The 576,716-nt window shown below is 42.0% G+C and overlaps 12 protein-coding genes, 1 non-coding gene and 4 pseudogenes across 25 annotated transcripts; 5 read left to right on the top strand and 12 right to left on the bottom strand.

The window, feature by feature from the left end:
- Positions 1-39,619: 39,619 nt before the first annotated feature.
- On the bottom strand, positions 39,620-42,749 carry LOC107530874 (keratin, type I cytoskeletal 18 pseudogene; annotated as a pseudogene).
- A 6,188-nt stretch (positions 42,750-48,937) lies between these two features.
- Positions 48,938-70,760, bottom strand: LOC148091292 (uncharacterized; annotated as a pseudogene).
- Positions 70,098-79,991, top strand: RNFT1 (ring finger protein, transmembrane 1). Its single transcript, XM_016203733.2, has 9 exons — positions 70,098-70,228; positions 71,401-71,839; positions 72,040-72,116; positions 73,176-73,276; positions 74,609-74,762; positions 75,313-75,471; positions 76,172-76,237; positions 78,540-78,641; positions 79,302-79,991. Exons 2-9 carry the CDS (start codon positions 71,455-71,457, stop codon positions 79,434-79,436), a joined length of 1,179 nt encoding a protein of 392 aa, XP_016059219.1. The 5' UTR covers positions 70,098-70,228; positions 71,401-71,454; the 3' UTR covers positions 79,437-79,991.
- Positions 79,992-81,843: 1,852 nt separating this feature from the next.
- Positions 81,844-117,284, bottom strand: RPS6KB1 (ribosomal protein S6 kinase B1). Of its 3 annotated transcripts, none has more exons than XM_016203714.2 (15): positions 117,123-117,284; positions 107,504-107,553; positions 106,402-106,522; positions 105,157-105,225; positions 98,067-98,214; positions 95,957-96,014; positions 94,431-94,531; positions 92,373-92,463; positions 92,098-92,188; positions 91,481-91,588; positions 91,130-91,192; positions 90,910-90,987; positions 88,724-88,831; positions 86,905-87,017; positions 81,844-85,690 (listed from the first exon to the last, which is right to left on the bottom strand). In XM_016203714.2, the coding sequence occupies exons 1-15, from the start codon at positions 117,261-117,263 to the stop codon at positions 85,453-85,455; spliced, it is 1,578 nt and encodes a 525-aa protein (XP_016059200.1). In that variant the 5' UTR covers positions 117,264-117,284; the 3' UTR covers positions 81,844-85,452. The 3 variants fall into 3 exon arrangements, with proteins under 3 accessions (XP_016059200.1, XP_087682388.1, XP_016059208.1); XM_087826262.1 differs by lacking the exon at positions 117,123-117,284 and adding an exon at positions 113,386-114,480; XM_016203722.2 differs by having other exon boundaries at positions 85,623-85,708.
- Positions 117,285-117,576: 292 nt separating this feature from the next.
- Positions 117,577-130,674, top strand: TUBD1 (tubulin delta 1). 4 transcript variants are annotated; one of them, XM_016203743.2, is made up of 10 exons: positions 117,580-117,821; positions 118,310-118,494; positions 118,595-118,804; positions 120,309-120,456; positions 121,196-121,412; positions 122,296-122,527; positions 124,394-124,558; positions 126,688-126,828; positions 128,300-128,483; positions 129,957-130,674. In XM_016203743.2, exons 3-10 carry the CDS (start codon positions 118,633-118,635, stop codon positions 130,057-130,059), a joined length of 1,362 nt encoding a protein of 453 aa, XP_016059229.2. In that variant the 5' UTR covers positions 117,580-117,821; positions 118,310-118,494; positions 118,595-118,632; the 3' UTR covers positions 130,060-130,674. The 4 variants fall into 4 exon arrangements, 3 of the variants coding, with proteins under 3 accessions (XP_087682389.1, XP_087682390.1, XP_016059229.2); XR_015715879.1 differs by lacking the exons at positions 128,300-128,483; positions 129,957-130,674 and adding an exon at positions 124,672-126,469 and having other exon boundaries at positions 117,577-117,821; positions 126,688-126,747; XM_087826263.1 differs by lacking the exons at positions 126,688-126,828; positions 128,300-128,483; positions 129,957-130,674 and adding an exon at positions 124,672-126,642 and having other exon boundaries at positions 117,577-117,821.
- A 12,374-nt stretch (positions 130,675-143,048) lies between these two features.
- VMP1 (vacuole membrane protein 1) lies at positions 143,049-221,692 on the bottom strand. Of its 3 annotated transcripts, none has more exons than XM_016203757.2 (12): positions 221,601-221,692; positions 214,553-214,654; positions 212,270-212,405; positions 211,155-211,245; positions 209,881-209,991; positions 195,995-196,162; positions 188,391-188,522; positions 167,487-167,567; positions 165,619-165,735; positions 161,235-161,296; positions 144,878-144,980; positions 143,049-143,878 (listed from the first exon to the last, which is right to left on the bottom strand). In XM_016203757.2, the coding sequence occupies exons 2-12, from the start codon at positions 214,626-214,628 to the stop codon at positions 143,735-143,737; spliced, it is 1,221 nt and encodes a 406-aa protein (XP_016059243.1). In that variant the 5' UTR covers positions 214,629-214,654; positions 221,601-221,692; the 3' UTR covers positions 143,049-143,734. The 3 variants fall into 3 exon arrangements, with proteins under 3 accessions (XP_016059243.1, XP_016059253.1, XP_087682393.1); XM_016203767.2 differs by lacking the exon at positions 221,601-221,692 and adding an exon at positions 221,224-221,357; XM_087826267.1 differs by lacking the exon at positions 221,601-221,692 and adding an exon at positions 218,515-218,581.
- Positions 221,693-221,807: 115 nt separating this feature from the next.
- PTRH2 (peptidyl-tRNA hydrolase 2) lies at positions 221,808-225,588 on the top strand. The gene is made up of 2 exons (XM_016203781.2): positions 221,808-221,971; positions 224,961-225,588. The coding sequence occupies exon 2, from the start codon at positions 224,961-224,963 to the stop codon at positions 225,498-225,500; it is 540 nt and encodes a 179-aa protein (XP_016059267.1). The 5' UTR covers positions 221,808-221,971; the 3' UTR covers positions 225,501-225,588.
- A 4,523-nt stretch (positions 225,589-230,111) lies between these two features.
- CLTC (clathrin heavy chain) lies at positions 230,112-289,105 on the bottom strand. 2 transcript variants are annotated; one of them, XM_016203801.2, is made up of 33 exons: positions 288,997-289,105; positions 271,781-271,988; positions 268,327-268,595; positions 267,596-267,757; positions 265,845-265,958; positions 265,024-265,197; positions 261,109-261,306; positions 258,708-258,908; positions 256,481-256,633; positions 255,859-255,981; positions 255,164-255,301; positions 254,757-254,921; positions 254,436-254,616; positions 252,747-252,910; positions 248,137-248,262; positions 247,388-247,530; positions 246,036-246,270; positions 243,659-243,781; positions 242,525-242,670; positions 242,115-242,298; positions 241,722-241,914; positions 241,103-241,260; positions 240,735-240,899; positions 240,508-240,615; positions 240,257-240,424; positions 239,986-240,135; positions 239,758-239,889; positions 239,530-239,640; positions 238,460-238,630; positions 237,868-238,089; positions 236,618-236,638; positions 232,935-233,010; positions 230,112-231,142 (listed from the first exon to the last, which is right to left on the bottom strand). In XM_016203801.2, exons 1-33 carry the CDS (start codon positions 289,036-289,038, stop codon positions 231,018-231,020), a joined length of 5,049 nt encoding a protein of 1,682 aa, XP_016059287.1. In that variant the 5' UTR covers positions 289,039-289,105; the 3' UTR covers positions 230,112-231,017. The 2 variants fall into 2 exon arrangements, with proteins under 2 accessions (XP_016059287.1, XP_016059292.1); XM_016203806.2 differs by lacking the exon at positions 236,618-236,638.
- Positions 289,106-293,549: 4,444 nt separating this feature from the next.
- On the top strand, positions 293,550-294,190 carry LOC107530978 (ubiquitin-conjugating enzyme E2 L3 pseudogene; annotated as a pseudogene).
- Positions 294,191-298,083: 3,893 nt separating this feature from the next.
- DHX40 (DEAH-box helicase 40) lies at positions 298,084-329,932 on the bottom strand. The gene is made up of 18 exons (XM_016203815.2): positions 329,821-329,932; positions 328,832-328,999; positions 327,225-327,370; positions 325,967-326,086; positions 325,555-325,782; positions 325,087-325,153; positions 324,094-324,225; positions 318,253-318,352; positions 316,872-316,958; positions 316,554-316,736; positions 312,965-313,045; positions 312,169-312,326; positions 305,970-306,084; positions 305,362-305,470; positions 303,590-303,684; positions 300,840-300,909; positions 300,342-300,570; positions 298,084-299,362 (listed from the first exon to the last, which is right to left on the bottom strand). The coding sequence occupies exons 1-18, from the start codon at positions 329,930-329,932 to the stop codon at positions 299,223-299,225; spliced, it is 2,340 nt and encodes a 779-aa protein (XP_016059301.1). The 3' UTR covers positions 298,084-299,222.
- Positions 329,933-335,984: 6,052 nt separating this feature from the next.
- LOC107530160 (E3 ubiquitin-protein ligase NRDP1 pseudogene) lies at positions 335,985-337,494 on the top strand (annotated as a pseudogene).
- Positions 337,495-401,221: 63,727 nt separating this feature from the next.
- On the bottom strand, positions 401,222-438,704 carry YPEL2 (yippee like 2). Its single transcript, XM_016203851.2, has 4 exons — positions 438,405-438,704; positions 410,494-410,537; positions 409,385-409,493; positions 401,222-405,898 (listed from the first exon to the last, which is right to left on the bottom strand). The coding sequence occupies exons 1-4, from the start codon at positions 438,519-438,521 to the stop codon at positions 405,809-405,811; spliced, it is 360 nt and encodes a 119-aa protein (XP_016059337.1). The 5' UTR covers positions 438,522-438,704; the 3' UTR covers positions 401,222-405,808.
- A 40,484-nt stretch (positions 438,705-479,188) lies between these two features.
- Positions 479,189-505,223, bottom strand: GDPD1 (glycerophosphodiester phosphodiesterase domain containing 1). 3 transcript variants are annotated; one of them, XR_015715880.1, is made up of 11 exons: positions 505,006-505,223; positions 496,760-496,802; positions 490,821-490,956; positions 489,964-490,009; positions 485,706-485,824; positions 485,163-485,252; positions 484,921-485,054; positions 484,340-484,399; positions 483,006-483,057; positions 481,407-482,636; positions 479,189-479,298 (listed from the first exon to the last, which is right to left on the bottom strand). XR_015715880.1 is itself a non-coding variant. In XM_016203834.2 (10 exons), exons 1-10 carry the CDS (start codon positions 505,145-505,147, stop codon positions 482,514-482,516), a joined length of 945 nt encoding a protein of 314 aa, XP_016059320.1. In that variant the 5' UTR covers positions 505,148-505,223; the 3' UTR covers positions 481,243-482,513. The 3 variants fall into 3 exon arrangements, 2 of the variants coding, with proteins under 2 accessions (XP_016059320.1, XP_016059326.1); XM_016203834.2 differs by lacking the exon at positions 479,189-479,298 and having other exon boundaries at positions 481,243-482,636; XM_016203840.2 differs by lacking the exons at positions 479,189-479,298; positions 483,006-483,057 and having other exon boundaries at positions 482,532-482,636.
- On the bottom strand, positions 498,007-498,155 carry LOC148091293 (small nucleolar RNA SNORA28). The gene has a single exon (XR_015715940.1). It is a non-coding gene; the product is annotated as a small nucleolar RNA SNORA28 (small nucleolar RNA).
- Positions 505,224-508,364: 3,141 nt separating the features above from the next.
- On the bottom strand, positions 508,365-511,675 carry LOC148091294 (uncharacterized). Its single transcript, XM_087825747.1, has 3 exons — positions 511,654-511,675; positions 509,844-510,517; positions 508,365-509,739 (listed from the first exon to the last, which is right to left on the bottom strand). Exons 1-3 carry the CDS (start codon positions 511,673-511,675, stop codon positions 509,551-509,553), a joined length of 885 nt encoding a protein of 294 aa, XP_087681873.1. The 3' UTR covers positions 508,365-509,550.
- A 3,145-nt stretch (positions 511,676-514,820) lies between these two features.
- Positions 514,821-532,057, bottom strand: GOSR2 (golgi SNAP receptor complex member 2). Of its 3 annotated transcripts, none has more exons than XM_016203875.2 (6): positions 531,973-532,057; positions 524,491-524,551; positions 522,930-523,066; positions 521,964-522,096; positions 519,216-519,356; positions 514,821-516,180 (listed from the first exon to the last, which is right to left on the bottom strand). In XM_016203875.2, the coding sequence occupies exons 1-6, from the start codon at positions 531,999-532,001 to the stop codon at positions 516,019-516,021; spliced, it is 663 nt and encodes a 220-aa protein (XP_016059361.1). In that variant the 5' UTR covers positions 532,002-532,057; the 3' UTR covers positions 514,821-516,018. The 3 variants fall into 3 exon arrangements, with proteins under 3 accessions (XP_016059361.1, XP_016059370.1, XP_016059375.1); XM_016203884.2 differs by having other exon boundaries at positions 522,930-523,038; positions 524,491-524,555; XM_016203889.2 differs by having other exon boundaries at positions 522,930-523,038; positions 531,973-531,990.
- A 24,388-nt stretch (positions 532,058-556,445) lies between these two features.
- Positions 556,446-573,726, bottom strand: WNT9B (Wnt family member 9B). The gene is made up of 4 exons (XM_087825748.1): positions 573,647-573,726; positions 558,763-559,019; positions 557,950-558,215; positions 556,446-557,231 (listed from the first exon to the last, which is right to left on the bottom strand). The coding sequence occupies exons 1-4, from the start codon at positions 573,724-573,726 to the stop codon at positions 556,758-556,760; spliced, it is 1,077 nt and encodes a 358-aa protein (XP_087681874.1). The 3' UTR covers positions 556,446-556,757.
- Positions 573,727-576,716: the final 2,990 nt, after the last annotated feature.

Genomic DNA, 576,716 nt, shown 5'->3' on the forward strand with positions numbered 1-576,716 from the left:
TTTTCCCCCTTTAATCCGAATTCACGGGTTTTCCCTTCGCTTTAATGGCGGCCACAGGGACCAGCTCGCCCTCTCTGCTCGCCCATTGGCCGCCTGGGTCACGTGGGCCCGGGCTCCGTGGGGAGGGGGGAGAGAAGGGAGTGAGGGAGGACCGGGGAGCTTTCGGCGGAGGCGGTGAGCCCTCGGGACTGGGCAGCCGGCCGCTGGCCACCGAGAGGGCGCCACCTGCTGGGCGCCCCTGCCAGCGCGGGGTGACCCGCGGCCCTGGCCCTGGGGTTCCTCCTTGCTGGGGGGCTGGCAGCGCAGGGGGCTTCGCATCACAGATCTGAGAATTACGCGGAGAGCGGTTTGAATTCTTTGGAAGGGAAAGTGTTGCAGAAATTCCAAGGCGTTCTCGGTCATCTCCCGGGCCGCGGGGGTGCAGCGCAAACCGCCGGGCTGGGGAGTCGGACGTTCTGAGGCGGCGCTCGGCCGCTTAAAAGTTGTGACATTAAGAAAGACACATGAAAGAAACAATGTAGCCTTGTGGTTAAGAGCCTGGGAGTTGGATGCTGCGCTGCCTGGGTTCGAGCCTGGAACGAGCCACCTCCCCTCTCTGTGCCTCAATTTCCTCCTCCCTAAAATGGGGAAAACATGCCCCGACCGCCCGCGGTGGCTGCGGTCCCTGGATCAACACGAACAGCGCGTGCGGCCCAGCCCCGCACAGGCCAAGGGCGCGCCGACGGTCACCTAGGATCGCTGTCATGACCTCGTGCGGTTCTCAGGAGGGTAAGTGAGCCGGTGTATTTAAAGCGCCCACTAGAGTGTAATCTCCGTGGGAAATGGGGCCTGGTTTTTGTCAACAGAAGGTTCCTAGCACACAGTAGGTGCCTGATATTTGTAAATTTGCAAATGAATGAATGGCAAGAAGCAGGAACCTAATAAAATGACACTTTCCTTCCCCCAGGAAACTCTGGGTGGATGACACTCCCAGGTGGGAGGCCCCAGGTTCTTCCTGCGAGTCTTGGAGAGAAGGGGGGGCAGGAGGGCGAGGGGGGCAAGTAAAGGTGACTCAAAAGCAAGAAACCCCGGCGAGTTAGGACTTAACCATGGTTTTTCGTCATAATCGCCTCTGTAAAATAAATGGTGGGACCCCCACGTCACTTCTTCGGCCAGGGGATGAAAGACACTTCTCATCCACCCATTCATTCGCCTGGCGGGGAAGAGCCCGGACTGGAGCCAAAAGCCTGTAGAAAAAGTTCTGCTGCTAAGTTGATCTTGGTTCAAATTCGACTGTAGATCAAACAAATTCCTCGTACCCTGTTTTCTCTTGGTAAAATGGGGATGATAAACGTACTTTTCTCCTAAAGTGCCCAGTGCCTGACATGGTGTAGGCAGAGGGCTTGCCGCAGAGCTCACGAAATGTGAGCTGTTAACATACTGTTAAAAATCATTGTTCAGCACTCAGTGCTCCACTGAGTGCGTTGCTGGTCGGTCTGCGCCAGGCCTGGGATACGAATATGAGTAAGACACCTGCCTGTCCCCAAAGGTTGCGGAAGAGAGGCCATAAAGGAACCGTTTCCCACGTGGCCAGGTGACACCACAGCAGCACCTGCTTGAACGAGGCGTGTCGGCCACGGCACGACCGGAGCGCTGGAGGGGGAGCACCGGAGTCGGAGAAGGCGTCTCAAAGTGGATCGCAGTTGAAATCAGATTTCGAGGGTAAAATGAATTCTTATAAAGCCCTCTGGAGCGGTGAAATCTTATTAAACCCAATTCGGATCTAAAGGCCACATATCAACGTCAATTACACAACCAGGGCTAATTCAATCCAGGGCCTCAAATCAACTGAGGTCCGCATCCTTTGGAACCGAGCGCCAGCACCTGGAGACAGCAGTCCCCAGACCCAACAAGGTGAAAGCCTCTGCTCATCACTTTCCCCGAGAGAAGTCCTCAGACTCGGGTTCCCACTGCTTTTGTCGCTCTGAAATGCCCCCCACACCTCTTATTTTAGCCCAAACAGCAATCCTCTCTAGAAGTCTGCTCCCCATGCCCCCCTCCCACTCTCACCCCAACTTGAGCACCTTCTTCAGGGCTCCAGAGGCGGGAAGAATCTGCCAGAAACCTCCCAGGTGCAAAGTAACATTCGATTGACCTTTCATTGGAATGTCCATCTTCTCAGAGAGAAGGGTGGGGAGAGGAGACCGGGAGGGAGATCCGGAGGGAAAATATGAGAGAGGGTCACCAAAAGGAGCAGGACAGAGGGATACCGAGGGAGAGAGAGAAAGAGGTGAAAAGGCAGGAGAGATCGGGGGAGAGGAGAGGCCACAGGAGCAGAGGGACCCCAACCGCGAGGGGAATGGGAACCCCTCGGGGAGGGGAAGAGGGAGCAATGTGGGTTGGTAACCACCTACATTCCCTACAGCGACAGCCCACGACTTAAAGGGTGACGGAAATGAATTGTCAAAAATTTGGAAGATACAGAAAAGTGTAACAATAAGAAATTTTAAATGTATATTACCCCCCCCAAAAAACACCCATAACATCACCACCTTTTAACAATTTTGATGTATTTCTTTCCAGACTTTTCCATATATAGCCTGCATGGTTGAAGCCCTACTATATATACATTTTACTACTCATCTCTACTGACCATCTATTTTTTGTTGTTGTTAAATATATCTTTATTGATTTCAGAAAGAGGAAAGGAGAGGGAGAGAGAGACAGAAACATCAATGATGAGAGAGTCACTGATCGAGCCCACAACCCGGGCATGTGCCCTGACTGGGAATCGAACCCTGGTCGCCTGGATCCTAGGTCGATGCTCAACCGCTGAGCCACACCAGGCCGGGCTACTGACCATCTATTATGTGTCAGGTCAAGGTACGGACAAGGCATAGGGCATACAAGAAGCTCATAATCTTTTTTTTTTTTTTTAATTCTCACCCAAGGATATTTTTTTCCATTGATGTTTTAGAGAGTGGAAGGGAGGGAGGAAGGGGGGAGAGAGGGGAGAGAGAGAGAGAAACATTGATGTGAGACACATCGATTGGTTGCCTTCTGCTCGTGCCCCGACCGGGGCAGGGATCGAACCTGCAATCCAGGTACGTGCCCTTGACCGGAAATCGAACCTGAGACCCTTGGGTCCGAGGGACAACACTAACCACTGGATATAGCACTTGGATGGTTGGACCAACTGGCTTCAAAACACCACACCACACCTGCCAGCTCCCTAACTTCCGCTGACTCATTTGTAAAATGTGTGTGTAATAATAGCACCGTGAATCTTTAGATGCTGACTTGGGTTGATAATCACCTATTGTCCTCAGCTCTTTGAAATAGAGATTTGCTCAGTGATCTCAAACTGTTCCTTAACTCCTTCAGCCTTCCTAGGGCTCCCTTCTGGATGGGATGATGGGAGCACCTGCCTTCCAAGAAGGGTGACAGAGCTATACCACCTGAGACAAAGAAAGTCCAGGAAAGGGCAATGTCTGACCTTAGAACTAACCAACGCCCCCCACCTGATTCTGAAAAATCCTAGGGTGTAGAGCAGCGGTGTCCAGTAGAAATACAATGAAGGCTAAGTAAAGAATTAAAAGGTTTTTTTCGGCTGCCACATTAAAAAAGATTTTTTAAATAGGTGAAATTTTAATTATACATTATATTTATTTCAATATAACAAATATCATTTCATATGTAGACAATATTAAAAAAACTATTGAGATAGCTTGTTGTTGTTTTTTAACTAAACCTTTAAAATCTGTGTGTATCTTTACTTATAGAACATTTCAGTTTGGGCCAACCGCACGTCAAGCACCCAACAGCTACCTGTGGTGAGTGGCGACTGTGTTGGGTAATACAAATCTAGAGCCAAAAGCAGAAAGCCAAGGACCAATTAAGCTTTGGAGTGAGTGGTCTTAAGCCTGGGGACAATATTGATTTTCTTAAGGTCACATTAAAGGTTTGATGTTGTACTTAATTCAATAGAGGGAGGGGAAAAAGGCTGAGGAGTCACAGGCCATTTTATATAGTGATTGTACGGACACTACTTTGGCATTTTTCTTAGTAGTGTAGCATCTACTCTCAATGCCAAGTTTATTTCTCGATAAATATTTTATTTTAATATTAAATTTGAGGTTAATTTCCCCCAACTTCCTCACTTTGAAATTTGGTTCGTAAACCTTAAGTGTATCGGATGTGCCCCTCCCCCTAATTTTCTTCAATTTTGAGTTTGGTCATCTGACCGCTCTGGATCTGTTTTCTCAAACATAATGAAGCTCCTAGGTTAAATAACTGGTAGGATTGAACACCTCATATGTAACATTTAATATATACGAAGCACTGTGCTAGGTATTTTGCATTAATTATCGCCATTGCCACAAGCTTCAGAGGTAAGTACTATACTATCCCAATTTTCCAGATTGGGATGCTGAGGTTCAGAGAGCAACTTGCTCAAGGTCAAAGAGGTCTGTAAAGCAAGCTAGGGGAGCCCGACCTACCATGAGGGGCTCCAGAGAGACTTCCTGGAGGGAGAGTCGAAACTAAATCTTGACGACTGAGTTGGGCTGAAGTAGAAGAAGATTCAGGTGAGAGGGGAGAGGGAGGGACTGAAGAGGGCGAGAGGCCTGCAAAGCTTGGTGTCAGTGAGGAAAGGTTTGGCTGAAGAAGTAACCCCAAGGCCGGATCATGAAGAGCTTGGATTTCATCCAGAAGAGAATGGGCAACCGTTGAAAAACTTTAAACATGAGAGCGCCCAGCTGAGATTTGTTTTTAGAAACAAGATGCCAGGGGACTTGTTGGGGGCACTGTGGTAATCCGGGCAGGAAGTGAGGAAGCCTGAACTAAGTAAGAGGAGCTGATCTCAAACCCTCCCTCCTTTCTGTTTCAAATTTATTCCCTCTATCAAGCATCAGCAGGAAGATAGAGCAGTAGAGGAAATCACTCTTGCAAAATGCTGAGCATTCCTTTCTTACTGAGCAGATGATTTTTTTTTTTTCAGAGTAGCCAAGTGCAGTTCTCTGAACCTACTCCTCCTACTAAGAAGTTCCCGCAGGACTTTGGTCTCACAGGACAATTATCCCTGCACACAAGCCAGTTTGCAATTTTACTGTTCTCTTCCCTCAAGGAAAGGTTCAAAAGAATTCAAAAGATGTGACCAGCCGAGAAAACAGGAAGGTTGCCCGGCTGGCGTGGCTCAGCGGCTGAGCATCGGCCTAGGATCCAGGAGACTGCGGTTCGATTCCCGGTCAGGGCACATGCCCGGGGTTTCGGCCTCAGTCCCCAGCAGGGGGCGTGCAGGAGGCAGCCGAGAAATGAATGACTCTCATCACTGATGTTTCTCTCCCTCTCCCTTCCTCTCTCTGACATCAATAAAGACATAATTAAAATTTTAAAGAAAGAAAATAGGAAGATTATTCTAGACACTCGGTTCTACCATGAGTATATAACAGATTTAATAGTAATACACATGAAGGTAACAGGGTCTTATACCAGTTGTACCACTGGCTTTGACATTCATTCATTCACTTAATGTCTACTGGTATTTAATATGAACAAGATTCCGGGCTAGGTGCTATAATGACGGGACAATACACAACCGTAAGTGAAAAATAGATCCGACCCTCAAGAAGCTATTAGTTCTCAGACAATAAGACATGCGCTAAATTAGTATACGTTATGTTGAAAATGCCTAAAACAGGTGTAGATCAAATGCTGTGGAGCTGAAAGAAGATGGGGCTACCCCGGGTAATGGGAAACAAAAAGTCAGTGGAGAAACACTTTGCATAATAATTGATGTATAAATCTGGACTTGCAGAGATTTGGGAAAAGTAGTTTTAGGCCACCATTTCCCAAAGTGGAGATCAGGACAAGGCTCTGAAGAATGTTACTGGAGATTCCACGTGTAAAATGGGTTCTAGGTTGTGCTGGTAATTTGCCTATTTGTTCTTAGATTAATTCCCTTCTGTCTCTGCCCTGTTCTGTATTGCAAGAGGTTGCTCCTTGCAGGTGACATTTCTCAGGCTCTCTTATGGTTTGGTTTGGCCAATGGAGCAGGTGAAGGGCCATGGAGGTCTTTCCTTCCCCCATGCTTCAGGCAGTGTCTCCAGTAGTGGCTGCACCTTCTTTGTGGCTCCAATGGTAGCCAGACAGCCCCTCTCTGCTGAGCGATCCTGTCTCTTGGGCTGGTGCATTTGTTATCTATTGCTGCATAACAAATTACCTTGAAACTTCACAGCTTAAAACAACAAAAGCTGTATTATCTCACACAGTTCCTGAGGTTTGGTAATCTGAGACTGACTTAGCCAGGTGGTTCTGGCTCAGGGTCTCTCATGAGGTTGCAGTCAAGATATTGGCTGGAGCAGCAGTCATCTCAAGGCCACAGTAGAGCTGAAGAATTCACTTCCAAGTTCACTAACATGGTTGTTGGCAGAACACAGTTCCCAGCTGGCCACTGGTCTGAGGCTTAAGTATTTTGCCAGGTGACCTTCTCCTTAGATGTGCGTTCAACATGGCAGCTTGGCTTCTCCAACAGGTAGAGATGGAGATGAAGCTGGAGATGGAGATGGTGAGAGAGACACCGATTGGTTGCCTCCCGTACTCGCCCCAGCCAGGGCTGGGGATCAAACCTGCAACCGAGGTACAAAATCAAACCCAGGACTCTTCAGTCTGAGGGCCAACGCTCTAACCACTGAGCCAAACTGGCCAGGGCTGATTAGTCATTTTCAAATGTTGAAGCAAAGAAACTACAAAAATAACAATGATCCAAGACCTCACTTTATGGGTGTGTTGCCTTTTATGTTTATGTTCTCTCTGGATGTAAAGCAGTCCATTCAATACCCAACTCAAATAGGAACTAGAAAACTTTTTTAAATCTGCCTTTTCCTGTAATAATGACTTTCAAAAAAATATACGACGCTGCACCACCACACAGTGATCATTAGATGGTCAGTCAGGGCTTCATTTTCCCAAAGACTTTGGAAAATAAAATGCCATAACTCTTGAGACATTCTGAGAAATATTGAAAGAACTTTGGAAGTAGTCACCTTTGTAACACTCTTTCCCCTATTTTCCAGATGGAAGGATGATACTTTCAAAAGCCTTTTGTATATTCAAATGCAGAACAGCCATGATCAAGGAGATGAATTACAAAGAGTAATCAGGAATCTAAATATGGACAAGTTTTGAATCAGTGGTAAGAGGGTTTGACAGTTTTTGATGCAAAACTATTTCATACTTTGTATATATTTAATGTACTTCACAAAACTTAAGAATAACACTTAGAAAACACATAAAATGAGCAGGTCCACTTTTAGAAAAGAAAATATGAGTAAACCAGATTAAGAATATATGACTTTTTATTTATTTTATTTTATTTTTTTAATATGACTTTTTAAACATATTTACAAAGCAGCTGCAGATATCCTTGTTATTTTATTATTAAAAACAGTTAACACAAAGCATTAGTGTTGGCTTGTTTTCTTTCTTTGTGCAACTCAAGATGATGATTCTTCAAGGACCATCGCCTATATGCATATGATAGAATGCCATGTAGCTACGAAAAGTGACAGGAACCTGGCTTAGGTCCATGGAAATGTGGATATAGAGTATTGTAAGCAGGAACGAAAAGATACAAAATAGCATATGCACTCTGATTAAACTATGTAAAAATGTACGAACGTATAGAATGTAGCGCTGTGGAAAGAACAGCGGGAATGAAAAGAGCTGAGTTCTAGTTGTCACAGAGCCTTCACTTGGCTGGGTATCAACATCTGAGAAATTTACCTGCTCGGTCTCAGTTTCCTCATTTGTGAAATGATGGAGTTGATTGAGACTGATTCCAAGGGCATTTTCAGTGCTAAAGTTTACTGATTCCATAGTTCAAAGATTTGGAGTGACATAAATACAATCTACTGTTTATTACCTTCTTTCCCGTAAAGCTGTTTGGGTTAATGATGTTAAGAGGGCACTGCCATGTCTTCAGGAAGACACAGGAGAGAAATTATATTAGTCAATAAGCAAGCTGAGCATACTATTTTCTTTTAAGCATTGCTTAAAAAAGAAAAAGGCAATCGGAAGTCACTGAAGGTTTTGGAGTAGAAAAGTGACATGACGGAAGCAGCATTTTAAACCTGAAAACAAGAGAGAATGAACTCAAGATGACCCATTAGAGGGTGACTGACAACAAACTAGGTGGGCGATAGTGAGGGCTTGAACTTGGGAGGGGCAGTAGATGACCCACTGGGGGATGGGACAGAGGGGAGGGTCAGAGCCAAGGTCCTGAGCTCACAAGGACAATTAGCTTTAAAACTGCTCAACTCAGCCACGGGGCTCTAACAGCCCTCTCTCTGGGCGACACTTGAATCTGCTTTCCTGAAAAATAATAGCATTTCACATTAGTTGAGCACTTAAAAGTTTACAAAATGCTTTTACCCCTATGACCTTCCTTCAATCTAACTTAATCTCTTTAAACAGATTATTGCATTTTCACTTTTTTTATTCTAGGAGAGCATAAGGGAAAACTAGAGTAACTGAGGTGGGAAAAGAAAGTTCCTAGACAGTGGATTATAAGCTGACTAAGTGCTAACACCATCATCGTGAGGAGACCAAAGCCGTCTGGGTGGGCTTGGTTTCTTCGCTCTGGATAGAGTCGATTTATCACCTCCCAAGGGCTGTTTCTCCCCTTGTCCTCTGCCATCGGGACCATCCATAAGGAGCTGTGCTGGAAGGTTCTACTCCACAGGGAATGTGTATGTGTCCCACGCGGGGCTCAGTATAGTTGGTTCCCGCCTCCTTGGCCGCTGGACGCCGGCAGCTCCCCATCGCGTTCCCCAGGTCCTGGGAGCCTCCCCGTCAGCTTGGCCTTGTCACCTGTTACAGGCCTTTTGCTGGCTGCGCAGTTAATGATTTTTCCTCTTGTTCTGGTATTGCTCCTCCAAATTCCCAAAGGCATCTCATTACACCAAGGCCAGCCCGATACTTTAGGGATCCCTGGTAATAATAAAATAACAACAATTGCCACTACTGAGCATTTGCTAACATGCGGTGCCAGGCAATTTACAGAAGTGATTTTATTGAATCCGCCACATAGCCCAGTGAGGTCAGACTGGAGCAGGTGGGTCTACAGGGGCTTAACGTGCATGATTACAGATGAAACCACGTACTAAAGATGGTTACCAGGGATGTCGGGGTAATGACTAGCCCTGCACGCTAAGATCCCCGAGCTCTCAGGAAACACTTTACAGAGATTGTACCATATGCAGGAAAAACCAACCCTGAGTGGGGAGGGAGGTAAATCTAGGGTTCGCAAATAAAACTCATAGTAATATTTCTTACGGAAGCCAGTTACATTGGTGGCCTCCAATCAGCCATCCCTCTTGGCATTTACAAGCATATGCAGTCCCTCCCCTTGAATCATGGCTGGGCCTGTGACTTGTTTTGAGGAACAAAATATGGCAGAAGCAACACTGTGTCTGTTCTGGACCTAAGCCTTAAGAATGTTTGGCAGCTTCCACGTTTATGCTGCTAGGAGACCTGGTCCACCATTTGATAAGTCCGCATGGAAAAGAAAAAGTCCTGGGACTACATGGTGAGAAAGAGGGGTCTTGCCTTGCCAGTATCCCAGCTGAGCCTGACCTTCCAGACATCCCTGGCAAAGCGTCAGACACATGCGTGAAGCCATCCTGCAGATTCCAGCCCCAGCTGCCATCTGACTGCAGCCATGTAGAAAACAGAATGACACCAGCAAAACTGACCAGCAGAGCACCGACCAGTCAACGCCCCCCCCCCCCAATCATGAGAAATTAAAAAACAAGACAAAAGATTGTCTTAAGCCACTCAATTTTGGAGTGGTTTATTAAGCATTAATAGATAACCAAGACACAACTAATATTAATAATGTTAAAGGTTATGGTTGGTTTGGAGTCCATTAGATAACAAACATTAGGCCAAGAGGCTTAAGAATACCAGACTCCTACCTTAAACCATAGCCATGCCCCCGCCTCAAGGTCGAGAGGGAGAAGTACACACAGGAGACAGTGGCAAAGGAAAACAAATAACACTTGAACTTTGCCTAGGCTAGCGCTCTCTGATAAGGTGGTCTGAGGTCACATGCCTAGAGCTGGAGGCTTACAGGGAGGGCCCTTTCCAGGGGTAAAATTAAAAATATTTAACCACCACGGCAGCCAAGGCTCTGCCTACTCAAAATACACACTGGCTGAACCAGGCTGTACAATCATAGTGTAAGCATAGCCTGCCTGAGTTGGAGTGTCACTTAGTCCCACGGGGACAAAGAGAGAAGAGCCCGGAGGGATCCATGTACACGAACGATCCAAGCACATCGCGCGTGATCCTGACTGCTAGGGAAAATGGCCTGGCCAATGCCCTGGAATAACCAACCAGATTAGACATTTCTCTTGTGGACGGTAGGGAAAACACCAAGGGGCATAAGGAAGAAACTGTGGGAGTGTCCCCTTCCCTAGACCCTTTACATATTATCTCATTTAATCCTCACAGAAACTCTGAAAAGCAGATCTTTTTCTTCCTATAGGACTCATGAGAAAATTAAATATTAGAGAGGTTGAGTAACTTGTTTGTGGTCGCACAGTAACTATCAGGAATCACGGAGGTGGGTTGGGGGAGGTCAACAAGGAGGGCTGGATTTCGAGTGTGGCAGACTGTGAAGTCACTCACGCTGTCATCTCAGTTGTTTTTTTTTTTGTTCAAGTGAAAAACAAAGTCAAACGAAAGTGTTGTACCGTTAGAGGCACCCAAAAAAACAGGGCCCAGAGTCACCCTTTTTTGTGGCTTGATTATGGAACAGGTGGGAGGAAGACATCTCTCTCCACTTCGGCAGAGAAGAGGCTGCACCCCAGCTGTGGTTGGTGATATGAGTCAGTGAGTAGCCAGACACTCAGCAATGTATGCGAGACCTCCCTCCCCCGCATCCTCGAGCCATGCGGAAGGGACCCGGGGTGCCAGGGATCTCCCTGTGGAGGCCGCTACTGTCCACAGCACACCGTTCAGCGAGAGCGGCCTGGAGAAGTGTGTGTCACACAAACATTCCATCTCCGACAGAAGGCTCTATATTTGTTTCACCCCCCACAGTCTCCATTCAAGTTCCCAGAAGTTTGCAATTACCCACGAAAGACCTTTCCGGGCAAGGCTTACTCAACTTCGGTTTTCAGTAGGATGAGATTAATTTTTTTCTCTTTCCTTTCTTTGAACTTGGACAACCATTTTCTTTTTTTTCTTTTTAATATAATCTTCATCGATTTCAGAGAGAGGAAGGGAAAGAGAGAGAGAGAGAAACATCAGTGATGAGGGAGAGTCATTGATCGGCTGCCTCCGGCACGTCCCCGACTGGGGATCGAGCCCGCAACCCGGGCATGTGGCCTGACCGGGAATCGAACCCCGATCTCCTGGATCCAAGGTAGATGCTCAACCGCTGAGCCACGCCCGGCCGGGCTGGACAACCGTTTTCCCGGAGGGATCCATGTACACGAACGATCCAAGCACATCGCGCGTGATCCTGACTGCTAGGGAAAACGGCCTGGCCAATGCCCTGGAATAACCAACCAGATTAGACATTTCTCTTGTGGACGGTAGGGAAAACACCAAGGGGCATAAGGAAGAAACTGTGGGAGTGTCCCCTTCCCTAGACCCTTTACATATTATCTCATTTAATCCTCACAGAAACTCTGAAAGGCAGATCTTTTTCTTCCTATAGGACTCATGAGAAAATTAAATATTAGAGAAAATTAAATATTAGAAAATTTTAAATATTAAAATTAAATATTATACTCCATGCCGGGCTGGGGTATAAGGCCAGCTCTGACCCACACCCCCGCTTCCATTCACCCTTCCCCTGCTGCCGCCCCCCTCGCCCTGGGTTCTCGGCCTCCTGCGCCAACGTGGTATCTGCATCTCCGCCTTTTGTGTCAACCCCACTTCTTTCTCCACTGGCCTCCACCTTCTCCTGCAGGCTGCTCGGACTTCTACCTCTCGCCCAGTTTTCAGTTGTACTAATTCCTCTGGTTTGGTATCTTACATACATATATATATATTTTTTAATCCTTACCTGAGGATATGTTTTTATTGACTTTAAGAGAGAGAAAAGGAGAAAGAGAGAGAAACACTGATCGGATGCCTCCCTCATGTACCCTGACTGGGGACTGAACCCACAACCTTCTGGTGGGGGGTAGGAAGCTCCAACCAGCCGAGCCCCGGCCGGCCAGGGCTTGGCATCTGATACTGACCCAGCCGAGGATCTTCATCCTAAAGGCCCAGCACTGCACAACTCTACCAGCCGACTGCACCTGGGTGGCGCATATTCTCCAGGCCCGGTGCCTTGGGAAAGAAAACTACCTGACAAAAACAATGGCACAGGACAGGGAAAAGTTACTTTTAACCTGCACGCACTTGCTGGCACTGCCAGCCAAATTTCTACCTGCCTGCCTCTGCACCCCTTTCTTCTGGCTCCAAGAGATTTAGGAAAGATAAAAAACCCTTGGTTACAATTTCAGAAAGCTGTTTGGCAATGTCTACTAGAACTGAACATATGCGTATATTCTACCAAACAGTTCAACTCCTAGATACATACCCAACAGAAATGCACACATATGTTCACCAAAAGACATGTACAAGAATGTTCATAGCAGGACTATTCATAATCGCTGAAAACTGGAAGCAACCCAAATGTCTAACAGCAGTGGAACAGATAAAAATTAGTATATTCATACGCTACGCTATATAGCAATGCGAAGCAGACTACTGCTATGCCCAACAATGTGGATAAATCTTACAAAGACGGCGTCGGCCCAAAAAAAAGCCACACGTAATATATATTCCATTGATATGAAATTCTAAAACAGGCGAAACTAATCAATGCTGTTAAAAGTCAGCATAGTGGTTACCATATGGGGAGTGGTAACCAGGTGGGGACATGAGAGGATCGGACACTGATAATGTTTTGTTGATAATGTTTTGTTTTCTTAATCTGGATACTGATTAAACTAGTGTGCTCACTTTGCAAAAATGCATCCAGCTGTACACTTGTGATTCATGTATTTTCCTATATAGGGTACATGCGAAGACAGTGAATGACAAAGAAAAATGCCCTTGCTTTCCCCTGAAAACGTAGTTACAAAGGACACTCAAGGTCACTGACTGGGTAGGTAGGTTTTCTTGTGTTCCCACTTGTCATTTCAGAAAACCTAGCAATTCCTATGAAACTAGAAAACGTATATAGATTCCTCTGCTGTAGTGGAGATTATAGCACCCCCCCCTCCACCACGGTACTTGGCAGGAGATGCTCAGCCGGATGGCTCACAGCCAGCACAACATAGGTTCCCTCCTGTTTCCAGGTGGAATGGAAGGGACCTCACTGCGGGCCAGGTCTGAGAAGGAGTCAGGGGCTGTTCTGGGACGAGTTACCCTGATTGGCTGGATGAGACAGCCTGCCGGCTGCAGACCACGGGGCCACAGCAAATCCGGGCACTGTCAAGGGTTAAAGCTCGACTAGAGGACCAAGGAGATATCTTAGCGAATTACCGAGCCAAAGGGACTAGGCAGAGCAGCGGAGGCTGCGTGCCGGCCAATGGGACATAAACGGAGACCATCAGGATGGAGCGAGGAGTTTTGGTAGGAGGTGGAGCATGGGAATGAGCGGCCACAGCCTTTCTCCACGGAGCTCGATGGATTGGGAAAAAACCATGGAAGAGCTGAGCTGTTATAGAAAAAAAATTCTATACTCTTTCCAGTTCTCTACCCAGCCTCGCCCTCTGGGCTCTCCGTCTTGGTGACATCCCCTACTCACATCCCACCTCCACACTCTTCCTTCTAAATTCCAGGATTTCAGTTTCTAGGATTCGGGTATCTCCCACTGTCTTGTGTGAGAAATTCCACACTTTAGCCAACAACCTCCGGCCCCCAACATCTGACTCTCCCAACCCCTCACACGTCAACCACACCCTTATCTTTCAGTTACCATCGCCCCCTAGGATGGGGATCCCAGATAGAAAGGACACGAGCAGCCAGAACCAAACAGGCCTGTCACCTGAGGACCCCCGGTCATTTCTTTGCTGCTGGGGCCACTACACCTTCTCTGATACGCTCTCCCTGTCTCAGTCTGTTCCCTATCAGGCTGTTACTGTCCTTGGCAAACCCATGCAAGTTGGCATGGGAATCTTATAACGAGGTCCACAGACTGTAAGGTTACAGTCTGTCTTCCATGCTGGGAATTCCTCCAGGCTAAAGTCCTTTATGTCCCCTTTGCTTCTATTTACTCATTGGCTCCCCTTGTTTCCCCACCCACACGGGTTCTGTACCTTGGCACCCATCGAGGACAGTGAGTGTAATAGGTCCTCTAGCCTGGGCCCTCTAGGGTGCTACTCAACGTGGCCACCTTTGTCCCGTTTTATCCTATCTATCAGGAACCAGTAATCAAAATTCCCTTTGTTCTAAAGTATTTCTTGCTGTTTACCCGGCTACTTGATATTCTCTTTCCAAAAATGTTGCAAACTGAGATCTGAGCCAACCGCAGCCATAAAGGATAGTGGAAGTCTGCATTTTGGAAACTCATAAAATGGGGTTAATTCCTGGATCTTTCTATCACCTGTTAGCTGGGAAACTTTGGACAAGTTACTTGACCTTTCTATTTTTTTAAAAATATATCTTTATTGATTTCAGAGAGAGGAAGAGAGAGAGACAGAAACATCAATGATGAGAGTCGTCATTGATCGGCTGCCTCCTGCACCCTCCCCCCGCACTGGAGATCAAGCCCGCAACCCGGGCATGTGCCCTGGCCGGGAATCGAACCGTGATCTCCTGGATCCTAGGTCAATGCTCAACTGCTGAGCCACGCCCAGCCGGGCTACTTGACCTTTCTAAACCTCAGTTTTCTCATCTGTAAGATAGTGATCTGATCTCCGAGAGTTGTTAGGAAGATGAAGTAATATTATGTGAGGATAACATCTCGCTTATATGAACTACTTAATAGATGTTGGCTGTTATTGTTTGTTAGAAGATTTGTTATAATAAACAGTCATTATCCATCCACCTTCCTAGCTACTGAATGATGCTAAGGAGTCCAGCTGATCTGACAAAGAAAATGCATTTTCTATGACACACACACACACGAAGAATCCCTTTCTATGAGTCTCCATCAAAAGAAGCGCATTCGGAGGTGCAGAAGAATGCAGTGCAGGAATACAAACCGGCCCCGGCCAGCGTGGCTCAGCTGGTTGAGCACCGTCCTGTGCACCGAAAGGTCGCTGGTTCAATTCCTGGTCAGGGCACACGGCCAGGTTGTAGGTTTGATCCTGTCAGGGTGTGTGCTAGAGGCAACCAATTGATGTTTCTCTCCCTCTCCCTTCCTCTCTCTCTAAAATCAATAAAAACATATTAAGAAAAAAAAAAAAGATTATGAATTAAACACCAAAATCACATTATGCATAAAAACACACAAATATTGAGTCGCAGTTCCAAGATGTTGCTGATCTCCATAAACCGCTGTTGACAGTGGAAGGGCCCAAGGGAAGCTGGCTACAGAGTAATCAATGTTCGGGATACCCACACAGAATTCTAGGAAGAAAGGGCATTCACACTGAACGTGGCAGCAGGCGGAGGGTAAGAGAGAACACGGCCGCACCGAGAATCGCAAGGGTTTGGGCAGCAATAAGACAAAGGCCAATTAATCAACAGAAATCCAGGGTGCGTAAATAAATATCAGAGAGCAGAACAAGATAGGATGACCAAAGTACAGGCAAACAGTCTGCAGGGAGGAGAGCAGCTGTTGATCCAACAGCTGGCCTCAGAGAGTGTCACAGGAAACGTGGAAGAGGCAGAGCTGGAGGGAGAGACGGTACCAAGACCAGCAGCGATGGCCTCTCCGTACAGAAGGAACACGCTCCCTTGGTGTCAGCAGCCGCCACAGTTCTCTCTCCCTGGAGAGGGTGCATCTTAGCGAGCCTGCTGTGTAACCTTGCTGGTAACAGTAACTGAATGCTTAGGAGTGGGGATGAAACTTAACAAGGTTCTCTGGCAAGTGTTTCAGGGCTGGCCTTGCTGGCTTCTTGGATGCAGGTTTATCTGAGTGTCACTGATGGGAAGAGAGGACCTGATTGGAGCATGAATCTGACCAGTAAATCCCCAAGGGCAGTCCTCAGGTCCACAGCGTTCCCAGTTAATAAAATGGGATTATCCATGGTCTCTTTCTGAGAAAAATATTTAGCATGTCCGCAGTCCTCCTTGATTTACACTGGGGGGGGGGGGGGGGGAATACGGGAAGCATTCTATCCTGGGAACAGGTTTTCCTTTTAAATGTGTGATGTCAAGTACATGTTGAAAGGGCCCAAGACAGTCAGCCTGAGACCTCTGAAGGAATCTTTGTCTGGTGGTGCCTCAATTTTTATACAGACGAATGATGTTCCACAGAATATTCGGGAGGCCCTGGGACATAGTGGGAAATGCATGGGTTCAGTGCCTGACAAATTTAGTCTGAATTCCAGCTTTGCCACTCATCAGCTCTGTGACTTTCCACAAATTATTTAGCCTCTCTTGAGTCTCTGCTTCCCCATCTACAAAATGGAGATGATATCTATTGGAAGGAGTTGTTGTAAAACAGACACAAACTCACAGATACAGAGGACAAGCTGATGGTTGCCAGGCGGGAGAGGGGTGGGAAGAATGGATGAAAAAGGTAAAAAGATGAAGAAGTACAGATCGGTGGTTACAAAATAGTCATGGGACGTAAAGTCGAGTATAGGAAATACAGTCACTAACTGTTATAACTGTACCAGGTGGGTACTAGAAATATCAGGGGGAACACCCTGTGAAGTATATGATTGTCTAACCACTATGCTCTACACCGGACACTAATATAATATTGAGCGTCGAATGTAGATTAAAATTTTTTTAATTAAAGAAAAAATTTTTTAAGTTGTTGTGAAGGTTAACGGAGATAAATATATCACTATGCCTGACACACTGAAGCTAATGGCTTCAGTAAATGGTAATTCTCTTTCCTTTCTGCTGATATTTAATGGACAAAGCCATACCTTATTTCTTATTGCAAGGTTCCTTCCATCTAGCAACCTACTTGGACTTTTAGACATACTTGACTACCATCTCGACCCTAGGTGTTCTTATAAGAACATAACAGGATTTGTAACTACAGTGTGTAACTACAGAATAATTGCTCCCCACATCTGTCGTGTCCTAATTCCTGTAACCTGGGAATGTTACCTTACTTGGCAAAAGGGATTTTGCAGATGTGATTAAGGTTAAGAACCTTGAAGTATGGAGATTATTCTGGATTATCCATGAGTCCTTAAAAGCAGTGAACTTTTCCCAGCCGAGGTCAACCAGAAGGAGATGTGATGCAGAGGGGACCAGATTAGCCAATGCCGGCTTTGAAAACGGAAGAAGGGCCCCAAGAGCCAAGGAATGCAGGCATCCTACAGAAGCTGGGAAAGGCTAGGAAGGACTCTCCCCTAGAGCCTCCAGAAGGAAACAGAGCCCTGCCGAACTCTTGATTTTAGCCTACCGAGGCTCTTGCTGAACTTCTAACTTACAGCATTTTAACATAATAAACTTGTGTCATTTAAGCCACTAAAGATGTGGCCATGTGTTACAGTAGCAAATATAAAACCAACATATACATGATATGATAAAATTGATCTTCATGACTTATTAATATTATTAGAAAATAATACTTTTCTTTCTTTCTAATCTTCAATTTTAAAATGCAGATGTGGCCCTAGCCGGTTTGGCTCAGTGGTTACAGAGTCATTAAAAATAAAAAATAAAAGCATATGCGGCCAAGCACATCTGGTTGCGCTTGCTCAAGTGTGCTAACAAAAATGCTTTAAAATATGGGGGGAGGGAAGGGAAGACATGTATGGCAGCTCTAGATTGAGCCTAAGCTGAGTCTCCACTCGGAGAGCCATGAGCAATCAGGGTCAGGAAGAACAGGAACCGGAGGGTGGCTATGGATTCGTGGCGGTTCTAAGGCGTCAGCCGCAGATTCTCTGAATCTTTACTTGTGACTCAGCTCCTCCCTGTGTGTCTGCCACGCTCTCCACGCACTGCCGCCCGGCTCTCTTACCATCTACTCTGTGCGTCGTTTCTGCATCACAGGATCTGCTTACTCATAACTTGGCTTACGCTTAATGTGACTTAGTCAAATCACTGACTCATTCAAATCCTCTCCTGGCTTCCCCAATTTTATTCATGCATTTAATTATCAATTTTAAAAAATACCAATGGAGCACCTACTATGTGCCTCCCTGCAGTGTACTGTCTAGTCAGGGAGAGAAACATTAATCAGATAACCCCAAAAGTGCTTCAGGTGCGTTCTGATCGCCTCAGCTTATTTGTTCCAATCAGGCCTTGGGATCGGTGTCCGGACACTCCACGAACTGGCTGCCTTCAGGAGCAGCAGCAATAGGCTGTCGTGTGTGTTACTAAATGACCCTCCCTCTCCCCCAATGTCCAGGCACAGCTGCTTGGGCTAATGTTTGGCATTTGACCAAGGACAATTAATACACTGGCTGGCCAGCAACCTGCAGTTTAACTCAAATCAATATGCTTCCCTTTAGAAGGAAGAAACAACCGTATAGCAGGCGTTATACGGAACTGACGTGCTTACCACGCGGGGATAAACCCTGCGCCCCAGAGCAGTAATCTAAATGTGGAAGAGCAGGTTGGGGGTAGGCGAAAGTGGGGAGTCAATTGGATGGTGATGGGTAGCAACAAAATTTGGGGGAGCGATCACTTTGTAGTGTATACAGATGTTGAATTACGTTGTACACCTGAAACTTGCATAACAACAAAAATAATAAATGTGGAAGGACGTCATTTACAGGGAACTTTCTCATTCATGAGACGGAAAGGTAGCATAGGGCTGTGTTCATCACTCAAATGATGGCCAGAGTGAGGCTTTAGTGAAACTCTGCCAAGTTCCTTGCAGGAACGTATTATAGCCTTAGAGAGGGTCAACCAGCTGTAGTTTCCATGAGGGCTGTTTTTCAGGGCTGGCTGAAAGTGGCAAGAGCATAAGGATTCTCTCACACAGTCCTCGGCCTGGGCTTAAGTGAGTAGGTTTCAACACAGCATTGGCTCTTATGCCAGGCTCAGGGTCACTGTGTTTTCCTTAGGAAGTTCTCAACGAAGCCTTTTAGACAAGCCATGGTATGCAAAGGTGTCACGGCACAGCCACAGCGTACGGCCTTGAAGTTTTCCGCTGCAACCCACAGACAGGGGTTCATTGGAGAAAGTCACCATGAGAAACAGTCCCCTGCGATGTTGATTCTGGGAGGGGAATAAAGCTGGAACGGCTCGATTGGCTATGGGTGTTCTGCCATGCTCCTGGTGCGGCCAGAAAGGAGGCAAGGCCCCGGGGATGTTGAATAGTAACAGCACTGTCTCAGAGGCAGATGGGCTAAAGGGCTGGTCGTTCCTGGAAGTTTGTGTATTTTGGTTTTTGGAACAGGATGTTGGCACGTTTGTTCTGTTGTCTGATGATAGGCTTTATTTTGAAATGAAAACACACAGAGAACTACGTTTTCTCTGGGGCCATCTGGTAGTGTGTCCAAAATCTGACTTGGAGGGAGGTATCTGGTGTTGGTCCAGAGTTACTTGGGGTTACGGTGATTCGGGCCGGCCCTAGTCATGGCCCTGGACCACACAAGCAGGAATCCAGGGACCGTAGCTCTGCCAGGAGCAGGAAAGCACTGACCAACAAATTGGAGGGGTCAGCATTCACTGTGAAAGCCCAAGGGTTGGGGAGCAACAGGCATGAAAAGGACTTCAGTATCTGGAAGACACCCCACTTCGCACTACCCTGGAAAAGCCATCTGGTTCAGCTTTCTCATGTTACTGGCATAAATACTAAGGCCCAGAAAAGCCAAGTAACCTTGTCCACTCCAATTAGTGGCTGAAGCAAGAAGGGGACTCGTGGGATGACCTCCCTTTCTAGCAAGGTCTGGTGGGGAATGATCATAGTCAGTCGGCGCCGAAAAACAGGCAATACAATGTTTAGATGCACGCCGAGGATACGTGTGTGCAATGGCATCCTAGCATGTAGGGATGATATTGATGAAATTGTCCTACATCCTCTGCACCAGCTGTTGAGCGACATCACTGAATCATCACGAAGGGCAAGCCGGAAACCGCACTGGCCCTTGATTCCCCAACCCGCATCGAGCCCGCACCAAGTCTTGTCCATACCACCTCCTACCCCCTTTCCCTTTCTCCAGAACCTCTCTGCTCTGAGCTACCAGCTTCTCTCGCCTGGGCTTCCGGACACTTCTCTAGTAGTCTGCTCATATTTCCTCTGTCCCTAATCTACTTTGCTCACATCAGCTAGTGGTCTTAGCCCCCCCCCTTTTTATTAATTAGTAGGCTTTATTTTTTAGAGCAGTTTTAGGATTACAGAAAGTTGAGCACGTAGTATAGGGTTCCCTTACGCCCCCTCGCTACTTGCCTCCCAGTTTCCCATTATTAATATCTTGCATTAGTGTGGTACACTTGTTACAGTTGTTGAACCAATGTTAATACATTATTATTAACTAAGCACACAGTTCAGAGTTCAACACTCCCGGTGCTGCTACACAGTTCTATAGGTTTTGACAAAGGCATGTTGTCATGTATCACCACTGCAGGGTCGTGCAGAACAGTTTTACTGCCCCAAAAAAGCCCTGGGCTCCACCGACTCAGGCCTTGCAGGGTCTTTTCCAAAGGCAGCTCTTACCCCGTCCCTGCCCCCACTCGCCTCACCTTGCTCCATTCTTCTTTCTAGTTCTCCGTCTTCACCCATACAGGTCTTTTTGTTTCATGTCCCCAAAAACCACACTCCATTCTGCCTGTTTTGCTCACGCTGCTGCTTCCTGAAATGCCCCTCTGCCGCCCGGCTCCACCCCCAGCTCTTACCACCGTTTGTAATTACGTTCACGTGTGTGATTACTGAATTGACCTTCTCCACCGTGAGCTCCTCACTGGCAAAGCTGTGCCACTGTATCCACAGTACCTGGCACACAGTAGGTGTGCAATAAATATTCGTTGAATAATAATAATGAATAACTTGATAACTGAACAGAGAGTTTCTCCCGATTTCATGGAGCCTGGAGAGGGTAGGGGAGGTTTACGATGACCTCAAAGGGTGCAAGGGAAAGCTGATGGGAAACAAACACAAAGGTCTACCCAATGGGCTGAGAACACCGCTGAAAATGTGTACAGGCCTCAAGCCATCAGACTGTGTCAATGGACAGACCTGGGCGGGTAGTTACAGCGATAGAGAATCTGTGTTCTCTAGGGTGGAACTGTCCTGGTGATGACAAAGGGCAGGGTGTGGCCCTAGGAGGACACTGAAGTGGACTGGAAGTGAGGATGCTGAAGCTGAAAGGTCAAGGAACTAAGAACCTGAGCCATGGAATGGGTGGTCCACAGGGTCAGCAAAATCCCCACAGGGTGGAGAAATGAGACAGGCATTTAGTACGTGGGATGTAACTAGGCTGGTGGATGACGGGAGGAAAGGTGACTAGTTTAATGGTGTGGACCTCGGTGGGGCAGAGGTTTTTCCTGCTAGAAAAAAGAAGAAATTGCTTAGAAGGGAGCTAAAGAATGTTGCTAGTGCCTCTCTGTATGTGGGGCACGGAGGAATAAATAGCTTCTACTTGAAAGGACTGCAGGGGAAGTGGTAACCCCGGGGGAAAGCCAGGTTTCAGTTCAGTGCAAGGTGGTGGGAGATTAGCTAAGTCTCTGGTTGCATGAAACCGAAATCAACTTGAGCTATATGTGGCCAGCAGGGAGTGGGCAGGGGGGTTGGAGGAAGTATCCAAGGGTATCTCGGACACATGAAACAAGATAGTAGCCACAAGCCCACCATTATGGTGAGGAGAGGTGCTATGAAGGTCTTTGTGAGGTGGGAAGAAAACTCTAAAAGGTGTCTACTATAAATAGTTCTATAAAGAAGTTGAGGAGCCCTGGCTGGTTTGGCTTAGTGGTTAGAGCGTCGGCCCTGCGGATTGAATAGTCCCGGGTTCGATTCCAGCCAGGTGCACATGCCTCGGTTGCGAGCTCTACCCTGGGCCCTGCTCGGGGCACATGCGGGAGGCAACCAATCCATGTGTCTCACCCAAATCCATGTTTCTCTCTCTCCCCACCTCCCACTCTCTCTGAAAAGCAACAGAAAAATCCTTAGGTGAGAATTTAAAAAAAGAAAGAAAGAAGTTGAGGAACTAGGGGAATTTGTTCACCAACAGACAGGTTAATTCCATAGGACAGAAAGAGAAATGTCCGGTGGGGAAAGACAGGCAGAAGTTCGAGGCAGTACAGGGGTCAGAGTGGCTTGTGGGCGCTAAATGGTGATGTGAGGAAGGCGGCATCTAGGATGGTATCTTTCGGAAGGCCTAAAAGCACATACTGGCAGCTGTCCCATCCGTCCAGTGCCTGAGCTCCTGTTCGGTTCCAGGTATCTGTCTGCTCCCAGATTCATCTCCATCCACTGAATGGGAATTTCTGACCTCCCCCATCCCATCCCCTTCCTTTGCCTCAGAACGTCTCTCAGATCCTCACTGTGCCAACAAACCCGCTGCTGCCTCCCTTCGAAGCTGCATCCTGGGTTATTAAACTAACATCCAGTGTGTCTCGATGCCAACCTAGCCTGCACCCTGAGCCCGCCAGGCCCCCCCCACCTTCTAACTTACCGCATCATATTGTAAGTCTATTTACATGTCCTCTCCTCTTCTGAGTTTCTTTGGAACAGGGATCATTTTTTGTTCTCGTTTATATCCCTCCCTTCTAATGCTTAACACATTGGGTGTTAAGCATTAATGCCCAAATTTGTTGGGTGAATGAATGAATGAATGAATGAGCAAATGGGCTTCATATTTCCCTGTTCCTGTAGAAATGTTGACTCCGAGGATGGCCCCTCTGACAAGACTTTTCAATTCTTGCCACCCTTTTCTATGCTTATCAATCTCCTGACCTTTATTCCACGCTTGTCAGACACAGACCATCTGCCGGGCTAGACAAATCCCGCTCACGAGACACCCTGTCCTGATTTTCCCTGGTCCGCCTTCCCCACAGCCTTGCAGACCATGGACCTGACACACACCGAGTGCTCTCTCCATTCTCTAAGGCGGCATTCCTTCAGCATGGGTTGAGTCCCCTCCCAAACACTTGGTTTAGGGCCAGGATCACCTGGCCCATATTCCCCCAACTGACTTTTTCCCCACCCCCTACTTCCCTACCCTTCCAGCAGAGGGAAGCCCAGGATAAGTGAACGGAACAGCAGAGCATTGACTTGGCCATGAAGATCACCAAACTCAGGAAAGTGATTATTTCTGGATGGGAGGGGCATGGGAAGAGACGGGGGATGGCTACGGGGGCTTCAGCGTATAGGTGAGACTTTGTGTCTAAAGATGAGTCCATGAACATTCATTGTTCTTTACACCTTTTTGTAATTCTGAAATATTTCTATTTAAAAATTTAGAATTAGAGGTCCTCAGCTTTTACCTTAGCGGGGCTCCTGCAGGTGGATCTGGGAATAGAGGCAGCACCGATGGACGCTTGAGGCTACAGGGAATTCAGTCAAAACGTTCAGCAGGGAGGACAGAAGGGCAGAGGAGGGAGGAGGGTTTCTGGGCTCAGAGCCAAGATCGTAGACCACAAGGTTGTAGGTTCATTTGACTGACTATGAAAGCCTATGAATCTATTGTGTTTACTGGTGAAAAGCTTCAAAATAGGCAATTCCCAGCTTTTAAATTTATTTGCTGGTCTGTTGTCTGGAACTGGGAACAGGTTTTCCTTTAGAAACAATATTACAAATGGTGGCTCTGCGCAAAGGCCAGCCCACAGAAGCTTATAGAACCCCAATGTATCTAAAATATTGTACTGATACTAAAGACCCTGACCACTATTTATAACAGTATTTCTGTGGGAAAGTGCAGTTAGAGTTTTAATGCCAGTAACTCATATTCCTCAGCCCTGTGAATCCATTGGACTCTTGACCTTAATCCCACAGCAGCTGATTCTTATCAGAATGGCTCCATATGGGGAGCGGGGACAGGATAGCTGATTTCTGTTGCTACAGGATTCAAGCTGGAGTTCTAAGCAATTCATCTCCACTGAGATGATCCCAACCCCCACCTGCACTCTGCCACTGCGTTTAAATATATTCATAATAAAAACACTGTGCTCCAAATTTAGAACAGGTAAAAGACAATTCACAACAGATGAAAAACAAATGACTAAAAATATTAAAAAGTCTATAGTTTCATTAGTATTATTTATCAAAGATGTTAACATTAACTTAAGTAGATAGCATTTTATGTTGATGAGAATGAAGACAGAGAGAAATGTAGATCTGACCAAATTTACTGCAAAACAATTTGACCTTATATTTCAAGTCTTACAACACTAAGGCTCTTTGAACCAGTAACTTTATTTTCAGGAACAGTTTCTAAGGAAATAATCAGGAATGTGAACACGGTTTTATACACAAAATATATTTATCATAGTATAATTTATAACAGAAAACAAACTAAATGTTCAATAATAATGAAAGTGTTAAGGCAATTTATGGTACATCCACATGACATTCATGGCTCCCATATGCAGTCATTAAAAATAACTTTGTTACATAGAGATACTTGAGAAATGATGGTAGGTGTAAAAGACAGAATACCAAATGGATTACACTCATAAACTATATGTTTAAAGATTAAAAAGACCAGTTAAAATTGTGGGAGTACAAATAATTTTTTGGTTCATTCTTTTTATATTTTTCATATTTTTGAAGCCCAATAAATGTAGTTTTTTAAATTGACTCTGGACTTCTAACTAGTAGGGCTTTCATTTTTTCCCTACAACTTTACGCCATAATGAATTTTCTGGTGGTGCACAAAGGATTGCAATTTAGATAATAACTGGCAAAAACATTTTACACAGTAGATAATTACATGTTAAATAACTTCGAGCTTTAATATTTATTATCTTAGAGCATGACTGAGTTAACCAGTAGAGTTTACTTTAAGACTGAAATAATCATTTGACAGTTTAGCTGAACTGGTTTGACACCTGCAGCAGGCCCCTCCGAGACGGCAGCCTAGATGCTCTGTCAAAGGCTCCTGCCCTCGCTAACTCTGCCTTCGGTCCTATCTCCAGGCTTCATCTTTGTCTTGCTCACTTGGCCTTGCCGGACCCCTCTAATGCTTCTTCAACTCAAGTCTGACTCTTAACCTTTCCTAATCCTCTTGTCTTGAGTTTCAACAGTTCCCTGCTTCTCCTGCCAGAGCTCTTTGAGACATGGTTGAGACCTCAAACCAGATCAAGTACACAGAGATTTCCTGAGGCTCTCTGCGTTTTCCTGTCCTAAGTTCCCAGGGTCCCCACCTGGCAGGGCACCTCCAATAAGCCTGTAAAGAACACATTACTTTGTGGGCCCTTTCCTTTCCTTCTCTCGCTGGTTCTCCATCAACAGTTTCCTCAGCCAGTTAAGTTACACGGGCCAGCTCCCCATCCTGACCCTCTGGCGCCCTCCGGTGGCCGGTGGGTGTGCCTTGGCCAGCAATGAGTTTCAGAGCCACGTCCTGCTGAGCGTCCCTGGGGCCTGTGGGCACCCTCCAGTGACAGGTAATAGGAGCTGCTGTCAGAACCTATCGGCTCTTGACAAGTCTTACTTAAGCCTGGTTCCTTGCACTTCCATTCTTCAACTTGCTGATGGAGAAATTCACCAAAGGTCCCCGTCTCCCTGGTTTTGGTAAGTGTATTTGTATCAATATATGCTAAGATCTACATTCTCAAAGGAAAAGCCTTTTCTGGTTTTGCTTTTGGCACGGGCGTAATAATAAGTACTAACTTAATTCAGTGCCAGATGCTGAGCTAATTACTTTACATATATTATCACATATAATCTTCACAACACTGGGAGGTAGGCACCTATTTTAAATCTCCATTTTACAGAGGAGGAAACAGGCTTAAACTCAGGTTAAGATTAAAGGTCAAGATTTCCCTGCTAGTTGATGGCTAACTTTAGATTCAAAACCAGCCCACCTGCCATGGGGCGCATGCTTCCTCATCACTAAGCCATACAGTCTCTGTAGAAAGCTGGGATACCCAGAGGCCTGTTTTCCATCATGTAGAAGTTAGTCTTTAGCAAGAAGAAAGAATACAAAATATACAGAGAGAAGCAGAGACAAAGCACAGAGCTAGAGCTCTAACAGGGATTGAGCCCTTGGTTCCAGCTGTTCTTGAGGCCCAGGAGCATGCCTGTCCTTTCCCAACTCAGTTATATCCTTGGGTACTTACATCCTAATAAACTCCCCCGTTCAGGTCAGTCTGATGTGGCTTCCTGCCACTTGCAATGCAGGAGTCCCGCTAAAACACGAAACAAGTGGGGGCACTTTTGAAGACAGTCCAGGCATTAACACCCAGGGCAGCCTTAGATAGAATAGTCACGAACTGTGGGATCCATACTGGGTTATTTTGGTGAAAAGAAACAGACTGAGTCAAGTTACTAGAGACAAGTTACTCATTACTCAGAGACGAGTCAAAGGAGGGCTGCTAGAAAAACATATGCGAGCTAAAACCAGAGTGCACTGAACCACAGGCCTCAGGAAGAGTCGGAAGTGCAGCATGGCACCCGGGAGCAGTCACTCCTCAGCTCCCTAGGCTTTTGGGCCTCTCCATGAATCAGCACCTCTCTCTCTGGGCCGGCCGCCTCAGTTTACTCATCCAGCACCAGGCGGCAACAGTGGCCACTCTAGCCCTGCACCTCTAGGGCCTTCCAGTTGCAGCACGTAGGGAAATTGTAGCTTCCCTTTGTGTTGCTTATTGTGGGTTCCCAAGAGAGAAGATCTGACTTCTGCCTTTCTTTTTAAACCGAAGCACGTGAGACACAGGTCACTGGGTATAGTTTATGGCCACTCCCTTGGACCAGGTGCCCAATTAGCTATGATCATGGTCATGTGGCCTCCTGACAAGTCAGTAAGGTCAGTGGGTAGGGATTTTACTAGAAAGGGGTGTGAGCAGGCCAGTAATAATTGGTATCTCTAATCAAGCCCACTTACATGTAATTTGAACTCTTGCCAATAACGAAAATTAAACACATTGCAAACATGGGCAACCCATTCCCCAAAGACCCTCTCTAATTACCTCAAGTTGGCAAGAGAATTCACCTTCTGGTGCTTGTAGCATTGTGTGCTACCCTCTACCTCAAAGTGCACCTTCTCCAAGCTTCCAGTCCTGCCTGCACCTGCCCTAAACACTCTGCAGTGAGCCAGACCACTCCACTCACTTGGGAGTCTATTAATTTTTTCTCTCCTTAACCACACTAAAGACTTTGCTTAGTAAAGCATTTTGAAGATTTAGAAAGTGACTGCTCAGTCTGCTTAGGATTTATATCCCAAGCAGATGTGCCAAGAAGTCACAGGAATCAAACTGCTGTTCTGTGAGTAGAATAATATATGAGCACGCCTTTTAGTAGTTTCGATTACACAGCTGTACAAATTGCAATGGAGTCTTCATAGCTAAAGTTGCTTTTATCAAAAACACAACACTTCCTCAGGGTAGAGAAAGGTTTTAACATAGCAGGCATCTTGAGGGGCATTAATCCTTATACAATATTTCTCATTACTTGAGAGAAAAACATCCAGGAAATTGCGATATTGTGGTACTTAACTCACCTGAGGAAGCCTCTTGCCCTTTATCATAATAACTGAACGGGGTCATTTCATGATGAAAATAAGGAGCTCCTAAATAACGGTACCATCATCTTAAAACTTAGTCTCTGCGAGTCGCAGTTTCTTCAACTGTTAAATCAAATATTAGTATCCCTCTTATAGTGTCATTGTAAGGAGCCAATGAGAGCTGTATGGAGAACTTAGCAAACCGCCAACCATAGTTAGTGCTCAATAAATGTTAGTTACTAGACTTATCATTAATTTGTTTCTCACCTCACTATTTTTCAACGTGTGTTTTAGCAGAGTTTCTCATTTTATCCTTACAGTTTGTGGGTAGGTACTGTGATAAGTATATCCTGATTTTATAGTACAATAAACAGAAACAGAGAGGTTAAATAACTATCTGAGACAAGCGACTTTTCCAAGGTATCAGAGACAATAGTTCACATCCATGACTTCCACTGAGTGTTCTTTCTGCCCGGGACTTAAGCCCTGTGGCAGGGACTGTAGTGAAAGGAAAATCTTAGTATTAGACTAAAGGAAGAATCCTCAGCTTTCACCCAAGAATTGTTACTCAGCTAGAGATGCTGTGTGGACATCCATTTTTTGGCAGCATGAAAAGCTAGATAACCTGAAGCACTTATTAGTTATGAGACAATTAAATCCTGATTTGAATCAAAACTAACATGCATTTTAAAGTTTTGCTGCAGTTTCATGAGAGGGATGAAAAAGAAAAACAGTGAGTTCAATAAGAGCAGGGAGCAGTAAGAAAACACAAAAGTCAGAGCTGGCATGGGCACATGCCAGTGCCAGTCCAGGACACACCTGGAGGCACGCAACAGGGTGTGGGAATTACACCTGAGATTCCTGCTTTGAGGCCGCTTCTGCAAAAAAAGCTTCAGAGATGCCTGATAAGTTAGCTCATCCCAGATCTCCTCTCAGAGTCAAATGCAAATACTCTCTGGAGAAAAGCAACTCCTAGTCTGGGCCTTTGGGATTTCCATAAATTAAGTTCAATAAAATATCAGCTCACAATTTTTAAAAAATCACCAACACATAAGCCACCATGAGTTAGGACCAGCAGAAACAGCAAATGAAAAATTTATAAGAACTAAAGAACTGGAGTCAGGTTATGAAATAACTGATTATGAACCTTGTAAAGAAATCAAATGTGGAATAAAATAGATTTTAAAAAACAAGAGACTATTAAAATAACCAGAAAGATTAATAAAAGAACCAAAGAAAACTTTTTAGCCCAATAGATATTATAGATTTTGAAATTAACAACTCAGCGAATGTGTTAAAAAAGGAATAAAAACAGCCTAAGACGGGAGTAGTGTCCTGGAAGTTATATCTGAAGAAATCACCCAGCATGCAGTACAGAGTTCACAGCAAGTGGAAAATATGGAAGAGGGGTTAAAAGACACAGAGCGTAGAACAAGGTTTAACACGTTTCCTCAGAGTAAGAGAACAGGAGAAAGGCAATATTGAAAATGATAACGGCTGCCCGGGCGGCACGGCTCAGTGGTTGAGCATCGACCTGGGATCTAGGAGATCGGGGTTCGATTCCCGGTCAGGACACGGGCCCGGGTTGTGGGCTTGATCCCCTGTCGGGGGCGTGCAGGAGGCAGCCGATCAATGACTCTCTCATCACTGATGCTTCTATCTCCCTTCCTCCCTCTGAAATAAAGATATTTAAAGATAAATAAATAAAATTTTAAAAAGATAATGGCTGAGAACTTTCTCGAACTGATTAAAGATAAATCCACAGGTAGAGAAAGCACGGCAGATATTAGCCACGATAAACAAAGAGAAATTCACACCTAGGCATACTGTGATGAAACGCACAACACTAAAAGTGAAGGCCTTAAAAATCCCAGGGAAAAAGAGGGTGCCTAACAAGCTTTTAAAGGACAAACAACAAGCTGCCAGAAGACTTTTTAAAAAAAGAAATATAACAGTTAATGCTCACAACAACCCTACGTAGCAGTTACTATTATTATTTCTGTTTTAAGGTAAGAAAACTCCGGCTGAGAGGGAAAGCCCAAGGTCCTACAGATACACAGCAGCAAGGATGGAGCTCAAAAATACAAGAATGAGTGGGGAAAGCAGGTCATAAAACCCTGCTTCAGCCACATGCAAAACAACATATGAATTTCAGAACATAACCTTAGGATAAAGCTTAGAAACATAACACAGTAAAAAAAAAAAAAGCAGGTAGCTAAAAAACATATACAGAAGATCATTTATATAAAGTGAACAAACAAAACTAAATAATATTTTGCTTAGAAATACATACATACATGATTATGTTATTTTTTAAAAACAAGAGAGTAATTGCTATGGGCTGAATATTTGTGTCCCCCCGAATTCGTATGTTGAAACGTGATGTCTAGCGTGACAGTACTAGAAAGTGGAGCCCTCGGGAGGTGATTAGGTCACAAGGGCAGAGCCGTCACAAATGGGATCAGTACCTGCATAAACCAAGCCCAACAGAGCTCCCCCGAGCCTGCCATCACGCGAGGTCACCGTGCAGGGACAGCTCTAACTGGGAAGCAGGTTCTCGCCAAACACGGAGGCTGACGATGTGGGCACCCTGAATTCAGACTTCGGCTCCGTTATTGTGAGAAAGCAATTTTGTTGTTGATCAGCCATCCGTCTGTAGTATTTTGTTATAGCAGCCTGAACAGACTTGAGACAGAAAATACACAGGGACAGGGAGAAGGGCATGCTGCAGACAAAGGTAACCTTCCAGTTCTTGGATGGGGTGGTAGGTAACTGGTGTCCATTTTACCATTATATTTACACATGTCATTTCTACTCTTTTGTATGCATTAAAAGCTACATAATAAAAATAAAACAGAAAACTGCCAAAGGGTTCATCTTTAACTGGATTTTTTCAATGGATATTTAAAAGCCACTGGTTAATCCTTCTGACTGATGGGTGAGGGATATAATCAGCCTCTAGAGCTTAACTGCCAATTTTTTGTAGTGAATCTCAAAAAGGCTTCCCACATAATTAGTGAAAGACAGTGCTGGAAGTCCTTCTTGTCTTGGGATTTTAAATTCCTGGCCCTTGCTATCCCAAATGAATCTGTCTACTCACACAGCTCTAATAAGAGGTGTGCTAGTCGAATCATTTGTGTGGGTATTTTTAACCTTCTACTCCAGATGGTAAAGAAACATTTCTACATAGAAAAAATGTTTATAGGATAATCATATTAGAAAACAACTAATTTCACTTTGTGTTTGATGTCAGATAATTAAGCTGGTAACAAATGAAAAAAATTGATGTCTTTTTTTTGGGGGGTAGTAGGAATATAAAATAAATTCACTCATATAAAAAATTTTATAAACCAATTAGCTTAATTTTAAAGTAAATAAATACATCTACATCTGAGTTTCTATTACAGCAAAGGTGATTTACTCAGTAAACTCTATATAGATATATTTGGACTAAATTTACATATTAGCTAAGTTCTAATTGCTTTTTTTAGTCAATTTTATGCAAATATATTCACTGTTATTTAAACATTTTTCAGAATGTTTGGAAAGTGCCCAATCCAAAATAACTAATTAACAATTAGAAAACAAAATCAAAATTGTTTGATATTTTCATGTTACAGCTTAAGAGCCAGAACACTTTGAAATGATATTGTCTTATTTTTCAATCCTTATAATAAATTCAAAAGCACTAGACCAATTTAAAATGATTTCTCCTGTTCGCTACACTTCTTGCACACCTTAATAGTTTGTAATTATCATTAAAACATCTTTGAGTTGGATGAGTTACTGGCACCACCGAGCTTTACTTGTTTTGTGTGTGTGTGTGTGTTTAATGTGATAATAGAGGTCTATACTATCTTCCCCTAATCAAAGTCCATAAACTTGATCTTCCCTCAAGAATTTCACCAAAAAAAACTCAACTTCTCATACTCTTTTAGTATGGTAGAGTGTTTACTAGATATAAAACATGCAATTTCCCTTCATGAAAAGTAGAGATTAATTTCTTTTCTTAGAGGTAAACCAGCTTAGTGGTTTATTAGGTTTAATGCATTATGAAATGGAAGACATGATTTAAAAGATTTCTGTATAATTTTTCGCTTCTGATTAGTTATATAATCTGAAATTAATACTATAATTTTCTGGAAAAGAGGATTTTCCCATAGTAATTAAGTTCTCAAAATGCATCCTTACTGAATCTATATTTACTAATATGCCAGGTCTCACACTCTCTTAAGTTATCTTAGTTTTTAAAAGTTATATTCATTCATTTATGTCCTAGCCCATTTTCTCAGTGGTTAGAGCGTCAGCCCGTGGACTGAAGGGTCCCAGGTTCGATTCCGACCAAAGGCACATACCTTGGTTGCAGGCTCGATCTCCGGCCCTGGTTAGGGTGCATGCAAGAGACAACCAATCGATGTTTCTCTCTCACATCGATGTTTCTCTCTCTCTCTCTCTCCCTTCTACTCTCTCTGAAAAGCAATGGAAAAAATATCCTCAGGTGAGGACCAAAAAAAAGTTATATTCATTTATTTAAATATGTTTGTGAAAGTGGAGTAGACTTTGGCATGTGCAAGGCATTTGTCCAGAAGCCTTTATGATTTCCCAAATTTAAAACAAACAAACAAAACAACAGTATCAACAACAAAAATAAAACTCTGTAGAATAAACTTGGTCTACGGAGAGAAAAATCAAGTTGTAAAGAGAGAAGCAGAATACAAGAGAGCCAGAATCTTGACAACTCCCCTGTACTCAGTGCTATCTGCTTCCTGAAACCTGGCTGCCTCCCAGCCTGAGATAACCCTTTACCCATGTAATAAATTCCCCTTCTAGCTTCAAGCTACTAATACCTACAGTATTTATGCTGAACTATCTGGTAATATTTGTAATTCATTCCACTGCATGGACCCATTGATTTTCAGCTAATCTTTCTGAGGTCTTACTGATGTCATGGAGTTAAGAATCTTTTTGTTTAAAGAAAGGTACCTGAACCTATTGGATTCAAACTGACTTTTGCAAACAAGATTTCAGGGTTCAAAGAGCATACCAGGTAGATGCATCCTTTACAGAAGGCTTCCCATTCTTATTTGGGTGATCCACAAACTATACTGTGCACCTAGATGTAAGTGATAAATGGAAAGAGTAAAATGATTTCAATATACCAGTTCTCTGCAATATAGGCAGTATCTCTTTCTTTGAAGCCTAATACTAAAACCAGATGCTTAGCTTTATGACTTCCTTCTCTCAAACAAGATAAGAAAAACATAAGTCAGTTAGCGTTATAAGGAGTATTAGTTTTGCTGAAAACATAATGCCTTTGGGGCTTTGAATGAAAGTACTAATTTAAACCATTCCTAGAATGAATAAATATTCAAAAAGAGTGCTACATAAACTTTGCTTGCCTCAGGCTAACAAATATTTATAACTCTATCATGTGCATTTTCATCTTTGGAATTTTTCTTTCATCTGAGAAGTGATTCTTTCACCTGGGTACCTTTTAGAAATTAAATTTAGATTCAGGGCAGTGACAGCTTAGATCTTGCCCTATGTATAACAAATCAATTCATACAACTCCTTTCCATTAAGAACAGCTCACTAATAGCTAAGTGGGCATGCTTTAAATTAACCTGATATACAAGAGTCCAGTCAAGTTGTAAGTTTATGGATTATAGTCTCACTATCTAATTATATGTTTTGTCAGAGTCCCTTAAAGGGTGTACACTTTGTAATTAACATTTTGTCAACGTCAGGATTGAAATTACATATTGTGTCTCAAAATACTCTATAAGCTCCTTGGAGTTGTTTAGTAGAATGTGGAATTGGATTAATAACAGCCATGGGAGCGCAGGGCCAGAAGAGAAGAGACTAAACAATATGGGAACAACATGGTACCAAACTTGGCAAACGGGCAGAGGGCAAGGGTAAGGAAAAACATGGAAAGGACATGAGAACAAATGTGAACCAAAATTTTGTTCATTCTGAAATAGTTGTACCTAGGATATGGAAAATGGCAAACTGCCCGACCCCCACTGTTTTGGGCACTCGGTGGATGTCAGGATTAGACTGGATCTACTCGATGAATCCGAATGGCAGTGAGGGGAGACAGAGGGGGAGGCGCTGCTGTTAATTAAACAGCAATGATCCAGCTGATTGTGGCTAAGTGAGTATGTGTGCATCTCAACCACAAATTCACACGTGCAGGAAATGTAAGTTTATTTTCTAATAACACTTAGTTCCTACCATAAGCTTCCCTTCCATTGGGTGTACCCATCAGGATGAGTAAGAAAACAGAAACCACTGGAGGTGTGTTTCGGGCAAGAGGGAATTGAATGTGGGGACCGAGATGTTTATAACTCTTTGGAAAAGGCTGTGGAAGCAAAGGTCAGGAAAAACCACCTATAATCTGAGGAAATAAGCACGTTGCAGAAATTTTAAAAGCTGCCACAACTGCCTGCATGGCCAAGGCAGAGGGAATTCAAGAGGACACCCAGAAGCCATTGTGACACTTCATTTTTCTGTCTTGCCGAGTCCCACGTGCCACTGATGTCAGAGAAACAATAACGGCTTCAGCTCCTCTTCTCTCTTCCAGACCCCACTTGAATGCCTCTCTCATTGGCTGAACCTAAATAAGGCTATTAACAGGGGAGCTTGGCAAAAGCAGTTGCTAGGCTTCCTGCTCCTGCAGTATTGGGAAGAGTTTACAAGAACAGGGAAGGGTTTTTTGTTTGTTTTTGTTAATCCACACCTGAGGATATTTTTTCAATTGATTTTTAGAGAGAGTGGAAGGGGAGGGGAGAAAGAGAGAAACATCGATGCGAGAGAGACGCATCCGCTGTTTGCCTCTGGCACGCGTAGGGATTGAACCTGCAACCCAGGTACGTGCCCTTGACCGGGAATCAAACCCGAGACCCTTCGGTGCGCAGGTTGATGCTCTAACCACTGAGCAGCCACACCAGCCGGGGCAGCTGTCATACAGTTTGTTCAGCTGTTTCAAACCTAGAAAAATTCTCTAGGTTCTTTGGTTTGTTTTTGTCTTTCATGACACTGACAGTTGTGGAGTCCAGGTCAGTCACTCTGCAGAGTGACCCTTAATTTTGATTTGTCTGTTTCCTCCTGTTCTCATGCTAGATACAGGGTTTGTGTTCAGGGTAAAGCTTGTCTTGGCCAGCACTGCATTGCTGAAGTGGTATCCTCCTCAGTTTACTATATTAGAGTCATAAAGTATCAGTCTGTCCCATTATTGGCAATGCCAAGCTTCTACCATCACGATAAAGGCGACCTTTAATTGTCATAACTGATAAGTAACCTGCGTGGTGCCAGTTTGAGACTGCGTGAAGTATCCTGTTCTCCACCAAAATATGCCGTATTTTAGCACCCACCTATTTGTGAATTTTCCCATATTCTTCCGGTTACTGATTTCTAGTTTCATACCGTTGCTGTCAGAAAATATACTTGATATGCTTTCAATCTTCTTAAATTTGTTAAGACTTGTTTTGTGGCCCAACATATCGTCTGTCCTGGAGGCTGTCTCACATGCGCTTGGGAAGGATGGGTATTCTGCTGCCCCTTGCAGAAAATTACCCTCTCAGGAAGGGTTTCAAAGGTACAAATCAAGAAAACCTTGTAAATAAACCCACCGGTTTATTATAAAGGGGCAACTGGTGCAATCATTTTCTCTGTCTCTTTGTCTCTCTCTCTTCACCCATGTTTTCTAATTACTCCACCATCTCCAGCTGCATCTGCAGCCACCATATCTAGGCTGAAAGGTTACAGAGCAGCATGTCCCTAAGTCTCCTATGATGACGGCAGCAGGTGGGGATGGCAAAGTCGAGGTATGTCAGAGAAATTAGAAGAAACTCTAGACTGAGGGAGAAAACAGGTGTTTTCCTGGCTCTTCCTTCAGAGGCTACTCCCCAGAGCAGATTCTGCATTACGAGGTCCTGGGTGCTCACCTACACTCTGTAGAGGCATCCTGCCATGCCTCTTAGCTCCATTCTCTTCATGGCCACCCTGTGTTTCTTAAGACCCTCCCACCCACCCCCAATTGCCCAAAACGCTACTCTTCTTACCCTTAGAACCCTTATCCCTCTTGCTCAGCCTTCGCAATCCAACTCGAAGGGTATGTCCTCAAATCTTCTACAGTCCCCTCTCCCTTCGCCATTCTTTCAGCTGGGCTGTCCTCCTCCCCTGAATTTCTGGAACATATCATTTACCCTTCTTTCACAGCACTGATCACCTTGAAAGCTGTGACATACTTTAAGCCCATGCTTTATCTCCCCTGACGGTTTGGTGACCGTCAGCGCTCTTTGGGCAGGGTTCATGTTGATTAAATCTGTGTCCCCCACGGCACCTAGCACAGTGCCCTGGACATAGCAGGTGCTCAGGAATGTTCACTGAATCAATCACTTGGCCCTGTTCCACTGTAACTGCCATTCCCCCGAAGGTCGGGACGCTGTATGTGCTCACTGCAACTCCCTTGACTACTTGGGAACCTCCCTCTGTCCCTTCCTCCCCTTCTCTAGTCTTTCCCTCTACACTGATTCTCATCTCTCATGGTGGCCTCCCTGCCCCAGCTCCTCCTTAAACCCAGACAATGCTCCTTCAGAGACATGCTCTTTGGCAGCTGCTGATCTCTCTTTCTGCATCCTGCTCTTCCTGGAGTTTACATTCTTAGCTCTACTGATATAGACTGCCCTGAAGGCTCACGCTAACTAGACTTCACCTGTTCAAAAATGATAGGCAGGAAGGCCTCAAAGACAACTTGCTCCCAGCTTCACCCAGCCTTAGGGAGGGTTCTTCTTGGAACTGAGCCCAACATTAATAACACAGTGAAAAGGGGAGACAACAGGAGCATCTGCTTTATAATCATGGTGCATTAGCCCTTTTATGTACGTAGTTTTTCTTGTGGGAAGCAAGACCTAACTTGTTCTAGATATGAATCCATACATTTACCCATTTGCTAATTTCAAAATACTAAACTTGAAAGAAGAAAATATACCTGTGAGCACTTAATACTATCAGTTTGAATTTTCCTAGCCAGTTCCTAACACACCACACACACACACATACACAGCTTTTTAGAGAAATTTTCTACCATGACCTGCTGTAATTAGAGGGGAGGTGTAGCTGCTACAATCTACACCAGTGAAATTCCTGGACTTACAGAGGTTTGCTGATTGGTTCCATGGCCTACAGCAAGGAATTGAACCTGCCTAGGTCACTTTGCATAGTAAATGAACTTTCTTTGAACTCTCACGTCTCAGTTCCTTACACATGACACCTAAATTTCCAATTTTCCCCTTCCTAGGAAGAAAAATTTCCCCTTCCTAGGAAGGCAATGTGATATATGGTAAGCAATTATAATGAAAATCAACATAACTACAGCAGACACTACTAGTTGCTTTCTCCAAATATGTTCTTTCTTTCCTTACTAACAGAACTCCTATATAATTGGGAACATCAATGTACTGAGCTAAAGGACCAGCTTCCTTTAAAAGCCATATGGCCTCATGACTAAACTCTGAACAAGTAGATAAAAGCAGAAATGTCATGAGGGACTTGGGGACACACTCCTTAGAAGTAAACTTAACCAGCTGAGAGGTCTTAAAGTCCCTTTGCCCTTCCTTCTTTTTCCTGTCTGGAATGTCAGGTGATCGATGGATTCCCAATAGCCATCTGGGACCATCACTAGCTATGCCTTAGAATGGCTGATCTGTAAAATAGAAAGAAACTGGGTATCTAGTAACTGCGGAGCTGCCAAATCATCCCTAAATATCTCTTTCTAAACTTCTTTCATGTCCGAGAGAAATAAACTGCCTTACTTAAGTCACTGTTATTTTGAATGTTCATTTATGTACAGCTGAACCTAATCATAACTGACAAAATAAACAAGCCTGGTAACACATTTTATTGAGTCCTAAGTGGACAACTTAGGATTTATTTAAATATCTTTCTTCTTCTCTAATACATTATTAAACGACCGCTACCCAACCCATTGTAATTTATAAATAACATCCTTTACCTTTCAGGGGGCAGTGACTGTGAAAGGCACGAGGAAAGCTCTGGGATGCTGGTAAAGTTTGTTTCTTGATCAGGTGTGATCAGTTTGTGGAAATGTATTGAGTTGGACTTGATATATGCATACATCTCTGTTTTTATTTTATTATTTTATTTTATTTTATTATTTTATTATTTTCTTTTCTTTTCTTTTAATCCTCACCCAAGGATATTTTTTCCATTTCTTTTCAGAGAGAGTGGAAGGGAGGTGGGAGGGAGAAACATCGATGTCAGAGAGACACATCAACTGGTTGCCTCCCACATGCACCCCGACTGGGGCCGGGGATCGAGCCTGCAACCAAGGGACATGCCCTTGGCCAGACTCGAATCCCAGACCCTTCAGTCCACAGGCCAATGCTCTAACCACTGAGCCAAACTGGCTAGGGCTCTGTATATATTTTATACATCAATAAAAAGTTTTAAAATATATCCATTGTAAATTTGTCTTTCTTAGTGGAATTACTAACCAGGTTAGTTAAGATTAGAGATTTTAAAAGGTTAAGTCCTCGGAGAAGTGAGAAGATGAAATGAAATAATAAATGTAAATTATTCACTTTTAATCTATTGAGACATGTATCCTATGAATATTTTTGGAGAACCTACTATACGCCAGGCACCCAGGGTCAGCTATTACTATTATTAGCCCTAACGTAACTGATTGCCTGTTTGTGTTCCTCCCATAGACTGTAGCATCATGGGGACAGGGACTGTATCTGTTTTGTTCATGTTGTAAACACAGTCGTTTCACACAGTGCCAGTCAAACAGTGGCTCTTAATGGAATATCTGAGTGAATATATTATAGGTTAAATAACCTCTTGTGCACCACTAGGGGAATACATTTCAGTTTCAAACAACTGACTTAGAAGCGATCTTTTGGAATTCGTTTGTAAATTAAGGGCAACCTAGGGCTCTTCAGTATCACTATTAAATCAAGAGTTACAAGTAAAATTTCAGGCACTTCTCTTAACACTCCAGAAATTATGTAGTCTGAAACATAAAAGGGTGAAAATCATAACGCGATTATCACAAGAAACCATCAAAAGCCCTTAACTACACTAGTTAAAACGAGTGGCACAGATTAACTTCTCGATATCATAATGAAAATGCAAACACTATGACTAACACATACTGTATCAAAATAGAACATTTCATTGCATGGCAAGAAAGAAAAGATGTCTGTGTTTTAAGCAATCAAAGAACAAATTGAAAATGCAAGCAACTGGAAAATGGCAGTCCATAGAAATTCCATTAAAATACAGAAAATGTATGACTACAATTTTTCTCCGTAACTCAGGATATACTCCTTGGTGGTTTTTTAAAAATTGTGTAGATTTCAAAAGGAGAGAAACCTCAGTTTGACATCTGTAGAAGACCTATTTTGGGGGTGCATACCCAGTCCACAGTCCTTTCTGTGAAAGCTGCCTCCTTGACAAAAGAGCAAGCCTACACAGCTATTTTTGTCAAGTAACCCTCCAGCCACAGCTTACTGGACAATTGGAGAACTCTTGACTTAAGCTGAACCAGTCAGAATCTTTCTCCTGAAAACCTGAATTAGTAGGCACTGAGTCTGTAGGTAGTGATGAGCTCCAGAACTGGAAGGTTAACTAGAGTTGGCACCAAGGCTATCCAAAGTTTCACAAAGCCAAAATTATGAGGGAGCAGAGGTTATAAGTAAGCAAAGAAGACTGAAAAAAAAGATGGAATATTTATGCAAAAAAAGTGCAGAAGCAAGATATCATGGGTAGAATGCAGGATAGGGAAATGAGCTCTGTTCCTGAGTTTTGAGTTCCCATGAAGTCTGACTGATTTTGTTTCTTGCTTTTTTAAAAAAAAAAATCAATCATCTCTGAATTTTTTTATTGGCCTCCTACCCCCCATGGGGTGCCCTGGATCCGCTGCCTTAATGCCTCAGAACTTTGGTGTCGCTGACCTGAGACACCACTTTGCAGCCCACAATCCTGCAGGTGGTAGTCTCTTTGATGGATTGCATGGAGTTGCTGTTGTCCAGGGTGGTGCCAAGATAGAGGTCCTCCCCTTCTTCCAGTAGGTGGTGGTAGGTAGTGACCTCAGCCTCCAGCTTGACCTTAACATTCAACAGGTCTGATCATGGGACACTAAATGGGTCCAGGCTGCCTGTCACTACTTGAGCCAAATTAAGTAGAGACAAGGTTGAATCATGTATGAGCATTTATTCCAGTAATGCCAGCAGTATGGAGAGAGCAGCAGGTCGTCTTGTAAACTCTGCTCTAACACCTCCTACTAGCCAGCTGATTATCCATGCATAAGGAAGAAAGGCTGCATGCAAGAAGGAAGTGGGGGAAGGGTAATGGATGCAGGGTCCGTGGTCTGTGTGTCTCCTTCCAGGATCTTGAAGTCTGATAACAGAGTAGTTAATTTTCAGTGGTGTTAAAATCCAGCTCCACCAGTTCCTGGGACCAGAGAATAATCAGCATTCCTAAGGCAGACTCCCGGAGGGGGTCACGATCTAGGCACAGCAACCATATCAAAGCACATCTGTTCTCAAAATGTATTTTCTTTTCTGAGCAATGGATCCATTTAGGCCCCAAGGCATCTCTTATCTTTTTACAGCTGTTTTCTCCTTGTAGCACACCCTCCGGTTTCACGGGGTAAGAAAACCTCTTATCTATAGTTAGTAAGGTGAAAAATCATTAAACTGTGGTCCTATTCATATTACGTGTCTTCCCTCACTTCAGGTCTTCATACTATTGGGCCTGGCGCTTCCGCTCAGCCCAGGTCTGGGTCAGCTCTGACTCCAGGTACAGCAGAGTCCCGTTGAGCTGTTCCATCTACATGGCATAGTGTCTCTCTAACTCCCTCAGGCTGTTCTCCAAACTGGCCTTTAGATTTCTCAATAAACCCAGGTTGATCTCCAAGTACTGAACCATACATCTCAGCTCTGTGAGTGTCATCACAGCAGTTCCTACCTCAGCAATCGTAGAGGTGCTCTCCTCAGTCTGCTGGGACCAGTACTTGTCTAGCTCCTATCAGTTCTTCCAAGCCAGCTGGTCATACTGGGCCTGGATACCCTGAGGTCCTGAGAATGGTGCATCCAACTCCAAGGTCAACCCAGAGTTGGGAATCTGATTTTGTACACCATTTACTCCCTCCTCATGGTTCTTCCTCATAAAGAGCAGCTCCTCCTTGAAAGCCTCCATCTCTGTCTCCAGCTGTGGTCGAGTGATATTAGTATCATCAATGACCTTTAGGAGCCCATTTTTGTCACTCTCCATAGACTGGGGCATGGCCAGCTCCCTCTCATACTTGACTCTGAAGTCATTAGCAGCAAGAACGATGTGGGCATTGTAGACAGAACTGACAAGGATCTGAGCCCTTGGGTCCTTGATGGTCTTAAAATAATGCCCCCAGTCTCTGACCTGGGTCCCTTCTCCAGGTGTTCCCAGACTTTGCTCTCCAGTCTCTAATTATCAGCCTCCAGGCTCCTTATCCTCTCCAGGCAGGAGGCCAGGCAGTCACTCGGGCATTGTATAGTCTCCTTCTAGCTCTGGATGCCCATCATGCCCACCAGACCCCTGTCCATCCCTGCAGCCAGGCCCCTGGACCGCTAATTGCCCTGCATGCTGGTGGAGTGGGACATGGTCTGGGAGCCCAAACCCCCAGCACTTGTATTGATTGATGCTGGCTGCCCTGCTGGCAGGCCAGCCTGGTTGCTGGGTGACTATGTGGAGCCCAGGGTCTAGCAGTTGATGCAAAAGCTGGTGCAGGTGCTGAAGCTCTTGTTCGGGAGGAAGGCAAGAGGACAAGATTCAGGTTCCAGCTGCCCTTGTTTTTTTTAATCATTAAAGTAATCGACTAACACCCCTATCCCTGTCCAATATCCCCAACCCTTCTTTTTACATGAACAAATGTGTCTTCAGCACCTACTTGTTTGTATGTGATTGATGTTTAAGGTCTGAAACTCAGCTTTGCTAAACTAAATTGTGTTAGTACACACGGAGACTAGCTCACACAGTCAGGAAGTTCTGGTGAAGGCACTGGCTCCACTGACTCAACTCTGCTATCAGAGAACCAAGCTGACCACTCTCTTCCATTAACATGTTCTCTTTAGAAACAGAGTAAAAGACTTTTCTCTTAATAATTACCTCAAGTCAGGCCTGCTCCTTGAGGGTACTCACAGGCTGCCTTGATTGGGTTTGGGATGTGCCCAACTCTTCTGCAGTCTTACTTCAAGAGCAGATGTCTTAGAAATGTCTTTCCTGCTTATGGATGGTCTCATTCATCTGTAGAACTTTTGAGACTTTTCTAAATTTATTTCTCAGGGGAAGCCATAACTTCAGCTTCAGGGGTGTGTGTGTTGTAGTCATCCCGATATGAAAGGTCATGTAGACCACTGAAACATAACTTTATTTAAAATTACCATGAGCTATTGGCCATAATAAAATGAGCTAATATTCCTCAAGATGAGTTGAGTCTAAAACTGTCTTTCTCCCATCTTCTTGGAATCCTTGCTATTTAGAAATCTCCAGAGGGGCAACTACTTAAAGGTCTGGCTCGTCTACATGAGAGCAAGAACTTGGCACTTAAGTATGCTTTCATAGCAATAACTCTGTACAACAGATGTTTGTGTGTTTCATGGGCATCATAAATATTAAAAATGATGTTATACTGTTCAGAAAGCACTTCCCATTCATTGTTAATGCTCACTATGTGGGTAAGAGAAGGAAATTCCTTGGGGGGAAATCAAGATACATTTTTATATTACTGTCTTCAATTTCAGGGCTGAAGTTGAGAATCAGTCTCTGATTTCTTGAATATCATATGAAAATTTTAATTAATATCATGCTTGAGTGTCCCTTGTTCCTTATAGCTCCATTGTGAGATATACAATGTGTAACTATAACAGAAGATATGGTGGAAGGATAAGGCAGAAGTGAATTCAAAGACCAGTTCCACCTCTTCCTGGCTCAGTGATCATGGGCTTAGTTAGCTTTATGAATTTAGTTATTTAACCTATAAAATAGCAGCTAATAACACTTACCACATAGGGCCATTATAATTTAATAAGAAATATGTGTAAAGATTCTAAGTCAGTACCTGGATTACAGTTATTTCTGCTTTGTATCAAATTAGAGACTGTGAGTGCTGGGTGTGGACTATACACAAAAAGCAGTCAATGTGTGACTAAATTCTTTGAATTTTTGGCAACTTAAGATTGCTCAGGGTTTCTGACCATCACATAGAAGGCTTTGCCCAGTGAGATTTCAGAGTCTTCACTGATGTTCCACATGTAGGCCTAGTGCCAAATGATCTTCCTAGCTGCCCATGACATTTATTTATCTGCCCTTAATATTTATTCATTCTTTTTTTAAAAAAAATATTTTTCATTGACTTTTAGAGAGAGAAGAAGGGAGAGGGAGAGAGAGATACCGCCTGCACACCCCCTAGCAGGGATTGAGCCCACAACCTAGGAATGTGCCCTGATCCGGAATCAAACCAACAACCTTTTTGGTGCACGGGACAATGCCCAACCAACTGAGCCACACTGGCCAAGGCTATTCATTCATTTATTGAGGGCCCACTAGGCATCATGAAGACAGTATCATCTCTGACCTAACCAAGCTCATAATTTAGTAGAGGGCAAAGACGCAAAAACAATTACAGTATTATCTCTAATAGAGGGCTGTGGGAGGCCAGAGGGAGCACACAGTTCTTTTTATGTGAGTGACACAACTGTATTAAGAAATGAGAAATCCAGGTATGTACCTGTCCCAGAAACCAAACCAGAAATGTGCTAGTTAACTAAGGTCCTGTACAAAACTCCTTACCTTCCTGGTGAAGATAATTTGGTTTTGTTTCTACCAAAGAAGACAACGCTTTCCCATGGAAGTTTTAAAAAACAAAAACCTCCTTTCTAGAGCTGACCTATGTCTGTTGATTAGTTTTGCCATGAGCAGCTGCAGATGAAGTCAACTGAAATTCTGAAATCAAATCATGCATAGAGCCAAGCTGTTTTTTCTGGAATGAATTTCAAACTGTTGAACAAAGTCTAAATTTTAAACTCTTTGGTATGTCTCCCAAGTAGTCTGATTCAGTAAATTGCAAAAGAAAATAGAAATGAGAACAAAGATTCACAGAAAAATGAGATTTCTTTTTCCCCAGAACCTTGACTCTACTTTCAGCCAGTGGGAGTGGTTGAACCCCCTTTTTAATTTTTATCCTTTTAAAAAATATATATGTCTTTATTGATTTCAGAAAGAGGAAGCGAGAGGGAGAGAGGGAGAGATAGAAACATCAGTGATGAGTCATTGATCGGCTGCCTCCTGCATGTCCCCTACTGGGGATCGAGCCCACAACCCGGGCATGTACCCTTACCGGAATCGAACCAACAGCCTTTCAGTGCACAGGATGACGCCCAAACGAGCCACAGTGCCAGGGCTTACGTTTCTTTTTTTGAGCATTTTGGATTATAATTACATGATAGAAGTTTAAAATTTAGAAATATTGGTTTCTATATTTTATATAGTCATTTTTCTTTTTTCTTAAAGTGAAGGTACACCTGTCCTTTGAAATAAACTATCCACAACAGGTAATATACTCCTTATTGATTCTACAATTTACTGTTCAGTTGGTCTTTCTATTAGATAGATCAAGGTAGTAAACACCAGGATTTTTTTAAAAGTAGCCTATATAATTTCTTTTGCATATATGCTTCTTTAAAGAAGATTTTTTCAGTTTAAAACTCTGCTTTTAAAAATACACAGACATGTATGGAATAAAATCCAAATTTATAATTTATTCTATATTATGTGCCATAAGCAATACTAATACAGAAATTCTGACACAATTTCTTCTCAAAGCATTTGAAAGTTCATAGAAATTTATGCGTGGAAAACATATAAAAGGTGCTTATTAATATACTAGCAGTAATTTTCTCTGGGTGATAGTGAAATTATAGGCAATTTTTTAATCTTCTTTTTCCCTGCCCATACTTTTCTGATTTTTCTCAAGTGAACATATTAAAATGTAGAAATAACTTTTGGGAAAAAGAAAGCTCCATTAGCCTGGCCAGCGTGGCTTAGCAGTTGAGCATCAACCTGTGATCCAGGAGATCGTGATTTGATTCTCCGTCAGGGCACATGCCCAGGTTTTGGGCTAGGTCCCCAGCAGGGGGCATACAGGAGGCAGCTGATCAATGATTCTCTCTCATCATTGATGTTTTTCTCTCTCTCTGCCTCTCCTTTCCTCTCTTTGAAATTGATAAAAGATATATTTTTAAAAAGAAAGAAAGAAAGCTCTATTAGATGAGAAATGATCTTTGGGATATTAAACTTGATATTTGGAAGTCTGAGTTTTCACTTAGCATATTTTATCACCAGCAGTAATTTGACCTACAGCTCACCTTGCCATCTGTTAAATGGGAATGAAGGAATACATTTTTCATCCAGTTATCATCAGAGCAGTAGAGAGAATAATTAAAGCATCTCGAATAGTGCCTGGCACATTCTACGTGCTTAATAAACTATAGCTGTTGTTATTATTAGTATAGGCTAAGATTGTACAAATAAACTCCCCAGGCACCCTTTAAGCCTATTTAACAATGTTCTCAAATCAACAGGAGATAAACACTTGGATCCTTTAGAAAAGCAATCAGAGAATTAAGCTGCTTATGTTCTTCTTTGTTTTCAAATTTTCAATTAATGAAATATTTCAAACACACAGAAAATAAGAGAAACCCACCCTCTTTCTTACTCTTTTTAAAAGTAATATATTACAGATACAACTAAAGCCCTACCCCCTCGATTCTCCTTTTCTCTCTCCCCACAGAAAATCACTATCCTAAAGCTGACTTGTATTAATTCCAGGCACGCTTTCGTACTTTTCTACTTAGATCCATGCTATCCACATTCACATCTAGACTTTATGTTCATCAATAATGTATACAATTATTTATATGTGGGGAAAGATGAAGCCTAACCAGAAATTCCTTCTTGGGGTGCTTTTCTTCCCCATTTCTCCATCTTAAATAATAATTCTACATATGTTTTTAATAAAACTTTGCTTTACCAATATGAAATGACTCCAATTATAAGTCTTTCATTCCATATTAATGCATGTTTAACTTTAAACCAAATAAAATTACAGCAAGATAAGACACACCTCCCTAAAGGCTCCAAGTAGAATAGTTTGTAACCCATATTCTAATTATGACTTTTAAAACATAGAACTTAGGAAAGTAATTACATCTTAATAAGTTTGTTCATTTATTAAATTGGGTTTTACTCTAAAATATTTATGTTCTTATGTAAATGGAACAGATCTAATTGAGCAAGTCAGCAAGGAAAAGCAGCGGCGCACAAAAATAATTTTCTTTAAAGTGCTAAAATTATTGTTGGAAAAGAATTACAAATTCTCCAAATTGTTAACACTACTCCTATCCCTTCAAATACTGTTTTCAACCTGAAAATATAATTTGTGGAGAGCTGGTATTGCAAGCTACTAAACGTTATTAGCACACATACAGAGAGAGGATTACTAACAAATCAATGTCAGCTTGAGTGGTGAACTCATGCCACCTCCTACTGCCCACCCCTTCTCTTCCTACACTTTAAAAGCCATTCTAGGATTTTGTCTGCACTGGCTACCAAGCTTTCTTCTAGGATTGACAGAATTAAGTCCCTAATTCATTTAAAAAAAACAGCAAGTCTTCAGTCTTCCAGCACCCTGTTGCCCACATTTCAATTAAAATGATGGCAACAAATGAGTTATCTCATCTATAAGATCTTTCATTCTAAGCTATGATCCCTCTGGGCCAAGAGCTTTAAACTCAATGAGATTTTATTACAGTATTCTCGAAGCATCATCACCCCTATCAAGATATTTGCTTGCCTCTTATCTTGTCACCTTTTCTGGTCATAATACCATTCCTCTTGATAGCAGCAAAATAAGATTTGAGCAGATCCCCTATCCTTTACTTTTGTTTTCTCCTTAACACTATGCCATCCATATCAGGGAGTCCAGTCACAGACACTGGTATTAGAAGCAAGTGGAAAAAAATAAAAGGGATGGTTTACCTCCTAGTTCTTCTTCTTGGCCCTGAGAAACAATTAACATTCAGCTTCCTTCTCTCCACACTTCTCTCCTCAATCATCCCCTTAGAGTTATGTGAGGGTTAAATAAGGTAACAGATGTAAAAGCCTTGGAACAGTGCTTAGCTGATGCATAGTGCTCAACAAATTTTAGATATTATTAATATTTACCCCCAAAAAGATAAATAAGTCTTTCAACAAATGGTGCTGGAACAACTGAATATCAACACGCAAAAGAATGAAGTTGGACCCCTTCCTCACACCACACACAAAAATCTACTCAGATAGACTGTAGACCTAAATGTAAGTGCTAAAACTATAAAATTCTTAGAAGAAAATATAGGAATAAATCTTTGTGGTTTGGGGCTAGGCAAACCCTTCATAGATATAACACCAATAGCACAACTGACGAAAGGAAAAATAGGTAAGTTGGACTTCACAAAAATGAAAAACTTTTATGCTTAAAAGGACATCATCAAGAACGAGAAAAGAAAACCCACAGAATGGGAGAAACTATTTGCAAATCATATATCTGATAATAGAGTGGTATCCAGAACATATTTTAAAACTCATGCAACTCAGTAATAAAAAGACCAATAACCCAATTATAAAAGGACAAAGGATCTGAATAGACATTCAGATATGTAAGCAATATATAAATGACCAAGAGCAAATGAAATTATGCTCTATGTTATGAAGGCATACTCATAATGCAGAGACGTACAATACTGGCCATTAGGGAAATGCAAATCAAAACCACAGTGAGATACCACTTCACAACCTTGAGGATGTGAAGAAACTGAAACCTTTATATGCTATTGGTGGGAATGTGAAATGGTGTATCCACGTTAAAACAGCCTGGCAGTTTGTCAAAAGATTAAACATAGCGTTACTACATGACCCAGCAATTCCACTCAGGACAGGTGAAAACATACGTCTATAAAAGAAACTTGGACATGTCTATTTATAATAACATTATTTATAATAGCCAAAAAGTGGAAAACAACTGAAATGCCCATCAACTGATGAATGGATAAGTAAAATGTGTGTAACCATACAACAAAATATTACTTGGCAATAAAAAAGAATGAAGAATTGATATATGCTACATCATGGGTGAGCCTTAAAGAAATAGTGTTAAGTGAAAAAAGTCAGGCCTAAAAGACCACACAATTCCATTTATATGAGATGTCCAGAGTAGGTAATTCTATAGAGACAGAAAGTAGATTAGCCTGGCCGGGCATGGCTCAATGGTTGAGCATTGACCTATGATCCAGGAGATCACGGCACATGCTTGGGTTGCAGCTCCATCTCCACTCAGGGGGAGTGCAGAAGGCAGCCGATCAATGATGACTCTTACCATTGATGTTTCTCTCTCTCTCTCCCTCTCCCTTCCTCTCTGAAATCAATAAAGATATATATAGATATATAGATATTTTAAATAGATTAGATTAGTGGTTGCCTAGAGCTGCTGGGGGAGTTGGGATAAATGCAGAGTATTTTCTGGGTTAAATGGATATGAAGTTTCTTTTGGGGGTGATAAAATGTTCTAAAACTGATTGTGATAATGGTTGCAAAAATCTGTGACTATACTTAAAAACTAATGAATTATAACTTTGAGTGAATTGTATGGTATGTGAACTTTATATCTCAATAAAGCTGTAGATGACAATGATAGATAGGTGATAAATGACCTAGATAGATAGATGATGATAGATAGATAGATAGATAGATAGATAGATAGATAGATAGATAGATAGATAGATAGATAGATAATTCCAGGAATTTAGAATGTTTAGAAAATTTAGGAAAGTTAGATCTCAGTCCTCTGTTCACAACATAAGAAATAAAATGAGTAATAATGGTCTGTGCATATGAATAGGGAAAACTTACTCTTCCTCCTGTGTGTTTCTCTTTTACTACTCACACAGAACGCTTCACTCCTGGCACTTCTTGTCACCTGATGTGTGGGTGTTTTCCCCCCCAAAAGCAATTATCTACAATATCAGCCCAGTATCCTATAATTCAACTCAATTCTGACACTATCTGCCTGGAGTTAGCATCAGATCTCTTACAGGTAGACTAGTCATCCAACACAACTCTACTATTCCTTCACTCTTGGTTCCACCCTTGCACCATCATCTACCTGGGCCTTACTGACTCATCCAGGTTTGCTTAGATGTAGGCTTTGCTTCACCCAGCACCTGTGCTGTCCACTTCTGATTTGCCAGATCTTGAGGGTCATTATCTACTCCTGACCATGTTCTAGGTCTGGGAAGCTTCCCCTTCAACCAATATTCCAGCCCATCCTCTCCCTCCTTGCTGCCTTGGTCAATTAGCCCTCGACTCTAACAGGCACAAAGGTATTAGTAAATTTCAAAGTGTTTTTTGGCAGGTTTCAGAGCTACGTCTTATTTTGAACACTCTCAGGTGGGGCACCCATCAAGGCTCATTCTGTCCTGGAAACCTCTATTTTTGTGATTTCTACATATACTTGTTGTATACATTGGATTCTTTCTTTTATTTGTCATTTTAAATGATTATCCAAGGTCTCCTCTCTGACAGGGAAACATTGAAACAATCTTTGGAAATTCATTTTAACCATTCATTTATAAAATTTTAAAGATGGTCTTTGAAATGTGGCACTAGGGATCTCCCCTAAGGCTCTCCATACAAGTTTAATAAAAGTGAATTTCTTCTTAGAGTACAGAGATGGGGCAGAATAGAGCCTGAAGAAATAGTTACTGTTATAAACATGTTAATTATGATCTTCTTGCAAGTAACTAATTCATGAATCTGTCTACCTTGGCAACATCGATAGGATTCATGATTTCACACCTGACATTTTTCTTTTGCACTCCAATATGGAGGTAAACCAGACAAATGCATGCCTGTTTTCCTTAAGACGTTTGAACAAAATTTGTACAAACCAGTACCAACAGCTACATTAAAAGTAGATGAGAAAAGAGTTATTTTGGATGAGTTTGGCACCTATAAAATACTCAAGTAAATTGTGACTATTACTTTCAGTCAAACAGATGATCAAAGACATTTTTCCTCCCTTTGTTCCTGGTTGTACTGATGTCTTCCTCATCAGTACAATTGGCTGGGTCTGTAGATAAAATCTGCAGAAACCTCAGCAATCAACAGGCAACTCCACAGCCTTTTAATTATATTGCTCTACCTTATTTTAGCACCTTGTATTTCCCTACCGCTTGACGCCAGACATTCCTACACTGAAATCATTACATAAAACAAAATGTGGTGAAGGAAAGCGGCTGTCAAGCTTAGCAAGATCTCAGCATTTACACACCTGGCCTTTCCAGTGGGCAGTTCAAAGGCAAAACAATCTAGTCACAGAGGGAGGAGAGTTACGCTGAAATTATGACTATTCAGTGTCCTGATTACTTTGAAGACCAAAGTGTGTTGACACGTGTTCTGATACCCGCTTCCTGGCAATACCGTATGGAGCTCATTGGTGCATCCCAGCATCCACTTTAGCGTTTAATCCTTGCTCAGGCCACTCTCCCTAACAGTCATGAGGAGCATAAAGAAAGAAAATATTCTACTTAATAAACACAATACAGTGTGGGAAATAAATTGCTTACTTTTAAAAACAGCTTTTCATTCATTTGGTAAACATAAAATAAATACATCCTCATTATAAAAGATTTTGAAAATGTCAGAAAGAAATAAAAAATCATGTTTATAGCCCCAATCCAGAAGATAGCCATTAATAATATTTCAGTGCATTTCCTTTGGGTCTTTTAGTCAGGCACAGCTTTAAAAAAAACACAACACTGCTGTGATCATCCTATATTTAGAATATATATATACTTTTGTGTCCTATTTTCACTTCCAATTATAACACAAGCAAAAACGCATACTTTGAAAGCTGATGTGAGTACAGGGTTTAGTAAAAATATGTGTTTCATTTGAATTGGAAGTCAAAAGTATATTACTTTGAACATTATAAAACATATTTCTTCATCATTTTACCACTCCCTTTTGCATTATTTAAGCCAAACATCATATTTTTTTCTAGATTTTGGAGAGTTTCATCTTTTTGGACAGTAAATATGACTGCTAGCAGTTATATTTTATGACAAATTTAAAATGTTTTAAATCTGTTACTTTGCATTAGGTCTGCCATTTATATCATGGAATATTTTATTCAATTCATTAACATATTACCAAAGATCTAGCTTTACCTTTGAAATCAAACAACTCTATTTCTTATAATAATCACCTTCTGTGAATCAATGACTTAAAAACCCCAAATTACAAATATTTATGAAACTCTTCAATGCTACATCAGTTCCCCTCCCATTCACCCACACTGCAGTCCTGATATGAGACACCAGGAGCAGTAATCAAGAATTAAGTTTTTTTGTTTTTTTTTAAATTTTATTTTTGTTTAAAATATTACAGATGTCCCTTTTTCTCCCCAATGGCCCGTTCCACCCTGTCCCTTCCCCCTCCCCAGTCCCTCTCCCCACCACTGTCTGTGTCCTTGGGTTGTGCATATATGCATATAAATTCTTTGATTACTCTCTCTCCCTCCACCCACCCGCCAAAGCTTGCTACACCAGCATCCAGCGACAGGAGGAGAAATGTCTCCAGTCTACTACACTCCCCTCCAAGCCAGGTTTTAATTTGTTGAGAATGGGGGTGGGGGGAGTCTATAAAAGTCTTGGCAAAATACAGAGCTGCTAATTTAATCAATTTTAGTAGTTAAGGCAGTGATTTCAAGTGCTAACGCAATCTGTTGAAAGAACTAATTTCCAAGGTAGGGGAGATTCATTTATTTCTACTTTTTCTTCCCAGTTTTCCAATCTAAGGGAATGTGGGTGGCCATCATGCAACCACTGAGAGACACCCCCCAACACACACATACCAGGATTTAAGAGGCTTAGGCTCTAACTCAAACCCTAAAGTAGAAGAGAAATATACTCTCCTTTTCCCTGGAGAGGGTTTTCGAGATGCAGATGAAATAGACCCCAACTGATGTAGAAATATACACCTGCCTGAGAGTGCAGTGAGAACTAAAATTGTGCTGAACCACAAGAAAGACAAGAAAGAGCTGGGTGCCTTTTACACACGAGGAGGGGAAAGGGGAGAGGGAGGGGAGGGGGAGGGGAGGGGAGGGGGGAGCAGGAATGCTCCGCTCCCTCATCTGGGACTGAACGTGCATTATGCATTTGAGAAACTTTAAATTGTCCAGTGTGACTGTAGTTCAGTGAACAAGGGAGAGAAGACAATTAAGTCAGAAGACCGTGTAGGAGCTTCTAGGCCACAACAAAGATTATTTCTACCTTAAGTGATATGGGAAGCTATTGGAGCATTTTGAGCACAGGAGAGAGATTTCTTCTCTTTGACATTACGTTTCTTTGTGAGTTTAGGTGGTGTTCCCTAGATAGAGTTGCCAGATTTAGCAAATACAGATACAGAACACCCAGTTAACTTTGAATTTCAGGTCAACGAGAATAATTTTTAATATAAGCATGTCCCAAATATTGCATTATTCTTTATCTGAAATTCAAAGTTAACTGGGCATCCTGTCTTTTATATGGGAACCCTAGCCCCATAGTACTCCCAAATAAACTTCCTCCAGTAAATCTCTGAGTCTGTTTCCCGGGGAACCCAATTTATGGCAGTTGGTACCGGGAAATATCATGAGGTGGGATAGATGGAATTTTGACAAGAGAAAAGGGCATTTCAAGACTAAAGAAACACAGAGGCCTCAAAATGCTTGGAAAACAGCCATGAGTTTTTAGGAAGCCACTCCTTGCTACCACAGCATCTACCTCCTGCACTTTCAATTCAATGCTAATATTATGCTGCCTTAATCTGTTCATTATATTTATTTTCACATGTATAAGTCTTGTTTCCTCACTCTTGAAAAGCAGGCAGGAACCATATATTACACTTCTTTTTTTATCCCTGTAATTCTGACTAAGTTGGACTTTCCTGTCTACCTTAGAAGGGTCTTGTCTCCCAGTATTAATTTTTCTTTGAGAAATTATCCTTCCTCTCGCTAAGTATATGTAGTTTAAGTGGTTCCTTCCTCCAGGACCAGGAGTGTACACAAGATCCAGCCTTGGCCAATGTCACTTGGGAACATCCAAATGTTCAGCTTTCCTTATGAATATATAGGCTACTCCACATATTTCCAGTAAATTTCTTCTTGCTTAATTTATCTAGAGAACCCTGACTAGTACAGCCTTGTCATTCAGACCAGACCACATAACAAAACACAAGTGTATACATGGTAGTAACTAAATGCATGTAGAGACAAAGTACCCAAGAAGAAATAAGCAGTTTAATCCTAGCTTGTCAACTGAGGCATAGCATACAAAGTTATTCATTCATAGAACATATTATTGGGCTTATATTTTGCAATTGATTGCCACTGTGCTGGGTGCTAGGGAGATACAAATATGAAAAAGGTGCAGTCTTTGCCAGCAAGAGCTTGTACTTATATTAATCATATATAGGGGCAGGCTCTTTGTTTCAAGTAGCAGCAACTAATTCACACTGGCTTAAGCAATAAAGGGGATTTATTGGTTCACACAACTGGCAAGAATAAAGTAGTAGACTGAGGGACTGAAACAAAATTATTGGGGAAACACACATATACACACACACCAAAGCACCTCTTAATACCATGTCAGCTTTTGACCCAGACAAAAGAGAGAATGTCCTTTTTCTCACTTGTATAAATGTAGGTCCCAGGGAGAGTGACTGGTCTGCTTTGGTCACATGTCCTGATCCCCCACTAATCTCTGAGGCCAAAGCAGTAGGATTTTATAATGCTGGGTATATGTTACCCCATGTCCAGTATAATGGGGTACTGTGATCAGTATCTGCACCAGAATTAAATGGCTGGAGTGGAAAGGAAAATAGGTGGAGGTAGGTCCCGTTATTGGACAGTGGAAAGAGATTCTGCGCAGACAAAACAAATGTCCATTACCAAGTGCCAGAAAAGTGACTTAGAGCACTTAGGAGTTCAGAGCACGGAGAGAGAGGTCCTTCTGTGGTGCTCAATAAAGGATTCCCAGAAAAGGAACCTTGGACCTATGCATTAAAAGATAGGATTTGAGCCCAGCTGGATGTGGCTCAGCTGTTGAGCATCGACCTAGGATCCAGGAGATCGTGGTTCGATTCCTGGTCAGGGCACATGCCCAGGTTGCCGGCTCAATTTCCAGTGGGAAGTGTGCAGAAGACAGCTGATCAATGACTCTCTCGTCATTGATGTTTCTATCTCCCTTCCTCCCTCTCCCTTCCTCTCTCTGAAATCAATAAAGATATATTTTTTTTAATTTATAAAAAGATAGGATTTGAGGAGGGAGAGGTGGTAAGGTTTAGGTGAAGAAAGGGTCATGAGATATTGTAAGGAAGCACAGGGCTGGTTTGGGGTATGTTTCCATTTGGTGGATTCAAGGTTCATATAGGAATTGTAGGGGTTAATGTTCAACTCTGTGTCTAAAAAGGGCTCGACTCAGGAGTTGTCTCATGAGTTGGGGCCTGCCAGGAATCTGTTTATATATATATGAGAAACTGAATAACCTCCCAGAAAAAAATTACAGAGACTCTGCCTAATAACCATATTATGAGAAGCTAGGAGAGGGGGGATTTGAACTTTTTGTTTGCTTATTTTTAACCAAATTTTGTCAACTTAAAACAGAAGATATATATTCTAACATTCAAAGAGCTATTCCCCCCCCCCCCCCCAAAAATGCTTCTGCCTCCCATCCCAGTCCACTAGTGAGGGGGGTAGGGATTCTGAGTTCATCCTAGTGGCCACTGTTCACCTTAGATCTTGCAGCCCAGAGACAGAGTGAAGCTTCCATACATCAAAGCTTCCAGCTCACCAGTGACTTGAATGGTGCGGGTCTGGGCCCCAGGCTCTGGTGAGAGCAGCACCAATGACTTTCAGCAGGGAGAGAAGCACTATAAGATAGAAACACAGAAGGCAGCTCAGGGGCATAGCGTCTCTGGGATTCCTCATCCTCAGCAGTGCATGGTGACATTGGAAGGTGTCCTCATAGTGCGTTGGTGGTTGAGAGCTAGGCTTTTGGAGTTGGTCTTCGGGACTTTATCTTGGCATTGCCACTTACTAATTCTTACTGGTGCCTCCTGCACAGGGGATTGTGAGGATTTGCTCAGGTAACATACGTGAACAGTGTGACCCAGTGTCTGGTTCACAGAAATCTTTAGTGTTATTTTTTCCTTTTAAAAAAACTGAGGTATCATTGACATATAATATTAGTTTCAGTGTAGATCATAATAATTTGATATTTGTACACACTGAGAAATGAGCAGTCTTTAGTGTTGCTCTTCTTATTAAGGTGCTCATCAGGATGTGGGTACCTTAGCTGAGAACCCAGGTAGAAAACAACAGAGACGAAGAAAAAGGGAAGGAGCCTCGGAAATAATAGGGGTTTGCAGCAGTGGGGCTGGGGCTGAGCTAGGAGAGTGTTGTTTATTTCTGTGAAGGTGAGTCTGTTGTTTTTATTTCCACGCCTCTGAGTCCTCAGGAGACATGAGGTATTCAGGTCAGACAGGGAGAGAGGCTAGAATTCGCAGTGGATTCTGAATGCTTAGCTGAGAAGCTTGATTTCATTTAAGAGGTTATGAAGAACAATCGAAAGAACTACAGTATTAAGATTAATCCAGAGAAGGGGAAGCTCCAATCAAATGATTATTACCACAGACCGTGGGAGAAGACATAAAGAGCTGAAATAGGTTGGTAGCACCGGGAATGGAAATGAAGGGACAGATGTGAAAGAAACGCTTGGCGACAGAATCATCCCAGGATCTATAAAGCATCTGCCTGCCCAAGTTTCCAATGTGTTCCAGTCCAAATCCTAGAGTTTCAGAAACTACGCAAACCAGCACCTTGCCAGCAATCTGTTGGATTTTTTCCACTGTTTGCATATACTGTTTTAAATAATGAAATGTTTTTTTCCAGACCAAACTTCTAATTATTTTATTGGACACCACCTTAAATGATGATTCTGTAGCATAGATATCTTAAATGATTTTCTTTTCCTACTTCATTTTACACTTGTAAATTTTAAACTATTTTACCATCTGCTGACCCATTATAAATTAAATTGTTAATGAAGTTTAGAGGTAAGCTGCAAATATGATATTTAACAAAACTATTTCTGTGCTATTGCTAACAGACCTCTGTTTCTAACATCAATGGTTTATTTCCTTTCATACTGACTTAAAATATTTATTCTCCATTTTAAGAGACGAAAAATAAACAAAAAGATTAAGAGGGAAATAAACATGTCAAATAAGTTTATTAACAAATTATAACCAGGCCACGAGGATTTAAGACAATATATTGACATTAATGACTTTATTGTCATTACTTGCCACTATCTCCTGGAAGTAGAATTTTGATATTAAATTCAGAACTAAGAGTTAGAAACACTTCAAAATGATAGTAAATCACAGATACAGAGAACAGACTGAAGGTTGCCAGAGGGGAGGGGGTTTGGGGAACTGGGTGAAAAAGGTGAAGGGATTGAGAAGTACAGATTGGTGGTTACAAAAGTCACTGGCTATAAAGTACAGCACAGGGAACACGGTCAATAATACCTTGATAACTATGTACAGTGCCAGGTGGGTACTAGAAATAGCAGGGGCACACTTTGTAAAGTATATGATTGTCTAACCACTATGCTGTACACCTGAAACTAATACAAAATAATATTGAATGTAAACTTTAATTGGAAAAACATCCTCGAAAAAAAAGATAGTAAAACTGTGCAAACCTAATCCTATAATTTGTCCAGTTATCCAGGAATAAAACTCTTTAATATTGTTATGTGATACTGTGGTTAATAATAAAAATACATATACTTGATCTTTGCTCCTGTTCCTGGCACAGGGCTTCTAAAACCCTTGGAATTTCCTAACTGATATGACTGATAAAGATGTTTTTTAATCCTCACTGGAGGATATGTTTTTATTGATTTGAGAGAGAGAGAGAAACACCGATGTGAGAAAGAAACATCGATCAGTTCCCTCCTGTACGTGCGCTGACCGGGAATCAAATCCGCAACCTTTTTTGGTATAAAAAACAACACGCCAACCGAGTCACCCGGCAGGGGCCATCATACGTGTTTTTAAAGAAATATCACACTGAACATTTTCTTCTCTTGTGCTTATTTTGATATAATTTCAGATTTACAGGAAAGTTGCAAAAACAGTACAAAGAACTTCCTTCACCACTTCACCCGGATTGCTTAAATGCTAACGTTGGGCTATGCTTGCTTTACCCGTCCCTCTCTCTCTCTCCCCCTCTGAACCTTTTGAGAGTAACTTATGAAGCCCCTTTACTCATCAATAGTTCATTGTGCATTTTCTAAAAACAAGGCATTCTCTTACAATAACCACAGTACAATGAACAAATCAGGAAATTAATATTGATACAATACTATATCTAATCTTGTTCATGTTTTTCCAATTTTCTCAACAATGTCCTTTATAACAAAAGAAAATCGTGGGTCATGCTTTGCTTTTGGTTATGTCTTTTTAATTTTCAGTCTTTCTTAGTGTTTCATGACATTGACATTTTTAAATAATAAAGACCAGTTATTTTGTAGAATGTCCCTTAGTTTAGAGTTGCCTGATGTTTCCTCATGATTAGATTCAAGTTATGCTTTCGTGGCAAAAACACCATAGAAGTGATGTTATGTCTTAGTGTATCCTGTTAGGAGACACATACTGTCAATTTGTCTGATTACTGGTGTTGACCAGAACAGTTTTGCATCCTATGTTTTCATTTACAATACACAATTTTTCATGTCTTTCAAAATTCATGGAAACATCATTTCAGTGCCTATACAATATTTCATTTATGGACATGTCATAATTTACTAACGGATCATATTTCTGTTTCATGTGTCACTGCACTGGTAAGAATTTCTAGGATTCTATAACAACGAAGATGGTGCTTTGATTTAGTGGGAATATTTTTAGTGTTTTGCCATTAAGTATTTTATTGGCTACTGATTTAAAATGTTTTTCAAATTGTTACAAGATACTGTACTCTTGATAGGTGTGATTATAATTCAACCACCAAGAAATATCTGCTTGTTCATTACTCATTCATGACCAGATACATGTAACTGCCTGCCCCCACCTTGACGCATACGTAGCGTAGTGCACTATGTTTATCCAAGGTATTTCTTTATGCTGCTACTAGGGCTTGCTCTCTGGAAGTCGTCTCGTTTATTTGTTTGGAACTTGCCATTCATAACTGCCCCCTCAGCTCCTTCTCAGAACACATATATTTCATCAGCAGTTTGAAGTTCTGTCCTTTCCACTCTGGGCTCTGTCTGGCTGCTGACCTTGGCAGAGGGGTGAGAGGAGAGGACTCGGTAGCTGTAGCAGGAAACAATGGCCAGAAGCTGATAGGGTGAACTTGCTACCTGAGGTTAAAGGTTGAGCAGTTCCAAACAAGTGCAGGGCAAAAGGACAAAGTTCTTTCCTTTTATCAAGAACAAAGCTCTTTTATCTTCCGGGTAGCTCTAAGAGTTTCGGCTGTAAGAGAGTTTCTGACACCCTTAGACTTATAGAAATGAGGTTCCACTGGAGTGTCTTTGAGAGCAGGGTTCCCCAGAAGACACCAAGCTGTTGCTGCACTCTAGTAACTGTTACTAATCACAAACCACGGAAGCCTACGAAAGATTTACTTATATATGCTTACCCAGTTTACTGAACCAGTTTACTGAAGAGCTTCAACTCAGGGGGTATAAATGTGAAACTTTTTTTCTCTCATGGGCCCAACTACACTATGTTGAATCTCTTCCTTCCCTTTAACATCTTGGGGAAGGAAGTAGGCTGTCATTATTTTTCTGGTAAATGCTAACTGGTCAAGGATGCTGTGTCAGTACGAGTCCTCCAAGAAGTAGATGCAACAGTAAGGAGGACAAGATGTTTATCACGGAATAATACCTGCCAAAGATAAAGGATAGGGTGGGAGAAACAGAATCTGGCAGGGAGACCCTCAGACTGTAACAGAGATCTGACGAAGTCTCGGCTAACCAACCAGGAGCTCTGGAGCAAAGACTGCACATTAGAGGAGTCTTGCATTGGGCAGAAGTGGCCAAGTCTCAGTAACCCTTCTGTGCTGTCAGTGACTAGGGGCTAACCACAAAAAGCACAGGTCCCAGCTCAAACGCTGCAGCTGACCATGAAGGTGTTGCAGCTGGATGCTGTCAGCTAACTGCACTCCCTGCCGCTGAAAAGTTCTTTCTTGAATGGAGATCTGGACAGCTCTCCACCATGACGGCCACAGGCATCTTCTGTGTGGCAGGTGTCCAACTGCCTATGTCCTCCTGAGGCTACTGTGTGGGTTCTCCAGAGATCCTGATGGGGCCAGAGCCTCTTCACAACTCAGCTCCTGGCCTTGAGAGATCTGGTTCCAGATTTACTTCTGCCACCTCTGTTCCCATGTCACTCAGTCCCTTGCTGTTAGGGTACCTTCAGCGAGGGGGTAGCTTCTGCAGCTCCCCAGCTTTGAGAAATATTCACACCCTTACCCTGATACAGGGAAATGCAGGCTGCTCCACTGTTCCATCTCTCCATTTTTCTCCTATTTGCTCTTTCCTTGCTCAGGAGGTACAAGTGATAGATCAGGTGTGCTGTCTAAGCAGATGTGTGGAAATCTGGGATACCCCTTTCTTGCAGGCACTCCCCTCAAAACACAATTTACAACACATGATCCTCTAAGCATCTCCATTTTACTTGTCTTGCTATGGGGAGGGAGGGGCTCACCCTTCACCATGAACACTGCACTCCCCACCAGGCCCACAGCTCTCTTCCCCTATGGTGCTCAAGAGACCACAGACACGCTTTCTTGAATGACAAAGAGCAGAGTTTGAGAACACACTTCAGGATTGTATGTAACCTGCATACAAACTCATATGAAAATCATTCTTTGTGCATATTGTAGCAGGAAAAAAAGAATTGAAAACCACTGTTGCAGAGACAGGATATATAAATAGACCAGCCCAATCAGAGTGGATCTCAGGACTCTCGATGGGAATGTACACTATGGTACCTAATGAAGATAGAAACTATCAATTAAATGTGTCCAAATGAAGGACTTACGTTTTTCCCCCAAGCAACGATAATGATATTTTCATTAACACAGTGACTTCCTTGTTTGGTTTCTCTTGTGCCCAGTAGACGCCACTGAGATTGAGTTGTAAAGAGTCTGGTAGATAGGGTCTTAGAAAAAAGGTTTCCTCTGACCAAAATGAAAACTGAACTACATTGCCACAATCTCTAAGTAACCAGTCAAGGCTAGAACAATAATAGACCATATAATGTATCAGAGGTTCTAAGTTCGATGACGGCTTATCAAGTAAGTAGAGGGGGCTCAAACATCCGCTGGGAATGTGAACTATTATGTTGCCAAGGTGATGCCATCAATAGTCTTTTCAATAGTAAAGATATTCAACCATATGCACGCAAACAGAAACATGATGACCTATAAATTAAATAGACTGTGCTATCGATCTGCTCCAAAATTTTTTGGAAGCACAAGAATGTGAAGATGCTTTCCTTGCAGGGTATCATTCAATTGGATTGTGATGTCAGTATGTCAAAACGATGAACCAGATTCTTGGGTGGTTTTTCTTCACAATTTTGTTGAGATAGCCTACTTCTTTGTGCATTATTTTTACACGTTGCTAATTTTACCTTTTATGAGGCCTCCTCCCATATATTTTCCCCATGTAGCTATCCAAAAAGCACATACACAACAGAGTGACTAGTTTTTTTTGTCATTTATGTCTTTTGCTTCACCAACTTATTTACGGATTTAGGGTTCATTGATTTTCACAGTTTGAAAATTAATGTTAAATTGATACTTTGTATAAATTTATTATGATTTTACTGTAAATTATTTTGCAATAGATGGTTTGACCGATGTGGTATAAAACTCTATTGTATATAAATGAAAACATTAAGCAAGTTCAGGGCATAAAATCAGCTAGCACACTAATAGAGTAAGCAGCTTATGAGTGAGAAACTATATAGCATTTTTATGCAGCATATGCGAAAACTGTGCAGCATGGGGGTTTTGAGTATTAATTCTACAGTTGCACTAAATCTAACATGTCAGTCTCTATCTACGACCCAGCCAGATTTAAAGTGCTAAGTTTTTGCTGCTGTACCAAATACTGAGTTATCTAAGATGGTGGTGTTCCAGGAAGCCCATTTTCATACAGCAAATCTAGACCACTTAGCATCTATACATGAAACATGTATATTTCCTATGTACCAACAATATTTAATAAAATGTCTATGTATAAAATTAACTCGAAATGGATCATAGGCCTAAATGTAAGAGTTAAAACTATAAAATTTGCTGAAGAAAACTGATATACCCTCAATATTTATGTTCCCTCAAAATTCGTATGTTAAATCCCAATACCCAAAGTGATGGTATTTGGAGGTAGAAACTGGGAGGTGATTAGGTCGTGAAGGTGGAACCCTCAAGAATGGGATTATTGCCCTCATGAAAGGGACCCCAAAGAGCTCCCTTGCCCCTTCTGCTATATGAGAATACAGCAAGAAACAGCAGTCTATGAACCAGGAAACAGGTCCTCATCAGACACCGAATCTGCCAGCACCTTGATCTTGGACTTCCTAGTCTCCAAAACTGTGAGAAATAAATTTCTGTTGTTTATTAGCCACTCATAAGTATTTATTGTTGTCTGTGGCATTTTGTTATAGCAGCCCAAACAAATGAAATAAAAATTTAGAAGTAAATATTTGTGCTCTTGGGTTAGTCAAAGTCTTATAACACCAAAATACAAGTGACAAAAGAAATAAATAAATAAATTGGGCTTTATCAAAATTATAAACTTTTGTGCTTCAAAGAATATTATCAAGAAAGTGAAAGAGAACTCAGAAAATGGGAGAAAACATTTACAAATCATATATCTACAATGGACTTATATCTAGAATATAAACCCTTAAAACTCAAATTTAAAAAGAGAAATGACCATCCCTGCCAGTGTGGCTCAGTTGTTAAGAGTGTTGGCCTGCACACCGAAGGGTTACAGATTCGATTCCCAACCAGTGGGGGGGAGTTCGAGAGGCAACCAATCGATGTGTTTCCCTCACATCAATGTTTTTCTCTCTCTCTCTCTCCCCCCCCCCGCCTCCTACTGTCTCTAAAAATCAATGGAAAGAATATCCTCGGGTGAGGGTAAAAAATAATAGTAATAATTTTTTTAAAAAGGCAAAACATATAGTTACCTTACATATAGTTACTAGCTATTCCACTACTAGGCATATATTTCCAAGAAAAATGAAAACATGTCCATGCAAAAACTTGTAAACAAATGTTCATAGCAGCATTATTCGTAATAGCCAAAAAACAGAAACAATTCAAATGCCATTCAACCTCTAACTAACTAAATAAAGTGTGGTATATTCATACATGAAATATGTTCAATCCAAAGTAATGAAGGAGGGAATGTAGATTAGTGTAGCCACTGTGGAAAGCAATATGAAGTTATTACCTCAAAAAATTAAAAATGGAACTGCCTTATGACCCAGCGATTCCACTTCTGGAAATATATCCAAAGAAACCTGAAACACTAATTCAAAAGAATATATGTACCCCCATGTTCATTGAAGTGTTATGTACAACAGCCAAGATTTGGAAGCAGCCCAAGTGTCCATCAGTAGATTAGTGGATAAAAAAGCTGTGGTACATTTACACAATGAAATACTACTCGGCTTAAAAACAAAGGAAATCTTACCTTTTACGACAGCATGGATGGACCTGGAGAGTATATGCTATGTGAAACATGCAGCCAACAAGGAGCCCAGATAGGAGATTAGAGTGGGATCAGGGTATTTATTGTTTTGGTTCCCTCACTGACAGGGTATCTTGGACCTGCTGTGTCTCTCCATTGAAGGTCACCTATCTTCCAAGGCAGCCAACTTCCCATACTGTATCTTTTAGGTTCTACTAACTACTATAACTATTCCTCTAGGCACCCTGGGTCTAAAGATGGTAACATCACAGCTGCTACCAGCCCCCAGATACTTCAGTAGTCTTTGTGGTTTCCCTATACTTGTATCTTTGTAAGTAGCCCCTTAATAAATAACCGTTTTGTTAATAAACCTTTCTAGAATTATTTTCAGTGTGCCATCTGTTTTCTATTGCGATCCATACTTAATCATTGACAGATAAGACCCCTGCTATATCTTAGAGCTTTCATTCCAATAATCAAAGAAAAAAGTTAATAAGAATATTCCAGAGAGAACAGAAAATCTAATGGTCTTGTTTCAGGCTGATGCTTGGCATGTTTGTTGTGCAGAAAGACCAGCGTGACCAGCATGGAATGACTCAATGGGGAGTAATAAGAAATGAAGCAGAGTGGTGGGCAGGGCCAGGTCATAGAGCATCATATGCGTACTATCAAATTTTTACTTGCCTGATATGTTTAACTAAATACTGACAAAACATACACACATAAAACACAACATTTAGTATTTGTAATGTAATCTATTATTTGCATTTTTTATTAAAAAACCCCATGCTTTGTATTATAGAATTTTCAAGTACTTTCAAGGACAGGAAAAGGCTTAACTTCCCATTCATAAAAGACAAATTCAGATAATCAAGTGTATAGCCATGCATTGAACTGAACATGTGTGTGTACACACACAAACAGATAATTAACAAAGACAAATCAGAAAATGAGGTCCATCACATACTTTCTTTCCCACTACCTAGCCTTGTAAAATAAATCTTTGTGGATGTTTCCAGGCTTCTCTCTGGAAAATCTGCAGGTAGCCTGGTAAGTCTATATTTTCATAAAAGCCAAGGAACTAGGAACATATCAGAGATGGGGAAAAGATTAAGGATCATATCCAAAGAAATCAGTTGAGAATCAGCTTTAAGTATAACTAAAGCAAAATTAACATTTCATGGAGCAAAAATTCATAAAAATATACTAATTAATTGTTTCTTCCTACATCTTATAAATTATATCATGCCATGGGTAAAGACTTTAAATAGTTGCCAAGATGAGAGTCAAAATTCTCCAGCATACACTCACTGAAAACGGATTGCTGTACAATCTTTTAAAAATCTTAATACCCAGTTTATTTACTCTAAAGAATAGGACATATAGAGTCAAAATTACTTTAGGCCTTACTTCTTCCACCTATAAAAGTATAATACTGGCCTTGACGTCTTAAAAGTCTAATTCCAAGCAACATATATATACACAATTGCAATTTCTGACTGACTAGAGCGCCCTCGTGTGTATCTTTGTTGTAATGTTTTAGATATCTGAAAAAGTATTCATCTTGGCAGCACTACGATGTCTTTATTTTCCCATTTATAATAGTTTCAAGTATCACTCAGTAAATTCTAAAGAGTGTGATAATCCTACTACATCTCACTAACTTTTTATATCAAGTTTTATTCTAAAGTAATGAAGGTATTATTGTTCTGGTTTAAATTTTAATGAATTAAAGGGTTTTTCCCTTATCTCCTAAGGTAAGTTTTCCATTGTAATATTCTTTTATTTTCATGCCTGAAAGAAAATATATATAGCCAATTAAGTCATTAATTATATGTGATAGCTTGTCAGTACCTTTTTAGGGGTGGATAACAGCTCAAGGGGACAATTGTAACTCAGTTTTCCCAAATAAAAATTTACTTGTCTAAATCATTGCAAAAAGATTTCTTCCTACTCAAAAAAGCAATATTGGAAAGGGCCAAAAGAGAATCTCATTTTTTTGAAACTACATAAAATAAAAAATCTCAAGTCCAATATTTTAAATGGCATTTATCCAACAAATATTTACAGAGGCCCCACACTATGTGCCAGAAATGAGATGTCAAATTGAAGGAAACCAAAGCTACTAAAGTAAAGCAAAAAAGTACTGGTGTTTTTTCCCCTTCTATAAAATGACTTAGTAATAACTGCCTCACTCAAGAGAGTTGCTGCAAAAATCTAGTAACATGACATATGTAACCACATTTTCTAAAGAGAGAAGTATTATTGAAATGTGTACCAGAGAAACCTTAATGATTCCAAGGACATATTTTATGGGTTGCTTTGTATGTGGAAAATCCTTGAAGGTGAAGCTGTGCTCTAATTTTTTTTAAATAAAAATTTTCTTCAAATTTTCATGACAGAAGAGAAAGTGGGAAGAAAGAATTATGTCTCCTAAGAAAAGAAGTCTGAACTACTCTTTTCTTCATTGCCTCTTACCCACTTTTTCTTAGCAAGGCTGGCATTGATTGGTTGGTGATGACACCAGTTAAGAGGTCAGACTGGCTATACTAGACTAACCAGAATGGAGCAATGATGCTACCCTGGCAGAAGCCAGAGTTTTCACCTTCCAAAAATCCCTGAATCCAAACACCATTCTAGGTCCTGTGGAAAACTGAATACACTGTTTTGGTGTCCTCCCGCCAAAGGTTAGAACCCATTTCCTACTTCCAACTTCCCCTTTCTTTTCTCCCGCATATCGAGAGCCTCCCTTCCTGCTGTCCTCTGCCCATCCAGAGTCCTCCACTACACGCCCCACAGGAAGCTTAGAAATACGTGATATAAAAATTAATAGAACAAAAAAGAAAGGCAAATCCACAATTAGAGTCAGAGATTTTAATACCACTCTCTTAGTAATCAATAAAACAAGTAGACAGAAAATCAGGGACTGTAAATACATAACATGCTAGTTTATACTCAGAGCTTAAAGTAAAACTTAGAATATACATATTCCAAACCACTAAAGACCATTTTTAGTAAAAATAATACCATCTTACTATCCCCCCAAATAAAAAAATTAACACTTCAAATTTCTCTTCGGATGGTTAGAGAGTGAACTGAGGATCAGCCACGTCACTTAAGGATGAAAGAAGAAAAAAACTAAAATGTGCTCAAAGAAAGCAAGTTGGGGCCCAGACTTAAAGAGAGAAAGAGATATAACTGGGCACAAAGAGAGGAAAAAACACCCTATGAGTGAAGGAGGACAGATACAAAGGAAAACAGACAGTAAAGTTTTCTTGTCTAGGGTAAAGAGTTTTAGGAAAAAATACCCCAGACTTGAAAATAAGCAAACTCTTTTGCTTACTGGGGTCCTTTCAGTGGAATGCAGGATATAATTTAGCAGACCCTCGGGGAATTATCTGATTATGTAGGGGTGTGCATCTTCACTTGACTTTCTCTTGACTACACTATTTTACAACCTTTACAGAGGGAGTGGTTAACCTGTAGACAACTGATAACATAGCAATTGCTCTTCCTGTCACAGAGCAATGCAAATAATTCCTGTCCTTAGCAATACAAACACAAATCTCCTGGTAGAGATTTGATTGTTTTGCATCTGGTAAAAGACAACCCCAAATATTATGTCTCTTGCCTTGTAGGAATCTGCACTGACAAATTTATTTCGGCATTCCTTTGACTATATAAATTTTCTGTTCCTTGATTTTTTTTCTATGAACCAGTCTTAATATTTTTCATGTTCTCTTATTACTTAACCTGTTAAGTAAAATATTTAAAATATTTTCCTTTTATATTTGAATAAGAGTCATGTTTTTAACTTTCAAAAATTATATTCTAAGAAGCGTTTGTGTAGGAAAGTAAAAATAAGCCAGGTAAGCGGGGTGGGGGAGGGGGGAAGAGCTGTGGAGAACCTAATAACAGGTAACAAGAGGACAGCAAAGGAATGCCACCATGCAGTTAAAAAATATCTACTCTGGGGGAGGGGGGAGGGACGGGGTGGAACGGGTCATTAGGGAGAAAAAGGGACATCTGTAATATTTTAAACAAAAATAAAATTAAAAAAAAAATTTAAAAAAATTAAAATTTAAAAAATATCTACTCTGTTCTAAGATGATGAAACGGTGACTGAGGTTTTTACTAACGTAATTACTAAGGCTGTACTTGTGCCTATGTGGGCTATGTAGGTGTTCCCCTTTGAAAAGCAATTTCTGAAGCTGTAAGATTCATCAAGAGGTCGAAACTTGCCAATAAAGGAAGGCTAAAGAAGTGGGGAAACCAGTAGGGAAACCTGGGGGAAAAGATTCCAGGTTGAGAACAATCCATAGTGTAGAACGCTGCAAAACATCAAGTCAGATGAGGTCTGAAAAGTGTCCATTCATTTATTTATTCAATAAATATATATTAGCTACTTAGTTATATGCCAACAACTGTATTAGGCATGGGGATACAGTAATAAACAAAATGAAAAAAGTCCCTGCTGACACTGAGTATACTGGAAGGGACACACACGAAATAGCTAATTTAAGAAATAAAGTGTTTAGAGATTTCAGTGCCAGCCAAGGAGGAGTATAGTCCATGAAAGCCTGTCTCTAGTGCTGCTTATAACTAAATACTCTGGATAAAATGCAAAAAACAATGACCTCAGCATTCTTAAAAGTAAACAAGGGCAGTATTGGGGCAAAAAGTTAAACTTGGAGAAGGGGTCCATATAGGAGTCAATTTCCCCCCTTATATATCTAATAAGCCAGTTCCTCAGGAGTCGGGTCTACCACTATTTCTAAATTCCATTCTAATTTTCACCTTTAGTAACTGATTGCAGTGTAGCTGCAGTTCCAGCCATGGGTGAGTAGATACTGTTTGTGTCCTAGCAAATTTCAACTTATTCTTCAAGATGCATCCTAAATGCCACAAATTTAATGAAGCATTTCTTGCCTGACAAAGTTATATGCTCCCACTTCTTGCTTCCATTGCATCTCACACAACTTTCAATTATAGTATTTATTCCGATATACTATAATTACTTGTTTGGAGACCTGTCTAACCACTATTTCACTGTGGGATGGGGATTATGTCTCTTTAAATGTCTTTCTCTCCAACTTCTAGTATGATTCTCGACATTTAGTAAGTACTCAGTAAACGCTTTTTAAAATTAATCAATTATCACATCCATTTTGAACATTTTAGATGCCAGTGGAAAGAAAATTTACCAGATAAGTCTGTCACTGTCAAATCTTGTCATCAACTCAGTACTTTTTACTTCTTCAAATGTTACTTTCAGTCCACAGCTATCTGAATGCAATGCAGTTCCAAGTGTACTAATAAACTTTCAATATGCACTAATATGCCTCCAATGTGTTATGAATATGTTATAATGAGAATTTAAACATTACATTAAGGTGTATAAATTGTACATATATAATACATATACTAAAATTATCATTGTACTAAAACATACTGATGCCCCATTGTGGCTGTAGCTGGATTAGGTGAGATGGAGTCTCTTGTTTCTGTTTCCTAAATTCTCACACATTTTAAAGTTTAAAATAAAAATATCCATGTAGTAGTTAACATGGTAGAATATATACAAATAAGTCTCCTTGAAAAATTCACTACAGTCCAGAGCTTGGCCCTCAGCCTTTGCTATAGACCAAATGTCTGTGTACCCCCCACACAACTGGTATGTTGAAATCTCAACCCACAATGCGATGGTATTAGGGGGTGGGGCTAGGTGATTAAACAATGAGGGCAGAGCCTCCACGAATGAGATTAGTGTCTTTGTAAAGATATTACAGAGAGCTGCCTCCACCCTTTCGCCATGTGTGAAGGCAGAGCAAGACGACCACACCGGTCTGTGAACCGGGAAGCAGGTACTCACCAGACACCAAATCTGCGGGCACCTTGGTCTTGGACTTCCCAGGCTCCTGAACTGTGAGAAATAAATGTGTTCTTGAGAAGACACCCCATCTACAACACTGACGCCCAAAAGGACTAAGGCTGCCTCACCCACCCAGACACCTAATTTGTTGGAAAGACAAACATTAGCCATGGAGACTTATGAACACAAAAAGAAAAAGAAAGGAAAGAGAGAAAAGAAAGAAAAAAGAAAAAAAAGAAAAGAAGAAAAGAAAAAAGAAAAGAAAGAAAAAAGAAAAGAGAAAGCCATTATCTTAATCCGCAGCGAGCAGCAGATCTAATACTGGTTGAGGGGGAGAATGTGCCTTTCTCACCAAGGGAAATGGGTTTGGTAACAGAACTAATCTGATTTAAGTAGTCTCAAAGTGGATAATTGAGGTCAAACAGGGGACTCAGGATTACTCTGATATAAGGAGAAAATAAGGTGCAAACAATTTCGTGGTTCAGGGGTCTCAGCAACCACACACCAGCAAACTAATTTGGGCATCGTCGCTGTGCGCGGTTTTAAACCGGGGAGCGGCCAACAAAGGCAACGCACCGCCCGTCCCCCCGTATCCGCGTCAGACGCACCCTCCCTAGTGAGGAAAGGCCGGTCACCCAGTGCACACGGCACCGTGCGTGTAACTTCCAGAACTGTGGGAAGAGTATCAAGTTACTTAACTGACGTGAATGTCTGTGAAAGGAAGGTCCGGAGTTGGAGGCTCCGCGTGAAAAGGCCACCGGTGGTCGAGGAGGGCAGGGGAGACCCGTGAAATACATCGCCCATCCTTGACAGTGCCACCTGGCTGGGGACAAGGGGCAGGGTTTCTGTGTCTTTGGCTTAGGTTTTCTTTTTGCTGTAGAGCCGATTTACGTTAATAGAATGACAGGGAAGAGAGTACACGGTTCCCTGTCCCCGTACAAGACAAGGCTTCAGAGTCTCTCTTCCCCTTCCACCCTCACCCACACTCTCCCCGGCTTCTCTGGCTTCCGCTCCCCTCAGGTTTCCGCAGGGCAGAGCTCACACGGCGCAACCTCGGGGCTGTGCCAAGGGCCCGCGCAGCCGCCGCCCCGCCGCCACAACCCGCGCAGGAGTTACGCTCCGCACGCGCGAGCGCGGCAGCCCCGAGGCGCGCGCCCCGCCCGCAGACGCGCGGAACCCTCGCCGACGTGGCTCACCCAGCTCGCGTCCCAGGCGGCCCGCGCGCGCCGGGCGGGGGGCAGGGCAGCCTCCAGAGCGGAGGTGCTTGGGTCCCGAGGGCCGGGCCGGGGGAGGGGCTAGGGCAGTCCCCGACTTCAGGCCCCTCCTCCGAGGGCGGGTTGTCGGAGCCCAAACAGTTTTTACCTCAAAACGTCCGGATCTCAGAGGCGTGTGGCGGGTTACACACACACACGCACGCACGCACGCACGCACGTTCCGGCGGTTTTGTTTAGTGCACACGCCTGGGGCTTTCCTCAGGCGCAGCGCACCCCCCCCCCCCCCCCCCCCGCACAGCCATTACCCTGAGCCGCCTCGCGCGCGCCCGGCAAGCTCACCGCAGCCCTGCCCTCCGCGTGGCGTGCAGGGGCGCGCGCGCGTGAGGACGTACGGGGGCGCGCGCGCCGCCGCCACCGCCTCCGCGTCCGCCGAGCTGGGCCGGAGTCGGGTCGGGGAACTGGAAGGTGATGGCCCTGACGGAGGGCCGGGCGGCCACGTCTCGCGCTCTTGCTGCAGTTACTGCCGACGCCTCGGGCCGCTCGTCGTCATGAGAGGTCAGGCCTGGGGGAAGCGGGCGGAGGCCCCGGCGAATGGGCTCTGGGGAGAATAACTGAGACACTCGAAGCTCGAATGTGGGTAGAAAATTCTGTCCTGGGGATTCCGGAAAGAGTTGCTTGCGTTTGCTTTTCTTCGGTCCTTTTTTCTCCCCTTTCTTGCTCTGGCGTGGAGGGAAGTGGGTGGGTTCTATGGATTTATGGAAAAGCCACTGAAACAAACTGTCGCATCCAGGGTTGGTCTTCAGAGGTTTGAGTAAATACATCGCACCCGTGGCGTCGGAGCATCGGCGAAAGCTTTTAGCGAAAGGAACTAAAAGCCAGACCTCGGTGCGGTAACTGAAAAAAAAAAAAAATTGAAACCTACTAATGAAATAGAATGACCTGCCGGTTACCCTGGCTTCTTCCTACGGAAAGGGCAGGCTGGGATTCCCACGCTGCCATCCCCGGCGGCTGCCCACGCTGGCCACTTTGGGGTTCTTTCGTACCTGTGCCCTCTTTCTTGACGCTCCCCCCACCCCGATGGTGGCATTTTTAATGAGCAGACTGTGTAACTATCCTTATTCAGACTAGAGTTGTCTACTAATTACACGGTGACTCCTCAAGTCGTTCTATTTTAAAGGTATTTGGGTAATCTTTGGGTATTTATTGGAAGCCTTTTTATTAGCTTTGGGAAAGCTGTTTCAGCATAAGACAAACTTATAGGTCACCTAAGTGAAATGTTTATTAGTTCTCCATGATGTACTTAATAAGGCATTACGATTTAATTTTTTTCTCCCTAGCCTTTCCAAGCATTAACAAGCATGATTCTTATGAGATGAAACTGCTCCAGGTGGGCAGAGTAAGTGTACTGAAGTATTAAAATATGAATACTAGTGCTCACATTAGTCACATTACTGGGTACCTATACTCTATTTTGCTGATTCCTTATTAGAGAACTGGAGGCGACTTAAGTTCAACTTCTTTTGTAGCAGATGTTACCTAAGATATTTTGTGTAGGGCAGCAGAGCCTTGTTATTAATGGAGGAGTCTAGTAACAAGTGATAACCTGAAAATAACTCATCTACTGTGATTATCAGCCTCTCCTTTAGTGAATAAAGGATTGCTAGTGAGCAGTATATTACCTGTACTTAACTGTTCACTTAGAATATTTTCTGCTCTTTGATTTTTAGAAGACCGAGACCTGAAGCAAAGAAATCTGCATTACAAAAAAGTATTCAAGGGTCATGCAAGCCAACTGTAGCCAAAGAGCTGCAGGCAGTGAGGATGCCTCAGCCTCCCAATGTGTCCACACAAGATTGACAGAAGGTTCTTGTCTTCATTCTGGAGACGTGCATATCCAGATTAACTCCATACCTAAAGAATGTGCTGATAATCCAAACTCCAGAAATACAAGGTCAGGTGTCCATAGCTGTAGCCATGGATGTGTACATAGTCGCTTACAGAATCACTCCCATAACCAAGCAAGACAGCCTGATGATACTTTCATGGAGTCTGGAGATCATGGTAGTAGCTCCTATTCAGAATTCCGATCTCTCTTCAAGTGGCTACAAAAGAGTCTTCCATATATTTTGATTCTGGGTGTCAAACTTGTTATGCAGCATATGACAGGTATGGTATAATATTTGTTTCATTGCTAAATTCAGAAAATTTTATTTCTTTATTGGTAATCTACTTTAACCTATGTATTTTTGGTTCCTTATTTTCTGCCAGCTTCTAAAATTGTAAATGTTTCCTTTAAATTCATGTCATTGTGTTGGCTCTTTGATTTTTTTTTTCTTGGCAATTAACTGGAACTTATTATCTAACAGGAATTTCTCTTGGAATTGGACTGCTTACAACTTTTATGTATGCAGACAAAAGCATTGTAAATCAGGTTTTTCTAAGAGTAAGTATAACAAACAACTAAAAAATTACTAAATGTTTCTCTCTATAGGTTATATACTCATTTTTGAGAGAAATAGGAATTAAGATAGTTTGACAAATTTAAAGATATATTATAACATCTATATTAAGTTTTGTTATCTAAATGACCTGGCAAAAATGACCTGTCCTATAGCTGAATTGTTAAGTTGGGTTCTTGATAGAGAAAAACTGGACAAGATTAAAAAGTTTAGAATGTACTATTTTATTTGTCAAGTGCCTTCAAGTTTTATGAGTTAAACCACAAGTAGTAATATGATCATTTAAAAACTTTAGCTGTCACACTGTCAGATTTAAAGTAAAACAAAATGTACATTGAATAAATGGGTATTGAACTATTTAGGTCTCTCTTAAAGAAAATTAAACCCAAGAAGTGTTTTCAAAACATAAATTATAAGAGTCCTATTCATATAAATTATTGGGAAAACTAGGATTAGTTTATAAAATTTCACCTTTAAGTACCTTTAAAGGGAGATATCTATGTAAGGATCATGCATTCGGACCTGGAAATTTGTAGCTAGAACCTATCAAACCACGAAAACTTAATTCAGGGTTTAAAACTAGTAAAACTTTTAATTAAATTAGTAATTAAAACTTAACTTTAAAAAAAAATGCCTTATTAAATTCTTATTGAATGCCTGAGAATTTTAAAATTATGCTTATAAACCCTGATAACTTAAATACATTTTTTAACGTTTGTTGGGGAGGTAAAAATAGGGAGCTCCAGAGGTCAAGTATGCATTTGGGTGGGCCCTTTATGTCAACTTGTAGATGACTTGTCCTCTTTGAAACAGGTAATGTTTTTATACAGTGAAGAAATTTGTATTTTAAAAATTTGTTTAAATATGAGTTGTTTACTAAAGGTATATAGTGTGATGATGTATAATTTAATAGATATTCTGTATTTTTAATAAGTTTGTTAAAACATTCTAAGTTAATAAGTCATTAAAGTAAAACAGTTTTATGATATTTAAAATTCTGGCATAATCCAAAGTAATAAATTATAAAATTGTTTATTTTTCAGGAAAGGTGCTCAAAGATTCAGTGTGCTTGGTTGCTGGTATTATTAGCAGGATCTTCTGTTCTTTTATATTACACCTTTCATTCTCAGTCACTTTATCTCAGGTAATTAAAGGTCCAAGTACACAATCACATTTTTAATGTAATAATATATTCCTTACCATTTTGCATATATTTTACTTGCACATACTTATTATTAGAGTTCAGTTTTACCTGTCTCCTTCCAAGAGTGAAAGCTTTAAGTGACTTTTTCAGATTTGTACCATTTAGTTAATATTGGTGGTGGTGGTCTTTTTTGTTTTTTGATTTCTATTTTTGACAAATAAAATGTATATATTTAAGTTGTACAACATGATGTTTTGATATATGTATACATTATGTGATGAGAACATGATCTTTGTTTCTAGAACCAAGGAGAAGACTTGCTAAAGGACAGTAGTTAAGTTTCCATGTTAGATGGAAGTGTTCTGAATTTTGGGCTCTAATCAGATAATTAGAAGTCCTGGTTTTCAGTAGAGTTGGAGAGGTGTGGACAGTCTTGGATATAGTTTGTAGGTGGATCTAATATCATTCAGATTGGATTGGGTGGGTAGGCAGAGGGGAAAAATCAAGGATGACACTTAGGATTTTAGTCTAAGCAACTGGCTGAATAGTGTGGTACCATTTACTGGGCTCAGGAAGATTGGGAAAGTAACTGGTTTTGAGAGGAAAATCAATAGTTCTGTTTTGAACATATTAAGTTTGAGAGGCCGTGTAGAACTGTTAAGAAAGTGATTATAGATATATGTCATGAGCTCACAGTAAAGGTTAGGGCTGTAAATTTTGGTGTTATTAGCACATGATATTTTAAAAACCAAAACTAACTAGAGAAAGTATAGTCAGAGAAGAGGGCCCAAGACTGGACATGCCCACAATTAGAGGAGCAGCAGCAAAGGAAACTTAAGAAGGAACCACCAGTCACAAATGAAAACCAGGGAGTGTAGTGTTAGAAGTCTAGGAAGAAAATAATTCAGGGAGAGAAATGGAAAAAGGGACATGACCTTTGAATTTAGCAAGATGGAGGTAGTTGGTGATCTTGACAAAAGCAAATCAGTGGAAAGGCAGGAATGGAATCCTGATTGGAGCTGGTTGAGAGAATGGCAGATACCTAATATTAGAGAATTTTTTTAGATTACAAGCTAGAAAGGTATTAACCATAACAAGTTAGGAAGACTATTCTTTTCTTTATACTATGGAGGAAAGATATGAAATTCATACATTTTAAATGTCTCTTTAAAATAAGCAAAACAATCTGTTCTGTTTAAGTGAACTCTAACACTTGCCAAATTCATTTTTTGTACACATCAAAATAAATATTCCGTAGCAAATTAAAAACCCCTATGAATACCTTACCTTTGTATGTTGCTCTGATAAGTTTTGATGTTTTTCTGTTGGTAGCTTAATTTTTTTAAATCCTACTTTGGACCATTCGAGCTTCTGGGAAGTACTTTGGGTTGTTGGAATTACAGACTTCATCTTGAAATTCCTCTGCATGGGCTTAAAATGCCTAATTTTATTGGTGCCTTCTTTCATCACGCCTTTTAAATCCAAGGTAAGAAACTAACGGGTTTTGTTGGTAGGATATTAGCAAACTCATTACTGCTGTTTAGTCTCAACCTAATTTTAATTATATTATCTCAGACTGCCAACCATTTGCTCCAAAATATTAATCTAGTAAAAAAAAGTCAGAATTATATTTGCTTCAGAATCATTTTAAAATCAGTTCCCACATATATGGAAAAATATTTAGATTTGTACTTTTGTTCTCCTCCAGGGCATTATCAGTTGATATTTGATAACCAACTGTATGCTGTTACTGTTTTTCCCATATTCAATAAAAACTTCAAAAACATACATAAGTTTTACTTGTGGTATACATAAAACATTTTCACTATGTCATTCTTTAGTTCTCTGCAGACAAACCACTGACTATAATGTGAGAACCAGGTCGAGTCAGTCATAACCATTATCATTATGAAGATTAATTTTCTAGTTACTTGTGTGATTAATCCATATACTCATAATGTTCTCAGTCCAATATTAAGTATTTGTGCAATGTATAGAAGTAGCAAGGGTAACTTTTCTTTTTCCTTCCTTTTTAGGGTTACTGGTATATGCTTTTGGAAGAATTATGTCAGTATTACCGAACTTTTGTTCCCATACCAGTTTGGTTTCGTTACCTTATAAGCTATGGGGAGTTTGGTAATATAACTAGAAGGAGTCTTGGGATATTGCTGGCTTTACTCTACCTCATACTAAAAGTAGGTAACGTTATTAATCTTGTCATTGTGTGATTCATATAATGATTAAAGATTTTACTTACTATTGATTTTCTCTTGAACTGTTGTACAGTTTATCTTATCACTAGTTTGACATAACAGGTTCTATATCTAGTTAGAAATGGAGAAATGGAAATATAGATCTTTATCTTAATCCAGTAGTTCAGATTTTATTAGGGGAGTGGACTTCCACATAGCATAGGTTATCTAAGACATGGGGAAGTGGTAGGGCAAGTAAGATGAGGCATACCCATCTCCAACAGTAGCATCTGTCATACACATAATTCTGAAACTAGTAGAGTATCTTCAGGTTACTTGTGGAATACCCTCAGCTTAATCACTTTATGAAGTTTTAAAGTCTAAATATGTTAAAAACATGTGAACCAGGTAAAATTGTCTTGTCTTTGACATAGTTAACTTTATATTTGTCTTGACCAAATTGTACCTGATATTCAGATGTACTATTTTTTTTTTTTTTTTGGTTAAGAGTTGGTTGAATATAAATTGAGTAAAATATTTCATAATTGGACTTTAAATATATTTAGGAAATGATTAGTTGTGATATGCGATGAACATTAAGTTATCAGTGTTTGATATTATGGCACTTTAGCTTTGATCTCTGGGTTTAGCAGATACGGCTCTTTGAATTAATGAATAATCTCTTATTTATTTCCTCTTTCAGCTTTTGGACTTTTTTGGACATCTAAGAAATTTCAGACGGGTTTTGCGAGTATTTTTTACACAACCAGTAAGTACTTTTTAATCCTTTAAGAAAAAACTCTTTCAACCTTTCTTCATTACAAAAAAAAAATTTAATTCAGCTATTTTACAAATGTGGATTTCATAATTACGTTTTTTAAAACTTTTCTAGTACTTTGGCACTTAGGGCTGTGAGAATGACTTAGGAGTTTTATCTGTGGTCAGTGTCTGGACTCGCACTCTCTGATGAACCGGGAAGGTGACGCAGTGTTTGTGTATTTGAATGTGCCTTCTCCTCCTAATCACTTAAGGGTTTACACACATTCCCTTAAAAATCGTATCATGAACTCTTGTCCCTCTTTTTAAATCTACAAATGGTAGCTTTGTGCACTCCATTAACGCCTTATTCAGGTTCTATGAAAGCACTTCCAGTGTAACTTACTGTATATGTGAAAAAAGCTCATTAATCAAAAATCATGTCCCTTAGTATTTTCTTACCGGATAAATCCCCTCCCCCCCCATACTCAAGTCTATGCACAAATAAGTTCAAGGCATGGAATTTAACAATGAATTGACACTCCAGTGTCCACTATAAACTTGATTTTTATGGGATTCTACTGATGGTACAAATTTCAGACAAAGGGTACAAATTTCATTTGCTATTTAGTAGCCTTTGTGGTCAACAGATTTCAGAGTTTGATCCTCAGTTTTGCAGTGTATTAGGTACTTACTTTGCCAGGACCCGGGATCTGACTAAAAGAATACCAACCTAATGATGTATGTTGAAAACACACAAAGGATTGTATCTCCAAAGTGGATCATACTAACTGGTTCAAGGCACCCTTTCCCTAAGATACAGTAATACAGTAATAAGTTTTGCTGCATACTATTCAGAATTCATTCTTCAGACAAGATGCAATATAATGGAGTGTTCAGCTTGGTGAAATTATTGAATTCATTATGTATGAGCCATTTTACTTTAATCTAGTAAGGCCTGTGCTGAAATAGCTTGATACTCTTTCTATGTGAAGCATGGAAAGAATATCACAATCATCAGTACTCTTTCATTTATTCTTGAGTTCTTAGGAACATATACATGGACATGTATAGATTATGTTCCTTAACTTTACCAGGGAAATGAGAGTCACCATCAAGATAAACCTTACTTGAAAGGAGCCTGCAAAATGCCAGACAAAAGTGCTAATTTAAAAGCTTGTCAGTCTAAGTATCTATAGTATACTCTGCTGACACTGAAGGGAAATTGGCACCAAGGTAAACCATCAGTAACCTGAAAAATCTTAATTCTTAGTAATTTTACCATGTGTTTTAATTTGATTCTGTTAACCCTCCATATTTAGAACAAGAAGTTTAGCTCATAGCTTCAGATTGTTGAGTCAAGTCATGCTTTGCTCTCATTACCATGACAGATTGAACTTGGGTGGTCTTATTTTTCTGTTTAGCCACCTTTCCCCCATAATTTCTACAGAAAGCTGATTTCATTTGTAACATTTTGTCTAGTTAATAACTAAATTCTGAATTTGGTGAGGAATTAAAGTATTAGAGATCAGAAACTTTTTGGACATTAGAAAAAAAGGAAATTCAAAGAATTCCATTATTGTTCAAGCAGTTTTGACAGTATAACTATTCAAGTGACATTTTGCAATTACAGTTCTTTTATAAAATTTTATCATTCTTTCCTAGTACCAAATGCTCTGACTTTTGTGATAACTAAGGATAATAATTAAAATTATTTTTAGATTTAGTGGTGGGACACTATTTGGTCGTCCCCAAATCTTCTTCACATTCAACTCACTTGGAGAGTGTAATTTACAAAAATTAGATTCCTGTTGTCACATCCCAGTACGTCTGGACCTATTGAGTCGGTCTCCAGTATAGAGCACAGAAATCTGTTTTTAAAGCAGTCTCTCTACATGAGTTACATTCAGTCAGCCAAGCTCTGAATTGACTTTTTTGAACCACTGCCATAGATAATAAGTGGGCTCAGTTTGGCAATATGAGGTCACCTAATACATTAATATATAGATTTTATAATGGTTATATTTCAGATTGCTTAGTCTCTTAAGCCAGTTGAATCATGTTGAATTTGAAGCCCTGTAATTACTCAGGAACCAGTGAGTCTAAAAATCTTTCAAGATCCTATTATGTATTTAATGAGTTCACCTTGATGCAGTCCATCAAGACGTGGTTCTGCATATATAGTTCAGCTTTGACATGTTTGTATCCTTTGGGAGAGTTTTCAAGTGCCTAGTTCCAGGGAAATACAGCATCACCTACATATTGGAAGAACAGGATAGAAATGTCTAGACGAACAGAACTTCTTATCTTTATAGAGTTATGGAGTGGCTGCCAGCAAGAGACAGTGTTCAGATGTGGATGATATTTGTTCGATATGTCAAGCTGAATTTCAAAAGCCAATTCTTCTCATCTGTCAGGTAATTATATTTTTAAGCAACCTAAATACAACACTTCTCTGTGACTTGCAAGGCACATTTATGTTAGTTATAAGGAGGAAAACTGTTTCGCAGAAAGTAGCATTCAAGGCACATACTAGTAATTTCTCATTTGTGCTTAGGGATTTGGTAGATTAGGTAAATTTTGTCCCTTATGTTCTCATGATTTTTATGCAGGGAAGTGTATGAAGGGGAAAAATCATTCAAATGGCAAACTGTTTACCAATGTGATTAAAAAACAGGCTGTTTTTAATAATGGATATTAGTCTTTTAGAATAATACCAGCATTTGTTACTGGATTGTGGAAGGCCCTTTCCTATACTTTATGGCAGTTACTCTCAAAGACTTTATTAAACCATTAAGTCATTATACCTGATCTTAAAGTTATCACCTAGGGATAGCCTGTATTTGATTAAAAGTGATTTAAGTGGATAGTATAGTCAAAAGAACACTAGTGGCTCTTACCAGTAACGCCGTTCTTTTATTCTGGAATGTCATACTTTGTTTTCTCATTTGTAAAATGAAGAGATTAGTGCTCTCCAAAATCCCTTTCAGCTTTAAAGAGTATGATTGTCTACAATGAGATGAATTTAAAATAAAAATGTTATCAAGTTTAAAATGTAGTTCTTAATTCCCTTACAGCATATATATTGTGAAGAGTGCATTACCTTATGGTTTAACAGAGAGAAAACATGTCCGCTGTGCAGAACTGTGATATTAGACCATATAAACAAATGGAAAGATGGAGCCACTTCATCACACCTACAAATATATTAAGTGTATAAACTGTTAAGGCCACAAAACACTTAAGTGTTGTATTCCATCCTATTTGACAGATGATTGCAGTGTTAAATTGTGTGTTTTCTTGTTCATGTTACCAAAAAGCAATTGGATAACTAGAACTAGTTCTTAGAGGAACTCAGGTATTTTTTCCTGACATTGTTTTCAGAATAAAGAATATTTTTCTTAACATTTTAAGATACAGATTATCTGAAAGTAGACTTTTCTTTAGCATTGACTTTTATAATTCCCATTCTAAAAATTCTTAAAATTTTCATAAAAGTTGTATTTTTAAGTGAAAGTTCTAAATGCTATATTTTACCTGTAACAATCAGATTTTTCTAAGATTTACTGAGGGTGATATATTTTAATACTGTATTCTCTATAGTATGGTTAGCAATCAATGAGAATAGATGATTTAAATTTATTGTTTGTGGGCGTCATACATACATACAATCCTGCCATTGGTTTTAATGTTCATGATCTTGCTTTTTGTACGGTGCCATGGACTGTGTGGACATAACTATTAAAATAATTCACATGGATTACAAATAGCCGGCTTTACTGATGATTTGAATAGTGTAACAAACAAGACCAACTCAAATCTTAGAAAAGAATTCCCCTTATAACTCGTCTTCTCCAGAAGAGTTTTTGGAATCTAATGCTTGAATCACCATTACTTGGGAGATTAAAACTTGCACTCAGAGGCAACCAGGTGCTTTGGATTATGTGGTCGGTTTGCCTCTTAAATGCCTGTGTAGTGTGGTGGAAAAAGGAATAAGGTACTCTCTCCCCTTGAAACCTTTAAGGTGGAACCAAGACCTAAAACAGAAGTCTGAAGTGGTGGTTATATTTAAGATTAGAGTACAAGGCCCCTGCCCATTATTTCTATTACCACCTATCAGTTTGAACACAAGAGATAGTGGGAAGAAGTTAGGAGGTAGAGGTAGAAAACAAATCTTCAGTGTTAGTAAGACAAAGGCTAAACCAGCATATAGATTGATAAGGGTAGTGCCCAACCAGCTACAGGTTAAGTCAGTTCTATGCCTGTACCTTTTTTCCTCAGGTAAATATTGCTAGGTTATAAGTACACCTGTTTCTATTCATTCTGTGATGATATGTTTAACTATTATCTCCTTTGAGAACACTGCAAATATTGAAACAAGCTTACTTGGCCTTATATCACCTTCCTGACTGTGGTGAAGCTAATAGTTATTTATATATATAGCAAGGGATGTGTGAGAAAGGCAATTTGGGAAGAGAATTTGAGTGTGAAGAGAGAAAAGCTGACTTCTTGTTAAAAACACAATAGCATTACTACATGGGTTACTTCAACCCTATTACATACCTCCTTACCCTATGGCAATATGAATAGCTTTGTTTCCTACTATGATTTACTAACAAAAGAGGTCCCTGGTGGACAGTGGGGTTTTTTTGGTTTTTTTTTAACAATCAAGAAAGCATTTCACATCTGAATTTAAAAGGGGGGAAATGCAATAGACCTATGCCGTCCACTAACAATACTGATGAACTAGAAACATTTCTATTCCCCTCAGAAATGGGAATATAGAATTCAACTACCCATGTATTCTGTGAATTCAGATCACCCCTTCTGAAAGACTGTTTCTTCAGCATTAAGAGTCACTACTATGTTTTATAAAAAAGTCAAGTCAGTTTGAGAACAACTACAGAGAAATTATCTTGGCAAGTGTGATAGAATTGCCTCATAAATAAAAAGTGACGTATACAAAACTATCCATCTTACGCTAGATATATTAAGATAGTTAAAAACAGATTTGTGCACATTATTTTGTGTATACACATCAAATAATCAAATGTAGTTGACAAGTGTGGCTGAACAAACTATTGACTGTTAGCATACAGAAGTCTTCCCAGTGTTTTTATGTGAAGCTAGCTTTCACATAACTTTTCACATGAACTTTTTAAAAAATAAGCAACCAATTCAACTTGGAAATCACAGATGTGTAACATCTAATATATAAAATTAGTACTAAAACGTGTCATATATTTAAGTAGCTTCAATTTCTCAACAAAGAGTTTTATAACAGTCATTCCTCACACTTATAGTAGTTGATCCTTGAACAATGCAAGGATTAGGCACCAACACCCCCGCTTCCCCCAGCTGAAATCCACATACAACTTTTGACTCTACAGTTAGAGACCTTCATATCATGGATACGGAGGGCCAAATTTATTGAAAAAAATTCTGCATGTAAGTGGACACGTGCAATTCAAACCCATGTTGTTCAAGGGTCAACTGTAGTTTACTAAATATGAGAACCTGAACATATCTGGCATGTTAATGAAAGAATTGTTGAAACCATTTGTGTACCTGATAGTTATTTCTTCCTATCTTAGGATAATAAAAAAAATCACCTCTATATTATGTTCATTCAAATTTGCATTTAATTTCTATTTACATTCATTCAATCTGAAATCAAATACCTAATACAGTAAACTAAATACAAGATAAAAAGCAGAAAAGGTGTTACCCTCATAGCACTCCTAATAAGGCAGCTGAAGAATTTATTTACTCTGATAGATGCAAAGCCAACTTGGGATAGGGAAAAAAATAGTTTAAAGAGCAAACACAGATGAACCCATCTTTCAGGTGTTAACTCAGATAATCCACTGAGATAATACTTGTGCTGTAGTGGTAAATTAAGAATCACACAAGAAAAGTTTTGTATCAATCAGCAACAGACTATATAGGTCATGGTGTGACAAATACCTTTATGATTAGTTTGTCTAGCTTGCCTAGTGTCTACTCCTATGAAAAAAGGTAAATATTTAGACATTGATGTTATTATTTGAGAAATTAACCATTTTCAAAGCCTCAAAATCCATTCTTCATAAATTCAACATTTCTCATGGGAATAATCTTAGATCTAGCCCTTGTAAGCTAGGAACCATATGACTCAGTTACCAAAATAGTTAGGTCCTACATTAAATATAAAATCCAAGGCTCAGTATATTAACACTACTGAAGATACATCTTGTTTATAACCACTTATTACTTAAAGAATGTTGAATTTATGGAGCATCATACATGCATTATCCCCCCACCCAACCTTCATTATCTTCTATCTCAAAAAAATAGCATGGAAAAATCCTTCTTGAAGGATTCAAAATAGTTAAGACCATAAAGGGGAAAAGAATGTAATTTTCTAAAAAATCTGGTTCAAGTTCAATAGTACTTTACACATTGTTAATCACAGCTGGTTTATAAATCCCAGTTTATTCTGTAATGCTACAAACCTTATAAAATCAAAATTAGTAAACTTTAGTTCTCAGTGACTATATTTTAATTAAAAAACAGCATGTATATAAAATTAAAAAATATCCTGTAATAGCTGATTTTAAAGAAAATAATCAAGTGATGAAAGAAAAGCACTTAATCTCTTTTATACACTTACCTGGAAGAATCATAAAGAACCCTCTTAGAAACTCAAGACTAGTAATATTGACATATATTTTAAACTATGCTTGGATTTTTACAAATAAATATAGGGAAAGCCATATTGCATAGGTGTGTGCTTTCTGTCTGTGACACTAAAGTGGCACTTGACATGTTTTCACAGTCATAGCAGGGATATCCATTTATGAAACACAATTTCTCAATAAACCTGCCACAGCATTGGAAATTAATTTCCCTTAATGTTAACTTGGAAAACTGTATTTGTATGCATGGGAGATGTGCAATTAATGCTTTTTATGCAGAAAAGTTGCAGTGTTTGCCACTATTGCTGGCAGTACTGATTATGAAAATGGTTTAACTATGGGGTGTTTATAGCCAGCCAATCACAGTGCAAATGTTAGTAGCAAGTAGGACTGAGGAGGAATATTTTGGTGTAAAAATTCTGCTGGAATTTGGTCAGGCAGTCAACACTACAGTTAGTAAATATATTTGAAAACAAGTATCCGAGTATCACAAGCTATTTACTGTCTGAAACAGAGTCTATACATATCACCACAGCTTTTTAGAGTCTGTTTTTTGACACCATAAACTGACAGAGAACAAAGATCTGCACTTTAAATACAATTTCTGCCCTTATCATTATTGTAGCTTCTAATTTATTAGCTACAGTTATAAAGTTCTCAGTAGGCTGCTGCAATATGGGAAAAGAGGGGTGAGAAGAAGTGATTTTTTTAAAAACGCTTTCTGTTCAAAGATGAACTGTTATCAGTTCTTTCATTTATTGCCACAATTGAAAATACATATTTCCAATCATTTTTCATGAATCTGTTTTTGCTTAATGTCATAGGATTTCATCTCATCTCACTTGAATTGCCATTTAAATAAGCAAAGCTTTGCTCTTTTCTGACTGAATTCAACATGCATAAAGAATTTTATGGCTTGGATCCTATGGCTCAAAAAGGTTTGGAGAACATAGCAAGCAGCATCTATTTAAAAAAAGAATCATAGGGTTGCAAAATATTACAAATTGACTTTGCACACTCAGACTAAAGACATTATAAAAGACAAAAAGAGGTGGTAAGACTCAACTGCAACTGCATGATCATCTATTATACCAGTATGCACTGAAACATATTTTTATAAAGCTCTGCAGATATTAAACCCTTTCACCAGCTAAAGCCATGGAAATGCTCTCTTTAAGGCAGGAAGTATTTAAGAAAGGTAAAGTTACCTTTATTTTTATTCTTTGTACTGGTAAATCACTTATGTAGATTTTGTTACAATTTCAAAAACATAGTGTCTTGTTAACATGATTCCTAAATTAAGCCACTAAGTTTTCTTATTCACTGTGGAAGACATTCATCAAAAGGCCATCAAATATTTTTACAATCAAAAAATGTAGCCCCAGTATAGGAGAAAAGAACCTTTTTTCCTTTTTAAAGTGTTGAGGAAAAAAATGTAAGGAAGGTAGACAGCAAAAACAGTAAAAAGTAAAACTTAAAACCTTACCAATTTGCTGTAAAGAGATTAGACATAGAGAGTGGACTATGGCAACACCCTCTTCCCCTGGATCTCCCTATTCCCTCATTTTGCAGCCCTCAGTATGCATTTTATCCTCTCTTTTGTCCTTCAGCCAGAGGCTGAAAACATTTGGCATCTTGAACCAAATACTGGTATAAGAACAGGTGGTGATGTTTCCAGTGCAATGCAGGCCCAGGACAACGATGAAATGTAGGACATACAACTTATGCCCACTCCAAGGCTTCCAGTTAAGCTTAGCACATAGCAGTACTGCAAATAGAAATGATTAAATAGATATTTTTTCTAGTATTACAGACAGGTATTGCAGCTGGGTTACTGAAAATATATCCCAGGTCCACCCCAGTCCCTCAAACGAGCCACAGCTGTGGTTAACAATGATTCATTTGCATTTTTATTATCTCACCAAGAGAAGAAACAGAAGTTGTCTGGCTTTCTTCACACCAACCAATAATTTCAAATTTTAAAGTTTGGGATGTTTTCCATGATGAGCTGAATCAAAAATCTATTTGAAAAATATATATTTATATAAAAAAAAGATTCAGGTTGTTTGCACGTAAAACATCAATTGGTAAGTTTGTCTTTGATTCCATGTTGCTGAAGAGTTTAACCAAGCTTGCATGCTAATTTGTCCTTGGTTGCAAGTATTACAGGCAATTTCATACTTTGCCTAATGAAAGGAAAACCCTTCCTCGACACAGTGATTCAAAAGCAACATCCTATCCTTAATACTGTCAGTTTTGAGCCATCAACATGAAAATCCTTGATAACGTTGAGAAGATGTCGCTAGGAATCAATTAATTGATGTGCCTAGGAGTTCTGCAATACTATTTCGCTTAAGTATTTTTTTTATTTTTTTTTGCACCATTGATTGATTTTTAAAAATCCAGGTTTATTTTTCCTCTGTCCAAAGCGTTCTATGTAATGCCGCTGACTCTTCGAGACTGTCATTTTCAGTCTTCTGGTTTCACCCTGAAGGATAATCATCCTCTCCCCACCTTTTTTTGCCTTAAATTCATTAAAAGCATTGCTCTGTCATAGATTCATACGCAGGTGCTCTGGTCGTTTGGAGATCATGGGAAAAGCTTGTTTTTTGTATGGCCCAGAGTTCGGCTGTCGTATTGGAAGCGGTGCTGAAGCTTCCCCACTCATCGTCACGTCCATATGCTCTATTCCACTTGTTTCCATTGGGTATTCCACAGGCGTCTGAGGATTTGCTGTGCTGGCTGAAGCACCTCTTCCCCAGAAATCCCCAGGAGAAAATTTGACCGGGCTTTAAGACAAGGAAGAGCTATCATTCATTTGTCTCAAGGATTATCTCAACAAAAAAATATTTCCCTTACATTTAAAGGGAGTGGGATAATAAGACATTTATTTTCATTTAATTTTATTTTTGTGTGGATTAGCACAAAGGCAAAAGTTGAATCATCTCTCTCCTAGACTAACTGCCAGTTTCTCAACTGGTCTCTTTATATTTGCCCTAGTAAAACCCTCAATGATACTTAGTGTTTAAAAAAACAAAAACAGCCCGGCTGGGCATGGCTCAGCAGTTGAGCATCAACCTAGGATCCAGGAGATCACGGTTTGATTCCCGGTCAGGGCACATGCCTGGGGTTGCGAGGAGGAGGCAGCCGATCAATGAGGACTCTCTCAACATTGATGTTTCTATCTCTTCCTCTCCCTCTCCCTTCCTCTCTCTGAAATCAATAAAGATATACCTAAAAAAAATTTTTTTTAATGAAATAAAATTTTAAAAACCCAAAAAACACTTTACTCCCTGACTTAAAACAGCTTCCCACTGCATTTAAAATAAAATACTTCTCCAAAACTTTGCCATTCCTCACTCACACTTCAGGAACACTGACCTCCCTTTCATTTCCAAAAAAAAAAAAAAGGCCAAATGTTTTCCTGCCTTAAGGCTTTTGCGCAGGTTGTTCTTCTAACACCCTTGTACTTTTATTTTTTGTATGGCTGGCTCTTCTCTTCATTTGTAGATGTTACTTCATCAGGGAGGTCTCTCTGACCCCCATGAATACGAACCCCCTTGTTATTCTTCGCTCTCTATCACCACACTGGTTTTTTTTTTATACGGCGCTTGGTACTACTCACAATTACATATTTCTTGTGTTTCTTTATTATGACTCCCTCTCACTAAATTGTAAGCTTCATCAGGACAAGGACAATTCCTGTGTTAATCGTGTGCATCAGCATGCAGCACAGACCTTGGTACACAACAGATGTTGGATGAATGCGTGAAGAGGACATCTGCCACTATAGCAGCTTACTTTTAGGAGGGAAAGTAAACTATATAGCTTATTATTGGAGATTAGTACAGACTAGTCACTTACAATATATGAAGGTATAGATGTTGTACTTAGGTCAACTAAAGAGAATATGGTGCCAGATCTTTCATTTATGTAACTTACTTGGCATAAATCTTAAGCAATGCTCTTGTAGGTTAAAAAAAAAAGGTGAAAGTCTGAATACCTGACAGGTGTTCGTGGGCTGCCAATAAATCTTCGAGGCGATCGGATTTTTGGTTCAAAGGAAAACTTTTCTTTCACACTTTCAAGTACAGATGGAGCCACATATGTAAAACCCTGAAAGATAGTAACAGTGGACTGCAGAAGGTCTTCTGTCATACACATCAAGAAAATGTGGTTGTTCAGTCTCTGACACACCAACACAACAATTATGCACCTCTAAAATCATTAGTCTATATAGTCTCCCATCTCCTCAATCTCATTTCACACCTGTTAACTTCTTTCCAGCCATTTCTTAAGGCACAGACCTCAAGAAAGCAGAATTCTATTAAGCCCCATATGCCAGCAAACAAAATTCCACTCTATTGAACGAAGAACAAAACAGGTAAATGTAGCCTCCACATTAAGATGTTAAATACCAAGAGAAATGCTAAGAAAACTCTGGTGTTTCTAGCAACATGCATATAAGCACCTAAGATTATCACCCCCAAAACAGTTTTTCATTATTAGGCCAAAGTAAAAATAGAATTCTCTAACTTGGCACTTGTGATTTTTCTGGTTTTACCCCAGTGATGGCATAGATTTGGTGTTTTCTTGATGAATAAGGGTCAGCATATATGCTCTCTCTTCATATCACTATATAATGATACAATTATTTATAAAATTATTTCTATTCAATGTTACTCAAAACCATACTGTACTATGGTCATTTAAGATTAATTTTGACCACACACAATTTTTTGCATTCCATGCTAATTTTAGAACTTAACCTCCACCCCAAAATATACAGCATTACTTTGTGTTATACTGTGAGCAGTACTAAAAATGTTGGAGAACTGAGTGACAAATCCAGTGAACTCGGAAACAAATGGGGAAAAACCCCCACTTCCAAATGATTATTTTCCCCATATTCCATTCTCTCAAAAGGTGGCCCAAAAATGAAATGACAAAGGATAATGAAAAAGGAAACAAAGGTTACAAAATAAGGTAGATTTTCATGTGACATTTTAGTAATAAAACAAACATAAGCATATATGATATTTAGGCAACATAATATGAAATGATGGCTATCAGATAATAAATCTATCATTTTTGTTTATCAAAATCTAAAAGCTTTGCTTTTCTATCTGAGGAGACAAAGTATAAATCGATATAGAAAATCCAATAAAGATTAATTTATTAACTATCACATATGAACCTATATATTTTTATGTCAAACAGTCACAATTAATAGGTTAAAAATCCCCTATAGACTTACATGAAGAGTACCAAAAATCTGTTTCAGGAATAAGCTAATTACAGTGAGCTCTTTTCCTACTGCTATGGCTATGTGGCTTTCGGTTGAGATGCTGAGCCAAACATCATCATAAGTTAGTGGCCTATCCAAAAAAGGAATCAGAGACTCTGAAGAACCATATGCTCCTACTGTAACTGCTAAAATAGAATGTTGGATTATGAGAATCAATATATATACATATTTTTTAATATATCTTTATTGATTTCAGAGAGAGGAAAGGAGAGGGAGAAAGAGAGACAGAAACATCAATGATGGGAGAGTCATTGATAAGCCCACAACCCAGGCATGTGCCCTGACCGGGAATCGAACCTTGATCACCTGGATTCTAGTTCGATGCTCAACCACTGAGCCACACTCGGCTGGGCGAGAATCAATAAGTTATTAAGGGGATAACGTAAAAAAAAAAAAAAAGCACCTCAGTTTATCTACATGAAACTGCAAAGCAAGCAAATTGAATTTTCTTATTGAAAAGGGCCCATCCTCATACTTAAATTTCCCGTGTCTACATGGAAATTTTGTCACTTACCAGAAAAACCTGGTTGGCACTTTCACTGAGAGTTGAGTCATCTGGGCTGTCAACAGGTGTCTGACGTGTAAACTTTGAATCAAACTGACTCACATCCTCTTCAGATTGCTTTATAAAAAAATGATTAGAAAATGATAGTCTATATTATACATATCAAATGCATGACATCCTTCTCTCTGGTAAATCAGAGTATGTAGTTGTGTCAAAAGAACTCAGGAACCAACATGATTAAGCACAGTGTCCAAAGATGGGAAAAGCTGAACAATTAAAAAAAACTGCAATGGATTGAAACACAAGTATGTTATGACATCAGTTCATTATTATACTAAATTTAAAAATCACAATTCACTGGTTAATTTTAGAAGATGTTAGAAAACTAATTCATTATTTTGAAAATGGGGGGAAAACAAACATATCCTGCCTTTCTTGTATGAACTGTACCTCAGGTAACCAAACAACTGGTAAAGAGTTTCTTTTTATGGAAGAATTCTAGCTAATAAATAACAGTATTATAATAAGACATTTTTACAAACCCCTAATAAAATCCTGAAAGTAGGCCAGTGTTTCTCAACCTCAGCACTATTGATACTTTGGGCCTGATAATTCTTCTAGGGGGCTGTCCCGTGCATTATAGGATATTTAGAGCATCTCTGGTTTCTACCCCTAGGTAGCAGTAGCACCCTCTTCCCAAGTTAGGACAACTTGTTCCAGATATTGCCATACAGACCCTGGCTGAAAACCACTGATGTAGACAATGACCAATGACCACTAACATCACTAAAAGAAATAAAAATTACCCATTATGCCTCCTGATCAAAATATACAACATCAAAAGTTTAATCTGAATCAGATCAAGCATCTAAATCTAACCACCAGTTTTTAGAAATACAGGGAACAGATGAACATGGTCACTGACACCATTGGGGTTAAAATCAGCAAAATCAAAATGAGAGGAACCCTACAGGATAAATGCTCCAGTTTTTTCAGTAAGTCCTCAAGAGAGGAATTAAGAGGTGATATCTGTAGATGGAAAGAGACCTAAGGGCCACAGACGAAACTGTATACACCTCAAGCCTTGACTGAATCCTTATTGAAGCAAATCAACAGAAAAAAAGAAACAAGGAAACTATCAGCTTTTTTATGATGATGACAGCATGGTGGTTACGTTTATGTTTAAACAAGATGACCTGACAACTTCTGAAGCTGGGCAGTTGGTACATGAGGGTTAATTATCCTCCTTTCAAATATATATGTTGACATTTTAAAACAAGTCACCTTGTGCTCCAAGGACCAAATAACCATCATCATCATCCTCTCCTTCTCCTCCACCTTTATCCCAAGAACAGAAAAAGAAACTATTTTCTCAAATTCTGAAGTGACAGATAAGAACTAACACACTAGCTCATTTACTCACAAACATATTGCTATGGTTTGAACTGTGTTCCCCCAACACTCATATGTGGAAGTTCTAACCCCCATAACTCAGAATGTGACCTAATTTGGAATGAGAGCCACTGCAGATGTAATTAGTTAAGAAGTCACACTGGAGCAGGGAGGATCCTAAAGCAGTATGATTGGTGTCCTTAAAAAGGGGGACACAGACCTGCACACAAGGAGAATGCCATGTGAACATGAAGACAGAGATCGGGGTGATGGGCCTACAAGCCAAGGAATGCCAAACACTGCCAGCAAACCACCAGAAGTTAGGGGAAACGCATGAAATGGAGTCTCTCTCAGTCTTCAGAAGGAACCAACTCTGCCAATACCTCAATCTCAGATCTCTAGCCTCCAGAACTGTGGCACAACATATTTCTGTGGTTTAAGCCACCTAGTTTGTGGTACTTGGTTGCTTCAATCCTTGAAAACATATATTCTATATTTTGAAGAAAAAAATTCCCAGAAAATCAAATTTAAAATAGGGCTGAATTAAGCAAAACAAAACAAAAAAATGAAGTAACAAAAAAGCCCCAAGTACTTAAAATATTAAACTGTCTTTAGGCAACCAACTTAAAAATAGTTAATAGTCATCAACTGCTACTGCCAGTTCTTGAAAAGACTACAGAATAAAGGTTCTGAAAAGGATAAACCAAAGTTTACTGAGCTGTTAATAAGTGTTTCTGATGGCTCTGAGATCTTATTCTAAAAAGTGGCAGGTCTCTCAATCATATGCTTTCGTGTATACATACCAACAGAGGCTTAAAGGGGGGTTCTACCTTCCGAGCCAGCAATTCTTCCCAGTTAATATGTCTGAAAAATGGATGAGCCTAGGAAAAAAAAGCAGAAAAAACAGTCAAGGGGAACAGACTTCACTGGATTGACAACTTATAAGCAATTACATACAACCTTCACAAACACACAAAATTAGTATTATCTTCCCCTGAAACCACCAAGCATGCCAATCCCTACTTGAACTTCTCCAGCATCCCCAGGGCCAGCTCCAAGACGAGAAGCAGCATTTCTTTTCAGCAGCTTTAGAGAGAAGGAAAAAAACATTAAATTCACTTAGTCAAACTGATTATTTTTTCTTTACAGAATCTGTCTATTTTGCCTTGGGAAGACACGATTCAGTTATTAGTACTAAGTAATGTTTGGGAATAAAAAGGAAATAAAGCCTTTACGCAAATCTGTGCTTTCCCTACAAAAGCTGTAGGCTTTTTCACCCGACCTGTGTACTTGATTCTTTATTCAAAATGTGTTTAATTCTATTTAACTCTAGTGGCTGAGGCTTATGGCTTCAGTGCCTATTTAAGAACCTACCTTTTTAAGCAGATCTCTGGCTTCTTGTGTGAGGTAGGGAGGCAAATTCAGTTTACATTTGAGGATTTTGTCAATTGTTTTCTTTCTATTCTCCCCAGTGAATGGTGGCTAAGAGTAGAAGAGAGAAAAATTAGCATATAAAAAAATCACAACTTAGTAAGTGTCATCCATTTCCTGAATTAGCTGGTTATGCATACAGATCAGAAATGTATGCTGTGATATGGGGACTGCTAAAGATGGTAGTTTTTAAACAGCAGGACAGAGGAAACAGCAATGTCCTGGAAGGAACTGAGTTTCCACCATTAATTTTGTGTGATAATGTAATTACCTATGTAATTTTATGCTTCACTTTCTCCATTTATAAAATAAGGGCAGTATCTATTTTACATCTATTTCATAGGACTGCCATGGCACAGATCATTTAAATGAAAATGTTTTAAAAGTACAGGGACCCATATTACTTACTACTAATACAGCATTTTTTGTGCTGAATTTTTAAAAATAACTACATTGGTAATATTTTCAAGAAGCACAGGAAAGGTCTCTTGCTACAGTGATTTAGCAACTACTCAGCACAGACAATACATAATACATGCAGCTTTTAACTGTGCACCTACTGCTCCAGTCAGCATGTCATACATTAATGCTCCCAAACTCCACCAATCCACAGCACGATTATGGCCACTTCTCATCAAGATTTCGGGGGCCCTACAATGAGAAAAACAGTATGCCTAAAAAATTTACCCATTTGCAAAACATTTGAATAAGAATTTTTAAAACAAAATATGAAGCCAAATGATGCTACAGAAAATTTAGCACACTATTACTTAAACCAGGTAAAAGATAGCTATTACCCCCAAACCAGTTATATTTCTTTCAACATGCAGCTCACATGTATTCTATTGTTCCACAAAATGTGTGTGTGACTGTTCCATCATGAATAGATTCTTTGCATAGTCCAAAGTCTGTTAGTTTCACATGACCTGCAATGAAAGATTATAGCGTGATTATTCTGAGAATTCTAAGTTATATGCAGTATTTAAACATACAAGATAATAATCTATCCTTCCATTTAACTTTTTCTGCTTTAATTTTTTTTGAAGATATCAAGAACTAGCAAGGTGCCATCCATAAGATGGGATGTTAACTCTTTAAGGCTAGGGCAGAGTCATCTTTTGCCAATGATATTATCTATCTAGAAAAGGGAAAGTAAAGATAAAAGAGTGAAACGGCTTGTCTAAGGTGCCAGCTTTACCTATACCTAGAATCCTCTATCATCCTGAGAAAGTAATTCCTCAGAAAACTTGATGAAGTCTAGTTCAAATACACAGACCTAATAAAGACATTCTGTACAAAGGTGTGACACCATACTTCAAGTATTAACTTTTATCACAGTGAACTGTGACTTGATAGTTCTTAAAATGATCTCAGAAAGTCACTATAACAAGTTAACTCATTCTGCCATTACCAGTTCAGAAAAAGAAATGAAACTGCAACATTGCATGGGACCACCATTTCAGATTCAGACAAGTGACAAACTCATCACATTACACAAAGAAAGTTTCAGTTCAAGTTCAGCTTTACTGGACTGTCACTAGATTTCCAGTGGTTCAACCACCCCAGGGACCCTACTATTGCAAATTTATTTCAGAAAAAAGAAAAGGCAATGTCCTTATTGATTCAAATGTAAATGTGTACTTTACTCTGACACAGAAGAAATATGACCTTTATTTTCACAGGACTACCTGACACACTCAAGCTTATGAATCAAAGAAGTTAACTAGTCACTTCCCTATTCTATCCTTTGCCTTATAATTCAGAATCGATATCCATGTCTAGGGGATGTGTGCAAAACTGGGAAGGAAATACATATATTTCCATGATGTACTTGGTTAAATATAGTATATCTCCTTTAAAAAAATAAAAGGCTCAGTTGGTTGGAGCATCATCCCATAACCAAAATGTCTCGGGTTTGATTCCCAGTCAGGGCACATGCCCAGGTTGCAGGTTTGATCCCCAGTCAGGGTGTGTGCTGGAGGTGATCAATCAATGTTTCTCTCTGTTGCTCTCTCACTCCCTTCTTCTCGCTAAAAATCAGTTAAAAAAAAGAAGGGGGGGGGAGCACAGTTTGAAACATTTAGATAGGCATCAGTTGTCCATACACCATTTTCTACCTAAGGATTTAAAACTGTTAACTACCTTGTGCATCATTTTGTAGACATCTAAGGATCAGCAGCTTCTACCAGCCCCACATATATCCTGGTTAGCTGGTTGCCCCTTTGAAGTGTGAGGGAACTGCCGAGTCTACCAAGCGCAGATTACCCTCACATAAACTGAACTGTCCGTAGCAGCATGCGGTTATAAATCAAGGCCCACTCTGCTAGACCTATAGTTATACAGAATATTAATGTCTGATTTTTGTGTTTGTTGTCATAAATGAACAGCAAGAATAAACTGATGCCTATTAAATATTTTATTTACAAAGCTACATCAATTTTGGTACGATTCTAAGCCTGTCCTTTTTTATAGCATTAATAAAAATTATCATAGAAGTACTGCTTCTAATAATTATGTACTTTCATCATTAAAGAAAATCCAATATGTAAAGTTAAGATTCACTTTCCAGTTTAAGGAATAAACCAAAATTTGTGTTTGGACTGGCTCTGGCTCACCACATTTTATGTAAGGATTTCTAAAAAATGATAAGCTGTAAGGAGAATTAAATTTTAAAAATGTAGCTGAGTGGCCAGTTATCCTCAACTCCCTTTAATCTCATCAACCATAAATACCTAAATATTTAAATCTCAGCAAGTATCATGATGCCATAAATCCTGAGGAAGGAACGTATATAATAGATATCTGAATATGGGGCTTTGAAAATGACCATGACCTGTGTGGGAGGATTTTAAGATGATTATTTACTATAGAATTGTTTACAGTATATCTCCACCTTGGTGATTAAGCATGATATTCTCCGGCTTCAGGTCTCTGTAGATGATCCCCTTTTGATGTAAATGCCCCAAAGCCATGGAGATTTCTGCCAAGTAAAAGCTGGAAATAAAAGTGATTTAATAAAAATTAAAAAGAGTAATCTACTCAAAGCAGTTTATGTATGGAGCAAATACCTTGGAAGAAACAGACATGCACCAAAGACCAAATCAGTGGCTAGGGGAATACTGGGGGAAGAAATGGCATAGGATGCTGCCAAAAGGCATGGAGACATGTTTCACTCTTTTAGTGAAACTATATAATATTTTATTTCATCATTAGAACATATTGCTAAAATTGCAAAGAAGTCCAGAATATGCCAAACTCTTACTGGTCATGTTTTGTTCTGTCTGTGTAGGAACTAGGCCAATAGTCATTCGGATCAAAGCAAATTTCTCCCACCCACCCCCAATTTTAAAATCCCATAGGAAATAAGAATTTTGCTATTCTCAAAGAGCAAATCTGTTTCAGAAAATACCTTATAACCTGACCCTTAGAATCCCATTCAACCCTTAGTTAATAAAGCTGCATATTTATATACAGTACATGCCCACGGTATCTGCCCTCCCTCTTGCCAGACAGCCCACAACTATAAACTGTGTGACACTCAAATTTATCTACCTCAAAAGAATAAAGGGCTGAGTCAACCCTGTCTGGATTCGAAAAGCACAAGGCACTGCAATACTGGCTGCATAACAATGTTGCAATCCTGCAGATTACTCCAGGATGGAGAGGGTGTGTCCTAGAGGACTGAGGCAGTTTCACAGCCAGCACGACCCCAAACAGCCTCCAACATGGCTCAGAGAGCCTCCTCCAAAAAAGGGCACTTCATCCCTAAGGTTCTTAAATGCAGCTTCTGTGTTAGAAAAGGCCTGAAATTAAACAATGGAATGCAGTTTGGTAATTAAGGTAGGAAAAACATTTAAGTGTTTTCTATTCAATTAATGTGTAGGATAAACTGATTTACTGTTACCCAATACTATCATCTCACAAAATGACGTGTATATTTTTAATTTGAAGCAGATGCCATCTTAAGAAATAGAGGGTAGATCCCATCCTGGCCATAGAATCAATCCACAAATGATATGTGCAGGCTTATCACCTGACTACACCTTGGGAACTGGAAAGTCTAATGAAAAGATGACTGTTGATACTTTCCATTGTTCCACACATACCAAGTTTCACTGGAAAATCACACTCACCCACAACCAAGGCAGGTAGCTTACCAACAAGGAAAGAAAGCCCCAGTGAGAATGGTTCTGTTGGACCTGGCGTGAAGAGTGTCCCACCCAAGGCCTGGAGGCAAAGGAATGATGTGACCTCCAATAGCTGCCCAGTTCCAAAGCTGCTTCTCCCCCTTTAAGTCCTGAGTGACTGGCTCCAGAACAATTTATTGAATCATTTGGCTGCCCACAGTGGAAATAAAGCTTTGCTTTTAATTATATGAATTATTACCTGAATCCATGCAACCACAAAAATTTCACTTACCAGGCTGTGTCTTCCATAAATATTCCCTCTCTTTCTAACTGCATAAATAATTCTCCTCCTGTAAAAAAACGAAAAAGACATTAGAAATAAAACAATCTTTATTTCCAACCCATTTCTATGAGAGGGCCTGTACTTATCTTTTAACCATAATTAAAAGACATCAGAGCCTTAAAAATAAAAAGCAGATCCTAAAAATTATAGGTTTAAAACTAAGTCCTCAGGATTCTATTTTTAGCACTGTTCCCACTCTTATGTGAAATATGTAAGTTTTGGAATTCTAGGTTTTATATCTATGAAGTTAAAAATTTTTATAGATTCCGAACCCGAGTTAAAAAAGAAATTTGGTTAAAACTTCTCTAACATTTTACTCATAAGGAGAAAAATGTTAGTATATAATTAAAACCACCCTTGCAAATTACCGAATGCCCATAGTCTCATAACTCTTAAACTGGAAGAATCTGGCAGCAGCCTTGTAAAAAGCATGGCACGATTTGAGTATCACACTGAATAATCTTAGAATCCATGAGTCCACAGTGATATAAATCAATGAACAGATAAATTATCTTAGATAAATCAATTTTTTAAATGGGGGGGACAGGAAAGCTCTTCATTACAGCTGAATGCAAAATAATAAATGAAGTAGGCATGATGGAATAAGAAAAATCACTTGGCAACCATCATAGTTAATTGTTTTAGGCAAGAATCAATGGATGCTAAAACTGTTTTTGAAAAGCTTGATGAGAGACGAGATATTTAAGTAACCTCTAAATATCTCATGATACTTATTAATTACAAAGGGGAAACCTCACCAGGGTAAAAACTGGCAGACACCACCTTATATATGTGATCAAAATTAACATCAACAGTAATGGGACAAAGATATATATATATCATACACCTACTGATCTGATACACAAAGAAGGAAACAAGGTCACTTGGATGGTCTTCCCAAAAATGCATAACCTGAAACTAATCCTCAGGAAACATCAGATAAGCACAAATTGATGGATTCTACAAAATAACTGGCCTGTACTTGTCAAAAATGTCAAGGTCATGAGAGACAAAGAAAGACTGAGGAACTATTCCAGATTAAAGAAAACTACGGAGATATTATTGTATCAATGTTAATATCCTATTTTTAATAATTTTAGTATAGTTATGTAAGATACTATCATTGATTTTAGAAAATATACACTAAAGTAGGGGCAAAGGAAAATCACGTCTACAACACTCTCTTAAATAATTCAGAAAAAAATTATGTATATATGTTTTCATGTATGTATATACACAATATATACACACACACATATATACATATGCGTAGAGAGAAAGAGAAAGACAAGGATGAAACAAAACAACTGTGGTAAAATGATAACACTTGGGGAATCTAGGTGAAGGGTATATGGGAATTGTGCTATTCTTGCAACATTTTGTGTAAATCTGAAATCAAGTTACAAGAAAAAACTGGCAAATGTCACAAAAAAGTTACTAAATTCTGCAGCTTTCTGTTTCATGTTACATGCTATTCGGAAATCTCTATTTTTCAGAAAACTCAAGTGTGTTTGCTGTGATCTAGAAATGATTATGTGGAGCAACTAGTTCCTAGGAGGTGGTAAACCCTGGAAAATGTGGATGATTTCTAATGTAAACTGCATAATCTAGCAATAAGGTTACATTAAACCAAACTACCTGTGTTTTAGGACGCATTTCCAAAAATACTATCTTACACCATACTGCCAGTAAGTTTTCCACTTCAGTTTAGAAAGAAACAGTTTAATGACTTATTTGCATTATAGTTTCTTACCCAAGTGCAGTCAATTTGATGGGGCTATCAATTAGGTGTTTGTTATTTTGTTAACTAACTGGTTATAAAGGAATTAAGATAAAATTTTACAGATGGGAGAAAAAAAACTTAACCTTTAAAGTTTCCTTCATATTTGTCTGCAAAAAGAAGCATCTGGTCACATCTGAATTCCTTATGTCAATGTACTCGTCAATATTAAGAACTATTTGATCACATTGGGAAAAAGCATTTTTCCATTGGAAAATAATGTTTTGACCCAGATTCTGGAGCAAATGCAAATAATTACACCGAACTGTGTGTACTGACCGCTGAGATACTCAAGGATGAGGTAGAGTTTTCCACCGGTCTGAAAGGCATAAATTAAATCCACAATGAAGGGATGCTTTACTTCCTCCAGAATATTCCGTTCTGCTTTTGTATGAGCTGTATCTTTAGCATTTCTTACTATCATTGCCTAAAGGAAAAGAGATGATCTATAAGAACAAAATAGTAGACATTTGATTCTACAGTAACTGGAAAATCTAATTTGTGGTTTTCTTGCTGATATTAAACTATTAATTGTAGTTACCACTAGAAATTGAGATGGGGTAAATGGAAGACATGTACTTCTTATACAGAGCTGCACTGTTTGGACTTTTTGCAGTGAGCATGTAAATGAAAACCTAAAGATACTGTTTTAAAAATGTAAACAGATTAAGTTTATTTATATATTTATTAACCGTTGAATGTCTACTATGCTCTGGGCTCTGTAACAAGAAAGCAGAACAGGAGGAGTCTCTAACCCATAGGAGCCCAAAGTCTCAGGGAAGAGAGATGTCAATGGAGGTAAGCATAGGTGCTATGGGTCAACAGGGAAATTACATCTGACATGGCAAGAAGTCTTCCTTGAGGTGATGGTACCTAAGCTGTATCATGAAAAGTTCCTAAGACAAAATGTGGAAGACATAAAAAAAACATTCCCAGTGCAAAAGAGGCTTGACAGGACAAGACATGTCTGGCAACTCTATAAGTAGTTCAGTATGGTTAGAAGTGGTTAGAGATTAGGCGGAAGATGTAGGTGGACGCCACGAAATGGAAGGCCCTGGGCATCTACGCAAAGGCATCTGAATCACATCTTAGAGGCAGAGGAGAAATGTCCAGGTAAGGGAAATGAAAAACGCCTTTCAGAAAGACAGTTCTAGTAACATTGTGGAGTTCTAGGAAAGAAATGAAATGAGACCTGTCAGGAGGCCAGTAAAGTAAACTAAGCAAGAAGTCAGACCTGTAACTAAGAAAATGAAGGTTAAAAATAAAAAGAAAGGGTAAAGGTACATCATTAGCATTTGCTGACTAACTAGATGTGAGAAGAAATGATGATGCTGTGGTTTCTGTTTAAGTAAGAGGATAGCCAATGGTGTCATTTAATAATGGAGAATGGAAGTGAAGAAAAAAGTTTTGGGGGGAAATGATGCATTGTTTTGGACATGTTAAGTCCAAGTTCTAGGACTAAGTTCTGGTGCACCTGCAGCAACATGAAAAAGCATATACAGAAAGTTATTCGTTACAATATTATTTGTAAAAGTGAAACATCAGAAACAACCTAAATGCCCATGCATAAAAATTGGCTGAAAACCTATGGACTAGCTACGCATTGTGTAAAAAAAGCTATACAAGGAATGAGAAACATCTCTATAAAAGCAAGGTGCAAAAGAGCATATATGCATCACAGTATACATAGTATGGTACCTTTTTGTGTAAGAAAGGGGAAATAAGGATATATATATGTATCTGCTTATATCTGCAATTATAAAACACAACTAAGATAAACCAAAGCTATTGCCAGTAGAAAGGTAGGAAAGAAAATGAGATACGCCTTCTGAGTAACACTCAATGGTTTTCTCATTCATTTTTTTCCTGACCTAAATCAAATATTACTATGATTATAAAATGGAGATTTTAAATTCTAAACCATGTTAATGTTTTATACAGTCCAAAAATAAAATTAAATCAACAAGGACAGGGGAGGGAAATAAAACTGAATACAACAGAAATACTTATACTTAATTAAATGTTACATTGGGAAGCTTACCACAATAGAAAAAGAGATATCTGAATTTATACTACACACTTAGTGACATATATATAAGCATAACACAACAAAAATTGCAAAGAAATCTTTTTTTTTCTTTTTCAATTACAGTTTCCATTCAATATTATTTTGTATTAGTTTCAGGTGTATAGCATAGTGGTTAGACAATCATATACTTTACAAAGTGTTCCCCATGATTATTTCCAGTACCCACCTGGCATCATATAATTATTACAATATTATTTACTATGTTTCCTATGCTGTACAGAAGAAATTTTAAACCACATTTAGTAGATTTGTAGCTAATAGTATTGGTATTCTCAAATTATTATGCATATTATTGTGCAACTGAGCAAAAGAGTCAATTTATTGATACTATCTGACATCTCACTATGGAAAAAGGGAGATGTAAATATGGACTGGGGGCAGATGAACCCTATGAAATTGGACTGGAATTAGGGATATCAATATGAAGCCATGATTTAAAACAAAAACAATTAACCAATGTCACCCCAATAAATTCAATAAAGAAAGAAAGAAAAAACAGAAGCGGAAACAAAAACTTCCTAGCTCCATCCACTGGAAGAGCCAGAAACAATGACACTTTAGTAGCAAGGAGCATAGCTGGCACCCATATCTTGATTTCTCTTTCAAAAGTAACCAAGGCCCTGGGAGAAACAGTTGGTTCTGGGCCAGGGAAAGTGCAGGGTAAACCTGAAGCACTCTACTGTACCAAAAAATAAGAAAGTACTCAAAAACTGAGAGGGATATGTTAAGGACATAGAAGTAATCTTAAGAGAGATCTCTATGGCAAAATTGGGGACAATTTGAAGATCAAAATGAATAACAAAAGTCTATACTGACTCATTTTTTTAAACATGGTTTTTTAAATTTATTTTTTAGAGAGAGAGGGAGAAGGGGAGACAGACAGAGAAAGAGGGAGAAGGAGTGGGGGAGAGAGAAACATTGACTGGTCGCCTCCCGCATGCACCCCAACCAGGGGATCATGCAGGAGGCAGCCGATGGATGTTTCACTCTCATATTGATGTTTCTCTTTCTCTCTCCCTAAAAAAAAAAAAAAAAAAAAATCAATAAAAAAATATAAAAATAAAATTAAAATATGAAAAGTTATTACCTACAGGAGAATTACATTAATATAGAAAAAAAGAATAAAAATAGAAAAATCTCCATTTTATAAACATAGTAATATTTGACTTGGAGGAGAAACAATGGATGATAAAACCACTGGGTAAATGATTATTAGGACAGCTCTGGCCAGTGTGCCTCAGATGGCTGAGCATCGTCCCGTGCACCAGGAGGATGCCAATTCAATTCTTGGTCAAGGGCACATACAGGCTCAATCACTGGTGGGGAATGTGCAGGAGGCAGCCAATCAATGTTGCACTCTCACATCAATGTTTCTCTCTCTCTCCCCCTCTCCCTTCTTCTCTCTAAATCAATAAACTATTCTAAAAAAAATTATTAGGACAGAATACTCACACAGTCTCTCACTATCATTCCATAGATACTTATTAATAACAAAGGTGAAAAGGTATTTATACAATGGAAAATCTGGTGGACACTACCTCAATCAAGTGATCAAACTCAATCTTGTTGAAGAGTGGGACAGACTGACATAATGTACTTCCTGAGCCTATGCACTAAGGACATAATACATCTGCAAAAAGTATTTTACCTAAATTTAAAAGTTAAGTGTTTTCATGAGGAAATAATGAAGTATATCCAAATTAAGGGATACTCTGCAAAACAACTAACCTGGACTCTTCCAAAAAATGACAATGTCATGAAAGACAAAAACAAAACAAACAAAAAAACCCTGCTAGAAAATGGCTTCAGAATAAAGGAAGCTAAAGAGACAGAACTAAATGCAATGTGTAGTCCTTAATTAAATCCTGAAGAGTAAAAACAAACAAAACAGCTATAAAAGCTATTACTGACACGACTGGGAAAATTTGAGTATGGATAATGTATGTGAAAACAGTATTGTACACCAATGTTAAATTTCCCAAGTGTGATAATTATACTGTGGTATATATGAAAATGACCTTATTCTTACAAGATGCATACAGAAAACATGCATACAGAGATTTAAAAAAACTTAAGGGCAAAGTGCCATTATATCTACAACTACTTTTCAAAAAAAATAAAAGAAAAAGTTTTAATATACATATAGAGAGAGAGAGGATGAAGAAAGGGAAGAGCAAACAAAGAAAATATGGCAAATTCATCAATTGGTGGCCACTGTACTATTCCTACAACTCTTTGGAAGGCTTGAAAATTTTCAAAGATATATTATTTTGTAACTGCTCATGAGGTTTGAATTTTTTAAATAATTATGAGAAGTGAGAGACTAAGAGATAAGATAAAAAATTAGTAGAGCCCGGCCGGCGTGTCTCAGCGGTTGAACATCAACCTATGATCCAGAAGATTGTGGTTTGATTCCCAGTCAGGGCACATGTCTGGGTTGCAGGCTCGATCGCCAGAAGGGGGCCTGCAGGAGGCAGCTGATCAATGACTCTCTCTCATCATTGATGTTTCTATATCTCGCCCCCTTCCTCTCTCTGTGAAATCAATAAAAATATATTTTTTAAAAAAAATTGGTAAAGTAGAATCAAAGAAGTCAAGGAAGAAGTGTTTCAAAATTCTGTGGTCAACAGCTTCAATGGAACAAAGAGGTAAGTTAAGGATGAATTAAGTAAAGACCATTGGATTCTGCAATTAGGATATTGGTGGTGACCTAGGGGATGAGAGTTTCATTGAAATAATAATCATTACGTCAAAATACAGTGAGTTGGCAAAAAAATAAAACATGACTTCTCAAGAAATTCAGCGATGAAAGGCAAAGAGGTAAAAGCTACAGAGACCTCAAGTGAAGGATTTGTTTGGCTAAATATGGCAAAGACATGAATATATTTAAGTAAAAAAGGAAGTCAGGCTAGAAGGTGGAAAAGAAAGAGGAGTGGAAAAAAAAGACCCTGAAGCGGCAGAAAGGGACGGGATCCAAAACATAAAGAGAAGGTTTAGCCCTGGCCGGTTTGCTCAATGGTTAGAGCACCAGCCTGAGCACTGAAGGGTTGAGGGTTTGATCCCAGGCACCAGTCCAGGTGAGTGTTGGAGGCAACCAATCGATGTCTCTCTCTCCTTCTCTCCTCTCCCTCTCTTTCCCTGCCCTTCCTCTCTAAAAAAAAAAAAAAAAAAAAAAAAAATCAATGGAAAAATTACCCTCAGGTGAGGATTAACAAAAACAATCAGAAGGAAGGAATTCAAAGTGAGCACATACAGTCATCTTACCTAGGGATTCAGGAATTAAAACCCTGGGCTTAACCCTAGCAACCTCTGCTTTCATTATTTTTCCTGTGAGCTTTTTCAGGAACGTTGTCAAGAAAAGAACGGGACAGTACCTGGTTCTCTAACCAGGCTTGTGGAAAGGAAAACCCAGGAAGTGGGAAGTGGTAGCTAAGTGAAAGAAGAGGCAAGCAAGTTAGATCCTAGATGCCTGGGCCCAAAAAGGAGGCCTGACATTTAGCAGTAATTAAGTCTATGGATTTCCCAACACACCATACCCACCCACCAACAATGGGGAAAACCACCAACCTCTTCTTTTCATTACAGATACCAGGGCCAGAAACATACCTCACTCGGGATATAATTATGACTAATTATGATCTGTCCTGATTATCAGGCATGACTAAGCGACAGAGCAAAAGGAATAGATTACTCTAAGAATCCTGACCAGTACTTCGTTTAACATTTCTAGAACAAGCATTACTATACTGTTTCCAATTCTACACCTAATATGGGTTACAGATTAAAAAAAAAATCATTAATCTCAAATGATTTCAATGGGAAAACCAGAGAGCAGATTAATCCTGACTTGTTAATGCAGAAAGTGATGTTCAGAATACCTAAGTTGCTTCTTTAAAACAATCACCAATAATGTATGGCCATAGTATGTTCCTCAGCTTTTAAATTAAGAAGTTATTTATACTGCTTAACTGAAAATCAAGAAGATAAAAACCCAAGCATTAAAAACTCTACAATTTTTTCAAAAAGTCATTTTAACTATCTTTTAGCAGTTTTCTACTAATCCTTGTTTTAAGACAGTGTGATCTTTTCAGATATTAATCCCAAACAAAAAGAACAAGAAACCAAACACACATCAACCACCTTCAATGAAACTAGGAAACATACGTCACTCCACAGCTCAGAAAGTGCAGGCGGAAAGGGAACGGCAGTATGCGTGGGGTAGTAGAGTGGGGTGTGAGCAAACCTGAATGCAGCCAAGAGGAGGAACACAAAAGAGGCTGACTCCATCTACGGAACCCCCACAGGGCTCAAAAATAAGAGGCAAAAATAAAAAGAAAGGGAAAAAATTCAGTCATCAGGGGCTGCAGCAGGCAAGAAGGAGGAAACAGGGAGATTACCTGGAAGTCTGCATAAGGGACAGACACAACAGGGATCCCATCCCACACTAACCAGCCAGGGGGCTACCAACCCATGGTGTGATCTCCAGAAACAGAGAAGGGTCAATACAAGTGAAGCGCTAAAGAAAAATGGCTTCAGTGAAAGTCTGCATGTGGAAAGGTAGAGCTCCAGCTCCGCTCCTTCTCTAACTCCAGAAGCTTTTTCTAGGCAAAAGAATAGAGGATCTTTCTCAACACCAACTGACCCATACCAGAAAAAAGACCTACAGACACTGATATCTGGAAGATTTGGGACCCAGGAGACAAAGAATCCAACACTGAAGGAGTCAAGAGAATTCCAAGGATTGTAGTAAAGGGAAACTCCAGTAATGACAGTTATGCCTAGAGAGCTATCAGTAGAGAAGATTCCTATGGGATGTCTCTAGGAAAATAAATGGAACTGACAGATTATCTAATAAGTGTGACCAGAGAACACTGGCCTGAAAGGTGTTTTACAGAAATGTTGGAAGGTATGGGAAAACAATAGTAGATTCAATGAAATTGATGCAAAATGGGAAGGTGGGGTAAAAGAGAGTAAAACAGGAAGTCAATACATAATTCTAAAACAGATGAATTAAGTGATAGAATATGCTAATTACTTAAAATTATGGCAACCAGAACCAAGAGGTAAAAGAGTTACCTCAGAGGAGAATTGAAAGAGTTCTCCTTTCTACCCTCACCAAGCAGAAGGAAAACAGGAATAAAATAATCAAACATATTTCACATTCTCAGAGGATTTACAATTGTGTTAGAAATATTTTTTGACTGAGAATTTTAGACCAAAATGTGGATTTTATAATAATTAAGAATATAGTTTGGGGGGAAAGAGGAGGGAAGGAATCACCTTTTTAAGCACCTTCATGGCAAATATTTTCCCAGTATTTGCTCCTGTTACTTTTCGTACTTGAAAAACCTGTGTAAGAAATAAAAGTGTTTGTGTGTTATTAAAGGCTAAACTATGCTAGTCACACTCCCCTAATTTCTATTTATAAGAAAATAATGATACAGTAGTTTATATTCTTATAAAAACTAGTAACAAAAAGGACTGTGCAAAAATGAGGAGCCAAAAGAGCAGACTATTTTAAAGATTTAGTAGTGAAATCTGTTACACATCATGGGACTTCGCTATTTGGTCTGCTGACATCTGGTGGCAAAGTTGGGCAATGACCATCTAATGATGAGCCCCCTCCACATTTATACATAAAATACAAGTTTATTTAGCAAAAGCTATAATCAGGGTTCCCAGAAGCATAATACAAAACTTAAGAGTTATAAAATATTTCATAAAGTTTCTCCAAGGCTGCCACTGTCCTTACTTCACATAAAACTATTTAATACTAGTTGACAGGTATTACTGTTTATCTATTCCTTAAAATAGCAAGCTATAAAGCATTTCCACGCAACAGCTAAAATATGCGAGACTCAAAATGCATGTGTTACACATTCAAGATGATTAGAACATATCAGAATGTGTCCTTAAGCCTAAGAATATACTACAAAGTTATGCTCTGTAAAAATTAACACTACACAATAGCATAAATAGTTCTCAAACTTTGACAGAGAATGGCTAGGTATAAACTGTCTTGGGCAGAACACGCAAAGGTGAGGTCTCAAATGAGAAAGCCTTGGGTAAAACTATGAAACTTAGTTTTTCGTCTCCCCTCTTACATTCTTCAACTTCCCTAACTCTTGCTCTAGATACTGCAAGTCAAAGAAAACCAATTCAAATTAACAGACAAAGTAACAGATATTAATGTACCAAAGCCTTTTGAAAGTAAGGAGTAATTTGTTTTTTTAAGAGGATACCTATAGAGAATACTATTTAAAGCCAAAGGAAGAAATGAATCCTCTAATAACAGACTTTGCCTGCCACAGTTGTCTATTCAACAAATACTGTCAATTACACACCAGGCTTTTACATGTATGGTGGTAGGAAAACTACTGTACATCCCTCAAATAATACAGGGTAAGTGATTATATCCTTTGCTGATAGCTAGCAAACAAAGACTGAAGAGGACTGCTGAAACCAAGGTATAAAAAAAATCTACCCAAGACAGATAACACCTCTCATTTCAAAAACACTGCCTACCTTTCCATAGCCCCCTTTACCAAGTACCCGAAGTAGCTCAAAACATTCTGGTCTGATTTTTTCTGGCCCTCTGTTCACACTAGTTTCTGAGATTTCAAATTTCTCACAATGTTCCATGCCACTGGGGAGAAAAGCAAAACCAAAAGTAAATTTGCAAAAAGTTAAATTACTTTCAGCATATTGTTAGAAAGAGGAGAAAGAGAAATGTAATCCAATTTAGTAAAAGGAAAAAAGTACATGATAGCAAATTTAATATCTGTATTCTAAGTAAACATAATGATTCAATGACTTGGTAGGTCAAGATTAGGTTGGCTTGATAAATTGCTTACTTATCTGTTTGTTTACATAATGTGCTAGCAAGTATTTATTTTCACAAGCATCAAGTACCCCCAAACTAAGATAAATTAGAACAAGTTTATTAAGTTGACAAAAGAAGAAGTCTTCCAGTTATTCAAATTTAGTTCATTCAAAATGTCTACAAAATCAGGCATTATCCAACCTCATTTGGCAACTTCAGCAGGAAACCTGGGAGCTTTCTAAGAGCACCCAACTAGTTCAAGTCTTTATGCTACATAAGTTCTTGCTAATAAAATATATCCACACATCTTTCCATGTCTGCTATGAACATGATTTAAAGACTCCCCAGTCTCCCTTCAACCCAAGGGTTGGAGTACAGAGCAGATTAATCACCATACTCTTCTAATGGAGCATGCCTAAAATGACTTTAGATTGCACAAATCTAGATTGAACGGTGTATTACAAGCAAAACAAGAACCATTTGACTTTTGGGGGCATTTCTAATAATTTTACTTTTCAGTAAGAAAAGGTGGTTCTCTATATTAAACTAATAAAAACTTCTAACCCACTCAGACTCATATTCAGTATACTCTCATCTGAATGAGTATCTTTTTCTCAAATCCACACATGATCTCAAAACCCTGGAATATGTTACAATACTGATGCCAAACTCAATACACTAAGTCTATTATGAGACTAGATATTTATGAACAATTCACTGGAATCATATGATGGCTATGAACTGGAGGTGATAAACCTACTTATAAGAAAGACAGAACTATGAAATATTTTCACATAAACTTACAGTTCATATGGTCCAACTCCCCCATGGTCCATGCTTTCATTTAACTGACCCTGAAAAATATGTTAAAATTTTAAAGATAAATAATCTTATACACAAAATAAAAATATTTAATGCTTCACCCCATTACTGAAGGAGAATAAATGAAATAAACCGGACTAAAAATTCTCTATACATTACTGGCAAATGTGATGATAAACCAAATACAGTACACAAAGAATACTTGTAATTTAAATGACAACTAAGCTACAGATGCTACTCAATGATCTACAAATGAAACCAGGTGATTTTTTCCTTCGAAAATTACATATATTTTGTGTATAATGAAACTGAAGGTACTACATTTTAAGTCTGAGTTACTAAATCCAATGTTTTATACAAAGTGCTATTCTGATAAGCAAGACTAAGATAATTCTATAAACCTTATGTAATTACAACCTAACTAAACCTAAGGTAACCATAACCAGTCCAAGATGCTGTTGTATACAATGTGGCTGATCAAAGCAAAATAACTAAGCAACACTCTCAAACTGTTAGGAATCGTGCTGACCAAACATTAATTCTGACTATAGTAAAGCAAGTGCAAAATTTAATTAAACTTCTCTACACCAGGGACGAACGACTCAAAAATAAAATTAAGATTCTCCATTCGCAACAGCATCAGTGAGAATCAAACATTTAAAATTTAACACAAGAAGTGTAAGACTTGTACACTTGATCACTACAAAAGATTACTGAAAGAAATTTTAAAAGGCTTAAATAAATCAAACGACATTCCATGTTCATAGACCAGATGGCTTAATACTGTTAAGATGGCAATACTACCCAAATTAGTCTACAGATTCAACTCAAACTTATCTAAATCCCAGGTGCCTTTCCTGCACAAATTGGTCCTAAAATTCATACAAAAAAAAGCAAGGGACCCAAAACAGCCAAAACAATCTTGAAAAAGGAGAACAAAGTTGGGGGACTGACACTTCCTAATTTCAAAATGTACTACAAAGCTGAAGCAATCAAGAGAGTGTGGTACTGGCTTAACACAGACATATCGGTCAATTAAACAGAACTCAGAGCCCAGAAATAAACCCTTACATTTATGGTCAACTAATTTTTGACAGAGATGCCAAGAAAATTCAAAGGGGGAAAAAAAACAGTCTTTCAATAAATGGTGCTGGGACAATTAGATATCCACAAGCAAAAAATTACTTTTGAGCCCGGCCGGGCGTGGCTCAGCGGTTAAGCGTCAACCTAGGATCCAGGCGATGGAGGTTCGATACCCGGTCAGGACACATGCCAGGGTTGTGGGCTAGGTAGCCAATCAATGACTCTCTCACCACTGATGTTTCTCTCTCTCTCTCTCCCTCTCCTCTCCTCTCTCTGAAATCAATAAAGACATATTTAAAAAAAAAAAAAATTACTTTTGAGCTCTAGCTGGTTTTGCTCAGTGGTTAGAGCATCAGCCTGTGGACTGAAGGTTCTCAGCCTGTGGACTGAGGGTTCCATTCCAGTCAAGGGCACGTACCTCAGTTGCAGGCTTGATCCCCATCCCCGGTCAGGGTGCATGCAGGAGGCAACCAATCGGTATTTCTCTCTCTCTCTCTCTCCCTTCCACTCTCTCTGAAAAGCAATGGAAAAAATATCCTCAGGTGAGGATAAAAAAAAAAAAAATTACTTTTGACCCCTACTTCACACAATACACAAAATCACAGACCTAAATTTAAGAGCTAATACTATAAAATTCTTAGAAGAAACCTAGAAGGAAGTAAATTTTCAAGATCTTTGGGTAGACAATGATTTCTTAAGACACATCTCCAAATGCATAACAATTAAAGAAAAAAAATCAATAAACTGGACTTATTAAAAATTTGAAACTCTTGTACTTCAATAGGCATTATCAAGAAAGTAAAGCCCTGGCTGGTGTAGCTCAGTTAGCTGAGTGTCATCCTGTACACCAAGGGGTCACTGGTTAAGACTCCTGGTCAGGGCACATGCCCTCAGTTTCAGGCTTGATCCCCAGCAGGGTGTGTGTAGGAGGCAGCCAAGTTTTTCACATAGATGTTTTACTCTCTCTCTCCTCCTAAAATCAATAAAAACATATTTTAAGAAAAAGTCAAAAGAAAACCCACTGAATAACAATATATAAAGAACTTCTACAACTCAATAATTAAAAACCGGATAATCATTTTTTTTAAATGGGTTAGGATCTGAATATTTCTCCAAAGAAGATACACAAATGGCCAATAAACACATAAAAAGATGTTCAACATCATTAGCCATTACAAAAATGCCAACCAAAACCACACCGAGATACCAATTCATATCCACTAATTTAAAAGACAGAAAAATACCAAGTATGGCAAAAATATAGAGAAACTGGAACTCTCATACACTGGCAGGTATGTAAAATCATATAACCACTTTGGGAAACAGGTAGTTTCTTCAAAAATTAAACATAAAATTACCATATGATCCAGCAAATCTACCCCAAGCTATCTACAAGAGAAATGAAAACATATATTCCACAAAGACTTGGGCACAAGTGTTCACAGCAGCATTATTCACAATCACTAAAAAATGGACACAACCCAAATGAACATCAATTGGTAAACTAATAAATAAAATGTAATTGATCCATACAATGGAATACTATTTGTCCATAAAAAGGAGTGAAGTGCTACTACACAGATGATCCTCAAAAACATGTTAAGTGAAAAAAGCCAGGCACAAAAGACCACATGTTGTATAGTTCCATTTATAGAGAATGTACAGAAAAGGCAAATTTATAGAAATGGATAGTAGTCAGGGTACATGCCTAGGGTTGCAGGCTCCATCCCCAGTAGGGGGGGTGTAGGAGGCAGCCAATCAATGACTCTCATCATTGATGTTTCTCTCCCCCACTCTCTCTCCCTCTTCCTTCCTCTCTCTGAAATCAATATACATTTTTTTTAAAAAAGAAATGGATCATCGATAGTAGACTAGTGGTTGCCTAGCAACTAAGGGTAGCAATGAGGAGTGACTATAAATGGGCCCAAAGTTTCTTTTTAGGGTGACAGAAGTGTTCTAAAACTAATTGTGGTGATGGTTGTATAACTATAAATATACTAAAAGTCACTGAATTGTAATGTAAAAATAAAAAAAAACCTTGGCAGCAGGAATTCAGTTGTATTAATATTAAAAATATAGCTTTAGCCCGGCCGGGCATGGCTCAGCGGTTGAGCATCGACCTAGGATCCAGGCCATCGGGGTCCAATTCCCGCTCAGGGCACATGCCCAGGTGGTGGGCTCAATCAATGACTCATCATTGATGTTTCTGTCTCTCCCTCTCCTTTCCTCTCTCTGAAATCAATAAAGATATATTTTTTTTTAAAAAGCAAAAAAAAAAAAAGAAAATCATTTAAAATATATATATATATTGCTTTAGCCTGGCTGGGAGTGGCTAAGCGGTTGCGTTGGCCTAGGATCTAGGAGATCACAGTTCAGTTCCCAGTCAGGGCACATGCCCGGGTTGCGGGCTCCATCCCCGGTCCAGGAGTGCAGGAGGCAGCCGATCAATGACTCTCTTGTCATTGATGTTTCTGTCTCTTTCCCTCTCCCTTCCTCTCTCTGAAATCAATAAAGACATATTTAAATATATATATACATATATATGTGTGTGTGTGTATATATATATATATATATATATAGCTTTAAAATGAGTATCTGATTATGAATTCTTTCAATTTATACAAAAGGATATTGCTTAACTGAAAATAGGCTCTATAAAATTAGAAGTTTTTATTGAAAATTTTAGGATAATTCAAAAATTGCTTAAATGAACACATCTCTCTTCAAAGGTACCAGTACACAGTCAAGATACACAAAGAAAACTGATAGTATTCTTAAACAATGAATGCTGAAATGCCCAAACAACACAAGTTTTCAGTAATAACTTGCTCATCGTGTGAACAAGTCAAGATGACATCTAACACCTAAGATAATGTTTCATGATTAGACTGAAGCTTATGGATGGGGCAGTACCAAGAAAAAAATATTCTTGCAGTTTCAATTTGATACAGTTTCTTGGAGGGGGGCTAGGGGTGGCTATGGCTGAAAGTTTTTTGTTCTGGTGCTTCATAAAATCACCCATAATGGCATTACTTTAAAGACAAAAGACTAACTTCTCTCAACTATAATAAAAGTGATTATTATATAATTTTTTCCTTTAATGTCAGTTTTACTTAATTCTAAATTAAAGACCACAGAGTAGTTAACACTGAACCATGGCTTTGAAGCCACCTAGAAATATTTGCCCCGTGGCTATGTTTCATTTCCGGAGTTGGCAAGGCCTGTATTACCACTTGCATCTGTGTTTATAACTTCTTACCGTTACCTTCTGGAGCAGAAGCATTTGAGGCACAATTCTTTTCTGCTACTCAAAGCTTCTTTTAGAAAAGTCTCACACTAGAAGCATCATACTAACATTATATAACACATACTGACAACTCTCTTTCACAGGAATCTCTTTATTCAGATATTTTTTTTCTGCTGCCGTAAGCGCTATCACTCAACCAATGCTTTTTTTGTGTGCCACTATGATTGACAGAATCATGCGCATCTAAGGTACCACAAAAGATATACTGTTCCAAACTAGTCCACCAGAATGACTATTTGCAGAGTTTTAAATTAAAATTGCATATAAATTCAAGTTAATACGCTTCAAGTCCCCATGAAAAAGAGTTTATAAAAATTTAAACAAATTGTTACAGAATCGATAAAATATTCTTAATCCACATATTCATTAAATCATTTATCCACTTTCTTGGCTGTTCACACATATTTCCTTATAAAATAATATTCAGTAATTCATGAATTGGGAAAAAGGGGTAAACTTTGCCCAAAATCTTGTGCTATTTAAAAATGTGCCCTGGCTGGATAGCTCAATTGGCTGGAGCACTGTCCCAATAAGTGAGGGCTGCAGGTTTGATCCCTCATTAGGGCACACACAAGAGTCAACCAGTGGATGCATAATAAGTGGAACAATAAATTGATGTTTCTCTCTCTCTCTCTCTCCCTTCCTCTCTCTCTAAAATCAATCAATAAATTTTAAAATGTTTTATGGTAAATCCTAGAAGAAAAATAGGCAGTAAAATCTCAGACATTTCTTGTAGTAGTATTTTTTCTGATATATCTTCTCAGGCAAGGGAAACAAAAGAAAAATAAACAAATGGGACTACACCAAACTATAAAGCTTTTGTACAGCAAAGGAAACCATCAACACAATGAAAAGACAACCCACTGAATGGGAGAACATATTCACCAATGATACATCTGGTAATGGGTTAATTTCCAAAATTTATAAAGAACTTATAAAACTTATTAAAAAATGGGCAAAGGACTTAAATAGACACTTCTCCAAAGAGGATGCACAGATGGCCAATAGACACATGAAAAGCTTTCAACGTCACTAATCATCAGAGAAATGCAAATTAAAACCACACTGAGATATCACCTCACACCTGTCAGAATGGCTGTCATCAATAAATCAACAAACAAGTGTTGGTGAGGATGTGGAAAAAAGGGAATCTCATGTGGAGAAAAGGGAACCCTTGTGCACTGTTGGTGGGAATGCAAACTGGTGCTACCAATGTGGAAAACAGTATGGAGTTTCCTCAAAAAATTAAAAATGGAACTGCATTATGACCCAGGGATTCCACTTCTGGGAATATACCCAAAGAAACCCGAAATACTAATTCAGAAGAATATATGCACCCCTATGTTCATTGCAGTGTTATTTACAATAGCCAAGATTTGGAAGCAGCCCAAGTGCCCATCAGTAGGTGAGTGGATAAAAAAGCTGTGGTACATATATACAATGGAATACTACTGGGCTATAAAGGAAATCTTACCTTTTGCAACAGCATGGATGGACCTGGAGAGTATTATGCTGAGTGAAATAAGCCAGTCAGAGAAAAACAAATATCATATGACTTTTGTGTGGACTCTAATGAACAAAATAAACAAACAAAATAGAAACAGACTCATAGATACAGATAACAGACTGACAGCTGTCAGTGGGGAAGAGGGTTGAGGGGCTGGGTGAAAAAGGTGAAGGGATGAAGGGAAAAAAAACAAAACATAAAAACAAAACAAAAAAAAGACAACATTATGGTGATTCCCAGAGGGAAAGCAGGGTAGGAGAAGGTGGTAGAGGGCAAAGAGGTGATAAATGATGGCAAAAAGAGACTTGACTTTGGGTGGTGACTGCACGATGCAGTACGCAGATGATGTGTTTTAGGGCTGTACACTTGAAACCTGTATGGTTTTGTTGACCAATGTCACTCCAATAAATTCAATTTAAAAAAATTTAATAAAATATGAAACAAAATAAAAATGCTTTATGGTAAGTATCTACTACAATGCAAAATTAAGCATTGATAATGAGCTTTTTTCCCTATAATTTTTCATAATCATGAATACCTGAATGCATTCTATCTATATAGCACCTTGTTTTTCAAAGCACTAAAAAAATGTTAAACTTTTTGCACAATAAAAATCTGATATTCCAATCAGAAATTCATGCAGTAAGCTGTGACTAATACGAATTAGAGTAAAAACTGAAGATTTTAAATACTGCATTACAATTTTCTATTACGCTTTTAACTTTGTGTCTCCACAGATAGCAAGGGTTTCCAACATTTTCATAATCTAATGAAAATCTCTAAAGAAAAAACTTTCCCTTAGATTCAATTCACTGTGCCTAAATTATACCATCACCAGAAAATACACACACACCAAAAAACACCCTCTCCCCCCCAAAACCTCTTATCCATTGGCTTTATAATAGTCCTCTCAGGTATTCAATCAGGGTCCTTTTTAGTTAGGTAGCTGACATTCAACTTCATCTGTAAAAGTTTTAAATTACTTTCCTCATCTTTTACTCACTGAAGAATACATATATTTACTAATACACATTCACTCAATGTAATATACCTAAAAATATATCTCTGAATAGGACCAATGATTTAATTTTAAAAAAAAAAGAAAAGATAATGCAGCCTCTAGTATTAACTGCACTTATTATTAAGTCTCTAGGCATAGATGAGGGTAAACTTGAATGATTGGTTCCTCAGCAATATGTAACACTGATGACCTAATTCTATTTCCATGAATTAGCTAACTGCTTAACATGACAACATACTATAATAGTACTTTAAAATACTTTATCTCACACAATCCTCATTTACAGTGAAAAAATGTACCATAGACCTTAAACAATTTATTCTAGGTCACACAGTCAGTGAGCAGGGCTGGAAGGATTTGAATTCACTTTTGACACACCACAAAGAGGTACATTATGAACAAGACTAGTAAATGCAATGGAGAAGCTGTGCAGTGAAGCTTGCTGAATTGAGTCAGAAAACACTACCACTAGTTATCTACACAGTCTTGGGCAGTCATCTCTCTGGCCTATGCCTCAGTTTCCTTACTATAAAATGAAGAAGTGAAGCTACTTTGATATGCACCAATTTTTAAAAAGTTTGTGTACTAAAGGTTATAAATTCACAGTCAGAATATTAATTATGTTACTATAAATTCACAACAGCCTGATTTTCTAAAAATCTAAACTCTCGTTTTTCAGAAAATTAAATTTTATTTTAGAGGAGCCTAGATATCACTGAATCTCCTTGGGTGGCCAACCCAATCCCACTTGAACTGTTTTTGCTTTTCCCCCTTGAGACACCTCTTAGAATAACACACTCAAAAGAAACATTTTCAACTCCAAAAACATCGTTAAGATACATTTTGCTGAAGCGCTTCCTTAAAATCCTCTTTAATTACTTTGCTCTTTCCCCAAAGTTCCTCTCCCCAGGGTAGTGGCCACATTTCTCTTTTTCCTATTTCTACCAATTTTTCTGGCCACCTCTTCCACACTCTCTCAAAATCCTTTTTGCTTGTACCCAACAAAACAAATGTCCAGGAGCAGACCAAAACCCAACGAGGTTCCAGTTCATAACGGGTATCTTTAATACAGCATTTTACTGCCAACTCCTTTAACTTCTAATAAACCAATGATCTGGAAATTCTATCAGTTCAACTGATGAAGATTTTATAAAGCACCTTTCCTATCAAGTTTTCTCCCCTGCCCTGCTCCAAAGCCACTGCCAATATAATTGACAAGAGTATGCTGTATGTAATGAAAGTAATCCCATTTTGCTTCAAGTTGTAGCGTATCACATGTTCCATTAAGAGGCTAACTGGAATTACCTATGCAAACATATTAAGAAGTACACATCTCAATGATCCACCTTCCAAACGGTGTAATTTCGATTTAGACTCATTTGATTATGAAAAGAACAGTATTATTTTAGCCTACTTAGTTTCTTAAAGTTTTCAAAGTTCTTTATATACAGCATCTCAATCTTCTGTCAACAAGCAGGGCACAACTTGCCAGAAGGGAAAAACTGGATGAGGGAAAGAAAAGGAAACCCCTTATATAGTTAGAGCAAACATCTGACATGTACTCACCTAGACAATGGAATTTGGAATCTAAATTACCATAAGGATTTGCCCAGAATCAGTAATTTTGTTGTCAGCAAAAATGATAACATCATTTTTGAACTTAAGGTATAATTTGTGATTTTTCAATAAACTTATCTTGAAACAAAAACGATATTTCATAAACAATAACAAACTGTTAAGACAGCAAAGGTAAAAAACCAAGCTATGCATTAAGAAAAACAATTCTAAATTTAACACCCTAGATTACAGCAGGGAAAGCCCTCACACCACCGTTCACAAGTCTCAGTTCAAGCAATTTATTTTTGGCAAGCCAAATCACAGCTGTCAACGCTGGGGTTTTTTCCACCCCAAAATTACATGAAGTATTTAAAAAAAAAAAAAAAAAAAGTAGACATCTTCAACTGGGGGAAAAGTAAGTTATAAATGCCGTGTGTTGTTATAAATGCTTTAAAAATAAATTTTAAAAAATCACACGGAAGGGTGTTAAAAAAAAAAAAAAAAAAAAGCAAACAAACAAACCCTGGAAGATGCAGCAGAGCCCCCTTGCTCCCGAAATAAAACTCCTGGTGGCTGTAACAGCAGCGGCAGCGCTACTCCCGACAGAAGTTTTCAGCTGTCACTTCTAACAGCTGAGCGCTTCCTAGGAGAGAAGCGACAGGCCGAGAAGAGAGGTGGTTGTGGGAGGTCTGAAGATTTAACACTGGAAATCTTACACTCGAAGGGAAACCCTTCCGCACTTCACCTGCACTTAAGGGGACGCCCAGCAAGCGCAGTCCCCCTCCCCCAACACACACACGCTACACCACTCGCGCCCCGCCACACTCAAGTCCGACAGCTGGAGGAACCGGCCACGCGCCCTTTCTGGTTCCCTCCAGAGGCTGCTCCCGGCTGCGCTCCTCTGGGGCTGGGGACGCGACCTGCACCTGCGAGCCCCGCAGCGGCCTCACACCTCGGGCCAGGTCCGCCCCGCCCGCTCCCCTGTCTCGGGCCGCGCGGCGCTTTTGCTTCTTCTGGAGACTACGCACCCCCTGGGTCCCCGCGCTCTCGGACGCGCCGGGCTTCCACGGCCCGCGCCGCCGTCACGGCCCTGTCACCTCCGGCCCCCCGGGACCCCGGGCCTCACCCCCTCCTCCAGCTCATCCTCAGAGCCCGCATCCTCTGGCTGGTCCAGGTCTATGTCAAACACTCCTGCCATGTCCTCAGCTTCCCTGTCTCGGAAGTCCGGCGCTGGGTAAAAGCCGTCCCGCCTCCGTCGTCGCCTCATGGGCCCGGACCCGCCGCAGACACCACTGCCGCTGCCGCCATCACCGGCTGCTTGGGCTCAGTGCGTCTGCGCCTAGGCCTTAGACTGGCTCCTCAAGTTCAGCGCTAGAGCATGCGCACACGGTTCGGTGAAGCCGACTGTGGGCAATGAACATGCGTAGAACTATCGCCGGGAGTCAGGTACTGGCAGAAACATGCGCAGAACCGCTGCCGAAGCCGCTGGTGGAAACTAGATCAGGCGCGTCGTCAGCTAACGCGTTTGACGGACAGTGAGCATGCGTACCGTGTCTGAAGTTCATAAATTGAAATTGAACATGCGTAATTAACATTTATGAATAGAAAAGGGGAAAAAAATCCACATACTACAAACCTCGTCGTTTGTGGAACATGCGCATTCGCTCCCCCTAGCTTTTTGGGTGTTGAAACTGAGCATGCGCGTAATGGCTCTCTGCAGTTGGAGCGGGACGGAAACGGCTGGTCCTGGGGCTGAGAGTGGGGTTAATGGGGAACCCCTGGGGTTCGTGGGGGAACGGAGAGGCTTGGCTTTGCTATTTACTAGGTAAGTGGCCTTGCAAAAGTCACATAACCTTTCAGAGCCTCAGTTTCCTTATCTATAAAATGAGAGGAATGATACCCAGTTTGCAGGGTAGTTTGAACATTGTAAGTACAGAGTGTGGCTCACAACCCGCTGCTCTTTGCAGCGCTGCATAGACCTGGTGCGGTATTTACCCCCCCAAACAATGTCTCTTTTTCATTGTTAAAAAATAGTGTGCTGTAGCATTTCATCTGGTCCAATTTTTCCAAGCTTCCTTGCTGTCCTATCTGAGCTAAATACAAAGTATTTCTTATCAATGTTACTGTAGTTACCACGCCAGAAAGGTGATTGGTGGAGAGAGTCAGCCGGTATTTAGAAGAGAAAATTAATGTTAACTAAGTGTACGATTGTTGAGCTAACTTCTGCATTTTATGTGTCCCTGTGGTGGGAAGTGTATACTGTTCATTCCTTCAACCAGCATTCATTTCGTTCTGTTTTAAATGTATGCATAGGGAAATAGCGAATACAAATCGGATTCTGGAAACCGGTGAGCTGTGTATGAGTGGATTTGGGTACAGTGAATCCGAAATCCGAAAAAACCACGAAGAGAAAAAGAACAAGTTCCTTAAACGATTGGCTCCTTAGATGACACGGCTGTTTCATCTATAACACCATATATGTACATGGCATTTTAAAAGTATGTATTTTTATTGCTGTATGTGAACACGTGGCATTTTATTTGTTCTTTATGTATTGGCAATGCAGTGGTTCTCAAAGCCTGTATTTTTCTGTTACAGGTTGCTCACTTTTTTAAGGAAGCCGTTCGCGTCTCAGCATGTCAATAGTAACGGTGCAGCTTGGTCAGTGCGGCAATCAGATTGGCTTTGAAGTGTTTGATGCTTTATTTAGTGATTCATACGGTCCCCAGCAGCTCTGCTCTAAAAGAGAGAATGAGGTATATCAAGCATCTTGCAAAGAAAGGTTCTTCAGGGAGGAGGAAATTGGAGGTATGTGTAGCCCATGTCTGAACCCCATCCCTTCCCATCTTTCGAGGGAGTGATTTAGCTCTTGATCTTTTGTTTCTGTGTTAACAACCTTTGCCTTTATGGTGGCATCTTGTCCCTCCGCACACCTAAAACAACCTAAAAACAAACAAACAAACCAACAAAACTTCTCTTGACGATAGCTTTTTTCTTCTTTATTACCTCTTTGCCTTCTCCCATCTAAGAGTCTCAAAGGATAACCCTCTTTAACCAGCTATGATCTTGCTTCTGCCCTATACCACAGATGCTGCTCTAAGAAGAGTTCCCAGTGATACCTTAATCACCAAATCCAGTGACTGTTGTCTTTTCTTAATTCACTTACCTTCTCTACTGCATTTGATAACAGTAACTGTAAAACTCCCTCTTTGAAACTCCTCCTTAGAGTCTGAACTTTTCTTCTCCAGTGGTTGTATCTCAGGTTCTCCTCTGTCCTCTGTTGTATAGTTCTCTCTGTGCAATTTCAGTTTCTCTTGTAATTTGCTACATTTTTTACACGAGTTGACTCTCACATCTCTAGCCTAGCCTTGCTCCCAGGCTGCAGACTGATTAGTGAACATCTCCACTTGCATTTCCCATGTGTACCTCAAACTCAGCATCTCAATACCCAGGAGTGTTCATGATCTTTCCTTTAAAACTTGGGCTCTTCCTGCCCACATGCCATCAAACATCAAGATCTGCTTAACTTACCTCCTACATATCTCTTGAAACTCTTCTGCCCTTTCCAGCTTCACTATCCTTGCTATAGTTCTGACTCTTGTCCTCTCGCCTGGACTGTTTCAAGACACTCTTTCTGAATTTCCCTCTCTAGGCTCTTGTGTCTATCACATCTGTCGTCCACACTGCTATATTAAAAAAGACATCTGATTGTTCCTCCCCTGCTTGAATATTTTCATTCCTTTCACATTGCCTAAAAGATACATTTCAAGCTTTTTAACATTGTATACAAGGACATCCAAGATCTGAGCCCCGCCTGCTTTCCATCTCCATCCATCACTTCCACCCCCTCCTTCTCCATTGTCTGCTTCAACAACCCTAAACTGCTTGCTGTGCTCACGGTATTTTGCTCCTCTGAATGTACTACTCTGTTAGTGTGGATTTGTCGTGGGTCATCACATGATACAGTGACGAAGTGTTTCACCTCTCCAGCTAGTCCTTCTAGGGCTGGATTGATGTCTTCATCTCTGTGTTCCCAGCACAGTACATGGCACACTGTAAGCACTCAAGGGATGTTTGGAGACCTCACCCAGTGATCATTTTAGCTCACACTGATTCATCCTCAGCAGAATGCTGGGCATTATGAACCACCTGCATATACCTGCTGCTGCACACCTTGATTTCTAAGCAGTATGACAAATCTTTCTATCTTCAAATTTTGGATTTGGGGTGGGGGGACTTAGAAGTTTATACTCTGTGTTAACCCAAATAAGATATATGAAATATTATTCTTTTATTTTTTTCCCCTCTTTAGTTCCAGTTGCCCGGGCTGTACTTGTTGACATGGAACCTAAAGTTATCAATCAAACACTGTCAAAGGCTGCCCAGTCTGGCCGATGGAAATACGGCCAGCGTTCAGGCTTCTGTCAAAAACAAGGTTCAGGAAACAACTGGGCATATGGGTAAGAATAACTCATCATGATTTTTCAGTTTAAATACAGCTACATAGTAGATTTGTAGATAGTGTAGTTACAACTGCACAGTTGATATACCGAGCACATAATCTTGAAATTGCTATTTTAAAATTTAGGGTGTGACGTCATCCAGAAGAAACTGTCATTCTATCTCACGTGTGTCTGTGCTTCTGGCCCAGGGTTCTCCACTTCTCCTCTGTCTTTCTGCCGACTAACTTATCAGTATAATATCTTTGTCTCGCAGGTATGCCAGCTAATGGGGAATACAACGAGGCAATAGTATTCCAGGGCTCAGGGCTCAATTCAGAAATTCTGATTTATTTGATATGGGGTGAAGCCCAGATGTTGGGATTTTCACAGCTTCCCTAGGTGATTGTAATGTGCAGAAAAGTGTGAGAACCACTGCTTTAGGAGTATTGTTATGAGTATTGAATACTATGTTATACCATAAACTTACAGAACTACCTGGTGATTGGAGTCTCCAGCTAAAGAAGTAGCTTTTAACGGAGACTTTTCTGTACCTAGTCGATTCACTCTCCTAGCAGTCCTACTCTACCTGTTAAATATCTTTAACTTGTGTATTTTAAATTTTGTGCCTTTCATGAGAGTTAGTGCACTTTCATAGGTTTTAAAAGCATTCTCTACCCTCTATCTTTCTATCTACATTGCATGTCTCTGGTTAAATTGTGAGGTATGTGTTTGTGTTTGTTCCTTTTGTGTTGCACAGTTACTCTGTTCATGGACCCAGGCATGAAGAATCTATAATGAACCTAATCCAGAAGGAAGTAGAGAAATGTGACTCTCTGGGTGGTTTTTTCATCATCATGAGTATGGCTGGAGGCACAGGGTCTGGGCTAGGAGCCTTCGTTACACAGAATTTACAAGATCGGTATTGCAGCTCTTTGAAAATGAATCACATTATATGGCCTTATGGAACTGGTGAGGTATGAACACATTAATCAAAATGTTTATATTGGCATTCTTTGGTGGTGAAATACATGTAGGCAAAATATTGATCTGACCCTTTCTTTGGAAATGCTGAGTTACTGCATCAGGAATGACTATACAATATGGTACTTGCATGAACAATTCATTTAACTTTGCTTAAACTTCTCCAAACAAATGAGGTGTCCTTGTTTCTAAAAATTCCAAAGATGACAATTGCGCATTTTCTCTCAGGAACCCATTCCTGGGTTAGTCCCTCTGGCTACAGTATATAAAGCAGGGACCTTGAGAAATCATAACATGGAGGTGTGAGATAAGTCACTGTAAGCAAGGGTGTAGGAAGAAGGTGTGATAATAATACAGCTTATTGAACCCTTAGTATATACAGGGCACTCTTCAAGTGATTTACGTGCACCTATCATCAACCTTCAAAATTCCAGGAGGCTGGTATAATTATTATTCCCATTTTACAAGGGGGGAAACTGAGGCATAGAGAGGTTAAATAACTTGTCCAAGGCCTAGCTGGTGTGGCTCAGTGGTTAGAGTGTCGGTTCACGGACTGAAGGGTCCCAGGTTTAATTCTGGCCAAGGGCACAGACCTCAGTTGCAGGGCGCATGGGGGAGGCAACCAATCAATGTGTCTCTCTCACATCGATGTTTCTCTCTCTCTCTCTCCCCCTTCCACTCTCTCTGAAAAGCAATGGAAAAAAATATCCTCGGGTGAGGATTACAAATAAATAAAATAAAAAATAACTTGTCCAAGACCATATAGCCAGAAAGCAACAGAGCCAGGATTTGATCCCAGGCAGGAAGCCCTGGGAACCCACCCTCTTAACCACTCTTCTCTCCCGCCTTTCCTATTTCTGACCTTTCTCTCTCCAGGTTATTGTTCAGAATTACAACTCCATTTTGACTCTTTCTCACTTGTACCGATCTTCGGACGCCCTCCTTGTTCATGAGAACGATGCTGTTCATAAGATCTGTGCAAAACTGATGAATATCAAGCAGATCTCCTTTAGGGATATGAACCAAGTCGTCGCCCATCAGCTGGGAAGTGTGTTCCAGCCCACGTACTCCGAGGAAGGCCCACCCCACTACAGAAGAAACCCGCTAGGTATCTGTCCTCCTGTGTGTGACTGGTAGGAACGTCTTAAGTTCTGAAAGCCTCGAAGTTACTCTTCCTTGGACCCTCTCCTCTGCCTGCAGGTACACTCGGTCTCCCTCATCTCAGAAGCCTTCACAAGGAGCCACTTAGCTCTCTGAACTGTCTTACGGAAATGATTGGGGAAGTTACTAAATGTCTCAAAAGAGGGGTGGATACCCACTGACTCTGTTCTTCAGGATTCTCTATACTTTCACTCTCTCTGTCTCTCGCCTTTTTCAAAAACTTTGAGGTATATTTCACATACCGTACAATTCACCCATTTAAAGTGTGCAAGTCAGTGTCTTTTAGCATATCCACGAAGTTGTACAACCGTCATTTTCATCAGTCCATAAAGAAACCCACCGTTCGGTTCAGTGGAGGGGCGGGGGGAGGGGGGCATCTGTAATATTTTCAACAATAAATTCAAAAATGCTGATTCAAAAGAACTGGGGAAAAAAATAATAATAGAAAATAAAGAAACCCACCATTCTCTTTTCAGCTCATTTGGCACACAGTGCCTCACCAATTCAATACTCTAGGTCCCAACGGCTCCGTACTCTACACCGCACCCCCTTTCCCAAAGAGTTTTCTCTTTCCCTGCCCCAGTTTTCTTGGTTACCTTCTGCTGCTTTAAATTTAGCATGTTCTGAATGTATTCTTCATATTTTCCCCCGTCTGCCCCCTCCTGCCACCCCTTCCTCAGCCCTACCTCCTGGTCTGTCCCTCGGTCCTCCTCCCTGAGCGGTGCTCCAGACCTGTAGGGACCGTCCCTGCCATCTGTCTGGGTTTCCCCCCACTCCCCTGCCTCTCTGACACCGGCTCATAGTGTCAGTGTCTCTCAGCTGATGCACAAAGCAGACTAACGTCTTCCTAGGCTCCTGTTATTTCTTGGCCTAACAACAGCAGCTCGCCTCTCGCGGGCCACTCCTGTCTCGGGCGGTCCTGCAGCCGCCTCCTCCCAGCTGCCCGCCTCGCCTGCGGCGCGTCTCGCACGCGCACCCCGCGGGAGCCTCCCGCGCACAGGCCCAACCCCTGCTCTCTCCTCTCATCCCGCGGCCCAGCTGCCTGCCGCCGTGACGGTTCCTTAGCCTGACCTCCGCCCTGTGCCCTGACCGCTCCCCTTCCGGCTTCATCGCCTGCTGACGCCTCTTTTCGGATCCCCACCTGCTTTTCATCTGCCTCCGCCGTTTTCCTTCAGCCTGGCACTTTCTTGCCCCGGTCCCTTTGCTCTCTGCCCCTCTGCCCCTCACCTCTGCTGACACCTTACCCATCCTTCAGGGTCCAGTTCAAGGGGTAAGTTTTCCTTAAAGCTCTTCCACGGAGGCCTTTAGCTGGCGTAAGCTTCTGTTCTCTCTCTCAGTCCACGCGGGCTGCTGTAGCCCGTAGGCTGCGTGGCCTGCGAACAACATCCGTTTGTTTCTCACAGTTCTGATTATCATTTAACTAGATAAAAATAAATCAGTGAGCCAGGAACATTTCTAAAGGAATATTGAGGGGATACAGAATGACAGTGAAAGCATATTAATTCTCGTGCTTGCTTTGTGTTCCCGGGATTTAGCTAAATATTTCATCCATGCGTCCAGTTACTTGGCTTCTAAACTCTTTTCGGCAAAGTTTTGTTTCTCACTCATGCTAAAGTTGGTGCCAAAATGAAGCAAACACGTAGTCTTTAATAGACCGTCTCTGAGATTTTATTTACATTTTAAAATTTGAGCAACCTGGCCTTGGAGGAGAAAAGACCCAAAGACCATCAAATCGTGGTTGTGTATAGGCCAACGGGAGCAATGCGGAATTAAAAATTTAGTTAAGGTTTTTTTTTTTCTTTTTTCTTTACAGGCGACTTAATGGAGAATTTAGTGCCCCATCCTGAATTCAAGATGCTGGGCATTCGTAACATTCCTCAGATGTCTGAGCATTCCCTGGCATACAGCACGTTTACTTGGGCTGGCCTCCTCAAGCATTTGAGACAGATGCTCATTTCTAATGCAAAAATGGAAGAAGGTAAAGGGTATTTTAAAAATACATAGCCCACAGCCGGGAAGCATGCCTGTGCTGGAGTTCTCAATATAAACTGGCTGGGGCCCGTTGAAATAATGGTCCCTTCTTCTGGCCAGGGAGGCGCCTGCAAAGAACTCACCAGGACATCCCAGGAGGCCTTCTTAATCACCGCACAGTGTCATTCCCCTCCCCCAAAATGTCAGATAAGTGTGACATTTATTTTTACTTACATGTTATTTTTACCAAAGTAACATATGGACAGCATTTTTATAAAACAGGTAGCCAAAACTCAGCTAAGTGTATACTTATGTCCATTTTAATTTTTACAGGTTTGTATTATAAACATGAAATACTTACAGATTTTATGTTCACATACATTGCATTGTATGTATATTATATCTCAGAGTTTTTTTTAAAGCCAAGTAATTGTCCTGCATGAATTTATAATGAGAAAAAGAGCAGTCTCCTGCCTTGCACTTCCCCGCTGCCCAGCTGATGCCCTACTTTCAATGTTTTTAGCTGCGGCTTCCGGAATTTGCCTCCATATCCCTAAATATCTTGCTTATACTGTTATTTGTTACTTTCAAGGTTTAGATATTATCAAAATATATTGCCTTCCTAGTGTGAAAATTGAGGATGGAACCTTCTTACACCCCCTCTCTTGAATCTTTTAGGATTTTCTCTGTCTTTAACATTCTGGAATTCCTTAGTGTGGACCTTTGGTTTATCTCGGCAGAACGTAACTTTTGTTTTTTTGTTTTTAATCTGTCTTGTTTACTGCTTTATCTTCAGAGCCTGAAACAGTGGCCCAGCACGGAGTGTCCCTGAGGCCCGCGCCTCAGTGGCTTAGCCTTTCCCGAGCACACACCTCCGGGATGGAGGGGAGCACTCCCCCTGCTGCAGGGAGTGGGCCCGTCTGCAGCTCTCACTGCTTCTCATTCGGATTTTTAACTAATCCCCCCCGCTTCTTCCCCTTTTAGAAGTGCCCGGCCTGCTTCCAGGACCTCCACTGTGGGCAGGAGCTTCAGCTTTTCCTGGTTGCTAAATTAGCAGCCACTGGTTTATTTGCTTTCCAGCTTCCAAAATTTTGCTGCCATTCTCTCCTCCGCCATTCTCTTTTTCTCTTGCTCATGCCTTTTAAATAGTCCGTGTACTGTCTTGTTAGTGAGATCTGGGGGGAGAGAGGCAGTAAACTGGTCTGTTCGGTCTGTCATGTTTAACTGGAAATTACTACTATTATTTTTGTAGCGTAGTATTATTTTACCACAAATCACAATAACTTACATTTCATTGTAATACCTTATGGGTTTTAGATTATAGTGCCTGAGGTTTGGAGATAAGTGGAGAGTTCACATCTTAAAGTAATGCTTCCTGAATTTTTTGGCCACAGTACATACCTGTTTTTCTAGCAAAACCTGTTAACATCTGAGGGAACAGGGTGTTCCTAAGGGTAGTGTAAGGTGTGCTGCGTTGAGCTTAGGTCAAGAAACCACAATTTGCTTAGTCATTTTCCTATGAGGGACTTTAGGGTGTTAACTTTTTTTTTCACAGTTATAGATAGAGCTTTTTTTAAAAAAATGAATTTATTGGGTGACATTGGTTAATAAAATTATGTAAGTTTCAGGTGCGCAATTCTATAATAGAGCTTTGAACATATAAATGTTTATGTATATAAATATATGACTATATATATATATCACTAACAAGGTTAAAGAATACTGGTTTAAAACTCTTCATATGTTATCAGACTGCTCTATATAAAGATTGACCCCATTAATGTTGCCATCAGCAGTATATATGTTTCCACATGTCCTAGCAACCAAGAGGGAGCCAGGCAGAAGTAACAATGTCTCTCACGACCTAGCTGTGGAAGTCACACACCGTCGTTTCTGCACCATCCTTTTGGTCATTAAGGTCAGCCCTGTCCCCTGTCGGAGGGGACCACACAAGGGCCTGAATTCCAGGAGGCAGAGATCACTGGGGTTCACCTGGGAGGCTGGCTACCACTCCCTTTTAGCAGAAAGAACAACTTTTAGTTATCAAATAAAAACGTATGGAAAATACACGTTCCGTAACCCACTTCTCTCCTTGTTCAGCTTTTATAAAATCCCTTGCCTTTTTTCTCTTGGGAGGTATCGATTGGCAGGTACGGCCGCCTGTATCGGGGCGCCCTCCGCTCGGTAAAACGTCCGTCCGCAGGGAGCTCCCCTTCAACGCGTCCCTTGCCAACCTGCTGGTCCTTCGCGGGAAAGAGGCGCACGGCGCGGACCTGGGTGAGCAGAAGCGACAGTGAAAATTACCATGTACTTTTGCACATGTTCGTGGTACACATGGTTTTTTCAAATAGTCCCTGAACTTATTCTTAGAGAAAGGAAAATGGTAACTGTGTTTTTGTAGCACAGTGTAACTGAGGCCCAAACTCGAGGTGGTTTAAACAAGATACAAGTTCCATTCTTTCTCCTGAATCCGGCTGCTCCTCGGCTCTACCTCCTGGCTTCCTCCCTTTCAGCCCAAGACATCGGGAGAGCCTCAGCCATGAAATCACATAGGAAGGAGCAGAGAAGGGCGTAGACGGGGCCTGGATCACACGCCGCACCTCCCGGCAAGGCCACCCTGAGCACAGTCAGAATTTGGGTGCTCTGCTCCTAAAGAAGGGAGAACAGGTCTGTGGGACAAGTGGTCTCTGTGCCAAGCACTTTGGTACAGAATTTTGGGGAAGTTGAAAGAGCAGCTCTCTGACCGGTTTTGTGTTTCCCGTGGCAAGTCCTCACTTGGCGGTTTCAGCAGTCAGGTGGCTGCTTCTCGCTGTGATATAAAGAACACAACCTAGTCCTTAGACAAAAAGCTGGTAACAGGTAAAAAGAGACCATTTCAAGTCAATCACGGGGTATGCTTTCTTCATAGTCTTATTTTAGGTTTTCAAGTAAGAGAATTAATAGGATAGATACAGCAAATGACACGGGTACATAGCGGTGTCCTTGGGTGTTCTTGCAGAGACATTCATCGCAGAATCTTTCACACTAACAAAACGGTAGCGACAACCTAAATGTCCAAACAGTAGGAACTGTTCATATTATGGTCTGGTCATATAAAGAGCCTTTAAATATGAGTGATATTTATTGAAATGGAAAGGTGGTTCACAACAGATTGGTGAATGAAAAATGCAGACTCTACCCCCTGGCTGGGTGGCTCGGTTGGTTGGAGCATCGTCCCACGTACACTGAAAGGTTGCGGGTTCGATTACCGGTCAAGGCACATACATAGGTTGCAAGCTCGATCACCAGTCGGGGCATGTATGGAAAGCAACCTATCAATGTTTTCTCACGTCAGTGTTTCTCACTCTCCCATCTTTTCTCTCTAAAATCAATAAGCATATCCTCAGGCGAGGATTTTTTTTAAATGCAGACTATAGAAGAACATATGTATAAAATTACACACACAGGGTCAGCAAAATGTCCATAGTCATGTCTGGCTGGTGGCATTTCAGCTGTTCAGTTGACTTAAACGTTTTCTTCATAATACTTTTCTGAATGGTGTGAGTTATTCATTTTTTTTTTATGATGAGTATAAATCCAAAAGCTAGTTTTATTTTTTTAATTAAACTTTTTTTTCAATATAAAGCTAGTTTTAAAAGGCAAAACAAAAGGAGATTTTTGGCGAAATGGATAAGGAAATATTCCTTTATTAATTTTTCAAAATTAATGATTTACAGTGTGAACAATGGCTTGTGTTGTTTTTCTCTAGGGGGATTTAGAGATCCATCTCTCTACACTTCCTGGTTAGACCCGGATAATGCTTTCAGTGTGTGGAAAACCCAGCGAGCCTTTGGCAAATATGAGAAGTCTGCAGCATTGGTCAGCAACAGCCAGTTCTTAGTAAAACCACTTGATATGATTGTGGGCAAAGCATGGAATATGTTTGCTTCAAAGTAAGTAAAAGATAAATGTACAAACCTCCCTAACCTTAGGCAGATGATAAAATGTTAAAACACAAGGCAGGATCTGGAGCGTCTCAGTCTGTTTGGGCTGCTTTGACAAAAATAGCATAGACCGGGTAGCCTATAAAGAATCAGTATTTGTTTCTCACAGTTCTGGAGGCTGGAAAGTCCAAGCAAGGTTAAGGTGCTGGCAGATTGGATGTCTGGTGAAAATGTACTTTCTGGTTCACAGGGGGTATCTTTTCTCTGTGTCCTCAAATGGCAGGACAGAGGCACTTTCAAGGGCCCTAATCCCATTCCTAAGGGCCCCACCCTCCCTCCCTGATACCATCAACGTGGAGGAACACAAACATTCAATCCATAGCATGGAGTAAGCATGGCTACCACTTTGTAGGTGTGAAACTTTAGGCATGTTACTTCAGGCTTCGTTTCCTTACCTGCACAATGGGTCCAAACTGAGAAGATCTTTGGGGACGATTAAATGAGATAATCATGTCCAAACACCGAGTGCAGTGCCCGACTAGTAAATGCTCAGTCATTGCTGGATACTATTATTATTGTTGTTGTTGACTAAATTAGTTTCTAAATGAAATGAAATTAGAGTAGAAATTTCATTATAAGACAGGGACAGTAAGGTAGTTTCTAAAATCAGATCCTTGAAAGAATGGAAGAGATCCTGCTCTTGCTCAGTAAGAAATATTGCACGTTCAACTCCACTTGATACTAAGAAATGTCTACTTTGTCCGTACTAAGAAATGTGTTACTGGGTCTCCTGACCTCTGCCACAATGACTGACTGTCAAAGCAAAATTCCTCAAATGATTGGACAAGCCCTCTGATTTGCTAGGATTCCCAAGCCCCCCCCTTTCTTGTACATGGGCGTGATCATTCCATAACCCCCACTCCTCAGGACCGTGACCTCTGTCGTTTCCGGGCACCCTTCTCTTCCCACTCTCAGTACATGGTAGCAGCCAACTCCTTTGAGCATTTCTCCCCCCTCAACATTTTGGGGAGTAGGGGTATTAAGGGGACCTGGCAGAACTACAAACTAAAAGTTGTCCGAAAAATACTTGGGAGGCTTCACCCCGTTCCTGGAACAAGATTAATGTCTTTCTACAGTTTTAAGCCTTAGATTAAACATCTCAGGCACTTTTTAGAGTTTCTATTGAGCCCGGTCCTCTCTCGCAGGGTGTGGAGTATGTGCTGGGTGGACAACCAAATCCGAACCCGCTGCATTTCCTGTGCACCTCTAATTGTCAGTCTCTCGGACACTAAGAAGGCAGGGAGCCTGCGTGAACTTTGGAAGTTTGCTAATCTTTGGAGCCAGCATTGAATCAAATATAAGACACTTAAGAGATTCTGCCACGTTCAAATACTCATGAACTAGGAAATGCCTATGTTTGATTTTAAGAGGTATTCATTTGTCTGGGATTTTTAATTTTACATTTCCTGTTTCTTTTACCAGAGCCTATATTCATCAGTACACAAAATTTGGAATTGAAGAAGAGGACTTTTTGGACAGTTTCACGTTGTTAGAACAGGTCGTTGCCAGTTACCGCAACCTCTGATCTTGAACAGAGGGCTCAAGGGAAAAAGTACCTTACGTCGTCTTTGGACTAAAATATTTTCAATACTATTTTCACTGTACGTTTTCAAATTCTGATCTTTTAAAAGCAGCTAAATCAAATGCTGATTTCTTCTGCATACTTGCCCACAGGAGGAAAACCTTTTACATGGAGAAGAACATGTTTTCAGTGAAAACATCTACTTGGTATTTTCACTTGTAAGACAAAAAAATTGGTGCTTCTATGAAGAACGTTGGAAACGCTTTGCTGAGATGTTGGAACTCTGGAACTATCCAAAAGAGGGAATATTGTGTTTTGCCCCTATATGGCTAACTTCTCTCTCTATTCCAAGAAAGATTCATTAAATATGAGCTAAACTTTCACAGCACAATTTTAAGTTAAGAAATTGCAATTCTGTATTTAAATGTATTTATCTTTGAAGTGAATGCTTTGAACCACAAGAGGGAGCTGTTGTTAAATGTTACAGGGTGAACGTCTATTGACTATTTCATTCTGTAACAGGTAAGATTTTCCACTTTAAGCAGCTATTTAAAAATAAATGTTAGGATTTTGTTAATAAATATACGTCATGCTTAAATACAAAAGTAAGTGAGTAAATGTTTGCTCTGTTTGCTTTTCTTAAACGTTTTGGGCATCAGAAAATTGGGTCGGTTTTTCTTTTAGATCTTGGAATGCCAGGGCAGAAACTGATTTTATTCGACTAGTGCTTTAAAATTACTTATAGGTATTTAAAAAGATGGTTATATGCTTTTCAGTAAAAGGGGTGAGAGCTTTCACCAAAATTTCACTAAGATAAAAAATTATCACCAAGGAAATACCACACTTGATGAAATTGGCACATCCAGATGTGGGTTTCGCTCAGAAGAACAAACCACAGTTGGAAGTTGGCAACTGAGCTTGTGGGGAGTGGCGTGTTTCAATAAAGCACATCACATGCAATGCATTAACAAATGTAAAATGGGAAACAAATAGGAACATTTGCCCTTTCTGCCAAATCTACCAGTGGTGATTTATTTTTATTTGGAAAAATGACAGTTCACAGCTTCGCTGGTCCTTCCTTTCCTTTCCATATGGAAATGATTACCTTTTTGCTGTTTTTCTTATCAACTGTTGCTATGATTTAAAATACTGAACCCTATCTTATTTCTAAGGAATGTAGAAAGTGGTCTGTCTGTTCAGCAGCTAAAAGGCACACCCCTCTGCTGCATTTTGTTAACCCAAGTATGCTTGAAAAATAATTAGATCATCATTTTTACACAATAAAGTTAAAAGTATTTGTTTACAGTTGAAGAGATCCAACGACCAGAACAATTTCCTAAACTAAACCAGCATTAATAAGGATCTGTAACTGAATGATCTCACCAGGGGTTAAGCTGATTCTGAAGAGAACTTGCTAAAAGTTCAGCTTTAAAGAAAGTTGTAAGTTGAAGTCATTTTATATTTAAGAAAGTTACCATAAGGTACCATGGGGACAAGGATATTTCTCATTTGGCAACTCGTGGAATCAGTGGCAGGTGAATATTAAAAGTAAACCCCAATAGACAGAGCTCTGGGTCCGCTTGCTTATGTGATTGGGCCCTTTTTATGATCCACAGCTGCATTAGTTGATATGTGTGGATACCTAAATATTTGCAAACTTGTTTTAAACACTTACATGGAAAATTTTTTTTTTGTCTATTTGGAATAATATAAAATCTTTGCTATTAGAGTTAGAATTTTAACTTAAAAATGAACACAAAAGGCCTGGCTGGTGTGGCTCAGCAGTTGAGCATCGACCCAGGAACCAAGGGGTCACCAGTTTGATTCCCGGTCAGGGCACATGCTGGGGTTGTGGGCTCGATCCCCAGTCGGGGGCGTGCAGGAGGCAGCTGATCGATGACTCTCTCATCATTGATGTTCCTCCCTCCCTCTCTCCCTCCCTCTCTCCCCTCTCCGAAATCAATAAAAACATTAAAAAAAAATTAACACGAAGCTGACCCCAAACTTCGAGATAAGGGGTGGCACTGCAAATATACTTTATGTGCACAAAATGGCCCATCAGCCAGGACATTAGAACCGTAACCCCCTGGGCATACAGATCAGCAGCTCTGAACATGCAGTTTCTCTGATGGGTCTCTGGAGGACTGTTTTCCCTCAGAGCCGGGAAGCACCCCTATAGGCAGCAAACGGCTCTTTGTTTCCAACCCTTCCCACTCTCCCCCACGTGTGCTTTTCTCGAGAGCTCCTCCCATTATAAAGCCTGTTTCTTCCTGCTCACTTCCTCTTACTCCTGGGGACCTTTGGGTGCTCCCCACCCAACTATCCAGCCAAGCTGCAGCATCTTTCTCCTTTACTTAACCCATCACTCAGGGCTCAGTCCGCGTGCCCACCAGTCACTGTCCTCAGCCAGTCATCTACTGGGCCCATACCCGCCCCGTGCCAGGCGCTGAACGCGATGCTAAGGTTACAGAGGTCAATCCCACAGTCTCAACAAAGACGCTTTCGGTGTAATTTCCTTCCAGTGCCTGGAGCTACCATCCCAACTTCCTTATTATTGCTTATGATCTTGCCCATGCCCGTGTTCAACTTTTTTACAGGAAAGATGGGGCACACGGAGAGGACAACGCACAGGGAGCCCTGGACTCTCCTTTGTCTGGATGTCTCCTGGCTGGCTCTGCAGAATCTCCTCCTCAGTGTACATACCAGCGATTCTTCTGCTGACCACCGTGTTTATCACACTCGAATTCCTGTCCAAAACATTTAAAAATATGCTCCACATGTTCCTATCGCATTGTCGTCTCCCCAGGAGCCCAAGGTCTAGGGGCCCACGCTTTCTTGCTCGGCTACCTACCTACCTTGTCGTTTTGGGGCTTTTGGGGCAACTAAGCCGTTATTTAAGAGATATTTGCTTATCTGTATCAATCACATTGTCTCCTATGAGTTTGGGGAATGTGAACTAAGGAATCTCACTTTACATTTGTAACTAAGTCCGTCCCTGCTCCTGCACCCAGACGCGCCTCCGACGATGCGCCGTCAGCCTGCGAGTGAACAGAGTCCACTCCCACTAGCAGGGACCTTCCACACGAAGTTAAGATAAACTGGAAATGTTTCAAGCTTCTGGCGAACACAGGGTGGGGTCAGTGTGGGAGACGATGCGGCATCCGAGAGAGGAGGGAAAAGACAGACAACCCCAGTCATTTAGACTCTAGGGAGCCAGTGCAGCAGGAGGCGGCGAAAAGGAGGGTCCGGGGGAGCTGATTATAACCCCAAAGAACTGCTAATAGCTCAAAAGTATCCCCAAAAAAGACTTGATAATTCTTGAATTACGGACTTCACCTAATGAACAATCTAATAGCTTACAAGGATAGTTTAAAAAGAAACAGTAAGCTAAACTACATGTCACTTAGCAAATAATTCTCATCTAAATTTATCTCCGTTGCCACTGATGCAGCCAATAAGGTGGATGCTTTTATGACTCCTGTCCTATTTGAATTTAATTACTTACACGGTGAGTACCCAAAAACCTGGGTTCTATGCCCATGCAGTCCAGTAAGGCAGCCGTTAGCCACATGTGGCTAGTGCTGCTTAAGTGTAAAATACACATGGGATTTTGAAGGCAACATGAATAAAAGAATGTAAAATATTAACATTTTGAATTAATTGTTGAAATGATATTACGGACCTATTAGGTTAAATAAATTATTCAAATTGGTATACCTGTTTCTTTTTAGATTTTAAAATACAGCTACTAAAAATTTTTAAATTGGATATATGGCTTGTGTTGTATTTCTATGGACATGGCTGGTTATCTGACATTTCAGAAGCAAAGTTCTGGGAATTACGGAAACAACTTGGACAAAGCTTGTCCTTACTGGTGAGAGAGGTCATAGGTACATGACAGTAAGAATCATGACCTAAGGCAAAAGATGGGTGCTTCCTTTTTGAAAAATAGAGGCTTTTGCTTAAAAGCTGGGCTCCTATGAACAGTATGAAAGAGGCAGGATGTGAGCTTCATTCAATAAACATCCACTGAACACCTGCAAGGAAAACCACTGTGCCAGGATAGGCGGCTTTTACAAATGAGTGCATCCTGGCGCCTGTCCTTGAGTTCACCATTTCATATATTCTTTGATGCAAAGCACATCCCTGGCTCTTGGTAGAGATTCCATATTCACTGGACAGATAAACATAAATGTCTAAAAAACAGTGGAAGAGATGGAAAGCTGCAACACTAAAGGTACACAGTGAAGTTCACTAAAGCTCCCATATTAGCAACAAATCTCACAACTATTAGATGAAATTAAGGGCCCGGAAATAGAAATATAATTAAAAATATTTTGTCTCTGAAGCCATCTTACATAATTAAAAGCCAAACACTCTATTAAGACAGTGAAGAATTGCCTTTGTTTTGAAATCCTTACCTAAAATCTAAACAACTTGTTCTGGAATTGCAAGCCTTCTCAAGTTCGGCCGCTTCCTGTCTCCACTGGTCCGGTGACATGTGCTCTAGTAGCCCAGGCAGACAGAGAGGGCCATTAAATGTTGTTACGAAAAACACATGGATTTGTCTCCATGGTAATGTTTGATTCTGTTCAGTAAGGACAGGGATGGGGCCATCTATCACTGACCTGAAGTCATATAGATGGGACACATGCCCCCAGTGAGCCTGCCTGCCCCTGGTGTGCCCCCTACCACCACCACCACCAGGCCCCTAAGACCAAGAAGAGGCGGCTCCGATCATTTTTGAGCAGGATTGATGGGATACACACCAGATTTCATAGCCATTTCCTTGGGGGAGGGGTCTTAGGGGATTTACTTCTTTATTATGTGTTTCTTTTGTTTGCATTTTTTTTAGAAAAAACAAAGCCTTAAAAGCACAATATAAAGAAAATAACTCATGATTTTTAAAAGGATGTTAACACCTGGAGACAGTCTGAAGAATGGAGGAAGTCAAATGACTCACAAGGGCTGGAAGGAGTAAGTGGCATTGTTCTACAAACTGCCACCTAAGCAGGGTGCAGGAACCACAGGATGCTCCAGAGGAGGGAGAGATTAAAGGCTAACTCTGTGGTCTCTATATCTCAACATGTTCTTCTAATGAACACTGCCCACTATGGGAAAGACCAGTAAATGTACCACAAACACACACGCAGTCTGGGAGCAGCCTAAAAAGAAGTAGGAAAGCTTTTGTGTATGAAAGACCCTTTTGCTTCCTCCTTGCAGAGACCAGGGGTGTGCTTCATGCTCGGACAGATTCTTTACGTTTGAAGACAAGGCAGAACCTTTGAAAATTTCTTTGACCTCTGTATTTTTCTAAAAGCACTATTTTCCAGCCTCCTCGCCCCGCACCCCGACCTTGTACAAAGCACACACGCGTCCACGGGACAGGCGCGAGTCCGCCCGAAGCCAGGACTAGCGGCACCGCCTCTCGCAGGGTGAGGCCGGGCGCCTGCCCGAGCGCGGGACACTCCAGGTCTGTGCCTCCCTTCTCCGCCAAGGGATTACTACACAAGCAAACCTCTTTTCCCCTGAACTCTGGGGCTCCTGGTGAGTGGTATAATTGTGGTCATATGTCATTTACTCTGAACTCCTACCCGGCCAACTTCAGTAAGGGCAACTCATTTACTGAAACATGTAAACAGCCCCAGCTCCGAAGCCGCCGCGTGGAAGGCCGCCTGGACCACACGCTGCAGAAGGTGAAATAACGCTGTGGTTCTGCCCCTTGGCTTGGCAGAGGCAGCTGGGAGGACGCCCTCGTACTTCCTTGGGAATACTCATGGCGCTGGGTTCTAGGTGGCGGCCACCGCTGTCCAGGCTAGCACTACCGGAATCCTGGACTGGAGCAGGGACAGGCAGGAAATCGCGCTGCCCAGCTTTTCTCCTTATAAAGACAGACAATCTGTCCAGGAATCACCCTGCTCCCAGTTCTCGGAGGGAGGAGCCGCCGGTTCAGTAAGCAGGATGCAACAGGCAGGAGGAAATTCAGAGCCGTTTCCTCTGGCCCCGAGGCCCAGTCCCCGTGCCATCTCTCCGAGAACAGTGCTGCATAACAAGTCAGGCTGAGATGGCCGCTTACGGGAAAGCGGACAGGATAGATCGCTCTAGGGGATTCTCTAGAGGAGTCATGTCTTCTCGGACAGGGAGAAGTATCGGAGCGGCCTAGTGGACAGACATCCGCTAGGACCTCAGGGGTTAGGAACCCGCGGCGCAGGCCCACAGTAGGCCCCACCATTCCCCTGCTCAGGATCTTCCCGGCCTCAAACTTGCCTCTCCTCCTACGTTCCTGGCCCAGTGATCCACCGGTATTGCTGTCTTCTCAGGGTTCTCTGGTTCCTCTTTTAAAAAATCCTCACCCAGGATATGTTTTCGTTGACTTTTAGAGTGAGAAGAAGGGAGAGAAACGTCTCCCGTACCCTCCCCAACAGGGGACCGAACCTGTAACCTTTTGCTGTACAAGACAAGGCTCCAACCAACCGAGCCACCCGGCCAGGCGGGGCTCTGTTCCCTCTTCACCTGAACTCCACCTGCTCTACCCCAGCTGGGCCGACCCCCGATCCCGCCTGCCTTTGAACCCCCACTGCCGCTTCGCCTGGCCTACTGCAATATCCGTGGGGCAAACGCTCTGGGCACACCTCCCACGTGCCAGGCCCTGCCCTGGGCTCCGGGCTAACAAAGGACAGCACGGCCGCGTCTGCCCTTATGGGGCTCTTGTGTCCTAGTGGGGGAAACAGAGCAAACAAGAAAACACACACCACAGCTATGAGTTATGCACTTACTTTATAGGAAACAAAACGGGGCGAAGGCCAAGAACCGGAGGCAGCTGACTCGCCGGCCTTGCCGCTTCTGCCCCGGGCCCTACTGTGCGGTCCCAGTCCCTCCCAGGGCTCCCTCTAGTTAGAATGCCTCCCCTCCCACCTGGAACTCAAATGCCACATCATCACGAAAGCTTTCCGGGTCCTTCCTACTCGGCAGTTCTCTCCTCCGCTCCTCTCCGAGGGCATTCACCTCTCTAGGTAGCTGCCGGCACATACGCCAAATCCCCCAGGAGGACCGAAAGCTCCTGGAGGAACATTGTTTTCAACACCTTTGTCTCTTTCCCACAGCGCCTCAGACCAGTAGGTTTAAAAAGCGAACCAAACAAAAATGCTCCCCTCGGTGTGGAACTAATGCCACTACTGGCCCTAACTATTTCACAGGGTTATCACGAAGATCAAATAAAATGCAAGATGGGAAAGCGCTTTGGAAAAAAGGTCTGTACAAACAGAAATTGCTTTGTAATCACAAGTACGCGAGCGCGGCTCTGGGAAGCTGCCCACACAGGAGCCGGCTCTGCCAGCCCCGGGTACAGGGAAGCACAGAGGCTGCTCATCTTTTTAAACAGCAACTTTGTAGGCTGTGGCCTTGGCTTTTTGTCATCTCCCTTTCTCCACGGCCTGTTTGTGATCGAGAGATAAAATGAGTACGCAGAAGCCTGGACTTTTCTGCGGAACCGAGTGGCTAAGAGCCAGAAAGCCGAGGTTCGACTTCTAACGCTACTTCCCCACTTCCTCCAGCTAATTACTGAACCTCCCTGCTTTAATTTCCTCATGGGGGTTGTTTATAAGGATTTAATGATTAAATACAGTAATACGTAAAACAGCACGGAAAACAATGCCGGGTACAACGTAAGCAAACAATCAAGTTATAGAGTCCACTGTGCTTCCTGGAACAGGGCGTCAGAGGAGGTTCCTGGGAGCTAATCTTTTTTTAAAATTGATTTTAGAGAGAGAGAAAGGGAGACAGAGAGAGACATTGATTTGTTTTACTTCATTTTAAAAATTCATTTATTTGTTTTTTAATCCTCACCTGAGGGTATTTTTTCCATTGCTTTTCAGAGAGTGGAAGGGGGAGAGAGAAACATCGATGTGAGAGATGCATCGATTGGCTGCCTCCCGCACACGCCCCGACGTGGGCTGGGGATGGAGCCTGCAACCGGGGTACCTGCCCTCGGCTGGAATCGAACCTGGAACCCTCAGGTCAAGAGCCGACGCTCTAACCACTGAATGACCCAGCCAGGGCCTGAGGAGCTAGTCTTGACTGCTGGTGTTGTGTGGTTGTGAACAAAGAAAATGCCATGGAGGGGGCTTGGGGGCGGGAAGAGGCTGGTGCAGTGGGCAGGGGTGTCTGAAGAGCCTCGAGTAGGGCCAAACACTGGGAGGTTAGGTAGAGAGTTTGGCTGCGTCAAGAGGTTCAGTTAGGATGTCATTCAAGTGAAAGTGACTATCAAGAGGCTGTCAGAGGCTCTAAAAAATGAAACAGAAAAAGGCCTCCTCTCATTATTTTTGGCTTTCATCCTTTTAACTAACAAGAACAGGTTGAGAACACCGTTGTGGGTGACGCGCTGCGCTGGGCTCCGGCACCACCAAGAGGAGTGAACTTGATGCCAACGACAACAGTGATGGGACCAGCCATGTGTCCCCCCCCCCCCCAGGGAAAGACAGCCATCCCTTTCCCAAGCTGCCTCACTCCCCAAAGCCTTTCTCCCCCTAGGAAACAGGCTGTCCCAGTTAGTTAAGCAATCCGGTCAGGCTGGGTCAAAAGCAGCCCGAAGGTAAAAGCTGCTCACGCTGTTTCCCAAAGGGGACAGATGGCAACACAGGGGAAATGCCATATTTGGCATTAGTTGGGGGAGAGCAGAGTGGCCTACAGAAGTCTCTCTGAATGAACAAGGCTCTTCCTGAGTTTTGGGTGGGAGGCCATCAAAGCACGTTGTAGATCCTTCTTCTGGGAAACTCTCCAAAGAAGGTCATGACTGTCAGTTTCGATAGGTGGCTCAGGGGTCCCTCTTAGGCAGCTGCCCAGCATAAGCTAGAGCCTTCCCTTCGAGATTTCAGGAATGCGGTCTGAACGCAAAGACGACATTGTAGAAATAGCGCTGGCACTTGGCCGAGCCCTCCCCCAGGCCCTTTGAGTCACTTGGAACCGGTACCGTGGGGCTGAACACCTGGGCTGATGCCCTGGAGGGGATTTCCACGCTCCGACTGCACAACCTCCCTCCCTTCCCGAAGATGCCAAGCTTTCCAACTTCGATTCTAGGCTTTCTAAGTGAGCGCACTAACTGCTGCTGACACAAAGAAACCAGGAGCCAAGCAACCTTGTGCTTTTTCAAGTTTGTTTTGAATTAAGAGGAACAGATGTCCAATGTTTCAAAAAACCACACATTTGTGGATTTGGCTGACAAACCCTCTACACTGCACTTCGTTTCTGTTCCCAGAGTCAGCCAGCCACTCACAACTGACTCACTCTCTCTGGGCCACAGTTTGGGTCAGTCTCCCAACTACAGAATTAGAACCTCAGATCTCAAGTGAATCCAGGGTGTTTGGGTGGAGAGTGGGGGCCATCTAAAACAATTTTGTTTTGCTTTGTTTAGCTTAGTAGTATCAACACCCACACAGCAAACTGCAAGGCCAGTAGGTCAAAGAGAATGAGCGCACAGTTGGCACCTGCCTGCCCCAGCACCACGCGGTTCGAAAGGCCCTGAGTAAGCAGCTGCCCAGAATGGGTTTTTGTCACAATCCCTCTTATGAGCGCTGATCACATATGCAAATACATGTAGGTTGGTTGCCGCAATCCAACGCCTCACCCCCAAGGCAAACACATTACCTCAGGTGAACTCTTGGCCTTGCTGGGAAGGGAGGGACAGGAACCCGAGCCCCTGACTACAAGACACAAATGACTCAGCTGCTTTGAGAATTTTCAAGTACATTATGTGCTTTCTTGTTGTCTTCGACAATAAAGGAACAAAACACTCTGGATACCAGTTTGGTGCAGCAGTTCATGCACCATGTTTTGTAAAAGCCGGAGCAGCTCTGATCAATGCGAGTTAAGAGATGGAAAGTTACTTGGCTTGCAAAAATGGCGACTCAACTGCTGACTGGGTTAACTATCTGTGAGCGTTAAGAACTAATTATTAATGAATAAAATAAACCAGTTCTTTTGTTTTTCTAACAGGAATGTGACAGGGGCCTATTGAGGAAGATCCTGCATGCCACCAAACACAAAACTGTTTAAAACCTATTTACACTCATCAAATCTCACTAGATAATCTAGATGTTTCTAACAAGGAATTAAAAACTGGTAGTCCCTTCCCCCTCCCTACCCTCTACCTTTCATTTTTCGTATTAACCATCTTTATAATAAAAATAAATGAGCCGTCAACATTTATAAGGTGGGAGGGTTAGAAAAGTTATTTTCAATTATTTCACAGTAAATTTGTGTACTGGTGCTTTGTACCTTAACTAGGCTGGCTGGGGGCTTATTTTCAGATTAAAAAGGTTTTGTCTGATTAATCAAGTCATTAGTTCATTGACCTCTGCTTTTCTTTAATTTGCACTTTGGATTTAATTTCTTTAGACAGAGTATATCTTCTCCAAAACAAGGGTGTATACACCGAGAATTTTAAAAATGTTTTTGGAGTAAATGAAATGATTCTTGCATGTGTATCAAGTACTGTCTTTGATAAATTAAAAATTGGGAACATGTAAGCATTTAAGGCAGCATTTTACATTTTATCCAATTTAATCCTTCAGACAACCTGACGAAACAGCTGATATCTAGTTTTGAAAATGAGATGTTTTTTAATAAACACTGCCTTTATAATTATCCAAAGTGTGTGTATACATTTTTTGGGATACCCTATATATGTAGATTTTTATAGATGAAATCTAGGCTCAAAGTTAAAACTTTCTCAAGGTCACTTATGTTAGAGGCAGAAACCTAAACCATCACTGACCGGCTATTGCACATGGAGGCAAGAGGGTTTCAAAATACATGGAAAGGCATTTTGAGGCTACAAGTTTGCAAACTTCTATGAGCTCTTCACACAGGAATCAGCCAAAACACGATTCATCCTGCAGTACAAGAGGGCCATCGATTATTTAGCCTAACGCGTATTTTACTCAGGGAGTCAGTGCTGAGTGACTGGTGCAAGTAGGTACATCTCACGCTGTCCCACCGAAGCTACAGACACACAGAGCACACTGGGAACATGAGCTGAACTTGTTTGTACAGGAGCACTTGCTCCTACATACAAATTAACAAGTGTTTCAGAAACTTTCCCCAGCACTGCCAGTTCCTGGATTTCTAGAGAACGGGAACAGTGGCCATTATCCAAATGAAAGTAAAAATCCCCCTCTTCCAAGCCCCCCAGTCCAGATGATGCGCACAGAAAACACTGCCCATGGCTGCACGCTGTGCGGTTTGGAGGGAAGGCTCCTCAGTACCTACGTGTGGGAACGGCTGATGCACCGCAGTGCATTGTACTGTGCTGTACTTCTTGACAGTCCCTGGGTTGAGAAGTGATAAAACACTGCAAATATTTAAGGCACAAAATGAGGCTTAAACAAAGTAGAGATGGAATCAGAATTCCCAGGCCCTTTTTTTTTATTGGCAGTAATATCAAACCACCCATTTACAAAGTTTCTCCCATCAGCTGGAATTAACTAGGTAGGTATGTTTCTGGGATCGTGTAGTTGTCTGTGTCCACTTTGGATACAACAAAGGAACAAATCCAGCGCTGGAACACAGGGCAGCGTCTGCTCCAGCTGGAGTCCAACAGGACCACCGGGGACGCCACACCTGAGCACTCGGGGAGGCCAGCAGGAGAGCTGCTCTTGTGTTCAGAGCAAATTCATTTGAAAGAGCGAACAAACTGTCACCATTAAGTCAAATGTATTAATCACGCAGACCTTCAGCCACGACACCAAATTTTTCTTTTTCTAATACCCGCCCCTGAAATAAATTTACCAATAAAGCCCAAAGATTTAGTACAAGTAGTACAATTTGTACTTGCTTTTCTATGTCCTTTCTTTAGACAAACACCAAATAAAATGTAGGTGAAACAGATGAAACACAACCAGAAGCTAGCTTAGAAACTTACACTAACCCTAAAAAATCTAAAAAATTATGTTTTTAAAGTGAATTATTTAAAATAAAGCGCTTGGGCACTGCTCTTTAAGTAAGGTAACCATCATACTGCTAGGAAGTCCCTGGGTGGAAAAAAAAGATTAAGAATAACCTTTTCAAAACCCACAAGGCAGGCTGCTTATGCTTTATTTATTTAGCTGCGGTCATGGAGACCATCTCAATCCTTCACAAAGCCCTCCTGACCATGCTGCAATGTCACAGCATGAAAGACTCAAAGAGCCACTAGACGTAAGGACAGAATTTTTCTGATCATTAACCATGATTTTGGGTAATGTTTGAATGGGAACATTTGATATGGATGGTCAGATGAAAGATACCAGAATGTCAGACAGCCCATCGACTGCTGTTGCCATGAGATTCAACAGTCAACATCAGTCTGATAAGCTACCCGACAAGGTGGTACAGCCATGGAGATGTCACGACGGGAGGCAAAACAAGCAGACATTCAGGCAGTATTTGAGCGAACAAACCAGACACTTCTAGCCAGCTGAGAGTTAAACCCAATTCTACTCTCAATGTAATATCAGTACCAATTTTCCTGAAGGAGAAAAGTGAAACTGTTTATTTCCCTCTCAAGCAAAACAAAAGGACCACGTTCAACTGGAAACATCCCAAAGGAAAAGTCACATAAGAGCAAAACTGAAAAGGGCAAGAAAATTTAGTTACACATAAAAGTAAATTTCTGTTAAAACCAGAGTACATGCTGAGCTAAAATTAACACATGAGAAAAGTGTGGTTTTTAAAAAATGAGTTATTTCTCTCGTGTTGATTTGTATTCTACCATCCCTCCTGTTTCAATAAACCAAGAAATCCCCTCACTACACCAGTCCTTGAGGTGCCACCTCAGCGGTGTGCAGCTAGTTGCCCAATTCCAGCTCAACAAAAAATGCCTTGGTGGCGTCTCTTTTCATGCTAATAGACGAAGGTTTAAGAAATTACGGTTGTAGGTGGATTTGGCAACGGTGCCATTCAGTTGGTAAAAGCTACAAGGAAGTAAAAAATCAAAACGCTCAAGAAGACGAACACAATTTTGGAATGATCAAAGAGGTCTTTATAAAGTTTTTTCATGACTTCATCTAAATATACAGAATAAAAAATGGTGTCAGCTCATTCGTGAGACACCAACCAGATTTTCCTTATACTGTCTCAAAATTTAAAGATCAGTTTCCCAAGAGGGTGTGCAATGCATCATAAAATGGCCTTTTTTTGGTAGGTGGGAGAGGAAGGGCTGGGGAGGATGGCATATTAAATTGTACCATGATAGAGACATGCAAGACTGTTACCCCACCTAATATTTATATACATTTTGATAATTTAGAAAAACAAAGCAGTCATTTGTGACAAGCCTTAAAAGCTTGACATATTTAACGTACTCAGGAACTTTTTTTGTGGTGTCCGGAATTCTTTAATCGTATTACGTGGGCCTTTTGAAAGTAACAAACAGGAGGCCAATTTCTGTTAAGTTTGCTGCTGAACATCCCATTCCACCCGAATAAGATACAACTTGAATTGAACTGAGGGTGGATACCTTACCTTAACACACAAAGGAAAAGTATGTCAGTGCAAAATATGGACTAAAATGCTTTCAGGAGAAAAAAAAAGAAAATTAAATCGAAACAGGATGGAAAAAGGCATTTTCTTTCCTGGCTCGAAGTCCTCCCAATGAAGGCAGAACCCATCCATTCTAATTCCTGCTGTTAAAAACGTTTCCTGCTTATTTAGTTTTCTCCTCTGAGTTCAACCGCTGCTGGATTCTCTTGGCATAACTTTGCGCCATGGAGTTAATGATGGACAGGACGAAGTAACACACCATTGCCACGACCAACTTCTCAAATACCCAGGACAGCCAGTTTTCTCCCTGCGGGAAGAAAAGCAGAATGACCCACGATAGACGCTGCATCATTTCAGAAGTAAAACGAATCATCTACGTCTGAAGGCAAATAACAAGACCATAGGAGCCTATAACCTATAAAGTCTACACAGTTAGGAAGATGAAAAGCCCCGCGTCTCCAGTACCCTGAAATCTACATGTGGCCCTTTTACACCCAGTTACTAAGACTTTACTTTGTTGGCTATAAAGTCAATGCTGGTTCATCTAGTTTAGAATGGGGTGAGTGAGAGGTCATCCCTTGTCTTTTACGACATAAGAATAAAGTCTGTAGACACTTGTACAGGGCAGTGTCAAGATAGTTACATAGTCTTGCTCCACTACTGAGAGCAGCTTTTAAAATATAAATGTTATCTATTTCTGAAATCATGTTTGCTCAACTGAAGGCAGCAAAGGGCCACATAAAGAGTGTAAGGCCATCCAAACCACCCCCCCAAAAAACAAAAAACACCACCCAACTACTCTTCCTTCAAGCTTCCCGTCTCAGGCTATTGCTTACTCACCCTCTCCCAGTCATTTCCCTTTGCCACAGAACTATTTACAGAAAAGGAGGCTTAGTTTAAGTTAAAGCTTCCATGTTCAGCTATATTAAGAGCCTTGGTTATTTTCCCGCCTCCGAAAAGAAAGACAGTGCAAACATGAAGGGAGAGGTTCGAGTGACCTCAGTAAGTCCAATACTTTGTTATGCTATAAGTTTCAGCTTTTTAATCCATTCAGGAAGTACACTTGCCAATAAATCATTTAAGATCAAGGCAGTAACTCATTCAACAGAACAGAGCTCTTATTTTCCACTAGCCCTCCCCGAGACTTTGGGAGATGTACAGAGCAGAAGTTACACTTTCTGATTTAGACAAAGGCAAGTGTCCCAGTAGGGCCAGCAGAGGCTCAGCTGCTGCAGGTGGGTGCCGGGTGTAGCCCCGGCCTGCCGGGTGTGTGTGTGTGGGGGGGGGGGGGGGAGGCGAGTCTCACCTGTGGGGCGCCCATCTCGCTCCGGTGGTGAAGCTTCTGCCGCTGGGCCTCCAGGTATTCCTGGAATGGCTTCTGCAGAGACGGACCTATGCCGGGGACAGCACTGGAAGCAGGGACAACACCCCAAGGAAAAAGGTACATTTGGGAGGAAAAGAAGGAAAAATGTTAAGGACAAATCCACTTACCGCCTGGATTAAAAAAGCAGGGATTGGTAGAAAGAGGGAAAAAGTAAAACTATCAGCAGAGCTGACGCAATCTTGTGAACTCTAGTGGGTGAAACCCATCCTTGAACACCCTAAGGAGAGGAGCCTCTCCCACCACCAGTCTGGGAGAAGCAGCTCAGCTCCGGCTTCTGGCGGGAGCTCATCCTCAGGGCGAGGCGAGCGCAGCCGGGCTGCACCCTGGGGTACGAGGAACAAAATGAATGACTTCGGAGAAGTCCCACATTTATCACCAGCAGTTCCTGTAAGAACTGGTTTGAACCGATTAATAAGGAAATGACTTATGCTTGTGTCATCCCTAGTTGAAAAAGAAACTGCCCGCCCTCTCTCCGACTTGTCCCATCTTCTCCGAGGGGGCGGTACTTGCTCAATCTAAGTCCTTATTAGGACAATCCGTGCGTCATCCCTTCCCAAAAAGAATGCATTAGCAAATTGGGGAGGCACCTCCCACTAGCCAGAAGTCAGTGATTAACAAAGGAACAAAGGAGGAACTATGAACCCGAATCACTTCACGGTCCACGGCAGCGCCCGCGCGGGACCGCAGCGCATTGCTAAACGCCCGCCACGGCCGGGAGAGCGACCTGCGATAAGGGACAGACGGGCTCGGCCGCTCACCCAAGGGGACGCCGTGCTGTGCTGTTAAACCGGTTTGGCAACTGTGGCCACCGGACTCCCGGTTTTTTTTTTTTTTTTAGAAATGCCTGCAGGCGGTTTTTAAAATGGTAACTTGGGGCAACTTAGAAAACCAACATCTCTGTTTTCTGTGCCCTTTATTTTCCCATCTGTCATAACAGGGCTGAAAGGTAAACGCGCCCAATCTCTTTCCTGGGCCAGCGAAAGGTATTGCAACATGTGCCTAATGCTCTCCCTTTAGATGAACTCCACCTCATTTCCAGAGCAGTTCAGCTGCTGCTTTCTGTCATAAAAAGCAGAGCAGTAGAGGAAGAGAAATGTTTTGCTATTGTATTTACCAGAAGCTAACAAACATACAAGTCCTGACTGACATTTTTCTTTAATTGTTTTAACTATCAATCACCAACCACACTGTAATCTGTGCTATGGGGGAAAAAAACTAGTCCATGCCCACAAGCGACTTAAAATCATGGGAATTCAAAACAGACACACGTGCGCACACACGAACTGATTCAGGAACAAAAGAATTTACAAGTCAATACTAAATTTTGGGGTACAGAGATATATTCCAAAGGAACTGGAAGGAGAGCGATCAGTGCCTGCCGAAGCTGTCCTAGAATGAATACTGAAGGATACATAAAAGCCTGAATACACGTACGTAGTAGAGGCTATGGCTGCACTGATTAGACCAGGAGACCCACAAGACAGACTGAGAGGGAGACGGGAGAAGTCTCTTAACCTCGTCTCAGTCTCCCTCTGTCACTGACATTTTTTCACTTGAATTTACTGAGGTGACATTGGTTAATAAAATTATATGGGTTTAAGGGGTACAATTCTATAATACAGCATCTGTATATTGTATCGTGTGCTCACTTTCATTGACTTTTAAGAGGCCTGACATTAGTGGATTAACCAGATCTGTGCCTGAGCTCTGTTCCTGTGTATCAGTACTGATTCTGACTAGAAAGGGGCAACAATACAAACTTTCTCTTTACGAGAGACTTTCCTTGTGTAGTTCTTTATACAATGCATAAGGGAATGCAATACCTCATCCATTTACACTTGAAACAAACCACATGAATATAAAAAAATTCTAGTGAAATACACAAAAAGATTGGCTTTGAAGACTGCAGATTTATAAGAACTTTCCTTCAGAAATCAATTCATTCATTCACACTTAATGCCTGTGCCATTATTACAAATTCCCAACGATAGCCAGTCAAGCCATTATTTTTTTAAAGTGTGAAAAAAATCATTTTATTTAGAAAGGCTGAAATGATTGTATGCTATATTTAAACAGCCGGGCTGTAAAGAAATGACTTGAAAACTCTTTTTGATGGCGCTGGATTCCATCACATGTCTTGGTCTTTTTTCAGACCTTTACCTGCAGAACGGAGGGGAGTGGAATACAGCTTATAGCTTCCCTCACATCATTCTTGGGCTCCAGGGTAAAGTAATTGTTTACAGACAAAATGAAGAACCAAGACCCAAATCCTAGAAATGTTCTAATTTTTTGTTTTTGTTGCTGAGGGAAATGAGGGAGGGACTGGCAACCATGGTTCTAGACTCCCTTCAAAATAATTTGAAAAGATTAATGATTTGCCATTGGCAGTCCACTCTGGCTGATAGAGAATATATGTCTTTATATATTTACATGATAGGCAACTTTCAAAGAATTATCTTGGGCTAATGCTGAGATTAATTTCTCAAGGTGCTATGGTGTTCCACACTTTGGAGAGTTTTTGGTGGTGGGGTGGGAGCTGCAATTTCTCATAAGGGACTAGGAAAATAGTTGAAAATAGAGAAGTAAAAGTTGTTATAGCAAAATATTAATCAACACTATCATGAACAGATGCCACATGATCTTCATAAACCTAAAAAAGTGAACATATTTGAAATTTAGGTATTAAGTGCTAATAAACAATGATAAGATCTTCTTAATCTGTTTAATATATTCATCAAAATTTTAGTTTTATTTTCATTTCTCTATCTCTACAAACAATGCTTTAGGCCAGATGTCTCAGTTATACAAAGCAATCTTACACTAGAGTTTTCTTAACACTATTTTATGGACTCGATAAAAAACTGAACCTACAAGCTGTCACTGTTAACATACATTTAAGGCAAATAATACCAGCCCACAGCCCCATCCTTCCAGTTATTTTCAAATGTGAGAGCCCGTTCTGACATTTAAGGTTAATTTAAGTTATATACATGGGGGCGGGGCACAGGGCTGGAGGAGTAACCTGCATCACAGTTGGGTGGCTTTTGTAGTTGGCTTAGGAAATAGCTTAAATGCCACTCTCTGAAAGCCGTTACAACTCAGAGACCCTGTGCACCTGGCTAGGAACACCCGCCTCAGCCCACGGTGAGGGGGCGAGGTCCTCCTTGTGCCATCAGGTGCTGAGTAAATTCAAAGTCTTACAGTTTTGTGATAGAGAAGAATATAAAGCAGGAAGAACGTGAACACACAGAACTATTTTTCAGGCAACTGCTGGACTTAAATATGCTTCAACAATCCTTTTAAACAGCCACTTTCTCTAGGTGAGAAAGCTGTAAATAAAGAAAAAAATAGAAAAGAAACACAGAAATTGACCTTATCTGCTTTTCCCTGCTGTAGATCTTCAACATGGTGGGAAGAAAAGGCTCTGTGATAATAACATCCTGATATTTACATTCTTGGCACCCACGTTTTTCTGATACTATAACTCATTACAAACCAAATTTCCAACAAATTATTCTGATGGCAACTTCTGAACTTTTGTTACCAATTTTAATTGAGGAAAAAAACAAAACAACACACTCAGAAAATGCAAACAAAAGAGTAGAAAAAATGTGAAAAAAACAACCACCACATAATCCCAAACCTATCCAGAGCTCAAAAGTGCCCTTGTGGGAACAGTATTTTGCTGTGCTCACATACCTAAGTATGGTTAAGACAAAAACAAGACAAACTTCTTTGCAAAATTCTGTCAAGGGCCCTGACCAATTTGCAAACAAAATCTATTATTTTTTCATAGTTTTAAATACATATGCGGCTGCTTCTGGGAATCACTTATTTGATAAGAAATATGTATTTTAAATTCTCCCCATACTGGCTCATTATAAAGGCCTGCACTATTCTCTGTAGCCACAAAAGTCAGAAAACCTTCCAGAGGAAGTAGCACAATCAGCAGAGGCTGCATAGAGAGTGGGTGGTGTGATAACGTGTTTTTCACAATGCTTCAATTTTCACTTGTTGGTTAGTGTGAGCACACACCCATTCCAAAAATCAGTCGATCATTACTGCTCCTGTTTTCTTTTTTATTGATTTCAGAGAGAGGAAGGGAGAGGGAGAGAGGGATTGAAATATCAGTGATGAGAGTGTCACTGATTGGCTGCCTGCTGTACAACCCCTCCTGGGATGCCTGCAACCTGGGCATGTGCCCTGACCGGGAATCGAGCCGTGACCTCCTGGTTCATAGGTCAACGCTCAGCCACTGAGCAACGCTGGCTGGGCATTGCTCCTGTTTTCAAGGGACTCCTTTCAAATTGTGTAACTCTCAAACTGATTCACCAGATATAAGCAACACACCATGTGATTTACTTTGAATCTCTTTTCTATCATAGAGATAGTCATCAAACTAGGACTTAATATTAGAAGACCTGACATTTTCCTATTCATGATTGTTTGGATTTTTCCAACCAGGTGTGTGTTTTTTGTTACTATGTGCCATCATAAAACTGGGACACAGTGCTTAATAACATGGAAATAACATGAACTTAAAAAAAAATTTGATTTGTCTTCTTGTTTAGCCTCATTTACACAGGGCCTATATAAAGGTTAAGCAGTTGAAATGCCTAAGGGAATTATATGGGTATTAATAAATTTTTATTTAATATAGTCCTTGTTCCTTTCTTAACTACTTTTTTGAGGATCTTAGCATTAATGTGACCATGTATGTTACACTGGCTTCCCAGAAAGCGTACTGTCTGAAATGGGTTCCTAGTAAGCTTACAGGGTAATGAGCCTTTATCTTTCTTAGAAGAAAGCGTGGGCACCATGTTTTTTTACCTTTGTTTCACTATTTGTGAAGTACTCTGAGGCTGATTTATGTAACATACCTCTGACGATTAATCATATTGTCTAGGGAAGCGATTTTCAACAGGTGTGCCACAGGATTTTTAAAACATGCAGTGCCTGACTACTTAGTCAGGGCATGGACCTCTTTTAAACCCTTAGATTGTCAAACAAAACAATGACAACAGCCAACACAGTGTGAACAAATCAAAATTATACCTATTTTTCTGTCAGATGGGCAAAAATGTATTTTTCAGTGTGCTGCAGAATTTCAGTAATTAGTTTATGTGCCAGGAGGTGAAAAAGGTTGGAAATTGCTGGTCTAGGGTGTGATTCGTTAAACCACTGAGAACTTACAAGTGTGAGGAAATGTTAAGACTAAGATTCAAGTCAGGGTTCACGGAGAGGAAGGAGGTGTGACCCATTCCACTGCCGCTGTAATCCAGCGTGTAACAGGCCCTCTACAGCAGACTCCGATGACGACTAGTACTTTCCGGTGGTGGCTTTTAAGGGCAGTGGAGCCTAGACCAATGATCTAAAAACATTTTTGATGGATGTTTATAATACTTATGCAAACAGTAAAGTGCAAAAAAACAAATTTAAAAGGATACAATAAAGTTGAAAAGTTTTAAAATTATTACTTTATTTAAAAATCTTTTTTTAGCCCAGCTGGGCGTGGCTCAGCAGTTGAGCATCGACCTAGGATCCAGGCGATCGGGGTTCGATTCCCTGTCAGGGCACATGCCGGGGTTGTGAACTCGATCAATGACTCTCTCATCATTGATGTTTCTCTCTTTCCCTCTCCTTTCCTCTCTCTGAAATCAATAAAGATATATTTAAAAAAAAATTTTTTTTACTGAATTTATTGGGGGTGATATTGGTTAATAAAATTATATAGGTGTCAGGTGTACGATTCTATAATACATCATCTATATATTGTTTTGTGTGTTCACCGCCCCAACTCAAGTTTCCTTCCATAGCCATTTATAACCCCTCTACCCTCTTCTAAAAATTACTTCATTATTTTTTAAAAATTAATTTTATTTTTAAATCCTACTGAGAGCGAGGAAGGGAGAGGGAGAGAAACATCTATGTGAAAGAGAAACATTGATCATACACATGTTGACCAGGGATCGAACCTGAATCCTAGGTATGTGCCCTGACTGGGAATTGAACGGTGACCCTCTGGTACATGGGAGGATGTTCCAACCAAACGAGCCACACTAAAAATTATTACTTTAAATGTATTGCTCATTATGGTGGCTTTCATGCTATTATTAGTGACTATTTCAAGGCATTATATACACTTGTCGGTTATTAAGATTGATAATTTCTAAATATTTTGGCTGATTTCTATAGACATATACTAAGAATAGGTGAAATAGCAATGCTGCAACTTCTTTTACTGTTTATCGTGAGTGCATTATTAGTATTATCTTCCTTCTACTGTTTCTTTATAGGAAACTCCTTAGTCCACTTGTCTGTTTGTGAGGGTTAGTTTAGTTAAAACTAGGAATTATAAGCTATAAATCTGTTTAATGAAGATAGAAAAAAAACAGAATAAATTGCAACACGCTTATTGTAAGCCCCCTTTGTACTGTGAACCTCCCACTCTTCCCCTAGCCCATCTTTGTAATCCATGATACATGACCTTCTGGCATGTGGACTGAAAGAGTGCCAATCAGACAGATGGTAAGCTATATTCTCCACGTCTGTATAGCCAAATGAATTTTATATATGTGTGCTACCATAATACTGTTCTATATGTTACAAAAAATACACAAAAAGAAAATAACAAAGGTTAAAATAAATATAAAGGTACGTTCTATAATTTTAGTTCCACTCCAACAGTGGAAGACCACTGACTTAGACCATGAAGCTAGACTGTAAAGGGTACAAATATTACACCTTGCTCCCAAAAGGTAAAAAATATCTTAAGGCTTAATTAGTAGACCAACTCAATGCAGGGTTAGATAATATATTAGAGGGAAAAAATACATTTCTACAAAGATGTGGACTGCATGTCTCTTTTTCACCCATCCCTCTAATATCCACTCTGAAGAGGGCCTTTAAGAATCTGGAAAGCCAAACTTCAAGGAACTGAAACCCTATGCCCACAGTTAAAATCTATTTTTTCAAATGAATATCAGGATCTTTAGAATTTTCTGGATTGAGTGAAGATTACTTTATGTAAATCAATAATCAAATTTATCATCTGACTCCAAAGAAATCTTCTATAAACTGAGATTTGGCCCAGGAGCAAGGAGTAGAGCCCTGAATAGAAAATGGTCCTCTAGACTGAAGCCAACGAGATTGAAGTCTCTCTCCTAAAGAGACTGAACTGTACAACTACGGTACCACTAGGATATACTCTCAGGGATGAAATAAAAGCCCCTCCCTATCCCACCACCACATCTTTTGTACAAAAGAGGCAATGACAGCATGATAGAACTTCAGTAACAAGGTGGCCTAGAAATTTCCTTTTGTGAAAACCGCCATATAGATAATTCTTTGTTTTCAGAAATGGACACATTTTAGTCAAACATTATAGAGTTAAATTTTCCTCCCCACCCCTCCCAGGCAGTGATCTAAACAGGCTTAACGGTTAGTATTCTAATGAGTTGTCATTTCCTGTCTGATAAAGATTCTCACAGTATTTAACCACCAGTTTCCCTGGGGTTCAACCAATTCTAGAGTTCCATTCATGGTGACTCAGAATGGACCTCAGACTCCTGGCCTGATTCAACCATGATAGATTGCCCTGCAAATGAACCTCTTTCTTCCGAAGGTAGAATGCTCTGGAAGGGGGGAGGGGGAACTTATGATGCAATCTTTCTGAAGAAGCCAAAGGTCAGTGTGCTGATTTCCATTAATATTTGCAGCCTTTTAGTCCTCAGAGATTAGAGAAAGAAAAAAGAAAAAAAGAGAAACGAACTGATATCTAATAAACCCAGGAATAGGACAAAATGAACTGGTGCTAACTGAAAATCAATTTATGTTTAACCAAGTAAAAATGGGATCCAATAATCCTGTGTGACTTGAATGAAAGTGTTATTAAACTTTCCCATTTAACTGAACGAAGAATTTCAATCTCTGAAGCTGATAAGAAAAATTGGTAACTAGTGTATTCTACTTGCATTTGTATCTGAAATGTGGTAGCCCATCCAAACCAAGTTCCTTTACATCTTAGGATCTTGGAAGAGTACCTCAATAAAATAAATTCAGAATAAAAACTATGCAATAAATAAAGAACCTGAGGTTTTCTCATCTATACAGTTTAAAATACATTGTGATTCAACCTCAGGATTTCGAATTAAAACATCTTGAATTTCATTCACATCTGTGCCCCTTTCATATTATTAAAACCTCTTTTGTACTCAAGTCAGTCCATTGTGTGCTAAAGTAGTATTAACACATGACACCTTCCCTTTCTTACCAGCTGTGAGGAAGGAAGGCCACTGCTTTATGTAGAAACATTAGGTGTATTGTTGCTACTGACTCACAACATATTTCTATTATAGGCATCTTTCAAAAAAACGATTTTGCCATTGCCCTTGCTTTTGAACATTTGGAACTGTTTTCTATAAGAGTCAGAATGAAGTTAAGACCTCCTTATAATTGGCAGCTACTCTGAGAAATATGCTATCATTAAAGGCAAGCCTTTGAAAACAAAACCTCATTTCAGAATTTAGACTTGAGCAGTAGGAGACAAGCAGCCATTTATGTTAATGAATGAGGCCAGAGCTAAAGGAGTGGTCTATGAGAACCAAGTAAAAATGATTGGCTGCTCAAACAAAACATGTTAAAATATCAGACACAATAGACTTTAAAACAAAGGATATAGCCCGATTGGCGTGGTTGAGTGGTTGAGCATCGACCTAGGATCCAGGAGATCACAGTTTGATTCCCAGTCAGGGCACATGCCCGGGTTGAGGGCTCGATCCCCAGCCGGGGGCGTGCAGGAGGCAGCCGATCAAGATCAGTGATTCTCTCATCATTGACCTTTGTCTCTCTCTCCCTCCCTCTTCCTCTCTCTGAAATCAATAAAGATATATTTAAACAAACCCAAAAAACCAAAGGCTATAACAAGGGATAAAGAAGCACCCAGCAATTCCATTTCTGGGCACTTATTTGAAGAAAATGAAACACTAATTTAAAAAGATATATGCATATGCACCCTTATGTTCACTGTAGCATTATTTACAATTGCCAAGATATGGAAGCAACGTAGGAGTCCATCAATAGATGATAGACAAATAGTGGATGGACACACACACACACACACACACACACACACACACACACAGAGAAATATTACTAAGCCATGAAAAAGAATGAAGCCTTGCCATCTGTGACACACTGGATAGACCTAGAGGGTATTAATGCTGAGTGAAATAAGCCAAGAGAAAGATAAGTACTGTATCACTTCACTTATGTGTGGAATCTAAAAAAACTAAGCAAACAAATAAACAAACAGATTCACAGATACAGAAAAACTGACGGCTGCCAGAGGGCTGGGCAGTGGGGGTGCAGGCACAAAGTGAAGCGGATCAAGAGGTACAAACTTATAACATAAATAAGCCATGGGAGTGTAAAGTACAGTCAATAATATAATAACTCTGCACAGTGACAGATGGTGGACTTTTTGTGGTGACCACTTTGTAAAGTGTATAAATGTGAAATCTCACTATGTTATACACCTGAAACTAATAATACTGCATGTCAACTATACTTTGTATTCCAAAAAAGAAAAAATCAACTGATTTCAGTTATGGAAAATGAGAGATTGGAGGAAACTTTATATGGTGACAAATCAATCTGTGACTGGCTCAAAGACCCACTGAATTATAAGAATAAAGCCAGCAATAGGGACTCATAGATCTAAAGGTCAAGAACAAAGAATAGTTTGCAGAATTTGAAATTTAAAGTGACATGGCATGGAAATTTATTGGCTTTTTTAAAAAATTTTTTAAAAATTGATTTTAGAGAGAGAGGAAAGGAGAGGAAGAGAAACATCAATTAGAGAGAGAAACATAAATTGGCTGCCTCCTGTACACCCCTTGCTGGGGATGGAGCCTGCAACCCAGGCAAGGTCACCTTCCTTTGGGGGACGGCAGGGGTCCATCAGGCAGATGACCTTACTAGTGCTGACCAGGTAATTACAGATCAACTGGTTTAAGATTCCACTCCTGGGAAAGGTTGAAACTATAATTAAGTTAGGTATTAAGTTGCAGTTTGTATTGTGGACTTAACACAAGTGACTCCATTTTAGGTCTGTTGTCTGTTTTTTAACACTATCTAAATTACAGAAGATTATGATAAAATCAGCGTGTATAACTGAACCTCAGCAGCTGGAGTCTTAAAACCTATGTACCCTTTTTCAGTTAGCACAGATATTTGTGTTCACACTCCCATAACGTTTCCTGATTACTTGACAACAATCAAAGTAAGAGAATCAAATACACGAACCATTTTATATCCTAAAATGAAAGGACAGATTTTCTTTCTGTAGAGGAGAAAGCCCAGGCCAACGTCGCTCACTCTGGCCACTTGTTACAGAGTGAGGAACAAGGAACAGTATTAAGATTCAAGCATTAACTGCTCATTGGTTAAAATGATCTCTCTTGCCACAGGCAAGTCAGACTCTGGGGTCAAACATTAAGTTAACTCAAAGAGGAGACAGCAAAGAAGAGTGTGGAACATTCTGTATCTGTGCTTTGGCCAACTCCATCCCCCACGTTCAATGATTGAGTTATGGAAACTTTCTTGTGTGGGGAAAGTGGGGACTTTGTCTTCTAATAAGACCCTGGCAACCTGACAATGAGCCAATGTTCTGCATATGGTTTGTTACGGGTCATATGCTTAATGTTATTTTCTGGAAATTCTCATCTCTCTTTGGTGAGAATACCGGACATGTCATTTTAATCACGATTTTAAAGCTGCATTTGGTTCTCTTTAAGAAACATGTCCAGGTCTCTCTCATTAGAGAAAGTCTAAATAAAAATCAGTTTAAATCATAATGAAAAATTTTGAAAAAGAAGACAGCAATAAATGTAATGCCTTTGAAGCTCTAAAGTTCCCTGGTTCTATCCCTTGACTTATTTCAACCCAGGATACCAAAGAGTAAAAAACTCAATTACATGCCGGATCTTTTTTCAGAAATCTCTTTCCATCCCCCTGCCCAACATACCATAAACCAAAAAGCTTTTTCCCAAGGCCACCGTTTGTATTCTTGCCTCTCTCAGAATATCTAACTGATTCGTCACATCTGTTCAGATTTCCATACATAACTAGACAAACACTTTGATTTAGGAATAGATAATAAGAATACCTTTCCCTAAACCTAATGACATTGGCAATTACTTTCTAGAACTGTCCAAGAAATACATCTATTAATTAGAATCATTTATTTTTAAAATTACAGTAAAATTTGGAATTTCAAATGTATAAAAGAAGCTGTGAAACTGTTATTCTCAGAGCATTTGAGATCTTGCTTCCAGGCATACGTCGCCAGCTTGGCTCAAACACACTCTTACAAAAATTAAAAAAAAATAAAATAAAATTACAGTAAAGTTTGAAGGTAGGGCTTACATTCTTTCTGGGAACTTAGGACTATTGTACAAAGAGACACTGTACTAAAAATGCCGGAGGCCAAAAGCATACTTAGGGTATCATATTTAGCTGGGCCACTTCATAGCTACATTGAGACTAGAAACCCTGTGGGGAAGGAATATTTCCTTCAATCATCAATGTAGCATTCAAACCTGTATAAAATTAATACTAAACCTCACTACAGAGGTAACTGGCCAACATTAACTCTTTTCCTGACACCTCAGGGGAGGTGAGTAGCCTGACCTGGCAGACCACAGGCACAGCAGTAGTGAGATTTTGCCCAAATTTGGTCCTAGACAAAACTAAGTTATCTTAACTTATCGAAACTAAGGGTTATCTTGATTTACCTTATCCTTCTTCTGTGTTTTCATCATACCCTTAGGCTCCTTACTATGTCCTCACCTATCTTAGACTAAGAAATGCTCATATTTGTTTAAAACAGCAAAAAACATGAAAACATTAGAAATGTCTATCAAGGAAGAGCGGATGAGTAATTACCCAATGGAATATACAGCAGTCAAAACAGATAATTTTCAGCAACACACAATAATATTAGCAATATAGTAAGTGCAAAGTCCCAAAAGGTTACTTATGGTATAAACCCCTTTTTATGAATTTAAAAAAAACCCCAAAAAACGCCAAAATAAGATTTAAGTAAGTTATTTTTAACCACACAGGGCCTATTTCCTTATCAATAAAAGGGGGATAAATACCCATCATACATGGCTGCAATTAGAAGTAAACAGTAATAATAATAATTGTATGTCAAATGCTCAGTACGTTCAAAAAAATAATCTCTTCAAGAATTATTTACATAATCTTTAATAAAAACTTTGTCCTGGTTAAAGGCATTTTAAGGATCAGAGAAGAAAGTAAAGAAATGGGTACTTTCTTTAAGGAAAAGTAGGTCTTCCCTCAATCTTTCCCGAGAGCGCACAAAACCGTCACCTTGTCTACCTCTGCATTCGCAGTCAGCAGAAACTTTTGAAAACGAGACTTTGAGAACACAGGTAACAGAAAACCTAAGAGGAAAAGCACTGTGAAAATCCACATGCCCTGGAATGTTAGATCACTGCTGTGAGTATGACTGGAAGTTGCAAAGGGTATCAGTAGCCTCCTAAACTGGAAAAAGAAACGCTACTCAAGAGAATGCTGCTCAACTCACGCTGCGGAAAGAACGGCGGACATGAAACGCAACAGCTGCGGCACCGTCTGTTTTGGAGCCTGGGTCTGTTCTGTCCAAGCCCGCGCGCTCCTTTCACCATCCACTCCCTGGCGTCCTTACTTTTGAGATTCATCTTCCATTCTTCCTCACCCTCGTACCTCATCATTTTATTTTAAATTTGAACTGTTGCTGACTTTTCTTGTCTTCTGATTTTTTCTCTCTAGCATGGCAATTCATCACTCCCTTAATTGTGGGCACATAGTTTTAAACATCCTTAAAAAGGTGTATTCCAAACTTGACTAGTTTAGTTTGATGATCTGATATACCATTTAGCGTGGAGTTTTTTGTGTGTATTTTTAAATGTATCTTTATTGATTTCAGAGAGAGGAAGGGAGAGGGAGAGAGAGTGTTGAAATATCAATGATGAGAGAGTCACTGATCAGTTGCCTCCTGCATGCCCCCCATTGGGGATGGAGCCCGCAACCCGGCATGTCCCTGACCTGGAATCGAACTGCGGTCTCCTGGATCATACGTCGATGCTCAACCGCTGAGCCACGCCGGCCAGGCTCATTTAGCATTTTAACAGTGTGAAGACGGAGAACTAATAATGAAAGAAGATTGCTTCTACAGCAAGTGACAGGCAGTATTTTAAGTCCAACTCAAAAATGGGTCTAGGGGATCAATATGACTGCCTTCCTTCTCTTTTCTGAAATAAACTGTTAAGCTACTTGGTATGATATAAAATAATTTTAGGTCTACTAAAAATTCTTTCTCCAGTGTTTAACTTAATTATCAGTCTAGGTTTAGTGAGTCTCTTATTAATCATCACTTGAACACTTATTACTTATACTATTTAATATATTGTCTAGAAAATAAGTTGATGAGCTCATCCTTGTTGACAGAACTGGGGAAAAGATGAAGATATCAGAACATTCCAACATCTGTCTCCTGAAAACCACCTAACTATTTCAATAAAAATCAAAATGCAGTAGGTCATGGATATCTTAGAATAAGATATTCTACGGATAAGACATTATGTTGGTTTAAGCTTAAAGACACTTTTATTTTTATTTGTACAGATAAGTAATATAACGTCTTAGAAACTCCAAAGGCTAGGGAAACAGAAAAGTCTGGGCTACACATATAATCTGCTAATTTTTATTGGCCAGATCTTTAAATTTAGACACTGTGTTCATTTATTCACCAGATACTTAGCTAGCACCTGCTATGTGTCAACCAAGATGCCAGGCGTGGTGGCTATAACAGTGAATACAAACAGGCATGGACTCTGACCAAGAAGCTTACAGGGTAATGGCAGAGGGTAACAATCACATACTTTCAGACATAAATGTGGAAATACAACTGTCGGTCCATGTAGTACATGCTGCTGCGAACAGAGGGCCCTAGGAAAGAAGCTAGGGCCCTCGTCAGAGGTGTTTTGTGAATGTATAGCTGAAATCTTAAGGATACTATCTAGACCAGGAGTTCTCAATGGGCTGGTGGTGGTAGTGGGGTTTACCTGCCACGGGCTATTCGGCAGTGTCTGAGGACATTTTTGATTGTCACAGCAGTGAGATACTACCAGCATCTAGTGAGTGGAGAAAAAGGGTGCAGCTAAATATCATAAAATGCACAGGACTGTCCCCAGAATAAAGCATTATCTAGCTTAAAATGTCAATAGTGCCAAGGCTGAGAAATCCCGAACTAGGCAAAGGGGAAAACATGAGTTGGGACCAGTGGTGGGAGACTAAGCAGAGAAAATACGGGACAGAGATTCTTCCAGGCTTTACAGACCATGCTAAAGAGTTTTAGCATTACTTCAGAATAAAGGGGGAAAGTAAAGGGTTTCAAGAGGAGGAGAGCTGAGGGGTGAGGTGAGTGGTGGTGACTTGCTCAGATTAAGATTAGTTACTAACTGCAGCAGGGTGAACAGGCTGGAAGGGAATGAAACTATGTGGGTAGATGAGACAGGGAGCTAACTAATCCAACTTCTAAGAAACTCCAAAGCTGGGGAAACAAAACGTGGTAGCGGTGATGATGCAAAAGCAGCCAAGAAACTTCCTTCCATGAAGGTTCAGTGCGGGAAAAGGGGAAAGGAAGACGGGTGGTGCTGCGAGCAGTCAGGCCTACAGTGTGGACGCGAGCCAGTGAGCCAGGGAGCTAGTGAGCTAGCCTGCCATCCTTCGGGATTCTCTCGAGGTGGGCGGCGCTCTCTAAGAACAGGGGAAATGCCTTCTCTGTATTTAAACTAAGGAACGAGAATATTCCTGCTTTCTTTTTGAATGCGACATATGGTTACTTGTAAACCACTTTATTTGTAAAGATTCAAGTAACAAAAAACTGGAGTTAATTAAATTTTGATGTACAAGCTACAATCCACATTTATAATCAGAAGCTTAGGAAGTGATAAAGCCAATGACTGGCTCCACTGAGTATATTCTCAAGAGTATGTTTTTCCTCAATTATTACATTAAAAACTAAATAGAAAATATTAAAAGCTATTTTGAATAAAACATGTCGTATATATATATAGGACAGAAAATACAATATACAAGGTATGGTTAAAAGACTAATAAAACTAATACTCATGAACTCACCTATAAGTGGCAATTTTTAAATTAAAATAGAAATTTTCATAAATGTCTTGTTTCATAAATGGCTTTTAAGATAAAAATTTATGTTAAAACTACATAAAGGACACTTCAAGGTAATACTCTTCCACCACTGGTAAGTAACATTATTAAATGAAAGAAAACTTCTCTCCCATAAACACTGAATAAAAGTTCATATGTTAAAAATGTTTCATTTAATATCTGGCAGTACTCACATTCCAATCAAGAGTTAATTTGACTAACCAAACAAAATCTCTTTTTTCCTGTTTTATCAAAGTCGGCTCCACAACTTTGTAACATTACCATTTAAAGCACATGTCAAAACTAGTCTTACCTCTATACACACAAAAATAAAAGCTCTGGATAGAAGCCTTTTAAAATGGCCTTACTGTTCTCTAGTGAAGTAATAGGTTCATAACTGACATATTTTGGTAATATTATGCCATCCTATCATGTCTAATATAATGAAACATTATCTGGCTAAAAGGCATCGCACTGCATTAAAGCATTATTATTATTATTTTTAATTATATCTTTATTGATTTCAGAGAGAGAAAAGGAGAGGGAGAGACAGAAACATCAATGATGAGAGAGTCACTGATCGGCCACCTCCTGCACGCCCCCAACCGGGGATCGAGCCTGCAACCCGGGGAAGGGGCCCTGACCGGGAATCGAACCCTGATCGCCTGGATCCCAGGTCGACGCTCAACAGCTGAGCCACACCTGGCCGGGCCATTAAAGCATTATTAAACTGTAATGACACAAGTCTTTACATAAAGAGAAATTCCTATTTCTCTGGAGTGGCAAGAGTCTCAAACTCCGAAGCTTCTTTTAAATCAAGAACTGCATGATTTGCTACGTTTGGTTTAAAATTAAACTAGTATAATATGAGCCTCATCCTTCTCCGGGGCAGTTCAAGAAAGTCTCCAATTTAACTAATAACAAGGCAAGAGATATTTCTTCAAAAAATGAAGAGCTACCCCAATAAAGTCTTTTATACATTTCCTTCCATTCAAATAGTGATATTAATATTAGTCCTTAAAGAATTACTCACCCAATGAATGTCACCATTTGTTCCACTATGTGTTTGCTGAACGTTATTATAACAAAGAGTTTCTGTAAAAAAACAAGTTTTAATATTAAAATAATTACTTGATATTAATAAAATATTAAAATAAATATTTCTCTCATTAAAAAAAATCCAATATAAATTCACAATTCTGGTAACAGCCTAAAATTGGTGAGATGCTGGCCCTAATTGCAATTTTTAAAATTCTTTATTAAAAAAATAAGAAACACCATTTGCTACCTACTTTGTATTTTAAAGATGTTTTCCGTTAAGCACAGTTCTAGTCTTATTAGGATATGTGACCATGTCTGAGGGAAAACTATGAGTCATGAAACCAAAGACTGGGTGGACATTCCACATGTTTTATCTTAGAATGGTGTATTCAACTGAAGACATGGGTTCCCATGCAGCTCTCACCAGGGAAATTAAAGCTGATCAGCCCAATGACAGGGCTAAATCTAATCTAGACCTTGAAAAGACTGTCCATCCTTCATGGAAAGTTTTTACAGAAGGAAGTATCCCAAAAGTTCCACTCTCAGATCCTGAAGGACAGTGGCTGTTCAGGGTTAGGGTACTAACAAAGGCATCAACAGATTACTGAGGATCTGTACCAGACCGAGGTCATTTTCAATTCGGTGTTATGGAGGTAGTCTCCCTTAATTAAAAGATGTTGATACCTTACCTCACTTACAAGTAAAGATGTCTTTAGGGCTGAGAGGTAGCAAATATTCTCAACTCAATGTAATAAATGTTACAGAAAGCACTTACTATGGACAAGATAAGGCATTATCAAGAGTTTTCAGGGAACACAAAGATGAGAAGACTTCTTCAAAGCCCTAAAGGTATTTACAAATGTTTCTATACACAGTAGAAAGATGGTAAGTACTATGTACATTATACGTATATATAAAGATAGAACTGGAAATGCCATTACTGGTAAAAGCAATGTGATATAAAAGGTCAGAGAAAGGAAAGGTCACACAAGTACAATTAATTAGAGATTCAAGAAGATGATATTAAAGTTTAGCTTTAAAGGGTTAATAATTGATTAAAGATGAGTAATTCTAGATTCTCTCTCCTAATTCTCGATAAAGAAACTCTTTGGTGCTTTGTCATTCTTTGTTAAATAATGTAGCCTATGTAGCTTATTTGGGAAGTTAAATAAATAACAATCCATTTTTTTGGTTTTGTTTTTAAAATCTATCCATTATAAATCTCAGAAAAGTGGCTACTTTAGACTAAAGCTTCTTATTTTATGTAAAAGACAATGCGGCAATGACATTTTCTCAGTCACAGTCCTAGTATTAATAGATATTGGCAGCTGCACAGTGTAAGGATATGTGTAAGGAAATGAGACTACAAAAAAAGTTCATAGTCATTTTTGGTGTTTGTTTATGCATCCATTAATTTGAAAGATACCTATCTCATGGAAAAAGCAAGCTAATATAGATGTCAATCAGTTACAAGATGGATGATGATTTTATAAACAATGTTACATAAACAGTGTATGAAGATTATGAAGCTAGTAAGACTATTATAGATCATTTAGGGAGAAAAGCATTAATAATGAGGGTCCTTCTAGTATCCATACTAAAAGCAATAAATCTTTTACTAAGAAACAGAGCTAATGGCTTTGTATCTCAGTGATCTCACCAACATAAGCTTTCCCTACCATCATTTCCTAACATTCACAATAAGCCAATGCCCAGATAATTGCACAATTTCACTGCTTAAAAACAAACCATAACTTTTTTTTTATATGTAACAGCTTGAAAATTCACTGTTCTGGGCAAGACATAAATGTGTCAGACATTTAAGAACGTTAAATCTCAGTGTTATTCAGGCTGGAGATCTGAGTGGGGGATTCTACCAAATAAACAAAGGGCACAGACCACTGAACAGCTCACTTGACCACATGCAAAGAGGAAACAAGGGGAAGAGGAGAAGAGGAAGGAAAAAAAGATACCAGTGTAGGGAACTACTGGTGGCAAAATATCAATAAAAATAACAGTCTTCATCAAGGAAAGTTGTCTAGCTTAAGCAGAGGGAAAGAAGAGAAGCAGAAGAGGAGACAGGTTTACTAACAGGTCACAGAAAAATCGGTGTGTGGTGTCCTCTGTTGTTTCAGAAATAAGTTATGATGTTTGTATTACTCATTAATACTGTTTACCCAAGGAATGAGAAACACTTGTTGCCCTAAGCTACATCTGGATGTACATCAAGTGACATGGCTTTATAAAATACATCTCTTTAATACAATGGAACATAGCGAACATACCCCATGTTGTCAGTTTAGTGAAGGAACTCAGATCCTTTCCTTTCAGAAACACAGATGGATTTTAGCTTTCTTTTTTTACTTCCACCCAGAAACAGGGAATAAGCTTTCACTTTATAAGGTTCGGTTTGAATTCCCGGGCCTTAGGCATGTATTTTACCTTCTCTAATACTCAGTTCCCCCATCTATGAAACAGGGATAACAACCACCTCACAGGACTGTTCTGAGAGAACCAATGCCAACTGTCTGGTATAGGCCCCAGTAAACAACAGGCATCAAACAATTCAGTTCCCTTAATCACATAAATATTTTATAGTTAAGACAACAATGCTGAAAAGTGGGAAAAACATTGAGCTTGAAGCCAAAAGACTAGGGTTCAAATTCCAGCTGTTACTTACTCTCTTAGGCACCTATTACTTATTAACCTCAGGAAGTTTGATAATCACAAAACGGCAGTAATAATGTTTCTAACCCAGGACTACAATGATTGAATCAGATGACATACACTAAGTGCTTTAAAGTGAGAAGTCCTATATAAAAAAATAAGCATTATCATAACTTGGAAAAAAACCTCAATGAGAATGTTCTAAAAATATACTATTTTTGGCTGTTCTGTAATGATAGGTCTGATAAGTTGCATACCCTATCACTATAGGGTACTTTTAGCATAATAACCTTTACTGTAATCTATAGGAGATTACTACATAAAGCAGGATGCATAAGTTATGGATTCCTAGAGAATTTGCTGTTATAAAGGGAATTAAACAAATCTGTTGTTACTTTCAAAGGACTCCCTAAAGCTAAATGATAGCTTCTTTCTTCCCCCAGAAAGAACTGAAAAGGTTACAGAAAATATTATCTTCAGATACACTGCAAAATAATTTATTACTCAGCCCAATATTTTATTATTTGAAAAATCCTGTTATGGTATTTTAAATCTTTACTAAAGAAACTAGCATTCCAATATTAAAGAACCTATATTCATTGAACAATATACTTAATATAAGTGGGGGAAAAATATATTCCTTGAAGGAAGAAAAACATATCCTTGAAATTCTGGGTGATTATCATGGCAGGAGAATAGAGGACAGGTTCAATAAACTTATCTCAAATGCCAAAATCTAACATTAGACACGGGGCAGGTAGAAGCAGCTGAGATTTTTTTGTTTCACTCTCCTAAGAACTAAAGGTAGAGAGGTGTTAAGAAGAAACTTGGGGGATGGGTATGTTTTTAATTATTAAGGAATCAAACCGGGGCACAGACATTACTCACTGTTCTTGCCTTTCCTTTGGTGAATGCCTCTTTATTGCAAACCTCATTGATTAAGAAATTCTTTCCAGGTTTATTTTATTTTATTATGGTGAGATTTGCCCACAGAAGGAAACAGTTCATATCACAGACCTAGAAGCACATATCCATTTCCCCCCATTTAAGTTATTTTAGTCTCTTTTCTCTCCTTTTTCATATAGTGTATACTAAAGATTTTGTTATGAGTGGCTTTGAAGACTGGCAGATTTTCACTTCTCTAACCACAACCCACATCTTTCTGCCTCTTTGGAGACCCCTTTCTTCCCTTCTCCCCAACACTAACATCTGTCTGGTTTTCTGTACAGAATACTGGTATCTCGAGGGGAAGTGTTATATACAGCGTGGGAAAGAAAAGTAGAACTAGTGAAAGGCAGTATTTTCTCAGCCCATGGTCAGTAAAGATAGTTTTTGGACTATGCGTGTGAAAATGATATGCATCTTCCTACATGGGAGCACTGATTTTGTTTGGTAAAAGTTCTGAATAAACAGTTTCACAAGGCAAAAAGTGAAAGAAAGAGATGAAGGAACGAAGGCAGAAAGAAAGAGATGAAGGAACGAGAGGAAACTAATACAGGGGCACAATTTCCAACAGGGACAGGGAAGACCTGCCCACTCCCACCCACCTCAGAATGACACGGCTGAGCACCTCCACAAGCTACCAACCAAAAGCGGCAGGACCAATAGCTCGACCCTGGAATTCACCTTGGAATGAGCAAGGGAAATCGGTTTGGGTGCCTTTTAGTGGGCTCATCATCATTAGGCAGGGGATAAGAGGATATAATTACCTGAATATGCATTTTAATTATTGCTTTTCCAATCAAGGTTGCACCAAAGAAAGTCCAAAAAGGTACAAGAAAGTGTCCACATGTTATTCCAGCCAGATCAAACAGAGGATTTGGAATCTGTAAAAGAATAAATAAATACAAGGGGACTTCTGCATACAACCCAAAGAACGGTGTCATTTTACCACCTATAAGCAAATCCTTACACTGCAGAGAGGTATGGCTCCTTGATCAGCACTACACTGTTCAGAGGGTGAGGCAAGTATTCTAATGTGTCCAGAAACCGGGTCTCACATTCATCTCAGGCTGTTGCTCAACCTCTTCAAAGCAAGCCAGCTGTCCCTCTGCTTTTATTACTTATGGCTAATGTCCCATAAATATACTTTTTTTCCTATCACATTAGAATTGGATAAAGCCAATGGACGCACAGGAATTTAATACCATTCAGTAGACACTTGGCTATTGGTAGCTGTTTTCTAAGGTGAGGTATAAATGAGAAAAAGCCTTAAGATTATTTCAGTAGTTACTAGGGTTTGAAAGTCTTTAGCCTGAAACAAGAACATTATCTAGAAAGTGCTCATGTCTCTGTATGGCAAACACTGTTGTAAATTCACAAATACATTTATAGGTGGATGTGCTCTTATTTCTCAACATAAAAAATTCATTATTTGTGTTTTATTTTATGAGAGCTCAAGGCCATGGGGCTGTGTGATACATTTTAGAAAGAAAGTCAAGCCGTGGAAATACAAGAGCACTGATTCAGATGTTTTGAATGTTCAGTTCCAGACAAAGAAGTGATTCACAACAAATACCTTTTCCAAACATTGCCACATTTCAAGAACGCTAAGAGATAATTTCATGTAAAAATGCAGAGACCACAAGGCTGTTTTTGAGAGCTTCATCCATTTTCCCCCACAGAAGTGCTCTGTCCTAGTGGCTGTTGGCTGAACCATTTATAAGTCAGTTAATTTATATAATTTCATTTTTGAACTTTCAAAGAAAAGCCTAGTTATTTAAAAGATATTTGTCACATGTCCTTTTAAAAACAGTGCCATGACTGAATTAGAATTCAAGTATTTTTTTGTTAGTAACACTTGGATTCAATAACTCAGTTTTGTTTTTCCCACCCAAATTCAAAGACTTTATGCAATTTCATTTGACTTACAACCTTGTAATAACAATATCACTTCACAGCCTTATAATTGTCATTTCTTTGGAATTGAACCATGATCTCCTGGATCCTAGGTCGATGCTCAACCCCTGAGCCATGCCCAGCCAGACAAAAAAAAATTTTTAATTACAGTTTACATTCAATATTATTTTGTATTAGTTTCAGGTACAGCATAGTGGAGACAGTAAGTTTTTGAAATAAAGGGCTTCTTAGTTCACTGTAGCCAAAGATGTCCTTAACTTTGCCACAGATGTTCCAGTGATCTAACTAGGTGTTAAGGTCACTTAAGACAGGTTTTATACAAATTTTTCTTTATAACTAATGCTTGAAACTTTGGGAAAAGATGACTTATCTATAACTCTGGAAAGAATGAAGTCATTGTTATTTGGTTAGATGCACTTCATTATAAATTCTCCATGGGAAGGATGGATTTTGTCTCTTTTGTTCTTACTGAATCAAGACATTTAGGACTGAAGTCATCATGGCATGATGAAATGCTTAAAAGTTAATAAACAAAATATGAATGTATCCACCAGAAAACAGCTCATTCGATGAGTAAGATGAATAATTTATAAAATTACATACCCGTTAAAAATGATAGCATTATTGTTCATTAGGCATGTATTTTTAAAAACAAATTGGATCAAAATATAAATCTACCATTTATTGGAATTTCTCACTTTTAACACAATTGACTTACTGAAGCACAGGCCAAAATGCCAAAAAATCCAACCTTCTGTACTAGGTTTTGAACTGCCAGCTTAGCCCGGGAGGCAAAGTCCTGTATAAAAGAAAGGTATCAAAACATTACTGAAAAGTACAAGGAAGAAGGGAAGATGACTGTTTATCGAGTTTATAATATTAAATATCTCAAGATCTGAAAGCACTGATTCATTTAATATGATGAATTACTTCTAAAAATTACAGGTTGCACTGGAAAACGTGCAAATAAAATCTTGATAGAACATTAATTACATCCTTAATGATAAACTTGTACCAGATTTCAAGAGTAAGCCAAAACACTGTGACTTTAGTTTTTGGATCCTCTCTGGATTATCTAGGGATGAACAAAATGCTATAAACTAACCAGGAACCAACTCATTCTTTCAGAAATCCTGGCCTATCGCATCTACTTATTTCTCTTTCCTTCTACAACTCGCCAGACTCACTCCCTAATTAACATCAGGTTAGAAATCATTGGATTTTTCAAGATAGCCAATGAAGACACCTGTGCTGACCACTAGCCAGAAGACCGAAAAAACAGTTATGAGGCATCGACGAGGCATTCATCACCCCCAAAAGCAAAGTAACATCCTACACCTGCACAGCGTGTGCTAGTTTTAGACTCTGAAATCAGTGCTCTTTCTGCTTCTCTATCGCCACTTCTGCTGCTGAAACATGCATTTGGCTGGCTAGTTTATTTCCACAACTTTCTTCTTCCAACATGTTGATGCTACAATTATATACGGGGTGTCCCCCCAAAATGTATACACACTGTAACAGCTGATAGCTCAATTTTGAAAATAAAATGTATTTTAATAAAGCCTTCCTTTATAATTATTCAGGGTGTGTGTATACATTTTTGGGGGAAGACCCTCTATATGTATATATTTTTTCTTAAAAATACCAATCTGAAATTTGACTATCATTCTTTTCTGACTGTGAAATGGCATATACTCCAATCAAAATTTCAATGGAAATAATTGGCACGATAAGAAATATTAGTTAATGTGTAAGTGTCTTTTTAAAAAGTGTTCACATCATAGAATCTCTTCCTCTCTCTTTAGTTCAATACTCTTAATAGGCAACAATCTTATAGAAAGGTCAGAATATAAAAAAGTAGGAGGTTCCTTCACAGAATCAGAACAGGATTTAAAGCACTTCTCTAATCCACAACAGAAGTTGTGTATTTCTACTTAAAAAAACAAACACCTTTAACAAATAATATGTAGTATACCCTTATCAAATTACCACAATATGAAATGTTAAAATTTAAAAAATAATAATATGTTCCTCCTCCTCACTTGTTGAGGATGGTGAGAAAGTCAAAGGAATTAAGTCAATAAAGTATATGTATTTTAAAAGATATTATCAGTCAATATAACCACTTTCAAGTTCAAGAAGATAGGCTATCAGGGTTAGTCATTAACTAAATTCTACAGTGCAATTCTGTAATTTTACAATTTACTTCCAAAGAGAGAATTTTTCTTTTAGGAGTTAACCTTATTTTTTCAATAAGTTATTATATCAGATTTAATATTTTTAAACAACTGAACTACTGCAGTAAAGGGCATTTGCCATTTCATTCAGATTTCTAACTAAATATTTAATTTTTTTCTTAAATTAACAACTGTGGCATTAAGAGTGAAATATTGATTTTTATTGATTTAAAAACTGTTTAAGAATATATAATAAAATCAGTTTTACAAATAACATATTTAAAGACAAATTACACTTCTATTTATTTTGAATAATTTACAGAGTCCAAAATACTAACTTTGTCATTTATTAGAAGCACTAAATAAAAACCAATAAACCATAATGAAAAGAAATGTTTTGGGTTTTTAAAACACCAAACAATACTATTAGGTTATGAATTAGTTATGAAAATTTCATTAATGTAGCCTAAGAGCTAAAAATATAAATTCAGGAAAATGCCTCCTTTTATAGCCCTTAATATCTTCACAGGAAATCCACTCTAATAAGAGGAAAGATGGTACTCAATTGCTAAGAAAAAGAAAAAAAAGCTATACACATTTTATTTTAAAGACAACATACTTTTTATAAGTGTATTTTCCAAGTCAGATATACATGGGAACATTTTTCTATCACAGGATTTATATACTCTTCAGTATATAAAATTATAAAAAATTAAAGTTTTGCATAAAATTGTATAGACAAGATCAACAGTGTTTAGAAGGTTTGGTGTCTTGTTTCCTTTTTTTAAAAAAATTTTCAATTACAGTTAACATATAATAGGCATCCCTTTTCTTTTTATCTTAATTTCAAGGCTTTAGAATCTTAATTTATTTAAACCTCGTGACTATGGTAGTGCCATCATGTTACACTGATGGTATTTTTCATACACGCACATATTTAAATTGAAAAATAGGTGTGTTTATATAAAAATGATTAAACATTATGCAGATCACCTAATACACAAAATAATAAAAACATTTAAGCCTACAGAAGTTCAAGAAATCATGTTTTAAAAACCATCCTGAAAGTAAGGAGATATTTTATTTTATCCCTTTGAGGCAAAATCTCTTTACTCAAAAGAAATTAGCCAAGAACAAAGGAAAATAGACTCTTTGTTCTTTCAGATGCCTGGGTGCCCATCATCAATTATTCTTAACAGAGCTTCAAGAATTTTTATTTGAGGGGAAAGAACTACCCTATCTAAATAAGTGAAGTAGAAACTTCCCTTAACCTTTTTCTTTTAAAAAATTAATTTTTAGCTGGCATATCTTACAAGGGAAACAAGTTAAGTGCCTTTTTAATGGGGAGTTTATACTTTTTAAAAATCTGAAAATCATGTACTGAAAATGGATTTCATAAATTTCATTATGTGCTTAACACACACGTACACAGTGACCATGCTACTTTCGGTTCCTATAATTTATTTTCCAAGTCTTTCACAATATTCTTAGAATTAAAATTACATTTATACTTTAAACCACCCATAAACATTTATTTAAGTTAAACTAATATGAAGTGTGCACAGTTCTTTTCTTTATAAGAAACCAACAGTAGCAGAATATGCAGCCTGAGGAAGTATTTTCTTGATGTTTTTCCTTGCCAGTGTAATTCAAGCAAACTCAGGGAATCATTGTATTAGTACTTAAACGAAATCTAAAATATTTTACAATGAGTAAAAGAACTCATGTTTAGATTTCATAAACACAACCATATTTTGTTTTTATTTTAAACTTACTTCACTTTAAAGCCATATATTCAAAACTTACAGATATGGGCTTAGAGGCTTATTAATATAATTTATTGAAAACACCATTCTTCTATTGTCTAAAATATTTTACATGTAGTTGTACTTTCCTTGTTTGTTGCTCTGTAGTTTTAAAACTTCTTTATTTTTTTTAAACAACTTGGTACTTTTTCATTATCTGCATAACTTGACAGCTTTCTTAACATGCTGATTTTAAAGTAACACTGTCTAAGCATTAAAATATTTACATTTCCACCTGCTTTAAAATAGAAAATTGTACTGTGAGTATACTGTTTGACAATAAATCCAAATAAACACACACACACACCCAAAACCAGCAAAAAACTCCTCTTTCGTTAAATTTAAAAGAAGCATTTCAAACAAAATTTGCTATTCTTTTTAGGCCATCAAATAAGATAAATAAACCAAGGAAAAGGATGCACCAATAATAAATAACAGTATTTTAAATAAAACATTTAACAAATTAGTATGTTAGGTATTCTATTCAAATTAAATATGAAAGAAAACTAGTATTTCATTTTAATGGTTTTGGTGTGTTTGTGGGAACACTGTAGTAAGTGTAATCTGATTACTTCCTCAATTGTTATTCTTCATTTAAAAAAATCTGTACAACTAAAGCCAAATTCCTTTAAATAGTTTCATTTCTCTGGGTTCACATTTCCTAATGTTTACCTATTTCACAATTTAAGTGCCTAAGGGGAAAGTTTCATTCTCTAGTTCTACCTGAATAAATACCATGCATTTACAATTAGTTATCACGTATCAGTTTCCGCTCTGTAAAAGTTAATAAACAGAATACAAGTAAATAAAATGGCCTTTCCCACCCCCGACAGTGGCTGCATAGGTCCATTCACGCTTCTGAGAGGGGGAATGAGACGCAAGGAGAACTTCCCATTGACTACAAGACAGGTGAAGAAAAGCTAAGTTCTTACCACTGAGATGTCAGGGGTTATTACTGTTATTATTATTAATAATAAAAAAGAATAACCATACAAATCCTTCAAGTATGAATAATCTGCACTACTTTTACTTCACCTTTCCCTTTCCTAAGAAATATATATTCATGATGAAAGGAGAAGAGAAACTGTATTGCTAATCATAATCAGCTTGCAAAATATTAATCTTTGACTCTAAAGACGCCAAATTGGATCTAAATATATAAAATATTTATCTTCAAATGGCAACAGTAATCTATTTCATTTTCATAAGTGACCACATGAAATTTCAAGATCTCTTTAAAAGTAACAGAAAATCCCTATACATGTTAAGTGAATGCAATATTACTGGAGATAAATATGTATTTGGTTAATAGCTTATGTTAGTTTGAGTTGACCTATTACCATCAATGTAATGGTAACTATTCAGTTACCATTATCTGCCTTCTTAACTCATTAAATGTTAAAACTGCTGAAATGTTCTTCTTGGGATTGGTATTGAAAGTGGCTCCACAGTCAACATTAAAAACCACAGAGCAACTGTTGCAATAATAATTACCTTTGTAAAAGGGAAATTTATGTTAAAATATACTGTATTTGTGATGTTCTTTTGCTATCTAAAACAACTTGTTAGTGTGTCCTAGACAATTATGTTGTGGCAAGCAAGTATAACTCTGTTAACCAGAAATGGAGCTAAATAGTAATAATGACTTAATGTTATAAGCTGTTTCAGCATCGCTGACAATCACTCTGAAATATTAACTTGTTATTAAGATCCCAATAACCATGTAATTATTTTCTTCAATGAAATCATATTCCACATAGTAAATAACACAATTAAAGGGTAGAATAATTTTCAACTTCATGGAAAGTGCAATGAAACATAACTCATAATCTTTAAATCTTTCTCCTCTTAAAAACAGGCTAAAATGTGTCTTAATTGCAATTTTTCTACCCATTATCAGGGCTCTTTATGAGTTATTTTCATATAAAAATATAGAGCATTAAGTCACTCAATTCAAAGTAAATAAAACACTTTTGAAGAAAGTTTTCAAAAGAGTTACACATCACCTATTCTGTTTTTGAATTCTAATGGACTCAAACACACTTATGAGATGAAGACTATCAGGAAATAAACTCTAGGATAAAAAGAAAAAATAGGGATATTAACTTGATAAGATAAAGTGATTGTGACAGTAGGAAGTAGTTAATAAATTTTAAAGTTAGTACAGATAGGATGCTGGATTACAAAATGCACACACATTTACCAAAAAATAGTAATCAGAACAGGGTTGTGTAACTTTTTCTGAAAATGAAATGTTTTAATATTTAATTTATGGCTTTTACATTATTAAATCAGAGATGATCATTGGAATTTAAATAAATTAAAAGTTAGGGCAAAATTCTAAAACTGTATAAATAGAATATATCCCATTAACACAATTCCAAAAACCAAAGCAAAGAAATTTTATTCTGAATAGATTATAGAGATTTACAAGTTTTAAGAAGAGATTACAGAGCTCTGAGTCAAGAAGGTGACATAGGAGGATCATGAATTCACTTTTTCCCATGGACAAACAATCTACAGCTGCATATTGAACAATTACCTCTAAAAGAAATCCAGAAACAAGCTGAGTAATTTTAGTCTGATGCTCAGCTTTTTGTGGCTACCACTCAGAGGACAGACATATCCTTTGATAGCCTGACTTTGGTGGCCAGTGAGGCTTGTGTTCATGGGTTCAAGGGATGGTAGCAAATAGAAAAACAGTTCTTCGTTGACTATTCCCCCAGGGCTCAGTGCAGAGAGAGCAAACAGAAATGTCCATATTCCAGTCTTTCCCCAGAAGGGTTATCTTTGCTTCTTTAAAATTTGCTGCCTGAAGGTCCATCTTCCAATCAGACTGTATCTATATGCTGAGTAAGCTACTCCCCTTTGGGAAACTGACAGGTCTCAGCACAGCCTCAACTACTGGGAGACACTAAGAACAAAGACAATAGACAATCACAAAGGATTGAGAGACAACCAAGAGCTAGGGCGGGGTTGAATGACAAGGTTTATCTCCTAAAGGAGGCTACTCCTGAAGAGTGGGAGAAGTGGCTGGTTTATCCAATGCATAGAAACTAACACAGAGAGCAGTCACAGAAAATGAAGAAACAAGGGAATATGTTCTAAAGGAAAAAACAAGATCAAGCCGCAGATAAAGACCTTAATGAAATGAAGCTAAGTGATTTACCTTAGAGTTCAAAATAATGCTCACCAAGGGCAGGAGAACAAAGCACACATGAAGTGAGAATTTCCACAGAAAGAGAAAATATTAAAAAGTCCCATACAGAAGTCATAGAGGTGAAGACTACAATGACTGAACTGGAAAACTCAATAGAGGGTTCAACAGTAGACTAGATAAAGCAGAAGAAAGAACCAGCAAGCATGAAGACAGGGCAGTACAAATCCTCCCATCAGAGGAGCAAAAAGAAAAAAGAATGAAAATGAGTGAAGACAGCTTAAGAGACATTATGGGACAACACCAAGGGAACATATAGTTACATTATAGGAATCCCAGAAACAAAGGGAGAGAATGGGGAAGAAAAATTATTTGAAGAAATAATGGCTGAAAACCTCCCTGTCCTGAGGAAGAAAGTACTGCCGTCTGTGACACACGGAGGGCAGGGAGGGAGCATTTTGGTAAGTGAGGTAAGTCTGATGAAGGACAGAAACTGTGACTCACTCACGTGAGATATAAAAGTAAAATGTAATAACTAAACAAACTGACAAAAGCAAACTCACAGATACAGACAGCAAACTGTGGCTACCAGAGGGGAAAGGGAGGGGAGGCAAAATGGGTAAAGCAGTTTAGATATACGGTGATGGAGGAAAAACGGATTTTTGGTGTGAGCATGCTATAGTGCATACAGAAATCAAATTATAATGCTGTGCACCTAAAACTTATATAAGGTGATTAACCAACGTTACCTCAATAAAAAATAAGTTAGAAAGAACATAAAATAAAGACCATCTTTTCCCCTTCAAAAATATAACATAAAAATCAGATCTTACATCAGTCAAAAGCAATAAGGCATGTTTAAAAATGACCATAAGCAAAGACAATTGTGCATATTCCCTGACACAGTAAGAAACATTTATTTGGCAGCTAGCTAAATTTAATAAGTACTAAAAAAACTAACTATCTAGAAACCTGGAAAGAAAATTCAGATTTTGTTCCTGTTCATATTCATACATTTCAACTATTTAATGCAGTTTTATTAGACTGCATATTGTGAAAACTCAGCTCACAAATAGCACGCTTTTTAATGAATAGGATAAAAATGTGACATCAATATATGTGATAGAAGTAAATACTGTTTCATGAAACATATTTTTCGGTTACACATGCATGGGCTCTGCATTGTGCAGTATAATCAATGTATTCTGCATTATGCGGTACAGTAAAAATAAAGGGCCCAAGGTCACTGACCTCAAGGCAGTTGTGCCTGCAGTAGGTTCTACGGCACTTCTTCCACATTAACCCTTTCAAAAATTATGTAATAATGATCAGTACGATTCTTCACATAAAAATATACATAAGGAATACATAATCTGTGAACAACACATATTTCAGAGAGTTGTGCTCAAAATATGAAGCTATCAGCTGTATCTGGGTCAAAATCAGGATTAAATGGATGTCTGCATGTACTGTTGTATTCGTTATAAAACTTACTCTGGAGGGGGAGGAGGGTGGTAAAAATATTCTTTTAACTGAGGCACAATGGATATACAGTAAGGTATACAAATCTAAATATACAGCTTGATGAAATTTTACAATGAACACACCCATGTAACTACCACCAAGATCCAGATATAGAACATCACCAGAACTCCAGAAACCCCACTGGTGGCACTCCTAGTAATTATCCTTCCCCCAAAATAAACACTATCATTGGCTTGTATCACCACAGTGTAGCTTGCCTATTTTTGAACTTTACATAAATGGAATTAAACAGTAGGTCCTCTTTACGTCTGGCTTCTGTAGCTCCACACTGTGTCCGTGTCATTCACCCATGCTACTGAAGGAGCAATGATGACTTTCTTGCTGTTGCTGTCTAGCATTCTGTCGCATGACTATGCCACAGTTTATCTGCTCTACTACTGGGTGAACATTAGGGTTGTTTCCAGTTTGGGGCTATCATGAATATTGCTGCTATGAACATTCTTGTACAAGTCCTGTGGCATGTCTTTTGGTTGGGCATAACTTTTCATATGGAACTGCTATGTCACAGGGTATGTGTAAATTTGACTTTAGTAGACAGTGCCAAACATTTTCCAACAGTGGTTGTAGCACAGATTACTCTTAATATTGCTTCCACATTGCCAATTAATAATAAATCTCAACTGAAAAAGACCTAAAGGATTTTCCTCTGCTACTGATGGTTCTAACGAGTGTGTTGTGGTAGTTAGCAGCTTTGATACGTCAAACATGTGATGATTAAATAAATTCAAACATACAAACAAGAGGAAAAGAAAAGCTTTTAAGTATTTTAATTGTTAAGTTACGAAAAACCAATTTATTTGTTTTGTTTCCAGAATTTCAGAAGACAAAATTAGATCTTTCCAAAAACTACAATTCTTATTTAAAAGCTATTAAGTTAAACCAAATAAAGCAGGTAACTACTACATGCAAGATGATAAAAATACAAAGATGAGGACCCAGTGGTCCAGTCACTCACTCACTCAGTAAATGTCTGTCAAGTGTTCATACACGCCAAACACTACCGCAGGAGCAGGGGACACAACACTGAGTCAACCTGGCGACAGCCTGGCCCTCACACAGCTCACGTTTCAGTGGAAGGAGAGAAAACTACAGAATGGGACGGCGGGGACGGTGCAATTTTAGATAGGATGGTGAGAGAAGGTCCCACAGAAAAGGCGACATTTGATCAAACCCTACAGGGGGCCAGGGAACAAGACAAGCTAAGAATCTAGTGAAAGCGAGTTCCAATCAGTTTTTTCCCCTGAGAGAGAAATAATCTAGCGTGTGTACGAGAGCGGCGGGTGCAGTTGGGAAAGAAATGATGGACAACTCAGGAAACCTACAATGCAAAGGAGAGCACGAAATACAAAAAGGGCGAAACGTGCTTACAGAAACAATACAAACACCGTTCCACAGAGTTCTTGTCACATCGAAATGACAGAGCTCCGATTACACTGTCTTCAAACTTCTCTAGCCACAGTTTCTCCGTCTTTTCTATAAGATGGTGATAATGCCTACCTTCATGATTAATAAGAGACAAAATTGATTATGGGACAAAACTGTGTAGAGGCTGTATTACTTACTAACTGTCAAAAGATGAAAAGGGCTGAGAGCCAATGAAATAAAAAGCGTCTTGTCCGAATTCTGAGTCAGACATGATGATGAGCTCAGTTCTACTGCAATCTCACAATGCAGGGGGTGAAAGGGTTTTGTTTTGTTTCTAATATCAAAAAGAGAAAAGCAACATTTTAATATCAAGGAATGAAGAGAGCTATAAAGAAGGAAGGAGGGAAGGAAGGAAATGCATTAAGAATGGCAAGTTTATCAAATCTGCCAATTGGTGTACTAAACTCTCCATCACAAGAGGGTAGAAATGGATGAGCTTACTACTCCCAAATGCTAGTTCTCCCCCCGCCAAATTTTTTTCAATTACAGTTTACATTCAATATTATTTTGTATTAGTTTCAGGTATACAGCATAATGGTCAGATAATCATATACTTTACAAAATGTTCCTAAATTCTAGTTCTTAATGAACATATTCTTGTCTCCAGAAAATAAGAGGAAATTTTTTAGTTACTTATACCTGTAATGGTCATCTCACCACTAATCTGAAAACTCACAAATAATCTATTAAACATAAAGTATCTCTTGGGTAGCCTAGAAGGAAAGAAGATATGGAAGGAGTAAGGTTTTAGGAGGCTTTCTCAGGGCTGACCACCAGTATCTGTTGACATTTTTAGATAAAAAAAATAGAGAAGTATTTTTTGGAAGTTCAGATAAGCATACAGAGCTTTCTTCCGCTTTACAGTCCAGGCAAATTAGAATTAAAGTTCAAGTTATCAGCATTAAAATTGGCCAGTATCTGCTCCTTCCTTTCCCTCTGTCTCTCTCTCCCTGTTGAAAAGAAACCTAATGGTAATTCTTGGCAGGCAGGCAGGCAGGCAGGCAGGATCCATGCCTCTCAGTGCCTGCCTAGCCTCTACTTGAAAATGAGATCAGACACCGTAGCCCAAGAACAGCAGTGCTCTAGACACTCAGGGAAAATGTCTGAGTATACAAGATTTATTAGCGATGACATACACAGTAATGAAATCTTTTCTTCTCTTTTTTCCCTGTGTGAAGCCAGTTATCTCATGTGATCTCCTCATGTCTCACCAGAAAGGGCATTTACCAAATCTCAGTTGATGCTGGGGGTGGGGAGGATCCCATCTCATTTTTAACACTTTATAACTGATTGTATTTTGGTTACGAGTAAGTAATAAATAGCATTCATTTCCATATTCAGACTGGAATCTAAAAAGCAAAAAGTATGACAATCTGCTACGTACATAAGATAACAAAAATAGTCCAAAGCTATGAACACTGAGTCAGTATGGGATTTATGAAACTGTCGGGGACAGGAAACTTAAGAGACTGAACACAAAGGCTAAAGATAAATGGGATCTTCTCTACTACGAGAAATGTAAGTAGTGAACTTATTTCCCAGGACAGAACCAACTCTACTTAAAAAATTTACAGATATCCCTAGAAAAAGGAGTGGACGGAGAGTTTAAGTTCTAAATCCACAATTCAAATCAGAAGTGTCAAATGTATGACAATAAATTGAAAAATTATGTAAACTTAAGCAAGTAAGAAGAAAATGGCAGGTAAATTTCAATGTGGACAAGAGTAAAATAACACACTTAGGGAAAACTTACTTAAATATAAAACGATGAGTTTTAGAAGTTTTACGATATGAACAAAGAAAAGGGAAATGGAAGTAGTTTCCCAAGTACACAGTTTATTGAAGTAAACAATTTATTAAAAACATTAGCAAAATAGGACTGTAGTTGTAGAAATGTGAAAAACGTGAATGTAGTACTGTAGCTGCCCCTGGAAAATCACGTGCAGTTTTGTTTTTTATTTTAAAAATATGTCTTTATTGATTTCAGAGAGAGAAATGGGAGAGGGTGAGAGAGAAACAGAAACATCAATAATAAGAGAGTCATTGATCGGCTGCCTCCTGCACGCCCCCTACCGGGATCAAGCCCGCAACCCACGCATGTGCCCTGACCAGGAATCGAACGGTGTTCTCCTGGATCCAAGGTCGATTTTCAACCACTGAGCCACGCCAGCCGGGCTCACGTGCAGCTTTGATAACTTCATGAAAGGAAAATGATAAAAGAGTTAGGAATAGATTTCTGAAAAAATATTAAAGTGCTCAAAGTGTTCAGGGGGCTGTTAGATATAAAAAGTAAACAGTTACCTTCTCTAGAAAGGCTGAAAAGGCCACCAACTGAAATCTACAGAGTGTTAAACAATCTTACAGTACGAAGTGAGAGGCAAATTTAAACAAACGGAAGCACTGCTATGTGCTTAGATAATAGGCTATGAATTTTCTGAAGTTGTTACCCCAAGAAGTAGTAAAAATACATGTTTTTACAGGTTTTGATAAATAAATTGATGCAGATCCGTATCGGGGAAAGGGACAAGGAGCCTAGAGTACACGCCTCCTTTTGAGGGGAGCTCTGGGTTACTGACCATGCCCACTTCCTGAGACCGCAACATACAGCTTTCGTTTAAAAGGGTGACAGCTCAGGCTTTTACCTCGTGAGGACCAAGACAGGAAAATGGGAAGAACACTCTACCAAAAGAAATTTCCTTAAATAATTCAGCAAGAGAACTACAGATCTATTATGACAAACCACACACCCCGGTTAATTAGGAACAAAAACACCTTTTGTAATATGAAATGAGCACAACGGTAATCCTGCCATCTGCATCTTACAGGAAACTCTGATCCTGGGCCAGGACCCCTGGGAGCACTCAGCAGTTACAAGAGAATGTGGGTTTGTATTTAGTGTGTTAACTGATTTGCAAACTCATGAGCAAAATCACAGCATACACAGTCTGTTGGTCTTAGTTTCAATGAAAGGGGCCTTTCTAAAGGCATTTTGCAAAAGATGTTTGAAACATAAACCTGAAAAAAATCTTTAAATTAGTTTAACAAAGGTAACCTGATCCTTACCCCTTGCTTATGTTTCCCCCATATCTGTAAGCAGGTGTGCAAATGAAAAGAAAAAAACAGACATAAACCAAAACTATATTCTATTCCAATGCCAAAGCAAACTAACAAGAAAACCAAACATTTACTAACTACTGTGCTTTGTTAAAGACCAGGCTATATAACCTTTCTTTTTTCATTTTAAAATCATCTTATTTCAATTAGAATCACGTTTTCATCAAAATGATTTTTTTCTATTTTAATTTGATCACTGAGAGTTAGTGCACATTGCCAGAATATAAACAATTTTAAAACTCCATTACTCTATTCTTTCCTGTGAGAAATAACTAGCTCAAAATTTTTACCATGTTCTTTCATCTAAATTTATTTTGTTACAAAAAAAAGCAGAATAAAAATGATTTTTAGAAGGTTGGATTTAAAAGTACTCATTAAATTTATTTATTTATTATTTTAATTTCCCCCCAAATTTATTTTTTAAATAAAAGTCTGCTGGGATGACATGGATAAATATAGACACACACATGTAAAAACAAATGGATTCATCCCTGGCCAGTACAGCTCAGTGGTTTGAGGGCCATCCCGCACACTGAAGGGTTGAGGGTTTGATTCCTGGTTAAGGACACATACCTGGGTGCAGGTTCGATCCCCAGCCCCAGTCGGGGCACATGTGGGAAGCAACCAATTGGTGTTTCTCCCCCCCCCCCCCCCCCCTAAAAATCAGTGGAAAAAATATCCTCGGGTGAGCATTAACAAAAAAACTAAACCAAACCAAACGGATTCAGGAATGCACAATGAATAGACAATTTCCTAGACACCATTCATTCAGTAGCTTGCATCAAGTGATAGCTCACTTTCCTGTTCAGTTAATACTAGTGTAAGAATGGGTTAAAGGAATAGAGAAGAGTCAGAAAACGAAGAAAGATTAAAAGTCTGGGAGTGGGGTGGTGAGAAGAGTTTAAATAAAGTAAAAGTTTCCTGAGAAAGGAAATAAAATGAGGCACTAAGAATTCCACCATAAATCATGCTAAGTGTGTTTAGAGACTACAACTGTGTTGCATGCCACTGAGTAGGTTCTGACTCCCGGCTACCCTACGAATGAGTGATGTCCACAATGTCCTGTCCTCAGCAGCCCTGTTCAGCTCCTGCAGACTCAAGCCTACGGCTTCTTTTATGGAGTACTAGAGAACTACTTTAGGTGCTACCTTTTCTTGGTGAACCAAGTGCAAGTAAGTGATTTTTCATGTAGCAAAGCTAACTCCGCTAGTCAGTCGCAATATCCTGCAACAGAATCCTTCAAAAGAGACCACTGAAAATTGCCTAATCTTGATGGTGCTTTGTGGTAAAATCATGAGCCAGCTCTGAAAGACAAGGTCTGCCTTTTCAAAAACTAAATGTTGTTGGGTGTGGTTGGTTGATTCTGAAAAGAGAAACTACAATAAGCCTTGGCCTTTAAATAATAAAGAAATGTCTTTAACGTGTCTCTAAGGTTCATTACGGCAAAGTTTATCAGTTTAACTCTTTGCAAACAAGCAAGAGATCATGAGAGCAGGAAGCTTTTCTGTGGAACCCCTGACGCAACACAAACCATAGCAAAGCTCAATGCAAACCCTCTAGAGTCCACGCTGACAAATTCTCTACCAAGCCCTGTGGTTACAGGGAAGCTGGTTTCACTCTGACTCACTCCTACTCAAACAGTTTACTGGAAATGAAGGGGAGGGGGAATTTTCAGAGAAGTCATGTGATGGCCAGACAAACCACAGCCCAAGAAGGTTCAACAGAGTCAAAAACAGGTCCCAGCAACAACGGACACCCTGAGTGTTCAAATGGGACTAAATTATATGAGAATGTGTCCCGGTGGGTTTCAGATCATCCACATCGTGTACTCTTTCATAAATCTCTGTATGTAAAGGAACAGATACTTCACAAGGGGAAAAACCAGCAGGCATTGACATGGTGTGGGCAGCTACGAACACTTCATAGGAAAATGTGCTCAACAGAGAATAGCATCAAAGGAACACTGAAGCACTTAAGCAAGTATATAAATAATCATTATTAAATGCTTTCCCATAGTCTCTAAACTCAAATGATCAAACACATATTCTATCATCAAAAGGACGTCAAAAGAACCTTTAATTATCCCCTTGTACTAGGGGGATGTTCACCGGGTAATGCATAAAAAGAAAATGCACCAGCCATAAGAATGAGAGCTACCATTACCAATGGATGAACTTTTTTGGGTGTTAATTTTTTTCACTAATAAAATAATGTAAATAACTTGAAATTTCTACACAGAATAAAAATTCTAATAAGCTAAAAAGTTTTGGAGCTCTAAATATATTTAATACAAACTAGTAAGCTAAAAGATATTAGTATTTAAACTTAATTTGGGGAATTTAGCTTCAAAAAATTAGACAAATGGCATGTTTTAATTATTATTATTATTTAATCCTCAACCAAGAATATGTCTTTACTGATTTTTAGAGAGGGAGGGAGGGAGAGAGAGAGAAATGACTATGTGAGAGAGAAACATCCATTGGTTGCCTCCTGTACTTGCCCAGACCGGGGATTGAACCTGCAACCTTCTGGGGTATAGGACAAAGCTCTAACCAACTAAGCCGCCCAGCCAGGGCACAAGTTTTAATTAATTTAAATATCACAGCCCTAGCCCTGGCCTGTGTGGTTAGAGTGTCAGCCCTCTCACCAAAGGGTCTTGGGTTCAATTCCTGAGCAAGAGCCTGTACCTGGGTTGCAGGTTCAATTCCAGCCCACACTGCGGTGTATGTGGAAGGCAACCAGTCAATGTGTCTCTCACACCGGTGTTTCTCTCTCCTTCTCTCTTTCCTTCTCTCTCTCCCCCCCTCCTCTCTCCCTTCCGCTCTCTCTAAAAACATCAATGGAAAAATAAAATATCCTCGGGTGAGGATTAACAATAAATAAATAAATAAATACTGCAAGTCTAAAGAGAAGCTAAAAAATGTTCCCTTAAAATAAGATGAAACCCAGAAACTATAAAATAGCCTTTGAGGAAATACTTAACCTAGACTCATGAATTATACTCAAGAGAAAGACAAGCTAGTCAATATAAATATGGAGGGAAAACTTGCATTTTTGAAAAGATGAAGTTTAAAAATTTTTTAAATCTCTTTTCTTTATTCTATCCTCACTTGATATGTTTATAGATTTTTAGAAAAAGAGAGAGAGAGAGAGAAACATTGATGTAAGAGAGAAACATCGATTGGTTGACTCCTGTACGTACCCTGACTGGGGATCAAACTCGCAACCTAGGTATGTGCCCTGACCAGGCATTGAACCCTCAACCTTTTGGTGTATGGGATGATGCTCCAACCAACTGAGCCCCTGGTCAGGGCTCAATTTTTTATTTGACTTAATTCTTAAATTTCCTATATTGATAGGAATAATAAGAAACAGTTTCACACAGTCAGCAACCTAACATTTTGTAAAAAAGAATCCAAGCAGCTAGGTCACTTGGACAGATGGCATTTAGGAAAGCACACTTATTCAACCCATATTCTTCCAAGTAAATCTGTACAACATTCCTACTCCATTGTGTGAGCTACAAAACCCGCAGTCACCCCCATGATCTCATTCCCCATTGCGTCAATAATACCAGCTGGCCTATCCTTTTAGGATACATCAAGCAAATAATTTATTTTTCAAACTCTTTTATTCCTAATGCCTTTAATTTTCCTTTTTTGTTTTGTTATGCAGCTTGCAGAATAAACATGCTACCACAAGGACCTTCATTTGTTTCTAAAGTATAGAATTTTATAAATGTTGTTTTATTTAGTGTGAATTAAAAAGTGTAATCATTTAATATGGTGCCTTCTATATTATCTTTAACCCTTGCTCTCAGATGACTATAAAACTCAAAGATGCAAAAACTGTTCAATATTTCTGAATGATCTAAATCTCAATGATTTCTGTGTTCACTGCACTTTAATATTTTATTTTGCAGTAGAGTAATATTAAGTGAACATGTTTCATGTAATGCTACATTTTCTCTCTTACTTGGTATTTCTTAAGTTTATTCAAAGTATCTACCTCATTGAGTAGTGTGTGCAAGACCAGGCAGGCATTGTTAAAAATGCACACATTTTTGCAGCCTCCCCTTAAGGAGCTTCCAGACTCCTAGGAGAGATAAGAAAAGTCCATAAATAGTTTTAAAAGAAGGTAAAAAGTGATAAGTACACAAGAAAGATAAAGCAAGAGACAATTTCCAGGGGTTGGGAAGATTTTTGAGCAGCAAAGTTCTATGACCAGAGGTATTTTTCAGGGGGGGAAAAAACACTAGTAAAGAGGAGCCATATTAGGAAGTCCCTGGAAATGTTCAGGGAACTAGTGATTAAGGTCTGAACCAGCAGTGGGAAGGGAAAGGAGAGGGCATCTCAAATCGATGCTTCTCTCCCCTGCCTTTCCCCTAAAATCAATAAAAACATATCCTGGGTGAGGATTAAAAAGAAAAAAAGAATGACTAGATAAGGGAGGCAAGGAGGGAGTCAGATGACCTAACTTCACAAATGATGCTGGAATTGCTCAAGGTCACAGGAAGCTACATTCACTCATGTCTACCTCCCACAGACATCTAGTGGGAACATGACAGCCAAGAGCAAAAGAAGTCAGCTTGGTGGAAAAGTACTGCCTACTCTCAATACCAGACTCATGAAAATAAACTAGGTACCATAAGGAATCAGAATTCAAATAAATGTGTTACTAACCCCTCCCCCAAATCCACAGTACAAAATCCAACCCTTAGTCAAAACTGGAATTTAAACAAACACTTCGCTTTAGGATTGTTACCTAGTAAAAACTTCCTGGTAAAGCAGACACACCCTTTAATCTAGTTGGAGAGCACATGGTAAAGCATGAGAGCCAAGTATTTTTTTCACTCTTCCTGCTGATAAACTTATTCTACCAAAGGGATAAAAAACACAGTTTTCATGTAAGTCTGAGCAATCTTAAAATTCAAATACCCACTCATAATTGTTCATTTTACTTAATTTGTTGTTTTAGCCACTGTTGACTCAACTTTTCTATATTTTGTTGCTCCTATCAAATTGTGAGTTTTATAGATTAGTATCTATGAGGGAATTCTAACACCAAAGTCAGGTAAACTTTTGGATTGTTGTGAAAACTGATTACTGTAAGAACTTTTAAATCACAATCAATAAGATATAACTAAAAAGGTGTCAGTAAAATTATAGCTTCCAAACAAATAAAAACCTAATATCTTTTAAAATACAATTAATAACTATTTACAAAGATATAATATACAATTTATAATAAAAAATATAAGTCAAAACTATATTAAAATTGCTGGGAAAAGTGTTGGAATATACAAACAGCTAATTACCTGAAAAACAGTTATATTCCTAATTATATGATAGGCAAAATATTGTAATAGATTAAAGATTTAATAGTAAAATAATAAAATCATTAAAATACTAAAAGAAAACACAACTGAATACTTACTACATAATTATAAAGGTTAGGAAGATAATTTTAGGGATTATTCCAAAAGAAAAAGTCTAAGATATTGATATAAAGAAAAGATATAAACTTCTTTATTCAAAAGGTAGAACAAAACACACAATAATATGGAAAAAAATATAGGCAGCATATGACTAAAGGGATAGCCTTAAAAATGTTAATCAATAAGAAAATAAAAAATATACTAAATGTAAAAAATTGGTAAATGAACCAGTTAAGGTTTTTTTTTCTTTTTTCATCTGTATTTAAACAGACTAATAAAAAGCAGAGATGTAGGAAATATCTGATGACACTTAAAAATGTTCACTGTATAACTTTATATTCAAAACAAGTCACAAAACAATAAACAGAATATGACTCACTCTTATAAACATTTATAGAGAAAAAGACGGAAGGATGGAGGGATTATTTTTATATATATATTTATCAGTTGTCTACAATGAGCGTGTCACGTCATGGTAAGAGCACAAACTTAACAATCAGTATCAAATGTCTATTATATGTGGGGGGGGAAACTAGAGCCTAATATGTATGGTATGATCCTAGTTTTTATTTTTAAAAGTTACATATGGAAAAACCCCAATATAGAATTAGAGGATTATTATCCTATCTGGGGAGTAAGTAGGTGTGGGTTTTCACTTTTTACTTATAGTACTTCCAGAATGTTTCAATCTTATTATTATGAATACTTATAATTTAAAATATGCAAACCTGGAAAATATAACAGAAGCAAAGAACCTAAGATAAAAAAGTTTTTAAGGTACCTGATTTAAAAAGAAAATTACAAAAAATCCTCTTAAATTATTATAATTTGCACTGTGAAAACCTTAAAAACAAAACAAAAAATGTATCACAAGAGTGTATCAAAATAGTTGAGGTATAATAGATCTTGTTTGGATATAGTAATAGTCCTCAGTGTTAGCAAGCACAAACAAAACCAAAAAACTTATTTTGTCAAGTTACAGCAAGGGACTCTACTTTGAATACGGAATTAAAACATTAGTATTCTCTGAGATTTTTTTAACGTGAAAAACTAGCAACAGTCCCCTCCCCAACTAGACTTCCTCTTCCCTCTCCAACTGCAAAATAAATAAATTTAACCCCTTTACTAAACTTGAGGAAAACTAGGGATAATCATACACACATACACTGAAATCTGTAATCTGTAATAAGCCATATAATTGAAAGAAACTGGTAAAAATGCACAAAAGGCAATAAAAAAGGGAAAAATCAAATCAAATATGAGAAAGAAAAAATTTTAAATTCATTCTTTATATTTTATTGCATTTACTGGACGAAAATATCGCTATGTTTTGGTACAGTAAGCAGAGCACCAATCCTGAAGTCAGAAAATTGGACTGGGGGCTGAGTGCTGGCTTTAAGATTCACTAGGTGTATGCTCCTGAGTATTTCCTATTCACAGCAGGAAAAATATGTCTATGGAAGGACATGGTTTCAGTAATTTGAATACACCAGTGATGTTGGTATTCTGAGTTCTGGTTCTAACTCTACTTCTAAGCATGTAAAACTAGGAGGATAACAACTTTGGGATCTGCAGTTTTCTATAAAATTCGAAGATGGGCACATTTTCCATACTACCTCAGAGTAAACACAGGGTCAATTTGATACTGGAATTTAAAAAGCATTAAAAATAATTACAAGTTGTTGATATCAGAACTAATGTTTGGCCTTAATATAAGCATTATGACGTGTGAGAGAGGCAGAGTAAGTTGTTGACAGATAAGGCAAAGCAGATACAAGGACACTTGCCATGCAGAGCAAATGTCCATAGCTGTGATACGTTTGCTTTATATTTAGATATTCTACAGCCATACCTGAAAATGTTTTCAATTAAAAACTCTAACTATTCTTGGTTGATCTCCACTTAATAAAGCTGTTTTTAAAAGTCTACCTATCATTAAAATAGGTTTTAATAGGTTTTAATAGGTTTTAATGATACCCCTCCTCTATGGTAATGTTTTTTTGGGTCTCAGATTCCACTGAGAAGAAAATTATGAACTCATTTTTCAAAAAATTGTGTGTGCACTTATGTGGGCATATGTACCTACAAACACATGACGATAAAACAATTTTTCAAACAATTTATAGATTCATGACCAAATCTAGGGAAGGAGATGTATTTTATAGACAGTCTTTCAAATGTCTTTCTTTTATATCCTTTTATCTATGTTTATGTTGATTTCTGCTGTCATCACTAAATGGAGACTCAGTTAATAATATTCTTAGGAATTTTCCTGCAAAGACTAAAACACCTATTTCATAACATTAAAATACAGGCTGATATACAGTTTGTACTCAAATGTAAAAAGCCTTTTCCCCCCTCATTGATAAAGGATGCCGTTCTCTGAATTGTTCTTTCTTAATTGGGAGTTTCTAAATAATTTCATCTAAACATGGTAAACTACATTGATTGTATTTTCAAAATATTAATTCGGAAGTTCTACTATTTTGGACTCAGCCTATTTGTCCCCCTTATTTACTCAGTGGTCTGCTTGGTAAAACAGCAGGTCCTTAAATAACATTGTTTCCCTCAACATTCTTTCATTACTTGTCCTTTTGTTAGAGTAGCAGACCTACTGGCCACATTAAATGAGGACTGACTATACTTATAAACACACAATGGGCAAGGAATGTTTCAGCTCCTTAACCTCACTGGCAACATGAATTTACCCTGGTTTTCTGGCAAGGTGTTTTAGCTGAGTCTGAGTTTTTTGTTGATGCCTTCTATATTTCCCTATTCTAAAACCAAGATTATAATCACTTGTGTATTTCATCTTTTCTGAATATTCCATCCCAGCCATGCATCATTTTGTTTTTACACTGGCAGTTTTCTTCTTCAGAGTAACTATGAACAATTTCACCTTAATCCTAAGCTCTTTAAGGATAATTAAAGTATTCTATTTATTTCCCCCCATTGTTCTTACTTGTGCAGCCTCTGCATGTTCCAGCATCTCTTCGAATTCCTGATACTCTTCATCATCTGGTTCAGCACCTGAGAGTCGAGCGGCTCTGGCCATGAAATACGGGGGCAGCTCTCCGATTGCTGTACCAACACCCTGTGTGCGAAACCAGAACACTCTCATGAGATTGTTCTCAGCACGGTGGCACTGAACACATCAAATCTATATTTTTCTATATCACCAAAAGCATATTAAGATGCACAGATTAGGGAGAAAGCATATACTAGTACACAGTCAGGAGGATGTGAGCTTGAAGCCTGCCCCTAATGCTGACCTAGGCAATGCCAGGTAAGAGGATACACACAGACAATTTCTGGTGTATTGCAGACACTAAATTAATGTTCGTTCTCTAGCATTTCTATTTCTACTTTATTTTTTGCGTTTTTTTTTTATCCTCACCTGAGGATGTTTTTAATTGATTTTTAGAGAAAGGAAGGGAAGGGAGGGGGGGAGAGAGAGAGAGAGAAACATCAATGTGAGAGGGAAACATCACCGGTTGCCTCCCACACTCGCCCTGACTGGGGAACAAAACCTGCACGAGATGATGCTCCAACCAACCGAGCCACCCGGCCAGGCCTCTACTTATACTCTATTATTTTGTCAGTTCCACCTCCCCCCTTTTCAAACATTCAAATGATTTGATAATGAGCATTCACTATTATAACTAATTAAGACAAATAGTTTCTAGGAAATCTGGTATTTTAGGATGTTGCTTTATTCTCAAAGGAATTTTTTGTGCAGAGTTAAAACTTTTAACAAATTGTGGTCAGGAAGCCCCTTCAACTCAACATTAGGATGGATAAATCTTCACCACAGGAAAAATGTATTTCCTCAGGACATCGAATGACTCATGTTTTAGTCTCTTTGTGGATTCTTGTTTTTTCCCAACCAACTCAGGATATAAGGATGAAAACAAAGGTAAAAGAATCAGGAACGTGGTTTGAACTTACGTGGCTCAAATACAGAATAGGTAACAGTGCAAGAGGCACACAGCCTTCAGGAAAATCCTCAACTCTGAGCCATCCTTGTCTGCCCTGAGTCACAGTGAATGAAAAAGGCATCTGCTAGTTCTCAGGAGCAACTTTAGGCCTTTCTGTTTGCTCTGTCCTGAGGCTCTGCCTACAAATGCCTTGAAAAGAATCCCCAAGGTACATTATCTAACTCAAACAATCTTTGTTCACAGTGTTACGTTCCAACGTGTAGGACCCATGATCTGCAAGTGAAACTGCATTGCCCACGTGTGAAACAAGAGTTGTGAAGTAAGGAAAAGGCTACTGTCAGTTAAAACCGGAGAAAGGAGAAGAGCACATGCAGAGGAGGCTACAGGAGCAAAACATAAATCATACTTTGCTCAACAGTAAAAGTTAGAGTTAGTCAACTTTGGAGGATGTTAGAAGACCAACTTACTATTTTAGAAACTGGTAACAAAGAGAAAAATCAATTATTTATCCTGTTTTACCTAAATGAAAGACATCTCAGGGCAATCAAACTGCTAAGGAGAAGTTTCTCTTTATAAAAGTATTTGGTCAATAACTAAAGAAAAAATGATATAACGGGAATACCCCCATTTTATAACCCTAATAAAATAATGAACTTACATAATAATGCTGCTAATATCACACACAAAAAAGACAAGCAGACACTACTGCACCTAATGATAGAGATACACAAGACTGAAGTATATTCTTGCAAAAAGAATTTTTTTTCAAGCCTCTCAATCTAACTATCAACTCACAGAAAATATAGGGGACATAGAAACATACTTAAACTACACCAACTGAAATACAATCAGTAAAAATAGGACTGTGGGAAACTATACTTGACAAACAGTACAGTTTCAATAACAAATAAATTTGAAAAGAAAAACAAAAGAAATAAATTCAACCAAAATAATTTGAACACTAACTGTTTAACTGATTTGGAGAGACTATTCCCAAATTTCTCTTAGGTGTGATAATTTTTTAATGTTCTAAGGTTGATCTATTTACAGATGGAATCTGATGTTATCTAGGATATGCTTCAAGATAATTGAGAGCAGAGTGGGGAGGGGTATACATAAAACAATATTAGCCAGGAGTTAATATCAGCTAAAGTTGGGTAACACTACATTGAATTAATTATGTAATTCTTTGTACTTAATTTTTTCCCCCATAACAAAAAGTAGGAAGAAAAGTTAATTGCAACATTTACAACATGAACTTCTCTTAAAACCTGTTAAGTCAAATGTTCAATAGTTCTGAAAGCAATCATGTGATTGAACCTCATGACAAGTTTCCTTAAAGTTAAAAAGGAAGTAATAATGAATTGAGATGAAATCAAGAGATACATAATATCTTATACTTAACTGACCACATTTACTATATTTTAATTTTGCTCATGTTTTCCCAAACTGGCGAGACAAGAATGGTGATCACAAGTCAGTATTCTATTTTTTATTCAAATAAATAAAAGGGAAATACAGTTATCCAGGCAGGTTCCCCAAAACACATTATATTCCAGACACAGTAGTTTATTTAGCCAGTTATCTCAAAGTAGATACTAAAGTACCAAAATTTCATGATTCTTACAGAACAATTTTATAATTCTCACACAATCAAAACAAAAAAACAAAACAAAACTGTGGAACATTAAAAACTGTCAGCCTGGGTTTAATTAAGGGGAAGAAATGACTGGCTTCCTTACTGCAAAAGAAAGACAAGTGGTATTTATTCAAGCAGTAATTCAGAAAGCTCTTTCAAAAAACCATCTACTACATACCAATTTATTGCCCTGAAGTCCTGAGATTTTAATATGCACAAAATATGCAACACCAAGAGAGAAACACAGTATCTTCCTGGAGTCTTCATTTTATTCAAAGATTTTTGGGAGGAGAACAACTCTGAATTTTTGGCTTTTAAAAATTGTGTCCTAAGGTTGCAGGTTTGATCTCTGGTCAGGGCACATACAAGAATCAACTAATGAATGCATAAATAAGTGGAACAACAAATTGGTGTTTCTCCCCTCCCCTTAAAATCAATAAAATAAAAAGTTTTGTCAAGTGGATTCACAAGCAAATCAGCAGCATTTTGCTTTTCTATGTAAGGAATCATAAGTTCAATGGTAAAATCTGGAGAGTAGAAATTTTTATACATAAATTTTATACTGAGAAATTATGGTAGTTTTGTATTGTCAGCGTGTTAATAATCTTTAAAAACAAAATCATTTTTCCTTTAAATATCCCAACTAAAAACATGAATCAGAGGCGAAAGGCAAAAGTTTGGAGGGTAAGCTTAAAAGCATTGAGAAATTCAGGGCTCTTACAACAACGCTTAAAAAACAATTACACCGCCCAGCCGGGCGTGGCTCAGCGGTTGAGCATCGGCGTAGGATCCAGGAGATTGGGGTTCGACTCCCCGGCAGGGCACATGCCCGGGTTGCGGGCTCGATCAATGACTCTCTCATCATTGATGTTTCTATCTTTCTCTCCCTCTCCTTTCCTCTCTCTGAAATCAATAAAGATATATTTTTAAAAAAATTACACCAATTTGAGTAAAATTATCAGATTGTCCTACAAATAAAAAAGAAAATTTGCTTCCAGTTTTAATTGTAAAACAGCCTTTGAAAGAATGAACTTCTGATACATGCTATAACATGGATGGAACTTGAAAACACTATGCTAAGTGAAATAAGCCAGACACAGAGATGGATATTTATGAGTTCACTTACATGGGGTATCTAGAATAGGAAAATGCACAGATAGAAAGTAGAATAGAGGCTCCCGAGGGCTAGAGAGAGGAGGGAATGGTGAGTTACTATTGAAAGGGTACCGAGTTTCTAACTGGGATGACAAAACAGTTCTGGAAGTCGGGATTGGTGATGGCCAGGCAACATCATGAATGTACGTAATGTCAGAAAGTTGTACACTTACAAATGGTTAAAACGGTAAACTTTATGTTATATATATTCTACTACAAAAAACCTCCCCAAAAGACATGAAGTTAAGAAATATGTAAATGCCCTTAAAAGGTGATGCTCTCCATCTGAAAGTCACCACACAGTGCTTTCTCCCCGCCCTACTGCTATTCCCTCCACCCCACTTTACTTCTGATTTTCCTTAGATCTTAACTGAATCACAGATGAGGGAACATCTTTGTGCTATACAGACTTCTCCTTCATAGGATCTATCACATTTTGTTTAAGTATTTACATGTATAATTTCCCCATGATAATTATGCCCCTCACTAGAACGTAAAGCTCCAGGAGGGTAGAGACTGCTAAGTGTTGCTCACTCTGACTCTCCTGCACATGGATACGTAATAACTATTATTGGAATTCTGAATGAAAAGAAAATTTATGAAGCCTTGCTATGGTGACAGAGCCAAATTGTGGAAGATCAAAAAGATGCAAACTAAAAAAAGGTAACCTACTGATGAACAACATAAAACAACTCATTTTAATGTGCTCCAAAGACTTATATGAACAAGTTGAAACTGAGGTTCACCCTGGTCTTTATCTTATAATTAGAAGTACTACGTATTTTAATGATTTCACTGACTCAATATATTTATAATGATAGTGGAGTCTGTAAAGACATTTTAATTTTACAAAGTACAAATTAAATAAACACTGTAAACAAGTTATTCGTTTTCTATCAAGTAAGACATTCCCCTAAAAAAAGCCATGGGATCAAGTTTATGTAAGGATCAAGTCCAACACACTCAACTCAGGCTTCTCAACCTCATGACTCTTCTAGAGAGTTCACATAAGTGGAATCATACCATATTTGTGTTTCTATGTCTGGCCTATTTCACTCAACAACGTTTTCATAAGGTTTATCGTATTATTGCATGTATCAGAACTTCAATACTTTGATGGCTGAGTAATATCACATTACATATATATATTACATTTTGTTTATCCTTTTATCTGTTTAGGGACACTTGGGTTGTTTCTACCTTTCTGATAATATGAATAATGCTGCTGAACAGTGAAGTACACATATCTGTACTTATATGAGTCTGTTTTCAGTTCTTTTGGATATTTACGTAGGAGTGAAAATTAAAGGAGGGTCATAAGGTAATTCTATGTTTATATTTTTGAGAAACCACCAAACTCTTCCACAGCAGCTGAATCACTACATTCCCACCAGCAATCTGTAAGGGTTCCAATTTCTCCACATCCTCAACAAAACTTATTTTCCTTTAAAAAAAAACTGCCATCCTAATGTGTGTAAAAGGGTATTTCCTTATGGTTTGATTTGCATTTTTTCAGTGATTTAATGATGTTGAGAATCTTTCCATGGGCTTATTGGACATTGGTATATCTTCTTTGGAGAAATGTCTATTCAAGTTCTTTGCCTATTTTTTAATTGATCTGTTTGTGTTTTTGTTGTTGAGTTATAGGAGCTCCTTAAACATCCTGGTTATTAAACTCTTATCAGATATGCGATTTATAAACATTTTCTCCCATTCTGTCGGTTGTCTTTTCACTCTTTTGATAGTGCTGTTGATGTACAAAGTTTGAATGTTAGTGAAGTTCAATTAATCAATTTTTCTTTTGTTACCTAACCTTTTGGTGTTACACTTAAGAAATGACTGTGAAATTCAACATCATGCAGGTTTTTCTCTGTTTTCTTCTAAGAGTTTTATAGTTTTAGCTCTTTAGTTTATGCATATGATGCATTTTGAGTTAATTTTTGTTTATGGCTTAAGGTAACAGTTCACCTTCATTCTTTTGCATGTGGATATTCTAGTTTTCTTAGCACTTTTTATTGAAAGGCCTGTCCTTATAAATGCTGAGAACAAAGGGAACACATTTAACCATAACTTGACATTTGCTACATTTTTTAACATGACAAGAGTTGTCAAAAAAGGAAATATGAAGAGCAAATAAACATTCAGCCAATCAGTCAGTATTTATTTAATTTTTAAAATATATTTCTTTCATTGACGAGAGAGAGAGGAAGGGAGAGGGAGAGAGAAAGAAGTATCAATGTGAGAATGGAACATCAATCAGCTGCCTCCTGTACACCCCCACTGGGGACCAAGCCCGCAACCAGGGCGTGTGCTCCAACCGGGAATGGAACAGCAATCTCTCTGTACACGGGACAACGCCCAACCAACTGAGCCACACTGGCCAGGGAAGTCAGCACTTACTGACATTCTTGTACTATGTGCAAAGTCTAGTGCTGAGTGCTGTAGGGGTAATAAATTGAATGCAGTCTGTATTTTTTAGGAATTTAACATTTATTTGGGGAAGTAAGACACTACACCAACCAAGCTGACTAGTTTAAGGTATGAATGATGCCAGGCCAAGTGAGCACTTCAGATAATGCATACTATGGGCATTTGGAGGAGGCAGTTACCACTGCCAGTTGAGATGGAAATTTTTCTTTATTGGCACTGGTGTTAATCCAGCTGGTAAATCATTTTTGAAAGAACAAAAGAAAATAGAAAACTGAAGTCTATATACATAGTCCCTTTCTAGCATGTTCCAAGTATTTTGTTATTTTAATAAAAATTTTTCATCAAAAGACTAATGTGGCCAAATTTTAAAAACATAGGCAACTAGTACAATGAATCTGTTTCCAGTGTTTATAAAAGAGTAACAGGAAACACGACAATTTTTCCTGTCTTTCATATTCAGCAAGTTCAACGTATGGCATTTCCCTGATAATTCTTTTAAAACACAACATAACTGATACCACTTAAATGTCTTTGAAAACTCTGCCTCTTCTGTGGGCACAATATTCATATTCACCTTCATTTTAGTTGAGATTTTTAGTGATCTGTTCCATATTTTTTATTTTATAAGAAACTATTAGGGGAAAAAGTTACAGGTAATATATAACTTAATAAATGCAAACGATGAATTAGGAACAGTTCAAATGGTAACAGGAAATCTTGAGCAAATGAACTATTTCTCAATGACAGACACCTGAATGAATTTAAGCATGTAGAAAAAAAAGAAGGCTTTGTATGGGTTAAAATACATTTGCCATTGAACAGGTAGTCCAAAAAGTTCCCAAAATATACTTAAGCAAATCACAGAAAAAATAATCGGTACAACTGAAAGGAAGATCACAATATACAACCATACAGTCTGATGCCTCCACTACAGTAAAGCTTGGTTTACGAAGGAACGTCTCATCTTACTTTAGTATTATAACAATTCAGAAAATAAAATGAGTCCTCTAAGAATAAACACTGAGTATTCAAATTTAGGAGAGAGAGACATAACATTTACAATCTGAGACTGATATATAAGCACCTGCTGTGTGTTTATCAAACATAGAAACTTTGGCAAACTCTTACAAAGTAGCACAGCTGCATCATCCGTGCTCCTTTTCCCTGCTGTTGTGACCTGGCATCAAGGGCTTCATGGTCCCTATGGCTTCATACCTTCCTTCTGAATGTCATTAATGAACAGAAAAAGCTCTAAAGGGTTTGTTTTACTTGGAAGTAGGCAGCCAATGACTTCATGACTTAATTATCTACTGACTTGGTATATGTTTGGATTCACCTTCAATGAGGTACAACAAAGTATACAGACAGTTAAATTTTAGACAAATATGAGAACAGACACCTTACCCACATGCAGGCCTCAATCCTAACTTTTGAGATGATGCTCCATAAAGAAACGGATCCTTCAATGCCCTCTTCATCTGGGCAAATAATCTGATCAGGATAGGGTGGTTCAGGGAAATTAACTGAATTGCATTCATAAGCAGCTAAAGTAACTGAAGCTATATGTGGACCCTATAAAACAAATATGAGAAATCTGATTAGAAATATTAATGAAAAAGGAATCATCAATGCACATGCTATTTTAACAGTACGTTAATCGCTATATATTTATAGAAAAAAATCTTAGCTTTTAAAGAACAAGAATCTAACTAAATATTCCAAGATACAGATGGTAATCTGAAAACTCCTTCCCAGAATTTCCTCCTGGTTTGCTTTATAAAAAAAAAAAAATCAGATTTATTGATAATTTACATATGGTAAGGGTCACTTTTTTAGATCTATATTACATGAATTTTGACAAATATGTTCAGCTGTATAATAATGAATCAAGATAGAAATAATTTCCATTACTGCAAAAAGTTCCCTTGTGTTTTTTTGTACTCAATCTCCCTCCCCCAACACTAGCCTCTGGAAACCATATGATTTCTGGCTTGATTCTAATTTTATTTATCTATATTTCTCATTTGTAAGAAGGTTATATTCCCTTTGATAAAAACTTCCTATGCTGCTATTGTTTTAGTCATAATTTGAGAATATCACTTTTTGTCTTTAAAAAGTTGGTGAAATAACTACCTCACTTATATTTTAATCATATAGAGTAAAATGGGTTAATAATGCAATAAAGGCTTAAACAAGGGTTCCCAAACGTATGCCAAGGTAAGGTTTTTGCATAAGAATCAACTAGGGAGTTTGTTAAAAATATAAATTCCTGGGTCTCCTAAGTATAGGCTGATTCAATAGGTAGAAGTGGGAACCTGTATGTTATAAACAAGCTCCTTTAGAGTTTCAAATAGGTTAGGTTCTAACAGGCTAGGTTTAGGAATCACTGGGAAAACAGTAAATTAAGGGTTAGAAAATAAAAAACCTCGGACAAGTCATTTAACTTTCTGGGCGTCAGTTTACTCTCCTGCAAGGCAAGAGAATTAGACTCATTTTATGGTTTTATCCAGTTCTCAAATCCAAAAACTCCAAATATAACCAAATGGGGGGGGGAAAGGATTACTTTATAATCCTCAAAAAACCCCCAAGTTTGAAGTTTGGGAATTCAGAATAACTGAATAATCAGTGAAAAATTTCTCACTGTACACTTACAGCTAAGCATCAGATGCAATTTAAAGAAAAATTGTAACTTTCACATTTAAAGTTTGAAAACTGAAAGAGGAATGCGATACCAGTAAGTAAACAGAAAAAATTCAACAGTTTGTCCACGATATCGCCACACAACTGTCCCCTGTAGACTGCAGGAACAGTCTACCTCTTAGCTCTAGAAATAAACAAAAATTGAACTTTCTTGGAAACTAAAATAATGAGATTTCTGGGATATAGAGGAGGGGAAAAAAATCACATTTCTATTCTAGAAATATAGATAAAATATGCACCCTATCAGATTAAACACATTATCCAAAAAGATAGAAGATTTATTCATAGTTTTAATTTTAAGTGACTTTAAAAAGGGAAATTTTCAGCAATATGATGAGGATTTTTTCCCTAAAGAAAGGACAGTTCATTCACACAACTAAACTGATATATACTTTCCATAACCACACTAATAAGTCATGATTACTCAGCCTTAGAGCAGATGTGGTGGTTCCCAGACAAAATGAACACAAATAACTCAGCTTCTTGTCCTTTGTTCATTCTCAGGAGTACAGTTAGCCTGTACCTTGACATTTTAGTTTAAACTACATTAACTGATAGGAAACCTCACAAATTCTTTTCAACATTACAGGATAAAGGTTCCTAAATATAACTGACTTTACTGAAATAAATATTAATTTACATGAAAAACACCAAACATAGAAACTTAAAATCATTTTGATTAAAAGAATTTTAAAAGTTATATACATATTGGAGCTACCTTTTAAGTGTATTTTCTAAAACCTACAAGTCCTATTATTATGTACCAAATATGAAAGAATCACATTTTAACCATACAAAATGGAGAAACATGGGATAAAGACAAACAGCTAGAGTATAAACAGAAAAGACTACCCGGGCAGAACCACTGTAAAACATAAAAATAACACAATGTTCCAGCTCTCGTGGTAGCCTGCAGGTATTGATACGTATTGGCCTGTGGCTGAGGGTTTTCCATCTCAGATCATGAAGTAACTGGTACAGACTCACTCCTAAGCAAACAACTAGAAAACTGGACAAAATATGTGGAACAATTCTTTTCAGACACTGCACCACAGGCAGTACAGGACCTCTGACTGCTGAGAGAAAGGATACAAATGAAGAAACCCTATGATGATTCGGGCTCTTGATTTGTAGACACACTTTGTGTCTACAGCAAAATCCACGGTCCAAACAGGATGAGCCCAAGCACAGCATGGTGGTCTTGCTGATATGAGAAGATCTTGCCTCTTTGAATAGTTGAAATCTGTGGGGCAGAAACTAGTGAAGAGGGAACCATGTCGAGAAAGAACTCTATAAATGTGCATGGGGTCCCCTTGAGACTTGGTCATACAACACTGCACGACATGCTAGGGTGAGAGTCCATGAGGCCAGGCAAAGTACAGCTAGCGGAACAAGAACAACTCATAGGGATTTGTGATATTAACAATTCCTAGAGTTCGTATAGGGCTGGAAAGCACTTGAGCTTCAACCAGCTGAGAGAAGAAGAGGCTCAGCATTCAGGGGAAGACTTTGAAAAGGGCCTAGAGTAAAAGCTACACCAGATAGGCCATAATTAGATTTTTTTAAAGCCTTAAATAGGTCAAGCTGATCCACAGGTTAATTTAACTGCCCAGCAAAACAAAAAACTAATGCTCTATAAAGGAAGACAGCAAAATTCATTCAATCAACTATTTAACATCACATATCCAGCACCCAACAAGAAATAATTAGATATGTGAAGCAGGAAAATGTCAGCAATAAATAGAAGAAATATTAGTCAAAAGAAACACACTCAGAAATGTTGGAGATAATATAATTAGCAGACAAGAACTTAAAAACAGTGAATATAAATATGTTCAGGGACTTGGCAACTTCAGCCCATGAGCCAAATTTGGCCCACCACCACTTTATAAATAAAGTTTCAAAGAATACAGCCATGTGCATTCATTTACATATTGTTTCTGGGTAACACTGGGCTATGATGGCAAAATTGAATAGCTATGACAGAGACTCTATGGGCTACAAGGTCTAAAGTATTTAATGTATGGCCTTTTACAGAAGATGTCTGCTGATCCCTGATTTAAAAGGAAAACCTAAATACAATGAAGAAACAGAAAATATAAAAAAGAACAAAATGGAACTTCTAGAGCTAAAAATATATCTGAATAGAAAAATTCATTAGATAATCAACAGATTAAATACTGCAGAAGGAAATATTAAAGAACTTGAAGACAGGGCAATAAAAAGTATTTAAACAGAGAGTGAAGGCTATGGAAGGAGTTAACCTCCGTAACTTATCAAATAAGATCAACCAGTCTAACATACATGTGGTTGGAATCCTAGAAAGAGAGGAAAAGATGTGTGGGGCGGGTTATGTGCAAAAAAGATACTTGAATAAAGAGTAGTCAAATATTTTCAAGATTTGACGAAAAACTTCAATCCATTAGCTCATAGATCTAAGAAACTCAACCAACCTTAGTCAGGATCAAGACAAAGAAAATAAAACATAACAAACTTCTGAAAATCATAATCATATCATAATTAAATTGCTAGAACTAAGTAATAACAAGAAAACCTTAAAAAGCAATCAGAGGAGATAAAAATAACACACTATCTATAGGAAAATACAGATAAGAGTTCTTATCAGACATAATACAAAACAAAATACAGTGGGAAATTTCTCTAAAATGTTTAAAGGAAAAAACACACACCTGTCAATCTAGAATCTATGGAAAATATACTTCAAAAATAAAGATGAAATAAAAACATTTTCAGACAAACAAAAGCCAAAAGAATTGGTTCCAGCAGATCCGCACTACTATAAACGTTAAAGGAAATTCTCAGAAGAAAAGTGATACCAGATGGAAACTTTAATGAATACAAAGGAGTAAAGAGCACTGGAAATACACAAGACCCTTCCTCATTTTAAAATCTCTTTAAAAAAATAACTAGTGTTTATAGCAAAGAAGATGACATATGTAAAAATAAAATATATGACAAGAACATAAAGCATGGGAGGAATAAAATGCTCAGTCGAAAATAAGGTAGGAAAAGAAAAAAAAAATAGGTGGAAAAACATTTTGAGAGTAGACTTAACCACTACCGCACTGATAACTACATTAATTGTAAATGTACCAAACATACAAGCAAAAAGCAGAGTGTCACCCTGGCTGGTGCGGCTCAAGGGCTAGAGCATCAGCCTGTGCACCAAAGGGTCCCGGGTTCAACTCCCAGTCAAGGGGAAGTACCTAGATTGAAGGCTGGATCCCCAGTCCCAGTCATGGAGTGTGCGGGAGGCAACCGATCGATGTCTCTCTCTCTCTCTCTCTCTCTCTCTCTTCCCCCCCCCCCCCACAGTCTTTAAAAATCAAGGAAAAAAATATCCTCGGGTGAGGATTCACAACAACAGAAAGCAGACTGTCAGAGAGCGTCAGACTGGATTAAAAAGCAAGACCCAGTACCTGCTGTGTTTAAGTCATTTTAAACATCTAGACCCAAAGTTAACAGTAGAGAAATGAAAACGATAAACTATTTTAAAATAATCACAAAAAAGATGGAGTGGCCACATTATCAGATGAAGCAGACTGCAAGATGGGACTTACTAGGGATGAATAATGACATTTCATGATGATACAGGAAGACATAACAGTTCCCAGGGCGTAGGTACCCCATTAACCGACTGTCAAAATATACTAAGCAAAAACTGAAAGGAGAAATGAACACATCTACAATTATAGTTGGAAATTTCAACAGCCTTCTCTTATTAGTTGACAGAACAAGTAAACTGACAACCAGTATGAAAGACTTGAACAATATAAAACACTCCACCCAGCAATAGCCAAATACATATTCTTTTCAGGTGTCCATGGAACATCCACCAAGACAGACTGTGTGCTGGGGTATAAAACTAGTCTCAGCTCATTTCAAAGAATGCATCATGTGGCAAAGTAAACATCAACACAAGGAGTAATGCTTAAGGAAAAACAGCAAATAGAGGTCCCCAGAGATTAAATTCTCCAGTTAAGGACAGTGTAGTGTCCTTTCTTTGTGGTGGTAAAAAAAGGAAGTCAAACAGCTATACACAGCCCCGCCTGCTATTCCCCAGCACAGGCCATTCTATAATTCCCTGGTTAGCAACCAGGTCACAGGTAACATTCACTAATTGCACACATAACTCCTGAGAGTTCCTAATTACCGTCAATGGAAGTTCCCTTTGGTGATTGGAGGTTGAACTTTATGACTGTGATGAAATGTTATACTCTCACCAGAGTGACAGGTTTTAGGGCCCTTTATTGGGAATGGGGAGTAATTCAGTATAGGCATTCTAAGTGTAGTCAACTCAACAAGATAGCTCAGTTATTTGTGACATATCGAACATCTGGTTTTGCTTCAGTTCAAAGCCTCATGTATTCAGTCTCATGAACTGTATTACATTATATTTTCCAAAGTTTTCATAATGGAATAATTCTGCCTGTCCAGGATAAAAGATGTAGTGCTTGGCGAGGCAAGAATATGTCTGGGTGAGAGCAAATCTGTAGTTAGACCAGGGTAAGATTTCTAATAAGAGCAGATACAGGTATTGGTGGGAAAAGTATTTTAACTTATAAAGTATTCTTTTAAGATACATTTTGAGTCACATTTCTACAGTTTATATCCTTTCATGAGCAATGTAAAATAAGAAGTTTTAGTGATTGATAGAGAAAAATTAGCAGAGATAATTATATGGCATTTTTAGTCTAGCTTCAGGAATGGTAATATACTACTAGTTCTGTCCAATGAAGATAAATTTAGAATTAAAAGATAAAATTATCATTCTTAAAATTATACCATACACAAGTATTCTAATCTGGTAGTTAAGAGAAGTTCTAGGTAGTGCCCTGATAATGTAGTACCTGTGTAAGCCCTGAGAAGGGAGTCCTGGTGCCACAAACACAAATTAGGGTCTTTGTAAGGAAGGTATGGGATAGTCATACCTTAATCTCTGAAAAAAATTATATTTAGTAAAATGACAAACTGCTTCATGGGGAAAAAAATGTTTTCTGGTTTTTGAACTTTACTGTTGGGTATATTTTAGGGCCCTTTCTTCCAGAAACATTTCTTAACAACTAACAACCTAAAATGGTCGTTAGTTAATTGTGAGCCTATTTAGCCAAGCTCTTTCTCAACCAGGATGAAAAGTATGCCGTATTAAGAGTGCAGTATGTGGATGTGTGTTTTTTTAAGGAAGATGAGCAGACAGACAGACAGACATTCTTCCGCCCTAGGCAGCTCTCTCAGAACTGATAAAAAATTCCTAAAGACTGGAGTTGTTTGCATAACATCTGTAATGTCAATTCATAGCCTAATCCATCATCCATACACAGAAGTCAAGTGAGATCCCAAAGGCAACATTTCCAATTAGTTTTGTCTGGAAAGTTTAGGGCAAAGGTAGTAAAATCAAGAATCCTGTGCTGATTCACTGGGAAAACATTTGTTTGCCACACTCCTTCACTAAAGGAACAAAAGGAGTCAGTGGTTAGTCTGGAATGTGATTCATTAGGAATATCTTGGTGATAAATAAATGAAAGATGGCAAATGGCTGTGTGCATGACTTGCAAAACCTTTGTTTTCTTTAAGTCCCCCTTTAGAAATGCTTTTGCAAACAGGAAGTCTACTCCTCAAGTTCTCTTAATCATTGCTTTTCTCATTATAGTCAGAAAACTTGCCTAATGTTATGGTGTTCAGCAAATTCTAGAAGGCTAGAGAATGAACTATTGACTCCAAATGGGCACTGAGAAGTTTAACTAGTGGTTATATTCTTTTTGTGGAAAAGGCCCCATGTTTACAATGAAGCCTCTAGTCCCTCTCTATCAGATGCAGTACAGTATGTCAAAAAGCAATAATCTGGGCATCAGTTAATGTGGGTTTTTGCTTTCTGAAGCTGTTAGTAACTTACTAGATGTAGTAGGACTTCTGTCTCACATTCCTCATCTGATGAAAAGTCTAACAATAATAATTATGATAATAATGCCAGGTAACAGGGCAAGAACATACAAGATTACATAGTAAAGGTATTATAATAAGTAGAACACTGCCAACCTAAACAAAAAATGTATGAACTCTCTCATTCACGCTCCAAGTTATAAGGACCTGGCTTTTAAGTCCTTTTTACTATATTGAATCAATCCATAAATAAAGACACATTTCACTTTCCTTCTACAAACCTAAGCAAATTTGATCATAGAGTTGATTTCAGTGTTCAGGAAAAATGGACCACATACTTACAGAGAGAGCTTTTAAAAAGGTTATCAATTGTTTCAAATATATACCCAACAGAACAGATTTCAGCTAAACTGTGTCTTCTTAGCTTTCATTTAAGCACACATTAATAAACAGTGACTTAAGGACAGGAAGTCATCCAGTCTGTGCATACCCCCTTTGGTGAAAACCCAGCCCCATGTCCTGGAGACCTTGGTTTCTTTGATGTGGTGATGCTCATGAGAGTTAATACATGAATCATTCCTTGGGGAAAGACAGGGCAAAGAGCGGATCATGCACTCATCAAAAAAGGGCAGACAGACCTTTTCTAAGAAGGGCCTGCTGGTCTTCCAGGAAGAGCCCTGAGTCACTGCACGCTTTAGCCAGAGTCATTATACCTATACAGAGCAACATCAAGTCACACCAGAACCATACTTTTGGCAATCTCTCTCCTTTTTTGTCTTACAAAGGCATAGACTGGTGAGCAATGAGGCAAAAATCAGAAGTCAAACAGAAAAAAAGGTAAAGAGGTTGGCTAATAATTAAAAAAAAGAGTTTATTCCACCTCACGGCATTAAAAAATTACAATATTTCTCTTACTGAAACTACCACACTATTTCATTTCAATTCATTTACATTCAGTTTTCCAAATAACAACTACTTTAGGCAACAAACAGCCATAAGTCAAAAAGTATAATACGTGTCTATACCTAAGGAAGAAACAACTTTATAATAGTCTATGAAATACTATATTCATACTGTAAAGTAAGGAAATGGGGTGCTATATACAGAGGTGTTCTATAAATATTCCATAACAATCAAGATGCCAGATTTTTTAAATGTACAATTTTTACCACATATTTTAGCAATGAAAATAATTCTAAATTTTAAAGCAGAAACTGCCCCTGAATCTCACACAAGGGAAAATATCTCACAACTTTCTTTGAATTTGTTTTATAACAAAGAGCCAAATATTTTTTCCTATTAAAATGGTCATATTGAACAAATGACCCTTCATTTGTTCTGATGATAATGCCTTGATGTTACAGCTTTTAATAAAACCTGATCTATTCTACAATGTAGTTAAATAGTTCTAAAACTTTTCTACACCTCAAATGCATGTAGATAGGGTAACTCTAATGCTGTGAAATCCCTATTTGATTCCCAAAGGTGATGAAAACCAATGGTTATAGAAGCCAAAAACAAAAGCTATCTGTAAAATATATTCAGCCTTCTATCTATAGCTTAGTATTTGGTTGCCTTTTAAAATTATAAAATGATTGTTGACAGCTTTTGTTCTCAGAGTTCTTTGTCTAGGATCTGGGCTTACTTGAAAGGAATAAAGGGCTTGTTACAACTTTTTCCAGGAAATTGCTCCACCTAGTGTCAAAAACTGTTCATATAGCACGTTATTTGGGACTTGGAAATTCTTGGGGACTCATTCTTTGTTACTGTTAAATGGAACAAACTTTATAAATCATTAATGGCACAAATAGCTTACAAATGGCCCTTTTTCTGCTTGTCTTGTAAGCTGATGAATAATACTGAGCACACCTGGAAGGAGCATGCCTGAGATACATTCCTCACTATCAAGTACCAAAGTTCCTGTTTTTATTTACCCGGTTGTTTATAGACTTATGAATCATGTTTTTCTAGTACTGGACATAATTCTAAGGTGGCTACTGAAATAATCCCATTACTTCTCCCAACTGTTTACAACAATCTAAACTTAATCCATAAATTATTTCTCAAAAGGATTGCAATGTTGTGAAAACTGTATTTAATAACTGCACATATCTAATGGTTAAAACATAAAATTGGGGGGGGGGGCGTGGAGGTGGGGAAAGGAGGGGGGGAAATGGGGATATCTGTAATAATGTCAACAATAAAAATAAAGACACCCCCCCCCCATAAAATTAGAACTAAATCCTGCTGCCATTAGGCAGCTCGTCTGGAAAAATTCCTCCACTTTACTCTCCATGAAAAGTGTGTCTTTCCCTTGATGGTTTTCTAGACCATTCAAACACTTGCACAACTACAGTCTCTTCTAAAACATCATGCTAAGTCTAATATTATGACCCAGAAAAGAGAAGACATAACCCTTTCTTAGTAAATGAAAGTAACAAATGTACGAAGTGCCACATATAAGTCCTCAGAAAGCAGCTAGCTCCCTAGGGCTCCCGGGTTCAATATGCTTCCAGTGCACTCCTGTCATCGCAGGAGCAGGAGCAGGGATTAGCAAACCACGGCCTGCACACAAAGTCCAAGCTGCCACCCACTTTTGTGAAAAAAGGTTGACCTGAAAATGGTGACACCTCCCTCACACACTGTTCTTGGATGCTTTCTCATTACAATGACAGGTCTGAGGAGCTGCAAGAGATTGTATGGCCTGCAAAGCCTAAGACATTTACTATCTGGCCCTTAACAGAAAATGTGCTGACTCCGGGCTATCTAGTTCTGGGTCAGACCATTATTAAGTCGGACATTTTGATTCATTCAAACACAGAGATGCTTCGAAGAGGAAAATAGTAATCATGTTCCCTTCAATAACTTGTTTTTACTCTGAGCAAAATTTCCTCTAGTAAATAAGCATTCCTAGATCACTTATGTTCTGAATCTTCTGGGATAAAACTAAGACTTAAGCCTGAGTTCCAGTCCCCAAATATCACCATGAGTAATATTTATATATAGTTCTTCCTGATGTTTAAAGTGTGGCCCTTAGGCTCTAGTCTAAAGCCTGCAGGTTTGCCCCTGGCCAATCTCACCTCTCTGGGTTTCCTCTCTCCCTCTCTCTCTCTCTCTTTCTTTAATCCTCACTCGAGGATATCTTTTCCATTGCTTTTCAGAGAGACTGGAAGGGAGAGAGAGAGAAACATCGATGTGAGAGAGACATATCGATTGGTTGCCTCCCACACTCACCCCGACCAGGTTGGGATCGAGCCTGCAACTGAAGTACGTGCCCTTGACCAGAACTGAACTCAAGGCCATTGGGTCCAAGGGCTGACGCTCTAATCACTGAGCCAAACCGCTAGGGCTGGGTTTCCTCTTTAACATTGATGTTAACCTTGCAATTCTTTGCTCTTTTCTTATTTCTATGATGCCTTTTAACAGATGTTTTTAAATGTTATCAACCATTTCATGATACTTTCATGAGAGTTGATCCAAATTGCCTAATCTATCATCACTGGAAATGAAAATAATCAGTGATTTTCAACTTTGCTATGACATACTGCTACATTAAAATCAACTGTGGGAAATGTTGCTTATAATTTCTTTTTGTTAAAAATGTTTTATTGATTCTTTTAGAGAGAGGAAGGGAGTGAAACATTGAGGAGAGAGAAAAATTGATTGGCTGCCTCCTGCAAGCCCCATACTGGGGTTGGAGCCCTCAATGCAGGTGGACATTTGCCCTGACCAGGAGCTGAACCAGTGACCTCTCCGTGCACCGGATGACACTCAACCAGCTAAGCCACATTGGACAGGGTGCTTATAATTTCTTAAGAATAATAGCTAAAGCATGTAAATTAAAAATGGTTGCTTTTTAAAAACAAAATCAGCCCGGCCGGTGTGGCTCAGCAGTTGAGCATCGACCTAGGATCCAGGAGATCGGGGTTCGATTCCCCGTCAGGGCACATGCCTGAGTTGCGGCCTAGGCAGCCGATCAATAACTCTCTTATCATTGATGTTTCTATCTCTCTCTCCCCCTCCTTTCCTCTCTCTGAATCAATAAAGATATATATATATTTTTAAAAACCAAAAAAATCAGAGTGAAAATAATGATAATCATAATAGCAGTTATAATTTATTGACCATCTTATATACACTAGCTACTGAGCTGAAAAAGTGTATACATCTGTTATTTCATTTAATCCTCAAAACAGCCTTATGATAGGTATTATTATTCCCATTTAAAGCTGAATACAATGAGGTTTAAAATTTAATAAATTCACCAAATATCACCATTAGTAATATTTGGCTGGGCATTCAAACCCAGCTGTTTTGACTCTGAATATGCCCTATTACCTTCCCTGATAGAAATGAAAGATTTTACTCCCATAACAAAATAACTCTCAATAACCTGCACATTCTTGAATGTTAAAGAAAAAGGTGGGATTATGCCATTATATCTGAAACTGGGCATGCCACGAGAGTATGTCCTATATGTAAACATGTATGTCAGAATTGAAAGAAAGGTTGACTGCTGTTAAAGTAATGAATGAATATGAAAAACTATTAAGAAAATTACTTTTGCTCACATGCATTAACTGGTAGGCATAAATACAGATAAATAATACAATAGCCCTCTAATTTAAATAGATTTTTTTGAGGGTTCCATCTTTATCCAGAATAGAACCTGCTAATATAGCAGTGTATTGGTTGTGTTAGCAATGCCACCTAGTGGCAGCCAAATATAAACAACTTAGGAAAAAAATTACAGAAGAGTGGTTGGTTCTTAACTTTTTATAGGCTACAGAGTCTTTGGAGAATATAATATTACAGGTCCTTTTTACCAGAAGATACATATTTGCAAAGACACAAGCAACATGTATATGGAAGCAATCCAAGTACCCATCAGCAGATGAGTGGATAAAAAAGCTGTGGTATATATACACAATGGAATACTACTCAGCCTTAAAATACAATTAAATCCTATCTTTTGTGACAGCATGGATAGACCTAGAGGGTATTATGCCAGAGAAAGACAAATACCATGTGATTTCACTTATATGTGGAATCTAAAGAACAAAATAAACAAAATAGAAACAGACTAATAGATACAGAGAACAGACTGATGGTTGCATGTGTATATCCGTGAAAGGTTATACAGGGACTCTGTCCTTTCTGCTCAATTTTTCTCTAAACCTAAAACTGATCTAAAACAATGAGGCCTATTCATTAAAAAAAAAGTGTTTTTAGTCCTTTACAAATTTTTCTTTTCATTCTATCCAACCATTGGCACCAGCAACCCACCTGGATCAGGTGAAGATTTAATCTACTTTGCAATATAATTACAATATCCCTTTAAATTTCACATTTCAGATACTAATAATATGTACTTAATGAACAACTAAACATATAACTATTTCTGTTCAATTGAGAATATCAACATCTGCTCACTCAAGTCAAAAACCAAGCTATCTTTGGCTCCTTCCTCCGATACTAAAATAAACCATGACATTTCTTTTTCTAATCCTCACCCGAGGGTATTTTTCCACTGCTTTTCAGAGAGTGGAAGGGAGGGAGGGAAGGAGAGAGAGGGAGAGAGAAACATCAATGATGAGAGAGTCACTGATCGGCTGCCTCCTGCACGCCCCCGACTGGGGATGGAGCCCACAACCCGGGCATGTGCCCTGACCGGGAATCGACGCAAGATCTCCTGGATCCCAGGTCGACGCTCAACTGCTGAGCCACGCCCAGCTGAGGGAGAAGTTATATATTATAGATTAATTCTCAAATTATTCTTCAGACCATTAATTCAGCAGCCTTCAGAACAATAATTCCTTAATACTTATCAGACCTGCTTCAGAAATGAAGCATCTGCAGTATTTAATACTTTTCAACAATCAGTAGCGCTGTGACAACTTGTTCACCTGTTTTTCCCCAATCAAGCTCAAGCTGTTTTAAAATGTGTAATTGTTGTTGACTGTATCCAAGGACAGGAAGAAAGTGAAACAACAGAGGCACAAAACTTAATGAGGCACTCACTCATCCATCCCACACACAGACACACTGAAAGCGCCTATTTAAATGCTGTGCTCTAGATGTCTTGCCCGTCACCCCCTGGTCCTGGCTCTGCTATTATTCCAGTCTATTTGTCAATGTTCAAAGAAAAACCTATTTTTTAGGAGGGGTACATTTCATAGTTTGGTTTAAAAGGGCTTAAGAAAGCATTTAGTACTACATATGTAATACTTCATCAACTACACTCAGTAAGAACATCAAAATAAATATTCAGGTGTATACACAGTGTCTGAGGATGGGAGCGAAGACAGTTTCTTGAGAAGACAGTTTCTCATTTGCTGATTAACAGAGAAAGTAAATGGTCCAAATTAATTCTGAGCCTTACATGGAATTTTGTGCATTTAAATAACTTCAATAATTAAAACAACAATTGCACAACTAAAAGAACCAATATTCCAAAATCTGGAAAGAAAAAAACATTTCCTGGCTAAATTAATTTAAGGAAACAATCTCATTTGCTTAAGGAGTTTCCCCCTTCTCTTTTTAAATCCTCAAAGAACTGACCTGAGGATTAGAATGCTTATAAAACACAAAGGTAATTAAATAAAAATCTTAAATTTTAACTTCTGAAGTAAAAATAACCAATTAAAATATAATCCCTTTTAATCTTGCGTATTAAAAATTCTTCTTACCAGATAGAGCAGAAAGGTGTGCAGCCCTGTTCCAAGCCCAACAGAAGACAAAACTCCCAATCCTATCCAGTAGGCATACAACAGAAACTGTTTCTCTATACGTTGTACATACTGAAAAACAAAAGCGATGCGGTGAAAATCCAAAACCAGAATTTTTAAACAGAAATGTGGTATTTAGCAACTCCAATCAAAATAAGATAAACCAACTAAATAAGTTTCCAATAGAAAGAATATTAAAAACTCCTTGAAGGGGACTAATTTCTTTAATATATGATAGCAGAGATGGCAAAAAATTCATTTAATTGGAATAAAGCTCTTGTTTCTAGACCCTTAAAATTCTACTATTGCAATGACATTTATAGGAAAAATGCTAGTTACTAATAAGGTAACTATAAGAATAAAATTTTTCAAGATATTTAAAAGTTACAAAAACTTTATTTATATAATATTTGTGAAAAGAATACCATATTCTTGTTTATCCAAGTGAAAAATGAGAATAAAATTATTTTTTTAATATTTAAGACCAAGATGCTTTTCAAACGGGAGCAAACTGAAGCCCCTAGGATATGGACTTGTTGGAAGAATACCAGACTAAAGTCTAGATTCTCACATCGACAAGTAAATTCATCAAGCCAGTTCCCTGCAAATTCTTAATAGCACGTAGTTTTCTGTAAAATATTTCTTAAAAATATATTTAAATTTATAAAAACTTCTCTGAGATTAGAGGTAAACTGCTTTAAAATATGAAATGATACCATTTTAGAACCATATCCTATTAGAATACATTAATATTTTGCTATTTTAACAAGTTATTAACAAAATATCCTATTCCTTTCAGTTATGTTGTACTGACAGACTATAGGCAAATAAACTTCCCCATCTATAGATATAAAACCTAACTTTCAATCTAGGATAAGTATATCTGTTTGAATGGATCACAGGAATGTGTTAAAGAAAATATGAAGACTTTGGTAATGAGTAAAGGATTCATGCTGCTTTGACTAAATACTGTGCAGAAAATTACACTTAAATCCTTGAAGCTAAAAAGGGGTGATATATACCAAATATAAATGCTGAGCAGCCATGAACTACACCACAAGAATATTTTAAATATTTGGCCTTAAAAGTACATTAAGAAACCAGTTATGACATAAATTAAACAAAACCAAGTCTAAAAATTGTTGAGGGTAGAAATCCTATGAAATCTACAAAAGTCCCATCATGAAACTGTTTGGGATTAGGGAAGAACAGAAGCAGTTGCTGAACTAACTTACCTGTTGATGTGCTCCTTCCACATAATACGTAGCTATAAGCACAGCAAGCAGCAATAAACAAGATACCACAAGGTTTTGACGATGCCATAATCTTAAAAACATATTTAAAAAAATAAATGAAATATCTGTTTCATTTTCAAGATTCAGCATTCTCAAAACAATTTCTTTTTGAAGCAGTTAGGTTATTTAGCTGAGCTACACAATCAGGTTTCTGGGATGAGCTCTTTTGTCCTTAAACACTATGGTCTCTTGAGGTACAGAAGGGGGTCAAGGGAAAATACATGGTACAGAACTCAATTTCTTTCCCTTATCCGAAAACTGATCTTGTTTATACCAAACTTCTAATTGGGAGAAACACTATAATATAATGGAAAGAGTATTGGCCTTCAAGTCAGAAGACTTGGGTCAGAGAACCAAGTCCCTTAAATATTGCACTTTGAGTAAGACACTTAACCAGTCTGATTCTGTTTCTTGTTTTAAAAATCATAATAATCATGTACTTGTTTTGCTTTCTTTATGGCATTGCTTTAAGGATCAAATGAACTAAAAAATGTTACAAAATGTTTTATAAACTGTAAGTACAATAAAAATGCAGGATAGTATTACAGATAATAACTTGGAAAGGCAAGCCAAAAAATGATAAGGCATGTTAAAAGTTCAACTTGCTCTTTATATCTGAAATAGGACTTACAAGGACTAAACTTAAAGAGAACACATTTCCTTGACAGAGTCCTTTGACATTGGCTCAAACTATCAGTAACAGTGCCACGTATCCTGAACCTTGTCCTACTAAAGAATCAATGTATCCAATGTACACCAGCCTTTCTCCTGAAGGTAAAGCCAGAAGAAGAAAAAATCTCATTTTCAGGATCCTGCTTTGCATAAAAGATTCAACATGAGACAGTGGTCAACTGTAAATAACCCAGTGAGCAAATAATAGTATGTTACTTTAATCTATTTTTCTTTAAATTATAGAAAGGAAAATAAATATGTCCCCATAACATTCTAAATTTAATTAATTCATTTGATAAAGCAGGTGGCAGGGAGTAGGAGATTGCTGAAGATTTCTAAAATTAGTAAATAGGGTTTATATAAAATGTAATGGAAGACTTTACTTTGAGGTCCATTCCTTCAAGATTACTAGGATTTCCAGAGAAAAATACTGCAAGGTAACAAGTGGCTGTCTCCACAGGACAATATTCTGCCTTTCTTCCCGATCCCTCTTCTTCTTTTCATTCATTGAAGAGGGATCTGAAAAACATTAGTGCAGAAGTTAAAACAAAATGCTCGCCTTTTCCAATCACTTTCAAGATTCATCTACCTTCCCATCCCACATTTGAAAGGACTGCATATAAACCTCAAAAAACAATGTGGTTCACAGTGAAAATGGGCTAGGTGCTTCTGCTCTCCTCCTAACTTTATTCAATTATTTTAGTGTCAGGACACAAGTGTCTCTTTTGTACATACCTGGAATACTAAATTATCCCACCTCTAGGGCAATTTAGCATCATAGTGCAGAGCAAAGTGGTTTAGAGCTCAAAATGTGAAGGCAAAATACCTGGTTCCAAATTCTGGTCTTGCTACTTACTATTCATGTGACCCTGGGCAAGTTGGTTAACCTTTCTAAGCCTCAGTTTTCTCTTCTTTGAAATGAAGATTAAAATAGTATTACAAATGCATATAGAGTAGTTCCCCTTATATGCAGTTTCACTTTCTCCACTTTCAGTACCTGTGGTCAACCTTGGTCTGATTCCAGCAGTAATAAACTATTCCTAAGTTTTAAACTGAGCGCTGTTCTGAGTACTGTGATGAAATCTGGTGCTGACCATGCTGTCTCTGCTACCTGCCCATTAGTCCCTTAGTAGCTGTCCCGGTTATCAGGTGGACGACTGCAGTTACTGCATTGCTTATGTTCAAGTAATTCTTACTTTACTTGATAATGGCCCCAAAGCACAAAAGCAGTGATGCCGATAATTTGGATATGACAAAGAGAAGCCATAAAGTGTATGAAAGCGGAGGGGGGGAACAGTATATATATGGTTTGGTACTACCCACGGTTTCAGGCATCCGCTGGGGGTCTTACAATGTAACCCCCATATGTAAGGGGGACTAGTGAACCCTGTAACCCAATAATTCCATTTCTAAGAATGATTAGGTGTAAGGAAAAATGACTTTTGCACAAGCTGATTCAATGCAGTGTTTGTCCTAGCAAAAGATTATAAACAACTTAAATGTTACCGACAGAGGAGTGATGAAGGCATGGTACACTCATACAATGGAGTACTAAGCAGCCATAATAAAGAATAAGTTCTTCATGTACAGATAAAGCACAATGTCTAAGAAATACTAAATAAATAAATAAATAAATAAAAAACCATGGTCAAGAAGAGTGTGTCATACTAATACTAATTTTAAATTCCGGGGGGTAGGGCAGCAGGGGAAGACTATATAAATGTATGTGCTTGTTGAAAGGAATGACAACAACAAAAGAACAAATAAAAGCTACTAATAGGAGAGACTATGAAACACGCAATGCCCATCTCTGAATCCTGAAACTTGCAGTGAAACAATGCAAAATTTATTGGCAAAGTAACTCAAATCAAACAAGTACTGCAAAATGTGTTCTATAAGACCATGTAGTGATAAAAACATAGGGAAACTATTTCAGATAGCTCACACTTCTTCCAATAGAAGAAAATTTCTGATATGATAGTATTATCCTGGAGTATTATTTGTGATGTGTTTAAGATGCCAAACAATTTAGAAGTTAAAAGGAAAACCATTACAATGAACAGAGAAGGAAAACCTTTCATTTTCCCTTAAATACATAAAGGAAAGTTCCTACTTAAAGCTATAGAAATAAAACCTGTAATTTTCAGGGTAAATGTATAAATAAGAGTCAAATATACTGAAATTTACCACAAATTTCAAATTTGGTTAAAATATACATTTGTCTCAAACTAAAATTTTAAAATAAACTCACAATAACTACATTCTGACTTTTTTGATAGTTGTATCATTTAGTATTAGCATAATAAGTAAATTTATAGTTACTTCTAATGCTATAAAATAGCATTATAAAATTGAGCACCAAATAAATACTTTTTATAGTATAAGATTAACATAATAATCTTGTACCTAGAATATTAAATGTGACTATGGCCAGGCTGCTTCTGTGAAAAACCACCTTATGGGCCCTGACCCATAATTTAATTTACTATGAAGAGTAAACAAAAGGTAATTAATCTTATATAAGATATATCAGAACCTTGTATTATTAGAATATTATTTTATTAACAAGATAATAAATAATAGCTATATTTCTATTTTATTCCAACGGAAAGGATATCATTTAAACCTGTAGATCTTTTCCCTCCAAACTACCATACTTTCTTTACCTGTGAAGTTTCCATTATATTGTTCCTTGTTCATTGCTACACGTCTCTGGTCACAATTTTTTCCATTCTCTGCCATTTCATAGATCAATAACTCTTGAGGAGCTAATAAAGCAAAATAAAAATCCAGTGATTCATTACATAATTCTGCTTTGCACCTATGACTAAATAAAACTGAACACAGAAACATGGCAGTAACTCCACACATGCTACTTGAATAATGTGTTTTCTGTTTTTGTGGGTTTGATCCCTGGTCAGGGCACATACAAGAATCAACCAATAAATGCATAAATAGTGGAAGAACAAATTGATGTTTCTCTCCACCATCTTGAGGACCACACTCCCTCCACATGTCACAGAACTCAGGGCTATGTCTCTGGAACCAGAACCCTTGGTTATCTGTCTCTTAACCAGCTCTGGCGCCAGAGCCTCTTGGCACCTGGTGGTTCCCTCTCCCTTAGATTAAACACATTCCTTTCTCTGCAGGTAGACTCACTGCTTTTAGTTACAAAACATACAGTGTGGGAGGTGGAAGGCACAGAGGATATCCATGTCATCTTGCTGCCACCCAAGACACCACTGTTATGTAAGTTCGCTTAATAAACTCTTATGGTAATGATGGAGGTATCAGCCTCTTTCTCTGGTCTCTCTGGCCGAGAAATTTTATGTAGCAAAGCTTCTGTTTGTGTCACACTTGTTAATGTCCCCTTGGCCAAAGCAAGACACATAGCCAAGTACAGAGTCTGCAATAACAGACTCTAGAAGTAAAATCATATGGCAAAAGGTTATGCATACAGCAAGAAGAATTTGTCACAATTTTGCAATCCAACATTTATTTTACAATCCATCACGTGCATTCCTTTGGCAAAGATTAGGAAGGGTAACAACAGCAAAGTCTGGGAAACAACTTGTGAAGCTGAATATTGGCACACTCATGCTAGGAATTCTATACCTAGGTATATAGCCAACAGAACCTCTTGCAATGTGAAATATCGTACGTACAATGATATTTTAGCAACACTAGTCTTAATAGCAAAAGCTATAAGCAATTCAAATGCCCATCGTCAGGAGAACAGATAAATAAATTAGGGTAGAGTTACATAATGATATATTACATAGCAGTGAAAATGAGTTTTTCATTTACTCATTTAACAGATACTTACTGAGTACATACTGTGTGCCAGGCATAGTTTGAGATACAAGACACAGTAGTAAACAGAAAAAATTCAAACATGTATCAGACAGTGATAAGGGCTACCGTGAAAAATAAAGAAATCTGCCATGTGTGCATATGTATGTGTTTGTGTACAATTTTTAACAAGGTGGATAAAGAAGCATCCTCTGAGAACTTGACATTAGAGAAGAGCCATGAAAAAATATGGTGAAGAGTACTGTAAGGAAAGAGAAAAAGAAGTGCAAAGACTCTGAGGTTGGAGTCTGCCCGCATGTTTCACTTACCAATAGTAAAGAAAGTTACTGATAAATTCCAATATTTTAATTTCTAAAAATTAGAGTTTTACAGATACAGAGATCCTAGTGCTATCTATGATTATGTAGTATAAATTAAAGAAAATTCCCCTTCCCATAGTGCAGCACTAAAATCTCCTATAAATAGATCTTAAAAACTTATAAGGGGCAGGAGAATCTTGTATACTCTCTCGATCACTTGGCTTTTACCATGTGGAGACTTGAAAATTTCTGGAAGGAAACAGACTCAACAATGAGGGAAGCAGTGGCAAGTCAGGTCAACCCAGTCAACCTTCCTGGTCTTCTTCTAGACCAAAGAGCAACACTTGGCAGAGCTGAACGTTTCTTCTTCTTCTTCTTCTTCTTTTTTTTTAGTTTTTAAGAGTTTATTTGAGCCAAACTGATGATAATGTTAGGAAGCAAGATATCACATGCTCCAGAGCTGAACATTTCTTAAACTAATTCTAAGTCACATGTTTTAAAAGATACATGCACAGAAAAAGAAAAAGTGAAAGATCTTAGTTTGTCTAGCACTCTCCATGCTAGATATAAGCACTTTTCGTTAGTGTTGTGTATCTGATCATTCTTCGTTCAAACACTCATCAGTCAGTCTCCTTTGCTCTCTTTTATCTGACCTGGCCCACTGTCAGGTTTCCCCAAGTGACTCATCTGGTCTCATAGTTTAAAATACTAGCCTGGCCCGGCGAGGAGTGGCTCAGCAGGTGAGCATCGACCTAGGATCCAGGAGATCGGGGTTCGATTCCCAGTCAGGGCACATGCCCAGGTTGCGGGCTATGCAGCCGATCAATGACTCTCTCATCATTGACGTTTCTATCTCTCTCTCCCCCCATCCTTTCCTCTCTCTGAAATCAATAAAGACATATTTAAAAAAATAAAATACTAGCCTAAATTTGTGTTTTTGGCCCTGACCTCTAGATTTGTACTCCTAGTAGCACCACTTGCCCCTTGGATGACTCCTAAGCACCTCAAATTTAACATACCCTTTTTACCCAACCTCATCCCTCTTCTTGTAACAAACTTGGTCCTCCCCAGACCCTCCCTCTCCCAATACTCAGCACAGCCCAGAAGCATGGCCATCCTTGACTCTTCTTATTTCCTTGCTCCTCACATATAATCTGGGACTCAGTCCTATTCCACATATATTTAGTATCCACCTTCTCAATGCTCTCCACTTTTTGCCATCGCTCTGGATCAGGCCGTGTTCACCTCACTTGGACTACTGCTATGGACTCCTAACTTCTCTCTCCATTTCTATTCATGCCCCCTTCAAGTCATCCTTCACATGTGAGCAAGAGTGAACTTCATCTAAATCATAGTACTCCCTACTTGAAACTATAGAACGACTTCCTATTGCACTCAAACCCAAACTTATTTTGCATGGCTTGCAAAGCTCTACGCGACCTGAACCCTGCATGTTTCCTACCTCATCTTATATCACCATATTACAGGTGTACTGTGCTAGAGTCTCAAACACACATATCCACATTAACACTCTCAGACCCTTTGAGGTTTCCTTTATATCTCTTATTACACTGCCTTTATTCTTTCACTTCTGTATTTATGTTTTTCTCTGTCAGGCTCCCGACTAAAGTATCTGTTTGTCTGTTTTCCACTGTTTTCCCCAGAACCTGGCACATAAAGTATTTTGTTCACTGACTGGATGAATGAGCAGATATAGCAACAGGTGTCACTGCAACATGATCATCCCAAGCAAAGAAAGTGCTGGGAGGTATCCCTAAACAGCGAATTCCCAAATTTCAATTCTCAAATTCCATGTTATGGTTCACACAGATGTTGTGGGGAAAGAGAGAATTCTCCCTTTCCTCCTCTGGTTCTTTTTGGCTGGTTGAATAATCAAATCTATGAGACAGGCTGACAAGAGAAAATCAAATTTACCTTCATGCCTATGGGAAGCCCTCATACAGCAGAGAGTAGAGTCTCCACATACATAAGAGGTTTGGGGACAAACGGGAAAGTGAGGTAGGTATATGTGACATTTTGAACTTAGGATGAAGTATGGCACCTTGAGGCTTGAGTGTCACTGCAAGATGACTAGAGCAGATATTCGGTAATTAGTAGTTTGCCCTGCCATATAGATAGGTCAAAAGAGGTTATTACTGATAATCTCCTATTACGGGCAAGGCCTCTAATTCAAATTCTTCTAGGTTGTTAAGAGGGACAGGGTGGCACAAGTTTCTCAATCCTGCAGGGTCTCAGTTACCTCTACCTCAAAATAATCTGCATACCACAAAGGCACACTTTGGGGTGACTCATTCTGAACCCCTAAAATGTAAAGTGTTAATGATAATACAAAAAGGTTCAGAAAAATGGCCTACAAGAATGGCTCATTTTGTTAAGAATCCCACGTTGTAAAATATTCACAAAATGAAGTTGTGTATATAAATACATTTATTTACTGACATTTCGTTAAATAATAAGCAAACAATAATCAAGTAAGCAGCAACATAAAGACGTGCTTTCAGAAGAGGGTTGGGAAAGAGTCCTTAGCAACTGCCCAGCAGGCCACATGATGACGACACTGATAATAATTGAGGTTAACTATATGCCAGGCACTATTCTAAATGCTTTCCTTAAATCTATTCATTTAACCCTAACAGGAAAGGCATGACTACACTGTCAAGGAGGAAACTGAGACAGCACAAGGCTAAGTAGCCCAAGGGTTGCACAGTAGTAGAGCTGGAATTTGAACCAAGGCAATTTAGCTTCATAGCCTTGACTCTTATCACTGCCTACCCAGTCCTTTCAGAAAAATGTGTAAAGGTGAAAAGTTATTATTATTAACGAACCTGTAGAACAAGAGGAAACATCACAAAGAACTACTAAAAAAATATGTATTTCTGGAATACTACTGACAAACTCCACAGCAATTATAGTTACACCAGCTGGGATAGGATTACTCAATAGGTTGCTCTTGCTTAATTTAAAAGCGCCTTAAGCTTTTAAGTATCATCTTTTATCTGACACCAAAAAGTGTCACCTGTTCCAATTTCCAAAACCTTCAAGAAGCATATTTTTAAATGAGCCTTAAATAAGGGTTTACAGAATACATATTATTAGTTCAACACACTGTACACAAAGTTGCTTTCCCAGACAAAACAAGGAGTTTCTTGAAGCAATAAACTCCTTAAAAGTTTACCTCCAAAATATTTGCAAGTCTTTGTGAAGAGCAAACAAGTTACCACTTCAATTCATTCAGTTTGTTTCTGTGGATAGTCAGGAGTCTCTAATCTGGAGTTTATTTCCATACCAAAGAGAAAGAAAACTACAAAGAGCATGTGGGCAAAACAGCAGTGATACTAAGTACCTGGCACTACAATCTCCAAGAAAGAGGAGAGATTAAACGGGTTTTGTGAAATCAATGAAAGCAAAAAGAACTCCCAACAAGACAAAGAATTAACTCTTCTACAGGGGCTATTTATCCAGAATGAAATAATTATAGAAATGAATTCATAGATTAAGAGATAATTAATATATAACAGAATGATGAAGTTACAAACAGCTTGGAGAAATTTTTTTAGCAGGAGCAAAGTAATTAGTACAGCTTCCTCATACTTATTAGCAACATTCACTCAGTGAGACATGTGTCACAAAGATCCTCTGTCTTTTCCACTTGCCAGAAAGAAGACACCTTGATACCTGATAGTAACAAAGCAAGAACTCAGAATAACTGTTCTGAATAGAACTAATTTTCTTTCCTTATAACATTCTACTGCAAATCTTGTCAAGCACAGTGTTTTTGGTTTCACTGAATTTACATAACTCAATCAGCTAAAATGGGGGGAAAATGTACACACACATATAGATCTCTTCACTACATAAGAGAAATCATTTTCATGCAAACTAGGAAATATTACCAAACCATTTAAGATGCCTGCAGACAACCTGAGCAGAACAGAAAGAATACTTGGGACCTCATTTCTAGTTCAGGTTCTGGCACTACCTAAGCAGTATGACCTCAGGTGAGCCAATTACAGATTGTTTCTGGGCCTCAATTTTCTCCTGCTAAATGAGAAGAATCTAACTATATGTTCACAGGTTGCTTCTACTTCTAAATACTGCATTCAGTAGGTATTTAACTATATGTAAGTACCAAAAACCTCAGCTTCCTCTGCACTTGTAAATTCTTAAGTGACAATACACGATGACCAAAAAAGATCAGACTTAGACTCTCAAATACAAGCTATCCTCATTTTCCAGTCACCTACTTATTAATTAAGGTGACTAACTCAAAGGATTACAGTACCAAACTATTCCTGGCTAGCTTTTATTGTGTTCAAAAGTAGGGCAAAGGTCATCTAAGAAGAATGTATGATAGTATTTTTAGATAAATAGCACACAACATAAAACATCAAATTTTGAAATGATGCAAAGCAACAGTATTCTGCACTGATACATGTCCAGATTTCAGAGTAAAATGACAATATCACCATGTTTTCATTTATATGGTGATTTCACATTTACTATCTCAATCATTGCGACAATCCTATGAGAAAACGTGAGCAGCCTTTTCATCGATGCAATCCAGACCAGCTCAGAAAGTCAGGAACCTGTCAACCTTCACTCAGTAAAGGTTGGAGCCCAGACTTCAATCCAGGTCTTCTGACTTAAAGTTGGATGATCTTTTACAATCCTAAAAAATGGTTATTCAAGCCAAAGGCAGGAAGAAGGTGGAAAAGTGAGAAAATTTGGGTAATCGGTTTCTGGATAACTGAACTGAACAAAAAGAATGTAACATCATGCCCTGGCCGGTGTGGCTCAGCTGGTTGGAGCATTCTCCCATACACCAAAAGGTGGTGAGTTCTATTCCTGCTCAGGTCACATGCCCAGGTTGCAGGTTCCATCCCGGGTCGGGACACATATGGGAGGCAACCAATGGATGTTTCTCTCTCCCATTGACGTTTCTCACTCTCTCTACCTCCCTCTCTCCAAAATCAATAAAAAAGAAAATTCTTTTAAAAAAAGTATGTAAGATCAGGTTTGGCAGTTATACAGCCAACACGCAAACTTAGTAAGTATTAAAACTAATGATAACCTCTCATTTATGTAATTCCACATCTCGAAAATCTTGTCACCTCGTTTCAGACACACGTGAACATTTTTTCTAAATAAGAACTAAGAACAACATGTAAATTAAGCAACACGTCCGAGTTTTCTTTGGAACCTACGCTTCTAAACAGCTTGGTCATCAGCAGGGACGATCTCCATTTACTCTAAACCTTAAGTCCACGACTCCAGGGAAGGAAGACGAGATGGGTCGTCTACAGAAGCTTAGACCGGCTTCCAAACCAGCGGCGCTCAGAGCAAAAGGTCGGGAGTCCAGCGTGCGGGCTCCACGTATCGGCGGCCAACCGCGGAGAGCTGTCCCAAATAACCTGGCTCCCGCCAGACTGAGCCACCCCGAGTCGGCAGCACCCGAAAACACTGCTTGAAGTCGAAATCACGGTGCCCCACATCTGCACGGCGTAAGCGGGCGAGCCCCGGAAGAAGCCGGGCTCAGAGGAACGTCGCAGGCTCCCGTCCCCAGTGCCCCGCGCTCGTTTACCTGCCCGCTCCGATCCCGGCTCCTCCGGCTCTCAGGATCCTGGAAGCGGCACCTGACCGGCTCTCACACCCGCCGCCGGGTTCCGGCCGACCGGAACTGGGTCGCGTCACTTCCGGTCCGTTCTCCCCCGGGAGACCGCCTCCTGAAGAGAAACGTTCCCACCTCCTTTCGGCAGCCCGGGCCGACGGTCGCGGGATTTCGGTTCGGGACCTGTGGGCGGGGCGAGAGGAAGAATGACTGGTGTCTTCGCACTTCCTGCTCCGGAACTTGTCAGGGAACCACGGAAGGGGTACCTCGTGCCATAGAAGCGTGCCCGCTGCCCAGAAGTGAAGAAGCTGAAGACGCCGGTGAGGCGAGGAGAGGTGCTCTAGGTAGGTCGGCCCCTCGCGGGGCGCAGCAGAGGGACGTCGTTCTCCCATCTCCCTCCGGCTGGGATGTTTCTTCCCACCTCTTTCCCTAACCCCGCCCGGTGCCTGCTGCAGCCACCGTTCCCGTTCTGCCAGTCGTGCTTTGGAAGAAGGGACCAAGATGCTGGGGAGGGGAAGGGCCCAGAATGTTCAGCCCCCAGACAAAGCCTCCGTTCAGGCAGCATCGATGTGCTCGCTCCGAACGGGAGAAAGCACCGAGCAGGCCTCGCACTCGGCAGTTTTTATTGAATACCCCCAGCCTATCAAGTGGTTGAGTTCTACGAGGGAGAAAAAAGTTGCTAAGAATATGATCGAAAATTTGGCTCCCAGACCTAAAGCGTAGAGGAGGACTGGATTCTTTGGCCCTATGCCCCAGGCACAGCACCAGAAGCCCCGACTCTGAGCCGCAGTTGTCTACAAGCGCTCCAGCAGCTCTGAAGATAAATAGTTAAGGCCGGGGGATGGGCAGGATTTCAAAGACAGGCGTTTGGACTGTGCGCCTTCACGGGCGAAGAGGATGCTTTTGCTTGTGTGCGTGTAAGTGCAGGGAAAGGCGGCTGCTTGAAGGGACCTAGTAGTTTGGTGCGGCCGGATAGCACAGTACGTAGCAGGAGAGTAGGTCAGAGGAATAAAGTAGGTTGTAACCAGATTGGGTAGTGCTGTCAAGTCGTGCAGAAGTCGAGGGTTACTCAGAAATCAAGGCTACAGAAAAAGGTTGAGAGGGAAGTTACTGAGTTCGGTTTAGGACAGAGTTTCGAGTACTTCATAGACATCTAAGTGGTGAAATCTAGAAGAAGCTGGAAATGCAAGTTTAGAGCCCAAGAGAGGCTTTAGGAGCCCTCAGCGTATGATTTGGGAATAAGTGAGATTGTTCTCTGACAAACTATTGTCCGTCTCCTACTCGAATGCTGCTTCCATGAAGAGTGGGACTCTGTTTTGTTCAGTGCTCCACCTCGAGTCCAGAACAGTGCCTGGTGCAGCTGCCTCTGTATGCGCTCGCTGAAAAACAGACGCTGAACGCTATTCTCGCTTTCTGCCCTTTTTTTTTTTTTTTTTTTTTGTAAAAGTGAAAATCCCCTTCGGATTTCTTTTGGTCATTGAAAACAGGCACTACTAATGCAGTCTTTCACAAAAGCCAAGAGGCATCTCGGATTTTCAAAAAGCGGGGGGTAGCTGTATCTTTTTCTTTTTTCTGGACATCTCTAACCAGGATGTCTTTTGGTCAAACCAAATGTACTATACTATTTTAAACTGATTTCAGTATCTTTTACTTTCAAACCCAATAAATTTTCATCAGTAAATAGTACCCCCATTCTCCATTTTTTCATATCTAGGCGTCATTCTAAACTTTCTGATGGATAAATTTTGGTATACGCATACAACAGAATATTATTCATCAATAAAAAGAAATGTAGTGATACATGCTACAACATGGATGAGCTTTGAAAACATTATGCTAAATGATAGAAGCCTGAAACAAAAGGCCACATATGGTATGGTCTGACTTATATGGATGTCCAGAATAGGCAAATTAATAAAGATAATGTAGATTAGTGATTGCCAGGACAGGGTGAGGGGGACATGGGAAACGACTGCAATGAGTACAGAGGTTTCTTTGGGGGGTGGGGGCAATGGAAATGTTCTGGAATTAAGATAGCTGTGATGTTGTTGCACAATCTTTTGGCTATATTAAAAACCACTAGCCTAGCCAGGTGGCTCAGTTGGTTGGACCATCATCCCGTACACCAAAAGGTTGCGGGTTCGATTCCCATTCAGGGCACATAACTAGGTTGCAGGTTTGATCCCCGGTTGGGACTCATAAGGAAGGCAACCAATCAATGTTCCTCCCTCCCTTCTTCCCCCCCAAGAAAATCAGTGAAAACTTATCCTTGGGTGAAGATTTAAAAAAAATCCTTCTGGAAAAAAAAACCCTACTGAATTGTACACATTAAAAGTTTGAATTTTATAGTATGTGAATTATATCTCATAAAGCTTAGTATCTCCTTCCCCTGTACTATCCTATTAAAATATTTGATTAATACTGTATATAATCTACCATATAATTTTTTAAAACATCCATGTGTCCTAATTTTAACATAAATGATAAAAAGGAAATTTATGATAAAATATGTATTCCCAGGACTTGTGCCACAGAATCATATGAATCCAACAGCCTCATATGTAGACTGATAGGTTTTATTGGTGACTCAAATACCATGAACAGCTTTGCTGGGGTAACAAGAATTTCTAAAATAATATAGGCAAAAGGATGCTCTTCCTTTGTTTTACATAATACACTTCTGATAAACTCAGTGTGTATTTAAACTATGTGAAAAATACTGTGTTCATATGTAAAATGAAATTGGGTTCGTCTTAATAGTTTTGCACCTACAATAATGTCCAATGGGGACAAATCTTCACTTGTTGGACTTTTAGCATTCCATGCTCAGGTCTAGTAAATGTCAGCAAGGCACCTCACTCCAGGCCCATTATATAGACAACCAGGAACTTCTCTGGGGGGCTGGTATGACCCCCATTGAGAACCATTGCATTATGAAACAAATAAGCACTGTATTCTAGAAAAGGAGGTGGGAGAGTTATTCTTGGTCTTTTAGATCCTTTGGGCATCTTAGTAAAACAGAACATTCCCTTTCTCCACAAGAGTTAACAGACTGAGGAACAGAGCTCCGTGTATCCAAGAATGAGAGAGATACTCTTCACATTGAGATTCAGAATGACCTAACCTGCTTCATCTGTATTCTTGAATTTTTTCTAGTACACAGAGGAGAAAAAGTGGTACACGCATAAGATCCAAAATGTATTTTGCCATTTTCCTGGATGAACTCATATAGTTTTTAAAATATTGTTGCTTATATACTATCAAAGTATTTTATCTGATAAGCCTATAACTTTTCACTGCTACATAGTGATAACCTTTTTCCTTTCCTTTAAGATGCTCTCCAAATCCTTGGTTATGGAGTATTTGGCTCATCCTGGTGCACTCAGCTTGGCTGCCGGAGTAGCTTGTGGCGTGTGCCTGGGCTGGGGCCTCCGTGTACGCTTCGGGACGATCCCCAAAAGCTCAGTGCATGAGACAAACACAGAGACCGGAACTGAAGCAAGCATCTTAGGAGAGAGTGGGGAGTACAAAATGATTCTCGTGGTTCGAAATGACTTAAAGATGGGAAAAGGGAAAGTGGCTGCCCAGTGCTCTCATGCTGCTGTTTCTGCCTACAAGCAAATTCAAAGGAGAAACCCTGAATTGCTCAAACAGTGGGAATACTGTGGCCAGCCCAAAGTGGTGGTCAAAGCCCCTGATGAAGAAACTCTGATTGCATTATTGACCCACGCAAAGATGCTGGGACTGACTGTAAGTTTAATCCAAGATGCTGGACGTACTCAGATTGCCCCAGGTTCTCAAACTGTCCTAGGAATTGGGCCAGGACCAGCAGACCTAATTGACAAAGTCACTGGTCACCTAAAACTTTACTAGGTAGAAATTTTGTACAGTGATTGTCCCACCACCGCAAGTGTTTGAAACGGCCAAATTCTAACAATAAAAGCTGAATTTCTTCCCCCAACTTAAGTATTCTTGAGATGAAAATCTGTTCCCGTGTTCTTCTGTCATGTACTTGGCACAGTTACACAGTTATCTTGGGCTAAAAAGAGAAAGAAAGTTGGTTAAATTGTCCTGGTGGTCCAAGTCCTGAAACAAAAATTATTTGAAAGAGAAACAGGTCACGACAAAATTGGATTACGGGGGGGTGAGGGGATGACAGCATTTCCTGAGCATGGTTAGGTCCCTCTTGGTGTTAATAGCTGCTCTTCCCCAAAACTGTTGCTGTCACCCTTGGAGAGGGTTCAGGGCTTCCAGGGTAGTCCCAGTGGATCCAAACTGCAGTTTTTTTCCTGCCGTAACCTTTTGGATGACTGAGCCTATTTTATTAATAGATGGTAGTGCCACCCACAAAGGGTTTAGACTCTAACCTGCTGGGTTTTTAAACTTATGTCTCCAAGTTGAGGTTTAATAGCACTGATATAACCCACATGTGCAGTGTTTCATGTTCATTTCCCTGACCCACGGTGGCCAAAGGCTCTCAGCAGTGGTTCTGCCTCATAGCCTATAAAAATTGCGTCACTTCCCCACTTTCCTAACAGTGAAGGCACTGAAACTTGTGAAGTGACTTGTATGGACCTTGAAGGTGGAAATGGGCACAGGTGGAATTTATGGTCACTGTGAAGTGAAAGTAGTGTGTCATCCCGACATCCCACTAGAGCTTTAGGAACTGGGTAATTCAGTGACTTATGGGCATCTTTATTTCCCTTTTGATCTTTATACACTTAGCATGACATAATTCCAGTAACTACTGGTATACAGCTTCCCAGAATATAAAGGAGGTCCCAGCTCCCAAAGCTATACAGCTTCCATCCTTTTTGCAATCTATTCTTGCAAAAAGTCCTTTTTTCCTGAAAGCCTTTTCGGGGGGTCCTTGCATTATTTCTAAATTTAGTATATCACTAAGAACTATGATGATGCCAAGGAGGATTTTGGTAGCAGGTGCATGTTAAGCGGCTCCAGCTCTCCATGTTAACTTCAACAATTAGCATTAGTTAGCAGTTAACTTCAACATAAGCAGCATGAGAGCATAACTAAGGTATAAATTCAGTGGAGTCTGCCGGCAGAACTCTACAGACTATCGCAGCCAGTCTTAAACATTCTAGTATTTGGTCAGTTTTATACTATTTACACTGGCATATGATAGCACAGGAGAAACTGCAGCTGTGAATGATGCCACAGTAGCAACTGTTTCTAAAGAGAATGTTTATACTACTAGATACAAGTGATGCAACAGCATGTAACTGAGTTGAAGAGAACTCAACCCTAAATGCACGATTCTGGCTCAGGTCATTTCTGAGGCTTGCCTCAGACTGGTGGTTCCACATTCAAAGCAGTGCATTCCCCACAGACTGGCCTCCCGTGGCTGACTCAAGTAATTGCAGTAAGTCGTGGCATATCTACTAGGATGAACAGTATACAAATTCAGGTGATTCTGGAAATGCATCTTGTTTTTTCACCTGTACTTGGGATTTACTTTATAGGATTTGTAATCTTACAGGTCTCAAAGTATGGGCAGAGCCCATAGGTTCTCTAAGACACTTTCAGGAGGCCAAAACTATTCTTATATTAACACATTATTTTTGTTTTTCACCGTGGGTAAAACTGCTGGTTACCTTTCACAAATTAAGGCAGGGGCACCTACCTGTACAACTAGTTTTCACTGCCCTCCACCCACAATAAAAAGTTTCACTTAATGCCTTTGATGAAGCACTAACAATATTATTAAATTTGACCCTTGACTATTTGTCTTAATATTCTGTGTAGCATTAAACACTTCTGGTGCACACTGAAGCGTGAGAAAAAGACTTGTGAGGCTGACTGGTGAGCTGAACTAGCTGCTTTTGTCATGGAACATTTTTATTGGCAAGACCAGCCAACAAACTCTTGTTATCCAGGTCTGAGTGTTTGGCAGGAATTTCCTCATAAAAAACAATTGACAGGATTTGGGGAAACTTGTATCTGCCTCTCCTCCAAGCTTCCCCAACCTTAAGACTTCTCTGGTAAGATCAGTGTTCCTTACAAATAGGATCTTAAAACATATGTGTCAACATTTACGAGAACTAAATAACTTAGTAAATCAGTCTTTTCCACATACCCAAAGCATGAGGTAAAAGATCATTGCATGGGTAAAAGATCCATTCAAAGTAAAGACAGATCAATGGGTTTTAATATAACAGTGTAAAAAGTTCATTTTTATGGTTTCAGATTCCACATTTCAACTAACCCCAAATATCTAAAAAAGGCTATCAAAATACTTTCCTAATTACACATCTATATGTGGCCATATTTTCTTCATATACTTCAACAAAAACAACATATAAAAGATTGAATATAGAAGCAAGTGAGAATCCAACAGTTTTCTGTTAAGACAAACTTTGAAGAGAGTTATAAATAGTACAATGCCACTTTTATCACTTGTCTTTTGTTTTGGGAAATATGGTTAATTCATAATTCTTTATGTTAACATGGAATGAGTTTATTACTGTTATACTTAAATGGATTAATAATTTTTTAAAAAATTATTAATTTTTTAAAATTTATATATTTTAACTACTAATACATGAAATATTAATGGATACACCCCCACATAAACTAAAGCTCTTTGGGAGCTTCAAAGATTTAAGAATATAAAAGGATCCTAAGAAGAAGTTTGAGAACCACTAGGAGTGAGAATATCTTTGTGACTTAAATCAATTTACAGCCAAGTTAAGCAGCCCTACTTGGAAATCACCAGTTAGTCTCCTGCTATTGTATTAATGTCTAGGTTGAAATAGGTCAACAAGTATCACAGTTTTGTACAAAGGAGGTATTTGGATATTAGGGAAGATCACTGAAAGCATGTTTACCTTATGAAAAGTTTCCCAATAATATCTCCCCTTCCTCTATCTTGTGTCATTTACATTGATAGTGCTAAGGACTCTTAGTACCCTGGTTTACTGTTTTTAATTCCTTCTCCAAGACCATCCTATTCAGAGTAATGTTAGGAAAGATACCTTAAAATACAGTTCAATTACCAATTCATTCCACTACTTATTGTACAACACTTACTATTGTCCAGTCTTGAGACAGGCATTTTGTGATTTAAACATAATCACAAATAATTCTGCAAATAATTCTGAAAATTACTCAGACTGTTATCCACAAGAGAGAACAAGTTCAGAAGTTCATCTTGTTCAGGATTTGAATCCAACTGGAAGCAATTCAACAGTAGTTTCTCTTTCTACTATAGCTCATTATAGATGGCTTAAGTAGCAACTTAGTATTTATAGGACAAGGCTTTTTTGTTGTTCTTACAAAAAAAAACAAAAAAAACAACCACAACTGTTTAAGAATGCTATAAGAAAACCTTTACTGAAGTATTTTAACTTATTTCTATTAGGGAAGGAAGAGTAGCTCCATTGATTAAAAACCAGTTGATTCAAAGTATGGAAAAGGTCTAGAACATGCTGAGTCTGAAAACAAGGGGCTCACTGGACCATTACTATTCTCACTCTTGATTTTGATAACCATGAAGAAAGGGAGCAGAGATCCTGCAGAGAGAAGTACAAGCCAGGGCCTGAACAGCAACTTGTCTTCACTATGACAAACGAAAACAAGAAAGGGGTTTTTCCAGCTAATACTGTAATTTCCTACAGGAAAGGGGAGAAGAAATTAAAGATGAAGAAAGAAAAGAGGCTCTAGAGGCTCTTAAGTTTTTGTTTTTTTTAAAAAGACCCTTCTGTGGTCATACAAGGCTAGATAGGGGGCTAACCCTACTGATGGTTAACAGTGAAATGACCTTAAAGTAACATTCTCAGCCATCAGTAAAGAGTTGGATTCAAACACTGGTTTAAAAAAATCACCTCAGTCCTAGCCAGTCTGGCTCAGTGTGTAGAGCGTTGGCCTGCAGACTGAAGGGTCCAGGTTTGATCCCAACAAAAGGCATATACCTCGGTGGCAGGCTTGGTCCCTGGCCCCAGGTGGGGCACATGTGGAAGGCAACCAATCGATGTCTCTCACATCGATGTTTCTCTCCCCCCTCCCCCCACTCTCTCTGGAAAGCAATGGAAAAAACATTCTCAGGGGAGTATTAAAAAAGAAATCACTCTAAATTACCTGTAATTTGGCGACCCTTACAATTTCATGGCGAGGAACAGCATGAATTACGTGTTTCCATACTTTTATTTCAAGTTAATATAATTTAACATCCAGGACCTGTTCATGTAAGTGAAATGCTTAGATAAAACTTAAAAGTGCCACTTGGTTAAAATGATGGAGGTAGTGGAAATGTAGCCCACTATAGTACTGGCTGGTTTTTGAAACTACTGCATGTACCTTATTAACTAAGTTACGCACATGATGTGGTATGTGTTTTGACGTCCCAATCCTAATTCCACTTCTGCTATCATACCTCCCTACCTTTGGAATCCAATACGAAACTACCAAAACCATGGTTCTTTTGGTTTCAGTTTGAGAGGTATTTAATTAAAACTGCCATTCTACATGTTATTTCCACAGTCCAGTAATTTATTTTAAATTTGAGTATTTTCAAATTCCACAAACAAAACTGAAGAACAGCAATATTTTGTTTGAATTCTCTCTTCTGTACACTCAGTGATCTAAAACACCACAATATCCAACATACACAAACCTCAGGGAAGGGTTAGTAAATACACACAGATTGGAATCATGGTGCTCTTTGTTCTTGAATGGAATGGTCCCACAGAAAAAGCACAGGATACAGCACAACATAAGGGCACCTGTTACATATGGAGTGAGCAAAAACACACTAGCATTTTCTATACGCGTAATGAGGAAACCTGCGTAGGTTAGAGGGCCTCTTATGCTCATTGAAAAGTCAGGCAAGTTGTCTGTAATGCATTTTCCCAATACTTTGGAGAGCACTGTAGTCCAGTGTAGGATGTGCTGATTAGTGTTGTCTTTGTTGCATTGACAGTCTCGCATGGTCACATACCAATATTTTTGCTTTAGCTTTTCTTTGAATAAAAGATTTAAATGCATTTAGACAATACATATTGTAAGCTGTTTACATACACTAAATTTAAGAGCTTCAATATTAGAGTTTTTCTTTAAACACTACAGAGTGCAAATCAGGTTCTTCACAACAGATTGAATATTAGGCAGTTTTTCAAAGAACAAAAGGGAAGGAAAAAAGCCCAAGTGAATAAAACATTGAAACTATTCCCCTTTGAAAATAAATTCTAAAATGATGCGGAATGTGAAATAAGCTTTTAACATAGGTGATCCAAGTTTATAGTTAGAAACAAAAAAGTAGTCCTTCATGAAATAAAGGTTACAACGTGTGCCTGTTTTCCTCTGTTATAAACTGAGAAGCGGGTAGAGACGATGTTTCAGTACGAAAATAGGCGACTACAGGATCAGCTTTCCGTCTCACATGCTGTACCCAAAGCCAGGCTGTGGCTGCCCATAGGGTGGTGCAGTATAACCATAGCCAAAAGGTGCCTGGGGAGGGACTGCAACACTGGGTCCTGCTGTCAGCATCAACTGGGGCTGACCTAAAGATGGAAAACAAAAAGGAGCAGGGGCAGGGCAAGGAGGCAGTAAAAACTGTTAGTATTGTAGGACTATAACACTCCAATCTCCCCTCCTCTAGCAGCATAATCACAACTTTTGAGTTTTGCAGGGGGCACTTTTGACAGCCACAATTTTGGCATGACAGTCACCCTGAGAAGGGTCCTGCCTAAAAAGTCAACAAACAGTGCAGAGCCAAGAGCCAGAACTACAATAGTAATTATGTTACTTCATACCATCTAAAGCAATATGCACATGCATGTTTGACATGGTCAGGCAAGACATCTGCTAATAAGCCTTTTACAACATGGTATTTGCACATTATATTTTGTGACCATATAATTAACACAGAAAAACAGTTTTTTAACAGACATTGTTTTAACATAACTGAACTTTTAAAGTTATATTTAAATTTCTGATTTAAACACATCTAAATGATAATGAAACCTAATGCATTTTGAGCAAAGAATTCAGTACCAATTTAGAAAAAGCAATTAAAAATAGCAAGACATTCAAATATACATTAGGTATGAAATACATTAGAGTATACAACCTCATTCAAATACTTTGTTAGCACTCTTGGGAAGTTTAAATAGTTGTTGACCACATACAGAAAACAACCTATAGAGAACCTGGCTTATTTAGAGGGAGAAAGCATGACTACCTCTTCCCAGCCACCATAAAAGGACTCAATCTCCCACTAGAATGTAATCCCAGAGCAAGATTTCTCCCAACGAAAGCAACCTCATGTCTCTCCTTTTTGTGAATAGCAACCAAAACTGTCTTTATTGAGCGAACTCTTTCGGGAAACCAGCAGTTTATAAAAATCACTTCTAACCTTGATACTGACGTCTTGAAATTTCAACCCCACTGTCAACTGCCTACAAGGCCTATCTATTTAAGCACCCTAAAGGCAAGCCAAATGCAGCAGATGCTCCTGAATTATTACTCACCCTGTCTTTGTTCCTACTGTTTCCTTTCTATCTCAAATTCGTGAAACATCTTGCTCCCATCTCTAACACTCTACTTAAAGTTTATCTTCTCCAACTTTATCCAAACTACCCTGGTCCTCTAAATCCCCAATCCTTTTTATCTGGGATATAAAGGAGATAATGCCACAAAAGGTTTGAATATTATCATTTCCTTTAGCAGGATGATACAATGGTCACAATTTTATGTCCCCCTCCAAAGAACACTTGGTTACAGTGCTACAACCTACACCCTTCAAACTCACTGTTCAAATGAATCTGTTCACCAAGAGTGGAATGAAAAAGGTAGTTCAGATGTAACAGTATAAGAAACTAAACTGCCTTAAATACTCACTGAGAGTTTCCATCTCTGGAAGTTCTCAAATGGAAACTCTACCCAAGTTCTTGTCCCAGTTAGAATTTAAAGAGAGGATGCACTCTCTATGTACAGCGCACTAAAGACAGCCTTGGCCCTTCTGGAAACTGACTGCGCTGGTACTTTTCTTCAGTAACTTACTAATAAGCAGTCAAGCAGCCCAGGCAAGAGAGCCCAAGGCTATCACGACCGTAGGCTGTGAGACTGTCTTTGCACTTAGGACTCCCTTAGTGCGTAATGTCGACGCCTGCTTTAGGACTGTTTTCAGGGGGAAATGGCAGAATTATTTCCTAACTCAGCGAGCCTTCTGCACTGTATGCTTATTACACTCCTATTTTGAGGTAGAGTCCCTGAGGGCTGAAACATTCATCTACCATAGCTCTGCAAGGTTAGAGAGTGAGAGAGAGAGAGGGAGAGGGAGAGAGAGGTTACCATAAACGATGGGCTGCGTCTCTGTAGCTTGTTCTTCTTCTTTCCTCAGTGATTCTGAAGCATCTAATTTATCCACCTGGAGGGAAACAGGCCATGTTAATTAGCACCTCAAAAATATTATAAACCTAGGTGTATGGCAGAAAGTGGAAAAGCCTTATGTTATGTTAAATTTTGTCAAAATAAACAGACTAGAAAGAACATTCTCAGGCCCCCTCAAATTCAATGGCAATGTTCATACTTCAGTCAAGGTGATTTTAGCACTGTCATTATAAACCCTCAGGAAGGAGGGATTTATAAATGCCATAAAAGCGCACGCCAGGCTAAAACTGGGCATGCTAGCTCGCAGCCAGCCCAAGGGAGGGAGGTAATGAGAAGGAACCACTTTTTCCAATGAAGATTAAACCCTATCAAAGATAATAACGAACTCATGACCCGGCAAGACTTCTCCCCCAAAGGAAATGGTATTCGAAAAAGTAAAATGGGTCTAATGACTGGACAAATACTTGCGCAGAATAAGCTATCTTTTGCCCAGTGTGCACAGCTTCTGCTGATGTTGGTCAGAGGTACGGACTGAAGTTTAAGACTCAAGTGGCTCCATATTTAATTATTTTAATATAAAGACAGGCTGCATGTTTTTATGTTCTATTTTCTAAGAAGTAATTCTTTAAGAAATGTTTTGCTTTTAATTTAAGGCAAAGTAAATGGCTATTATATGCTAGCTACTCTAAATAAAAGTGGATACTATCTGATAGAAGTAAGACTGTAGAGGAATCCAAATGTATTAGTGAAGGAAAGGAGCTAGAATACACAGGTCCTTCCACAAACTCGTTGTGTGACCTTGACAAAGCATTGCGCTAACCCTCAAAAAAAACCTCGCCTATATAATAAGACAGTTGAATGAGATAATCTGCAAAGTTCCTTCTAGGAATAACATGAGTTCACTCTGTAATTCTGTGAAGAATTAGCAGGAAGTCATCAGGACATTGGAATTAGAGAATCTCCACAACACACTTCTACTTGCCTTCTGAACTATATTGTATTTGTCTTTTAAACTATATTTAAAAGTTGGTATCTCAACCAAAGTTTAGATACTGTATTATACTTAAAGTAAAACTAAACTTCAAATCTCAAGGTTATTACTACTAGTGGTTTTCAAAGTCGTAAGTGTGCTGAGTGAAATTGGGGGCAGAGTGCAGGAAGGAACTTTTAATAAGATGTTTACTACATGTTCAAAAAAGCCAATAGTGGGGGTGGGGGGAATTGCTCACAAAATAAAAAAAAAAGGGGGCATGCAAACATCAGTGAAAAGCTATAAAGACTGGGTCCTTAAAAGGTTAGAGCAGCCCCATTTCTTTTTGAAACTATTTGAAATAGTGTGTTGGAGTCTTCAGATAGGCCATTAAGGTTAGGACAGTACTTTATATATATTATTTTATCTTAAATATCATAAATATGGGTCTAATCCATTCTACTGTCAAGGAACAATATGAGAAAAGTAAGCTGAGGTAGACACTAGACACCTTCAGATAAAATGTGGTTTTTCCCACCCTATGAAGATGGGCTAATTTGCTTCTGCATACATTTTCCTATTTTATAGCCTAGGTGTTCATTTGTTATAAATTACCCAATGACAAATTAAAGACCACTATAAGTACCATGAAAAGCACCCGCTGTTTGGGATCCAAACTTACAACAAAAACGATTATAGTTATATACTTTAAAGCACGGTATGTGCCATCAAGGGCAAGATGGGGTTCTGCTAACCTAAAACCATATCCAAGAGTGAGCTAGACATTATACCAAAAAAAAAAATACATGGATGAGTGTACATTAAAAACTTCTAAGAAGAAAAATGAGACAACAAAAAAACCCACCACTGCATAATACATTTCCAGACTTTCAAGGAAAAGAATCTAAGTGAACACATTTAAAAAAGTTAATGTCTGAGCCAGATGTTGGAGACAGAAGTCCTATTACAGAAGTACATGTAAGACTTAGAACTAGCAATATCACAATGCCCAGGCACAGACATAAGCAGGCTGGGCATAGGGAAAAAACAAAACATAAGAATTCTGAATAGCACCAAGCTAAGCAAAAAAATTTTGATTTTTCTATATAATGGGACAGCCTCTGGCACAGCAACATCCAATTTTATATTCCATTGACCCAATTTAGATTACTCAAAAAAGAAAAGCAGAGAAGGCTATTATGAACACAAGCTTTTGTTAAGAGCTGTAACAAAAGTTTCTGATCCTTGGATTTAAAAAGAAAAATCACATGTAAGCATGTCACTGAGTTCTGCCTGTACTACTGAAAATTCACTAAATGTAAAAGGCTTTTCCACAGAGACTGCAATATGCTGCAGAGAAAAGTTAACATGCAGTCAGTTATTCTGGTGTATGTGTGCATGAAAAAAAGGCAAAAGTACTGAAGCAGGAAGTGAGATCTGAAGATGACTTGCTATACAGGCTCTCAAGAAACACACACAGCCCACAGCAATGCTTTAAGAGTTTCAAAAGTAGTATGATGTAATTGCAATGACTGCTGTACATGCTTGATTTAAAACAATGCATAACACTGCAGTTCAATTACCTGTTTTTCACACACACGCTTTCTAACTGCCTTGCTTACTAGCTGCTGAAGGGCCTCACACAATGCATTTTACTCAGGTTTGCCCTAAGTTCCAATGGTGACTCCAGTTTGGTTCAACATAATTCCAAGGCATTGTCCCCCACCCAAATTCTTTTAAATTTGTTTCAACTCTCTTTTATCTTCCCACCCATTTCTTACCACAATTTGATACCAGACACAAATTTGTAAATTGGTTTCATTTATTCTGGGATGGAGATAAGCCAATTAAGCAGCAGCAACCAAAAGGTGCCTAAATTTACCTTGGACAAGCCAACAGATGAGTAAGAGAGCAAACTTCAGGTGGCTTCAGAGGTGTGCCTTATTACAAAACATAGAAGTTAACATTGCTTCATTACATGTAGAAATAATCCATGTTGCTCAGCAACAAACAGAGGAAGCTACTCTCATGATTAAAAAAGTTTTGATTCCTCTTGAAAATGGACTAGCACCATAAGAACTGGACACCTGGAGAAACATGAGGAAAGTCTCTTCGGAAGCAGCTAGTATCTCTTGTATCTACTTTCAGCAAAAAATTAGTAAGAATCAAGAGATCAGAAACTGGATCACAGTCCTTCAATACAAAAAAAAAACCCAAAAGGCCTTTTAGGGTATGTATATACATACATAAATTCAACAACTGTCAGGCAAGCTCACAAAATAAAACCAGAGGCTGTTTAAATTTATTTAGAGTATTAAGAAAATCCTATTATGGTCCAGATACCCTGACAGGGAAGAGAAATTTCCTGAAACTTTGGAATTAATATGGAAACTCACCATGCTCAGTTTTTAACAATATATTTAAGAGAGACTGTGAACCAACTACTGATTAGCCTCCTGCCCTTCCTAAAGCCTATTAGCTGATTAGTACCAAACATCTACTAAGGTCCTACAGCTCTATTATAGTTATGTTTCAAGGGACTTGCAGAGGCTTTAGTGAAAATTTATTGGGGGGAAAAAGCAGCAGCAGCAGTGTAGAAAAGGAAGGAAAAAATCATGCAAATTCCTTAGACTTAGTCCTCCAGACTTAAAGATGGAAAAGAATCAACTTTCACCTTTTCCTTTATTGCATCAACCTGCAAAGGAATTCAGAAGGTGCAGCTTAGAAAAAAATCAAATTCCATATTGAGCATAAAAAGGTAGAATCAGCAACAAAGGTTTAGGGGAGAAACATCTAACCACTAAAAAAGGAATGAGAAAAGTGAAAATAAAGGGCATACTGTAAGCAAAATTTAGAATATATATATATTTTTAACTTCAGAGCTTACTGCAGAAGAATTTATGCTAGAGTCAGTGTGAAAGAAAGCAGCTTAATCGCTAGTAAAATTTACAGCACTTCGGTTAACAGCAGCTTAGAGCCAGGTCTCACAAGTTGGCATTATGCATAAGAAAGGAAGTTACTCTCACCTATGGCTAAGATACACTGGACTTTAAGCAGTTTATACACAGGAAGTGTTAATTTTCAAAAAATTATTACTGAACACAATGGTATCTACTTAGATAGTAGCCTAAGAAAATATTCGGAGTACTGGGGGTTGTTAGTAGTGTGCTATTTTTCCCCCTTTAAACAGGCATGCTGAAGAGATCAGATGTGAAACGGACTTTAATAAGCATGTTTTGCTCTAATGAAATGGATCCTTTAGGATCATTTTTAAATGTGCTACAGCAAGAAAGCTAGTAACTGTTGAAGACAGGGTAAGTAAAAAATATTCTAACATTAAAACAGGGCACTAAGATGAATAAGTGACTTTTATAAGATTATATCCCCAGCTTGTTTAATGCACTTTTAGGAAATGTGTCATTACTTGTTAACCTCCTATAATATTTTAAAATCAGGGGTTAAACTATCAAAATATTGAGATTAACAGGATGTTAAGAATACAGATGTAGCTTCCCCAGGGGAAACAGGCATACATATTAAAGTCAAGAACCAACCAAATAAAGGGGATCTATACTACTAAGTTATAGACATCTGAGTTCTAAGAACTGATCTAAGGAAGATATTATTTTGAAAAAAATTTTAATCAGATGTTTTTTAAAAAGTAACATACAATGTAGAAGTAATACTATTCACCCTCAGAAATACACTGAGGATAAACATTTCTGGCAAGTTATGTTTGAGTTTCCTTTTCCATGCAATGTCATTTGTGAAATATTAAACATATATGGAGCACAGGAATATTTTTTGATCAACTAAATGACTTACTTTTACTAGAGAAAAAAACATTTGGAAAAAATAAGTCTGCACATGGAGATTTACATATTCAAGATAATTATCTCTGAATATACCCAGAGGTGCCATTACCTTTGTCAAGTATTCCTTCATGACCTGGATGAAATAGGGCATGGCAAAATCCATGATATTGTGCCTCCAGGCAGTTTCCAGGACAACATCTGGCCTTAGAAGATCATAACAGGTAAAGAGACAAGCTCCAAAGCACTCTCTTTTTTCTTCCTGCAAAAACCACTGTAGCAGTTCTTCGGCCAGCTCAGTGTCTTTAGATTCAGAGGCATACTGCATTGCATCCTATTCAAAGGGAAGGGTGAAGGTCAAATGTAAAACTCAATGTACTAAACCTGGGAAGCCAAGCAATACAATGGGGGAAAACCCTCTTGGTTATATGATTTAAATTAAAGATTTGTTGAAAGAAAAGGGACAGGGTAAATTATTCTTATTTTTTTTTAAAAGAGAGGTTTGAAATAAAAATAAGGTGGCCCCCAGAATCAAGAAATTTACTTAACTATGATCTCCTCAAATGGGGGCTTAAAGGCAATTCTCATATTCACAAAACTAATACTTTTATAGACCAATAATCACTTGTAGTAGACCACTTTAGGGTTAACATAGATCATCCAGTAGTTGAGTTAACGGCCCTGCCCCCACCAACTTCATCCACCTTGTACAGGCTATCTTTCTTGCACAGCTCTACACTCTGTTTCCAGCGATTGTTGCCTTTGAAGAGATAAGCAGCAATTCTTCTGAACTCAATGAGTTCATGTTTTTCCAAACGCTGAGCAAGCGAGATATTGTCAAAGTTGTCATAAGCATCTATTGATGTTCGCAGAGCCTTAAAAAAAAGAAAAGCCAACCAAATTCCAAATCAGTGTTCTGTTCCAGTTTTAAGTTAATATTCCCTCATTCTTTACTAATGAGCTACTATGTACATAATTGATTGTATATGACTTGACCAATATACTGTATATGTATGTATACTATGACCAATGAACCATAATTAAAATATGACAGCCTAGATTCAAGCATCAAACCACAAAGTTGTAACCTAAACAAGTATCAAGGTTCTTCAACCTAATTATATAACAAATAAAGTCCTCAAAGGTATTGTAAAATTTCTAAAGGTGTAATTTTCTCCAACGTTTTCATATCAAGGACTAATATGAATGGTTATGAAATTGGGAAATTTTACAATTTGAATGGTAAGATTTCATGCTTTAAGGAAACTCCTGATACAACTCAACATGATATTCAGTCACACAAATGAGCATGGGATCTGAGCCTAAAGAAAATAATGCTGACATCAAGAGAAAGAAAGAAGACAACCCACTGAATCTTAACTCTAATTCTGTTCTTGCGAAGTTCTTCACAAGGGAAAGTTTATTTAAAGACAGATACTAATACGGGACTGGGCAAGTGGAGCAGTGAATTAGGAGATCAAAGACTTTCCATCCTAAGTACAGTCTAGAAGTTTAGGGAAGAAGTAACAGTAACTTTTTCTAAAGCAAGAGAAAATCTAAGCAAAATTCTCAAAACTTGGTACTTGATTGGGGGAAAGTCAGGTTTATCAATCCTGAACGCCTCATTAAATTTAGATCCTAGGCATACAAATACCTACTGTTTACAATTCCAAGAATAACGGCCTTTTTTTTTTTTTAATGCAAAACACACCAACTTTACAACCTAATTATAACCTGAGTTTTGAGAATATATACAAGAACCAAAAGGCTTTACCTGATAGTCTTCTTCTGTAATAAAGAGGTTGTTCAGTGATTCATTCACAGACTTGTTGTTGTGGTTCTGAACCGAACGCAAATATGGTTTCACCAGGGGTAGCTGTTTAACCTTTAAAATAAAAAGTTTGTTACAAATGTAGCACATGGTTCAAGTTCCATGGACAAAAGTTATTCAAGTATGTCATTGATTCTTTTTATATTATTTTGAAGTTTTAAAAATCATTACCTTGCTGAAATAATTGACTGCACGAGTATGATCCAACCGTGGAGACAGCACCATCAGCAAATCATTTAACAATAGAGGCTTGAATTCTAAGTAGAACTGTATTGCTCTGTAGTATAGTTCCACATTGGCAACCTAAAATGGGAAAAATCCATACGTAAGTCAGAGTTATTTCCTAATGAGCTGACTCATTCTAAAGCCTTTGTTTTGTTGTCTGGAGAAGGTACAAACCTTGGTAATGATATCTTTGAACTGCCCTTCTTTCCATGCGTCAGTGGGATGGTTCATCATGGTAATGATGGCATTATCATATTCTTCATACTTGTCATACAAAAACACCAGTTCTGCCCAAAGATGGGCTTGTTCTGCAGCTCTTAGCACCTATGTAAGAAAGAGTTAATTGCTTTAGATGAGTCTTTAATTCTAGCTAATAGCCTAAAAGAGGATACTTTAAGGTATCAGTTTTAGCTAGAGTTGCCTCACAATGTTAAAGGCTGGGTACCTTAGGTATATTCACTCTGGACCAGAACAGCTCCAGGTGCTCCCTCATTTTTTGTGGTTTAAATTTAGAATATAGAATGGCTAATTCTGTAAACATCCCCATATGAGCTCGCTCAAGTCCCAGTGCTGCTTCCAACATGGTTATCAGTTCTTCAAAATATCCACGATCCTAAATAAGAAAGATCAGAAATTAAAGATAAGAATATCTGTGGCGTAAGATCTCAATTAATATAAAAGAATCTTGTTCATTACCTGATAGTAGTTGATAAGTTCCTCTAGTTCATCTGCATGTACTACAATATGGAGCCCACACATCTGAGCAAGACGGAATTCTTTCCCATCTACACAGGCAAAGCAGACCTACAATAAAAATTTCAAATATGTGAACTCAAATGTAAACATGGCTGGTTAATTCATCAGTTTAAAGAGCATTTCTAAATAGCATCTTAATTCTTCACTCAAACAGGTGTTGAAATTACCTCTTTCCATGTTCGAGTACTGTTAGCTTTCCTAGCTCCATCAACAGCTGCCTGATATTCGCCCAGATGAACCAGGGTAGATGCCAGGCGTCCAAAATTGGAAACATTATTGTACAACAACTTAGCAGCATCATACATTTTTTCATCATAACAACGGTCACCAACCTGAAAAAAGACAATCCATTTTCAGCGAGCCTAAACTCTCTTAAAAGTCGCAACTCAATTTAATACTGAGAAACAGTATTTTTCCTGTAAGATTTTTTTCCCTTGGAAATCTTCAGCTGTGGTGTGTTGATCCTATTAAGCTAATGACATTATTCAACTATTTATTTTAACAATCTTCAAAAAAATCTGAACAAGAAACCTACTTGTTGGATATGAGCATTATTTGGCCCATTGATGAACTCTTCTAACTCTGCGAGGCGGTTTGTTTTAGCCAGTGCGAATATCAATTCTGTCTCCACATAGGACTCACGAGCCTTCTTACGGGCCATCTGCAAGTACTTTACCAGTTCTTCCCAGTTTCCTAGGCAGAGAAAAAGAAAAAATACAAACACTAACATCTTAACATTTATCTTTTTACCCAAGTAAATGAGAACTATTACTCTCTTTCAAGGAAACATTACAGACAATAATATAAACAGTGAAATACATCTAGAATAGCAAAACTTATATTATGCTTCTGTATTATCACTAACAAAATGAACAGTGGACATCCCCTTTCCCCTAAAGTTGTAAGATCAGAGCTTGATCAGAATTTTATGAGACTTCAAAACAGGAAATTAATCTTCCCCATGGACCTTGCAAGTTCACAAAATGCAGCTTCTCTTAACCTGGACTGAAGTGGAGGGCTACATGTTTTCAAAACAAACCCTGCAGTATATAACTCGTACTTAATTCAGAATACACAATTAATTAATGCTTAGCTTAATCATAGCTTAGGTACATATTCTGAGGTCACAAACACGTAATAGTAAGAAGTCGCACCACTAGTATTGGCAGCCTGAACAACTTCCATGTAGGATGAAGGATCATCTGCTTTGATGTAAGAATCAATAGCTTCTTTCACCATTCCTTTCTGCAACTGGGCTTTCGCAAGCTGACTCCAGACGGCAGGTTCATTGCAGCGTTCAGCAAACTCATATGCCCGATCCAAGTTTCCAATATGTTCAATTAAAACCTAGGCATCCAATTTTGGAATTAGTGTTACAGTAAAATGAATCTACTAAATAGCAATTACATTTAAATGGTTAGGATTTTATTGCTCTTCTATGCCATAGCAATCGGTTATGGCCATTCTCAAAGGACAATACATATACTGAATCATGAGAAGTCATTACATTTAGTATATCAACTTGGGTAATCTGAAATTCTATTTACCTGCACTGCTGAAGTATTGACATCAAATTTCCGGAAAATGGCAAATGCTTCTTCAAAGAGCTCGTTGCTGATGGCAATATTGGCAATATCTGGAGCGTCGTAATTGTCCAGGCGGTTAATATACTCCATAACCCGGGTGCGGTCAGCCTTGATTGCAGTGAGGATGAGGAGGTTTTGCAGATTCCTTTAAGGGGAAAAAAAGGTTGAAGCACAGTGTTTTAAAAGCTCACTAGTTCTAAAGAATCAGCACTGAGGCTGCAGAGTCTTTTGTCTCAGGAGGTGGTGTGAGAAGAGGAGGGTATTCGAGAGTGAGAATTCAGACAGCATACTCAAATCTTCGTCTCCATTCTTTCCCCGACTGGCTAGCCAGGACTGACTGGATATGAACAGCCACCGGACCCCAGGCATACCTGTGTTCACTGAATACAGAGTTATCCAGGACAATTTTCTCCAGCAGTTCAATGAGTTCATTAGGAAGGTCTGCAGTCATAAAAGCCTTGACAGTTACTGACACTTCTTCAGGGTCCTGAGTCTCAGACAAGGCTGTCTGTACAACCTACAGAGGAGATCCAAGAAATAAGTACCGAGAATCAAGGTGATTTTTGAAGATATTATCTAATAAGACTAAGTTGGCCTCTCAGTAGAAAAGTTGAAATAGGTAGAAAAAAAGTGGAAGAAAAATACCTTTAAATTTACCACCCAAAGGTATTTGTACACAAATTCATGTATAACCATATCATGTGTACTTCTATTCTCCTGAAAAATTACTGATTGTATAATTTTTATCTTTTCCCTAATTAAAATATTACCTATTAATAACCACTCCTCATTATCACTTTAATGGCTACATATAATTCAACTATATAGATGTGGCATTATTTACTCAGTAATTCCTCTGCTTTTGGATATTTGCATGGTTCCCAGAGGCTGCAATATTTTTTCTGGGAAGCTCTGTATCTACTTAAAAATTTTCCTTAGAAATGCTTCCTAGAAGAGGAATGGAAAAAATAATAGCTTGTACCATATTTATATTTCTACAAGAATTTAAGAACCATTATAACAACCTTTAATTTTTAGGGTTTTAAAAGTGTCTTTAGTTTTATATAGTTATAAGCCCACATCTTTTTTGCAGTCCTTGCCTACTAGGGAGATTTAACATTTACCCCACATGGTCTTTTGCATTTTCTCTATCAATTCTCATCCTTGGCTAACTTACCACTGTCTTCAATGCTTCAAATTAATTTAGTCACTTCTCAGTTATTAATAATAGCAATTCTTACTCATTTTATTAAATGTTTAATTTGCTGTTTTCCTTTTAACTATGATGAATTGAGAGTTTTATATAATTAAATAATCACTTTTGGGATATATTTTCTTTTTGTTAACATTTATGCTACATATGTTTTTTAATAATTAAATGTTTAAAATTTTTCTTTTTACTGCCTTCTCTCATAGTTAAATATGGCCCATTTGGGTATATGATGAGGGAAAAGATTTTTTTTCATAGTTAAAAGATGAGCCTTAAACCCATTTGCCAACTTTACCTGGTCAATTAGGGGTCTCCTGTAAGGATTGCTTTCCAGCAGCACACTGCCCCACAATTCTGGATCCTTCCGGCGCACCAGATAGCGGGAAAGACTTTTGAAGAGGGAATTCTCATTGCAAACCTAAATAAGATATTAAAGATAAATTTCAAGGTAAGAAGTGAAGACTTTTTATAATTGACTTTAACTTTTAAAGGTGATTTCCTATCACTTATACCCACAAGCAAGTTTTTCTTATTAAAATTTAATCAGCAGAAAAACCAAAAACCATAGTTATTAATTTCTAAAGTCTTTTAAAAAACACCCCAATGTTGGATCTATATTTGGACTTCATATTCTACTCTACTGGTCTATTTATGCATCAACACTGCATGTTTTAATTGTGGAGGTTTTACAGTGTGCTGGTAGGGCCAGTCCACCTTCGTAGCTTTCTTTTCAGTGTTTTACTAACTACTCTTGTGTTTGTTTTTCATATGTGTATGCATACATATATTTTTGTGTGTATATGAATGGATTGATGTACACAGATGCATATATTTCCTAGCTCTGATCATTGGAAGATCCTAGAAACAAATACACCTAACAGCCCAGATCTGAGTGTTTAAAAATTTTTTTAATCCTCATTTGAGGACATGCTTAAAAAGAGGAGCGGACGGTAGAAGGGAGGGAGGGAGGGAGGGGGGGAAAGAGAGATATCAATGTGAGAGAGAAACACCGATTGGTTGCCTTCCGTGTTCGCCCCGACTGAAGAGAGGACCACAACCCAGGTATGTGGCCTGACTGGGAATCGAACCTGCAACCTTTCTGGTGCACAGGACAACGTTCAACCAACTGAGCCACACCAGCCAGGGCCAGATCTGAGTTTTCTCACTAAAAGGGATGAGAGTTTCCTGGAAAAATGGCATATTCCAGGGGTGGGAGGATACAAAATGAGCATGATGTAACTTGTGCTAAAAAATAAGTAAGTGCTCAAAGAATGATGAGACCATAACATAAAGCCCTGGGAAGCAGGCTGCAGAGGTTTTTTATCATCTAAGGTGGAGACAATTTGAGCATCAAAACAACAGTGGTGGATTTATAACCTACAGAATCAAACAGGAATTCAAGAGTACACGAATACATGAGTGCTAATAAATTGGAGAAAGTGCTAGACTTGGAAAATTATCACTCCGCAACCAACACATTGAGAATGGTCTAAGAAGAATCAATAGATTCTAAACTGGCGGGGGAAAGGAGAAACACGACATTTGCATGGTTTTAAGTGTTTCCTTGCAGACTTCCTAAGATCTGCAAGAGGAAATATAATATACAGTAAAGAAATTGACATGGATAAAAAGTGCCTCCACAAATGAGGGACAAAAGAATGCCAGGTGCTTCTGCATATAATACGAGAAAGACAAAACATTACTTAAAAGCAATATTCTGGATGGAAAATATACAATCTAAATCTAATCATGAGGAACATCAGAGAAACTCAAAGTGAATAACCTTCTCTTACACTGTGACGTACTAATTGCATTGAATTTTTCACTTTCAAATGATTAATGTTATATATGTGAATTTCACTACAGTAAAAAAGTTACTAGAAAAAAAGACTACTTTTACAGTGATGTACCTAAAAAGACAAAGAAAAGCTGAAAAATTGTTTCATATTAAAAGAGACTAACAAAATATGACAACTATATGCAATATGTAATCCTAGACTGGAGGAAAAAACTTCTATAAGAGACATTATTGGGTCAATTGACAAAACTGGAATAAATCTCAAGAGATACTCTGTCAGTATCAAACTAACTGAAGCTGGTATCTATAATGTGTTTATGAAAGAGAACATCCTTATTCTTAGGGGATACACACTGTAGAGGCACAAGACCATGATGTATACATGTGCGTAAACCACGGACACAGACACAGATAATGCAGTAAAGGCCCGCAGTGGGGTGGGAGCCAGGTGGAAGTGGGTAATGAGGGACATGTCTGATACTCTCAACAATAAAAATAAATTTTAAAAAAATTTTACTAAGGGGAAAAAAATAAAAGATGTACATATGATATGTGTGTTTGAGAGAGTATAAGAACACAAGTGATAAAACTAGTGCAGTTAAAATGTTAATAAGCGAATACACACTTGATCTACTATTTTGGCCACTTTAAATTCACAATTATTGGCAAATAAAATTTTTAAAAAGCATGTCTTCTAAAAATGCTCTGTATTAACTAAAACTACTCTGAAACTCTCAAAATTCACTAACCTAACATTATATAACAGGTTTGTTAAAAATGCAGCCTTTGTAATAAAACCTACCTGGTTAAAGATGATTGATAGAAAGATAGATAAAATGTGGCCTTCTCTACACATTCAGATAGCGGTACTCACATTAATAAGCTCCAAATCACACTGGCCACGCTCATAAGCAACACAGGCCAGATGTGGATCTCTCTTCTCACAATACTTTCCAACAACACGACTGTCATAATAAGGATTTTCACGAAGAAATCTCTCTGGGTTGTTATTACTGTCTATGTAGATTTTGGCTAATGCATTGTGAGTAGCAGGCTCCTCACAGCCCTCATGAATTCTGGCCTCTAGCCAAGGCAGAAGCAGTTTCAACCTAGTAAAAACAAACAAACAAAAACACCCCATGTACACATTTACAGTATTATAAATAACACGCTCTTGACATGCTAACTACTCAAATACCTTAGAGTCTACAATGTGCTTTCACGCACATTATTTTGTATTCTCAACAACCTTATTACAATAGGGAAATTAGGCTCAGGTGCCTAAGTGACTTGCCCAAGATTACATAGAAGGTATGCAAGACCATCTTTATACCCTCCCAGACCTATCTGTTACGTATCTACACAGAACACCGGAAGATTATAAATTCACAAATTCTTCTTTTGTATACTGGACAAAATATCTAGACTTTAGATAAACTTTGTTTAGGGGTGGGCTGGGACATGGTATGAGAAAATAGGCCAGATTGTCTGAGGTTTCTTTCCACTTGAACACAATTAACACAGGAGGCAGCATCCTAAATACACACTGGCAACAAAATGTGGTATCTTTAGAAGTTCTGGGCTTAATAATTCTACCAGTCATATGATCACTCCACCAAGGGTCAATGTTTCACTAAGCTACAGTTTATGTTTCAATGATTTAAATATCAAAAGCACCCAGAGAAAGTGCCACAGGTCATTATTTTGGCTACCAAATTCAAGTAAGCACTTACATTACCATGTTTTCCTCATAATGAACAATGCCATATTAAGGTTGAAAACAAAACAAAACAACCCCGCAAAAAAACAACAACCAATTTAACCCGGAGTTACTTAGGGAATTCTTTTCTCTCATTATACTTGAGAATAATTTACCTAAGAACCAGTTAGTGAGTAGAGGGGTATCACACCTAAGTAAAAGGAGGCTTTTCACATAGTTTACATTAAAAACATACAAAGTCAACCCATGTAGCTGTAACTAAAAATATGCAAAAAAAGTGATTAACCAGGTTAACAGACTTTCTGTATGACAGCTGCAATGTTCTAGAAAACAGATTTTTTGAATCAACGCTACAGTTAGCTTATCACTTCTAAATTAGGTGTTTCTAGGGAATTATGGTCCATTTATTTCTGAGTAGCTTTTAGACAACTGACAGGTTGTATTTTTTATCCATTACCATGCTGAGACTAATTTATCCTAGTTATGAAGGTTAAACAGTACTACACCTGTTTCTTTTTTCAACCTCAGCGACAAGCTCATCAGTAGAAAATTGACCTCTTACAACAAGAATCAAGTTTTTAATGACATCTTCAGAGCAATCAACATCAAGTAATCCTCCAATAACCACAGGAAGTCGACTTGGATTCACCTAAGGGTTAAAAAAAATAGAAGAACGCCACTGCGTTATTAATAAAGCAAAAAGAAGTTTTAAAATATAAAACATTTCCCCCTTTTAAGCTCAGTTTTAAAATCCAATAATAAACTGAGTCTAAATTTGTAACTAGGCCGAGGAATTTAGCAGGAAGTCTGGCTTAGTTAATTAACTACCTCAGCATTGCTGCAAAGGATAAGTAAGTCCAAAGATGCTAAAGTCACAGAATGACTATGAAGTCCAGTAAAAAGAACTCCACTATAGCAAAACTGCTATTCTGTTTCTGGAGTTAGAAGGTACAGTTTCTTATATGTATATTTAAGGTAGTTTTAAAACTATGCTTTGGAGTCTATGACCTCTACACAGGTACCTAAGCAGCTATCAAGTAAGTAGGGCATAGGCCATCTAACTTTTTTAACTACAGCAGTTCTGTTCTGTTTTACATGCTTGGCATGCAAGTAAAATTTTAATCAGAGAGGATTTTGGCGGGAAGAACTGTTGAGAGCCACTGTAGCAGACCAGTTTCAAAAGGGTGAAGACTTCCAGAGTGAGATGTGAAATTGACAATAAGATTTAATTTTAAGTTATCTAAGTATTACTTACCTTTTGTACATATATCTCTATATACTTTTGAAGATTATTTCTATATAAGTAGAGCACCAAATCATGGACAAAGTCAAATCGATCACACACAATGATGAGTGGTAACTGATCTGTTAGCTTCGCTTCCTGGGGGGGAAAAAAAAGGAAACCTTCATTTCTCCTTCTATGAGGTATCAAATCTATGTAAAATCTGAGAATCTGTTTTATACTGATGGGAGAGAGTCATATAAATTTGGCTGTTCTTTTAAAGAAAGAAATGTCCCAATTGCTGGAGACTGCCCATCACAGTTTCAGTCAATTTTTACAAATCAATACTTAGATCCACAGCAAAATACCAGGTCCTTCCCACACATACCCTCTACTAAAAAAAGTAACAAATTAAGATTTGTGAGCCACCGCTGGCATTCAGGATATAAAATCATCACAGCGGGTCTTTCATTAATAGTAATAAAATAGAATTGAGATGATTTAAGACCGATAGTCACATTGTCAAAATGATAGCATAAATGGCTCGGATTTGTTTCAAACTAATAACTTATTTTCACCCCTCTATAATTCCATTCTATACGGCCAGCCTCTAACATTCTGTTACAACAAAGCCTAGAAGGAGCACCATGATGGTGACAGCCATGAATTAAACATACCACATGTTGCTATAAGAAAAAAGTTAAGAAAAAGACATCTTTAAACTGCCTACTGCTTTTACCATTACAGATATCAAGCTATAATCCTATTTTATAGATTGACATAGATGTTACAGACAGGAGGTAAGACCTGTACTGGGCATTTACCTGATACATGTCCTGTTACATTCCACAGACATAAGGTAAAGCACAAAAAACAACAGTTTCCATCAGGAATTCATTTACATACAGTGAAACATTCTTCAATAAATGATTCGTCTATGACAATCTCCTAAGGAAGTAGAACTAAGCAGGATAGGACTTTTCCCAATGACAGCCACTAAGAACATTATTTGCAAGGTTAGAATAAAATAGTAACTAAGTTTAGCACATAACAGTCACCCAATTATAAATAATTTGAAGATTAGTCTATGAAGTGTTCAGAGATCCCAAAACTAAATCTGGGAATCATGAGAAACCTTGAATAAAAAGATCAAACGACATGCATAGGTTTGGATTTATGGCAGGCCATTCCCTGAGTTTCTCATGGTGCCCTCCTGCCAGAGCAAACTGTTCGTGAACTATGGCCTGGCTTCTGCCCATATGTGAGTTCCAACACCTTATACTGCAGTCACTGAAGCAGGTTACACTGTAGGGGGAAAAATGGCTGTAAATCTGAAGTGGAGTCTAGCTGCAGATTTTTCACATTAAGGAAAGTCTAAAAAGCAAATATTTAGCCGCATGGAAACTCTGTACTAAACAGCTACTCCAATCTTTTCTAGAAAGAATATTTGACCTACCTATGCAAAAGATTTCAGTAAGCCAAGTTTTTCTTACTAAATAAACATCAAGAAGTTAGTGGGTCACACTAATCTTCTTTATCTTGTTCAATATAAATATAAAATACTGCATACTTTATTTTACCACTTAGGGAGAAAACACACTTGTGAGCAATCTAAGATTACTTAGGTATTCTATTCTCATGCATGGCTATTTAAGATTTCTGGTGGCAAAGACAAACATACTGTATTCCCCCCCCAAAAAATTTAAGATTGAAAAAGTAGACAAAAACTAGAATGAATAACTTTCCTAACTGCCTAAATTTGCACATGATTTCATATATGTAAGTAATGTTATTAATATTTTAAATTATTTAAAAGGTTACCATCTAGTTATTATGGTTAAAAGATTTTAAGATCAAAATTGAAGTTATATAAACATATTCAGAGGTTGTAATAAACATGAGTTATATTTAAACTAATGCTTACCGAGTACCCGTGTACCAGTCACTGTATTTATGCACTGGGGATATAGCAGGGAACAAAGTAAGCATTCTCTCACAGGACTCACAATATCTCATAGTGTTAAGTATTATTTTTTTTAAAAAACAGGTTACGGGAGAGGTAAGGATGGAATAAGGATAGATTAGGGTAATCTGAGACATCCTTTCTCATGACATTTGATGGGAAATATTAAAGAAGGTTAGCATGTAGGTCATGAAGGTCTGAGAGAAAAGTGGAAAGCGGCAGAAGCAAAGGCCCTGGGCAAGAGAGGGTTTGAGGCGTTCCAGGAATAGCAAGCAGGTCAGTGTGGTTCAAGCAAACCAGGAAAGGAAAAATAATAGACAAGATTAAAGGTAGCAAGAAGCAGATCATGGGTTCAAGAACAGTTCCATGCTTTCTGTGGAGAGCTATATTCCACAGTAAGTTAGGGCATGAGCCAAATGATGCTAATGTCATTTCTCCCTGCTCACAGGTTCCTGCAGGTGGGAAGTCATATTCTATCAATCTCTGAATTCCTGGTGGGCAGCATATCATTGGCACTTGAATATTCAAGATCAAAGTCAGAGAAGTATTTTTCTTACCACCAGAGGGTTTACATACAACACCAGTCAACTGTCATACACCTAGTACTTCCAAAATAAAGTTTAATAATAGTGGTGATGAGATGCAGCACTGCAGTTACACTACGGGTAAGGAAAGGCAATAAATGGTCTAGTATGTCCCTTCTCACTACTGGGGTGAAAGGCTGATACAACAGTAGCGTCTTAATACTGAGCTCCCATCTCAAATTATTTAAAGACAAGACGCCAGGTTTACCTCTAACTCAGATGGAATGAAATCCCTTCAGGGAGTACAGAACACCTCAAAACCAGAGCCAAAACTTGCCTGACAGAGTCACATGCGGGCTGTCTACCTGCCCCCGAGGGACACCCACGCAGCTTACTGACAACTGTTACCTGAACACCTAGGACGCACGAAGGTACGCTTGATAAACACAACTAGTGGTTGGAGAAACCAAGGCTGAGTTAATCTGCTTGAGGTAACAGATACACATATACTGAATGAACAAACACTACCTAATAACCGAAAGAAATGGAATTGGAACCAGGTACAACTGATTTGAAAGCCCATGACCCAATCCATGCCCCATCCATCGGGCTTGCACCTGAAGCACAGGCACGGGGGTCCTCATCTAATTAGCCCTTGTGAGATAAGGAGGTGACTTAAGGCTGCGTCATCCTACTATCCAGGTAAGGTTTTTGAAGCTCGAGAACATCATAATTAAGCAAAAATAATTTAGTCCTGCTTTACAAATATATATATATGCACACACACACATATATAATTCAAATATTAAAACCCAATGCTAAAGAAACTATGACTGAAGCATAAAAGCTGCGAGCTTAATAAAAACAAAAAGAAACCAGTTTAAGAACTTGGTAGTATTTTTTAAAAAAGGAAACAATACTGATACTCAAAGGAGGATGTGAACTGGTGTTAGCGGTATACTACTCAAGCATAAAGCATCAATGTTTCTCAGTGGAAGAGTTTTTTTGACACATGAAAGTCTGCATCATACCAGCCAGGCCGCTCAGAATATTTATAATGGACAAGACATTATAAAGCTATACATTTGGGGAAAGTTTCTCTTTTAATCTATAATATAGGGTTACTTCAGCATTCTGACTACCTCATTACACTGAAACCCTAAGGTTTTTAGTTATTTAATGTAGAGCCCAGGTAGTAAGTTCTTTAAAAGAACAATCAGCTGACACAACTATAGATTATTAACTAAAAATGATGACAGTGTAAGCATAGGAAAAGCCTATTTTTTCCTACTCAATTACACATTAAACATTTTGGTCTTAGTTTCAATCTAAAATTCTTCCAAAAGACAAAAAATGCTTAAGAACTTTATATTGTCACACACGCGCGCGCGCACACACACACACACATTTAGGGGGATAAACTGAATGTTCTATAGTTTTCCTGATTTTGAGAGGCAACTGCAAATTTTAAAGTTTTATTTTCCTTACAAAGTAACTACTAGTAATGAGAATAAAGCTTAAGTTAAACATTAACTTATCTTTCCTTAGGTGTATTTTGAAGAGCTAAGAATCTTTAAACCATTACTTTTCACTCCAACAAAGGCAGTTCTTACTTCTCTATAACTAAATGCACTTGTCACAAATCTGAGGGGATTTTTCGTTTGATCTTATCCTCAATTTATGAATTACATATGATTAATGTTTAGTTTCTAGAGTCAGGCTAATCTGATAAACCTATGTCCTTCAGACAACAGAATCCTTTGCATACAACAGAGGCTCCTTAAAATGACACAGAGGTCAAACTGATCTTAATATTCAAAAGGAGACTAAATGATATTCTAAAATGACAGACTCTAAAACCACTTTCAAAATTTTTCTTCCAAAATTAAAGCAAAAGAATGAAAATTTCTTTGAGAAAGTGCTATTTTTTTCCTTCTTTTAAACAGATGGCCATTCATAAGTATTACTTACCAACTTCCTTCCCTATTTCAAAGGAAACCACAGAGTATTAAATTTAGAAGAAATAATTCAGCACACAATTTCAGAATGTTAAGAATTTCACATTTAGGGGGAACATTTTTTTTTAAACTAACCAACCCTTGTAGAACTGCTGATCTTCAACCCAACCAGAAACTGCATTACTCAAAATCACTTACCTTGAGAAAATTCTTGACTCGCTCAGGATCATAGCAGTTGCTTTCTCTGCAAATCCTTTCTACTTCTTTGATCTGCCCAGTCTTGCAAGCTGCCTGAATATATTTAAAGTGCACATCTGGGTCCTGACTAAAGTTAACAATGGATCCCAGAAAATAAAAGAGACCTTAAAAGAACAAACAGTTGAAATTAAGTATCAGTACACTTTTGACAGTAACAGAACTGTATAATATTTAAGCAATTAAAAAACATCGCTATGTCAACTATAACGCAACTTAACAAAAAACAAAGAACACATACTGAATACTCCCAAATAAAAACTAGTTGCTCAAAAAGCTCCATAAGAGCTGGGCAGTCATGAGATGGTGGTTTGATTCCTGGTCAGGGCACATGCCAGGGTTGCAGGCTCGATCCTCAGCAGGGGGAGCTTGCAGGAGGCAGCCGATCAATGACTCATCAGTGATGTTTCTTTCTCTCTCCCTCTCCCTTCCTCTCTCTGAAATCAATAAAAATATATTACCAAAAAAAGCTCCATAAGAATACTAATTAATCCAGTAATCAGTTCAATAAATGGATTTGCACTTTAATCCCTACAAAACAGAAAATTCAAACCAATGTTTTCTAATAGTTGAGAAATAGTCAGGAGGGAGCTACTTAATACCAAAGCTAATTATCACACCATATTCCACGAGAAATTTTAAATGAAGTCCCTTATAGCAGGTGTTTTTCCACATGCAGTTAATAGGAAACATACAAAAGTAGTTTGAAAAGAATTTAATGCAGTGCAGCCCAATACAGTAGCTACTAATCACATGTGGCTTTCAAGCACTTGAAATGTAGCTAGTGTGACTAAAGAACTAAATTTTTGTTTTCAATTTTAATTACTTTAAATTTACATAGCTACATGTGGCTAGTGGTTAGTGTACTGAATGAACAGTATAAATTTAGTGCATAGTTAACATACAGAAATGAAGAAAACTAGTAGAAATCTGATTCCTTCTGTCTAGAACACTACTACAAAAAGAGGAAGAAAAGGTAATTGGGACCAGAAGTTTAGCTAATGAACCCAAGAGCCACCCAACAGTGATTATATTAGTGTTCAGTATAGCAGTGGTTCTCAACTGGGGATGATTTTCTTTGCAGGAGACATTTGGCAATGTCTGGAGACATTTTTTTGTGGTCACGACTGGTGGCACTGAACCACTGGCATCTAGTGAGAAGCCAGAGATGGTGCTAAAAATCTTGCATGCACTCCACTCCCCAACAAATTATCCAGCCCAAAATGTCTGTAGTGCTGAGGTTCCGAAAACCTGCTCTATAGTGACAAGTCACAAAATGTCCTTGGTCAGAAACATTTGCCATTGTAAGGTCAGACAACATAAGCACGAAATTTTATTATACTCAATCACTAGTCATTATCATTTTAATCTTATACAATTATAACAAAGTCACTACATATATTTGTATCTTAAAATTCTGCTTTTATTTTGCCTATAAAATATCTAAGCTGTCTTCATTGAATATCTCTAGAATCTGACGTAAAAGACGCTTGACAACATCTATTGCATGATAAAACTTAAAATTGTCCCATAAAATTAAGCTTGTAGAGAGAGAATTTCTAATAGCCTGTGATCATAACAATATCCCTCTTGGCTATCTTAATTTAAAAAAACTCAGAAACTCTTAATTACCTTCAAAACTCTTGAAAGATTCAAAAAGTTCAATCAGAGACTGAGTTGACAGCTGTTCGTGATACTTAGAAGCCACTTGAACACAGATCTGCAGATTCTGGCGAATATTGGCAGACAGCATGGCCCTGAGGCATTCTAGGGAGTCTTCTACTGATAAGGATCCAAAGTAATTCACTAACCACTAGAAGATAAAATAAATAAGTGAAATAACAATGAACCTAATGGTGATATGAAATTATTATTATCCAGTACCATAAACACATTTTCAGTACACCAATTAATCGTAACTAAGACCATCTGTTAGGTAAGAAAATGAAATACCTCGGGGTTAAGAAGATGGGTATGAACAACTGCACGCTTAATATCATATAAATCAGTGAAGTGTTCCAAAGCACGTTGCAGTAGGCCAGCCTTTTCACACAGCTGAGCAATATGAGCCCGGTCATAATGAGTGAACATCTGATTCCCCAGAATAGCATCTGCAACCTATAAAACCACAAACAGGGTGAGTTTATTTTACCAGCCCATTTATATCAGTAATTCTATATCCACATCACATATAAAGATTCAATACTGAATTGATAAAGGAGAGAAAATACAAAGGAATGTGAGCTAAATTTTTTTAAAGAATAGTCATCTCAGCAGCTTCTAATAACTTAATCTAAGAAGCTCTGAGTAACTACTAAAACAGTGCTGGAAGCATACCTCAAAAGCATGAAAACACATACCTGAGGTGCATGCATAAGGTTCATCTCAAGCAACCTAGTCTGTAAAGGACCTTCAGATGGGCGATTATTCTTCAGGGCATCAAGCAAGAATGCAGTACACTGCTGAATTAGATTGTATTCCATAAACACATCCACAATCTGCAAAAACATTTAAAGAATATTGTTTTAAGATGCTTAAAAACTGCTTGATGATACTGTTGATAATATGTAAAACTGAAAGGAAATAAAACATTATTTCATTTTCTTACATATTGCCAGACCAAACCCGACTTAAAAAATATTATTTGGACAACATAACTTCATAATTTAAGAATAAATTTCTGTTCCTGGCCAGGTAGCTCAGTTGGTTAGAGCATCATCCTGATGCGCCAAGGTTGTGGGTTTGATCCCTGGTCAGGGTACATATGGGAGGCAACTGATCAGTGTTTCTCTCCCACATCGATATTTCTCTCCCCCAAACCTTCCTCTCTAAAATCAATGAAAGCATATTCTCAGGTGAAGATTAAAAACAAACAAAAACTGTATATAGATGGTATCTTACTGTCCATTCCTCTGCAAATTGCTTTTTCATATATGTAGATAGACAAAGCTCTAATTTCTACAAATTGAAAGGTAAACCCATTCTTCTCCAAGTTCTTTAAACTCAGGTCACCCCCCCTTCTCTATTAAAATCAACTTCTACATTTTGTCTTTACCTGTGTGATATCAGCAAGAGGTTCTTCATCCTGAACTAACATTTGAGCAAACTGCTGTCCCTGATCTGGACTGATACGCATGACATTTCTCAGCAGAAAAATCCAGTCCGGAGTATACCCAACCTACAAATAGAAAAAAATTTAAACCCACTGCAAAGTTTCATATTTATATCATTTAAAGGTTTTTTCTACAACAGAATCTTACTGATATAAAACTACTGGTGAAAATACAAATTCAGTTTTAATTTAAGATGTTCAGTTTGACCTTGGTTTGCATTAGACAAATACACAGACATGTTGGTGATAACATACATTTGGATAGATGTAAATTTTTATAGTTGGCTTCTTTGTTTCCAATGAATGACTATTTCAACAAGCTTGTTCAATGGGTCAACCCCCCCCCCCCCCCCGCCACCTTAAATTCTGATCAGCCATAGAAGAGTCAATGTCTCCATTTATTAATAAGTGTAATTCTACATGTGAGTACTAAAATAGGGTTTTATACTTTTCCCAATAATTCAAAATTTAAGGAAATTCACTAAGTCACTTAGAGTTTATACAGGCTAATTTCTATTTGATGTTTTAATAAATTCTTGTTGAGAATTTGTTTCACTGAACTCACTTTTTTAGCATACAAAACAATCTTCTGAACTTGACCAGTTTCTGCAAAGCACTGAATGACTTTATTTGGGACATTAGCCCTTAGGTACACACTAAGTGCCAGTGTAGGGTCCACAGATTTCACAAGGTCACCCAGTTCTTCAGAACATTCCAGCTGTCCAAAGAAAAAAGAGATTGTTTAGTAATCTGTGAGCTGTTTTATAAATGAGCAGCTGACACTACTTTCACTATAAATAATATGATAAGCACTTACTCAATTGTCCCAGAATATATTACAAATATTCAGGGGTTGTGGTTTTAAAGACTCTTGATCATGTATTCATAGCAATGTCTCAGTAGAATTTTCCACACATCCTACTTAAAGATAAAAAGCCCACCAAGATTTCATGCATATAGACAATACCTTGTTAGGAATGTTAAGTACCTGAAAAGCAGAATCTTGTTTTCTATTAAGAATACTCAGATATCAGACCCACGTGGCCCCAATTTTTTCAAAATAATGTAACTTTAAATGTAATGTCATCAAATGAAAAGCTGATATTAAGGAACCAGATGAGGCTTAGCATAAGGACCATTATTAAAATTAGGGTATAATTTGTATGTCTGAAGAATCTAAGCTCCATTATCTTGTTGACTTTGGAACTTAAGGTTGTAAAGCGGACACTAATTTCACAAGGTCAAACAGATAAAAATTTTTGAATTTTTCGGTGGTATACAAGTAGATTCCCTTCTCTATACATTCAACCTGCCTTAGTCAGCTGCCCAATCTGGAAAGCAGCTTCCCTAGAAGAGTTTTGCTTTACATATTAGAGTTGATTTTTCTATTTTTAATGGTTAAGTCAGAGAATAGCCCTTATCATTGATCTTCAGTACTGAGAAGTAAGAAGTTGTGCTGGAGTATATATCTCTTAACTAAACATGCTAACTAATAAAGAATTGACCAGTGTCCCTTTTACTACAAATGGGTCCCATATAACCATTCACAAAAAAAGGTAATAATATCCAAAAAGCGTTCACATTGTTATACAGGTCAACTCAGTTACCTTGGCTGTTACCATCCTCCCTTATCTTAAACAATTAGGAAGGACCTCAAATACTTGCTACTCTGGCTATTAACTACTCTTCAGCAGAGGCTCCTGTCCAAGCATCCCAACTCTGAAGTACTATTCTCCAGTATCCTTTAAGACTGCCAGAAGCTGGGGCAAGAAACAAGGACTCAGAATTTGTAGTGTAAAAATATTACCAACACACACTAAGGCTGAAAGGTATGACGACAGTAAAGGTTATTCAGTACCCAGAGTGCTTTAAAGAGAACCACCTTGTTCTCAACAATGGCAGAAGAAATAACAATTCAGTATTGCGACTTTCTCAAGAAAGGCCTTTTATGGTGGCATGAAAGGATTAACAGTGATGGGTTGTTCAAACGTATTAGTTGCCTTGCAAATAAGCAACATTTCCCATAATGTGCTCCAGAAAACAAAGTATTATTAGATGCTCTATGTGAAAAGAAATCAGTTAAGTATGAGTGAATATAAAAGGCACAGAGAAATCCTACAGTAAAGAAAGCTGGTTAACATTTTTTAAAGGTTCATATTTAAATAAATTTCAAGAAACTGAGTTAAATATTTTCTCATGTAATGCCAACTTACAAACTGTGAAATCTCTCTGGGAATTTATATCACTGCTAATTAGACAGTCCTGCTGTCTTGTTAACGTTATCTACGGTCCAACATTTTATATAACATGTTTCCCTCTCACACCCAAACATAGTTACCACAATTTTGATGATATTTGGGAAGTTCTCAAAGAAAAGATACATTTGTATGGTTGAAACTACTGTGCATAATGAATGTAAGACACAGGAGATGGGAATATATTCTTATATCCAAGTGAGTATTACATATGTTGACAAATATGAATGCATAATGAAGTAAGCGTCTCACATTAAGCTTTTCCTGAAGCAAAGGGACAGCAATTTGCTTCCAGGTTAGTAGTTCTAACCACCCATCATGAATCCTGGATTCCATTTGAAACACTAAACAAAGATATCCTACCCTCAACGTATTATAAAAATAAGTTTATGCTTCTCATGCAATGTCTGCACTTATTCTATTCCTGCAAGCAGTAACTAAGAGATACAGATGTATTGGGGCAGCCTAGATGTTTAACTTGCTAACATGGCACTTAATGCAATCAAAGCAAAAGTATGTTAACTGAAGTTAACTTACCTTATCTTCTTTTAACCATTTCTCCAAAAGCTGTTTCCGCCCTTGCTGAAGTACAGGCCTACACAGTTCTAAGGATTCATATTTGTTTAGCTGGCCTTGGTCTAAAAGGATTCCAAAATACTGAAGCAGAGGAGAAGTTTGACCTGGCTGGGCTGGGACACTCTGGAACCGACGGATAGTGTCTGGGGTACGGAGGATTCCCTTTATGAAAGAGAAATGATAAAGACTCCTTTTAAAGGTGATCCAACAACACACTGCTAACTCCATGAGTCTCTTAGGTCAATCTTAAGCATGGTTCCAACTACTAACACCAAACTTCAAATCTTCAATATGTTGAATATATTCAGTCAACATCTGTCACACCCCTGGTTCAATGTAATGAGGTTATTCAGGATCAGAAATATACCAACTGAGTTACAATGCCAATGTGTAACAGGATATGTATAAATTAGTTATAGGTAGCTATTATTCCAGGGTTCACCTTAAGTGCAAATTTCATAATACTGGATATAAAGGTGTTAATTCAGTCCAACTTAATACAAAGGTGATGAAAATAAACTCAGCTCAATTTCAGACAACTTTTTACCATAAATTTAACAGGAACAATCTTCACCTTTTGAAAATAAAATCTTTAAAAAAAAAAAAAAAGCCCGGCCGGGCATGGCTCAGCGGTTGAGCGTCGACTTAGGATCCAGGCAATCGGGGTTCGATTCCCGGTCAGGGCACATGCCCGGGTTGCAGGCTCGATCAGTGACTCCCTCATCAGTGATGTTTCTGTCTCTCTCTCCCCCCCTCCTTTCCTCTCTCTGAAATCAATAAAGATATATTTAAAAAGAAAAGAAAAGAGAAAAGAAAAGAGAAGAAAGAAGAAAAGAAAAGAAAAGAAAAGAAAAAAGAAAAGAAAAGAGAAGAAAGAAAAGAAAAGAAAAGAAAAGAAAAGAAAAGAAAAGAAAAGAAAAGAAAAGAAAAGAAAAGAAAAGAAAAGAAAAGAAAAGAAAAAGAAAAAGAAAAGAAAAAGAAAAGAAAATCAGTACTACCAGACAATGTGCCATGAGGACCTGTCTCTTGCTTCAACAGTGTTTGGACAAAACAGACCCATGGATGCCCCTTCTTCCAGCCCTGACCACCCTCCAACCTCTTTTCCAGTCGCAACCTTTGGAACCATCTTCTCAGCCATCCTCTGCCTCCAGAATCAGCCAACACCTTTTTTTGAGCTTAGCTCCTTACTGCTGATAAACCATGAGCTCCAAGATTTGTCAAAATTGTTCCACAGAGATGGAAGCCACTGTCAACCCCCTGGTTAACCTTCATTGGTGAGCCTCCTACACCTACCTCTCTTCTGGGCTTCTATTTCAAATGTGAAGATGTGGCTCTGGAAGGCACAGGCCACTTTTTCCATGAGCTGGCTGAGGAAAAGCAGAGGGCACCGAGTATCTCTTAAAGATGCAAAGCCAGCACAGTGCCCATGCTCTCTTCCAGGACAGCAAAAGATGTCCCAGGCCCAGCCGGGCATGGCTCAGTGGTTGGGCATTGACCTGGGATCCAGGCGATCGGGGATTGATTCCCGGTCAGGGCACATGCCCAGGTTGTGGGCTGCAGTCAATCAATGACTCTCTCATCATTGATGTTTCTATCTCCCTCTCCCTTCCTCTCTCTGAAATCAATAAAGATATATTTAAAAAAGAAAAAAGATGTCCCAGGATGAGTGCAGTAAAACCATGGTCCTGGAGAAGAACCTAAACCAGGCCCTAATGGATCTGCATGCCCTGGATTCAGCCCACACAGATGCCCATATCTCTGAGACTTCCTGGAGAGCCACTTCCTAGATGAGCAGGTGAAACTCATCAAGATGGGTGACCAACTGACCTCCACAGGTTGACTAGCCCCCAAGCTGAGCTGAGTTCACGACTGGGAGCCTCTAGAGCCCAGTGGCCTCTGAAGGATCCTGCTGGCATCCCCTTGGGTGTCAGGGCTTCTGCCTGAGCCTCTCCCTGCAGCTACTAGACAGCTTTTTAACCACCCTGAAGCCTTCTCCCAAGCTGTAGATCAAATGGAAACAAAGCTTTTTACAAGAAAAAGAAAATTGGTAGCCGTATTGATGAGGTCAAACAGTATTACAACTAAGTAATTAAACATCATTACATCTACGTAAATCATACTTTGCTAGATCTATGCATCTTTCTAACATTGAGTTTTAAAAAGCTAACCAAAGCTAGAGCACAGAAAAATAATTAACCAAATCTAAAGGCACTGACAAGTAACTCATATTCTACTACAGAAAAATGGAACCTAAAGGAGGTTAGTTTCTCTTTGGAGAGCTGGTTCCATTTCTAACAGCATTAGAAATAGAGCATATGAACATTAATCCAACCATGGCAACTTCATTTTCATGACTATTTACCTTTGGTGCATTAGCAGCCACCTTTGCTGCCTCTGAGTAATTTCCCTGGGCAAAAAGAGCATTAAATTTCCGAGCAAAGAGTTCTTCGGCACCAGCTAAGTTGTTACGTACAGCCATTCTCAGAGCCAAATCAGGATTTTGCAGAACATTGGTAATATAAGGAATTATGTTTTCTTCTTCCACACAGACTGATAGAACCTGCAATTTAAAGATTAATGAATAGTTGCAATGTGTTCATTGGGATATCAATGATACTAAATCTGTTTAGAGCTGATCACTACTGAGTCACAGAGGTATTCAAATTGTGACAGCTGCTTTTTCGTTACCATAAAAAAAAAAAAAATTAAATTAAAAGGAAAAAAGAGGCCAAAAGAGAGAAACTAGGGGTGCTAACCCATTTGGGGGTGCCTAAAATATGGCCATTCTATAATATAAATAACTCCCTACTTCATACTGTCCAAAATCAAATTGCTTTGCTACCATCCATTTAATTGAATTCTGAAAGACAATTCATTCAATATGGTTTATAGGTTCTTAAGGAACTCAATCTTGACAACCTACAGAAAGTGACTAAAGTAGCTATAAAATCTAAGCAATATCTAAGGCTCACCTGGAAGAAATTTAAGGTATATTCCTTTTAATTCTAGGATCCTTTTATAAGGATTTTTCAGCAATTTTCTTTAATTACATTTACATTCCCACAGGCCAGATTATATATTCAGTGAGGGGAAGGAATCCCTGAATCCTATTGCATAATGCAAAGTATACAGCCGGTGCTTAATAAATGAGGCATTGGTAAAGAGCAACTCTGTTTGCTTGTATTTGGAGAACAGTTACCCACCCTCAGTCCTAAAAAGTCACCGCCACAGAATGCTGCCCTACTCGCCTAAAAGCTGAAGTACTGTCAATTGACATAGAAAAAGGGAGCTCCTCCACTCCACATCCATTCCTCTCTCCAACACCAGAGCTGGTGATACACCCCAGCTTCTAAATTTGTATTACTCCCAACAGCGCTCCTCATACTATTATAATTTCTTGCCTAGATGTTTTTCAGTCACTATTCTACATAAGAAAAGGGACTTATAATTGTTTAATTGTATTGTTAGTATTCGGCAGTGTTTGGCACCAAGTAAATACTTTTTGTTAAATAAATGAAAATGGAGATTATCTGTCCCAAGATCAATAAAAATCTCACACAGTTTGAGAACTCAATAGCCAAACAGATAAAGACAGCCCATCCTGACTGCTCTATATTCCTCTGGAGGAAATTTCAGCCTCCCACATCTTTCATTCCAGACTCCCACCCCAAAGCTTAAGCCATCCTGTATGTGCGATGTATCATTCTACTACGCATTAAGGCATGCCTTTTAAAGGGGGGAACTGATTACTTTCTTTAAAGTCATTTGGATTTCTGACTGCCCCTTTAATTTATGCTTACCTCCTAGGAAAAAATAAGGAAAATGAACTAATTCAGTCCCAACTATAATTTATGAAGCTTCCTACTGCCTGCAACCTGCTGCCATAATCTTCCCCAAACACCAAATCCAGTTTCACCTTCATCCTACGTTTAAGCTACTCTAGCCCTTGTAGGACATTTAGTCCTGTCCAAAATGTCCACACTCAGAAAACGTCCCTAGGTACTAATAGCCCATAATGTTTTTTATAAATTTTGGTTACAGGATTTTTAAACTTTTGGCTTATAAGATTAATACATAAAAAATACTATCATGTTTCATTGGTACAATAATTGTGTTGTGGCTGTAAAGGCAATAGCCCTTCTTGCTTTGGTAGCCTAGCTGGTAACAGCACATTTCAAAGACCAAATATCAAGGACCATTTGGCATGGACCAAATGTCGCCGTGGATGTTTCAGACAGGACCAACTGTCTGATAAGTGTTCTAACAAATTTCTAGCAACCAGTACTTAAGATCTAGTCCGGCTGGGCGTGGCTCAGCGGTTTAGCATCGACCTAGGACCCAGGAGATCACGGTTGGATTCCTGGTCAGGGCACACGCGCAGGTTATGGATTCGATCCCCAGTTGGGGGCGTGCAGGAGGCAGCAGATCAATGATGACTCTCTTATCATAGATGTTTCTATCTCTCGCCCCTTCTCCCCTCCTCTCTCTGAAATCAATATATATATATTTAATTTTTTAAAAAATCTACAGGGGACAGAGAAGGTTCCTGTGTCTTCTCAAGTACTCATTCTACCAATTTCAGAATTTAAGCTAGATATTGGCAATAATGCCATTTTGATTGCTTTTGATTTTTCAACCAATAGAAACCACACACTCATGCCTTTAGGGCAGCGATTTTCAACTGGTGTGCCACAAGAATATTTAAAACATGCAATATCTGACTATTTATTCGGGTGCACTGACTTCTTTTCCCTTAGACTGTTAAATAAAAAAACGACAACAGCCAACACAATACTAGCTATCTGGTGTAAATGAAACAAAATTACACCTTTTTTCGGGGGGGGGGGGTCACATTGGCAAAAATATGTGTTCTTTGGTGTGCCGCAGAATTTTAGTAATTTATGTTTGCCATCAGATGAAAAAGGTTGAAAATCACTGCTTTAGAGCATATGTCCAGCTATAGAAGGTTTTGATCCAAAGAGTAGAAAAAACCCTGAAGCCTAAGGTTAAACAAACACCCATCTCCTTACTCAGAGCAGATGGCACAGAGAATTGTAGGGGAAGGGGAGGAAAACAATTAAGATCCCTGAATCAGAGTTATGAATATCAAATATTTAGGTAAAATTATTCAAGAGACTTTAGTTTAAGCATTATCTTAAAAACATCAGCACAGTAGAGGATATAAAAAGGTCTCTGGCTTATCAACTTCATGATTATTAAATTGTCATTAACCTAGTTCACCAAAAGGAAATTCATTCTTGATTTTTTCCAACAGAGACACATGTAACTGAATAAATGAAAGCTACTGAATTTTTAAAGTTGCTTTTGTGCCAGACAAGGACTAGTGTAGACATACAATTAAACAGAGAAAAGCCCCTTTCCAGATGAAGAACAGTGCCAAAAGCAATTAAGCAAGCAATTGTAATTCATCGTATTAAGTGCTATGAGGAGGGCTAAACTGCAGGGATGCAGAGGAAAAGCACCTAACCAGGTATAGAGTTGAGGTAGGGGACGAACAGGTAGGGAAAGACTTTCTTTCTCTAGAGTATTTGCCTCTTCATACATCCCATTTCCTGGAAATTAACAGAACAAAGGAGGAAAAAAACTACTTATGAACTTCCTCTGCTTACTATCTGGGAAAATACTAATTTGGAGGAAAAATAAGTCAAAACCATTAACAATATTGTTTTCAAAGTTCTAGCCATTTTTTAGAAAATAAAACACTCCCGGAGTAGAATATTTTAATTACATACAAGCACTAAGTAAACACAAAAAACAGATCACTTGTTAATAGTGTGAAGAGGTCTGTCAATCATAACAAATTCAAATCAGCTAGTATCTTCCCTAACTGGGTAACTTGCCCGGTACCCCACAGCAGCTACTGTAACCTATCACCTTCTAACATTAAATATTTAGTATCAAAGAGTTAGGAAAAGATGTAGGAAAAACTCTTTCCCTTGCAGCTGACAATTTTAGAAGTCACAGGAAGAAAACTCCCATAAAAAGTCTAGTCTGTCAAATGTGACCCTAATGGTTTCTTTGAAAAAAGAATCACTTCTTTTGACAATAAAGATACACAAACACAATCCTAGGTGGCTATATACCAGGTTGTCTCTCTGAGACAAGACTGAAAAGAGACTTTATATCATGTGCTACAGTATTTTTAGGTATATATTATTTTTGGACATCCAAAGTTACCATTTACTTAGGAAAAAAAAAAAAAAAGGCTAATGGTAGTAAGTACTATTTTGTTACTTAAGTTTCAAGGTTTCCTTACTTGTCCCTTTCTGTTTACTCCAATTATTCCAGCTGTGGCTTCATGAGGTGCAGTAACAAAGATTGTTTCTCCACTGATTCTGTTCATGTAGATGCAGGTACCAGTCTCAAGGTCATAGAGGTGGATATAACCATACTTAGTAATCAAGAATACTACATCATGCTTTTCACTGATCTGCATAAAGAAAATCAACACTTAAGTAAAATAATGAGCCCACAAACAGAAAATTTAGACCAATTCCATTTATATGGTGAAATTCTAGAATTATGACAAGAAGCATATATGAAAAAGTAAAAGCTAATATTTAAGGTTTCCTCATTTTTATAGCACATTTAAATATGGCATATAAAAGGATCTTATATAAAACATAGCCCGGCCAGGCGTGGCTCAGCAGTTGAGCGTCGACCCAGGATCCAGGTGATCGGGGTTCAATTCCTGGTCAGGGCACATGCCCAGGTTGCGGGCTCGATCCCCAGTCGGGGGCGTGCAGGAGGCAGCCGGTCCATGACTCTCTCATCATTGATGTTTCTGTCTCTTTCTCTCCCTCTCCTTTCCTCTCTCTGAAATCAATAAAGATATATTTAAAAAAAAAAAAAGTAAAACACAAAAATATGAAAATGTATAAAAGAAAAAACAATTTTGAATGACTTAGGATAACCCAGTTTATATATTAGAGTATTACTTTATAAAGTTTCATTAATAAACTTTATTTTAAAATGAAAGGTATTAAGCCCTACTTAAATTATACTGACTAATAATAGTTTTTGAATTAATTTTGTTAAGAGGAGAGATTTCAAGTCCCTTTGTTTTGCTTAAAATACCTGCATTGCAACAGGAAAGTCATTTTGTGCTTCTGGAGGAAAGAAAACATCCACTGCCTTCTTTGGAAAGGGCTGGTTCCCTGTTGGTGGAGTGCCAACTTCAATAATATGTAACTGTGCAAAAGAAAAGAAAACTTATAGAAACCTAAAGCTTTCAGTAGTTATCATGGCACCTTTATTTGTAGCCCCAAACTGGAAACAACTAAAATGCCCTCCAACAGGTTTACTATTCACCATTTATATTTCCACGGTAGGTTAATACTCCTCAGTAATAAAAAGAACTCTCGTGGACATTATGCTGGGGGGGGAAGCCATCTCAAAAGGTCACATACTATATGATTCTATTTATATAGCATTCCTGAAGTGACAAAATTATAGAAATGGAAAGTTATTTAGTGGTTGTCAGGGGTTACAGATGGTAGGGGAGTGGGTGTGACTATAAATAAGCAGCATGAGGGAAGGAAATCCTTGAGGTGACAGGATAGTAAGTATCTTCAATCTACTTGTGACACAGAATTATACAATTGTATTAATGTTAACTTGTTCATTTTTTATATTTTATATATATATATATATATATATAGTCATATATATATATGACTATGTAAGATATAACCATTGAGGGAAACTAGGTAAAGGACACTTGTGCTGTCTTTGCAGCTTCCTATGAATGTGTATTATTTCAAGATAAAAATTTTAAAGTCAGTTGAATAGCTGAAACAATCACACCACAATCTACCTTAAATTAAAGGCATAAAATGTTACTACATTGCCCACAAAGGAGCCTTCTCATGGTTTTACATTGTAACTTAGCATTTAGGTCACCAAAGAGATACAATAAATTCTTTTCTGCCTGTACTTCTACTCTAACACAGATGGAAAGTATGCACTGAAGCTGAGTTGTAGCTCTGTTCACATAGACCTCACAAACTGGATGAGAACATTTTGGTTTTAAATGTCTGATTATCATAATTTAAGCAATTGCTATCTTAATGTTTTTAACTAGTTACCATGGGAAAATATGAAGACTTTAGAGTCCAGACTGGCAGTGAGGGCAGCAGTGCTGTGTCATCCAGCACTGCAGTCAGAGTAGCAAGGGGAGTTCTCAGGGTTCTGGGTGGAGCTTTCGGCTGCAGCCCTGGTGACTGCCTATTTTTCCTGATTCCTCTTCACCTTCCAAGCTTGGTTCTAAACATTCCTAGCTATTGTAAACTATCCATTATCCTTTCAGTATATTTTCTATCCTCTAATCAGCCAGGCTGTTTCTATTGTTTGCAACAACATACAAAGTACTTTAATTTGTTCAGGCGATGCCAATGCAGAGCCAAGGTTAGTAAGTTCTGACTTAGGGCAATGCTACCCAAACTGTAGGGTTACCTTCTACCTAGTCACCTAGGGTATTTAAAATGCAGATTATGAGCTCCAACTACTGAATTAGACTCCAGAGATGTAAGGCACACAAATGTATACTTCAGCAACCCTAATGATTTTTATGCACAGTTAGGTTCACAAACATAGAATTAAGGCCTTGGTAAAGGCAATCAAAATAAAATCTGACTATAAACAGCGGATACAAAAAAGTTGTTAAAGAACATTATTCATTTTAGATAAATATCACTAGAAGCAGAATTCAGTCACCACAAATCTGAATGTTAGAAACAAATAAACAAGGAAAAGATTATATTGAAATTAGATGACTAATTACTAGCAGACAAACTGTCACTAAGATAATTTCTAAAGTCAAAACATACCTTCCCTCCAGCTTGACCCCGTACTGCAAAACAAAACAACGTTGATTCTTCTGCATTTCCCTCCATCTTAAACTGTGCGAAGCTAGCCGCATGTCCTTCAATGGGCTGAGACACTTTCCTATCTACAGAATACAACTGCATAGCTCCCACCACACGATTTTGCTACAAAAGATCAAAGAGAATAAAGTTTGGGGACCCAATGAACCAATAACTCCCAGATTCATCATCAACTAGTGAAATAATCAGAACTGCTTTTATCATCTTTAACAGGATTTATAATTCTTTGTTATTTAGTATTCAGTCTCTCAATGTAGATTTTATACCTCCTCATTAAAATTTAGCTCTGAAGATTATCTTATTTAAAGCTTAACACAAATGTTTAAAATGTCTCATATATAACCATCTCTTTATGTTATCTTTAAAAAATATATGTATAGGTCTACTCATTCTGTAGTAATATCCATAATAAATTCCAAATCATTCATACAGGGACTCAGTATATCCACTTAACCTGCAAGTAAGACCTAAAAACACTTGGTAAGAGTACATACTCTGAAACTATGTCAATATAAAGGCAGTAAGCCAGCTCTCTCTTTTCCTTAAAAAAGGTCTTCCAAAAGAAGTCAGATTCAACATGACTGAGCACAGGAGACCTAATTTTAAAATAAACTGCATTCTGAGCATATTAGTTTTCTAGACCTTTCTTTATTAAAAACTAGAAAATATGTTACCTGTGCAGATATGCCAGTCAGAAGTAACCACTTTTGCTTTGCATCTGTACGATAATTGATAATCTGGCAGCCTGCAAGGCTAGAATGGCGATCAAACATTTTCACTGGCTGAGATTCTCCTTCCATACTCCAATGGTAAACTGCATTATCCGTAACAAGAGCAACCGTATTCAAAGAGATCCACTTCCAGAAGGTGACATCATCAGTCATGGTGTGGGCCTTCATTTTACTTTTCATTTCAATGTTAAATATCTGAAGAGTTTTCCCAGCTGAAAAAAAAATTAAGAATTATGAATCATTAAGAAAGCAAAGTTCAGGATAAATTAATATCTAGCTAGACTAGCTCTGTAACAAGACCTGTGACTTCTGAACAAATGGTTCTATCAGGAAACTATTCAATAACCAACTACAGAAGTAAAATTGATAGAGCAGCAACCACTGAAAAGAGAGCTGAGACTGGGCAAACAATCTACATCTGAAGCAAAAACTAGATTTACCTCTATTAAAGACATTTTAGACAGATAGCATAAAATTCTATAGAATTCTAAATCCCAACCAAAACCGAGTCTAAAGACGGCCTGCTTATGAACAATAAGTTTGAAATCTTATGATTTATAATTAAGAATGTTTACACATTAAGTTGGTTATAGGTACACAGAACAAAGCAAACCTGATACAAACACGTGGGACAAATGACTACTTTCAGAAAGGCAGTCATGCCCCATCCAACTAAGTCTTGTGGAAACCACTTTCCAGAAGAGATCTACTTCAACGGAACTGCCTCACGAGCACATGAGAGCAAAGCACGCTGCACTGAACTGGCTGAAGGTGCAAAGGGAAAGGTAGCAGAGGTGCTAAAGGAAAGGAGACAGAGACACAGGAGTACAGTTTCCGATGCTGTCAACGTACTGGAGAAAGGACCAAAGCTAAAGCTTCACCCGGTGGAGACAGCAAACACTTGGGAAAGGACGCAATCTGCCTTGAGTGCTACGAACCCACTGAGTCACACGCAGAGGCTTGAATTTGTCATCTGAATTCACTCACGGTCCACAAAGTGATTTGGTTTAAACTAACAAAGGTCAAAGCCCATAGATAATACTAGGCTATTTAATCCAGATTAGTCCTTAGAGACTAAGGAAAACTCCACTCCTGAGCCACAGAGAATCTGGATCCTGAAGAACAAAAACTATGAGTATGGGGGGGGGGATGGGACAGAATACAAAACATACGGCTTTGTACCAGGACCTTCTTACCACACGAGTAAGAACTTCTTCCATAAAACAAAGACTATTATTCCCATCCCACACAGTATGTAAACCACAACCAGACTTGAACAATTGTGAGAGTTATAGTCCTGTTTATAAAAAGAAGCCAAGGGGTTTAAAACTGGTTTCACAGGGAAGCAGTAGAGTTAGTCCTCAATAGGTTCTGTGACTTTAAGTGAGACTTTAAGCGAAACGACAGATAACGAAACCAATTTTACCGCAGGGTAACTGACATAAGCGAGTTTAATTCCTATGGCACCTCATCAACCTTATGACCAAATGATGTCAGTCGAGGACGTGCTATATTTGGAAATTACTTTCCTTTGCTGCCTTCCCCAACCCCTAGGTTAGACTTTTTTTTTTTTTTTTTTTACATGAAAGGGGTTGGAGTATACGTTATGTAAGAGGTTTGGGGACAAGGGCAAGGGATGGCAGCTTAACTTCATAGTGTACACATATGGGCACAAATCTGTAACGCTATTTACTGTACAATGCTCTGAAAGTCTTTTCAATTTATTCTTTTTATAAAACAGGACAATAACTAATACAATCTAATTTAAGATAACTCACCATCTGCACACATAAGAAAGCATTAAGAAATGTGATAACAACAACATTAAAAATAGAAAAGAATTTTGAGAAAATTTAAACGATGGCCTTTTTACAGAGGTGAGAGAGTTGCTAAGCAGTTGAATTTAAATTCTTTAACGAGGCTGAAGGGTACTTAATATCTTAAAGTAAAATATGTATTGTTTAATAGAAGCAAAAAGCTTACTGCTGCAAAACATGTGGCCTAGGTGAAAGCTGGATGGATCATCTTTCCTTGAGATGAGATCAGCTCTAATCTTAGATATTGTTTGAATATGCTTGGCCCTCTCCCCACCCGTCATTTATCCTCCAACAAGTATTACTACAAAATACAAAGTTTAAATCGTGTACAGAGAAGTCTGTTTAAAAACTTCAGCACTTCTAACAACTCATCCACAAAATATATCAAGAAATGACTAGGATTTTGAGCTAAAAACACAACAACAACTAGCAAATTACCTAACATAACCCTCTCATTTTACAAATGAATAAAAAGTAGACTTCCTGCATATTTCTATGTCTTATCCAAGGTCACACTGCTGGCGATGGGGCTGAAAACAGTGCTTGCACACCATTTAGGTAATACACTAGCACCGAATGGCTTTATCTATGGACTTAGATCCCAATCATCTGATTTAAAAAAAATTTTTTTTTTAATTTATTGGGGTGACAGCTATGTGATTTTGAGTAAGGTCTCGGTTTCCTTACATAACTGAATTTAGGCCATAAGGTTAAAGTAATCTTCATAAAAGTTACACATATGCTCCAAAGACACTTAAAATATCACTAGGAACCCAAACTCTTCTTATTACACCAAGAAGAAAAACAAGCAAAAAATAGGCAGTTAAATGCCGTTTTTAGTCAGCCAGTTTGTCACCAAGTTTTAAGAGTCAATTCCAGTTTGTCACCAAGTTTTAAGAGTCAATTCCATTGTCACTCTAAAGTTCAAAGGAAAAAAATCATAGGCTCCCAGCCAGTATGAGGTTCTCTGAACTCTGTTTAGACCAATAGGTTGAACAGTTCCCTATTATGACAATTAAAAGGTGAGTCTGAATAAACTCTAACACCCATGATTTCAAAGCTTTAATACCCACCCACATATAGACACACTTTTACCAGTCAGTGTAAATTCAAGCCATTTATAAAACTCAATAACATAAGTGAAGTACAAGACTGATGTATAAGGGCACAGCATGAATAGCAAGTTTATAATCATAACATTCTGCAATGTGTAGGTGCTAATATTAGCCAAGTATATTTTATTACAGAATATGAAACACTAACTTCTTATATCTTCTGTGTGCAGTGCTATTCTTTTTAAAGCACAGTCTTATCACACTGTAGGTATAAAATTTAAATTCATTTAATATAAAACTTAAATTTTCTCCAAGTAGATCTATGCTGAATAGAAAGACGTTTTATAGAAACATGCCAAGTAAAAGTCATGAAAGTAGTTAAAATCAAATTCAGTAAGAGCTTTAACTTTGCAGATCTATTTAACCAAATGTAATCAAAACACTAAAAGAGCTCCTAATTATTGTATTTGAATAAATTATACATGGGAAGAGTTTTAAGAAAAATAAACCCACAATCTTTTATACCTTTCAATGCAATTACTTTGCTAGCTGGATTCATGATGGCGCTGTCTGCTGAAATCGGTCTTCGAATTGGATTACTTGGGTCATTCATATCAATGATTACCACTTGAGCCTGCTCTCCTACTTTCTCTCTAATGCAGATGAATTTGTCTGACTCCATAGTCAGGGTACTAAAGCCAATGTTTGCTGGGTTAATACCCAGGTTCTGGAGCTGGAGAAAAAACAAACAAACAAACAAACATTAATAAACCATGTTACAAAATGAATTAGAAACACTTGATATCCATGTATTATCACTACAAATCCTCATTTAACCATCAATGCTTCAAGGTCAGCAGTGAAAAGTCCATTACATAAACTCAAGTGAGGCAACTGATAGCCAGATAGTGGACCTTCTGTTCTTCCAACAAATATGGCATTCAATTGTTTTGTTATGACCTTGTAGTTTTAACTAGAGATGTATAACCTTGCGGTTATAATTAAAAGGTAACATAACAGATATAAAAGAGTTACATCTGGTTCAAGGGATTTGAGGTCATCAATACTTCGAGTTTAAGATCTTTGAACTGTCCTCTCTTTCCCCCTTTAACATGTAGAAATTACTTGTTCACTTGCATTAGACTTCAGAATCTGAAATGAAGTCACAGCATAAAGACAGAGAAATTTAAATTTTTCCAAAGCTCTTGATCTAAAGTAACTTAGATTATTAGCAAGAGCAGACAGAGAAGTAAACAAAGTTACAATACTTTGCAAAAAGTGCCAAAACAAAGAAATAGATGTAAGCGGGACGTTGTCAAAGAAGACCCACAGCTAAGGGGGTATGTTCAAGGGAGACTAGAGAATGCTCAACAGAAGAACAAATTCTAAAACCCAGAGATGTAAAAGTAGGTCTGCTAAGGGAATTATAAGTACTTTTGTAACACTGGAGTATAGACTATGAACATGGTAATAAGTTGAGGCTATAAAGACAAGCAAGGGTCAGACTGATAAGCTAAATATACCCACTAAGAATACTGATTTTTTTTTTTTTTTAGGCAAAGGAAGCTACTTAATCACCTTGGTCACGAGTACACACGTGTTTCTGTGTGTGAACGCTGCTGACCAGTCACAAGATAACTCGTGTCTGCACTTACATTAATTTAAGTAATTTTAAACACCTTGCTGAGAGGTCACAATGGAAAAGTAGCTGGCCACACGGGTGAGTTCTGGCTCAAAATAGCTGGTCAGCAAGGTGTTAAGGGTTTTAACAAGGGAAATAATGGAATCAGATTTGTTGTGTGTACTCAAAAGATATTCAAGTATTTTCGAAACAAATATAGAGGATCTAAGGATGGTAGATCTTTGAAAACCAATTAAGTATGTAAGAACAAAAGGCACCTGTAGAAGGAGAGATCTACCAGAGTGGGTTATTAACACTCTGGGTGGCTAAATGTAGTGTAACAGATTAAGTCCCACTAAAAGGCTGCCTGAAGGCTTTATTAGCCTTAGCCAAACTAGTTTTTGCCCCCACCCCCTGCAGTAGATAATAAATTCACATGGAATAAAATACAAACAAACAAAAAAATCACAGGGAGAAAGAAAGAAAAAAAAAAAATCAAGCCTTTCTTCTCCCATTGTCCCCCAGATATTCCAACTTCCCTCCCCAGAGACCACCACTGTCACTACTCTCTTTGGATTGGCTGAACCAAGTTAACTATTCTATCTAAATTCTTTTGTCAAACTCTTCTGCTAATAATGCTTAATTGTAACCAGGCTAGGATCTGAATAAGATATAACCTAAGACTAAGAGGCTGTGTTTTACTTTCACTTCCCTCCTATACCTCAGTGGCTGCAGGCACAACCAATTATAAAGCACAGTTACAGGAACTCAGTCATGGAACACCAGGGCAAGGAGTCAAGCAATTGTCCAACTATTAATACAAACGTGGTAAATATGTAGAAGATTAACTAGCTTTACAAGCTCAATTATATGCTGCCATGCAGGGCAAGTATACAAGCTGTGAAATATATAACTTGTAATGAATTTGGTTACAATAAAACTTTATAAATTTTCATTTCTTCCTGACTCTAGTTTTACAGTGACTTTTAGTTTCAAAACTAATGAAGGAAAATAAACCATAAGTGATCTCCTGAAACATATTGTGTGGGTGGACTTCAGGGAGGCCTTATACAAACCAAGTTGTCCGCCTAGTTTCAGGAGAGGTGTATACATCTACTTTTCTAAGTAAAACACCCTCAAACTCTTGTAAATTTAATCAAGTTACCTCTCGATAATTGGAGAAAATATTCCAGTGGCTCATAGAGCTCCAATAAATACATATGTAAAAGCAACATGTTATCTTCTAAACTACTCTGTAAAATAAGAAGTCTGTGTTTTTGTCACTACCTAAGGCAATTTTGAGTTTCAACTGTCACAGCTGAAGTCCCAGTGTTTCAGAAAGAGTAAAATAGTGTCCTGGCTGGATGACTTGGTTGGAGGGTCGCCATCAACACCAAAAGGTTGTGAGTTCAATCCCAGGTCATGGTGTGTACAGGAGGCAACAGATTGATGTTTCTCTCTCTCTCTCTCTCCTCTCTCTCTCTCCCTCTCTCTCTCTCTCTTTCTCCCTCTCTCTCTTTCTCTCTCTCCTTCCCTCCCCCTTCCTCTCTCTCTTAAAAAAAAAATCAATAAAAACATATCCTCAGGTAAGGATTTTAAAGAGAGTAAAATAGTTAGTCAAATACTAAAGTTAAAACAAGGTTGCAAACCATAAACACTAACTGAACCCACAAATGATTCTAATAGATTCCTTTTTACCCCTCGACTTCAAAGGCAGGTGCAAGGCAACTGTAAGAAAACAGAACACTCTTAGTAAAGAGGAGGAAAAGGGAAAGTCGAGAAACCCATGTTTCCTATTCCCAGGTAAATGCACTAAGAAAAGCATGTTGTCAACGGTTAGCACTGACCTTCAACCTCAGAGCTGTTTTACTTGCAGAAAAAGCATATCTGGTTAAAAACGGATGGGGCTGCCCTGACCCATGGCTCAGTGGTTAGAGCATCAACCTGCACACTGAATGCCCAGAATATTCACCAATTCTTCCCAAATTTTTCTATGATATATAATCAAAGGGAAATATCCCAAAACACACAGTAATAGGACAAGTCACCAACATCAACTACAAACATGGCTTAGGTAACACTCTTAAAAAGAGCATCATATAAAAGGCTTATCATACTAGATAACTATGTCTAATAATATTCATATAGATCAAAACTTTCAACATGCAACACTGTTTTAAACAGGTTTTGTTTTCAAAACAGCACATACTAACCATAAAATATTTTTAGTCAATTATAAATTCTGATGGTATATGGAGCTATCTACCACAGAAACTGAATTACAGACTGTGGATTGGACCACTAATAAACTCAGAGGACATATTAAGAGTCTCAGAACCTGCAGCTATTTTCAGGGAATACAATAATATCCAAATATGGTCACATTTTATATCCTCTCAATTGGCAAAATGTTGCTCTTGCTGACGCTGGGGATGCTCTATCTTGAGATATGCTTAGAAGTTTCTATAATAAAATTTGTTTTTAACTTCAAAGAACTGTTATTTAGCTGATATAAAATAAGAAGAATATGAAGTCAATAAATTTGGGTTCAAAACCAGTAATTACTTTTTTTTTAAATAGTTATTACATGTATACAGCAAAGTATTCAAGCTGCTCAAAAGGGCATATACTATGAAAAGTCACCCACTCTATGTTTCCAGCAGTCCCTCTCCCTCCAAGAAATTAGATACGTTTCTATCTGTGATATAACCTCTAAATATTTCCACCCTCCCTTACAAATAAAAAACACTAACGGCACATGCAGAAAAGTGTATAAATTATCAACTGTTAAAGAAAACCACCCAAACACTGAGAACTACCCAAACACTGTAACTCATTTGGTTTCCACACGAGATTCTGATACTGGCGTACAAGTGGCACAACTTTAGGACTGGACACTTATGCCTAGTCTGGATTCCAAAAAGCAAGTAACCGATTTCCTGTTAATCAGCCAACCCAAAACTCTAGAGTGCCCTAGAGTTACAGGTTACAAATGATATGAGTGTTTCCTTTTCCCTCTTCTCCCTTCCTCATCCCAATTTAGATTAACATGCCCGGGGACAAAAGTAAGACACTAACTACAGCCTTAGTTTTTACTCAGAAATATTATTTCAAATTCCCCATAATCTAGGCAACAAAGAAGGTTCTTCAATCAAGTAAGCAATTACTGTATAAATGTATAACTTTGGTTATAAAATACAACTGCCATCCAGAATTAGCTGGTTCTGTGAACTGCATAAGAGCCAAAATGTCTGGGTTTAGTCCTAGAGTTGCCACTTAATATAGATCACAGGCAAGTCAGTTATCTCTGTGTATGTTTTCTCATCTGAAATTATAGTACCTATCCCAGAGTTGTGAGGGTTTAATGTGAAGTGCTTAGAATAGTCCCTGACACACAGTAAAGACTCAATAGATACCCTTAGTACATACAACACAGCTCAAGGTTAGCTTTTTTTGTATTTTCATTTTATTATCTGCTTAATTCAGCTGTCCTAAATGTTGGTTGAAACTCTGGGTGTGAATTTCTTTTGAGTACTGATAATAGATAAGTGGTCTGTGGGTACTTAACTTACTCAGATATTGAAATGCCCCCCCTTTTGACATAAGGAAATTACACTTAAAAACTTCCAATTCTGCTCTTTAATTTGCCTAACTAAAGTTAGATAGAGACCAGAATCTTCAATATCATGTAACATGAAACCGTGTAACATGCTAATCCTAAGTAACTCAACTTTAATTCCTATTTTTAGGGGCATCATGGACACAATGGTATTGCTAAGGCTTTCTAACAAACTTGACAAACATGTCTCCAACAGTTCGCTGAGTGAGCAAGCTGGGGAAACTAATACAAACAGATGGCATATGGTCAGGATCATCAAAAATTCTCTTTACCCTAAAGAGAAACAGAAGGTAAAATGGAAAGCAGGCACAGCATTTCTCTCCTCAACGTGCAAAAGAGTTGAAGCCACCTGGTTCAAAGATACACACACACACACAAATTTTATTATTCTTACTAAATACACAAGAGAGTATGTAGTGGTAAAGAAGAACCACATTTACAAATCACTTTCAAACAATTTAATATTCATGGAGAGACACAAAAGAGGGTAAATCAGATATAGTAAAAAAAAAGTTAAGAACTAAAGAATCTGGGTAAAGGGTGTATATGGGAATTCTCTGCACCATTCTAACTTTTCTCTAAATCTGAAACTCGGTAAAAAATGTATTTAAAAAGAATCTTAAGGGACAGAACTGAAAGCAACATGCAGATCTTACTTGGATCCTGATTTAAATCAACCAGTAACATTTGGAGACAATCAGACAAATCTGAATTTGGATGGATTTTTAGATATTGAGGAATTGTTATATTAGGAGGCTATAATGATAACATAATTATTTTAAAATTTCCATAGTTTCTAAAGATGTATGCTGGAGTATTTAGGGGTGAAATGTCATGATAGCCCAAATTTCTTTAAAATGTTTAAGTAAAACAAAAAAAGCAAATATAGCAAAATATTATTAAAACTCTAGATGATTGGGTATATGACTTCAGTTTTATGAAAGCTTACAAATTTATCTTTTTAAGTTTTAAAAAAGAGTAATTTCTACTCTTCTATAGGTTACAAAACTTGAAAATTAAATTGTAAGGATCGGACTTTTATTAGGCAATTTACCCATAGGGCAGGAAGGAAGACTACAACTTTAAGAGATAAACATGAAAATCAGTCAAAGAGTGAATCAACTCAAGCTCTGTAAAGGGCTGTACACTGAATGTCTGCCCAATCAGAACTGGGAGGTTTGCTACTCGTCCAATATGGCAGCCAGTGGTTACACGCAGATATTTAATTTTGTTAGTAAAATTTAAATTCACTCCCTCACTCACACTGGTCACATTTCAAGTTATCAACAGGCACATGTGACTCAGAATACAGAACATTTCCATCATTGCACAGTTCTATTAGAGAACATTGTTTTCTGAAGTTTTTCTTGGGAGTCCAACAAGGAGGAAAAATGTATTTAACATTAAACTCTGGTAAAATATGAAGAACAGTTGGTAGAGACACACTCATCTTATACAAAGATTTCAGACAAAAGAGGAAGAAACAGAAAAAAATAGAACATTTAGGTTTCATAGTCCAGATATTTGCAGAAGGCTTGGGGGGCGGGGGGGATCTGCAAAGTTCAATGCTAGCAAAAGTAAGAGTCCAAGGAAAAACTCCTCAGTATGGTGCTTCTTTCCTCTCAAGAAATCACTTAATATTCAAATACCAGAGGTCCAGGGACTGAACCAGACTGAGAATGTAGAGATGTATGTAATAAGATACAATTTCATCAAAGAATATGAGAAAAAGAAAGGCCTGATTCTGTGCTTGGTAAACTACAACTGCCTCAATTTCTAAATGTTCATCAATGTTAAAGCTTTTGGGGAAAGAATATACAACTGTGAGATGAATCCCCTAATTCAAAAATGGTGAGTATGAAAGAGACTATATTAAGATCAAAGAAACATGGTAAAAAAAACATTTACCTTCAGCAATATTAGATTCAGAAATCTAAGTTAAATGCTCATTAGTTTTTAAACACTTTAAGCTTTGCTTTTCCTGTCTTGGTTTTGAAACTATACCTGATCTGCCAATATGGCAGATACAACAGAGAAAGCGTCCCTTGCCTGAGGAGGGGCAAGGAATGCCGAGGTGCTGCATGAAAGTGACTCAACACACAGCAAGAACTTAGAACAGTGTGGGGGCACAGAAATACTCTGTGTTAGGGACTTCTGTCCTTTTATAGTTATCTAGCTATCGGACTACAGTATCACGACATACCCTATTCTAAAACAGACTGGTTCTGATGTCATGCTTCTGACAATATAGTCAAACACAGGCAGGCCAATTTGCTTTTGTTCAAAACATATGTCACTAAAGACAGCTAGAAAAACTTTCAGACATCAAAGAATCAGGAAACCTAGTGATGGTGAGTCAGAACATTAAAATACATTAGTGGTCAAACTAGAAAAATATTGTTAAAGGGACCGAATGAACTATGAGTATATTTAATCCAAACAGTATACATTTATTAAAAAGAGCAGAAAATGCTAGCATAAGACATTACAACCAAGTAAAATCACAGTACTTTTCAATGCCCAATTCTTTAACTAACTAAAGACAAGGCTCTCCATTAGCACAAAGTCTCTATCTCAGCAATCAATCACAATTGTATTTATGCCTACAAATATCACATAATTAAAGGAGTAATAGGTTTGCTTTGAGCCTACTAATTTCAACCAGCAGTTCTTACATTTGATCAGATAGAACATCCAGGGGAAACAGGCTTTTTTTTTATAAGCATACCTGGGCAGTTTGCCTCCTAATGAATGATTAGTAAATGCAGAACAGAACTCATTTACCAGCTGTATCAGCTGAAAATCAAAATACATTAAAACTTGTGTTGATGCCAGCATTACTAAGAACTTATGTTTCACAATTAGTGCTTGGCTCTACACTTTACGGATCCTTCCTCCTTGTTTCATCTGAATAGCTAGGATGAAAAGGAAGTATGTATTAGCTACTGTATTTGAAATGAAGCTATTCTGTAAATACTCTGCATGGTCAGTAACTTATGTAAATGAATCTTGTATCTTGATAGGCTTGATAGGTGTGACCACTACAGAGTTAAAAAGTCAACAATTTTAGAGAAACCTGCTGATACTTGGATGTCACTCAATACAGATATTTTAAATGCCTGAAGATTTGGTTAACTTCCTATCCCAAGTATTTCACTCAGCATAATTTCCTTTAAAAGTTCCAAACATCCTCTACCTTCACTAGTATCAATCACAGTGAAAAAATATGCTGACAGAGCTACTTTATTAAGCCCTTCCAGGAAACAAGCAGAATGTCACATAAAAACGGCAATTGCTGTCTTCTACAGGAAATAAAGAAAAATGCTGAAAATGCAGCATTCCTTTAGTTCTTCTATCAATAGGATACCAGCCATTTGTTTTGTGTGCTCCACATTTCAAGCAACAACTAAAAATGCCTTTAATCCTATAGATTTGTTTATACTCCCTGTCAGTCTCTGAGGTAATTACTGTCTCAGGAGAATTCTTGACTCTGGTCACTCACTGCAAATTGTTTTAATTCTCTTATTATTATTACTGATTTTAGAGAAAGAGAGGAAGGGAGAAGGAGGGAGGGAGGGGGGAGAGAAACATCTACTTGCTGTTGCATTTATTTATGCACCCATTGGTTGATTCTTGTATGTGTCCTGACTGAGGATCAAACCCGCAACGTAGGTTTATCGGGACAACACTAGCCAACTGACCTACCTAGCCAGGGCCAAATGGTTAAGTAGTAGATTCAGGAAGGAACCACACAGGTGGGGACTAGGACTGAAGACTATTAGCTTTGGTAAACTATGAGGAGACTCGAAGAGAATTTCTCCTACTTGTAGCTTAACTACCGACTAGAAAATTTTAAATTTAACTTGTTCTTTAAAAATATTAATTTGTAAGTAGATGAAATATTACATATCGATTTTAGCCAAGCTGCAGGGAAATACAGGGAAGTTTTTATGTCCCCAATCTTACAGATGTAGTATGACTCTCCCAGGGAATGCCCTTTCCTGTATACATGCCCCTCAGCCGGCACACAGCACCTGACTGCTACCAAGGCTATGTGATAATAGGTGGTATGTCTGTGTGCTAGCAATAGGAGATGGGGGTCGGGTGCAGAATTTACCCAAACTTTCCTTTCAAAGAACCAGAAATGAGGCTTACTTTGAAGGCTCAAGATCACAATAAATACTTAGTGCTGACTTAACAAAGATCTTTAAAGGACGATCTGAATGGGCAGATCTAAGGGCTTGGTTTCCTGGTATGAATAACTAAAACATCTGGTCAGTTTCCTTACTGTTAAAACTGTAAAGGTCCCAAAGAAACTTCATTCTGTGACACAACTTCCCAATGACTTCACAAAACATTATTTTGAGTGGGAGCCCAGTGATTCAGTTCAACTTCACCACTGATATTCATGTATTTTCTACCCTGTGCTGACAGATCTGCTAGGAAATCAGACATTATGCTGTGTCGCTCATTTTTCTAGTTGGTTCAATCATTTAAAGCATGATCAGAACCCGGGTGCTGCAACTTACAAGACCAGACCATTTTATTTTACATCTGAGTCACTGGAATGTTTCCTCGTGAACCTAAATACCAAAATTTTCAAGTTCAATTGAGTGAATGAAATAACACTCAGCACAAACACTTACAGGTTACCTCAAAATCATTTAATATTAACAAATTCAGGGAGTTCAAAACCATTTTATTTAAACTCTTCATAGACATTTTTTATATCAGTGTCTTCATTAGCACTGGAAAGTCATCACCATTCCATCAAAGCTTTTCCCCCCCATAATGGTGCAATCATTGGAATTTTATAACATGCCTCGAATTTCTATTTGTGTATTATGAGAGTTGTTTTCACTTGCTTGGGTTATGATCTCCAAGAACATACCCCTAAGGGATTGCTTTTTGAGGAATATTCTAAGACAGCTCTTTGCCAAGGTCAGTGTATATGGACAGTCTTTGGCTTTACTCTGTCCACTTTGGTGTGTGTGTTTTTAAATCGATTTTTAGAGAGAAGAAGGGATAGAGAGTGAGAAACACTGATTTGTTGCTCCACTTATCTGTGCACTCATTGGTTGATTCTTGTATGTGCCATGACTGCAGCTTGAACCTGTAACTTTGGCATATCAGGGCAACGCTCTGAGATGCCTGGCCAGGGAGCATCAATCAGTTGATTCTTCTATGTGCCTTGACTGGGGATCTAACCCTCAACCTTGATGCATCGGGATCATGCTCTAATCAACTGACCTACGTGGCCAGGGCCACTTTCATGGTTTTTAAGCCCTCTTTCTTAGGTGAGCAACTGGTCAAAAATAATAGATGAAAGCAACGCTCAACCCAATTCCCATTTTTCATCTACTAAGATTACTACAGTTTCAATAGATGGGGGTCATCAAAAACTGCAATGCCCAGGACCCCCAGTGTGCATCACTATGAAAGTTCTTCCCTACCCTACTCCAGAAATGGACTAGATACAGAAAATGAGGAGGAAAGAGTCTGGTATAACTTTAAGATCTTGACTTCTGTAACTAGGGAGATGGTTTTTTCCTTTAGCATGGCACATATGTTCAACTCAACTGATAAAGGGAGACTCCCCTCTAGCACAGAGAGTATTAACTTAATAAATGAGGTACTTGAGAAAAGCTAAAAAGACAGAGCTTGGATTAAATATCTGAGATATTTTCCACAATAGCACACTGCAGAATTTAATTTTTTTTAATGTGATGAAATAGTTTTAATGGACTCATTTTCTATTCTTTCAGAAATAAGCTTTAAAATCTGCTTTACTTAACTAAAACTTCAAGACATGTCCTTATTTACCCAATGATTCAGAACAGGAAGTACTATTACTTGGAAGTTCTGCTTCCCAAGCACAGCCATACCAGTTTGCAATCATTTTCCCCTCTACATAGGGCTATGCTAGTCAAACTGAGCAAGCATGTCCTACTCCCACTTTCCTCCTCCCCAGCACAATCACCTTCCTACAATTCTACTCAACTTTTACATTAGTATACACACAAAAGAATGCATAATTTAGTAAAATAGAAAGCAGAAGTTTCCTGCTTTTACAAGTGGCTTCAAACTGGAACTCTTGTCATCAAGGAAATGTCTACAGAGAAGTTTAAGAAGTTCAGCCTTATGAGAGGGATTTGATAATCATGGTTACAAGTTAATCTGATCTCAATCATTCTGCACAATTTTCTAGTGGAAACTTGGATAAAGTCCTTTAAAAACTTCATCTAAATAACTGTTTAAGGGATAAAAAAAAAAATCAAATGTTGCTTCACTGGCCCCTATTTTCAAATATAAAAACTACTAACCTAAAAACAAACTACTAGTAGAATGTGTACATCAAAGACCACCACAATCTACATACAAACTGTGGTATATTTTGCAGTTCAAATCATACAGATCACACACCAAATGAGGCAATGTCCCACACTGAAAGAAGAACACATATTAGTCTGATCACCCACTCATGAGCTGTGTGCCTCTACAAGTTAAATGCTATAAACTTGTTTCCCCATCTGCAAAAAAAATCTAAGCCTATCTACATGAGGGGGCTATCTTGCTAATAAAATGAGATCATGAACATAAAATATTTAGTAGAGTTCTTGGCACACAGTAGGTGCTCAAACAGCTGTTTATTTTGATCTTGTAGATTTCAAAGCAATTAAGATTTGATGTATAGTTATTCCCTCTAAACTAAGACAAAATACCTTAAATTATGTCTTTCATAATACAAAGAGAGACACAAAAACCAAGTCTGACAGATGGGTTTTGCATAATACATTCAGATCCAAACCTCCTGCCATCCCATCAAGTTAAGAGCATTAGCCACAGGCACTTGGCTGGGGGCGGGGGAGGGGGGGGACGGACCTACAGCTGTAAACTTTGCTATGATTTACATATATACTATAAATCAACCAGAGAAATAGTCTCCTTCTAATATAAAGGACTAAAATATCTATCAGCAAGGAACTCATTTCCCATTTAAGTGAGATTTACTTCAACACAACCATCTTACAGAAGGTCATATAAAACAACACAAACAAAGGTCTGACAGGCATACCACCTGGATATTTTATCAGATATGATTAGGTCTCAAATATTTCTGACCAAGGAACACTAATTAAAAATGTACCAATGATACACAATGAGTACTCATGGTTTATAATGAAAGATTTTTAAAATTCTTTCTTTTGGACACAGTTTAAGAGCGGGATCAATTTTGTATCATTAATATTTGTATTAAATTCTGCATAGTATCACACATTAGATACTATCCATGGCTGCAGTTATGTGTGGACAGCCTCTGTAAACTCATCAATGCAAGTGCAAATGCAAGCTGCAGTCTGTCTTGTTCACTACTTTGTCCTTAGGCTAACACAGTTGCTGACATGTGATAAATGCTCAAATCTTAGGTGCATACCAAACATTTATGAACCATAAAAATCTAGGTATACAAATTAAACACTGTGTCATCAGTTCAAAGATACCTGAAAAAAGTGTACTAGACACAATTTTTATATCTAACATTTATTGCTCCGAAAGTGCTACACCAAGTCCTTTTCACATACATGACCTCAGACCTTCACAGTAACTTTGTGAGGCAGTTATGCCTATTTTAACCTATTTTACCAGAGGTTAGTCTTAATCTGTGTTCTCCAATACTGTAACCACAGTTCACAAGCCATAGGTAGTACTGAGCATTTGAAATGAGGTTTGCTGTGACCGATTTTAAAATTAAAATTAAACAGTTATTGCCCAGCCGGGCGTGGCTCAGCGGTTGAGCATCGACCTAGGATCCAGGAGGTTGGGGTTCGATTTCCGGTCAGGGCACATGCCCGGGTTGTGGGCTGCAGCCAATCAATGACTTTCTCATCATTGATGTTTCTACCTCTCTCTCTTCCTCTCCCTTCCTCTCTCTGAAATCAATAAAGATATCTTTAAAAAAAAAAAAAATTTAAACAGTTATTAATGATTGGTTATTTATGGAAAACTTAAGTATGCTCAGAATAACCTACGTTGCAAATCTGCTTTTCCAACTGTAAATTTTATAAAAGCTAAATACAGATCAAATATTTCCAATGAAAACAGGCTCTAAATTGAGATGTGCTCTAAATGTAAAATACACATCAGATTTGAAAATTCAGTACCCTCTAAAAAAAGGAATGTGAAATATCTCATTTGAAAATTTTATACTGATTACAGTCTGAAATTGTAACATTCAGGTATTCTGAGTTACATAAATATACTAAAATTAATTTCACCTGTTTTTCCATATGGCCACTGGAAAATGTAAAATTAAATATATAGTTCTTATTATTTTTCTATTTGACAACACTGGTCTTAACCACCCCCAAATCCCTAATCTGTCTACTATACCACATCATTAAACACATTTTAAACAGTAGAGAAAGCATTTCTTGGAGCAAAGTCCAACAACAAAAAAAGCACACTAGGATACTGCATAACTTCTCTTTTTAAAAACAGAAAAAAAAGTACTGATTTTTAGAGAGGAAGGGAGAGAGAGAGAAACACTGATTTGTTGTTCCACTTGTTTATGTATTCATTGTTTGATTTTTTTATGTACCCTGACTGGGGATTGTACCTGCAATCTTGGCATATGGGGGCAACCTTGGTGTATGGGGATGACGCTCTAGTCAACTCTAATTACAACCAGGGCTGTATAACTTCTCTTAAGGCCAACCATTCTACTTCTTCAGAATAGTTGGTGTCAAAAGACCTAGGCTGATACTGTGAGTCTCACTTTCTTCAACTGTTTAAGAAGGATGTCAGGGGATTAAGTGAAGACCTGGAAAGCACGCATCCATTCATAGGATACAAGCCTCCTGCAGCTATTTACATGTAAATCAATTTAAAGAAATAAAAGCAAAAACTCAGTTCCTCAGTCACACTAACCACATTTCAAGTTTTCAACGTCCCTCTGTAGCTAGTACAAATTTTTCATCATGGAAGAAAGTTCTATTGGACAGTACCTCTCCAAAGGCAAAAACCGTATCAGTAACAGTAACAGAAACACACACACACACACACACACACACACACTCTCTCTCTCTCTCTCTCTCTCTCTCTCTCTCTCTCTCTCTCTCTCTCTCTCTTCCGCGTCTTAAATTATTTCCTAGAGAGTGAAAGCACAGTCACTAGAATTAGTCACCCACCTTTCAGCTGAGTAAACTGACCATTAGGAAAATTCTGAAAAACATGATATATTTTAAACCTGGAAGCTATTCCAAGGGTGGACTGCAGCATAACTCCAGGCAGTTGCCTCTTTCAGGCAGTCCAGTTAAGCATATAGCATATCCCAACAACACTTGGCATTGCTTTCTCTTTGCAAACCAAAACAACCATATCAAGAACCCCTACCATTCAACTCACAACACATTCCAGGTCTGCATTTATGGATTAAAAAGAAAAGAACAGGGTTGGAGATTTTTAATTGCAGACCCAAGGAACCTGGAACACAGTGGAATGCATCAGTTGGCACAAACATACTTAATGTGCCAAGAATTGAGAATTGCAGGCAACATTTTGTATGTATAGCCTAGGACTTTCCCTCCCAGAATCTGTAACTCTAACAATGTCTAACTCAACTAGGCATTCATCCACTGACTATCAGCCTAAACATTCTAAAAAAGAAAAAACAAAAACCCTTCATAACTTAAAATATTAACATTCATTTGCTGTATAGTTCCAAGCCCCAGTGACAGATCCTTCAGCTGGCCAAAGTATTTACGTGTTATAAAAATAAATTTACAGTTCACCTTTTGAAGCTTTCACAAGCTAACTCTACATTCAAGTTCCTCAATTCTTGTTCCTAATTTTTATCCTAAGTATTTCAGAGTGTTTTCTGCTACTTAGCAAACTGCAGGGACTCAGATGTCAAAGGCCTAAAATGACAATTAGAGTAATCCTTATTAATTTTTAAAAGGGGAAGAGATAAAAATGAGAAGTCAGAAGATACATATCCTGGAAGAGGTTGGGGACTGGGACTTTACTCAACTAATCATTTTCAGCTGAAGCATACAGTCACAATTGCAAGCCTAATTTTAGGCATGGCATATTACTCCAAAAAAATGGATGACGGAATTCTTCAAGTGTAACTGAAAAGCTACTTTACATTCAAATCTTCAAATTATTTGGGAAGAAAACAGCTTCACTCAAGTATTTGCAGAAATTCTGAATCCCTTAGAAATCAGACCCATATTAAATCTGTGACAAGGTTGGATTCCAATCTTTGGGATTATTTAATAATTATTTCCTCATTAATAGAGATGAACTATTGCCCAAGCCACCCCTAGTCAAGAAATGAGATCTGTCTGGCTCGGTTGGTTGGATGTAGTCTGGCACAAGGAAGGGTTGCTGGTTCTATTCCCAGTGGGGGCACATGCTCAATCCTCGGTGAGGCGCTCGCAGGAGGCAGCCAATGGACGTTGGGCTCTCACATCAATTTCTTTCTCCCCTTTCCTCTCTCTATCAAAATCAATAAACTATTTTTTAAAAATGAGATTAGTGGGCTATACCTCTGCCTTATAAATAGCAATTGTACCTGCTTCTGTGTATGATTTTAGAAACATCTGTCTGCAGAAAGATTATGCATCAGATGCACTGTAGTCTAAGGAGCCTGTTTTCTTCCACACCCAAGAACACTGTTTTCCTAACCCTCCACATTCAGGTACACCCTACTGTAACAGAAATAACCATAGTAATTAAAATCTTAGATCGAGCATAAATAACTTCTGTGTCCATTCTGTCACTTAATGTTTTTAACCTATTGTAAAATAATGTTCCATTTACTTCAGATGAGTGACCTGAAAACCATAGATGACTGAAGAAAGTGCATTACTTAACTCATTTTTTGAATAAAGATTAATGCCCTAGCTGGGCTGCTCAGTTGGTTAGAGCATCCTCCCAATACACGAAGGTTGTGGGTTTAATCCGGTCAGGGCACATGCAAAAATCAACTAATGAATGCATAAATAAGTAGAACAACAATCGGTGTTTCTCTCTCCCCCTTCCTCTCTCTCTAAAATCAATAAATTTTAAAAAGGTTATTCATTATATTTCAAGACTTAAAAGAAAAGGATTTCTTGCTGATGTATGTAAAGGTGATAATGCCTGTAAAGAAATATGAAATTATGTTACTGATAGCCTGAATGTTAAACCTTTTTATTAACAAGAATTCTGTATGTACGGACGTGATACCAATGGGAGAAAGTAAATAAAATTAGCCTTCACTGGTAAACGGTTACTAATATTAGTGTCGTGTCAAACCATGGCATCTTTTATCATGCAATTAGCCCCTCAGATTGAGCTGAGGCAGGCCTCTTTAAGGAATATTTAGGAAGAAAATTAATATGAATAAATTATTTCAGCCAAAGTGAAACCTGGATTGGTGCACCAGGAAGCTCAGAAAAGGCCTAATTCAGTCAAGCCCTCCAATGATCACCTGCCTGGGGCCTCCACGGGCATGCTGCCAGATAAGACAGTGTGTTGCCTACAGGATAATGCACCATGGGGGAGAATTCTAGAACTTACGAAAAGGAAAGCGATTACAGACCAAATAACCTTGCATATCTCAGAGCAGGTGAGCTCTATCCCCAGGGCTCAGTTCAATTCCACGCAATCCTGAGGGAGGGAGGTACTCACGCCCACAACTACCTGCTAAACTCCAGCAGACTCCAAGAAAACCTCTGAATAACTCTTCCCTACCTTCTAGAACCAAAGAGGGGATAAGAACCTCAATACCCCAGAGAAGTGAAGAAAAGGAAAAAAAGGCGAGTTCCCCTAGGGACCTTGACCCCACGCACTCTGGGCTTGACGCCGCCCTGAGAAACGCGTTCCCCCACTCTACTCTCCTACGGTTCCTTCGGTGACCTTCTGTTCCTACTGCCTTGGGGGAAAGCAAGGAGCACACCACCGCCATTGCCCCCATCCCCCGGGGAAGGTGTCTTTCTCAGCTGAAAGCCGCAAAGGGAGGAAGAAAAAAGGTTGCTCCTCCCCAACCCACCCGCCTCACAGCTCCTGGGTGCAGACACGACGGGGGAAAGGGAAGAGGAAAGCAATGGGAGGTGACAGCCCTACACAGGCCTAGGCGAGGAGATTCTAGCTCCGGAAGAAACGCGGGAGAATTCTCCCCCCTCACCCCAACCTACCCAAATGAATGAACTGAATAAAACGGGGGGGAGGGGGGTGTTACTATGCGCAGTTCTTGCCACCCAGGAAGCGAAGACAGAAAAGCCCTCCATCCCAGGACTGGCCTCGCTGCCCTTCGCACCCTGACTCTCGCCCTTTCCATCCAAACCTCACACCATTTAACCCTTTCCTCCCAAGACAGCGCCCCCATTCTCCATCTACCACAGACACCAATACCCCCCCCCACCTCCGATAGTGCTTTCTGCTTGGGCCCAGACCCCAGCTTTTTCCTCCTTACCACCCCTTCCACAGCCCTCACCAGCCCCGGCCGAGCCGCACCTGGAGATGCTCCTGAAAACGAATTGGCAGAATCTGGGCCATGGCGCTGTCGGGGGTATGGTCTCCTCCTGTCACTGGGGCTGCGGGGCAGTGGCTGCCCGGACTCTCCAAGGGAGAGGAGGAGAAAGGGGAGGGGGTGGGCTGGGCTCGGCAAGATACTCTCCGGGGACGCAGGAAACTGGCAGGCAGACGAAAGAGCTCGGGTCGGGGGCGGAGGCTCCAGGGTCCGCGAGAGCCGCAATGGCGGAACCGGGCGCAGCGCAGACTCCGGAAACGGCTGAGCCCTGCGGAGGGATCCGGCGACAGCACTCTGCCCAAGCCTCCTCACTCCCTCCGCCTTATGTACCCCTCCACGGAGCGTCGCGGTGCAACGAGCGCAGGAATTCGGGACGCAGTGCGCTCAAGGCTTCGCTTATTGCGGCGGCCCGAGGGGAACTAGAGGGAGCGGAGGGACTACTTTTTCGGACTCATCACTTTGCTTAGTCTCCTGCTTTTCTTTCCCTCCTCTCCCCCCCCTTTTTTTTGCATTTTGCCACATCATGCGACTAGGGGCGGGCGACGTCACTTCCGTTGGCGCTTTAGGTCCCACCCACGTACTTCCGGGTGCACGTGACGCTGGTCGGGAAGGTCGGCTGATAGCTCTCAGAGTGCAGGACGGGTTCTGGGGGAATGTGGCGTCTCCTGGGAACGCGGGGTCTGTTGGGCCGCCGTGAGGAATGGTGGCGCTGCGTGTTTCCCCTGGGGCCCTGCCTACTTACACCGACTGCCCTTAGGAAGAGCGCGGAGCGTGGGCAGAAGGGCCCAGCCTCCCGCCCTCCCGTGACTCAGGGAAACGGCCTCCCCGCAGAGCGCTCTCCCGGCGCTGGCTGCGGCACTCCTTCCCCGCCTAGTTTCGTAGGGTGGGTGTTCGCTTACATCCCAGGGAGGGGGCAAGGAATTGGGGCTTAAAATCCTCCCTGCCCTTACGAACGCCCTTCCGACGGTTGGAAAGCTGACGCTTGGATTCCAACTAGAACTAGCAGTCTCTCCGGGTGTTCCTTAAGTAATTGGCTCACCGGACAGGGAGGTATCTCAAGCTGGCCTTGTAGCTTTTCTATGCGTTTCTGCGGACATTTTGGCGGACATGCATGTCGGTCTAGCTTAGTAATATATTTGTCTGGTGTTAAAGGGTTTGAGTCTCATAAATACGCGAAAGAACTGGACCAGAATTGTGGTCACATCAAGTAATTAATGAGTCAGATCTGGACAACTGGGTTAAGGGTGGTTTGTAAGACCTTCGGTGTGACTAATGCACACTCGGAGAAAGGGATTAATTTACTGGCCCGGCCACCTCTCCTTTCCTTGCAAATTAGCAGTGTTTGGGAATGTAAGCGTTTAAAAGCCGGAGCGTGTCGTGACTTTTAACAGCATTAATGTATCTAAGATATTCATTATGGATTAATAACCTTCCCAGCACTTTCTTGCTAAATTATAAGCTGCAATATTTCATAATAGCACAAATACAATAAAAGACAAAAGAATTTAGTTCTGCGCCTTCCATCTTTCTAAGAGGTGATTCTTTTTCAAAAAAAAAAGTCTTGAAAAACTCAGGTATACAATGATTATTTTTAGTGCCCTTTCCAGTTAAACATAAACTCCTGTTAGGTATACAGTAATTTTGTTTGTTAGGCAGTTTTGCCTGGAGAAGTTTGCTTAATCATTTAAATTGCTTTTAATGTATTCCCCAAAATATGTATCACATACTAAGGATGAGAGAAGAATCTTTGGCAGATGAGAGAGAGAAGGTTCTGCAGAGAAGAGTGAATATTTATGTTTGGAAAAATCTCATTTTGTTTGATTAAACTAAATACTTGAAGATGTTCTGTATTCTGCAACATTTGAAATGACCTTTCTAATACCAACTTTAATAGCTGCTTTCAGTCCTTTCTGGAAGTAGACAAAATCTAAATTAAAAATTGAAAGGAGTTTTTATTACAGTAAAAGCACTAGTTTAATTAAGTAACATTTCCAATCTTAGAATCTGGGATACAAGAGTTATATCATGAAAGAGCCATGGAAACTTTATTTATAACCGTCTTGCGTTTTCATACAGACCTGTAATTTTAAGTATATTTAGAATCCCCAAAGCAATTGATTTTGGCTTGGATATTTGGTGTGGAATAGCTAACCAAAAGTGTGCCGAGGTTCTGTTAAAGTGACTTGCTGTGTCATCACACACAGAAATCTAATACATACATTATCTTCAGAAATCAGTTGGAGAAAAGAAAAATAGATTACAATATACCAGCTCATTTTGAACAGTATATCCTTCAGATCAATAAATCCAAAATTTTTAAGATTAAAAAAAAAAAAAGAAAAAGGTCCAGGTGATAAGAATTAGACCAAACCTGTGGCTTTTAAAGATCAGTAATTTTGGCTGAGGTACTAAGAGAGAAGTATGCTGTTCTTGCTAATGATGCAGAAGCAGAGGGAAAAAGACTGTCAGTCACTGGTTTAGTAGCCCCAAAGGCTGAGTCACTGTTAACAGTTACCTGAGCAGTAACTGAATGACTTGAAGGTACTACCTTAAGTTAGAAGATAACCTAGTAAATCAGGGAAAAATTGCTGGCTTTTTCCCCCCTTTGATAAAGTCTTTTAATAAGACCACTGCTATAAATGTATCATCATCCTGGCTTCTGGTTTCAGAAAATATTTTAGTAAGATAGCCATGTTTATAAAATAAATGGTTAAGTTCTTTTAATTTGAAGCTATTTTTTAGCAGAATGTTCAATAGTAGGGTCACAGCAAGTGCCATTAGCAAAAACTGTGTTGGTCATGTGCTATTTTGAGGAGTGCCAAGTTTCTTAAAACCTACACAGGGAACCTTTATTGTGCCCCTATTTTATATTTTATGCCAGTAACTATGATATATACATAAATACCTCCAATGATAATGACACCTCAGAAAAACTTTTCATTGTCCGTGATTCAGATTCCTCTGTAGTTCATCTTCAAGCAGCCCCAGAATTAAGGCCCCTGCCTTTAACTTGACCTCTTCAACACAGCATGAGCTAGTTGCATTGCAAAAGTCACAAAGTAAAGGCAGTTCTCAAACATTAAGAAATTAATTTTCAAGCAGACTTTAAACCTAACCTGCTGTACCTAACAAATATTTAAAATTCAGATTTTAATGAAACAAAACAGGATATACTTGAGCCTTACCCAAGTAAGATAAGTGGTTTTGACATTTAAACAGCAGCTTTGAAACATCTCACCCCCCTAGGGCCCCTGATAAGAATCCCAGCAGGATTAGGTAAAGAGCAGCACATATCAAACGCCCCAGTAAGTGGCTCAGGTATTACTCAACCTACAGTGCCCACTTTATTCTGGGCCTGTGCAAGGCACTGAGTATAGGCAAAGCTCACCCCAAAAGAAACACAAGGCAAGGAAAAAATTTTTCATAGCCTTTTTCAGAATGAAATGGGCCTGAAATTATACTTAATCATTCACTCAGGCTTGTCCTAAACCTGTAATTTATATAGACAAGTTTTATAATGTATCATGGATGGCAATAAGATCTAGTGAATCTTTATTGTGTGTCAGGATTGAACATGTGCCAAGTGAATAGCCCTGTGGAAATACAATCTGGAGTCTGGTCATATTATATAATCCCCTCCCGTGTTTTCTAAGGTTAAATCAGATCCCCGCAGAGGAATGAAGTGGCTTAAAAGTCATTTCAGGAAAGTTGATTCAATATAGTGATACACGGGGCACTGTGGACAGAAAAACACAGAGTATTAACCCTGCTAATCAATGACGACTCAGATGCCACATCATAACATCCCTTTCATATCCAAAAACAAAATCAAAAGAAGCTTGAAAGTGGAGGGGCAGGGTGTGGAAATGATTATTATAGGCTAATTGTTTTCTCCTTTTTAAATATGTAGAACTGTCTCTCTCCACTTCCTACAGTTTTTACTGTCCTCAATCCAAAGCAAGGCATGACCCACAAACATGTTCTCTTAGCAATCTTAAAACTCTGTCACACTTCACGGATAGTTCTACCAGTAGCAATGTACACATGCAGACTTGTTAACCATAGTCAACTCTTCCTCAGAATAGTTAAGGGCTTAGATTTGGTAAACAAAGTTTTCATTAATTCAGTAACAGTTTCAAGGAAGTATAATTTAATCAACAAACACTTTTCAATACAATGAAAATTTAATACTCAAAATCTTTTGAAAAGGCTTTCTAAAAAAATGTGTTCTATGGGGAAAGCAAATCTAAATCTTAAAAAAAACCCAGGCCCTGGCCGAGTGGCTCAGTTGTTTGTAGCATCGTCCCAAACACATCAATTCCTGGTCAAGGCACATTGGGGAGGCAACCAATTGATGTTTCTCACATCCATGTTTCTCTCTTAAAAAAGGGGGGGGGAGGTGCAGCTCAGGTTCATCACTGTGTAGTTTTTGTGTAGTTCTGCAAATGTAGCCTGATCTGAATATGCACCAAATTTAGGACACACTAGAAATTACTTTTTTAAAAATGCCTTACTTCAGAGCAGCACCAGACCCAGGATGGCGGCCAGCAGGCGGCTGATGAAGGAGCTGGAAGAAATCCGCAAATGTGGAATGAAAAACTTCCGTAACATCCAGGTTGATGAAGCTAATGTATTGACTTGGCAGGGGCTTATTGTTCCTGACAACCCTCCATATGATAAGGGGGCCTTCAGAATCGAAATCAACTTTCCAGCAGAATACCCATTCAAACCACCGAAGATCACGTTTAAAACAAAGATCTATCACCCCAACATTGACGAAAAGGGACAGGTCTGTCTGCCAGTAATTAGTGCTGAAAACTGGAAGCCAGCGACGAAAACTGACCAAGTAATCCAGTCCCTCATAGCACTGGTGAACGACCCCCAGCCTGAGCACCCCCTTAGGGCAGACCTAGCTGAAGAATACTCTAAAGACCGTAAAAAATTCTGTAAGAATGCTGAAGAGTTTACAAAGAAATATGGGGAAAAGCGACCTATGGACTAAAATCTGCCATGACTGATTCCAGCAAGTGTGAGCAGACACCCAGCAAAGCAGGACTCTCTGGAAAACTGACACAGGCCACCACCTGGCGCTTGCTTGTGGCAGTTGCAGCTACTAACTTTCTACAGTTTTCTTAATCAAAAGTGGTCTTAGGTAACCTGTAAAGGAGTATTAAAAATTTAAGATGTTCTAAAAAATAAAAATAAAATAAAAATGCCTTACTTCAGTGTGTCATGACTGATAAAAATGGGTTATGTAAAACAAACCAACAACCTGACTTTAATGTTGGACAGTATACAACCATGCTACTACTCCATCCATAACACTTCAGTAATTAAAAATATGTAGCATTCCTATGAGCCCACCTCATTTATTTAAATTTTCTTTTTCTTTCCTGAGCCAACCCTGTTAGCACCAAAAGATATGAGGTTAGATCTACCAGCCACTCAAATATAAACCTAATAAAGACTATCTAGCTAACCATCAGATCAGATATAGAGGAGAGATTACACTCCTCATTATTGAGGAGGGCTTAAAAATTCCATTTCTTGAAAGGGAACTAAATGGACTGGGAGACGGGCACACAATGGCAGGCAGTCTCTAAGTGCTGCACGCTATAAAAGGATAACCCCAGTCCAAGCCGACTTTCACATTTTTTCTATCTGCAAGTATGAGTGGCACTCAAATTATTTTTCATTTGATCTACTTAGTGTTAATTCAAGTTACAGACTAGAAACTGCAAAACCCTTCAAAAAAAGCCCTTCTCAAAGTGACACACAATCTTTCATGGCTTAACTCTGATTCTTTTCCCCAACCACACAAATTGTCTTCTTTTTGTTGCAGTCTAAGTCCTACTTTTCCTTAAAAACTCAGTTTAAAATCTATTTACCCTACTTCTTAAGCTAGTAACATTTACTGACTGTACCACCTATTCATTTTGCAGCCTAGGCTAACTTACGTTGTTAATAATCACACCTGGAGTTAGCACAACAAACTGGGTGCCAGGTTATATTTTGGGTTAGTCCATCACATTTCCTATGTTTTAGATGAGAACCAAGTAAAATCAGATTAAGAAACATACAGAGATTTCATCTGAACAAGTAATACGATTCTTTTCTTTGAAAAATTTCCAATAGCTTCACAAGAGAGTCTTACATTATTCATATTGTAAGGTTAAAGGAACAGCTAACAAGCAATACATATTACTTTGAAAATCTTTGGGAGAATAAAGATTAAAATTTTAATTTACTGATTTACATTATGCTCAATCCCATCAGCTCTGCTATGAAGAAAAAGTAAAAACCAGGAGTCCTAGTCCTAGATATTTCATGAAATTAAAATCTTTTCTTGTAAATTTTAATTGAAATATTTTAAAAGATCTTTTCTTTCAAATGAAATCATTTTAATTAGAATAGGTATGTGAAAAGTTGCTCCTCTGGATTAGAGTGCAAGTTGTAAAAATAAGAAATCTAAAGTATTTCCTAACGTGAAAATTATATGAAAAATTTCACTGTCCATAAAGTTTTGTTAGAACACAGACATACCCACTTGTTTATGTATTATCCATGACTGCTTTTATAGTACAACAGCAGAGTAGCTACAACAGACTGTATGGCCCAAAAGCTTAAAATATTTACTATCTGGTCTTAAATTCAAGTGAGCTGCCCAGCCAGCATGGCTCAGTGGTTAAGCATCAACCTATGATCCAGGAGATCACCGTTGGATTCCTGGTCAGGGCACATGCCACGGCGTTGTGGGCTCGATCCCAAGCAGTGGGTGTGCAGGACGCAGACGATCAGTGCCTCTCATCACTGATGTTTCTCTCTCTCTCTCCTTTCCTCTCCCCTCTCTGAAATCAATAAAAATATATTTCAAAAAATAATTCAAATGAGCTGATTTTATTTCCTGTACACAATTTCAATATAAGAGTTGAATATATAAGTATGTAAATTAACATAATAATGAGGCACCTGTTTTGGTCTATCATTAAAAGAATATTTTTGAGGAACTACAAGGCTGCAATAAGACAGGTACTTTTTAACATTGCTGTTAGGAATGTAAACAGGTTCGTCTGTTCTGCAAAGCAGTTTAGGAAGATCACTTTCACTGCTGTAAAGAATTCAACCATAAGAACATATCACAAGTTATTCAACCATTTTCCTATTGATAGCTATATGCATTGTTTTCAATATTTTACTATTAGAAACAATGGCACATATAACGTTTTCATGAATGCTGTGTTTAAGATTTTTATGTATTTAACACAAATCATCAACTGATACTTTATGGGAGTCACATTTTATGAGGAATAGAGTATTTTATATAATCTCTGAGCTCTCAGGATATAAATCTAAAGGTGGGCTTGCTGGGTCACAGGTTATGCACATCTTCAACTTTATTAGATATTGCCGAAAACATTCTTTAAAATAAAAGCAATTTATTCTATGTCAAACACTTTCCAGACACATTACTGTTGCCAATCTGATGGAAAAGAATGGCATCTCACTGTTATTTTCAACTGCATTTCCCTAATTACTGGTAAGATTCAGTATCTTATTTATTGACCATTCATATTTCTTCTTTTATGAAATGAATGAACAGATCCTTTGCCCAATTTTCTATAACATTTGTTTTCATTTGTTTCTTTTTGTTTTATTTAGTAATTTAAAGGAGAATCCTCATTTTTTTAAGAACTGTTTCATAACCACCACCTTTCCTCCAAGGCTCCTTCCACCTTCTTAACTAGATCCAGTACTATTCCTTATACGTACTACTACTCTTACAGCCCTTTCAATGGAAATAAATTCCTCTTATCAACACCACTGCCACAATACACCTTAAAGCTGTAGTGATGTCATTCCCCTCCAATAAATTCACATATAGTACAAAAATGTCCAAATTCCATAATATGGCTTTCAAAGCCTGCCATAACCTGTTCTCTACTAACATTTTCAGCCTTTTACTCTCCTATATATACTCTATGCACCAAATAAACTGGACTATTTGCCATCTCTCTCGAATATCCCCTGGGCTTTCTAATTCTCTGTCTTGATCTATGCTCTTCCTAGCACCCATCTGTTTATCAGAAATAATTCTTCAAGGAAAGCTCTTCCTTATAATATAACAACAAATAAATATAGGAATTAGGGGGGAAAAATCACTGTTTTGTAACCATAAAAATAAAACTGATTCAGGCAAGAATCATAAGTTGATGATAAATCCAGAGGGTGATAATTTATGAGGAATAGGCTATTTCACATCTCAAAGTATCCCTCCCCCAAGGTACTTATTAATTATAAGAGTAACTAAACTGAAGAAATAAAAAAACACCCTAACCAAGTAAAGTTAGTATCAATAAGGGGCAAATACCATGTGCTTCCAAATGTGATGTCTTAAGAGAAATGCAAATTGAGAACATTCTATAAAATAACCTGTACTATTTTAAAATGTCAAAAATTTTATTCAAAAATGTTAGGTATAACAAAAGAAAAAGAGGAAAGAAAATGTTAAATGTAAAAGGCAAAGAAAGACTAAGGACTTGTTTCAGATTAAAAGAAATTAAATATAATACATGATTCTTGACTAAGTCCTGAACTGGGGAAATCATTATAAAGGACATTATTAAGAGAATTAATGAAATTTGCAGATGGACAATATATTTAGAGCGTGTGCTTAACCTCCTGAATATGTGCTTAATTTACAGAAATGAAAGACCTTTCATTCTAAGAATCCACATACACCCCTACCACATCGAAGGAGTGCACTGAAACATACACCTGAGAAGAGGAACGGAGAGGCCTAATGTGCTTAAACACTGGAGTACTGAAGATTAAAATGAACAAGTTAATGCTGGGCATGTTCAGAGAAACCATCACCACTCACCTTACTTCAAGAACAAACACATGGATTTAGGTCCTCATGTGATTTTTCAATAAAGACTTCAAGTTTCTAATATTGAACAGAAAACTATTTAGATGCCAAAGGAAATAAGGGCAATAGTGTTAGTTATCTCTAAAAAAAAATCAGATTCTTAGTTTCTAGCAAAAATTCTAAAAACACACATTATACTGCCTTTTGAATTTTAAATACATTAATAGCTTTATTTAACAAACAATGAGTGACTACTATGTGCAAAGCACTGTGTTAGGTGCCATGAAAGATACAAAGATGAAAAGGACATAGTCCCTGCCCACAAGGAGCGTATAATCTAGTGGAAGAGAGACACACACAAATAACTAGAACAAGGCAGTAAACAGCGAGGTGGGCAAGTGTGGGATGTGGCCTGAGTGTGACATTAATTAGCCTCACAATTCCAATTGGAAACACTGGTGATGTAAGGTTGGCTGCTTTGAAAATCCCATCTCAAGATCGGCATACTAGATATTGAACTGGTCCTACCCAAGCAGCTGGAAGCAAGGGAGTAGGCCAGGTAGAAGGGCTGTTTGAAACACTGTCACACCTGCATACATGGTGCTGATACAAGCATGTAGGGACAGCTACAAAAAGACCATATATACATAAATATGTGTGTGTGTGTGTGTGTGTATATCTCATCTGTCCTTTGGTTAATGGCTATAGCTACTGTTTTAAACAATATACTTTTATATAAAAAGGAATTTGCATAATCCCAGAAAAATCAATTTAAAGATTAATATTAATTCAACAAAGAATCTTGCCGTAGGCAATTTTCTTATTTACTAATTAAGTTTTTTCTCTCTCTATAAAGCTCTTTAGCAAATAAACAGACATCTAAGTATTGCTGAGTAAAAACCTCTTATGAAGGCTATGGTCACAAACCTGATATACTATTCTAATAGCAACAAGAAGGCCTTAAAGAGATTTAAGGAAAATAATTTTTAATGCTTCAATGCAAATGGAATACACGGTGATTACATAAAATTCAATGTCCTTTGAAAATATCTCATCAACAGCATTTGATACCAGTTAAGGACAGCAAAATTGCAGTGAGAAAAATATCACATGTATTGTCTTTCATTGGTTTCATATATCATTGCCTATGACTACGGCAACCCAATCTTTTCTTTGAAAATTCCATTCATTGGTATTAATGAGCTCTGATTTGCTTTTAGCTCATATGCTAATAACAGCTGCTGACCACTTCCTCTTGGTAGTGCTGTCTTACATAAATGGCAAAGTAGAAGCACATTTCTTGGCTGCTTTTCCTACTTCCTGAGTTGGAGGGTTCACTGCTTAGCCTGTTTCCTTCAGTGTGTCACCGTGATCCTGGGACCTCTGTTGCTTTCTCTCAAGGAAACGAGCACGTGCATCTGATATGGATTTATCGTCATTTCTCCTTTGCATTTTCTTTAGGACTTCTTTTGATACCCCATCTGAAAACATTATATAAATTAATCCAGTAAAACTTTTAGTTTTCAGTGCTAGAAATGTTAAGAGAAAGAGATGGCCTGATTTTTCAATGTTTAAGGGGGACATTAAATGAAATTCAGCCTTTCAAAAGAAACTACGTAGTCTATGGTTAAAAAATAAGAGCACGGAGGCCTAAGTAATCAGAAAAATTGACTCTATTCAAGCATTTATACACTAGTTATACATTGCAACAAAACACCTACTGTATAATGTTACTAAAAAGACTCTTCTATCATCTTGGGCAAAATCCCTCCCCATTCCATTTCTCAGTGATGTTAAATGAGGATAATATAACTGGCTCCATCCATCAGCTTCAGAAAGCGTTACTGAAATGAAAAGCTTTTTGTATGTGTGAGCTAAGAATTAAGCTTTCTGTCCTAGTTCAGTACCACACTGTTTTGTGCCTCCCAACTAGGGACCTAACATTTCACGGGGGGAAAAAGATGTTATAATTCACAAAATTTTATAAACCAAATAAAAATAGTAAAGTGCTCCTGGGAAGCAGTATGGCCTAACAGTTAAGAGTACAGGCCAGAGTCAGGTTTTTGGATTCAGAATCCAGATTCACCAATTATGAGCTTTGGGATTTTCAGCAAATTGTTGTACCCTGCTAGATACTTCTTCATGTATAAAGTGAGGATGTGTACTTACCTTACAGTTATTATGAAAATTCAATGGGGTAATGCAAGTTTTTAGCATATGGTAAAAGCTCAATATATGTTCCTGTTAATAATGTTGTTGGACAGAGGGGTTAAGAAAAACAAGATTAACTGGAAGGAAAGAATGAAGTCACAATAACTAAGTCTGAGACTCATGATAATTCTTTGCTTTCTAAGGAGACAAAGCCAGAATCCAAGTCCTATAACAATATTTCTGTAATTATGTAAGAATTTGGGCATTTGTTTCTTGGACTTGCATCATTAGAACAAGTGATACACTCACCCTTTAGATGTTTTACATTTTCCTTATTTGTCCACCTCCTTCTTGCATCTTCTCTTGCTTCATGCCGGGCAACACTGCTCAAATCATGTGCGTTAAATTCATGCAACTTGGGTAACAAGTCTCTCACCCATTCATAACGAATTGGACACACAATTCTTGCGTAGACTTTGGTGGTAACTAATACCTCATGAAAAATGATCCATTCAAGTTTGGTTTCCTGTTCGTGAAGCTACACAAAAGAGTTCATTTAAAGGTGATAACTCAATAAACTACCTTATTCCACATTAGTCCAGCCAAATATTAGCTGCCCAAACTCTTCTGAATGAAACCCTATACGCTTCAAACAGGAAGCATAGACCAACCCAACACATTTACAGCTCTATGTAATATAGATATATTATAAATTTAACCTCAAAGCGAAAAGTAGAAGACATTTGTATATCACGTAATCCTACACCTTTACAAGTTTCTTCTCTTTATTAAAAATAAGGTACTTACTGCTGAGGAAGGATGAATGTGAACTGGGCTTCCACGCCCATCCATTGTGCAAAATGTTCTCCCAACAGATCTAAAAACCAAAAAGCCAACAGATAACACAGTAAAACAAAGACATAAGTAGAGCATTAAGTCAAACAATGAATTATATTATGTTCTGCTGCAAAGAGCACTACAAACAGGTTTAAGTTTATTCAACTGTCACTATTACTTCTCTAACAATTCATCTTAAACTAATGATACAATTAAACAGTCATTTAAGTATAAACACTGTGGGTTAATAAGTAGTAATATTAACAATAATACTGTATTTGTGCTTTAGAGTTTCCAAAATACTTTCACAATAAAGGCTCAAAACAACCTATGAGTTTTGAGCGCCAAGCACTTTAAAGTCAAAAGTGAGATTTCAAAAAATTAATTAGCCTTTTAAAGGTCACAGAGCTAATGTACGGTAAGAGCAAGTCCCAATCATAGGTCTTCTGACTTAAACACAGTGTTATTTATATCTCTTTCTAAAAGTATAAATGATTTTCACTATTCTAAAATCTGACAATTAGAACATTTCCTGAATTTTTCTAATTCATGGTCTTAATTTCAAATCATTATCCTCTTCTATACTTCTCTACATAAATGTCATTCCAAAAACTTGTCAAGCCCAGCCAGCATGGCTCAGCTGTTGAGCATCCAACTATGATCCAATGATCCAGATCGAGGTTTGATTCCAGGTCAGGGCACAAGCCCAGGTTACAGGATCGATCCCCCAGGGGGAAGGGTGCAGAAGGCAGCTGATCAATGGCTCTCTCATCATTTGTTTATATATCTGTATAGTACAGTATATATCTGTACAGTACAAAAATATTTACTTGAACCACAGGAGGGTTAGTTGCCAACCTTATGCCCCCATCATTTCCAAATACCTGAGTGTGCATTTCCTAAAACCAAGGACATTCTTCTACATAATCATAATACATCCGACAAAACCAGGGAATTAGCACTGATACATTGCTGACATTTAATCCTCAGCCCTCACTAAAGTTTTATCAAATGTTCTAATAATATCTTTTAGAGCAAAAGGATCCAGTGAAAAAATCATGTACTGCTTTTACTTTTCAGGTTCCCTTGGTCTCCTTTATTCTGGAGTACTTGCCTAGTCTTTCTTTGACCTTCACAAGCCTAACTCCTTTAAAGATTATAGGCTAGTTATATTGCAGTCTGTTCCTCGGTGTGAGTTTGTCTGTTTCAGAATGATTAGATTCAGGTTATGCATTTTGGGCAGGAATATCACAGAAATGATGCTGTGTTTTCATTATATTCTATCAGGAAAAACATGACTTTGATTTGTTTCATAAATGACAATGTTCACTTTGATTATTGTTTGACTTATGTAGCATCTGCCAGCACTTTCCACTGAAAAGTTACTTCTCCCTTTGTAATTAACAAGAATTTTGTAGAGATGCTCAACTCTGTCAATACTTCCATTTGCCACTAAACTTTTTTTTTTTTTTTTAAATACATCTTTATTGATTTCAGAGAGAAGAAAGGAGAGAGAGAAACACCAATGATGAGAGTGTCATTGATCGGCTCCAGCCTGCAACTTGGGCATGTGCTCTGACCAGGAGTTGAACCCCAATCGCCTGGATCCTAGGTCGATGCTCAACCGCTGAGCCACGCCCAGCTGGGTGCCACTAAACTTTTAATTTATTCACTTACCAATTTATATGATTATAGAACCATGACTTCACATCTTATTTGGTGGGTTATATAATCCATTACTATAATTTATTTTGATGCTCAAAATGTCGCATATTTGATCAGCTGGAACCTATTCAAGCTGGTTCCTGTGTACTTCTGACATGGCCTCAACCTTCATTGATCCTTTCTTTGCCTATTGGCAAAATAAGACGTTCTGGGCTCAGCTTGTATTTTCCAGCCCTATTTCTTGAAAGAGGTGTGAGTCCTTCACTGGCAGATGATTTTTCCAAGTCAAGATCTGGGCATTATGGTGTCATTGCTCCCAGTCCATCTCAGAGGTAGGGTATATATGTATATAAATGTTTACATACATACCAATACATGCTTTATATGTATTCACAGTAACATCTATTTTTATTCCCATATCGATCTATCCATCCAATTCTATTAAAAAACATAAGTTCACAATACCCTGAAGCTCCAATCCAACACCACAGAGCTCATTCTCATTTTCTCCCTTTCAGTATTTCCAACTCTCTTCACTATTACCCTTAATATATTTAATTATGTGATTAATTCCTCTGTATATAATGAATCTCCCGTCACCAACAGTGTTCCCCTTTCCTTACAAAGATGCCCTCCTCACTCTGACACTCAATACTGAACAATTCCCATCTGAGTGCTTTCTCCATCCTGCTCAAGCCCTAACACCACACCAACCTACCCTTCAGAGATGCCATCCTCAAACTTTTGGCTTTCACACCCCACACAGAGCCACCCCTCTGCAACAAAAGCCTTGTCACTAAACTTAGGCACTGATAACCATGCTGGACAGCTGTCCTTCAGACTCCCCTCCAGCCCCACTTGAGCTCCAATATTTCACTCTGAGCCATTGCAGTTCTCCCTATATAAGTCACAATTATGAAAAGGGTTACTTTAATAGCTGTCATCATAATCACAGAGCTTAAATCAAATCATCAACCTTTAATATTAAATAGTTCACTATTGTACTCAAATATAGTAGCATGTCTTTATCCATCTTTCAAGCTCATATTGCTTACCTTCGAGCTACATTTTTAAAATAGCCTGCACAAAGACATCTTCGCAGTACTTCATGTTTAGGGCCTTCAAAGGTCTCTCTTGGGAAATCACTTTGCTATAGAAAGAATATATACACAGTGGTGAATCTCACAGAACAATTTAAAATATTATTTTGAGAAATCCATATTTCTAAAGATTCTGTTTCTGGCCAATATGGAGTAAGAGGGACCATATTTACCCTTCTGCTGAAAACAACCAAAATATGCACAAAACTTACGAAATAATGATTTCCAAAATAATGTATTTTTATCAAGCAATAAGGAATAATGATCTCCGAGAAATAAAGGGAGAGTCCCAAACAATATGAACCCAAATAGGCCCACACCAAGACACATCATAATTAAAATGGTAAAGGTTAAAGACAAAGAATCTTAAAAGCAGCAAGAGAAACAGTTACCTACAAGGGAGCTCCCATAAGACTGTCAGCTGATTTCTCAACAGAAACATTTCAAGACAGAAGGGACTGGCATAAAATAATCAAAGTGATGAAAAGCAAGGGCCTACAACTAAGACTATTTTACCCAGCAAGGCTATCATTTAAAATTGATAGAGAAATAGAGAGCTTCACAGATTAAAAAAAAAAAAAAAAAGCTGTATCAATTTGTTACTACCAATGGGTGGCTCAGTTGGTTGGAGCATTGCCCCATACACCAAAAGGTTGTAGGTTCAATTCCTGGTCAGGGCACATACCTAGGTTTCCAATTTAATCCCCTGTTGGGGTGCACAGGGGAGGCAACTGATCTATGTTTCTCTCTTACATCAATGTATGTCTCTCTCTCTCTCTCTCTCTCTCTCTCAAATCAGTTTTAAAAAAAACCCACATATCCTTGGGTGAAGATTTAGAAAAAAAAAATGTTAAAGGGTCTTCTTTAAGAAGAAGAAAAAGAATAAAAGAGGAACATAGTTAAAAGAATAAAATGACAAAAAATACATATCTATTAATAATCACTTTAAATGCAAATGACTTAAATGCTCCAATCAAAAGATATAGGATAGCTGAATGGATAAGAAAACACACCCATATATATGCTGTCTACAAGAAACCCACCTCAGAATGAAAAATACACAGTAAAAGTAAAGGGATGCTAAAAGATACTTCTTGCAAATGGAAATTAAAAAATGCTGGGGTAGCAATACTTAATATCTGACAAAACAGACTTTATAACAAAGGCTATATAAGAGACAAAGAAGGACACTTTATAATGATAAAGGGAGCAACCCAACAAGATATGATTTTACTAACCAATGTCACCCCAATAAATTCATTAAAAGTAAATAAATAAAGGGAAATAAATGAAGTAAACCAACAACTGCCCCAGCTTAGTCAACCTTGAAAGAGATTCTGGATCAAGGTACAGAGAAGGAAAAGCCCAAGAGGAATCCGGAGAACTCCCTGAGTTAAAGAGACAGAGCTGAAAGTCCAGGAAGACCAAAATGATGAGAGCACAGGCAGAGTTCAGGAGAGAAGAGGCCTGCAAAGAGAATTCCAGAGATCTGCGTTCAGCTGAGTACTGATTAGCACATGAATGTGAGGAAACTACCTAAGGCAAGGTAAAGGACCTCCTAGAAGGATGAGAGATTACAAAGGATGGTGCTCACACAGGGTTAGGAAGGTGCCTGTTACTACAAGCCAGGCTAGAACATCTCATAATTTATATGGTTTTGGGTACTCAGAGGGTCTTGCCCAAATGCTACTCAAAAAAAAAAAAAAAAAGACCAAAATAGCAATCACCTGTTTAAGCTTCCTGATTAATTCTCGAAGCTGAGCTTCAACACGAAATGCAGAAAATAAGCACCTCCAATGAATCCAATGTTTTTGGCACCAGGAAGCTGGAGCTCCACTGTAAAACAAAAATACTAGTATCTTGAAAATATCTTCTATAAGTGAAAGACAGTCTAGCATCCTCATTTCTATAAAAAACTAAATCCCAAAAGCGACTGTCAGCTCTTTTATGAGACCTGTCCAATTACTGAAAAAGCACTTTAAGGAATTTGAAAAAACAAATTAATGCAGGTGCCTCTGAGTGAATTAAAAATTATTTATAAATGGATCTTTATACACATATGCCTTAACAAATATCCAATCGTTTTCTCATCCAAGCTACTTACACAGAACCAATATTCTATAAGGTCCTTTTCAGGAAAGGTTTAGGAAGAGGAGAAAAAACTAATATAATATAAATGTCTACTAAGTAACAGTCACTTGACATAAATAAGTCTCACTAATGTTCACACAAATCCCTGAAGGCCACCCTGACCAAACCTGTCAAAGTCACACGGTAAGCACATATTGGAGCTATATTTCAAACGGGCAGTTTCCAGTACATACGACTCACATACCTGGATCTGCATTGCTCGAAAATGACAGCTAGCGTTGCAAAGTCATTAAACCCTCCAGCTTTAGCTGCCAGTTCTCGATGTCTCTGCTCTGCCTCCTTCTGGTACTCTGGATCAACTAAAATGACAGTGGCACAGGCAATTCAGTTATACTTTGCATCAAGTGCCTACATTCGCTTTGTTTATTCAAGCTCATTAAAGCCTGTCTCACCCTCTGGGGTGGAATAAGGTGGAGCTATTTTAACTTTTGGGGGGGGTTCCTAATTACTCCCACAACTCCTTTTCTTCTCTTAACCACACTTTGGAGATTTCATCAGATACAGCAACATTACTTCTCCCAAACTTTAAAACAGTATTTAATATTTATTTTTTTAATTCATTTTTATAAGAGTAACTCATGCTCACAGTAAAAAAAATTACATAAGCCCTGGCCGGTTTGGCTCGGTGGTTAGAGCGCCAGCAGGTAGACTGAAGGGTCGAGGGTTCCATTCCAGCCAAGGGCACGTATCTCGGTCGCAGGTTTGATTCCCGGCCCTGGTCAGGGCATGTACAGGAGGCAACCAATCGATGTGACCCTCTCACATCGCTGTTTCCCTCTCTCTCTCCATCTCTCTCTGAAAAGCAATGGAAAAAATATCCTCAGGTGAGGATTAAAAAAAAATTACGTAAAAGTTTAATGTTCTCCACTTTGTCATCTTACCCATAAACCAATCCTCAAGGCTAACCACTGTTAACTGGTGTGTGCCCTTTGAGATATTTTCTATGTATATACAAGAATATGTACATAGTGATTTATTTTAACATAAATAGGATGTATGTTCTGACTTCCTTTATTTAATGACAGCTTCATGTCAGTACACACAGTATTCATTCTCAAAAACAGCTACCTTGTATTCTCCAGGGATATAAGAAACAACACAATTTAAGTAGTCCCTATTTATTCAACTCCTGGTTATGGCAATTAGACAGGATGACCAAATATACAAAACTAAACTACAAACTTTTTACTTTTCTTTTTTAACTTTATATCAAAGTATGCATGACATGCGTTCAGAAAACTACACAGGTCATAAGTACACAGCTCAATGAAAGTTCACAAACATACCATACTAACGTACCCAACACCCCAATCAACAAACAGAATCACCAACATCCCAGAAGCCCTCTTTTTGCTCTTTTCCTAATAATGACCTGTACCCCTCCACAAGGGCAACATATCCTGCCTTTTAATCCTCAAAAAGGGTCTGGCCCGTTTTTAAACTTCGTATAAATATACTTTATGTGTCTTGTTTCTTTTGCTCAATGTTTTGTCCTTGAGATGCATCTGTTACCCACTCAGGACTGATGTGCTCTCTGACTGCCCAAGTTCCCTACATAACACTTTACCCAGGTGACGTTTCTTTCAGAGTCCCATCTTTCAAAATTTCCTAGGGCTCCTTCCTTCAGTGTTCCACATAAGACCACAATTCCTACTCCTTCGGTACACCCATCACAGTTAGATTTACCAGAGGCACCAAGATGCCCGGTTCCAGGAAGCAGCACTTACATAGACTACACTGTGAATCTCCACAGCAGCAGTTCCTGGTTATTAGGAGGAAGGCAATCTGATTAAAGAAAACGCTCAGGAAGATATAAAGCCTTCCATCCTGTTACCTAGGTAACAACTGAAGGAAGCAGCTAGAGACAACAGGAGAGAGGGTAACAGTCAAGTTGGAGACCGTATCACAGAGTTTGTGCAGTCCCAGCAAGTTTATCCTCTGACTAAGCAATAGTTTGACTGTCCATCTTCAAGGACTTAACCAGTAGATTTGTCATTTTCTTTAATTTATCTTTCCCCAGATGAAATTCTATTATCCGTTTTACCTCATGCAACTAGGTAGATGCTATTGAGGCAAAAACTATAAATAAAACGCTAAAGCAGCAAAACAAGGTTACATCAGCTAAACTCCCTTTGGGAAGATAATTCAATATTTTTCTATACAGCAATAAATCAGAAAACAAAACCATTACACAGAAAGGATTTCACCCACGGTCCTCAGACCTGAAGTGGGAAAATAAGGCTGTAAGTATCACATACAAATCAAGTACAGTACTCTTCATTTGCAAAAATATCACAATTAAAATAAAAAATGCTCTATGGGGACGATCCAGGCAGGGTAGCCAGTGAAGAGCAGGTTCACCCTCACCAAAAAACTAACAAGCCTTTAAGTAAATATTGAACTCCAGTTATATATATAGGGTTGCCTTTCACATGGTATAGCTTAGCAATTCTGAAACTACTTTTGAATATTCTAGGGAAAATTAACAATTTCAGTATGGACTCTGGATTAGATAATATTCTATCAATGTTAAATTTCCTAATTTTGGTAACTTTACTTCGGTTAAATAAGAGATTACCCTTGTTCTAGGTAAATACACATGTAAATATTTTGTGGTAAGGGAGCACAATATTTCCAATTTACTCTCAAATGATTCAGAAAAAGAAAATGTATATTTATAAATACATATGTATACATATACATAGAATAATTAAGCAAATGCGGCAAAAATGTAATAACTGCTGAAACTAGATAGAAGGTACAAAGGAATTCCTTTCATATGCTTTTTTTTTTTCATTGATTTTTTGAGAGAGAAACATAAACTTGTTCCACTTATTTATGCATTCATTGGCTGATTCTTATATGTGCTCTGACCAGGGATCGAACCTGCAACCTTGGTCTATCAGGATGATGCTCTAACCAAGTAAGCTACCCAGCCAGGGCCTGTCATATTCTTTCAACAGTTCTGTAAGTTTAAAATTGTATTACAAGCCCTGGTCAGTGTAACTCAGTTGGTTGGGCGACATCCCATGCAACCAGGGGACTGTTGGTTAGATTCCTGGTGAGGGCACATGCCTAGGTTGCAGGCTCAATCCCCAGTCAGGGGTGTGCAGGAGGCAGCCAATTAATGTCTCCCTCTCACATTGATAGTTCTCTCTCCCTCTCCCTTTCTCTCTCTAAAAAAAATCAATAAAATTTTTTTAAAAGTATTACAAAATGTTACCAACAAAAAACTGCAGCTAACACCAGGCTGGCTTCATCTATTTAAATATTCAAACAAGAAAAAACATTTCCTTTTTCTGGCCTTACAAGACTATTAGAATTAGATCACCTTAATCCAACTCCCTGGTTTTACAAATGAAAAATCGTGACCCCCACCAGAAGAAAGCAAAGCTGACATGTGACAAATTAAGTTGTGTCCCATACTGACACACCAAGAAAAAAAGGAGAAGTTTAAAGACATGAAAACAAAACAATTCTCTAAGGATACAAGGGCCAAACTACTATTTCTCTGGATTCTTGGGGGGAAAAAGGTTAATATATTACTAACGTACTATAACAGGGCAAAGGTTCACCATACTATCTTCCTTTACCAATGAAAGGAAATTAACCTCAGCCAGGAACATTAGATACTCCCTACTTCAAACAACTAAGTTAAAGGGTAACAAAATGTAAAAACAGTCTGTTCTCAGTCTCATGTCCCACAGGGCTAGGTATATGGTAATCAAAAAACGCTCACTGATGGTGCACACACAATACAATATACAGATGATGTGTTATAGAATTGTATGCTTGAAACCTGTATCATTTTATTAATCAAAGTCACCAAAAAATTCAATAAAAATTTTTTTAAAATAATATAAATAAATAAAATGCTCAGTGAAATACTGGAGATCTAAATAAATGGAGAGATATTCCATGCACATGGATAGGAAGACAATACTGTCAAGGTGTCAGTTCTTTCCAACTTGATCTATAGATTCAATGAATCCCAATTAAAGTCCTAGCGTTATTTTGTGACTATCAACAAGCTGATTCTAAAGTTTATACAGAAACAGGAAAGACCCAGATTAGCCAAACAGGGAAAAAGCAAAGTCAGAAATTGACCCTATCCAACTTCAAAAGTAACTATAAAGATCCAGTAATTAAGACGGTGCAGTAATGCCCGGCTTGCATGGTTCAGTGGTTGAGCGTTGACCTATGAACCAGGAGGTTACAGTTCAATTCCTAGTCAGGGTACATGGCCGGGGTGCAGGCTTGATCCCCAGTAGTGGGTGTGCAGGAGGCAGCTGATCAATGATTTTCTCCCTCTCCCTTCCTCTCTCTGAAATCCATAAAAACATATTTAGAGGATAAAAAAGACAGTGCAGTATTGACAGAATAGAAAAATAGACCAATGGAAGAGAATACAAGACACTGAAACAGACCCTCACAGATACAGTCAAATGACCTTTAACAAAGGAGCAGAAGCATTTCAATGGAGAAAGGATAGTCTTTTGAACAAATGGGGCTGGAACAAATGGACATCCAACTCCCAGAAGATAACATAGGAGAAAATCTAGATGACCTTGGGTACGGTGATGAATTTTTAGATAAAACACCATGACCCATGCAAGAAATAATTTATAAGCTGAATGTCATCAAAATTAAAAACTTCTGCTCTGCAAAAGATGTCAAAAAAACAGGAAGATAATCCACAGAATGGGAGAAATATTTGCAAAAAGTATATTTGATAAAGGACAGTTATCCAAAATATACAAAGAATTCTTAAAACTCAACAATAAGAGGCACCCTGGCCAGGTAGCTGACTTGGTTAGAGCATCAGCCTGATACACCTAGGTTGCAAGTTCAATCACTGTTCAAGACACATACAAGAATCAACCAATGAATGCATAAATGGAACAATAAATCAGTGTTTCTCTCTATCCCCTCTTCCCCTCTCTTTAAAATCAATAAATATTTTTTAAAAACCTCAACAGCAAGAAAACAAACAACCCAATTTAAAAAGACCTGAACAGACTCCAAAGATTACAAATGGCAAAAAGCATATGAAAAGATGGTGAACGTCGTATGTCACCAGAGAAGACAAATTAAAACAATGAGATACCACTTCACACCTTAGGATGATCAAAATCCAAAACACTGGTAATACCAAATGTTGGTGAAGTTGTGGAGCAACAGGAATTCTAGACTCATTGCTGGCAGGAATGCAAAATGGTACAGACCTTTGGTCTGGAAGATAGTTTGGCAATTTCTTGTAAATCTAAACATATTCTTATTATACTATTCAGCAATGAGTTGAAAACCTATGCCTACACAAAAAGCTGCACATAGATGTTTATAGCAGTTTTATTCATAATTGCCAAAACCTGAAAGCAACCAAGATGCCCTTCAATAGGTGAATGGATAAACGAATTCCATACAATGGAATATTATTCAGCAATAAAAAGAAATGAGCTATCCTGCCAAAAAAACGACACGGAGAAACCTTAAATGTACATTGCTAAGTTAAAGAAGCCAATCTGAAAAGGCTACCTACTACATGATTCCAACTATATGGCATTTGGAAAAGGCAAAACTATGGAGACAGTAAAAGATTAATGGTTGCTAGGGGTTTGGGGTAAGGGATGTAGGGATGAATAGGTGGAGCACAGGAAATGTTTAAGGCAGTGACACTATTCTGTATAATATTGTAATGGTGGATAGGTGTCATTATAGATTTGTTAAAACCCACAGAACATAAAACACAAACAGTGATCCCTTTAATTAATAATAATGTATCAATATTGGCTCATCAATTGTAACAAATGCACTAGAGTAACAAAAGATGTTAATGATAGAGGAAATTGTATGTATCTGTACTTTCCTTCAATATTTCTATAAACCTAAAACCTATAAACCTATAAACCTAAAACCTATAAACCTAAAGAATTAAGTCTATTAATTATTTTTTATTGATTTTTAGAGAGAGGGAGGGAGGGAGGAAGGAGGAGAGAGAGAAACATCGACTTATTGTTTCACTTATACATTAATTGGTTGATTATTTTTTTCTTAAAGATTTTTTATTGATTTTGAAAGAGGAAAGCTAGAAGGAGAGAGAGAAACATTGATGTGAGAGTGAAACATGGATTGGCTGCTTCCTGCACACCTCCTATCCTAGGGATCAAGCTGGGAATCGAACCAGCAACCTTTCAGTGCCTGGAATGACACCCAACTAACTAAACCACACTGGCCAGGGCTTTTGGTTGATTCTCGTATGTGCCCTGATTGGGGATCAAACTCAAAACCTTGGCATATCAGGATGATGCTCTAACCAACTAAACTACTTGGCCAGGGTTAGAGTCTACTAATTAAAAAGTAAACCTCTTCAATAAACTTCTTACCAGGTCTAATGAAGACATTTTCCACAGACAACATTGCTGCTATTGGAAGTAGTAGATCTTCACAGTCCAGAGAAGCAGCCTTTATTACTGCACATGTCAGATGAGGAGGGAGAGGAAATTCCACCATAGACAAACCCAATCTGGTCACATGGCCACTCCTTAATTGAAAGAAAAGTTCTTAAGTCTTTCTACCTTGGGAGAGTACAAATGAAATGTTCATCACTGAGAATAAATCAGATACAGATTACCTTAAATCACCCCCAGAAATTCAATTCAATGTAAGAAACATGATATGCTGTGGTCATTGATAAGAGAAACATAAAAATAATAAGTTCCTTGCTGTCAAGGGCCAATGCATCCAAAAAATGAAACAATGATGCAGAATAAAGTAGTATAAAAAAAAGACACAAAGTTCTATAGAAACAGAGAGGATGTCCTTGAAGTAATGAGCGAATGATAATTACCAAATCTTTCCCCTTCATGCCATCATGAGAACAAGGACTCTGGCTCTTATTATTTTGATGTACCCAGTATAATGTCTGGCACTGAAATAGTACTCAGAAATTACTTGTTAAATAGTTCCAATATTAAACAAAATTAGTTTTATGGTATAATTTGTAAATTCAAAATTGTTGCGAAGAAAGACTGAGGACAATTTCTAATTTCAGGTAAAATAATTCCTTCAATTAAAACAAATCATTTTCTACTTATAAAGTATTAAGAATCCTATTTTAAAAAGAGATTAACATCTGTTGGGGTAAGGTTTTTTGGGATGGGTTGTGTTTGTTTTTTTTACCTGTCAATAGCATCACACTGGTAAAGTTGTTTAAGGGCTTCCAAAATAAGTCTCTCATTAGGTGGATCCAAATAGGGAAACCTGTTTACATGATATAAAATGAAATTCCATTTCTTGAACATGGTAAATTTTATACAGACTTCAACTTTAAAAGGTTATAGCTCTATTTTTCAAATTCCCTTTTTTTTTTTTTTTAATAAAAGCATTCTAAGATCATGGTCAGCACTGCAGCAAAGAAAGAAATAGTTTTTCTGGACTATAGTCTTCTTCTGTTAATTCAAGAAACACCTCTTTTTGATCTTCTTAGCTGGAACACTCTCACCATTCCTCTTTACTTACCTTAATCCTGTCCCATTCTTTATAGCGCAATGTCAACTAGATTCTGTTTGTTAGTCTACAACTTTATTACAATTTTATAAAACAATGGAGAAAAATTCATTGAAAGTGGCCCAAAACTACAAAATGTTTAGTACTTCAAAATGGCTTTTGATAAAAAGGCAAATATATTCAATTACTTTTATTACATTTGCTTTATGTATCTGTTCGTAATTAATTCCTGAACTCTGAAGGCAAGTTGCAACTACAATGCTAATTCACCCCCAAAATACTCAGCATGCATCCCCTGAAAATAAAGACATTCTCTTACATAACCACAATGCCATTGATGAACATGGGACAATCAATAATATTCACAAAGAATAACAGTGGCATATAACCAAGCATCAATATGTGTGTGTGTATAAAACTTTTAAACAGGAAAAATAGTTACTGAATATTTCCCACACTGGGTTTTTTTTTTACCATAAGTCTTGAGATGATAAATCATCTACTCCAATTTCTCACCTAGAAAAAAGTCCAACAAAGGACACAAGGTTTAATATCTTTCACAAACGTCCATTCCAGGATTGACAGCTCTACTTAACAACAAATAAAAATCTCATAGACTGTTCTACAGTCAACCTTCTGAATGCGCAACACTTTCTGTAAAAGGGCAAGTAGTAAATGTTTTGGTTTTGCAGGCCATATGGTCTCTGTCACAATTATTCAACTCTGCTTCAGCAGAGAAAGCAGCCATACATGAATAGTCATGGCTATGTTCCAATAAAATTTTATTTACAATAACAGTCAGTGAGCCTCGATCACAGTTCGTGACCCGTACCCTAGGGCAATACAAAACTAATCAGCTTCCTCTTCTATATAAGACCCCTTTCAGATCTGTAAGAAAACATAATTATTTTTCTCCCTTGATTATACCAATTACTAATCTGCAAAGCACTCCTTGTATTATTTGGTTTCTAAGAGACTTGCCAGACCTAATCACCAACTTCTGGAAACACTCTATAGTTTGTCAAACTTCTCATAAAACAAAAATATCCAAAACTGAACTCCAAATGTAGAGTGATCAGCACAGAACAGGGATGCTATAATTCCCAGTCATCTGGACATTGCTGTCTATTAATATAACCAAAGTCTATGCCAGTGGGATTTTAAAAAGCTTTTTAACAGCAAAATATTGTAAACTCATATTAAGTTTGTGGTAATCTGATCATTTCAGATATTTTCCACATGAATTTTCTTAATGTGCAACCAAAACATATGATATAAGATGTCGCCTTTTCAGACTTTTACCTTGTGACTTTTGTCAAAGGTTCTGACATGTTGAGATCATTCTAAATCTTGGTTTTAAAAATCTACTGATCAGATATCAAGACATTTTATAGGAATCTGATAATCAAGACTTCAATATCTTTATTTAATATTTTCATTAAAAATGCTTATTAGATCTGGCCAGCACGGCTCAGTGGTTGAGCATCACCGTTGGATTCCCCGCCAGGGTACATGCCCAGGTTTTGGGCTCGATCCCCAGTAGGGGGCGTGCAGGAGGCAGCCGATTAATGTTTCGCTCTCACATGGATATCTCTCCCCCCCTTCCTTCCTCTCTCTCTAAAAATCAACATAAAAAATTTTTTTTTAACACTTATCAGTAAAGAGAAAAGTTCAGCATACTACCAGTATACACTACACAATTAGTATTTTCTGGATTTGGCTATTTGGCAACTAAACTCTATTCAACAGTACTGTCACCTCCTTATTCACAAATGTAATCTTGTTAAATGCTTAAAAAGGGGGAGAGAAGTCTTTTTTTTTTTCTTTCCTCTAGTTTGGGGACTTTTAGTACAGTCTAAGTCTTAAAACTTAAGATGGAAAAATAGCTCAGTACAGATATTAAGTAATTATTGTTTCTGTTTTTCTAATATTTATTTATTCTTGGTTATATGCTGCTCTCTTTTGTAAATATTATATTCAAATCCGGGTTCATCTGAAAGCTTTCTGTTTGGCCACTTAGACTTCTTTTAATCGCCCTTCACTGACATAATTTATGATTACAGTTAAAATTTCATATATTACATTATTTCCCTCTTTCTAGGATCTATATTCTTTTAGGAAATCTCTCATCTTGTAACTCCAACATTTTTTTCAATTGACTTTCTAAGAATATACAATATATGTTTATTTTAACTTTTTAAAAATATATCTTTATTGATTTCAGAGAGAGGAAGGGAGAGGGAGAGAGAGAGGTAGAAACATCAATGATGAGAGAGTTATTGATCAGCTGCTTCCTACACACCCCCCACTGGGGATCAAGCCCGAAAGCAGGGCATGTGCCCTGACTGGGAATTGAACCGAGATCTCCTGGATCCTAGGCCAACGCTCAACTGCCAAGCCATGCCTGGCCAGGCTACAATATATGTTTAGATGAATCTAGTAATTACCTCCCCTCTTATTATGAACTTAAAGAATGCATGGCCACCTTCTCCCAAGTTCCTGACATTTTTACATTCCCAGACAAGACCAAAATTAAGAATAAGACAGCACTTCCCTTCATTACTTCCTCTACCATGTCTGTGTAATGTGACATTTCAAGCCTCTATAATAACACTGTCCTATACCAGTTAATTATAGTTTAACAGCTGTTCTATTTGTAGCTTCGTATGTCTGAATCTTGTTTCTCCAATATAACTTAAGCTTCGTAAAGGCAAAAAACTACTTGAGTATTACCATTTCTCTCAGTGTGTGGTACAAAGCTGCTCACACAAAAGATGCTACCAACCAGGAGATCAAGGTTCGGTTCCCAGTCGGGGCACATGCCTGGGTTGCGGGCTGGATCCCTGGTCTGGGGTGTGCAGGAGGCAGCCAGTCAATGACTCTCCCCCATCATTGATGTTTCTCTCTCTCTCTCCCCCTTTCTCTCTCTGAAGTCATTAAAGATATATTTTAAGAAAAAAAAAAGCTACCAAAACAAACTTTTTGTCTGGAATTAGGGTCGTCATATACCTTTCATAACGGATAAACAGTGGTCACTAAATGACTCGAATAATATCAGCATAAGGAACACCATTAAACCAAGGTTAAAATATGAACAAGGGATCCAATTCAAGTAAAGCAACAGAAAGAAGTCTTCTGTATTGGTCTAGTTGAACCTTGAGATGTAGGGATGTCTGGGCCAAACACTTCAAAAGAATGTCTGAGAAATAACCTGGCACCACCCTAACACATTTTCTCCCTTTTTAAAAGGCTGTCTACATACCTTATAACGTCGTGTATGGCAAGGCACTTTAAGGTCAGAACTACGGATGTCAAACTAGTTCTCTTAATCTCAGGGATCACATGGTCGGGCATACACTGGTTCCAAAAATCTTTACTATAGATCCGAAAGCATTTTCCTGAGGAAGTTCGACCAGCTCGGCCACTTCGCTGTAATGCCTCACTCCTTTAGAAGAAAAGAAACAAAAGTTCCCAAAATGTTCTATGGGTTGCCTAAGCAATTCGATTCCCACCCCTGAGCCAACTAGAAATTATCTAATCAACTGTTCTTTGTACAAAAAGGCTTGACCCAGAGACTTACTTTGAAATTGGAACCACCTCCAGGATGTCCAGCCCTAACCTGGGATTGTGATTTAACTGCTTCACAAAGCCGCCATCTACCACGTACCTAAAGAAAAGGAAAACAAGCTCAGTTTCTAGAAAATAAGGGAAGACTTGTTCATTTTCAATTGCTTTGGATTCTCCTTTTCCACCAAACTAACAGCTACGTGACAACTTTTGTGTTAACTGTAAAACTTGAAAGTTAAGACACTGGAGCCCTCATACATTGCTGCTGGAAATGTAAACTGGATCAGCCAATGTGGGAAATGGTTTGAAGGTTCCTCAAAACGTTAAACACAGGGTCACCATATGACCCAGAAATCCACTCCTAAGTATGCAATTGAAACAGTACTCAACACGTACTTGTAGGTGTATGTTCATAGTAGCACTAGTTGTAAGAACCAAAAGGTAGAAACCACCTAAATGTCCATGGCCTGTTAAAGAGACGAATTGATGCACAAATTATGGTATATACATAGAATGGAATATACACCAGATTCTGAGTTACTGTTTAAAGGGCATAGGGTTTTATTCTGGGGCAATAAAAATGTTTAAAAACTAGATAGAAGTGGTGGTTATACAATGATATAAATGCACTAACTACTGATTGTTCACTTTTAAATGTTAATTTTATGTTATATGAATTTCTCCTCTACAAACAAACTTGAAAGTCAGCTCTAGACTATTATAACAGGTTCAGAATCTAATTCCAGCTAGACTTTAACAATACCATTGTAAGTCAATTAAACGGAGAACACATCAGGTAAAAAACTAAATGAGAAATAGCAGTAGGTCTATCATTTACTACAGGAACATTCTGAAACACATTCATATTACCTATCAGTCTAGACTTACTTTTCAAGGTTTCTCTACTATACCTACTCAAACATTGCATGCATCACTGATTACATTAAAATCAGAGACTTGCACCATAGTTCATTTCACACAAAAAGGTGTGTAAAGTTAGAAACAGTACAGTCAGATAAACACTTGGATATACAAAGCTTACTCTAAGTGGAGCTGCCAGGTGAGAAAGGAATAGATCATTGCAGGTAATGGTAATGGGTGTACAGAAAAACAGATTGGCTTCCTATTTACTGAAACCCAGGAAGTATTATGCATAATCTTAAATTTTGGAAGAGAAAACTACAAGTTGCCATGTACAAGTAGTTAAATGAAAGATTATGTGCACTTTCTACTCCACTTCCTATTCAGTGCGATCCATAATTACAGTAACAACAGGTGATTACAAGTTAAGCAAATGAGAAGGGAATTAGTGGAGGGCACAGAGAAGCAAACTCAATGCTTTATGATTAACTAAGTAGCTTTCCTGGCTTTAAACAAAATTTTTAAGGTTGTACCTGATTCCATCTATTGTTAAAGATGTTGCAGAAATATTAGTGGATATGACACATTTTCTAATTCCAGGTGGAGGTGGCAAAAATATTCTCCTCTGTTGATCTGAAATACATGTAAAGGGAAAATACTAATTTATAACATGCGTTTGTCAAACTCAAGTTTTGAAAAACTAAATTCTTTCCATTAAAAGTTATATTTTCTTCACCTCTTTAATTATCTTGAATTCAAATATAATTGCAAAACTATTTTTTCCTCACCTTTCACTGTTAAGATTTCTAGATCCATGGAATCACAGGTTATTATTGCTAAAATAAACCCTACAGCAGACGCCTCTATGTAGGTCATAGCTTCCTTTGAGATTATTTTAAAACCATGGATCTCTTCTCTATTAAAAGACATGTACACACACACAAAATTTCAAACAATTCCCAACCATGGACTACAGATTAAGGACCTCTCTCTGCCTTAAAGATTGATTAATCAGTTTTTACTTTTTAGTGTCTGCCCAACTCATGACTACCTCTCTAAACAAGTAATACCATGCTCATTTCCACTACCCACACATTCTGAAGGGTGGGCCGCAGCAGCAATGCTGAGTACGGCACCTTGCTCCAGCCATAGTTTATAGCACCAAGGATAAACATCCCCTCCCAAGTTGGGTCAATCTGATTCTCCTGTGAATTTGGAAGAAGGTCAAGAGATGGCCAATTTGATTAGGCTAGTCTCTTGCAAAGAGGAAAAATAAACTTGTGAACCATAGGAAAGGGACAAATGTCAATGAAGGAGAGAAAGCTAGTCTAAAGAGAGAAAAAAATGAATAAGCCTTAAGAGTTGAAAAGAGTATTTCTGGGTTCCTGGAACTTTCTAGGCCTTAAGAGACCTGGGTGTAAATTAAGTAGAAAGATGGATTTGGCCAGATCTCCTTTCTTGCCAGGTTATGCAGAGAACTGGACAAGAAAGTTAAGAATTTCTGCAAGGAAATGATTATAGTACAGGCAAAGGAGATAGGTGAAGGCTGGTAAAGGACAAGTCTGAATGCATTTTGAAAACTGTTGACTTAGGAACTGTAGAGTGGGTTGGCAAAACAGAAAGTAATCACCAGAAAGATGTTGAAGACTGAGATCAGAAATGATGGTAATGACAAAGTCCAGGACGTAAGCTTTTGAATGGGTGGCTGAAGTGGGATAAAGGTTAAAGATCACTTAAGCTAACAAAGTCAAGGAACTCCCAAGCAATGGATTTGGGTAAATCACCTATTTCAATGATCTCTGAAAACTAGGAATAATCATTCCTGGGAATACATGAGTCAATCCATTGGTGTATGAAAAGTAATTATTAGCATTTCTATTTATATTTTTTATAACATTCTTTAAAATGTTTTATTTTTTGGGTGAGTCAAAAATGTCTTGAGAATACTCACTAACACAGCTGAAAATAAAATTCCTGACACAGAAAAGATCTGAGATAATCGCTAAATGCAGTTGAAAAAGATAAAGTAACTTAAAAGAAGCTAAAAAATATGGAAGATAAGCAATCCAATCTAAGAATAATTGATGTAGAAAAACCAATAAATAGACAAAAGTTATACTCAAGATATAAAAGAATGTCCCTGAAATAATGAATTGAACTTGCAGATCAAAAGAGCACATCAAAAAAGTTGATTTCATTTGTGGCTGTGGTTACACAGGTATGTACACTTATCAAAATCCATTAACTATTTGATACCTAAAACAGGTATAGTTTATTGTATATAAATGATACCTCAATAAAGCTGATTTTTTTTTAAAAAAGGACTTCAATTCCAGGAAATTTTAATATAGAACACTCAACACAAAAAAAAAAAAAAGAGGGGGAAAAAAATCCCAGAACTATTGAACTTTAAGGATAAAAATATAAATTTTCAGGCAATCAGACAGAAAAATCAAATCACTTACAAGAAGGGGGAAAAAATCAGGCTGGCCTCAGACTCCTCCGCAGCAACATTCAATGCCAGAAGACAACTGGACAACGTCTACCAAGTTCTAAGGAAAAGAAAGTGTGACCCAAGAACATAAAACCCAGCCCATGTGGTTCAAGTTATAAAGGCAAAAGCCAGACATTCTCAAACATAAAAAACAACAAAAAATAACACTCAAGAGCCCTTCTATTTAAAAAAAGTTAATAAAATTCAGCCAAACCAAAATTAACCGAAAGTATTGTAGGAATGAAAAAACCATGGTTTAAAAAAATTTGATGGTAAACATTAAATACATCTGAATAATGTAAAAATAACTAATAAAAATTAGAAGGGGGGGGAATATAGAAAAGTAAAAGTACTTTAGTCAACAGATAAGATCTCCAATCAAATATGGTCTAAAAAGAAGACATTAATTTCAGCTCCTTAATATTTTTCATCTTTTTGAACTTTAAAGCCGTCTTTTATAAAATATTATGTCATGTGGTAAAGAGTTACTTTCAGTTTAATAAATCCTTCAAGTAAATTCAAGTAAAATTAAATACCTTTTTAAAAAGCTGTAGTGCCCTAGCCAGGTAGCTCACTTGGTTCGAGCATCATCTTGATAAACCAAGGTTGAGGGTTTGATACCCAGTCAGGGCACATGTAAGAATCAACCAATGATGCATCAATAAGTGGACCAACAAATCGATGTTTCTCTCACTCTCAAAAAACCCCAACAAATTATAAATTAAAAAACAATAGTATAATCTCACTTTTAAAAAGCATGTCTAGCTCTGGCTGGTGTGGCTCAGTTGGTTGAAGCATTATCCATACACTGAAAGGTGATGGGTTCGATTCCCATCAGGGCACATAACCAGGTTGTGGGTTCAATCCCAGGTCAGGGCATGTTCAATAGGCAACCAACCAATCAATGTTTCTCTCTCTTAATCTCTCTAGAATCAATAAATAAAATAAAAAGCATTTCTATTAACCTACCTACCTATTTAGTTATTCCCTATATGTGTACACACACACACACCCCTGGTTAATGGTTTTCCTAACATTGAAGATGGTTTCTGGATGGCAGAATTTGTGATTTCTTTACTTTTACCTTTGTAACTTTGTATACTGCTTGAATTCTTTACAATGAAACTGTGTAATTTTTCCTCAATTGAGTAATTTTTCTTTAAAGAAAACTGATGGAAATATGCTGAGACACTATCAGTGTGCTAATTCTGCACAGTGGAAAATTTTGTACTTTTCTGTAGTTTTGAAATTTCTACAAAGGGCAAAAAAGAAAAACATAAAAGAGCACATATAATTCCAGTTTTTGTTTTAAAAAACTAAACAATAAAAATGTACTTAAATGTATAAAGAAAAGTCCAGAACAATATACCTCAGAAGATTAATAGTGATTATCACTTAACCATGCTGGTGAGAATCTAATTAATTTTCTTATTTTGATTTTATTTTTCTTAAAAGTGTGTATTTCTTTATAAGACAAAGAATATCTCCCATTTGAGGCGGCTCCACATACAATAAAAGTTTTATGTGAAGCTCACTAGCTTTATTCCCCAATACTTTAATCTTAACATTTAAAGAACTATTGTAAACAAAGCAAATTCTAGGTACCCACCATATTGAGGTAATGTCTTTGTTTTGCAGGAAGAAAACTATCTTGGGATTTATGCAATAATCTAAGTGAGTTTTCCTCTTTAAGAATGTTGTACAATAATTCAAGGTAAAACGCCTTTCCTTTTCCTCATGTATTCTGGAGACACGTACTGCTTTATCACCTACTACTGAATAAATAACCAGTTATCAAATACAGACGTACCATGTGACCTCAGGGACATCACTTAGCCTCTATAAAATAAAGAAGTCTGATTATGCAAGAACACACACACACACGTGTGTGTGTGCATTTTTCTAGAGAAACAAGCCATGACTTTCATTACCTTTTTAAAAGAATCTGAGACCCTATCCTCCAAAAGAAGCTAAGCAGCACTAAATGAGATTATTACTTTTAGTGCTAAAATTGTCTAATTCCATGCAAATATTTGTCATTTATGTAGGATGGTAAATGAAATCATGGAAAACAGATTAGCAGGCTATACTAACAACTCAGGAAAGCAAACTAAGGATCCCAATTCTAACAACGATAATGAGAAAACGAAAAGAATGATCTGGATAAGACAAGGGTAAAAAAAAAACATGCAGGGGTTGCCCCTTGTTTGGACTGAATGATCTAGATGATATGGTCCACAGACCAGAATGCCCAGGGAGCAGACTCAGGATGTCTACACTGCAGGAGTAAGTCTAAACTAGAGAGTTTTCAGGAATTATCCAAAGTGACAGGTGAGTCCTAGGAGCCAACTTCATCAAAACAGAGAAAATTTTAAGAAAAGAGCAAGTTAAGAATGAAACCTTAGAAAATAGTCACATTTACAAGGGAACAAAGGCTGGGAAGAGTGGGAAGGTAGAAGCCTTAGAGAAAGATTGGTCAGGAAAATCAGATAATTAAATAGTATCCCAAAAGACAGCATTTCAAAGACACTTGTTATGACAAAATCAAAATACATCACTGCCATGAGATTTGAGTAATAAGTTACTAGCAACTTTAACAGTATAAAAACTGGATTTCAGGATGTTAAACAAGAAGAAACAGCAGATATAGAACATTATTTTCAATGTGGTAATAAGAAGGAAAGAATAAATTTACTTCATATGGAAAAAACATAGCTAGCTAATGGTTAATAATAAAGCAACCATAACTGTTTTTAATTACCTTATCAGTTAAAAAGTAAATTTTAAGAGTAATTAGATCAAATCCCCATGAAACAATAAGAACCTTAAATATCTAATAATGACCTTAAGAATTCCCTTTAAGATGTAAAAATCTAAAAATAGATTTCAATATTAAGAACAAGGTCCTAATAATCACAAAAGAAATTTCCATAATAGCATGTGATCTATGGTTATTTACCACCACATATATCCCTAAACTTTTTTTTGTTAATGAGAACCATCTACTCAATAAAAACAAAAATACACATCAAATATAAAAACATATAAATGCTTTTTACATTATAGTAAATGCTAATCTCAACTGAACCCTAGGGAGCTACAGTTATTTCCCTTTAGTTTTACAAATCAAATTCCTAATAAAATAGTTTTACACAAATACTCTAAACCCCATTTAACATTTATCATGAACACGTATCAGAATAGGAGTTTGCTCTTTCAATTTACATCATTCTTGAAAAGTAGGCTAATGTGTGGTTACTTAAAAAAAAATCCACTGTGTTGCCCTGGCCAGGTGGCTTAGTTGGTTAGAGTATCATCCCACTACGCCAAGGTTGTGGGTTTGATCCCCAGTCAGGGCACATACAAGAATCAACCAATGATGCATCAATAAGTAGAACAACAAACTGATGCTTCTCTCTCCCCCTCTCTCTCAAAATAAAAAATAAAAATCCACTGTGTTTAGTCTCAGATATATCTAGATATGTAAGATTTCTAGAAATCTGTGGTTGTGGCAAATAGTTTGACTTATAGTACTACTACCAAGACATTATAGTCCTTATTTCAAAAAATTACCAACAATATTTTTGTTCTGGTGGGAGAAGACAAAGGTTGCTCTTAATACTACTAAGGGGCATGTTGAAGGCTCTTGAAAAAATACGAAAAGACTTCAAGAAAAAAATCACTTCTCTCAAGGGATGCTGGTTCTCTTAATGTTCTGTTTCATGGTCTGAGTGTCAGTTACAAAGGTGAGTTTAGTTCATGAAATTCGCTGACATAAAAATAAACATATAGGATCTGTGTACTTTTCTGTACATATGTATTTGTTCAATAAAACACTGTATTAAAAGCAGTCAAATTTTCTATGCCTGAGAGGAATTACCTGTTGTCATAGATCCATAACACGGCAATATTAATAAGCCATCTAGAGTGGTATCTTGAACATCATAATCATAATCAACAGACTCTGCCATCTGAAAAAGCAGCTCACAACTTTTTTCTATTTCAAACTGACCTGAATCGAGAGGGGGAAACACCGTTAGCAACTGAATAGCAAAATTAATTTAAGAGTGAAAAAAGGCCTTCTAAATTAAAATCAGTTTTGCATAATAGTTACTTTAAATCTTTCATTTGATCTAAAGGAGATGAACTCATAAGCTGTACCAAATCTCAACAGAAAAGTAATAGAAGAAACACCAGTTTCCAAGGAATTTAAATCTCTAAAGTTATTCAGTAATGTTAACCATTAACATAGGGGACTCAAGTCCAGGAGATACTGCATTTAGGTGTGTTTCAAAATACTTAAGTAACCTCAAAAAAGCGAAGAGAATGTCATAATGACATCAGTACAAGGCAGAGTAGGAGGTGAGTGATGAAATGACTCATTTCTGTTAATAGATGCTGCTACTTGAAGAATCACATTAATCTAGGATTTAACTATTCTATTTTTGACCTCCAAAAAAGGCTCCTCTGAGACATGGATTCCACCCTTATGAACTGCTACCATACAGAAATGCCCCACCACTCAAAAAAGGGAGCTGGTAGGATGTCTTTTAAACAATGGAATCAAACATCCAGATTCAGGACTGTTTAGTGTGGTAACACCTCTATATAAGATAAACTAATAAAAATATACTTCACCATTTAATATTTTCCTACCAAAAGGTGTGTGTTTTACACATTTACTAATGAGAGTGGCATTTTAATGGCAGTGTAGAATTATCTTATATGAGATATAAAATCTGTAACTATTTAAATTATCATAAAAAGCTACGGCAACAGTAATACCCAGATTGCCCAACAAAGATAACATTTTATCATCGTGCCACATACCTCCTTATCAATACTAATTTTAAACCTGATACTGAATGCTCACCAGTCAGAAAAACCAAGATGTCTCCAGCCATTTCATTCAAGTGGATATCCATGGTCACTTTCACAATCTAAAGCAAGATACACAAACATAATATGCTAGCTAGTGGAATTACAGCCCCCCTTACTCCCACCTCCCCTTGTTCCACAGAAAAATAAAATTTGGTTCTCAAAAGTCCTAAGACTTATAAGGACTGCCATTAAAATAACAGGGACCTGTTCAGGCCAGGTGGCTCGGTTGGTTGGAGCATCAACCCATACACCAAAGGGTTGTGGGTTTGATTCCCGGTCAGGGCACATACCTAGGCTGTGGGTTTAATCCCCGGTCGGGGCGCGTAAGGGAGGCAGCCGACTGGAGTTTCTCTTTCTCTCCCATATCCTTCGGTGAGGATTAATAATAATAATAGGGAACAAATAAATTATCAGACTATTCAATTAGAATCACAGATATAAAAAAGATGCCAAGTAATACCGCTTGAATATATGCAGTATTTTCTCTGTCTCGTGGGCCAATCAAATTGCAGAATTTTTCTCTGACTGGATAAAGCCTTCCAGGTATATCAAATATTGGACAATTTCCAAAGAATGCAGAAAGCTTGGCTAATTCCATAGTTGCTGACATCACCACGACCTTTAAATGCTCCTTCCTATTAGGAGACTTTTCCTGAAATAGCTTCTTCAATAAACCAAATAAGATGTCCTGAAAGAAAAGTAAATTTCTAATAAGTCACAAGTATACAAAACAACCAACTCTTCTTAAATATTTTGCTTTCCAAAGAATGCCTATTTCAACAGGTTAAAATGAAAGAGGCAATCCTCTATACAGTAAAAAGCTACCCCAAAGTAAACTGTCTAATAGATAACCAATATATTAAAATACTCACTGTAGTTAGAGTTCTCTCATGAGCTTCATCCAAAATAATGACACTGAACTTGGTAAGATTTGGATCTCCCAGAATATGTTTCAATAAACATCCATCAGTCATATATTTAATTGCTGTTTCCTAATGGTCAAAACATAAAGTTATAACTTATAATATAGTATCACAGAAATTCACCCCCAATTTGCAAACTAAAATTTTCCCCAAAATGTAGACAGTAAGTGGTCAAACTAATCTAACTAAATAAAAGAGTACATAAAATAGCATTAAAACAAGATGAGAATAAGGTGTGAAGGCTAGGAGTTAACAGGAGTGATATCCATAAAACAGTGGAAGGAAAAAAGAAAGAAAAATCCACGCCAGTGATCATTAGGAAGGCAGAGAGAGTATTCTGGAGTCATTCTGTGCCACAGTTGATGGCCATTCCCATTAGGGACCATATATAAATCAGGGATTATTGTATACCTGGTATAGGATTAAGAAATCCTGAAAGAATGTAAATCCTTACTACTAAAAAGAAAACAATGTGAAACATGTAAACATGTGTTAGTGACGTGAATATAGAAGATGCTCAATACAAAATACTTTCTTACTTTGTTAATTAAGTTGCCAGTTTTCCACTGACTTCAAAAATACGAACATACAACATGGAGGAATCTTAAAAACATTATGCTAAGTGAAATAAGCCAGACACAAAGAACAAAATATTGTATGATTCCACTTATATGAGACAGGCAAATGCATAGAGACAGAAAGTAAAATGGAAGTTACCAGGGGCTGTGGGGAGGAGAGAATGGGAAATTACTAATTAACAGATATAGAGTTTCTATTCGAAATGAAAAAGTTTTGAAAATAGATAGTGGTGATGGTGACACACATTGTGAATGTACTTAATGCCAGTGAACTGTACACCTAAAAACTGTTAAAATGGTAAATTTTATGTTATGAATATTTTACAATAAAAAGTTTTTTAAAAGAATACAAATATAAGTTACATGTAGAATCCTTGAAGCTAAAAAAAATAAGAGTCCTACGAAAAATAAACTGTCACTCATAACCAACTGAGATGGGAGAAAATGAGTTAAACATTAGATGTCATAGAGCTAAAGCATTAACAACGGGCAACAAAAATTAATTCTAATCTGAAGCTTTATTTCGTTAAAAATAAAAATAGAATTTTAAAGTTAAAATCTTTCATACTTTTCTTCACTCTTTCCATAAGTTTACAGTACTTTAACAAATACCAACAAAACTTTTGTACCTTGGAGCTGCAATCATCAAAACGAACTTGGTATCCTACTCTGGATCCCAAAGTGCATTTCATTTCTTCAGCAACCCTCTGAGCAACCGATATGGCAGCTACTTTTCGTGGTTGAGTCACACCGATCATACCATGTTGTGAAAACCCTATCAAAACCAGAGGTAAAAAACACAAACATGTTAACAGTTGCTTCCTATTAGAACTAAATTGTCTCTGGTCAATCAATACAAACTATTCAAGTATTTTCAAAACTGCAAATTAACATATGGAAATTTAAGTTAAAAATAAGAATACATATTAATCATCATTAAAAATGTATGTATTTTAATTAGGCTTAATTTTTTTTTAAATGTTCTCATTGATTTTAGAGAGAGAGAGAGGAAAGGAGAGGGAGAGAGAAACATAAATCAATGAGAGAAAACCATTCATCAGCCTCCTCCTGCATGCCCCCCACTGGGGGACTGAGCCTACAGCCCAGGTATGTACCCTGACTGGGAAACAAACCAGCGACCTCTCGGTGCCTTGGGACAATGCTCAACCAACTGAGCCACACCAGCTAGGGCAGGCTTAATTTTTAAAATCCAATCTAAATATTTACTCTAAAGAGTAAGCCAAAAATTTTTAATCTCTAGGAAACCATAAAATTCCACACACTTCCTAGAACAGATTTACCTTTGTCACAGAAGTTTAAATATGTAACTTACATAGATTCTACAGGCATTTTTTTAACCATTTTAAATATCTTTGAAAGGGAGATGAATATTACAATTGATGACAGTTTTCCTTTATTAATAATATGTAAAATAGTTGTATGTCTTAATCAATGGCATTTCAGGTTTGATACATAAGAGTAAGTTAATATATAAGAAGTTTTTGTTATTTTTTAATAGGAATAATATCCAATATAACTTTGTTCTATATTAACCTTATACTAGAAAGTTTTACTATAATAAAGTGAGACACACTTTAAGGGTAATTTGTTAGCTGGTTTGGTGTTAGCAGAGTCAGGGGATAAATACTTACCTGATAATGCTCTGGAGAAAGAACCAAGAAATACCAATGTCAGCAATGGATATCAATATATCCCTTCCTCCCAAAATTACTTCAATACCCAATGGTTAATAATCTGCTACAATACCTTATTCTATAGCAGAGAATTAGTATCTACCTATAATTCTATTTGGGATTATGGTAATTAAAAATGGAAAAGTTGCCACCTTGCCCCGCCGGGTGTGGCTCAGCGGTTGAGCATTGACCTAGGATCCAGGTGATCAGGGTTCGATTCCCGGTCAGGGCACATGCATGGGTTGCAGGCTCGATCAATGACTCTCTCATCATGGATGTTTCTATCTCTCTCCCTCTCCTTTCCTCTCTCTGAAATCAATAAAGATACATTTAAAAAAAAAAAAAAGAAAAGTTGTCACCTCAACTAATCTCTGAATCTGAAATAAAACCACAAAGAAGCAGGCAAGGTGTGAGGAGGGTGTGTCAAGAGAAGAATTAGGACTGTAAAACAAATGGGTGGCATCTGTGCAATACAGAAGTCCTATTAGCCTTTAAGAAGACACTTTTTAAATACTCCCAATATTATCCCAGAATACAATTACCTGCTTCATATAGATATTTTGGAAGTTGAGTTGTTTTACCACTTCCTGTATTTCCAGTAACAATAAGAAATGAATTGTCCCTCACAGCTTGAATAAGCTTTTTTCTTTGTTTTTGAATAGGAAAAGTTGGAGTAGTTCCTCCCTCCTGTGATGTGCATCCTTTCTCTTCTGTAACGAGGAAAAACAATTGTGCAATTAAAAGGTCTGTAAAGATATCTCCGACTCAATTTCCCAGAACTGAAAAAAGACAGTAAAATTTTAAGAGTTGGAAAACATCAACCAATGACTTATCAATTAAATCACCTACGTCTAATTGGTGAGGGTTTATAAGCCCCAAACAACTTTTTAGTGAACTCTTTTAACAACTTGAGCATTTGCTAATGCATGACTGAAAGTACCCAACAAAGTAAGCCTAGCCTAGCACAAGGCAACGTATATGCAAGCGTACCTATATAGAAGCACAAAAGCCAAATTTTATTAAATAGACCAAAAACTGGAACAGAGCAGAAGTCAGCGGAATTAAAAGCCACCGCTGTTCGCTTCTGATTCTTGGTTCAAGTTAGGACCCTGCTCAGAGCGACGTATCCCAGAAGGCCAAGTGGTGGGTAACCATGGAAACTGGCTCCGGGAAACTGGCTCCCTCTATACCCTACCCAAAGGGAGGCTGGCCGCCCGACGAAGGCGGGGGAGGGGGGGAGATGGGGAGAGAACAAAGGCTTTAGGAGCCTGTTTAACAGCAGAGCGCGTCTCGGCGTTGGGGTTCACTTTTTTTGTCCCCCAGAAGGGTTCTCACTCAACTTGGGTGAGGGACCGCCCCCCTCTAGACCTAAGTGCTCACTGGACGCAAAGTTCGCTTCTGGCTTGGAGGGCGAGGAGAGCGCCGCGGCCTCCTTCCCACTCTGCTCTGCCGGCCCCAGGCGGACTTTTATGCCCCCCGAGCCCCCGAGCCGCAACTCTCGCCGGCCTGGGCAGCGTCCCGCGGACCGCACCTCTATCAGCGATGCAAAGAGCCGGAGGCCGCTCTTCCTGGGGGTCTCTGGGCCTCTCGCCCTCCTCCTGCCGCCTTGGCGCCCTGCCCGCGACCGCGGGAAACCGGGACATAGACCTGGCCCCGCGTGCAGGTGAGCACGACCACCGGCGCGGGGAGAGGGAGGGGAAAGGCGGAGACGCGCCCTGATGACGTGGCGCTGTTTACTTCCGCGTGTGCGACTGGGAGCTACGCGCGGGGCGGCTGCTCGATGACGTAGCGCGGCGGCGGGAAAGCTCCCACCCCTGGGCCCGCGGGCCCTGCGTCCAGAGATTCCCGCCCGCTGCCCGCGTGCGCCGCTCCTGCGGTGGCGAAGCCGTCCCCGCGGCCCGCACGGGCCTCCTCGCGAGCGCGGAGGAGCCAGGCGACACTCCCTTTCTCAGGCACGTGGACCCTGCGCGCCCTGTCTGCCTTCAGGCCCCTCACGTGAGGTGACTGTGGGCTGCGAGCGGGCTCCCCCCTGGAGCGCGGGGCTCCCCGCGCGTTCCCCCCGCGTTCCCCCCGCGTTCCCCGGGCTCGTCCTGCGGGAGCCTGTGCAAGGCACCGACTCGCGAAGCTGCTTCTTTTGTTGTGTCCAAAACAGGTCCCCTTCGCTGTTCGTTTCCTTCACAGGGCCCTGCGTTTTAATTTATGGGCACGTTCATTTCCCTCCCCTTCCCCCCAGGTGGACACGAGGGAGGGAACTTATTTACTTATCCTCACCCGAGGGTATTTTTTCCATTGTTTTTTTCAGAGAGAGAGAGAAACATCGGTGAGAGAGACACACCGAGTGGTTGGAGGGAGGGAACTTTAGAAAACCTTAGTCCACTCAGAGCCCAGCAGTCATTCGAGGGGAGCCGTCAGTATTTGTTGGATTTGCTGGATGGATCCATGTCTGTCTGTCTCTCTCCCTCTCTCATCAATAAAACATATCCTCGGGGAGCATTTTTTTAAAAAAGGCATTAATTAACATTTAAAAAAGCAAGTTCATCAAATTTTGAATGACACCAAATGAAGTACAGCTTTCTAACAACTGTATCTTCATAACCCGTGTGCTACAGGAACAAACCTGGTAACAGGAGAACATCCCAGATGTTTCTCATCCATTAAGGGAATCTCCCGACCTTCTGGAGTCTGTTAGAAATTTAAAATATTACAAATCAGAAAAACAAACCAAAAAAAGCAAAAATACATTTGTAGTACAGGCAAGGTATTTCAGTACAGGGCAGCTGTATCAGTGACATAATAAAGTCACTTTCTAAGAAAAGGAGCAGAATCATTTCAGACCAATGATAGTTACCACTTACTGAGCACTTAGTAGTCAAACATTTAATATAAATTTTTCATTTATTCCTCACAAAAACACAGAGAGGTAGGTTGTTAATGTGAAAATCAAGGCTCAGATACTTGCCCAAAACAAAGAGATAATAGGACCAGGATTCAAACCACACTAATAACCACTTTACTGTAACAGGAGATGGAATTATGTAAATCTTGGTGCCTCATATAGTATTTTCTTCCAATGTTTGTTAATCAACTATTATAGAATAGTTATTCTTGTTTGAGAGCCACCTAATGAGAGTATCCAGAATAAAACCCGCAAACCAAGAATGAAAAACAGTAAACATGAAAAACTTAAATGTTATTTAACATTGTTGATTTTAAAACCAAGGGCATTCAAAACATGTAACCATTAATAACCATGTGCTCCCGGGGCTATTCCAAACAGAAAGATCAATTATTTCCTGCTCAGTGAGCTTACAAATTACAAAGGCAAACAAGAAACAAATATAAAGTGAAAATAGAAAATATAATGGGTTGAATCTGAGAAGAAAGGTCAGTGTTCCTAACAACATTGAATCTATTTCCTGTTTTCTTTGGGTAACAAGAAAAAAACAAAGAAATTATATTTAAAGAAGTGTGGCCCTGGCCAGTGTGGCTCAGTTGGTTGGAACTTCATCCCATGCACCAAAAAGTCGACAGTTCTATTCCTGGTCAGGGCACATACCCAGGTTGCCGGTTTGGTTCCAGGTCGGGGTGCCTGCGGAAGGCAACCAATTGATGTGTCTGTCTCACATCAATGCCCCCCCTTCCTCTCCCTTCCTTCCTCCCTCCCTTCTGTTCTCTCTAAACATCAGTAGAAAAAATATCCTCAGGTAAGGATTAACAAAAAACAAAAAATCTATGACCCATTTGTTGTTTAGCAGTCCTGGATACACATAGGCTTGGAAAGAGAGGAAGGGGAGCTTGAAGAAGAACCTCAGTCCCCAAACCAGGTAGAATTAGACAGAAACAACTGGGAATTTTTTCTGAATGAAGTGGTGGTGGACCCCATGCCACCATTATAGATTCTATTAACATGCCTATGGGATGTTAGCAATTTGGAAATTGGGAGGAAAATAATTAGATGGTCATATAATAGAGCTTAGAGAAGTATCGACCTCTCAGTCCAAAAGCAAAAGACATCATCACCACCATACTTTCTTCTCTTTCTAATCTTATGTTTCCAGTGTCCAGATGTCAAAATTTGAGTTAGCATCACAGGGACAGTCACCAAGCAATTATTTCATTCATCAATGATATAATTTGAGAAGTTAGTAAAGACTGAGGCACTTCTCTAGCCATTGTCAATGGACATTAGTGCTTTACACATACGCATATGATCTTGAATAAATGTGTGGGATTCCCATTATTCTGTTAGTAAAATAGGGCCTCTTTCAAATGAAAGCTCAATGATTACTCTAACTTCTTATTCATTCAATCAGTCATTCATTCATTCATTCATGTATTCCTTCAGTATTAGAATGCATAAGCTTATATGCACCCTTTTAAAAGGCCATACAAAGGCATAAAAATATGTGCAAGATATGATCACTACCTTCTATGGCATTTCATGTATTTGAGGAGATAAAATATTTAGAGGAGGAAAATCTAGCTAGAGTGATCAGGGAAGGCTTCTTGGAGTTAGTGGGATTTGAACTGAGCTTTGAAAGTTGGGAAGATTCCAAGAAATGCCAGGGAAAGATTCTGGATAGAGGAAACCTCACAAAGGCACTAGTGGAGTGATCAAGATGTTGTTAATTATGGATTATTGAGAAATTTGCGAAATTAATGTTCTGTCTGTGGTGATGGTCTCTGTAGATCTTTCACTTGCCTGAAGGTGGCAAGCTGGGTTTGAGAAACTTCAGCATCCACATTATTTGAAAGAAAAATAAAACAGTACTACTCAGAAAAAAACAAAAAACTTTCATTGATGTTTAACTCATAAAACCAAAAAGTGAAAAAGATTAAAAATTACTAATACAATCATTTAAATACTGTACGTATTTAGTATTACTTATTTTAAGGCACATAGATTTTATATTACAAATATTTTTCACTTTAATATTTTTTATTGTCCTTATTGATTTCTCAGTTATGATACAATGTTTTCATTAGAGAAAAAGGAGCTTATGCTTTTAAATATTAACATCTGTGATGAGCATGGTTTATAAATCCATGGGGGAGGGGAGTTAGGTTTATTGAGGCATAATTTCCAAATGGTAAACTCATCCTTTTTGGTGTATAGTTGTGAGTTTTATGAATTTTGACAAATGCATATGGTTTGTAATCACCACTATAATAAAGATGTAAAACGGTTTCATCACTCTAACAAATGCCCTTGTGCTGCTTTATGGACAACCCCTTCCTTCACCTCTGGACCCCGACAACCACTGAGTTGTCTGTATAGCTTGACCTCCTCCAAAATGTCATACAGTATGTACACGTTTTTGGTCTGGCTTCCTTCATTCAGCATAGCTACTTTGAGATTCATCTATATTTGAATATAGTTGTAGTATGTAGCAATAATTGAATCCTTCTTATTAGTGAATAGTATTCCTCTGTGTGAAGGTACCACAACTTGTTTAGCAATTCCTTAGCTGAAGGACATTTATGTTGTTTCTAGTTTTTGGTGATTATGCATAAAGTCACTATAAACATTCACATACAGGTGCTTAGGTGATCATCCACATGCATTTCTCTAGAAGTGGAAATGCAATGTTGAGTGATCTGCAATGTATGTTTATAAGAGACTCGACCATTTTGCACTTCCACCAGTCATGCATGAGAATTCCAGTGGCTCCACATCCTTGCTAAAACTTGGTGGTGTCAGTTTGTTTGTTTGACCCTTTCTATTAGGTAGTGGTGGCATGTCATTAAGGTTTTGATATGCATATCCCTATGACAGTGATGTTAAACATATGCAATAATTTTTTACTTTGAATTAGCTGTGTCTCTTTTCATTTAATTGTAAATTAAGCAAAAAATTCCTCTTTTTACCTCATGGGACTTTTAGAAACCTGGTAGATTAAATCTGAATTAATTAAATCTAGTCTTGCCTTATACAACAAAAATATACACGGTCTTGATAAAATATAAGAAATGGAAATATCTAGATGCTAGAAACAAATTGGGAATGCAAATTTACAGGAAAATAAAAAACTTTTCTGTGGGGACAGTCTCCTGTGAGGACACTTTCAGGGTGCAAGGAATTTCCATAAAATAAGCATCCCCTACTGAAGATGAGCTCACTACAAAAAAGGATTACACATCACATGAGGAAATAGGCCATCCTGAGAAAGATCAGGAACCCCAACAAACAGGAAAACTGTCCCCCAAGAACTAGAAATAATAGAGAAATCTAAGAGAGACTATAAGGGTGTTTTAAATTATTAAAAAGATAATAGAAACCATAATGAAACAAGAAAACATTATGAAAACAGATTTTTTTAAATAATAAAATTAAACATTTTAAAATAAATATATATATTCATTGAGATTAAAAACTCTGAACAGTTTAAACAAATCGAGAGAAAATAATTCCAATATTTCCTTTCTGTATTGGAATTATTTAGTGTGAGGAATTTTTGACCTCACTGCACAAATGTTTATAGGACTATTTTTCCAGGTTGCTTTTTCTGCTGATGTTAATACCTTTCTAAAGTCACATGTTTTACCCCTTTTGACCAGGGAGGTTCCAAATGCAAATACCAGTTTTGTTTATTCCGGAATTGGCAGGTGTAAAGCATGAAGCAAGGGCCAGTTAGATGAAGAATATACTCAGTTCTTTGTAGTCACAAGAAAAAGCACCCCCGGCCATCCTGCCCTTCTTTTTAACTTGTTCCTTTTCTCTGGTCTAAATGCACATACAGTTAGAACCATAGAAAGCCACGTGCACCGCAGCCACCATTCCTCACCACTGTGACCATTCCCCTGGTAACACAAAACATTTAATAGGCCTGTCCCACTATCTAATAACAAAGGAAAAACACGTGGCAGATCATGATAATGACTTTGTCTTTCTATAATGATGAAAAAACAACCACCCCCTGATCCTGCATAATAATCACTTTGTTATTGGCATTTCCTCATGAATTTTAATATGCCATCCAATTTCTCACGACTTATCCCCACAATCCCGTGTGAGCCTTTGCAGAGCATTATTCTCTTATCTCTTTCTTTCAGTGATGAAGGTCTTCTATATCAACCAAAAGGCTTTAGGGTGTTGCCTTTTTTACTGTATTGGTCAAAGAGCTGCTCTAGGCTGACATTAAATAACCTAGAAAGATGGAGCTGTGCACTTGAGATTTCTGCACTTTTTCCTGTATGTATATTGCTTCATTTTAAAAAGCTTACCTTTTTAAAATGGAACATCAAGCAAACATAAATTTGTGCCTTTTTAAAGAAATCACAGTTAGTTGCATTCATGGAGGTCCATGAAGGAGAGGAGTGGCGGAAGATAAAGCTAGAGTAGTAAGACATGAGGACCTTAAAAATTATGCTGAGAAGTTTGCATTCTAAGGCAATACCATGTGAAATTAAAATGAGCAATTAAAATAAATAAATATATAAAATGAGGAACAGCGCTGTGGCCTCAGCTCCAGACTGCTTCCAAGGCCAGTGCTCCTGATTGTGACGTCACATCCATCCCCTTGGCAATGGAGCTAAACACTGGGAAGGAAGACTTCAGATGGAGAATAGCCAGCGAGATGGGTTACTGGGAGCATCTGCTGAGTGGCACTGAGCTGGGGCATCGGCAGATTGGAGCTTTATGAACAGGGAGCCTGCCCCCAGCACTGGGAAGGGCCCGGGTGTCGGTGATGAGACATGGGGTATGATGTAACCCGTTTCCAGGGGGGCGTGGACGAAGATCTTATCTGTCCTATTTGCAGTGGAGTCTTAGAGGAACCAGTCCAGGTGCCTCTCTGCGAGCACGCTTTCTGCAATGCCTGCATCACCCAGTGGTTCTCTCAGCAGCAGACGTGTCCAGTGGACCGGAGTGTAGTGACAGTTGCCCACCTGGGCCCGGTGCCTCGGATCATGCAGAACATGCTGTCCAAGCTGCAGATTACCTGCGACAACGCTGTATTTGGCTGCAGTGCTGTTGTCCGGCTTGACAACCTCACATCTCACCTCAGCGACTGTGAGCACAACCCAAGACGGCCTGTGACCTGTGAACAGGGCGACGGCCTGGAGATGCCCAAAGATGAGCTGCCAAACCACCCCTGCGTTACGCACCTGCGTTCAGTGGTGCAGCAGCAGCAGACACGCATCGCAGAGCTGGAGAAGACCTCAGCCGAATACGAGCACCAGCTGGCAGAGCAGAAGCGAGCCATCCAGCAGCTGAAGGCTTACCTGGCAGCGATCCACAGTGTCAACCCCGAGCTTCAACACCTGGAGGAGACAACTGAAGACGATGAGATCCTAGAGTGGGTGAACTCCCTGCAGCCAGCAAGAGTGACCCGCTGGGGAGGGATGATCTCCACCCCAGATGCCGTCCTCCAGGCTGTGATCGAGCGCTCCCTGGTGGAGAGTGGCTGTCCTGCCTCTATTGTCAACGAGCTGATAGAAAATGCCCATGAGAGGAGCTGGCCCCAGGGTCTGGCCACGCTAGAGACAAGACAGATGAACCGGAGGTACTATAAGAACTATGTGGCCAAACACATCCCTGGCAAGCAGGCCGTTGTTGTGATGGCCTGTGAGAACCAGCACATGGGCGATGACATGGTGCAGGAGCCGGGGCTCGTCATGATCTTTTCCCATGGCGTGGAAGAGATCTAGATCTTGGCAGGGTCAGCCTTGCAGGTGGGAAACCCAGATTCCCTTCTTTTGCCTAATTTCTTCCCCTAAGATGTCTGTAAATTTTCAGTCTGGTTAGGAAAGTCCCCACCTCTTATCTATTTTCCTGCCTAGGGTCCCTGGTTCCAGATGTTTTCAGAAAGCACATACTCATTTTCTCTAGAGGATCAGGGTGGAGTGAGAAACTTTAATCATTCTACTCCTTCAAAACCAGGGAACCTGAGCAGATAGGCCTGTTGACTTAAAATACTCAGAGGGCAGCTCTGGGGAGCAGACATCCTAAAGAAAATTGGTAAGGCTGGGACCAAAAGCCTAGAAATAATGAGCCAGTAACTGATGGCTGTTGGTGAAGCGTGGACCCCTATGCTGAGCAATACCTTGTTTAGCTCACCTTAAAGGTGCCAGCTCCCACTGGGTCTGCAGGTTGGGATGCCGAACATTTCCAGATGAGCTCTTCTCTCCTACACTTCCTCTTAACCAGGGAATGACAGGAGTGGGAGCAGGGGTTACTCGGGGTAAATATGGCTCAGCAGGAAGCAGTTGAAATCAGGCAGGCAACTGCCTCTGTGGCACAGAGTCGTCCCTCTCCAGCCTCATGATTTTAACTAGTTATTTGGATAATTTCCTTTGACCATGTTGTTTACATTTCACTCCCTCCCACTCCCCCCCCCATAGCTTTTTTGGGGGGGAGCGGGGAGAAACAGAGAAACATCCTTGTGAGACAGACACCGACTGGTTGCCTCCTGCATGCACCCCAACTGGGGCGGGGATCAAGCCCACAACCAAGGTACATGCCATTGGCCGGAATCAAACCCAGGGCCCTTCAGTCCGTGGGCTGACACACTATCCACTGAGCCAACCCAGCTAGGCCTTCCCCACTTCCTTGGGGATGTATAGCCAGGTTCTGAGCTTCGCCAGGCAAGGTGGGATAGGAATTCTGTCTTTGTCTCCGAGTACAAGCTGTACTCTGTCTCACCCATGCCCCTTAAGGACTTTCACTCCATTTTAGGGTACCCAGGGGCATTCCTTGGCCCCTACGTGACTGGCAGAGTAAGAGAAGGGGAGGGATAGAGGGTGTGATTATTTTAATATGCAGTGGGAGTGGGGTTGAAGAGAGATGGCCATGGAACAGCTTCTTCTCTTCCTGGAGTTTTATTCCAGGCCCGCTTGCTGTAGGTCTGGGACTGGAGGGAAGGGAGGGATACAGCCTGAAGGGAGAAGGGATCTGTCACATGTTCCAGCTCCGGGACATTGTGCTAAGGAATTTGGAAACGCTGCCATACTTTGTCTGGTTACTATATTTCTTCCACCTCCTGCTGCCCTGCCTGCCTTACCAAGGCCTGTACCCCGCTGTTGTCACCCTCAGATGGAGCCAGGACGCTCAGTTCAACCTTCCCCGCCCTTCGCACTAGTGGCTCTGCAGGTTGCTGGTTGTGTTATACGTGCTATTCATTGGTGCTGACTGCACTAATAATAAACATTTCACTCAACTCTCTAAATTCTTAATTCACTCCCCTTCTTGTGCAGGTTTCTCCCCTGCTCTGACCTTTGTCTTACCTTAATTCCCCTTACTTTGTCCCTTGTCCTTGTCTTAGAACTAGCCTCTGTTTTAGGAGGATATCTGCAATTAGTGGGCACCTCACATCTTCCTGGCCTGTGTGCCCTCCTACATGCTTCCCTCCTGTCTCCTGTTCTGTAGCAGCCAACACTCTCCAATGATCTGAATTTTGTTTTTTCCAGGGTCTGCCTCTGCCCCAAGTTCCAAGTCCTGTGCTCCTGGGGTTTGGCAACATCTTCCACAGAAGATACGCACCTTTCTCCCTTGTTCCATCTTTGCTTTTGAATCTGGGATTCCACTGTAGGCAGGGAAGGCTCTACACCCCGCCTCAAAAGCCTCCAGACCAAGAAAGCAAATGTGAAGGGCACCCACAAGGACTGACTACCTGCTGTGGTAGGCACTTGCTGCCACCTTCCCCGTCATGAGAAAAAGAAAATATTCTTTTCCCCAAACAATAAATATATATTTTAAAACATTTTATTAGCAGTTAAAGAAATGGAAATTAAAGTAATTGAATAATATTTTAACTTTTTTTATTGATTGATTTTAGAGAGAGAGAGGGAGGGAGGGAGAGAGAGAGAAACATGGATTTGTCATTCCACTTATTTATGCATCATTGGTTAATTCTTATATGTACCCTGACTGGGAATTGAACCCACAACCTTGGCGTATCAGGACAACACTGACCAACTGAGCTACCCAGCCAGGGCATATTTTAACTTACATAATTACCAAATATTTTTCAGTTATATTTTTTGCTGCTGAGGGTGTGAAGAGGGAGTTTCTTGCCCTCTGCGGGTAACAGCAATCTTTCTGGAAAGCTATTTGACAATTTAAATACAAAGGTCTAAAAAAGTTTCTATCCCTCAATCCCTTCAGCTTTACTTGTGGGATGTTATTTAAGGAAATAACTGGAAATACATTTTTTAAATAATACAAAAAGATGTTTCTCATCATTGTTTATAACAATACATGCTTTTAAACAATCTAGGGTGCAAAAATAGAACATAAATAAGTGATTATGTTTCCATATGGTGAACTATTATACCAGTACTAAAAATAACATTTACAAAGAAGTTGAGGATTTTAATAGCACAAGTTATAAATATTATAGATGTATATAATGTATGTATATAACATACATATGTGTATACTGTGTATAATCAGTATGTGTGCATAAACATCTGTCAACAGAACCAGCTACACAATTTGCAGGGCCCAGAGCAAAATGAAAATGCAGTACCCCTTGTTCAAAAATTATTAATAATTCCAAAGAGCAATAGGAGAGCCTTATACCAAGTGTAGGGCCCTTCTGAACACGAGTCCTGTGTGAATGTATAGGTCCCGTATCCTTGAAATTGTCCCTGACTATAGAAAAAGTACTGAAAGAATATATCCCAAAATGTCAATAGTGATTACCTTGGGGTTTTGCAATTAATGATCATTTTTATTTCATGCATTTTATCAATTTTCACAATAGACATATATTATTTAGTTTTATAATCAGTGAAAAAATAGTCTTTTAAAAATAAACACACCCAAATTATACTGAAAGCAGCACTACAGTGAATAGCATTATATTTTGGTTTTAAAGCCTTTTAAATATCCCTTTGGGGCATAACAGATACTCTTTGTAAAGATTCTATACTATGTTTTTAAGTCACTGTAAAGAATATATAGCAAAATATGAAAATGAAATCAGTTCTTTGCTAAGCCAAAAAAGCAAGCCAAGCTGAACCACAAATAACACATTTCCATCTATTTTTGTCCCATATAGAATTAGCTTTCGTTGGACACTGAACATTTGCTTGAATGGCGCAATGCTAAAAATTTCTCGTCCAGTGTCCTTAGGCTCACATTCATATAACTGACAGCCCGCACCCGCAAAGGGAAGGAAGACCTGCAGGAGGCCTGTTGCATCCTGAGCAGTTACTAGATCAATGAAAGATTCAGCAATACAATTTTTTTAAATTGGAGAAAGGTTGCATCTGGAAAACAATAAAAGACACTAAATGAGAGCGCATAAAGTGAGTAAAAATTATACAGGGTATTTGCAATGCATTCTTTTAGAAGTTACAGAGAAGCCTTAAGTAGAGCCATTAATGACTTATAACTAGTCATTCTGTCACTAATGGAGTACAAGGGCCAAGGCGAATCACTTAATCCTTTTAGTGCACTCCCAGACAATCTGTCTAGTACAAAGGATGTCCCCTGCAGAAGCCAAAAGAGGGCCACTTGCTCAACTTTAAAAGGGAAAGACAGCCCTGGCTGGTTTGCTCAGTGGTCAGAGCGTCAGCCCGCAGCCTGGAGGGTCGATTCCAGCCAAGGGCACGTACCTTGATTGCACGCTCCATCCCCAGCCCCAGTCGGGGCCATGCGGGAGGAAAACAATCGATGTCTCTCTCCCACATCGATGTTTCTCTCACTCACTCTCTCCTTTCCACCCTCTCAAAAAAGCAATGGAAAAAATATCCTTGGGTGAGGGTTTTAAAAAAAAAAAGACCCGGAGAAACAGTTGGACCTGAGTATATTTATTCCAGGTTTGAGGAAGAGTGGGCAGTGGTGCAGAAATAGGGCAAGTTAAGGAGTATGACGTAAGTGCAGTAAACGGGGGAACTTGGCAAGGCCTGCTTGTTCGGCTTCCTCCTGGCATCCCTTCAGAGACAACCTCTGAGATAAACCTCTCACCGGAGGGTTTTATGACCTGTTTCAGGGCAGAAGGGCGAGGTGAAGGTCAGAATTATCTTACTGCTTCTGCTTTTTATTTTAAAACTGATTTTAGAGAAAGGGGAAGAGAAAGAGAAAAACATCGATTTGTTGTTCCACTTATTTACGCATTCATTTGTTGATTCTTGCATGTGTCCTGACTGGGGGATCGAACCCACAACCTTGGTGCATCAGGAGGACTTTTTTAACCAACTGAGCTACCCACCCAGGGCCTGCTTCTGCTTTTTTCTCACATTCCTTCAGCTTAAAATAGTCAGTATGCCAAGGTGGCACACTTTGGGGTAGCATGTTCTGAAGTCCATCGCACGCAAAGAGGAGATTCACATTAGTTTTTGTATCTAGTCTGTAAATGTGCACACAATTAAATTTTTCTTGTTCGGTGATTACTCATTAATTTAACAAATATCATGGCAGCTCCGACTATTTGCCAGATCCTGTACTAATTGTTCCTGGGGACAGGCAATGCAGACCTGGTCCCTGTCCTACTAGGGGCTCACAGTTTAATACCTTGCAGTTACTTTTAAGGAAAAGTTATGAACAATCAAGTTATGAACAAATATAGCAAGTAAAGGAACTATAGCTGTTATTTTTCTGTTAAAAGCAAAGCAAAAATTTTTAGACAATTTAGTTATAAGCACATTGTAGTTTTATTACAATTGACTGCCAGGGGAAGGCTTGTAGCAGACCAATTCAAAGATTGCCTCTTGGTAGAAATATTTTATAAGAAAATTGAGAAGTTAATCTTTTTTGATTGCATATAAAAGAATGTTTAAGGTTACTGGAGTCAGTTAAATGGGTGATCCATTTTCCCAAAATAAGCCAGTTAAATTTCAGAACACTCCTCAAGCATTTCATTAGGAATGCTCATTTCTCCCCAGTCCAGGTTTGGGACAATTTTTCTCTTATAGTATATTTTGAAAAGACATTTCAATGTACTTCATCGTTTCAGTTTTTAGCTGTAAACACATTCTATTGTCTTGTATCAGTCCTCATTTAAAACACAGCGATTCTTCCTGTTGGTTGTGAAACCAGTGCCTGAGGTGGAGGTCACAGTGGGAGTCCTAGTTTCATAGAACTGGCAGGAACCACGTCGCTGGAGCTAATACTTAAGTTGAAGTCATATTTGAGGCCAAAGGAAGACGAAAAGCTAGTCAAGAAAGATAACAGGGAAAAGCATTCCATTTGGGGGAGCAGCCGGTGTGAAGGCTCTGAGAAAGGAGAGTGACCTAGAAGATGGCATTACCTGAGGAAGGGGACAGGAGGTTTGAATTCAGTTCAGAAAGTTGAGGTGGACTCTGCAGCCAGAGCCGTGTGCCAACCCCTTGGGTAAGGTGCCGTGAATGGTCTGGGAGGAACTGGGGTGAGGTGCTAAGGCCAGAGGAAAGGAGGTAAGAACCCAAGAAGGGGGGCGACTCTTATATTCCCAAAGAAGAGCGAATTCTGTGATTAGTGACATCAGGACAAGCCTTGGGAAGCAGGAGCACTGCACTGAAGAAGGGAGTCAGGGGCTTATACCACCAACTCTAGTTTCTGTGCTCTGTGCTGCTGGTGACAGGGTTTATTAGACGGGTCCTGACCCTAGGTACCTCTGGCTGAGGGAGTGTCATCTTACAGACCCAATTCTCTGAAGATGGGTTGGAAGAACTAGATAAGAGAGGAATGAGGGAAGCCCTAACTTAGCCTCAGGCTAAAACCACAGTACTCCAAACAGTTTTCTAGGAAGCCGTCCCTAGATCTGCTTTCCAAATGGCTTAGAATTTGAAGGGGGAGGTAGGGGAGAGATTAGCCCCCAGACCTCCAGCAGGTGGCCTACGCAACCAATGAACGCATAAATAAGTGGAACGAATCTCTCTCTCTCCATCTCTCTCTGCCTCTCTCTCTCAAAGCAGTAAATAATTTTATTTTTAAAAAAAGAAGAGTCCACATCTGATCTGAAGCACCCAGGGCTGTGAGAGTATCATGACTAGTAAATGTCAGGAACAATGTTGGGCACGTTTGGTTCTTCTCCAACATGGGCCTCTCTGTGTGACACTACCTATGGGTAAAGATGTGGCTTCAGTTTCAAACTAGAAACCTGGCACCATCTCCTTGCAAATTAAAAATACAAGTGAATCATTTCCGTGTCTCCTAGAAACCAAGAATATGGTACCTCCAGCAACTTGGATAATGCTGTGGGTTGAGGTGGGTTGTTTTTTTAATTCTAATTAAGCCATCCATCACTTGAAGGTGACAATTTTCTCAAGTGTGCTCTTAAAACCATCGAATTTTATTTGGTCTCCTATAGCAGGAAAAAATTAGATTCCTAGGGGAAAGTCTCATGTAAGCGGCCATCTGTTACTTCTGGAGGAGGAGAGGTAGAGAGGAGTCTTCTCCCATCCTTTACTTTGGAAAGCTACCCCTCTCCCACTCCACAGGATTTGGGGGGCATGTCAGTTGCATGGATTTATGAACCAGACACACCCTATGGTCAGCTATTAACTGCCAGCTCTCAGCTCTCAGGCCTTTTTCTCTCTTTCTTTCTTTTTTACTTTTTCAATCAGTTACTAATCTTGGATTCAACTTGTGTTTGAGTTTCCACATGGGACTCTACGAAACCCAGGTGACAAAGCGTGGCCAAGAGTTTGGAAGAGGGATAGTCCCGTTTCTGTCTGGGTGGCACGCAGCCCTTGGAGAGCTGGCGACTCCAGAAGGGCTCTTCCCCACGTGGCAGCACCCGCCCCAGGGCTGGGTGAGGGGTGAAGGAGAGCTGCTGCCCTCCAGCGGTTCCCCCAATAACTGCAGCAGCGGCTGTGCCCCAGCTCCTGCGGGCCTCCTGAAGACCCAGGAACTAACAGCTCAGGCCGGCTGGAGGGAGGCAGATTTGCCTGGCAGCAAGGGGCAGAAAAATTTCAGATATTACTGTTAATGTGACTGCATCAGCACCCCCAGATTGGTGAAACCTGGAGAGACACGGATTGTAAGTTTTCCATGAGAACATACTGCTTTTATAATCAGAGGTGTATGGTTAAGATAGAATAAGAATTTAAACATTTATGTTGAACTGAGAAAGGGCCGTGCAGCCTAGAAATGCAGAAAAATTAAAGACGACGGGGTTAGAAGACATGTTAAGATCAAGGGATATATAAATAAAGGTTAAAATGTTACTTAAGTTGGAGAAAATGTTGAAAAACTGGGACCCTTGCGCATTGCTGATGGGTATGTAAAACGGTACAGCTGCTGTGGAAAACCATTCCTCAAAAAATTTCACATAGAATTACCAAATGACCCAGTAATTTCACATCTAGGTAAATACCCCGAAGAGTTGAAAGGGGGGTTTACACCCACATTCAAAGCAGCATTACAACAGCCAAAAAATAGAAACAACCCAAATGTCCATCAACAAATGAATGAGTAAACAGAATGTGGTATATACATACAATATTATTCAGGCCCTGCCGGTGTGGCTCAGTGGTTGAGCATCGACCTAGGATCCAGGCGATCGGGGTTCGATTCCCCGTCAGGGCACATGCCCCGGTTGTGGGCTCAATCAGTGACTCTCTCATCGTTGATGTTTCTCTCTCTCCCTCCCTCTTCCTTCCTCTCTGAAATCAATAAAAAAATATTTTAAAAAATAAAATAAAATGGTAAATTTTACATCATGTATGTTTTACCAAAATAAAAAAATACATGAAATAAAAAATTTTACCACAAAAAATATCCAGTAAAATGGACTCATTATTTTATCTTTAAAGAGATATGAAATGTTTCTTTGGTTTGCTTTTTAAAAAATATTTTTAGACTTTATTGGCTGTTTTTTGTTACACAATGTATACAGGGGCATTGCTATTATATACTTTAAAATAAGGTTATAATTTTATGGCCTCAGCATAATTTCTTTTTATTTGTCCCATGGCCAGATGAAATTAAATTGAAGGCTGAAGTTTTTCCACCCATCTTTTAGAGAAATAGCATTTTAAGGATTTTCTGCTTTTTTTCTAAATTCATTTATGGGTAGTTTTTGGTATAGAGGGTAAACTTAATCACTGTAAGTCAGCTATTCCCAACTAAATTAATAGTTTGGCTTGATTCATGGTTATTATTTAACTTAGATTTAACTAGAGAATAGAAAATGATTCTAAATAAAAGCATCTTAAAAATTGGTTCCCCAAATCGCCCCAGAGTGTAAAATACTATTTTACTGCTGTTGAAGCTTGAAGTTTTTCAAACACAAGGTGAAGGGTAATATTATAACAGGGAATCTGTGAAGTTTCCCAGAGATTCAAATAGGAGACCTGAGTTGCCATGTGTGGGCCCTGAGCCAGCCTCACCGTGCCCAGCACAGTGCCTGGAACTCGGTAGGGGCAGTAAACACGCTCCGTGAGGGGATGACGCATGACTGTCACTCTCTCTCTCAGCCTCAATATTCTCGTCCGGGGTAAAGGGGGAGGTGCACTCAGCTCGGCTGCACATTGGAAGCGCTGGAGAGCGTTTAAAACCACTGATGCTGCAACATGGATGAAGCCTGGCAGCATTATGCTAAGTGAACTGAGCCGGACACAAAAGGACACATATGGTGTGACTCCACTTACATTTAGTCTTATACAGAAAAGTTGAAAATAAATCCTCTTTGGGTCTGAACAGAGGAGTTTTAAAGAAGTTAAAAGAGATGGCTGCCCCAGTCTTTGCCGGCCCATTCTCTGTGGCGCCCGCCCCTCCGGCAGGGCTCCCTCACCTTCCTTCCCTTCATCGGCGCGACCGCGTCTACTCCCGGCAGCCTGGCAGCACCCTTTAGAAGACGACCAAGCAAGGCTCTTGTTCCTCTGTAATATACCCCCAAACCTCGTCTAAAACCTTCACTGAATTCATTTCAGTGAAGAGAAATGGTAGAAATATAAAAACGTGTCATCGTATAATAATACATAAGTGATATTTAACACTAAAAATACATATGTAAATACCACGCAGTTATTATATAAATACAATAAGTGGAATATAAGTACTGTACACAAAAATATAAATCATACAGAGGCCTAGGCAGTCTAAACAGCATCTCCTAAAAGATAAATTTCTTCGCATTCCAGGATCTTCATAATCTGGCCCTCAGCTTCCTCTGCAGGCCGATCCTTTCTGTTTCCCTTTGTATCCTTTGTGCTCCCCAACAGCCGAATTGCTCTGAGCTTCCCAAATGGCTCAGTGCTCGCTCACCCGTCCACACCTTGGAACACGAGGGTCCCCTTGCCGGGGGGATGGCATACCTCCTGTCCCCATCCCTCGCCTTCAGCCGCCACCCCTCCGTGAGGCCAACATGAACTCCCCAGGCTGCGTAGACACCCCCCTTCGATCTCTCAAAGCCCTTGGGCACGCACCCAAACTTTCCTGAGCATAAGACTCACTATGTTGTTTGTCAACAAGCATCTGCCAAGACCTCAGAATTTCCATGGGCAAAGCTCAATAATCTGTATATTTAACAAAGTCACCCAGGAGATCCCCGTCGGCAGAAAAGTCTAGGAAACAGCTCTGTAGGATAGCACTCCTCATACTACCAGGATTTGAATTCTCTGTCTTCCAGTAGCCTGCAAGCTGCACGGGCTCATTGCATTCCCTGTCCCAATATGTGCCCAGTGCATGGAAGGAAGCAGAGCAGGAACGAATGAAAAGCTGGATGTATGTGTTTCTTATCATAAGAGCCCTGGAAGCACTGGGGAAGCACTTTTCTGAGCTCCTCCTCTTATTCTGCACTTTGGCCTTTGTTAGGTTGCTCTTAACCGTGTTTCCTCTCCCTTCTTAGCGCCTCACCTAGCTACTTATTTCCCACCATCCGGATGCTGCGCATCACCCAGGTCTTCCTGATGCTGCAATTAAGCCTCAGTTTTCTTTGTATGAGGTGAGAATATCAATAGTGCCTGTCTCAGAGGTTTTTGTGTGAGAAGTAAATGGAATAATATATGCAAAGCACTTAGCACAGTGTCTAAGATTAGGAAGTGCTAATAAATGAGGTAGCCAGACTTAGTAATTTGGGAGATGTTATTGCCCTTGTGAACCCAAAGTACAAAAAAACGAATCCGCAGTGTGATGCTCTGAGTCATTTCCTTAAAGGACACATGCCCAGGTTGCAGGCTCTGTCTCCGCAGTAGGGGGCGTGGTGCAGGAGGCAGCTGACCCATGTTTCTCACAGATGTTTCTCTCTCTTTCCCCTCTCCCCCTCCCCCTTCCTTTCTAAAATCAGTAAAAACATATTTTAAAAAAAGAAGTGGATCTGCATGGTGCAACGGGGTGAGGTATGGCAGTCAGCAAGATGCACCAGTTGGATCCCCCTACAAGAAAGAACTTCCACCCAGCTGCAGGGAGAGCAATTAGCCGACAGCCTCCAGCTGCAGCACCTTCAGAATATACCTCAGTGTCTGAGCCGAGGCCACGCTCTTCCTGAATAGCCCCCAGACAATTTCCGAACATGGTTTTTTAACCAGGGCCAGACCGTTTCTGCCCAACCCGGGGGTCTAATTGGCAAGCTTTGCTCCAGAGCTTTTCACCGAGTTGCTAAAACTTGGTCAGATCTGCACTGTGTTCTGAGTCACTTCTTGTTCAGTGCTGTTTCCTCCCCGCTTTTCTTGCACAAGTGTCAGAACCTCGTCTCGGTCTCCGTCCAACCCCACTTCCTCCCCCTTTCTCTTTTCACAGGCATTTCACTCAAATCAACTCCTTGCACTCTTAACTCCATCTCAGTGTCTGCTTCCTGGAAGACACAGCTGACACAGATGGTTAGGAACGATGACTTCCTCCCCGTGTGACTTTGGGCAAGTAACTTAAGCTCCCTTAGCTTCAGTTTTCTCAGTCTAAAATGAGGATATTACCTCTCACTGGGTTGTTAAATATATAGAATATTTTTTAAAACTATGTTGGTGTTTTTTTTATTATTTCAGAGAGAGAAAGGGAGAGGGAGAGACAGAGAAACATTAATAATGGGAGTCATTGATCGGCTGGCTCCTACACGCCCCCTGCTGGGGATCAGGCCCACAACCTGGGCACGTGCCCTGCCCTGGAGTCAAACAGATCTCCTGGATCAAAGGTTGATGCTCAGCCCCTGAGCCACACCAGCCAGGTTTAAATATATAGAATATATAGAGAATATTTAAGATTTTTATGAGAATTACATGAGAAACTGCATGTGAAATGTTTAGCAGGCAACCTTGCCCATTTGGTAAATGTTCGCTGTGGTGCTAATGAGCATAAGGTAGGCAATGAATGGAGATTCTCTAGCTTTTTTCCATCCTGGTGAATTGCCTAGCAGTGGAGAATTGTTATTATTTTCTCTCCATTTTCATTAGCATCTTCATTTGCAATGAGAAACCATTGATTAATGTCAAACCAAGAAGGCAGAAATAGACCCCAAGGACAAGTAATAGAGATGGTTTCTAGAAGGGTGATTTTTTACTGATATAATAATTACAATCAAAACTTGAAATGGAAATTCAATTGTGATTCTGTAACCGAATGTCAATCTACATGTTAAAATATGAAAAACAGTAAACATTTGTCATATCTAAAAACTCTATTACAAGGGTGGGTAATTTATCCCCCTGCAGTGAATTTCGAGGTAGCATTCACAGGTCCATTACCGTGATACAGTTCAGTTTTCTTTTATATTTTCCATTGATTTTTTTTTTTTTTTAAGAGAGTGGAAGGGAGGGAGGGAGAAGGAAAGAGGGAGGGGGAGAGAAACATCGATGTGAGAGAGACACATTGATTGGTTGCCTCCCACACGCCCCCCAACCGGGCCGGAGACTGAACCTGTAACCCAGGTATGTGCCCTTGACGGGTAGTCAAACCCGAGACCCATCGGTGCTCAGGCAGACGCTCTGACCACTGAGCCACACCAGCCAGGGCCATTTCAGTTTTCAATAATTTGTGGTTTCGTTTTTAAATCAAAATTTTCATTTGATCTCACCCTCATGCATAAACATGGGCACATCTGTCGGGCTAAAGTCTTTGCAAAGGCAGAAAGAGGAATGCCCCCCTCCCTTCATGTAAGGACACAGCAAGAAAACAGCCTTCCATGAACCAGCAAACAGGCTCTCCCCAGACACTGAACTGGCCTGTACCTTCCTCTTGGACATCCCAGCCTCCAGAACAGCCTCTGCTGTGTTGCAGCTCCAGGCCCAGAAAAGCAGCAAAACCAGACCAGCGACGCCAGGGCTGACCTCAGGCCCAGCTGCACTGACTAATGACCCCCACCCGCCCTGGCGCTGACCAGTCGGCAGGGACACACCTGAAAGGACACACCTGGAAAGCTCATGAATGTTCTATCGAAATCCTCCCCTGAACCTCCAGATAAATACCCTCAAAAAGGGCACATGCCTGGGTTTCAGGCTCAGTCCCCAGCAGGGGGCGTGCAGGAGGCAGCTGATCAATGTTTCCTCATACTGATGTTTCTCTTTCCCTCTCCCTTCCTCTCTAAAATCAATTTTTAAAAAACATATTAAAAAAAGAAAAGGAAAGAAAGAGGAATACCATTAGGAACTTTATTCAAAAGATTAGAAGAGTCCAACTCAGCATAAGTAAATAAATATAAAAAAATTAGCAGTCCAGTGGCTATCAACTGTCAATGGTGAGGTTTGCGCTGAACTCAATTTATGGTAGAAGACATTTATTAAAGTACTTATCACTTCCTCTGGTGAGTCCTTCAGCTCGTGGAATTTTAAAAGACATGTAACTCGGAGGATTGACTTAATTATATTCTGCATTTGATTTTAATGGAGAAACCCATCATTACAGTGCACTAAACCATGAGATTGAAATAACCACCCTTTAAGAGAGGAGCTGACACCCTTTTATGTTTAATTTGGTAATTTTCTGACAGCTATGCCATTTCCTGCATCTATTGCTTTTTAAATTAATTTTGAAGAAATTTCCTTACTGTAAGTGGACAGTTTGAAGATGAAAAATTCTCACCCCTTGAAAGCATCCAAAGCACTTTATTTAACCTTTGCACCAAGAACTCACCCCCCAAGTCAGATGAATGAATTCACTAATTTGAATGCACATGCTCTTTCTGGGGCGGGGTCAGAATCTCTGCTGGTCTGTCAATTAGAACAAAAATGTTTGCCTTTTCTGTTTCTTAGAATATCCTAAATTTCTGTTTCAACCTCTGTCTTAACAATCTCCTTGATGATTAGTGGAATATAAAAATCATAAGACACACCTGGTCCAAAATAATAATTAAACCCATCGCCCCGGCCTTGCTACTTTAAAAAGACATTAAAGCTTAACCTTATGTAGCCTACATATTCCATACCCAATCATTAGTTGCTATTTCACAAAAGTAAAGCCACTGGCATGTCCTGCAACATTTCTGCCCGTCCCATTGCTCCTCTCTGCAACCGTTTAGAAGCTCTTCCTATCCCTTTATTTGCTTCCAACATTGCACACATTTTCTTCTCATGCTTAAAAATAAATGTCAAGTCCCTGATCTTTTGTTAAAGAATCATTGCCAAAGATGGTTTCACGGCAGGAACCTTCCTAGGGAGAGCGCTGGCTCGCATTCCTGCCAAGAACGTAAGCTGGGAATGATGAAAAAATAATTATAATCAGTGTCAGAGAGCATATGGGTTTTTGAGAAGCCTGCCAAACAGGACCCGCACTAACCCTTCCCATCCACGGTCAGACCAATGCCTCATATTTGGATAAACAAAAGCTCAAAGCTCACACATATTTCTCCCACATATGAATGGTTTCTGAGAAACCAGTAAATGCCTTGCATTTCTTAATCTCAGTTTCCATAAAACTACGGTTACTGTATTTTTGTGTCTCTAAATGGGGAACTGCCTTATTTCTAGTTCATCCTTTATCCTGGGTGACCCGTTAAAGTCGGTGCATGGGTAGTGAAAGAAACGAGGCCATTTTAATATATACATTGGGGAAAAAGCCCCCCACATTTAAAAAGCATTGCACTTTATGTTGATTCACATTTCAGCTGGATATACCCCAACCACATGTGTCATTTCTAGAAGGGAAATAATGCTAAGCTGATTAAATGGAAGCAGAAACACCTGGTGCATACCATTATGGAATAAAGTCCTGGGTGATTTAATTAAGATCTTTCTTGTTACAAAGGGGTTTTCCAAGTGTTTTTCCACTGACCTTATATTTCACTTCACCATCCACCTGCTTTGCTTCTCTTGGAATATGGGCCAGGTGGCATCTAGTTCTTTTAGGAGAGAATGTTTTGTCTGAGGAATCTCAAAACACAAGGAAATCAGAAGCAGATTCGAATGTTCCTTATAAGCCTCTGTGTTTCAAACATTTGAGGCTTTCGGGCAATTTGCCTCTTTTTCTGCACAGTGGAAGGGTAAAAATTCAGCTTCTCTTTTATGTCTTCTTAAAATGTGTTTTTATTGATTTTTAGAGAGCGAGAGAGAGGGAGAGAGAGGAACAGCACACCCCCTACTGGGGACCAAGCCCATAACCCGGGCATGTGCCTTGGCCTGGAATGGAACCAGCGACCCCTTGGCGCGTGGGACGACACTCAGCCAACTGGGCACACCAGCCAGGGCCCAGCTTCTCTTTTAAATGAGCCTTCTATAATTTTCTAAGCATAAATAAATCAATAAACACACAAAATATATCTTCTGCTTTCTCATTACACGGTTCGGAGAGTAGACAAAGGGGGGACATTCTAATGAAATATTGGTAGTTCTTGTTCCCAATGTTTAGGAGATTTTAAGCAAAGAGAAAAATGAATTGGAAACGAGGTTGCCGTTTGCTACAATGGAGCGCCATTCACAGGTCTAGCACTTAATTCACAAACATACAATACTTTGGGCAGCTGCCTCTCTGTCTAAGGCCCCTCTGCCCCTTTTGAGATATAGCTGTCCAAGCACTCAAGTCAGGCTCTAAAATGCAGATTTGTAGAGAGCAGTTGGATGCGGATATTGAGATTTCCCCAGCCATGCAGCCCAGCCCCACCTCCTACTGCTACGGTTACGAAGATGACATGACTTTTTCCCTCCAAACTTTGTCATCAGCTTTCAGGGAGATTTGTATCTCACTTCTTTTTTTTTCCCCCTCGGCATGTGTCTGCAAAACCTTACAAAAACCCCAAGATGACCAATGTCCCTGAAATCACCTGGTGTGATGCTGTATTTGTAGAGGGAAATGAGTCAGAAATGGACATTCTCACACAACAACTGCTCAGAGCAGGCTGAAAACTGGAACTTGATCAAGGACCTGACGCACTTTTGACTCAGAAAAAAAAAAATAAAAAAATTCTAGCTCTATTTTCTCTGTAACTGGTCTGACCGACCAAACCTAGAAATCTAATTTGCCAAATGCTTGTCTCATATATTTTATGAGGCTACTATGTATATCATCCAAATGCTCCGTAATTCAATTTATGAGGTGGCCAAATAAGATGACAGGAGCTTCTCTTTTCTTGAGTGGGCCGTGTTGTGCTGCTTAATAAGACCACCTCGCCCACTCGTTTACTCCAACGCCTGAGTGAGTCGTGTTCCCAAGTTTATTAATTAGTAAGCTGGTTCTTTAGAAATCCAAATGGTTTTTCTTTAGACATAATGGTATAAACGGTAGCTAAATTCCAAGCACAAACTCCAAATCGGATTGCCCTCTAAGTCACTGGAGCAAGTTGCACAGGAGCCTGAGCTCCAGCTGTGAGGAGCCAACATCTGTCCTGAGTATATGCCACTTACTGCCCCCCCGTGCTCCGGGGGGCTGGCCCCTTACGCACAGATCCGTTCACTTGGGTTCCATTGCTGCTGGTGTTCAGCTGACTTAGCCGAGGAGGGGCGTGGATCAGAGATGGGAGAGTAAGAGGAGAGAAGGGAGGGGAATTTCTTCACCTGGCAGTGGCCTGTCCTTCCAAGGCTACCTCTGTGTCTGGGTGGTCTCTCCCCAAGAGCTCCAGCTCTCACTGGGCTCTGCGAACACCCATTCGCCCCTCATGTCCCTGGGTCCTGCTCACTGCTCTCGCTGGTCTTTAGTATCTCAGCCTGAGCTTCAGTTAATAATCCCTTCATTAAAATGTCCTCATTTGTACCGTCCGAGTGGAAGTCCATCCATCAGGACCCCGACAGAGTGAAGGGAGAAGGCGACTAGAGTTCCCCAGTCCCCCCATCAGGCAGGCGCGCCGGCGGCCTCCAGACGGGCCCGCTCAGGTATCCAACAGCTGTGCCAGCACCGTGAACGGAACAGGTCCAGTCCCCACCTTCAAGAAATCCACTTTCCTGGTTAAGAAGACAAACTTAGCAAATACACAAATGAACAAACAACATAGTTACATGTCCTGGGAAGCAGTATACAGGAAAATCAGAGCGCCCATGGAGAGTGAATGGCGGGGGGGGCGACCTCGGGTCGAGTGCACAGTGGGCGACCTGGCTGCGGAGGTAACACTTAAACGAGACCCCCAGGTTGAGAAAGAAACAGCCACAGTGTGAAGGGCTGGCAAAGGTCCGGGGAAATGTGTCCCAGGCCCAAGGAGCTGAGAGTGAAAAAGGCTTAGAGTTGGGAAAAGAGCTTGGTGGGAAACCAGGGCCCGTGGCAGCTGTCTGACTCCAGAGGAAACCAGAGGTGGACGTTTGCGAGCGGCAGGGGGAGCTGAAGGAAGAAAAGCGTGGCTGGCGTGAGGGCCAGGCGGACAGTGCACAAGGTGAGGCTGGACAGGGTGCTTGGAGAACTCCAGGCAGAGCCCTGTAGGCCATGGCGGCGGGGAAGGACTTTATTCCAAGTACGGTGGAAAGCCATGAAGAGTTTAAAAGAGCAAAGTGATATGGTTTGATCTCTCTTTTTCAAAGATCACTCTAGCTGCTCTATGGAGAAGGGCTATTAAAATAATCCAGGCAGAAAGACTGTGTTTTGGGAGTAGAGATGAAGAGTCGCGGACCTCCTTGAGGTTTTTGTCGGAGGTGGAGCTGCAGGACTCGATAAGGAATAGGTGTGGGGGAGGCAAGGGAAGGGAAGGACCGTGGATGACCCCCAGGTATCTGGCTTGGGCGGCTGGGAGGACGGTGGGAAAGAAGGAAGACTAGGGGAAGAAGCGGGATGGAGGGTTTGATAAGAGGAAGATCTCTGTGAGTCATCCAAGGGAAAATGTCAGGCAGCCGGATGGCTCTCAGAGCCTGGGGCTCAGGGGACAGACGGGAGCTGGGGGATCTTTCTTCCAGTCTCTTAGTGGTCAAGCAGGTTTCTCAGGCCAGTCTGGGAAGCTTTCCTTGCCCAGCGGCGTGGCTCAATGGTTGAGCATTGACCCATGAACCCGGAGGTCACAGTTCAGTTCTGGTCAGGGCACATTCCCGGGTTTCAGGCTCGATCCCCAGTAGGGGGCGTGCAGGAGGCAGCCGAAAAATCACTCTCTCATCATTGATGTTTCTGACTCTCTCCCTCTCCCTGAAATCAATAAAAACATTAAAAATTTTTAAAAATGCTTTCCTATACCTTGCTTTGTCATTAGTGCACCTATTTTTTGTTTGTTTGTTTTTTTGAAGTCCTCAAAGAAAGAGATGGCTCGTTGAAAGCAAAAGTTGAGAATTCCTAGCTCCCCGACTAAATGCCATCATAATCTTGCCTCTACATGACTTAATGGTATATTTAAAGAACAGCCCCCGAGGTCCAGTTTGGCTGGCGTACAGTAATGTCCTTATGGGGAGACATGTACCCATAAAGTAAGAGAGAAGGTTCCAAGGGGGTCCAGCCCGGTCGTCATGGCAACGGCAGCACTTGCTCCGGAGGCGGGAAGAAGAGGGAGGAGAGGAGAAACCAGAGAGAATTCAAGACAGATATCTGCAAGCTGCGGCCCCAGCACTTAGCACAGAGCCAATGCTCAGTAAATATTTGTTAAACGAGCCGACTGTGGGAAACATGAAGTATGAGTGGATCGAGACTCAAGGGCGGAGGCGCGACTGGGAAGAGCCACTGCACCCATTCCATTTTCGTTTTTGTATATCCCTTTGCCCCGGCTCCACCTTAAACCATGAACAACTTGGGGACAAAGTCCTTGTTCACGTTGCATCCCCAATGTCCCAATAAATGTTCGTAGGACCCCTTAATATCCTGCTGGTAGAAATGGGCATTTCGGAGACAAACCAAAGGCCTTCTGTAGGCTGAGCTTGGCTTAACTGGCTGGGCAAGTGCCTGCCAGAATTGGCAGTTTCTACAAGAAAACCAAAAGGTGGGTCATAGCAGCACCAAAAGATGGCCTGGGGGGAGTCCTTTAGCCCTCCCTCCTCTGTAGTCCCCATCAGCACCCCAACGTTAACCCCAAAAAGATTCCAGGCAATTCCCCAACCAGACTGCTGCTCTGAGCTCTTCGGGCCTAGAAAATGCTAGCACCGTCTCTGCACATGGAAGTCAGACAGAAACAGCCCAGAACAGAACAGACAGAAGCGGAAATCCAGAAAAAGGCCTGAAAGCAGCCCCCGTGAAAGTAAGGGCGCACCAAGGAGGCAGCAGGGAGGACCAGCGGCCAGCAAGGGAGTGACTGGAAGAACTGGTTAATGTTTTAAACATTGCCAAGCCGAAGAGCTTGAGACAGAACTCGTTATTTAGCTCGACTATATATAGTGCATCCTGGAATTCGCTCATGCTATATATAGAGTTTTATTCGTGCACTCGAACTGATTACGTGTGCTGGTCTGAGGCGGTCCCGGGTGCCAGAAACGAAGAAGAAATGCAAGCCTTGCACGGGCCTGTGGGCATGTCCCCTACGCCCACGGCCGTTTTCACTAATCCGTGGCGGCGGCAGGAAGCTAATTGAGACCAGCCACGGAATCACAGAGCAGAACCTCCCCTGGAAAGAATGCCTCCTTTCAGTCTTTCCTTGTGGTGTATTTATTTAAAACCTGGCTATGGTCACGGTTCAGAAATAATACTCGTTAAAAGAGGGTTTAAAGGCCCAAATAATTACCGGGCGTTTATAACAAAATAGTAACACACAAAAAAACAGGTTTTTGTCTAAGTCGAGAAGGACAGTTCTGTTCAACTGCCCATCCAATGTTCCATACATTTCAGTTTGAGGGATATAGGTCATTTTTATTTAACTTCAGCTCCTTCTTGACTCAAAGAGCAGTGTTTCTGACCTGCTTTGGAAAGTAAAATGTTCTCTGAATAGCCTATTTCAGGCGGGAAGACTCATTTTAATTCAGAAGTCTCAAATCTCTTGTAAAAAGCCACTTTTGGTCAGCTCCCCCAAACCTGGGAGTGAGCAGTAAAGTCCCTGTGGACCGGGGTCTTGCTGAGGGGGTCGGTGTTTAGTGTTTTTACTGCCCAGCATTGAACATCCCTTCCTGCCACTGGGGGTGGAGGGAGTTCTTCCTCTCCTTTTACCTGTGCTCTTCGGATGAAGCTGGCTCCACTCCTGTGGAGCGGCTGGGAGATGGGACATGATTCAAAATAGGCCAATCAAAACGCATAAGATTTAATTAAGGGACTTTTCCTGGAGCTATTAGAGGAAAAGCAGTCTTTCTCCTGTAGTTGGTTGTTGTGATGTTGATAACCTGTCGCTGCCAGGGACCACTGGCAGCTACTAACAGAACTACCTCTGAGAGAGTAGAGGGGAGGACTGGAGCCTCATGTTCCCCAGTCTGATGCCTGGATCAAGCTGTGCCTGAAGACCTATGCCTGGACTTTTTGGCGTACCTCAGGCAATAATTTTTAAATTTTTACTTAGGTCAGTTTGGGTTGGGTTTTCTGAGACCTGCATCAAATACATGTAGAGCCTGCAGAAAATTTAGTACTTGAGCAAGAGAGGAGAGTCGGTTTAGAACTCGTGGGGCTGGTAGAAGCAATTGGCGAGAGGATCTACCTGGAAAGTATAGAACCCAATCTACTGATTGGGGCTCCTGACCTTCCACGTAAATTTTATCTTAATTTAATTTTGTATTTCGTGACTCAAAAGTCAAAACTAAATTTAAAAAGTATGCACAAATATATTCTATTCCTCTCCTTGCCCCCTCTAGCTCTTTCGCTTGATGGGTAATAATTTTTAATGAGTTTTGTTTGTTTGCTTGTTTACTCTTTCAGTGTTTCTTTATGCAAATATAATCAAATATGAATATATTTTTATTCCCCCCTTTTTTTTTAATCCTCATGCAAGAATATTTTTTTTCCATTGCTTTTCAGAGAGAGTGGAAAGGGGAGAAAGAGAGAGAGAAAGGGAAACATCGATGTGAGAGAGACACATGGATTGCACACGCCCAGACCGGGGCTGGGGATCCAACTGAGGTACACACCCTTGGCCAGAATCGAACCCAGGACCCTTCAGTCCGAGGGTTGATGCTCTAACCACTGAGCAAACGGGCTAGGACTATTTCCCCCTTTTGTTACACAAAAGATAGTATGCTTGGCTGTGTTCTACATGCATTTAATCTCTTCAATATACGTTCACTGAAAGAGCACCCTTTGCTGGAATGCTGTAGGCCAGTGCCTCTGATTCTCTCCACAGGCTTTTTGGATGGCTCAGGGCCTTAGCGAGCACATCCTACCCCGCCTCTGCTCTATTACTCTGGGGACATCTTGATTTAATACTGGAGAATTCGATTTCACCAGAGCTGGAGGATTCAAATCCAGGAGCTACAATGGGTGTCCAACACTAAACTAAAAAAAGAAACGCATCTAGAAAGTCTAATCTGAGTACCAACGAAGACCACTGCTGGGGGGAGAGGGTAGCAGGGGAGTAGTTATGCAAATAAAAATGCCAAGAAGTCTACATTTTTAGACCAGAAAGAGAGATTAGCATTGACATTTACATAGGCAAATATCCCAGAAAAAAAAAAAAAGAGTGTATATTGTCACCAGATTGACCCATGATTTTGAATAGATGTCCAATCCGGTCCTCTGGGTTGGCCAAAAATTCCAGATCAAAGTAGTACACCGACCTATATGCTCTTCTCTCTCACAGGTATCTTACTAACCTTTCAAGACAGTGGCTTCAACAGGGCTGTGACAGGCCTGACAGCTTCAGAACTCAGCCCTGAACCTGTGGGATCGTTCCCCTGGGGCAGCTCATTTTCAAGCCGAGTCTACACGGTGGAAGAGTTAAAACGAACCCTTTTTCTTAAAAAAATCATATTTAGCCTTCAATGCAAGAGAAATGTCTAAAAGAATATGGATTTCAGTGAAAGAATGGATTGAAAACACAAGGCAATCTGCAGATACAGTTATAACTTCACCGCAATAAGATCTGATAGTTCACCTCTTTTATTAGGCATTTGGCACTTGGCCAGACAGCACAGTGCTTGGCACCTGCTGGCTGCTGAGTAACAAGCTCTCTGCGGGTCAACGAACAAATGAAGGTCTCTGCAGAATTCGAGCTTTGCCCTCATACCTAGAGGCAAACCTCGCTCTGCAGATGTTAACTAGTTTGTTTGAGTGTTTACACAAAGGTTTCTGAGCTATATTTGGCAGGGGAAAAAGATTTTGTAAAAAGGAAATTACCACTGCGTCTTATTTTTTGGTTACTTTTCTTTTTTCGTATATTACAAAACTGGATTGACACACCCAGGGAAGGTTGATGTTTTCTCTGGATTGGTTAGATTTTAAATGGGTTACATAAACACATTTTCATTTTTATGGTTTCGTGCAGGACTTAATTAGAATTAAATGAGCCAGGCATTGTTATGTTAGCCTTTAAATAATTAGCATTTATGGCTGACTTTCCTTTTGATCTTTTAAAATTCTAATTGGTGAATTAGAAGAGCCATGAGAAAAAAATTTTTTTAAATAATGTTTAGGTTAATATATTTGTCATTTATGTCTTACCAAGCCACAAACCCCAAGTAATAAATACAAATTCAAATTAGACATTCACAAAGAAAATAAGCCGCCTAACAATATACTATGGCTTCTGTAAAACATAGCTTAATACAGGGTGAGAGCTGCCTCTCTCAGTCCTAAAAATGAAACATTTGTTAGCTGGTCAGGTGATGTTGTGACTGCATTTCCAGATGCTGGGTCTTAGAAAACAATTATTGAACACAGTTTATTCTAAAATATGTGCTATTATTAATTAAGAAAAATTTTTTTTGCTATTGCCAAATTTCAATGATTTTTGTCTTGGTTACAATAAAGCAGCCAAAGAAATTATATATTGGAGCGAATGCTATTATTCTAAGAAAGCACATTTCATAAGAGCTAATTCAGCATTCAACTTATTCCAGTTATAAATCCTTAGACTCAAAATGTGATTTAGCTCATGGATTTACACTTGTAAAGTAAGCAAGGTTTCAATTAAAAGTCAATAGGTTATGCCTAAGCATCAATTAATGTTTGCCCTGGGGCACCTACCATGTCTATATTAAGTAGCCTAATAGAAAACACTTTACCATCAAGGTTTTATTTCTTCACTAACACACCATGTGTGAAAAATACATTCTTGGCACAATAAATCATACAGTGGAGTTTGATGACTTACATATGTTTCTGACGTTTACAAAACCTGCGTTGTCCTCAGAAGGTAACACAGAGTCCACGAGGCTCTTACACTTTACAAAAACAGAAAAAGAAATCGGTGCCCAATTGGAATCGACTGGATGCGTAACCGAGGGACAACGGAGACGCTCCTTGCCTGTGGCTTTTCTAGAATGTCGTAAACAACCATCTTTTAAGGACGGGTCACCAACTAAAAATTGAAACAAAACAAAATTTTAAGGAAGCAGAAGAGAAACTAGTGCATTAGATGAGTAATCCAGAGAAAAAAATAAAGGAGCCAGTGAAATCCACAAGGAGATTTGGCCACCAAGAAATCTGAACTTTCAGACATTGAGCTAATACTAAGGCCTTTGATTCTGTTATGATGCTGATGTGAAGATCAGAGGGATTAAAAACAAGAACAGCCGCAACGGTGACCACCCTCCCTCTGTTTTTCTTCTTTCCCCTGACAGCTAACTACCCTATTATAGGGCTCCCGCTCTGTCTTGCCCAAGGACCTTCAATTCACTTTTACTCTTTACAAATTTAATTGACAACGATGCTGTTATAAATATCAAATTGCTCTTCATGAAATTATCTGCTTTATAATAACTAAATGTCACCATTAAATTCAAGCTCCACTTCCCTTGTAAAAATGCATTTATGGAATGAGTCATTTTTTTTTTCCAGGGTTTTTCAGAGCTGAGAACATCTCATCAGTCATAACTTTTAAAAATAGTACCAGGGCACAGATCTTCTAGGTCTCAAATGATTTTATTGGGCATTTAAGTCTAATACATTTGTGCCTCTGTTGCATTTGTGTCAGGGCTGTGGTTTGCACTGGACCTGAGGTTGTACAAAGTAGTCTCTGAGGGATTAAATTTAATTTAGGTCAGATTTGTAGCCACTGGTTATCAGAATGATACATTTTCTACTGTGTGCACATTTCTATTTATTTCCAGAACATCATGGTGTTGCTGTTTATTTTGTAGAATTTGCAACTCCAATTATTTCAGGGAGGTGTTTTTTTTCTTATCCTTGAAAAAGATTAAATTGCTTACATTTTAAAAATATAATACACATAGTTAGCAATAAATATATACATTATGCCACCTTTAGAGAAAGAAGGAATAATTCCAAACTAAACTCAAGCAGATGTGGAAATTTCTTTGCCCTGGATAATTTATTTCCAACAGAGAACTCTTTGTTCGGTTCTGCTGGCGGAAGAGAAGTTCTGACGATCAATATTTCACAGGATTCTACCCAACAAGCCTGAATGAAGTTGTTGTGTTTTGTTTTATTTTAATGTTGTTTGCATAACTTAGATTAAAAAAAAAAAAAAAAAAAAAGGAAATGTTTAAAAAGGTGAGCTGGGGAAGGAAATAAATTCCAGTGATGTTAAATTCGTGTGTGTGCACTCTAACGATTTAAACATTACTCCGCGCACGTGCTAGTCAGCTCAAGTTGCTAACTAAATATAGGTCCCAGGAGATTAATAAATGTACCCATCACCTTTGGAGAACTCTAGTTACAGGTCAGCCATTTCCTCTTCCTGTCCCTGCCTCTCAATAAGCGACTTCTGTTTTGCATTATCCAGAGTGGCCAAGTCCAACCTAAGTAAAACATCATGGTTTTTAATGAGAAGGGTTTCAAATGCATCTTGCCTTTAGAGTTAGTGGACAGCCAGGGCTAAGAGCTGCTATTAAAAGACCCGTATTTTCTTTATAGCCAGTTCTTGCCTGAAGACTAAAGCATGTTTGGTTAAGGATACTAAACTGAGACAAGCTCCTTCATAAAAATAAATAAATAAATAAAATAAAGTGAAATAAAATAAAAGATTGAGAACAAGCTCTGCAATGTTTTTATAACAATTCAAACCGAAAGCAAACGAATGTTCCACTTTTTAGGCACGCAAGAAAAGACTGAGCCTATATTTCATTCTATTTCTTTTTCGAGCGATTGCCAAGGAAAGGCAGTTCCTTACACAGCCCTGTTGGGCTGACTCTTAGAAGTGCAAAGATGGATGAAGTCTTTGTCTCAAGCGGGGTGATGCTACAGGCCCAAGAAGGGACAACCGAGAGGGCCTGGCAGCTGTTCATCGCTCAGACGCGAAGGGACTGTCCCCGATTTGAGATACTGTAGGATTTGTGGATTTAAAAACACACACACAAAGCAAGCTGTTGTGGTGGTGTTGACCTTTCATACGGTTTCTCCTCTGAAACCTTGTACAACCAAGTTAAGCTATTTTTATTCTCAGCCTTGGGCAGGCACTGGAGCCTCCTCCCACCGCCTTCCCTCGGCTTCCCCTGGCACAGGGGTTGCCAGCTCTGCCTGTCTCTTCATCTGACCCTTTCTCTGTGCCCTCTCGCCCTCCCTCCTGCAGGCTGTTGGTTCCCGCCGGTGCTTGCAGGTTGCGGCCTTCTACCAAGCAGGGGGGTGCATGTGCCTGGTATGGGACAGGCCCGGGCCTCTCCTGTCACCTGCTCATCACAGCAGCCCCCCACCCCTGTGTGCTTGCCGCCCACCCTCTTGATCCCGAGCCCCTCCTGTCTTATCCCTTCTCAAGACAGAGCCGGGAGCTCTGGTGCCAAGAACATACCCAACCAGGATGAAGGTGGGAGCCAGCCAAAGCAAACGTCCCCGTTTCCCTCTCTGCTGTTGAGGAAAGAGATGATGCGGGTCCCCCTCTGCGTTACCTCACTTAGTTTATACAGCTCGTGGGAGAAAGAGATCTGATCGCTGGCCCCGCCGCCTACGGCCTGGTGATCTTGGACAAGCTACTTACCCAAATGCCTGAACCCCTTTCTGGAATAAGGCAATGGTATAAATAAATAAAGGATCTTGCTCAGACTTAACTTCTTAATTACAGAGGAAAGATAGCTTAGAGGTTAAAAGCGCAGACGGGCTTTGGACCTGGGTGGGAATCTGGGACTTTCCACTGACTGGATAATAAGGCCATAGTTTCCTCATTTGTGAAACAGGGCCAATAATAATCTTAACCTCATAAGGCTGTGGTGAAAACTGAATGAGACAATGCAGAGAAAGCTTTTAGCACAGTGCCTGGCACTCCGCGAATGTTAACTATTATTATCCCTTGACGCTGTTATCTTGAAGCAAAATTTGGAGGCTGTATCATGAAGTTAAAAGTAGATACCTAAGACTCCTAGCAGAAAACATAAGCAGGAAGCTCCTTGACACTGGTCTTGGTGATAATTTTTGGAATCTGCCACCAAAAGCAGAAGCAACTAAAGTAAAAATAAACAAGTGGAACTACGTCAGACAAAAGAAAAGGCCATTTACTGAATGGGAGAAAATATTTGCAAATCACATATCTGATAAGGGGTAATATCCAAAATATACAAAAAACTCATACAACTCAATAGAAAAACAAAACAAAACACACCAAACAAACTGATTTTAATATGGGCAGAGGATCTGAAGAGGACATTTTTTCCCAAAGAAGACATACAGATGGCCAACAGGTACATGAAAAGATGCTCGACATCATTAGTTATCAGGAAAACGCAAGTCAAAACCACAATGAGATATCACCTCACACCTGTGAGAATGGCTGTCATCAAACATACAAGAAATAACAAGCGTTGGTAAGGAGGCAAAGAAAAGGGAGCCCTTGTGCACCGTTGGTGGGAATGTAAACTGGTGCAAACCCTCTGGAAAAAAATGTATAGTTGTTCCTCAAAAAATTAAAAATAGGATTACCATATGATCCAGCAATTCTACATCTGGGTATTTATCTGAAGAAAACAAAAACACTAATTTGAAAATATGTATGTCCCCCATGTTTATTGCAGCATTATTTACAATAGCCAAGATATGGAAACAACCTAGGTGTCCATAGGTAGATGAATAAAGAAATTATATATATAGCTCATATATATATATTTGAACATTATATTATATGTATATTTGAATATTATTCAGTCATAAAAATAATTAAATCTTGCCATTTGCAACAGCATGGCTGGATGGACCTTGAAGTGAAATAAGTCAGACAGAGAAAGACAAATACCTTGTGATGGTGCTTAAATGTGGAATTTAAAACAAAACAACAAAAACAAGCTCAGATTCAGAGAACAGATTGGTGGTTGCAAGAGTTGGGGTTGGAGAACGGTAGATATGGGTGAACTTTTTTTTTTAGTTAAAATAAACTGGAATTTACATTTTTTTTAAGAAGTGAGATACCATCTTATAGAAATAATAAGCTATTATTTGGTTTCTACTCCCAGTTCCTGGCACAAAGCTCTTAAAACCCTTGTAAATAGTGGTACTAAAAGAATCTTTTGTTCTAACATTCAGTCCTTGACCCTGGTTCCTGACACAGAGTTCCTAAGGTCCTTGTAATTTCCTGATAGGAAGGTTTGACACTGATCTCCTAAGTCCTTTGGAATTTCCTGGGTGATGGGACTGTCTTTTATTCTAACGAGGTGACTCTTGGTGGGTCCTGGATGAAGACTGATCAGCAGAAAGACAAAACCATGATTAGAAGCTTGGAAGTTTCAGGCTCCTCCTCAATTCTCCAGAGAAGGGAGGGGGGCTGCAAATGGAATTAATGATTGATCATGCCTATGTGGTAAAGACTTCATAAAATTTCCGGTAACATGGGGTTCAGAGAGCTTCTGGGCTGATGAACACACCTACATGCCAGGAGGGTAGCACACCCGGTTCCCCAGGACAGAAGCTCCTGTGCTTAGGACACTTCTGGGCCTCGCCTGTATATCTCTGGACCCAGCTCCTCATCTTTTTTTTTTTTCAATCCTCACTCAAGGATATTTTTTCCATTGCTTTTCAGAGAGAGTGGAAGGGGGAGAGAGAGATAGAAAAGAAACGTCGATGTGAGAGAGACACATCTATTGGTTGCCTCCCGCTCGAGTGCTCACAGGGCCAGGGATCGAGCCTGCCACTGAGGTCCGTGCCCTGGGCCAGAACCGAACCTGGGACCCTTCAGTCCGAGGACCGACGCTCTAACCACGGAGCCAAACCAGCCAGGGCTCATTTAATATCTTTTAATATGCTCTTTATAATTAGCCAGTGAGCAGAACAAAGTGTTTCCTTGAGTTCAATGAGCCATCCCAGCAAATTATTGAACCTGAGGAGAGGACATAGGTAGTCTGATTTATGGCCCAACTATTAGAGACATGTTTTGTATGGGGGAAAGAAAAAAATTATATATACACAAACACACAAGATAAACATTATAAAATTGGTGGGGGCGTTTTGGCTTTTTAATTATGGAATGGAGTGTTCTAGTGCTGACTTCACGTAAACCTGCAAAAGCATGAAGGGGGTTGGGAAAAGGGGCAATTGGGATGTGGGGCAGTCTGCCCTGCTTACACCAGGCCTAACTTTGAATTAACAAGTTCCCTCAGATGATATAAAAGCAGTGCCCAGCACCTAGCAACGGTGCTTGAGTCAAAAAGTTATTGAAAGAATTAATACATGATGCTGTTTAAATAAAAGATAATTTGCACATAAGTGAAAAACTGGACAAATGCTATAAATATTTGCCTATTTGTCGTTATTGATTAGAAAAGGCTAGAACTCGAAGGATTCTTAGAGGTGACCTAAGTTCCTTTCTATACGTCAATTCATAAATGAAAATATGGACATCCCAAGGGATTCATGACTTTTTCAGGCACAATCCTCATGTTTTCAAAAAGTGAAAAGCAATTTTAGTATTCTGTATAGTCTTAATTTTGGTTCTTGATCAGTGTTTCAGTGACTACTGCTGCATAGTAAATTACCCCCAAACGTAGTGGTGTAAAAAAAACAACCATTTTCTTTTGCTTGTGATTTTATGAGTCAGGAAATTAAGGAGAGCTCTGATGAGCAGTTTTACCTTGGGATCTCTCACAAGGCTGCATTTAGATGCTGGCTGAGACTGCAGTCATCTGAAGGCATGATTGGGCCAGACGTTCAAGTTGGCTCATTCGCATGGCTGGCAGTTAATGCTGGGCAGTTGGCTGGGAGCTCAGCGTGGGCTGCCTCCTAAATCGTTTACACATGGTCTCTCCAGCAGGTGGTTTCAGGGTTAGACTTCTTACGTGGTGACTGACTGCCCACAGAGCGAGCTTCCAGGAGAACCAGGAGAAAGCTGCAGCACCTTTTATGACCCAGTCTCAGAAGTCATATACTACCACTTCTGAACTTTATGGGACAGAGCAATCACAAATTCACCCAGGTTCAAAAGGCAGAGACAGAGAGCCCACCGCTTAATGGGGAAAATGCCAATGAACTTTGGGGCCCTGTCTTTAAAATCTTCATAGCCAGGTTGGTCATGTTTGGCAGCTTACCCTTTATAAGACTTTTAATTTGGTTCTGGGTGTAACTATCTCTAGGTTACATTTTTTGACTTTTTATTATAGAGAATTTCAAGCATAGATAAAAGCAAACAGAATAGTATAAGAAACTCCTGTGTGCCCATTACCCAGCTTCAAAAATTATCAGCTCATGGCCAGCTTTGTTTCATCTGTACTTCCACCTGCCTTCCCCATCTCTAACTCTCATATTGCTCTGAAGTAAATCTAAGATAACATATTGATTTATCGGTAATAATTTTCCTAGGTACCTCAGAAAGAAAGAGGCCCTGTCTTTTTTGTTTTATCCCAAAGCCTCCTAGGAATGACACCTTGCTGCATGCTTGTAGGTAACCGCAGAAACCTCGTCATCTGGCGACTAAAGACAAGTTGGTAACAGCCTGATGATGGGAGAGAGAGGCTCAGAACAAAGGCTTTTAGGAGCCAGGTTGAGCAAAATCCATGCTCCAGACTTGGGGTTGAATATTTTGATCCTTCAAGAGAGTTAGCACTCGGCTCTACATTGGGGCCCCCTCCCTTAAGCCACAGCACACACAGGACAGAGTGTCCCCGCAGGGCAAGGCAGGGTAGGAGGTCGCCAGGCCACTCCGCCCGCTGACTTCCACGGAGCTCTGCGTACCTGGCGAGCTCTGACTGACAGGCCGCTGCAGCTCCACCTTCTCTGAGGCTCGGTTCAGGAAACCAGGGCTGGACTTGCCGGCCGCAGAATGGAACCGTCTACAGTTGTAGAGAAAGGGAGGGTGTTAGTTTTCAAGAGCTACGGTAGCTAAGAACCACGACCTGGGTGGCTCAGCAACAGAAATCTATTGTCCCACAGTTCTGGAGGCTGGAAATCCGAGACCAAGGTGTGGGCAGCCTTAATTCTTTCTGACAGCTGGGAAGAAGGTTCAGTTCCAAGCTTGTCCCCTAGCTTCTGGTGTTTTGCTGGCAATCTTTGGTGTTCTTGGCTTGTAGCAGCATCACCTGGTCTCTGCCTTCATCTTCACATGACATTCTGTGTGTGTGTGTCTCTGACTCAAATTATCTTTTTTAAAATAAGGACACCGTTTATATTGGATTAGGGCCCACCCTTATGACCTCCTCTTAATTAATTACATCTGCAAGGACCCTATTTGCAAATAAGATCACATTCTAAAGTGCGGGGGCCTTAGGATTCAAACATAGGAATTTTGAGGAGACATAATTCAACCCATAACAGGGGGTCTAGGTGGGAAAAGGCCACCCCTTCTACTCAAATGTTTCGAGTAGCTTTCCTGGCATGAGCAGGTAAGGGGGAACAGGTATCTTTTCCTTCCTCTCCAAGGAAAGGAGGGATTCTGTGGGCTCCTGAGATTTCAATGGGAGGCTAGAGCTAGACCGCCTGCATGCTAACAATTATCCTACACACTTCCTAACCTAGCCCCAAATACCCACCGGCTTTCTGACAGGGTCAGGAGCACCCGATCATTTTGAAAAGGCAATTTCCTCAGATGAGACGTGAAGCACATAAGCAGTCATTATGTGCATCCCCTCCTGCCCCTCCTCAGAAGCCAAAGTGTGATTTAATGTATTTTAGGAACTGAAGTTCAAAATGTGAATTTCCTGTGCAGAGGAAAATAATGCCAGAAAGCACTTAGGAAAAGGCACAGCAGGCGGATTAAATATGTTCAAAGATCTGTCCTTGGCCCGCTTATCTGTTTTTCTTGACGATGTCATTCAAACTCCGGCTTGGGAGGGAGGTCGCTCCCCTGCCTGTGGCTGTGGCTGCGGCCCTGCGGTCCTGGGCGGGCCACAGGGGTTCCGCATCTCCGTGCCCGCTGGAAAACCCACCTACAGTGGCGTAAAAGCCACAGATCTCAGAGGGAAGCGATCATTTCTGCTCTCCTCCAGCCAAACCCACCTCCTTACTTGTTGCCCTGGGACCCCTTTTTTCTTTTCTTTCCTTTTTATTAAATGTGTTTTTATTGATCTTTTTTTAGAGAAAGAGGAAGGGAGAGGGAGAGGGAGAGCAAGAGAGAAACATCGATCGTGAGCCTCACTGGGGATCGAGCCCACAACCTGGGCATGAGCTCAGACCGGGAATCGAACCGGCGACCTTTCCAGGATGCTCAACCCACTGAACCACCCGGCCAGGGCCCCCTTTTCATTTGAATGCTATTACCACGCTGCTGGTCATCTAAGCTGGCGACCGCTACGCCAGTGATTCTTAGCCTGTTCTGAAGTCTCAGACGCCTTTGAGATTGGATGAAACCTATCGACTCTCTTCCCGGAAAAAGAAACATGACTATTCACACAAATATTTACTCAAAATTTCAGGGGGTCTTCACGCGCCCCCATCTAAGTAATCTGGATTCACCTCTTTTATTTCCTAATGATATCTGCTCCAAAAACCTTTAGTGGCTCCCCACTGTCAATAAAATACGTGTGTCCATCTCTTAGCCTGGCACTTAGAGCATATCATTCATTATCTGACTACGCCCCATCTTTCTAAAACAAACGAGTTCATCACGGACACGGACATCAGCAGTGTGGTGACTGCAGGGGCGAAAGGGGTGGGGGGAGGTAGAGGAGGGGAAAGGGGGGTAAATGAACTTGGGCTTGACTCGGGGTGGTGAACACGCAATACAGTGTACAGAGGCTGTGCTGTAGAATTGGGCACCTGAAACCTGTATGATTTTGTTAACCAGTGTCACCCCCGAAATTCAATAAATTCAATAAAAAGCAAAAAATAAAAAGTAATAAGCAAAGCATCAATATGCTGGGGAGTGGACCACTAATCAGGATTAGTAGAGCAGGAGTTGAAGATCAAGAGCCTAGTATCTTCTCCTGTGCTCAGTCAGGGAAATGCAGTATAAATAATAGTAATGAGGAGGAGAAGAAAAGAAAAAGAAATATTATTTAGCAATTTGTATGTGCTCGGTACCTCAGGTACATTACCTCATTAATCCAGTGACATGTTTGTAATATTAGCTTCATTACACTGGTCACTAAATAAAGATCACTCAGAGTATAAATCATGGAGCTGGGATTAACAACTACTCCTGTCTATTTCCAGAGCACAAGGGGTTTTTTTTGTTTTTGTTTTTGACTATAAACATTACGTTTATACAACAATAAAGATTTTAAAAAGCAAGCAGAATCTTCAAAGGAGTGAATATTTTATGATCAAGGCATTCTTTGTACTTTTTGTTGACCTGCTTAGAAATTTTTTGCTTGGATGGACTCTAAGTTTGGTTAAAGGCACGAAAACCACAATAGGTGCAGCTTTCAATGAATCTCCCCCCGTAAGCAACTATGACATTGGCAGATGGCATGTTCTCTACCCTCGCCCAGCCCGTCTCTATCCCAGAACTCCTAGGAATGGCTGAAACTCAGAACAACAATTCCTGCCACCTAGCTGCTGTAATTGAGTCTGTGCTGCGCGGCCTCCCCAGCTCCCCACTTCAGGACTGAGGCACTCACGCCCCGCCTGCTGGGAGGGTTGGCTGACAGCTCTCTGGTGAGTGTCTCTTCAAGAACTGAAGGCACCTGTCTTGCTCAAGGTCATGCTGTTCTCCTTGGTAGCAGCCACTTCCAATGACTGGCCGATGATGGGGGGCTGGGGGAGAGAGCCCAACTTCTCGGGTGCTCAAGGGGCAGGCTGTACTAGGGAGGAGTGGGCTCCAGGTTCCAAAGAAGCAGAAGGTGCCAGGACAGGCCAAACCCTCTTTCCAGCGTCCCCACCAGCAGCTGCTGCATCCCAGCTCCTTTGCTTAGCCTCCCCCCAGAAACGCTGTGTGCCCGGGGGTGTGGCAGCCAGGTGTGGGCGTCACTACCAAGACCGAGGGGGAGAGACGAGCTCACTGACTTCGCAGCGTCAGGTGATGTTGGGGGCAGTTGGTGCCTTCACCTCTAGCTGGAGTAGAAATTTTATAATGCGGGGTGTGTGCCAGGAGCAGCGCTGGTGAGCCGTCAGGGGGCAAAGCGGCCCAGTTTCATAGGATGTCTTAGGTCCTGTTTCTATGGTGGCTTTCTGACTAAGTGCTGGACACTGCCACTCATGCGCGCTTGATCTCATTCAGTCTTTACAACAGCCCTTTGACACCAGGGCTGTATAAACTCATTAGAAAACTGAAGTTGACAGAGACTGAGGAACCGCCCCTGGGACTCACCCCTAGTAAAAGCACATCCATCAGGGGGAAGCGGGGCTGCGAGGAATTTGGGGGTTTTGACTACTGCTCTCTGCTGACTGCCCACGAAGCCCTAGCCCACTGTCGTCTCTGTCCAGAGAGCTCGTGCGACAAGCTTAAAAAGATCCAGCTACTGCCCGGCCGGGCTTGGCTCAGGGGTTAAGCGTCGACCTAGGATCCAGGCGATCAGGGTTCGATTCCCGGTCAGGGCACATGCCCGGGTAGCGGGCTGCAGCCGATCAATGACTCTCATCATTGATGTTTCTATCTCTCTCTCTCTCCCTTTCCTTTCCTCTCTCTGAAATCAATAAAGATATATTTTTTTAAAAAAAGATCCAGCTACCATCTTGCGGTCAGCAGTGCCTAGCATAGTGTTTTGTCCACAGAAACAGAATTGAATTAAGAGGTGCGGACAGATCTCTTTAATAATAGATGCCAATGCGACGGACCGCAAGCGTACTGAAAAGGGCCGTCGGCTTTTCTTGCGCTCCGGAGTCTCATCCTCCTACATCAGAGCCTCCTAGTGCCTGCGACAAAGCAGAACAAACAAGCTCAGGGCCCCAAGGTGCTGTGTGTGTCTCTAAGGAGCAGCACCAATGAGTCCAAGGCCGGAGCAGTTTGAGCTGAGCGGGGAGGGGGGCGCGCACTGCTGGAACAGCCTCCCTCCAGCTGCCCCCGGGCTCCTCGCTGTAACCCGACGGCTGACACCGGGCCTGGCACACGGGGGGGGGGGGGGGGGGGGGGGGGGGGGGGCTCTGGGTGGATCTCTGCTCAAGGTCAGAGCACTGTTCCCAGAGGAGTCTCAGTCCCGGGGCCGGGAAAGACAATTAACCTTCACTGAAGACCCACTGAGCGTGGGTACCCCGCTAGACTCCGCGGGCACGAGGGTGGATTCAGGGCAGCTACAGAGTCTGCAACATCAGCGCGCGGTGAAAACGAGAGGCACCTGCTCCTTGTTCAGAAGCGAAGACTTTCAGGACGGTGACAGCAGGACATTGGACCAAACGTGGGACCCTTCTGAGTATGGGGGCTAGTGCGACTGCTCGGGTCACACGCCCAGGAAGCTGGCCCTGGGTGGACCAGAAAGTTTCTGTTGTCGGAGGGCTCTCAGCTCAGTGGGCAAGACAGAGGCGCACAGTGAGGATGTGGTGTGATGAACAGTGTGTTGGGGGGGTGGTGAGAGGTGTTATGAGAGCAAAGACTCATTTAAACCTCATACCGGTATTATAATCTCCTTTTCTTAACCTAAAATTTTAAAATATTTTACCCGTCTAACAGCTTTGAGATATATTCACATACTGTACAATTTGATTTACCCATCGAAAGTGTACAGTTCAATAGTTTTAGTGTATATATATTTTAATATGTTTTTATTGATTTCAGACAGAGGAAGGGAGAGGGAAAGAGAGAAGCATCAATGATGAGAGAGTCATTGATCGGCTGCCTCCTGCACCCCCCCTGCTGGGGGTCGAGCCCGAAACCCGGGCATGTGCCCTGACCGGGAATCGAACTGGGACCTCCTGGTCCATAGGTCGATGCTCAACCATGGAGCCTCGCTGGCTGGGCTAGTTTTAATATATTGATAAAGATTTGCAACCATCCCCACAATCAATTTTAGAACATTCTCATCACCCCAAAAAGAAATCTCACAGTGCTTAGAAATCATTCCCCATTACCCCTCCCTTCTGTGGATTTGCCTATTTGGACATTTCATATAAATGGCATCATACACTCTGTGGCTTTTGTGTCTGGCTTCTTTCACTTAGCACGATGTTTTCCAGGTTCATCCACATTGTCGTATGTAGATAATCTCCTTTTTGTAGGTGAGGAAACCAAGACTCTGGGAAGCGAAATGATTTGCAGAGTCACACGCTAAGCGATCTTACCACGGGTGGTGGGGAGTCTGATGGCTTGGTTTTGAGATGGTGTCTAACAGATCTCTCCATGGTAAAAACACATTTTTCCTTCGGAATTATTAATTTGTGGGATGCTACTTGGAAACCATATGATTAGCTTGTTCTCCAACATCCTTTCACTCAATGGCTCTAGCGTCCATTACTGATGCTACCCTGAAGCACTCACTATATTGGCAGGTGCAAACTCTAATTCTATCATTTGCCTACATTCATTAGCTGGCATGCTTATGAATCACTGTGAACTTATTAATTTTTTACATTTCATTGAATGTGTTATAACCCATTACCATCATTAACTTTTTGATGCCCAAATTACCCAAAATTTGGCAACAGGGAGCTCTTAAAATAAAAAATTTGAAAGGTCTTTATAATAACTTAACCTATATGCCACAAAATATGATTGGTCGGGGGGCCATGAAACTCTAAAATGTAGACTATATTCAGATACTTTTTGGACAGTTTGTTGGCATAAAATTTTTGCTACCTGAAACAAATTCAGAATCTGTTGACAATACCTTTGATTTTCTTAGAAGCTATGTTGTAGGGCATTTTCTTTGAACTTGATGTTGATGTATTATAATAGGACTTCTTCCTAAAAACAAAACAAAACAAACCAGTGAATTTTGAGTTGGCACCAAGATTTTAAGTCTTTAACCCAACTTTTTTAAGTGGCACTGGAAGAGTTGGAGAATTAATACAACTGCACTGGATGCCAGAAATTTCATTTCCTGAACAATGTCGAGGAGAGAATGAAAGGAAACTCTAAATAGCCCCAAGAAGATAGGATTGGGTTGGGTTGCAAGTAATAGAAAACCGGATGGCAATGGCTTTACTCCACAGGGACTGCATTTCTTCCCTTGCAATAGGAAACCCAAAGGTGGTCAGGTCAGGTCTAGCGGGGCTGTTCAGCGACATTGTCGGTCCTGCTCCTTTCTTTGCACACTACCGTCCTCAGTCTGCTGCTTTTGTCCTCAACATCACAAAATGCGACTGAACCCCTAAGGCACTGCACCTGTGTTGCAGGTTGGGGAGAAGAGGGGGGAAATAAGAGGCAAATTTGAATCAGCCCCTATGAGCAAATGTTCTTACAAACCCCAGGCAGATACTTGTGTTTATGTCGTGTTGGCCAGATTGGAACACGGGGTCCTCTTCCCTGCAAGGGAGCCTATATTAGGTGAAAGCAAAAGAGAAGGGGGCCTCAGATAGCTTTTGGTACCCAATTGGCAGTATCTACAGCCATGTAAACAGCTAGGCATCTGTAGTTGCTATTTCATAAAAGTTACATCTAAAGAAGTCAACATGGCCACAGTCTGAATGCCTTCCATTCCTAAAGCAGAAATTATTTTAGCATCTTCTGTGTACTATTACTTCATTAGAATGTAAAGGTGAAAGTGACATATAGCTTCGTTTGTTGGTTTTAGAACATATTTTTGAAAGTTCCAAGCAGTTAAGTCTTAGGACTCAGGAGACAAACAGGGGTGCTCAATGTTATGCTTCCTCTTTACGACAGTTTCAAATCCAATCAAAACAGGAACTGAATCACTCCATTGAGATAACAAGCTCAGTGAAATATTCAGTGTTCTCCTGTGGAATGGTTCCCTTTGTGAGAAACTGTCATAAATTAAATTCGTATTTAGACAGCCTTGCCAAACTAACTCTGGTAGGGAGGTAGGGCCGGCATCATTTCCAATGTTTATAATAATTTGTGCATGTTTACAGGGTAGTTATGATAGCTTGCATTATACTAAATAATTATACAGAGCTATCTGGGATATCCTACTGACAAGTATAACTTTAAAATTAGAGACATATATCACCTAATTCCTTGTCATTATAGGCAAAGCATAACCACATAGGTTTCCTTAAAGAAAACTGTTGCATTGGCCAAAAGCTCTCTTAGATCTTCTAGATCAGGGATTGGCAAACTATGGCCCATGAGCTAAATCTAGACTGCTGCCCTTTGTAAATAAAGTTTTATCGGAATACAGCCATACTCATTTATGCAGTGTGTAAAGCTGTTTTGAAACTACAATTGGCAAGCAGAGTAGTTGTGATGGAGACTCCGCGGCTTTCAACGCCTAAAATATTTACTCTCTGGCCCTTTACAGAAACATTTTTACTTAGCGTTACTTAGCACATATTAGGTGCTCAATAAATGCTTCTTGATTTATTGAATGAGTACATTCAAGGCTTTCCAGCTGGAGAGGAAAAATGAAACACGAAGCACTTTATTTCCCCAGTTCCTCTGGTATTTGCTTGTTTGATTCTAGTTCACTGTTGCTGACACAGGCCTCGCAAGGATCCTGTCCGAACTTTGAGATTCTAGAATGCAAACTGCTGGAGACCCAAATTTTCAAAGATTTGGCCTCTGGGATAAATATCTCATTGGTATGTGTTGACCTTAAACAAATAGCCCATAGTTCTCCAGCAAAACGGGTTTATTCAGGAACAACAAAGAACTGCAATTCAGAACATCCAGTCTGAAGGCAAACGGAGTCCAGAGAACAAAGGCCATTTGCACTGAAGGTGCTTACTCTAGAGAGTATCCTTTGCTAAAAAGCAGTTTGATAGCTACACGTTTACTTCATTTTCCTGGCTTGAAAACAGACTGGTACAGCTGAAGACAAAATAGGAAAGAATGACAGTGCTGTTACACTGTCCCTTCATTTCAGCCCGAATGCAAGTCCATCCCCACCCCCTCGCCTTTCTCCAACAAGCCTGAAGACTCAGCCCGCGCTCCTCGCCCCCATTCCCGGCTCCGCCCCCCCCATGTCCTGGGGTGGCTGACCTCCAGCTCTGCAGTGCTGTCTCCCCAGCCCCCCGTTTCCCTGCTGCCCTTGAAAACAAACACCTTGGCCCTTTTTGTTTTTCAAGTTTTACGGCTAATCACTACAGGGAAACAGACAGGAAATAACAATAAGGAGGAAATTACAAAGTTTACGAAAACCTTTTAGCTCTTACAGTCAGAGTCCCCGAGTCCCTTAAGGAGGTGGCACCTGGAAGTCTCCTGCTTTTATTCTGCCCTGTTAAGAGTCTCAGAGCTGGCAGGTCATGTCTAAAGGGCCTGAAGATTCCACACTCCACTAAGGGTGCTGAAGAATCGCCTCGATAGAACGGGAACCATTAGGTGGCAGCACAGGGCATATCTTTTGAAGTCTTTCTACCATAGGCTGGCAGATGTGAGGCACCAAATTGTCTAGAGGGGATAACTTAGTACCGGAACAGGGCAAGCATTTGGGCCCACACCGGTGGGAGGGCGAGAGCCAGCCAAGAGGCTCCCGCTCACAGTGTGTCGTCACCTAGCCAGCTGCAGAATTCTGGGCTCCTGGCCTTTCCACATATGTTGTTTAGAGTCACCGACTATTAGGGCTGATAAGAATCTTCCCCTAACACCTTGATTTCACAGACACTAAACCAAGGCCCTGAGAGATGACTGGTCCTGTTGTCTCCCGCTGACATCCAGAGTCGGATGTCTTTGCAGTTTCACTAGTGCCCGCTCATCCCTCTGCTCTGCCTCCTGGTTAAAAAGCACTTGTGGGAGTCGGCTTATGCTAGTTAAAGACTGGTCTTCCTGTGTTCCAAGGCGAGGCTAAGAGGGGCTTCTTTGCTTCTGACAGAGCAGGACTTCACACAGGAAACTTACTGGCCAGAGGTGAACCAAAGTAAGCTTTATTTCTGCCTGCACCTACCTAACCCACCTGGGAGAAAAGTGAGGGCCCCTGATCCAGAGGGGGAGTAGTGGCTCTCAGCACCCTGTGCGGCTTGAGTGTGCTCCCACTGATGGGCGCATAACTGTGGCTCTTACCAAGCAAGACTGGCCTAGCATGACAGGGCTGGGCCACGCACACCCGAATAACTCGCCAATCCTCCCAAATGACATTAGCAAAACCCCTTGGATCCCTAGAATTTAAACAAAAATTCAAACAAATGCCCTATAACAAAATCATGTCCTCAGGCTCCAGTTTGTTTTGAGGACAGTGTAGCGATCAAGCGGAAAAGGCCTTATAGTGAGGGAACATTTGCTTGAAGGGATCAGGCCTCCAAAGAGAAACTTTCCTGGGAACTACTATCATTATAAAGTCTGGTTGTTTATATCAAAGCACCATCCTGGGCATTATAGGGCCTTGCCACTCAAATTGTGCCCTTCCAACCAGCAGCTGGTTAGAAATGCAGAATCTCGCTCTTCTGATCACTCTGCAGTGACCCTTTGAGCCCCTAAAGCACCTTACCTCACCCCTGGCTCAGCATGTCATATAGTCCCATGTTCCCTTTCTGTCTCTGAACCTCTCACGCGTATGGGATCTCTGACTCTCTCACGCGTGCGGGGTTCCCGTACTTATGTATGTGTTACATTTGGTTATTTTCTCTTGCTAAAAAAAAAGAAATGCAGACTCTCGGCCCAACCTATTTCTACTGAATCAGCATCTTCATTTTAGCAAGATCCCCTACTGATCCCTATGTACATTAAAGTTTGAGAAGCACCCTAGAGAAAAGGCCCAAACCAACACCACCTTCTCCCCCAAACAGCCCCTACCTCAAGGAGCGTAAAGACTGGTTTAGGAGCACACACCACACATATGGAAAATGTCATGAAAACGCCCATAAAGAAATATGTCATTAATGCCACATGGGCTGCCCCGGGACAAACAGAACACTTATTTTGAGAGGGCGCAAAAGAGTGATTACAGTCAAGAGGGGTCGGTCTGGGCAGTGTTCCCATGGGTGGTAAGATTTTGATAAGCATGTATAAGCGGAGAGGAAAAGGGCAGCAAGGGGCATTTCAAGTGGACAGATCGGGGTAAACCTGGGAGGAGGAAAATTGCAAATTCTAGGTGGTGGCCTACAGATATTTTATTGTCTTATGCATGACCCCAGACTTCCCTGGGATCTTTCCAGCCCATCATATGTTTCTGTGGCCTTGCATTTATATAACCTCATCACATCTTACATATCTTATATCTTGGTTTAGTCAGTGGCTCACCTGGGAATTCCTCAAACGTGTTCACTACCCTGCAAACTTTTCTCTTGGGATTGAAACTGGCAGGTCCTCCCTCACCCTTTCTTGTCTCTTGCGATTTGGCTGTGACTTCTAGCTCTTCTTTTATAATCAGGTAACAGGAAATTCCTTACCTGTGGACTCTCCTAAGTTGCTAGAGCCTTTTTAATGCTGTGCAAATCTTCTCTGGAAAGCTCGGAATCAGATCTCATAAACAGGAGCACAAGCGCGTTTTCAGCTTCTAGATCAAGTTAATCATCCTCGAGGGCCAGGAGTTAACATGAAAATGGGGAACTGGCTTGTTCCGCTATCGTTAGGTTTAGATTTAGTTTACAAAACAAAAGTGATTGCACAGAAGATGAAACAAAGTTTCAGTATTTATTTTCCAAATGGGCTGGTGTGGCTGTAACCCTCTCCTCTTCCTACCCAGATGGGATCACCAGCAGGGTTGTGGGGAATGAAACAGTGGGTACGGAGTGTAAGAGCGCCCCCACTGAGGGAAAGCCCTTAAGAGCCTGCCCCCCCCCCTTCCTGAAACAGTACCAAGTATCTGAGGCTCCAGAAGAAAAACTGGGTCTTTTCGAGGAGAGAATATTCTTTACATAATTCTTCAGAATAATTCCACCCTAAGCTCAGGGCCCCCTGCCCGTCTCTGAGCCCCGTTGCAGGTTGCTGAAATCAGAATGGAGCCGTGAGTCTGCCCACGTGGAGATCTATCCCTTGGCTTCAGAGCTGCAAATTTCTTTGCCAGCAACACTGGCGGGACTGCCTCCATCGCCCAGAGATGAGACGATGGCTCCTCTCTGTCACAGCCCATCAGCCAGCAGCTAGTCACCGGCTGCTCAGAGCACCGAGAAAACAATTTCTGTATTCATAGAGATAATTTGGGTTGATAGGAATAGCATCGGGGGAAGGCGATGGTGTCACCAGATCAATACTTGAGCTTTGCAAATTAATGCCTTGGCCCTAGCTCTGGGTGTATTTTCAGGAGGCCGTGGCTCCCAGACAGAGACACTAAATGGAACAGACGCTTCGCTCCCAACAACAGCAAATTCTTTTCTTAATGAGGAGCCAACCGGAGACTTAATACGTTCAAGAAAATTCGTGGAGAACATCCATTAACTGGGAATTTTACGATGTTTATTGTGGCACGCCTCTAGGAAAGAATGCGGAGAAGTTGGGAGAGGGCAGCTACATGCCTGGCGTGAATGCTGGTTATAAGGATAAATCTTTCCACACCCACGTTCATAGCATCATCACTCACAATAGCCAAAACACAGAAGCAACCCAGGTGTGCACTGAGAAATGAATGGTAAACAAAATGTGATAAATACAATTGACTACTCTTCAGCCTTAAAAAGGAAATTCTGATGCGAGCTACAACATGGATGAAACTTAAAGATAATATGCTAAGTGAAATAAGCCAGACGAGAAAGGAAGAATACTGCATGATTCCACTTATATGAAGAGGGACCGAAAGTAGTTAAGTTCATAGAGACAGAGGCAGAATGGTGGTTACCAGGGGCTGTGGGAAGAGTTATTGCTTAGCGAGTACAGAGTTTCAGTTTGAGAAGATGGAAAAGTTCTGGAGATGGATGGTGGTGATGGTTGTACAACTATGTGAAGATACTTATTGCTACTGAGCTGTACTTAAAAATGGTTAAATGGTAAATTTGTGTTATGTATGTTTTGCTACAATAGAAAAAAAAATATTTCATCCATCAGCCAGAGATCAAGCTCTTTATTTAAAGAGATCTTAACATCATTGGTTCCAAGGAGACTTCTTGGAAATGTTCAGTAGGGTACAAAAGGTTTAACTCCTGAGTGTACTTTTGGATATAAATTTGTAATCATAGAAGTTGACAAACTGATTACATATCAGGCATGATTGCAACATGGTGACACAAGGTTTACCAGCTAAGCAGTTTCCTATCTTGTGGATCAGGGCCTTGCAAACTCGATCAAATGTGCACGGGGATCACCCAGGCATGTGGTTAAAAACTCAGGTTCTGGCTCAGTAGGTTTTGGGTGGGGCCTGAGATTCTGCTTCTCTAACCAGGTCCCAGGTATTGCTGATTCTTCAAGTCCAGGTCCAGGGACCCCATTTTAAGTACCAAGAGTATGGACCTCTCTTCAGTTAGGATTCTTGTCCACCTCTTGTCCCCTTGTTAAAACCAAACACAGGTCTCTCCAGTAGAAAGTGAGTCTCTGGGTGATATGAGTTTGATCCTAACTGCCATCAAAAGTCAGGACTCAGGGATCTACAACTCCGTCCTATTCTCCAGCCCAAGCACGGACAAGCCACAGGTAAATCCCTTGCCCATTAGGTATAAGCCAGAGAAGGTGAATTTTCCAAAATTGTGCTTATAAGAGGGAAGGTGGGTAGAAGACAAGCGGGGGGGGGGGGGGGGGGGCGCGGACAGGGGAGGGGAGAAACACAGAGAGGGAAATAAAATTAACAAAAGACTTCCTTTGAAGTCTTCTGTAAGAATCCTTGGTGGCCTCCATTGCTTCAGGCTAAAAGTTCAGACTCCACAGAACGGCTTATAGGATGAGGTCCCCGTCTACCACCTCTTGCCACTCCCCTCCATGTTCAGCCATCATGGATTCTGTTCTTTCTTGCCTTTAAAGTTGCTCTCCCCTTGATCTGGAACTTCATCCCCTCCTTGTATCACCTGTCTCAGGCACCGTCTCTTCTGCAAAGACTTCTCTAACCACGTTGCCACCCTCATTTCCTCCCCTGTGTTGGGTTGTCCTTCTCTGCCTTTGGTTACACACAGGGCTCACCTCTAACACAGCACTTCAGAGTGTATTTTAATTGCATTCCCTCGTCATTGCTCCCTGCTGGGCTGTGAGGTCTTTGAGGGATGGGACGATGTCTTTTGTCACCACAATGTCTAGAACCTATGAAGTACTCAAGCAGTGTTTGTTGAAAGAGTGAGCAAAGGCGAACTGTAAGTGTATGACATTTCAAGGAAACATTGCTCAGTTCCTAAAACCCCATGACGTTGCCCTCGGAATGACTTTTCTAAAGGTCAAACACATTGACACCAATTTCTGTGTTCCAGCAACTGGGACTGAACTCCCCTATTCTGATAAACTGTGTTTCCCCAGCTTCCTCACTTTATAGCATCTTCTCTGGAAGACCAAATGCAAAAAAGTACACAAGGCGATGACAGTTTTTAAAATTTAGCAGAAGGCTAGAACCTCCTTGAGTATTAGTAAGCTGATTGTACTCTTCTGATTGCCAATTTGACCCTAAAATAAGTCTGTAAAATTGCAGTGGCTCCAAATCTGAGGTCTTGGGACATCTAGCTGTTACTAACAACCTCCAAATTGGTATAACTATATGTGTATCTATAAGTTTTTACACAGACACTGCCTGCTTTGTGCAAAGTACTGTGCCAGGGCCTATGGGGATTACCAAACTCCTGCTGTCAAAAGCTTTGGCCTTTAGTTGTCTGGTCTGTGCCCTCTAGTTCCACGGCTTCAGCGCCTACGTAACTCCCTGTCAATCTTTAGCTTCCATCTGTCTCATCAACTCTAGACAAGTATTTCTAACAGCCAGTGGGGCTCGCCCACCTGAGTGTCATTCGGGCTTCCTAAGCCAAGCACCTCCTCATCTTTCCTCCCAAACCTGTTCTCCTGTTACCTGCTGTGTTAATGGAACGCTAATTGCAGGCTGGTCATTTCTAAGTCATGCTTAACTTCCTCTCTCCAGCAGGTCTTGCTAATTATCAGGTCTTGCTGATTCAACCTCTCAATTCTTCCTTCAACCCACTGTTTTCCCCCTTCCTTTTCTTTCTTCTTTAAAAAAAAAAAAAAAAAGAAAATTCCAAAATATTTATCCCAAAACAAATTCCACATGGATTAAAGATTTCCATTTACAAAATAAAAATCTAGAAAGAAAAGAAGAAAACACGGCTATTTGTCCAACTTTGGGATGGGAAAGATTTCTGAATATCAGAAGGAAACGGGCAAAAACCACGAATGAAATGACAGTTTCATGCGACCGGGTGGCACTTGAGACACACGGAGCCTTGTAGCTTCAGGGAGAACAGTGACAATTTATCAATCTCCTCTCTTTTCAGATGAAAGAAAAGCCGTCACCTGGCAAATTTCCAAAAGGCCCCTGGATTTGTAGAAGGGATTCTCTAAGGGCGTCGGGCCTAGCTGGCTGGCAACCCTTTCAAACCTAACCATCCTGTCGGGCCCGCACTGTTCACGGGGCAGCTGCTTTGGAAACCAGTTTGGCAGTTTCTGGAAAGGTCGGCTATGGGTGATCAGTCCGTACCCTGTCCTTTTCACTAGATGCTTTCTTTGCGGACCTAACAGAATCTGCGTCCTCCATAATAAAACACTGCTGACGATCAGTGTGTTCCCTCTTTACTGAATTAATCCACCGCCGTCAGCAGCAGCATTAAATGTTCTGTCGCTTCCGTCTCACTAGTTCGGTGCCCCTTTTACTTCTCCTCAGTCCTCAGTCACCTGCACCCGGCTCAGGCGGGGGGTCCTGAAGCCCCTCGCCCGGCGCCACGTCCCGCTCTCGCCCACCCGCCCACCTGCTCGGCTCCCCTGAAACAGGGTGCAGGGGGGGGCACCGTTCCCCACTTTTCAACTCTCAGGCCCTTACCACTTCGCACCTAGATTATTGAAATAACCTTCCCGATGATTTCGCCTCCAGTCCTCCCCCAGGATAACTCAGACTGCTACCAGAATGTCTTTCTGAAGCCCAAGCCTAATACTGTCCCTCCCTTGACTTAAAGTCCTTCAGCAAATCCCTTCTATCTATGATCAAAGTCCAAAGATCTCCAAGGCCCTGGGTGACGCACCTTCTACCCCACTCTTTCCAGCCTCCTCTCTGGCGCTCTCCCTCCAGACCTTCACTCTACCGTTTCCTCGAGGCACCATGGCTCCTTCCTTAGCGACCACCTCCCGATGCTGACATTTCAGCCCAGAAAAGCCCTCTCTGTCCCCAAGCTCCACCGAAATGTCGCGTCCTTTGTGAAGACTTCCCCTCCAGGCACTCAGCGATGCTTCTGTTAGGGCACCTCTCCCCTTATGCTTGCTTTCCACCGGCCTCCTTCCCTGCTGGATTGAGCTCCTCGACCGGAGGGACCATGTCTCTGTTTTGTATCTTGGCCTTGGATGCATCTCCAGCTTGGCGTGAATGTTCAATGAGACGATGGCCGAATAACTGAATGAATAAATGAGTGACCTCGACCCGAGTCAGGATCCGAGCAGTAAGAAAGGCGCAAATCAACTGCTGCTATAGGGTGTTCAGAGGACTGAGCCTTATTTATTGGGGAGACCAAAAAAGAGGGGGGCTGAGTGGAAAAGGTGAAGGGACTAAGAAGTGCAAGTTGGTGGTTACAGAACAGTCACAGGGATGTAACGCACAGCACAGGGAACATAGTCAATAATATCTTAATAACTGTGCATGGGGCCGGGTGGGTACTTGAAACATCAGGGGACCACTCTGTAAAGTACATGATTTTCTTTTTTTTTAAATTGATTTGAAAGATAGAAAAGAGAGAGAGAGAAATATCTATTTGTTGTTCCACTTACTGACCCTGCAACAGTGGCACATGGAGACAATGCTCCAACCAACTGAGCTACTTGGCCAGGGCTAAAGTACATGATTTTCTAACCACTCTGCTGTACATCTGAAACTAGAGGATAATCCTGAATATAAACTGTAATTGAAGAAAAAAAAAAAAGACGGTGTAGTTGATTGTAATCTTTCAATCGAACTCTATATATTTGTTCATGCCTTAAAGCAAGATTTACTGAGATCCCGGCATAGCCCACGCCTTTTCCAGCTTCTACCCCCAAATGAAGTTCGTTTTACCTTCTATCTCTGGTATCATATTAGATCTTAGTTCATTTTAGCTTTGCTTAGAGTCATCTGATTTCTTATAATAATTTACCTACTTGTAAATGAAGGTCCCTTTTTTTCGAAAAAGGACTTAAGGTTCCTACTGTAGCTTCTTATGTAGAAGCTGCCCAATAAATGTTTGTTGGAAGAGGGGGTGAGGATCGCTCAGGCCCAGCGGTGCTCCTGAGCCGCCCGGCGAGCACCCATATCCCTGGCGCTTCGCCCAGGCGCTCTCCCTCCCCTGCGTGTTGACTGCGTTTCTGTCCATTTTCACTTCATTTGGGTTATTCCTTGCTTCCCACAGATCTCTTGAACTTCGAACTTAGGCCTGTGTTATCTTCACAGCTCAGTGCCCGCGGTGCTGATGTGCCCAGCGTGGTTAATGTTTACCCCCTAAGCCGCTGGCTGACCGTCCTTAAGCCTGAACGAGTCAAGCTCCCGTCCATAGACATCTCGGGTTTATTTAGCAGCAGAGCTTTGTTTATATAACTGGTGTCCCTCTAGGGCACGTGCCATCCTCCTTTCCAAAACCAGAAAAGGGTTCACAGAGCAGGAAAATCCATCAAAGGCAGTTCCCAAGGGGCCCAATCAAGGAGCAAAGTCTGCTCACCTTTGGAACTTTCCTGAGGGCCCTGCGCAGAATGTGGAACCCAAATCCCCGGGTTCCCAGGTCTGGGCTTGACTTTCCAGGCAATGAGGGGAGGTCTGTGTTTTCTGCAGGTTAAACGATTCCTTCAGAGCATCATTTTATTTATTGTCTTTTCCCTCTATCCTAGACAGTTATTGCTGCTGTCCTCTCTTCCTAACTGGTTCCCACATTTCTGAGCCGTGCAGAAAGGCCCAGCCTTCTTCCACCTGGGGACGGGCCCTCTGGGTTCAAGCCCGGGTGGTGCATCTTATCACACCGAGTCCAGTGGCAGCTTTAGGGATGGCCTGTGGCCTAACTCGGTGTCATCACTGTGCACCTCAGGAGTGTGCAGGGAACACGGGGCTTGGGCTCCTCTCCGCCTGGCCAGTGGTCCCCCGTTTCCGCTGCAGCCAGAGTGGGAGGCTGGGCGCTGCCAGGCGCTTGCATCGCGTGGGCGAGGAAAGAATGAACTCATCCCGAGGAAGCAGAGCCACGACATGGGTCCCCGAGTCCTAGGTCACATTGTGCCTGGGTCCCTCGTGAGCCCATACATTCTCTTTATTGCTTAAGCCAGTTTGAGGTTGTTTTATTTCACTTGGAACATTAAACTTTCTAATTAATGCATCTTAGATTATAAAGTATGTGACAGAAGAGATTGTGTCTATCTTGATCCCCACTGAACCCCTGGCACATAGTAGGCATGCAGTAAATATGTTTTGAACGAATATATTTCAGCTGGAAGGAACACCTTCTACAAACTCTCCCTCCCCAATGTTACTCCTAATCTCACCCCACACAAGGCCTGTTCGAACCACCAGGAAGTCTCCTGGGAAACACACTGGGGTGTCTGAGGCGGCCCCAAAACACCAGCCCCCCACTTTTCTATGAGTTTTAGACTGAACTAGAAGATCGCAGTGTGCTAGATGAGAACCAAAAATAACATTTATTACTAATAAAGCTTTTATTACTAATAAAAATAACCTTTATTACTAAAAATAAATACCTTTTATTACTAATAAAGCTGATATTAGAGGGCGTGACTAATGAGCCTCCCAACACCCAGCCTCAGAATGAGACAGACTTGGCCAGAATGGGCCTCCCCTTCACTCCCTGAGGGAGTCCTGCTGACTCCCAAGAAGAAGGAAAGAGAAGATGGAAGGAGGCCCAGTTTCCCCTTCCAAACTCATCAGTCATATTAAACCACTTCCTGCCAGAGAAGAATGGGGGGGGGGGGGAGGCCAGGGGTGGTTTGTTAATTGGGCTCTTTCACAAGGAAGGAAACAGCCAGAGTGAGAAGATGAAGTCTCCCTACCACACATCAAGTGTGAGGTGGTCAGGTCAATGATTCTGTTTTGTTTTCCACCATAATGGATTATTCTTCAAAGGGTGGAATTTGTTTGCTGTCTAAAATATTCTCCATGGAACAACTGACACAGCACAGTAATATCAAGCTCCCAAGGGAGTTAGAGATCATTGAAAACCATGCAAAATTCAAAGGAAGAAACAAGGATCCACAATAAAATTGCACAACCAGGGGCACTAGGTGCAATAATCCCTGTGCTCGCTCACCACTCACCGTGCCCATCAAAGGCATTGCAAGAGCACTGAGACCTCACACCTGTCAGTTTCTTTCTGGATGATCTCAAGAGCCCCACTGTACCTATTAGTCACCAAGAGAGCACAGCCCAGGTTTAACTCCTTGGTGGCAAAGGGGAATCGGCACTTCACAGTGGATTCCAAGAAATCTAGGGCAATACTAGACAGGATGTGTGTGACCATGTTCCCATTTTCCCCAACGTCAAGACTGGGGCTGAGAGCATTTTTCAAAACAAATGGTCATGGAGCAATGTGACTGCCACATGCTTTTGGTTTTACTTACCCAGAACATTTTTCCTGCTTCAGTTTTGTTGTTGTTGTTTTTTAAGGTAAACATTGACCATCCAGGCTTTAACAGGCTTTTCCCCAAAACCCCTGTTTTTGTAGATTTGAAGCTTGGTGGACAAATGAATGAGCAGATCAACTGGGCAATAATAACTCCTCCAAATTAGCCAACAGAACATTTAAAATTCAATGGGTTTTACCAAAAACTGTGGTGTTGGCTGTTTAGTGGGACTCTTAGCACAGTGAGAATGAGGGTGCCCTGAACCCAGCATGGATCTCCTCTGGTCTGGCTGCTGAGACAGAGCCTTGCTCTCACCCTGGTGGACTTCTTGCTGGGGGTCACTAAGCAGGCCTGGAGGGCCAGCCGTGGGAGAGAACCTGAACTGACAATGGAAACCCACAACACAGCCGATTGAGACAATATGTTCCCATCCCCTCCTCAGATGCAAAGTTATTTTCTCATCTATGACCTGCCCCTATTTTTACCATCGGGGCTCTCCAATGCCACTTGGGCTATCAATAATTGGCAGTGAGTTTTGCAATGAACTACTGCCCAGAATCAATTCCAAGCAACTGCACAGAAACCTCTTCCAAGGACGCAGATCTGAGGATTACTCAGCTACTTACCTGTCTTCCAATCCTCTTCTTACCCAACACATCATCTGCTGGAAGAACCTGAAACTTGAGCTATGTGCCTAAATGCGAGTTCTGAGCACATGGCAGATATCTGAGAAATTCTCTGATTGATGGATGATTGACTGCTGTGTACCTAGAGGGAGAGAACAAGCAGTCCATGAGGAGCTGCTGTGTAATTCATAATGAAGACGATTTTCCTGCTGACTCATAATTTCTCTTTTCTAATTTCAGACCAAAGACCCCAGGGAAAGACTTGGGTAAGAAACTTGGCCTCAGGGAAAAGAAAAGCCACTGAAGTCTATTCCCCTGTCCCAAGAGAAGCAGCAGGGCATTGGCAACAGGGACAGGCACATCTCAGTCTTCGCTGGTTTATCTCGCTCATCAACAGTACCTGCGAGGGGCCCTCTGTGAAGCTGAGCCTCCCACCTCATCCAAGCCTACTGGAGACATAACCCAAGGCTTCTGCTCACACACGGTGTGGAAGGAGCGGGTCCTCTCGCCCTGACCTCTAAATGACACTTTCCAATACTGAAGGCTGTGGGCCTCCCATCACTTGAGAACGAGGAGGCAGATATTTTTAGACATTCAGTCATCTGGGCAGCCTCGAGTGGATGTTTTTTTCTGTCATTCCTCAGCATCCTGACCTGGTGGGTTTGGGGCAAGAAACCCTCCTAGGACAGCAACCTTGGAGGAGGTGCTTGTAAATGTAAGAGGGAGAGCGAGGGGGACAGCAGGCCGCAGCCCAGAGCTGCTCAAGCTCCTGGAAGCCTCAGCTTGCTCAGGCAGAGATTTACAGGCCCGCCTTTGCCTTCAGATTCCACATCGGGCTCCTTAAATCAGCCTCAGCTGAGCAACCAGCACGGGGCCTCGTGTTTACAGCAGAGACCGAGATAACAGAACCATGGCGATGCCGCCCCCGTCTATATACTGACCCGATGGTCAAGGTTAATCATCCCCTGGGCCAGAGGGCAAGTTTTGTTCTGTTTCCTCCGTGCAAAATGCCTGGCAGAGGTAGACTGTTGTCAGCTGTGGGAAAAAACAGCCAGAGTTGCTATTTACAACCTGAACTGCAAGCTGGGTAAAAATAGTGCTAGCAGCTTGGTCCAGCTTCAAACCCCACTGCAGAAAGATTATTTTTGGAAGAGAAGGTTTTTCTTCCCACCCACAGATCTGAAAACGGTCACCTCCCCAGATGAGAAGAGGGGAGACACTCCCACGCTGAGGTGAAACATATCCCCTTCTCCACGCCCCTGCCCAGGTTAGAAATGCCTTCTTCCCCTGCCAGCCAGGTCGGGCCCCAGCACAGGCCTGCAGGTGACCCAGTTCAAGGTACAGTGGGAATTAATTAACTTTGACGACAGGAGGGGAGGCAGATGCCTCAACCTGGATGCTGCCACCATCCTGTTTATTGCTGTGAAGCTATTTGTTTGCCTTTCGAAACAGGAAGAAAAAAAATTGCAAAGAGGGTACATAAGACCCCAAAACAATAGCTTAGATTATCTACTGCTTGAGAGCTTAGACATGACTCTCCAGCCCTCTCAGGATAGGGCACGAAGTGGCTATAAAATGAACAAATTCCCATAAACCTGGTCTGGTTCCAATTCTGCATTTGGGGCCTCCTGACAGCTGGGGGCGGACACTCTTTCGTCATGTACTTGCTAGAGCTTGGGACCTGGTGTCTGGGGTCCTGGGATCTCTTTCAGGCTCAGGAAGTGACCCATGTAGCAATGGGTCATTGGACAACCACCTGTTTCTTTGTAGTGAAAAGGTATTTTTAGATACATGTCAGTATGTAGATGACACCTGTGCAACTCTAGAGGGATCTACCCATGTAGGTAGTTCCTCAGACATGTGAACATAGTAAAGCACCAGATTAATAGTGTTAGTAAATTGTTCTATAGTCTGCAAGTGCCCAGGTCACCCAGAGCGGAGCCCAATAGGCGCTTAATCAATATTTTTAGACAGGAGGGGGGAAATATCCCAAATCCTGTCTCCATCTGAACCCCTTCTTCAAAGGTCCAGGAACCAAAACGAACCTTCTCCTTGGAGGAAACACACCGAGATGTACCTAACCAACTGAAATAAAGGTGAGAGGACAACATATCGCTCCCCAGCTTCTCAGCACCTCCCAGCCACACACACAGAGACCCTCATCCCCCCACCGCAGTGTGAGCCTGGAGTAGCGACAGAGGGAGGGACAACTGGGTCTGGGTAGAAAAACCGGGAAAGGGGGGACATACCTCGCTCGGGCACACAGGCAGCCTGGCTTTGCCTCTGGCCTCTCGGACAGACCTGGGCTTTAGCCTTATCTTTGCCACCTCCTAGCCGTGTGACTGAGTCACTTTACCTTTTTAAATCTCACTTTAACCTCGGAGAAGAGAGGTGATACCAGCCACCCGTGAGGGTGGTGAGGCCTAGCAGAGCAGCGCGCAGAGAGCCCGTGCTCCGCGCCGGGAGGGAGGGAGGGATCCTGTGAAGCCGGCGTCCAGGAGCCGTGCCATTTCCCCTGTTGCGCCACGGGCCCGGTTTGGGAACCTATCCTGCCTCTAGCTGCCAGATGATGGCAAATCCACCAGACGACTGAAGCCTTATTAGCTCCGTGAGAAATGCGCTCACAGGAAGCCTGAAAACTTCCTGCGCCGCATGCGGCGTTTCTGCGCCATGCCCCTCGCCAGCTGCGGACCTGCACCTCTCCGCTTCCACCCTCTTCCCGGGGCCTTATCACGAAGCCAGAAATAGACTGTCCCTTCTCAGAGGTGCCTGCCAACCGGGAGCTCTGGCCGGCGGAGGGCTGGGTCAGCACTGGCTCCTTTCTCAGCGGAGGGAGGCCACAGAAACGCAGCCCCAGCGCCCCTTTCCAAGTTTCATCAACTGATGACATCGCCCGGGAAGAGCTGCTGCTCTGCTGTGTCAGAGCTATTTAAGCTATTTGTTCTCCGAGCTCTGAGACTCCCCAGGGGCCCGGAAAGATGTCTGTATATCCCGTTGATCAGTCGGCTTCAGGTTTCTATTTCCAGAGTTGAGAAATCCAGATAGTGCTGCCTCCAGCCCAGGGACGAAATGAGCTCAGGTCTCTGCCCCTCTCGCTCGCTGACCCCCGCCGGGGGCTGGAGGCCAAGGTGGCCAGGCTCTTCTCGCCAGCCTAAGTCAGCTTTCTCCACCTTCCTGTTAACAGCCACTGCTTTGGCCGGCTCCGCTCACAGTGTGATTACAGTCGAGTGATACATCTCAAATAAGGAAGCAGCAAACTTCCCGGAGCTGGTTACCGAGGGCCTCAGGGCTCCGGCTCCGGCCAGGAGGCAGAGGCCAGGCCTCGTTTTCTGCAGAAGGAGCAGCTGGGTAGAGGTGGGGGAGGCTAAGTCATTGGCCTTTGAGACAAGTCACTGTTTTGGGGGTTCTTTCCTGCTGAGCTGCCCCTGGTTTAGGGCAGGAGACAAGCATGCAGGCTAACCTTTATTTTATGGGAGCTTTTATTACCATAAACAATCCTGTGTTTCTTATCCAAGAATACAGACCCTTCAGTTGCCCTGGATGGAAATTGTGGGCCACACTGGGGTTAGTCCCTGCCAAGGTCACCTTTTCTCTGACACTACAATAACCAGGTGGCCTACTTAGAGAGGCTTGGGTTTCCGGATGGGACAGGGTGCCAAGAGCTGATTGAACCCCAGCACAAACACCACAATTGAGGCCACCTCCCACTCCTCCCTCTCCCCGGTGGAAACAGACACGCTAAACCATCTTTCGTGTTAGAGTTATACTGATAGGCAATGCAGTCACGCCGCCCTGTAATTTTATGTTTTTTAATCTTTACCCAAGGATACTTTTTTCCATTGCTTTTCAGAGAGAGTAGAAGGGAAAGAGAGAGAAAGAGAGACACATCGATTGGTTGCCTCCTGCATGCAGATGACTAGGGCTGGGGATCGAGCCTACAACCGAGGTACATGCCCTTGGTCACAGTTGAACCCAGGACCCTTCAGTCTTGGGCCGACGCTGTAACCACTGAGCCAAACGGGCCAGGGCAGGTCACCCTATAATTTGGTTCAGCATTCTTGCTCACTGTGGGCCCTGGATGGAAAGAATGCTAGAGTTCAGGAGCCAGACAACCTGGGTTCAAATTCTGGCTCCGTCTCTTAGCTGAGAGGGCTTAGCAAATCTCCTACCTTTCTGAACCTCCATCTTCTCATGTGTATAAAAGAAATAATAATCTCTCCTGAAATGGTTTCAGAGTAAATTAAATGAGACAGCTTTAGAAAATATGCCTAGTAGAGTGCCTGGAATATAGTACATGATCAATAAGCGTTCCAGAAAATAAAAGGCAGGCAAATGTGAGGGTAAACCAAGGTCATCCAGGCCATTCAGACTAGTGAAAAAGAAACAAAAGAGACAGCATCTCTAAGTGTGTGGACCTATGACATCAACGTCTTCAATATAAAGGTTCGTGGGAACATGTAGAACTGTGTTTCCCTTCTCTAGATTCATTCCATTCAAAAGTCCCCCAAAGAGGCCCGATCTGGACTGTGATGCATCCTGCTGAGGCCACAGCGAGGAGGTGTCCTGGCTCCATTTATAGTCCCTGACGACACTTATCAGAGGTCTCACAGCTCATAAACCAATAATGGCATCTAGAAGAATGGGTGTGTGTGCGTGTGGAGGGATTGAGCAAAAAAGATAAAAAGAGACTCATGGACATGGACAATAGCGTAGTGACTCGGGGGGTGGGGTGGAAGAGGGAATAGAGATAAATGGCGATGGAAAAAATAAAATTAAGAAAAAATATAAATAAGTAAAAGATCATGGCTGTTGGAGAAAAGAGGAAGAAGGGAGGGCAGGAAAGGGCATCCGTCTGCTCCACCGCCGGGGCGCTTATCTACATTTCAAGGTCCCCCGAAAAGCAGCAGGCCGGCCTGACCTTAGGGTGAACCCTGCTATCAGCAAGGCCAAAGGAGAAACCAAATATCATGCATGCCCTGTTTTTCAACCTGCTGAGAAATAATCTGCCCCCCCAAACACCTGCTTATTACATGGCACAGAGCTGGGTCTCTTTAACCCAGTACCAGCTGGCTTCCGTCAGCTGACTGCTTCAAGGCTGGCTGGGGCGTGGGGGAGGGTGGGGTGCCGAACTTTGTTCTTGCTACAGCTTGCTGCCTTCGTGGTTACCAGCAGCAGGCATATATATCTGATGGGAGCCAGCCAGCGCTCCTGGCAGCACAAAGTGGGGCAAGTCCCAGCATGACCTGCCCCCAACTGGGCACTGACTGGGGCTGGTGGAGGGGAGGAGAGAGCTGGGGCGAAAGTGACCTAGGTTCATAGTCATAAAAGCAGCCCCGAGGTGCCCTCACCCCAGTAGGCAAAGGAGCAGGACTTCCCCTGACACCTTTTGGGAAACGACTCTTATTTCCCCCTTGGACCCATCCTTGTTATTAACCCTAAACATGATTTTATCTATATGCAAATGTTGAGAGGGGTGAGCACACTGTAATTCATTTAACGGGGCCCAAATTCATGACCAGGGTCCAGCAGCCACTGGGAGCAGAAGCTGCTCAGGCAGGCGCCCTGCAGTCCAGGGAAAAGCCACCCTGAGCTCTCAGCCTCCTGCTGCATCAACCGTCACATCCACATCCCGGTTTTGTCTTTCCAACTGAGACCTGCCCTGTCCAATCAGAACTGCACAATTATGTCCTCATTTGCATCTAAACGGACCAATCAGAACTGTACTAATTTGGAAGCCTCATTTGCATAAAATTGGGCCCATCAGGAATCGGTGGAGCTCTCCCCCGTCAAAGTCAAAGGCAGCCTTCCCTTCGCTCCCCTAGTGCGCTCTGGGTGAGCCACTGGCTGCATTGCCGTTTGCAAACTGTTCCCCTGAATAAAACTTTTCCTTCTCCACACCTCCGATTGGGAACTTCTATTGATAGGTCTCAGGAGCAGGAAAGGGTACCGCAGCCAGGGATGCAGGGAAGAAAGTTCTGGGGGAGAAAAAAGGGGATACAAAATCTTTCTTCCAAGTGTCCCGCTGTGGATATATTTACTACTCTTTCCTTTCTCCCCAACCCCCACCCCCCTCACCCCCAGACACCCATCTGGACTGTCTCGGGCCTTTCTGGCACCCGTTTCCCTACAAGCTCTTCCTTGTTCCAGTTCCCCAGCGTGTTCTCATCGCTGTGAGGACATCACCCTCCCTGGCACAGCCCAGAGAAGCCCTTCAAGGGTTCACTGTTGTTGAAAACAGTTTTCTCCAAGGTCCCCACACTCCTGCCCTTGAATCTCCAGAAGCCAATAGCTTTGACCTGCAGTAGATAAAACTCACCATTCCTGCTGGGCCAGCAGGCTAATTATAGAGTCTTCTTTCTAGAACTCTTTATCTCCCTCAAGGTTGTTTCCCTAAATTAGCATTAGTTAGGTTGACATCAATGCCATCTACCCCCTGCTTTAAGGAGTAGGCCCTCTAGCCTGTTTGGAACCAGCCCAGGCAGTCGAGACAGACAGACCTGACTTGAATCACAGCTCCCACCTTTACCAGCTCTGTGACCGCGGGCAAGTCGAGAGTCTTTGCTGGGCCTCAGGTTCCTTGAATGCGTGATGAAGAGGAAGATACCTAGCCTGGAGTTTGTGTAAGAATTAGCCAAGAGGTAGGCAAAATGGTTGGAATGTAGTAGAGGCCCTGTAAAAGGGAGTCTTTGTTATTGTATCAGCTGTAAAATAACCTGACTAGAGTTTTGGCAGTACCTCTGACCAAGGTGACTGATTGCTCTGTTAAGAATGGTGGCCAGGGCTACATTTCACTCTCTATTTGGCCACAGTAGCTCTTTAATCTCTGTGTTATTAAGAATCAGGTGAAAGGAGGACACTTCAGGACATAGTAAGGGGCATGGATCCCAGAATCTCGGATTGGAAAGAATCCTGAGAAAACTCTAGTCCAGGGTTTTGCTATCAGACGTGACTGAATTTGAATCTCAGACAAGGTGGAAATCGCCTCCGGTCCAGAGCTGAGCAGCCGTCACCAACACTCCCCCAGCAGTGCTGCTCCTGGGATCACACACACTTCATTCTATTTATGTCACTCAGTCATTAATTCAAAAAATATTTATGGAGCACCTACTATGTGCTGAGTACTATTCAAGGCATGGAAGAGAGAGGGTGGGGAGAAAGAGAGGGTGGAGAGAGGAAGAAAAAAGAAAGGAAGAAAAAAGTTAATCTGGAGAAAATAAAACAAGGTACAGTGTAGCCAGTGACGGGGGGGGGGGGGGGGAGGTAATGAGGTACGGTGGCCAGAGAAGTCCCCTCTGCAGAGATGACATCTGAGCGGACACCTGATGGATGTAGCCAGACGTGGGCGGCTACGGGCGCACACACCTTATCCATCCTGCGACTGCTCTTTATTCTTTGAGGCTCAAACCCCTAAGATGCCGCCTCCGTGAAGCCTTCTCACTTTCACAGTCAGATTCAGGCACCTCTCTCTCCCTCTCCTCTGGCACTGCCCCTTCATCCTTCTGACAAAACGTCGTTTTTTAATCATTTTCTCGTTACCAGTGGTCTCTTAAGATCGTAAGGTCCACGAGGGCAGGAACCATAACTGTCTTGTGACTGTCGCATCCCCAGCATCTGTACCTGTTCATAAATCTCTGTTAAGTGAATGACCTGTTGAAATGAATTTGTTTTTAGGGGCAGATTTCGAAACCTGGGAAACATTTTGCCCTCAAATGTTAGCCAAGAGGTAGGCAAAATGGTTGGAATGTAGTAGAAGCCCTGTAAATGGGCTTCAGACTTACCTACCTGGGGACTTTGGTTGCAATGGGGCTCCAGTTGTAGGTAGAATATACAGCAGTTCAGAAGGCTCCAGAGACACACTTCTTGGGTTTAAGACTCAGCTCTACCACCTAGCGAGCTGGGGCCCTCGGGAAGTCACCGTCTCACTAATGCTCAGTTCTCTTTTCTGTAAAACCGGGCTGATAACAGGACCTACTTTCTAGGGCCAATGCGAAGGTTGATGTAAAAAGAACACGTGGAACATCTGGTGGCTGGCACGGAGCTAGCGCTCAATACATATGAGCTATTAATAGCCGTTTTCCTGACAGGCTTGACCCCATTGTGTCACCATCAGTGTCTGAGCCCAGGGCCTGGAGCGAGCGGCTGCGTTTCAGCAGGCTCCGCATTTGCCGCGGCACCGGGTCGCCCTGGATACAGGGCCTCGGGGAGCACGGACGCGGTGCGGGGATGGCTGGGACCAGGAATAGCCTTTTGCTCGCAAGTCAGGATTTATCGCCTAGAAACCGAAAGCGAGCACTGCCACCCAGGCGGCAGGTTACCTGAATTCTTCACAATTCTCACCCCTCGGGGCCCGGGCCCGTGTCCTTCCTCGCATTTGGGGAAAGAGGTGATCGGCGTAGGCAGTTTTGGATACAAGCAGCAGTTTCTCCTTGGCGGAAAGGAAGGGGGACCTACAGGCTCCTAGGGAAGGCTGGGGGTGTCTGGTTCCCTCTGCGGGCGCACAGAGGCGTATGAGCAGCAGCCCTGGGTACCGAGCCCCGGGTGTGTGGTCCCCGCACAGCTGAAAGAAATGCCTTCCTTTGCATTCTCACGCACGAGGAGGGGCTTGTAGTCTTTATTTCAGACCTGATTTTTCAAGATCTTGGTTCAAGCAGTCGCTTTTAGAGGCCATAACTGTCTCAACAGAGCCTCGAGCCAAATGGCCAAGATTATAAGATGCAAGATTATCCTGCAAATGTGTGTGCCCATGAAGTGAAGGAAGAGCGACAAGGAAAGGAACAGGATGACTCCTCAAAGGGACTCAAGGACTCTCCATGTCAAAGTACTTACTAAAGAACTAACATAATTCTGGGTCAAAGGTGAGGTTTGCCTTTGAGCGTGCAATTTTTTATAATTATTTTACGTGTGGCTGTTTCAGCAATGTTATCATCCCAGTCATCTTTCTGCAAGAGCCGGCATTTCTGGTTTAAAGGAGTCTAGGTTGGAAAACAGAAGTTAACAAAAAAGGGCCAGTTTCATAATCTGTGCCAAGAGCAGAGTGGAGCTTTCCAAATGGATTAATCAGAAAATGTGGCCAAAGGTAGGTATGCCTCCTACCTAGATGGATGACAGACAGGAATCACATTGGAAAGACTATGAGGTCCCTACCTGGGTACCGCTTCCCAACACCTACCTGCTCTCTCATGTCTTCATTTTTCATTCTTATCTTAATGTTTTCTTATTAGAAAAAGATATTTTTGCCTAATATGTAAAGTCACTCTTAAATCTCCTCTTGGCTCTTTACCTTGTTTGTTCAGATGGGATTTTCTATACATTTATCTCAAGGGAGGTATGTGGCAGTAGAAATCAGAAAGAAAAAATGATTATCCACATATATCAGAATAACTAAATTGACAAACAAGCAGACAATCCCAAGTGCTGACAAGGGTGTGGAGCAACGGTAATTCTCACGCACTGCTGGTGGGGATGCAAACTAGCACTACTACTCTGGCCATATGACCCAGCAATCTCACTTCCAGTAATTTACCCAAGGGAAGTGAAAATATACACACAAATCTGTCAACAAATGTCTGTAGCAACTTTTTCATAATAGCCTGGAGGGAGTCCTAGGAAAGGAGGCAGACCTGGTAAGGACCATAACAGAGGTTTGATACAAGGGCTACAGGGACTCAGAGGAAGAAAGCAGCAGGGCGCCCTGGGGAGCCTTCCTAGAAGTATACTTTCTAGTCCACACCAGTAACTGCTATAGTAACTCTGGCCTTTCACGGGGCAACGACCCACTTCTACTTGTTAAACAAACACTCCTCGAGGGGATTGAGAAATCTCCCCGAGGGCAGGTACCTTAGCTGTTTATCCCTAGCATAATGCCTGGCTCGTAAAGACTTTTTGAATTACACACGTCCGATGGCTCGCCTTCACCATGACTGAAGCACCAACCAATGGTTAACATTTCTCCAACTCTAGAGCACTAAGCTTCATCTGGGCACTCGGGCATTATCTTACTTAGTCTATCAAGCCTCTTGGTTCATCAAAGATTCACTGAGCTGGTCAGAGGGTGATGTGTTCTTTGTTGCCCAAGAATAGACCTTACCAGTATGGCCTGGAAGCAAGCAAAGTATGGGCTACTCAGTTGTAGGCTGGGCAACAAAGAACCAAGAGGAAATTTTTAAAAATATATCTTTATTGATTTCAGACAGAGGAAAGGAGAGGGAGAGAGAGAAACATCAATAAAAGAGTCATTGATCGGCTGCCTCCTGCACGCCCCCGACTGGGGATCGAGCCCACAACCCCGGGCATGTGCCTTGACAGGGAATTGAACCCTGATCGCCTGGATCCTAGGTCGATGCTCAACCACTGAGCCACACCCAGCTGGGCCTAAGAGGAAATTTAAGAGTGACTTTAGCCCTGGCCGGTGTGGCCCAGTTGGTTGAGCCTCAGCAGGTAACGACCTTGACCTATCCAAGGTTACGCAGCGAACTGGAGCCTGGAAGTCTGCTTTGTAACCCCCACATGCCTGGTAGTCTCCTGCCCACAGGCAGAAAGGCTTTTACAGGCATCTATGCTGAGTCTGCCTGCGCACAGGCACTGCTTTCTCAGGCAAGTCCCTCAGGGGAAACCTAGGTCTACCGAAGGTGGGATGAAGTCTCCGATGCACTGGACACAACAGGTCCAAGCCAGTGACCTCTGTGGCAATCCCGACCTTTGCTTTGCAAGATGCACACTCACTGCCCCTAATTCCACAGAAACTCCCGGAGTGCCTCCCACAGCGAGGGCCCCGGGTCAGTGGACCTCCCTTCCAGCAATCCTCTTTGCCTCAGATGCTACCATTTCTTTAGAATGCCATTTAGGTATGAAACGAAATAAAATGTGAATCTTGGGCATGTCTTGTCACCACAGAAACAACTTCAAGCCTGAGTGCCTCCAGGACATGCGGGTGCTGTGTTCCAATGACTGTGGAAATAAGGGACTGGGAACCGGACAGAGCTAAAACAGACGCCTGCTGGATTAGTGGCAGTTTGGGTAGTAAACGTGGCAAGCTCGACACGGGATCACGTTCCTCTTATGGTCAGCAGTCTATCAACCTGTATTCTCAACATTCGACACGGTGCTGGCCTAGTACAGGGCACGTCAGCCAAACCAGTGACAACTCAAATCGTCCTATTTTTGCGAAAGTACATTTTAAACTCGATTAAGGCGGCTCAAATAATGTGGTAGGAAAAAAAACAGAAACAGTAATAAATTTCAAGAACATTCTACAGATGCGTTTTTGCCTCTGGGAATGGGAAACCAAAAATTTCCCAAGAGACTCCATTATTAAAGCCATAAATAAAACATCCCCGATGCGACTACTTGGTTGCTGTGCTTGCATGGCCTCGCTCTGGGGAAACTGAGGGGGGAGCTGGGGATGTGAGCGAGCCTGGGGGCATTCGGCTCCCTCCTCCACGTGTTGCCTGCACACCAGACAGGATGCGAGGATGGAGCGCGTTTCGCTTATTGAAGACCACCACTGATGGTTACTATCAAGTTTCAAGCAGGATCCTAAAATTCCAGGGTTTTTTCCTAGCTGATGCTCTTCTGTATTTTTCCCTAAATGCCCACACTCTCCTCTAGAAGAAGCAAGTAGCGTGGTGCAGGGACCACTTACCTGATGGCCTAGGTGCTCTGGTCTAGTTCTGGTACTTACCTGGCCCACGACCAAGCGCTGGTTTCCTAGTCTCCTTCATAGAGGTGGGTTAGAGGGACGAATGTTGGATCCTAAATGTCCTGTGCGCCAGCAGTGCCCATCACTGTGAGTTCCTGTCACTCGGCAGAAAAAAAAGACAATGACACTTGCTAAAGTCTATTTGATCTGGGCAATGTGCTGGGCTGTTCTGTGATCCTCACAGTAACTTACGTGTTTTGCAGAGGATGGGAACTGGTCCTGAGAACTGCTGTGACTTCCTCAGAGGATCGATGCAATCAGGCTTAACATTCCCATCTGTCCAACAGCAAAGCCAACCTTCCTTCTACTTGACCCTGCTCACGTCTGAGCTTGGGATAAATCATTAACATGATTTTAATTTAAAATAAATAGAACTCGATACTCCTGTCAGAGTTTTCAAACAATTTGCTAATGCCTTGAGAAAATCAGTATCTTTAGCTATTCTGTCCCTCATAAAAATGATCCCATGTCACTTGGGAATTAGAAGTATCTTCATGTGACATGAACTTTTTAATCCTTGGCTTGTTCCAAGCTGGTCTGGAGAGTTGGTCCCGAATGGCCCCATGGAGATGTTGTCATATGTTAGGATACTTGAGTCACTTCTGCGTGGGCAAGTTTTTGGATTTTTATCTTTTAAAGCAGTGTCAACAACTGAAAGCAACACATTTTCCCCCTCCTAAGAAAGATAAAATCAACAGGCCCGATGTCCTGTAAAATAAAGGTATAACACAACTCGACCCTTGTCTCAGTTCTAAGCTCTTAGCTTCCACTGGAAAAGCCAGGATTTCCATTTCACGAGAAAAGAATAAAACATGAGACAGAACAGCCATGAAGTGTTGGGTGTGTGCTTAGATTTGCCAGAAAGCTTCCTATTTGACAGTTACTCCTGTTTCCTGAGTGGCAAGCTAGGGCCACAGATAGGGTGTGGGCTTCAGAAGCAGAACAGGAGTTAAAAAATCCCAGTTCTTCCACAGGCATGTCATTGACACCCTTTGAGCCTCAGTTTCTCCTCTGTAAAATGGGGATATTTGCTTTATAGGATTGTTGAGAAATTAAACATATAATGTACATAAAGAATAGTCTTCTTTATCCCACTTCCAATTCAAAATGGACTTGTGCAATCTTTTGTAACAATTATTTTATTATTGACTCTTTACTATATACCAGGCACTGGACTGAGCCCTTTCCATATATTTCCTTTTTACTAAGGGAAACACGTGTTTGAGGCAAGGCGCTCTACCTCCAAGAGCGTGCCCTGTGCCCTGCTCCGGGACCTGAGCCATTTATTGGGTCCAGATAAAAGGATTTATGAGCAATTGCTTTTGCAGGAAACAGCTGCGTGTGAGGGTCGTGGCTGATGTGGCTGGATATCTGGCCAACAGGAGGGAGGGCCGTGCCCAGCCCTTTGTTCTCACACTCTGCACTTAGTACCATGATTTTCTGCTCCCTGGGGTTAGTTTCCTGACTAGATGGGGCAGGTTGTTTTTTTTTTTAATATTTTTATTGATTTCAGAGGAAGGGAGTGGGAGAGATAGAAACATCAATGATGAGAGTCACTGATCCGCTGCCTCCTGCACACACCCCCTGCTGCGGATCGAGCCCGCAACCCGGGCATGTGCCCTGACTGGGAATTGAACCGTGATCTCCTGGATCCTAGGTCCATGCTCAACTGCTGAGCCACACTGGCCAGGCGACAGGGCACTTTTTATGTCAAAAAATGCTTGTTGAGTAAATACATGCAAATAAGAATTTGATCACTCAGGGTGTAACCACGCACCTCACGTAGAAAACATTCGATGCTAACCTCATCTCCCTTCTCCTTAGGGATTCTGACACGTTGAACAGATTTCTAAAGCTGTTAATTCTCCACCGCCCACATTAATTCAATGCTCACCAAACTGTATTAGGTACCTACTATTAACCGAGGGCCAAGGATTACATATGTAATCCATTACAGAGCATTCAACAACAGAGGCCCGTTACACTCAGCTGCGGAACGCACACTCTTTCTCAGGTAGCGCCGACTTTGGTGGCTTTGCTCACACTTTCTAATTTGCACCCCGGACCCCTTTCTCACGAAGCAGTCTCGAGGGCAGAGGGAAAGGCCCTGTGAAGCGACACCAGAACGAGGGCCGGAGAGATGACAGTTGGGAACGCAGCACAGGGAAGCACAGGGCTGTGGGAAGCCAGGCAGGCTGTGTCCTGACCCTGTCGCCAGCAGAGAAACCTTGCAAAACTTCCATTTCATCACCTGTAAAACGGGAACAGTCAATGTTTAATTTCAAATCCGCTTTCCGCGGGGCGGTGGGGGCTCGCAGGGTGGCCGAGGAGGCAGCTCACGGAGGACCCTGGGTGAGATCGTGCAGGCCAAGCACAGGCCCCGCAGAGCAGGCGCCCGAGGAGTCTCCCGGCGCTTCCCGCAGCTTCCCGCAGCTTCCTCCCGGGCAGGACAGCCCTGAGGTGGGGGAGCCGGGGAGGGGAAGAGCCAAGGGCTGCTGGCTTCAGACTGCGAGTCTCCCGCAGTTATCTTTCCTCTCCTCCCGTCTGCCAAAGGCAAACAAGAAGCTAACAACAGGCACATCCGCTGGAGCAAATCAGGTCACAGGGAGATAACCGCTCAAGGACAAATGAAAGTCAACTGTGGCTGGGCCGAGGGTAGGTGAAAATTCATGGAAGTAGAGAAGGGATTTCCTATTTTATAGGGAACCGGGTTTTAAAACATTATCACCAATGTGAAAACATACGAACGCATACACTTGTGTGGTTTTAGCATTTTCTTTGCGATTTAGGCTGCCTATGGCAGGTGGGGGATTCCGTTATGGGGGCGAGCTTTGGAAAAAGTTCTTTAAAATATAGTATAAATTGATGATGTCTAGACAAAAATGTTTGCACTGCTACATGAAGGCTCCGGCATGAATTGTACTCACAACGGGCTCTGTGCGCACGTGGACACGCCCATAGGGAAGGTGCTTGGGAAACAAAAAGAGCTGATTTATTCGGGCGCTGAATAGCCCCACCCCGTGCCTGGAATCTAATCGGTTTGATCAATGTGTTCGATGAGTGAGAAGACTTGATTTTCCATGTAACTGTGAACATCCATCTGCCTTTGTTGGTCAGTTATCCAGAGAACATGCTGCCTCTTTTTGACATAATTTTGTTCTTTGGCTTCTTTTTCCCCCTTACCTAACGCATTCCTATTCCCAAAGAAACCAGTATAAACAGAAGAGCTAGGAAGATGGCTTAGTAGACAGAAATGAGAAAGGTCACTCATGCATTTCTGATGTCTGAAGCCCGAAGTATTTACAGATAAGCAAGAGACCTGATTTTTATTAATTGGCTAACTGTCCTTGGAGAAAATCCCGCCTCAGGGTCTCAGTTGACAGATCTGTGAATGGGGTAACCTCCTGCAGGCCTTTCAGTTACTTTACATTAAATGTCAAGACAAAACCGGCTGGGTGAATGAAGACAGACGAGCCCTCCGAGTAATTAATATTTGAAAACTTTATTTCCTCAAATGAGCACCAACACAGATTGGAAAGATGACAGAAACAATGCACTTTTCTCTAATACTGAATCACTATGTACAAATATAGGAAAAGGTGAAGACAAATTATTTTGAAAATAATTATCTTTGTTATTAAAGCAAAGTGACCTGAAAAATGCCAACAACAACAACAAAAATATAAACAAAAGAAAGTAACAAAACCCAAACCCAACAAATAGTTTGTAAACACAAGCATAAACAGATTCTGTATTCAAAGATAGTCTCTGCAGGTTGGAAAGGGAACTCTCACTCTCACTGAAATGTTATACAAAGACATCTGGGAGATAAAATTTGGTAAAATGAGAAGAGCTTGCTGCTTCTTGGCTTTACCATTCGCGACTGGCAGATTTCATGTCTGTATTTTAATTTAAAAAATTAAACATCTCTTTCCTCTACTTAGACCATTAGCACGTTTTCTCACTTGAGGCAGACTTTTAAAAAAACATGTAAGTTGATTGTGTTCAAGATTTGGTTTCCCAGCCTTTTCCTGAACCTGAGGCGATCTGACCTTTAAAAAAACAGCTGTTTACCAACGAGGCGTGTGCATTATTTTATACTGCATTATTTTCAACCCAAACCAGTCGATGTTTTAACATGTGGCTTCTACCACGACTGGAGCCCTGGGGTCTGTGATGAATTCACTCACATCTCAGAAACACAGATTTGACTCCGCCTGATCTCCGCAAACAACAGATTTCCTTTATAGTCTGGAAAAGTTGAGCACACAAAGAAAGAAACAGGGATAAACCGGCAACAGCTCCACGCTCAGGAAAACAAGGCCCTCGAGGGTTGTGCTGCTGGTCCACTCGAATGAAAGAGAAGAAAAATCCTTATGTGCCCAAGGTGTAAACCATAGGTATAGTGTCCCCAATAAAAAAGAAAACATGAGGCACAAGGCAAAGTGCTTTACACACACACACACACACACACACGCACTCGTACACACAAACATGATTCCAATTTGTTTCACTCTAAGTTGTTGTTAAATTTACTTGATTATATTTCTTTTATTTTCTAGCCAATACTGGTGCAAGAAAAGAATTTGGATTCTCAACCTGCTAAAGTGTACTGTAGAGTCCATTCCATTGGGGTTACAGAGAGGCACCACTTCACTGCCTCCAGACTAATGTGCTAGAGATCTTTTTTTTTTTAAAAAAAAAAAAATACATCGGTGATCACTGTTTCCCTTAAAATATACTTCAAGAAATGCAGAGAAAACCATAAAATTTAAAAATGAAAATAAAAAGTGCTCTCAGGGAATCTGAGAAAACAGCACCAAATATATTATTTAAAAAATTAAATATTATTTACAAAAGTATATATTCACAAGCAACTGTTTCTTTTATATATATCCACTTGAAAATCTTTTTATAAAGGGGATGCCTCTTTTTCACACACTGACCCACCAGTAAAGATGTCCTCTCTCCTGTTCCCATGATCTTGCCGTCCTAGGAGGCGGGGCGGTGCTCAGTCAGGCCCAGCAGGCAACCTGTGACCTTCGAAAGCTGAATTTGATTGGAGTCAAATCCGCCCATCAGCAGCCTGAGACTAACATCGAGGGTGGGGTGGGGTGTAACCCAGGGCCACCACAGGCCGCATGACCTCGGATGGAACCAGAGGGTCTGCGGCTGGACTTCAGCTGAAATCGAAGGCAGTGCTGGCTGAGGTGCGGAACCCCAGGCATTTTCCATTCTCACTCCTCCCTTTCCCCTCCTTACTCCCTCAACCCCACCTAAGTTCTGCATCGAACTCCAATTCCCTGAACCTACCAGGGGTGAATGGATGAGGTCTTTGGTTATGCTCTGAGTCAATAATTTGGTGAGGAAAATTAAAGAATGACCCGACCGAGGCCATGCGTTAATGCATCTCCATTGCTCAGCGGCGGTCTCTCTGATACCACCAGACGTTAGACAGACAAGCCATGAATGGAGCTGAAGTTTTAAGAAGCACTTTTGGTTTCATTGACACAAAGGGAAAGCCTAATGAGTTGGGGTTTTTTTTTCTGTAGGTTTGGAAAAACCAACCTTACTCAGATCTCTCACGCCACGTATGGCGTCATCCACCCATTGGATGCTCAATGGACAGTAACTGAAAAAACCAAACCAAACCAGGGTCTTATTGGACCTCTGCTCTGATTCGTGCAAGTCAGAGGCCCTGTCCCCAAGGAAGAACAAGGGACACATCAGTCTCCTCTGCCCACTGAAAATTCTAGGGCACCCCATGTCTGGTTTCTATGTTGCCACATATTTTTACTTTTAAAAAACAAAACACCTGCCCTTGTTTAAGCCCCCATTTTCTTTTGATGGGAAGGAGTAACAATAGCCAGGACATTCCCCGAGCAAGGGGTCTATCAAAATCCATAACTGAAGGCTACTACCTTCAGGGGGCTGGAGGGGAATCCATGATTTCTGACTGGCAAGCCAGCTGAGGAATGTGAAAGTTAAAAATTTTTTTAAAATTTTTTTAGATCTTGGGCCTGGGAGTGCCTGGGAGCCAGAGGAACTACTTCTCTGGGAGCAGAGATGCATGACTTTTTCTGAACTTCAGTCTGCTCTGCAGTACTGTGGGGAGAACAGGGCTACTAAAGCACCGAAAGATGTGGGCAAGAAGCCTTTGGGAACAAAATCCAATGTCTAAGACTCCTTCTGTCTACAGAGGCAACCTACTGCTGAGCCTGGAGCTACCCTGCTTCCGTCCCGCTGCCCTTCACGGGCAGGGCGGGCCATGCCCATCTCGGGTCCCCCGTCCTGCAGTCAGCACGCAGAGACACAAAAAGGCATTTCTACCGAGGACCCCTTCCCCATGGGAATTTGGTTCAGTTCTGAAAATGTCCTGGGTTGGCTGCTTGGATCTCGGTGAATCAATTTGATAGACTCTTGTCTCCATGAACACACTCTTTTGTGACGTCTAAGGTGAACAGTCCTATAGGATCAGAATGAGAGACTGAGCATTACCGGAATAACCTACACACATCTGAACAATAATGTTTTCAGTCTAAGCCATGAAATGAACTCAGCTAAGCGAGTTTCCGTCATGCGCCGTGTACTGGCTGAATTGCTGTAAAACAGACTTCACAGTGTTGATTAAATGTAACATGCTCCTCCCTCTCTCGTGAGCCTCAGAGGGATTTGTTCCCCACTCCCCCGAATATAATGAGCTTTGGATCGGGAGGTGAGGAGCAGGGGTGGGGTAATATTAAAATTTGTGACTTGACGTTTTGACATCAAATCTAAGCCCTCCCCACCCCTGGTTTTCTCTCCACACAAAACGTTCAAGTCCAAGGAGAACAGCTAGGGGCATGAGGAATCTACCAGCCAAGCTATCACTAAGCTCAAAGCCTTGGGACTTTGTTTTCCACAATCTACAATGAGAGAACGGGAGAAAACCACCCAAAACTCTATGTACAGAGAATTGCTGACCTCCCTGAAGCCATCGCATGCCAAAGACGAAAGACACACCGAACCTGTAACGGCTCAAAGCTAAGCTAGTCCCAGCACCGCCCCCACCCCCTACCTTGACAGGATGCTCTTCTCTTATCGCGGGTCAGAAAAAAAGGTCAGGCAGGCAGAAATGCCAACTAGCTTGACTTGGTGTTTTGTTTTTCCTGGCCCGACACCTGAGCCATTTCTGCAGGAGCTCCCAAACGGCAGCCCCCTTTGTTCCCTGCTCTCCTCAATTACTGACTTTACTTGGTTCCTGGTCAAAGCCTTTGGGATGTTTGGATTTTGTACCCACTGCAAAGGGTAGTCCCCCTCCTCTCACCTACGTGGAGGAAGAGGAAGTGAGGATGGCCCCGAGGAGCAGTGGGGCTCCGGAGTCATCAAAACCCATCTGGGCTTTCCTCCGAGTCACTCACTGCCACCGAGACACCCCCGACCTGGCCCAGGAGAACCAGGCCTCTGCCCCGCCAGCTGGGATTAGCGCCGCTCTGCTGCACACGTGCTCACCTGGCACATTTGGTGTCAGGGACAGAAGCTTCTGATCAGAGAGAACGCGGTCATGAGGTATTTTTTTTCCCCTCTTTGTCTTTTTAGACAACTTGGTTATTTCAAGCCTAAGTTACCAGGTCTCCAGGAGTAGCACGATTTTGTCCCTACCTCTACCCTCCCGTCCCTGCCCACCCCGGAACCCTCAGGTCCCCCCTTTCCCTCCTGCTCACACCCCCGTGCTGGGCACCGCGCCCCTGACAAGAAGCCATCAGGCAGCTCAGCCTGGGCCCTGGGCCCTGATCAAGGTGGGCTGCCGCCATGCGGTCGGGCATCTGTTCCTTTTGCTGTTTTGTTTTCAGCCAACACTAGAACAGAGAGAGAAGCCAGGATCACTCACAAACAGATACGAAGCAAAGAGACAGAGAGACAGCGATTTAGAGGCCGGTCACCAGAAAGATGGCGTCGGGGTGGGAGGATGCCCCAGAGGGCAAGGCCCACACGTGGATGGACCCACGTGTTCAGTCACTCTCTCACGCTTGGGTAGAATGGTCAGTTGGATGGCGTTCACGTGGACACGGGGCTGGTGGCTGCTCCCGATCAGTCCCAGCCATTGTCCTTGATCATGTGTGCCAGCTCGATGATGTATTTGCCTTCTTTATATTTCTGGCTGCTTTCAAAGGCATGTTCCTAAGAGACACAAGGAAGAAAAAAGATGCTGAATGACCAAGGACAAGCAGGTGACTTTCGTGGCACAGGAGCAAAGGCAGGGCCAACGACAGGCACTAGAGTCTTTGCCCCGCTTTACTGAGACTCACTGAGACGATGCCACCACGTAAGCACACTATCCCTCCCTTTCAGTTAACTCCAGCATTGAGGGGACACCAGGGCTTCCTCAACATCTACAACAGAGAATTTCCTTAGGATCTTTGCTCATTCAAGTCTCTGCCCAAATGTCACATCTCAGTAAGCTCTTTCCCAACTACTCAGCTCCTTAAAATCACAGCTTCCGCCACAACCCCTCCTCCTTTGCTGCTTTGTCTCCGCAGAGCTTATCACCCCCAAGCACACACTGTAACCTACCCCCCATCTATTCTGTGTGCTGTCCGCCTCCCACCACAACAGTATCAGCTCCACGAAAGGCAGACACTTCCTCTGTTCCGCTCATGGCCACATCCCGAGCGCCTAGAGGACGGCTCGGCACATGACAGGTCTTTGATAAATAACTGCCGAATGAATGGACGCAGGTACACAGATTTTGTCTTAGGGGGAGTTGATTTCTGACGCTAACCAGAAGTCTGCCCTATGGATGTGTTCAGACAGTCTGAGTCATCATTTTAAACTGGACTTGGTTACGTTTAGAAAAAGACGCTCAGCGAGAGGAAAGTATCGTGAGGCCAAACAGGTCTTTTCATTTCTTATCTTGCTGTTTCAATGTCAGCTGTGTTTTTCCTTCACTGCCTTTCTCCAGAGACACAAAAGCGGTATGAACTCCAGGCTGGGGAACCCGGCAGCCCTCACGCCCCACCCAGTTGCCAGGCCTCCAGAGGGAAAGCTCAAAGTACCCGGCAGCTCACCACCCTAACCTTGCAGCACTGCATTTCCCTAGCTTAGGAGCCCCACGGAGAGAAGTCCCGCATGGATGTGAGATCAGAGGGCTATTTTATTTGCAGGCATAGGTACCTAGAACGTCTTGGTGTATCATCAGTCATTAGATGGCCAAGCTTGACGCAGAGAAGCCGTGGACATCAGATCTTCCTCCCGAGTCCCCTTATTAGTGACTAAATCCTGCTGTGGATAGGTTCTGGGCACCACTTATGAGCTGCACCTTCTGGTCTAAAGCTCAGGGGCTCTGGGTTGCAGACTACAGTCTTCGGTTGAGAGGAATCATTCCACTTCGTGGAGCCAGGAGGGGCACCAGGAGAGGATGTAGGAACACACCACCCACACGCCAGCTTGGCTCGGCGGTGATTTCCCCGACACCCCATCTTCCCCAGCTCTGCGCATGTGTGTGATGTGTGTGTGCGTACACAGCACAGAATGTGGTTCAGGAATAAGACCTATTGTTCCATAGTAGTGTGTTCAGGGTGGGGACAGGAAAAAAACAAAACAGGGAAAGTGGGAGTGTATCCCTATGAAATAAAAATACAAACAGAAAAATCAACAGCCTCCAAAGCCACAAGGCATCTGCAAAATGTCACAACTGAGCTCAAGTGGACAAAGTACTACACCCCGGGTCTCCAGCACCCCACGCTTGGCTTCCTAGGATCAGAAGCATCACTCACCATTTGCAATTTACAAAATGATAAACTTTCCATTTACAAAACTGGGATGATTACCAACATCTCACAGGATTATTGTGAGGGTCTAAAGAAATAATGGAATGAAAGGTTGGGGCACCGGTGATCAATAAATACTTGGGGAGCCCGGCCAGCGTGGCTCAGTGGTTGAGCGTCGACCCATGAACCAGGAGATCAGAGTTTGATTCCAGGTCAGGGCACGTGCCCCAGGAGGCAGCCGATCAGTGACTCTCACCATTGATGCTTCTATCTCTCCCTCTCCCTTCCTCTCTCTGAAATCAATAAAAACATATTTCAATACATAAATAAGTACTTTGGGAGACAGATGTTTCTCTGCTGCCCTGCGCATGCGTACCTTCTACCTGTCCACTGTTTCTCCGTTTACCTGCGGCTATCCTTCCTGGCCTTGACTGTGAACACCCTGAAGGCAAGGACTAGATCCTTCACTTCTGTATCCCGCACAAAGGCTTTCGGTAAAGCTTTGCCAAAGGAGTGAATCATTTGACCTGAAGTAAAGAGAGAGCAAAACCAACCAACTCAGACTTATCTTCTGTCTGATCCAGCACAGCCTGAAAGGAATGGTAACCAAGAGGTTGGGCAACAGAGAAGGGACAGAACATTTCTGCGTAATCAACCCAGAAAGGTGGCTCCCAGATCACCCAGAGGGGCCAGTGGTCGCACAGGGGGAGCAGAACGGCCAAGGCAACCACAGGGAGCTCAGGCTAAACCATCTCGGCATCATGAGACACAGCGTCTAGGTTTTTTTCTTTCTAATCATTTCAAGGGAGATGTAAGGGCTGCTCCATTACGGACTCCGCCTGCAGCAGTTTTTAAGATGTGCATATTTCTGAACTTTACTTAAATGCAAGCATACTTCTATGCCTGGCTTCCATTGTTCCACATCATTTTGTAAAAAGGTTCCATATTTTTAGAGCAGTTTTAGGTTCACAGAAAATAGGAGCAGAAGGCAGAGAGATTCCCCCATACTCCCTGCTCCCACAGACACATGACCTCCCCACTATCGAATCCTGTAGAGTGGTACATCTGTTACAATAACAAACCCGCACTGACACGCCACTGTCACTCTGCCAGCAATTCCGACTCCTTCAGGCTCCTCCCAAAGCTACCTAACACAGGTCACATGAGCCAGCCCCACACAGGACACGGAATGTGAGGCATTTTACATGGAACATCCGCCCACCCTAGCAAAGGACCACTCCCTTTCCTCGGTACCAAGAAGACATGGAAAGCATTTGTTGAGTTAAACAATGAAAAGATGAATGTCCGGTTGGCAAAGTCCAGCTGTGACTGTATCTGACAGTAAGCATTAGCTACCAATGTTTGATGACGCCTAGCACAGGGCCTAGGACTAGAGATGCTCTGGCGACATTTACTAGAGCATCGAGGAGCATGGGCTCTGCAGTCAGGCCACGACCTGGACCCCATCCTGTTTAGCCATCTAATGACTAGGTGACATTGGACATACTATTAACCTCCCTAAGCCTCAGTTTCCTCATCCATAAAATGGGGGCTAAAATATGCCCTGCCCGCTAGGGATGCTGTGAAGAGTGAATTAAACCACATAAGTCTGGAACATAGCAAGCTGTCGGGAACTGCTTTGTGCTCATGTTATTATTTATTAAATTAAAAGGCACGGGTGGGGGGTGGGGGGTGCCTGTCTGTCTCAGGGGCGGTGTGAGGGAATGAGCAGGGAGGGGGACTCTCAGTGGAAAGATAAGCGAGAGTGTGGCAAGGACTGCGAGCTCTCTGAGCTCAGTTTCCTGTCCTGGCCAAAGACAGTCCCACAGGCCACAGAAAGGTGACATGTCATGTAAGGCTCTCGGCTCCCCCCTTCACCAGGCTCCTCGATACTTACATATTTCCAGCCCAGAGTGGTTTTGCAGTTTTCACAGTAAATGTCTGCGACCGCGTGCAGTCCTGTTAACAACACCCGCTCTTCTGCGGGCCCGCAGCCCACGTTAACTCTGCGCCGGGGACAGAGGGAGAGAGCGGGTGGTTAGTTTCGGCTTCAGCAGCGGCTGCTCGAGCTGAGCTCCCGGAGAAACAATTAACTGAGCGCGGCCGCCTGAAGGGAAGCCAGCCCCGAGGGAAGGGCATCGTCTGCCACCGGCATCAATACCCACCCCCAGAAGGCAGCCGCATGGAAAATCTCCATTGACGCGACTCTCAGGTCTGCAAGTTCTGATTCAATGAGTCTACTAAAAATAGTCTTGATGGTTGAGACTTGGCTTGGAATGTTTCTAACAAGGGCTTTCAGTCTTGGGATTTAAGGGGACAGACTGAGGGCCACACTGAAGTCCACAGCCACGGGCACAGGCCCTGAGCTTCCTGAGGACCGACTGCAGCCGGAAATGTCAAATACGACGGGCCCAGTCTTGCCCTGACACAAGGGTGAGCGAGCCCTGGGGATCAAACACTCTCCTCCTCCGCAGGGCGGGCACCATCTCCAGCCGAACATGCTAGACTTCCATTCTCACAGCTCATCGGCTCGTGTGGGCTTCCCCTTCCTTTCCCGGGCAAGAGGCGGCGAGTGCAGTGCCTGGTTAATGGCTGAGGGCTACGGGGTGGGGGGGGGCTGTGCATCTGCAGGAGGGAGGAAGGATTGTCCCCAACTGGGCCTCCCTCCGGCCTCAGGTCCTTCAGATGTTGGCGTCTGCTGTTCACTCTCTCTCTTCCCCAACATGTGTCAGACCTGGTTATGAGACCTCGCTTTGAAGCTCTCTCAGAAGCTCCCAGCTTCTTCCTGTGAGGCCACAGCTCTCTGATGTGCCTATTGGGCCTAGTGAATATTTCATTTTTAGCCAAAGACGCTGCCCCCAAAATTCCCCGAAGATAACTGGCTACCACCTGTGGAAGGTGGTAGAGAGGGCAGGGTCCGTCGTTTAATTATCGCTGAGCGTTGCTATTTCTTTCCCCACCCCTCAGATCTGCACCAAACAATGGACGTACTGTGGAGACACTCACACTGAGTTAAAGAGGTACGCTCGTCCTTGACTTCCTTGGAACGACTGAAATGCAAGAACACAAATCGATAGTTAGACGGCCCTTTCGCCCACCCCTGGGGAAACCAGTCCCAAATCATAGCGATTGTGACCTTCTAGGGTTGACACAGCAAAAAGGGAGCAGGGAGCGGTTAGCAGTCCAGCTGGGGGTGGACAAGGCAGAAGAGACAGAGCTGAGGAGCGGGGACCAGCCGCACTAGGACTGTTTCCAGCAGCCCAGGTGAGAAGGCATGAAAAACAAACTCCACGGTGTCATTAAAAACATCACCTGACATAAGGGCTCCACCTGAGACCACTGATCCACATTGGTCCCTCCTAGACCCACTTGATTTCAGCCATCTCTAGACAAGACAGCAGAGAATCCCGGGGGGTCAAGCATAAACCAAAGCCACCTTTTTCATTCATGGAGCCTTGCTACAGATTCCAACCCCACGGCAGCTACAGCCCTCCTCCATGGGATGTCTCCTCCTGAGGTGTAAGCAACTTGATCTCTAGGTCACAGGGGTACTAAGCAGCAATCCCATTTTAACTTCTAGCTTAAATATGAGCTTCTTTCTTCCGGCCAGAGGGTGGCAGAGGGCAGGAGAAACAGGAGCCAGAGCTTGCCATGCCACTTGGCGTCTACTTCCACTAACACTGGCCCTATCCATGCTCGCCTCCTCTGGTTACACTGAAATGTCTGGCTGACATGAGCCAGCCATGTTCTGCATTGCTGACTGCATTTTTAATGGGGTCTGACAGTTGTACCCTGAATTAAATATCCTAGTCTGCTCTGAAATCCACTCTAAAAACAAACAAACAAATGCATAAGGGGCTCTCCCATGACCTCTGTTATTCAGTGGCTGGAGAAATCTGGGGTGTGGGGGGATGACTGGTTAACCAGGCTAGATACAGATCACAGCACACGAGACAGTCATTGTCAGAGGTGCAGGACTTTAGGGATCAGTGCACCAGCCAGAGAGAAAGGCAGAATTCCTGACTTGTGAAAAAGCTGCCTTTGGGTCAGCCGAACTGTTGGTTGCCTCCAACATCCAAATACACCAGAATCTTCACTCCCAGGTGTAGCTCCAGATGTCCCCCAGCTGCTGCTCAAACCTAAACCAGCTCTCCTGGGCCTTGAAACATCCCTGGGGAACACAGGAACTCCCAGACTAAAATTGAGCATGAACGTGAGTGTCACAGCCTGGAAACCTGGGACCTGGAAATCCATGCCAACTGTTTGGATGAGATGATGTGTCCCAGTGACACAGACCACAGATTTGGCCAACCTGTCAGCTTCGCCTGAGCCCTGACAGGGCAGCAAGAGCCTCACAGTCTAGCTCCACCACCTCTGCAGTCCCTTCTCTTGCTCCCTTCCCATGGTAGCCTTTGCTCTAGTCAGGCCAACCCACAAGAAGTTCCTGGAACTAGCATTTCACCACCGTGGCCCACAATGTTCCCCCAGACAAGGAGGCTCTTCACCTACCAATCTCAAGTCTTGCCTCAGCCTCCTCTGAGTTCCCCAGGAAGACGTAGCCCGTTGGCACCTGTGTTCTGGACGCCTCTTGCTCCCTGCCTGTACATTTGTTTGATTTTAAGAAGGAATTTGGACTAGCTGACCTCCAAATCCCCTTCCAGCTCCAAAATTATATTGGCTTATGGTTCCATGGTTGTACATTATGGATAACTGCGAGTGTCATCCTCTAAAAAAATGTGTGTCGAGACCTTTAAGTTCAGAGCTTAGAGGAAGGTGGCTACGAGAAAACAAATCCTGGAAGAAAGCAGACAGGAAAACGACACCAGAGCGTCACCATTTATGACAGGAAGTCATCTGTTTCCCAAACACTCACAGATCATGTACTGTCTGCTCAGCACGACTGGAACGCAGGAAGACAGGCAGCATTCGAAGGCCTTTCTGGGCAGGTACACAAGACAACCCCCCAGGGCAGGAAAAAGATACTAGAAATTTTATCTATTTACTTTTATCTTTAAAAGTTTCGCTAAACAGTCCTAAGATAGGGATTGCCCCTGGGATTTTCCCTGTGCTAAAGGAAATATGGGGCTCTCACCCTGTGCGTGCGTGCGTGCGTGTGTGTGTGTGTGTGTGTGCGTATCTGGATGATATCAAGAACCCTCAAAACTCAACAATAAGAAAGTGGGCAAAAGATTTTAATTGACTTTAACAAAAATAAACATGGCAAACAGGCCCATGAAAAGATGCACAACATCCCTAGTAATTAGGGGAAATGCAAATTAAAAACACAACGAGCCCTGGCCGGGTAGCTCAGTTGGTTAGAGCGCTGTCCTGACATACCAAGGTTGCGGGTTTGACCCCATAAGAACCGACCAATGAATGCACCAATAAGCGGAACAACAAATCAACCTCCCCCTCCCCCGCTCTCTCTCTAAAATCAATCAATAAATAAAAATTTAAAAATTAACCCCCACAAAACCACAATGAGATATCACTACACACACAGTAGAATCGTTAACTTATTTTTTAACCGACAAAACCAAGTGCCGTCAAGAATGTGAAATGGCCACTTCGGACAAGAGCTGGCGGTTCTGGTTAGTCAAGTGAAATGGAAATCCACGTTTACGCAAAGCCCGTATGAGAATGCTTTTAGCAGCTTTATTCAGAATTGTCCAGAACTGGAAGCGATCTAAACGGCTCTCGACTGGAGAACGCATAAACAAACTGGTGCGTCCATATAACACGACTGTAAAAAAAGGAACAAACTAAGGATACGCAGAGCCGCCGGACGAATCTGAAAGGCGTTAGGCTGCGGCGGCCGGTGGCTGCACAGGCTGTGGGAGCAGGGAGAGCCCGCCCGCGAAGGGCTAACGGGCGGCGGGCTGTTCTGACGGCTTGCTTCTGGGAGCGCTTACGAGATTATATATTTGTCGAAACTCACAGACTGTGCACCAAAGAGTGAATTTTACTGTGTGCAGGATTAAAAATATTTTTTAAAAATCCAAATAAATAAAAATTAAAAATCCAAAGACATTGTAAAGAATAAGCATCTCTAAAATTCCCTGCAGCTCTACACTACTCCTACATTTGTATGGTTAGGAATTGTAAACAATTTCCTTATCTATTTAAAAGAATTCCAAACAAAGAGCTTCAGAGGGGTTTGTAGCCTTGTTACAAACCCCTTTTCTGAAAATTTGCAAGAGCAACGGCAAAGTTGAGCACAAACCTGTGTGTAACTGGTGGATGGGTTGGACATGGGGATCGGGAGTTTCATAAGCACAAAGATGCTACCGATGCTTCATCTGAATCTCCCTCTCTGCAAGTTTTCAGAGAGGGAAACTAAAAATGAAGTACTGAAATGCACTCTGCTTGGAACATACTTCTGAATCACTGTATCCAAAAGTGATAAACAAGAGTTTTAAAAAATAAAGAGTATATTCAATGACATATACTTTCGACAAAGTGAGATTAAAAGCAAACTTATAATTTTTTTCTTCCATCCTTTAAACTGCATAAATTACTAAAATTTTCCTCTCCTATATGTTTATAATGTACATATCACATAGCACACGTGTACCATTTATAAGCATACATATTAGGAGTGTACGCTCAAACATGTTACTTCCAGGGGTGTGTGATTTTAAAAGTTTGGAGGCCACCGCTCAGGGTAGGGCCCCAAAGGAACCTTCTGGAGCCTGACACAGATTAGAATTCCTAGAAAGCGGGACTAGGGGAAGACACGCACAGAAGAGAAACGCCAGCCAGCCCCAGAGGCACCTCGCAGGGCCACCAGGGTTTTTGCAGGCTTGTTCTGCGAGAGCGTGCTGGCAGAGGCCTGCAGGCTGCAGACGGGCGCTGACCCCCAGCAGGGCTGTCCCCGACAGCATCCACTCAGGCAGCCCCTGGGCCACCGTCTGGGAGCCTGCTTCCCGGGCCTGGCACCCGGGAGCAGCTGCGTTTCCCGGGGCACAGCTCTCCCACCAGGCCTTTCGCCCTGGGGCCCCTGCCAAGTCCACAGTTACGATGGCAAAAACAGCGACTGAGAACAACAGGCATCTTGCAAATAGGCACAGACAAGAATAGCCCCGGCTGGGGCACTGTATCCTGTGGGGCCCAGCCCGCCCGGCCCGGCCCGGCACAGCCAGGCGCAGCCTGGCACTCCCCCGAGTGAGGGTGGTACCAAAGGTGGGGCGTCTGAGAGGAGGCTAAGGAAGCAATTAGAATGAAGTGAACAGACCTCAGACCAGGAGATTCCCAAACAGACTGTCAGACACATTTGTTTGCTGTCAGCACTGCCAGGCAACAAGGCGGTGCTTTTCCATGTTGTGTGTCAACTGAGGCTGGTATTCGGGGCTCCAGGAAAGATTTTTTTTTTTTTAAATTACACAAAACTTTTCATCTGTCCTTTATAAGAAAGTAATCATTTCAGGCCCAGCCCTTCCAGTCAGCTCAAAGGAACGGAAAGGGCTTTGAGTTTCCTGTTTAGTAGCCAAAACCACTGATTTCTGGCCTCTTTGAAAGTCTGGAAGACAGAAGCTCCTTTTAAAAGTAGGGAAAAACCAATACTCTTTGCTGGTGTGGCTCAGCAGCTGAGTGCCCACCTATGAACCAGGAGGTCACAGCTTGATTCCCGGTCGGGGCACATGCCCGGGTTGCAGGCTTGATCCCCAGGAGAGGGGGTGTGCAGGAGGCAGGCAATCAGTGTCTCTCTCTCTTCCTCTCCCTTCCTCTCTCTGAAATCAATAAAAACCGTATTTAAAAAAGAAAAATGAATACTTTTGGGGGGAGGTGGCAACACAGCAGACATGTGGGTTCTTTCCCCATGGTAACAGCTGCAGGTCCTTAACCCCTGGAGTCCTGTACACTTGAACAGACTCAGGCATGAAGTCCTCCTGGCATTAGCAAAGCCTCTCACACATAGGTCCCCTCCTCTCACTGGGAAGGCCAACCATTTTCAACTGAGCACATGCCTCTGGAGATGTGCAGAGAGGTCAAGGAAGCAGATGTCCCCCCGCGAGCTGGATACATATCTGCCTATGATGGGAGGACCGAGTCTCAGCACCAGAAATTCAGGATCAAAGTCTGGTTTTACAACTTCAGCTTACTAGCTACTTGACCTTGGGAGAATTAGGTAGCCTCTCTCAGCTTCCACATCTTTTACATCAGTAGATGGAAATCACGTCTATATTTCACAGGGTTGTTGAGAACAGTAAGTAAAACAAGGTCACTGAAGTGCAGAGTGAAAGGGTCGGTTCCCTATCTGTCCTCTCTGGTTTTTTCAGGAGCCTGGAGAGGAGATGAAAAGGCTGGTTCTGGCCTGCTTGGTTCTTCAACATTCTTTTCTTTGGTCTCCCCTCTCTCTACTATTATGACAAAAGACAAGTTTTCCACTCTTTCCAACTCAATGTCTCCATAAAAATGGAGGGATGGGACAAAAGCTCCTCAGGATCCTCTCCACTCATAATGTTCTGTGATTCCTTTAGAACACTTGGTACTTGCCTCTCCAACCGACCATCCACAGGCACAGTTTTAATTAATGGGCTTCAAGGCTTTGCCATCTACTTAGCTGTGTTACTAACGTGAGCAAGCCAATTAACTTCCCTAACACTCAATTTCCTAATCTGTAAAATGGACACAACAAAGTAGCATTCACATTCACACCAGGCCTGCATACAAATAAATGAGATGCTGTGCATCAGAGAGAGCGCTGCCTAAACTTCAAGGAATTATATAAACGTTGTCCTGAGAATTTGTTTTATTGTATAACTACAGTATGAAGTACACAATTCAGTGGCTCTTGGTGTATTCACAAGGTTGTGCAGCCATCACCACTATCTAATTCACACCCCCTAAAAGAAATCTCACACCATGACCAGTCACCTTCCAGCTCCCTTGGCCCTAGCCCCAGGCAACCACAAATCTACCTTCTGTCCCTATGGGTTTGTTCAAGGCACTATATACTATACTACACACCATCTCTGTGGAAAGGCAGCAGAAGTGTTAGGCAGAGACAGAAAAGAAAGGTAAGTAAAACCCCTGCCCCTGGGGTGCCAGCTGAACGCCCCCACTTCAACAGAACTGACATGAGGCTGGGGAGGGTCAGGCCAGGTGCTTTTCCCTTCTGTCTTTTCTCCATCCATGGCGAGACCTGGTGGAGTTTCCTATTTAGGGTCAATGTAAGCCACGGGCTCCATGCCAAGGACCTGAAACCCAAGCCAAATAATGCTGGATCCTGTTTGGATTTCACCCCGAGGAAGCATATGGAGAAAGTAGAAAAGGTGAGAATCAAAAGCAATCATGAAAATTTCCAGAATTAGAACTCAGACGCAACTTACAGGAAGAAACTGTGACCATTTAGCTAAGAGAAAAGACGATGAAAGGGGATTTCTCCCATCTTCTCGGCAATAAGGACAAGGGGAAATGGACTTAGATGGAATTAAGAGACCCGGGTTCATTATAAGGGAGACTTTCCTGACTCTCTGGCTCCCACACTGGGACACAGGTCACCAGGAAAGACTAGGGAAGGACAAGGCCATTCGTGTGTGTTTACGGCCTACAAAAAGCATTCGCGTCTGTCTAGAAACTCTGAACGGGGTAAAAGGCAGTGTGTGCGCCGAGGGGCAGGGGCACGGTCTCCCCCAACCCCCTTCCCCTGGCTCTGAGCTTTGGGAGGTCTCAAGTCAACCTCACGTTCCCGAAACAGATGGAGGGAGGGGCAGGGAAGGGACTGGCTCTGAAGGAGGAAATGTCTGCAGTGCGGAGTCATAAAATTCCAAGGGCAGCGAGCGTACCCGTGACAAGAAACGGCGCCAAAAGCCAAAGGCAAAAGGTGGTGAGGGGGCGTGGGGGCCACATTTTACTGCTGAAAGGGGGAGATCCGGGATCTACGTCACTTAATGATCAGACCTTTCAAACTGACCTCCATGAAACAAGCTGCTGTCAGGGATGGACCTAGAATAGAGGTGGAACAGAGGAAGAGCCCGCAGGCTGTGCTCTCGCGTGCGTCACGCCTGCCTGCCTGATGTGTAGCGGGAAAGATGCAGGCGCGGAGCCGGGGAGGCCTTGGATCCAGCCCTTACTAGTTGTGTAACCTTGGGCAAGACACTTCAGCTTTCTGAGCCTCAAGGTCCCACCTACGGAAGGGAGAAGCAATGCCTATTCCCAAGGGATATCGTAGTGTTACATGGATGCCTGAGCATGAAGCACAGTACCCGGCTCAGAAAAAGTATTTAATAAATGCTTGTTTACTTTCACACCACCCTAGGCTTTCGGGATTTAAAATGGGAGCAGTATGACTTGTCCTGAAGGGCTGGGCTGTCTTCCCAGACTCATGTCATAAGCTCCTCCACAGCTACAGACCTCCACGGCTCCTCTCCCACACCTCCCCCAGCTGTCCTAAGGGCCTCAGATGTGGCTTGGGGCCGTGTGGTTGTTCTCTGATGAACCGAGGCTCTCTAGTCTGTGGCAAACGGTTAGGACAGTAGATGCCAATGTAAACACACAGCCAGTGGGAAAACAGATGCTGCCAGCCCTCAGCATCCTGCTTTCCCCAGAGGAGGCATGGAAAGCACGCTTTCTCCAGGACAAAGAGCAGGGGCGTATCGTGGTCACACGAGCGCTAGCCACCCTCGCACGGTCTGTGCGGGGAGACAGAGTTAGGTAGGAGAGATGCTGGGATCAGGATGTAATGGCAACAAGTCATTAATCGCCGGGCCCTTTGCAGTTCAACTCAAACATAAAACTAAACTGGGAGGATGCTGAAATAGTGCTGCTCAAATTTCTCTCAAAACCATTAGGCCTTTGAGAACAACTCACCGTTAATGTCTATACACCTACGAAGGACAAATACCGATTTCTTAAGATTTATGTTTCAATCTACGCTTCTGTTTCCAAAGCCAATTGGACACTGGCAAGTGAAAATGATCTTACACTACAAAGGGTATCTGTGAAGTCAGTTGGCAAAACCTACAGACTCTCTAGGTAAGTCTTGCCCTACAACCAATCCAGGCAAGAAGGCCAGAAAAGGCTTCCCTCCAAGACTTGAGCTTCGGAGGAAATTGCTTTTTAATTATTTTCTAACAAGCAATTCCTATAGCAATACTGGAGAGGGTTTATAGATGAGACTGAGGTGGCTCATTAAATTGTGAAACATCAACAATAACGGCTCACATTTACATAGTGCTTACTGTATGCCAGGCTGGATTCAAGTTGTTTAATATCAGCCAAGTCATTTAAGCCTCTCAACAATCTAATGAGGGAGGTACAATCATTGTACCCACTTTACAGATGAGAAAAGTAAGACAGAGAGCAGTTAAGGCATGTGCTCAGGGTCAACCAACCAACCCATGAGAGACCCAGGTAGTCCGGCGTCCAGGTCTTGGGGAGAGTGAAGAGGGATAACAAGGGTGTTGTCCAAGGGACTTTATAGAAGACGAGAGCCTAGCAGAATCAGACTAATACTGACACACATAAGATGTGAGCGTGTGCAGAGCACTTTCACATACATGGACTGAATCAACCTCCAACATAACAGAGGAGGAAGCACGCCCATCGACTGGCTTGGCTTTACAAAGCTTCTAAGTCAAGGCCAGAGCTTAAACCTATGGCTTTTGACTCTAAGCCCCTCAATTTTTCAAGAGCGTGTCCACTTGGAAAATCCATCTCTTTAAGAAAGATGGAGCAAGCCGCCAAAACTGATGAAACTCGCTCAGGCTGTGCAGCTTCCTCTGCTCGGATTCCGTATTTACTTAGCAACTGCCTAAACCGAATTCCCTTGCTCAAGGAGGTGTACCTTCCAGGAAGATAACACACAGTTTAAGCTTTCAGAATTATCTGTTCCCCTGTAAATTAATAAATTAGAATTCTGGCCTACCAATGAGCTTCCCATGAATTGTGCTAGAGTGAATCTCTCCACTAGAGCTTGGTCACCCTTGAGTGAATGGATAAAATTAAAATTGTAAACCTACAATGCTTAAGACTGACAAGACCACCAAGGGATGTTCTCTGCATCTCAGCCTGAAAACAGCCTTCCCAGCTCATTACTGAATGAATGATTCTTTTTTTTCTTTTTAAAAATATGTCTTTACTGATTTCAGAGAGAGGAAGGGAGAGGGGGAGAGAGAGAAACATCAATGATGAGAGAGTCATTGATCGGCTGCCTCCTGCACGCCCCCCAGTGGGGATTGAGCCCGCAACCCGGGCATGTGCCCTGACTGGGAATCGAACAGCAATCTCCTGGATCTCAGGTCTATTCTCAACCTCTGAGCCACACTGGCCGGGCTGAATGATTCTTAATTTACAACCCGTGGGGAAAAAATAACTGAAAGCAAGGAAGCCCCTTAAAATTCCTTTTTTCTTTGGCACCTGACCTTCCTGGCAAAGACTGAGCAGAGAACCCAGAAGAATGCTCGGGGAGATCGTAAAAAGAGAAACACTTAATAATAACTGCAGTCGGCAGGAATCTCATGCAGTAGAGTATAGTGGAGGCTCTCAAACCACACACGCACATGACTTTGTCCAGTTTTAATTTCACAGACTATTGAGATTTGAGGAAGCTCTGAAGGCCAACCACTCACCTGGGCATGGAACCTTGATCACATTTAACCTTTGTGTTCATAAACCCCCAGGGGCTGGGTTTAGGAGTAGAGTGATGAAGGAAGAGCCGGTGTTACTTAAAGGGTCACAGTGGTGAGGATCATGGTGGGGTTGAAGAAATCACAGCCAAAGAGCTCTTAAGAAAGAGACATAAACATACGAACGTTAGAAAGATTTCTGCCAAAGCGCAAAAGCTACGCACTGGTGACTGCTGGGATTGCCTCTAGAAACACAACCGACTCGGTCACAGTGACCAGCGCCCACTCCCAGCCCCGCCGGCACAGCCGGATCATCCGCCTCCAACTAGCGTGATATCCTTGGACAGATCCTGCTCCTCTGGGCTGGGATTGCACCATCTGTGAAATGAGGGGGTTGAGTAAGGTCTCCTAGAAGGGTGAACATCTTGTGAGTCCATATTCTCTAGAGAGAACACGCCTCGCACATTAAACAAACATCTCTGACTCAGAGTTAGACCTATTCCCTGGTGTTTGTAAACTTCCTGTTTATCGGCATGGAAGGTCTTTCCTACCCATCAGCTGATCTGTTTACTGATAACTTCACCCTGACACGGTCCAACCCTCTGCACATATACATTCTGGCGCTCAACTTTCTCCCCGGCTGACGCACAGGTCTCGGGCCTATCGTACAAGATCGGGCACCGGAAGATCACCTCCCAGGCCCCAAAGTGCTGGGTCACGCTAAGGCGTCCGTGGTACTAAAGGGCTGGGGAGGGGAGTCCAACGTCCAATGACAGGGGTATGGCTCCGAATCTTATGCTGTGGTCACATGAAGGAATACTGTGCCTCCAAAATTGTGTGTCAACAAATATTTCATGAGCAGCTGCGTCAGATTTTACTGGGCACCATGAAAATACAGAGAGTCGGCTCTGCCCTGAAGGTGCTTGCAATCCAGCTAAAGGGACTAAAATATGTACAAAACCATGTATGTCCCTATCATACATTATGGATGTTCAAAGGATTCAGAGAACACAGATGGGACCGGAGAGGGCACTCTGCGTGCGCACTGGGTGATCAGCAGGGGGCTCGCCTTGGGAAGAACGTAAGGTTGAAGAGAACCCTGAGCACTTTGGCACAGCCTGTGTACACCCCCCACCGCTCCTTGGGGAGGAGGCCAACTCACCGAAAAGTCAGCAGTGGTACCTAGATGTCTGCTACATATAATAATAAAAATAGCCTGGCCAGGGCGTGGCTCAGTGGTTGAGCCTGGACCTAGGATCCAGGTGATCGGGGTTCGATTCCTGGTCAGGGCACATGCTCGGGTTTCGGGCTCGATCCCCAGTGGGGGGCATGTAGGCGGCAGCCGATCAATGACTCATCATTGATGTTTCTGTCTCTCTCCCCCTCTCCTTTCCTCTCTGAGATCAACAGATATATTTAATAATAATAATATAATAATAATAAAAACAACAGATACCTTGAATCTTCCATAGTTTGGTACCGCCTTGGGGCATTCTCTCAAGTACTACTGGGCTTTATAAGTGGGGAAAGGCAGGAGCCAACAGGGCCAGAGCCACTCCTAGAAGCCAAATCTCCAAAAGCCCTTCTCTTTGGACACCTACTTTGTTTTGAAGTGAGTGTGAGCATTGTTTATGTGTGCGTGGTCTAAACACAGGGTGCTCTATCACTCCCCCCTCCACTGATCTTTTCTTACTGATGGGGGTGGAGAGGGTGTGGGATCCTCAACAGCACTGGGCAGCGAATCTGAAAGCAGAACTTGCTCACATTTAAACAAGGACCAGCCAGTTGAACCATGGAGTGGGTGTTTCCATGCAAATTCCAGCACTTTCAAATTGCTCCACAAACGGAGCCCAGCCAGGACAGCAAGCAGTGGTTTGTGTTTTGTTTTTTTTTTTGCAGCCAGCTCTTTGATTAGGTCTAGAAAGGGACTCAATTAGCATCATGGAAACACAGAGCAGATTTCAGAAGGGAAAGGTCAGCTGCAAGCCTCAGCGTTTGCTCTCAGCCATCTGCCGAGCAGGAAGTGCTTCTCAGATCTATTTTTAATCACCTTCCCCCGGCGCGGGCTCCTGGGAGAAGGCAGAGGCCAGCCTCACTCCAAGGCAAACATTTAATTGCTACCTTTCTGTACACGTTTTTAAATAGTCTCTGGACGTTCTGGACATCATTTTCAATATATTCTGGGCATCAACCTATACCCAGAGGCCCAGTTCTCGGGCTCTGTTACTTGGGCACTGCCTACAAGGTTATCTTTGGGGGCCACGGGGACCTCCTCTTGAGGAAATTACCTGAGCCTGTTTGGAGTACCAACTAACTCCACCTAACATAACCATCCCTATAACTAGGTTCCAGGTATCTGCCTTGGTTGCTAGTGGCAAAGAAGAGATGGAAGTTTAAGTTCAGGATACAGGTTCATTCCCCAAAGCAGTAAGACTAACGGAGGGGCTACCTGCGCAAACTTCCTGGTCACTCCCCTTTTTATTTTAACCGCTTATATCCCTTCAGAAAGGTAAATTAAAACCAGTTCATCCAGCAGTAAATTTGTTACTCAAGGTATGGATTGGCTAAACAAAGACAGGTTTCGCCTCCATCCGCAGGGGCCCAGCCTATGCTGTGGCTGGTCCATCCAGGTGCAAGAACATTTGGTCCACTGGCTCCCCCTGCCCACTCCAAGACTCCCCGTAGCTCTTGGGTCTTGGTTCCACCCAGCCCAAGGAATGAGCCATCTCTGCAACAGGCTGGACAGGGAGTCTGGCATGGCCATGGTAGACTATGCAGAAACAGAGCCTGGCTCAGGAGCCCCTGCATTCTCCCAGCCCACATACTGAACAGAGTTTCCTTGTCTCCTGACACAAACTTTCGGCCTCTGATTTCCACCCTAAGGTAACGCCTAAGTGTATGTGCATTAGTGGCTCAGCCAAGTCAAGTTCCAACAGCCAATAGGGGACTGGGGCCAGGCAGCTGGCCATCACCCCATCAAACCCAATAGTGGGGGACTGGAGGACCCACTGTGCCCCAAGACAAAGAGACAAAGGGGTTGGCTCCAGTTTTCCCCACCTCCCCACCCTCCCTCTTCCCTCTACTTAGGAGCTTATCTGTCAGTGAGCAGCCGATGGGAAAGCTAAGCTGAAAGGGCACCTTGGCTGAGGGATCTTTGCCTGAGGATGTGAAATAAGAGACCAGGTATTTGGGGCAACTTAACACCAGCAGGAGCCCAGCCAAAGAGCCAGGGAGGAAGGGACTGAATAGGTGGACATGTGCTGCACAGGAGATCTAACCTCCCCCTCCCACCCCCACCCCCGGGAGGGGGGCCCTGGAACCTCTCCCCTCGGTGCCATGGAACTCTGCTCTAGTGAGCTGGGCATGCATGTCCCTTAAAATAAAAAAGGGCCACTGCACAGGGTCACTCCCCCTGACCCAGTTGGACCATACATTAATTAGGGCTCTGAGCCCTGCTGACTCTTGAGCTCCTCTGCTTTCTGGTTTCAGGAGCAAAGGGAGTTAATCAGTAAACAGCTTAAAGAGTAACTCTTCCACCCCTTCCCGCTGGCCACCGTTCTACAGGAAACCCTATTTACAAAAAAACATACACACACAGAGGAAATCTGGGGTTCCATATTTGGTCCAAGTGTAAAACCCCAGGAACGGAGAGTTTCTTAGAGATTTCAGAGCCAGGCAGACAGCCTGGGAAAGACCCAGAGAAGGGGCTGAGCTGAAATAATTCACAGCAAGCAATAAACCGTGTGGTGGATTACTTAGGGGCATGGACTGGGGGTCCTGCCTAAATTCCAATTCTGGTTCTACCACTTCCTAGCTGGGTCCCCCTTGGTCAACTCAATATGCTTCAGCTTTACTTTTTTCCTCTGAAAATGGGAAAATAGTAGCACATCTCTCTCTGAGTTGGTATAAGATAAAAGATGTGAGTCACATAAAAAGTGCCCAGTGCAGGGCCTGGCATTTAGAACACACTCAGTAAAATGATGACTATTTTCAATATTATTAGAGGAATGCCTCCAAAGAGCTGTTTCCTTCTTCAAACAAATGTTAGTCAAAACCACCCTTTGGGCCTGTAAGCAGTGGAAAGGGCTAGAGGGTAGACAGTGGATGGGAGGACAGCATGGGTGGCTATTTTCCAAGTACTAAGAACATTTGTCCTAGAGCCGTGGCTCCCAATATTAGTACCAGTTGCGTAAGAATCTCAGGGGGAGAGGAGTGGTACTTATTAAATAGATCCCTCCTAGGGCTGGATTAGGATGAGGCCAGCCAGAAGCTAGAACACAGCATTTAAGGAGGTACTCGCTCTGAAGGGCTGCCTTCGCACTGGTACAACCTAGGACACACAATTTAAGGAGGCACGCACTCTTAGGTGCGTCCTAGGTGACTTGTTTGTTGCCCTAGTCAGGACCCTCATTCCCACGCACATTCAGGCCTACCCAATAGGAATCTCTGCAGGCAGGACCTGGAGATCAGCCTTTTCACTCCAAGTTATTCTGATATGCTGTCAGATTTGGGAATCGTGGCCCAGGAACCCCCATTTTCTAATGCCAGTTTTGATTAGGCTCTTAAAATACATGGAGACAATAGAAGGCACTTACCACCCCCTCCACTTTGCCCTGTCCTGAACCTCAAAGCTACGCTGAAAGCCATCTAAATCCTGCAACTCAGTTCTCCCTTTAACAGAAAAACACGTAAACGTGGAGTTGCAATTGCCATACGAGGATGACTCAGTGAGCCCCAAGAAGCCAGAAGGGGTCGCACAAGAGGGAGTGCCTGGCCCAGCAAACCAGGGAATCCGGGGAACATTAAATGGCCCTCTTCTCAGAGCTATGGGTTGGCCAATGATTTATCTGATTGTTGTTTAGCTAAAGGCACCACCAGGAAAGGAATGAGCCTGGTTATTAATTACAGCCACTGGCTTAATTACAGTGCTTGTTAACTTTATACAATATCAACATTCCTATTCACACAAAGCTCATGAATATGTGGTTTATGGAAACTGGAGAGAAGTTGAGTCCAATCTGAATCAAATGCTATGACTCCCTGGCTTAAACCCTTTTAGCAGCTCCCACAGCACACATAATTAAGTCTAACCTCCATAGCTGAGCCTCTGAGCCCCGCGATCCACCCAATGACCTCCTGATTCCTTCTCACATGCCTCCTCCATCTCTTACCTGTGGTTCCCCAGGCTGGGTCGCCTCTAGAATGTTTCTCTGCCTCTATTTGGGATGGGCCTCCCTTTCTCGTTCACTTAGTAAACACTTGTCCTACTCTTTGCCCCCACAGCATCCTGAAGGATCAATCACCTACTCAAAGCTTATGTTTCACATCTCATTTGCCTTCCCTGCTAGATCATAAGCTACTTCAGGGCAAGAATTTTGTTGCATCTATTTCTGTATGCCCAGTGCCTCATGCAGTACTTGTTATTTGCTGAATGGTCAGAGGTGAAGTGGCTTATCCAATGCCACTGTGAAGTTAGTGGCAGAGCCAGACGAGAGCTGAGGTGGCTTGACCCGACCCTTCACTCAGGGCTTTTTAAATAGTGCTGACTCTCCATCAGCAGGGGGGCCCCACATGGTTTTCCCATCAGAGTGTTGAGATTGCCTGAAACTATGCACACTGTCTGGCTGAGTCACCTTGTGACCTTTGGTGGGAACTTGTGCATGCTGCGTGGCTGAGGTTGAAGTTTGGCCTGTGGAGTGGAATTCTCTGTGCAGCTAAAACTGACACCGGAGTGTCAATTAACCTTGTCAGTGAGCACAGTGCGCCAGCTCCTGCACTATCCGCACCACATGCAGCCACCTGCTGATTTGGAATTCCTCCTGAAATCACATAAACCCATTTCTCCAACATGCATTTCAACTACCTGTTAGAGTAGGCGGCCAGAAAGATGTGAGCTGGGTTAGGCAGTTAGGGCTTGGAGGGGGTCTATGTGCCACAACAAGCCAAAATTAGACAACGAAAGCAACAGACCCCTATGTGAGAAGATTTAGAGCCCCTCCAGGATGTGGTCTAACCGGTGGTATAACAGGTGGGTGAGGGAGCCTTAAAGCTTGAAGATATATGTTTTTAAGAAATAAGGAAGGGGGAGACTTACTTAGGGACACTCCACCCTAGGGGTATAAATTCCCCAAAGCCCCACCTAAGCGGGGCGCTTGGTTTGGTTCCGGCCGGCCGAGCTGCCTGCTCAGACTATACCTGAGTGTATTCCTTTTCTGTAAATAAATTCTCACCTGCTTTTGCTGCTATTTGTTGTGTCATATGAATTTGTTCCTACAGGAAGACAAGAACTGAGGACGCAGAGGACCATCTCTGGCCAGAGGCCACCCTGACCATCGCTGACGTATCTAGCCTAGGAGTCGACAGACAACACAAAAGGGCCAACTTGGGCCTCTCACGTGTTTTGCAAATAAAGTTTTGCAGGAATGCAGCCACACTCGTTGATGCACTCTATGGGTGCAGAATGGAGTGGCTGAGACCACATGGCCTGCAGAGCCTAAAATATCTGCTATCTGGCCTTCAGAGAACAGTTTTGCCCTCCGATAATCTACTGAAGGAAAGGGGAATTAAGACGTCGAAGAGCTCCCCCGTCTACCAAGAGACCGGCTGCCCCCATTCTGGAAGTTAGTGGACTGGCTTTTGCATGATGTCATTTTTTTTTTTTTTTTTTTAGCACTTGTTATAGGCCTAGGCTACAGAAGGAGGTTTTGCCTAATGGAGACACAGAAGGGCCTGAAATACCTCCCACGTGGCCTGGAGTGTAATGGTCCTCAAGAAATGCTTACCGAGTAAACAAAGGGTGGGAAGCTGGCCAGTCCGTGCCCTGAACAAAAGTCCACCTCTCTCCCTCTGTGAGTTTCAAGGTGACCAGCCATACAGGTGCCTGGCCGCAGCCTGGTGACCTAGATTTGTCAGACCATATCTTACCGGCTTTCCTTCCTAGTGTATTTACCCAACACCTGCCCCTTCAGTGCCCAGGGCAGACTGGCCTGTTGCTTTAGAGAAGGGGGGGGGGGGGGCCAGGGAGGAGCTCTCCTCCCCCACAGATACTTCGCTTCCTTTCCTTCTCCAGCTGAGGGGAAGTTCAAAGCCTATGGTGGCCTACAGTGACCTACGGAGCTGCAGGAGGTCCGGTTTCTCTTGCTTCCTTTCTCCTTAGGTTTTCCGAGTTAATCTGTCTGGGGCGCACCTTCAGGCACTCTGCAGAGCCCTCCCTGTCATTCTGAACATTTGGCGTGGAAAGGGGAGGGGCCTGCTGAGGGTCAAGTCCAGCAGCTTTCAGAAATAAACGGTGCAGCCACCAGCAATGGTGAGAGCCTGGTCCTGCAAACAGACATTCCTCCCAAGACACATCAGAGAACAGCAGGTCTCACTCATTGGCCACCTTGAGCTGCAAGAGCCCAGCTGGCAGTTTTATGAGGCCGGACTAGCTGGGGTTGACCTGACGGGAGGACATGGACAGTCAAGGAAACAGCTGTACACATTTGGGCATGGAAATCAGGCAAATGGAATGGAAAGTAACATGGAAATGTTGGTTTCTCAGCTGCCCCAGACAACTCAGTGCCAGGATCAGAGTGGAGATCCCCACCTCGACTGTCACCAAAGGGTACTGGGTACAAGCTGGGTAAGGCATACATCGGTTCACTTTTCTGTCCCCTCATTTACCTGTTAGAGAGTAGATGTTACAGTAATGTTCTTGGTGGGACCAGCCCTGACCAGGAGGTAAAGGAGTTCCTGGGCCCCTAAAGATAGATCATTTAATTTCTGACAATCATTAGTTGCCCCTTTAAAGACCCAAAAGTACTGGGGCCAAGGAGGAAGGAAGAGCCAGTGCCAACTGCTCTGCCTCTTGACATCACTGTGGTCTGGAGAGAGGAGCTTGTGGACTGATTAGATGATGTTTTCAGCAGCAGCTGGCAGAGCCAGTCTCCTCCTCTGCTCCCCTCCTCCCCTGAGTCACTGTCCAGCCACCAGCAATAGGCAGAGGGCGGGGAAGCAGAGAGCCGAAGCTCTCCTGGGCTTGGCAGCTTGGACCTGAAACAATACTCTGTGTCACCAGGTCAAGCCCTCCCCTTAGGAACAGGCTAAGTGCTTTGGAAACAAAGGTATCAGAGATTTTTTTTGGTTTGTTTTTTAAAGATAAGCAGAATGACTTCTTTCAAAGGAAGATCACCCCCCTCTCCCACTCCCAACCCCACCTGAACCATCACAGAACGAACCAAACTGAAGCAATTCGTAGCTACAGCTAGGGCTCAACAGGCTCGGACACCCAGGCCTCGAATTCTCTTCCAGCTGCCTGGGCTGCAGTGTCACAGTAATTTGAGGTCTCTGTAACCCTGCAGATGTGTGGTCAGAGGCAAAATAACCACCTGACAGAACAGGAGGAAGGGGGTGGGGGCAGATTTTCCATTTCAATTCCATCTGCTTGCAGGTAAGGCCCCAGAGAGAAGGGTGAAGGGTGGAGGCTGCTGCTGCGATTTAATTACCTCTAGAGAACTGTTGGTCCCTTTGGAATTATAACTAACGAGAGACTGGAGGATCATAGAGGCCTCAGAAGACCAGCTGTATTGCTAAAGGGCTAAAGCTGAGTCTCTCAAAAAAGAAGGAACATATAAAAATATACCAGGACATGGTTATGTTTGAGTGACACTTTCCATTTTAATTTTGCTTAATGGTCACAGAAAACAGCAACTAGCGGCCTTCATTGAGCATTTTACAATATGTTGGGTACTGTGAAGTACTTTATATTGATAACCTCATTTAATTTTCACAAGGGTTCTACCAGGTATCTAATATTAATAGCATTCCCACTTTCTCAACGAGGGCGTTAAGACACAGAGTGGCTACTTAACTTGCATAACTACCAAGCGAAGCAGCCAGAGTCTGAACCCAGGGAATGTTCTGGCTCTGGCTTCACACTGTTAACCACTCAGTTATGTTGCCTCATATCATCTTTTGCTGCTACATTAGGATCAGAAGATGGGGGATGTGGAAGGAACCTTTAAAGGCAGTTTAATCTAAGGCCCCATTTGGAAGGGCAAAGAGAAAGGAGGGCCAGAGACATCAGTCTTGCCCAAGATCACACAGCTTGACACTTGAATTCTCCGGGCTGCCGGCCCTCTCCCCTCTCCCAGAGGCTGCCTCCAGCATTTACAAGCCCCGGTGGTGCCGAGGCAGCAGGTGGTGCTGCAGGGAGGAGGTGGCAAAGTACACGGGCGAGAGGCGCTTCCTTTCTCTGGGCCTCGCTTTCTTGATCTGCAAAGCGAGGAGCTGAACCAGAAAACCCAGGTTCCAAGGCCCCTCCGGCTCTGATGTCCTGAGCGTCCATGACTCCGGGCCACTTAGAATCTTGTTAGGAAACAAGGCAATTGTACGTAAAAAGTGCATGTAACCACAACACAGACCTCGTTCCTATGAGGCGGACATTATTAATTGCCAAACGAGCAAGCAGGCAGCGAGTTTTACAGACATTCAGTGGGGGGAGGAGATCCTCTAGTCCAGGAAGACATCCTAGAAAACACTTAAGCTGGTCTTCAAGAATGGGTGGAGTCTACTTTCTAGAAGGCTGGATGGAAGTGCTTATTGTTGAAGAGAAGAGACCCTTTTTTTCATAACAGTCAATGAACAGGGCTCTTTCCACATCAGTCTATGAGCTTTTTAACACAGTTTCCTAATACAACGTCTAGGATATATTGCAGCTTTTTTGCATTTCTCTTTCAGCCCTTTTCTGGTCATGTTCTTACCATGAAAGGAACAGTTGCCTGACCTTTTCCTAGGTGGTTGATGAAGAATGCTCAGCCTCACGGGCCTGATTCTATTTCCTTTGTGTTGCAAAAGTGACCGTGATGGTGTTCGCCTGGTTTTCGGGGCTCCATTTTGCAGCTTCCAGTCTTTTCTAGGAACAACCACGTATGTTGTGCATGTGGCCGCACAAGGTGCTTAAGAGCAAAATAGATTTTCCTGAGCATTCAATCAAACTTCCACACAGTGAACTCTCTAATGTGGACTCGAAGTGTATCTGGTTATATATTATTTAACTGTAAGGTACTTTTGTGTTTTAAAATTTTCTACCACATATTCAACTTTAATAAATGCATGAGTAGATGCAAAAGAAGTAAAAAAAAAGAATGGTTAGAAACTGAATACAGTGATAGAAGGGATTCTCCAGGCAAGGAGAAAGCGAGGAGGGAACACAGGTTAGGACGCACCCCGCTACCACCACTGAGAGCCCAGAAAGTAATCAACGCCAAAAAGAGCCGCCTGGGTCCTTACATGGGAACAAGGGCACAGACCTATCTCGATCTGTATCCCACACAGCTTCCTGGTAACCTGTGGACTTAGGCGAGTCACTTAATCCCCACCTTGAAGGGATGTCGTGAAGCGCAGGAAGGAAAACATCTAAAGGAGTCCCCAGTACATAGCAGATGCTCAATGAACAGCAATTAATAGCCACAATGTCAACTTTCCATCCTGTGCTTTTTATGCCACCAACACAACCTCCTCTGTAACATTCTGCCCTCCCCGGGGAGCCTTCCATTCCCGTGCCCCAAAGATGCGGGGATCAGTTGGCTTCCTCTCCCTATCCGTGGTATCCACACCAGGGCCTGGCATGTTGTTTCGAACGCAAAAAAAAAACAGCTGAACAGGCCATGTTATGACAGTGGACTCTGCGGTCAGGCCCCCAAATACGAGCAGCCAAGCCAGCAACGGTGCAGCTCTTCCATTCCAGAGGTGGCAGCGTGCCAGTGCTCAGACAGAAACATGGGGTACAGGTCCTGCCCCCTGCCCTGCTTCCCAGGGCACACCCTGTTGAAAAGGGCTTCTTTGGGCTTTGACTGGGAGCACACGCTCCCCATCACCGGCGTCCTCGCTGAATGCCGAGACATTTGTGTACAAAACCACGCTTGTGATCGGATCCTTACAGACATTTGCAAACCACAGAGTTAATTTTCAGGGTACGCCTCATAGCTCAGTCAACATTTCCTTTGGTATTTAAAGCAACCACAGAGAAAAGATCGCATTTGAGTAGATTCGTGTGTTCCCGCTGCCTGCAGTCTGCAGCAAAAAACAGATGATTCACCAGACTCTGCCCCTGGAAGCTCCTTGGATAATAAATTGGTGAACAGTCCTACTAGTGCCCAGATTCATTTTCCCGGGGAACAGGCATCACTGTGGGACAGGTCTGCCTCCATCCAAAGAGTGTGAGTTCCTGAACTCAGTGCCTCTTGTTCGCGGCCATAAAGGATGAGAGGCTGGCCTTTCTTTCCCAAGCAGTGGTCAGCAAGCATTTGCTGAATGAACCCCTCCGGGTCACTGCAACGCACACGCGCTAGTTTCTCCACGTCTAGTCTCTTTCGCAGTTCACCTACCACATCACATTCGCCATCTCACAGCAAAGCTCTGCTCATGTCCTTACTTGCTCCAGAGTCTTCAGTAGGATGAAGTCTGAACTTGTACTCTCCCAACAATCTGGCTTCAACCTACCCTTCAGTCTCTGTTGGCCTCACGGTTCCTCGCTATCTAACCCAAAGAATGGCTGCTCCTTACACACTCCCTACCTCCCCTTCTTTGTTCCTGCAGCTCCCCTCTGGCCCCTCCCCATCCGCTTCCACCTGTCTAGGTTCTTGCTTCAAGGCACATCTCAATGGCACTTCTACCAAGTCTTCCTAGAACTTCAGTTCCTAGACAGATGGATCATAGAGGGTTTTTAATTTTTATTTACTTATTTATATTAGAGAAAGAGGGAGGGAGAGGGAGAGAGAAACACTGATTTGTTGTTCCACTTATTTGTGCATTTGTTGGTTGATTCTTGTATGTGCCCTCACCAGGGATCGAACTAGCAACCTTGGTATATGGTGACGACGCTCTAACCAACTGAGTTACTCACCCAGGTCCCATAAAGGGTTTGACCAACAACCCCTTTGAAAACCTGATGAAAGCACGGAACCCTCCCTAGAAAATTATACATGCACACAGAACTAAACATACAACTTCAGGGATCCCTTGAAGCCAGTCCACGGACCCCAAATTAAGACCCCTGATACCTGTCTCTATCCTGGAGTACTAAGTCATTCACTCAGACATTCACTGAAAATCTACCAGTCTTTAATAGCTGTGCCGGGTTCTAAAGACACAAAGATCACACGCATCTCCTCAAGTAGTTCACAAGTGAATGGGAGACGTGCATAGTTAGTTACACTGTGATCATCGCTTTAAGATAAACACAAGGTGAAGTGCAAACTTCAAGAAGGGATGACTTGTGAACCTATTATCTCCCCAACTACAGTCCAAGTTCCATGAAGATAAAGCCCTTAAGGGAAGTAGCATAATTTCTAGTACAGCGCCACACACACACACACATATACACACACAGGGTATATGTCTAGTGTTTGTGCAACGACAGGACAGAGCCGATGAGACAGAAGAGCAAGTGTGGGCACAGTCCCCACTACCATCACCCGCACGCACCAGGGGCCTCTGAGATCCTGTTGTGGTCCCCTCTTGGAACAATTATGCCATAAAACTATCCCAGACTATTCATGACTGATCTCACCCTGACCTGATTCAATCTCTGTCTCTATGGGGGGAAGATGCTATAAGATATTGTATCTTATAAGCTCCAAATGGCTTCTTTTCACCAAAGAACACTAATCTAACAGCATCCCTTTGGAGATTTTCTGTACAGACTTGGTTCACCTGTCGCTCCTTCCTCGGGGGTCACCAGATACTCTCTGCGCTCTTCCAGAACTAATACTTCCTGGATAGGAGATTAGGACTTTCAAAGGTCAAGTAGTAATTTTAGGTTAGACACGTGATTTTCCTCACAGAAGCTAAATTGACTGAATGTGCTTTGAAACTGGGCTTATTGCCTTATGTTGGAACTCTCCCATCATTTATCACTCTGCCTTCGCTGTGCCTCAGAAATGCTCTTTGGGACACACTGATAAACATTCAGCAATGGTTTTCAGACCCAGCAAAAGCAACAAAGGCCCTCACTCTATCACATGGGCTGTTCTCAACCTTTTGGTGCTTAAAGCTCATTAGTTACTCTGGTAAAAGCCTGGGTCCCACTATTTTAGAAACAAAAGGTTCACGTTTTATGAGGTAGATGTTTATAGGTTTACATACAATCTGGTTTTTCCCATCTTGCTAGAATAGAAATACTAATTTTACTGAATCATGGTTTCTGTAAAAATCATTGGCATATATCCACTGGATACCAAAAATCTCTTAATTGATAAAATTAGAATTCAAAAAATAATTTGCTAGAATTACCTAAGTGACACATCTTATTGTACATGTTCTTTATGGCTTATTCTGCTCGATGTGACACAGCAGTCACTAACATTACCAATCCAATCCCTGCACACTAGAACACTTTCCAGAGTACTCAGAGAAAATGAAATGAGTAGATTTTTAGAAATTCTGCTCCTGTGTTTTTTACATGAGATTTTCAGGACATAGGTAATTGCATTAATATTCTGGAGAGTTAGTTTTATTGTACATTAAAGACAAGCTGGTGGGGTGGGAATTAAGAGAAACAAACCTGCCCTGGCCGGTGTGGCTCAGTTGGTTGAGTGTCATCCCATGCACTGAAAGGATGTGGTTAGATTCCTGATCAGGGCACATGCCCGGGTTGCAGGCTCGATCTCCAGTTGGGGTGCATGCGGGAGGCAGCTAGTCGATGTTTCTCTCTCTCCTCCCTTCCTCTCTCTCTAAAACCAATAAAAATATTTAAAAAGAAAACGAGAAATAAACCCGATAGGTAGACAGAATAGGGCAGATCTCTGTACTTCCCTACTGGCACCCCCCCCCCCCCGTGTCCACTACCTCTAAGTCATGGTGTTGGGGGTACAAGTATTTTGAAAATCTCTGGTATTGAACACCAGTGCTCAGAAGCAGAGCCGGGAAACCGAGGTAGAGCGGGCCTCTCAGCAACTACGAAGACAATACAAGACCTCAGAACATTTTGCTCCCAGCCACTCTTCTCAGAATGATGACAGCAACGCTTCATCTAACGTCTAGGCAGGAAGGTAACACCAAAACACCACCGTTGTAAGCCCAATGGAACCCCACGCAGAACAAAAAGAACCTGCCTCCTAAAACCTCCCCACTCAGAAGGAAACATGTTGCCCTGAGCTCTCTGCACGGAGCACAGCTGAGGAGTGTGGAACAGACGCCTGGCTCAGAGGCTGTGCAACCTCAGCTCGTCACTGAGTGGCCACGGCCTGTTTCCTCATGAAGAGGGGCTGGAACTCTGGGGATTCTGCATTTGTCACCAGAAGACAACTGACCTGAAGGTTTGACATATAAAAACTAGTTTGGGAGGGTGAGCAAAGATTTCTTCCTGTCGCCTTCCCTGGATCCCACACTCCAGAGGCTCCTACAGCACCTCCCCTCCAAGGATCCAGCCACTAAAGCCACCAGTGTCTGCAAATGAAGCCACTGTCCCCAGAGTGGGACGGTGACCGATGAATCCAATTCACTATCCCCAGATGGCCTGCTCCACGATGCCACAGAAGGGCTGACAGGTGGGAAGGAAGGAACGATTACAGCAGGAAGCTTTCGGGGAAGAGCCTTGTGGAGATCCAGGTTTCCCTAACAGTACCCACTGAGCTGAGGGTTCAGGTGGTTCTCACTCAGGGCAGCCAAATGTTCCAACTGAAACCATTATTATTTTATAGCCAAGATATGTTTGTGTCCTGGGCTTGCAGCATCGAGTAAGAAACAATAGTGTGGGCAGTTCCTCATGCACTTAGCCCACAACACCCCAAGAAAGAAACTGCAGGAGCCTCAGTGCATCCCCCAGATAGCTCTGTCATCGGTTCTGAGTCCCACCTGCCCGCCCCCAGCCGCCACCCTGCAGAGCGAACGCTGCCTCCTTCCTGCAGACACACGCGGCTCTGCTGTCGTTTCTTCCATTGCTCTTCCTCTGTGTCTAGCCCTGTGCTCCACGGTCTAACGGGAAACCATCCCGCCTCCTCGGAACCTGCTCGGCGTCAGACAGGAACGATCCTCCCCACCTCACCCCTTTTTCTTTGTTTCTCTTTTTTTTTTTTCTCTCTCCCTGACAGCAAGGCCAAGGGAAGCAGAGGAACCACTTTATACTTGCATAGGGCTTCCTTTGATTTGCAAACCACCCACATATCTATGATCTCATCCCGCCTCATAACAACCCAATGAGGTAATAAACGTGCTCCCCGCCACCCTCCAATGAGGTACACCTACCACAGGGGCTCCTGTGGCAGCGGCCCAGTGACACAGTGCCAGCCGCTAGGCTCAGACGGCAACACCACCTCACGCCTTTCATTAGCCAGGCTGGGGATCAGAGGCTGGACCATTGATTCCAGGCCTCTGGGGACCTAGAGCGAGCTGGGAAGGTGGAACACAGTGCAGGATCCTTTACACCACATGCCAATATAGCCCTAATTGTTTACACCTTGACAACCACACATTTCCACGGGGGGTTAGCCACACCGACAGGAAAGGGGCCCGAAGTCCTGATCTCGTCTTCAGTTCCCTGCTAAGCCCTATACTCTGGGCTTTAGTTCTCTGGGCCTTTGTGTCGCCTTCCCCCTAATGAAGGCAGACTCGCCTTTTTTTTTTTTTTTTTTTTATAAAGACTAAACAATGGAATGTCAAGCTTCCAGATGAAAGGCTCCCTTACAAGAACAACGTATCATTTAATTACACTGCTCCAGTTATCTGCTTCCCAGCGCCCAACTCCCACTGGGCAGCTTCTGAAACCGCATAGGAGATTATGTGAGGGGGAGAACAGGAGAGACATTCTCTCCCTGAACTTTCTTAAACGGGAGACACAAACAAAACTAAGAGAAAGACCCATTTTCCAAGGAGGGGGCTGGGGCAATGATCTCTCCCTTAAGCAGACCTGCATAAGAATCTATAGATTATTTAACGCCGGGGGTGGCTGGGGAGCAAAAGAAAGGAATCTTTGTGCGATGCCAGCCACAGCTCCCTCAGTCCTTCCCCACAGCCAGGCATTTAACCCAACTCTTTAAATCATCGGGCTCTAATGCTCCCCATCTGTGCACTGGTTGTGGCCGATGAAACTGAAGCCTGTGCTGACTTTGGCCTGGATTTGTGAATGAGCCTTTCTGCCCCAAAAGGCGCAGGAAAGAGCACATGAGGCCAACAAAACCTCTCTCGCTCACACCTGTCTTCTCCCAAAGCTCAGGCTCCATCCATCCACTAATTCCTTCGATCCTTTGCTGAGCTCTTGCCATGGGTGGGATTCTGACCCAGAGATACGAAGTTAGTAGGAAAGGGCCCCAGGTGGAGAAGGGGGTGTAATGTGGGTGAGGGCTCCTGGGAGAGGGGAAGGTGCAAAAAAGGGGCTGCTCTTGGCTGAGGCCCAGCAGCCTGAAATTCCCATCTGCATACTCAGGGACTGCTGCTTAGTTCCAAGTGGTTGGTACATAAAGAAGGAACTGGCAGGAGACCTAACTCAAAAGGTAGGCTCTGCCAGGCCATCCAAGACTGTGCATACCAGGCCGGAGGTGAGACATAACTGTAGAGGCCACCACCGTCTCCCCACATTGGCTTCGGTCCGTCCTAGGGGGCCCACCTCTTCCAGAAATCCTTCTTGAACGTGCTCAGAGTAACTGCTCTCTCTTCTCTGAGCCTCCGATTTGAGTTCTTGGACAACATTTATAACTCTCAACGTCTCCATCCATATAAAATATGACTAATGTCACCTCCTTTAAAGGCTTCTTATGAAGGTTAAGTGAGATAACAGTCAAAGTGTCAAGCAGCCGTTTTTAGTGCAGAGAAGGTGCTAAAACACATTTTACGGGCCCCTTGATTTCTTACAATATGGAGCACTTCTTCCTGGTATTAAAAAAATATCTTGGCTTCCCCTCTCTCTGGAGATTTTCAGAAATAGGACAACTCACATTTTCCCTCCAAGCTAGCAGGCATGCTTCCAAAGCAGAGAGGGCTGAGTCCCGTCTTCCCTCCCTGACACAGCCTCCCCACATCCAAACTTCCAGACTCATGGGGGTCCCGAAAGATCCAAGGCCTCTGAGACAAGATGGGTTAGGTGACAGGGGAGGAAGCTATAAGCTGGCCGAAACAGAAACAGCATCAAGGAGAGAAACTGGCAGGGACCTAGAAAAGGGAAAGTGGGCCGGACTCCAGGGCTCCAGGGTTCAAGCCTCTGCGGTCACCCTAGACCCTGGAACAGGCCTGGCAGGAGGAGGTCCGTCCCCGGTCCTGATTTAAGGATCCCCATACAGATGTGGTCGTTCGGGCAGCTTCCCCACTTCCTGCCAGACCGGCCAGCTGGACCGACTGGTCTAGAACTGCTGCTCCTTCATCCCTCTCTGGCTGGGGCTCCCAGGCCAGAGGCAGGGAAAGCGATGCCACCTTTTCTTACAGTTTTTTGGGTTTTTTAAACTTAGTCTGGGTCTGCATAAAGGTTTCTTTTTCTTTCTTTTTCCCCCTCGCTTTAATGGCACGTAGCACAGGTTCTGAGGAAGGAGGTTTTTTAAAGGCGAAAAGTCAGTCCCCTGTGGTCTATCTCTCCTTGTCATGCAGACTCTGGTAAAACCAGTTTCTCTGCCCCTGGGAACCGAGGGCCAGCAGGGAAGTCGCTCCCCTGAGAGCGCTGCCTGAAGGAGCCAGTTCCTGGATTGCACAAGGGAGATGTTGGGTTTATCTATTTATTAATAGCCCCCCACCCCACTCTCACCCCTAACTTTAGGAAGCAGTTGCCAAGGCTCCTCTGAAAATAGGGTTCCATCTTCTCTTCTGATTGGGATCAAATGCCATGCCGTGTCTCCTCATGTAAAAGCTGTAAAGGTCCCCATAGGCCAGTGAGTCAGCTCTTCACCAAGTCACTCTGGTCTCCCCCCACCCCAAAGTCAACAGTCTCATGATCTTGGAAGGCAATGACCTCTCTCATCCCAGCTAAAACCCTGCTACAAGACATCCTGGCCCCACCAGCTTTCTTCGAACTCTCTTTCCAGGCAGGCAGCACTCTAGACGGTGTTCGTCTGCCAACCTAAGCCAAGCAAGCCAAGCGAAAGACTCCACTCCCTCCCCAGCCCCTCTCCCCAGCAGCCTGCCAGCCGCCATTCCCTGCCATTCCTTGCAGCCTCCAACAGGGATGACATCTAATTTCCAAAATAACAAACTAAGCTAGCACGCTCTCTCCCCAGCTCGGTTATTTCTCAGTTGCATGAAGACAGCCGTGAGGGTCAGCCCTCCCTGGATAGAAGATGGAGCCCCAGTACCCCAGGCTCTTTGGGAGAGCCTGTAACCCTCTGCAGCCTCAGGGACAGGGAGTGCCCTCCCCCAGGGAAGGCAAGGCAGGCCTGCAGGGGGCTGTACCTTGGAAATGAGTTCATCGTGATTGGCCAAGTGGGCTCTGCAGTGAATGCAGCTGTAGGTCCGGTGACAGGAGGGCAGGTAGGCCTGGAAAGTCTTGGACCTTGTCATCTTCACCATTGGCGCCGCTGAGCGTGGGGTGAACTCCGGGGCGGCCCACGAGGCACTCCCACAGGACGGGTCGCAGGGGAAACAGCGGAAGACACAGGTAAAGGCCGTGGTTTGGCAGGGGGTGGGTGTGGGGCAGGCTCCACACACTGGCGACGTCTTCAGAGGAAGGACCCTCAAACAGAGGTCTCGGGCTGGTTCTCAGCAGCCTGCAGTGCCAAGATAAGGGGAATATCATTAGCTGATGGAGCTGGGCTTCCTGCAAAGCAAGTAGAGTCCAACTGCCACCAAGAGGGAAATGTTTATAGGACAAAACAACCCCCTTCTGTTTCTTGTACTGTGTCAAGATGCCCCATGTAGGAGAAAGAAACCACTGGAGATCCCAGAACTGCTGCTTTTCTCGAGCTGGAGGCTCAGGGCTCTCAGCAGTCGCTAGGTACCCTCCACCGACATCCAGCAAACTGGCATGATCACATTTCTAGGGAGCCCCAGAAAAGGCCAGGCTTAAAGATGTGCAACCTTTAGCCCCTGGGAGAGGACTCCTAAGGGCCCCCTGTCCTGAGCTGACGAAGATAAATGGCTGGAGTAAATTTAAAAGGAGAAAGCCAGCCTCCAGAGTCACCACATCAACAGTCACACCTGGATTTCTCATCTACTTCCAGATGCCGGGAAGCCTCCGACACATGAACCCCCACCTGCAGAGACAATAAACCCTGCACTGCCCTTTGCTCATGGACTAAGCATGGGGTACAAAGGGTCAAGTTTCCAACCAGCAAGGTTCCTCGTGGCTGGCCAGCTTTTTTGGGAGAAGTAAGTCCCTTTGCCATATCTTGCCCGGAAGTAGATGCTTAGTGCATTAAAAAAAAAAATTAAAAAAAATTCAAGTGAATAAATAAAACCAATGAAATAGACTCCTGCACCTAAAACTCACAATGACAGTGAATTTTACCAGAATCCCTCCTGAACCCTCAAACTTCGCACTACTCATCCCACAGTCCCAAATCTCTCTCCCACCAGAACCTCAGCTCATTTTTTCTATTGGGAACCAAGGACATTGAGACAGTGGGGTGGCTCCCAAGGTATGTCTAAGCAAAGGTCCGAGGGCCCCAGGGTCTAAGACTCACTCTGCCTTTCCAGGCTCACCCCCAAGGCTTCGGGACCCGCCTATTTCCCCTGAGCTTCACTGATGGGGGTGGTGTTCCCACTTGCCTACCTCCAAGGAGAGCCAGAGCGTTAATTAACACTTGTGTCAAGCTTTGAAGATAAAATTATTTAGAGACAGGGAGGAAGACAAACAAAACCAATCTTCCTTGCTGGATTATGTCTGGGATCCACCTGGATGTCTAGAGAAAGCCTGCAAATCGCAGTTCTCTTTTCTCTAAACCTCACTGGAATCCAATCTTCCGAAGGGGAGATGCCCTCCTCCCTGATTTCCTTCCCCCCACAGCAGTCACGCAAGGACACTAGACCCTTGGGGCTCCGTATTTCCGAGTGGTCAATACCACCCACCAGCACAAGACAGGTGGACAACAGTGGTCACTACCCTTTATCCTGAGTGTCCCTCGTGTACCCCTGAGCCAAGCAGGCTCCACATCCACAAGATGTCCAACTATTAAAAGAACTCAGACCTGTAGGGGCCCAGGCATAATGTCCTCCCTGCACCGTCTATTTTTAAAGGTGCAAAATCAGGTTAAACTGAACAGTATAAAAATTCCTGAAAACATAGAGGTGAGAACTGATTTACCCAGTGGCAGGCCTGGACATAACAGGAGATGAGGCAGGAAGATACATGGCCCTTGGGTCCAGAGCCCCTTCATCTCCCCCTGGGCACACTCTGGGGGTGGGTAAAACCAGGGCCCATGGAGACCAATGCTGCTCTGTGCTGAAGTATCACAGGGGGTCGAAGGAGCCAAGTACCCGACTTGGGGTACTTGGTTTCCTGAAGTGCCCTTGAGCTTTCCAGTCCTCCTGTCCCACTCTCAGGAAGAACAGTATTCCCAGGAAAGGAAGGGGTGATGGGTCAGGGTAAGGAATAGGAAAGACAGGCAGGGGATGCGAGCAGGCGGCCTGCCCAAGGCCAGCGCTTCTGAAGGCCACGCTGCTTGGCCCTGGCCTCAGCTGCCCAGTGGGGAGCGTGGGGAGTGTGGGGAGCGCTGGCCCCTTCGGTCTTAGACAAACACTGAGGGAACGACGGACAAAAAGGAAACAAAGAGCCCTGGCTGCCAGTCTGGGTTTATAGAGCAGCCACAGGGTCTGTTTTCTTACGCACGCAGCCGGCTTCTAAGTTATGCATTTCCCCAGAGTAGAATTATTTCTCCTCTCACTTCTCTTCTGCAGGAAACCCAAAAAAAAAAAAAGTTCGTCGGCAGGGATTTCTGGTTTTGCTCGGCTTCAAATCTGAATCCCAAAACGTATCCAAAGCCACCTTCTGAGCAATAAGCATCTATACAGTCTGAGGTCAACGTATGCCCCATACCCCACCCCACCCCGCACGCCACAGCTCTGAGCTTGAGGAGACAAGGGGCGAACCAACCACACGGCAGCATCCCAGCCGCGGGCAGCAGGGCAAAGCCTGGGGAGCCCCGGCGGCGGGCACTGGGCTGTGCCGCTCCCCAGCCACCGGCTTGCTCTGTCACAGGAGGGCGCAGGCACCCGAAGGCTGACTCCTGCCCCAAGGAAGGAAAGGAAACGTGTCTTGATGAGCTATGAATCTTGTTCAACTGGCACAGGGCAAACCAGAAGGAACGGGGGGGGGGGGGGGGGGGGAGTGAAAAGCAATGTGAAGCACCATCGAGAAAGGTCGTACCTGAGAAGAAAGAAGAGGTGGCTGAGAGAGGCAACATGACGGCGAGGGATGGGGGAAAAAGCCCCTGCACTGCCTCCTTCCCTCTCGGGGGGAAACCTGGTACCTGTTAATGGGGCTGTGCAGGCTCCATGGAGCTTCCTAAGTCCAACTCATTGAACACACTGTGAAATTCATTGATTTCCAATAGTAATCAAATGAGCTCTATAGTTAAAAGCCTCAGGGCACACGTACAAATTAAACACCACTTTAAGTGAAGTGATAATCCATCACAGTGGAAATTAAAGGAAGATTTGCTACCACCCCCAGCTGGCTCCCGCTGCTCAGCATGGAAAGAAAATATGTGAACTATTATGATTAAAAACAAAGACCTTCCATACACGACTCTGAGAGCCAAATGCATGGGGAGCTCACACTGAAACTGGCTGGCTCACCTGACAGACAGGCCGGCTTCCCAAGGGGTCTCAGCTGCAGCTGGGGCCCGGCACAGAACCTCTGCGCGCCCCCAGGATGGGGGGTAAGAGGGATGGATGCCTCAGGAAAGCCATGAAGGAGCTGGGTGAAGCCAGGCAGTCCTGACACACACACAGCCACAGAAACTGAGAAGGTGCGACTCAGGGGAAGTAACACCTCCAACCACAGGACGGGACCATCTTAGGTGTGTTGTTTCTGTGGGGTGTTTTGGTGGAGGGTAGGCAAAGGCTGCCTGCAAAAGAAACAGGCTCTGGAATCACAAACCAGCTCTACTCCTTTCTAGCTGAGCAATTTTGGGGCAAGTTATTCAGCCACTCTGACCCTCAGCTTCCCCAACTCTGACAGCACCAACCTACTCAGGGCTATGAGCATTAAATGAGATGATGTAAGTGCGTACGTACAGTGCTGGCACACAGCCCTGGCAGGCCCTTAAGCCTCCTTCCCCCTTCATATCTACCCTCTGCATCTCAGCCAGCACTATTTAAAAGGCAGACTTGACCATGTCATCACGCTCACGGCCTTCAGAAAGGCAATACAGGGCAGTAGTTAAGGCAGGTTCTGGAACCAGGCTCGGCTATTTCAAATCCCAGTTCTATCACTGACTAGCTGTGTGACCTTGGACAGGTTACTTAACCTCTCTGGGCCTCACTATCCTCATCACAAAATAGTTAATCCTCACAAGAGTCCTATGAGGAAGATTCTCCTAAGTTAATACATACAAAGTACTCAGCATACACGCCTGGTGTGTAGTTAGTATGCAATCAATTCTAAGTGTGTATGACCACTGACCACCATCTACCACTGACACCCATAAACGGCTGACACCCATAAACAGCTTCAGACTCATCTCCACCAGCTCATACTCTGTACTCCACTCACTGAACTGACACTCAAGGGTCAACCGTGTGTCAGGAACTCTCCTAAGTGTTCAGATCCAGCAACCAAACTCTTTGTAGTCCCTTCTAATACACCACACACTTGCACTTCACCCCTGCAAGTTTTGTTGATGCCATTCCCTCAGCCTGGCACACCCTTCCCACCACTGTTCACCAGGCCCTTACTTGCCCATGAAGACTGAGCTCAAATGCCACCTCAGCATTGGGCTTACTGGCCCCTCCTCTGGGCTCACCTCTATCTTAACACTTATCCTACTGAAAGTGAAATTATCGTTTTCTTCCTGTTTCCTCTACGAGAGAGAAGCTCCAAGAGCAGGGACCACCCTTTAGTCATTTCTGTACCCCTTGAACTCAGCAGCACAGGGCACACAAAACCCCTCTTCTCCTCCCATATTCCCCACTCACATCCTGTGCTGAGATGCCCAGAACATGGTTCTTCTGGGCCACAGGTGAATTTTTTTTAAGTCCTACAAAGACTTGTCATTGGCATCTAGGCCCACTTTGCATTTGCGGGGTCTAGGTTAAATACATATGGCTGTTGGATAACAGCTTAACCATTTCCCAACTTTTCCATCTCTTGCTTACTGTGGGAACTCTTAGGCAGCCTGAGCGGGCTTTCTGCTAGCTTTGAAGGGCAGGAGAGTGGGAGGGACACTGAATAACCCAGTTCTCTTCCGCCATCGTGAGGAAAGAGAAAAGCCCTGATCGGAGGCAATAAACAGGTGACTGCGGTAGAAAGGGAACAGACCAGCCACTTCTGGGACTGGGAGAAAAGAGAGAAAGAGACAGAACGGCTACGGACGGCCTTTATCCCAGGACTGACCTCCTTCCCCATTCCTGATCTCACCAGAATCCTGAACCCAGGCCAGGGAGCAGAGGGACCCTGTCTTCCTAGGTTGAGTGGGTGGCAGTGTCGTCCAGTGGCAAGTGCCGGATCTCAGACAGATGGACTGGAACTCCGTCTTGGTTCCTCACTCACCATTAGACAAGCTGCCGAAGAGGGCGTAACAACAGTGCCTACCTCACAGAGGAGACAAAAGAATCAAATGAGATCATGCAAGTGAAGCATTCAGCACAGCACCTGGCCCGTGGATAGCACCCAATAACCCTGATTAGCTGTCACCGTCCTCACCAGCAAGCATGAAAAAGCACAGGAACTGCTTATGCACAAGGCCCGAATGGAGCAGTGTTCTGGTCTCCGGGGTTGACTCATGGTGGTTAGAGGGTTAGGGCCTGACTTAATCCACTCAAAGGTGCGCTGTGGTTTAAGGTTTTTGTGGCTCAGCTGGGGATCTGTCTGATACTACTGCTGTGTCATTCCAAACAACAGACCGCTCCATCACCTAGCGCAGAGGACAGGTTACCCCCGCGGTCGGCACTGCCTCCACTCATCCCAAGATGGAACTCCTAGTGAGAACTATGCTGAAATGCCCCTATTAATACTGCCATGAGCCTGGCCAGTGTGGCTTGACTGGTTGGGCTTCATCCCACACACCGAAAGGTCTCTGTTTCGATTCCTGGTCAGGTTGCAGGCTCGATCCCAGGTAGGGGGTGTGCAGGAGGCTACCAATTGGTGTTTTGCTCTCACACGGATATGTGTTTTTCTCTCCCTCTCCCTCTCCATTTCTCCCTCTAAAAATCAATTTTTAAAAATCTTGAAAAAAAATACAGTCCTCACATTGTTGAGAAAAGGCTGTGGTCATTTAAAACTGACATGAAGCTGACGTGCAAAGACACACAGGAAAATCAAATCACGTGTCATAGTTCCCCATGTCACAGCTCTGAACCCAGGTGGTACTTCAAATCCATCTAGTTGATAATAAAAACCAGCTTGGACATTCAAGAAACCACTCTGCTTCATACACAAAAACAACCATCCATCTCCATCCTGGGTATGGGGCCTCGTCTTGGCTTCAGGGGGATTATCCGTCAGATGATAATCCTACATGATCTTTAGGATTCCCCCAGCTTTCAAAGTCCTGATTCCATGTTGTAATGATGTCTCTGCCAGCTGAACCCTGCCCCTGAGCAGAGTGTCCAGCCTCCCACCTTCGTTCTGCTAAGACCCTGATGTCAGCCAGGTCACAGAACACGCCGGTCTCGCAGAATCTGCTCAGAGATGGCTGCCAAACTGTGCCTTTGCAACAACATCTGTTAGCACAGCAATGCATCTACCACATGGCCCTTAGGTCAGCACTTTGCCCGGGGAGGCCCCACGTGAGGCTTGCATCTGTTTGAACATCTGCATAGAAAAAAAGGCAGTGCCCCTCGAAAATCCTGAAGCTTGCATGTAATTTACTAGATATTAGATAGAAATAGCTGTTGCTAGCTGGCTATGAAAAGATCGGGTATCTCTTTGGGTTGTTTCTGCAATTTCATTAAAAAAATAATGTGGTGCTCTCCCTCTTGGGAGCAAGGCTGCGCCTTTCCTGTTCCTGTTCCCCTCCGTGTCCCCTCAGGCCCGTTACCTTTCCCCTTCTCTCTCTTTCTCTTCTGAGCTCCAAGGGCCCTTCTTTTGTCTCTGTAACTTGTTTCCTGAGCCCATTTCTTCTACAGCTCACTCCAACCTCTGTGACTTTCGAAATGAACTTTCTCGTATTAAAAACCCCCACACGTAATAATAATGTAGAAAGCCCAGATTACCTGTCTGAAGATAGGTTACCAAGGACACGTGGCTAAAGTGCATTTGTGGCTTCCTTCCCTTTCTCATACAACACTAGCTCCCAGAAAAAGATTTAAATTGGCTTACAAAATATAAACAATGCAATACGATTACAATAGGTTAAGAAATTAGGGTAGGAGAAATAAAAGAGAAAAAAAGAGTTAGGACATAGAAATGCATGCTGTTACGTTGCTAACTACTTATTGCCTTTCAGTTGCAAATCTGGCTTTGAGCTCCCCGGTAACCAAGGCAGGATAGAAAACAGCAGTTATGTGGTTTATATTTCCTATAAGATGGAACAATCTTGGTTGTTCAGGATACAGATTTTTCTCAGAGACATTCTCCCATGGGTGGTTGGAGGAGACAATGGACAACCCAGTGGACAAGATCCCCAGTGCACCCCGAAGTTCCCACCACGTACCCCTCTTGCAAGACTGTCCCTCCATTAAAACAGGTGGAGTAACACACCCCAAAGGGCAATGCAGTAAAAAGGAGTCTAATAGGGTCAAATCAGGGCAGCCCAAGAGCATGGTGGCTTTGTGACGGTCCGGCTGGATCCAGGGAGGCAGCCTCTCGGAGGAATGGGAGAGCTCCAGCGCCTGCTGGCAACGCTCCATGAATATCATTTATCACAACCAGGCTTTTGAGTAACAAAAATATGGGCAGCCTCCAACATGCCAAAGCCCAAACACTAATACTTTTGAATGCGAACACTTATTTGGCCCCGGTGCTGCGTTCAGCTCTCTCGTGGGCCCCTTTTCCCTAAAGCTCTCCCTTGGGGGCCTCCTCCAGCGCCTCCTGCGCCTCCCTGGCTGCTCTTCTTCCACCCTCCTCCTCCTCGGAGGTGCTCCCTCTGTGCCCTGACCCACTGTGCACTCATCCACACCCTCAAGTCTTCCAAACCTCTGCCTCCCGCTCCTGAGACCTGGGTCCCTTTCACAGGGATTTCTCTGCCTGGCGCCCAGGGTGGCACATCCAAATACACTCGTCCAAACCAAAGCCAACACCACCTTTCTCCTTCCCCCTGGTTCCTATCACCTTCCTCCCAATTCTGTTCCTTCCTCCTGGGGGCCCAGATGCCCAAGCAGAAAACACCCTTTTATTTCTCTTTTCCTTCTTTGCCATACTTCATCTGTCCCCTGGGTGGTTGGTTCTGGGCCTGAAGTCCACCCTCCCGTCGCCACCCTCAGGGTCACAGACAGCAGCACCGTGTGAGCCCTGTCCCCTCTCATCCTGAACGACTGTGACAGCTTCCTCACTGGACTCCCTGACTCAGCGCCTACCTCTCCAGCCCATTCTAGAATTCTATTTATACAACACAATCTGATCACCTCTCTCTCAAGTTTCAAAACCTCCGGTGGTTTCTTAGCAGCCTGCAGGACGAAGCCCAACACCTCAGGTGGCACCAAGAACCTGGTGGCTTATCTTCTCATCGCCTTCCCATCACACTCCAAACCTGTTTCCCCAGCAGACCGAGCTCGCTCGCTGCCTTCTCTCGAGTTGTCTCAGCCTTCTGCACGGCCTTCACCTAGCTTCTCTGCTGGAAGCGCCTGCTCGAGCCTTAATACCCAGGTCGAATGAGACCCAGAGCACAGCTGGGGCCCCCTTCTTCTGGCATGCTACACCCCTCCCCCAATGGCTTCATCACACTGTTCCTGTGTCTGTCTCCCTACCAGACTCAGAACTTGCTGAAGTCGTAAGTCCAGTCTTTACCACCTCCCACCAGGGTTGGCCCAGGACTCCTAGCGTCCAGCACACTGGAGATTCTTGGTAAGTGTTAACTGGATAAAATGAATGACCAGCCATGAAACCCTGCTGCTCTATAAAGCTGATATTTTAAAATCTCCTTACTTACACTTTTCCCCTAGCCAGGACATTTAAAACTTCTAATTCTGGCCCTGGCTGGGTAGTTCAGCTAGTTAGAGTGTCTTCCCGATGCACCAAGGTTGCAGGTTCAAATCCTAGTCAGGGCACATGCAGGAGGGAACAATACATGCATAAGTAAGTGGAATGACAAATTGATGTTTCTCTCTCTCTCTTCTTCCCTCTAAAATCAATTCTGAAAAAAAATTTTTAAAAATCAATCTAATCCTGGACATAAATGACATGGGATTCACATACTGTTTATGCTCCACAAAGTTCAAAAGGCAGCAAACTCTCGTGACATCAACTCACTAGGGCTGGCAGGAATCTAAGGCTCAGTTCTGTGGAGCCGAGTCTCCCATAAGCTGCACCCCATGAACCTCTGATGGATTTACTTGGCTGTTGTCTGATGGCAGAAACATTCCCCATGCCGCCTTCCCGAGCCCTTCACCCCATCTCTATATGCCACCTGGGGCAGCTTCCCGAGACACCCTCCCCAGGCCGGCACTGATTTCTGGATCCCTAGAGAAACCCTCAGACTGCCAACCCTGGAACCTTCTTTCTCCCAGGGTGGTCCCCACAGAGCCCTAGACAGTCTGAGCTGTTGTGCTCAATGACTGAGTTAGAGAAAAATGAAGCGTCAGGTATGGTTCGGGCCCAGAAGGAAAGGGGTCCGTGAACCCTGCGTCTATTCCACATGTGAAATGGGGCCCGATACGCCCTTTTCCTCCAACCCCCGGAGGCTGCGGCCCTCAGCATCAGTCCTTCAATTTCTATTTGGCCAGGCTCAGAGATGACAATCCTGGTTAAAATGAAACAAATATATTTTTCCCATGACCTGGGACCCAGAGAGGGATCGGATCCACTGCTCTGCCCCCAGACACGGCTATCCTTGAACTACTGTACAATGTGAAACCACCATTTAGCAGATCTTTCAAGGAAACAACATCTTGGCAAACAAAGTAAGAGATGTGGCCAATCTTCAGAAGTTCCTTCCCCAGGGGACCCTCCCCTTGGCCTCCTCCAACCCCCTTTAAGTCAGGTCCTCTATTCCACACGCACAGCATTTTGCAGGGTTGTAGCTTTATTTTTATTGACGTGATTATCTGATTGTCACCTGTGTCTCACCCACTCAAATATCAAACATTATTTACTAAATAAACAAATGTCCTTTGGACTTTGGGCACTGTGTGACCTGGAATCCTCTTTAACTGCTGCTCCCCCAGGGCACAGCTGGGGCCCCAATTAGTTACAAGCCATCCATCCCCGACCTGCCAATACGATTTCACTGTTCAGCTGTCAGCATGCCTTTGGCTTTCCCGCTTTTAATCTCCCAATTCAAATAAATCCAAAACTCTAGACTCTGGCATCTGTGGCTGGGCTCCCCGCCTTTCCACAATTGGAATTTGGAAATTAAACTTAAAACTCAAGAGAAAGAAAGGGCAGAGGCACTTTCAAAAGAACGCCTGAAGTCCCGGCCTTCACCAGGACAAAGAGGGATGTATTTCGTTCTAAGAATTATTAAACTGTCACCCAGTGTTGCCATTTCTTGAAGGAGACGAAACGGAGGCAGGCGGGGGAGAGAGAGACTGATCTAGAGCAAATTTCTGATTTCTCCTGTTAAGGGAATGGCAGGCAGATTTTAGTGAGAATCACAGCCTCTTTTCCTTTCATGCTGGCACATCAAGGGCAGACGTGCATGGTGCCAGTGCAGCTTTTTCATGTAATTTGAGAAACCTCCACAGCGCTAGTTGTTTATGGGTCAGTCTTCCCAGTAGATTGTGAACCACTGCTGGCCGGAGACCAGGACTGGTTAATCACCCCTCCTACCTAGCCCAAAGTCTGGCTGGCAGTAAGAGCCAAAAACAAACAAACAAAAAACCACACACACACACACACACACAAAGCCTTGGTTGAAAGGTGGAAAGTGAGGGGAGGAGGGAAGAGTCACCTAAGGCCCTGCAGCAACAGTCAGTAAGCCTCCAGGACTCTACAATTTATTCATTTCCTATTATAGGCCCAGGAGGGGGCAAATACTTGACATACACATTATCTCAATTAATCTTCACCACAACCCCGGGAGGGAGGCACGACTGTGGTTACCTGTTTGAAAGTACCAGAACCAACATTTGAATCCTGGGACCTCACCCTCCCACCCCTGGTGAATTCTTCAACTTAAGCCAAGCCAGAGCTGGGTCTGAATTTGTACATCCCAGGTTCCTGAGCCCCCTGGAGCAATAAGCAGAGTATCTCCCAGAGAGAGAGAGAGAGAGTGTCTAAATCAAGTAATTATAATGCAAAAACAAAGGCATTAAGTTCTCTTAAAACATTTTCAGACTGCTCTCAGGGTTGGCTCAGTGCTACAACTTTCAATTGCAGAAACCTGAGAAAACAAACGGCAACCAGGTGGTGGGTCAACAGACCAGGCACAAGAAAAAGCTCGTTTTCTCAGTGTCTTCCTGCTAATGGGCTATTTGGCTTTAAGGCTGCAGTCATGCATGAGATGCTTCTCCCCCCTCCAATCCTGAAGGAAGCACAGACAAGGATCAAAGTGGTAAAAGAATGGATGACACACACGGGAGTCATACAAACAAAAGACAAGGAAAGGAAGCGATGAAACCAGAGAGTAAGGGAAAGGAGGCCAAAGGTCAAAGCCGCTGGGGGGCTGGTTTCTGAGGGACAGCAACCACCCCAGCGATGCCCAGACCTCTGTCTGACACGTGTGGGATCGGCTGCCTTAGAAAACCCTGGGAAATACCGCTTTTGATTATTACATGCCTGCTTTTGTTAGATTCCCCAGGCTGAACATTCTCATTGTGTACATCTCTGGTTGAGCTAGAACTTCTTTTTTAAAGATTTAATTTCAGAGAGGAAGGGGTGCAGAGAGAAACATGGATGAGAGAGAAACATAGATCGGCTGCCACCTCCACCCCACCTTGCCATGTGTCCCTCACCAGGGACAAGGCTTGAAACCCAGCAGGTGCCCTGCCCAGGAATCAAACCTGCAGCCTCCTGGTGCGCGGGACAGACGCTCAACCAACCGAGCCACACGGGCCGGCTGGTCGGGGTGGGCATCTGATGGCAGCCAGGATGGAGGAGCCCTCGGGACAGCCTCACTTTAGAGGACGCCTATTACGTCAGCGAGCCACTGCTCACAGGTCTTCGTCCCACTGGGAATGGGGGCCACAGTCCACTTCCGTGGGGTCCCTCTGAACTGTGGCGACAGCCCAGGGTCCTGCCCCCAACACCTCAGGTGCCGGCCGAGCGATGCCCACATGTGACCTCTTCTGTCCACAGCTCTGTGGCTTTGCACACACTGTCCCCCCCGGAGTGTGTCCACAGGCTTAAATCTTCTTCATTCCTCACAGCCCTGTCCCCAAAACACCTACCCTTCTGTCTGAGCCTGACGACGTTAAACGCTGCCTGTATTCTGGTTAATAACTAGCGCACGGGCCTGAATTGCTCTTAGGGGCAGGGGCCATATTTGAAATCTGTTCAGTGATTATTACCCGAGAAAATAAAACAAAACTCAAGGTTGAGTTTCAGCCCCAGGCCAGAGGTTCCTCTCCTCTCACTCAAAATACAAATCAAAATGTTCCTGACTCAGGCAGGATGTGTTCCAAGCCTGCGCTCTCTTGCCCCAGGTACTCCCAACCAGAACACCCTGGGAAAACAAAACAAGATCAGTATTTTCTATAACTAAATTTCGCATCAGATAAAATAAAGCCACTTTAAAATAAAGCCACTTTCTTCAGTCCAACCAAACCCAGCTGCTGTTCACACCCAGAAGACCCTGTCTGAGCCTCAGGGGCACCCATCCGCCATCAGAATATCAAGCCTTCCTCTCTGCAGATCTAACAAATAGACTTGAGAACTCCAGACACTAGAGGGTGTTTTCATTCTGAGCTGGCAATCTAGTTTCAGATCAAAGCCACTAAGTCTGGACACACCACATTCTCAAGACCTCAGGGGAGGGCTGGCTGCCCTGTAGCTCAGGAGACGAGAGCACAGCGTTGCTGACTCAACCAGGAAACAGGGATGTGGGTGGCAAGGTAGCACCTCACTAGCAGAATGCTCCTTTGCCCTATCAGAGAGGAGGTAGGCTTTGCCTAGTATTGAGACATTATGGGTTGTTAGGTTTTAGTCAGGAGCTGGTATTTTTCCAGAATGTACAGGAGTAGGAAGAGCCCTGGGCCTAACAACCTAAGAAACAAAAGGTATGGCTTATAGTGTGTGCTTTGCCCTAATTAGCTCCGTGTCTTAAGTCTTTTTTGCCTGTTTGAGCCTCAATGTTTATGTCGCTAAAATGTAATACCTAAAATGGATTTTAATACCCAATCCAGCATACATCTAATTAATAAAAACTTACAAGTTATTAACTTGAAACCAGAGAAAATAAAAATGACAAGGTTAACACCAGGAAAGAGTTAGGATGCAGGGCCCTACAGTTATTAAATTCAAGCCACTAATTTGGCTTTGTGCTTCCTGGCAGGCAAAACAAAAAGAGAAACGTGATCAGCTGTAAATTTCCAATTGTCCAAAGAAAAATCATACCAGTTCCTCGGAGGAGGCAAAGCTTTTCCTGGAACTTGATTCCGAAAGAAATTTCTCCAATTAACTTTTTATTTATTTTATTTATTTTTTTAAATATATCTTTACTGGATTTCAGAGAGAGGAAAGGAGAGAGAGCGAGAGACAGAAACATCGATGAGAGAGTCATTGATTGAGCCCGCAACCCGGGCATGTGCCCTGACCGGGAATCGAACCCCGATCACCTGGATCCTAGGTTGACGCTCAACCACTGAGCTAGGCCCGGCCCGGCTCCAATTAACTTTTTAAAGTTGCAGCTTAAGTCATCGAAATATAAACCCTTATAAGAAATGGAGTATCACGTTATATACAGCTCATTCTGGCAGTGCCCCTCCATGAAAGCAAACGGCAGGACACCTCATCACAGTGAAAACTAGCCTGGAGGGGCAGAGACAGATGACCCCGGTCGAGAGCTTTCAGTTGCCCTGCCTTAATTCAGGGATAAAGGAATGGCCAGAGGAACAAGTAGACAACATTTCCTTCCAAAAACTTCTGTAAGTATTACTTCTTCCATATGGGTATTTATTTACAGTTGTGTATTTCTAAATTCCATTCCAGTTCCAATAGATCTAAGTGACATACTTAGTCTCCATTTACTTACACACATTTAAGATTTTGTGGATGAAACAGGTTTTTTTCCAGAAAGTCACCTCACAGGGTGATCTCAGCATAAATTCCTAACAGGCAGTCACACCTCAGACAGATAACTCTTTTAGTAAAAGGTTTATCTTTGCCTTAAGCAAGCCCTGTCCATTATTCCTGAGCACCCAGGTCAGGGGTGGGAAATGTCTGGCCCTCGGGCCGTAGACGGCCCTAGAAATCATTTGGGCTGGCCCTCCTGCCGAGGCAACTGCAGGCGGGACTCGAAATGCAATAAATATAGGAGCTTTTTTCATAGCTAATTTTTTACGTGGATAATTTTGTATGGCCCTGGAATGCTATTACAAATATCCAAAAAAGACAGAAAAAAAGTTCCCCACCCTGGATCTAGGCCAACATTCCTTTGAAAGAACCACCCTCAAGAGGGCACTTAATCTCGTTAGCTACCCTGTCACCCAGTCCCAGCCTTGCTTTCCCCCACCTTCTTGTAATCGGCCGTAATTGGTTCAAATAAATTCCTAAAAATTCTCTACAGGTTTCCTGGTTATGTCGACACTTCGGTAGTTTTCACCTCTTATTGCCCATTCCGAAATCAATGGATTGGGAAGTCCTGCGGGGGGGGGGGGGGGATCTAACTATTAACATCAATGTTGTCACTAACCGCTGACACCAAGTGCCACGAGCTTTTTCCTACACTTAGAAACTCAGCCTCGGCTGTTAGCCACTCATTCATTCATTCGTTCCAACAACAGGTAGCTATTTTACCCATTGCTACTCCAAGCCAGGCACTGTCGGCAGTGGGTAACCCAGCCATCAAGTAGCCAAGGTATTTCCAGATGGTATTAAAGGTCTTTGAAAAAAAAAAAAAAAATTAAGGGGTTTAAGAGAGGCTGAAGGGCAGGGAGGGAAGGAGCTGTTCTAGATAACTGGTCAGGGAGGGGCTCTCTGAGACCCAAGTGAGAGAAGCCAGTCATGCAAAAATCTGGATGAAAGGCCTGGAAAGATGACATACCGAAAGGCCCAGGGACTAAACGAACCTGCGGAGTTTTAGAAAGGTTATGGGGCCGCTGGATAGGGGTGAAGCCTGGATGGGGTGAAGCCTGGATAGGGGAGAAGCCCAGTAGGCCAGGTGAGGACTGGTAGAGGTTAGGGGAGGGCGGAGGGCCCCCAGGGAAAGGAGTTGGATTATGACTGAAGGGCAATGGCAGCCATTGGAAAGTTGTAAACCCGGGAGCAGCAGCAATCCAATTTACTTTTAAACCTCCCAGGGCTATATTCACAGCTCCCAGGGAGATTCAGGTCCGTTTGGTTCTTTAGGATGAAAGTAAATTACCATCACCTTTTGTTTTGTTAAGGATAGTATCGCTGAAAACTATCAACTCTAACAAAACACCTTTAGCCTGCAGGCCCTGGCTTTCCATCACTGGAGGCCCAAGTTCAAAAAGATGCTCCTTTTTCCAGAGCTGAATGCAATTGTCAGAGCACCCTGGGCCTTGGTCCACGGCCCTAGGGAAACGCCACCATAATACACAAAGGAAACGGATCCTCACCCTCCCTTTGACTCGCACCCCACGCCTCTTCCCTCTGCTTTTCCTAACCTGGGATACCCTATCCGCCGCCAACCTTTTGTTGCTTTCTTTTCCCCATAGGCTCAAGACTAAACATTCTCCGTGTGAGCTGCTTGACCAAAACTGAGCATTATTAAAGTTAATGTCAACAATCCTACAGTTAGTAATCCCATATAAGGCATACCTTTGGCAGAAAGGACCACAGCTGAATTTGAACTTGGACAATCCAAGATTCTTTTTGAAGCTAAACTGCAGCTTTAATTCAAGGAAACTTCTTTTACCAATACGTTTGGACACAGTAACCTAAAGGAAGCATCCACCATGTGAATGCATCAGATTTGTGTGTGTGTGCTTGAAGGTAGAGGGAGAGGGAACAGCATCAGAGACTGGGCGAGTAACAGATCCACACGCAGGCGGGAGCCAGGGCTGAGGCAGGCAAGGAGGTGGGGAACTGTGCCTCTTATTAACAACTGCTGACAGACAAGCCTTTGATGCTACCCCCCCACCTCCAAACAAAAATAAAAACATCAGCCTGCCCTTCCCTCGCACTACACAGCCTGGAGTACCCACATATTAAACAAAATCAACCTCTTCTGCTGGCCATTTGTTAATATCCAAGGGACAATGACTGCGTGGCTAACTCCAAACCGTTAAAATCATTAAAGCAGTGATGATTTTCACACAATCTGTAAACAGTATAACTAACTCATCCACACAACTCATGACCCCAACCTCACACACCCAAAAACATCCAGTGGCACAGAGCAGAGACCAGCAGCCCTCAAAGGGGGTGAGGCTGGGTTTAGGAGGGAAGGGCTCTCTCTCTCTTATGGCCGAGTTTCATGGCAGCTGAAAGCAAAGTACAAGATATGGGCTACTGTGACTGGCAGCTGAGATCTTGCGTTCGCGTAGTGTGGGCCACATACCTGACTACAGCTGTGCACGCTTCATACCCACGTTAATGCCTTTCATTGTTCACTGCCTTTAGTTCCCACTAGGTCAGGGTTTCTTATCAACCACCTGCATCACAATCTCATGGCCCACTTATTTAAAATGTGCCCCACCGAGAATAAACATCTCCAGAGTGGACTGGCAAACTGCATTTTTAAAACACTACCAAGGTCATCTTTATACACATTAAGTTTAAGGAACTCTGCCCTAGAGGGATGTTTCTTAAACTGTGGGCCATGAGGTATTTGGTCAAGAAATCAAAGTAATGGGTCATGACCAGCAGTTGTTGTTTTTTGGGTGGTTTTTTTTTTAATTAAGTAGACAAAAATTATAGATAGAGCACACTGCAGGTAGTAAGGGCAACTGTTTCCTGGAACTTATTGTGGTCTGGACCTCAGTGCCATGGTATAAAATGTATCCCTCATTGTGGATCCCACTCAGAGTTTGGAAACGGCTCTCCTAGAGGGAAGGAAAAGCGTATTCTTGTGTATGGTGTTTAATTTTCTGTTTTCCACCACAAACTCCAAGCTTCTTGATTTCAGTTCCAGCACAAGATACCAAGACAGGTCCCAGGAATGCTGTTATCAAATCCTAAATTAAATAAGGCAAAACCAAACTGAGGTGGGGGATGAGCCCAAGGCCCGTGTCTACTCCTACCGGACACCCTTATCATGGAGCCGGGGACAAGGGACAGTGTCAAAGGGAAGTTTGCGCAACTCTCCTCAGGCTGGACCTGTTCCTAGATTTAAAAAAAAAACCAAACAAAAACAACCTTGCAGCCACTCATATCACAGTCCAGAAGAATTAACATATTCCTCACCAGGGCAAGACTCAGCCCTCAGTATTAAGTGCTGATGCAAGGAGGGAAGGGATGGACAGTCAGGTTGGGCCCACGCCTGCAGGCCTGCGGCAGTGATTAGGCCAAAGGAAAGCCAGGGAAGGTTAAATCCAATGCCCCTGATCACAAGGCCAAGTTCTCAGGATCAGGAGCCCCGCAGACCACCAAGCCTGTGAGGTCAAATCCCACCCAAGCCAGTGACACATTTATCTTGGGGGGGCCGCTTATCTGCTCCACCCCACCAGGTTCCTTGCACCACTACTGTCCTGTGAGCAAGTAGGACACAGGGCAGCAGTTCCTCTTCTTGCCCAGCGCCCTAGGACAGGGCCCCATCCTGCACATCCTGCTGGACCAGAAGAAAGAGGCAGGGAGGGCCAGCCAGCTACCTAGCTGCCCTGGCCTTTAGACTCAGGAGAAGCAAGGGCTCCCTGAAAAGAGCCTGGAGGCTCCAGGAAAGCAAATCCACCGGGAGGCCAGAACCCCCCTCCCCCCCAGCAAAGCCCTGAAGCAGTTTCACGTGCCATTCACAGCAGCCCGCACAGAACCGAGAAAAACGGGGGCCACTCACTCGCTTGGCTTCTTAGGCAACTGTAAGCTGAGAGTGAAGTCGGAGGTGGCAGTCTCCTGGGCTGGGTCCAAAAGAACAGGTGGTTCCCCCGGCCTCCAACGGGAGAAGAGCCGCCACTTGGGGAAAGACACCCAGAAGAGGTCAGCGGAGCGCGGACCCGAAGCGGGGGGCGGCCGGCTGCCCCTCGGCGCCGCTCCCGGGAGGTGCTCGCCGCAGAGGCCCCTCCGCGCGCGGGGCAGGAGCGAACTCGCGCCCAGCCCCTTGGCAAGGGCACCGGGGAGGCGCCGGGAGGCGGCGGGGCAGGAACTCGGCTGCGGCCACCTCGGCGCGGGGCCGGCGAGCGCCGCCCGGAGTTTCAGGGCGGCCGGCCCCCCACCGGCGGGGCCCCGGGGCGCCGCTCCAGCACCCACAGTCTGCAGCAGCCAGCCAGCCAGCGTCACCCGGGACAGAAAACGTCCGAACCCACGGAGCTACGCTAAGGAAGCAGCAGCGACTGCGTCTCCCGGTGCCCTCGGCCAAATCGCCACCCCAGACTCGCCCAGTCCCCCCAACAGGTCCCGGACCCCGACCCGAAGGCCCCTCGCGCCCCCCGCCGCTCCGGCTCCCTCCGCGGGCCCGGCAGTGTTTGTAAACAAACCGGTCACGTGGCCCCGGCGGCGGGCTCCCCGCCCCCTGCGCCCGCGGCCCCCACGGAGACCCCGCGCCCGACCCGCCTCGGCCGTGCGGGGCAGAAGGCGCCGCGCTCCGCGCGGTCGGGCCGCAGGGGCCGCGGGACCGGCGCCCCGCGCTGGGGGCCGGCGCTCGCGCTGACAGCGCGCCCCGTGCCCACGCGCGCTCGGCCCGCGCCGCGCTCCCGATGCGCTTACCCGGCAGCAGGCTGCCCCGTCCGGCCAGCGCCGGGCTCGGCTCCGCGGGGATGCGCCGCAGCGAAGCACCGCCCGGCTGGCTCCCGGGCTCCGGGCGCTCTCTTAAAGCCACAGTCTCCGCCACGGCCGCCGCCGCCACTCCGCATCCCTCCGGGTCGGGCCGGGGGCTGCCCTGTGACGGACGCGCCCCCGCGCCTATCCCCTCCGCGCAGCACATAGCAACACGCCGCGGGTTGGCTGGGCTCGGCCGCAGCCACCCACCGCGAACCAATCAGCGAAGGACGGAACTCCGCCCCCAGCTTCCCCTGCCTCCCACCCCCCACCCCTCTGCCCTGGCTGGGCTGGGGTGCGGGGAGGGCTGCGAGTGACCCGCCTGGCCCCGCGGGGCTCCGGCCGCCGAACCCGCGACTGGCCCGGGGAACCGGGAGAAAGAAAGGGAGATGAGGGTGGGAGGGCTCTCAGCGCCTGGGAGGGGACCTTTTATTTGGGTTTGGGATTTGTCCCCAGGTCAAGAGTGGGCTTCCCAGAGCCTGGGGCAGGGAGAACAGGTTTCCAGCGCTTCTGCTTGGAGTCCAAGGTAGTAACTCTCTCCTCACACCCTGGCCATCCCGAGCCCAGAGCCTAAGTTACTAAGGAGGCCCTCGGACCCCGGGCAGTTGAATTCAGTAAGAGGGTGCCAGCCCGACCTGGCCACGCAGGCCCTGCTCGGAAGCAAGCCATGGCCCTCGTCCTGCTCCGCGGTAGTCTCTGCAGGCTCGAAGTGGGAAGGGGCTTTAGGGGAGTTGGACGGCGCCCTGCGCCCTGCTGCTGCTGCTTTTCCAAGGCTTTTAGGGGGAGATGGGGATGGTAACCCGCGGAGAGGAGGTGCATCCGTGACCACAGGGGAGGAGCCCACATTCTGGGTCAGTGGGGTGGTGCTTTTCAAGGAACAGGAGGTTAAAAAATAAGCCCGGGGTAGTCAGGAAATTCAGGGAGGGACCAGGTGGGTGGAGTGGGTCAGTCTCCCTGCAGGAAAACAGGTCAGTTTGAAAAAGAATGCTGGCGGGGGCCTGGGGAGGAGCAGCCCAGCCTTTTCACTTGGTCGCTGAGGTTCCTGTGATTCCTCAGAGACCAGAAATGAGAATGGTACCGGGATGGACCTCCTGGTGGCTCCAACTTCACCCACAACTCCATCCTGCTGCCTTTGAAATATATTTGATTCGGTTAATATACACTGCATTCAAATTATATTCAGTTAATACACGTTGCATGCTTGGGTGTGAATCTAGTCCTAATGTTAGTAAAAAAAAACCAGAACTACCTCAAATACATCAGTATTGTACATATGTATCAGTTTCAAACTTTCAGTTTCAGTAAAAGCAGGAGTATCAAGACACTGTTCACAATTGATAAACTTGGGGGGGGAGAGGCTTTTGAGAGAAGAAAGAATCTTGAAACAGGCTTAATATTTAAATCCTTAATCGAAGAAAGTGTGATGAATTCTTTAGATCATCAAGAGCTTGATTTCTAGCCTTAGTCTGCCTCTTGGGCAAATGCCTCTTGTCTTTCTCTCTCTGGGCCTTGGTTTTCACAGTTTAAAAGGAAGAATGAAATAGGATGATCTCTAAAGTCCCTTCCAGCTCCAAAATTCCAAGTAGGTCCAGAAAGCCAAACCTGTTATAATGTTTCTGCAGTATTCTCCTAGTTAATGTTTGTGTTGACAGGTTACCACTCCCCAACAGTAGATACATTAGTTTAACAACCTTAGGATATTGGTATGTTATGTAACAAGATTGGTGGTTACTGTTTCTGTTTAAATAAAAGATAATGTTAACTAAAGAGGACAGGCCTGGCGCAGTGATTCAGAGAGAGAGATCTGAGGACCCCTGCAGGCCTGCTGCGGGTATGCAGGGGAAGGAGCCAGCCAGTCAACAAAAAATATTTAAGAAGCCTGGTAACAGTCCCTCCCAGTCAAAAGAGTCAAACATCCTGAGTTGTTAAGTGAGAATAAAACAAAGTTGTAGGCGAAATAAAGGAGCAAAAGCCTCTTCTCTTCCTCTGTGAAAGCAAGCACCTCTAATTGCCCCTTAGTACACATTTACTCAGGGCCCATTATGTGCAGAATTTCCTGCTTGACTTGGATGATAGGACACATTCTGAATATCTACTGAGAGGAGAGAAGCTGAGGCCAATGGAGAATGTGTGAGGACAACAGACACATATCCTGTAAGACAAAAAAGAGATGGTGAGCCCTGGCTGGTGTGGCTCAGCTGGTTGGAGCATCATTCTGTAACCAAAAGGTGGTGGGTTTGATTCCTGATCAGGGCACATACCCAGGTTGTGGGTTCGATCCTAGGTTGGTGTGCATGTGGGAGGCAACTAATCGATGGTTCTCTGTCTCTCTCTCTCCCTTCCTCCCTCTCTCTAAAAAGAGAGATGGAGAGAAATAAAAAAATCTGTTCAGATTTAGCCAAAGGGCTCTTTTTAAAAAACTCTTGACAATAAAATCTTGAGAGGTACCTGGCCTGGCAGACAGGTTATCAGCCTGGCTTTGTCAGTGGCTCAGTACCCTTGTGTCCCTCTGTGTGAGACCAGATTCATTCATTCCCACAGGCTTCACAACCATTCTTTTCTAGCATCCTCTCTCTCCAATCTCACGTTCCCACTGTTCCCACATCTACGTCACTCCTACAATGAACAAGTTCACTTTTTTTTTTTTTAACATGCCCTTGGCCGGAATTGAACCTGCAACCCTTTAGTCCTTAGGCTGATGCTCTATCCACTGAGCCAAATTGGCTAGGGCAAAAAAGGTCACTTTTATGCGCTCATCTTATTCAACCTCTTGTGGCATTTGATATGATTACAGCTTCCTTTCCTGCACCCCCACACCAATCCATCGGCAGGTCCTGTCAGCTCCACTTCTCTGAACATGCCTGTCTCTGCTGCTACCACCCTGGTCGGAGCCACCAGCGTCTCTTGCCTAGAGTTAGCAACCCCTCCCAGCTGACCTCCCTGCTTCCATTCCATTCTCTATACAGCAGCCAGATGGCACTTCTTCAAAACAACCTCCTTAGGATGCCCCACAAGGCCCTACGAACCAGGCCTGTCCCTCTCTGGTCTTCCCCATCCCTCCTTTGCTCACACTGTTCCAGTCCAGCTGGCGGCCTTTCTGCTCCTCAAATGCACCAGGCCTAGCCCTGGGCCTAGGTTTGCATTTGCTGTTCCCTCCACCCGGAACGCTTGGGCTCCAGAAGGCTGCCTCTGTGCCACGTGGTTCTCAGGTCGAACGCCTCCTCCAGGGAGCATCCGCTGACTACCCAATCTTACATGCCCCCATCCGCCCCCCCCCAAGGTATTCTCCATCATTCCTTCTACCAGCTTTTCTTCACAACACATACCGCTCTCTGCAATTACCTCATTTATTTGTTTTCAGTCCCATCCAGCTCTAAAGTGTAAACTCCACGAGAACATCAGAGGCTTTGTCTGTCTTACTTCCTGTTGTATCCCCCGTGCCAAGAATCGTGCCTGGCACTCAACCAATATCTGCTTGTTGAATAAATAACTGAACGAATGGATAAATATGCCTACTGCCTCACACCCTTGTCCCTGCTGCTCCCTCGCCCCCCTGCCCTCCCTCTCTGCTTTTTCCTCTCTTCATTTCATCTCAAAGCCTCTGGCTTGATGACTCAGTCCAGAGATCAGATCAAATGCCCCTAGCCTCCCAAGGAAATTTAATTGTTCTCTTCTCAGCATCCCCGGTAGCTCTTTGTTCATAGCTCCGCCACATCACTCACCACTCCGCGCTCCCCATTAAGAGTTACCCGTTACCCCTCCTCTCGGCCAGTCCCCCCTGGGATGGAAACTTATCGGATCTCTTTGTCTTTTCAGCACCTGGCACCTAGTAGGCACTCCCTCAGGATTATATGGCAGTTGAATTCAGGAGGGATTTAAGCAGAAAGGGATAGGGCCTAGCCTCAGGATATAGTGATCAAGAGATAGCAGTCTCACTTTGTAGCCCGAGAGCATTAAATCTAAAGCTTCCGGATATTACAGAATAAAAGGAGCAACCAACATCCTAAAATCACAGTACAGTGGCAACATCCTGAAGGCCAAAGGCCAGGGGCTCTCACTCCCCTCCCAGCTGGGAGGCTCTCCGGCCGCCTGTGTGGGGAGGGGGTGGCCCCGGCAGACCTCCCTGCACCCCTCCTCCCACCTCTGCCCACACGTGGAGTCCCAAAGGAGGGCCTGGTGCCATCTTCCCGCAGACGGATCGTGGTAACGGTGCTTTGTTTCTCTACGCGCAGTCAGCGCTTTCTCGGAGCCTTGTCCAAGTCCCTCCTTTTCAGTCATGGAAGCGGCTGACTAAGTGCTTGTCAGACTGTGCGTGGGTGAAGCTTGCACCTCAGCCCTGCTGTGTGCCCTGAAACAGCTGCTATCGTTCACTGAGCGGCTCCCATTCTATCTAGTTACAGTTAATCCTCAAAGCAACCTGCAAGATAGGTATTTTTTTTCCCCATTAAAAAAAAAGTATTGATTTTTAGAGAGAGAGGAAGAGAGGGGAGTAGAGAGATAGAAACATCGATGAGAGAGAAACATTATCAAGTGGCTGCCTCCTGCACGACGCCCGCTGGAGAGCGAGCTCACAACCAGAGCATGTGCCCTGCCCGGGAATCGAACTGGTGACCTCTTGGTTGATGGGTCGATGCTCAACCAGTGCACACCAGCTGGGCATCCCCCCATATTTTTTTTAAATGTTTTTCTTGATTTCAGAGAAAGAGGAAGGGAGAGGGAGAGGGAGAGGGAGAGGGAGAGAAACATCAACGATGAGAGAGCCATTGATCGGCTGCCTCCTCATTTTGGGGATCGAGCCCGAAATCCAGGCATGTGCCCTGACCAGGAATTGAACCATGACCTCCTGGTTCATAGGTCAGCTCTCAACTCCCATTGAGCCACGACGGCTGGGCCATCCCCCCATTTTTTAAGGAAGCTGATCCTATGAAAGTTGAGCCCTGATTTTTCTGGTTCCAAAGCCCATTTATTCTTCTACTACCAAAGAGTTAAAATGCCCCTTGCCTCTTCTTTTTAAATATCCCAACCACCTGTACAAGAAAACTCATTCAAACATCAAACCACCCCACAAAGTCAAGCGAAAGGCCCAGAAACAAGAGCCAAGAGCTGGCAGGGCTTAGCCGTCCCATTTTAAATGACGACAAGAATAGTTACTTGGTGCTTCCTGTTCTAGGAGCTGCTACAGACACTTTCCAAGCGTGGCTTAATCTAACCCGGTCTTCACAACAACCTGTGAGAAGACACCACAGGTGTACATGCCTTAATCGCAGTTCCAAAATCCAGAAAGCTCTGAACATCAAAAGGAAGCTTGACGGAGCTCATATGGAACAATAACAGGGCAGTAGTAGTCGATCATTAAAATCCATAGGGCAGCCTGGCCAGTGTTGCTCAGTGGTTGAGCGTTGACCTATGAACCAGGAGGTCACTGTTCGATTCCTGATCAGGGCACATGCCTGAGTTTCGGGCTTGATCCGCAGTAGGGGGCTGCAGGAGGCAGCTGATCAATGACTTTCATCATTGATGTTTCTCTCCCTCCCTCTCCCTTCCTCTCTCTGAAATCAGTAAAAATATAAAACAACAACAACAACAAAAAAACACACCCAGAAAAAACATTTTAAGAAAAAAATCCATAGGGTAAAAAATATTTGACAGGATACTACTGTGTTTCTCTCCTTTATTTTCATAAGCTACTACTATTACTCTCATTGAGTATCTTTTCACTGCCAATCCTCCCCAAGTAGGCTCGTCTCAATATTTATCTAATCAGTAGTTTGTATCTCGCCGTTGGTACGATGCCACTGAGGATGTCTCTCTTCTGCACAATTTTTAACTTTCAACAAACCACTGTAATATACCATAGAAGATTTTCCTATATTCCACTTTGCAAAAAGAAATGTAAGTTTGATGCAGCTCACTTGATGGCAAACTTAAAGTGATACGAGGTCATTCGTAGGCTTTATTAATCCCATCTAGTAGGGTTTTATGTAACATAGTGTATATGTACTAAAAGATTCTAGAATCTAAAACATCTGTCTATCTCAGGGTTTCAAATATGGGATTGAGGACTATAGTATTATCCCTCTGTTACAGACAAGCAAGCGTAGGCTCAGAGGGGTTAAGTAATTTTCTCAAGGTCACACAGCTAGTAAATAGTGGAGCTAGAATTGTAAGTATGTCTGAAACTGTGAAAAGAAAATATTTGGAGCACATAGGACAGACGAAGGGCTAATTTTTCTAAAGGCAAAAGATATGAAGTGATAATTCATTGCAGAAGAAATAGAAAAAGCTGGTAAAGATATGGAAAAATATTTAACCATACCTATAACAAGAAAAAATGTAAATTACAACTACAACGCGGTGCTATTTCAGTCTTAGATTGGCAAGTAGTAGAACGTTCAATGACACAGTGTTGGAGAAGATATGGAGAAATAGCCACTCAGACGTGGTTCATAATAAGGTAAACTGGTCATTTCTCGTCCCTTGAATACAGTCTGCCACGGTGCTCAGTAAAAGCACTAACCTTCTTGTCAGGTCTGACAAGAGGATGGTACCCCCAAAGTTCAAAATTATCCACAAATGATTCAAAAAATGGATTAAAAAACTTTCTGCTGTTAGTCACACAATCAGAAAAGTTTGGAGACCCCTGACTTGAAAAAGTGACCCCTGAAGAACAAGAATGTGTCAGTGACTCTCCCAGATGGTCCAGATATAAGGCGCCCCAGAGTCTGGGGAATTTCACGCCGCTTACCTGCTCACACCTACGGGGAGGCTGAATGCGCCTACTGTGGCTCAATGATACCATCTTTTAAGATCACCCAACTCATTTCTTAAATTAATTATGCCTTTGATGTTCAAGGATAATTTATGATTCACATGTGGCTTCCCACGTTGTTACCTTTCTCACAGGTAGAAGATGTGGCATCAGAGTCTGGTCGCTGTATATTTCAGCACTGGACTCTTGTGAGCTTGGTTAACGTGGGCCCAGCCCCAGGAGATGGCTCACTTCTGAGCATTATGACAAAATGAGTTCTTGGACTTGTCAAGGTGACGCCCAGACCCTAGAGACAGGGACCCTCAGTTTCCCCAGGTGGCTTCATCCCAGTACTCTCTCCTCCCAGGGCTATAACCTGAATCCTTCCACCGAAGACCCTGAGAAGCAAGACATGTGGAAACCTGGGCCTTGTTTCTAAAGCAAAGGAGTCTGTAGCTCTGGGTTGTGTTAACTCTGTATCACACCTAATGTTATTCTCGCCCAACAGTTGTCTCTTCTACTGCCTCAGTTTGTAGTTGTTTTTGTTTTTAAAGAATAGTTTCTTGATTTTTAGAGAGAGAGGAAAGGAGGGGAGAAACATCGACCGGCTGCCCCCTGCACGCCCCCCACTGGCGATGGAGCCCGAAACCTGGGCATGTGCCCTGACGTCAGGGAATCAAACCGGCGACCTTTCAGTGCACAGGAAGATGCCCAACCACCTGAGCCAACCAGCCAGGGCTGTGGCCTCCGTTTTTGAACAGAGCGGTTTACTCACCAACTTGTAAGCTGATTGATGCTTTGTTCTGCCGGGCACCAAGGCCCAGGCTCTCAACAGAGGTCTTCAGACGACACTGATGGACTGACCTGCAGGGCCACGTTTGCGGAGGCTCGGGGCAGCCCGTCTGCCAGCCCGGCCCACACTGTGGCCGAGAGCTCAATAGCTGCATAGCCAGCCTCTTTAGCATTCCTACTCCCGTGACTGGACTGTTTCTTCTCCGAATAAAGCTGAAATAGATCCATTTTCTTTAGTCAAATGACAATACTGTCAGCTGTCCTAGCAGCTTGGATGACCAGACTTTTATTTTAGCCTCACTGCCTGGTGGCAATATTCCAAGTTCAGCAGTTTCTGGGAGTGCGAGCAGACCATGCAGGAAGGGTATGGCGGGCCCCGGGGAACTGGGCTGACTTCAGATCAATTAGGTCGGCAATTTCTCAACCTTAGTTGCAGATTAGAATCATCTGGAGAGCTTTTTAAACACAGCAGCGCCCTTGCCCCCGCTCCTAGTGACTGAGATTTAATTGGTCCGAGGTGGAACCTGGGCGTGATAGCCTTTAAAAGCTCCCCAGGTGGTAAGCGCAGTCAGCAATGAAGACCCCAGACTTGGGATCTTATATTAAAAGAGAGGGTTGGAAGCTGGCACAATTCTCTTCTGAGCCTTCAGGTCTGAAGCTCCCCTCAAGCGTCTCCACACATTTTGCAATTAGCTCACAGACCTATTTACAAAAAACTGCAAAAGTAAAAATGTGTTAATGATACAATGCCGCGCTTCACAGGTTGCAAGACATTTTCTCATATGTTCTCACACTTGACTCTTAAAATAACCCAGTGAGGTGAGCAGGACAGGTATTATTATCCACAGTTCTCTGGTAAAGAAGTTGGTATCCCGAGCCCACTGAGGACCCAGTCTTCCGTTTTTTTGTTCAGCAACTTTTGAGATTACATAACCACATACTCTACAGCAACAGTGAATAACCCGGCTGTCACATATAGGGAGGAAATACTGCACAGGAATTAAAAGCAAGGATTTAAAAATCTGACATAAAAATGTGAATTTTAGTTCTGCCACTAATTAGCTCTATGATCTTAGGCACATATATAATCTCTTTGAGACTCAATTTTCCTCATCTGAATACAGGAAAAAACCATAGCGCCACCTCCAAAGGGGCATCAGTGAGATATGAGAGTTGACATTCTCATTGTACACTCAGGTCACATTTACCTACTTGTTAGGGTGAAAAAAGTCTCTAAGAATTATTAAAGTAGTTGAGCTCCTTTATTCCATTATAAGTTTTCTTTGGTATCAGTCTTTGCCTTTCATACCTGATACTTCTGCATAAGGTGACGTGCGTGACTGATTTGTGCTGGCGGCATTTCTCATTATAGTCACCACATGATTTCATTTAGATCAGAAATCAAAATCCTAGCAAATCCATCATCTAAATTATTGATTGACTTTCTTTTTAGAGAGAGAGAGAGGGAGAGAGAAAAAACATGGATTTGTTGTTCCACTTATTTAAGCGTTCACTGGTTGATTCTTGTATGTCCCCTGACCAGGGATGGAACCCAAATCCTTGGCGTATCAGGATGACACCCTAACCAACTGAGCTACCCGGTCAGGGCAGACTTTACTTCCTTTTTAGAATGTTTTTCTTGATTTCAGAGAGAGGAAGGGAGAGGCAGAGCGAGAGAGAAATATCAGTGATGAGAGAGTCACTGATCAGCTGCCTCCTGCACGCCCCCACCAGGGACAGAGCCCACAACCCAGGCATGTGCCCTGACCGGGACTTGAACCTCAGTCTCCTGGACCATAGGTTGATGCTCAACCACTGAGCCACGCCGGCGGGGCCAGACTTTACTTATTTTAATGACCTTGGCAGTTTTGAGGAGCTCTGGTCAGGTATTTGCAGGATGCCCGTCTATTTGGTGATTTCCATAGCCCTGTACTAGTTTCCAGATTAGAATTATAATGGGGTCTAGGGAGACCTCTAGTGGTTAAGTAAGGAGTAACAGTCAGCCAGGGGCTCTTGCCTTCTGCCACTGACATTCCTTTAGTCCAGTGGTTCTCAGCCAGGGATGATTTTGGGCCCCAGCCCCAGGGAATATTTGGAGTATCTGGAGATGTCTTTGATTGTGACACTTTCAGGAGGTGATTCTACTGACATCTAGTAAGAAGAGGCCAGGGGTGTTGCTAAACATCCTACAATGCACAGGACAAATACAACAAAGAATTATCTGAATTGACATGTCAATAATGAGCTCTGCGGCCAACAGCTGTATACAGGTGTATAAAAGTTATAGCCAGCCCGGCCGGGCGTGGCTCAGCAGTTGAGCATCGACCTAGGATCCAGGAGATCCGGGTTCAATTCCGTGGAGCAGAAACAACTCATGTACAGGTACAGGACGTTGGACCTATCTGTGACAAGGGCTGAGGAAGGCAAATGGGAATGGCTAGGGAGGCACTGAATAGTATCTTCCGCACAGAAAACAATGCATTTGTTTGGTGTTGCTGAAGTTTTGGGGTATTTGGAATGGGGGTGGCTTCTGGAAAGATGGGTAGAGGTATATGCAAGAAGTTTGAGCTTTATCAAAAAAGTAACAGGGTAAGCAAAGGTTCTGAAGCAGGAGTTTGGATCAGAATTAGTTTTTGACAAAAATCATTCTGGCACCAAGGACGGCTCAGAATGGGAAGAGAGAAAGCTGGGAGGATGGTGGGCGTCAGGCTGTGGAAGAGCATTGCATGCCATAGGGAGCCAAGCCTGCCATCGGACCTTAACCCAAAGGCAGTGGAGTGATGAGATCCAATAAGTAATAAAACAGTAAAATACGCTGTGGCACAGATAATACGGCACAGATAAAATGGCACAGATAATAACTGTAGGCATTTAGGGTAGGGAGTTATTACCACATAGGGAGATAATCTTGTCCTTAAAATCAGACCTAGGCAGGAATCCCAGGGCTTTCTCTCATCATCTGTGAACAAAGTTTGTAGCCTTTTTAAAATGTTTTTATTGATTTGAGAGAGAGGGAGAAACATTGATCAGCAGCCTCCTGCCCACCTTCTACTGGGGATTGAGCCCACGACCCAGGCATGTGCCCTAACCAGGGGTAGAACCCTGCGACCTCTCTCTCGGTGCAGGGGACAACGCCCGGCCGACTGCTGAGCTGCACCGGCCAGGGCTGTAGCCTTTGAGCCTCAATTCCCTGAGCTCTAATAAAATAATGAGGCCAATAATGTAAACCTAAATACCCGCAGTGAGGACAAACTGAGTGAAACCTATTAAATGCCAAATACATGGTAGGTACTCAATAAGCTGTATTTCCTACCTTGAGTTTATAGTTGAGAAAGTTGCATTTTTATTTATCGTTTTCAGGCCCTGGTACCTCTCAAAAATCTTTTCCCCATTTTCTTTTTCATGTCTTTACTTTTGTACTTAAATTCTACCTTAAGACGGTGTTTTTGTTGTTGTTGTATATTGCTTACCCTTTCAAGAGCCTTCTAGATCTGGAAAGCCCACTCCTCCAGCCTGTCCATTTCGCTACATCACATCTCCTGAGATCTGCTTCTCTCTATCTGATTCCAGGGTCAAAGATCTTGGTGATAGCACAGTCATTTGGCTCAGAGAGATAATGGCTTATTCATTTCCCTCGTCCGGCTGCTGGGGAAAGAAAACCGAACAACTAGAAAACCCTGGGAGATTGAGAAATGTGAACCGACATCCCCCACTCCTCTGTCTTCTTAGGTTTGGGCCCAGAAATCAACCAAATAAATGTTTTTGTCAGTAAAATTTCAGTGCCTGCAACTCAACCCAGAGACTGACATTGTCCCCAAACCCATTTTGTAATCTGCAATCAGGAAAAAGCTGCCCTGTGTGAATTTGTCATCGTGCTGATTATCAGGAAAGAGGAGTATCTCGCGTTCCGGACAAAAAAATTGATTTGTAAGTATATCCGGAGCTGAAGCTGCAATATAGTAATTCATTTATTGAACAGGTCTTTATTGAGATCTCCTCTGTGCCAAGGGTTGTTCTAAGCTCTGAGATACAGCAGTGAACAAAACAAGGTCCTTGCTCTTGTGGAGTTCACGGACTAGTGAGAGAGACAGGTAATAAATAAGCAAAATATGTCAGCTGATGATCTGTGCTATGAATAAAAATCAATCAGAATAAGGGGGAGAGGTGATGACAAGGTAGAAAGGCTATTTTAGATGAGTGAATTTCTCTTTTCTTAATTACCAAGTATAACATACGTAAAGTATGTAAATGGTACAGCTATGTACAACTTGATAAAAAAAATTTAAATTTTTAGAGAGAGGGAGAGAGAAACATTGATGTGATAGCAGAACGTCGATGGACTGCGTCCTGTATGCGCCCCCTACTGGGGATCAGGGATCAAGCCCACAACCTTTGGGTGCAAGGTATGACGCTCAACCAACTGAGCCACACTGGCCGGGCCAGCTTGATAAATTTTTATATACACTAATGTAACTGCTGCTCAGGTCAAGAAATAGGGCATTTACAGTGCCCCAGAAGGTTCTCTAGTGCCCCTTCCTGGTCGACCCCCTCCAAGAGCAAACAGCTACATCTCTGACTTCTATCACCATGGATACATTTACCTGCTCTGGAACTTCAGGTAAATGGAATCCTAAAGTATGTATCCATCTGTGCCTGGCTTCTTCCACTCAACATAATGCCTGTGAGATTAATCCATGTAAAGATGGTTGTTCTCTTTATTGCCATGTAGTATTCCATTTTATGAGTATTTCACAATTTATCCATTCTCCTGTTGATAGTATTTGGGTCATTTCCAATTTGGGGCTATTATGAGTAAAGCTGCTATGTTCTTGTCTACTGCCCAGGAGTGGAATTCCTGAGTCATGGGATTGGTGTATGTGTACTTTTAGTAATTAATGATAAACAGTGATTGAACCAATTCACACTCTTGCCAGCCAAGTGTGAGAGTTCAAGTTCCTCCACGTCCCTGCTATCACGTAGTTGTATCCATCTTTCTCACTGTCACCATTCTGTGTGTTTGCAAAGTGACTTTTAAGTAGAGACCTGAAGGAAGCGTGCTCTGCTTGGAACACTTGGCCTCTGAAAGAGAAGTAGAAAGGCCTCAAGGCAGACCTGTGTTGTTTGAGAAACAAAGAAGCCAGTATGGCTGGAGCTGAGTAAGCAATGGAGAGGGTAACAGGAGACAGGGTAAGAGAAGCTGGGGGCTGCGGCAGGGAATAAAGTGAGCCATCGAAGGCCTTTTATGCTGAGACAGAGAGGTCATTGGAGGGTTTTGAGAGAGGACAGACATGATGTGACTGAGGTTTCTAACTGCATCCCTTTGGCTGCTCGCCTGAGAAAAGACAGGAGAAGAGCCAGGGAAGGAGCTGAGCAGGGAAGAGGGAGCGGGAGCTGTTGCAGGAATCTGGGAGCCACACGGTGTGGGCTTGGGCTTGGGCTTGGGCTTGGGCTTGGGCTGCAGCACTGAAGGAGTTAAGAAGGGACCTGGTTCCGGATACACACCCAACGGGGTTCTTTGATAGGACTGGGGTATAAGAAAAAGAGATGGTAAACAGCGTGAGTCCAGGTTTTCAGGCGTGAGCAGGATGGAGCTGAACCCAGTCTTCGGCAGGAACATTTTGGTATAACTGACCACACAGAGAATCCGCCAGGGCTTTACTCCTTCAAAACCTCACGACAGGCTGACATCGAGTTTAGGAGACAGTCTGCAGGACAGAGCTCTGCCGGAACAGCCTGGCCCCTACTGATAGCTGTAATCAAAAGAATCACTTGTACCTGAAGGATTTAAGGCAACTGACAAGTATGACTGCCGATGAGTGCCTCTGTTTATAAATCTCCTCCGAGGACTCTACACACTTGACAGATCCCCCGCTGGCCAGTTGCTTCACCTCAAAAACAAAGGCGTTTCAAAAGCAGAGAATCAGACGTGTGAAAGGGGCCAGGGAATCTAGGCCAGGAAAACTAATGCCTTTGCAGAAGAGAACAGCACAAAGCTACCTGCAACACTTAGTTAAGGGGAACAGAGAGCCCCAGGTCGTACAAAGTGCTCAGAAATGACCTCAACAGGAAACAAAAGCACTCCTCTTATTTCACAGTGCAAAGCAAACCTAAGGGAATTGAATGAAATGATCCCGGCCTATAAAAAGTTCAATATTAATATTAAATATGCACAACGCAGCTGTTCTGCTTTCTCAGAGAATTATCCAAAATGCTTAGGCGTCAGTTTTCCTACATGACCACAAAACCCCATAGACTTCTGGCTTTATTGCCTTGCTAAGTGGGTGAGAAGAGCACACTGCAATTTGTGTCGCCCTCCTCTGAAAAAATGGAATTAAAAAACTTTCAAGTGACAGAAAAAGAGGAACTAATCATCAGCAGGCTATGCTGGAAATGAAAGCATGAGAAGTGGCACCTTTGGGTGGCATCTGGGGATGACGAATGGCCCACATATTCAGTCACTGGCAAGAATCGAGGATGGAACTCAAGATTGCAATAGGCTCACCATTGCCCAACGGATGTGACTGTTCACATGGGGATGACAGCTACAGCCTTGGCCATGTCACCAGGTCCCAATCGACTGCACTAACCAGTCTTTTTCATGCAGGAATTGGCAAACCATGAGTCATGGCCCACACGCCGAGAAAGGTTTTCACGTTTTTAGATGGTTGGAAAAAAAAAAAAAGGAAGAATCTTTTGTGATATGTGAAAATTACATGGAATGCAAATTTTGGTACCTACAAATAACTTGTTATTGGCACATAGCCCCACTTATCCGTTCAGGCAGGAGCTATGGCTGCTTTTGCATTGTGCCAGCAGAGGCAAGTAGTTGGGAAAGGACCCTGTAGCCTGAAATAGTTTCTATCTAGTTCTTTCCAGAAAAAGCTTGCCCCGTTCCTGCTCAATACCACACTGATGTGTAAAGGTAGAAATCACAGTGGAAGGAACTTATATTTCCAAAATGCAATTGAGCACACATCCTAGAAATGGAAAAGCTTAGAAACAGAACTGGTTGATGATGCGTGTATGGCTTTTACCTGCAGCTCTTGGTAATCATTCTTCCCAGGCAACAGAAAGGAGGGTCACTTTCCCAAGCAAGCAAAGGGATACGGATCCACTTAACTAGAATCGGGGACTGTTCAGGTTTTCTGCTCTTTGAATGACCTTTTCCATGGGGAGTTAGCAAAAGAGAAAAGAGTCAGAGGATACACAATGGTGATTTATCAGCCCACATGCAGTGGCTTTAAAACGTTCAGAAAGGGTTTTTGGGATGGAGACCTTGCCTGACCTTTTCACCGCGGTGTCCTCGGAGCCTCCACACCATGGAACAAATACGTGGAACAAATACGTGAGAATAAACTTTCTGCACATGCTTATGAAGGAAGTTGGCTACCAAAGCTCATATTTTCTTCAAGCTGTGGTGTTGAACAAAAAGAACCGTTTTGTTCCTGGCCTCTAATTGCTTTGAGGAAACTGCAGCTGTAACACTTGCGACTTCTGCTCCGCCTCAGGATCAGAGACTCCAGAATGTAGTGGCCCCCCACCCTCACTAACCACTGAAAGAAGTTCATAGATCCCTTTGCTTTTTTTTTTTTAATTGCAAATATTAGATTAACAAAATTATCTGAAATATTAACCCTGAGGAACGCTGTTGTCCACCCAAAAAGAGGTTCCATAACTCAGTTTCTCTTTTTCTGCTCTTTTCAACTTGAAGTTGTGCTTTTGTAATCTTTTCAACTTGAATTTTTGTTGGTTTGTTTTCAAACTGGAAGAAGTAAGCGGTAGAAGAAATGGGCTCAGGAAACAAGTCACAGAGGCAGAAGGTCCTTGGAGCTCAGGAGAGAGAAAGGTAAAGTTAATGCCCTGGGGTGGGGGGTGAGAAGGGGAGAAGGAGGAGAGGGGGAGGGGAAAGGCCCTGCATGCTCCAGGGAGGGAGAGATGCCTCAACTGAAGGGTTTTTTTTTTTTTTTTTTAAACATATCTTTATTGATTTCAGAGAGAGGAAGGGAGAGGGAGAGAGAGAGATAGAAACATCAATGATGAGTCATTGATTAGCTGCCTCCTGCACACCCCTCACTGGGGATCGAGCCTGCAACCCAGGCGTGTGCCCTGACTGGGAATCGAACCCCGATCTCCTGGATCCTAGGTCGATGCTCAACCTCTGGGCCACACTGGCCGGGCTCAACTTGAAGCTTAAATGAGGATCTACCATGTACCTTATATGCATTTTGCCAAGTTAGGAAAAAGGGAAACAGAGGTGAATACACGAGCTTCCCACATTCCAGAAGCTCAGTGTAATGAAGCTATTTTTTGACCATGACCACATCACCCCAAAGGGAAGTGAGATTCATATACCTACATTACACATTGCAGACAAAACGGAAAATGTAAGAAATCTCTGCTCCCCTGGATAGTATTTATTTTTATGACACCAACAAAAATTCCAATAAGAGCACTTTGGAGTTTTTATGCTATCACTTAAGGTCTTTTTAAGATTGTTGCTTAAGGTGTCTCAAGAGATTAGGAGCCAGACACTGCTGGTTCTTTGAAATGTTATGTACAAATGCACTACCAGCTAAAAATGAAAATATCCCTTTGCCTACCATAAAAAAGGAAGGAAATAGAGAGAAATAAGTCAGATCTCCAGGTTCTCTCCAAGTTCAGGTGCTAAATATTAATTCTCATTGTCTGTATCATGAGCTTTGCCATCAGAAAATCTCAGTTAGGATACTCTGTGGTTTACTTGATCACATACCTTGGGCAGTTCTTGGGCCTCTCCGAGTCTCTGTTTCTTCATAACTACTTCATGAGACTTCTGTAAGAACCAGTATATATATATATATAAATGCCATCTAAGTAAGAATGCCCCACTAATCCCTCGAGAGGAGGGACTATATCGTATCCTTTATTAAACCCCTAACATCTGGAACAGTGCCTGGTACAAAGAAGATATTTAATTACTTAATTTTGATTGAAGGAATACTTCACTATATGAATACGTTATCATAAAGTAACTTTTACTATAATTTGTGGATTAATAATAGGGTAGTAACTGAATATAAGATGCCAAGTTAGAAGCTGTCCTTGGACCATTAAACTCTTACTCTAAGTCTCTCTCTCTAAAATATGATTTTCCTGATGGTAGGGCCCAACCACAGTTTCATACACAGTAGACACTCCACACGTGTGTATTAAATGAAAGAATAATATTCCATTACATGTATACCACATTTCGTGTGTCCATTCACCTGTGGATGGACACTTGGGTTGCTCCCACCCCTCCTTGACTATTGTAAATAATGCTATGAGCATGGGTGTACTGAAAAAGCGCCTGCTTTCAATTCTTTTGTCTATACACCCAATTACTGGATCGTATGGAAGTTCTATTTTAAATTTTTTGAGGAATCGCCTACTTTTTTATTAGCAGTCGTATCGTTTTACATTCCCACACCGTGCCAACATTTGTAATTTTCTGGATTTTTTTCACAGTAGCCATTGTAATGATTGTGAGGTGGTTCTAATCATTTTTTAAAAAATAAGTTATTTGGTGCCTCGCCAGCATGGCTCAGTGATTGAGCATCGACCTAACCTATGATCCAGGAGATCGAGGTTCGATTCCCAGTCAGGGCACAGGCCCCGGTTTCGGGCTCGATCCCCAGCAGGGGGCGTGCAGAAGGCAGCCGATCAACGACTCTCTCATCATTGATGTTTCTATCTCTCTCTCCCTTCCTCTCTCTGAAATTAATAAAGATATATTTAAAAATAAAAAATAAAACTAAGTTATTTGAGAAAAGTTATTCCAAAAGCTGATCAATTTAGAAAAAGACAATTTTTTCCTGAGAAAAATACTGCCATTGTTGTTCTCATTTCCTATCTGAACCGAGAGGTAATTTTCTTCTAAGATGACATCATTTACCTAACTTTCTGAAAGGTTAGATTGGGATTGCTGTTAGTGATTAACAGGACCAGGTGTATCCTGCTACATTTTGCAAAACCAGCCAAACGTTTCTTCAGAATCACATGGCTTAAATATGATGACTGAAGGGATATACCCAAGAAAAAAGGAAGTGAATCAGCTATGAAGGAGATGGGATTGCGAAAGAGCCTGTAGAAAGGTACAGAGTTCATCTGAACTTCTTTAAGTACACAGAAGTATAGCTTCATCACTGCTAAGCTTTAATATTTGACTTTAAAGATCACAGAGGACAGAAAAGTGAAACTCTTGGAGTTTTTAAAACTCAAAATTTTTGTGTGTGTGAAATGGTTAAAATAAGGAAGTGGGAAAAAAACAAAAATAACCCTCTGTGTAACAGCACACAACAGTTGGGAGAGGCCGATGTATATTAAATACGAATTTGTTTAATCAAATGTCTTACTTGGAAGAAAAAGGAAAATAGTTACATTAGAGCTAATTTGATTTCTTTGGACATACCCTTCCTATGATCATATTTAAGGAGTTCAGTGCCCAAGGCTATGGAGGAAGAACAAGCCTGTGAACAGCAGTGTTGTGCGGTGAAAACAGCTTTGAACTCGGTCTTCGAAGAACTAGGTTTTGCATTACAGGTTTGTCACCTTGCAGGCTGTGCAATCTGTGAGAGTCGCTCAGCCCATCTGAGCTTCAGTTTCCTCATCTATGAATCAGAGATAATATCACTTATTTCACAAGACTGTGGTAAATATTAAATAAGATGATAGGTGTGACGACACCCGGCACACAAAAGATATTAGGTAAACGTTCACTTTATTCCTTTTTCCAAACCAGGGGCAAAGTTGTCTAGTTATTTTGTAGACCTTAAAGCATGTATACTTGGGATCTGGATAGTGTTTATCAAAGAGGGACCTGAATCAGAATTTTTCATATTCCCTCCAGAAATACGTTTCTTTCCCATCTCAGTAACTGGCCCCACCATCCAACTATCCAGTTGTTTAAGCCAAACCTACCAATTAGAGTTTTTCCCCTTTCTTTACCCACCAAGTCCATTGGTTCTACCTCTAAAATAGATCTCAAATCCAGCCACTCTTTCTATCTCCGCTCCCATTGCCCTATCTCTGTTTCCATCCTGTCCCTGCCCAATCTATTTCTACTCAGCAGCAAGAATAATCTTTAAAAATACACTACATCAAAAGTACAGCATAGGCACTATAGTCGATAATATTATAATTATGTATGGTGCCTGGTGGGAACTTGACATATTGGGGGATCACTGTGTCAAGTATATGATTGTCTTAACCACACTATGCCATACACCTAAAACTAACACATAATAGTGTTCAATGTAAGCTGTAATTGAAAAATAAAATTAAAAAGATACACTACATCACTCTTCTGTTTAAAGCCCTTTAATGGTTCCTCTTTACACTTAGAATAAATGCAAATTCTTTACCATGGCCTGCTATAAAGGCCATGATCTAACTAGCTCTCTAGCCTTACATTGCATCTCCAGTTTACTTTGCTCCAAACACATTGGTTTTCTTTCTGCCCTTTGAAAATGCCCAGAGCTTTCCCACCTTTTGCACTCTGCACTGCCTCACTCTCCCCTCAGGTTTTCTCTCACATCTTCAGAGAGGCCTCCCCTGGCCAATGAATCTAAAGTTGCTGCCTGCCTACTTGACCCTCTATCACATCAAAATCAGCCATAAGTCAGTCATTTCCCTGTTTATTGTTTGTCTTCTCCCAAAGACAGGAACTGTGTCATGTTATGACTGTATCCGTAACACCTTGCCCAGTGCCTGGCACTCAAATATTTGTTGAATAACTAAGTAATTAATGAGAAGAAAAGGCGGAAGCTTTGGAAATCTGCATTTTGGCCAGCTTCCCGTGCGAGTCAGTCAGGAAAAAGCAGCAGGCAACAGAGACTCACTCAAATTAGGGTAGTTTGAGTATTGTTTAATAAGAAGTCATTTACAAAGGTGTGAGGAAACCCCAAGAATAGTAAAATGTCCAAGGATTAGTAATAGCAGAGCTCTCACCACCTATAGGCCTGAATGGAGAAAAGCTGGGCGCTGTTACTGGAAGCTAGAAGGAGAAAGTCCTAGAGTCAGAGCCACCTTGAAATAAACTTGCCCTTCAGTCAAGGGACTCAGTCAGCCCAAAGTGATTTTATAGAAAGGGATGGGACAGAACCAATACCAACCTCCCTCTCTCTGATCTCATGCTAGGGATCCCCACTGGCCAAACAGGAGGGAGAATGGGACTGGGACTAGGGCTCAGGTAGCCTTTTATCGGAAAGGTTTGATTTCTTCCATTAGATAAAAACTAATACAGCCCGGCCGGGCGTGGCTCAGGGGTTGAGCGTCGACCTAGGATCCAGGCGATCGGGGTTCGATTCCCGGTCAGGGCACATGCCTGGGTTGAGGGGCGTGCAGGAGGCAGCTGATCAATGACTCTCTCATCATTGATGTTTCTATCTCTCTCTCTCCTTCTCCTTTCCTCTCTCTGAAATCAATAAAGATATTTTTAAAAAACCAACTAATACATATATGTATGTGCATATATGTATGATAAAATATTAACAGTAGTCAATTCTGGGTGTTAGATTCACAAATGTTTAATAATCACTTTTTGTTTTTATCTGAGATTTAGTAATTTCTCAAAAAAGTGGTGGCATAGTCTTCCATCTACTCCCATGGGCAGTGGTGTCTGGGTCACTAATGGGAATGGGAATATCGACCATTGGTTCCCATCTCCACAGTGCTATCAGCATTGTGTAAGCCATGTCGGAGAACAGCAAGTACATGTGACATGTGGGAATTTTCTCTTTTGTAGCTTTCACTTGGAAAAGTTCACTTTTCATAGGATCACATTACAACCTTCCCTTCTACCTGGTTTTTGGTATTTCTCTCAGCATTAATGGTGAACTGAAGACAAATTAGAAAAATCGGAGTAGATGGGGAGGTTAAGAAGACCCAGCCACACCAGTTCTAGCCAGGTGACCTTGTGAAGTCCCTCATTTGAATTTCTTCTAAAGAATGGGAATGTGGTATCAACCACTCTACCAGTTGTAAGAAACACATGAGAATGCACATAAAAATAAATAAAATCTAAATATCTATATAAATGTAACATATTATTATTTGGTAATACCCAAACTTTCAAACTCACTGTTACTTGAAGCTTAATTTTAATTTAAAATTTGAAAAGTGTTTTTTTAGGTTTTTTGTTGTTGTTCTTCTTCTTCTTCTCTAACAATCTATGGGCTTGTTTGGTGTCAGCTCTCCGTAAATATCCAATAAGTATCCTAGGAAACTAAGAAAATACACGTCGGCCTCTGGCAATTCTTGGTCACACCAGACTTCTTTCTATCCGAGTCCTTCTCCCGTGGATAGTTACGAGTGCTTCCTTCTCCAGCTCTCTCAGATTTCCTCAATTTACCCTTCCCATCTCCATCTCTCCCATTTTGACCCCACCCCTACCTGTATGGACTGAATTATGTCCCCCCAAAATTCATGTGTTGATGAAGCACTAACCTTCAACTTGACTATATTTGGAGATAGAGCCTTCAAGGAAGTAATTCAGGTTAATAAAGGAGGTTGTAAGGATAGAGTCCTAATCTAATAGTACTGGTGTCCTTATAAGGAGAGGAAGAGACCCCAGAGACCTCCCTCCATACGAGCATACAGAGAAAAGGCCATGTGAGGACACAGCAAGAAGGTGCCATCTACAAGCCAGGAAGAGAGGTCTCACTGGACACCAACCCTGTACCTTGATCTTGAACTTCCAGCCTCCACAACTGAGAAAATAAATTTCTGTTGTTTAAGCCACCCAGTCTGTAGTATTTTGCTATGGCAGCCTGAGTGGACTAATACATTTTAGCTCTTCTATCTTCTCTCAAGCGCAAAACACCCCAGTTTTTGTTTTTTTTTAAAATATATTTTTATTGATTTCAGGAGAGGGAGAGAGAGATAGAAACATCAATGGTGAGAGAGTCATTGATCGGCTGCCTCCTGCACACTTCCCACTGGGGATCAAGCCCGCAACCCGGGCATGTGCCCTGACTGGGAATTGAATCTCGATTTCCTGGATCCTAGATCAATGTTCAACCGCTGAGCCACACTGGCCGGGCTACATCCCACTTTTTTATACTCCCATGCTACCCTGGAATTTAAGAAAAAAGATACCACTCCTTCCTCTTCTCTCAGCTCTTGATTACCCACTAACAAGACCAAAAGCCCGAACTAAGGAAGGCAGGAGTTGTTCTGTATGGTTCACAGCTATCACCCAGGTAGCCTGGCATGGTGGGCATCCATAAGGATTTGTTGAATAAATACAACCCATTCGATCTGGAAAGAGATCTTTTCTCACACGTCTCTCCCTCCAGTATCTCCAATCTCTCCCCACTAGCTCCTTCTCATTTTCACACATTTATAAGCCTCCCCATTTAGAACACAACTCACTTGATACTGCTGTCTTTTCAAGTGTCTGGTTCTCCAGTTCCTTTGAATAAGCGGCTGATTTTCACTAGCCTCAGTTAGTACCATTCAGTCCTCTTTGGCCCTGTGCAATCTGGTATCAGTTCCATCAGCTAGAGAGATAAGGGAACCACAGTTAAGGAGGCGGCCTTCTAAACCAAATGCAGTCATCCTTTCCCAGCCCTTCCTTGCATTCTCAGTGTCCTATTTTTGGACATTGTTGATTACCACATTCTTTCTTAAATTCTTTACTTTCTTGGGGTTGAAGATACTGTACTTCCTTACTTTTCTTTCTCAGGCCACACCTTCTCTGTCTCCTTTGGGCAAATTCTAGGGCTTGACTCTGCTCAGTCTTTTCCCCACACTCACTTCCTTCAAGAGCTTTTCCTTTTGTCTTAAATGATCAACTCTTTTGTTGATGAGGCCTAAGAAATCACAACTGAGTTGACTGATTTAATTTTAAATACAGAATATCAAGCCTCGAATTAGCACTCAGAACAGTCCAAAGGCAGAAAGATAAACATCACTAGTGGCTTTATGAACTGTCTTGAAATTCTTTAAAAGAAAATTTTTTTCTTTTTTAAATAATTTTTTTTTCAATTATAGTTGATGTACAATGTAAGTTTTTTTCAATTATAGTTTACATTCAATGTTATTTTGTATTAGTTTCAGGTGTACAACATAGTGGTTGGACAATCAGATAATTTACAGTGTTCCCTCTGATATTTCCAGTACCCACCTGGCACCATTGCTCTCAGCACTCTGATCTCTTTGACTCTTGGATCTGACTGCTTTAGTTCTAATCTTGTTTTGGTGCCTGGTCTCAGGCTGCTATTTACATTTTCCTTTTGGTACTGAAATGATTATATCATGTTATTGCTTAGCAGTTTTGGGTCTTGTTTTAAATGTCTTGAGGTTAGCCACCTACTTAAATCATAAGACTTTCAGTTCAGAACAAACTCTTCAACCTGGCACTCTCCAGTTGGCACACTCATATCTACTGCAGATTTTCTCTTGACTATTTAAAAAAATTTTTTTCTATTGGTTTTAGCGAGAAAGAGGAAGGGGGAAAGTGGGGGAAGAGAGAGAAAAACGTCGATTTGTTGTTCCACTTATTTATGCATTCATTGGTTGTTTCTTATATGTGTCCTGACCAGGGATTGAACCTGAAACCTTGGCGTATGGGGACGACACTCTAACCAACTGAGCTACGTGGCTAGGGCCTATTTTTTTTTTTTTTAATGCACCTTTCCAGGGCCACCCTGTTGCACAACTCTAAGCAGAATCATTCATACTGTATTCTTTGTTAATGGTTTCCGATACCAGAACATGCTAAGATTTATGTTTCATGTTCTCTTATCTCAACTCACTGCAGCCATTCTTCCTCTACAGCTGTGGCTACTAGATGCCCACCTGTTGTCAGGGTGCCACCCCAATTTCTAGAACTAGCCCTGGCCAGAAATGAGAGGTTTAATAGCTCTGGAACTCAGTACCAACTTACCCCTATAATTAGTCCAGTGTTATCACTCTGTTCTTCAGTTCTATTAAATGAGCTTATTCCTGGTTGGTACCTTGTGTTCTGTTTTGCCTTGGCAACATACCTAGGACTCTAGTCCTACAGAGAAACTCTATTACTTCATGTTAAAACTCCCTCATGCCAATTGCTTACTGAAATGTGCTTGCCAACTGTTGTCCAATTGCCATGTACTTGGGATACTACTGACATGCTGGACTAGACCTATAGCTGGTTCTGTCAAATCTAGTGCCAGGCTCACCCCAGCAGAAGGGTCTAATCACATCTTTTGGCCCTATAATATGAACTGTTCTGAATCATAACAAAGCAAAATTTGGAAAGAAGAAATAACAAAAAGAATTGTATCAAATATGATCAAAATGATCCCTAGCAACTATAACCATATATTATAATAAGTAAAACTGGAAATGACTGATTTAATGGATTACCTGCCCAAGTTATTTGTTCACATGCCAAGAGGCAACTTCTTAACTATAAAAGTGTTTCCACATTTTCTTTTATTTTCTTTAGAGAGAAATCTCAAGTACATTTACTCATCAATTTATTACCTCATCAAATTCTGCAAAAATAAATAAGTAAATAATCTACAAATATATGTGAATTTGCAACTGCAGAAAAACAACAAAGCACCCTTATTTTGTTCTTGGAAAACTTTATTTCATTGTAAACAAAAAAGGCAAATGTTACTTGTATCATCAGGGTAAGTGGGAGTCTGGTCATCCTTCATAGCTGTAAACTGGCAAACTCCAAATGAGAGATGGAATCTAGGTAAAAGACACTTATTAATCCAGATTATAGTTACCTCCCAGAGAGATCATGAAAATTAGTCAAAAAAATTAGAAACAGATTTACATGAGGTCACATCAAAAAAGCTGAGAAAGTGATGGCTAATGCTTTGGGAAATTCTATTCCCAATTAATACTCAAAAGAATAAATTCTTAAAGATCAGAAACAGGTAGTTTATATTCTTAAGTACTAACAACAATGATATGTACTTTCATCAGTTTCATATGATTATTAGGATTCAAAACGTTATTTAAAATCTAGATGTAGGCCCAAACACCCAGTCATTGCCCAAAATGGAAAATTTACATTTCTTTACAGGAAACATAAAAATATGACTATTTGGATCGCATCTTAATTTGCAATTGATAAGTCCAATTTTAATGTTTACAAAAAGACAAAACGCAAAAAGAAGACGTGGCGGCACTGTCACATGCCTGAAGAGGACCCCAAGTAGAATGCCCCCGCTGACAACAGCAACTAAGAAATCTTACTCAGGCTACGAATTTTATTCCTGATCAGGTAATAAACTTCCAGTTTATTCTTTGAGTCTGCCTCCTGTTAACATGTTCAACTTGTCAGACACCCACGTCAACGATTTCCAAGCTCTCCTTACACTGCATTTCCCCCCATAAACTAAGATGTGCCTAGAAATAATGAGACAACTCAAAATAGCTAGTTTTACTAACTAGCTTATTCCAGTGAAATTACCAAATTATCCAATAGTCTTTGATTTCAGAATTACTTACAATAATAGAATCAGATACAGAAATCTTGATCAATAATCTTTCTAAACAAACTATTTACAAATGCAAAGTATGCAATGCTGTTTAAAATAAATATATACAATATATAGTTTCTACATTCTCGGACAGCTTAAAAATGAGGTAATAAAAACTTAACTGATTAAACCTTTTACCATTCTGGAAATGGCTTAGGAAAATGATGATGACATTTTATTTTCTTAGGTCTTTTCATGTTTTCTTTGAATGCTTCTGAGCACTTCCTTCTCTACGCGGAGAAATTATGTAAAAAGTTCTTAAGCTTTGTCGGGTAGTCTGTCATCACCCCAGTTGCTCCCAAATCAAAGGCTCTCTTGTATTCTTGTTCTTCATTTAATACCCAAATGTACACCTGAGAATCAGAAGCATGAGAAATATGGGAACAAATGTTGAGATAGAAAATTATTTTTATAATAGCATTTATCCATCTGCAATTCTAAGGAATCACTGAACCCTTTAAAAAATTCCACTTTGTTCATTAAATATGCACTGTCCTACCCCTACCTTCAGCTGCTCTCACCTACAGAGTGGACTTAGTTACTGAAGTGCCTATGCTTTCTCGTTCACTGTAAGGCGGAACTGAAGGTCTTCACGTGTCAACCAAGAAAGCAGCAGCATCAGAGTTGGGACCAAACTAAGTCAGTTAAAAGTTCTGCCCTTTACACTTGCGTTAAAATCGTAAACTATGCTGTTTCCAAAATGCATCATTCCAGAAATTTACCTGAATGCCTCGGGCAGTGAGGTGGTCAAACAAAGCTTTTCTCATTAGTAAACTGGAAAAGAAAAGCAAAACAGGTTTAGGCACTTCTTGGCCCTACGAAGGACTAAAATTAATCCTTAGTCCTAACTTAGTCAATTTAGAGTTTCAAGCAATGGCCTCAAATACTAACTGCTGCTGTGGACGCATTTATACCTTAACTGCTGGATCGCTTGTCACTGCTGGCTGCTGGCTGGTGAACAACTAGAACTGTCTTTACTGCCACTAGATCCTCAAGAGACCCATTCTTATTGGAGCAGCTCATTGGAGTATGTGTTCCCAAGTTTGCAAGTTAAAATAAGATGGTAAACTTGGATCAAGTTCTATAACATCACATTTCATTTGCTGAACCGGTTAGTCTTTTGTGAGCTCTCTTAGAAACCTAATGTCCATTAATTACACTATCCTATATATAGGAGAAAAAAAATTTTTCTTTTTTAGCTCCAATTAACCAACTTAAAAGTGAACTTTTAGAATACAAATCACTTGAGCAAGATGGAACTATTGTACTTAAAAGTTACACATCTCATTTCTATTCTGTTTATTAGAATGACTAATGAAAAAAAACTAAAAATCATGTACATTTCACATAAATTAAAAATGTGTCCTTGGAAACTAGAAATTAAATCACGAATAAAGCCAAAAACTATAAACCCTGTGGCACAAAGAAAAGATGAGACTAGTTTTCCATCTCTTTGAAAGAGAAACTAAGTTAAAAAGGCTGTGACTAAGGACTATTACTTAAGCATTCAAAGTTCCATTTTGAAACAAAAGATAGCACAATAACTGTGGTTTTTACCTAAAAAATAAACTCAACATGTCTTAGAAATTAAGGCATTTTCTATAAAGTAGATGCCTACCCTATAGGTAGGGCTTCCTTTCTGCTAAATCTTGGTACAGATTTTTCTGACAAATGTGCCATTAGTCAGTGTACATTTTACACTTCTTTTCATCATGTTCTTGACTGCAGACTAGTGGAAACAAATAAGTAGAAGGGAAAGGTTATACCATATCCTACCTCTGCTACTAACTAGCTAGATAACCCCAAGTAAATCATTTAACTTTGGCTGGGTTGGTGCTTAAGGTGAATGAGATTATCTCCCTAGAAACCTCCTAAGGCTCTGTGACTAGTAATTAAGCCAGTTCTAAATGATTCATACACATCCATTTGTATAGTTGGTACTCAAAACATCCGTGTTATAAATTACATGTAGAGAACTCACATTAAATTTAAGCAGAGTAGTTAATAGATAGAGCTAAAACAATAACTTCTATTTCAAGAAACTAAACATTCTTACATGTCAGAAAGCCAGATGAGAAACTTCTGACTTCTGGACACTGTGTGTGGTTCTTTTAACCTGAGACAAAACAAAATTTGAATAAATTAGAAACAGTGTGATAAAATAAAACAAGTTCAAAAACCAAAAGTGCCTTGCACTTAGTACGTACTCAAAAAATATTTGTAAAAGGACAAACATAAATTAAAATAAAGCCCATTTGGGTTCTCTATTTCTACTGATTTCGGGCTCACTTTTTGTGACCACTATTAAAGGGTTAAAAAAAAGTTCTCTTTCCAGAGACTCTGAGTGCCCAGGACTCATATCTCTTCTCTTTCTTTGGGTGAAGCCTCTTTCTCTTGCTTTGTCTGCTATGACTTAGTATATAGCAGATTTAAACACATGACCAAACTTTATTATGGATTAAAAGATATTTGGGGGGAAAATGAGACCAAAAACACACCCCCATAAAAGCAAATAATATAGGTCAGCTAATCAAACATGGAAATAACTACAGCAAGCTATTCTTTATCATTAATATTAATGAGCTTTATCTTAGTCCTCTGGTCATTGATAATTGATGGAAACAGGTAACCACTTACTTCAATATGATAGAAGGCATTGGGATTTCAAAAAACTGTTCTCGAATGGGCACAAAGGGCAAGAGGCCAGTGAAGAACAGGCCGAGAATGAGCAGAACACGCTGCAGACTGAAGAGTATGGGAATATCTGAATTCTGAAAGACACAGTCAATAGCATATGCTGCTTTACAACTGCTCAAATAAAGAGGATTATTTCACCACCCTCAAAATTTTCCAAGACTGTATCATTTTTTAAGAATTACCTCTTTGTAGCACTTTCCTACAATTTCATAACTGGCATTACCCCACACTGTTATGTGTTCTCGTCTGTACTGCTTCACCAACTCTGAAACCTACAAGTGAAAATTCAAATTTTTAGGCATCTCCCTATTTGTAAATACACTTACATGATTTCATTAAAAAAATAGGTTATAATTGACTATCTGCCAGTGAGGAGATTTTATAAAATGTAAGAAATGACTTGCATTTTACCATTATATGATTTATCTAAAGGAATACAACTATTTAGTAATTTGACATACACTAACTACAAATGAAACAAGTTAAACTAGAAGTTAATTATATAAATGCCAGAACTATTGGGTCACAGGAACTCACTTTTATCCATGATTGAGACATGACAACTCTGAAAACAGGCTTTCCTATAGTAAAGTGATCTCTTCTACCAGGGCATTATTTAAAACAATACTGATCCCCTAGAGCATCACATTTCCTCCACCTACTCCAACCTTATTAGTTCGTGAAACTGGATGCCACACACTCAGAGGTGACAATGCCTTAAGTACCTTCTTAATCAGCACATTGTTGTTGACTTTGATATCGATGTTAATGGGAGTGTTAGGAAAGGCCTCAAAAACTTCCTTTAGTAATGGAATTCGGTTATCTTTTCCTTCACACTGGCATGCTGAGGAAGCAAAAAATAAAATTAAATTAAATACATCTTAAAATGTATTTTTAAAAGATAACATACTTTTTTTGACAATTAGAAGAGATATAAGTAGTATTCATAAAAGGACATTTACAAAATGATGAAAAGTATAAGAAAAGGAAAGAAAAATCATCTAAAATGCAACAATTTAGATATAACCAGCGTGGCCATTTGGTGTACTTTCTCTACTCTTTTTTGCCTCCATGCTTAATTTAATATAGTTATAGCGTACTTACATATTTTAACCTGATCTTTTAACGTAAGTAAAAAAAAATTGCATGTTGATACACTGTATTTACAATTATGATTTAAAAGTTTTTTCATTAAACTTTTTGAGATAACTGTGGATTTACATGCACAGAGATAATACACAGAGATGTGTGCACCCTTTCTTTACCCACATTCCCAGTGGTAACCTTGCAAAACTATAATATAGTATCACAACCATGACATTGACATAATCCACCAATTTTATTCTATAATTATTACTTTAAAAGTTTAAAAAACATTCCATCGAGTAGCCATACATCAATTTAATTATTGTAGTTTAAAACATTCCCCTTGAGAGTGGCAGTGCTTACCACTCCAACGTATGCCGCTTTGGCATAAGGATTATTTCAAACTGAAGGCAATACAGAAGCAGCAGATACAAAAAAAGGCTCACTGCCTTCCCCCATTTGCCTTAAAACAAGACTTAAATTTGTACAAAAATTAATCACCAATGACCCTAGACCCTTATCAGCACCAGAGGACTCTACATAACAAACTACGGACTAGCCTTTATCTTCCATTATCCTCCCACACGTTTCCCTCCCATAATTTGTCACCCTAGAATTCAAAGTCCTTTTCCTTTGTCTTGTCACTTCTCTGAAAATGAATTATTTACTTATTAAAATGCTATATAGCCCAGCTGGGCATGGTTCAGTGGTTAAGCATTGACCTATGATCCAGGAGATAGCAGTTCAATTCCTGGTCAGGGCACATGCCTGGGTTGTGGGCTCGATCCTCAGTGGGGGACCTGCAGGAGGCAGCCGATCAGTGATTCTCTCTCATCACTGATGTTTCTATCTCTCTCTTCCCTTTTCCCTACCTCTCTCTGAAATCAATAAAGATACATCTTTTAAAAAATAAAATAAAGTGCTATATATATTCAGGTTCTAGCCATCTCTGAGTTTCTCCCATGACACATCCATATTAATACACCTCTGTTTGTTTTTCTCATATTAATCTCTCTCTTGTTACAGAGTCCCAAGCTGAGAATCCAGAAGGGTAGAAAGAAAAAGATTTTTTCCTTCCCTATACCCTACTAGTGGACACTAAGATTGTTTTTAAAGTTTTGCTCTGATAATCATCATTAAATTCTTCAGAGATTGAGAATAATACGTTCAGGCAAGAGAAATACATGCTAGTTCAGAAATGTGTTGAAGAATTATATCAGTGCAACTCAACCCACAGAAAACTGAGTCATGAAAAAATCAGAAGAGAATTTTAATCATTCTTTAATTTCCTGAGGGTTATTTTCTTTATTCTTCCCCTAGTCCCTTTTGTCTCTAGTCATTCCTGTAATATACTATACATACTATATAACTATTATAAAATTTTCCCTTTCTTTCTGAAACTTCAATTCTACCAATCTGTGAAAAACCAAATAGTGAAAGACCCTTTATTTCATCCTTACTGCACAGCAAATCAAAATAAAAAAGCGCATCAAAAAAGTAAACTAAATCCATGTCAGAACATTAATTATAATAAAGGCTCATGTGAATGAAAAAAGAAAAAAGAATCTGTTATTGTCTGGCCTGGTCTGTGCCCTACTCCTATTGCCTTTTTCTTACTCATTGTAATTCAGATGCGGCTCGAGGCCGTTCTGATGGGACTGTCAATCACTCGGCTCCGTCTCCAGGGCCACAGAGAGAGTACATGACCCTGCAAGGGTAACAATGTGGACCCTAGGAAAGTCCTCCTGAAACCCTCAGCTGGATGGGTCATGCACTTTGGATGTCCATCTTTATGTGGACAAGGTGTGTCTAAGGACAAAGCTAATAAATGAAAGCAGAACAAAGAAATGGAGACCAATTTCTGTTTGGGCAACTGCAATCAGTCATGTCTAAAGGTATAGAACCTCTAGACTTTTTAGTTATGAGAATTTAATTTTTAAAAAATTAAAGAAAGGGGGGATAAGCAAGTATGCCACAGGATGTGAGTGAAGCAGCCTCTATAGCATGCTAGAAGTTTAAAACTGATCATTATAGTCAACTCCAGGTTATCCAAATTATTATTTTCCATGGAAAGAATACTATTTTCAAGAAAGCAGGATAAATAAGAAACGCTTCAGTTAATATACCTTTATGTTCCTTCTTTTTAATGTAACCTGTGGCACATGAAAGCACCTTCAAAAGAAAACACAATTCTTCTCCAGCAGGTTGTGAACCACAAAGAAAGCAGGAGGCCAGGCATGTGTATTCCTCTGAGGGTTGAAGGTCTCTCTCTCCAGTATTTAAAGGAAAGACAGCAAGAGTTTTGAGCAGGACAATGGGACAGAAAAAAACTGAACAACATTTTGCCTCATCTGAGTTGAGTTTATACAGTACTACGTATTGGTCTATTTCAAATACTGTAAACTTAAGTTGGTTAGGAGTTGAATGCGATATGAACTAAAGTTAATTATTTTTTACAGTTGTCTGAAACTTGAGAGTACATGGCATTGCTATTCATAAGGCATCTGAAGAGACTCCAGATGGAGAGGTGACACAGTGTAGCTGAGTACTGGCCTGGTAAGGAGAAGATCGAGAGGTTGAGGTCCTAGCTTTGTCATTTACTGGCTGTATGACTATAATTTACATCTTTAGGCCTGTTTCCTTATCTACAACAGGAAGAGACAGGTGGTCTTAAAGGTCTCTTCACATTCAAAAAAGTTTTATGACTTTATGAAGGAGGTATAAAAACCAGAAAAAGTGAAAGCATTTTTTCTCAAAAGATCTTTTCATCTTTGTGAGGCTTTGGCGTTGCTCTAAAAAGGTAAAAACAGGAAAAACTTCACTTATGAAATTTTCTTAATCGTCACAAGTCCACAACTGACACAACCATTAGAAAAGCTTGGCAAATATAATCCTGTTAATTACAAGAATGAAAAAAGTGTTTCCTCAAACCAATACAGCTTCATGATACTTACCTGGAAGGCAAAAATCAATAAATATCGGATCTAATATCACTTAGAGATAGCTAATTTAAACAATTTTCTAATTCTTATTTGCCTTTCTAAAATTTCTCGATCAAAGAGAAATTTTACTGGCCAATTTTAAGTCTAGTCCACAGAGCAGTTAACAGTTCTTTTTGAAAATTAATATCAATAGACCCTTGACATTTAACAAAAGCTTTAACTACATGCAGCATTCCATAACATGTAGCATCTTATAGCTTTACTGAATTACATTTCAATCATTTGAAACATGAGGCTAAATTGTGATAGTGAAGAAGCCTGTACCTGCTCAGCAACCTGTATCTCAAGCTGGTGTATTTTCCATTCTAACATGTTCCATTCTAACATAACTAACATATTGGGCCAAGGGACATGTTTCTTTGTAAGAAATGTTCCCTCAAAAGAAAGAAAACTGCTATGCTGGTGATTAAAGTGAAGATAACTAGGACATGGATGGATTATTTGAGCAACAAAATTCTCTTTAAAATTTAAAATATGGAGCACCGAAATGACATAGAATCAAATGTGAGACAATTGTAAGGATTTAAAAGGAGTCCCTTCAATTTCTTTTCATTTATTCATTTATTTAATTTATGATTACTATAAGTTATAGTAATATTCTAGAATTGGAAGCTTTAGAGGTACAAAGTATTCCTAATAATATCTGGGTTTCTTGTCATTAGCATTACGGCTTAAATTAACTGTATATAAATTTAATGGAGTGAGTCAATTAAATCTCTGGACTTCATCATTTCAGGGTCAAGATTCCAGATTTGTAGGCCTGAGAAAATGTTTTGAGGGCAATACTTTTAGCTGGAACTTACTATGACAAGAGAACACGCCTATCTATCTAATTCTCAGCATAAATGAATAAACTTTAATGTAAATGTTTAAGCTGCAAATGCGAAATAATTACCTCTTTGAAATGTGACATCCAGTTTGCCAAGGTAAGGTGGGAGTTCCTTTAAAAGATATGAGTGAAAAAAGTTAGTTCTCAAAAAATCAAAAGCATTTTAATGTCTTACATTAAGAAGTAAAGATTTCCTTCTTCAAAAAATAAGAGAGCAAACCACTACATATGTAGGGCATCCTTTAGCACAACATCCCCAACAGCAAATTAATCGTATAATTACGTGAGAATTCTCCGTACTTTCTTGCTCAATTTTGCTGTAAACCTATAACTGCTCTAAAAACAAAGTCTACTAAAACCAAAAAGCTCGGGAAATGTGTATCATGCCAAAATGTTAAAAAATACAACATATATAATGTACAGCAGGGTCACAACTATATAAAAACATACAGGGTATACATAAGATAGTAGTATCCTGTTAAGAGAAGTTTTCTTTAGGTGGTAAAATTGAGCATTTTTCCTTCTATTTACCAGTATCTACTATAATGAGCATGTAAACTGCTAAAATCAGATTTTTGAAGGGCTCTTTCCTCTACTTTAAGACTAAAAATAATTTATATATTTAATCCGCATCAAATAAATCATAGAATATTTCAAGCGAGTTGAACTCTAGTAGTTTTACATTTGAGGACTTTAGTAATTTTGTTAAAATACTTATAAAAATAGTCTATATGTATGCAATGAGTACATCTTCACTGAAACTCAGAATAGTCTTTTAAAATTTCCTTTGACATTCATTATTTCACCACTATCATTTATTTTTTATTATTTAGTGAAGCACTATCTGGCATTCACTGTTTTTAAAAATCTTACAGGCCCTAATATCTACTAGATATTACTTTATCATGCATTTTTATACGTACACAGTACTTGAGATCCGAGATGTTGACATTGACCCCAGTTGATCTCTTTAGATTCTCATCATGAGACACAACAACTTGCTCATCTTTTGTGATATGGCAGTCCAATTCTAGCATATCAGTTCCGAGTGTAACTGCACTGAAGAAATCAAAGAATAAGGATGTTCTGAAACTGAAGTAAACACTGAGGTTACATGCATAAGATGTAAAATTCAGAATTATAAATCAAACAGCAAAAAAAAATCCCATAATACTAAAATTTCTCAATACTATCCTCTATTATGATTTACTGATGTGAAAACACTCTAAGGGAACTTAGAAGAAGGGAATCATGTTGCCTCCTTTCCATAACCAGCTACACTAATTTCTGTCAACCCAATATAATGGAAAGAACACTGGACCAGAAGTTAAGAGATCTGGGTGTCAGTTCCTGCTTTGCTACAAACTTGCTGTATAACACTCTGGGCCTACAGCTCCACATTTATAAAGTGAAAGGAGTGAAAAACAAGAAAATCATGCCAGCTTTTGCCACTTTAATTCAACATAGGATTAGAAATTCTAGCCAGGGCAATTAAGCAAGGAGGAAAAATGGCGGAGGGGGGTGTGTGTTCCAAACTGAAAAGGGAATCATAAAAGAATTTCATTTACAATGGAGTCAGAAGAATAAAAGACTTAGAAATTAACTTAACCAAGGAGGTGAAAGACTTGTACAATGAAAACTATAAAACACTGCTGAAAGAAATTAAAGAAGAGATACATAATGGAAAGACATCCCATCTTTATGAATTGGAATCCTTAACATTGTTAATGCAAATACTACACTGATCTACAGAGTCGATGCAATTCCTATCAAAATCCCAATGATGTTTTTGCAAAATTAGAAAAATCCACCCTAAAATTTATATTGAACCTCAAGGAACCCCAAGTAGTCAAAACAATCTTAAAAAAGAACAAAGTTGGAAAACTCACACTTCATGATTAGGCTTTATGCATATCAGAACACTCTTAGAAGGAGCATTTGAAAGCATTAAGATAAAAAATTCAACCATAATCCTACAACAACACTATTTTAATTATTTTTTTTTTGCACTTTAGATTTTATTAGGTTCCATCTCAAGAAACCACTTTCCTTGCTCATCCATTAGAAGCAGCTTTTCATGCATTAAAATTTTATCATGAGATTGCAGCAAGTCAGTTATGTCTTTGAGCTCCACTTCTAATTTTAGTTCCCTTGCTATTTCTACTACATCTCAGTTACTTCCTCCACTGAAGTCTTGAACCATCCACAAGGGCTAGAATCAACTTCTTTCAAACTCTTAATGTTGATATTCTGACCTCTTCCCATGTATCACACAAATGTTCTGAACATCTAGAATGGTGGATCTTTACTTTTAAAAAAAATATATATATTTTCATTGATTTCAGAGAGAGGAAAGGAGAGGGATAGAGAGACAGAAACATCAATGATGAGAGAGTCATTGATCGGCTGCCTCCTGCACGCCCCCGACTGGGGATGGAGCCCGCAACCCGGGCATGTGCCCTGACTGGGTATCGAACCGTCATCTCTTGGTTCATGGTTCAATGCTCAACCAATGAGCCACACTGGTTGGGCTAGAATGGTGAATCTTTTCCATAAAGTTTTCAATTTACTTTGCCCAGATCTATCAGAGGAATCACTACCTAAGGTAGCCATAGCTTTACAACCTCTGCTAGCTTCAAACTTCTTCTGCAGCTTCCTCACTACTCTCAGTCTTAACTGAAGAGAGTTGGGGCCTTGCTCTAGATTAGGCTTTGGCTTAAGGGAATGTTGTGACTGGTTTGATCTTCTATCTAGACCACTAAAACTTTCTCCATATCAGCAATAAGACTGTTTTGCTTTCTTACCATTCATGTGTTCACTGGAGTAGCACTTTTAATTTCCGTCAAGAATGTTTCCTTTGCATTCACAACTTGGCTAATTGTTTGGAGCAAGAGGACTAGCTTTCAGCCTGCCTCAACTTTCCACATGCCTTCCTCACTAAGCTTAATCATTTCTAGCTTTTGATTTAAAAAGAGACGTGCAAATCTTCCTTTTACTTGAACACTTAGAGCCTATTGTAAGGTTATCAGTGGGCCTAATTTCAATATTGTTGTGTCTCTGGGAATAGGGAGGCCTGAGGAGAGGAAGAGAGATGGGGAACATCAGTGGAGCAGTCAGAACACACAACATTTATAGATTAAGTTTGCTGTCTTACATGGGTGCGGTTCATGGCACCCTAAAACAATTGCAATAATAACATCAAAGATCACTGATTAGAGATCCTCTTAAGAAATATAATAATAATAAAAAAGTTTGAAATGTTGCAAGAACTGCAAAAATATGATATAGAGACAGAAAGTGTTGGAAAAATGGAGCCAGCAGACTTGCTTAATGCAGAGTTGCTACAAACCTTCAATTCGTAAAAAAAAAAAAAAAAAAAGGCAGTATCTGTGAAGTGAATAAAGCAAAGCACAATAAAATGAGGTATGCCTGTATAAACTTTTATAATGGCAAAATAAGAACGCTTACATTATGAGTATATTTTTATCTAAAAGATAACAACATTTGGACACCAATTTATTCACCATCAGCAGAATGAATTACAGTAGGAATTTGACCTAAGAAAAACTGAACATCCTTTTAAATATCTAAGCACTCATAATTCTCATTTTGCCTGTGAATCTCCTAAATGGGGTAAAAGTATCTTTTGTTTTATACTTAAACCTCAAACACATATTAAAATATTGTATAACAATTAAAGAATCAAGTTTTAACAATTAAGTAACTTTCTTAATGTTTCTCAAAAACATGTGGTGATTCATTGGTTAGAAAGGAAAGAATGAGGTTGTGGGAAATACAAGCATTCAATGATGGGAGTTGGATTAGATGATTTTTAGGATCATTGGCCATCTCAGATCTAATGATTCTAAAATTACGAAGCTGGCAAAATTTATCATTGGAGCCAATCACTTCCCCATTTTCTCTTACTTCACCTACTTCTAATAATCCACCCCTCCATCATCCATCCCATCTCAAAAGGCCCAATGGCTACTTGCCGCCTCGTGCCAGTCTCACACTTCTCCCTTACCCTTCCTTAGGTAACCCTCCCCCCTTCAGTGTCCTGATTACCAGTTGTTAGAGGAAACAAACAAACAAACCTGGTTCCTAAGGTAATTCTTACTAAGATGTAAATAATTAAGTTGTTAACTTTAAGTGTCCTCTTCTAGAGGACATCCACCTCTTCTAAGAGAATGTCTGTTTGCCAGTCATGTCTCTGTTAGAGCCACAATGTGTAACCGTGAAGCCCCAAAAGGAGTAAGCACACAAAGACAATTTTTAGGTGGGTAGAATTATTTTTCTGTATTTTTAAATTTCCTTAAATATTGATGTTATGCTGTTAACTTTTTAAAAAAAGAATAAAAAATGTAGAAACTGTAACTAACACAGATAGCCAACAGTTTTGAAATAAAATTCTAAGGTCCTTTATACAGATAAAAAACCTTACTACTGATTTTTGGTCACACACGTCTTACTCTGTTTGTCTTCTCTTTTCTTTTTGTATGAGTGTGTGAAGGTAGGGTAAGAGCAGGGGTTATCTGTTTTTTCCTGTATGTGAAAAACATTATCTATATTACCTACGAAATCTTTCTGAGTATGAAGTTTGCTTTTAACTAAAATGTTGGCTGTTTTAAAAAATGTTTGAGAGTTGTATGCAAAACATTATTTATTATAGGCATACCTCTTATTAACAATAAACAAAAATTTAGAGCAATAGTTAGTGCATCTACAATTTATAAATTATCCCAATTTGATACACAAATAGCTAGAACATAGAAAGAAAAGAATTTGTTTTATCTCTTTGGTCTTCAAAATTTTCCATAAGTAACAATAAGCATCTGCTTCAATTGAAACATCAGATATTTTGTAGCTAAATTCCTAACAAGCTGACGACAAACACTGAAAAAAGTTAGGGAAACCAGGCCTCAACATTTCCAGAAAAAGAAATAAAAACTCTAGCTTTAAAAGAAGATGTGAAATGACTTGAAACTTCACAGAAACAATGCATACAATTCACAACCGGAATTTACTTGAATTTCATTTACTCCTCACGACAGAGGTTGTATTATCATTCTCATTTCATTGATGAGATAATTAGTATTATATTAATTAGATAGTCTAAAAAAATTATCATGAGAATCAAGTCGCTGATTAATTACTTTGACTGTCTGCCAACTTATACTTCCAGCTATTGCTAATACAATTTGTTTCTTTCTGTTACCATTCATGTTAATGCCACAGGGATCAAATTGTCCTTTGGGTATTTACAAAGCCGGCCTGATTTAATAACCTAGTTCTATTAGCTCTTAAGAACCAGATTTTACATACTCAAGGGCTTAGTGGCTGTGTGTGTGTGTGCGTGTGTGTGTGTGTGTGTGTGCGTGTAGTATAATTCCTTAGTTTTTGGTTCTATGTTTATTATGAATGGGGTTCTATCTCCTTTATCTGTCTTCTGCTAATATTCTGCTTTGTTCTTGAGTGCCCCATTCCATATCTCATTCAGTAAGCAACTGATAAGAGCCTGTTAGCACAAGAGCTAGATGTTAGGGATTGAGAGATCAATAAGGAAAGATGCTTGCTCCCAAGAAATCACTGAAGAGCCACATTCATAACTTAAGATGTTATTGAAAGCATTTTATAAATCACATTAAAGAACTTTTTATAAAGTGTGAGATGCAATTATTTCTCTTTGTCAGTCCTAATTACTTCTTGAGCCCCACTACAATATAGTGAATTAATTTTCCATACAATCTTAAGGTCCTTTCAATTTCCTAGACATACCTGGTCCACATATCCTCACATCTTAATCTCAAACATTTCATGTTCTCCCTCTCTACCAAATTATAGCTCTTCTTATCCTGGTATCTTTTCAATTTTCTGGTTAATCTTAACCTGGCTTCCCACACCAACTATTTATACTTTCTCCAGTATTTTCTCACCTTCATCTCCATGTCATAATATATATGCTTTGTGAAGTGTGTATCTAAATATGTGTGTGTGTGTGGGGGGGTGTATCTCAGTGGTAACTGTACACAAGAAATTATGCACATACTTAGCTATAGCTAGCTAGCTAGAAATATAATCTCAGTAGAAGAAAATAATGTAAATTATTCTATTTCACAGTCTGTGACAGGAGGAAAGAGTCTGCATCTTAAAGCTGTAAAAGACTTTTGAGATTAGAGTAAAAAGGCATCATATTGAACAGGAAAGGAAGTCACGACAAATCCAGGGGCATGGGATTTAAAGGAAACTAAAATATGGAGAAGCGGTATCTTTGGACCTGATAACAGGGAAATTAGCTGTCTTTGTTTGATGAGAAGCCGGACAAAAAATAAGCCAAATTCTCCTGATTGCTTAGCTGTCATTATATACATAGAAATGGCTTTAAAATTGCATAAGAAAAGCAGCATGGATAGGTAACGTCTCTCCTCGGGTGTAACTGTTCACAGTCCCTGTCTTAGACTAGATTTCAGGTTCTGGGTTGTACAAGAATTACTGGGTAGCCACATCATCCTATTTCATAAACAGCAGCCAGTGTAACAGTTGTTTCATTTTCTCCTTCACTCCTTCTCTCCAAGGCTAATTAGCATTACACACAGTATGTTCCTTGTTACAAATGTCTTCTTTCAACTTTGGAACTATAGTATCTTTTGATTATCCAAAACTCTGACCTCTTTTTTTCCCCCAGTTATGCAGAAACCAGACACTGTTTGTGACACTTGAGATTAACTGCATAAAAAAGCAATTAAAAAAAAAAAAGGAACAACTGTCACAAGTGGATGCTGTTTGTATTCTATCTTCATTTTGTGAATCATCACTTTAAAGATAAACTGTAAATGGGAAGAATACTCTTTTATGTACTTACTGCTGAAACGCCGCCATTGTATTCTCCAAATTTTCTCCAGCACCTGTAAAAGCAGTAAATGTAACTTCATTTACTTAGATACTTTGAACATTCTGTTTTTCCATAAATTCATTTTAATAAGATACATCTTGTGAACCTTGATGTTTAGATATTATGTAGACATTACAAGTGTTTTATTATTATTATTATTTTTTTAATCCTCATCAGAGGATATTTTTTCCATTTATTTTTACAGAGAGTGGAAGGGAGGGAGGGAGAAGAGAGAGAGAGATAAACACTGATGTGAGAGAGACACATCAATTGGTTGCCCTGCAACCCAGGTATGTGACCTTTACCGGGAATGACTTCCGTTTGCGAAACCCTCCAGTGTGCGAGCCAACACTCTAAGCACTGAACAGCACCAGCCAGGGTGAAAAAGCTTTATCTACAATACCATCTGAACATATCTGCGAGAGTATTAAAATGTTCTTATTCTATTGTATTACTAGATTGCGTTTTTATGGCAACCTAATTAATCAGCAGAAACTCAAGGTATGAAGAAACAAATACATATATTAACCTAATATTCTAATGTCAGTTTAGCAGAGAGAAAGGGATACATATCCATGTGGAAAAAAAAGCTACTTTGATTTTATGTTCACTTTAGTTACTACAGTTGTTGCACAATAGAAAACAGAAGAAGTAAATATGGAGATTATAGTTTTTTCTAAAAGTAAATGCTGTTTTGAGGTTAAAAAAATGACTTTTAAACATCTAGTTGGTGTCTGTTTTAGTCGAAAACTATGGAAATATGTTATATTCAGATAACCACTATTTCAAGAACAAAGCAATATAGAATATTGCTAAAAAGACAAGAGTGCTAAAATTGTTAATAGGCTAAGTCTAACTACTGACTGCTTGTTGTGCCAAAAAACAAGGAAGTTAAAAGGATACCGAAGCCAAGTTGAAGAAGCTCTCATCAGCCAAACCTGAAATGTTAGCATAAAACTAATGGTAGTAACAGATTTTAAACCATTGAATAGGAAATTCCAAGTCCATTTTAATAAATGAAAAGTTTGATGAGGAATGCCTATTTATGTAGTTTCAAAGTACCTCCCTACAAAAACACTTATTACAAAGAGTAAAGAAGTAACTTCACAGTGGAAAAGTCTCTCAGAAACCACTTTAATCAAATGATCAAACTCAACATCAGTAGCTCCTTCAAGCGGACTGCTGTGTCCTTTTTAAATTTAATTTAATTTTTTAACACTGTCTAAGCCTATGTAACGGCTTGTCTCATAGAGGAGAGAGCACCGGAATAGGTTAGACTTCGTTGCTACAGCAAGCTCAAATTGTGTCAGTCACTGCTGTCTTTTTAATTTCCTTGCTTTTTGGCGCAGTAATCAGTGAGTCATTTAATTTAACAAATCAAATTAATAACAGTTATCTCCAGATGGTCGGAATACAAAAGATTCCTTTTCTAATCTGCATTCTTTTATACTTTACAAACCCTCTACGATGAATGTGCACTCCTTTTAAAACAGATGGAAGGTGCCCTGGCCGGTGTGGCTCGGTGGTTACAGCATCAGCCCACACACCGAAGGGTTATGGATTTGATTCCTGGTCAAGGATACATACCTGGGTACCAAGTTCTTTCCAGCCCTGGTCGGGGCACGTGGGGGAGGCAGCCAATCTATGTGTCTCTCTCACATCGATGTCTCTCTCTCTCTCCCCTCCTCTCTCCTTTCCAGTATATTACAAAAATTAAAATTTAAAAAAAATCAGTCCTCTGGTGAGGATTAACAACAACACAACAACAACTTAAGAATCAAAGTCTTTGTATTTAAGAATCAAAGTCTTAAGTACATGCCATATGCCTGGAACATTCTCATCATTGTCTCCCAAGGTTTCTTTTCTTTTTTTAAAATTTTTTTAAAAATTAAATTTATTGATTTGAGAGAAAGAGAGGGAGACATTGATTTTTTTGTTCCACTTACTGATGCATTCATTGGTTGACTCTTGGATGTGCCCTGACCAGGGATCGAACCCGCAACCTTGGCATATCTGGACGATGCTTTAATTGAGCCACCTTACCAGGGCCTCCCAATGTTCCTTAACGTTAATTCCAGAATGAAATCACTGTTCAACTCCTCCATGAAAGTACTTTCTTATCACTTCAGACAGATTACAATGATTCTTATTACAGACAAGAGTTAATTAAACTGGCAAGCTCACAGTGGAGGATGCACGTTTTCAGAATTCTAATTTTTGCTTAAAAGCTCAAATTTAATCATCGGCACTGCCTTCAGAGAAGGCAGCTAGATTATTTTTATTCTAATGAGAGATACACTTTATTCGTTTTCAGGAACATATCTGCTGAATATTCAAGTATGAATAAATAACCCGTTGTCAGTTTTTTAAGTAAAAAAGATGTTCTGTGGGAAAGAGGTTAATTCAGCTCACAACTCAAATGACGGCACAAGTGCTCGTTCTCAAGACAACCATCATCATACTTTGGTACACGGCAGAAGTGTTTTGTGTGCACTTCCAATTACGTCACATAGAACAGTAAAAGTTATGTATACTCAAGGGTTGAAATTTAATAAAATTAACAATTTTTACTAACACATCAAAGATATTCTTAAGTGAAACTGCCTGTTTTTATTTTTATTTATTGATTTGAAAGAGAGAGAGAGATTTGTTGTTCCACCTATCCATACATTCATTGGTTGATTCTTGTATGTGCCCTGACCGGGGATCAAACCCGCAACCTTGGGGTATTGAGATGACGCTGTAGCAAACTAAGTACTAGGCCAGCACCAAAACTGCCCAGTTTTTAAAACCATGAGTGAGTGATGGTGAAGAATACAATGGCTACTAGTCTACTTGGTAAAGAGACAGCAGTTTTAGCCACTACTGCTTTTGCACCATTGGCACAAAGTGGAAAAAGGTAAATAATGTCTTAGGAAAACAATTTTGACCTTGCAGAACCATGAAAGGCTCTTGGGGACTCCCAGGAGACCACAGGCCACACTTTGAAAACCACTGTCTTAAATAATCAATGATGATAAAAGTCAGAGGAGTGGTTACTTCTGGGGACAGAGGAGGGAAACAAAAGAATCTTATATGAGTCTACAAATATTCTGTATCTCGATCTGAGTGGTGGCTACCGGAGATGTGTGTGTGTGTGTGTGTGTGTATAAGGTTAGTGTTACTAACTACATGTACACTATACCTAGTTTTTTAAAAATGACTTTAGTATGAGTCTTATGAATTTTGTATTCTGGTACATTCAACTAAACCCTAAGAAGGCTTTTTGAAGGCGAGTATTGAGGGGAGCACCTATCCCCCACTATCTGTTTCCACCTACGGAAGGAAAATTCCACTCTAGTCCCCAAGAAGGAAAAAGAATGGAAGGAACACTTTTAACTCTTCTTTACTCCCTCACACATTTCTCCTCATGTTAGCAGAAGTGACTTAGTAGACAGAGTGGGCGGCCCACCTATGACCCAACCCTTCCCAGTCCTCTTAATTTGCAGTGGCCCACCCTCAGAAGGAACAACACTTCCGCTCATCTATACAGTAAGTTTGCCAAGGCAGGCCCTACCCATGTAAAAAAAACAGGCCTCCAGTTTAAGTGTTAAGTTCAGTTTAGAGACAGCATTAGAGAGTCCCAATTCGGCTCTACTAGCATTTTCACTTCCATCTTTCTCATGTTGGCACTTTATTTTTAAATTGGTTCCCAACTTGAGAAGGGAAAGTAAGTAGTATTATTTATGAGGCTCCTCAAATTCCAATAGCAAGGGCTTTGTAATATATATTTGTGTGTGTGTACGTGTGATATTTTAATCTGGGGGGAAGGAGCTGGGAAAAAGATAGGATAGAGATTTGGTACTCTGAAATACATTTTCCCAGTTAATAAATAAGCATTAGTGCTAATATTTAAGTTCAATGTCCAACGTTTGTCTTTTTTGTGTGTGCCTGTTTTCCATGTTAATTGTAACTGTAATTCATTTAAACCTAACAACGTAAGCATGCAAGCATTATTAGTTATAATCTTTTATCTATTTTAAAAGTTTATGAAATTACATAGCCAGTACTAAATATTAAAAAGGTGGTCAAGATATTAATAACAGAAGCTAGACACTGTGCTTAGAACTTCATATACCTCATTAAAAACCCCACAACCGTTGTTAAGTATTACTATCTCAAAAACAAACAAACAAAAAGATATGGTCACATAACCAAGAAGGGGAACTGGGATTTGAGCATAAGCTGTATGATTTCAGATCCCACTCTTTCACCACTAACTATACGGCAGCTTTTAAGCTGTCATTTATATAACAGCTTTATTTCAGTTATATAGGTGATTTATATTGGTCCTTGTTCACATAGTCTTCTATTTGTAAAGCTTGAAAATAAATTCTACAATGATAATATTCACAAATTACTTATTAGATTCATATGGTGAAAGCCCAGAGAGTAACTAAGGGACTAATTAAGAGTATGCCATTCCTCTCCAAGGAATAATTTGGTGTTAGTGCTTCTTTCATGAAATGGTTGAAATTCCCTTTCTTTTTCTTTCTTTAAGGAATGGAAATACTTTCATTCCACTTTATTTTTATTTATTTATTTTATGATTTGAGAGAGAGAAGAAGGGAGCAGGAGAGAAACATTCATCGCCTCCCACACGCACCCTGACCGGGGATGGAACCAGCAAACTTGAGTATGCGCCCTGACTGGGAAATCAAAACGGCGACTTTTCGGTGCATGGGACAATGCTCCGCCAACTGAGTCACACTGGCCAGGCCCAAGAACAATCTTTACTCTCAAACTTATCACCTGTCAAATCAATCTGTCACAAAATGCCCGGATTGTGACGGTACTCTGCCTTAATTTCAAGGATGAAAGATTAGGAGGAAAGGTTAAGATCTGATCAGTTGCTGATTTTTTTCAGTTCTTTGAACCACTAATCTCTAATAAATAGACCTTTTTTTTAAAGCGTGTTGCTTGATTCAGTTGGCTCATAAAGACAGGTTAGGGAGTATTAAAGTAAGTTCTTTCCCTGCTACCCCATCTCTACCTGAAATAAACATATATACAGTATAATTCCAAAGGCAGGACAATATGTACTTAAAAGATATACTTCAAAATGTTAACAGAGATTATGTCCAGACTGTAAAATTTAGGAACTATTTTTCCTTTTTTCATTCCCATATTTTCCAAGTTTTCTACAATGAACATGAGTTACTTATAAAATTGGGAAAATATTAATAAAATTCATAATTTCATAAAGAAATTAAGAAAATGGCCTTTGATTTTATTGTTTGCCCTCCATTTAATCCAAAGGGTATACCTTTGGTTCTGTTGGTGTTTCATCAATACTTTGTAGTTATAAAATGTGTTTGTTATTGGTCAAATAAATTTAAGAAACACATGGAAAGTATCTAGCATGCAATAGATAATTAGCAGACAATAAGCAATTATTTTAATTATATGTTAGCCTCTGTACTAGAGGCTAGAGACAAAAGAACTAATAAAATCTAAAACGTGGCCTTGAGGAAGCCACAGTCTAGTAATGGAAGCAAATGTATTAATATATCCGATTACAACATAATGCAATGCAATCTATGCTTTAAAGAGGTAAGAACAAAGCAAGCCTACAGCATTTAATTTTTGAAACAGCCACTTTCAAGGACAATCAATGTTAAAAAAGGCAAAAGTGTTCATTAAAACTTTGAAAACCTAAGTACACGGTGATCTCAATCTTCCCGACCAACTCAAAGTTCTATTGCAAACTGCAAATGTGGATCCCGTCTCCATGCTTTTATTTTCAATTTTACAATTTTCAAAGTGCTTTCTATACACCTAATCCTCCTAACAACCCAGAGAAGCAAGGCAAATGCTCTCCATTTATAGATAAGGAGAACTCAGGCATATTCCCAAGGCTAATTACTAGTAGGTCCATCTGACTCAGGTGATAATGCTTTTATAGCAGACATAATATAGTACACATTAAGAGTTTCAAGTTATAGCAATTCAGGTGTGCATACTTTAAACACACATAGCAATCAATGTTTCGATCTCGGAATGGTCATACATCTGGTTTACAGGAAATATCAGGTATTTGTAGTCAGGGTGATTAAGAGTATTAGCCCAGCCAGGCCAGGCATGGCTCAGCAGTTGAGTGTCGACCTAGGATCCAGGCGATCGGGGTTCGATTCCCGGTCAGGGCACATGCCCGGGTTGTGGGCTCGATCAATGACTCTCTCATCATTGATGTTTCTGTCTCTCTCTCTCCCTCTCCTTTCCTCTGTCTGAAATCAATAAAGATATATTAAAAAACAAAACAAAACAAAAAGAGTATTAGCCCAAATGTTAGTGATGTACAGAGAGACCAGTGATTGCTGTATTCAGTGTTCAAGAAAAAAATAAAAAGCAAGCAAGGTGGCTCCTACCTAGTCTATTCTTTTCCAGAAACTTAGTATCTTAAGTAACAAAGTGTGTCTGTGTGTGTGTGTGTAAATAAATATCTTCTCTATCACTCTGGACTCAACTGTATTATTTGGTGTACATACTCCACAAAAGAGTATCAAGCGCTAGCACATTGAAACTTTCGTGTTTTAGTCCACCCTACAAGTAGAGTAAAACAGATTGAGTCTGCGGATATTTAACAAGGTTATTTCTTCTAAAATAAAATGTAGGTCATCCATAATGACAGTTTAGCTTTTTAGAAGATCTAGTTTTGTTTTGGTCTGGGTTTTTAGTAAGCACACTTCTTTTTTTAAAATCCATAAACACAACCGCAGCGTGTACTGCCTGTCTCCAGAACAGGACTATCACCATTGAAAATTGCTTCTACAGCAACAACCGAAACACTAAAAGTTGGTTTTGGGTTTTAATGGTTGAAGGCACATTAGTAGTCATATACTATCCTATAGTATAGTTATTTATCTGTGTGTATATATATATATACACACAGATAAATCAAATGAGGAACAACACGGCATTTAGCAGGTGACCCCTTACAACTTTCGATGCTTTTCATGAGTGGGAGACTAGCATGGCCACTGAAGTTACTCTTCAGTGTAACTGATACAATTACACAGAAGAATTCCAGTGTATTTCTGTGACATGTAAAACCTTATTCCTGGCAGATTCTTGTTAGAAAAGGAGTGACGGCACTAAATCAAATTTTAGACTATAAATTTAGAAATTTACCATTTCGAGTATTAGGCTGCAAATTCCAAGCGATTTTAACCTGGTTTAACATTCATCTCTAAAGAAGAGTTAACATGAATGGAAATAACCCGCTTTCACAACATTTTATACATCACGCTTGACATGAAATAGACACCTATTACTCAACAATGAAGAGGCAACGATTTGGCCTGCTCCCTGGGAAATGAGAGGGTGGACTACCTCGTCTCCTTGTAGCAAGACATCTTTCCCAAAGAAACTTTTTGCTTTCTTTAAACTAATACAGTCCTGTCCATAAAACGAAATCGTCTTTTGGAAATCCACGTGTCACTGCTGGGGTGCAGGGTGGGGCTTTCCAACCAAAACACACAGGTGCAGGGTTTGCAGACTTGGGGACCTGGACGCTCCATCCAGCTCCCGCCCCCGTCCAGCCCGCGCTCTACCTGCGGCCCTGGAAAGCGGACCCGCCTCAGGGACTCGGTTTCCTCTCATTAATGATCGCGCTCGGGCTGGGGGTGGGGGTGGGGGTGGCCCCGGGGGCTGCAGAAACCTGGGCGGCCGCACGCCCGGGGTCCACGCATCTCCTCAGCCCTGGGAAACGGTGGCCCCGGATCTCCCCACAGGCTCGGTGACCGGCTCTGCGGGCGCAGTCAGGTCCCGGTTCCCCGGCCGGGTACCCCCCGGCTCCCCCGGCGCCCGCCGTGGCGCCTCGCCGCGCTATCGTTCTCCCGTCGGCAGACAGACTCCCCATCCACCCTTCCTCCTCGCCCCGGTCCTTCCTCCTCCTCAGAATCCCCGACCCCGCTGCCCTCAAGGACTCCGCCTTGGCTTTGTCTCTAGACCCCTGCCCTGCCCTTCCCTTCCCTTCCCACAGGCGACCTCCCCTCTCCCCGTCACCTCGCCCTCACCTCCGCGGGAGCCCCCTATCCGCACATCCCTTTTCTTCCTCAAACTCTCACGTGTTCCCACCCGCCAGCCTTTTGCGGAGTTCCGAAGGCCCCCCCCCCCAAAAAAAATTTAAAAAGCCTCCCCCCCCTCCGCCACCGGGTTCCGGGGACCCCTCTCACCTCCGCGGTGAGAGATGTGTTTACTGAGGAATCGCTGCTTCTTTCTCTGATGCAGCAAAGTCGGGTATTTGAGCAACAAGAAGGAGGTCACCAAGTACCCCCCCACGGTGGAGAGCAGGTAAAAAGCCGCAGAGGACGACATCTCAGCCGCCGCGCGGGATGTCTCGCACCGCAGGGCCCTCTGAACTCCGCAGCGGCGGTCGCGGTGACTGCGGCGGCGGCGGCGGCGGCGGCGGCTCCCCGTCAGCTCGCCCCCCGCCGGCGCCCGCGGCGCAGCGCACTTGTCCGCGCCCGCCCACCGCGCAGGCGCAGCCGGAGCCCGGGCCCCAGCAACAAAGGGGCTCGGGCACGCAGGCGCGCTGCGGCGGCGGGGCGGGAGCCGGCGGACCACCCGCGGGGAGCTCGGTCCCCTGGCTTCGCGTCGCGAGCAGCTGCAGAGGTGGGCGCTGGCCACCTGCCGGCGCCCGCCTTCGCCATCACCCGGGCAGAGGAGGCCTGACCCACTTCGAAAACCCGCATCGAAAAGGGATGATTCCAGCGTGCGGCTGGCCGGCCCCTGCTCTGGGAAATGCAAAGACCTGTTAGCGCTGGGGGAGTTAAAACTCGCCCAGACAAATAACCAACCCACCCGTTGGTCGAGCACAGAGGGAACTGTCCCTGTTGTAACCGAACCATAAAAGGTACCGATTGATCAGTCAAATATTTGAGGGACGGACTCCTCTCATTTTATTGTGAGACTACAACCCCCGTGCTTTGTACACGATAGGCCGTCAAGAAATGCTCGTTGACTTACAAGTCCATGTACAGTAAGGAAACGCTGACGGGGGCTCTGGGTTATCTCAGAATCCTTAGGAAGGCCGGGACGGAAACTGACTCCCAGAGGGCGCCACTAGTTCCTCTTTCACCCCTCGCATTCCAGACCACTCTAAGAGCCATAGTTTAATTGCAACAGAATGAACCCGGGCCCCCTAATTTGGCAAGAGCCAGTCTCCCACAGAAGCAGAATGCAGAATGGTTATTTCAAGTCTTGTGGTTCTTGTCTCCGGCCATAAGCAAATTACTCTCCTCTGTTTACCTGTAAAATGAGATTTTTCTTTTCTTTTTTTACTAAGTAAAAACCTCCAACTCTCACATTCTAGGAATGATCTTGGGTCCCCAAATTTTAGCTTCTTTTCAGAGGAGTAAATAAAATTTAGAAGAGTCTTGAAAACAGGGGCCTTCCCTGGGTTTTATAAAGTAGCCGAAAGCCCAGCTGGCGTGGCTCAGCCGTTGAGCATCAACCTGTGACCCAGGAGATGGAGATTCAGTTCCTGGTCAGGGCAGATGCCCAAATTGAGGGCTTAATCCCAGGTAGGGGGCGTGCAGGAGGCAGCCGATCAAGGACTCTCATCACCGGTTTCTCTCTCTCCCTCTCCCTTCCTCTCTCTGAAATTAATAAAGATATATATTAAAAATAAATAATAAATAAATAAATACTAGCTGGAAAAGATTTAGCATCAGTTTATCATCAGTAGTAGTCTATTTCTTTTCTTTTTAAAATCCTCACCTGAGGATATTTTTTCCCATTGCTTTTCAGAGAGAGTGAAAGGGAGAGAGGAGAGACACCTCGATTGGTTGCCTCCTGGAGGCACCCCAACCTGGGCCAGGATGGAGCCTGCAACCCATAGGTGCCCTTGGCCAGGATCGAACCCTGGATCCTTCAGTTGTCCTGCCAACACTCCAACCACTGAGCCAAACCGGCTAGGGCAATAGTAGTCTAGTTCTTGATCTAACACTAAATTACCCAAAGAAATGGTAAAGCCTTTGTAGGAGGAAAAAAATTAAGTATAAAAATGTGTAAATATGCCCCAGCCGGTTTGGCTCAGTGGTTAGAGCATCCACTGAGGACTGAAGTGTCCCAGGCTCCATTCCCACCAAGGGCATTGACCTCCGTTGGGGCACCTGCGGGAGGCAACCAATCCATGTGTCTGTCTCACATCATGTCTCTCTCTCCCTCCCTTCCACTCTCTCTGAAAAGCAATGGAAAAAATATCCTCGGCTAAGGATTTTTTTTTTTTAAGTGTAACTACAACTGCAGGGGTTCAGAACAAGCTGCCCCAAGATGTGCTACTCTGGCACGCAGGTTATTTGGATCTGAAAGCAAGGCCCAGAAGGCTCAGGAAGAACCTACAGAGGATCCTCAGGGAGAGCTCATCTTAGGTAACTACAGTTTAACCTGAGCTAGATGTAGACAGGGAGTGCAAAGAGGAAAGACCACAGGCCCAGAGTGGCATCGTTCATGCTAAACACCCATAGCAACAAGCCTACCTAGATGTAATGCCTAATCTAACTGCAGTTTTAGCCTCTCCCAGAAACATGACCTTAATCAACCAGGATGGACTTTTCTGGTCAAGCCCCAGGAAGGTCACCTGTCACGTGGTCCCCCATCTGTACGATAAAAACCCTTCCCTTTGTCTTCCCCCGAAAGGAGCGGTGTCCAGCCGCCCTCCGCGTTACACTCTGGCTCTTTCAGCATCAGTTCCCCCAAGGGGGCGGGAGGGTGATCATTTGGGGGCTCTCCCGCCCTTCTCTCCGAGCCGGGGAAGGGGAGACCCGGCAATCAGGCCCTGCCGAGCTGGCTCCAGCGTGAGCTCCACGGGTACAGCCGTCTCCGTTTTCCGAGGCTTTGGGGGGCTGGCACTTTACTAGGCGTCTGGTGCAGCGGCACCGCGCGGGGTTCCCCACCCGACCCGGACGCGGCCTCGAGCTCCCCCTGGCGGGCGCCGCTGGGCCTCGCTGGGTCCGGGGCTCGCGGCGGCGCAGCTCACGTGACAGTGCCCCTCCGGTGCCCGCGCCCCGCCGGTGGCCGCCGGCGTGCCCGAGTCACCGAGGGACAGGGAGGGTGCGAGATGGCGGCAGAAAGCGATCCGAGTGCGGCCCCAGCAACCGGGATTGCGCCTTCGCCGTCCACCGCCACCCCTCCCGAAATACAGAAGGAAAAAGCAACTTTTGTCACATGCCTACTGGGCTTTCATTTCATGTCGTTTCTGGTATTTTCAGCTTTACTTGGGGAACCATCCAGAGCTGCTCACTGCATGAAGGTCAAGTGTTCCACTGTGCACCTGGGTTTCTTTTCCAGAAGAGTTGAAAGCATTGCTGGTGCCGGCGAGGGTCAGAGGAGGCAAGGGCCCTGAGAAAGGAGGGGCATGGGCTGGCGGGGAGCCCCAAACTGGGAGCCGGAGGCCTGGGCACCAGACGACAGCACTTAGCACTCTGGTCTCCTTTTTACTCACCTGTAAAAGGGGATTAAAACGCCTGTTCTGCCCACCTTGGGGTAGAAGGGAGTAATATAACTGGTCAAGACATTGTTCCGAAATAAAGACAACACTGTCTTTATATAAGTGGCACGGCGTTATTGTTTATGATGTGCCCCAGGTCACTGAGAGACCCATATTCAAGCCATCTGGGCACGAAAGCACATTTTGGGAGTTACCGTGTAGGTGCCAATAAACCTAATGTATAGAAAAATACTTAAAAGCACCCGAGTGTTTGGTGGATAGAAAACCTTGAGCTTTAGAGCAAGTTCAGAGTTGGACAGTCTAAGAATACAAGAGCCCTCCCATCCATTCGAAGGGCGTGGTAGCAGCTTCTGTGATGGATCCAGAAACTCTCAGGTTCCAAATAAAACTTTCATAAAACAGCATCATTTGTACTCTTTTTATAAAATTGCAAAACCAAACAAAATAAAAATGTATATATACCTGTCCTACAAGGCAAAGGGCAAATGAAACCTAATGCATAGAAAACAGTTAACAAACGGTGAGACACTGATAAACAAGTTTGTTCTCACTTGTAAGTAAAGCACTCGGGAGTGATGGTGAACTCCAGGTCCCAAGGTTGAAAGGTTGACTCCTGAGCCTGGTCAGGGTCTGGAAGTAGAAGCGCCACCTTAGGGGACTTTGGAAGGGCTGTAGTCTGCTGCAAGACTGTAGCATCAGTCCCCAAAGTAGGCTGAGCTCCGGACTCTTGCTGGGATGGGGGTTTGTCTTCTAAAGTGGACTTTGCAGAGGAGCTGAGACCTTGTCAGTTGCAGATGGTTCAATCTGATTAGGGGGTTCAGAAGTTACCAAAACCCTCAGGTCCACATCTTTAACATTGATAGGCACTAATGTTGAGCTTCACCTGAACCTGGAGTTGAGACTTGTCACCTCATGACTGATGATTTAGCTGTGACATCCTCATTGGATTTTGGACGCTGAGCTTGACCCTTCTGCTCAACTGAAGGTTGGAATGATAGGGGGATGGAGGTCAGCAGCTCAGCGTCCAGGGACAACTCAGGAGGCTGAGCTGTCTGGACTGGCAGCCAAAGCAGCAGCTACTTGAACAGGAGCTGTGGGCCCACAGGTGCAGCCTGGACATGAGAGGCAGAGGCCTGGGGCGCAGCGAGTGACCCAGGCATGTGGGGCACAGTAAGTGACCCAAGAAAGAGGGGCACAGCGAGCCACCCAGGCCCGAAGCACGTGAGGTAGAGCTGAGCTCTTCTGCCGGGTTGAAAATACAACATATTTAGGGAGGTTCTGGAGTTATGATGATCCCCACGTTTAAAGATTGAACTGTGACTTTAGTCAATGTTGGTTGCTGAGCCTGAACAGGCTCTGGATGTGGAAGTGTCACCTCAGGGAGCTTTGGAGGAGCTGTATTGTACCACAGGGCTGTAGCATCAGCCTCTGAACTAGGCTGAGCTGCAGTCTCCTGCTAGGATAGAGGTTCGACCTCTTCAGTGGACTTTGGAGGATGAGCTGAGACCTGGTTCTCAGTTGCAGATGGTTCAATCTTCTTAGGGGGCTCTGAAGTTATCAAACCACCAGATCCACATCTTTAACACTGACAGGCAACACTGGATGCCGAGCTTCACCTGAACCTAGAGGCGAAACTGTTATCTCATAATGTACTGAAGGTTGAGCTACGACATCCACAGAGGATTTTAGAGGCTGAGCTGGACCCTGCTGCTGGACTGTAGAAGGTTGTACACTGGCAAGAGGAACATGTGGCAGGGATGAGCTCTTCTGCTGGAGTGAATATTGTACATATTCCATGTAGGGTGGATGCTTATCTGGAACTCCCTGGTCGACTAACAAAAATTTCAATAGCTCAGAGGACACTGTAGACTGAGCTGAGGCCTCTTGTTGGGGTGGGAGTGGAGCTGAACCCTCCTGAGGGTTTGGAGAAGGTTCCATTTTCTCAGGGGCCTCTGTAGGCAGAGCTGAGGCTTCTTGTTGGAATGATAGAAGTTCAACATCTTCAGAAGGGTTTTGCTGATCCCAAAGCCAGGGCTCAGTGAGCCCCAAGGGGATGGAGGTCACCAGGACAGAGTCCTGGGCCAACTCTGGAGGCTGAGCTGCCTGGACCTGTAGCCACAACAGCTGCCATGTAAACAGGGGCCATGGGGGCCCACATGTGCAGCCAAGACATGAGAGGCAGAGGTCCAGGGCACAGCGAACCACCCAGGCAAGTGGGATCCTGGCATCACGCGCTGAGCAGGAGCCCAATAATTGGCAGCAATGTCACAATTGGCAGCTTTGTCACAATTGGCAGCCTTGTCATGCATTTGTCCCTTAGCAACCAGGCACCCCTCCCCCGCTCCAGGTTCCAACCTTTATTTAGGCAACCTTTATTAGTCTTGGGCTGAGAGTGACTGCAGAAGAGCGAGCCTTTTCCCCAGAATCACCAGGGACCAAGTGGTCCTTTTCTCCTGCAGAAAAGACAACTACCGCCCTCTGGGTCTCCCCTCCCTACATCACAGTGAGGCAGGACTTGGGCTGCACACCTGGGTGACCCCAGAGTCCAGCAGCCCAGGGATGGTGGGGTGGGGGGTGTTAAGGAAGGTGGGGAGTTGGGGGGTGCTGCAGAGCTTCCCCAGGAAGCCACAGGGCCTGGCATCCCAGGAAATTCAGAAGTGCTAGTCCAGTTCTGGCAACCTGAGTTCCTCCCCAAAGCTGAAATCTGAGAGATTCTTCCTCCCCCTGGCCATACTGCTTCCAAGACAAGTAGCTAACCTACAGAATACACCAGTTAGGGCGGTGGGGAGGGGGACACTCTTTACAGTTCTAAAATGTTGCCATTTTCTCAAAATTCTCAGCATCCAGTATCCATGTCTGATTATTTTTTTAAAAATCCTCATCTGAGGACATGTTTATTGATTTGAGAGAAACATCGATATGAAAGAGAAACATCAATTGGTTGCCTCCTGTACACACCCTGACCAGGGATCAACCCCAAAACCTAGGTATGTGCCCTAACCGGGAATCAAACCCGCGACCCCTTGGCACACAGGATGATGCTCCAACCGAGCCACCTGGTCAGGGCTCCATGTCTGATCCTTAATTCACCACTCTATTAGACAGGGGCTACCAACGAATCAGACTCCAAAATTTCTATAGATGGGGTTTTGAAGGGTAAGTCATTCTGGGAAACCAAGTGAATAACCCTATTTGGTGGTTGGTGTGCAGAGTCCAGGTGGCTGGGTGCTCCTGAGAGACTGGCTCCTGGAGCCTTGACACGCCCTTTCTCCTGCACACTTACACGGAGGTTTGAAACCAGGCCCTGGAGGGGAGGCTGGCTTAGGAGCACCCCCATCCCCCCTTCCTGAGCAGACCTCTAGCTGCAGACCTCTAGAGTCTGCCACAAACATTCGGTCTTTTGGGCCCCCTGGCTCCCTGGGAGGGGATGCGGGACTGGTGTTACCCTATTCTAAGAAGAGGATGAGGCTCAGGGTGCCTGCGTTGTGGCTGCTACCAGCAGGGCTGGCTGGGACTTGCAGCCAAGTGTCTGCATCCTGGATCCAGGTTTTTTACTACTGCCTCTTAATTACTGCTCGCTACAGAGGGCAGGGGGCAGAGGTTGCTTCCAATCTGTCTGCCCTGAAATGGCTAACACGGGGCAGGGTATATGCCAGGCCCTGGCTGCTGGGTACTGACGGACTGAGGAGGTGGGAGGGCTTCCCTGCTGGGCCCAATGTAGAACCAAGGTTGAGAACCTGTGCTAGGGGAGGGCCTGCTCAGAGGCCCTATGGCACGGGACTTATCATTTGAACTTGAGGGGGCCAAGGACCTGCAGACTCCCCCACCCCCATCCCATCCCATCCCCTCTTCTCCCATGTGCCATATAAAATGAAAGGACACAAAAAGAGGGGAAGGAATGAACACACTTTAAAGGTTTTGCATGCCTGTTTGCAATATGCTCACCTGCCAGTGCTGAGGGAGGACTAAAAGGGAAGTCCTAGAAGTTAGAATTGTAACTTGAGAGGTCTTTTGGCCATACTCTGACTGCTCTAAGAAGAGCTCAGAGCTGCCATTAGGCGTGGAATTTTGTACCTAAAAAGAACCAAACCAAACCTGCAGTTGTTTCCTTCTCTTCTGACACCAGGCCCAAGACGCAGGGTCCTGGGCAGACCACCCAGATAGGGTTATGTCGCCCTCTGGTGGCAAGGCGTGAGTACAGCTCCCATTCTCCACTTCGAAAAACTCCCCACCAAATCGCCTCTCCCCTTTGAATCGGGAAAATGTTTTAGGACAGAGAACCTGCCACATAAGGTGCAACAAATGCCGTATAGCTGTATACCCACTCCTGGCAGGGTGCCTTGATCCCTGCATTTCATACCGAGCACAGGAGTCAGGCCAGTGCAGTGATTATGAGCTTGGCCTATGAAACCATGAAGAGAAGCCAGCTCCTCCAGGACTCCTCCCGGGGCCTTAGGAAAGTCACTAAAGCTCAGTCTCTTCATCTGCACAATGGGGATAATACAGGACCTAACTTAGAGGGTTTGTGAAGATTAGAGGGGCTAACCAGGAAAATAACTATGTCTGAATTCCAGGAAGGTCCCCAGGCAAGCCAGCAGTATTAAAGGTCTGGGTTTTCCCTTGAGCAAATATGACCCCCCCACTTCACCCCTCCACCCCATTTAGACACTAACAGGTCATGCTTCTCTCTCTGCTTTGGCTGCTGGGGCTCAAAGCCAACTTAGGAATTCCTCACAGCACTCTGATAGGGCTTCATGACTTAAATTGAGTGTCTTTTCCTTGGTATTGACATTCTACTCTGATTTGTTCTAGGTCCTCACTTCTTTATATTTCACTGTTTTAGTTATTTCCTCTAAGTCTCCTCAAATCTTTTCCAGAGTAAGATAGGATGTAAACAAATAAGGCTTACTGGGGACTTTACAAGTTTTGTTCTTCACACATATGTATATGCTGAGCTAGTTCAGCACATTTTCAAATGCGATCATCTTTGATTAAGACAAATGTTCTAATTCAGAAGGTTTGGGACAGGCCCCAAGAATCTATAGTTAAAAGTTTCCCAGCTGCTTGTGAGGCAGCCAGACCAGCCCCTAGCCATGGAGTAGTGTTTGAGACTGTTTGGCCTGAAAACATAAAAAAGGAGGTCATTGGTTATAACAATGAATGCCAAATTTCTTTACAAAACATTCTAAATAAAATAAATCTCAACTTTATTCAACTGATGTGTTTCAAAAACAATGGGTTTAAGTCCAAATTTTCAAATCAAACCCATTTAAATTCATTAGGGCAGAGGACTTAGGAAAAAACCCCAGCAATGAAGCCTATAAAAAATCAAAACTCTCCTACTTACTTGGTCTTTGAGTTTGGCTTTTCTTAAGGTGGTCACAAGTAAATTCCATGGGAAGAAGATATTCCCAAGTTTCGTGACAACCCACCCATCTTAAATCACAATGGGCAAACCTTGTACCAAAATCTTGTACAAGGTCACAGAGGCTGTCAACTGGAGATTCTTGTACCAGCTCAACCTGATAATTCATTCACCCCGACTCCACTAGGTGGTGCTCCTTCCCTGGCCTAGGACCCTTCCTTACACTGTTCAAACAGAAGCCAAGGTGTTTCTCACACACACACTGTGGCTGCTGTTCCATAGTCCAAGATGGTAAAGACCCACAAAATGCCTCCACAATTTTTATTACAAAGTACAGAGAATGGCTCTGGAGGTGGGGGAAGGCCTTATTCCTGGTTCATCAAGGCCAGCAATCACTATAAAGGCAAGTGTGGAAATATAGTGATGTACACTACAAATAGATGTCACATCAGCCAATGGAGGATGGGGTGAGGAACTTTTGGTTTCCCAGAGTTCAAGTCCAAATGGCTGAGCTCCTCCTTGTGCACCCTCCTCCAAAGTGCACTGCCTGGCAAGATAACTTTGAATGCCCAGCGGATAGGACAGGTAGGTCTTTGCAATTCAAAAAGCCCTTTTATGGACTGCTAAGAGCTCTGTGCTGGGTCCCACGGATGCCAACAGTGCTGGGTGTGAGGGAAATTTCAAACTGTACCTCCCCAAAGTTAGATCTAGGTCCGAAGACATCTCAACGCCCCTCTCTACCCTCCAGGCTACCGTTTTCATTATGTCAGGACCCTCAATCCTTTTATGAAGAGGTCATGGATTCCCCCTTCTTTGGAAACCCAGGGCCCAGAGCAATAGAGATCCCACCAAAAGTGTGAAATTAGTACCCAGGAAACTCACTTTAAAAATCCAAGACTATTAAAAAACACTTACCAAAAGAGGATCTATGTCACAGATGTTGCTTAAAAGACCAATACTGCTACAGAAACAGGTGGTAGGTGAATAAGGGAGGTAGAACACACACAGATAACGGAAAGAAGACAGAAGACAGTCCAAGTAACAAGAAATAAAGACAGATGGTGGGGCAAGACAATCAAAGGTGGGGGTAATACTGACCAGGAAATTTTGAAATTTCTGGGAAATTTTGAGTGCTATTTTGTGTCTTGCCATAAGGCTACTAAGCATAGGGCTGAAAGGGCCTGTGACTGATGAAAAAATATGCTAACCAGGTCCTTCTGGCACTTTCAGCAATTAATCATAAGACAGACTGGCTTTACAGTAAATTCCACAATACACCAGGTAGTGTACAGTCTTAATCCAGGGCTGGTCAGAGGAGGAAGAAGGTCCTGGTCCCTGAAAAGAGAGTCTCACAAGGACACCAGAGACAGTTTTAAAGTGGCATCTGCCCATGCTGGCTGGGTAGAATGGGGGCTTGGCTGGCAGTTGCTAATATAATTCAAGGGAAGGGAAGAGAGCCAAAGAATTAGAGATGCTAAAACTAGAGATGAGACTATAATTGACAAATCACTAACCTTTGCTCACAGCTACTGCCTAAGGGGTAAAGGCCCAACAAAGCCTGGGCATGGGTGCCAGGCTGCAGTCTTAGAACCTTAAAAGCCAACTATTCTATTAACTATCCCCCCAAAATAAGTACGGTCTTTAGTCTCAAGACTGAACATGCCCAGAGAATAATAGTGGCCTCAGTTTAGGAAGGAGAAACACCCAACAGCTGTAATGTGGAAAATCTTACTTGTTAGCAACAGCACCAATGCCTATTTCCTCTAGGTAGCTGCTTCCAGGGAAGGGTGGCAAGTATGGGCAGTCAGTCATCTGCATGTCACTTTGGGGGTGGGGAAGGCGGCTGGCAGCAAGAGCATGTGAACCCATTTACTATGATGTGCGCAGGAAAACAACACCTCTTTCACCTCCTTCTCTTTGCTTCTGCTCCAGCCTATCCACTGAGAGCCAGACAGGCTGGATGATGACAAAGTGTAGACAGTCCTGTCTACACTAAGCGGCACCGTGAAAGCCTTCCCGGGGCGCGCGTTATGTACGTGGACAAAACCACCAAAGCCATTGCTTTCCTTTCCCTTCCTTCTTCATCCCTTCCTCCCCCAGTGAGAGTGAGAGAGAGAGAGAGAACAGGTACTTCTTTCATTTCCTACACACCGTGAATCTTGGTAGAACTAGATTCCCCTCCAAGATGCCATGAAAAACAGAGCACGTTTGAAACTCTCACTAGGTTACAGATCACAATTACTTCTGAGTGGTTTTCACAGTTCAGACAGACATACATTTCAAAACATGGCCTCTGGGCTCCCCTTTCACGCACACACTCACACACGCTCATGCTGTGGGAACGTTGTCCAGCTGCTGGGCTTAGCTGGCTCATGTCATGTACTGCACCACGAGGAACATGACCACACAGGTGAGCAGCATCCCACCGATCATAAAGTACTTGTCCTGGAAAGCCCGCTTCTCGATGAGCCGCATCACTGTGTTGGACAAGCCCAGCATGTTGGCAATGTCAAGGATCCTCTTTTGAGTCCCCTGGGGCAAACAAGAAGAGAAAGAAAAACAAAGGTGGGCGAACGTCATTATGAGATAGGGATTTACCAACAAGAGTCTCTTGGTCATGCCTGAAGCATATACAAAGCAGCATCAACCAGAAAAAGATCATGCTCATATGGTCAAATGACTTTTGATCAAGGTACCAGAGTAATACAAGGGGGAAAGAAAAGTCTTTCCCACCAATGTGCTGGAACAACTGGTTATATAATAAATATCACATGTATGTATCACACACACAAAGATATCTTGTATAAATCATAAATAAGTTTATATATATATGCATATATATTTATATGTGTAAAAAATGACCCTCAATTCATATTATATAAAAATCTTAACTTGGGTTACAGAATTAGACATAAAAGCTAAAAACTATAATAAAGCTTCTAGAAGAAAACATAGGAGACTATCTGAAAAGAACCCAGGTGTCCATCCCCGAAGGATGGATAAACAACTTATGATCCATTTGACGATGGGATACTGCTTGGCAATAAAAAGGACCTCATTACCAACATGTAACAGTATGAATGAGCCTGGAAAACATTCCCGTGAGGAAGAAGCCACACACCAAATAGTAACATGAATACATTTATATGAAGTTCGATAACAAGCAAAATAAATTTATGGTGGAATAAATCAGAATAGTGGTTGTCTGGGAAGAGGGCCAGACTGACTCGAAAAGGGCACCAGGGATCTTTCAGGGATGATGAAAATGGTCTATGCCTTGGTACAGTGTAAGTTACAAAGGTGCATGCATTTGTCACAATTCAATGACCAATGTCAAATAAGATTTGTATACCTCCCTATATGTACATAATACCTCAATAAAAATTTTAAAATTAGAATATTTTATATTGAAACATCTCTGCTCCCTAGCTCCAAAATCCCTGCTACCAGCATTCCGCTGAGTAAAATGTGCTTCGGTGTCCAGGTTTACGAGGTTTGAAGTGGACAAGATGGAACAACAGAAACACAACTGACAGACACTAACACAATGACATAAAAACAGAACCCCTTATACAAATATCACTACCCACCACCAAAAACAGGTTTTTATTTATAAATCAATAGCCCAAACCACCCAGCCTGCCCTTCCTCTCTGCTAATTTTCATTTTTAATCCCATCCAAATTCCTACAAAGTAACAAATATACATAAATGCCAGGCAGACCTCAAGTTACTTCACACACATCACCAACTGCATATGTACCGACGGCTTCTAACCTACTGCCCGCATCCATTTTTTAAATGAACAACACATTAGAAAGCAACTAAGAGAAGAGGCAAGAAAAGCAAGAATGACATGAGGCACCCTGGACAGGAATTCAGACCTACGTTCTGCCCAGACAATGATTTCAAAGCCTCACAGAGAGATCTCACACGTCAAACTTGATTATTGCCAGAGGAGACCAGAGACATATTTTTCTACAACAGTGATGATAAATATTAGACACTCACTAAGATTGTGCTCAGCTCTGGGAGTGCAGAATATTTCCTCACTGTTTGAAGTTCAAGTATCAAGCTTCTAAAATCACTTAAAAATTACCATAAATTTCAAAAAATATATATATTTCAACCAGGAATTCCCCAGATCATGGCCCGGCTTCTTCGTGTTCTCTCCCATGTTACTTTCAAATAGTTAAAGCCAAAAACTTCCCTTACAGAGATGGGGTGGGAGGCAGGTGGAAGAAATCAGGTGGCAGAAGGCAGGTGGTAGTGGGTACGCGGAGGAAACAGGACTAGAAACCACATTCCCACCTCCGACCCCTCATCAGGCCTCCTGGCATTTCACTCCGGTGACCGTGCAGGGGCAGGAGTTACTTGCACTCCCCAGTGATTCCAGATTGCAGTAGGAAGCCAACATTTGCTTTAACAATAAGCTCTAACCGCTGCTGGTTGACATTAGTGTGACATGGTGAGCCCTGTCCTAAAAGGGTTTTACTGTTTTTCTGAGATATGGGAATGAGGCCAGGCATTTTCTACAGAAAGGGTGGATTAACCACCATGTATCAGTTTAGATTACTGCAGGTGGCTGTTCTGAAAGGGGGGCACCCGAGAAGCTGTCAGAGACCACCCTTCAGGCCATCTAAAGCACCACAGCCGTCAGCAAGAGGTAAAGTGTCACTTGTGGCTCATCTGACCTTCTCCCTGCTAAAGGTGGCAGAAATGTGCTGAAGTCCTGCAGAGCTGACCGCCTCAACATGGTTCCAACAAAAACTAAGATAAGCTGCTGCTTCCGAGTGACCGTTTCTCACAGCTCAGTGGCTGGGAGTGCTGCGTTCACAGGGAACCACACCCTGATAATAGGCACAGTCCACACCCCCTTATCCACCAGAGTTGATACAGGAAAAGGGCTGAGGCTAAAACATCACGACTGACATCAGAGTCTGTGTAATGTTTCTATAAACTACTCCCAGGGGGCTTGGAGTCTCAGCCAATGAGGAAGGGCTCCTAGCAATACCTGGGGCTACAGAGTGAGTGAGGAGTTGCTGGGGATCACCAGCATGTGCTCTAGAAGCTATCTGCTGCTAAATAACCAAGGCATCCCTGAGACCCCGCCCCTGGGGTTCAGTTACTACAGTTCAAAGAGGTCTCGGTTATAATGCAGCCCACTGGAGAGGCTCTTACCAGAAAAGGCCTGAGAGGGAGGTGCTAAAGTAGCCACATCTTCCTTCTTATGAGAGTGGAGTCAATAATAGAACCTCTTAGTCTATTATTGGTTCCCCTTAGAGCAGCAGTCACTTCAGTAAGTGGGACAAGACATGGATACCAACAGATGCCACATTATATGATTCATTGCAAGCATAAGAAATACCTACTGGCAAAGGGAATTGGGTTACTGTTAGACTTGTAATAATTCGACACCAAAGGAAGGATCCCCAACTAAAGGGCTCTGTCTCACCATCACAGTATCACAATTTGGGGATATGTCATCAAATTATAAATGCAGGTACCAAACTATTGGGTGAGGCCAAAACAAGAGGCCTTCTCCCTGTCCCCCAGAAGGGCCCCCACCTTCAAGGTCAGTCTCTGGGCCCTCAGTCCCTCCAGAATACTGTGCCCGCCTCCAATGAGGTCATCCATGCCGTGGTGGATTTTCTGGAGGGAGGAGTTAAACTGCAGTGATTCATCCATTGGTATGGTGGTGTCAGAGTCCTGTGAAAGAAACGCAGGCACTTGATTAACTTTCCCTGCTGGTCAGCTCCTGAGGTCCCACCGCAGCTCACAGTTCTGCCTCTTAGCCAAGGCCAAGCCAGAACAGCCAGAGGGAATGGACAAGAATCAGAGGAACCTAATAGAGAAGAAAAGGCAAAGCACAGATCTGGGGTAGCCTCTGTTCACTTTCCTCAGACTCCCACCACACAAGCCTTGTTAATTCCTGCCTCTTATCCTTGCTCCCACTTAGGGAAAACTCTGTTCTTTCAAGACCTCAATGGGCTTCTCTCAAAGTCTTTCTCTGACTGCTCACTAACCTGGCTTGTTCCAAATGTTCCTTTACTTGGCTTCCCCTTAATTCAGCATTAAATGTTTGCTTTTGTTCTTTAGCTATTTTACCTATAGCTTATGCCTCTAATTAAACTGAGACTGACTAGAGAGAGAAGAGACAGTGCTTTGATGGCCAAACGACGGTCAGATGGGACTAGTCTCCTGAGCAGGCAAGAAAAATCTGCACAAAAGGGGAAACAAAAACTAATATTGATCAAGTACTTTCCACTGGCGTGCTCATTACCCTAAGCTCACTTAACCCTCACCCTAAATTTATGAGTTAGTTAATGTATCATCCCCATTTAGAGATGGGGAAACTGAAGCCCAGACAGGTGGGATAACTTGTTCGCGACCTCACAAAGCTGGGAGGAAGTCGAGCAGGGCATGAGTCCAGTACTGAGTGCATAGCCTGCTCTTAGCCAGCTTGTCAGGAGAAACATCAAGACCAATCCTAGGCTCTAAATTTACACAGAAAGTGAACTGTACACAAAAGCATGTCATGACCAGCTGTAATACTGTTCTCTTTCCTGCCTCATGAAAATCACAAACTCTTCTGCCAATCAGGGCCATTCTTACTACTCCCCCCCCCCCCCATCTGAGGACATGCTCATTGATTTTCAGAGAGAGAGGAAGAGAGAGAAAGAGAGAAACATCAATAGGTCTCCTGCATGTACCCCGACCAGGGTCAGGGATCCAACCTGCAACCTAGGTATGTGCCCTTGACCAGGAATCAAACTCAAGACCTTTCAGTGTATAGGACAATGCTCCAACCAACTGAACCACACTGGCTGGGGCCACTTTTACCACTTTTAATCATCACAAAGAGGTTAAGCCATCTTTTCTTTGATGCTCAAGTTCAAAATCATTTTTCAGCAATACATTTTCAATCCCCCTTGCTAATACAGGTGTTTCTCACACGTTTTATTCTCAGCACCTTAAATAGTGTTCTACATACAGCTAATGCTCGGTGGGTCGAAACACTGCAGTGTTTGAATCAATTACGAGACTTCTCTTCATTTATTTGGCAAGCATTTATTGAATGCCTTTTACATACAAATCTTTCTTACTTTCCCACCTGAAAGGGTATAGCTGATGAGCCAATATCTCTCAGAAAAATGTATGACAGTCCCAGATCACAGAATAACCAGGAAGAAGTTCATTCAGCACGTCGAGTTTTAATAACAGCCCACTGTATACACAGCATCACAGCAGACTGGTGAGACAACAGATGATCCTGAGCCATCATCCCCAGCCCAAAAAACCCGCCTAAGTAACAATCAAAACCCACATAACATCTTCCAGAGTGTCATACAGTTCATTACACTTTTGAAAATCGGCTATGCTTACCCCATACCACCAACACATCTTCATCACACTTGCGAATTGTTAGTCACTGTTACTTGACTACGTACTCTAGAGAAACAGAAACTATGGAGGCAGATTCTGAAACACTTGGGGAAATTTACTGCAAGTGTGGACACAGCAGAGCGTTAAACATCTGCAAAGCAGGAACTGATCTGAATTCTGATGGCAGGATTAGAAAGCTAAGACCTCTTTAGAAAATAAACATCTCGATTAAAAAAAACAAAAAACCAAAACCCACCTCAAAACCCACCTCATCTGGTAGAATACGCAGGACATGAAAAAGGCCAGTGTGTCCTATAGCTGTGTGCAGAAAATGATCCTACTAAGATCAGAGGGCAGGGACAATGGTGTTCTACAAAATCAAACATGCAAACCAAGAGGCCACTTTCAAAGAGGCTCAAGTCAAGCAATCCATCTAAAACAAAATATCTGTTAACAAATTCCTCCAAAATTGCTGCTCAGACTAGGGACAAAAACACTCTAATGCATCGGACACTGGAACCACACACATACACAGCATAATAGCAACTGCCCGAAGGCAGCTTTGAAATGCTGCCCTCACTAAAAATGGCCTAAGTTCTAATCATCTGTCTCTATCTGATCAGAAAAAACGTTTCCACCATGTCAACCACAACCTCTCTACGTCAGACCAGTCAAACCAGGTAATTTTCACCCCTGCCCATTCCCTCAAGTTAACTGCTTCCTCTTCAGGTTTCTGTTAGAAAAAGAAATTCCCTGTCTAGGTATAGTCTCCGTGGCAACACACAAGGTCCACTGTCATTTCCAGTTGGTCTCCTCCTCATCGGTCTGCTTAAGACACCACCTAAAAGGATAAAGCTTGGAGACATGAGCTTCTGCTCCAACGAGCTGTCAAGTACCTGCAGACTCCCACCCCCCCGGTGCCTGGCTTACGTTGGGGGTGAAGGTGCGAGACAGAAGCTCCTCTCGCTGTCTTTCCTGCTGCTCCCTTGCGTACCGCCGATGCTGGAAGTTTCTGAGAGCAGTCTGTAGGTGCTGGACATCATACTTTAACTGGTCAACACGGCTGGAATTGATAGAGATATTACATTCCAGGGACCCAGGGTGGCACAATTTGAGGTGGCCAGGCTTTGTACTCAGGAAAGGACATTTCCTTACTTCTTCCTATACCACTCCATGCTGTCCCCCCACCCCAATTAATCTGATTTTGATCAATGATGTTGAAAATAAAGAAGTAGCTTGTGGTTCAAGTAGGGTTGTAGCACACGAGATTCCAGCAGCTTTACTTAAATACCTGCTGGTCTCTGATTCTGGATGCATGACAGGGAACAGGTGACAGGAAACAGGCTCAATGACCTCTTCCTGACCTTCTATGGATTATATCACTCTCCTGGAAGAAGCCCAAGGGCATCTTTGGAGTAAAGCATCAACAAAGTTTCATAAAACTTTTGGGAGCAGGGGCTGGGGTGGAGGTGGTGAGAGTGGTTTCATTTTAATTTCATGGGGGACTATCAAACATTAGATCGGTATTTCATTATAATTAGACTGATTGAAGTGATTAAGAGCAAGATTCATTTCAACCCAAGAATGTAGTGGGAACCAAAGGGTAGAGTAAACTCACTGGCAGTATTAGGCTTCAAGTGGCCATGGGCTTGGACCAGAAAAACAGTACTGGAGGCAAAATTTCAAGATTACACCAATGAGGTAAGGAGACACAAAACTTCTGAGCCACTAATGTCACAGAATTTTTATTCTGAGAGAATAGACTTGCGTCCTTTTTCGGGACTTTATATTTGCATAGTCTTCGTTTTTCAGTGTGTAAATGTATTCTCAGACCACTCAATAGCCTCCTCTGGAAGAAAGGCCTGTCTTGAGGACTTGGGGTATTAGAGCACTTACAGTTTGGCATTCTGTCGTTTGTTAGGGGGCTCCTTGCTGGACAAAATTTCAAGACGTTCTAGGTGGCTGAATATCTGGTCTATGCTTGCTTGGATTTCGTTTTCTACTACTGCACAAAAGAGAAAAAAGAATAATTGCTGGAAAAGAGATAGTGAACTTCAATTAGAATGGTAAATCAAACATATCATTTTCCATACCCAAGAGACTCAAAATTATGTACAGTATCTCAAAAGAAGAAAAATGCATACACTATTGAATAACAGAAAGAAGTTCAAGTTATACTGACTATAAATGTTGTTTCAAATATGTATATATAGCTGTTAATGCCATAACAATGCCAATTTTTAAAAAGCTGAAGGTAAATCTGTAGAAATAAATTTCCTGACCTTAGAAAATAAAACAAACATGAAAAGGTTGTCCAAAAAAATTTTAAGCAAAAGTCAGTATTTTCTGATACAGAATGAAGTCTCTTTTCGAGATTATTCTTCTCAGGTATAGATTATAAATATCTAGTAAAAAGACTTCCAATTGAATTCCCTACAGTAATGAGGTTTTAAAAAAAAGCACAAAGGGGAAGATTAGTAATTGAAACACAGGGAAGAGTTCCCTTAAGGCTTTCCATAAGAATGGGTGGGCTGAAGCTGAAGTCCCCAAAATAGACCAAATATCAGTAGGAAAGGCCCAGGAAAGAATCCACAGAGGTGAAGATATGATAAACACAGTCATTTTCCTTATCCCTTGTGATAAACTGTCAAAATGACCTCTTTTCCATTTCTAATCATGTAACAATGAGATTGTTGGGAAGGCAAACAAAGTCGATGGACAGAAACTAAACTGTGCACAAAAGAAGGCATCCAGATGGCTTCTTGCCCCATAAAGAAATGACAGCAATGTCACTTTTGTAGGTTAGCTAACAAATACAGATTAGAACAAAGTGGAGCAGAGAACCAAGAGAAGAGATGCTTCTGAAGCTGCGGAGACAAGAGAAACGGGCAGGGCAACAGCGAACCGGCAAGGTGAGGAGGCAGCTTCTGCAGTGTGTGTGTAGCCAGCAGTGTCTGCCTGACCGACTCACAAAAAGGACCTTTACTTATGATAGAAAAGAAACTAAAAAACGCAAAGCAGCCCTCTTCTCCAGCAAAACCATGGTGTGGGAACTAAACTAATATTGCTATTCACTTCTGAATAATCCTCCTAAAAAGCCACAGTTCTCAGCTCAGAAGAAATGACCAATTCCAGTTAAACATGTCTGACTTTTTATGGAGCACATTCCTCTAGGGACTAGGTAATTAGATTAAGACAGATGGAGGAAAGAACTTCCACTCCCACAGGGCCATGTTGGGTTGAGTGGAGGGGTAATGGGGGATGCGACTTGTGGGATTCTAAAGGGCACAATCAGGAAAATCAGTGACTGTGCCATAGGGTTTTTTGCACCCTAACAACAGAACTCATTCTACGCTGAATCATTAAGCCCCTGAGGCAGAAATGCAGTCAGGAAACCCAGCCCATTAGCACCGTGTCATCAGAGAAAGGACTCTGGTCTCCATAGCTAATTACTCACAGTGCACAGACTGCTTGTCTGCCGTCTCCAGGCGTCCCATGTGAGACTGGATCTGGTGGACCTGCCTATCAAAGGAAGAGGGAGGAAATGGGTGAGACAGGAGTAATCAACAGCGCTTCAGTCAGGAAAGATAATTTTTCTGATGCCAACATGTAACTGATTTAAATTGACAGCATCACTAGACTGTAAAATTTGTATGTGGCACTTTAGGCCACGTGTTTTACAGGTTTTTACCAGGTTTATAATATTTTAACATTAATATTAATAATAACACTGATAAGCAGCACTTATTGAGTGCTTCCCACATCTGAGACATTCTGCAAAGTCAATACCCTATGAGGAAAGTATTATCATTCTCATTTTATAAATAAGACCACTGAAGTCCAGAAAGGTTATGTAACTTGTTCAAGGTCACATAGCAAGTGATAAACCTCGATCTGGACCCAGCCAATCCCTCTCTCTGTTGTTTGACCCAATGTACTGAGCACTGGTCTGTACTAGGGAGAGTCAAAGGGCAAGAGAGAGATAATCCTTGTCCTTGAGAAACAACGTAATTAGGAATGACAGCCCAGATAGACAAGAAAAGTCCCAAGAAGATTTAAGAGAAAACTAACACATGTAAGTGTAAACAAACAGAAAGCTGAGGAGCTAAGCATTGTGGTGCGCAGCAAAGACAAGTGAACCAAAGGGCTGGGGCTGAGAAAGAGGAGACTGGAGTTCTGTGGGGGAAGGGAGTTCTGAACATCATTCTGAAGGGGGACATGATGTGATGAAAGAAGATATAAAGAAAATGATATGCAAAAAAGGCATGCAAAGCATGTCATGGGGATTACAAGGAGGCCAGCCTTCCTGGAAGGGAACTGGGGTCAGAGCGGAGATGAAGATGAGGTGATTAGTTGGACCATCAGAGGAAGGCCCTCAAAGAAAGGGACCTGCTGTTTGGTAAACATCTTCCCCTGACAATATGAGGCAACTGTCATCTCATTTGGAGATACAACACTCTACCTTGGACCTCTGGCATGGTCCCAGACATCAGGCTCCAGAGTACTCTCTGAAGGCTTCCCAAGGCTTGGCCAAGGTCATCCTTAGAACCCTTCCTAGTGGTCCCTGGGATTAGTCCTTGGAATTGCTTATGCTACCCCCAACAACCAACCCTAACTCTGACTCACGAGGAAAAAATAAAGGCCAGAAACAGTCCTACATATTTGGGGATTTGGAAACAGAAATCAGTGGGAAAACAATGGACTATAATAAATGCTAACGGCTCAGTTTGTTATCCATATGGAAAAAAGATATCTCACGTAATATACAAAAATAAACTCAAGATGGTTGAAAACGTAAAAAGCAAGGCTTTAAAACCTTCTGAAGAAAATATGGGAGTGCATATTATGACTTCAGGTAAAAGGAGGATTTCTTAAACAAGACTCAAAACAAAACTAACTCTTCCAAACCCCACAAACCCCAGAAGACAAGACTGGAAGATATCTGTAGCAGATAAAGGACTAATGTCTGGGATATATAACGAATGCCTACAAATCAATAGGAAAAGTCAAACAAAGCAATTTTTAAAAAATGGACAAAGGGCAACCAACGAACAGGCTACCTAAATGGTCAATAAATATATGAAGAGACACTCAACTTTACTAGTAATCAGAAAAATGCAAATTAAAAATAAGGAGCTATCACATTTCTCCCATTAGATTAGCAAATATTTCAAAGTCTGATAACACACATCGAGAAGGATGTGGGGAAACTAGAACTCTCATATGTGTCTGATAGGATTATAAACTGGTAGAAACACTTTTAATAGCCTTTTTAAAATATATATATCTCTTTATTGATTTCAGAGAGAGGAAGGGAGAGGGGGAGAGATAAAAACATCAGTGATAAAAGAGTCATCATTGATCAGCTGCTTCCTGCAAGCCCCTAACTGGGGATAGAGCCCACAACCTGGGCATGTGCACTGATGGGGAATCGAATCACGATCTCCTGGATCCTAGGTCAATGCTCAACTGCTGAGCCATGCCCGGCCAAGCTTTAATAGCTTTTTGACAATAACTGATGGTGTCAAATATGTGTATATTCTATGACCCAGAATTCTACTTCTAGAATAGGTACTCAGAAGGGAAGAGAATGGGTGTGAGATTCAGTTCTACTTCTGTCTTTAAATCAATGACCTGAAGCATATGTATTAATTGAGTCCTAACACACAAGTTATATTATTCTCTATTTTTATGTTTGAAATGTTTCATAGATAAAATAACTACATGCAACAGATTTTTTGGATGTTAAGAGTCAGTGGTTTAACTAGGATCATTTATTTACTTACTCAGCCATTCATTCATTCACTCATTCAACAAATAAGTGGGATATACAATCATAATGGTCCATGGGCAAGTGGGAAATAAAACTACAGGTGTGCCTATAGTGGGAAAGGAGCAATATACTGAGGATACCACCACAAGTTTATGTTGATTTCAAGAGGCATTTGATAGTTTTTCATGTTATCTTATGGTAAATATGGTTTGATGATATTACAGATTGAAGGATTGATTTCCAATGTTCCACCATAGCAATTCCTTTGGTTCTGTTTCATTCAATATTGAAAAAAACCAACAATTTATGTTTATGAAATCTGCATATGATTTTGTGCTAGAACAAGGGGTTGGGATACTGTATAACAAGACAAACATTAACATTTTCCATTTAGGCTAAAACAGCGATTAAAAAGTATTCTGACTTTAGATTAAAAAGAAAAAGTCAAATGCACACTACAGAATGACATTCAATTCTGGGAGCAATCTGTTAAAGAAATCCTATCAATTAAAGGTTTTCCCCAATGGGAGATGAACAGGATGACTGGGGAAATGTTTAGAAGTCAAGTCAAACAGAAAAGGTCAAAAGGGCTAGTGATAATAAGCCTCTCAGAAAAGAAAAAAGAAAAGTAAGGTGGAGCAGCTGGTGCTCTTCAGGTTACCTAGAGCTGACCTATAGGGAGAGGAATGGGCTTGCTCTGTTGTTGCTTCTAAAGGGAGAACCAGTACTAAAAGGTACAAATTTTGTCCTAGCTGGTCCTGCTCAATGGTTAGAGCAGCAGCCTGAAGACTGAAGGGTCCGGGTTCGAATACTGCCAAGGGCACATACCTCAGTTGCAGGCTCGATCACCAGCCCTGGTTGGGGTGCATGTGGGAGGCAACCAATTGAAGTGTCTCTCTCACATCGATATTTCTCTCTCTCTCTCTGAAAAGCAATAGAAAAAAATATCCTCGGGTGAGGATAAAAAATAATAAGATACAAATTTCAAGATAACAGATTCCAGCTCAACACACACACACAATTATGAACTATCTCTTCAAGAAAAGGAAAAAAGAGCTCCTGTATGTTTAAACACAGGGTACATGGACTGTCTTGGGTCTTACAAAGGGTTTTCCTGACCAGAGTGAGGTGGAACAGAAGATCTCGCCAGTCCCTTTCAATTCTTAAATTCTATGAGGACAGTGGGGAAGATGAGGCCAACACCTACAAAACCCTGTAACACCATTCAGCTGGCTTTTACTATTTTCTAAGCTAAAAAGGACAAACTTTAAGTTGCTGGGAAACATTACTTTTCCCATCCAATCTCTTTTTGCTTTGAATGAATCAGAAAAAAATATAGCCAATAAAGTGATTCCAATCTCTGCATTTCATGCCTGAGAGGAAATCTATGCAAAACAACAAAGCAAGTATGCATGGCATGGTGGGAACTACTATGTGCCAAGTGGAAAATCTGTTTTAAACTGAACATGGAATTCAGACAATACACTTGAAGCCAGTAAGGAACAGATGATACACTAGTAAGACCTGGGGGTGTGGACACCAGAAATCAGAAGTCTAGCATGGGGTCTGTGGTGGGCTTGAGTGATAACATAACTAAGCAGAGACCTAGGAGCAAGTAAGCAAGGGTCATTTGCTGATTTTTTAAAAAGGGTCAGTAGAAGATCTGGGAAGCATCTTAAAACAGACTTGCTTTTTAAAAGTCTATCCGCACTGCCTCTCACCACCATAAAGAAGGAAACAAGGTTTTAGAGTTAAAAGGCCTGGGTTGAAGTTCTAGTTCCACTATGTACTAGCTGAGGAACACTGAACAAGTCATTTAATTCCTTGATGCCTCAGTTTCGTCAACTGTAAAATAGGGATAGTAATAATTACAATTATTTAAAGGGTAGCAGATCCAAATGCAGTATGAAAATATTGTGTACCCTATACAGCATCATACAAGTTTGTTGTTTTAACTTTAAAACAGTAAAACCGTCTGCTCATTTTCACCTCTCCCACTTTGCCTCTACTATATAGTATTCAGCCTCTCATCAAAATAAAAGGCAAAATAAAAAATTGAAAAAGGAAAAACTGGACTTGACATAAGGTAAAGTTCTTAAGTCCAGCTGCTCATAAAAATCACTTGAAGAGCTTGTTAAAAACCAGAGCTTCCTGTCCTCCAGATCTACTGAATCAGAATTTCTAGGACCACAGAGGGGGCGAGTGGGGCACATTTACAACACTGGGATCTTGAAAATAAAATCCTGGCTATTGGCTTCTCTTTAAAGTTCATTCTAATGCATTAAGTATAAAATGTTTATTCTGCTTTTCATTTTTTTCCTCCATTCATTGTTCAGGCAGTTCAGGAATTTGTAAGATACATAACTTTAAAATGTTTATCTAATTCCAATGTACTTCGGGGACATGGCAAGAGATAACCACAAATTGGGTTCAAAGTTCTGGTAATATTAATATGTTCAATTACTGCTGTGTCAATTCAGCTACAATCATTTACTTCTTCAACTGCACAAGCTAATTTCTGATGCTCCCAGGACTCTGCGTGTTTCCTTTTAAAGACACTCAATCACCAGTATTAAGGAGCTGAAAGGGGTCATACAGTTTAACCAGCTCAAAACTGTCATTTTATAGATGAGGAAAAACAAGGCAAAGAGGTCTAGAGGCAGAACTTCCACTAGTTTAGTACTTGAGAAAAGCAGATAAGAATATACTTACGCATGAAAGGGAAACTCCTTGAAGTAGGGCTGTACTGCCAGTACTGAGTTGGTGCCCAACCCATAATAATACTCAATAAATATTCACTGAATGAATGAGTGACTGCATAATAGAGGGCCTAACAGTGATACCCCAATCTGGCCCACTGCTTGTTTTTGTAAATAAAAGTTTTATTGGAATACAGTCACACCCATTCGTTTCCATATTGTCTATGTCTGCTTTCATGCTGTAACAGCAGAGTTGAGTAGCTGCCACAGAGACTGCATGGCCTACAAAGCCTGAAATATTTACTATCTGGCCGTTTACAGAAAAAGTTGATGAGCCCTGTTACAGAGTCCAATGGTAGATTGTTGGAGGCCTGCAGAGGTAAATACTTCATCTACACTCCACAAGTCTTGTTTGGGACACCATTTAGTATTCCTCCTCTTCATAAGTTAACACAGAATTGAGCTACTCAGATTTCTCAGTGAGCAACTACCTGCTACCCTGGTAACAGGTACAGTCTGAGACTCTCTAAATAAAATTATTCTTGAGAATAAACTGGTCACAGTCTCCTTAGCAACATCCTTTAACCAAATCAACTAACCGGATGAGGCTGTACATTTGAACTTTATAAGGCACACTTAGCCCACTGAGCCTTACTATTGTAAAAGATCTACCCTTTCGTATTAACACGAGCATTATTTTCTGTTTCATTCCTTTTCCAACTGACTCATGGGTCTAGTTTTTCAAGTCTCTTCCTACAATTTTTCATATGAGAACAGGGCTCTCCAGTGTAAGAGCAAATTCTGTCATTTTAATACCATTACAAAGTAGGTTCTATATTCTCACCCACCCAAACCAATCACTAAAGTAAAAAGAAAGAAACCCATACACTTAGAAAATGGAAGAGTAAGAGGATCACCATCCTTATTCCTAATGCTCCAAAGCACTTCTCTTGTTGTGAATTCATTAGGAAGGCAAGTCCCTATTTATTTCATTTGCAGGCCCTAGGAGTGTGATTTTAAGTATTTTCATCAGAACAAAACTACAACATAAATTTGAAATTTGTTAAAATAGGATTGGTATAGATATATACTCCAAAAAATTGAAAACAGGGACTCAAACAGATTTACACCAATGTTCATATTAGCATTATTCATAATAGGCAAAAAGTGGAAACAACCCAAGCACCCATCTGCAGATGAATGGATAACAAAATGTGGTTTGTATACACACACAGGAATATTATTCAAGCATAAAAGGAATGATACTCTGATACGTGCTACAACACAGATAAACTTTGAAAACATATTAAGTGAAATAAGCCAGACACAAAAGGAAATATACTGTATGATTCCACGTATATGAGATATCTAGAACAGGAAAATTCAGAGACAGAAAGTAGAATAGAGGTTACCAGGAGCTTGGGGAGGGAGGAATGGGATGGTACTGCTTAATGGGTACATCGAATTTCTGTTTGGGCAGGTGAAAAAGTTCTGGAAATGAGTAGCAGTGATAGTTACACAACACTGTGAATGTACTTAATGTCAATGATTTGTACACTGAGAAATGGCTCAAGTGGTAAATTCTGTTATATTTTGCAATAAAAATGGAATAAATCATAAAAGTCCTTTCCACATAATAGGATAGGTATAGTGCCTATTACCATACTCAACTACATATCTCAGCAAATTTCAAAAATGCAGGACAATATTAATAAAGGACACTACCAAGAAATTTAAATTATGAGAAGCTAAAATCTGACCTCCTTAATGGTAACTTAATGGTAACTGGGTGTGAATAACAAGTAGTAGTAATTGTACAGCAATTTCTTTGTACCATACAAATATGGCCTTTAGTATAAAGCAAGTCAGAATAAAAGGGGGAAAAAATCACAATGTAGCAACAAGATTAGGGTAAATCAAGAGTGGAGATGACATCATTTAGGAGCTGCGAGCTATAATGAAACTTCTGACATTAGCTCAGGGATGGGTCCTTATAGGCTACTTAAGCTGGTGCTGTCTGTACCGCTTATTTGACCCTCCATCCTGTCCTGTCACACGTTAGCTCTTCTTTCGTACAATCCCTGATTCTCCAACTAAACGGTAAACTACATGCAGGGTCCTGTCTCTCCATGAGCTCTACCAACCCGGAGCACTGAGTTGGCAGGTGCGAGACAAAGTATTATAACCTGTAGATGCTACTTTCCCTTCACCTAGTCTACCCGGCAGGTAGTCACGGCCTCGAAGGTCCCAGGAGCCATCTGGCACAACGTCTCAGGCCTCAGGCCAGACCCTCCATTCGCCGTCGACCTGGGCCTCCCGCCAGGAACTGAGCACTTCCGAGCTGCCCCCAGCAGCGCCGCGGCGGAAGGACTCAGTCCCCACAATGGCGGAAGCTCCAGGCCCCAGCCCGGGAGACCGGCCTCACGCAGTCCGGCTTTGCCCCTCCCGTGCCCGACGCGGCCCTCACTTGTGCGTCTGCTGGTACAGGGGCTCCATGTCGCCGGCCCAGCCGGGTCCGGCGCCGGCTTCCTCCGAACACGTCCTCACAGCCCTCCTTCCGGCTTTCGGCTTCCGGTCTCAGGGCCCTCTCGCCCCTACCGACTAGGGCTGCCCCGCCTCACGCCTTACTGGTGGTGATTACGAGAGAAGGAAAGGGAGCGAGGAAAGAGGCCGCGCGAAGAAGGTTAACTGTAGTAAGAGATTCAGCCTCAGACGGGGGACGAGGAAGTATAGGCTTTGGCGGCAGGTTGTCTTCAGCATTGAGTCAGGCACTGGCAAGGGCAGTCGCAGAGTACTGACGTGGGGTCCTCAGAGCAAGGTTGGAGATAAATAGGCAGATACCTGCTCTGGCTGGAGGGAGCCTGGGGAGGTGCCTGCGAGGCTCCGCGTTAAACTGTTTAATTGTGGGTCTGGAGATGAGCTCGCCGCTGGAGTCTCTGGCACAAGCTTCTCCTGTCTCAAATTTGTCTGCTCACTTGCCCGCCCACCTACCCCACCCCCACCCAGCTCGCTTTTTATCCATCCAATAAACCCACATTGAATGAGAGGTTACTATGTGTTAAACTAGATTCCTCCTGCCCTCCAAGAGGTCGAAGTCTCGGAAAGGAAATAAGATATGTGCACAAATACACCGTCTACAAGGTAGAAAGTCCAAATATACTGAGCTGAGCGGGGGGGTTGGCTCTGGTAGGAGATTCTGGGAAGACAATGTAGGAGGTGACATTTGAATTAGGACTCGCAGGATCTGGACACTTAGGCCTCTCCACCTAGGCCTAACCCATTTCCATCCCTCTAGGCTTATCTGTGGTTCCTCCCAAGGGAGGAGACGTTCCTCTTCCTTTGAGAAGTTGATGCTACTGTTTTCCTGTATCCTGGATCCCACCCAGTTTTGTGTCTCAAGAGACTGTCTATCGTGTACATTCTTTCCTTCACATCATTTTTCCATTTATTCTAATATTTCTTTATGAGCACCTATTATGACAAAGCACAGATATTAGGGGTAGGAATACAAGTAAGATAGCCCTCAAATCTTCCCTCTCTCATTGTCTGTTGGGAGGCCTATTCATGCCCTCAAGGGATATTATCAGGTAGAATAAGTGCTACAATTGATAGAACTATTTCTCTGGAGAAGAGCAAGTGTTCATGGACTTTTAAAAAACACAAATAGGGCCTTCAAGAAACAACAGAATTTTGACAGTGTCTTGCACATATTACCACTCTGTAAATGTTTATCGTTTGGGCCTGGTGGAGATGAAGGGGAGGGCATCTGAGGCTAAGAGGGTCGCCTGAGCAAAGGGAAATGGGGAAAAGAACATGGGTCTCCTGTGGCTGCGTTTAGGGTGCTTGGGGCAATAATAGTATTAGAAGAAAAGTTGGAGCTGAATCATGGGGGAATCTTAAATATTATGCTTAGATTTTTATTTATAGATTTTTATCCTATAGGTAGTTGGAAGCCTTCAGAGGTTGGATAGAAATTTTAAATTTTCTCAAAGACTGTTTATGCCTATATCTCGTTTTTCTTTAACTTCACAGCATCCCTGTGACATGGGTACGGCAGATGAAGAAATTGAAGTCCAGAGGACCACCCCTCTGCCCCTGTCTTTTATGACTTTATATGGGTTCAGGCCTTCCTCTAAAGTGAAAACTCCAGCCTTCCATCTTGCTGCACTTAGAACTTCTATCCCATTTCTTCTTCTTTTATGGCTAAACCACTTGACCAACCAATTGATTTACATTGCTGATATTTTCTATGAGTGACTTACTTCCATCCTGTGGCCTTGGGGACTGTCTGGAGGGCTTTGGGCCTTGGGTAATGGAATCAAGAATATTTCAGGGAAATCACAATGATAAATTCATACTCTCTCTTTTTATTTAAACTTCGAGAGATGCTCCATAATTCTGTAGTTCCAGGATTTGACAAACCAATCCATAGTCAGCCTGTTTGTTCCCTTTATGGTTGTTAAACTGGGAACACATCCCTCTGAAGAGTCTTTTTGGTCTGTCCAATTTGATGAAACGTTTTGCGTATCTCCGATACTACATTAATCTGTTGTGTCCCTCTGGCCATCTCGAGCAAATTGAATAGACTAATTCTCTTAACCTTTCTACCAAACCATCAGTGCTCCCTATACTCCCCCAGCCCTGGGCTCCACCCCTTCTCACATACCTTCTGTTCCTGTTTCCTCCTGACCACTCCCCTTGCCCCTATTGTCTATCCCACCTGTGCCAATGCTCAAGCGCTACCTCAAACAATTGGTTCCAGCCTAGAATATGTCTCACTTCCTCTACTAAACTGTGAGAGTCCGTTGAAAGGTCCTCATCATTCCTCAGCCACTCCCTTCCCTTTTCAATCATCCTCTTCAATGTTGCCCAAAAGATCTTTCTAACACAGAGATTTGAGGTCATATATACGTCAAGCCTTTTAATAGCTCCCTGGTGCCTAAGGAACACACTTGGCAGTCAAAGCCCTCCTTACTGGCCACATCCCTGGCCATTTCCCTCATCCTACCTAGAGGAATTGCAGCTCTTCTCACAAGGGCTTTTGTGTCCTCTGGCCTTTGCATGCACTGTTCCCTGTGCTTCAAACACCCTCTCCTCTGCCTCAAGCCTTATTAACGCCCACTCTTTGGAGTCTCAGCTGTGGTTTCACCTCCCTTAGGGTGCACCCTTGATGCCCAGGCAGGGTTGGAACTCCTCCCCATGCTCCTCTGGCACCTGGTGCTCCCTCTCAGCGTGTGTCGCAGGTGTCACAATTCTCTGTCCACTAGCCTGAGGGCAGGAGATGTATCTTTCATTCTTGCATTTCTAGCTCAGTGACTGGTTCAAGGTAGGTGCTTGTTAAATATCTGTTGACTTGAAATGGACTCCATTGAATCACCCCACTGTCCTAAAGATTCTACCTTGATGCCATGTCAGAAGCCCAGAATTACTTGAAAGCTGGCTTTTAGGCAATTATAGATCAGCGGTGCCATTCCTGCTGACGGAGTTGTCAGTTGAAGTCAGAGCAGAGTGCTGAACTAAATGCTTCCTTTTTAAGCACTTTCACAACTGCTTCGCATTCTGTGCTCATGACCACCTGGTGGGAGGCAGGAAAAGCATCACCATCCTGGGTTTCTAGACAAACATCCTGAGTTTCAGAGAAATTAACTTGAAATTAATTTGCTTTATCAAGCTGACAACGGGAGAGGGAAACCAGGTCCAGGCTTCAAGTAACTACTGTATCATCCTCCCTCTTAGACCCAAAGGCGGCCTGCCATGGGTAAGACACCTCTGCCGGCTTCCACTTTGAATGGCAACAAAACCCTAGTCACCCCACCAAAGCCAGAGAAACATAATCTCACTGCCTCTGGGTTTGCTCCCCAACCCCTCCGATTAAAGCTGAGCAGACAGAAAGGATGACATTTCTGAACTCAGAGGCTGCACTGAGCTGAGAAAAAACAAGCATCTGTGGCCCCTGCCTGGACCCACCAGGTGGAGGGGATATTGCCCCAGGTGCTGCAGGAGGTGGGGAGGGGTCTCCCAGGAAGCTGCCCTCCTCGGAGAGTCCATCAGCAAATTGTCTCATGTAGCCATAACAGCCAGGAGCAAGGTGGAGGGGCAGGGTTTTGTCCAAAAAGAGCCAGTGTATTGTAAACATGATAAAAGGGGCTGGAAAGCCCACTTATCACTGACTAATGTGTCCCCAGGTCATCCGGGAGCTGGACCCCCACCAGCAGCCCTGAGCAGGGAGAGAGAATTCCCGATTAACCCCATCGCCTGTGAGTGGGGCCAGGGCAAAGGTCTGGCTCTTCCTCTTGCTAAGTGATTCCCATGGTCATTAGGCGATCATGGGGCTCAGCACCGGCAGTTTCTAGGAAGCCCTCTGCCAGGCTGCAGAAATGCCTCTGAGCACCCTGCTCCTTGGGGCCACATGGATGAGGGTGGGTGTGCGGGCATCCTTAGGAGGAGAGGAGGTCTGAGGAAGGCAGAGGTAACATGAGGCTGGGGCATTGCAAGGGGCAGGTGGTGGTCTCCTGGTTAATCATGGGCACATGGAGCAATGGGTTGGCTTAATTTATACTTGAGGGACTGATTGAGAAATGGTCTCTCTGGGCTCTTAATTCTAATGATCTCATTTATTCCTTACAAGCCCCCTGTGTGCAGGTATCTTAATTTATAGATGAGAAAACTGAGGCTCAGGGAGGTTAAGTAAAAGGCCCCAAGTTACACAGTGGGTAAGTGGCCAGCTGAGACCTGAACTCAGGCCTTGCTGACTCCCGGCTTGGGCATTTCAGCATCAGTTGGACCAGATGCACCAGATCAGTATTTAAGTGTGAAAACTTCTGAGGGATGTTTGGTCAAGTGAGTTCTACTTTCTCCTAAATATACTGCACTTCCCCTCCAGGGTGCCTTCCTTGGTTTTCTCTCTCTCCTCCTTTTGGGCCCCCATTTTCCTGGGGCATGGGGTAGTGGACAGGGTTCAGGATTTGATACACAGGGCCTGAGTGTGACTCTCCAACTTGGTCCTTTTGGCCAAATCAGTGAATTCCTCTGAGCTTCAGTTTCTTTATCTGGTAGATGGGGACAGACACTGAAGCCCAAAGAGGGGATGTGACCTGCCCACATCACACAGAGTTTGAAGCCTAGCTGGGCTTGGAACTACATACCTGACCCAGTCCAGTGCTCAGCTCCCTACCTCACACTGCCTCTTGGGTGGCACACACAGCACTGTCTGCATGCAGGGATACTGGAAGCACAGGCCGGGAAACAGAGCTCAGGAACACCCCTGCACTCAGATTGCCTTCAGCCTGTGAAGAAGCCCACCCAGAATGAAAAGTCTCCAAGAAGGAATCTCTCAGCCTCTCTCCAAGCCCCCAAACCTGCCGTGCCTTGGCTCATCCTACCTGCATTTTTCTCTCCTTGAAATGAAGGTGCTGTTCCGCGGCCCAAGCCACGTGGTCTTAGGCTCCGCTGTCCAATATGCTCGCCACCGGCTGCACTAGCCACTGAGCACGTGAAGTGTGGTTAGTGCAAATTGACTTGGGCTGTAAGTGTAAGATACACACTGGCTTTCAAAAACTTAGTATAAAAATATATAAAATATCTCAATACTTTTCTACATTGATTCATATTGAAATGATTCTGTTATTAAAATGAATTGCATCTATTTCTTTTCCCTTTTTTAAGTTGACTTCTAGAAATTTAAAATTAAATATGTGGCTCACATGTGCAGTTGTGCTGTATTTCTATGGGATGGTGCTGGTCTAGACTGTACCCCGTGGCTCCTCTAGGAGACTGCAGGCTCCTGAGGGCAGGGAGCTGACTTGGACAGTATTTCTTCCACCCACTTACCCCCTTCTAGCCTGAGGTCCCAGGACTGGCACATTGCTGCTGCACAAATTGGGCCCTCAGTTCTCCAGACTGAATGGCCCCTCCCTGGGGACATCTCTGAGGTCCCTCAGATCCAGACACTCAGAGTGGGGTATGAGGGCAATCAAGGCAGGCTTTCTGTTGGAGGCAAATGGGGCCAGGGCAAGAATGAGGCAGGCCGGGTACCAACGGGTTACACCATTTAAGGAGGCACTCACGCTCAGGAGGTGCAGACTAACCCTAGGAAATTCACCCTCTGCTCCCCCTGCTCCCAGCTCCACATAGGTTCCCAGCTGAACTCGCCATGGTCCCAGGGTGGTCCTAATAGCTCCTGCCTCCCACAGGCAAAAGCCCCACTCGACACCCACAGAGCCAGCCCCAAATCACCAGATCCGCTGCCAGGGCCTCCTTGCCCCACTTTCAGTGCCTTCGGGAGACAAGCTGCATTAATGGCGATAATTTTGCAGCTTTGAAAGAGAAGAGCCCAAGACCCTGAGGCGTGGGGCTAGAGAAGTCCTCTGAGGAGAGGGCCAGACGGCAGGCGTCCCTCAGAGGCCTCCATCCTGCTGCAGGCCATGGGGCCAACGTGTCCCAACACTGACGGGCTTCCTCGCACAAGCCAGACCTCACAGAGTGAGGGGGGCGCAGGAGGAGGGGGGACAAGTAGGCTCAACTGGAGAGTCGGAGGCTCATCCATCAAGAACCATCAAACAGCAGGGCCACAGGCCTGTCTGAACATTGGGCTTTTTACAGGGGACTTCTGCTGCTCCCCCACCCCCAAAACCTTAGCCTCCTGGAATCAAGCACATTCCATTGGTGGGGGATTAGGGGGTCCGCAACACAGGCTGGGATGCACCCCCAAGCCTGCTCACCCACAATGCTGGGACTGAACTCCCCTACGCCCCCCTCTCCCAACTGCAACTGTGGTTAAGGGGCCCAGGGCAAGATAGAAATTGGTGGGGCCTTTTCGTCTGCCTCTGCTTTTAAGAAAATAGCATACAATTTGAGAAGCTATCTTTACTATCTTTTCTTTTTTTAAATCAGGAGATCTGGGTTGCAGTGGGAGTCTCCAAAGCCTTGTTTACGCTGAGAGCTGGGGCTGGAGAGTGAAAAGGTCCCTAAGTTAAGAGCATAGGACCAGCTGTCCTCCCAGGGCGCGGAATACCTGCACCTGACTCACCCTTCTGAAGCACCAAGGACCAGCTGACCTCAAGTGCCATGAGTGCTCGCAGGCATGGTGAGGTCCTCCCTGCCAGGTGGGACAAGAGCATGGACTTCCCTTCTCTACTTCCCTCCCAGGGGGGCCCAACTAGAGCCTGAAATCCTGAGAACAGGGTGAAAATGAACCAGAATGCTCATCTAGGCACCAGAAAGGCTTGTGTTCAAATCCTGGCTTGGGCCCCTGCTGCCTGTTGACCTTGGCAGGTTACTTGAATTCTCTGAGCCCTGTTTCCTTAATTGGCAAGTGCTGCTCATACACTCCTGGTAGAGTGGAAAGCCATCTGGCCTTGCTATCAGAGAGACCTAGGTTGGGCCAGTGGCGGGCTGTGCATCCTTAGGTAAATTAATTGATTACTCTGACCTTCATTTTCCTTGTGAGGTTTTTGCAAGGATTAAATGAAATCACGTACTGGAAAGTACCTGGCATGACACATAGTGGATGCTGCTATCAGATGGAATTTCTTCTGTCTTCTGCCTTCCACTTCACAATATAGCTGCCTTTGGTACCTTTGCAATATAGTTCTGATCACCCTAACAGCTCTAATGGCAGTGTAGCTGTGGCACAGTTATAGGCTGGTCTCCCAAGTGGCAGGACCCTAGGACAGCGCCTAATACACACTCACAAAATGCTCTTATTTTTGAATGTTTAGGTTGCATATTAGTTAAGAGCAGCAACTCTGCAGCCTGAGTTCAAATCTGAGCTCTGCCACTTCCTAGATGGGCAATCTCAGGCCGTTGCTTAACTTCTCTCTGTGCCTCAACCTCCTCATCTGTAAAATGGACATAATGATAGCACCTTCCTCATAGGGTTACTATGGTGTTTGAGAAAGGTAATAATTACAAAGGGCACATGCTACATGCTACATGCTACATGCTACAGGAATGATTTACTAATGAAATTTATTGACCAGCTTCCCTGCCCAGAGATGCTCACCATCCATCTACTGGCCCCAATTCAGGCCTTTTGCCGGCCCTGTCCTGTTAGTTCAGGGAAGTCCTTTCTGACCCTGTATCTATTTTCTTATAGGAGAGGAGAGGGGAGCCAAACTGCAGAAGAGGCCCAGGGAAGGCCTTGGCTTGGCCTCTGGTCCTTGCCTCCCACCCCGCCCATCAGCACTGGTCAGAAACCAGGGCGCAAAGCTCCTTCCCTGGAGTGGAGGCTGGGCTGGGCCAGCTGCTCCTCACTGCTCAGGAAGAGACGACAGTCAGGGAACGCATTTGTAACCGCCCATGGTCAGCACAAAGGTGGCTGCAGGAGGAGCTTCCTTTCTAGGAGGAAGGGAGAAGGTCAGTGGCCCATATCCGGACCTGCCTGTTCCTCCCAGATGCTGTGGAAAGATGTCCTAGCCACTCCGTCATTGCTGGGCGGGGTCTTTCCTTCACACTTGGGCAGATCCCTTGGAAGACCTTAGTCTGCAGGGCTGGGCACACACTCACAGGCACACAACCCCTCCCCCGTCCCCTCCCCCAAAACACAGACACATAGTCCCGGGGCTGCAGGATGAAGGAACCAGTTATTGACTTGGCTGTCTGCTTAACATCCCACTGGGCAGTCCTGGGCCACAAGGCACAATGGGCCATTGGGAATGATGGCTTCGCTGTCAGTGTTCATTGCCCAAGGGGTCAAAGTCACAGATTAATCCTTAGAGCCATGGATTTCTTTCTCTTCCACAGCCACAGATGTCACCCTGTACCAGGACTTGCTGTCTCACACATGGGAAACATGTACACAAGGGGTCAGTCTGTGACTCAGCAGAAGGATAATATTCTGTCTTCTTGCTGCTGCCCACCGGGGCTGGGGGTGGGCTATTCCATTCAGGGGCTCACTGCATCACTGAGAACTTGAATTCTTTCTGTCTTTCTTGCCTGCCAGCTCACCTCATGGTGTCAAAGCGTCGGCCACACATCTGGGTACTGCAGACCAATACCGTAAGTAGCAGAAACGTAAGAGGAACAGTTTCTGCTTGCAGCCCCTTTCTAAGACAGAGACCTTTCCCACCAGCCCCAGCAGAACTTGGCTTCAGCTCTCATTGGCTAGCACTGCATCACCTGCCCATGCTCAAATTAATCCCTGTAAGGGAAGAGGGCTGATCACACCTGGATTTACTCCTTAACTGGAGGTCGAGACCCCTTCCCTAGGGAGGATGAGTATCTCATCAGAGCTGGGGGTCTTTTACCTAGAAGAAGGGGAACAGACTACTCACAGTGTCTGTTGGCAACCAGATCCCAGCGTTTTGTGTTTCTTAACCCATCCCTGGAGCAGCTTGGGAAACCCATTCTGGTTTTCTTGGCCCCCTGCTCTGTCTGTTTGTTTTTCCCTCTAGACTTACTGCTTGGCCACAAACTGCTCCTTGTTTGTTGTTTAAACTTAGCCAAGTGAAAACTTCCTGCCACAGAATTCTCTCTCTCTATCTCAGTCCTACACACTCACACACACACACACACACACACACACAATCTAGCGTCCATGGAATTACTCTGAACTCCGAGGAAATGACTGTTCCAGTGCATTGCCCCCTTCCTGGCCCAGACACTTTCCCCTCAGCTGTTTCTGATGGGGTTTGCACAAGTAGGCGTCTATGAGCCTCCATTTCTGCAGAAACACTTCGCAGCCAAAGACTGGGCTTGAGCGAAAGCAAAGGAAAAAGCTTAATTGTTATCTCATTGGATTCACCAAACCTCACGTGCTCCACGTGGCCACAAGGAACGTGCTTACAAGGTGGCATTCAGGGCGGGAGGCTGCTTATCCAGCTGGGCCCATTGCAGACACCAGGAGGAACCTCAGTGGCAAAAAAGTCTCGCTGCATCCAGCCCAGAGACGGAGCGTGGCAGCCGGGCAGCATGGGGAAAACAGAAAGACTTGTTGCAAACGACTCAACCCTCACTCCACTGCCATGAGCATTATCTTACTAGATGTATTCTCTGGAGTTCTGCATTCCCTTCTGTCCTCACTCACAAGAAGTCTAGAGAACCCCCCCAAAGCAGCCAACTGCACTAGGTACAAAAATCAAGTCCTTAATGCAGACCACTGGCTCAGTGTAATAGGGCCCCTGCCTACCTCAGGGTGTCCCCTTGGTCACCCCCCTGCTGCCCCAGCACCAACCACCCTGCCCGTCTTGCTTTTTAAAAATGTGCCACATTTATTCCCACTTCAGTTCCCTCTCCCTCAAATGCCTTCCTCGTATCGTAGCTCAGGAGCCAGTTTTTCAGAGAACCCTTCATTGAATACCTGTATGTATATATGAAGTATATATATATATAAGGTAGTCCCTCCCACCTTTGATTTATCTTAATTGCATTATAGCTGATTGCAAATACATTATTTATAGGTTTGGTTCTTTATTATCTACCTCCCCCTACTAGAATAGAAGGCCATGAGGACCAGACCCTGGGCTATCTTGGTCTCTACTCTATCCTAGAGTATAGAGCTTCGCCTGTAGATGGTGTTCAATAATGAGTGAATTAATGATATCTCCAGCTTGGACTACTTCTCTGGGATGAAATGAAAATAAACAAACAAAAACCTGCTGCAAAAGTGCTGATAGAGATTAGCTACAATTACAGCCTCCCCCTCCCCTGCTGTGTCATACGATGCTGAACACACAGGAGCGAGCTGACAGAGAAGCAGATGCCAGACTCTCTCATAAATGCTTCCCCCTCTCCTCTTCCTTCCCCACCTTAATCCTCTAAGGATGACTGATCTTCAGGGGGCTTGAGAAGTGGAACAGGATGGAGGGGGCTGTGAAGGAAGCATCTCTAATAGTAATGATGCCTATGCTCTCCAGGCTCTGTGCTGTGTGTGTAACATACAGACCATTGTGCCCATTTTACAGATGAGAAATCTGAGTCTCATGAAGGCTGAGAGACTTGGTCAAGGTGCCTGAACTAGTAGAAGGTAGAGTTGGGGTTATACTCTCATACTCAGACTGAAAAGCCCATGCTTTTAACTGCTCCACCAGATTGCCTACTTCTGATGTGGGTCACCGTGAGAATTAAATGAGATAATCAACTTCCCTAACAGTTTCCTAGAATTTTTTAAATAACAGCTCTACCAGAGTAGAATTCACATGCAGTAAAGTTCACCTTTTGATCCTACTCCCCAAAGTACTTTCTGGAAAAAGAGGAGACCACATTAGGAGTCCAGGAACTGACTCCCTTGCTGAACAGGCTCCACCCACTCAGGGACAGACACTGCGCATGAGGGACCTACCCACATGACATATGTCACCTCTCGTTTTTCTCTTTGGAAAGTTCACAGTGAGAATCCAGAACTCAGGTAGTGAACAGCCATTTGGTTCAGGCAGTGGAAGAAGTGGCCCAAGAGTCTCTATGACATCTTATTGTCAAGCAGAGTCAGTGAAGGAAAATACATGAGCCTACACAAGAGAGTCCATGTGACCTTACCACAAAGTCCCTTAATCCAATACAAGTCCCAGGATGGACTAGACATCAGTGACTCTGGCTCAACTTACTGGCTTATGATGACTCTTGAGCTCTAGTCGATCACAATCCTGGATGGGCTCCTCTGGGGTTCTTGGTGCCTGTGTCCTGTGGGTCTTGGTGGTTCCAGGTGTCAACAGCACCCGGTGAAGGTGGCCCTGGGTTTCTAGGTGAAGGTGCCTGGCCATTAGTAAGCTCTGATTCTCTGCATCAATGGCCCTGTTTATGCCTATTAGAGGTAGTGGCTCTAGACTTTGGTAGCCCTGGGCGATCTGGGTGCTGGTGGCCCCTGGTTCTAGGTGCTGGTAGCCTCTGGCACTAGGTGACCAATGAGCCTGTGAGCGTTGGCTGGAGCTGGTCAGAGAAGGGAAGAGGAGCTAAGCTCCCAAACCCGTGTAAGCCCTGGGCTGCAGCTACCTCTGAGCTGAGCACTTGGTAAGGGACAGGCACCATGCACAAGCTAATTATTATAAGTCACTAGGGGGCGGGGTTGGGGGATCCCAGCCAGCAGCCTCTGCATTGACCGGTCGCTGAACCCAGCTGGGCTCCCTGCCCTGGAAGCAGGGCGATGCCTGGGGATGGATAGCCCTGTGTCCTCTCGGCCTGGCCCCATGGGAGCCTAAGGCCACCTCCCAGTGGGCTCTGCTGAGGTGCAGGAAGAGGCTGCCACTAAGGAAGGTGGGATCCAGCAGGTCTGGGCAGGTCTGCTCTGCCGAGGCTGGGCCCTCTCCCGGGTGGCTGGGGCACCCAAAGCAGGCAGGAGAGCACGTCCCGAGCGCTGGCCCCTGCCCGGAGGCCGGGCTAATGACCCTGCGCACATTCCGGCCTGCATCAGCGGGGAATGGGCTGAGGGCAGGCCCATTAGCTGGAATTCTCCCAATGCTCACACATCAGAGTGAAGGGGGGAGAAGTGAAAAGTTGAAAAAGAGCTAATTATCGCTTTTATCAGAGCGGGTGGGTTGATGGGTCCTGCCCGAGGGCAGCTGGGCTGCATTAAAGATTAAACACCAGGTAGGGGGGAGCAGGGCTCGTCATTCCGCAGGAGGGAGGCCGACAGGCTGCCCTATGGAGACCTGGTGGCAGGCGGCAGCCTTAGATCTGTCAGGCGAGCCCTCTGTCCCAGCGCCCACCATGGCCACATTCCACCTGGGGACCCCGACGGCGCCCGGCACTTCCGCCTGCCACGGTGGGGAGGGCAGCCGGGGTCCGTGTCTGCTCCCTCAAGGGATGAGGGGTCGGGGCAAGCCTAATTATCCAATTGGTAGGTTTCCTGGCACCTGTCTTAAAGGGACTTAAGTTATTCCTACACATCACCCAGTGACCTTTTGCGTAGAACCTGCATTGGAATCATAGGAGGCCTGGCAAGCACCCAAGGTCAGGAGCCTGATCCTTCTTGTTATTACAGAGCAGGAGCTGGAGGCCCCGGGACAGAAAGGGGCTGAGTCAGTCACGTTGCTGTGTGGTTAGTCCCATGAGGTTGTAAGTCCCTTGAGGATGGGGCTGCATCTCCAGTTCTTGTCTTTAAACCTAAAGTACTGAGGTCAGAGGAGTTTGGATGACTAGTAATCGCGGCCAGGTGACTTCATTATTGTAACTCAACAGCATCTTGGATACACTGGGCGTTGAGTAAGTGTTTGTTAATTGGTTGTATAGATGATAAAAGGGTGGCACCTACGAGGGCATGGAGATCATTCTCCAAATCTTGGGAGTTAAGGCATTGGCCATGAAGAACGGATGTAGATGAGCCTCACGGTCTTGAGTCACCAGGACAAACCGAGACTGGGTTGCTGAGTGCAGCAGGCAGGTGGTGTCCAGGCAGCCAGCTGTGCCAACCCAGCCGTACTAGTCTTCATTGTGTGTGTCTTGACATTGAGACATCTCTACCCTCACAGGGACCCAGGGCGCAAGATGGCCACTCTTTGGCCCCACTGGGGACCCACGACCCTGTCTGGCCAGCTCGGCTCTCCTGAGGAGCTGCTTTGCCCAGGAGAATTAAGCAGGCTTCCCCCCCCCCCCCCCCCCCCCCCCCCCCCCCCGCCGAAGCCAGAGCCCTTCCAGTCTGCTTTCTTCAGGCTTCCAACCTCAACTTAGAATGTGATGCTGTTTTCACCTCTCCTCATGGTGAGAAAATCCCAAAATGATATGTAGATAATGACCTGCCCACGAGGGGCTATGCCTCCTGGCCCCCCACCCCAGTTCCATCTCTGATAGACAGGAGTCCAGGAGAGCCCACCCGGGGGACCCAGACCTGCATTCCTCCTCCCGAAGCTCCCTCCACCTGGGCAGCCCTTGCCTCTTGTGGAGCACTGTAGGCAGAGCTAGGAAACCACAAAAATTTTAAGCTGAGATGAAGGAACGTAACAGGCTCTAATCTGAAGTGACAGCAGCATTATTAGCCAGCAAAGAGCCGCAGGAGCAGCAGGATAGCAGGGAGAAAAGGGGAGAGAGGAGGAGGAAAGGGGGACAAAGAGACAGAGCAGACACGGGAATGAGGCAGGGCTCAGGGTATGGAGACGCAGGCAGGACCCAAGTGGTGGTATGAAAGGGGCTGCGCAGGAGCCTGGGGGCCAGAGTGTCACAGTAACGGCAGTGAAAATAATAAGAGCAGCTAAAGCTTGTAGAGCTGCGATGTGCCCGGCACTGTTCTAAGCTCTTGTATTAACAGATGTTAATTCTCGTGATGTGTGTGTGAGTATTACTATCTTCATTTTACAGGATGTAAAAATTACAGCACAGAAAGGTCCATGAATAAAAAAATGCTGATCCCGATTGCGAGGCTGGGGACTTCTTCTGCTCTCTAAAGGTCAAAAGTCAAAGGCCTCACTCAGGGGTCAATGAGATGCAACTCCCAGGTTCAGGATAAAGAATGGCTCATGGAGCCCCTCCGTCCAGGACTTGAAAGGGAAGAAACACATGAGCTCATAACCACTGCTCAGGCAGGGATGGTGGGGACCAGGTAAGTGCCAGGGAGGAGGGGGGCCAGAAACACAGAGGTCAAGGGTCTTGATTAGCCTTTAGGAGTCAGAGGACCATTTAGCCAACCAGGGGCTGGAGGCTATGACCATTGACAGTTGGCTTGGATGCTACCAAGGCCATGGTGAAGCTGTAGGTTAAGGTGTGACTTCTGATTTCCTCCAAGAAGGAAAAAGGGAACATGGTCACCAGCTGGCCAGCCCACAGCTCTCCCAGGGTCAGGGCTCTTCCTCTCTGGCCCTGGCCAACCACACAGGAGACCTGCTGAGTCCCCTCCAGGGAGAATCACTTTCTGTTGGGCTAAGGCTGTGCCATCCTGGAGGCCCTGATTCCCAGTGGAGCACCTCTCAGGGAGCTGCACACCCCACCTGCATCTTCATATAGTCAATGACCATCAGACCTCCCTGGAAATCAGATTTTCAAAATTGTATTGATGTCACCATGGGTTCTAAGTCTAGGACACAAAGAAGGTTTTAGTCACCTTAGTGGGCTGCTGAGTTGGAGGAAATGGTTCCCTTCCTGTTGCAGGGAAGGGCTGAGCAGGCAAACAGAGAACATTTGAGACATGGGAACTCTGCTTTGGGCCAGTCAGTGGCTAAGAGGACACCTGGGATCAAAGCCTGGCCATGTGACCTCATGAATGTGACCTCATGAAATGACCTCATGCAGGTCACTTAACCTTCGAATGCCTCATCTGTAAATCAGGGTAATGATACAGCTCCTCGCTCCTGAGGGTTGGCTGTAAGGACAAGGCGTTAGTGCATAGTTGGTGCTCACAATACTGGTCTTCGTTGCTGCGCCCTACACAGCAGATTGTGCCCTGCAGGGGATTCTGACCCTGCCCAGCATGGGGAAGGTTCTTGGTCTGTGACGTGAGATGACACCACCTGGACAGCTGTCCCCTGCATCAGGTTGTTTTGGTCCTATGTCTGGGGGGCAGGGAGCTGATTCTAGAAGAGCTAACCCCCCAAGATGTGCATCCTCAGCTCAGTCCTCTCTCCCTTCCTGCACCTAGTGCTGGACCCTTGTAAACTATAAAATGTTGTAGCAGTGCAGGGAGCTCCTGTCACCAAGGGACTCCCAGAGGCCCAGGAATACATCACAGGGTCAGTGGCAGCATGAGGGCCCCTGCCCCTGCCCTGCCGATGGCAGCAACTGGGGACTAATAATAGCAGTGGCTCCCATACATTAGCACATCCTGTGTGCCAGGCACTCTCTAGAGACGCCCTCTCATCCTCCCAATGACCCTGCAACGTTAGTTTTATCCCCCAAGCTGTAACCTCCCACTGGCACCTGCATCCCCTCCCCCTCAAACTCTTCACCTGGCCAAGGCCTCATTAAGCTTCAGGCTGGAGATGGGCTGAAGTCACTCCTCTGGGGGGCCTCAGGTCTGCCCCTTCACCCCTGCAGTGTTCCGGAAGCACTCTGTACTTGCCCCTTGTGAACACTCATCACACTTTATATTTAGTCTCTTTTTTATGTTGTTTAGTTTGAGGGGTAAGTAATGCATTCACAGCCTTCCGATCCAACAGCAACAACAAGGAATACAGTGAGGAGTCTCTCTGCCCTCCCACCCGTTCCCCAGCCACTGAGTTCAGCCGCCTGGGGCGACCAGGGCTGTCAGTTTCATCAGCCTGAGTAGTGATGACTTGTTTATCTGTCTTCTGTCCCTTAGGAGCCTGTGCTTGCCTTGTTAACTGCTTCATCCCCAGGGCCTGGCACAGTGCCTGACACATAGTAGGAGTACTTAGTATGTAACCTGTCTATCTACCTACCCAACCATTGAAGGATCATCTATGGAGGATTTTGTTGGTGTTAGTTCGTTTGCTTGCTTGCTCTAACAAACGAGGCTCAGAGAAGAAAGATAACTTGCCCACTTGGCTCTAGCTCCCAAGACAATGCTCACCCGGGGACTCAGTTTACCTGACTCTTAAGGACCAACTGTTGCTTCTTCTTGGACATTTGACCATCCTCAGTGACATGGATCCTGATTTCATTTTTTTAGTTTCATTTTTGAATTGGAACAGAAACAGTGACCCTCAATAAATGATCACAAAGCAAAGAGCAGTGTATGAAGAAATAGAGCATCGCCACACTTTGGAAGTCCCCATGTTGTGTTCAGGGTGGTACTGCTGCTGCTGCAGCTCACCTGGGGCCTCAATTTCCTCATCTGTAAAATGGGAAGGGGCCTGTTAGGTCTGAAGTTCAATGGCTTGCTGACATCTTCTCTATTTTTACCCCTTCCAGCTGGTACTGCTTTCTGCCAGCACTAAAAGGAAATGATGGCTGTGAAAGCCTTTTGATTAAAGCTGCTGCTCAGTACCAATGCAACAAATGCATGTCGTGGGTCAGAACAGTTCTCTACACAGCCAATCTGGCCATGTCTCTGGCTCTGGACAAGGGTCAAGTGCACACAGCCGTAGGTCCTCTGAAGAGCTAGAAGGAGAGGCAGGAGGACATAGCAGGCGGAGAAGCAGGTGGAGCTGGACAGGGTGACCACCTTGGACAGGGTGGGGTGGCCCATGCACTATCTTTACTAGGGGACCAGAAAGCTGCTTTCCAACTGCATTAGCTCATTCCTGCCTGGAGCATCAGGTTCAAGTTTCTGCATAACTTTGTTCTTGGTGGCAGCCAGGAATTCTGAGAGTTGGGGAGGGGAGGCAAGGGGGAGTGAGAGAAGGGAAAGAGAGGAGAGAAAATGGCAGGGAGCACGGCTGATGAGGAGCCAGTGTGTCAGGGAGGGTCATAGTGTCCGCTAGCACAGGAAGCCTGCTACGGTAGGACACTGCTGGGGAGGGAAATGGGGATAGGGAAACAGTATGGAGAGAAAGAGTCATAAATTCATTTATTCATTTGTCTTTTCACTCATCTATCTAATAAAGATGCCAATATTGAGATAATTGCTAATCAAGGTATATACAAAATGCTAAGTAAATGTAAAAGGAGCAGATAACTATTTGATGGGCTGCAGGAGTGGGAAAGTCAGGGGAGCAGGCAAATTTCACTGAAGATAATTAGGCCAAGCCATGAAGCGGGCAAAGGAGAAGCCAGCCCCTAAGTCATCCCCAGCTCTGTGGCCAGTCTCTTTGGAACCTCTGAACCCTAGTCTAGCTGTTGCTCTCATGGGTTTGAGTCCTAGTTCTACTTGCTGTGTGACCTCAGGTAAGCGATTTAGCCTCTCTGAGCATCTATTTTCAGCTGTAAGGTAGGGATGACACCAACTTGGAGGGTTGTCATGAGATTCAAATACACTAACGCATGAGAGGCACTTTGCAGGGTGCCTGGCACCTGTAGAGGACACTCTGCAAACTCTACCATTGATGTTGTCAGTATCGGCAGCAGCAGAAGCTTCCTTTACCCGACTCTGGGCCTCTGTCTTTGGTCAGGAGAGGAAAGCTGAGGTTGTTCCCAGCATCCCCCAGCCCTGGCCCCCGGCCCTTGGAGAAACATGAGAAGCAGAGCTTGAGGATCTAATGTGCGCCCCCCACGCCCCTTAATCCTTCCTGAACTTGGGGGGGGGATGCGGCCCTGCTGTAACACCTGCACGGCTCTGACATCTCCTGCCTCTGGGCAGAGAAAGCAATTTCAGAAATGACATGTTGCCAACAAGCAGAAATCAGCTTCTGAATTAAAATGTGTCGGCATCAGGTGACCCCAGGCTCGGAGGGCTGGCTGCATGAAGACAGCTGAGATTAGGGCCTGTCAGCCACAGGAGGGGCTGTGCGGGAAGGGGCGCAGGCACCCGGGGGGCTACTGCTGGCCGCCCCGGACTTGTTCGGACAGGGGGGCAGGAATTCGGATGCTGGGTCAGGTTCTCCTGCGGCTCTGACCAGCCTCACCCTCAGCTGTCCACTCTCGGGGTGGGGGCGGGGGTGGGGGCGGGGCAGGGAGAATCAGGGCTGGAGGGCTTCAGCATAAACACACTAATGGGCCCCAGAGAGAGGGAGGGAGGAATGTGGGCCCCACAGCCCGGGGGACTGGAGGAGAGACGGGAGTCAAGGGGGTAAGAACCCAAGGGGCCGTGGGCCGCTGCTTGGCAGGTATGCGGGGAGGAGAGAAGGGGAGAGGAAAAGAGAGGAAGACGCGGGGGAGGGCGGAGAGAAAGGGAAGAGTATCCCCGCAGCCAGGCCAACCTCGTGGTTCCCGGATGCCGCCTCCTCCCTGGCCCCCAGGCCTTTGCACAAGCCACACCCTACGCTATGGGACAGGAGGCCTGAAGGGCTGTTTCATTTCCAGGCCGGGTTGGACCTTGGGCATGGCAGGGAGCCCTCTGAGCTTTAGTTTCCTATCTATAAAGTGGGGACGATGGTTTTATGTACCTCTAGGGCTGTCACAGTGGGTAAGTGAGATGATCTGAGGGAACGGCACTAGAGTTCTGGTGCAGTCAGACGCCTCTTCCAGGGCTTACCACGCAGTGATCTCTTTTCTTTGTGACTTCCCTGAAGGCCTGGCCTAAGTCTGGTCACCACGGCACTCTGGCACATGCCTAGCACGCTATAGGTGGCCACTTAGTTTGCTGAGTGATTGGTTACAAGAAGGCACACCGGATGAGAGATGTGAGAAATGATAGGAAAGAGTGGGGGGGTAAGCAGAGGACCCTACCCCATAGCTCTCCCTCCAGAATGTCCCCACCCCAATCACAGATCATTCCTCTGGTCTTTTGCAGCCTTCCTTCTTGTTAGCTAGACAGTGACCATACTTCCCTACTGTAAATTAAACATATGGGATCATCCCATGTTTTTCCTGGAGTTGGTAGAGGCAGAGTAATGGGCCTTGGGCCCATCTCAGGAGCTCCAGGACTTGGGGTCACCACAGTCATGCTCCACAGAGCTGGGAATCCAGCAAGTGCCAGCACAGGGCTGGTGGGGATGGAGGGTCCTCTGGGGTAGCAAAAAGGGAAGCTGAGTCACTGCTGAATCTCTAACGTTGGATGTGGGCCAGAGACAGAAGCAAGAATGTCTCATACTTTCAATAGAGGAAGCTCCATCTCCTCCCCCTCACCACTGGTCTAAATGTCTTTCACAACTGCTACAGGAATTCCACTAGAAGATGGTACCACTTCTCACTCCCCGCTCAAAGCTAAGTCATCAGGGAAGAAACCCAGGAATTTGAGAAGATTCCAGAGGGCAGTGGGTATGAGTTAGGCATGAGAAAGGCATGAGTTTGAACCTCAGCTCTGCCACTCACTTGGCAAATGATTTAAGCTCCCTGAACCTCAGTTTCCTCATCTGTAAAATGGGGTAACAATTCTTACCCTGCAGGGTGATTGTGAAGATGAAAAGAAATACCATGGGGGTAAGGGGGATGGGAAATCTCTTCTTTATGGAAGAATGTTCAACTCAAAATAGGAATGACAGCATTAGAAAAATCACCATTTGCAATTGATTTGGGCAAGGATCACCGATGGAGGCTGAAACTATTGTGTAAAATATTATTGGGCCACAGGATATTCCCACAGTCTCAGAGCATCACCCCATAGATGAGTCATCAGGCACATGAATCACAAAGGGAAAAAGGCAATTTTACATCAGAGAGATCTGGCAGATACCACGTTAGCCAAGTGATGAAATGCAACATCACCAGTAATGTTGAGAAACAGACATCTCATGGTGCCTGACAACAGGTGCAGAGGACACGTATCACCCAAGTAGGCTTCTCATCAAAGTGCTTAACCAGAATCTAATCACGAGGAGCCAATCAGACAAATCTCCATTGAGTAACATTCTACAAGACATCTGGCCTGAACAATTTAAAATGTCAATGTCATGAACACAAAGAAGGCAGGGGGACTCTTCATGATTAAGGGGGGCTAGAGAGACATGACGACAAAATGCAATGCTCCATTCTTGAGTGGATCCTGAGTCAGGAAAAAAACTAATAAAGGACATTTGGAGGGACAACTGGGAAAGTTTCAATAAGGACTGTGTAGTAGGTGATATTGTGTCAATGTCAAATTTCTTGGATGTGATGATGGCCTTGTGGTTCTTTCAGAGAATGTTCTTGCTCTTATATGAGATATATGAGAAAATATTTAAGCATCTTGGTGCCCACAGTGTTCTCACAAATGGTTCAACAAAATACAACCATGCAGAGCGAGCAAATGTGGCTAAATATCTTTAAAGGGTTGGGGGAGCGCCATGGGTAAGTACCCGCCTAGCGATTATCTTGGAAAGCACTGATCCACAGGAAGAATGGAGCACAGAGCAGCTAAGGGTGGGGAGGCCAGAGGGTCTGATTGGGAACCGGTTTACAGACAAGAGCAGGGAAAGGCTCAGATGGGGGTGGAGGAGGCTGGAAGTTACAAACACCTGTGTTGGCTTCCTAGCTATGTGGTCATCAGTGAGTCACTTAACCATTTTGTGCCTCAGTTTCCCTATCTGTAAAAAGGGAAGAAGGATGCCCTTCTTGTGAGGCTCAAGTGGGAAAATGAGTGAGAAATCCCTTGGGGCCCTGGAGCTTGCTGCTGCGTGTAGACACTTCTGCCTCAGCTCCAGGCCCAGGAACACTGGGCAGGAAGAGCGTGTTGGGACAGGCATGCAGGTGGAACTCTCAGTGCCCTCGGGGTTGGACTGTGGACCTCCCTCTGCCTCCCTCCCTGGGGACCCCTTGGGATTCCAACAGGGCTGGAGAGTAGGGACAAGCCCTCTCTGCTTCCCTTTACTCAGAAAGGGGCCTCCTGCCCCATCAGACCCCTAGGAACAGTGGCTGGTTGAGGACATGCATTTCCCAAAGCATGCTAGGAGGGCAGTGTGGCCAGAGGAGGGACTCTTGGGGGGATACGCAAATGACCCAGACCATTGCATGGTGTGCCTCTCATTTCTCCTAACTGATCATAAGTCCTGAAGGTTCTGGCTTTGCCTTATCTTTCCCCCACCCCAACCTGCATTGCTGGCCATGAAATGAGGGCTCTAGAAACACTTATCCTGTCTAGAAGGGGACTCAGGCTCTAGCCTGATCTAACTTGACATGTAACCTTGAATGGGTTACTTCCTTCCTCTAGGCCTCAGTTTACCCACAATCCATAAGGGTGTTCCATCCCTGAAATACCTATATCAAGGGGAGGCTGCAGTGGAGAGAGAAAGGAACACATACTTTGGAGGCTCTGTGTTTCAATCCTGACACTGCTGCTTGCTAGTGGCATTTGGGAGCCTTTGCATCTATTTCCTTAACCATAAGATGGGGGTGGTTGTGCCCAATGTGTAAGGTGATTGCAATAAATGGAGACAAAGTGGGTACAGATAGCTGACGTGTAGTTTATTGGTTTAGTGTCTCTCTCCCCCAGTAGAGTGTCAGCCCCAAGAGGCAGGGACTTGGTCTTGCTCACTGCTGCACCCCAGCCTCCAGGGTGGTGCCTGGTGCTCAGTAGGACCTCCCTAAACAATTGTTGACTGCATGGATGGACAGAACAAGGTGCTCAATATATGATAGCTCCCACTGTAATTCTAAAATGTGCTGAGACAAAAAGCATTTGAAATTCACAGTTATTGAGAAAGAATACTCTGGAAAGCAGGCAATAATCTTCAGGGTTGGCACAGGTCTGTCAATCTGTGTGCCAAGTGATGAAGGAGGACACCACAGAAACTGGGTTTATCTGGACAAGGGAGTGGACATGCTGTGCCCATGAGAGCCAGGTGGAACATCCATAAGTAAATGGGCTGAGGCAGCTGGTACTTCGCAAACTGGGGAGCCCTGTGCCTCCTGTCCCTCAGGGCTCCCCCTCTCCAGCTGACAGTGGCCAAGTGGGAATGCAGGCCCAGCCTGCCAATGCAGCTGATTTTACAAGAGGAGCCAGAAACCCAACGGGAAACAATTCATTTTTAAAATAAAAACACAAATAAGAGCAAACAAATCCATTTGTGGCTGGGAGGAGTCCTGTGATGTCGCCCAACCTTCTCGGGCAGCCTGGGTAGGAAGAGGGAGGCCCGATGGTGGAGGCCCTAGAATGACCCCCACAGGGTCCTTGTCTTTCCAGACTTCTTGGGACACAGGGCTCCATTTGGAAAAATGCTGAAGTGCTGTCCTGGTCGAAATGGCCCACGTCACGCACCGTCAGGGAAGCCTCCGTTTCCTTGGGTCCTTGGGCTCAGGGCGTATCCGGGCTTTGGGGCTCCCAGGCTCACTATAAGTCAGTTCCCCATGCCTGGCACATGGAGAAGTTCAGTAAATGTTCATTGAAGGAACCTCTTCAGTGTGACTTTGAGCACAGCCCTCCATCCTGGGCCACATCTGTAAAACGGGCACAGTGATGTGGCCCCACCGACCTCACAGGAATAATGGGGAAATCAAGTGAGATTAAAGGGGCAATAGTGTTTCTGAAGATTGAAAGTGCTTTACAAATGCAAGATGTGGTCATCCCTGTTACCATTATTATTATGAGCAAGGCAGTTTTGCCAGAGCAGAAGAAGGGGCCTGGGACCCAGAAGAGCAGAGAAGTTACAGCTTTGCAAGGAAGACCCGGGTGGAGTCCACTAGGGCTCGTGCAGAAGGTGGGGGGCGGGGGAGTGGGGCATGCCACAGGTGCTGCCCACAGACTATAGAAACTGTATAAATAACATAAATATTTTCTCATATATCTTAGCTATATAAATTATTCTGTTTTGCCCTAAAATCTATATATGTGAGGTAGACAACAAATACCCTGTGAGTGTTCCCCTTAGAGCTATATAGAATTAGGGGTCTGTGGTCCCCAGGGTCCCAGCAGGAACTGAGGTGGACCTTCAGGGGCAACTGGAACAGAAAGGGTGGGAGCAAAAAAGAGAAGAGAGGGCTGGAGAAGGATGACCCCATAGGCTGAGGGGCCCTCAGAGCCTGCGTCCGTGCCCTTGGCCTGGGTTGTCAGTGTTGGTGGCCAGCAATGGCCTTGGTCCCTCAGAGTCTGCCCTTTATTCTCATGCACCCCCAACATTGCTGGCCATGGAGTCGGGGTACAGATGGTATGTTGGTGGACCAGGCCCCCTCTTCCTGCCGCCTTGGGCCTCGGGCTGAGCCAGGGTGGAGGCAGAGTTGGGTCTCACAGGAGCAGGATGGATCAGGCTGGCAGAGAGAGAGTCTCCACATGGTGGGGGTGTGGAAGAAAAGAGAAAACCAGCCCTCTCTCCTTTTTGCTCTTTCTGCCAGATTTGGGCCAGCTGCTTGGGTCAGTGGCCAGTCTAGAGAGGAGTCTCATCAGCGCCTCTGCAGCCAGAGATCCTTCCAGCATCCTGCAGGCTGCCTGATCCACGATGATGACAGGCAGCCCCTTCTCACTCTCAGGGAGCCCCGGGGCTTCTTCCTGGGGCCTGCGTGGACAATTTTTGAGCATTCAGCTGATTCTGAAGTTTCCTGTTTCAGTGAAGGGTCAGCAACTCTGGGTTCAGAGAGAGAGGAAGCTGACAGAGGGCGCGGCTGGGCCAGCAAAGTGGCCAAGGGCATCCCAGAGGAGGTCACTTCCTCCAACTGGCACTGCGCCCTGCTCTGGGGAAGTATGCAGCCTCCAGCAAAGTGATCCCTGCAAAGTCTTGGTCCTGAACCAGAGGGGTGTGTGCTGCTAAACGAGAACCCTCAGCCTGGCAGGTCCAAGGGATATGTGCGTGTGTGTGTGTGTGTGTGTGTGTGTGTGTGTGTGTACCAGCCTCTCTCTCCTCCTCCCCACACAGGGCCTTGGTAGATAGCATTGAAATGTCCACAGGGTTGGAGAAAATTAGCAAAGTTACTTCTGTTCCTCAGGTAGAGGGGCCATTAGTAAATAAAGGGGCCCCCAGGCTTTGCTAAAAAACCAGGCTTAGCAAAGACTTTCATGCCCCTGGGCAAAAACCTTAATTAAATGAGTAGCGGTAAGAGTAGAAATATAACCAGAATCAGATCACATAAGCCAACTCTTCTGTGTCACCAGGCTGAGACACTGAGCTTGCCGCATCCCTCTCCTGGGCTGGGACTAAAGGTTCTGTGTCCCAGGGAAAACAGGGAGGGTTCACTGTCTCCTGGTGCAACCTCAGTGCACCATTTAAGCCCTACCCTGGGGACTGGCTCTCCCTATGGGTCTTGCATCCACTGAGTTTTACTGAGCAGGGCCGGGTGGGTGTGGATAACAGCTCTCAAGACAACAATACGGCCTCAGCACAGGCATATTTTAAACACAACCAAGGACACAGAGTTCCAGCGCATGTAACTGACTTGGGTCCACTCAAGCCCAGAAAGCTTTCTTTTCTCAAAACCAACAGCTACCATCACCTGGCCTCTCCCCTCATCTCTAGCACAGCAAAGCCATTTGGGTAGCGATGGTGCGTGGTCCCCGGGCTCACTGCGACCTGAGCAGGGCCCAAGGGAAGGACCGCCTCATCCCAGCCGGATTCCAGCCTTGGCTTCCAGCTGACACTGCCTCTCTGTGCCTTCTTGACCCAGAAGCTCAACTCTCTGCATCTTTCTGGCTCTAGGAATTGAGATGGTGGGAGAGTCCCTCTCTCCCCTCTAAAACCTCAGTTTTGCCCACCTCCTTGTCTCTCTTATTTCCTTCCACAACTTTCCCACTCTGCCTTCCTGCTCCAAGTCCTCAAAAGGCTGAGGACCCTCGGGTTCAGGATTAGGGCCTGCACCTCCGGTGCTGAGTGTTGAGGGAAGGGAGACTGCCAGGCGCGATGGAGAGGAGTACATGTGCTCTGGCACATACACTGATGAGCGCATGCATGCAGGTGTACCTGCCTGGAGGGACCAGATGGACAGCGGGGTGGCCTCCAGGTGCTGGGCGCCGAGAGAGGTCCTGGCAGTGCCCGGCTGGCACACTGGGCAACAGACCTAGTGCTTACAGGTGTACACGAGCTCTTCCTGCACACACTGCTGGCACTCCACGTAGCAGCACCACTGCACCTGGCAGTGGCAGGAGAAGGCCACCAGGCGGCTCTGGGTGTCATAGCCCCTCCCGCAGCACAGGCTGCTGCAGCTGGCTTCCCGGGAGCACACTCTGCCTGCAGTGCCAGGGGAGTACTTGCTGGGCCGGCAGAAGCTCGGTGAGTCCTCCATGTAGACCAGGTCCCCGGGCCGGGGGGCCAGGCCCTTGGTGGCACTGCCCAGCTTGGCAGGTGCCCACAGCTCCAGGCGGCCCAAGGCCTCGTTGGTGGCACTGGACACCTTGACGGCTGAGTCATAGCGCAGCTTCAGCATCTGGCCCGTCTCTCGGAACGGGGAGAGCTGCTTCCAGCAGGTGCGCACGGCACAGGAGCCCGACACGCCGTGGCACTTACAAGTGGTCCTGAGGCCACTCTTCACAGCCTGCGAGGGGAGGCAGAATGGGGGCATGGTCAGAGGCCCAGGGCGCCAACCCTGGCAGGGGAGTGGCAGGAAGATGGGAAAGCTAGCCGTGTGGCAAACTAGCCCAAGGCTCCTCTTCCGCTGGGCCGAGGCAGTCCTACGCTAGCGCGCATGCCTTGGTGAGAGCACGTGGGCTGGGCCTCAGCCCCAGCTCCTGCCCTTGGCCAGAGTCCTTGTGGAGTAGACAGCTTGCACGACTGAATATAGGAGCCGAGGTTTACGCCAACACAGTGATGAGGGTGCAGAACACAGAACTCATCCCAATAAATCTAGATACTTTTTACCCTCCAGCCCTCGCACTGCTGTGTGACCTCAGCTAAGTCCCTTCCCTTCTCTGGGCTGCCTCCTTTTCCCATGTGTAAAACTGGAGGAAGAATGGGGGTTTCACCCAATCAAAATTTTCAAACTATGTTGAAACTATCTAGGACCTCCAGGAAGGCTAGTCCTTGGAATGGAGACCCCTCTCCAAACATGTTCCTCCTCACCATGGCCTGGTCCCGAGCCTGGCTCCTGCCTGCTGCCCAGTGCCGATGACACCCAGGACATTTCCCTGCTTCCCAGTCATGGTCCAGAGCAGATGCCCAAGGAATGTTGGTTGAAGGAATGAGGTTCATCTTAGGATGGCTCTGTGTGTGTGCTGGGGGTAGGGTGTGGGAAGACCACCAAGGAATGTGCTCACCTTGATGCCCACATTGGTGTTGTGGGCATCTACCCGTGCCCGCAGGTCTTTGCTTCCTCTCTTGGGCCCCAGGAAGTTGCTCAGAAACTTGGTGCTGTACTTGAGGTTGTCACCGCACACGCCCCACTGCCAGGCCTGCCTGCTTTCCAGGCCTGGAGAGTCGTCACAGGTGCAGCGCTCCATGCGCCCGGCACTGCAGGCCCGGGCCAGGGTGTGGGTGAGGGCGGCCGCGGACACCGAGTACAGGAAGGCCGTCTCCTTGAAACCTGGGCCGGGTGACAGGATGAGGGGTATGTGAACCCGAGGACGCAGCTCAGGGCAACTCTTGCACTGTTGGGGGGCATGGCCCAAAGCCGGCCTCCCTCATGGGCTCGCTCCCTCCTGCCCGCTCTCCAATGAGGTGCTGGTGACACTGGAGAGTGGAGATCAGCTCTGTCCCAGACCTGCTCCAGCCACGGAGAGCCACTGGCCTAGAGGGGGCTGGCTGCTCCTATACCCCATGGCTGCCTTTAGTAAAAGCCCCTGCCTCGTGGTGGCTGAGTCACTAGATGACCTGTTTCCCTTAGGCTGCAGGCTTTCTGAGCATGGCGGGGTCTGTGCCTTCAGCATCCAGCAGTGTCTGGCTCACTGTGAGCCTCACCAGATGCTTAGTGGACAGATGGCCAGTGGAGACACGGAGAGATGCGGGACAGGAGGGAGAGGGAAAGGAACTGTGCTGGGTTCGAAAGGGCAGTGTGGCCTAAGTGCAGGGGCCGGGCAGACTCCCTCCCAGTCCTCCCCCCAGCCCTCCCCACCCCCAGCCCTCCTCCCTACCTCTCTTGAGCAGGCCTGTCCTCCCCTCCAGACTGCAATTCCAGCGCTCATGCCGAAATTGGAACTGACACTCGAGCAGGCTGAGGTGGGCGGCATCCTGCAGGGTCTCAGCCAGGCCAGGCTCCCGCCGACAGAGCTGCTTCTGCCGGCGCGACAGCTTCAGCAGGTCACACTGCTTCAGGTGGGCCCCACCCTGCGCTGGGGCCACTGCGGTGCCCATCCCTGGGAAGGGCGTCAGGACCTCCCGTCCGGTCAGGCTAGAGAGGGAGAGAGAAGGGAGACCTGTGACCCTTGGGGGTCATAATGGGGTGGTGGAGTGGGGGGAGAGAACTAAAAAGGACAGTTCCTGAGGATGTGGGCAGGTGAGGAGAAGGTGGCCTTCTTGGGGGCTTCATTATTTCTGGGAGGGAGGCCCATGGGGTTACATTCCCATTTTGTAGGGTAGGAAACCAAGGTGCTTATAACAAGGGCTAGTGCAGGATCCCAGACGCCTCCTCTAGATGCCAAAACCTCTGATCTTTTTACCCACAATTTCCCAAACTTGCCCAATCAGGATAATCAATCCAGGATGCTTATTAAAAATACAGATTCCCAGAATCCACACTTGACAATTCTGCTTCTGTTGGTCTGGAGTGGGGCCTGGGGACTCTGCATATTTACCACATCCCTGGGCAGCTTCAATGATGGGGGAAGTTTGGGAAACACTGCATGTAATGTTGGCTACTGTCGGGAGGGGAGAGCCACATTTCTAAGAGGGGCCAGGCAGAGCACTGTAGACAGTGAGCAGACACCCAGCCATTCTTCCCAACAGCCCTCTGCCCCTTATATATGTCACTGCCCAAGTAATCCCAGGCCAACCTAACTTGCTTCCATAATTCCCAGATAGATCTTCAGCCATCTGGTCACTCAGTGCCTATTACAGAGAGATGCTTGGGGAATACCCACATGGATGGAAGGAGGGAGGGAAGGAAGGAAAGGGGGGTAGGTGGATGGATGTACAGGCTGCCAGATGGGTGAATGAAGGGGAAGGGGCTGAATTTCCATCAGGCCATCAGCCCCAGACTTCTCGTTCTACAACATCCAAAGTTCATAGATTCTGGAAAACATATTATCCCAGACCCAGGCTGGAGGGGGTAGCCCCTTTTTGGAACATGCTGGCCTCATGGTCAAGGTAAAAGAGCAAAGGTAGAACCACAATGGGTCTTCAAGCTCCTGCTTGAATGTGGCACTGGCCATTCATGCCCGTGTGCTGCTGGCCAAGGCAAGTCCTGGCCAAGCCCTGAGGGGTCAGAAAGGCCCATGTCCCATGGACACAAGGGCACAGTTCTCCTGTGTGGAGCCACCTGCTCCAGCCAGGATATCTGGCTAGATGCCACGCCCCCCCGTCTGGGTGGGTGTGGTTCCTGGCCAGGCCCCAGGTGCCCCAAGAAAGTGCCTGTAGATTCCAAATCCATCAGGTGCAGCCAACCCAGTGTGGAGCATATCTCTGAAACCTCCGAGCAGAGACAGATGCTATCAGGCTCCTCCTGGCCCAGCCTGGCCCTGGGTTCCCCTCCCAGACAGGGTGAGGGCCGGGACCCGTTAATCATTAATCTGGGGGCAAATGGGTAAATTTCCAGTCCACCAGGTCTACACCCAAACCCCTCCCTGCAGCCTGGCAGGAAACCCTTAGAGCTTGACCCTTGGCTGGTCCACAGCAGAACCTGATGTCAACTCCGGCTGAGAAGGCCCCACCCGGACCAGCTTCCAGGGTGGAAGGCCACTCAGGGGCTGCAGGGAGCAAAGGGGCAGCAGGCATGTAGCCCCTCCAATGTCCTCCCCACACCAGGGACAGCTTCTGTTCATGTAGTTCCTGTGTTTCAGAAATTGGGGCCTTCCTTGTAGCAGCTGATTGACAAGCAGGGAGTGATGGGAATTTTGACCAATGGGGCTGCATATCCTTCAAAGCCTGTCTCAAATGCCATTTTAAGAATAATAGCTATTATTGTATCATTAGAACTATATTTTGTGATATGATATGATATATGATACATCTACCATATTTCGAGTGCCTATTATTAAGCCCTTTAAATTACTATGTGGACACAAGCTGGGTTGGCTACTCTGGCCTGTGGACCAATGAGGATCACGTGACTCAAGCTGGGCCAATCAGTCCTTTTTCTGGGAATTTGGAATTTAAATTAAGAGAGCATACAGCTGCTTTCTTTCTCTTTCTTTTTGGGTGACTGGGCCTGTAACGCAGGTGATACAAAAGGGAGCTGGTCTAAAGAGAAAATGAACCAAATGCACCAAGAAAAGCAGAGGTGAGAGCGGGAGGGAGAATCTGGGCTGCAGAGTCTTCCTGAGGTCAGCTGTGTTCTTACCTGAGATGCTCCTACCCGAAGTACAGTGTCAAGGCTTGGAGTTGGTTTGTCTCACTAAGGGTGCCAGTGCCCCTGATCGTGACCTTATGAAAGCTGTGGGGAACCAGTGTGCCCTCGACTGCACTTGTGAGCCAGGCTCAGCGCCCTTTCCCCATACACAGGCACATGTTTTGCGTTTTGTTTTTTAATTTCATGTAATAGACTCTGTGATTGATGGCCCCAGGAGTCCAGTATAAAGTCGGTTAATTTTATTAGCGGTAATGACACTTAGTAGCGATTAATGGTCAGGAAAGGCAGCCAACCGCACAGGGGCCTCAGGCCACACTGGGCCTTGGTCTGCCCAGGGCTGCCCTCAAAGAAGGCTCCCCAGCACTGCCCTGCGGGGCCTAGGAAGACAGCTGGGAGCCCTTCCAGGACCCAGTTTCCCTTTTATTTGTTTCCATGTTGTGGTTTGAGATTATATTTCCTTTGAAGAAATTGGGCCATGACATCAAATTTAGAAAACACCTGAAGGCATTTCCTTAAACGGTGCTTGTGAACTCTTCTACACGTGCCCATCCCAGGGCGTCTGCTGGGAAGCTTTCTTCCTAGACCGCAGAAGAAATCTAGGTGGTGCAGGTTCTGGTCTGTTCCAGGGTCAGTGGGTGTGATGCCCTCCCCTTGAAGAAACCACACTCTCTGGCACCCAGGCCTGAGAAGCCCACCCACCAGGCCGCTCTGCAAAAATCTCAATTGCCTACGTGTTAGTTGAGCCCCATGGGGGTAAACTGGAGAAGATCAAATGAGCTTTGTTAGTCTAATGAATCCAGACAAAATCTGGGGTTTCGATAAAGACACTGCTCCGTGGTGAGGTCAGAGCTATCTGCCAAACAAGTGACCAGCATTCTGAATGGAAGAGCAGAAGATGGAGAACTTGCAGGCTTGCTAATGGCTTTTCTAGGCCGGGAGACAAGCCCTCATGTTTTCTCTACCTGGCTCAAGTGCTCCTGAGCCCGAGACCACCTCCCTTGTTGGTTGTACCTGCTTTGGCCCAGCTGGTCTCCCGCATTCCTGCTTCCAGTCCAGCTCCCCGAGATTGATTTTCAGACTCTGTTTCCCCATTAAGGAAGCAACAACCCCATTCTCCTTTCTTCTTTGCCTGTACCCTCTGCCTCTGCACCCTTGGCCCGTGACCCTTAGGTTAATCATAAGACAGGAAGCCCCCAGTCCCGCACAGTGAGATGTGTCTGGCTCTGTCCCCAGACCATCCCCAACCACTTCCCTGGCCACCTTGTCTCCCCCCAGAGTGGGAAAAGACAAGGGCGCCCCTCAGAACTTCATCTCACCCCACCGCAATGCCCCCTGCCCCCCAATCTCTTCTGTCCACTCCTGGCCCTTCCCACCCCTGCCTCCTTTCACATTCCCCAATGCTCACCCCATCCACAGTTTTGGCTAAAGCCGCCCCATCTGGGATGACCTTGAAGTAAGCAAAGGAAGGTTCTCCAGGCTTTGGGGAAGGCTTCCCTGGAGACCGCTTAGGTTTACCATCAGCAGGACCCAGGAACCATCAGACCCCTGAGAAGAAATGGGGTTCATCCTGAAACAATCACCCATCACCTGCTAGAGTGTGGGGACTCAAGGACCTCAAGCCCCCAAGGCTGTTCTGACCTGGGTAGTTGGGCCCCAGGTCTGCCCTCACTCACTGGTGACCTCGAGGACGTCCACTCACCCCCTGAACTCATTCCATCTAACAGGTACATGTTGACTAGTGGGAGAGCATGATCGGAGCCAGACTGCTTGAATTCAAATCCCACCTCTACCTCTTACTAGCTGTGCCACCTTGGGAAAGGGACTCCACCTCTCTGTGTTTCGTCTGTAAAATGCAGATAATCACAGTACCCGCTTCACAGGGCTGTCCTGAGGATAAAATGAGTTCTTATTTATAAAGCTCTTAGAACATGCCCAGCACATAATAAGCTCCAGATAAGTGTCCTTCTTAGGCACCTGCTATGTGCTGGGCACTGTGCTGGGTGCTGGAACCTGCTTCTGCCCTCTAGGACCTCACAGTCTAGAGAGAACTTGGCTGGGCTCAAGAGTTCCATACTCTCCTGAGGCTCCAAGGGGCAAGGGAAGAAGGAAGTTTTGAACCAGTCCAGCTTCCCAAGGAACAATCAGTAGCTGCTCAGGGACTCAGATCTGAGTTTCTAGCCCCATCTGGGTGAGAACCTGACCTTGGCCAGTACCCATCCTGCCTGTAGTGGGAGGTCTTGGGGCGGGGAGGAGGCAGGAGGAAGCTCCCAGATCTGGCAGGTGGAGGGCATTTTCCATCACCCGAGGCTGCCCCAGGCTCTGTTTTTCTCCCCCACTCCATACTTGTTTCTGCTTGAGAGGGTCTGAGGGGTCCAGAGGAGGCCGCCTCCAGGATGTGGTGGCTAAGTGGGGGGTGGCACAGGACGAGGCTGGTGGTTTCTAGGGCACCAGGTCATGCCAGCATGTCTGGACCCTTAGCTGGAGGGGCCAAGAGTTGGGCCTGGCACCAGGGCCCATGCCAACTGCAGGGAGCTGCCTGGGAACCAGGAAAGCCTTGCCCTGCCTGGAGCATTGGCCTTGGCCCTACAAAACCCCATTAGATGCTCCGATAACAGGCTTCCGCTGCAGGGCCATTTACATGGTAAGTGCTCCTTTTGTGCTTTCATCTCAAACATCTCAGCCCACCTTTCCCAGCCTCCACTAAACCCCCTATGCGCACACACACACACACACACACACACACACACACACACACTCATACACTCACACACTCACTCACACTCGGTTACCCCAACCCATGCTCTCCACTACCCACCTCTTCCCAGCAGGGGAGAGTTAGTGAGGGCAGTGACTGGCCCAGGAAGAGAGAAGCATGGTTCCGAGCAAACAGTCCTTCAGAGAGGGGACCCCTCAACACCCTCCGCCCCCAGGCTTCTCCCCTCTTCCTGTCATTGGGAGTTCTGAGCAGCACATCCTTCCCTCCACCTTTCAGACTCCCGCCTCCTCCTGGACTCAGTGTCACCTCAGGCTTCCTCTGAGAAGACGAGATGTCCTCAATGAGCAGCCTGGCAAATTCAGCAGGTACCACTTCCTCGCTTCACTCCAGCTCCCCCAGCCCCTCCTTTCACTAGCTCACTCACTTAAAGTGAAGATAAAGGATTTTATTGAGCATCAGCTTCATGCCAGGTCTATCCACAGAAGACTGAAGGAAACAAGGACACTCACTACTTCCCTGTCTGGGTCCCCCAGCCCCTCCGGGGTCCTTTCTTTCCTCCCCAGCTCTGAATCTCAGAACCCACCTTGAGGACTGAATCTTGTCTCCACCTCCCCCCAGGAGCCCTCCAGGGCCTCGTCCCCACCCCCTCCCTGCTCGGAGGGAGAGAGCCCGGCCCAGCTGGGGGCTTTGTCTCTCCAAGCACAGCTCCCTTCCTGCTTCCGCAGGCTGGGCCGCCCGCCGAGGATGGCACCGGGAGACGTGTGCTCATGGCGGTGGGCAGCCAGCAGCCCACACAGCAGGCGTGCTTTGCATCTCAACAATCTCCAGTATTCAGAGCATAACTAGTGCAACATCTGGAAAGGAAATGCTTCCCCCTTCCTCCCTCCTGTCTCTCTCCCTCTCCACTCAGGCTCAAGCTGAAACTGAGAGGAAGCCTTCGCCCCTCACATGCATGGATCAGGTGGCCTGGGGGGTCCCCAAAGTCACTCCTGTGCAGAGGAATCCCTCGCCTCTACAGCTCCCCCAGGTCTCTGGCTGGGTCCAAATATACACCATTTGAATTATTATATTTTAGGGCTGCATTAACCCTTCAAGATCACCTAGTCCCGAGATTTTGCCCTGATGGCTCTTGGGAGGTACCCCAGAGGTTTCTGGGGGCAGGGAGGAGGGCAAGAGGTTTGCCAACTGTCTCTGCTTTGACCTGTCTGGTGCCTTGAGAGTTTGTGTAAGATTTACTGTCCAAGGTGACCCACTGAGTTAATGGCAGAGCCAGGACTGTGCCCCAGGTCTCATAAAGGTTTCTATGAAGCCATCTGGTGGTTTCTGCTTTTAGTTTCCATGTAAGGCTTCAGGGAAGCAAAATTAGCCATCACCACAGCAAATGCCTAGGATGATAGGAATACAAGACAGGTAGGTTTGAAGGAAAGGAAGCCTGGTCAGGACTCCTCTGGCCCCCTAGGAAGCCAAAGGGAGAGAAAGACTCTTTGTTTAAAAGATTACTATTCCCTGGTCTAAAATTCACCCTCTTTTTAGCCAAAAGTCAGAAATAAAGCTTCTGACTTTAGAGAAGCAGCCTGCTTATTCATACTAAAGTGTGAGAGTCTGATATAATACCAGTGCCTGAGGACATACTTTGCTAGATAGAAAAATGGTCAGAGGAGAGTGGCTGGGATTGTGAAGAGAGAAAGGGGAGGTCTGGGGCAAGTAGAGGGGAGAGTAGAGAAAGGGGAGGTCAGAAGTCCTAAAAACAAGCTTCTCCAGCTTCTTTGGTTCACAGGCCCAGCCCTGACCCAGGGGAGGAGCAAAGCAGGAGGCATGGGGTGGGGACAGCAGGGAAAGGCTAGCCATTGCTGAGGCTGTATCTCATCATGGCAAGCAGCACCCCCATCCAGCTCTGCCCCAACCAAGGAAGCTGGCTCCTAGACTGGGTAACTTTGGCCAACTTATTAACTATGGCAAGTTGACCAACTAACTATAACTAGTATGGCGTGCTCTTGAGTGGTCACCCTCTCCCCCATGGACAGGAAGGCTCAGGCTGGATGTGGGTCCTGGAAGAGCCAGGCCCCTAGGGAATGCCTCCTGTGTGATCACTTTGTGACAAGGACAGTTCCATTGTTTGCAGGTGCTCTAGGCAGAGATGTCCCATGCTGCAGATTCCATGTGTCCTCCTGCAGGTCTTGGGAATGGCCCATACCCCTCCCCTCAGCTCCAGGAATAGCAGGAACCTCCTAACTCAGTCAAAGAGCCACTTCCTGAAGATCCCTAGGGAGGGCCAGAGTGGTCCAGGACAGTCCCAGGGGCCTTGGGAACAGATTGGGGTCCTCCAGAGCAGGACCAGAACAACTTCCCACCTGGGACCATCTTGGACTCACAATGAGCCAGGGCTCTAGCAGAGGGCCCCTTTCCTCAGGCCAGGCCAGTCTCCTCCGTGCCCTCCAGCCATGGCTCTCAGTCCAACCTCCATGCCTTTCTTCATGCCGTACCCCCTACCTGGGATGCCTTTCCCAGTCCCAAACCCTATGGGTCCCCTGTACTCTTTCATACTGCTGCCTTTTTCAACAGTGCAGAGAACAGGAAGGGTGACCCAGAGGGCCCATCCAGTTCTAACATGGTATGATGCTTGTCTGCTTCCTCCAGGAAGCCCTCCTTACTTGCCAGCCCCATCTCACTTTACCCATTCTCTTTTTGTCTTCTTCCACTTTTGCAAAAGTGTGGCTGGAACTTTTCTCTCCCTCCTCAGGGCTGTACAGACAGTCTCTCCAAGTAGCCTGTAAGCTCCTTGGCAGGGATCATAGTATCTTATCCCCTGAGGCCGTCCTGTCCCTAGCCCAGATCTCCCACCCCAAGCAAGTGTCCCTCAGACATCTGCTGGTTGCCTAAATCCCTCAGATGTCCAACCCCAGGCAGAGTGTAGCTCTAGGCCCTCCCTCAGCTTCCCCCAACCCTACTTCCTGGCCTCCCTGCTGTCTGGCTCCCAGGCTCAACCTGGCAGGCTCAGGGAGGGCATGGCTCTGAAGGAGCCTGCCAGTAACCACGCCCTCCCTGGCCCTTAAACTGTGCTGCACGTGCTCTCCCCAGTGCCAGCTTTCAGGGCCACCTGGCTGTGGTCAGTCGGACCCTGAGTCCTCCAGCTGTTTCAGCCCCTATGGGGACAATCTGTGCTCAGGGCAGCCTGAACCGACCTTTGATACCAAGCAAGGACCAGCCAAGAATGTGGCCCAAGTCTTTCTTTAAAACACAACTTGCACAGCCTCTTGTGGTGACATGTGCTGAAAGTCTGCCACAGGTTCACAAACCTTTATCCACAATTCCAAACTCCAGAAAGTTCAGAAAACTGCCAAGTTTTTGTAGTTGTGATGAACACATATGGCTGAGACTTGAGCTGAACCAAAATGAGAATATTTATGGTCTTGATTCATCCCAACATGTAGATGCTTTTCTGCAAAAATGAAGTGCCTGATTATGGGGTGCTGCCAGCCACTAGCTGTGTGACTTTGGGCAAGGCACTTGGCCTCTCTGAGCTTTTCCCCCACCCACCTGCAAACACCTACTTCCTAGGCTGTCCCAATGGTTCAATGAGATGATATGCACATAAAGTGCTGGGCACAGGAAAGATTCAATTTATACAATAACTGGGCTAAAAATGAAGAGAGGAAGGAACAGGTGTCACTAAAGATGCTCCTTAACTTGGATGCTTTAAGATGCACCATGAAATTTCTCAGACTCCTTATACATAGATAGCATTTCAGCACTTTTATATACATTTGCTTCACCCTCACAACAACCCTATGAGGTTAAGGATTAACCCATTTTTATAGATGGGAAAACTGAGGTCAGGGCAGCTGACTGACTTGCCCTGAGTCACAGTTAGTAAGTGGTTGGATGAAGGATTTGAACTCAATTTGTGTGACTCCAAGTCTAGGGCCTTGGGCTGTCTCCAATCCTACTCAGGCTGATGCCAGGGTGGTGGCCCCTCACAGTTCCTGGCCCACTTCCTCTTAAGTCCAACTTCTACCTGAGCACATAATCCTAAAGGCACCAGGACCTCTATTCCTTAGGAGATTCCAGTCCAGGAGTCCCCCTGACCTGTTTCCCTCCCCTCTTTTTTCCACTCCACAGCCTCAGAAACTCCACCATCATCTACTGAGGAGGCTAGTTTGACCCTAAATCCAACTTTAGAGCCCAACTCTTGGGGGGGGGAGGGTACAGCTCAGCCAGGGACAAGCCTGCTAAATTCCTTCCCCAAACACAATGATTCTTATCAGTGATGTTTGGCTTGCAATCCACTACCCCAAAGCAGTAAAATTTATTTTATCCTTTCTTCCCTCCAACCCTGTTTTTTTTCAGGACCCAATTAATTCCTAAAAATGTTTTTTGACTAAAAATAAATACCATCCAAATACGTAAAACACTTAAGAATGGTTTTTAAAACATTTGTAAGACCTGCACAATGAAAATTACAAAATGCTGCTGAAAGAAATTTCAAAAGCCCTAAGTAGAGAGAGATGACTTGTTTATAAACTGGTAGACTCAATATTGTTTGAATGTCAGTCTTCTATAAATTGGTTTATGAATTTAGTGCAATCTCAATAAAAATACCAACAAGATTTCCTATAGATATTGACAAGTTGATACTAAAATGTATGTGGAAATATAAAGGACCTAGAATAGCCAAAACGACTTTGAAAAAAGGCAGAGAACTTACAGTATTTGGTTTCGAGACTTACTCAACAGCTACAGTAAGCAAGACTGTGTAGATTTGGCAGAAGGGTAAGCATATAGATTAGTGGAACAGAATAGAGGGTCCAGAAATAGGCCCTCATGTATTGGCTTAACTAATTTTCAACAAAGATGACAATGGAGAAAGGATCATCTTTTCAACAAATAATGCTGGAGCAAGTGGAAATTCACATGAAAAACAGTAAACGTTGACCCTTACCTCACACCACACACACAAATTAATTCAAAAAGAATCATAGACCTAAGTGTAAAAGTTAAATCTATAAAGCTTCTAGAAAAAAACACAGGAGGAAATCTTCACAGCCTCTGGTAGGCAGAGGCTTCTTGGATAGGACATTTTAAAAAGCACAAAACACACAGGAGCATATTGAAAAATGGTACTTCGTCAAAATTAAAAACTTCTGTTCTTCATAAGACACCAATCAGAAAATGAAAGGGAAAGCTACAGACAGGGGTAAAATATTGCTAATATTTTCTGAGGACTTGTATCCAAAATAATAAAGAACTCTTACAACTCAATAATAAAAAAAACAAATAACCCAATAAAAAAGATATTCAAGTGATCGATAGTCACATAAAAAATATTCAACACACCGTTCAATGACAGAAAAATGCAAACTCAAACCACAGCAAGATACCAACATATACCCAGTAAAATGGCCAAAATTAAGACTGACAGTAGCTGACAAGAACACGGAGTACTTGAAATTCTCACATGTTGCCGTATGAAATGGTACAGCCGCTCTGGAATACTATTCAACTGTTTCTTATAAAGTTAAACATATACGTACCACATGATCTAACAATCCGGTCTTAGATATTTATCCAAGAGAAATAAAAACATATGTCCACAAAAAGACATGTACATAGCAGCTTTATTTGGAACAGCCCCGAACGGGAAAAAATCCAAATGTCCATCGACTGACCAATGAGTAAACAAACTGAGGTACAGCCACACAATGAGTTACCACCCAGCCAAACAAGGAACGTGCTACCGATGTATGCAACGACCTGGGTGAATCTCAAAGCATTATTTAGAGCAAAAGAATTCCTATAGCAAAGGCTATATACCACATGATTCCATTTATATGAACTCCTACAATGGACAAAAATAATCTATAAGGACAGAAAGTAGAGAAGTGGTGGCTTGGGGCTGGTGGGGGAGGGCTGACTGCAAAGGAGCACAGGGGATCCTTTGGGATGAACGAAAGGTTCCATATAGTAATTGTGGTGGCGGTTACCTGAGGGTAGACATTTGTTAAAATCCAAACTGTGCACTTTAGAATACATGCATTTTATCGTATGTAATGTTGATTTGTGGGGGACAGTTAAGGTTGTGTTTTGCTTCCTCACAATGATAACATCTCCGCAATCCAAGAAGGTGGCTAGAACCCCAGCAACCACCAAGAGTACTGAGCACAGTTCTGAGCACTTACTATGTGCCGGGCAACCCATCAGGCCTTTTCATTCATTGTCTCAATTAAGCCTCACACCAGCCTTTAGGTTGGGTGTTGTCATCACCCAAACTCAGCAAGGTTAAGACATTTGCTCAAAGTCACACAGTTAGCAAGAGGCAGGATCAGGAGTCAAACTCAGGTCCAGCTGATTCGAAAGACTGTGCTTTTCATAAATTTTTCTGTATATGTCCAGAGAGGAAAGAAACCCAATAAGCACAGAGGCCACACATTTAAAAAACAAACAAACAATGACTTAAAAAGTTGCATCCACAGGGACTGTTTCTAGTTACAAAGCCATTGGTATAACTTAATAGCTGGATTGGATGACAAGGCTTGTCATGTGCCCAGCTCATCACATTATACAATGCACGTTCATTTACAAAACATCACATTAGTTAATGGTTGCAGAATTCTCAAGCCCACTGAGCCTAAACATGAGCCCCTGAGTAATCCTAGACTTCCAGGCCAGGACCAGCCTGTTAGGGAACCTTAAGACCTCCAGATGCTAAAGACCCTAGAGGCAAGTGACTTGACCACAGACAACACAGAGAGTGGTCCAGAGCCAGGACAAACCCGGGTCCTTGACTTCTGGTCTACCTCCCATCCTACCATCAACATGCCATCCCCTGGGAGCCCACCTGGTACTCCAGCAGGACTCAATGCATCCTGGCTCATTGAGTACAGAAGAGAATGTTGTAGCCTCACCAATTCCACTACAGCCGAGAGAGTGTGACAGAGTTAACTAAGCAGGGGAGGGGCCACCCTCCTGTGCAGCTGCTGCTCCCCTGGGTGACCACACAGCATTAGCTCTGGAGGCTGTAGGGCAAAGAGCCCAGACTGGTTTCTATCCTGCCTCTCCCTCTAATTCTCTGTGTGACATTGGGTGGGTTGTAGAAACTTTCTGACCCTTGGTATCCTTTTGGGCAGTGTTTATACCCATCCTATATTCCTCAGGAATGGTTCTGAGAATCAGCTGAGAAAAGAGCTGTATGAGAACGTTATTTGTAAATTGCGATACTAGTTGTTATGTTATCATCACCATCAATAGAATTAGGCTCTAGGCTCATGCAAAAGCAGTAGAAGCCGCTGCCAGCTCACTGTGGTTTGGGAATGATGGTTGTTTCATCTCAAAAATGGGGACAATAATACATGACTTGCTCGAAGGAGGGAGTTGGACTAGAGACCCTTTGGGGGTCACTTCCAACTCTTACATCTATGACTATGATTTTGAAGACCCCAAAAAGTTTGGTTTCACTCGCTTTCCTGATGTTTGAATTTTCTTTTATCAAGATGCCAAAACACTTCATCTTATAATCAGAAATGAGACTCAAAAGCAAATGACCTGGAGGAGAGGCACATTGCCTCACATTCTTACTACAGTGTAAATGACTGATATACCTTCCTTCCAGGGAGCAACTTCTGATGGGAAGCTGGGAACCCTGGCCTGCCTGGGAAGCAAGAGGACTTCTGCAGTGAGAATTCAGGCTCTATGAGGCCAAACACATAACAGCATGAGGCCCCACTTTTAGCTTATTCTCTTAGAGTTTGTCTTGCTCCCCAGGCTGTGGTGGTGGTGCTTGAGTGCACTTTGCCAGCTGTGCCCAGCCAGGCTCACAACCTGGAAGAGGTGGCTTCAATACTCACATGACCCCTCTCAGCCCTAACCCAGTCCAAATCCATCATCTCCCCTCTCATTTCTAAGGCAGCCCCATGCTTATAGTCCTCAAATTCTAACCCCTTGCAATGCTTCAAACTCCTCTCCCTTCCAATAACACCAGCTAAGGTGGTCCAGGCTTCCTGGAGCCCCTTCCCTCCCACCCCACCTGGTCCTTGCCCCATCCCTAACAAACCCAAACCCAAAGCCCAAACAAACAAAAAACCGTGGAAATGAGCTGGTGTCCAAGAGGATGCAGGCACCATTTGTCCTCACTGTCTCCATTCCAGAAACCCTTGTCAGGGTTGGGATATCAAAGATACTGTGCCTGGTCTCCTTCATCATTGTCATCATCATCATCATCATCACTGGCATTAGTTGAGCATATACTATGTGCTAGACACTTTCCTCATTGCTTTACATGTACTAACATAATCTTCATGTGAAATAGGCCCTATTATCCTCATTTTACAGATGAGAAACCAAGGCACAGAGAGGTTAAGTGATTTGGCCAAGAGCACACAGCTAGCAAGTGGCAGAGTTGGGAACTGAACCCCAAATCTGTGCCCTAACCATTATATCCTGCCCGCTGAGGCAACAACAGTGCCTTCAAGCCTCAAGTCATGGGGAAACAAGCATGTCTGTGCACTGCTCTTGGGGTGGATCTAGAGGCTCAGTCACATCGAGTTCATACCCTCCTTTGTAAAAAGGGTCATTGTAGCCCAGAGACGGATTGATCTTCCCAGGTCACCAGCAGCTGAGCCCAGAGCTAGGGTTTGAGCTGACAAACCATTGCCCCTTCCATATATTTCAAGAGAAGCCATTGCCCACAGCCAAGGAACGTTTTAACCAGAGGTCATGACCTGGAAATTAGCCCACAGCCCTGATTCCAGCCTGTGCAGGACATGTCAGACCCTGGATCGCCCCTCCCTGGTAGGTCCTTAAAAGCAGCCTCTGGCAGGTCACCTGTTGGTGTTTTCTTGCTTTTGCTCTAGTCAGACTATAAACCTCACCCTGGAGTGAAGATCTTAAGGGGCATGATTGAAAGTAACAGACTGCACAGCGTTGGAGCTGGCTTTGCGTGGAGGTCAGGAAAGTGCCTTCACAGCCACGACCCCATCGCCCGCCCAAGTCCCTGCAGCTCAGGGTCAAGGAAGGGGGTACAACTGCCCGGTACCGCGCTTCCAACACGCGCAGTTCCCGCCCACGCGCTCCCCAGGTGTCAGCCCAGCTGCGCACCCCCTTTCCCCGCGCCGCCCCGCTCTCGCTCTTCGTCATTCTGAGAATTCACGCGACGCTAGGTCTGAGTTTTGGTGGGATTTCCCCAGCTGACAGTGCCCTCCCGCGTCTCCAGCAGACACCCGCACGGTCCGAGGATTCCTCTGATCCTCTCGGATCTGCGCGATCCCCACCCCCGCCCTCCACCCCGCGCCCGGGGCTCCGCTCCGAGGAGGGAAGGCTGAGGGTGGGGAGGGAGCCCGAGGCAAAGACTGTGGCTAGACGGAGCCCGTGACGGGGCAGACAGGGAGCCGGAGAGGCTCGGAGAGGGCGCCAGGGCGCGGGAGGGACACCTGGACAGGCTGCGACAGGGAGCGACGGGGCGGACCCGGCAAGGGTCCGAGACGCGCGCGGTACCCGGGACCTTGGGCCAGGGTCTGAGATCGCGCGGAGCGAGCGGGAAGGGGTCTCGGACAGGGAAGGGTGACAACAGCGCCGGCGAAGGGGACCAAGGAGTTGGGCGCTGGAAGGTGCAAGGGGGGGTCTGAGCCCAGGAAACCAGAGACGCGGCTCGGGGCGCGAACTGCCCCCGCGAGGTGGGGCTGGGTGCGGCCAGAGCTAAGGTCTGAGTTCGAGATGCGGCCGAGGCCAGAGGGACGGAAAAGTTGGCCCCGCAGCAGCCGGAGGAGGGGCGGGCGCGCGGGCCGGGGGCGCGGCGGGCACTGACCCGAAGTAGGCGGCGGCGGCGGCGGCGGGCAGCGCCAGCAGGCAGAGCGCGGCCAGGGCCAGCGCGGGCGGGGGGCGCATGATGCCGGCGGCGCGGCGCCCAGGCGCATCTCCTCGCGCAGCTCGGCGCTCGCAGCGCCGCCACCAGCCGCCCGCGGGGCTTTAAACCCGGGAGGGGCGGAGCGGGGCGGGGAGGGAGGGGGCGGTGCTGGCGGCCACGCCTCCGGCGGCGAGCCCCCCGCCCCATTGGCCCTGCCGGCCTCGCCCCGCCCCGTCGCGGGTGGGGTCGCCGCCCGGCCCCGCCCCGCCCGGCCCCGCCCCCACGCCCCCCTCCTACGCGCCGCAGGTGAGCGCTCACCTGCCGCCTGGCCCGCCCCGGGACGCGGCGGCGCAACCAGAAGTCCCCTGGCCTGGAGAGGCAGGGCTGGGGGACTGGGGGGCATCAGGGAGCCAGTGCTTCTCCGTTGGGGCAGGGAGGTGGGAAGCGCAGGACTCTCTCCCCGGAGGCACGGGGCTGCGGGGGCAGGAGGAAGGAGCCCGCAGTCTGCGGAGAGGCGGTGCAGGGTCCGCTCCTCTGGCCCAGCCCCGGGGCTCTGAGGGCAGGGCCGGGTCCTGACGCAGGGCGGCTCCCCGGGAGCGGGAGATCCGCGTGCAATGGCTGGAGCACCCTCTTGCCCGGCCAAGGGAGTCTGGTGGGTCCCTTAGTCAGAGCGGGGCAGGGGATGGAGGCCTCAGTGGGCGCTTGACAAAGTGCTGCTGATGTTCACGAGACAAAAGTCCAGATTCCCTGGTCCGTGGCGCAGGCGGAGCCGGGGTGGGGGTGGGAGGCCAGCGAGGGGCCTGCTTCCCAGTGTGTAGACGCCAGGCTCTGTGTCGGACAGGATGGGCATCTCCAGGGCTGAGCCACAAAGCTCTGTCTTGCTTTTCCTTTTTTAAACTTGAACCCCAATTCCTGCAGCGAAGGTGCAGACATCAAGGCAGCAGGTGGCCCCAGTCTAGGAGGGAGGCATACAACAAATGACCCAAGCAAAATTTTAAATGTTTTTGAGAGTCTTGAACACTGGGTCAGATCAAGCAAAACAAAATATAACTTTCACTGAATGTCAAGATCTGCATGTAAAGTTTCCAAAAAATCAGCCATGCATGTAGATTGGAGAACATCGGGTGACAGTGACCTTGGCTTTGCAGTGGACACAGCATGATTGCAGGCTGAGAGGCTAGTGGAAGGTGGCAGCTATGACATTAGGTGGTGTTAGCAGGAGAAGCCCCCATCCCCAATAGTGAGGCTCTCTGAGCTCAATTTCTCTGTCAAATGAAAAGTGATTAGATGGCGGATGATCTTTCAACAACTCTGTTAGCCCTTTCAAATTTCATGGTTCTATTTATTAAGGGCCATGGCCCAGTGTGATGGGCAGAGAGACCTGAAGTCAAATCATGTAAATATGAACCCCGGATATGAAATGGGGATAATGGCAAATACCTCACAGGGTTTCTGTGCAGATAAGTGATGCCAAATGCCTAACAGGTGCTACCGCTCAATACTGAGTTGTTGCTATAACCACAGCAGCACAGGTGATGTGCTGGTGTTTACATGCTTCCAGGGGTGGACGGGTGTCTGATCTGTATCATTTGCTGATTTCTGTGCTGCAAATACTTCAAGCTACAATGTGCTGATCACTGGGGTTAGGAAGAGATTTGCACAGTTGGTTCTACAAGCTAGTCTGAGCCAGCTCCAGCACACCACTAGTAGGACCTTGAACCAGGCTCAACAAAGCTCAGAGGAGGAGAGGCCAAGCTGGGCCAGTGTGAGTCAGACAGGAGGCCCTAGCCACACCCAGTGGGCACTGAGTTCTTGCAGGTGAGGAGGGAGCGGGTCCAGCTTGGGCTACCCCAGCAGCCCACCCCGTCCTCACACCCATAAGCACATACCATACATACAAGCACGCACAAGCATGCACGTGCCTAAAGGGGGGGGGTTGAGGGGGAGCACATTCTCCCAAAGTGACACATTTTCAACATTTCATAAGTTACATGTTGACATCTGACGGTTAAGGCTGTGATGCAAAGAAACTGGAGGAAGCACCAAGGAGTCAACAGAGACATGAGTGGTTAGACAGTGAGACATGCTTGGAAAATATCCAGATGGCGGTTCTTTAGCCATCACCAGCCAGTGGCATGGACCCTTCCCCCTTGGACTCCTTCCTCTGATATTAGAACGGTGCTGCTCTCTGCCTGCTAGAGAGACCTCCAATGTGCTCATAGAGACCCCCAACTTGCTCACAGAGACATCAGAGTTCTGCTTCTGTCTTCTTGGTCAACAGGGCTTCATGGAACTGCCATGTACCAAGCTTGGTGTGTGTGTGCAATTCCCAGTACACGGTCTCACTGAAGCCCTGTGAGGTTAGGACAATTGCTACCCCTATTGCACAGATGAGGAAACTGAGGCTCAGAGAGCTTAAGTAGCTGGTACATGTGACTCAAATGTAAGGAGTGGAAGTAGGAGTTGAAGCCAGCTCCAAAGGGACTGTCATACTGGATGTGGCTGACGGGGAGCCACCCAGGCACAGCTTGACTCACAGTGGCCTTGGTATAATTCATCCTTATGCAGCATCATGTACAACTTAAGTGCTGACCCTCAAGGAGCTCTAGTCTGGAGGGGAGATGGCCATGAAAAGAGATCATCTCCACGATTGTGGTATTGTGGGGTCCCTGAGGAAGGACCTAAGGGGTGGCCCTCAGGACTTACAGTCTTGTGTCATAAATAGTTTGTGACTCCCACCTTCCCCTCTGCCCTCTGAGCTTCTCAAGGGAGGGCCTGAATTTTATTTCACTCTGTATCTCCAGAGCCTGGCACAGGGCCCAGCACATAGTAAGTGCTCAGGAAATATGTGTTGTTGCCAACTTATAACCTTAGTCTGTGACCTTTTTATGGGGCTTCAGGGATAGAAAGAAACATTGACACAATGCAGGCTCACAGAAGCACCCCTCCTATGCTCAGACACATCCTTCATATCACACACACACACACTTTGACACTCTACAACACAAGCCCAGGCAGTCAGTGACACACA

This window comes from Miniopterus natalensis, chromosome 17, assembly GCF_054644295.1.
Source record: "Miniopterus natalensis isolate mMinNat1 chromosome 17, mMinNat1.hap1, whole genome shotgun sequence".
Lineage (NCBI taxonomy): Eukaryota > Metazoa > Chordata > Mammalia > Chiroptera > Miniopteridae > Miniopterus > Miniopterus natalensis.

What these genes read in the sequence shown, in the direction of transcription:
- CLTC (XM_016203801.2), bottom strand. Translation starts at nt 289,038, where the DNA reads ATGGCCCAGATTCTGCCAATTCGTTTTCAGGAGCATCTCCAG. An exon ending in GTTTTCAGGAGCATCTCCAG is followed by an intron (nt 271,989 to 288,996) that starts GTGCGGCTCGGC and finishes TTTTTTCTCCAG; the next exon opens with CTCCAGAACCTGGGTATTAA. An exon ending in TTGATGCAATAAAGGAAAAG is followed by an intron (nt 233,011 to 236,617) that starts GTGAAAGTTGAT and finishes GTTTCCCTCCAG; the next exon opens with GTGGATAAATTAGATGCTTC.
- RPS6KB1 (XM_016203714.2), bottom strand. Translation starts at nt 117,263, where the DNA reads ATGAGGCGACGACGGAGGCGGGACGGCTTTTACCCAGCGCCGGACTTC. An exon ending in GTAAAGGGGGCTATGGAAAG is followed by an intron (nt 105,226 to 106,401) that starts GTAGGCAGTGTT and finishes TTTCTTACACAG; the next exon opens with GTTTTTCAAGTACGAAAAGT. An exon ending in GGGATGCTGGAGAAGTTCAA is followed by an intron (nt 90,988 to 91,129) that starts GTAGGGATTGGC and finishes TTTTTTTCCTAG; the next exon opens with GCTCATCCATTTTTCAGACA.
- DHX40 (XM_016203815.2), bottom strand. Translation starts at nt 329,932, where the DNA reads ATGTCCCGGTTTCCCGCGGTCGCGGGCAGGGCGCCAAGGCGGCAGGAG. An exon ending in TCTTTGCATCGCTGATAGAG is followed by an intron (nt 329,000 to 329,820) that starts GTGCGGTCCGCG and finishes TCCTCGTTACAG; the next exon opens with AAGAGAAAGGATGCACATCA. An exon ending in ACATTCATCCTTCCTCAGCA is followed by an intron (nt 300,571 to 300,839) that starts GTAAGTACCTTA and finishes TCTTTTGTGTAG; the next exon opens with CTTCACGAACAGGAAACCAA.
- TUBD1 (XM_016203743.2), top strand. Translation starts at nt 118,633, where the DNA reads ATGTCAATAGTAACGGTGCAGCTTGGTCAGTGCGGCAATCAGATTGGC. An exon ending in GGAAACAACTGGGCATATGG is followed by an intron (nt 120,457 to 121,195) that starts GTAAGAATAACT and finishes TGTGTTGCACAG; the next exon opens with TTACTCTGTTCATGGACCCA. An exon ending in TGGAATATGTTTGCTTCAAA is followed by an intron (nt 128,484 to 129,956) that starts GTAAGTAAAAGA and finishes TTCTTTTACCAG; the next exon opens with AGCCTATATTCATCAGTACA.
- GOSR2 (XM_016203875.2), bottom strand. Translation starts at nt 532,001, where the DNA reads ATGGAGCCCCTGTACCAGCAGACGCACAA. An exon ending in AAACGACAGAATGCCAAACT is followed by an intron (nt 522,097 to 522,929) that starts GTAAGTGCTCTA and finishes TATCAATTCCAG; the next exon opens with CCGTGTTGACCAGTTAAAGT. An exon ending in CCCAGAGACTGACCTTGAAG is followed by an intron (nt 516,181 to 519,215) that starts GTGGGGGCCCTT and finishes TGTTTGCCCCAG; the next exon opens with GGGACTCAAAAGAGGATCCT.
- LOC148091294 (XM_087825747.1), bottom strand. Translation starts at nt 511,675, where the DNA reads ATGTTTGTGGCAGACTCTAGAG. An exon ending in GTTTGTGGCAGACTCTAGAG is followed by an intron (nt 510,518 to 511,653) that starts GTCTGCAGCTAG and finishes GCTCCTGCTCAG; the next exon opens with CGCGTGATGCCAGGATCCCA. An exon ending in AAGATGTGGATCTGGTGGTT is followed by an intron (nt 509,740 to 509,843) that starts TGATAACTTCAG and finishes CCTCTATCCTAG; the next exon opens with CAGGAGACTGCAGCTCAGCC.
- RNFT1 (XM_016203733.2), top strand. Translation starts at nt 71,455, where the DNA reads ATGCAAGCCAACTGTAGCCAAAGAGCTGCAGGCAGTGAGGATGCCTCA. An exon ending in TCACGCCTTTTAAATCCAAG is followed by an intron (nt 74,763 to 75,312) that starts GTAAGAAACTAA and finishes CTTCCTTTTTAG; the next exon opens with GGTTACTGGTATATGCTTTT. An exon ending in GAGTATTTTTTACACAACCA is followed by an intron (nt 76,238 to 78,539) that starts GTAAGTACTTTT and finishes TTATCTTTATAG; the next exon opens with AGTTATGGAGTGGCTGCCAG.
- VMP1 (XM_087826267.1), bottom strand. Translation starts at nt 218,566, where the DNA reads ATGTGGCCTGCTGGGCAGTTGCTAAGGACTCTTTCCCAACCCTCTTCT. An exon ending in GCATTTTGGCCTGTGCTTCA is followed by an intron (nt 165,736 to 167,486) that starts GTAAGTCAATTG and finishes ATTCTTTTACAG; the next exon opens with ATTCCAAATCCTCTGTTTGA. An exon ending in TAATTAAAATGCATATTCAG is followed by an intron (nt 161,297 to 165,618) that starts GTAATTATATCC and finishes GTTTTTTTACAG; the next exon opens with AAACTCTTTGTTATAATAAC.
- GDPD1 (XM_016203834.2), bottom strand. Translation starts at nt 505,147, where the DNA reads ATGTCGTCCTCTGCGGCTTTTTACCTGCTCTCCACCGTGGGGGGGTAC. An exon ending in ACACATCTCTCACCGCGGAG is followed by an intron (nt 496,803 to 505,005) that starts GTGAGAGGGGTC and finishes CTGCTTTTACAG; the next exon opens with GTGCTGGAGAAAATTTGGAG. An exon ending in CTCATCTGGCTTTCTGACAT is followed by an intron (nt 483,058 to 484,339) that starts GTAAGAATGTTT and finishes TTTCTTTTCCAG; the next exon opens with TTTACTAATGAGAAAAGCTT.
- YPEL2 (XM_016203851.2), bottom strand. Translation starts at nt 438,521, where the DNA reads ATGGTGAAGATGACAAGGTCCAAGACTTTCCAGGCCTACCTGCCCTCC. An exon ending in ACGATGAACTCATTTCCAAG is followed by an intron (nt 410,538 to 438,404) that starts GTACAGCCCCCT and finishes CTTGCATTTCAG; the next exon opens with TCGTTCCAAGGAAGTCAAGG. An exon ending in CCACTCTGGGCTGGAAATAT is followed by an intron (nt 405,899 to 409,384) that starts GTAAGTATCGAG and finishes TGTGTCTCTTAG; the next exon opens with GAACATGCCTTTGAAAGCAG.
- PTRH2 (XM_016203781.2), top strand. Translation starts at nt 224,961, where the DNA reads ATGCTCTCCAAATCCTTGGTTATGGAGTATTTGGCTCATCCTGGTGCA.
- WNT9B (XM_087825748.1), bottom strand. Translation starts at nt 573,726, where the DNA reads ATGCGCCCCCCGCCCGCGCTGGCCCTGGCCGCGCTCTGCCTGCTGGCG. An exon ending in GCCGCCGCCGCCTACTTCGG is followed by an intron (nt 559,020 to 573,646) that starts GTCAGTGCCCGC and finishes CTCCCTCTCTAG; the next exon opens with CCTGACCGGACGGGAGGTCC. An exon ending in GACAGGCCTGCTCAAGAGAG is followed by an intron (nt 558,216 to 558,762) that starts GTAGGGAGGAGG and finishes CACCCGGCCCAG; the next exon opens with GTTTCAAGGAGACGGCCTTC.